Below are 576,716 nucleotides of genomic sequence, written 5' to 3' on the forward strand. Positions count from 1 at the left end.
TTGACCCCTGTCTTGACCTCAGGATTTTGTCATATCATCGGTGAGGATTGACACCACATTCCTGTCATGTAGGAGACACAGGATGTTGATGAATTTCTCTGATAACCTAGCCTTTGACAGGATCCTCCTTAGCACTTCCCAATTGACTGAGTCAGAGGCTATGGTCAGGTTGATGAAAACCACATAGAGTGTGGTGTTGTTCCTGACATTTGTCTTGGACTTGGCAAGCAGTGAAGATCATGTCTATCGTTGCACTCTTTGGTCAGAAACCACACTGTCTTTCAGGAAGGATTTACTCCACAACTAGGAGAAGGAACTGAGTGAGGATTCAGGCAGTATTCTTCCTGTGATGGAGAATAAGGAGGTTCCTTTGTAATTCCCACAGTACACCTTGTCTCCCTTGTTGAAGACAGTGGCAATGGCAGCATTCCTGAGATTGGCAGAGATTTTGTCTTTGTCCCAGATTTTAAGTAGCAGTTGATGAAGATGAAGGGTAAGCTCTGCTCCTTCAATTTTCAAAATCTCCACTGGAATCCCATCTACTCCTACAGCTTTTCCATTCTTCATGTGTTTAATGGAGGCTTCAGCTTCTGCCACACTAGTTGGGAGTCCAAGATCATCTTTGATAGGATATTGGGGATGTCTTCAAATACATGCTCAATGATTGTTTCATGGTGTAGGAGTTCTTTGAAGTGTTCTCTCCATTGGAAACTGATGTTTTCTCTGAATCTGAAAAGGGTGTCATACTTACTCCACACCAGTTGAGGTCAATGGTTTTGAGTCCATATATTGCCTTTATGGCACTGAAGAAACCCCCGGTGTCGTGTTTGTCAATAAGGAGTTGCAGATACTTAGCTTCCTCAGTCTACCATTGCCTTTTATTTCCCTAGTTCCTCTTTGTAACTTGGATTTTGCTGTTTGGTGATAGCTCTTGTTTGCCTCACTCGTGGCGATGTTTGCCAGACATGGAGAGCTTTCCTCTTCTTGTCAATGATGTGGTCATTCTCAATGAACCAGTCTTGGTAATTCTTGATCTTGTGGCCAATGGTTTCTTTACAGCATGAGATGATGGCTATCTTCAGCTCTTTCCAGATTTCCTTTATCCCAATAAAATTAACTCTGGCAATTTTGGTGAAGACATTGTTAAATGTTTGCTAGTCTGCTTGGCTCTTGAAGCAGCTCAATGTTAAGATGTTTTTCTGAACTCTTTATTCAGCTCCTTCTGGTCGTATTAACACTGGGGAGCAGATGAATCGATTGACTGTCTAGCAGTCATCTGCATTGAGCATTGCTTTGGTAATGAGAACATATGTTAGGTCTCGGGATCAAACATTGGCATAATCGATCATGCGCCAGTCCTTTGATTGTAGACGCGTCCAAGGAGTCTTCAACTTTTGGTGGAACAATGTGTTAGTGATAATCAGTTGGTGTTCTGCATATTTGGTGAGGAGGAGAATCCCATTGGTGATGTAATTCCCAACTCCTTCCATTCCAGTGATTCTTTTCCAGAATTGTGTATCTGGCATTGAAGTCTGAAAGGAGGATAATTTTATCTTCCTTAAAGATGTTGGCGCTATATCAGAATCTGATGTCAGTATTTAAAATGGCAAAATCCAATTTACAGTCCTACTACAGCTGGAGTCTCTCTGACACAGCTTGTTAAATAGGACTCCATCCCTTCAGCTAGGCAAAAGTGAGGACTGCAGATGCTGGAAACCAGAGTTTAGATCAGCGTGATGCTGGAAAAGCACAGCAGGTCAGGCAGCATCCGAGGAGCAGGAAAATCGACGTTTCAGGCAAAAGCCCTTCCTGATGAAGGGATGCTCCATCCCTTCAGTTGTTGTCTGCTCCTAAATGATCCTTTCCACTAAGAATTGACAGTGCCTGCCATATTTACCCCACTCTCAGGCATCACTCAAGCTCATATGATGTTCTCAATTTCAAGCTCATCAATCACTCTTACCTCATTTACTACCAGTGACAAGGTGACTCAGTGATTAGCACTGCTGTCTCACAGTGCCAGGGACCTCGAGTCGATTCCAGCCTTGGGTAACAGTCTTTGTCAAAATTGCATGTCTGCATGGGTTTCTTCTAGGTGCTCTGGTTTCCTCCCAGAATCCGAAGATGTGCAGGTTAGGTTACTCATTGTATCCAGGAATGTACGGGCTAGCCCGGTTAGCTGTGGGAAATGCAGGGATAAAGTAAAAGGTTGAGGCTGGGTAGGATGTTCTTTGGAGGGTTGGTGTGGACTCAATTTGCCAAGTGGAGGAGAAAGTGAGGACTGCAGATGCTGGAGATCAGAGCCGAAAATGTGCCGCTGGAAAAGTGCAGCAGGTCAGGCAGCATCCAAGGAATAGGAGAATCGACGTTCCAGGCATCAGCCTGAAGAAGGGCCGATGCCCGGAACGTCGATTCCCCTGTTCCTTGGATGCTGCCTGGCCTGCTGCGCTTTTCCAGCGGCACATTTTCAGCTCAATTTGCCAAATGGCCTGCTTTCACACTGTAAGGATTCTATGATTTCATTTCAGGGCTTCATTGCCTGTTTGTCCATTCTCACCCTCTGGCATCTTCCATGCCTGCTCACCTACTTTTAACTTACCAATCTTGATATCCCAAAAGTTGTTTTTGATCTGATCTGTACTGTACTTGCCCTGCCTTTTGACCTACACTAAAACCAGTTTATTCTTGATTCTTCACCTGTCTCAAACTGTAATCAAATCATTAGTTAACATGCTTACTGCACTGAAAATAAATTGCAATCAATAAGTGGATTGAAGAGCATATGCATTATAGTACCAGCAGGGGAAGCGGAATAAATTGTAGATGAATAAAGATTTGGGAAGCGAGGGTTTGAAATGAAGTGCAAAACTAATGAGAGCAAATGACAATCAAAGTATCAGATAAAGAAGCTCCTGGTGATGAGGCACTTCTGGCCAGCCTCCCATTTCCTGCTCTTAGTAAACCTCAGTTCATTCAAAATTCTTCCATCTGTATCTTAACCTATACCAACTGTTGTTCACACAGCATCATTGTGTTGCTGAATTTTACTGGAGTCTGGTCCAGCGACGCCTTGCTTTTAAAATTTTCAACTTTGCATCCAAATTCTACCCATGCCCCACAGTGTAACCCTCTCCAGCCCTGATTTGCTCTCGGACCTCTGCATTCATCCATTTTTAATATTTTCTGCATCGCAGATTTCCTTTGCCCCATCACTGACAGCTGCACCTTTAGAATTCCTATCCTAAACCACATCATGTCTCGGAATTCCTCTCTTCTAAAGCTCTTCTGAAGATCTAAGGATGCCGTATAGATACAATATAAATGCAAATTATTATTATAAAGCCCTATAGTGACTACATTTGTTTTCTTTCTCAAATGATATTTCCTGAACATGTTGATGTTAACGTCACATACTAAGGCAGAGTTGGGCATGAAGAGCAACTATTTTGCATTTTTGCTGCTCAACTACAAGTGTACCACCTGTGATGAGCAACATAAATGGAACAAATCCATCCACCTTGATTTATAGTGATTTTCAATTGAAACTATTTGACTAAAATGCTTGGAACAATGAAGTAATTCATCCTACAAACAGACAGGAGTAATTTATTTGTCGGTTTCTGATAAATTGGATTATTTAACATGACTTCCATCGATTATGGCGACTGTGGCTTTTTTTTTGCATCTGTTCACAAACATTTTAGAGGTATAGTATACATAATAGTCAAAAGAGACCAAGGGCATTTCTCTGGACCCACTTTCCCACAAAACCACCACAATTGTCAGTACCCGTAGAACCCATCTCTTCCTAGTTTTTCACCCCAAAATCTTATCCAGGCATTACATTCATTTCTATCGCTTCCAGTCACTGTTCTATTTCAAGCAACTGACCACTGCATTTTTCCCATCCTCCACCTAAATTGCATTCCTCTATCTTTAAGACTATACCAACATTTCCACTCACATCTCACTCCTATGTGCTCTTCAATCCCAGTATCCTTCAGTTGTTTGTTTTCCAAGAGCCATACATCTTACAAGTGGAGAAATATGGTAGTGATTGTAGCAAGGTCAGTGAGGTGGACCTCATATAATATGAGTTCATCTGATTGGGGCTGTTAATCTGGTCCAATCAAGGAGCCCTGCCTCACAGGAAAGAACAGGAGTGTTGTATGCACTTTTTGTTATGTGACTGGATTGGCTTTTTATGTACAAATGTCATTGTTGTTGTCTTGTCATATGTGAAACTGGGATTTGAGGTTTGTCCTCATCTCTCTATAAACTGGTTAAACAGTAAGGTTTGGGGCCTGGCTTTACTGCTCCTCTCCCTTGTAAAATTGCTATTATGTACAGCTGTAAATGTTCACTGTTTTTTGTAAACTGTTTTGTAATTGTTTAATAAAATTAAAAAAAAAGAACAGGAGTGTCACTGCAGTTAGACGATAGTGTGGGGGTTTTAAAAAAAAACACAAGTGTCAGATATTCTGCTCACTCTGAGAGAAAAAAAACAGGAGTATCACATGACATGGATGCTGTGGTAAAATAAGCACTATCGCTGTTAGGCAGTAGTGTGGGGAAAATAAAAAAAAAACAAATCCTGTGAGAGCAGGCTGTAGAAAAAAAAAGGAGTGTCAGAGGTTCTGTTCACTCAGAGAGCTGGCTCTGAGGGAGCTGGATCAGTGTTAAGGACTCTCCATAAAAATAGAACAGGACTGTCAGACATCCTGCTCACTCTGAGAGCTTATTCTGAGGGAACTGGATCATGTCAAGGACTCTCCATGTGTAAATCAAGGGTGAATTGGTGATGTATTACCAGCCTCTGTGGGGTTATTTCAAGTAGCATTAGAGGCAGTTAAACAACTCCAAGGAAAACTCCTGACATAATTTCTCAAGTGAATCAAGCTGGTCACCTGCTCCAATGGTTGGATGATTCGTAATTGTTTCAAAGAAATGAAGACTGGAAAAGTTAGGCAATATGCTTACTTATAATACTTTGCTTCATGTTAATATTGAATCTATATATACGGAACAACTTTGATTACCTGAACAAGACGGGCGGGGAGTATTTTGTTTGGATGACGGTTTTACGGGACCTTGAGATCTTGTTCGGATAATCCGAAATTTGGATAATTGACATTACGGATAACCAAATTTATTTTTACGAAACTGCCTGTGTGGAGTTTGCACATTCTCCCCATGTCTGTGTGAGTTTCCACCGGGTGCTCCAGTTTCCTCCCACAATCCAAAGATGTGCAGATTCAATGAATTGGCCATGTTAAATTGCCCATAATGTTCAGGGATGTGTAGGTTAGGTGCATTAGTCAGGGGTAAACGTAGAATAGTAAGGGAATGGATCTGGATGGGTTACTTTTTGGAGGGTCAGTGTGGACATGTTGGGCCAAAGAGCCTGCTTCCATGCTGTAGGGATTCTATAGTTCTATCGTTCTTGAATTTTATGTTTCTTAACCTACAATGCCACCTATGGTATGAATTTGCCATTTCCTGTGCTCAGGGCTGAGTTAAAATAATTCCAAACCTTAGATATCACTGATTAAATGAAAATAGGCATGCAAGAAATCTAAAAGTGAGTTTAATATTTTCAGTTACGAATGGGGTCTTCAGTAATGCTCAAACAAACCTGAAGAGAAACCAAGCAGAACCTGCCAAGGAATGTTTAAATGCTTGTATCCTTGAAGTTAGTTGGTGTGACTTAATTTATTTTAAGCATTTTTAAGATGGCTTTAGGTTGAGTAACTGGTGTCCACATGCCTGCCTGCAGCTCCCATCAGTATTCTAGGGTCCTTGCTGAGGATGGAAACATACATGTCAGCTACGTGAAAGTCAGACTCAATTCAGCATATTTTCCAAGATCGCAACCTTCCCAATGTATGCCGTTTAAATCTTCACCTGACAACTGCTTATACAGAAGCAGAAAATCTTTGTTCTGAATAGTAAATTACTGTGGCTTATTGTTCCAGTATTAAATATCTGATTACTCATGCATAATGACTATCCTGAAATGAGCTGAAAATATTGAGCATCCACCATTGTCATTTTGTTCCTGTCACTGTATGTACATTTGTTTTTAAGAGAGGACTATTGATTCTACTTTTCCTGACACTGAAGAGATAAAGCCCCAAACAGCCAAACATAGCAGGAAAGGAAAGGAGAAGGATAAAGGAGGGAAAGAGAAAAGTGCACCATCCAAGCCAGAGATTCCGGTACATTTTTTAAAAATTATCATCTTGTTCATTTGGGGAATGGAGGGAACATGGGAGTTTTGTCCTCTTAAAATACATTTCACAAGAAAAGGCCATCGGTGCTAAGTAAAGAACAAAGAACTGAAAGCAACAAATTCTGGATGTCACAGCAGGTCAGGCAGCATCCATGGAGAGAGCACAAGCTAACGTTTTGAAGATGCTGCACGAACTACTGTGATTCGCGTGTTTTTTTTATTTTCAGTACAGATTTAATAACTTGTTCCTAAAGAGTGAAGAATTTGTGTTGATATGGTGCCCCTCATGATCTCAGGGCATTCCAAGGTGCTCAACAGACAATATGGATTTTTAATAGAAAATCAATATAATGTATAATTATAATAGTCATATCACAGCCGATGTGTGAACAGCAAGTTCCATTCAGAAAGCAATGTGATACTAACCAGATGATTAGTTGTGGAATAAAAATTGGGCCCTGCTTTGCTTCAAAACAGTACTCATAACGACTTTTGTACAGACGTGGGAGAGCATGCAAGGCCTTATTTGAGAAACAATTCCTCCAAAAGTACATTACATCCTCATAGTGTCAGCACAGATGTTGGTACTCACATCTCAGCAGCGAAATAGTAAAAATGTTCATTGGCTACACAGGGAGGAAATGAAATAGGAGCATAGGAGCAGAAAATAATACAGTTCCTCAAGCCTGTTCTCCTATTTAACATGATCAAGCAGATCTTCAATCAAGTTCCAGATATATTAGTTCTCTTTTCTTTTTATCCCTTTTTATCTTTGGATAACAAGAACTATAAGTAGTAAAAGGAGAAATAGTTAATGCTGGTTTGAGGAGAGAAATTTGAGTAGACTTTTAAAGATGACATAAGAAAGGTTTGGAGTGGTATGGACCAGGAGCAGGCAGTTGGAACCAGTTTAGTTTGGGATTATTTTCAGCATGAACTAGTTGGATTGAAGGCTCTCTTTCTGTGCTAAATGACTCTATGACTCCATGAGGAGAGAGTTATCATATAGGATGGTTTAGGATGAGTGCTAAGGCCTTGCTGAAAAACCTTCCACTGATTATTCTTTTAGGGGGAGAGGGTTGGAGGGTATTCATAGGAAACAACAAGAGAATATCAAAATACTTGAGCTTGGATTTATGGTGAGTTAGAACGAAATAGAGACCCTTATAGTAGGCCTGGCTCTGGAAAAAAAGTTGCTATAGATACTGGAGTAAATGGCCAGTGACTTTTCAGATTGGTTTTCTAGCTATGGTCCTCAAAATGTTAATATAAAAGGCAGTTTGGTTAATCATGAACAGCTGGTGTATGGGTAAAAAGGTAACCGTGGCCTCCTTTAGGATTTTGGAAGTCAAAGGAGACATTTATAACTTTTCTGCAAATGATACAGTATTTTTACCTTTTTTTGCCTTCCCAAAAATTAACATTCTGGTTGTAGATGAGGTGGTGCACATGGTTACATTGATGATGCAGAGCATAAATGGTTTTAGTGGGCTTTCATTGCCATCTCTTTATGGCTTGCGTTGTAATTTTGTACTAACAAAAGCAAAGTGCAATAGATGCTAGATATTGAAAATTAAAATAGAAAGTACTATAAGTATTAAGCAGGTCTGATAGCATCTGTGGAGAGAAACAAAGTTAACATTTGAGGTCATTGATCCATCACTGGCTCTGACCTACTCACCTTGTGGCTGAGCTCAAACTGATTCACATATTTTGTTACATTACCACAGTGATTACATTACAAAAGTCTACATTAGCAATTGAGATGATCTTCTTTTCATTTATTGTTCTTGTTTTAACCATTCTCCTACTTACTGAGGTTTAATAGGTATGTGTTGCAATATTTGATGTGGAAATTAACCGATTTTGTTTCATTTCTAAGGTGCAGCAAATTGATTTAACAAAACCTCACTTTACACTTCATTATGTTACTGAGTATGGTGAAAGTGATTGTTTTGACATCAAGAAAGATACCGAACGACAAGATGAAATTCAGGCTATGAAACGAGCTTGGGAAGCTGCAGAACCTGGAAGGGCTTTCAAAGTAATCCACTGTGAACTAGCTAACATTTTTAATTTCTAAAGTGGTGTTCTTTATATCTCTATATGGTAATGATGCATGTAAAAATATTTAACTCTTCAGGAAATAGCACTCTTCGTGACCTCTGAGTGTCCCAAACTGCATCACAAAAAAGGCATGAAGTACTGTCCTATAGGCAAACATGGCAGCCAATTTACTTACATCAAAGTGCCCCAAACAACATAGAGTAATAACCAGCTAATCTGTTTCTAATTATATTAGTTAAGGGGTAAATATTTACAAACTCCCTTGCTGTATTTTGAAATGGTGCCATGCTATCTCTTACACAATTTCTGAGAGACGAGGCCTCTACTTAATGTATAAAGTGAAAGGTAAAAATGGCACTCTAGTGGTTCAGCACGTCCTGAAGACTGCAGTGCAGTGTAAGCCATAGATTTGGTGTTCACATTTCTGCTTTGAGGTTTGGTACGATCCTCTGATTCAGGTAAATGTGCTATCACTGGGCCATGTTGCATTTCCAACAGGAACCGTATGTTTGGAGATTTGAGGCTTCATCAATGCAGCTGCTGGGTTTAGTCACTAGACTTTGACAGATTGTTTACAATTAGAACTTGATCTCATACTGTTGTTGATGAGTCTTCTTTTCAGCACAAATTCAAAAGATCTAAAGTTGAAGTAAGCTGAGCTTGTACACTGATTCAAAACTCAGGGGTTTTGATTTTGTCCCACAGTTAGTGAGTCCACTGACAGAAGAAGTCAGGAATATAGAACAGTAAAGATAAGGCCACTGAACCTGATCATGTGATGTCAAGCTCATTATTATGCATGACAAGAACCCTTGTCATCTGAACCCCATGCAGGAGAAGGAATTATATTTGAAGGGCAGAAGGCTTTGTTTAAACCTGAAATGCGATATTGCAATCTTCCTGAGTGAGGACTGCAAATAAATTAGACATCTTTGTCAGACATATAAACACCATACTGGAAAACTTTTGAGAGTGCACATAGAAAAAAGAATCTCCATCTTTGTAAAAGTTCATTTCGTGTCATTGACTGATTCAGCTGTGTTTGGAGATGCCACTATCCATTCACAGCAGCAATCCACAGTTCAGTAGGAGCTCATTGAGCCAACTCCTTCAGGTGATTTGGGAACACAGAGCAAGTCTACTTCTAGCTGACAACCACAAGAAGCCTGATTGAACCAAATGGACTGGACAGAGGCCACTGAGAAACAGAGCAGCTAGAGACTCCATCTAAGGGACTGGGTCCAGTGTAAAAAAGGGATAAATGACCTCCTCTGAACTGCAAAGATGAGTTTGAGTCTAATATATGCCAAGAAATGAATGAAAGATAGGTGGGAAAAGTCAGGGCATTGAATGATTAAAGGCGCATGTTGAGGTATAGTGTGTTACCCTGATCAATTTCCAGTGTTGCATAGCTACAAATGTAGCTTGAACGTAACTACATTTCCTGAGAGTGTACAGGTTGGAAGAGCAGCTGTACAACCTGACCCCTCGTGTGACCAGGAGCCATTCTGGCAGTGAGTTATTCTCCTCAGCATCACTGGAAACCAAATTTTTCTGCACTGATGCTTATAAGAACAAAAGAACCACTGTGCCAGGGAGCAATCCAAGACCAGTGATAGACAGCAAGCAATTCATCCCCTGACAGAGGCAGAGTTGGAAGCCCTGGAGTTGGCAGGGAAGCAGGACACATAGCCAATGGCTGATCTGAGTTCAGCTTGAGCAGTGTGGAGAATGATGAGGAATTGCACTCATCCATCTCTGCCATAACCACAGCAACCTGTTGCATCCATAAAGGGCAATGACCCTTAACATCAGCATTCCAATAATTGTTTTTATGCTTCATTTGCATTGTTGACTGCCACAGAGAATACTGACTAGCATCTATGTGATACTTCTGACACCTTCCCACAGAATAATAGTCAAGATGACTCGAAGGACATAACAACATACCTGAACCATGCATCTGGCACCTGCACCGATACATAATTTAGCTCATACCAATTTGTGTGCACTGGCCTGGGGTCGCAATCTGGTGGGTACCACATAGTCACACAGATTATGATGAGAGAGGCAGTGGCAGGTGAGACAAAAGATACTCTGAGGGTTTCTGAAGAACAGCTGTCCCCGTTTATGAAGGACCTCAGATGACAGCAACATTCAACCATTTGGGAGTTGGGGTGGCAAATGAGAGTGAATCTGATGGAATTACCTCTGGCTTTCAGCAGACATAGCTGGGCAGTAGAGGATTCCTTCCACAGAATGGCTTCTCCCACATTTTAGATGGGATAAAATGTATGCATCTTCCACAGAGACAGCATCGACTACCACAGAGTAGCAGAACCAGGAGATGACACCATGGATGCCTAGTGACGGAATGACCTTCCAGACCATTACTAGTGCCACAGGCTCACTGAAGTAGTGAGCTAGTAAGAGGTTTTTGGTGCTCCTGGTCACTCCTACAAGCACACCTTGCCACCAGGGAATGGGACATGCCATGTCACACTAAGAAGTTAGGGAAACTCTAGACCGACACACTCTATGTTGCCAAGAATATTCCAGCTCCAAAGCCAGTGACGGAATCTTTTCCATTGGCAGTGATCATATATGCCTCATTCAGGTTAAGTCCAGTCAAAGATTACTTGTCCAATCAACAAAGGCCTTGGGGCAGAGAGAGCAGCAGCCTGCTCACACCATATCTCCAACTGTCTCAGCACAGCATCCTAAAATTTTTCAAAATGTTCACTTTCACACAGTCAGGTTGCACTCATGTTTATATTATTATGTTAATGAAGAAGCTTTCTTGTCCCATTACGATGTTGTCTGTTTCATTCAGCACTTTTTTTTGTTCAAAAGTCTCGTAAATTTTACCCTTCAGTGATGTATGATGTTTAATAGCATGTGTTACAGAGGCACTGGCTGCTTGCAGTCCTCTGTATGATGTCCAAGGTAGAGCATTGTGAATTCTCAGATGAAATGTGCCATTTGTGGAAAACTGTTAAGGCTGTAATTATTAGGTCAATTAATAGTGAGCAGGTGCCTGGAAGCTGGTCACTATGAGGTCATTCATAGCCTTCTGTGTGCTAACGTCCATGGCACACACTTCCCTAATAGCCCACTGATGTGAATTCCCTTTCATGTCACTCCCTACTTCCCTGTTTTAGACTTCTTCCTACTTTTCTTCCTCTAAGCTGGTGTTGTCATATCGCTGCATAGAGGTGTTAATACAATGAATGGCACACAATATGACACTTTTACTGTGGAAAAGGATATGGAATATATAGACTGTAGGGAAATAGATGGTGACATCTTGCAAAATGTCCAGATTACAGAGGAGGAAGTGCTGGATGTCTTGAAATGGGTAAAGGTGGATAAATCCCCAGGACCTGATCAGGTGTACACGAAAACTCTGTGGGATGCTAGATAAGTGATTGCTGGGCCTCTTCCTGAGATATTTGTATCATCGATAGTCACAGGTGAGGTGCCGGAAGACTGGAGGTTGGCAAACATGGTGCCACTGTTTAAAAAGGGTGGTAAGGACAAGACAGGGATCTATAGATGAGTGAGTCTGACCTCGGTGGTGGGCAAGTTGTTGGTGGGAATCCTGAGGGACAGGATGTAGATGTATTTGGAAAGGCAAGAACTGTTTCGGGACAGTCAACATGGCTTTGTGCGTGGGAAATCATGTCTCACAAACTTGATTGAGTTTTTTGAAGAAGTAACAAAGAGGATTGAGGGCAAAGCAGTAGATGTGATCTATATGGACTTTAGTAAGGTATTCGACAAGGTTCCCCATGGGAGACTGATTAGCAAGGTTAGATCTCATAGAAGACAGGGAGAACTAGCCATTTGGATACAGAACTGGCTCAAAGCTAGAAGACAGAGAGTGGTGGTGGAGGGTTTTTTTTCGGACTGGAGGCCTGTGACCAGTGGAGTGCCACAAGGATCAGTGCTGGGTCGGTGTTGGTGAACAAAGAGACCTTGGAGTGCAGGTTCATAGATCCTTGAAAGTGGAATCACAGGTAGATACGATACAGTATTGAGTACAGGAGTTGGGAGGTCATTTTGTGCCTGTACAGGACATTGGTTAGGCTACTGTTGGAATATTGCGTGCAATCCTGGTCTCCTTCCTATCGGAAAGATGTTGTGAAACTTGAAAGGGTTCAGAAAAGATTGACAAGGATGTTGCCAGAGTTGGAGGATTTGAGCTATAGGGAGAGGCTGAACAGGCTGGGGTTCTTTTCCCTGGAGCATCGCAGGCTGAAGGGTGACCTTATAGAGGTTTACAAAATTATGAGGGGCATGGATAGGGTAAGTAGGCAAAGTCTTTTCCCTGAGGTCGAGGAGTCCAGAACTAGAGGGCATAGGTTTAGGGTGAGAGGGGAAAGATATAAAAGAGTCCTAAGGGGCAACTTTTTCACGCAGAGGGTGGAACGGGTATGGAATGAGCTGCCAGAGGAAGTGGTGGAGGCTGGTACAATTGCAACATTTAAGAGGCATTTGGATGAGTATCTGAATAAGAAGGGTATGGCAGCATATGGGCTGGGTGCTGGCAGGTAGGACTAGATTGGGTTGGGATATCTGGTCAGCATGGACGGGTTGGACCGAAGGGTCTGCTCTATGACTCTATTTTACTGGGTCATACTACAAAAGCAGCTTCATAACAAGGTGTGGCAGCGAGAACATAGCTTTGGAAGACCAATGGTTTACTCTATGATGTTGCTTGTTACAGAGTCATACAGCACACAAATAGTCCCATCCGTCCAGTTCAACCATGCCGATCATGTTTTCCAAACTAAACTAATCCCACTTGCCTGCATTTAGCCCATGTCCCTCTAAGCCTTTCATATTCATGTATCTGTCCAAATGTCTTTTAAATGTTGTAACTGTACCTGCAACTACCACTTCCTCGGGCAGTTCATTCCACATATGAACCACCCTCTGTGTGAAAGACAGTGCCTTTTAAATCTCTATCCTCTCACCTTAAAATTATTCTCTTTAGTTTTGAACTCCCCTACAGTAGAGAAAAGACCTTTGCTATTTATGTTATCTATGCCCCTCATGATTTTATAAACCTTTATCAGGTCAGCCCTACCATGCTGCAGTGGGAAAAAGTCCCAGCCTATCCAGCCTCTCCTCATAATTGAAACCCTGCAGCTCCTTGCACATCTTTTCTGCAGCCTCTCCATTATGACTGGCAGTGAACCTCTCTTCAGCCTTATTAGTGTTTTCAGTCCTCTGCTTGGCTGTTCCTGCCCATCTGGATCCTTCTGAATTCTCCAGCCCTCTTGAATAGCACATTGGTTATCTGCTTTATGCAATAACATATGACTGCTTGGGAAATGTTTCAGATGTTACCTGTAGACTACTAAACTGAACCAGCTTCAGAAGGTTAAGACCTGCAGTAATCTATAATGCCATATCATATACCCACTGTATCCCCATCAATCCTGCACCAGGATGCATAGTTCTGTGATCTGTTCAAGAACTATCTCTCCAACATTTTCAGGTACATTCATGTAAGCACTCACATACCCCTGGAGCCTGCATCTGTATCTGCCTCTCCTTGTTGCCTGGCCTGTGGTTATGCTGTCTCCAATTGCTGCTCCTGCATTGCCTGCACTGGTTCCTGTATGAAAGGGTGTTTCTGTGCAGTGCTGATCACCTCCAGTGCTTGAGGATGAAAGATACAGAGTAAATTACTTCCATTGTGCAATACCCTCTTCTTTAATAGCAGCTTCTGAAATGCCCTTCATTTCGAGATCCAGATCTTTGGTTTAGTAAGTGGCCTTTAACTTTTGGAACAGACATTTCAGGCTGAGTCACTTCCAGCCAGGCTTCTATACTTAGCAAGAGTCACTATTACAAATAATGAGATTTGAGCTACAGGTAAACTATGAACTGTGGACAATTAACTCAAATAGTTGAAATTCAAACCCTCTGATAAAACTTCCTCTACACACACACATATATACAGATAAACGCATTGATGTTATGAGTGAAGGGGAACAGTGAGAACAATGAACTGAGCATGGGGTCACAACGTTCTGTGGTGTTTAAACAATCTTAATGGTTACCTGTGTTAGTTTGGAACCAGATTTTCCACACATGCTGAAATGCCCGTTGGTGTCACATGCATTTTACACTATCTAAAACAGCTGACGGCTTTTGGGTAGATACAGCCAACAGAACCTGCTACAGATTTGTTGACCGTACCAATAACATTGGCTGCACTTAATACGTCGTTTTTATTGGCTTTATACTTATGTCAATCCTCAAGTAATGTGTCAGCAATGTCGCCCTTTACCTTGACCAGATCTTCCCCAAAGGATTTACCTAGTGTGATGTTGATTACCAACTCAATGAATCTCTCTGACAATTCTTTGGAAAAGTCACTCTCATATCCGTTATTGTAGCCTTTCAAAAAAAACACTGGTCAATAGAATCTTAGAATTACTGGCTATATGGAATGAATTGGAGTCTGATAATCTCAAAGTTAATTCTTACCTTGAGATGATCTTTGAGAATTTTCCAGATTTTCTCTAGATCTTTCTGATCATCCACAGAAAAACTAATATTTTACTTCTGTGAAGCCCATTTTTGCCAATGGCTATTTACCAGGATTGTGTACTGTTTGATATGTAAAATAGAATGACAAACATTGTCTGCACAGTTGTAGTTCAGTAAAGATACCAATTGATGTCCTGTCCATTGTATGCATTTGCCTTCCATTTTGCTTTACAGATCTTTATCTTTTTTTAATAGAAGTAGAGTGTAGTGCTTCTGTATTAATATATATTTAAGGACTTTGCTTCACTTCCATTTTTTCCCCTTTATTGTTTCTGTTTACCTTCACTTTATACTACTGTTGCCTTTTTACAGGCCTTGATTCCTTTAACGTTTGTTTTATAAATGGCAGGATTGGATTTGCAGGTTTCTGTTTGCCATTTATGACAAATAAGGATTGTTGATATTATGTGGACATTTTAAAATTATTTTTGTGTTGATTTGGAGAAATGAAATTGCAATACCAAAAGCTGCTTGGCTTTCTGTCTTCCTTGAACAGCAATACTCTGAGCATTTAACGCCATCTGAGTGGGGTGAAATGCAAAACGGCTAGGCAAAGATGAGATTAGATTAGATTACCTACAGTGTGGAAACAGGCCCTTTGGCCCAACAAGTCCACACCGATCATCTGAAGAGTAACCCACCCAGCCTCATTCCCCTACCCTATATTTACCCTTGACTAATGCATCTAACACTATGGGCAATTTAGCATGGCTAATTCACCTGACCTGCACATCTTTGGACGGTGGGAGGAAACCAGAGCTCCTGGAGGAAACCCACGCGGACACAGGGAGAGTGTGCGAACTCCACACAGACAGTGCTAACCACTTAGCCACCATGCCACCCCATATGTTGCAAACTTCCATATAGGTGCAAAGTGAGTGCACGCTAAGAATGAGAAAGCAATCCTGAGATGCTCCCTGTTCCAGTACAAAGTATTCTTGCAGCAACATTACAATGAAAGATCCCAGTGTATTCCAAAGTACAGCACAATCTAACTGGATCCAAAATGTACCATGGTGCAGCAGAGAGGCTGGTATGAGTAAGATGTCAATACATGGATGTGAGATGCAGGTGACTGCTGTCCATGGAGTTTAGTCTGGGATGTTGATGCTGGGTATCATAGATGGAGGCCTGGAGGCTCAATATCAAGCTGGAGGCACCAGTTACCTGTTCTGACTTTCATGTCTAGAACGCTCAAAATCCAGTTCCTATCCAGACAGCAGAAGAATAGAAGACTATATACTAATAGGTTGAGATTAAGTCCTGATGAGATTGATAATAAATGATAATCTATGTTAATAGGTCTCTTGCTGCTCACTGCCAAGAATCTCATCTTAACATCCAAGACTTGGTTGGAAATGCAACTTTTTGGTCCCAAATTTGATAAAGCACCTTCATGCCCTGTTTTCCTAAACCTGTCGCCATGGCCAACTTCACTCAGAGGCTGACAAGATTCCACCAGAAGTGAAATCAAAGGGGAAGTTGCTGTCCTCTCAGAGGGCTGCTCCCTCATTAGGGAGGGATGACTACTGGTGGTTTAACCTGAGGGTCACCACACTTCAGGTGAGGGGAGAAGTTGAGAAGGAGAGTCCTTCATGGAACCTCAGCTAGTGTAGGAATTGAACCCAATTTGTTGGTGTCACTCAGGATCACAAACCAACCATCCAGCCAACTGAGCTAACTGAATGCCCCCACACCAGGAGTCTTATAGGACAGAAGGAGACCATTCTCTTTGAAAGAGATATCTAGTTAATCATGTTCCTCACATTTTCTACAAATCCCACTGTTTTTTCCCTTTTAAGTGTACATTTAATACCCGTGTCTTCATTTGTACATGCTCCTCCAAAATGAACAGATGGAAATGCAGCTTCAGACAGTCTGTACCAAAATGTTTTTGTTCCCATTGTCCCCCAGGCCTTACAACTCCGACTGCATATCATGAATTACAAAACAATAGATAATACATTGCTAAGTACTGCTGGGAAAGAAGGCGAAAATATCAGTGAGGTTCCTTCTGAAAGCGATACCAATGATGCAACAACACAGGAGATGCAATCTGCAGGTACTACTGAGATCACGTGATTAGGAACAAGAGTAACTCATTGAGCCTCTCAAGATTCCTCTTGCATTAATTTAAATTATAGCAAAATGTACCTTACTTCCATTTGCCTCCTTGGTTTTGTGAGTCTTCATACCCTAATCTAATAGAGTTCTATAATTTGTTTTTGATCTTTCAGTTGAATAAATCTGAGTAGCCTTTGGAGGAGATGTTGCTATATTTCCACTACAGTTTCTATGCTAAGTGCTTCCTGATATCACCCCTCAATAGCCTACATTTTTATCTTGCCTGACTTTATTATTGAACAAGTCAGATACCAGACTGAAATCTGGTTTGATAGATCATATTTTGGTTTTAGCAAGGCACTCATTCACTGAAATAGAAGCACACAATGCTGTCAGTAAGTTTTAACAATAAAACAAAAGTTTTTTACATAAAATAATATTGACCAAACTATTTACATATAACTCAAGTTTAAATATTTCAAAACGCATGGTAAAATATAATTCCATTTATCCCAAACGTGTTCCTTAATGGTGCTCACACTCCTGTGAGAATTCCCTTCTTGATCACACACAGGGCTTGACTTAACAAATGCTTCACTTTCTGAGATTCTGGTAGCCTCTTCATTGAACTTAATGCACAACTATTTACCTTTTTTGTCATTAATACTTACCCAACATAAACAAATTCCAATAAGCCTTACAATTACTATCTCTGCCTGACTATTTTTAAAAGAAATTAAATGGCTGCAGAAATGCTTACAAATTAATCATTAAACTCCTTCAGATACACAGACCAAAACACAAATGCAATTAACTCAATTCTCAACTCTAAAATAAACAATATTAAAATATATGTAAGTCACATAATTTACATGACTCTAGTTCAAATTTTATTATGTTCATTCTATACTCCTCTACCAGAAGAAATCTATCAATTCCTTGACTCATTTAACTACCTTTTACCATCAAAATTACTGATACCTAAGAATGCAATCCATGCACCTGTTCTTGTAACTTAACTCTTTATTCCATTTTGGTGAACCTTTGATGTACCCCTACCAAGGCTAATATATCATTCCAAAGCTACACCACCTAAAACTGAATGCAATACAGTCAGTTCTGCTCTAATGCAATAGTTCAATTTTCATGCAATCCTGTGTTAAAAGAAAATCGTGTAATAGCATTATCTAAACTAATTGGGCCAGAATCACGTTATAACCAGTACGTGCTTTAAAACTTCGCACTTTAGAAACAGTATCCACAATTCATCAATCATGTTATAACAAATTCATGTTGACAAAATGCACATCATAACAGAATGACCCGTACTCTAAATGAGGTCCAACCACTGCTTTAGAAAATTGTAAATCCACTCATTTACATTCCATCACCTTAGTATAAATGCCAACATTTCAGTCATCTTTTTATTTTTTGTACCAGCCCAAAGCTAGAAACTACTCAGTCGCATGAAAACAGATTAAAAAAAAGTTCCACATTAATGTGATTTGTGAAGAACAAGAATGTAGGTAAAAGGCCATTGTAAAATACATCTCAGGGTTCAGTGACCTAATGAAATAAAATAAGAAAACACCTCAATGTTATCAAAAAACCCATGTGTGTAGCAGTTTTCTGTGAAACAAGTTTCAGCTTCCATTACTCATTGTGACATGTTAATTGAACTCCTATGGCATTGATGAAACATTGAAGGGAGAGGAGATTTGGGTCGGGCAAGGGCATGGGAACTGTGTGAGTCCAAATCCTGGTTTACAGTAAATAAAGCCATAAAAGAACAATAAAAATAATTTCCACTAAAAATAGAAAGTGAGTATCATAATATCATGGAATCCTTACAGTGTGGAAGCAGGCCATTCAGCCCATCAAGTCCACATCAACCTTCCAAGTAATATCTCACTCAGACCCACCCTCCTACCATATCCTTGTAACCCTGCATTCCCCATGGCTGATCCACCTGACCCGCATATGCCTAGACACTATGGGTATCTTAGCATGGCCAATCCACCTAACCTGCATGGCTTTAAACATGATTAGTTCTTGGGTATGTGTGTTCCTCTACAAGCATCAGTACCTGAACCAAGACTATTCACAATGGCATCACCTTTTAAAAATCCTCTCAGTTCCACTCCAATAGCCCACAGTATAACAAGTTTCTGCATGAATCTGGCATCATAAAGTATCATGACTAAATTTTGGCACAGATCATGTCCCATGCTATTTAAAAGGCTAAGTTCCCTTACAGTAATTGATTGCCACAGAGCTAATGGTTTTTGTAAGAGTAACTGATTTGAAAGACTTGATATTGCAATTACAGAATGTCACATTACAATTTTTGTTCTACATTCTGTTTTTAACATTAATGGAGCAAATATTTCTGTGAGTTCTACTTTTTCACATTTTTATGGCATTTGTTGTTTGTGTCTAGAGGATGAATCCTGCAATATTTTGTTAGATATGTACATAATTTTATTAATTGTGGTAAATTCAGCGGGAATAAAGCAGATGTTTTATGATTCATGAATAAAGTTGCTACAATCAGGATACTGGTGGAGGAATGTTCATTTGCAAATGTTCAGCATATTTGTTTAAAGTGAACATTAACCTCAAAACATTAACCTGTCTGTTCTGATCATAGTTGCTGGATATATATCAACTAAAATAATGGAGAGCATTTCAGATATTGTTTGCATCTTCATGGCTCAAAAGGGGGTTTCAGTTTTCAAAAGTAAATTGTTAAACTTGTCTTGTTCTCTATTCAGATCAGTCTCCGGTTTTAGAAGAAAGTCAATCCACAGATGTTGACAAACCTTTACAAGATCGCTCAGTTGTCGAGGAGAAGTGGACACGTTATGTAAGGTATTTATGTGAGGCTGTGTAGCCAGTCAATTTGAGGTGACTCTAGATGTCAGCAAAAATACCCAATGTCCTGTAATTATACTATACCAAAATATTACTGATGACTTCGCTAGTGGACCAATGCAGTTGATCTTGGACAGTAGCAAAAGAGAAGTTAATGAATTTTCAGTCCATTTTACACAATGTTCAATGCAACTGATTTCCTTTTACCTCCACTAGTACAGGTAGACAATCCTTTGTCCAAAATCCGAAAAGCTCCGAAGTCTGAGTTTTTTTTGTGAAGTTTTTTTTCTCATTAAGAAGGTTGTTTGGTGTGCAAACAGTTAATCCAAGTCAACACCCACTCGATGCGTGTCACTCAGCTGTGATGTGTGCTGGCGTGGCCTAACACTGGCAGGCCTCAATTCTCTATCAAGGCCCATTTTACTGAGTGAGTCTGCTCCTCCGGTAAGATTCGAAAAATTCTGAATTCCAGAAAACTAGCTGGTTCTGAGCATTTCGGATTAAGGATTGTGCACCTGTACTGGTGAATGACATACACTGAAAGATCCAAGTGTTTCTTTCACCAGGGAAAGTGCACTGAGGGGAATCGCCCTCAACCTAGTGCTGAGAACATAGATTCTCATCGCAAATCCAGGGGACATAGTCATGCACATGTCACATTACTCCCATGACAAAGACTTGGGCCACACCCAGCTAATCTGACTGAAGGGTAAAGGTTAAGATTTTGCCGAAGTTGAAGTAAAGCGGAATACACCATTTTTTTTCTGTCATTGTGGAAAAAACCTATCAGACCATAAGGCATAGGAGCAGAAATTAGGCCATTCAGCTAATCAAGTCTGCTCCACCTATCAATCACAATTGATAAGTTTCTCGACTCCATTTTCCTGCTTTCTCCCTGTAACCCTTGATCCCCTTGATAATAAAGAACCTACCCATCTGAATCTTAAATATACTCAATGACCTGGCCTCCCCAGCCTTCTGTGGCAATGAATCTCATAGGTTCACCACTCTCTGGCTGAAGAAGTTTCTCCTTATCTCCATTTTAAAAGGACTTCCTTTTATTCCAAGGCTGTGCCCTCAGGTCCTCGTCTCTCCTGCCAATGGAAACATCTTCCCAACATCCACTTGTGTTCAGGCCATTCAGTATACTGTAGGTTTCAGTTTGATCCCTCCTCATCCTTCTAAACTCCATCCAGTATAGACCCAGAGTCCTCAAACGTTCTTCATATGTTAAACTTTTCAATCCTGGGTCCATTCTCGTGAACCTCCTCTGAACACACTCCAAGGTCAGTACATCCTTCCTGAGATATGGGGCCCAAAACTGTGCACAATACTCCAAATGTGGTCTAACCAAAGCCTTATAGAGCCCCAGAAGTACATCCCTGCTTTTATATTCAAGTCCTCTCAAAATAAATGCTCTCATTGCATTTGTTTTCCCAACTACTGACTTAATCTGCAAGTTTACCTTGAGAGAATCCTGGACTAGAACTCCCAAGTCTCTTCAGACTTCTGAATTCCTTCCCTATTTAGAAATTATGTGCCTGCAGGCATGTAAGGATATCAATTCCCAACCAAGGAGTGAGTGGAAGTGAAATTTCTTTCTTTCACAATCATAGATGCTCAATATTATTGCAGGTCATTCATTGGTTCTCAGTTCAAGCCAGGCTCAGATTGTTTTCAGTGACATTCTTTCTTTCTAATGTTGTGATAAGTTCCCTGGTAATACCAATTTTTGTTTTATTCTTCTCCATCTCCTATACAGAATGGATAGAACTTTTTGTTCTCAGTTCTTGCCTCCTGCTGAGACCAAGTTTCTGACTTTTCCAGATACCACACAGTTTGGTGCTTCTGGGTCCCAATTTTATCCTTAACAGAAATGGAAAGGGATACCACCACCAAAGACCATACCCATTCATATGGCTCATTCCAGTCAATAAATCCCATACAAAATGCAAAGGGCATTTTCTCAAATGCTTGTTTGCAATTTTGCAAAATGCGTTGCTGTTGAACTTTCCTATGTCTGTACCTTTGACTTACAGGACAATGTTGTGTTATGTCTTACAGTCAACATGCTTATATATGCACTGAATCATGACATGTCCCCTGAGGATATAAATGGTTTAGACACCATCTTAACTTGGGTCACTTAAGGCAGTAAGATGTATGAACAAAAGTAGGCCACAGAGCTCAATAAGTGTGCTCTGCCATTCAATGAGATTGTGGCTGATCTGACAATTCCTAACTCCACTTCCCTGCTTTTTCCCCATATGCCCAGGTTCCTTTATTGATTTAACATCTATCTCAGCCTTTAATATACTTAATGGCCCAGACCCAACAGTCTTCTCCAGGAAACAAAAATCACAGATTTACTATCCTGTCAGAGAAAGGAAATTCCTCTTTATCCCTGCCTGAAATGTGCAATCCCTTATTCTGTGATAATGTCCTCTGGTTCCCAACTCTCCCACAAAAAGAAAAGGCCTTTTCACAGGCACCTTTTACAAGTCCCCTGAGGATCTTATATGTTTAAATGAAACCCTCTTCTGTAGATTTCTTCAGACTTTCCCCATTTAAGTAATATTCAGCTTCTCTGTTCTTCTTGCCAAAGTGCATAACTTCACTGTTTCCAGTGTATTCCATCTGCCAAGTTTCTTTTCCCACTGTTTAACCTGCTTATGTCCCACTTTGTATCATCCTCACCACTTATTTCCCCACCTGTTTTGTGTCATCTGCAAACTTGGCTGTAGCATATTCACTTCCCTCATCCAAGTCATTTATAAACATTATAAGTTTGTACAAACTTGATTGAGTTTTTTGAAGAAGTAACAAAGAAGATTGATGAGGGCAGAGCAGTAGATGTGATCTATATGGACTTCAGTAAGGCGTTCGACAAGGTTCCCCATGGGAGACTGATTAGCAAGGTTAGATCTCATGGAATACAGGGAGAACTAGCCATTTGGATACAGAACTGGCTCAAAGGTAGAAGACAGAGGGTGGTGGTGGAGGGTTGTTTTTCAGACTGGAGGCCTGTGACCAGTGGAGTGCCACAAGGATCTCTACTTTTTGTCATTTACATAAATGATTTTGATGCGAGCATAAGAGAAGTTAGTAAAGTTAGTAAACTTGCAGTTAGTTAGTTTGCAGATGACACCAAAATTGGAGATGTAGTGGACAGCGAAAAGGATTACCTCAGATTACAACAGGATCTGGACCAGATGGGCCAATGGGTCGAGAAGTGTCAGATGGAGATTAATTCAGATAAATGTGCAGTGCTGCATTTTGGGGAAGCAAATCTTAGCAGGACTTATATACTTAATGGTAAGGTCCTAGGGAGTGTTACTGAACAAAGAGACCTTGGAGTGCAGGTTCATAGCTCCTTGAAAGTGGAGTCACAGGTAGATAGGATAGTGAAGGCAGCATTTGGTATGCTTTCCTTTATTGGTCAGAGTATTGAGTACAGGAGTTGGGAGGTCATGTTGCGGCTGTACAGAACATTGTTAGGCCACTGTTGGAATACTGCGTGCAGTTCTGGTCTCCTTCCTATCAGAAAGATGTTGTGAAACTTGAAAGGATTCAGAAAAGATTGACAAGGATGTTGCCAGGGTTGGAGGATCTGAGCTACAGGGAGAGGCTGAACAGGCTGGGGCTGTTTTCCCTAGAGCGTCGGAGGCTGAGGGGTGACCTTATAGAGGTTTACAAAATTATGAGGGGCATGGCTAGGATAAATAGACAAAGTCTTTTCCCTGGGGTCAGGGAACTAGAGGGCATAGGTTCAGGGTGAGAGGGGAAAGATATAAAAGAGACCTAAGGGACAACATTTTCACGCAGAGGGTGGTACGTGTATGGAATGAGCTGCCAGAGGAAGTGGTGGAGGCTGGTACAATTGCAACATTTAAGAGGCATTTGGATGGGTATATGAATAGGAAGGGTTTGGAGGGATATGGGCCGGGTGCTGGCAGGTGGGACTAGATTGGGTTGGAATATCTGGTTGGCATAGATGGGTTGGACCGAAGGGTCTGTTTCCATGCTGTACATCTCTATTACTCTATGACTCTGTTATAAATAATTGTGGCTCCAGCACTGATCTTTGTGGCCCTCCATTAGTTATAATTGCCATCCTTAAAGTGACTCCTTATCCAAACTCTCTGTCTTCTATTCATTAGCCAATTCTCTGTCCATGTTAATATACTGGCTCCAACACCTTGGGCTCTTACCTTATTAAAGTAACATAATGTGCAGTGCCTTCCCAAACTCCTTATGAATATCCAAATATATCAGATCCATTGTTTCCCCTTTATCTATTCACTTGAAGCATGATGGACGCTTTTATAACCAATATTTATAACCAATTAAATTAATATTAACCTAGACATGGATGTGCTATGAATGCAATATTTCTATATATTAGTGAACTGTAATCAGTTGGATATTTCAAAACTTTGTTACCTACATCCTGGTTTCTTATGTTACAAGGGATTGGGTAAAGATACCCTGCTGGAGGTAAAATACAAACCTGGTTTATAGTGGTGACTGTCTATAAACTGGGTGACAGATACTTGAAAACTGAATTGAAGGTCAACCAGACAAAGGCCCTAGACACAGAAGAATTTGGACAATCGGCAGCATTTTGCGATAGGAAGGATATTGTAAAACTTAAAAGGTTCAAAAAAGATTTATAACGATGTTGCCAGGGTTGGAGGGTTTGAACTATAGAGATCGGCTGGGGCTGTTTTCCCTGAAGCGTAGGAGGCTGAGGGGGGACCTTAGATAGATTTATAAAATCATGAGAAGGACGGAGTGGGTGAATAGACAAAGTCTTTTTTTCCTGGGGTGGAGGAGTCGAAAACTAGAGGGCATAGGTTTAAGGTAAGAGGGGAAAGATTTAAAAGGGACCCAAGGGGCAATGTTTTACGCAGAGGGTGGTGCGTGTATGGAATTAGCTGCCAGAGGAAGTGGTGGAGGCTGGTACAAGTATAACATATAAAAGACACTGGATGGGTATATGAATAGGAAGAGTTTAGAGGCATATGGGCCATTTGCTGGCAAATGAGACGAGATTTATTTCGGACATCTGGTCAGCATGGATGAGTTGGACCAAACGGTCTGTTTCCATGCTGTACAGCCCTATGACTCTATTTGATCAATATAACCAGCTGCTGTGAGTACAGATCTGTACCTAGGTTATTGCCAAGCCAGAAGACAGAGAAAATCTAAGTTCTTTCAAATTTGGATGCTGTTGGCTAACCAGCAATTATTCCCTGTCCCTAGTTGCCCTTGAGAAAGTAGTGGTGAGCTGCTTTTGTGAACCGCTGCAGGCCATGTGCTTAAGTCAACCACAATGTTGTTAGGGTGGGAATTCCAAGATTTTAAACCAGCAACAGAAAAGGAACAGTGAAATATTTCCAAACCAGGATAGTGAGTGGCTTGGAAGGGAAATTGAAAGGTTGTGTTCCTATCTATCTGTTAAAAATGACACAACACCAGGTTGTAGTCCAGCATGTTTATTTGAAAGTACAAGCTTTCAGAGTGCTGCTCCTTCGCCAGGTAGCTGATGAAGCAGGCAATCCCAGAATTTCTTTCAAGTCACAGCTCCAAGATAAGTTAAGGTTTCTGAACAAAATGAATCTGCAAATACAAATCTGCAAATGCACATTCATGCCGTAGACTTATATTTGTGTTTGTGAGCATGTGTGTGTTTATTCAAAAAGCACACAATCTGTAGGCAGTCAGTCAATATGACATTTTATGAATTCCTACTTTGGAAATAAAACCAGTCTGACTCCAGGTTGGGATACAGACAGACTCTAAACTCACACGTTTAATGCATTGTCTGAACTGAGATGTCACATTTTTTTATGTACTGATAAAACCTTAAGTTATCTCAGCACTGTGACTTGAAAGAAATTCTGGGATTCACATATGAATTAATTGAAACCTGCATCCCCATGCTAAATGATTATAGACTTAACACCCATCTCGGTGTGTTTAATACATCACATCACTTGTATGACACGTTGATCTTTTGCTTATAAATTCTGTGTCCTATGTGCAGTAGTGCTTCGACTTACGAACTTAATCCACTCTGGGACCCGGTTCACTAACCGAAAAGTTCGCAAACTGAATCAATTTTTCCCATTGTTCGGATAGCGTAAGAATGCTTGGACGGCTGTTCACAGCGCATGCTCCAAAGACGAACTGAATGAGATCACGCGGGACCCGAGAGCTTTTGCGTTCAACAAGGGCATAGCAAAGCAGAACAATGAAACCACGTGGCCACACACGGGCTTTTTGCATTTGTCCCTTCATTCGTACCTTGAATTTCGTACGTATGTTGAAGCAAAATTTTACATACAATCCTGTTCGTAAACTGATTTGTTCGTGAATAGGGTTGTTCGTATGTCGAAGCGCTACTGTATTTTGCCCCATTAGCTACCTGTCAAACAAACAACAGTCCAAAAGCTTATACTTCCAAAAAAATCTCTTGGACAATAGCCTGGTGTCATATCATTTTTAATTTTGTCCGTGCCAGTCCAACACCGGCACCTCACGTCATATCTATCTTTGTTCTTCTCAGTCTAAGTGTTTTATTTGTGTTTTTTAATAAGGCAATTTAATAGACTTCCCAGCATCACTGCAAAGCCTTTCCAAATGAAAGTGCAGCTTAAAATAAACACTTAACAGCAGTGTTCTGCAGCAAAAAGGCACAGCTGTGAGCAAAGATCAGATGGTTCTGCCATTTTTCCTTTCCAATTCAGTTCAAAAGTAGAAGGATGCTCGTGTGATGTCATTATTTCTTATTTGGAATGAACATCGTCTCATGGCTGAACCTTGCAACTGCAAGCCTGCAATATTAAATTACACAGCTATGGAGCTTCGTCTAAAATTCCTGAAGGGGCTAAGGCCAGTAAAGGTGTGGCAGCAGTGAAAAGTAAAGAGAAACAGAAACTAAACAGGGAAAAACAAAAGGAGAGAAAAGCAAAACCAATACAAGAAATAATCACACACTGCATGCTACTTCTAAAACAAAGCAAACACCTCCAAAGAGAAGTCTAAGTCAAACACCTGCTTTGATATGTGGGTTGTGTTGCCAATGGTACCTTTATTAAATTACAACATTCAAGCTATTTATGCAGTTTTATTTAACAGACCTAGTGATAGGTGATCCTGAGAAGAGAGCTCTGAAATCTTGTTTGCCATTGGCAAGGAGAGGCTTCACAGGATCACTATCTCTGGCCTTCCCATGGACAATCAGAAGATAAACGAACAGACTGTCTTCATCTCCTCCAAGGCCATAAGTGGAGTGTCGCAAAGAAGCAACTAAGTACAGAAGCCACTACATTATGAATGGCTCTTTCTCAGACCCTGAAGGGAAATTCCAATCCCAAGGAGTTGAATAAAAATGATGGTTAAACCTCTGGGCAAATATGTATTCTTCATTGGTGATAAGAGTTTATATGTTCTAGACAGCACCTTCAATACAAATATTAGTACAGGCAGCTATGAATTATTTCCATACTGAGGTAGAAATTCAGATGAGAGATACCTGAATCAGGTGATCCTTTACATTTATGGTGTCCGATGAGAACCTCAACTTTCAGTCCAGACCGGCCTGATTTCTACTTGCAGAATCTTGTTTGGTTAGCAACCCAGTCTTGCACCCATTGTCCAGAGGCAGACAATATGGCCACAATTGGCAGTGACACTATGCAGATAAATTGATCTCCAGGGAGAAATTGAGGACTGCAGATGCTGGAGATCAGAGTCAAAAAGTGTGGTGATAGAAAAGCACAGCCGGTCAGGCAGCATCCGAGGAGCAGGAGAGTCGACATTTTCATCAGGACCTTCATCAGGATCTCCAGTTGATCTCCAGTTTGTCTAACAAGCACATTTTCAGCCCATAAATAATACCTAAAGTAATCATTACTCAGAAAGATGCTAGTTTGACCTGTTTCTATCTCAACAGGACTACACGACCTGTTCCAGTTCTCCTGGATGAACACATTTTTGAAGAACAGGGGAAGAGTAAGGCAGAAGAAATTCGCAAGTTCCGCCAAAGGCGAGAGATGATCCTCGAACAGCGAGAGAAAGAAAGGCAAGCTCGCCGTCAGCTAAAGACACAGCAACTGCAAATGTGTGAAGCTTTGCAGGTAAGGTCATTGTTGCCAGAAATACTCCTTGCGAAGCTTCCATTACAAACTAGAAAATGCCAATTTCCTGCAGTATATGCTCCAAAGAAATTTCAGACTTTGTTTACACACAAAATTTAGCATCAGCAGTGTAGTACTAAGGAAGGGCTGCACTGTTAAAGGAACCACATTTTTGGTGAAGCCATATCTGCCCTTCCAGGTTGTCCCACAACATCTCACATCACCAGTTCCAGTGTTATCCTAGCTGACGGCATTTCAGATCCCTGACTGAAATATGGCTTGATAGATCACATTTTGTTTTGGTTTGAATGAGGGGTCTCTGAATGAGACAGAAGCACACCATGTTGTAGATTTTGTCTTAACAATTAAACAAGTTTATAAAGCAAAAGAAATGAAGATAGAAAAAAAAATATAATATAAATTTTAAAAGTTTTAAACGCACTGTTAAAGTGTAATCTTATTAATCCCAAAGCACTCCTTACAAGTATCAAAAAAAGATGTTTTTGCACAGGTACTGAAAAGCTACTTCTTTACAGGTAATACACAAGAATTCTTTTCCCTAACACTTCAGTAAGGTAGCTGTGACTTTAACTTCTAGGCTGGAACATCTGATAGCTTATTCCTGGAACTTTTATACACCTGAATTTAAGAAGACGTAGCTTCAAGCCTTTTTCAGGATTTTATCCCAACACTTCCAATCTTGGGACTATTACTAACTCCATACTCTAAGGTAGTCTAGTGTCACTATATTCTCTGAAATAGAATAAAGAACTGCAGATGTTGGAGATCTGAAACAGAAATTGCTGGAGAAACTCAACAGGCCTGGCAACATCTGTGAGAAGAAAGCAGAGTTAATGTTTTGAGTCCAGTGACACTTTGTCAGAGCAGTTAGCAGCTGGAACAATTTGGTATTTGGCTGAAGCCAAGGTTGGGGCAAGGGGAGTGGTGAACAGCTAGGTGAAGATGAAGCCCAGAGAGAAAGAGATGTGAAAGGGGATAGGTAAACAACGAGACTATGGATAGTGAGTCATTTGGGATTTTACCCTAATCTGTTAGTTCTACAATCACAATTACTAGTACTTGGCTCTCTATTCCAGATTTATGTAATTTACATCCTCCAGTTATCACAGTGGGAATTGAACATTGGTCTCCCGAGTATTAGTTTAGGTTTCTGAATTTCTACTAACATAATCTTGATGCTGCAGTTCTAGTTATTAATCCTATTAAGCCACAATTTGCTTTGAGTGACTTCTATATCTGAAACCCCACATCCCTCTGCCATTCTATCGCAGCCAATTAGTTTTCACAGAGCATATGGCTTTTCTTTTTTCCCACCAAAATGTACTCCATCACATTTTAACTGCAGAACAACCTCGATTATCTGAATGAGACAGGCAGGGAGTATTTTGTTCGGACAACCGATTGTTCGCTAACTGACCTGACCATAAACAAAGGAAGCATTTACGGGAGCTTGAGATCTTGTTCGGATAATCCAAAATTCGGATAATTGATGTTCAGATAACCGAGGTTGTTCTGTTTATTAAAATTAATTTGGCAATTGCACATTTATTTCCCATGTTTTATTAATATCTTCCTACATTTTCCACAGCTCTCCTTGATGTTAACATCCAGTTTGATGTTGTTTGTGCAAGCATGAATACTGATACAATCCCTTGTTTTCATTTACTGCAGGAAGCCTTGGATGAAGCTCGAAACAACATCTACCAACTCAGAGAGTCGTACAGAAATAAACTTATCGAGGAAGAATCGAAGCAAAGAGAAATTGCAGCAATGGAAGCAGCTCTCCGAGCAGAGCAAGAGAGAAAGCCCGGGACTTCCATGAGTAAAATACCTAAGAGCTCAGGAAAGCGAAAGTAAAACTGTAACATGACATATCATTTCCAAAGTTTTAGATTGTATTTTTAATCACATTTTATTGCAATGTCCTCCAGTCATTTAGTGTTTTTAACCATATCTCCAAATTTATTTCCAAAGTTTCATGCTTTATTTTTAACTAAAATGTTAACAAATTTCTTTTGATCAAGTTCCGAATAGGTAGATCTTTAAAGTTAAAACTCAAAAATACAATTTATTTCTTTTCCATTTCTGGTTGGCCTACTCTGTTTCCATTTTTTTTTGTTTTGGATCTGCAGCTGTGATTCATGTAGGTCCTTTACTTTGGCATTTCATTGTGTTTCAAATCTGAATCACACTTATTAAATATTTTTCTCATGTAGCAGAGGTATGTTTAAGGGGAAGCTAAATAAATATGAGGTAGTAAAGAATCAGAAGGATTGTGTGATTGGTTAAAAGAGGAAAAGGTTTGTAGAGAGCATAAACATCAGCATAGCCATGTGGGCCGAATGGCCTGCCAACATTGTCACAAGCAAGCTTGGCACCTGATTAACAGTGCTGGCTGTTGTCTGGGGACCAGGTACTTGTTCTAGCATGCAACGCTGCAAGACAGATTCTAGCCATTGCTGAGTTTAACATTGGAACTTAATTGGATTTAATTTAATTAAATTTAATATAATTTAATTGGAATTAACAGCAAATTGGAAATTTGCAGCAGGAGAGCAAAAGACCACCAGTGACCCTCTCTGCTTAAGCAAAAGCAATTTTGAGCACCTCATTTTAAATGAAACTTTACTATCATTAGTCTAATATCGCAGCATTACAGCTCACCACAGTGCTGTTTGTTCTTGTCATTTGCTGCTTTGAAAATTGCCCCGGTTCTCTCCATCCACTGAATAACCTCATCAACAAGCTTAACAATTAATTGGAGGTGACTGAGTTACTGGCTTCATGACCATCCTTTGTGAAAATCACCACGCATTCCAGAGGCATCAAAAGATGAGCACCAAAACCAAGAGTGGCCATACCAGACCTCAGCTGCCTGGGTGTTAGAAAATCCTGCCCCAACTTTAGAGATATCTTCACATGCTGGAGGCAGCCATGGTGTCTACGATGATGACTGAGGAAAAATGAAAGAAATATTGGGTCGATGGATTCAGGAAATACATTTCTAGATCAGTGGTTGCTGGAGTTCTTGAGAAGCCCTTCCAGCTGGCCACTTAGTCTGGAAGCCTAAGCATCTGATTGATGTTATTCATCCCATAATTAGAATTACAGAATGGTTAAAGCACAGAAGGTGTCTGTTTCTGTCTGTCCACTGTAGGAGCTCTCCAGCTAATGCTACTACTGCCTTTTCCTTCTTTTCTCTTCAGTTAACTTTCAAATTCTCTTTAGAGGGCCACAATTGAATCTGCCTCCAGTGTGCTCACGTGTAATGTATTTGAGATCCTAACTGCATAAAAAGGATTTTCTTTATGTTGTTCTGGGTATTTTTTTGCAAATTATCTTATATTTGTGTTCTCTCGTTCACAACCATTCCCCAATGGGAACACTTTCTCCCTATCTACACGATCTACACCTTCATGATTTTGAACAACTCTATCAAAACTGCTCTCAATATTTAACTGCAATTGGGAAATCAGTCCTGTTCCAGCAGTTTATGGCAGTAACTTGATGCTCAACATCATCCAGGAAAAAACAGACCAGATCCACCACCTTAAACATTCATTCCTTCCACCACATATACACAGTAGCAGCAAAGTATATGATCTACAGGGTGAACAACAGGAAATCACCAAGGCTCCTTAGGCAGCACCTTCCAAACCCATGACCTCCATCATCTGGAAGGACAAAGGTAGCAGATACATGGGAGCACCAAGCTGTTCTCCATTGTGCGTTGGGACTGTGTCACTGTTACTTCATGCTAGGTGAAAACTTGTGACCCCCTTCCCAACACCACTGAGTATATAATTGGTCTGTAGCAGTTTAAGTAAAGGTTCATCACTACCTTCAGAAGGATAAGATTAAAAATCACACAACACCAGGTTATAGTCCAACAGGTTTATAAACCTGGTGTTGTGTGATTTTTAACTTTGTATACCCCAGTTCAACACTGGCACCTCCAAATTATTCATAAGGACTATTAGGGATGAGCAATAAGTGCTGCTTCAGCCAGTGACCACCACGTCTCATGATGAATAAAAGTAAACTGAAGTTCCTCATTCCTGGAATCACTTTTATAAACCATGCCTGTATCCTCTCCAATTCGTTTGCATCTTTCCTTAACTGCAATGGCAAAAATTTTGTATAACACTCCAGTTGAAACCAAACCTCTGTTTGTTAAGGACTCACCCAGCAGCCCCCTTCAGCTCTAAAGAAGAGTCCATTGGTCTCAAAATGTTAATGTTTCCGTCTCCATTGGTCCAGAAGGACCTCACAAGTTTCTCCTGTAATCTCTATTTTTACCTCAGATTTCCAGCATCCGCTATACTTTGGTTTTATTTCACCATAACTTCCTTTGTTATTTATAAAATCCAGCATCCTGGATGCTTTACTAGCCATAGTTTCAAATTGCCCTGCTATTTTCAATTGTCTTTCCAAATATATTCCAATATTTCTCTGTTTATACACTCCCTTGAAATTTCCATTTTGTGTTGTTTTCCTCATTCTCCTGACTAAAATATATCACTTCGGCCTGTAATATAAAACTTAGAACAGTACAGCGCAGGAACAGGCCCTTCAGCCCACTATTTTCATAGTGACCATGATGCCATTCTGTCTTCACATGGTCCATATCATTCTATTCCCTGCCTGTTAACGTGTCTGTCTAAATGCCTTTTAAATACTGCTACTGCATTTACTCCTACCAGCTCCCTGGGCAGTGCATTTTGGGCACTTACCACCTTCTGTGTAAAAAGATTGCCTTGTGCATCACCTTTAAACTTCCTCCCCTTACCTTAAACCTATGCCCTCTAATATTTAAAGAACAGTTGACAATAAGAGCATAGTACTCATATCCCAACATTTTTTTGCTTATTTATTTTGTCATTAATTCTTGGGATATGGACAGCACTGGTTTGCCAGGTTTACTACCTATCCTGCCTGGCCTGAGTTGTTTGTAGTGGGTGAACTGCAGCAGTCCTTATGATGATGGTGCTCACTTACAGATATGGGAGTGTTATGATCTCCATAGAGATCATTGACACTTCAACGTAAATATAATGCACAGTTATTAACTGAAAGAACTATGCCATAAAAAGTCATGTTTTAAGTAAAAAAAAACTGTACAATCAAAAATAAATTAAACCAAGCACTGTTAAGACTATACTTTGTAATTAGAGTCACAGAGATGTACAGCATGGAAACAGACCCTTCGGTCCAACCTGTCCATGCCGACCAGATACACCAACCCAATCTAGTCCCACCTGCCAGCACCTGGCCCATATCCCTCCAAACTCTTCCTATTCATATACCCATCCAAATGCCTCTTAAATGTTGCAATTGTACCAGCCTCCACCACTTCCTCTGGCAGCTCATTCCATACCCGTACCACCCTCTGCATAAAAAAGTTGCCCCTTAGATCTCTTTTATAACTTTCCCCTCTCACCCTAAACCTATGCCCTCTAGTTCTGGATTCCCCCACACAGGGAAAAGATTTTGTCTATTTATCCTATCCATGCCCCTCATAATTTTGTAAACCTCCACAAGGTCACTCCTCAGCCTCCGACGCTCCAGGGAAAACAGCCCCAGCCTGTTCAGCCTCTCCCTATTGCTCAAATTCTCCAACCCTGGCAAAGTCCTTGTAAATCTTTTCTGAACCCTTTCAAGTTTCACAACATCTTTCCGATAGGAAGGAGACCAGAATTGCACGCAATATTCCAACAGTGGCCTAACCAATATCCTGTACAACCGCAACATGACCTTCAGTACTCTGACAGATAAAGGAAAGTGTACCAAATGCCTTCTTCACTATCCTATCTACCTGCAACTCCATTTTCAAGGACCTTTGATTTTAAGAGCCACTGTATTTTACTTTGGCCCAAGAGTTCTGCCATAGTTAACTGGATGTTGAGGGTTATTCTCTTTTTAAAACAAAGTAAGCCATGCCTCGGCTCTCTGAAATTCTCTTTAATTTCTCCTCAGTATTCCAGTCATTCCAGGTATTGCAGAGCCTCCCACAAGCAATTTTGCTCCAACACTCCGTCAAATTACATAATTTTGAATTAGATTACTTACTTACAGTGTGGAAACAGACCCTTCGGCCCAACAAGTTCACACTGACCCTCCGAAGAGCAACCCACCCGGACCCATTCCCCTATATTTACCCCTTCACCTAACACTACAGGCAATTTAGCATGGCCACTTCATCTAACCTGCACATTGTTTTTTGGACTGTGGGAGGAAACTGGAGCACCCGGAGGAAACCCACGCAGACACGGGGAGAATGTGCAAGCTCCACACAGCAGTTGCCTGAAGCGGGAATTGAACCTGGGTCTCTGGCGCTGTGAGGCAGCAGTGCTAACCACTGAACCACAGTGCCGCCCATGGATCTTAAGCTTGGGATCTCACTGCATTCTTTTTTGTGACTTTTAAGATTAGAAATGCCTTTTTGGTTTCTGATTGGTCTTGGCTATAGTTGGACATCTGCTTTTCAGCTCCTTTTTTATTTCAAACATATATTTCATTCATAAAAAATATCTTTGTATATACATTGTCACGAACACAGAGCTGTTCTGTACAGTTGCATATGAAGGAAACAAACAAACATTAGAGTTTGACACTATCCACAAATACCAAAGACCTCTCTTACACATACATTTACATACATTTGAGGCACGAGGAAGGTCGGATAACTGAACAGACCCCCATTTACAAGGTTTTCCATCACCATCAAGCATTGAACATTACACAATCTGAGGCAGAGTTAGAGAAACCTGACCCAGGGCTAAAATGCCCCAGGAGGAGCTACAAAAAAAAGAATCTGCCTAAGTCCTTGAACTCAGGTGGAGGGATATTGTGATTGTAATGAGGTCAGCCTGGTGGACCTCATAGAATATGAGTTCCTGATAGGACCAGATTAACAGCCTCAATCAGGGAACCCTGGCTGACAGTTAAAAACAGGAGTGTCAAACATCCAGTTCACTCAGTGTCAAGATCTTTCCATGTCTAAGTGAAGGGTGACTTGGTGACAGGGAACTGGCCTCTGTGGAGCTATTTCAAAGCTCCTTTGGAAATATGTTTAAAACAAACTGTGGGTCCACTTCAAAAATATTGTTGGTGAACAAATGTTGTGCATTGATGCAAACTTCTGGGAGCCTTTAAATGGATAAAATGTTAGATACTTGATAAATATGGTCACACACAGCTCCAGACTGACACTTGGTGGAAGCAATGAGATACTGCAAAGACACAGAGCCTTTAAAAGTCCACAAGGATCAAATCAATTAAATACATGAATATAAAAGGACCTTTAAGAATTTTATCTAAACAGAGGAGCTGTTATTCCATTTCTCTAAATATTCTCATAAAAATATGACCATAGATTTTATTTGCTGCAATATGAACATTGGAATATGAGTAAACCATTCAGCCTGTTGACATTTCCCTGCCATTCAATATAAATGCCTTTTATACATCCAGGCCCCAAAACCCTGTATATCACTTGTAATCAGTAATCTATATTTTAAACATATCCAAAGGATTGAGCTTCCATGGGTCTCTGTGGTTGAGAATTCCAAAGGTTCACAATCCTCTGAGGCAAAACATTTCTCCTTATCTGAGACCTAAGTGGCACCTGCCTTATTTTTAAGTGTTGACCTGGTTCAAAACTCTCTAACTAGGGAAAATATCTTACCTGCATTTATGCTGTCTGTCCCTTGAAGTATTTGTGAGTTTTAATTAGATCACCATGGATAAGTGTGAGGTGTTGCATTTTGGTAAGGCAAATCAGGGCTTGACTTTTCACCTTATGGTAGACCTTGGGAAATGTTGCCAAGCAAAGAGACTTTAGGGTGCAGGTACATAGTTCCTTGAAAGTGAAGTCACAGGTAGACAGGGTAGTGAAGAAGATGTTTGGTATGCTTGCCTTTATTGGTCAGTGCATTGAGTATATGAATTGGGAGGTCATGTTGAAGCTGTACAGGACATTGGTTAGCTATTTTTGAAATATTGCATTCAATTGTGGTCTCACTGCTATAGGAAGGATGTTGTGCAACTTGAAATTCTGCAGAAAAGACTTACAAGGATGTTGTCAGGTTTGGAGCTATAGGGAGAGACTGAAGAGGCTGGGTGTTTTTTCCTTGGAGCATTGGAGGCTGAGGGGTAACCTTGTAGAAGTTTATAAAATCATAAAAGACATGGATATGGTGAATAGCCAAGGTCTTTTTCCCAGGGTAGAGGAGTCAAAAACTAGAGGGCATAGGTTTAAGGTGAGAGGGAAAAGATTTTAAAGGGGCCTAAGAGGCAACGTTTTCACTCAGAGGGTGGTGCATGTTAATAAATGAGTGAGCTGCCAGAGGAAATGGTGGAGGCTGGCACAATTATAACATTTAAAAGGGTATATGAATAGGAAGGGTCTAGAGGGATATGAGATAAGTGCTAACAAATGGGACTAGATTAATTTAGAATATGTGGTCAGCATGGACGACTTGTTTCCGTATTGTACTTCTCAATGACACTATAACCTCTCATTCTTTGAAATTCTCAAAAATACAGGCCCAGTTTGACCAATCTCTCTTCGTAGTACTGTCTAATCATCCTGGGAACAAGTCTGATGAACTTTTGTTGCACTTCCTGTAAGTAATAATATCTTACTTGAGATAAGGAAATGAAACTGCGCACTCTATTTCAGGTACAGTCTCACCAAACTCCTATATCATCGAAGCCAGATTTTACTACTCCTGTATCCAAAACTTATTACATTATACTAAATTTCCTAATAGCTTGCTGCACCTGCATGTTAGCCTTCAGTTGCCTATCAGCAACTAGAATCTTTTTGCACATCCAAAATTCGCAGCCTTTTATCATTTAAGAACTGCTCTGCACATCTGTTCCTCCGACTGAAGTAGATAACCTCAGATATTTCCACAACATAGTGCATCTGCGATGTCCATGTCTACTCACTGAGCCTTTCAAATTCTCCAAAACTGCTTTACATCTTGCTCAGAACATACATTCCTACTTGACCATGTATCATCCTCGAACTTGGAAATATAACATTCAGTTCCCAACCCCAAATCATCAGTATATATTGGTGAGCTCTGGTTACCACCGCTGCCTCACAGCGCCAGGAACCCTGGATTGATTCCAGTCTTAGGTTACTGTATGGAGCTTGCACGGGAGGAAACCTAACCTGCAAATCCATGGACACTACAGGCAATTTAGCATTGCCAATCCACTCACACAGACTCAGGGAGAATGTGCAAACTCCACACAGACAGTTGCCCGAGGGTGGAATTGATCCTGGGTCCCTGGCGCTGTGAAGCTAAGATGATATATAAAACAAAATGATTTGTGTTTATAAATCATTTTTCTCAAGCTCTGGAAATCCTAAATTACTTCCTTTTTAAAAATATTTTTATTGGGAATTTTTTTCTTTACAAAATTATAAAATTACAAAAATATAACAATTTAAAATTATAACAACAATTACAATGAACAAACTACTACCCTACTGTACAAAACAAATTAAAACTACACTCACTATAAATCTATAAATAAATAAATAATGCCACTCAGCCCAACCACATCGAAGTTCCCAACCTTCAGTGGCATTAATTATTACACTCGTATTTATTCAGGATTCTTCCTCCCAGGGCACAAGGCTCACTAAACCTAATCGTCATGACTAAACAACTGCCCTATTTAACAGCAGACAAGTCTGCATCCAGGTAATTCAAAAATGGCTGAAATGCCTTATACAAATGTTTCATTTTATGGTGCACCATTTTTCTGAGGAAATCCAAAGGAATGTGTTCCATAATTAACTTATGCAACCCCAAAAGGCCCGGAGAGTTCTCAGACACCCAGTTCATCCACATGTTCTTTCTCGCATAGAAAGTGAGAATGTTAAATAGCTTTTTCCCATGTGCATCCAAGGAAGAGAAATTCAGCAAGCCCAAGAGACCAGAGACCAAATCTACCTTCACTTCTGTCCCAAAGACCCTATTACTCCTGCCACAGCGCTCCAGTACCTACAATGTTTGTAGCATGACCACAAACAATGAGTGAGGGTACCTTTGCTTCTTTTGCACTTGGGGCACATAGGAGATGCTCTCTTTTTGAATTTCACAAGGGGATCTGGGGCCCAATGAAACCTATGAAAAACATTCAACTGCATGGTGTGTGTTCTGTTACAGATCGAGATCTTTCTCGCATTCTCCCAAAAGTCTTCCCATGTCTCTGAGGGGATCTCCATTCCTAACTCTTGCTCCCAGACCTCACATAGTCGCTCAATGTCGTTCAAGGCACTGTCCCCCAGTAGGTAGTAGAGAGTACTAATCAAGAGAGTGCCTGTGGCATGAAGCACTCTCCTCTCTATGTCAGACCTATAGGGGTTGGTCAAAAACGAAGTCTTTTTTTGGATGAAGTCCCTATCCTGAAAGTAATGAGAAAGATCTCTGCTGGGCAATTCACACTTATGACTCATTTGGTTGACGGACATCATGACCTTCCCCCTCGAACAGGTCTCCCAAACAGGAGACTCCTCTAGTTTCCCACAGTTTGAATCCAGGGTCCATCATCACCAGCCAGAATCCCAGCATACTAACTATAGGGGTAAGAAAGGAGGTTTTAGGTAAACTGCCCTCACTCTGTCGCATTGCTCTCCATGCTTTGACCGTATTAATAATGATTGGAGTCCGACAGTATTCCATAACTGTCCTCATCTGATCTATAAACAATAGACTAGTAAGGGGGCACTTTGCCTGGGAGGCCTCGATATCCAGCCATATTGATCTCGGGTACTCATAAGCCCAGTCGCTCACAAAGGACAGAAGGGAGCTTAGTTGGTATCTCTTAATATCCGGAAAGTCTACTCCCACCAACCCTTTGGGTAACTGCAATTTGGCAAGCTTAATGAGCAGTCACCTGTGACACCAATTAAAAGAACTAAGCCAACCATTGAGTCTCTGTAACGTTTGCCTAGGAAACATCAGAGGGAGCATTTGCATAGGATAACAGATGAGGAAGGACATACATTTGATAAGGGCAACTCGACCTAGCCAGGAGATTGGAAGGGCTTCCCACCTTTGAAGGTCTTGTCTAATCTTGTCAAACAAGTGAGCAAAGTTAGCCTTAAATAATTGATCAAAGGTGGGAATAACAAAAATACCAAAGTAAGTACCTAAAAAATACCTTAGGGTGGCATGGTGGCTCAGTGGTTAGCACTGCTGCTTCACAGCATCAGGGACCCAGGTTCAAGAGTTTGCACATTCTCCCTGTGTCTGCGTGGGTTTTCTCCAGGTACTCCGGTTTCTTCCCACAGTCCAAAGATGTGCAGGTTAGGTGGATTGGCTGTGCTAAATTGCCCATAATGTTCAGGGATGTGTAGGTTAGGTGCATTAGTCAGGGGGAAATGTATAGTAATGGGGGAATGACTCTCGATGGGTTACTCTTTGGAGGATCAGTGTGGACTCGCTGGGCCAAAGGGCCTGTTTCCACATTGTAGGGATTCTAATTCTTAAAAAAGTTCCTTGCGACCATTTAAAGGGGAATCATAATTCACCTTCAATAGCAGGTATTCCCTTAAGACCCCCCATGGGCATAGCACTGACTTTGCAAAATTGATCTTATATCCTGAAAAAGAGCCAAAAAATTAATACATTGTATTAAATGGTGTACAGAAACTGCCGAGTTTGATAAGAAGGGGAGAACATCATCTGCATATAACGTCATCTTATGTGCCCTTGATCCCACTGCCGAGTAGCTATGTTAGGGTCCATACAGATAGCCTCTGCCAGCAGCTCAATCACCAACATAAACAGCGGTGAAAGGGGACAACCTTACCCAGTGCCTGTACCAATACTGACATTACTGGATCTTACACCATTGGTGAGAACCGCAGCTAGAGGGTCACTACACAGAACCTCCACCTATCTGACAAAGACCTCACCTAGACCAAACCGTTCCAGAGTATAAAAAAGGTTCATGCCCAAAACGTTGATTCTCCTGCTCCTTGGATGCTGCCTGACCTGCTGCCCTTTTTCAGCCACACATTTTCAGCTATAAAAAAGGTATGACCACTCCACCTGATCGAATACTTTCTCTGCATCTAAAGAGATCACTAAACCCTGAACCAATCATTGCTGACACACTTGGACCATATTCAGTAATCTTCTAATATTATTAGAAGACCGACTGCCCTTTATAAAACCTGTCTGGTCCTCCTTAACAATATAGGGCAACACTTTCTCCAATCACAACGCAAGTGTCTTGGATAAAATTTTAAAATCCGAATTTAACAGCATTGGCCCTGACAGGATATTTAGAAAGTCTTAACTCGGGAGAGCATCAGGGTCAGGCAACTTTGCACCTTACAGCTGTATTACTGCCTCCTGTATCTCCTGCACTGTCAAGGGGCGTTAAGAAGAGACGCCTGTTCCAAGGTCAAGCCTGGAAGATCCAGGTTCTTGAAAAAAGACTCCATCTCAGCCTACCTACCCTCGCAGCATTTTGACCAATATAGCTCAGAGTAAAAACTCCAAAATGCTGCATTGAACCTTTTAGAGTCACACATAAGAATCCCAGTGCCTTCTCTAATTGATGTAATCGATTGGAGGGTGGTCCTTTTCCTGGCCGGGTGTTCCAGGTACTTGCCTGGCCTATCACCATGCTCAAATAGCCCTTGTTTCACAAAAGAGAGTTCTCTCTTCGCTGCCTGAGTGAGCTTGGAATTCAAAGCAACCCAGAGAGCTGTGACTCGCTGTGATTAGTCACTGATGGCCAATCAAAGTATGCTGTCTCGGCTGCCTTCAACTGTACCTCGAGCCGCTCTCCCTCCTGCCACTTCTGACTAGCTAAATAAGAGATTATTATCCCCCTCCCATAGGCCTTAGCAATCTCTCAGAACATAGACAGGTTACTAGCCATACCCGAATTGAAAGCCAAGAAAGCTTTAAACTCACTCAAGATGTACTCAACAAACTTACTGTCCTTGAGAATGAAAGGATCCATTTGCTAATGCTGAAAATCTGTTCCGTTGCCCTTAATCTCAACCTCCAAACACACTGCCGCATGTTTGGAGTGATCAGAACGGCTCTGTTTCCAATTTTACAGGACACCACCAAATCCAGAAATGACTACGTTTCCAATTTTACAGGACACCACCAAATCCAGAAAAACCAAGGGTGCTAGAAAAAGATCAATCCTGGTGTGACACTTGTGTGGATTAGAGCAAAAGGTCAAGTCCCTCCCTGTAGGGTGGAGACATCTCCAAACGTCCACCAGCCCTAATTTCACGCATAAGTCCACCAATTGCTTAGATTGCGGAGGGGTATTTAGGGGACCTTTGGGAATTCTATCCACTGTGGGTCCATGAGGCAATTAAAATCCCTGCCATGATAGTGTGTTGCGTTCCAAGGGCAATCAACTTGGAAAGTGCGTCACTCAGGAGTCTGAGGGGGTATGCCGGGGGACAATAGACATTTAGGATGCCATACTCTTCACCATGTATTAAAACTTTAAGAATTACAAACCCCATATTCATCTTCACCTTGATCTAATAACTTAACTGGGAGACTCCGTGGACAAGTATGGCGTCTCTCCTGCTGTTAGTATTAAAGGATGAAAAAAACACCCAATCAAAACCACCCTGCTATAACTTTAGATGTTATGTGTACCAAGGCTGAGTGAAAAGCTTTGTCTTGCGAACAATACAGGCAGATCACTGAGTTAAGTAGAATAGACAGTAAATAATAGGTTAACAGTGGCAACAACAACACAGGTAACAGGCGAATGTTAAAGTTTGTGAGCCCATTCAGTATTCTAACAACAGTTGGGTAGAAACTGGTACAAAACCAGCTGGTGCATGTGTTCAGGCTTCTGTACCTTCTCCCCGATGGTAGAGGTTGTAGAAAAACATTGCCAGGGTGGGATGGATCTTTAAGAATGCTGGCGGCCTTTCCTTGACAGTGGGCCTGGTAGATGGATTCTATAGATGGGACGTTGGCCTTTGTGATGGTCCGGGCTGAATTCACCACTCTCTGTAACTATCTCCAATCTTGAATGGTACAGTATCCATACCAGGTAGTGATACATCCAGACAGAATGCTCTCGATGGCGCACCTATAAAAGTTTGCAAGGGTATTCACCGTCATGCCAAATTTCCTCAGCTGCCTGAGGAAGAAGAGACATTGTTGGGCTTTTGTAACCAGTGCATCCATGTGAAGAGTTGAAGAAAGCTTGTTGTGGATGACCCCTCCGAGGAGCTTGACACTCTCCACTCGTTCCACTTCTGTGCTGTTAATGTGTAGGGGGGCATGAGCAACATCCTGCCGAAAGTCAATAATAAGTTCCTTGGTTTTGCTGGCAGTGAGAGCTAGGTTGTTCTCAGTGCACCATTTTTCCAGGATTTCCACCTCCGTACGTAGTCTGTTTCATTGCCATCTGAGACTCAACCGACTATGGTAGTGTCATCAGCGAACTTGTAAATGGCATTAGTCTGGTATTTGGCGACACAGTCATGGATATACAATGAGTACAGGAGGGGGCCGAGTACACACCCCTGGGGGTCTCCAGTGTTGAGTGTTAGTGAGGATGAAATATTGTCCCCAGTCTTCACTGATTGTGGCCTGTGGGTCAGGAAACGGAGGATCCAGTTGCAGAGAGTGGGGCTTAGTCCAAAATCATTAAGTTTAGTAATCAGTCTCACGGGGATAATAGTGTTGAAGACTGAACTGTAGTCAATGGGTAGGATTCTTACGTAGCTATTTTTGGTGTCAAGATGTTCTAGGGAGGAGTGAAGGACAAGTGATATGGCATCTGACGTGGATCTGTTGGTCCAAATAGCAAATTGGAGTGGGTCAAGAGTAGTGGAGAGGCTGGAGTTGATTAATGACCTGGCCAGCCTTTCAAAGCACTTCATGACAACTGGAGTTAGGGCCACTGGGTGGTAGTCATTGAGACATGCTGCATGAGCCTTCTTAGGCACAGGGATGATGTTGGCCCTCTTGAAACAGGCTGAGACAGTGGCCTGCTGTAGGGAGAGGTTGAAGATGTCCGACTAGACCTCTGCCAGTTGATCTGCATGGGTTTCTTGCAACAGGACAATATCAACCCTGTCCTTCCTGAGACTCGAAAGTACTTTTTTTCTCTTGACCAGCGAGTGACTCCCCTTAATATTCCAGGTGCAGCATTTGAGGAGACACTTAGCCATGTCCCTCTATAATAACCCTTGAACCCCCGAGAGGAAGAACCCTACTCACAACATGCTGAGTGTAAATAAATGAAGACTCATGGAATCTAAAAAATACACACACTAACACTACATTAACAAAACTTTTAAAAACCACCACTACTAAAAACCAGCAAACTAAACCAATTACAACATGCAGAAAATACTTGATGGGAGACTCTCCCTCCTGCCCACAGGGAGCACCTACACTACCCGCATACACCTCCATAACTCCAAGCTTGAGCTGCACCCCAAACTCAGGTGAAGGATAAACAACAAAAGTAGGTATCGTGGACAAAGAAATTAAAAGTGGGCACTTCACCTATCCCCAACCCTACATCAACCTCAATTATCACTGTAAACAAAAACCAACAACACTTTCTGTAATAAAATAATTAAGAAAAAGGAGAAGTACATGAGGTAGAGAAAAAAATAAAGGGGAAAGAAAAAAGAACCAAAATCGTCCATGATCTTTGGACCATCCGGATTATTTCAAAATATCCAAAAATTTCTTTGCTTTCTCTGAGGAGTCAAATACATGCACTGACCCTTGTGCCTGATGGAATATTGAATGTCCAGGACCCTCAGTCCCTTCTTCACCTCATCGAAGGACTTCCTCTCGTGGATCATGGCCACAGAAAAGTCCTAAAAAAGCATAATTTTTGATCCATCATAAATCAGAGCCTGTGGGTCCTTTCCCAGTGATCTGGAGGCTTCCATTACCTTTTGTTTGTCCCTATAACACTGGAATCGCACTAGGACTGGATGGGGGCGCTGATCCGAACCGGGTCTGTGCACCGCCACCCAGTGAGCTCTCTCAATCTGCACCCAGCCTGTCTCAGCCTTTCAGCCAAGAAATCGCAGCAGCCGTTCTTCGAGAAAACTGGCTATCTGCTCGCCTTCCTCTCACTCTGGCAGCCCGACCTCAATTCTCAAGGTCATCAACCTGTTCCACTAAAGCCCATACCAGCTTCCCCAGGGCGTGGATACGTCCTGCCGAGGACTCGGCCGCGGTCTCTGATGTCACGGTCTGCTGCTCAACCTCCTCCACTCGCTTCCCGAGACTCTGCAGCATGGCCAAGATCGGATGCAGCCTGGTGCGATTCTCTTCCATTGATGCTTCCATCTTCTCCCAAAGCTTCACAAACTCCACAGCCAGGCCTTGTTGATAAGTGAGTCCATTGGGATTTCAGGGGAGGCCTCAAGTGCTGCCGCTGGAAAGTCTGAGGCTGTAGGGGAGTGTCCTGGCTGTTGCAATTAATTCTGTCCTTTGCCTCTAGTCATCTTCCCTTACTAAAAATAAAGGGATGTAGCAGCTCTACTAATATTAAACTATCGATTTTCTTCAAAATAGCTTAGTTAGGGAGAGTAAAAGCACCACTTTGCCCGAGTTATGGTGCAAGACCTCAGCAAGACAGACCTGTTAGGTCGCCGCCATCTTGGATTCCTCCCAAAATACTTTCTAACCATGAAGTAACTTTGAAGAGTGGTGACTGTTACAGCATCTCATCCAAAGGACAATACCTTAATATTGCACTGAAGAGTTACCTAGATAGATTTCATGCACATGCTATTGGTGTGAACTCAAGGCTTTCTGACTGAGATGTGAGAGTCAAGGCTAATGAAAACGTCCCAAGAGGTCAATTTTCAGGAGACCTTTGAAGTTGGGGAAATTGTGAGCCGGATCAGGGTAAAGCTGGGTGAAAGGTTTTTTGCCAATGATATTACTAAGGAAAATGTGAATGTACAAGTGACACAGGATTGAAACCTCAAGCTACAGTGTGTTGCTGAAGAACATCAGGGAGATTAAATCAAGATAGAAATATACAAAACCTGACTGTCTGAAACTGCAACCATTTCTGGAGTGAGTTTCTGGACGGTTGAACACATCTACCCAAACGTAAATTTAGGGGAAAGTGTTCTCGTGCTATAACACCTTTTAATGACAATTAAATTCAAGAATAGCATTACTTCTGGAGTGCATTGTCACTCAAGAGCTTGGGATAAGGATATGTTCTAGGATAGGAGGCATGCCTTGGATTACTACAGTTGATCTCAGAGAAAGGGTTGCACTGGGCAAGTGGAAGATTCAAAATAAATTTTAATTTGAAACTACGTGCAACTCGCACAAGCTGCAATGCCAAGCTTGGTCTGTTTTATTCTGTTGGTGGTTTTCTTCTGTTGGTACTCATACAAATGTTAGCTCTGGAATTGAATTGGAGATGCTGGTGTTGGACTAGGGTGTTTGGAGATGACAGTGTTGGACTGGGGTGCTCCGAAAGCTAGTGTGCTTCCAATTAAACCTGTTGGACTATAACCTGGTGTTGTGTGATTTTTAACTTAATTAATGACAAAAACTAATCCCAAAATTACAGTGTTTTACTGATCTCCTTGAGAGTTTTGGTATTAGAGTCAACATAGAAATGCAAAAAAAAATGCAAGTCATTTAACCCCTTAAACCCCTTCCTCCACTCAGTTAGGTTATGGCTCATCTACACCCCAAATCCATTAACCTCTTTAGGTCCATAGCCTTTGATACCCTTACCTAATAAAAAATATATAAATCTTAGACTTGGGACCTTCAAATGGCCTATTCACAATAACTTTTTTCATGGAGACAGTTCTAGATTTCAATTATTCTCTCATGAAGAAATGCTTCTTAATTTTACGTGACCTTGCTCTAATTTTAACATAGTGGGTTCTTCAGTATGGTCTCTTTGGGTGGAATCTTATAGGAGTCTGAATGATGTGGGCTGGTGAGATTGTGACAGAATCTGACAAGAAGTCCATCAAGGCCTATCTCGACATCAGGAGCATCTCACTCCAACTTTTATGCTTTTCACAAGATGCGTCCTGAGTTTCGAACTTGGCAGCAGTGAGTTGCCACTTAAGGGGGATTATTACATCTTAAGTGTCTTAGTAATGGTCCAACCATTCAGCTTTTAATTAATATTCAGTTTTCTATCTAGCCAAACAAACTTTCGAGCCAAATAAGAAAACCTGAGGTGGAGACCAGAGTAGGTACCTGGCAGATTTTGCTGACCTCTTATTTCAATTGACTTTCATGTTGTGTTTAAGCAAACTGCAGTTCAGGGCACTGCTCATGGATACCAGCTGCTAGTATCCATTGTCCATAGACATTGGCGTCTGACATCTGCCAACCCATCAAAATCATCAATGCACTTCTCTGATTCACCAGCAGGGTGCTCTGCAAGCATAGACTTGCATTGCAGTGCATACTGGCAACTAGTATTGAAGGTTACAGAGGAGACATTTTGCAGTCATGGACAGGTATCCAGCTCATAGATTGGACCTGGTTGCATCTCAGTGCTGCTCACTTGCTGTCTTAACGCTCACTCACTTAGAGTCTACCTGCAGGCTCACAGTATCTATGCCAAGCTTGCCATGTCAAGTAGTGCAGTGACACCTTGCCTTTCTGCTCAGCATCCTCAGTCAAGGGAGCAGAGGTCTTGCTGTCTGACAGTATGCTCCATCAATCTCATACCTGCGCCATATGCCACCAGTTCACAAGGCAAACACACTGCATGTGCAGTGAGCAGGCAGCTGTGTCTCAAAGTCTTAGAGGATTAGTTCATGGAGGTAGCCATTAGTCAGGGGATCCCAGCAAGGTACGTCTCTGCAAGGGATTGGTCATGGTCAGGTGCCTGGTCAGGATGTTCTCAGTCAGGGGATCTATCCTCCACAGTCAAGGGAATGGTTCACAGTCAAGTCTTGTGGCTCAACAGCATCCATTTCAGGGTTTAGTACATCATATCCAATATTGTCTGGTCAGGTTACATCAGGGGTTGGGCCACAGTCAGTCCTTTGCATCTGGCCACAGAAATAAAAGGGGAAAAGGTGAGGGGTGGGAGAACTGCAACGGAAAGGAGACACGGCAAGTTATTCTTCAAGATGGCCGAAGACTGCGGGAAAGTTGGGGGAATGGGGTTGACAATTGTGTGGGTGGGGGTGAACATTAGTACCTGTAAGGTAAGGGGTCATATAGGAGAGGGTTTAGTACACAGTCAGGAGCACCTCTAGCTTCAAGGGAAGGGCAGTGAATGGCCATGCCAAACACAGGTAGCAGATGGCAAGGGCTAAGCAGAAAAGTGGGCAGGTGGAGGCACACCTAGATAGGTTGGCTAGGTACCTGGGGGATGTAAAGCCTATTGGAAGGGCTTCCAAAAAAGAGATTGAGATGTTCGGGGACTCACAACACATTTCTGGAGGAGGCTGAAAGCCAGTGGCCAAGGAATGCTCATTACTGCCTTCCATCAGGCTGGAAATCAAAAGTGTGCAATGGTGAGGAAAATAGGTGTGACTGCACGCGGAATGAGCAGGTTAAGTGACTCAATCTGTGAGGAAGGAGTCTACAGGAACCACAATGAGAGGGCTTATAAAGGGAAGGAACATTGTACACGGCCCATGTACATGGCAAGATACTATTCCCTATCCCTTGGCCATCCTAATGCATTTCCCCACTCTATGTGCTCCTTCTCCCTACCACTGATGTTGCTGAGCAACTAAACATTTCAACAGAGAGGCTGTGAGAAAAATAAGAACATTATATGAGAAAAGCCAAAGGTGTCAGTGCAAACCAATACCACATTTATGCATTATCCCTCTTGCTTCTTTCACCGAATAACTCTATCCGTAGAATTTTGCCTATGGCTCTGAAGTAAAGTCTGATGCTATTCAGGCCTAAACAGACCAAGACTGATAACCAGTTGTCAGGTTAAAGCACTGAAATTTATGCAAAAGTTCTGATGTATTTGCAAACCATTTTCACTTGTGCACCAAAGTGTTTGTTGGTTGACCCTTGCCTTGGAGATTCAGTCATGCAAATCTTGACAGTGCTTGTGTCTGGACGGTTATTGCTAGAGGCAGTGAGAACACCTCAGGGTGAACTTTCATGGGTGGGAAGTAGGTGACAGGCAATGTGGATGGCCTGGCCATCTCTCAAGAGGCCTGACAGGAGACTTATGTGTATGTGGTTCCTCCTGTGGCTGGCTGCCCCCATCTCTTGTGGGGAAGGGGCACTGCAGTGAGATTATCTGAGAGTTTCTGTGGGAGTTACTGTGGAATAAGGAGTGACTGGACATGGATGTTTCTTCATCCCTACAAGAACATTTACGGTCTTCTCGTGCAAGGAGAAAGTGAGGACTATAGGTGCCAGAGATCAGACTTTAACATCTGACAGAGATTTGCCTGTACTTCCACACACATCATCGACTGTGTCCATTGCTTGCAATGTGGTCTCCTCTACTCTGGGGAGACAGGACGCCAACTTGCGCAACGTTTAAGAGAACATCTCTGGGACACACGCACTAAACAATCCCACCGCCCTGTGGCCGAACACTTTAACTCCCCCTCCCACTTGGCCAAGGACATGCAAGTGCACCGCCAAACCCTAACCATCCGATGCCTGGAGGAAGAACGCCTCATCTTCCGCCTTGGGACCCTCCAACCACAAGGGATCAATGTGGATTTCACCAGTTTCCTCATTTTCCCTGCCCCACCTTATTCCAGATCCAACCTTCCAACTAGGCAATATGTTAAAAACCCAGGAGGTAACTATTGATCCATGGTATGTGAAGCTGTCAACAAACTCCACAGAGAAGCTTTTAATGTTAAGGGAAGGTAGAGTCTCAATGTCCTGGCCCATAACTTTAGGATTTCTCACACTGAGTGTTGGCCCAAACTCTCTTCAGGCCCAGAAGAACTGATTTACAGTCTGCCGCAGGTGACCTTTACAATGGGATGCCAGTACAACATCATCACCAGCAAATAGCACTTCATGAAGGAGGGCGTTATGCTGACGTCTGGCATGCAATCTTGCCAAGTTGAACAGCTTGCTGTCAGCTCAGGCATGCAGGAAGACAACCGCATTTGAGTACCAGAAGTGTACAGTAACAGCATGGAGAAAAATATGCAAAAGGAATTGGCGCAGGCCACCATGCTGCTTTCTCACACTGTTGATCTTGAAAATGTCTGATGTTGCCCCACTGTAACTGATGAAACTGTGCATGTTCTCGAGGAAATGACACCCTGGAGGCCAGGCACTCAGCATATCTTGCAGAGTCCATCCACACTGACAAAAGAAAAGGCCTTGGTGAGGTCTATGAAGGTAACACAGAAACGTTTGCATGCCTTACAGCATTTGTCCAGGAGCTGCCAAGGGAAGAAAATCACACCAAGTGTAGATCTGTATCTCTGAAGCCACACTGAGGGGAGGTGCCAAGGTGCCAAGGTTTACAATCTGGTCAGAGCAACACGAACAAAGAGCTTATCCATAATATTTAGCAAGGAAATGCATGGGTACCACGGCTTGCATGTGGCAACATGTTTATTTGTTGTTTAAGGCACCTTCCTTGTAAACAGGAAATCCTGAATTAAATCTCAGTCATGCCTTAATAGTTATTCCAATCAGGACAGATAGTACTTTAATGCTAATGTCATTAGAGTAATAATCTGGTGGCCTAGGCTGATGAACTACATCCCAGAGTGGTGAAAATGGTGAATGTGGACACAGGAGATACATTCAGAGTCATCTTTCAAAATTCTGCAGACTCTGGAAAGGTTTCTTTTAATTTGGAGATGGAAAATATAACCCCACAATTAAGAAAGGGGAGAAAGGGAAAACTGCAGAGAGCTGCAGGCCTGTTAAGCATAGCATCAATTGGAGGGATTTTGCTCATATCTGTAACGAAGAACTTCAAAAATGATGGTAGGATTGGACAGAGTCAACATGGACTTCTGAAAGGGAAACCATATTTACCAAACTGCGTGGATTTTTTAAAGGATATAGCTAGCAGAATAAATAGGATGTATCCAGTGGATTATAGTGGTTGTAACGAAGTCAACCAGGTGGATCTCAGGGAATATGAGTTCCCTGATTGGGCCTATTAAATTAGTGCAATCAGGGAGTCCTGGCTGACAGATATAAATCAAGGTTTGTTCTTCACTGTGTCCGACACCTGCACATACACGACATGGGTGCTGGGGAAAAATAAGCACTACCGCTGTTAGGTGGTAGTGTGGAGGAAAATTAAAATTAAAAAAATTAACAGAAGGGTCAGGGGTCCTGTTCACTCTAGGAGCAGCCTCTGAGGGGCCTGGATCAGTGGTGAAGGACTCTCCATTTTGTGTCTGGGGGGACTGACCTCTATGCTGCCTGGACCACAGTCAGTGTGTTATTACTGCTGTGGAGGAGGAGAGTTTTCTTTTTTCTCTCCCCCTTGTTTCAGGTAGACTTTTTTTTTAATTTTTTGTTTTCTTTATTGTTTATTGTGATTGTTTCGTTGGGTATCTTTCTGTTTATTTCCTTTAAAAATAAATAAAAGAATATAGATTCTGATTTACACACTTGTCACTGTCCTACACCTGCACACACACAACATGGGTGATGGGGAAAAATAAGCATTACTGCAGTTAGGTGGCAGTGTGGAGGGGAAGGAAAGCAAAAAAAAAGGAGTGTCAGAAGTTCTGTTAAAAAAAAATCAAGGTTCTGGTCACAGTAGGAGCTGGTTCTGAGTTAGCTGATCAGTGTCATGTACTATGCATACATAAATAAAGGTTGACTTGGTGATAGGATACTGGCCTTTGCAGCATTGAGAGAAAATTACACCCCTGAAGAGATTTGCTCAAACCGGTTGTTTTTTGAGTTAGGGTAAGCATTTCTGACATCATGCCGTTTTTTGGGAAACTTGACTCATTCAATCCTGCCATTGGAAACTGGGCCCAGTACATGGAAAGAATTTCATTATGTTGTTCAGGTAAATAACAATGGGTCAGATGAAAAGCAATGAGTATTTCTCCTGAAGCTGTCTGGACCCACAGCCTTTTGGGTTATTAGGAACCTGACTTTCCCTGAAGCAGCAGACTCTAAAATCTTTCAGGAGTTGATGGATTTAGGTAAGGAATAGTACAAACACAAACCTCCTCTAGTTCTGAGATACCATCGGTTTTACTTGACAGTTCGAGAACCAGGGAAATCTGTTCCACATACCGGTAGCAACTTCTGCATTGGGATTTTTGACTAGGTTAAGATAACTAGTAGAGATATGCGATTTTGGTTTAACCCTGAGTGAGATGCTAAGGGGCCAATTGGTATGTAGAATTAATAAGGTGACCACGCAAAAGTGTCCACTAGCTGAAGTCCAACAGGCAGTGCAGCTGACTTTGTTGTTAGAAAATGCGACAAGTGGAGCTAATGAGTTACAAGATATGCCAATGGAAATGGATACCCTTGTCAGATCGACTCAGCTTGAGGAACACCAGTTGAGTGAAGGCAATTGCATAGCCTGACTCAGGGCATATCCTGAACAGAGGGACTCTGGGTCAGCCCACAGCAATACCCCAAAACAAAGCCAAGCCTCAGCCAAATGGTTAAACGTTTCTTGAGGTTCTAGGCCAGTAGGCCACTGAAGTTGCTATTGGAATGCGAACTCGAGACAGCAAAACATTCCCACCAGACGTAAACTGATTGTGCACACGTTGAATAGCTCACCTACATCTGGTTTACTACAGTTAAATTGTGAAGCAACATCAAAAGCAGAACCAATTAAAATGGTCACCCAGTTCTAATGGAGGTTGATACCAGCGTGGCTGTATGAGTGATTGCAGAACCAGTCTTTACCAAAATTCACTCTGGATTCTAGCCGTTAAGTTTGTGTAAGACTTCAGCAAGACTGAGAACCTACATCGGGGAACCCCTACAGACTAAGGGTATAACTTCGACTTTGGTGTCTTAGGAGAAGCAGCTGATTCAGTTACCACTGATTGAAGTAAACCTCTAGGGCCCAAGCTTGATGGGGCAAAATTGGTTGAGAAAGATTCAACTTGATTGGCTCAACATCTTTCGATTAGAAAATGGCTGTCTATATGAAGTCCCTAATTAAATACCCAAATGTTTTAAAGGAAGGTCTAGGGACTGTCAAAGGGGGCAAGGCCACCTTACATATTGACCAAGAAGCGATTCCATGATTCTGCAAGGCCTGCCCACTGTCTAGATTAGAGTGGTGCTGGAAAAGCACAGCAGGTCAGGCAGCATCCAAGGAGCAGGAAAATCGACATTTTGGGCAAAAGCCCTTCATCAGGAATACAGCTTTCCTGATGAAGGCTTTTGCCCAAAACGTCGATTTTCCTGCTCCTCGGATCATGCCTGATCTGCTGTGCTTTTCGAGCACCACTCTAATCTAGACTCTGTTTTCCAGCATCTGCAGTCCTTGTTTTTACCTAAGGCCTACCCAGTGCCACTTGCCTTACAGGCAAAAGTAGAGACAGAAATAAGAAGGTTGGAATGCAACAGAATCATCAAACCAGTACGGTTTGTGGAATGGGCAGCACCAGTCATACTAATTGTGAAGCCCAATGGGTCGGTTTGCCTTTGTGGGAATTTCAAACAAAGAGTAAACTGCTCTTCGCAGCTGGATAAATACCCAATCCCTCGCAGAGGGGACTTATATGCAAAACTGGTAATGGTGGGGCAGTCCTTCACAAAGCTGGATATGAGCCATGAGTACCTGCAATTTCAGTTAGGTGAGGATTTCAGAAATTGGACATAGTGCTTAAACAATTCTCCAAAGCAGGGGTATGCCTAAGGAGGTAAGAATATGTGTTCCAGGCATCCCAAGTGACTTACTTGGGCCACAGGGCCCACAAGACCATTGGAAGGTAAAGTGAGGGTGATCAATGGTGCACCCGCTCCCACATCTGTACCAGAGCTTAGGCCTTTCTTTGGGTTGGTGAAGAGAATTCCTGGCCTCCAACCTAGCACCTTTACATTTGCTATTGATAAAGGGTCAGCCTTGGAAATGGTCTCAGAGCTGTTAGGGAAGAGAAGAAGCAGCTATCGTCCTGTAGGCTATGAGCATACTAGAACCTCAAGCAAAATGTAGCACTGACATGCAATGCCTCCCCATTTGGTCTTGGGATAGTGTTAGCTCACCAGTGTCCCAGCAGAGAGGGACACCTGATAGCATGTGCTTCCTCGGCTTGGGGTGATGCTGAACAAATATTACGTCCAGATAGAGGAAGAAAGTTTGGGAGTCATCTTTGGCATGAGAAAATTCCACCAATACCTTTATGGGCATAAATTTGTAATAGCAACAGATCACATTACCCTGCTAAGGCTGATTCAAGAGGACAGGGCCATTTCATCCAAATCTTCCAGGCAAATTCAGAAGTGGGCTCTTATTCTGAGTGCGTGCAATTACAAATTAGAACATTGTCCAGGACACCAAGTGGCAAAAGTGGATGCCTTGAGCCGTCTCCCACTTGCCGATACACCGTCAGTGATGCTCCCATTAGAAGAGTCCGTTCTGGTTTTAAACTTTTCAGACACCCTTCCAGTCACCGCTGACAATATCAGACTGTGGACGTGAAAAGATCCTGTCCTGGTGAAACTAAAACAGCTCATGTTGATAGGGCAAGCAAAAGGGCCATCACAAACAGAATTGAAATCTTTTTGGACCCATTCAGACCGGATCACTATAGAGGACAGCACATTACTATTGCGAGCAAGAGTGATTGTCCCAATCAAAAGGTTACCACCAGACACTGGCTGAATTTCACCCAAGGTCATCCCAGGGTTTCAAAAATGAAGGGGTTGGCAAGATGTCATGTCTGGGGGCCAGGACTGGGTACCAATGTAACTGCATTGCTGGGGCAGTGCCCAGACTGCCAACAAGGACAGAAATTACCACCAGCAGGTACCCCACTTCCACAAGAATGGCCAGATAAACCCTGGATTTGGTTACACCTCAAATACACCAGTCTTTTCATGGGCTGTGCGTTTTTAGTCATTATGGATGCCCACCAAAGTAGTTGGATGTGCATAGAACTAATTTGTCAAACACGTGACAACAATTGGAAATTTATAAACATCTTTTGCAATACACAGACTCTTGGAGGTGTTAGTCACAGAAAATGGACTATCATTTACCATCAGGGAATTTGAGTGTTTCCTAAAGATAAATTGCATTTGGCATGTAAGGAAAGCTAGGAGAAGGTGAGGACTACAGATTTATGGATCAGAGTCGAAAAGTGTGGTGCTGGAAAAGCATAGTAGGTCAGGCAGGAGCAGGAGAGTCAACATTTTGAGCATAAGCTCTTCATCAGGAATGGGATGTGGGAGCCAAGGGAGCTGAGAGATAACTGGGAAGGGGAAGGTAGCTGGGAATGTAGATGAAGATGTGTGGTGACAGTGATAGGTCAGGGCAGAGGGTGGAGAAGATGGTTGGGAAAGAAGATGGACAGGTAGGACAGTTCAAGAAGGTGGTGCCGAGTTGAAAGGTTGGATTTGGGATAAGGTGGAGGGGGGGGGGGGGGGGGGGGGGGATGAGGAAACTGGTGAAATCAACATTGATCCCATTTGGTTGGAGGGTCCCAAGGCAGAAGATGAGGCATTCTTCCTCCAGGCATTGGGTGGCTAGAGTTTGGCAGTGGAGGAGGCCAAGGACTTGTATGTCCTTGGCAGAGTGGGAGGAGGAGTTGAAGTATTCGACCACAGGGCTGTGGGGTTGATTGGTGCATGTGTCCCAGAGATGTTGTCTGAAATGTTCTGCAAGTTTGCATCTTGTCTCCTAATGTAGAGGAGACCACACCAAGAGCAGCAAACACAGTAGATGACATGCGGGGAAGTGCAGGTAAATCTCTGTCGGATGTGGAAGGATCCTTTGGGGCCTTGGATGGAGGTAAGGGGCAGGTGTGGGCACAGGTTTTGCACTTCTTGCAGTGGCAGGGGAAGATGGAGGGTGGGTTGGTGGGCAGTGTGGACCTAACAAGGGAGTCACGGAGGGAATGGTCTCTGCAGAATGCAGATCGGGGTGGGGAGGGAAATATGTCCCTGGTGGTTGGGTCTGTTTGTAGGTGGTGGAAATGGCGGAGGATGATGCGATGTATCTGGAGGTTGATGGGGTGGAAGGTGAGGACCAGGGTTGGCAGAGGGGGGTTCTGACCTTGTTGCTGTTGGAGGGGTCGGGCTCAAGGGCAGACGTATGGGAAATGGAGGAGTTGTGCTGGAGGGCATCGTTGATAGCTTCTTACTACCCATCGTCCAACGATCTGATGTAAAGAGCAGTCCAAATGTTGAATGCAGGCTTAAAGATGTACAGGTCAGGTGAATTGGCTATGCTAAATTGCATTAGTCAGAGGGAAAATGGGTCTAGGTGGGTTACTCTTTGGAGGGTTGGTGTGGACTTGTTGGGATGAAGGGCCTGTTTCCATACTGTAGGGAATCTAATCTAAAGAAAAAGCCTACAGTTTCACTCAATACCAAACTGTCCCAGCTCCTATTTGATTAAAGGGACACCTCTCATGTTCCAGCAGAGTTGCTAATGGGAGAAGACTCCACATCAGGTTAAATCTGATCATCCCAGACCAGGGACGGGGAGGGTGAAATGGCAAAAGACTCCTCTAAGCAAACGAGACAGTCAACTTCAGGGATAAAATTTGGTGTCAAAATTATGGGAATGGCCCTGCATGGATAAGAGGTCTTAGCAAGGTCAGGTCCCATGATGTACAAAGTTTGGGGAAAAGAGGTGGTCCTGAACAAGCACATGGACCATATGAAAGCTGCAACCTCCCAAGTGAGACAAGAGCAAAGCATACCTGGCCCCTTCAAACATCTGGCGAGGGTTGTCCCACTCTGCAGAGCATTGAAGGAACCTCTGAGGATAGGATGGACATGGCAGATGTTGCCAACTTGACATTGTTACTCCCTGAAGAAGATGAATTTCTTCTGAGGCTCTCCAGGTATTAGAGGCGGGTTACAACCTGGTACGCACTGCCTGTATCTGAGGCAGAGTCAGAAGAACCACACTTGGTGTGAAAACAGCCCTGAAGAAGCTACAGAAAAAAGAATGGGCCTACATCCCTGGACTTCGAGGGGGATGGATATAGTGATTGGAACGAGGTCAGCCAGGGTGATCTCATATTTTATGAGTACTCTGATTGGGCCTATTAACCTGGTCCAATCAAGTCCTGGCTGACAGATATAAACAGGAGTGACAGAGGTTCTGATGACAGTAGGATCTGATTCTGAACTAGCTGGGTTAATGTCATGTACTATGTATGTGTAAATAAAGGGTGATTGGTGTCTGGAAACCAACCTTTGTGGAGTTATTTCAGAATGCGATTTAGATTTTAAGGCAGACTTAAAAAGGTCCCACACCTGTGGTTAGTGAACAAGATGAGTGCATATGGGATTGGAGAATGTATTGGCCTGGAATAAGAACTGATTAATGGACAGAAAACAGAAAGTAAGAATAAGTGGGCTATAATTTGCAAATGTATATAGAAGAAAATGTGGTGGGCAGTGGGAGGAGTGGTTTGATAAGTTTGCAGATGACCCAAAGATTGGTCAGGTGGTTGAAAGTGAGGAAGAAGCTCTTCAGTTCTAGAATGATACAGCTGGATTGGTCAGATAGATAGATCAGCAGCTGGTGGGATTTAATGCTGCTAAGGGTGGGATGATGCACTGTTGAAGAAGTAACAAAGCAAGGGAGTACTGAATAAATTGCAGGGAATTAGGAGGCTCAGAGGAACAGAATGACCTTGGAGTCCTTCCACCTTCAGGGATCTGTGGACAAGTTAATAAGGAAGTTAATGCATACAGGATATCACCTTTATCAGTTGCAGTGTCAGTTATAAGAGCAGGAAGGTTATGTTAGAGCTGTACAGGACCAAGGTTGGGTCACAGTTAAGGTACTGTGTGCAGTTCTGGTCATCACATGAGAGAGAGGATGTGATTGCAGTGGATAGTATGCAGGGGAAATTCTGGGATAGAGCAATTTAGGTATGAGGAGAGGCTAGTGAAGTTCCACTTGTTTTCTTTAAAGCTGAGAAGGGACTTTATTGAGGTGTATAAGATTATAAAGAACATGGATAGAGTATTTAGGAAGCAGGTGTTCCCTTTAGTTGAAGGTTCAATAACAAAGGGGCCATATTTTGAGGTGAAAGGCAGGGTATTTGGAGGAGATTTGAGGAAAGACACTTTTCATCCAGAGGGTGGTGGGAATCTGGAATGCACTATCTGAGATGGAAACCTTACAACGTTAAGACTGTATGTGGACAAGCACTTGAAATACCAAAACGTTCAAGGTTATGAGCTGGAAAGTGAGACCGGTTTAGATTTAAAGTATTTTATTTGAATGTGGAGTCTCAATGGGCTGAAGGACTTATTTGGTATTCCTGATGAAAGGCTCGTGCCCGCAATTCTGCTGCTCCTCTGATCCTGCCTGACTTGCTGTGCTTTTCCAGCACCACACTCTTGGGCTTATTTGGTATTCCATTTTTTTAATGTAAAATGACTTGAGATGCCACAAGCATCTGTGCTTATGCCCCACTTATTCACAAGCTATATCAATGATTTGGGTATGGGGGATTAAATGTATTATTTCCAATATTGCAAATGAGACAAAACTATGTGGGAGTTATGAGGAGGATGCAAAGACATTTCAATGGGATTTGGAGAGACTAAGTGAGTGGGCAAACGTTTCATAGTTGGAATACAATGTGGACAAATGTGAGGTTATCCACTTCTGTTGGAAAAGCAGAAATACAGAACATTCCTTAAATGGTGGGAGATTGAGAAGTGTTGAATTTCAAAGAGACTTTCAATGTCTTTGTTCATGAGTCATTGAATGTTAATGTGTAGGGACAGCAAGCAATTTCAATGGCAGTGAGTACTTTGGCCTTTATTAGAAGTGGGTTTAAGCATTCAAGTAAAGAGGCCTTACTTCAACTATATGCAACCTTGATGAGACCATACCTGAAGTATTGTGCCCAGGTTTGGTCTCCTTATCAACAGAAAGGCATACTTGCCAAAGAGAGAATGCAAAACATGTTCGCCAAATTAATTTCTGGGATGAAGTTATTGTCCTATAAGGAAAACTTAAATCAAACAAGCCTTTATTCTCTGGAGCTGAGAACATCAAGAGGTAATCTCATTAAAACATAACAAATTCTTACAATGCTCGACAGAGTAGGTGTAGAAATGAGTTTTCTCCTGATTTGGGGGTTCCAAACCAGGATTCACAATTTGAGAATAAGGAGTTGACCATTTAAGATTGAGATGAGAGAGAATTTCTTCATTCACTGGGTGGTGAAACTTTTGAATACTCTACCCCAGAGGACAATGGAAGCTCCTTGTTTAAAATACTCAGGGGGACAGGGATAACACAGGAAAATGGTGTTTAAGTAGATCAGCTATGATCTAATTTGAATGGTGGAGTAGACTTGTTGAGCTGAATGGCCTACACTCTATGTTCCTAATTGTAAGTCACTGTGGGTGGAATCTGAATGGGTTGGGATATCTGGTCGGCATGGACGGGTTGGACTGAAGGGTCTGTTTCCATGCTGTACATCTCTATGTCTCTATGACTCAATGACCTGGTGAGTGAGTAGGCAATGCCTTTAGGATTTTGTCTGTTGAGGGGTCAGCAGGGTATAGTGACTGAGGGAAGATAGGCAATAATGACGATGATAGAGTATGAGCCTTGTGGGAGTTAGATAGTAGCAGAGATAGTGTGAGGTACAAGAGAGAAGGTGGTGGAGTGGAGAAGATCGCTTGTCTTTTCCTACAATGCTGGGCATTCCTCTCAACAGCAGAGACCGCATTGATCCAGGTAAGCACTTTCGGATCTGGCTGGCATGGTCCGGTACTGTGGCATACGCTGTTGGTGTGGTAGTGAATGTTCCACATGTGCACCATCCTGTCCTGGAGGAACTCCAGATCCCTGCCTGAAAGCGAGGGGGAGAGGGTGCCAATTTTCCCTTCTCAGCAATGTCTAGGCAAGCCATGCAAGGTAACTCTGAAGGAACAACACTTGCCTGAGTCCACAGCAGCCTCTCAGAGATGGTGCTGGAGGTAGGGATGTCAGGATATCCAACAATGCAAATTGTTCTGGGTACAGCAAGTGTTGGAATGGGGCTAGATTGGGCAAGAGGAGTGTCATAGCGCTGGTCTAAGTAGTTAATGAGCAGCTTTGGTAAGGCATGACAGAACATCTCACTAAGTTTCTTGAAGACAAACCTTCCATGAAACTTACCAAAACTGACACAATCCTGGGTGACTATATCTCTCTCTTACTGATTTGAGGCACAAATCTTTCCTTCCAGCAGAGATACCAAAGTTCAAGGAGATGTTCTAAAAGTACTGGTCTTCATCTTATGTTGCTATCAGGTCAGTGTAATGGTCAACAATGTGATAGCTACAAGTGATGAGGACATTGTTGAGGGTGTTATATCTGGTGATGGTGAGATCTAGCTTTTTTTTCCAAGTAGCTTTTCACTACACAGAGTTCATGGTAATAGCTTAGCTTAGCTCCAGCAATTTTCATTTTCATTTATCTTGCAAATTCCTCGGTCCCATACAGTTCGTATCCATCCTTGCCTTGAGGTCCCTTGAGGGTAAAGTCCTGCAGTGCTGGGTATTTTGCTGACAGTGGTGGCGAGTGCATTATAGAACCACTTCTTGACAACTCCGTGGAGGCGTATCTTTGGGCATAGAAACACGCCAAGCTTAGTGGATGCATGTTTGTTGACAAGCTAAGAGTGAGAAGTCTCTCTGAGCTTTCCCTGGAGAAGTTCAATCAGTTAAATGTGTCAGAAGAGATTGTCTTTCTCTTTAAGGTATCCACTTTGAGTGAGTCCAGTTTCTTGCAGTGCTCCAATATCAGTACTGAGCCTTTCAGCTATTTTTGATCACAGCTAACTTGTGTGAGTCATCAACTTGCAGAAGGTCATCAGAGGGGTCATGATACATGGTCCTTATGTTCCAACCTGAGGCGCAAGAGACTGGTATCTTTGTTGACTGTGTCTTGCCTGGTAAATTGATTATCAGCCCACCTGTTGAGAGACAGCTATCGAAGCTCCAAGCATATATTAAGGCAAGAGAGACAACTCTTATCTGCCTGAAGGCTGCTCAGGTTGAAGCGGACAGTAGTTTTCCAATAAGAGACCATGAACTTGCCTCCTGTCTGAAGTCAAACATTGCACTCATATTCTAGCCAATTGCACGAGATCTTATAATCTGTAATTTCCCATGTTGTGCCAAGGTAAAGAATGAAGCTAGACTGTCTTCTTCAGGGTGTAGACATGGGTATGTGAATGGAGACCCTGGGTTGCCCAGACATCACCACCCTCCTCTCAGCATGCCTGCTATTGCTCATTAAAGAGGCTGCACTGTTTTTTAATGGTTACCATTTATGTTAATTGCATCTTATAAGACCAATAGGAAAAGGTGAAGCCAGTAATATTTGGTACCTGCTGTGGTACAGAAGTTCCAGAAAGCTGTTTGATAGATGACAGACAACAGCTAATGAGACTTCACTCCAGATTTTCTGACAGGGCCTACTCCCTTCTCTGTTGAGACATCTACAAGGTAATGAGCTATTTACCCAGAATTATGGGTCTAGGTTGTTGGTTCTAGGGCATAACATACCAGTAGGCCATTTGTCTGGAGACCAGATTTCCTTGAGTTCCTTCTGGTAAGGCCTGGCCCTGCAAGGTACCAAATTTATGTATATTGCCATGGGAGTCATTACATTGTGTTTGGTGAAGAAGAGGCTATTATATTGGTGGGAGGGATAGTTGTACTGCATAATAGTTGTACTGTTAGCCAGTGATGAGAGCTGAAACCAAGAGGGGGAAAGCAGATGAATGACTACGCACCACCTGCTACATTAATACATGATACATCATATCAGCTGGAGATGTCGTGAGCTGGTTATTGCTGTGTAAGCGTCACTTTTAACACGAGCAAACTATCATTTTGCTGTTGATCAAAAAGAGGCTGGTAGAACTGTGATTGGCTGGGTAGATTTCTTCTGCTTTTGTGCATGGGGCAGTGTTATAGCTATATTGCAACAGCACGACTAGGGATGGGGCTAGTTCTACAGCACAAATCTTCAGTACTGATGCCAGAATGTTGTCAGGGGCATGGCTTTTACAATATTCAGTCACTTCAGATGTTTCATTATATCACATGGAGAGAACCTTTAAATAGTACTTGAAATTGATGTTAATACCATGTTTAGCCCCATTGCTCTTACAAGATGCAATTAACATAAATGGTAACCATTAGAATACTGTGCAGCCTCTTTAATGAGCACGAGCAGGCATGTGAAGTGGCAATCGTTCTCTTAATATGCCTTCAAGTTCCAAGTGCAGCCTTCAGCTGCTCTTTCACGATGACGCCTCTCACCAAACTGCTACTTAACTCAAGGCCCCAACTTGGCCACCTTAGGAAATGGTTAGCACTTAAATACATCAATGAAAATCACCCCTCCAGTGCGACACCATTAGCTAAAAAGGTTAAGTCGCACAAAAGCTAAAACAACAGTTTAAAGTAACCATCAGTTAACATGGCAAACCAGCAGTTAACATGGCAAACCAGCTGAAGCCATCACATGTGAACAATATGTCTGACATGGGGAATCACCTCCCGCTCGAGTTCAGATTTGCTGATCTTCAGGATCAGCAGGTAAAATGCACTTCTGGAGCTGCAGGCTTTGTGAGTACAGAGTTTGTGCACTCTCTTTGTGACAGAGAGTTAAGGGGAGAAGTGAAAGACAACTGGAATGGACAGGCAGCACAGAGATCCCCCTGAGAGGAAAGCACTCAAAAAAACAGTTTTCATTATTGAGTATCAGTGAAAATGGGAGGATTCCAGAAGTAAATCCACAGGAGACTTGGTGCTGAGGGAGCACAAATGTGCATAAAATTGCAATGATTAAAAAATATTGGATAGTCAGGAATCTAAACAGGAACTGCCTAAACCACAAACATAAGTTTGAAATGTTGTCCCTCCATTTTGGTGCTCGGATACAGAACCGTCCTGAACAAGTGGATGATATTCATCCAGGGTAGGAGAAACAGCCGAAAGTCATGGTCCAATTTGGAACAAATCACTTAGCTTGAGAAAGGGTTGAATCTTACAGATAGAGTTTCTGGAGCTGGAAAGGATTAGAAAATGGGAACTCTGAGGTGATAATTTGAGTGCTGAAGTAAGAAAATGGTATGGATGAACTTAAAGATGGAGAAAAGAGGCTGGACAAAAGGTTCCAGATTCCTGGGTCTTTTGAGACCAGTTCTGAAGTCTGAGACACATGTTAAGCTGGACGGGCTGCACTTTAACAAAGGTTAGACAGGATGCACAGGCATTTTAGCTAGTATTGTTGGGAGGGTACAAATTAATGGGCAAGGAGAGAATAACTAGGACATGAAAGCAGAGGTGGACAGATAAATTACATAGATAAGTTTCATGTGTGAGGACTATGTTTTTTTCATTTTGCAATTGGAGAAAGAACTGTTTTAAAAGAATGCAGTATTTCACAGAGATGCTGCAAATTTGAAATCAAGTAACCTGATCCCCAGTGGCAGACATTGTAAACAACTGTTCGAACAAGCAGGATTTGAACTTCAGTTTGGAGATGATCTGGAGCCAAGTGGGTACTGATGCAGTTCTTGTTGACAGCAAGAAGTTAATTAGTCTGTGCAGTAGTGCCCAGCTATCAATGACAGATATCCTTTGCTTGCCAGCAATTGTGTGATTGGTTTTCAGCTGGCTGAGCAGTTTGGAACTGGAAAAGAGTAACAGACAGAGAAAGAGAGAGTGTGGGAGCAAAATAAGTGTGCAGAAGCTGCTTGTTCTCTGCAGTCAAAAACTCAGTTTAACTCTGAAGAAAACTAGTTACTTCTCTTGCAGTAGTTGCCGTAAGCTGTGACATTTGAATCGATAAATCGGAGACATTTTCCAAATAGATCAGTTACTCTGTACTTCACTCAAACCAGTGGAAGCATCCAGAGAAAGACAGATGAACAACTGGAGTCTGGCTTGCTGAAGAAGGATAACATTGGAGCTGTGAAGCTACGACCACTGGGCTGACTTTCCAATTTTTTTACTCCATCAATAATCTTTCTAATATAATATGACATAATATTGACATAAGATATTGGAAAAGAATTAAGCCATTCGACCCATCGGGTTTGCTCCATCATTCGATCAAGGCTGATATATTTCCCAACTCCATTCTCTTGCCTTCTCACCGGAACCCTTGATCCCCTTACTAATCAAGAACCTGTCTATCTCTGTCTTAAACCCACTCAATGACTTGGCCTCCACAGCCTTCTATAGCAATAAGTTTCACAGGTTCAGGCTGGAGAAGCTCTTTCTCATCTCAGTTCTAAAAGGTTGTCGCTTCACTCCAGGGCTGTACCCTCAGGTACTAGTCTCTCCTGATAGTGAAAACATCTTCACAACCACTCTACCTAGGCCTCTCAGTATTCTGTAAGTTCAATCAGAGCCCTCCCTTATACTTCAAAAGTCAAGAGTCCTCAACCACTCCTCATGTGACAAGCCCTTCATCCCTGGGATCATTCTTATAAACCTCCCCTGGATCCCTTCCAATGCTATCTCATCCTTCCTTAGATACATGCAGCCCAAACCTGCTCATTTGGAATTTCACCTATTGCAAATGTGATCTGACCAGAGCCTTGTATACCTCAGCAGAGCTAACATTGCATTTGCCTTCCAAAATGCCAACCTCATCTACATAGTAACCTTCAGAATTCCCAAGTTTCTTTATGCTTTAGATTTCCAAAGCCTTTCCCCATTTAGAAAACAGTATATGCCTCTATTCATCCTAGCAAAGTGCACAACCTCACACTTTCTCACATTGTATTTCATTTTTTTGCCTACTGTCCTACTCCGTCCAAGTCCTTTTGCAGACTCCCCACTACCTCAACACTACCTGTCCCTCCACCTATCTTTTTGTCATCTGCAAACCTAGCAATAATGCCCTCAGTTTCTTTGTCCAGATTGTTAATGTAAAATGTGAATAGTTATCCCAACACTGATCCCTGCGGAACTCCACTAGTCACCGGCTTCCATCCTCATAAAGACCCCTTTATCCCTATTCTCTGCCTTCTCCCAGTTAGCAAATCCTCTATCCATGCCAATGCATTACCCTCAATACCATGGGCTCTTGTCTAATTTAGCAGCCTCCTCTGTAGCACCTTGTCAAAGGCCTCCTGGAAATCCAAACAGACCACACCCACTGGCTTTCCTTTGTCTAACTTGCTCATTGCACCTCCTCAAAGAACTCTCACCAATTTGTCAGGCATGACTTCCTTTTGACGAAACTGTGCTGACTCAGACCTATTTTACAATGCACTTCCAAGTACTCTGCAACGTCATCCTTAAAATGGATGCTAAAGTCTTCGCAATAACTGAGGACAGGCTAACCAGCCTACAGTTTCCTGCCTTCTGCCTCCTTCTCTTCTAAGACAGCGATGTTACATTAGCTATTTTCCAGTCCTGTGGGATCCTCCCTGGCTCCAGTGATGCTTGAAAGATTACCACCAATGCCTCTACAAACTCCTTCAGAACTCTGAAATGTAGTCTATGATTTATCAACCTTCAAACCTTTCAGTTTCTTCAGCAGCTTCTCCTTACTGATGGCCACTACACTCACCTCCGCCCCCCTGTCATTCTTGGAGTTCTGGTATGCTACTGGTGTTTTCCACAGTGAAGACTGATGCAGAGTACTTATTCTGTTCTTCCGTCATTTCCACGTTCCCCATTACTACATCTCCAGCCTCATTTTATAGTCCAACATTCGCTCTAGCCTCTCTCATATCTTTCAGATATCTAAAATAAACTTTTACAACCTTCTTTTATATTACTAATTAGTTTACTCTCATAGTTCATCTTCTCCCTCTTTATGGCTTTTTTTAGTTATCCTCTGCTGGTGTTTAAAGGCTTCCCAATGCTTTGGCTTTCCACTAATATTTGCCACAAAATTCTCACTAATTTTTCCTATTTATGTATGGGGAAGTTTATGAAAGGATTAGAGTTAATGGTGTTACTTTGCAATTGGTTATATCTCATAGAGTCATAGAGATGTACTGCATGGAAACAGACCCTTCGGTCCAACCCGTCCATGCTGACTAGATATCCCAACCCAATCTAGTCCCACCTGCCGGCACACAGCCCATATCCTTCCAAACCCTTCCTATTCATATACCCTCCAAATGCCTCTTAAATGTTGCAATTGTACCAGCCTCCACCACATCCTCTGGCAGCTCATTCCATACATGCACTACCCTCTGCGTGCAAAAGTTGCCCCTTAGGTCTCTTTTATATCTTTCCCCTCTCACCTTAAACCTATGCCCTCTAGTTCTGGATTCCCCGACCCCAGGGAAAAGAATTTGTCTATTTATCCTATCCATGCCCCTCATAATTTTGTAAACCACTTTCAGGTCACCCTTTCAAGTGTCACAACATCTTTCCGATAGGAAGGAGACCAGAATTGCATGCAATGTTCCAACAGTGGCCTAACCAATGTTCTGTACAGCCGCAACATGATCTCTCAACTCCTGTACTCAATATTCTGACCAATAAGGGAAAGCATACCAAACGCCTTCTTCATTATCCTATCTACCTGCGACTCCACTTTCAAGGAGCTATGAACCTGCACTCCAAGGTATCTGTTTAACAGTAGCTATAATCTAATTACTTATCATAAATGATAGTTCTTGGTTAGTGCTGGTTTATGCTTTCTATCAGCCTTGGTCTGAAAGTCAGATAAGTTGGGTGCTGTATGTACTTTTAAAACATTAGCATTTGGTACAGCTCTGAGAATAGTGGGGTTTAATTTACGATGTGGTAACATAGTAGGTGATAATAATTGTAGAAAGAACAGGAATAAAGCAAGGCAACTAGCATGCTATCGGAGTGCATGTGTATTAATGCAAAGAATGTTTCAAGTGAAGTTGGTAAGCTGTGGCCACAAGTTACCACATGGTGTTATGATATAATGACTACAATGGAGATCTGGCTCAATTATGGACAGGATTGTATCTCAAACATTCAGGGGCAATAACAACAGAAAAGAAAGGATTGGGGTAACAACATTGAGCAAGATGATATAATAATTCTACAGAGGGGTGATGTTCAAGGGAAGTGAATCTCAACTAGGGTTTCACAGCCTTCTAGAGTAGGAAAAAAGAATTCCACGAGTTCCTAATTTTTTTCCAATGTCCACTTATAGATAATTTAAAGTCAATTCGAGGCAAATTGTTGAAGTTTACAGTAGCCAGGGAACAGAAACTAACTTTCCAGTCACAGGCCAATGATCAACAGCAGTTCAATGTGTCCATAGTCTCTGTCCCTGGCCCTTCACAAAATGTGAGGCCCCAGAGGATCATGGTCATCAGTCCACTATGTTGCCAAGGTGACAGCATCTAATCTCAGCAAGCACACTCCACCTGGCTTATGGCTCTCAAACAAAGAACTAAATGGAGAGCTGGTGCAGCCGCCAACATCACCAGTCTCATCAGCACTCTTACAGCTCCAGTGGCGATTTATGAAACTCAGTGGCAATCTATTAACTTCAGTCTTATTCTGCCAGCCTTGGCAACAGTGCTTGGCAACCAATTTAAGCATAACCAATAAAGGATGAACATTGGGTGTGACACATGTTTGTGTGCCTGTTTGAAATATATTAATTTCTTGACAAATTATTGCTTGGCATCAGGAACAAGTTTCACATCCAGTAAGCAGAACTAAAATGATTATAAATACTTGTTTAATGGTATAAGTAAGTTTTACAGTGAAAAATACTTGTATTACAAAGTGTGCATGAATTCTTAATAGAGGAAGGTGGCCTCAGAGGTTAAAAAGGTTAAAATTTGCTGCAGTTCAAGAACAAGACCAAATCCAATTAATTAAAATCAAGAAACAGAACTATTAGACCACAGAGTGTTCTCTATAGGTAATAAGAGCAATTGTATCCAACGAACCTGATAGGATTCTTTGATGAAGGTAGTGTAGTAGATGTTGTTTGTGTGCACTTCCAAATTGCATTTCATTAAAACTTGTTTGGAAAACAGAAATGAATGATATTAAAGGGAAGGTGATACCTGAAATATATAAACAGCTGTGGGGACACTGAATGGATACTTTTCTGACTGTAGTCCTCCAGGAGCCAATGTTAGGATCAATACTTCTTTTTGGTTATACATAAGTGGCTTGGATTTAGACCTAGCAAACATAAGTTTGAAGCTTGAGGGCAATGCAAAACTTTGCAATGTGACTAACAGTGAGTGTGATATTTGCAAATTTGTGAAACAGGAAAACACATGACTGAATGCAATTTCATGTGGCTAGATGTGAGCTAAGGCACTTTTGGTGAAACAACAACTAGAGGCTGTATAATCTAAGTGCATTATTTTGAGGTGGGTGCAAGAGCAGAGGATCCTCACTAATTTTTGAAGGTGGGAGGATGTATTTTTAAAGCAATTTGTGCAGCCATTGGGATTATGACATGGACGGGTTAAGCAGGCTTATCCCTCCATCCTGGAAGCTTCCTGCCTTCGTTCCTGATGAAGAGCTTTTGCCCGAAACGTCGATTTTCCTGCTCCTCGGATGCTACCTGACCTGCTGTGCTTTTCCAGCACCATTCTAATCTAGACTCTGAGTTCCATCATCTGCAGTCCTCACTTTTGCCTACATACAATCAACAGTCCTATTAAGAAGTACACATGATCATGTGTCAATTGTAAAGAGACCAAGTAGTGCAAGAAGCAAGCACAATGAAATTAGGGAAAATATTGCTGGGCATCTCTCACCATGGTGAGAAAAAACAACTTTAAAGATACAGGTCAATGACCTTTCTATCAGAACTGAAAACACTAGGAATTTAATAGGTTTTAATTTGGAAAGAGGCAGAGTAAGTGAGAAGGCATGTGATGGGGTAGTAGGTAAGAGAGATTAATTGACAGAAGGGATAATGATGCAAGGAAAGAAGAGATGGCAGTGAGGGGCAGTAAGGAAACAAAAACAAACACTGTTTGGAGTTATACCTAACAAAAGGGCTGCAGATTTTGGAGTCCCAGAGCATCCCTGCAGAAATTCCTCAGGTACGTGTTCTAGGTTGCTTCATCAAAAATGTTCCCTCCACCATAAGATCAGAAGTAAAGATCATTGTACATTGTTCAGTACTATTTGCAATTCCTCAGCTTCTGAAACAGTCTCTGCATGCAGCAAGATCTGGACAACATTCTGGGTTGGGCTGATATGTAACATTCATGCCAAACAAGTGAAAGGCAATGCCCTTTCCCAACAAGAGAGAATCTAACAATATCCCCTTGATCTTCAATGGCACTGCCATTGCTCAACTGCCCTGCCATTAAAATCCTGTGACTTACTATTAACCAGAAACGTAACTGGTCCAACCATAGAAGATCAGACGAAAGGCTGTGAATAGTGTGATGAGTAGCTCAACTCTGGATAGCCGAAGCTTGTCCACCATCTGCAAGGCACAACTGAGAGTGTGTGGAATACTCTACACGAGCCTCAATGTAGGTAGTAATAACAACATTCAAGAAGCTCAACACTATTCAGAACAAAGCAATCCACTTTATTGGCACTCCATCTACCATTTTAAACATATACTGCTTCCATCACAAAGCAAAGTGGAGTGGTGTGTACCATCTATAACATGTACTGTAGCAACTCACAAAATCTCCTTTGACAGCACTTTCAAATCCACCATAAGGGCAGCAAATGCATGGGAACATCATCACTGCAAGTTTCCCTTCAAGCCACACATGACCCTGATTTGGAACTACATGGGTACATAAGGTAATTTTATCTTAATAAGGTGCTATTTCTTTGCTAATTGCAGGCTAGTGTAAGCTGTGTTCTAATACTTGTTAGATTCACTTAGAGTACAATCAGACTGCTCTTTGACAAATTGCTAACTGTTGAGTAAACCTCTGTTTCTGACTAAACTATATGTTGCTCTTGGCTCTAATGAAAATGAAAAATGCTTTATATTTTTGGCCAATTTAAATCATTGCCAAATTTACAAATTCGTGGTTTAAGCGATTAGTTCTATGTAACTATAGTTTAGCTGATATTATCGATGCTTCTAGTACTATTTGTCCAGCAGACCCTTTTTAAAAAAAAAATTACCTATTTTTCTAATTAACCAGTCCAGAGATGTTATTACGACCTCTGGAGCAGGTAGGACTTCAACCCGGGCCTCCTGGTCCAGGGATAGGGATGTTACCACTGCACCACAGGAGGGCCCTAGTACCAGAAGAAAAGGAGTGCACTACATTGCCCAGGCTTCCCACATGGCTGGTGAGAACTCTACCACTGAAATATTAATGCAACCCATTTAATGTTGCTGTTATTTATTGGCCGTGCAGTTCCCATTAATGCAGATATTTTTGGCGACTTTCTCATCCTATTATTTAGAATTATATTCAACTGCCACAGGCACAGATATCTGAATGGTTTCACTTTTCTAACTTTCCATGCTTCATGTCTTTCTTTATAATTTAATTATCTAGAATTAACAAGACTGGATTCAACTGGTCTGTGTTATTGTTTACAACAACTTGCATTTATTTATTGGGCCTTTAAATGTAATAAAACTTTCCAAGGCACTTTAATGGCAGTGGCTCCAATAGAACAATTAAAATCTGATTTGATGTAATTTTCCCCATCTGATAAGTGGCAGGGAAGGCTGAGGGGTGACCTTATGGAGGTTTACAAAATTGTGAGGGGCATAGATAGGGTAAATAGGCAAAGTCTTTTTCCTGGAGTCAGGGAGTCCAGAAGTAGAGGGCATAGGTTTAGGGTGAGAGGAGAAAGATATAAAACAGACCTAAGGGGCAACTTTTTCACGCAGAGGATGGTACATGTATGGAATGAGCTGCCAGAGGAAGTGGTGGAGGCTGGTACAATTGCAACATTTAAAAGGCATTTGGATGGGTATATGAATAGGAAGGGTTTGGAGGGATATGGGCCGGGTGCTGGCGGGTGGGACTAGATTGGGTTGAGATATCTGGTCAGCATGGTTGGGTTGGACCGAAGGGTCTGTTTCCATGCTGTACATCTCTCTGACTCTATCACTGATAGAATAGCAGGTAGAAACCAGGCAGGGCCCTTTCTTCCACCTCAGAAATTATGTTCTGAATGAGAAGGCCTTTGATCTCCCTCACTGATCCACCACTAACTGAAGTCCTTAAGTAGCTAATTAGTGACATGTTCATGCCATTTAATGAAGTTCCACCAGATTTATTTTATTGATGATAATATGCCCTTAGTTTTGGATTTCTCCACAAGTGAAAACATCTCTATTTCTATATTGCATGACCTGCATGATTAGATTAGATTAGATTAGATTAGATTAGATTTGATTCCCTACAGAATGGAAGCAGGCCCTTTGGCCCAACAAGTCCACATCAACCCTCTACTCAGACCCCTTCCCCACATTTACCCCTGATTAATGCACCTAACACTATGGGCAATTTAGTATGGCCAATATACCTGACCCACACATCTTTGGATTGTGGGAGGAAACCCGGAGGAAATCCACGTAGACGCAGGGAGAACGTGCAAACTCCACACAGACAGTCACCCGAGGCTAGGATCGAACCCGGGTCTCTGGTGCTGTGAGGCAGCAGTGCTAACCACTGAGCCACCGCGCCACCCCTAAATCTTAAAGGCCACTATCAGGTCAGTCCAGCTGACATCCAATTCAATTCCATCTTGTTTACGTTTACTTCAGTGTTTCTCTATCCTTCCTGTAAAAGGAAGGTAAAAAACACAGAAAATACTCTTAATGTGGTCTGGCCAATCATCAATAAACCTTTGAAATCAACTCCTCTAATAATAAACCCTAGTACTTTGTTTGCATTTTGTTTGGCTTTGCTACTTCAATTATTCTGAATCTGTATCACTAGATTTATTTGCACCTCTGCCACATTTGGAGTCCTTGGTGACATAATTCACCTTCTTAGTACTCAGTTTTAATGCTGTGTCCAAAATGGTGTCTGCAGTGCATATACCCACTCATGGAACAGCAATACTGGATACAATTTTGGTGAGGGCATCTGAAGTAAATATGTGTTATATTAGCAGTCAGATCACGGTACTTGGTGAGATTATCCTCATGATGAAGGGTTCAAGTACCATCTCCTTAATGTGGAGGTCTACCTGATCGCTTTGGCCTAGTCTGACAAGAAGATGCTCTTGTCTTAAACAAGATCTATTTTATGATATGATAGTTACTGATAGATATGGTATGATAGATATCATTACTGAGATGAAGAGCAGACCTTGCTCCGCGAAAGTCCTAAGCTGTTTTGCCAACTGATTCAATGTGACATCATCATATCATGTGTCTCTTAATGCATTCCTCAGCAGTGTGCCCTTAAACAACTTCTTCCAAGTTTTAATCCATTGCATATTTTTGTATATACCAAATATACCTCGTAAAAGTTGATCTCATGTAAAGGCCAACCCCCTATTTTTGGCCAAAAAGTCTAGAATTTTCCATATGTCACATGCAAAAGTCAACCCTAGTTCTTCACAGATAACAGATCAACATTTGTGAGACAATATGATCCTGTACATAAATGTTACGATTAGGAATTTTTAAAAAAATTATTATGTGTTTTGATGTACAATTCACACCAATTTGGTGTGAAAGTTTAATATGCATTAGGTCAGAGTCAGGTGACAACCTCCCTTTATGTGCAGCTCAGCTAACCATAATTCATTGTGTTTTCTTTCTCTTTATTCATTTAGAGCTCAATTGGGCTCCTGCTCATGATATGGTATTTTGGACTGTAGCATGAATTTCAACCCCTCAAAAGTATATTCATGTTAAAGTCAACCCCGTAAATTTAACTTTAAAAGGTTGTTTAAAATATTTGACATTTACATAAGTATATATGATAATTACATTTGCTACAGTCTCTTCTTCCCTTAGTCTATGACTACACAAATTCAGATGGTCTTGAGTTTTTCTTATTCTTCTAAAATGTGTTTATTTTGGACTTAGAAAGTTGGCATGTCTCTATGTTGAAGATTGTTAACTTTAATTCTATCCTTGAGAAGTGAGTTCTGTAAGTTACTTTAAGGTAGAGGATCTATGATCTCTTGGATTTCATTCATTGGCAGCATAGTTTCTGCTGAAATAGGCAATTGCTCTTTTGTAATATTTGGAAGACCTTAATTGTTACTATATGAAGGCAGACAGTCAAACTATATCAGCCTTTCTACAACTGTAATCACAACACAGTAGAATTAGATTAGATTAGATTAGATTACCTACAGTGTGGAAACAGGCCCTTCGGCCCAACAAGTCCACACCGACCCGCCGAAGCGCAACCGACCCAGACCCATTCCCCTACATTTATCCCTTCACTTAACACTACGGGCAATTTAGCATGGCCAATTCACCTAACCTGCACATTTTTGGTCTGTGGGAGGAAACCGGAGCACCCGGAGGAAACCCACGCAGACACGGGGAGACTGTGCAAACTCCACACAGTCAGTCGCCTGAGGCGGGAATTGAACCCGGGTCTCTGGTGCTGTGAGGCAGCAGTGCTAACCACTGTGCCACACCCAAATAGCCTTTCTAATAGTTCCTAACCAAACTTGCAAATAACCAATCCCAGATTTGCAGACATTGGTTTTGCATCTCAAACAAAAGACGTAACTATTTATCAAATACAAATTAACTTTAGCGGACAAAAAATTGAACAAGATAAGCTGATCCTTGTGTGTTTTAAACACGAAATATTTGCTTTCAGTGCCCATTCACACAAAATATAGACAGACAAGAAAACACAGTCAAAGGATAAATAAAAGGAAATAACAAAACTGGCCAGAATACCTGAATGTTGCTCACAATACATTGTTTCAGAGGCACGAATGTGGACTCTATTGCTGTTTTTTCTGAAACATTGATCAGGGTCACTTTCTCAGTTCAACCAGGAAAAAGCAGCAATACTTCTAACTTGGCTGTCTTTTTTTTATATAGATATTTTTATTGAAAATTTAACATGTTTTTACACGTTTACAAAAGAAAACTAAAAAAACCCAAGTATAAACATTGATATACAATTACATCTTAAATAAATAATAATCAAAATCTATCAAACAGAAAAAAAGAAATACTAAGAGAAAAAAAACAAAACTCAACTAACTACTCATCTAACCTACAACTAATCAGAGTGTATGATTAAATCTCTTACATTATTCAAGATAAAAAAAACGATGGATAACTCAGAAATTGAATAGTGATATACATGTTCGGAATGTGTTAACATCAAATCATAACAAAACCTATATTCGTGCGGGATTCCTCTCCCAAGGGGCCCCGGACCAGCCAGGTTCACCATCTCAATTAAATAAAAGCCCTTGTTAGGATGACTGAAGTATCTGCATTTGTGTAATTCAAGAAGGGCTGCCATATTTTATGGAATAATTCGGTTTTTTAGTGCACCATATTTGTAAGGAAGTCAAGGGGGAATATATTCCATAATTATTCTGTGCCAATTCGAAAGTCCATGAGGGCCCTCAGCCATCCAGTTTACTAAAATATTTTTCCTTGCACAGAAAGAATGGAAAATAATCTCTTCCCTGTCGTAATCTCAAGTGTTCTTTATCCATTAAGTGTGTCTCCTGTAGAAGAGCTATATCAACCCTTTCTTTCTTGAGGTTTGATAATATTTTCTTCCTTTTGATTGGTGAAATACTCCCCGTGACATTCCAGGTGCACCATTTAATCGACTGATTAACTATAATCACCGGGCAAGTCCGAGACCCCTCAGGAGAAGAAACCCTATCCAAAATATCCCGAGCGTAGAACATATAAAATTCACAAAAATAAAGGCTCTTTAATACACTCAGATCAATATAATAAAAAACTATTTCTAAATAAAAAATTATAAAACATATTTAAACACAGATTTTCCCCCTTGTTCCCAGGGGGCATCACTTCCTTTCCAAAAGCCCATCATATCCTCTCCCAACCAGTGCCCCACCCTTGACCCAGGCATCCCACAATAGGATAAAGAAAATTCAAATATACTACTGAGCTAGAGTTAACAATGGTACCCTAACCACGCCCCCCCCCCCACCCACACAAATACCTGGATATATTTAGTAATGTTAATACCATGTATGAACATATATAACTATAAAATTACAGTCTCAGCAAATAATAATTAAATATAGTAATACAAAATAACAGGGGAAAATAACCCCGCTCCTAAAGACAGAGATAAAATAGGATAAGGTAACCACCTCCCCCCCCCCCCCCCCACCTACATTAACTAGACCCCCGTCCTATATATAATATAAAAAAAGGGGAGAAAATCACTAAGTGAAGAACAAATAAATAAACCCCTCTCCCTGCCCCCAGGAGATAATATTAAACAGTAAGGTAATGAAAGGAAAGAAAAGGGAGTAAACTGGGGTGGGGGGAGGGCAAAACAACATTAATTAACTGTTACAATTTATCTAAGAGAGTCCAAAAATTCCTTGGCCTTCTCCGGTGATCCGAAGTTGTACACGGACCCTTCATAGCTGAAGCGTAACGTAGCTGGGTAGCGCAAGGAATACTGAATGTTTAAGTCCCTTAACCGCTTCTTTGCTTCGTCAAACCTCTTTCTCTTTTGGACCAAAGCTGGGGAAATGTCCTGGAATAACATAATCTTAGATCCTTTATAAATCATGGCTTGGGGATTTTTCCCAAGATTTCTGGAAGCTTCCAAGAGCATCTGCCTCTCCTTATGGCTCTGCAGCAGGAACAGAACCAGGCAGGGGTGCTGGTTCGACCGGGTCCGTGCACTGCGACCCGGTAGGCCCATTCCACCCTTACCTGGCCTGATCCAGCCTCCAGATTTAACAGCTGTGAAAGCCACTGCTCGAGGAACACTGTAAGCTGGCCTTCTTCTTCCCGTTCAGGAAGGCCCAGCAAACGAATATTTTTTCGACAACCTCGATTCTCGAGGTCGTCGATGTGATTCTCTAAGGTCCAGACTCGCTGTTCCAGAGTCCGGACCTGATCCACGGCCGATTCTGCTATAGTCTTAGAGGTCGCAGCCTTTAGCTCCGCCCCTCCGGCTCGGCACTCGATTTCTTCGATGTCTCGGTTGTGCTTTTATAGCACGGCCGAGAGTGAATTCCATCTGCTCCAGGACTCTTCGATGAAGGTGTCAATCTTTGCGTCGCGTTTGGAGATTATTTCCGCGAGGCTCACCACCATCGGTAAGTCCCCCGGGGTGGCTGCAGACGCCTCTGCTGCAGCTGGGGAGTGTGGGGGAGGGGCTCCTGCCTGCTGAGAACTGCGGGCTCCTTTCCCCCTAGTCATTTTTACAGGAGACTAAACTGTTTAAATGTAGTACTGAGCAACTAATTACATTAAGTAAAAACTATTTTAAATGATTTGGTAAGTGTGGTAGAGGTGGGTGGCCCACTTTGCCCAAGTCTTGGGAGGAGCACTATAGATTCAGACTTGCTGGGTCGCCGCCATCTTGGATTTCCCTTCTAACTTGGCTTTCTACTGAAGATTTGAAGCTCAGGTGTCGATTGTCATAGTTGTGGGTATGTTCACTGAGCCGGGAAGTTGATTTGCAGATGTTCCGTGCCCTGTCTAGGTGATGCACGCTTGACGACACATTTCATATTCAACAACCAAATATATGAACAGATCAATGGAACGCCTATGGGCTCACCCATCTCCAGGCTCATAGCAGAAGCAGTGATGCAAAGACTGGAACAAACAGCCCTCCCACAAATCCAACCCAAATTCTTGATCAGATATATGGATGACACTTTTGTATTTATTAATAGAACAGAAATCGAGAACAAAGACTGGATTATCAACACCACGTTCACAGAGATCAGATTTACAAGAGAGGAGGAGACCAACAATCAACTCCCACTCCTGGATGTGATGGTAAAAAGAACACAGAACAGGGAGTGCACCATAAAAATGTACAGAAAAGCCACACACACCAACCAGATCCTGAACTACAACAGCAACCACCCAAACACACACAAGAGAAGCTGCACCAGGATCCTGTTCAAATGAGCTGCACACTGCAGCACTCCTGACCTATGAAGAGAAGAAGAACACTTCTACAGAGTATTCACCAAGAACAGATAGCCCTGCAATTTCATCCGCAGATACCTAACAGACAATCAATGCGACGAGGACATGCCAGAACTTAACTCAGCAACCACGCTACCGTATCTAAAAGAATCTCAGAACTGACAGCCAGACTTCTCTGAGCACTCAAAATCATGACAGTCCATAAAACAACAACTCAGACAACAACTCACCCAAACAAAACATCTGATACCCATCATGTGAAAGACAAACATATTTTACAAGATTCCATACAGAGACTGCATGAAACACCAAATAGAACAAACAGACGGACAACTAGTAATCCACATCCATGAACACCAACGAGCCACTAAATGCCATGACCAGCTGTCCCTAGTAGCCATATACACAGATGACAAGGACCACAAACTCGACTGGGACAACACAACAATCATAAGACAAGCTAAACAGAGGACAGGCAGGGAATTTCTAGAACCACTCCATCAACAAGCACATTGACCTGGACCCAATATACTGGCCAATGCAATGAACAACCAGAAGCAGCAGGAATGGAACCAAATAAATTCCAGAAGACACAATACAGCAGTGCTTCACAGAAGGCTTCAAGCACTAAAGATGTCATCCAGACCATAAGACAGGACAAAATGTCCGCAAATTGGATTTCTATCCTTAGGCTTCCAGAAGCTGCTGTATCCGATTAGGCAGGGAGCTTACAAATCTTCATGCTGGGATCAGTAGCAGCCAGGAACCAACTCTCAGAAACATAGTTCAAAAAACAACTTTAATTCTGCTTCCACCTTGACAGACTGATTGACTGACTCCTCCCAAAGGCTCAATTACCATTCCACAACTGCCAACTGCTTGAACATGGGGTACCTTCCAGACTTGCCAGAACCAATTCCCAGGTATCAACCTTATTAAAAACCAATTTCTGTTTTCTTTTAAACACAATGCTTTAATTCTTAGAAAAACCCATCTGTTCGCTAACGTCCTTTAAGGAAGGAAACTCCATCTTTACCTGGTTGAGCTGATACGTGATTCTAGACCCACAGCAATGTAGTTGACTCTTAGCTGCCCTCTGGGAAATTATGGATGGGCAATAAACTCTGGTCTAGCCGGTGATGCCCTCATCCCATGAATGAATAAAACAAATGGACAAATATACTAGTGAAGTAAATACCTTTTTTCTGCATTATCCTGGATCTCCTAGCCAAGTTTTTCTTTTTCCTTTCTTGTCAGTATCTCGAGTTTGCAGACAGTCATATTCCATCACAGTGGTGACTGCCGTTCTGTTGTATGCACTACATTTTCAATTTGTGTGAGTGGATATTTATTCTTAATGGGCACTAAGCTGTGTTGTATTATATTGACTTTTCACTTTGATATGTTAATTCTGTGAGAGACTTTTATTCACTCGCATTATTGGTGCAATAGTGCTTGCATTATTGGTGAAACCAGTATTTCTGTGTTGCTTCCTGACTTCTGCTTCATTGATCATCTGACTGGCTTTCTGGAGAGTGAAATCTTCTTTTGATTATAATAAATCTGACAAAGACCCATAGGTAATAAATTCCAACCTTAAATCTCCATACTCACATTTTTCACTAATCGTTAGTGATCATTAATGAAATTATCAATAGATCCTCCCAGATGTTTTTCTCTATTAAGTTTTGCTTATTCAAAACCTTCATTTGTTCTAAGGATAAGTGATTGTCAAAAGTTTTTAGAACTTCTTCTCAAATATCTATTGCTTATTTTTCCCCTCAATGATCGACTTAATCACAAGTCTGGTCCCAGTCAAATACAAAAATGTTATTTGCTTGTTCAGTTTCTGATTTAGTATTCAATGTGGAAATAATTATGTATCTAATTGAAGGTGGAGGATAGGAAAAAATGTGGCTGTCAGAGCTTCTCCTTTTTTGAGGTATTTTAGGTGTTGGAGATGATTTCCTTGAATTCCAGGAACAACAATTGCTGTTTTATATACTGTTGCATTGTTTTGGAACTTTGGGGAAAGGAGGAAGACAGAGAAAAGACAGCAACCACGTTGTCGGTGAGGGAGAGAGAGAGAAAGAAATCTACACAGCTAACCGACACAGCAGTGAATCTGCACAGTCACTGCCTTGCTGTTTGAATTCATGTATCTCGGGATATCCGAGTGCATCTAGGAATAATGTACAAAAAGCAAAATTCCCAGCTGATCTTGGAGGAATCTGTGTGGGAGAGGTCACAGCACAGGAACAGATAGTGCATAATTTGCAAGTGTAACTTTGCTGTAAGTCTACAATTGTGAGTAGAGTAGGTTCATTCTTGATTATATGTTTCATTGAAATCTGTATCTTGATTAAATTTTAATAATACAAGCCATAAGTACTATGTTAGCCTGGAGAAATGTTTTTTTAGAGCAAAAAGACGGTGCTATTTTCTTGGTATGTAGGTTGTGAAGGAGCAAAGCTGGCCTTTAGTAGAGTGATTTGTTCTACCTTTCGGATGTGGGAGTTTAGGTAGAGTTTCCATGTTACTGATGATTATGTCTGCAGAAAATGTTTTTGGTTGTGAATCCTATCAGATCACATAGATCAGTTGGAGTGGCAGTGAGAGGCAACAAGGAATTTACAAGAGCTGGGAGTGTGATTGCTGGCAGTTATAGAAAGGGAAAAAAGCCACAGATACAGTCAGGTAGGTGGATTAACTCCAGGAAAGGTAAGAGGAGTAGGCAGGTAATGCAGGAGTCTCCTGTGGCTATCTCCATTTCAAACAAGTATGCTGTTTTGGAAAATGTAGAGGGTGATGGACTCTCGGGGGAATGTAACATGAACAGCTACGTTTCTGGTATTGAGACAGGTTCTAGTGTAATGAGGGGTACATTGGGTTCCAAGCAATTGATTGTGATGGGGCATAGTCAGGTGGTTCTAGTCTAGTCTAGTCCCCTATGCCTCTGTCTAGTCAGAGGCATAGACAGGTGGTTCTGTGGCCAGTAGTGAAAAATCAGAATGGTGTGTTGTCTCCCTGGCGCCAGGATCACAAATATCTCAGAGAGGGTGTAGAATGTTCTCAAAAGGGAGATGTACCAGCAGGAGGTCATTGTACACATTGGAACTAATGATATAGGAAGGGAAAACAATGAGATTTTGAAGGGAGAATACAGAGAGTTAGGCAAGAATTTAAAAAGGAGGTCCTCGAGAGTAGCAATGTCTGGATTACTCCCGGTGCTACGAGCTAATGAGGGTAGCAATAGGAGGATAGAGCAGATGAATGCAGGGCTGAAGAGCTGGTGTATGGGAGAAGGATTCACATTTTTGGATTATTGGATCAGTAGAAGTGACCTGCACAAGAAGGGCGGATTGTAACTGATTTGGAAAAGGACTAATAAACTGGCTGGTAGATTTGGTAGAGCTGCCCAGGAGGATTTAAACTAGTATAGTGGGAGGGTGGGACCCAAGGAAATTGTGAGGAAAGAGATCAATCTGAGACTGGTACAGTTGGGAAAAGGAGTGAGTCAAACAGTCAGGGCAGGCAGGGACAAAGTAGAGAACAAGGTAGGACTGATAAATTAAACTGCATTTATTCCAATGCAAGAGGCCTAACAGGGAAGGCAGATGAACTCAGGGCATGGTTAGGAACATGGAATATAGCAATTACAGAAATGTGGCTCAGGGATGGACAGGACTGGCAGCTTAATGTTCTTAGATACAAATGCTATAGGAAGGATAGAAAGGAGGGAGGGGACTAGAGAGGAGAGGGAGTGGTGTTTTTGATAAAGGATAGCATTACTGGTGTACTGATGATCACCCTATTGGGATTGTATTATAAACCCCCGAATAGTCAGTGGGAAATTGAGAAATTTGTAAGGAGATTTCGGTTATCTGAAAGAATAATAAGGTGGTTACGCTAGGGGATTTTAACTTTCCAAACATAGACTGGGACTGCCATAGTGTTAAGGGTTTAGATGGAGAGGAATTTGTTAAGTGTATATAAGACAATTTTCTGATTCAGTGTGTGGATGCACTACTAGAGAAGGTGCAAAATTTGACCTAATCGTGTAGGAGAAAGTGAGGACTGCAGATGCTGGAGATCAGAGCTGAAAAATGTGTTGCTGGAAAAACACAGCAAGTCAGGCAGCATCAAAGGAGCAGGAGAATCGATGTTCCGTGCATAAGCCCTTCTTCAGGAGGGCTTATGCCTGAAAGAAGGGCTTATGCCCGAAACATCTTTGATGCTGCCTGACCTGCTGTGCTTTTCCAGCAACACATTCTTGACCTAATCATGGGAAATAACGCAGACTGAGGTGTCAGTTGGGGAGCACTTTGGGGCCAGGATCCATAATTCTATTAGATTTAAAATGTGATGGAAAAGGATACACCAGATATAAAAGTTGAAATTCTAAATTGGGGGAAGACTAATTTTGATGGTATTAGGCAAGAACTTTCAAAAGCTGATTGGGGGCAGATGTTCGCAGGTAAAGGGATAGCTGGAAAATGGGAAGCCTTCAGAAATGAGATAATGAGAGACCAAAGGCAGTATATTCCTGTCAGGGTGAAAGGAAAGGCTGGTACTATAGGGAATACTTGATGATGAGAGAAGTTGAGGTTTTGGTTAAGAAAAAGAAGGAATCATATGTCAGATATAGACAGGATAGATCAAGTGAATCCTCAGAAGAGTATAAAAGCAGTAGGAGTATATTAAAGAGGGAAATCAGGAGGGCAAAAAGGGGACATGAAATTGCTTTGGCAAATAGGGTTAAGGAGAATCCAAAGGGGTTTTATAAATACATTAAGAATAAAAGTGTAACTAGGGAGAGAATAGGGCCCCTCAAAGATTAGCAAGGAAGCCCATGTGTGAAGCTACAGGAGATGGGGGAGATACTAAATGGGTATTTTGCATCACTGTTTACTGTGGAGAAGGACATGGAAGATATAGAATGTGGGGAAATAGATGATGACATCTTGCAAAATGTCCATATTACTGAGGAGGAAGTGCTGGATGTCTTGAAATGCATAAAAATGGATAGATCCCCAGGACCTGATCAGGTGTACCTTAGAACTCTGTGGGAAGCTAGAGAAGTGATTGCTAGGTCCCTTGCTGAGATATTTGTATCATTGGTAGCCACAGGTGAGGTGCTGGAAGACTGGAGGTTTTTTCTATATTCATATTCATTCACAGGCTGAGGGTGTTGCTGGCAAGACAGCATTTATTGCCCAGAGGACAGTTAAGAGTCAACCACATTGTTGCGGGTCTGCAGTCTGTAGGCCACACCAGGTAAGGATGGCAGTTTCTTTCCCTAAAGGACATTAGTGAACCTAATGAGTTTTTCTGAGAATCATCTGTGGATTCATGGTCATCAATAGACTCTTAATTCCAGATTTTTTTTCTTTTTTTAATTGAATTCAAATTCCACCATCTGCCATGGCGAGAGTCGAACCCAGGTCCCCAGAACATTACCTGGATCTCTGGGTTAACAGTCCAGCAATAAGGCCACTAGGCCATTGCCTCCCCTTAAATATAGGTTAGCTAATGTGATGGCACTATTTAAGAAAGGTGGTAAGGACAAGCCAGGGAACTATAGACTAGTGAGCCTGACGTCGGTGGCAGGCAAGTTGTTGGAAGGAATCCTGAGGGACAGGATGTACATGTATTTGGAAAGGCAAAGGTTGATCAGGGATAGTCAACATGGCTTTGTGCGTGGGAAATCATGCCTCACAAACCTGATTGAGTTTTTTGAAGAAGTAACAAAGAGGATTGATGAGGGCAGAGTGATAGACATGAGCTGTATGGACTTCAGTAAGGTGTTCAGCAAGGTTCCTCGTGATGGATGGGTTAGCAAGGTTAGATCACATGGAATACAGGAAGAACTAGCCATACAGAACTGGCTCAAAGATAGAAGACAGAGGCTGGTGGCAGAGGGTTGCTTTTCAGATGGAGGCCCATGACCAGTCATGTGCCACAAGGATTAGTGCTGGGTCCATTACTTTTCATCATTTCTATAAATGATTTGGATGTGAACATAAGAGGTATAGTTAGTAAGTTTGCAGATGACACCAAAACTGGATGTGTAGTTGTCAACAAAGAATGTTACCTCAAATTACAACAGGACCTTGATCAGATGGGCCAGTGGGCTGAGGAGTGGCAGATGGAGTTTAATTTAGAAAAATGCAAGGTGCTGCATTTTGGAAAAGCAAATCTTAGCAGGACTTATACACTTAAAGGTAAGGTCCTAGGGAGTGTTGTTGAACAAAAAGACCTTGGAGTGCAGGTTCATAGCTCCTTGAATGTAGAGTCACAGATAGTTAGGATAGTGAAGAAGGCATTTGGTATGCTTTCCTTTATTGATCAATATAGGAGTTAGGAGGTCATGTTGCGGCTGTACAGGACATTGGTTTGGCCATTTTTGGAATATGACATGCAATTCTATCTCCTTCCTATCGGAAGGATGTTATGAAACTTGAAAGGGATCAGAAAAGATTTACAAGAATATTACTAGGGTTGGAAGATTTGAGCTATAGGGAGAGGCTAAATAGGCTGGGGGTTGTTTTCCCGGAGCATTGGAGGCTGAGAGGTGGCCTTGTAGAGGTTTATAAAATCATGAGGGGCATGGATAAGATAAATAGACAAAGTCTCTTCCCTGGGATGTGGGAGTCCAGAACTCGAAGAAGTAGGTTTAGGGTGAGAAGGGAAAGATTTAAAAGGGACGTAAGAGGCAACAGAGGGTGGTACGTGTATGGAATGAGCTGCCAGAGGAAGTGGAGGAGTCTGGTACAATTACAGCATTTAAAAGGCTTCTGGATGGGTATATGAATAGGAAGGGTTTAGATGAATATGGGCCAAATGCTGGCAAATGGGACTAGATTAGGTTAGGATATCTGGTCGGCATGGACAAGTTGGACCGAAGGGTCTGTTCCCGTCCTGTGCATCTCTATGACTCTAAATTAAGAACAATTTTTTTTTCTGTGATGTCCACCTTTATGTTCTATTTGTCGAGAGTGTGGTGCTGGCAAAGCACAGCAGGTCAGGCGGCATCTGAGGAGCAGGAGAATCGACATTTCAGGCAGATGCCCTTTATCAGGAACAAGGAAGATGAAGGTGAAGGAGAAGGTGATAGGTCAGAGAGGAGGGTGGAGTAGATAGATGGGAAAAGTGATGGACAGGTCAGGAGCACGGTGCCGAATTGGAGCTTGAGACTGGGATATTGTGGGGGAGGGGAAATGATGAAACTATTGAAATCTACATTGATCCTGTATGGTTGCAGGGTCCTAAGGCAGAATATAAGACATTCTTTCTCCAGGCGTCAGGTGGTTAGGACTTGGTAATGGAGGAGGCCCAGGACCTGTATGTTCTTGACAGAGTGGGGAGATGGGGGGGGGTGATGGGGATGTTGAAGTGTTCAGCCATGGGGCGGTGGGATTGTTTGGTGCCCAGAGATGTTCTCTGATCCACAAGTAGGCGTCCTGTCTCCCCGATGTAGAGGAGACCACATCGGGTGCAACGGATGCAGTAAGTGACATTGTGAAGGTAGAGGTAAGTTTCTGTTAGATGTGGAAGGATCCTTTAGGGCCTTGGATGGAGATGAGGGGAGTGGTGTGGGCGCAGGTTTTGCACTTCCTGTGGTGGGAGGGGAAGGTGCCAGGAATGGGGTGTGGGCTGGTGAGGGGTGTGGACCTGACAAGGGAGTCGCGGAGGGAATGGTCTCTCTGGAACACTGATCAGATGGGAAGGGAAATATATCTCTAGTGGTGGCGTCCCTTTATAGGTGGAGGAAGTGGTGGAGGATGATGCGATGTATGCGAAGGTTGGTGGGGTGGAAAGTAAGGACCGGGGGATTCTGTCCTCTTTGTGTTGGGAGGGGTGGGGTTCAAGGGCAGTGGTGCAGGAAGTGGAGGAGATGCACTGGAGGCCATCATTGACCACGTGGGAAGGGAAATTGTGATCTTGGAAGAAGGAGGCCATCTGGGATTTTCTAAAGTAGAATTAGTCATCCTGGGAACAGATGCGGATGAGGCGGAGAAATTGGGAATAAGGGATGGCATTTTTGCAGGAGGTGGGAGGAGGTTCGCTCATTCCTGATGAAGGGCTTATGCCCAAAAATTTGATTCTCCTGCTCCTCCGATGTCTGATCTGCTGTGCTTTTCCAGCACCTCACTCTTGACTCTGATCTCCAGCATCTGCAGTCCTCACTTTCCCCTTTGTGTTCTACTTGGTCCATCTCTGAAATTAAATATTCCTGTAAAATATTATTTCTGCTGTCAAACCTTGCTAATGTGATTCTTATTTCCCTTGCTTTAAAGGCTTTCAATACTGCAGTATAGAAATGTTGCTGCTATATACTGCTGTATCAAAAGCTTTTCTGAAATTTATGCAGTCAAAATGGAGGATTAGTTTTATGAGTAAAATGGAGGATTCACACTTTCTTTGCAGTTGCAATAAATTATTCCCATTTAATTAACAGCTTTGCTGAGTGACTCCTGTTGCCTGTGGCTTTAATGAAGAATTCTTGTTCTCTTAATGTCTTCATTCTGTGACACCTGCGGTCAAGGATCTTAATAAATGATTCCTGCTTCCTTAACGGTTTTACTGAATGACTCCCACTGCCTTGGCTTTAATGAATGATTCCAACTTTAATCAGAGTTTTACTGAATGATTCCTGTTGGGTGCAATGTAAATAAATGCTTTTTACTTTTATTGCAGTTTAAGTAATGGACCTCTCATATGTGACTTCGATAGTTTCTGAACTTTATACTTCCATTAAACTTTGTTTCTTTCTTCTAATTTCCTCCTTTACTGGCTTAATTCAGGATTTGTAATATTCCCAGCTCTGCAATATTGTTTTATGGTTTTGATGCATTTGAATCTACAGAACACTACATCCACTGGTTCCCCCTTATATGCCTTAGTAATTAAATCCTCAGAGAAGTGAATAGGCACTCAGTAGAAAGTATATCTCTGCCATGCTATGCTAACACAATTGCATTACAATTATGCAGGTCTTCCTTGACGCTTTTCCCTGCATTACTGATGTTTCCATTTCACTGAGGCTTCAAGCTAACCCAAGTCCAAAAATCCAGTGAAAAATCTGTCACGTTTGATGACTGTAACAAATTTTACCACAGTACCTGAGACACTCCAGAACATTCTAAAATAATCAGTAACTTTGTAAATTTAATACCCATAACCCAAGCATAACATTCTTTTAAAAATACTTAATTTTCCCCTATCACTGTTAATATTTTCCATTCCTGTGTTTGTCCAGTTCTCTTCTAAATGTCGCTATTGAATGTCTTCCTAACTTCCTTTCATGCCATGTATTCTCGATCATCATAACTCATTGTGTACAAAGTTAAAAATCACACAACACCAGGTTATAGTCCATCAGGTTTAATTAGAGGCACACTAGCTTTCAGAGCGACGCTCCTTCATCAGGTGGTTGCCTGATGAAGGAGCGACGCTCCAAAAGTTAATATGCTTCTCATTAAACCTGTTGGACTATAACCTGGGGTTGTGCGATTTTTAACTTTGTATACCCCAGTCCAACACCGGCATCTCCAAATCATTGTGTACAAAAATGTGTTAATGGCAACAACCCATTTTCTTAATCTCTTATTCCATGTACTATCCTTCCTGAACATATGGGCCCAAAATTGGATGTAATACTCCAGATGAGGCTTAATGGGTATTTTACAAAGGTTTGGCATGATTTCATTGCTATTGTGCTGTATTAAGAGAAACAAGGAGTCTATTTTCTTTTTTAACAGCCTATTCAATTGCCCAGTCACTGTTAAAGGTTTACCAAACCTAAGAGCAATAGCAGAATTAAAAGTGATGTTGGCTTTAAGAGCAAAAGGTGAATATAGTTATGCCATTATATAGGAGCAACAGACCTGCTACCCTTTCTGACTCTTTATCTTTCTTTTCTCCTTTAAGAAATTTGTGAAAGGCTAACTTTTTGACCACTTTTGATATGGTTTACTGTCAAATCTTGCTGTGTATCACTCTGTTGAAATGCCTTAGGATGATTTATTAATTTAAAGGCATTAGTTAAATGCAAGTTGTTTGTATTTTTGTATCTTCAATTATGTATTTTCTGTGACTCTATGACAAGGCTTCCCAAACTCTATATACTAATATTCTACTCCCAACATCATGAGCTGTTACCCTATTAAGTAGGCCAGCATGTAGTACTTAATTGAATGCCTGTAGCAAATCCAAATATATTACATCTAATGGTTTCCCTTTATCTATCTACTTCCTCAGAAAATTCTAATAAATTTGTCAGCCATGATTCCCTCTTCGTGATACCATGCTGACTCTGCTTCATTATATCTCTTGGTAGAGTATTGGGTCTGGTATTGGAGTTCCTAATGCCATTTCAGGCACTCCCCACCAAGGTCCAGAAAAATCACACTTAACCTGGTGGCAAGTCTTCAACCTATTAGTAACTCTGCAGGAGCCATCCGTATAATTGCATGTGGGGTGTTCCTATAATAAAACAAGAATAGTAACAGCTTTCCTCAAGCCAGGCTTCAGAATTTGGACCACTCTTTTTGCCATGCCATTGGATAATGGGTAAAATGGAGCTGTCCTAATATGTCAACTCCCATTTGACTTTTAGAAATTACCAAATTCCCTGCTGGTAAACAATCACCCATTATCTGTGACCAATACTTCCAGAATCCATAAGTTGCAAAACGTTCACATAGTTTTTCTATCATTGTCACAGTATTTGATGAATGGACATTATGCATTTCCAACTGTTTTGATTGGGCATCTATAATAATTAAGAGCATTGAGCCCACGAAAGGATCTGCATAGTTGGCATGCAACTGAGTTTACCCAACCATTCCCACGGATGTGGGAGGGAGCCACAGTTGGTAACATCTGTCCTTGTTGACACTAAGAGCTCTGCTCCACTAATGTGGCTATGTCTGCATCCAAGCCTGGCACCAGACATAATTTCTCCCCAACATCTTCATTTTGGAGACCCCTGGATTACCCTAGTGGAATTCAGCCAGTATTTGATGGCGACCTTTCCTCAGGACAATCACTCTTGCACTCCATAATAATATGCCATCCCGTGCCATGAGATGGTCTCAATTCTAGTTGTGATGATCTTATAGTTTTCCCCATCAAGACCAGTTGTTTCAATTTGGAAAGGACTATCTCTTTCTGTGTCCAAAGTCTAATATTGTTAGCCATGATGAGGAGCATGTCAGAAAATTTAGCATCATTACGGACTCTCCCATTGTGTGTACCAGCAGTGGAATTTCTGCTAGTGGGAAATGGCTCAATTGAACCACATTTTCTCCTTGACCTAACTGGACAGGTTCTAACTTATAATTATAAGCACTTAGCATTACAGCCTACTGCCTGAATGTGACCTGAAGTTATAGATGGCATTGCCTTGTCCTCTTTAAGCAGATCAAGGAGGATTTTGTGGTCAGTGATTATTATGAATTTTTTCCTTGAAAGTGTTGGTAGAACTGCCTGACTCCAAATTTGACTGCTAATCCTTCTTTTTCTATGGGAGTATTTACACTCTCCTCTGGCCAAAGTCCTAGAATGCTTTGGTCAATGATTTGGAGTTGGGGACCATGTGTAGGGTGTGAAAGTTTGCAGATAACACTAAGATGGGTGGCAGAGCAAAGTGTGCAGAGGACTGTGAAACTTCGCAGAGGAACATAGATACATTGAGTGAGTGGGCAAAGATCTGGCAGATGGAATACAATGTTAATAAATATGCAGTCATACATTTTGGTAGGAATAATAGTAAAAAGGATCATTACTTGAATGGTAAAATGTTGCAGTATGCTGCGACGCAGAGGGACCTGGGTGTCCTTGTGCATGAATCACAAAAGGTTGGCCTGTAGGTACAACAAGTAATTTGGAATGCAAATGGAATTTTGTCTTCATTGCTAAGGGGGTTGAGTTTAAAAGCAGAGGGGTAATGTATAAGGTGTTGGTGAGGCACCTGGAGTACCGTGTGAAGTTTTGGTCTTTTTACTTGAGAAAGGATGTACTGGTACTGGAGGTTCACTAGGTTGATTCTGGAATTGAGGGGATTGGTTTATGAGAAGAGTCTGAATAGATTGGGATTATATTCACTGGAATTCAGAGATTGGGGGGGATCTTATATTAACATAAAATTATGAGGGGAGTAGATAAGATAGAAGTAGAGAGGATGTTTCCACTGGCAGGTGAAGACAGAACAAGAGGGGATAGCCTCAAGATTACAGGGAGTAGATTTAGAACTGAATTGAGAAGGAACTTCTTCACCCAGAGGGTTGTTAATCTATGGAATTCCTTGTCCAGTGAAGTAGTTGACACGACTTCAGTAAACGTTTTTAAACCTAAGGTGGATATTTGTTTCAAACAATAAAGGAATTAAGGGATATGGAGAGAGCACAGGTAAGTGGATCTGAGCCCATGAAAAGATCAGCCATGATCTTATTGAGTGGCAGAGCAGGCTTGAAGGGCTGGACAGTCTACTCCTGCTCCTCGTTCTTATGTTCGTTCTGCACCATTGGGCCACCTATAAGCTAATACCTTATGGAAAGGCATCGCACGTCAATACCAGATCTTTTCTGAAATCATTGTGTGCGAACACGTTAGAGGATGATAGCTGTTCCTTTACTTCATTGAAAGGGCTTTTGTATGCAACCATTTCCAAGGCTGACTCTTTTTTTAGGGGCTGATGGAAAGGTACCAGGATGGATGCCGGATAATGTATGAACTTTCCAGAAAAATAATTTATCAGCCCAAGAAATGGGGGGAGGTGATAGCCTAGTGGTATTGTTGTTGGACAGTTAATCCAGAGACCTGGACAACATTCTGGGAGACCTGGATTCAAACCCCACCACAGCAGATGGTAGAATTCAAATTCAATTTTTTAAAAATTGGAATTTAGAGTCTAATGTTGATCATGAATCCATTGTCGATTATCAGGGAAAAACCCATCTGGGCCAATTATGTCCTTTAGGGAAGGAAACTGCCATCCTGATCTGTTTTGACCTACTTATGGCTCCAGACCTATGGCAATGTGGTTGACTCTTTTTTTTAAACACAGTGAAAGACACAAAGTGCACGAATCTTTATTCAATTTCCACCACCAGGAAAGATAGGAAAAACACCCGAGTGGCTAGTGACAAGCACTGCCCTTCAAACCACAGGGCAATGCTGTGTGAGCAAAACAGTGAAGGGGAGGGTAGGGACTAAATCAAAATAGAGTTGGAGGGAGAAATGATGCACTCCACTCCCTGCGGCGCCCACCTCTCCCTGAACGACTCCAGGGTGTTGGTGGACACCGCGTGCTCCTTCTCCAAGGACACCCGGGCTCTAACGTAACCCCGGAAGAGGGGCAGGCAGTCGGCCCTAACGACCCCCTCCACGGCCCGCTGCCTGGACCTGTTGATGGCCAGTTTGGCCAGGCCCAGGAGCAGACCCACGAGGAGGTCCTCGGACCTGCCCTCCCTCCTCCGTACCGGGTGCCCGAAGATCAGGAGCGTTGGACTGAAGTGCAGCCAAAAGCAGAGGAGAAGGTTTCTGAGAAAATCAAAAAGGGAGTGCAAACGCCCACACCCAATATATACATGGTCCACGGACTCCACAGCGCCACAGAACGAGCAGTTGGGCTGGGAGTCCGTGAACCACCGCAATCTGCGGTTGCAGGGGACTGCTGCATGCAGCACCCTCCACCCCAGATCCCCGAGAGAAAGGGGGAGTACTCCCGCGTAGAGAGCCCTCCACTGGGGATCTCCACCGCCCGGTGGCAAATGGGCACGCCAAGGCGTGTCCGGACGGTGAATGAGGGAGAAGAGGTGGACGGTGTGCAGCAGCAGTCGATACAGGGCCTTCCTTTTAATATCCTTAAAAGAAACAAAATTAAAATTCCGGAGGCGGCTCAGGTTGTGGGGCACAGGCTCCCGCGGGAAGTACGGGACCTTGGGGCCAATGTGAAATTCCGTCCGGGCCGGGGTGAGCGCGGACGGGATCCCACCGCACACCTGAGCGTCCTCCAACTGGTGCACTACGTCGGGTCCGAGCACCGCCGTTTTAAGGCGTCTGATGGCGGCGGCCACGTACCGGACGTCTACCGCTGCCCATCTAGCTATGTCCTGCGGCATGTAGTTGACTCTTAACTGCCTCTGGGCAATTAGGGATGGCTAATAAATGCTGGCCCTGAGAGACACCAACATTCATAAATGAATTTTAAAAATGATCTAAGCTCCTGGACACACTTGGGACCTGGGACACCTTTGATCACTCTCAGTTTATCTTCTAATGGATGTAACCCCAATCAAGATGGTAGCAGTGTAGGGAGCTCCAACCGGAACTCTTCTGCTCCATCTGTTTATTTTGTGTTTCTTTTTTTGTTTTGTTTTATTATCCCCTTTTGGCGTTTGCCCCTCATTGTATTCACTTCCCTGTGGCAGGTCTCAGCCTGGTCTCTCAGTGGGTTCCAGCTTGGTCTCTTGCTGGCTTGTGGCAGGTCTTGACCCGGCCTGTTGGTGGCTTGTGGTGATTCCCAGCCTGGCCTCTCTGTGGCTGTGGTGGCCCCAGTCTGGCCTCTCGGTGGTTGTCAGCCTGGTATGTCGGCCGGTCTCTCGGCAGCTCATGACGTTGTCTCGGCTCAGTGTGCAAGTAGATCCTGCCCATGCATGTTCCTGAAGAACCGGGGGAGAACGGAGAGGCGACAGTTTCAGCAACAGTAACAGTGTCTGCAGCCAGTGGGTCAAGAACAGACAGCTGAGGTCTCCCAGTGAGTGAGATAAGCAGAGGACTCATCAAAGCCTGTTGAACTTTTAGCTTATTCCTTCATTTTTCTAGTTTAAACTGTGAAAGACTTTAATGTTACCTCTTTCTTTATTTTCCTAACATTTTGACTCTAGTTTCTTTTACTACTTTGTTCCTAAGCACCATGAGTGGCAACATTATACATTTGTCATTGTACTCCTGTACTTCTGTACTTGAGTGCATATGATAATAAAAACCTAAATATATAACCTGTTCCTGTAAACTCAGTAGCCCAAGTTGGGGTGCCTGGAACACACTTTTCCTTTCTCATCAATCCTGGGGACTTGTCTATCTTAATAAATTTCAAAACACCCAACACCATTTTTATATCAACGTGACCAAGAATATCAACATATTCCTCTCTAGAGTCAGCATCTATCATGTCCTTCTGCTTTGTGAATACTGATGCAGAATGTTCATTAAGGACTTCATTCACTTCCTCCAGCTCTTCACATAAATTCCCTCATTTGTCCTTGATTGGACCTACCCTTTCCCTAGCTACTCTCTTGGTCCTTGTATACGCACAAAATGCTTTGGGTTTTCCTTAATCCTGTTTGCCAAAGACATTTTATGGCCCTTTTAGCCCTCCCAACTCCTTGTTTAAGTTCTTTCCTGCTTTCTTTATTTTCTTTGAGGGCTCTGTTTGTCTTCAGTTTCCTTTACCTTAACACCTACGCCCAGTCCTGAAGAAGGGTTACACCTGAAACGTCGACTTCTCCACCTCCTGATGCTGCCTAGCTTGCTGTTTTTCCAGCCTCCTGCTCATCTACCTTTGATTCCATCATCTGCAGTTTTTTTTTGCCTCTAATCCATTTTCTTTTTGACTGAGGTCACAATTTCTCTCTGCATCCAAGATTCCCCAATCTTGCCATCCTTATCCTTCATTTTATATCCAGGAACATGTTGGTCCTGGACTAAATTGATCCTTTACTGGCCTTTAAAAGATTCCCACATAACAGGTGTAGATTTACCATCGAAAAGGGTGGCGCTGGAAAAGCACAGCAGGTCAGGCAACATCCAGGGAGCAGGACAGTGGATGTTTCAGGCGTAAGCCCTTCATCAGGAATGTGGAGGGGAAAGGCGGATGAGAGAGGGGTGTGGTGGTGGTAGGCCTGGGGGGAATGTAGGTGAGAAGGCAATAGGTGGATGCAGGTGGGAAGGGAGAGTAATTGGGATAGGTCAGCGGAGAGTGTGGAGCAAATAGGTGGGAAGGAAGATGGACAGGGAGGACAGGTCAAGAGGGTGGTGCTGAGTTGAGGGTTGGATCTGGGATAAGGTCGGGAGGGAGGGGAGATTTGGAAACTCGTGAAGTCAATATTGATGCCGTGTGGCTGAAGGGTCTCAAGGCGGAGGTGGGTGTTCTTCCTTCATTTGGCAGGTGGCTTTGATTTGGCAGTGGAGGAGGCCCAGGACTTGCATATCCTTGGGGGAGTGGGAGGGGGATTTGAAGTGGTCGTCCACAGGGCAGTGAGGTCATTTATTATGTGTGTTCTAGAGATGTTCCCTGAACCACTCTGCGAGTTGGCATCCTGTCTCACCAATGTAAAGGAGACCACATTGAGAGCAACAGACGCAGTAGATGAGTGGATGGATGTGCAGGAAAATCTCTGCCAGATGTGAAAAGATTCTTTGGGGCCTTGAACGGAGATGAGGGGAGGGAGACACAAGGTTTGCACCTCCTGCAGCAGCAAGGGAAGATGCTGGGTGTGGAGGGTGGGTTGATGAGGGGCGTGGACCTAACGAGAGAGTTGCAGAGGCAATGGTCACTGCGAAACGTAGACAGCGGTGGGGAGGGAAATATAACCTTAGTGGTGGGGTCTGTCTGAAGGTGGTGGAAGGTGAAGGATAATGCACTGTATCTGGAGCTTAATGGGGTGCAAGTTGGAGGGATGGGGTTTGAGGATGGAGGTTTGGGAAGTATAGGAGATACACTGGGGGGCATTGTTGATCACATGGGAGGGGAAACTGATTTACCCTCAAACAGCTGCTCTCAATCTACATTCCCTAGTTTCTGCTAATGTGGTAATTAACTTTCCCCCAATCAGCACTTTCACCTGAGGACTAATCTTATCCTTATTCATATGTAAGTTGAAACTGAATTATTGTCACTGTTTCCAAAATGCTTCCCAATGAAACTTCAATACCTGGCCAGACTCAATCCCTAATGTCAGATGCAGTATGCCCCTTCCCTAGTTAAACTATTTATATATTGACAAGTCCTCCCTCCCCAGCATACTCCTGGCAAATGTCCAAGCTGTTAGAGGCACTGGAAAAACTTAAAGCTAAACTCACCTACCAAAAATAACTGAGAGACTGCAGTGCTCTGTTTTACAGAGATATGACTGCATGGCATCTTCAGGCAAGGCAAATACAGAGGAACCTGTCTCTTGATCAACACCTCTGTTGCTCAGATCTGATGGCCCTGGCAAGTTATTGCTCACTGATTTAGAATATCTAACGGTGAATACCATCCCTATTACCTACCATGAGAGTTTACCTATGTCATCCTGACAACACTTTACATCCCACCCTATGTGGAAGTGAAGATTCTCTTGATGAATCATACACCACTACAAATGGCCTTGAGATGGAATACCTCAAGGCCTTTTTCATCGTAACCGGTGACTTCAACTACGCCGATCTCAAGAGTGTGCTACTAAGTACTACCAACACATGTCCTGTCCCACAAGAGGCCCAAACACCCTGGACTATTGCTACACAACTATAAAAGACCTCCACCACTCCATTTCCTGCCCACATTTTGGTAAATCAGACCATAAGGCTGTGTTCTTTTTCTGGATTGTGAGCAGTAACTGAAGCGTGAGAATCTGGAGAGAAAGTCATACAGTGCTGCTCTGAGGTAAAAGACGATCACCTAAGTGGGTGCTTGGAGTAAGTGCACTGGTTCATTTTCAAGGACTCAGCTGCCAACCTAAATGAGTATGCCACTACCATCACAGATTTCAACAGTTAGTGTATAAGAGAACTGCGTGCCAAAGAAGTTAATCTGAGTGTTCCCCAACCGGAAACCATGGATGAAGATCCACTTCCTACTGAAGTCCACATCTGAGGCATTCAAGTCAGTTGGCCCTGACTACACAGGAAATCTAGGTACAATCTTCACAAAGCTATCAGGGACACCAAGGAACAATACCAAACTCAACTACAGTTCCAGACTAACCACATCAACATACGTCAACAGTAGCAAGGCCTACAGGATGTAACGGCCTACAAAGCAAAGTCGAGTCGAATTGCTGAGAACAATGCATCCCTCCCTGATGAATTAAATGCATTCTATTCTTGTTTTGAACCAGTGAAATGATGTCACCTGACCTGAACGCCTTGGCTGCACCTATACCAACAGTCGCCACAGCAGACATCAAATTGGCTTTCTTGAAAGTGAACCCATGGAAAACAACTGGTCTGGATGGAATCCACGACCTTGCACTCAGATCCTATGCAGACAAGCTGGTAGGAGCATTAGCAGACATCTTTAACTTTTCCTTACCATGGTGTAGGTTCCCAACTACTTCAAGAAGACCACTATTATCCCAGTGCCAAAGAAAAATCAGGCAATATGCCTTAATGATTACTACCCAGTGGCTCTGACAGGCATCATTGTGAAGTGCTTCAAGCAGCACACATCAACTGCAGCCTCTCTGATTGCCTTGATCTTCTACCGTTTGCCTATCGTCACAATAGGTCCAAAGCAGACGCCATCTCCGTGGAACATCTGGAATAAGAAAGACACCAATATCAGACTTGTTTTTGTTGACTTTTGCTCCACCTTCAACACCATAATTCCAACCAAACTCATCTCCAAACTCTGAGACCTAGGACTCTGCTCCCCACTGTGCAAATGGATTCTCAAATTCCTAACCCACAGACTGCAATCAGTAAGGATAGGCAACAACACCTCCTCTACAATAATCCTCAACACTGTTGCCCCACAAGACTGCATACCCAGCCCCTTATACTCCTATACTCCTTATACACTCACAACGGTGTGGCCTAGTTCAACTCTAACTCCATTTACACATGTGCTGAGGACTCCACCATAGTGGCTTAGATCTCAAACAAGGACCAGACAGAATAAGAGAGGAAGATAGACAGCTTAGTGGCATGGTGTAAGGATATCAATCTCTCCTTCAGTGTAACCAAAACAAAGGAGCTGGTCATCGACTTCAGGAAGCAGAGAGGAGGACATGCTTCTGTCTGTATCAATGGCGCTGAGGTGGAGGTGGTTGAGAGCTTCAAGTTCCTAAAAGTAAATATCAACAATGATCTATCCTAGTTTACTGACATTGAAGTTACAGTCAAGAAAGTACACCAATGATTTTACTTCCTCGGAAGGCTAAGGAAATTCAGCATGTCGAAAATGACTCTTGACAATTTTTAGACATACACCACAGAAAGCATCCTATCCTGATGTATCATAGCATGGTATGGAAATTGATCTGCCTAAGACTGAAAGAAATTTCAGAGAGTTGTGAACACAGTCCAAACAATCACAAATCACAACCAGCCACCCTTCCATTAACTCCGTCTATAATTCCCGGTGCCTCAGGAAAGCAGCCAACATAACCAAAGACTACTCACACCCTCTCTTCCACCCTCTTCCATCAGACATAAGATAGAAAAGTTTGAAAACACATCCCAACAGATTTAAGAATAGCTTCTTCTCAGCTGTTATCAGACTAATGAAAAGAATTCTCATACATTTGAGTAGATCTTTCTCTGCACCTTCCTTGCAGCTGTCACACTATATACTGCATTCTGTTCTATCATCCTGATGAACTTATGTAAGGTATGATTTATTTGATTAGCATGGAATACAATCCTTTTCACTGTATCTCGGTTGATTGAGTTTTTTGAGAACTTGATTGAGTTTTTTGAAAAAAGTAACAAGGAGGACTGATGAGGGCAGAGTGGTGGATGTGATCTATATGGACTTTAGTAAGACATTTAGCAAGGGTCCCCATGGGAGGCTGGTTAGCAAGGTTAGATCTCATGGAATATAGGCAGAAATATCCATTTGGATACAGATCTGGCTCGAAGGTAGAAGACAGAGGATGGTGGTAGAGGGTTGTTTTTCAGACTGGAGGATCTGTGACCAGCAGAGTGCCACAAGGATCAGTGCTGGGTCCACTACTTTTCATCAGTTATATAAATGATTTGGATATGAACATAGGAGGTATAGTTAGTAAGTTTGCAGATGACACCAAAATTGGAGGTTTAATGGACAGCAAATAACGTTACCTTAGATTGCAATGGGATCTTGATCAGATGAGCCAATGGGCTGAAGAATGAGAGATGGAGTTTAATTTAGATAAATGCAATGTGCTGCATTTTGGGAAAGCAAATCTTAGCAGGACATTTACACTTAATGGTAAGGTTCTAGGGAGTATTAATGAATAAAGGGACCTTGGAATGCAGGTTCATAGTTCCTTGAAAGTAGAGTCATAGAGTCACAGAGTCATAGGGATGTACAGCACAGAAATCTACACTTCGGTCCAACCCATCCATGCCGACCAGACATCCCACCCCAATCTAGTCCCACCTTCCAGCACCTGGCCCATATCCCTTCCCATTCATATACCCATCCAGATGCCTTTTAAATATTGCAATTGTACCAGCCTCCACCACTTCCTCTGGCAGCTCGTTCCATACACGTACCAGTGTATGGAATACACTGCATGAAAAAGTTGCCCCTTAGATCTCTTTTATATCTTTCCCCTCTCACCCTAAACCTATGCCCTCTAGTTCTGGACTCTCCCACTCCAGGGAAAAGACCTCATCTGTTTATCCTATCCATGTCCCTCATGATTTTATAAACCTCTATAAGGTCACCCCTCAACCTCTGATCCTCCAGGGAAAACAGTCCTAGCCTATTCAACCTCTCACTATAGCTCAAATTCTCCAACCCTGGCAACACCCTTGTCAATCTTTTCTGAACCCTTCCAAGTTTCACAACATCTTTCCGATAGGAAGGAGACCAGAGTTGCACACAGTATTCCGACAGTGGCCTAACCAATGTCCTGTACAGCCGCAACATGACCTCTCAACTCCTGTACTCAATACTCTGACCAGTAAAGGAAAGCTTTCTAAACGCCTTCTTCACTATCCTATCTACCTGCGACTCCACTTTCAAGGAGCTATGAATCTGCACTCCAAGGTCTCTTTGTTCAATAACACTCCCTAGGACCTTACCATTAAGTGTATAAGTCCTGCTAAGATTTGCTTTTCCAAACTGCAGCACCTCACATTTATCTAAATTAAACTCCATCAACCATTTTTCAGTCCATTGGCCAATCTGATCAATATCTCATTGTAATCTGAGGTAACCTTCTTCACTGTCCACTACACCTCTAATTTTGGTGTCATCTGCAAACTTACTAACTATACCTCTTATGCTCACCTCCAAATCATTTATATAAATGATGAAAAGTAGTGGACCCAGAACCAATTATTGTGGCACTCCACTGGCCACAGGCCTCCAGTCTGAAAAACAACCCTCCACCAGCACCCTCTGTCTTCTATCTTTGAGCCAGTTCTGTATCCAAATGGCTAGTTCTCCCTGTATTCCTTGAGATCTAATCTTGCTAACTTAGTAGCTGTAGTTAGGATAGTGAAGAAGGCATTTGGTATGCTTTCCTTTATTGGTCAGATCATTGAGTATAGGATTTGGGAAGTCATTTTGCGGCTGTACAGGACATTGGTTAGGCCATGTTTGGAATATTGCATGCAATTCTGGTCTCCTTCCTATCGGAAGGATGTTGTAAAACTTGAAAGGGTTCAGAAAAGATTTACAAGGATGTTTCCAGGGTTGGAGGATTTGAGTTATAGGAGACGTTGAATAGGCTGGGGCTATTTTCCCTGGACCATCGAAGGCTGAGGGGTGACCCCATAGAGGTTTACAAAATCATGAGGGGTATGAATAGAGTAAATAGACACTCCCTGGGGTGGGGGAGTCCAGAACTAGAGTGCATAGGTTTAGGATAAGAGGAGAAAGATATAAAAGGGACCAAAGGGGCAACTTTTTAATGCAGAGGGTGGTGTGTGTATGGAATGAGCTGCCAGAGGAAGTGGTGGAGGCTGGTACAATTGCAACATTTAAAAGGTACCTGGATGGGTATGTGAATAGGAAGGGTTTAGCGGGATATGAGCAAGTGCTGGCAGGTGGGACCAAGTTACGTTAAGACATCTGGTCGGCATGGACGAGTTGGTCCGAAAGATCTGTTTCCATGCTGTACGTCTCTGTGACTGTATGACGTGTGACAATAATACAGTTGGTTCTGATATAATGAGACAGTTCTGTTCGCATGTGATCTTGCATTGTAAGAAAATCGCGCAATAGCTGCACCATTTAAACTAATGAGGCCAGAATCACATTATAACCAATTCAGGTAAGGAAAAATGTCCAAATTCGTCAATTGCATTAAAGCTAATTTGCGTTGAAGAAACACACATTATAGCAGAACCCGCTGTAAATCAAATCAAAACAAGTCAAACATATTGCTTCAAGAAACTCTCCTGCAGTATCTAACAAATCCCCACAACCCAATCCGAGTCCCTGGAACTAAGGGTGTCCCAATTAATATAGGGGAAGTTAAAATCATCCATCACAACAACCCTGTTATGCAGTCATAAAGCAGGGAAATGGACCTTTTGGTCCAACTCATCCAAGTTGAACAAACGTCCCAATCTGACCCAGTTCTGTTTGCCAGTACTTGGCCCATATCCCCCTAAACTCTTCCGATTCAAATACTGATTTAGAGCTACCTCCACTATTTCCTCTGGCTCTCATTCCATCCTCTGTGTGAAAAAATTACCCCTCAGGTCCTTTTTAAATCTTTCCCCTCTCACCTTAAATCTGTGCCCAATGGTTTTGGACTTGAATGCCAGATCATTGTTATTGGCCCAGATTTTGCAAAGATATGGTGAGATTTTGCCAGAGAATCCATGCATGTCAGGTAATTGGTTATCTCTACCCATCAATTAAACCTGTTTACTTCCAGTACCAGCTTTGAACTACCATTTATCAGGGTCTCAATAGATTTTGTCGGACCATTGCCTAAAACCTAGAGAGGGAATTACAGCAGCAAATATAGTGGAAAAGTTGGTTCAATTTTGTTGCAGATATGAATTACTCAAAGAATTACAATTAAAGTTCATATTTATATTGATCACAAATACTCAAAGAAATAATGAATAGTTTGGGAATAAAACAAGTTGTCTCTACAACTTTATCATCTGCAATCTCAAGGAGCATTGGAAAGGCAGTATCAAACTTGGAAGACCATGATTAGAGATTATTGTCAGGAATGTTCTAATGATGATGTTATAACTCACTTGGGAATGTGTGCTGATACTCAAGCCCCACTATCATGAGATCTTCACAAAAATTATCGATTTATCCAAAGTACACAAAGTCCCCAGTTAATCTGTCTGGTTGAATTCGGTCAACAAAATATACTGACCAACTTCCTGTATGTACAAGAACTACTATTTATTACAAATAAGAACATTCTAACCAGAGGTAAATAGTGATGAATTATCAATCAGTGACTGTCCTAGTTAAGACTTCTATACACACATACAGACTGACACATAGGGGAAAAAAAGGGTATTATTTGGTGGAGGAGAAAATACTAGGGAAATCATACTGTTCAATACCACCAGTCTGAAGGCTCAGATGAGATGTGGACGGCATGGTGGCACAATGGTTAGCACTGCTGCCTCACAGCGCCAGAGACCCGGGTTCAATTCCCACCTCAGGCGACTCTCTGTGTGGAGTTTGCACATTCTCCCCGTGTCTGTGTGGGTTTCCTCCGGGTGCTCCGGTTTCCTCCCACACTCCAAAGATGTGCAGGTCAGGTGAATTGGCCATGCTAAATTGCCCGTAGTGTTAGGTAAAGGGGTAGATGTAGGGGTATGGGTGGGTTGCGCTTCGGCGGGGCGGTGTGGACTTGTTGGGCCGAAGGGCCTGTTTCCACACTGTAAGTAATCTAAATAAGATGTTCCTTTTTCTTCACAAGACTTTCTGTTCTCTGAAGTCCTTCCTTCAAATTAGTTCACTTATTTTGTGGTAGGCATAGGGTAATTGGTAAACTAATTGTAAAGTCTTTGAGTTATTGGGTGAAAGGCAACAGCCTATAGCAATTGGCTTTCTTCAGGCTTCAGTTACTTACTGCAAAGATAATCAGACCCTACTTCTTCCAGTCTGGACACCTTATACCATTGTATTGTTTACACGTATCAGCTATTCAGCTGACCAGTATCCAATCAGAAAGCTTTCGTCAGGCTCTTAGCCTTTGGCATCAAAAACTGGTCATAATTGCAGAAAATAATCAGTACAATGTTGCCCAACAAATCTCACTCTGCACACTCCTCCTAGTGCTGTGCCATCTTATCTCATCTCCCCTGCAATGTTTGTAAAACAACAGTGTAAACACAACTCACAATGAGTTCCAGTAATTTGCTTTTAAACATGCAGCATTTTCTTTCCTACTTCTTGGTTTCAAAACAGTCCTTTTCCTAGTTTAGTCTACAAGATACAAAAAAAGTCCTTACAATTGGTAAGGACTTAGTATTGTATGCCTTATTATTGTATGCCATTAAGCATACTCCTGGTGACTCTGCAGGATTTTGATTGATATATGGACGATATGTGAAAGATATATTGATGCATGGAGAAGACCACTTACACTGATTAAATAGGAATTTATAAATCAAAGCTCAGAGACTACACTTCCAACTCATGTTTCCACTTTCAGAAATAAACTAGCTGAAGTGTATGAGTTCACCAAAAAAAACTTGTAAAGTGTTTGACAAACAAATAAAACTACAAATAAACAGGCTAAGAGTCAGAATTTTTTGCTGGAAACAAAATGTTAGTTTTATTACTGGTCTCCAAGAACAATTAAAAAGCAAAGTTCATTGGACTTTTCTCAATTAAAAAGAAATGCAGTGATATGAATGATGTCGTAAGTATTCCACAAAGGAGGAAAATTTTGAGTGTGACACATTAATATGTCAAAGAGATATAATGACAGGGAGGATAGTCAGAAAGTGTAATTAAAGTTTTGGCGTGGAAATGTATCATTGGTTCTTTACTTTTGCTGAGCTAAATTTCTGGAACTCCCTCCCTTATAGCACTGTGGGTGTAACTGCACTTGAAAGACTGTAAAAGTTCAAACAAGTGGCTCACCACCAACTTCTCAAGACCAATTAGATATTGTCTTCAATGGTGACCTTGATTGTCTGTAATATTGCTGTTATCAGTTAGATCAGCATCAACAGGAACAGCTGAATTATGAGATCTAATGCTTGTATTAATGTGGCGTTGCTACTAGTTCAGGACTCCCTAGTAATTGTTGTGGTTCTGTTCGCCGAGCTGGGAATTTGTCTTGCAAACGTTTCTCCACTGTCTAGGTGACATCCTCAGTGCTTGGGAGCCTCCTGTGAAGCACAGGAGAAAACAGCACAGAAGCGCTTCACAGGAGGCTCCCAAGCACTGAGGATGTCACCTAGACAGGGGACGAAACGTTTGCAAGACAAATTCCCAGCTCGGCGAACAGAACCACAACAACGAGCACCCGAGCTACAAATCTTCTACCAAACTTTGAACTCCCTAGTAATATTCACACTATTTTAATAATGCTGTTCCTGTTAATGCTGGTGTTTCTGTTGTTCTAACTGGCCTTATTAAGTTTTGCAGTTCATTTGAAAATAATGCACTATTAGTAGTGCTGTTGTTGCTATTAACACAAGTATTACTGTTGCTGCAGCTCTTATTAACTCTTTTAGCAATTTCTATTAGTTCTGTTATTCTGATTTAAACTGGTTATTTCTATCAGTTCTATTTGCACATTAAATCTATATTAATGTAATAACAACTGGAATATATATTGCATCTTTAACATAGCTGACAGTAGCATTATCAAAGAAAATTTCACACCAAAGCACATGAAGAGATATAAAGATATGAAGTTGATTTTAAGAAGCTCGCTAAGGGAGAAGAAAGCACTAGAGAGATTTAAGGAGGGAATGTCGGAGCTTACAGCCTAGACAACTGAAGGCATGACCATTAATTATTAAAATCAGGAACGTAAAGAGCCAAAAACTGAAAAGTGTTGAGCTTTTGGATGGTTACAGGACTGGAGGAGATATAGGGAGCTTTTGGAATGGTTATAGGACTGGAGGAAATATAGTCACAAATTATGGCGCTGGAAAAGCACAGCAAGTCAGGTAGCATCCGCGGAGCAGGAGTGTTGCCATTTCAGGCATAAGCCCTTCATCAGGGAGGTATAGGGAAGAAGTGAGGTAATGGGACAATTTTCGCACGGGGTATTACCAATCCAGTCAGACAATGCAGATCAGTGAGCATGAATGGGTGGTGGGGTAGCAATAATGTTGATAATGAGTTCATTGTAATTTATACATTTGAAAGTGTTGGAATATACTAAAGCCCTCCAGCTGACAAAGTGAGGGCTCCAGAAGCACATGAACAGAGATGGGGTTGGAGAGAGCCGCTTTAAGGGTGTTGAAGTAGGTGCTGCTCGTCTTCCGGCTGGCATTACTATCAGCCCAACTTATCCCATTCATGCTGGCAGGGCTGCTGCTGCGATGAATGCTGGTGGCTGCACCTAAGGCTGGTGCAGCATTTTCTTCCAAGAAAGAAAAATCTACCCAGAGAGGGAAAAAAAAACACGCAACCGCCCTATAATTCATGTCGGTTGCTGCAGTCACCATGGTTCCTCCTGTGAGTATTAGTGCTGCTGAGGAGCATTAATGCTGACTGGGAGTATCAGTGGTGCTGTGCATGTTAATGGCTTGGTGCTGGTGTTAATCCTGTTGCTGCCTCAGGTGCTCGCTGACATCCGGGTGTGTGCGCAGGCGCGGTGCTGCGGTTGGGAGGAGGAGGAGGAGGAGGAGGAGTACGGTTGTGTGGTAGGGGGAGGGGAGACCGGTGGCTGCGTTTCCGTGTCCCGGTGAAGAGAGGGATATTCAGGGAGAGAGAGAGGGAGGGGAAAGGATAGGAAGGAGGTGTGTGAGAGAGAGAGAGGGAGGGGGAAACGGTGGCACGAGCCAGCTGCGAGGCCTGTGTAGCTCAGCCCCTCACACCCACCGACAGAGGGAGAGGGGGCAAACGGCGCTGAGGGAGGGGGGCCCGACCCCGACCTGACCCCTCCCCCCCCCCCCCAACCCCCTCCGACATGTGAGAGGCGGGGGAGAGCAGGCACACAGCGAGGGCACCATGAAGAAGTTCAACATCCGGAAGGTGCTGGACGGCCTGACGGCAGCGGCCGCCGCCTCGTCCTCCTCGTCGCAGCCCTGCCAGCGGCCGCCCGACAGCGACATCGTCGAGACCCTGTGCTCCGAACACTTCCAGCTCTGCAAAGTGAGTGCGGCCCGCGACCCCCCCCCCCCCCCCCCCCCCCCCCCCGGTGGACCGGCCCTTCACCCACCGACCGACCCACCTACCTCGCTCACCGTCCCGGCCAGGGTAACCGGCGGAGGCCGACCTTCCCGGACCCAATCACAGACCCCCCCCCGGGTCCCCGGCTGATTCAGCATTTGAAGGTTTTTTTTGTGTGGGGGAGAGGCGCGTGCGGTCCGCCCTCAGCCGCCGCAACCGTTACCAGTGAGTGATGATGATGTTCGCGGGCACCATCTCACCCTCAGCCCCTCATGACAGCGCGGTTTGTGTGACCGTGACCCCGCTGGGGGTGCCTGCCCCGCCACCCGCCGGTGCTGGCCCAGACACACACTCGCAGCATCACCCTTTCTCCCCCCCCCCCCCCCCAACACACACACCTAAACATCACCCCCCCCCACAACACACACACACCTAAACATCACCCCCCACACACACACACACACCTAAACATCACCCCCCCCACACACACCTAAACATCACCCCCCCAACACACACACCTAAACATCACCCCCCACACACACACACACCTAAACATCACCCCCCCCACACACACACACACCTAAACATCACCCCCACAACACACACACACCTAAACATCACCCCCCCCACACACACCTAAACATCACCCCCACAACACACACACCTAAACATCACCCCCCCCCCCACAACACACACACCTAAACATCACCCCCACAACACACACACCTAAACATCACCCCCACAACACACACACCTAAACATCACCCCCCCCAACACACACACACACACCTAAACACCACCCCCCCAACACACACACCTAAACATCACCCCCCCAACACACACACACACCTAAACATCACCCCCCCAACACACACACACACACCTAAACATCACCCCCCCAACACACCCACACCTAAACATCACCCCCCCAACACACACACCTAAACATCACCCCCACAACACACACACCTAAACATCACCCCCACAACACACACACCTAAACATCACCCCCACAACACACACACCTAAACATCACCCCCCCCAACACACACACACACACCTAAACACCACCCCCCCAACACACACACCTAAACATCACCCCCCCAACACACACACACACCTAAACATCACCCCCCCAACACACACACACACACCTAAACATCACCCCCCCAACACACCCACACCTAAACATCACCCCCCCAACACACACACACCTAAACATCACCCCCCAACACACACACCTAAACATCACCCCCCAACACACACACACACACCTAAACATCACCCCCCCAACACACACACACACACACCTAAACATCACCCCCCCACACACACACACCTAAACATCACCCCCCCCACACACACACCTAAACATCACCCCCCCAACACACACACACCTAAACATCACCCCCCCACAACACACACACCTAAACATCACCCCCCCCCCCACAACACACACACCTAAACATCACCCCCACAACACACACACCTAAACATCACCCCCACAACACACACACCTAAACATCACCCCCCCCCAACACACACACACACACACCTAAACACCACCCCCCCAACACACACACCTAAACATCACCCCCCCAACACACACACACACACCTAAACATCACCCCCCCAACACACACACACACACCTAAACATCACCCCCCCCAACACACACACACCTAAACATCACCCCCCCCAACACACACACACCTAAACATCACCCCCCAACACACACACCTAAACATCACCCCCCCAACACACACACACACACCTAAACATCACCCCCCCAACACACACACACACACACACACACCTAAACATCACCCCCCCACACACACACACCTAAACATCACCCCCCCCACACACACACCTAAACATCACCCCCCCAACACACACACACCTAAACATCACCCCCCCAACACACACACACCTAAACATCACCCCCCCCACACACACACACCTAAACATCACCCCCCCCACACACACACACCTAAACATCACCCCCCACACACACACACCCCTAAACATCACCCCCCACACACACACACCCCTAAACATCACCCCCCCACACACACACACCTAAACATCACCCCCCCCCAACACACACACCTAAACATCACCCCCCCAACACACACACACCTAAACATCACCTCCCCCACACACACCCCTAAACATCGCCCCCCCCACACACACACACCTAAACATCACCCCCCCCCAACACACACACCCCTAAACATCACCCCCCCCCAACACACACACACCTAAACATCACCCCCCCAACACACACACACCTAAACATCACCCCCCCACACACACACCTAAACATCACCCCCCCAACACACACACACCTAAACATCACCCCCCCAACACACACACACACACCTAAACATCACCCCCCAACACACACACACACACACCTAAACATCACCCCCCCAACACACACACACACACCTAAACATCACCCCCCCAACACACACACACCTAAACATCACCCCCCCAACACACACACACACACCTAAACATCACCCCCCCAACACACACACACACACACACACACACACACACACACACACACACACACACACACCTAAACATCACCCCCCCAACACACACACACACACACACCTAAACATCACCCCCCCAACACACACACACACCTAAACATCACCCCCCCAACACACACACACACACCTAAACATCACCCCCCCAACACACACACACACACACCTAAACATCACCCCCCCAACACACACACACACACACCTAAACATCACCCCCCCCAACACACACACACACCTAAACATCACCCCCCCAACACACACACACACCTAAACATCACCCCCCCAACACACACACACACCTAAACATCACCCCACCAACACACACACACACACACACACACCTAAACATCACCCCCCCAACACACACACACACACCCACCTAAACATCACCCCCCCCCAACACAGACACACACACACACACACACACACACACACACACACACCTAAACATCACCCCCCCCAACACACACACACCTAAACATCACCCCCCCAACGCACACACCCACCTAAACATCACCCCCCGCTCACACACACACACACCCACCTAAACATCACCCCCCCCCCTCACACACACACACACACACCCACCTAAACAACACGCCCCCACACACACACACACCCACACCCACCTAAACATCACCCCCCCACACACACCCACCACGCACACTCCTGATGAAGGGCTTTTGCCCAAAACGTCGATTTCGCTGCTCGTTGGATGCTGCCTGAACTGCTGTGCTCTTCCAGCACCACTAATCCACTCCACTCTTCCCCCCCCCCCCCCCCCCAACCAACACCCACCTAAGCATCACCCTCTTACACCCACCCACCTAAACACCCCCCCCCCCCCCCCCCGAGGGAGTGGTAGAGTCAGAATCATTGGCGACCTTTAAGTGGCATTTGGATAGGTACATGGATGGGTGCTTAATCTAGGATAGAAGTGCGGCACAACATCGTGGGCCGAAGGGCCTGTTCTGTGCTGTATTGTTCTATGTTCTAACACCCACCTAAACATCACCTCCCCCCAACACCCACCTAAACAACACCCACCTAAACGTCACCCCACCACATACATATCCACATAAACCTCACTCCACACCCCCCCCCCAAGTTCTCACCCACACAAACCTCTCTGCCCCCACCCCAACCTAAACATCTCCCCCAAGCACACCCCAACCACACTCCTCGCCCCCCCCCCCCACGTACACATCACCACCCCCCCCACACGCACCCAGGTAAACGTCACCGCCCCCCCACCACCCCCCCCATCCCCACGTAAACGTCACCCCCTGTGCACACACCTACATAAACCACACGCCCCCATGCTTCACCCCCCCCACACACCAACATAAACTTTGTCCGTTTCCACCCCACCGTTCCTCCCCCTTCTCTTCCCCCCCCCCACCGTTCCTCCCCCTTCTCTCTCCCCCCCACCGTTCCTCCCCCATCTCTTCTCTCCCCCCCCCGCTTCCATAACGGCCCTCCACTTCTCTCCCCCCACCTGACACGTCCCTTCTCTCCCCTTCATTCCCCCGTGATGTCGCTTCTTTCACCCCTGTCCCTTCTCAAACCCTCCTCCCCTCCCCCCCCCCCCCATCCTGCAACATCCCTCCCGTCCCCAACAGACGCCACACCTCCCCTGTGGTTCCCCTGCCCGCCCCCAGTCACACCCTCCCTGGCCCCTCTTGCCTGCCTCCAACATACCCCTCTCCCTCCCTCCACCAACAACATATCCCCTGATGTTGCACTCGCTTCACCCCGCCTGAGCCCCGCTCACTCCATCCCCGTGCCCCCAATGCCCTGGGGTCAGACAGGGTGGCGACACCCTGTCTGACCCCAGTATCCCACTTGCTCCACCCCCTGCCCTGCTCTCTCTGCCCCCTCCACCCCCCAGTGCTCCACTGTCTGCACCCTCTTGGCCCCCTTCTCTCCATTCCCAATGTCTCTTCGCTCCTCCCCCCTCCCCCCTCCCAAATTAGTGCCAGCCTTCTTGCTGAATCCAGTCTTTGAGTTTGTGCAAGCTTTGGATTTTTTCACTCTGATCCTATTGAAATTATTTCTATTTGCACCCATGCCCCACCTCTGCTCCCACACCTCTCATCTTTATTCCCTCCCCAAATTGCTGTCCAGTCCCCAACTGAACTCTCTGTATTCATGCCTGGTAAAACCCAAATCCCTCCTGTTTAATTCTCAATTTAGTCCTGTTTATTTCCAGTTCTATCCTGGATTGTGTTTCTCTGTCGTCTGTTAATCTCCATTTTCTCCCGATTGTATTTGGGTTATTTTGCTCCTACTTGTGGTGTCAGACGGTTCGTCATGGATTTCCATATCAGCCTTCAGCCATGGCTTTCGATCCAGTGCAGAAAATCCTGGCAATTGGAACTCAGTCGGGATCTTTGCGACTGTATCCTTTAACAGCTGTCAGAGAAACATTGCTGAGCTTCAGGTGCTTCATGTAGTGCCCTTGGTACTTTGTTTTATCCACTGAAAGAGCTGGCAACGCATTCTGTGTCCCCTTGCCTCTTTGGCACAGTGATGACATTGAATGGTGCATGGACCATTGACATGCTACGTTTCTCCTGTTACAGCAATGAAGACATACAGGAGAAATCCTTTTTTGCTTGTCAGTCAATGGAGGTAATGCCTTGCCAGAAATCCTTTTTTGCTTGTCAGTCAATGGAGGTAATGCCTTGCCATTTGGCTTGTCATTGTATCTGTTTGTCATTTCTGTGTTCATCTGTTGTGTAGCAATTAGTCTACGACTTACCCCTTGTATTTATTATGGATTCCAGTTGTCAGACTTTAAGCTGTGTGGCCTGTCTTTTGTCAGTTACATATTGTGCATATACAAGCTTTGGTAGTTCAGTTTTGGTTGGTCATATCTATCTATGACTGACTCTATACAGCTGCCCCCCTCTGTGTATCATGTGCAATGTACCTTGTTATATTTTGCAACTGTGTGTGCATTGCAGCATGCTTTGTTTGCCGTATCTTTTATATAAAAAAACAGAATGGCAAAAGATTGCACCTGTGACTGCAGTATTTATTCACAATCTTCTATAGTGTAGTTTCACATAATAGAACTCAAATATTACACTATTGATGTATTTGCATTTACAGCATGGGCTGGCTAGTGGAATGTTGTAGTGAACTCAGGAATTGTTTTTCTTTCAAAGTAAATTTTTGGGATTATTGAAATCTTAGGGCAGCTTGAATTCATTTTGTTTGGCTGGCTGATTCTGGTTGCTTGTCATAAAATGTCATTCATCACACAGTTCTATTATTAAAATAGGAAAGCATCAGTTTGTGAATTTCTTGTGTAGTTAAATGGGAACTAGGGATGTGTGTGTCTGTGGTGATGAATAGTCATCAAGAAGCCTCTTTATTGCTACCTATGTTCTAATTTATACCAAGCCTCATTCATTCATCAATTCTATTCTTGATTAACTTGAATTTTGAAAATGATCATCCTGTGCCCCAATCTATTCATGGGCGTGCCCCAATCCATTCATGGGCTTGTCCCTTCTATCCTTGTAACTGCCTTGAGTGCTATAAACTTGAGGTTTGTGCCCTTCCAATTCTGGATCTCTGATTTACATTATGCTATCATTGACTATTGCCCAGTGGCCAAGAGCTGATATTTTGGAACTCTGTCCATAAAACCTTCTGCTTCCATCTGCTTCTCCACTTTTCTCTCCCAATTTGAAATTCTTCTTAAAATCTACATATATGGCCATGCTTTTTGAATGCCTGTCTTTCATTCTTTTGAATGCCTCCGTGACCATTTTGTTCAGTAATCCTGAAATGGTTTAGGATGTTTTACTTCCTGCTGTTCCCATCGTTAACATCAAAACACCAGATGACATGTTAATGATGCTAACTCTCTTATCACCACTTGTTTCAACACTCCACTGTCTTCACAAATCTTCTCCAAGATCTCAAACTCCACTGTTTCTAAATTATCTGACATCCAAAATTGTTTGAAAAGCAGTTTTCTCCTGTTAGATATTGAGATGACCAGAGCTGTTGTATTTGGTCCCTGCACAAACTTGGTTCCCTAGCCATTGATTCCCCCCAACTCCCTATCAGCAGAAGCAGACTATTCACAACCATGATGAAATATTTAATCTTGAGATTAGCTGTGAGCTATTGCCAAGATTACCTAATTCCAGCTCTGAAACAATGTCCAACCAGGCCTCAGTTGATATCCTTATTATTGCCTTTTTGATGTTTCGTTTTCTGTCCTTCATCGTCTTGATATTATCCAAAGCTGCCTGTATCCAAACTCCCATCAAGTCCCATTCACCTGTGAGCAAGTGTATTCTTGATTTTCATTAGTTTCCATTTTAAATATTTTATCCATGTCTTCAGGTTCCTCCATGGTCCTGTCCTGATTTCTCTCTCATCTCCTTCAGCTTCACAACATTTAGTGATATCTAATCCTTATGAATCTGCTTCTTGAGCATCCCGATTTTTAAAAAATTACTTCTCTGGTAGAAGCTGTTCCTTTGGTTGATTGGCCCTGTTCTCTAATTTCTTCCTTAAACTGCACCATTTCTTTGCCTTTTTCTTCCTTTTAAGACACTTCTTAAAACCCACAGGTTTGACCAAGCTTTGAGTCAGCTTTCCCTTTTTGACTTTGACACCAAATTTTTGACAATGCTGTTATAGAGTCATAGAGATGTACAAGTATTCTGAGACATTTCACTACAGTAAAGTCATATGCCAGTTGCTATTAAACGGACTACATAAATGAATTGGCCGTTACTGAACTGTCAGTTCTGGTGTCCTAATGTGTTGACCAAAGTTTAGCGATGACACTGAGCATCATAGTTCTATGTGCGATCAATACCCGGACCGTTAGAATTTTTTTCTGAATATCTTTTGTAATTGAAAAATCCATATCTTAGATCTTATCCTTTTTAATACTTAAAGCTGAAGCCAACCACATCCATATGATTCAACTCCAAACAACAAAAAGAAATCAGTTAATTTTTATCTGATGTTTTTTCTAAGAGCACCCATTATCTGTATATATTTTTTAAAGTAATTTATTCTTCAAAATTACTCCTTAAGCAAATTATTCATTCAAATCTACTTGAAATTACACTCTGTTTCTTTTGTTTTTCTTTTCCTAATGCTTAGCTCCAAAATGGTTCCACACCACTAATTTTGTTTGCTAAATAATGTAACCTTGCTCAATTTAATTTGATTTATTTTTCCATATGCAGTGCAATGCAGAACTTTCTCTCTTCTCCTTCATGACCAATTGACTCTTAATTTCTTTTTGTTTCTCATGCTCTTCATTTTAAATCTGATCCTGCCACTTTGTGAAGTGGCCAAAACAGTTTCACCGTTGTTATTTTATCCTTAAAGGAGATGCTATACATAAAATTAACTGAATTAGTCAGTGGTCTGTTGAGAGCAGCATATGATGTGAAACAAGCTTTTTTTGGCTTGCTTTTCCACCATTTCCTGAAGAGATACGTGCTTTGATTTTTGTTTGATGAAATGGGATTTGATGCCCCTCAATGGACCTTTTCGTGCGTACCAGGGATGGGTGGGGGCTCAGCAGCATTTGGGTTCAGGGCCCATGTGCACTGATTCTGGTTTTTATTAACTCTCACCAAACTGTGAGTTCACTGTTGATTGGACTGGAAGCACTTACACACATTTAGTGTTTAGGATTCTGGAAGCAACGACTTGTGCAGTGGTCTGGAGCGCTGGGGCACTGAATTTTAAAGGCCCTGGGCCTCTGACATGAGTGCACTCAGGTCCCAGATTCACTGGCTTGAGACCCCATAGGTTTGGGATCCAGGGCTCTGGCTTTGCCAGGACATCATTTCAGAGATTGAGAGCGCCTTTGGTATCTTTTGAGGTGGTTTTCCAGAGTGAGCATGGATTTTGAGTGGTGTTCCCCTGCCATCATTTGACCGGTCTGTCTTAAGAGAAAGCAAAACATGCACACTTCACAGCTTATTGGAAGGCAATCATTAACATGCTGGATTCTTTTAAACATGTTATTTAAACTAATTTCATTTCCTTTCTTGGCTAATTCAGCACCATCCTGGTTAGTTATTTGCCACAGATTAGAAAGCTGGCAATCTCTGTGGACATTAAATATTATAAGCCTCTTTTTCTATTTCTGACAATCTACCAAGCTTTCCCAACTTCAAATCTTTCTATTTTAAGAACAGTGTTGGAATCACATTAAGAAAAATAAGTTTAATATTGGGATAAAGTGTTAAAACCATCATCTTTTAGGATTTTGAAACTGAGGGGCGGAGTGAAGCAAAATTATGTAAATTGAAATAATATTCACATACTAAAAGTACAGATATGTTTGAAATGACTTTGATATATTGGGTGATTTGGCTGTGGTGGCTGGATAAATAATAACCTCTATATAAATGAAAGAATTCCACATTGTACCAGTTGGCCAGCATGTGGTTTTGTTTTTATAACATTCCTTTTACTATTATAACTAGTGTTTTCCTCACCACTTTAATACTCCTTTACCTGCCCATCCCTCTTTGTTTCACATCCCAAAAGTAAGAGGCGAGTGCATTCTTATGATTTTATGATTTGGATATGGCTGCTGGGAGATGTACTTGCAGGTCTATCTATCTTCGTTTCTTTCTCTCCCTCTGAAGCTCTCCCTTTGCTTCCATCTCCTCATTTTCCCCCTCACCATCACCAACAACACCGTCGCAGCTCCTATATGTTGTGAGGACAGGGGTTGCACCTACTTCCCATCAGTCTGTTGAGGATGTCAACCTGCAATGGAACAGGTAGTTGGAGTGGATCAAACCACCTTGAATGGGTAGTGTGCCATGTGCTACCTAGGACTTGCAATCAAACCTCTACAATCAAATGGCCTACTTGACATCATTGTGAATGTCAGCAAATAAAAGCTTGTTATTCCTTGCTACTTTGACCTTCTCATCTATAAACCTGGACTGTGGAGACCCTGTTTTGTTCAACCTTGGACTGAGATTCAAATGCCAAATCCTGTTCATCACCGAGACCATACAACACATTTCTGCAGCTCTGCCAACTGAAATTGTTAGAACAGTTATTTGTGGCTTTTTCACCTCCAGTTTCTCTTGCTGAAATTCTGTTAAGCACCATTTGAGTTTTATACTTTAAAAATGCCTCATGATTGAGAGTCATTGTAGGAAGTCCCTCCAGTTGTGACATTTCTGGGCAGCCATGTGCTGTAAAGTTGTAATTGTTGAAAAGACTGGAATGGGTAAGTGTTAAGGCCACTGCTGTATGTTACTTAGCAATTGAAGTCTTGAAGAGTAGCTGAAAGGTAGGTTGGCTGATTTCAGCTGGAAGATAAAACAGTGGAACCTCAACTCCCCTGCTCTGGGTGTCTAGATTATTCTCCATCCTTTTGAAGGAAGTGAGTAGAATTTTAGATGGATAGATGTTTGCACCACTGAAGGAGGCCATTCATTCATTTGTATTTGTGTCATCTTTCTGCTACAATGTGTGCATGCAAGAGAGGGTTTGCATGAGTGAGAGAGTAGTAAGTGTGTGTGTGTGTGTGTGTATAGAGTGCAATGGGGTCACCTGAAGTGTGACATGAATGCAAGATCCTGGTTGATGCCATCCTCATGGGTATCGAACTTAGCTAAGTTCTCTCATTGCCTGCAGGTTCTGCATTTTTTTTTGAGCAAAGTAGAATGTATCTGCAAATACAAATTCACCCCATAAACTTGCGTTTGCGCGTACAGGAGAGAGACAGTGAGTGTACATGTGTGTGCAGGGTTCTTAATGCATTCACATACACCCCTACACTCACCCATGCACGCACCCTCTCACAGGGTCTCTCAAGATTAGATTAGATTACTTACTGTGGAAACTAACAAGTCCACACCGACCTTCTGAAGAGCAACCCACCCAGACCCATTCCCCTATATTTACCCCTACACCTAACACTATGGGCAATTTAGCACCTAACCTGCACATCTTTTGGACTGTGGGAGGAAACCGGAGCACCCAGAGGAAACTCATGTAGACATGGGGAGAATGTGCAAACTCCACACAGACAGTTGCCTGAGGCAGGAATTGAACCAGGGTCTCTGGCGCTGTGAGGCAACAGTGCTAACCACTGTGCCACCATGTCGCCCCTATAACCCATCACACTCACTCCAAGCTGCAGGCAGTCAATCCATGTAATACTTTGTAAATTTCATTTTGGAAATAGAGCCAGTCTGACTCAAGATTGGGGTATAGACAGACTCTGACCTCACACCTTTAATGCATTGTCTGAGCTGCGATGTCACCTTTTGTTATAAAACCTTAAGTTATCTTAAGAATGTGACTTAAAAGTAGTTTGGGGATTTACATGTTAAAGAACCAAAACCAGCAAACCTATTCTGAAAGGTGAAAGACTTAACCTAGGTTTGTTCAATATATCTTTTCAGCTGCAGACACTGTAATCTGTGGCAATGTATTCTGTGGCGTATGGTCCTGCTTCACAGCTACTTGATGAAGAAGTAGCGCTTCAAAAGCTAGTGCTTCCATATAAACCTGTTGGACTATAACCTGGTGTTGTGATTTTTAACTTTGTCCGCCCCAGTCCAACCCCAGCTCCTCCAAATCAGTCCAAATCTAATCTCAGTCTTGGCCTGTCCCAAAACACACTTTTTTTTCCTGCTTTAAATATTCACAGAAAATATGCTCAGGCCTCTCTCTCAGCCACACTCTGGAAACCATTTTGTGCTCTTAATTTATTGCAGAAATAAATTTTTCTTAACCTCTCCTTGCTCTTGTAGTGACTAATTAGTGGCTGTCCAGCTAATCAAATAACTACTGTACTTTTTAGGAGTGAAATCAAGTTATTAAGGAAAATGGATTGAACAGAGCACAGTGAACAGATGTTAATGTGAAGGAAGAAAATGAAACCTTATTTAAGTTGGAAGCGAAGAGTTCTGTAATTAGCTTCTGATCCAGTGGGTATTTCTGGATGGATGAATTACAATGGGTCAATGGCTTTTCTTGTCTGTAATTGTTATGCAGAAAGTGACGCATCTTGAATTAGATAAGTAGGGGTTGAAGAATAATAGGAGGAAGAGAATTTAAAGTGGTAATAAATCCTGGGATGGAGGACTAAAGCATATGAGATAATACTGGATTAGTGGTGCTGGAAGAGCACAGCAGTTCAGGCAGCATCCAACGAGCAGCGAAATCGACGTTTCGGGCAAAAGCCCTTCTGATGAAGGGCTTTTGCCCGAAACGTCAATTTCGCTGCTCGTTGGATGCTGCCTGAACTGCTGTGCTCTTCCAGCACCACTAATCCAGTATTTGGTTTTCAGCATCTGCAGTCATTGTTTTTACCTATGAGACAATACTGTTTTGTGTTGCCTGTGACCACCATGATTGGACACAAGGAAATAACTTACATTTATGTTGAGCGTTTCATGGCCTTGGGATATCCTGAAAGTTTATTGATATAGTTATTGTCGTGATATAGGGAAATGGGGGGGCAACTGTATAGCTGCACAAACAGCATTTGATCATGCACGCCATTTGTTTTTTTTTGGGTATTATTATTGGTGATAATGTTGGTATATAATCTTGGAGGGGCTCAAAGTGAATTGCTCTGAACTTAATCATGCATAGCATATTTTAACTCTGCTAGAGAGAGTATTTGGGGTCTTGGTTCCCGTTTTCGTCAAAAACTGACAACTTTGGCAGTGCCCTTGGTGGTGCACATATTGTGCAACCAGGATTTCAGTGTGCACTCTATTAGCAATTACATTTAATGCCCTTTAAAGCATTGTAAAACAAAAACATGATACTAAATCACTGGGCAAGGAGCTATGAAGGGAGATTATCAAAAGCTTGGTCCGAAGTATCTTTTAAAGACCATCTTGAATGGTGGGAGGACACTGAGATTTGGGGAAGGCAATTTTCAGAGCTTAAATCTTTGAAAGCTGAATGTACAGCTGTCTGAAATGAAGGGAATTGAAGTATGTAAAAAAGACCAGCATTGGGGATGTGTAGGGTTCAGATGGATCTTATGCAATTTTATAAGGCCAGATATGTTAACTTAGGCCATGTAACACACATTTGTATTTGCTAAAATGGATATGTCCTCTTTTAGATTCCAGCAATTGCTATCAGATTAGAACTTTACATATTTCAATACACTCATCAATTTCAAACTGCACATTAAGCACCTAGCATTTGCATCTATAACAAAATGTGATGTCTGCATGTGACACAGTGTGCTGAATGCACAGATTTTCAATGTTTGAATTAAAATAGGCTGACGTCTATCAAGACGTCTATCTTAATTCTTTGCCCGCAGTGATTAAATAGCATGCTTTCATGTTCAACATTTTAATCCATTTACTACATCCTGGCCCACGAGTGAAATTTATCCAAGTGCCACTGAAGATCTTTCTCCATTCCCTTGCCTACATGTTTATATATCGTCAGCAGACTTAGCCATTTCTCTTGCTAATGGGGTGAACAAGGGTCCATGCATAGATCCATTTGCAAATTCACTATTTACTTCCTCTCTGACAGTTCATTACGAGTTTCATATCTGCTTTAGACGCTTATTTTGGATCCATTATTATTGGTTGTCTTTGTTAAATGGATCCTGCGTCCCCTGTAATCGGGTGTACTTGTACTTCCTAATGTGGTTAGTTGATATGACCTGGAGGACATTTAAACCCATCATTTTCTGTCAGGATCTGAGATTTCTCTTATACTCCAATGTACAAGCTGTCTGTCTACTGGAAAGCAGATTATTAACATTTTAGTTAGAGGACACTAAACTAATGTCTTCTAATCAAAATATATGACAGATTTCATTTGAAATTGAAGTTTTCATTAAAATTCTATCACTTTTCTAACTCTTCTTGTAACTTCCAAAAATAATTTTTTTGATAAATTAGCACTTTATGCAGGCCCAGCTTAACTGCAAATTAGCATTTTCTGAACTGGCTGACATTACCTTCTGAAAAGCTAACTGCCTTACTGACTGTTTGCACATGGTTTTGAATTTGAAGCAGTTTTTGCTTCAAGGAAGGAAGTGATAAATCAGAAAACTCAATTTTTGCTCTCCCAATACTCTGGGGCTTGGTTCACTGGTCATCAATCTGAACTACCATCCCTTTGTTTGTGACCGTCTGACTAAATCGAATCGTACAACCCACAAATGGAAGCCATTTCGATACTACATCCAATTCACTTGTCCAGTATGATAATAAACATCATTATCTTAAACTGATCATCATATGGGAAGTACAGATCTATTAGCTACTTTGGTCCGTCCAATTAATGAATCCACTCAATGAACCAGATGTGAGTTAACCCTTGCTAGGTGGAATTAAATCTAAAGACATATTTACATAAATAAATCTGAAATTCTTCCCAGACCAAACAGTCTCAAACTTGACATAGTTTTTCTTCTAGCTGTCATTGCGATGGCACCTCTGCTCCATGTCCAATTTAACCTAATAGCCAATATTCCTATTGGATTGCATCTCAAAGAATACCAGTAAGCTTGAAAGGCTTGGCTAATTACAGCTTATTTAAGCTGAATACTGCTAGAGAACATGTGCTCTTTATCTGTTCATTTATAGCAGCATTTATAGCTTTTGTGGAACCTGATATGAAGAGTCCATTAAATATATCTTGCCATAATCTAAGGAGTTGGAGTGGTTAGGTCCAACTTATTTTTCAATGGCTTCATTTTCTTTTCAAACTTCCTGTTTCCTATTTTGAATATAGTATCAATTGTGATTCTCCCATTTCATCCTGTTCTCAAGTTTCCTTGCATCACTTTATAAACTTTGATTTTTCTATGGGTTACATTCAACCTTAGTAATCCATTTCTCTATGTGTAGCTGTGAGTTTCATTTTATCTTGCTTTTTGTATAATGACATTAATGTCTTACATTTCTTCAGTATTTGTCAATCCATTTTACTACTTCTGGGGTCTGTTTTCCAAATTTAAGTTTCTACAGGTGCCTTATTTTGAAAAAACATTAAATCTTAATGATTTCAAATACACTAGATCGTGGGCAGTCATCTGCCTTCAGACAATTAACCAGTTTGTACTATCCCTACACTGCAGATGGAGGTGAAAAGACCCATCGACTCTGCACCAACCTTCAGAGCATCCCACCCGGACCATGACACCACCTCTCCAACTGCACCCTATCCCCTGCACTTCCCATTCAACCTGCATATCCATAGACACTACAGGATAATTTAGCATGACCAATCCACCTAATCTGCACATCTTTGGACGTACTGTAAAATGGATGTAAATTTGCTCGCTGAGCTGGAAGGTTCATTTTCAGAAGTTTCATCATCATACTAGGTAACATCAGTGAGCCTCCAGTGAAGCACAGGTGTTAGTGACCCGTTCTCTATTTGTATTTAGGTTTCCTTTGGTTATCCAAGGAAATCTAAACACAAATAGAAAGAGGGTCACTAACACCTGTGCTGCACTGGAGGCTCACTGATGATGTTACTGAGTATGATGAAACGTCTGAAAATGAACCTTCCAGCTCAGCAAGCAAACTTACTTTACAGAACCTCAACCTGAGCTACAAATCTTCTCAAAACACTACTGTAAAATGGGGCAGCATGGTGGCACAGTGGTTAACCCTGCTGCCTCATAGTGTCAGGAACCTGGGCTCAATTCCAGTTCTGAGGGTCACCAAGTTCCAAACTCAGTATAGCCTTAATTCCAACTGCTTGCTTTAGAAATTGTACTGGGAAATATGTTTGTGTTTTCTGTCTCATGTTCTGGATAATGTTACTGTCCTAACCATATCTCCTCTTCCTCCTCCCCCGCCACCTCCTGCCCCATAATTTTCTGTAACCGCCCTTAGCATCTGTTTTCTTTGCGCTGACAGATACCAACGAACACCTTGTGCTTATCACTCATTTCTTTGTGGTTTTCAGATCTGCAGCAGACAGTCTTTGTTCTCAGAGTCTGAGTTGAGTTAAACCAGGATCGTTACCTAATCTGTAGTGAATTATAGATCACTTAATCACTGGAATGGAGTGGAGGTGCAGTATGTTAAGCTTGATTTTTGTGTTACAAAGCAGTAGTGAGTCATGATTTTAAGAGAAAAACACTTGAGAAGCAATGCCATAACCTGATTGGTGTTGGAACTAATAAAGCTAAAAAAGCGTTCATGATAAACGGGTTGGACTAGAAATGAGCTAATTTTAGTAGGATAGGAAAGGACTGAGTACAGATCGCTTGATCTATTTACTTTTCCAAACTGTAAGCCAGTCATGGGTAATATTTGTCTAAGATGCTGTGGTGCAGACTACAGTAAATTTTGACTGGAGAAAACAGGATGTCAATGGATCAGTAGATTAGAGTAAAAGTTATAATTGAGACATATGCAGTGGAAGAATACTGAAGAATGGAAATTATAAAAATTTGAGGAAAGAAAGGGGAAACCTGGCTACTATGTTATATGCATGACAAGCAATCAACATAAATTTCTTAATGAATTCTCCGCGCATTAAAATGAAGGGATAATCCAAAGACTTTGGGTAAGGGGGTGGTGGCCATTAAGCCACAGGGGGCCATCTTGTACAAAATGTAGAACTGGGGCATGTGCAATGTGCTGATTCGATCTGCTGGATAACATCATGTCCTGGATTGCCATTGAATATTAAGTTGCAGGGGATTGGAATAGAGGCACAGATGTGCGTTAAGAAGAAATGGTTGTATAAACCAAACTGGAACCTGAGCTTTTTAATTAGGAACCTGAATATAAAAGGAGTTAAAAGATTTCAAGTGATTTTGGTTAAGGCACAGTAGTTTTGATAGTTCATTCATTTCTGGTGTTCAGTTGCAGCATCCATTATAGAAAGTGTAACGTGAAGATTTATTACATTGGTGCTCAGGAAGTTACATTTAAGTTACAAAGTGAGGTTTGAACCATTGACTCTTTTATTTGTAGAAGAGAAGTTTGGGGATGGTGAGAGTAATGAGTTTCAAAATTTACAGAAGTTGTGGCGAGCGTGAGCAGTTGAAAGATTGCTTCCACTGGTTGGTGTAATTATTAAAAGTATAAAGGGCAAATTAGGCATATTTTTACTGACTTGACATGAACTATTTAATCAGAAGATATTACATCTGCGATTATAAAATAATTTAAAGCAGAATTGGATAAGAGTTTAAAGAATACAGAAGGTGAATGGTGTTTGTGTTAATACTGCTCTGTGTTGTAATCAGACTTCTGTCGATAAGGTTTTGCATTCTTTGCTGAAGACCTTTTCTATAGTTGCTGTGTCATTCAGTATCAATAAACAGCTCTTCCACTTGGCTGTAGTTCTTGGCCATTATCTGACATCATCCGTGATTCTGGATCTTAGTGATGTCAATATTCTCATTAGAGACATGCCTCTAATTCTGCTGTTTGTTTTCATATTTATTCAAGACATATTTTGTTTTTAAAAAAAAAAGTTGAATTGTTGTTAAATCCTAGCTGGGTCACGACAGCTTTTAAGGATTGGTGACCTATCGTCCTCTCCCAATTTGAGACAATCTGTAACCCTGTTCCCAGTTTGTCACCTGTCCTAGAATTTGAAACCTTCCATTTTATAGCATCACTCTAATTGTATCTGATCATCTTTCCTTCCTGATTAATCCAATAATTGGAACTAGGGGGTAATAGTGGGAGATGTAGGAAGAGCGGTGTTAAGAGTGTAAGTGGGAGAGATAGAAACTCATGAAGTGATAGGAGAGACCGAAGAGGAGGATGGATATGAATAACATTTGAGGTTGTTGGAAGAGAAAGGAATTTGCATTCAAAATCGGGCAAATGAAAGACATACAAAAATGGAGTGGAAGGTGCTATGGATGGGAGGGAGAGACGTTTGGAGAAGTTGTGTTTGATTTTTATCTTAAGCTCGTTCTGAGTGCAGGTGACTTGGGATGTTGAAAGTATTTTAATCCTGAGCTCAGATTTTCACCTTGAAATTGGTCAAGTCATCTTGGTTCTCCCCATAGAATATAATGACAATATTTCAGTCTTGCTTTCTACTCCTTAGGGAAATTTTGTCTTTATCAGTTATCTGTATCCGTGGTTCTGCTCTTTCCCCCAGCCATCTCTGCCCCCATATGACATCTCCACTGTACTCTTTTATTTCTAGGACTAGCCACCTTGGATGAAATAGAATTCAATGCAGTTTGATACTTCTAGCTCCCATGATCCCATGCAGTACAGCCCCCTCCCTCATTACTTGGATGAATTGGTTTTCTCCATTTTTGCCATGACCCAGATACCACCTCTAATCCCATGTGTGTTGTACAATTAAAGGCTCCTCTATTGAGTAGCAATTTTTTACTTTGACAATTTCCAATAAAAAAGAATCCAAACATCTCTCTCCCTGATATTCAGTGTCATACCATTGCTGAACCAGCAATATCCTGGTAGTTACCATTTACAGAAACTGAACGTAACCAGCCATATTATAAGTATACACGATAGCAACAAGTGCTGGTCAGAACCTAGAAATTGTGCAGTGCATAATCGCTAGCTGACTCTTCAAAGTCTGTCCAGCATCTTTTTAAAAAAAAACACAAGTCAAGATTTTGATGGAATACTTTCCACTTAGTTAGATGGGTGCAGTTCCAACAACATAGGTTTGCCCCAAGACACAGCAGCCAGCTTGATTGGCATCTTAACACCTTCAACATTTTACTCCTTCCACCACTGATGCGCAGTGGCAGCAAGATGCACCGTAACACTCACCAAGCCTCCTTTGGCAGCACCTTCCAAACACACAGCTTCTAAAACCAAGGGGAGCAAGGGTAACAGATACATGGGAACATTACTACCTCCTAGATCCCTTCCAAGTCTCTCTCATCATCCTGACTTGGAAAGATAGCACAGCTCCTTCATTGTCCTGGAATTCCTTCCCAAGAGCACAGTAGATGTTCGTACATCACATGAACTACAGTGGTTCAAGAAAGCAGCTAATCATTCTTTCTTTTTCAAGTCAGTGAATAACACCTGAATAATTCACTGTGCTGCATGTTTTAACACAAAATCCTTTATTTTATACTGGTTGCTTGGTCTAATGTGCTACACAGTATTAACACTCCTTGGAACAGTAGAACCATAGCACTTTACAATGTGGAAGGAAAAAGATGATCTATCATGTCTGTACTAGTTTTTTTTTGAACCGAACCACTCTATTACTCTAAACCCCTGAATTTTTAACAAGTTCTTTATTTTTACCTTAAAATATGCAATGGAGTTCAACCACTCTATGATCAAACATTTATTCATTCCAAGCTTTCCATTTAAATACATTATCTATGTATGCATTTGACATGCATATTACACGTCAATTCAGCCTTGGGTCTCCAAGCATGTTTCTTAAACAAAATTCCACAGTTGGAGGAGACGTTGCTTTATAAATTTGTTACAAGTGTTGGTTTTAAAATGATAGCACATCATTATAGAAAACATTGTATATTCTTGGGTGCAATTTTTTTTATTTTACCTCATACACTGTGTTCTATATGTTATGCAAATTTTTTATCCAATCCATAGTGAAATAATGAATGACATTGGGTTTTTTTTGTAAAATATATAATAAATACAAACTGATCTATGAAGAAGAACTTGTTATTGGAATTTCACCGATATTTGTTCTGGGATCTTTTCTGTCTACTGATGTTGAATTTACTGGTGATGCAAAGCTACTTCCATTTAGGAATGGACCAGTAGGGCATGAATTGTTGTTCAGTGTCTTGGACTAAGAACTTGAGATATGGGAGATGGATTTTCATTGCATAAATGTATCGTTTTTTTTTTGCATTGTGAATGAAAAAGGTGCTTTTTAAGGTGGACTGGTGTGTTTATGATGAACACCAGTCCCCGTCAAAAGTGCTCTCACACCCCCAACTTATTCTCAAGAGGTGAAACTTGTGTGATTTAGCTATTCCTGCTTTTTGATAAACCCCTAAAAATGAAAATGCTAAAATCAAGGAAATCAAATTAAATGTTCCACTAATATGAAATACTTAAGAAGCATTTGTAACTTAGAAAGATTATTTGAAGCAACAAAACCATTAAAATATCAAGGAACAATGACACGACACTACATTTTGTTGGTATAAACTTGTAGAGAAGATTTGGCAGTGATCTCTGACCTAGTAAACATGAAGTAGTTACCAGGCATAATGAATATTACGCTACATTTGAAGGACATTAGATTACGTATCAGAAGAGCTTCAAGTGTAATGCTAATCAGTGAACACATCTGGAATTTGATGTGCAATTTCAAAATTGATTTGGATCCATTGATGGGAATAGCCAGGAATGAGGCTGGGAAACAAAATTAAGATAGTGATTAATCTTCATTGCAGAAAAGAATGCTGACTTAAAAAAAGACGATGCTGTTTAACTTAGAGAGCACACAGGATCAGAGGATGCAAGGACACCATTTACAAGTCTTCAAAAATTAGAAAAGTCATCTTTCTGTCTTGGGTTCGAACAAACTTCTAGTGAAGATGATTTATTCATGGTCAGATAATGGTTGAGAGGCATTAATTTAGCTTCCTATCAAATTTTTGACATTTAACAATGGTAATCATTTTTTCCAATATAAGGAGTTTGCTGTTCTTGAATTCTAAATGGTGGCATTTGTATGGAGTAAAGTGTGTTTGGTGAATTGAGTTTTTTTGGATAAATTCACTAATTGTTAATTGATATTGAATTATGTTAATTGTGTTGTCTTAGTTCATTTATTAAGATTGGCCATCCAGACTGGTGGATTTTAAAAGAAGTTTATGGCTGGTACAATATGGAGAGAAGACTGAAAATTTGGAGCCAGGTCATCAAATTTTTAATGAATAAGTAATTAAATAGTTTGGTGGAATATGACTTCCACCGGTGGTGATATAGTTGCTCGTGCATGGGACAGCAGCTGGTCTGAATCAAATTGACCCAATTCTCCACATTGGGGTATAACTATCTAATTTCCTTGCAAGGAGATTAGCTAAGATTCTTGGGTGGGTGAGGGTAAAAGAGTAGAATCGGCTGTTTGCTAGGCCAAATCAGCTATAGATGCAAAGTGAGGAGGAAGAAATTTAAAAAAAAATGCTAGGTGATAGGAGGATGCTAGCAGATGTCAAAAACATGTAGATAATTTGAGAAGCGGACGTTATGGTATTTTTAGTATAAAAATGGAAAGACTTTTTTCCTTTCGAGAGATATTTTAGTCTGTTTGGGAAACTCATTATACTTTTCTAGAAAAAAGACATTGATTGGTTCAATGGAAGATCTTTGGTATTAGCCTTGGGTGAGTGGCATTACTTTCATTTGAGTGAAAAGAAGCTCATGGATTTAAGCCCCACTCCAGATAATTGAGCAAATGATCTGGGATGACAGTTCATAACATGCAGTTCTGAGAGACCTCTGCACTATGAAGGTGCTGTCCTTTGGCTGAGTTGCTAAAACTCTAGTTCCTCAGGTAGATACAAAATATCCCTTGAAACTATTCAAGAAAGGACAGAACAGTCTTGCTTGTATTCTGGCTGACAACACGAAAACATTAATTAGACTTTTATTTCATTGCTGTACTTGAAAATTTGAGTTAAAGTTGTGTGCTACCATGTGTACCACATCTGACAAATCAAAAGTACTCAATTGGCTTTTAGCACTATTCAATGTCTTCGTCTCAGTAGTGAAATGTTTCTTTTTTGCTTGTAAACAAGAAATGAAAAGAGTAAGGAAAAATCAAGAGCAAAGAGTCATAGAGATGTACAGCATGGAAACAGACCCTTTGGTCCAACCCGTCCATGTTGACCAGATATCCCAATCCAGTCTAGTCCCACCTGCCAGCACCTGGCCCATATCCCTGCAAAACCTTCCTATTCATATACCCATCCAAATGCCTCTTAAATGTTGCAATTGTACCAGCCTCCACCACATCCTCTGGCAGTTCATTCCATACACGTACCATCCTCTGTGTGAAAAAGTTGCCCCTTAGGTCTCTTTTATATCTTTCCCCTCTCACCCTAAACCTATGCCCTCTAGTTCTGGACTCCCCGACCTCAGGGAAAAGACTTTGCCTATTTATCCTAGCCATGCCCCTCATGATTTTGTAAACTCTATAAGGTCACCCCTCAGCCTCCGACGCTCCAGGGAATCATCCCCAGCCTGTTCAGCCTCTCCCTGTAGCTCAGATTCTCCAACCCTGGCAACATCCTTGTAAATCTTTTCTGAACCCTTTCAAGTTTCACAACATCTTTCCGATAGGAAGGAGACCAGAATTGCACGCAATATTCCAACAGTGGCCTAACCAATGTCCTGTACAGCCGCAACATGACCTCCCAATTCCTGTACTCAATACTCTGACCAATAAAGGAAAGCAAAACAAATGCTGCCTTCACTATCCTATCTACCTGCGACTCCACTTTCAAGGAGCTATGAACCTGCACTCCAAGGTCACTTTGTTCAGCAACACTCCCTAGGACCTTACCATTAAGTATATGAGTCCTGCTAAGATTTGCTTTCCCAAAATGCAGCACCTTGCATTTAGCTGAATTAAATTCTATCTGCCACTTCTCAGCCCATTGGCCCATCTGGTCAAGATCCTGTTGTAATCTGAGGTAACCCTCTTCGCTGTCCACTACACCTCTTTTGGTGTCATCTGCAAACTTACTAACTGTACCACTTATGCTCGCATCCAAATCATTTATGTAAATGACAAAAAGTAGAGGGCCCAGCACCGATCCTTGTGGCACTCCACTGGTCACAGACCTCCAGTCTGAAAAACAACCCTCCACCACCACCCTCTGTCTTCTAACTTTGAGCCAGTTCAGTATCCAAATGGCTAGTTTTCCCTGTATTCCATGAGATCTAACCTTGCTAATCAGTCTCCCATGGGGAACCTTGTCGAACGCCTTACTGAAGTCCATATAGATCACATCTACTGCTCTGCCCTCATCAATCTTTGTTACTTCATCAAAAAACTCAGTCAAGTTTGTGAGACATGATTTCCCACGCACAAAGCCATGTTGACTATCCCGAATCAGTCCTTGCCTTTCCAAATGCATGTACGTCCTGTCCCTCAGGATTCCCTCCAACAACTTGCCCACCACCAAGGTCAGGCTCACTGGTCTATAGTTCCCTGGCTTGTCCTTACCACCCTTAAACAGTGGCACCACGTTTGCCAACCTCCAGTTTTCTGGCACTTCACCTATGATTATTGATGATACAAATATCTCAGCAAGAGGCCCAGCAATCACGTCTCTAGCTTCCCACAGAGTTCTGGGATACGCCTGATCAGGTCCTGGGGATTTATCCAACTTTAACCGTTTCAAGACATCCAGCACTTCCTCCTCTGTAATCTGGACATTTTGCAAGATGTCACCATCTATTTCCCTACAGTCTATATCTTCCATATCCTTTTCCACAATAAATACTGATGCAAAATATTCATTTAGTATCTCCCCCATTTTCTGTTGCTCCATACAAAGGCCGCCTTGCTGATCTTTGAGGGGCCCTATTCTCTCCCTAGTTACCCTTTTGTCCTTAATATATTTGTAAAAACCCTTTGGATTCTCCTTAATTCTATTTGCCAAAGCTATCTCGTGTCCCCGTTTTGCCCTCCTGATTTCCCTCTTAAGTATACTCCTACTTTCTTTATACTCTAAGGATTCACTCAATCTATCCTGTCTGTACCTGACATGTGCTTCCTTCTTTTTCTTAACCAAACCTTCAATTTCTTTAGTCATCCAGCATTCCCTATACCTACCAATCTTCCCTTTCACCCTGGCAGAAATATACTTTCTCTGGATTCTTGTTATCTCATTTCTGAAGGCTTCCCATTTTCCAGCCATCCCTTTACCTGCGAACATCTGGCTCCAATCAGTTTTCGAAAGTTCTTGCCTAATACTGTCAAAATTGGCCTTCCTCCAATTTAGAACTTCAACTTTTAGATCTGGTCTATCCTTTTCCATTACTATTTTAAGACCAATAGAATTATGGTTGCTGGCCCCAAAGTGCTCCCCCACTGACACCTTAGTCACCTGCCCTGCCTTATTTCCCAAGAGTAGGTCAAGTTTTGCACCTTCTCTAATAGGTACATCCACATACTGAATCAGAAAATTGTCTTGTACACACTTAAGAAATTCCTCTCCATCTAAACCTTTCACACTATGGCAGTCCCAGTCGATGTTTGGAAAATTAAAATCCCCTACCATAACCACCATATTATTCTTACAGATAGCTGAAATCTCCTTACAAGTTTGTTTCTCAATTTCCCTCTGACTATTGGGTGGTCTATCATACAATCCCATTAAGGTAATCATCCCTTTCTTATTTCTCAGTTCCACTCAAATAACTTCCCTCTATGTATTTCCCGGAATATCCTCCCTTAGTATAGCTGTAATGCTATCCCTTATCAAAAATGCCACTCCCCCTCCTCTTTTGCCTCCCTTTCTATCCTTCCTGTAGCATTTGTATCCTAGAACATTCAGCTGCCAGTCCTGTCCATCCCTGAGTCATGTTTCCATAATTGCTATGATATCCCAGTCCCATGTTCCTATCCATGCCCTGAGTTCATCTGCCTTCCCTGTTAGGCCCCTTGCATTGAAATAAATGCAGTTTAATTTGTTAGTCCTACCTTGTCCCTGCCTGCCCTGACTGTTTGACTCACGTCTGTTCTCAGCTGTACCTGTCTCGGATCGATCTCTTTCCTCACTGTCTCACTGGGTCCCACCGCCTCCCCCCCCCCCCCCCCCCCCCCCCCCCCCCCCCGCCTTACTAGGTTAAATCCTCCCAAGCAGTTCTAGCAAATTTCCCTGCCAGTATATTAGTCCCTGTCCAATTTCTGTGCAATCCGTCCTTCTTGTACTGGCTCTTCTACCCCAAAAGAGATTCCAATGATCCAAAAATGTGAATTCTTCTCCCATACACCAGCTCCTCAGCCATGCATTCATCTGCTCTATCTTCCAATTCCTGCCCTCACTAGCTCGTAGCACTGGTAGTAATCCAGATATTACTACCCTTGAGGGCCTCCTTTTTAAATTTCTGCCTAACTCTCTCATCTCCCTTCAGAGTCTCAACCTTTTCCCTTCCAATGTCGTTGGAACCAATGTGAACAATGACCTCCTGCTGGCCCCTCTCCCATGTGACAACATTCTTCACCCTCTCTGAGACATCCTTGATCCTGGCACCAGGGAAACAACACACCATTCTGCGTTTTCTCTGCTGGCCACAGAAATGTCTGTCTGTACCTCTGACTACAGAATCCCCTAACACAATTGATCTCTTGGAAGCCGATGTACCCCTCGTTGCATTGTAGCCAGTCTCAATACCAGAAACTTGGCTGTTTGTCCTACGTTCCCCTGAGAATCCATCACCCCCTACATTTTCCAAAACAGCATACCTGTTTGAAATGGGTATATCCACAAAAGACTCCTGCTCTAGCTGCCTACTTCTCTCACCCTTCCTGGAGTTAACCCATCTATGTGACTGTATCTGAGACTTTTCCCTCCTTTCTATAACTGCCATCCATCACATACTGTTACTGTTGCAAATTCCTCATTGCTTTTATTTCTCTCTCCAACCGATCCACTTGATGTGATAAGATTCGCATCCAACAGCATTTGTGGCAGATATAATCCGCAGTAACTCTTAAACTCTCTTTACACTCCCACATGTGACAAGAAGTACATACCACTGCAAAGGCCATTTTTGCTCCTTCACAATCTACAGACCCAGAAAATAACACCGTCTTATTCCTCTACAAACATTGCCACAGGTTAAATTAATAGCTATGGCTTATATTTTAAATTTAATCAAGAGACTTATCTCCAAAAACATACAATCAAGAAAGAATCCACTGTACCCACTACTGCAGGCTTTCTCTTGGACAGACTTAAACAACAATTAACTTATCTGATTCTGCGCTATGAACTTCGCCCAACAGTTTCTCCAAGATTAGTTGTGAATTTCATTGTTTGTTAATTTTCCCAGATGCACTCTGCCCAGCGATACATGAATTCAAACAGCAAAGGCAGTAACTTTGCAGGTTTTCTTTCTCTCTCTCTCTCTCTGTCTCTCTGTCTCCTGCACTGTCCTCACCACGTGCTTCCTTTGTCTGCTCTTCTCCCTTTTTAAACTGCTGTTGTTTTGACTTTTTTTTTCCCCAAACAATGCAACAGCATATAAAACAGTAATTGCTGCTCCTGGAATTCGAGGAAATCACCTTCAACACCTAAAATACCTCAAAAAAAAAAGGAGCAGCTCTTACAACCAGAAATTTTTCCCGTCCTCCATCTTGGATTACCCAGAATACATAAGTCCAGTAGTGAGGGACAAGTGTATCAACTGGTGTGGTTGATGTATGAAATATTCAAATTTGAAACTAAACCATTTGACCTTGCAGTTAATTTAAAACAAGTTTGAGGAATGCAAAGCATGTAAAAGCTTTGCAAGATTAGGCAGGCCAAGACAGGGTTGTGATGAATCTGAGCAAAACAAAGTCAGTTAAATAGCCTTCCTAGTAAGACAGTTGAGGTCGTGCTAAACTGGTCTACTATAATGTGTATGTGAAACTTCTATTAGAGTTGTATTAAAATACTTCAGTTTCCTACAATCCTGAATGATAGGATTGTAGCACCATCACCAGGGTTTGGAATGGACAAAAAAATGTTCATGCTTTGAAAACTTTATAAAATTCAAAGGTAAGAAAAAAATCTTGTAGGTGGTTAGAGAGAGAGAGAGAAATGTGACTCCCTTTCTCAAAGAGAGACCAAAGCCAGCAAGGAAATTACAAACCACTTGGTTTAGTGTGAAATTCATGTGATGTACATTAAAGATTAGACCATAAAGCATTTGCGAAACAAGTTGAACAGGATTGGTCAACATTGATTTCTTAAGTGCAGTTGTGCTTAAGCAACCTTGCAAAGTTCTTTGAATTGACCAAGGATAGATTAGGGAAGTACTGTGGAAGTGGTTGCACAATTTTCTTTTGATTATCATTGGATGAGAGTGGAAACACTTGCAATGTAGGCAAACATGACAACCAATTTGCAGCAAGGCCCCACAAGTAGTAGTAATCCAAATTACCAAGTAACCAGTTTCACGCTAGTATAAGGATGGAATCAAAGGTGAATACCACTTCTTGAGTGAGGTGGAATCTTTAATGTTAGCTGGAACAGGCTTTCAGTTTTCACCTTATGCCCAAAAGATGACACCTTGAATAAAAGTGTTTGCTCACTACTCAGTACTGCATTGAAATGTTGATATAAATTTGTGTGGTTGATGACTGTGGTGAGATTTGAACCCATGACCTTGTAAGAGTATGAGTACTACTCACTAAACAAAGTTGACATTTAGCAGATAATTAGAATTAATTTTGGGGGAAGACAAGCAATTGCTTGCAAGTTAAACAATCTCTTTGAAGTGATCATTTAAAAGTATGCTAGATATCTCACTAAAATATCAATTTAGATTTTGTTTTGAACTGTCATTCATGAGATTTTATGTTTACCAAATTTGTGCATGATCACACCAGTCAATATGCTGCAGTAAACCTGTGGTAGATGCCAGGAACTGAACTCCCAGTCCAAGGCTACATGTGAGCAACAAGCTTAAAAAAGAAGCATCTATTTACTTTGTGGTTTCCAGCTGCTGCCTGCTGAATCATTATGTTAGGGGATGGAAACCTTGGCACAAATTTTAAAACTGAAGGAAAAACTGGAGCTACATAGCAGAATATGGGTTTCAGTCACCCTATTTGGGTAGTTTACGTATCATAGACTCAGTCATAGAGATATACAGCATGGAATCTGGAACATTAACTTCTATTTAAGTCAAAATCAGTGTGGATTGTTGGAGGCCTTCATTTGAATTGCCTTCTACACTTCAGAAAAAAATCAAGATTGCATCAAGCAAATTTTCACCCCATCACTTTAAAATCCAGGCAGTTGAAGTTTGTGGGTGAGGAACAATGTAACTTTGACCCTGTGTTGGAGACCTGCTTTATTGACAGCATGGGGTTTATACTAGTGTTGCTGAGTGTGTGGTAGGAGCAGTGGTCTTATGTTTATCTGATGGCGTGGCAAGTTTATCTTGAGCTTTGAACACTGGGAAATGTTCTCTTTCCTTAACCATGTGACTCTCAGGTTTGGGAGACCAGGGGTGGAGTGTTACTGCCAACATGACAGTGCTGCAGGAGTGATTCAACTGCAATTCTTGATTAATGAGGTAAGTTATTTGGAGTTTTGTTTGAGGGATTTGGATGATTTGGAAAAGTTCTGAATGATTTTCATTTATTTGAAAGCATATGAGAGTTTGAGATGTATTGCAGCAGATCCATTTTTAATTGACATTTGTGTCTGTCTTATTGTGTAGTTTTGAGTTAAATAAATCTCAAAACTAACCAAAATGGTTATCTTTAGCATGTTAGGTATTGCTTTTAAAAAGCTGTTGTATGAATGCAAGAAATTGTTATAATTTTCCTGCAGTTTTAACAATGTAGTGTGGATGGTAAGTCGATGGGTCAAAAATTATATTTGCTGTAGCGAGTTGAATTGAAATTTTCTATTTGCTTTTAAATGACCTGAACTGTGGATACAAGCACAGGCTGTGCCTGAAAATTTCCAAATTCATGGCCTACAAACTGTATTTAAAAATTTGGCAAAATTGTTTCCTTTAAAGTGTCATGTATGTACCAGAAATCTTGCTACCTCTGCATTAACCAGTCTGTTACGAATAAATAAACACAGACCTGCTGATCAGGAAATGTGAAACAAAAACAGAGCATTCTGAAGAAACATAGGCCTTGTCGCATCTGTGTAGAGAAAAACAAGGCTAGGGTTTTGAGTCCAGTGACCCTTTGTCAGAACTGACAGTAGCTGTCAAAAGGTGGTATTTATGCAAATGATGGGGTGATATGAATAGAAGGCATGAAGATGGATGCTAAAGAGAGGGAGAAAGAGAAAAGGGGATAGGGAAGCAGAACTGATAGAGAGAAATGCTAGGTAGGATGCTGCTGAGGAGTGTAAATAGCTGAAAATGGATTGGTTGTTCAGTGATCCTGGTCCTTGCTTTCCACCCCATATCAGCCTCCATATCCAAAAGATCATAAGCTGCCATTTCTGCTGACTCCAGTGGCATGTCACCACCAGACATAATTGCCTCCCCTCCCTAGTCAGCATTCCACAGGGACAGATCCTGCACTCCTCCTCCACTAAACACCCTATATCCCAATGGTAATTTTTCAAGCAATTGTAGAAAGTTCAACAGTTGCCTGTTAAGCACCACTTTGCACACCTAAGATGCCAGACATCATCAAAGTGAAGCAAAAATTTACCTGCACTACATTGAATCTTGTCTATTGTATTCACTGCTCACAATGTGCTTTCCTGTACGTTGGGGATATGCCATGCAGACTCGGTAACCTCTTTGACGAACGCATACATTCAGTCTGTAAAAATGACCGTGCTCCTGGTTGCCTGCCATTTCAACGTACCACTATTTCTGTACCAACATTTTTGTCTCGGGCAAAGCTCATTGCAAGCTGGAGGAAAAAAGCAATACATCTTCTGATTGATCTAATCTTCAGGACTTGACATTCACATTCTGAAATTGTAAAAGTTAATGCCATGCTCCATCTGTTACCTACCACCATGTCCCCAGGTGTCCTGACAATGAGATGAGTACTCAGATTTTTACCATTGCTTCAAAAGTGTCAGAAATTTATATTAAAACCTATTGAATGCTTTCAGGCCACCATGTTTACAAAAAATGGCAGTCTTAGCTTGAAAACTAATACTTTTAAAAACCGCTCGCATCATTTCTTTGGCTCATCCTTGCTATCTCATGAGCACATATCCTTATCTATTTTTTTGAGAGACGGTATTTATTTGACTCCTCAAAGCAAAACTTAACAATCTCTAGTTATGCTACCTAAAATCTGTTCCTGAGAACTCCACTCATCTGATAACTAATGAGCTTTTCCAACAAAATCGGGAAGTAAGTGGTTCAAAATTCAGGCACAGTGCCTCACCTTAATCATTATAAAGCTGCATAAAAGTAAAAAGTTTTTAAAGAATCATATTGTTCAGGACTTTAGGAAGAATTCCCTTCTTTATCTTTGAAATAGCATTGTAGGGTTTTTTTTTAAAACTCTGCCTGAAAAGACTCATTTTGTCTTGAATTAAAGTAACATTTGGAAGGTGGCAACTCTGATCTGCAATACTGCTTTGATTATCAATCTAGATTTTTGTTTACTCACATCTCTGGAGTGGAAGTTGAACATTCTACTTTTTGACTAGAGTTGAAGGTGCTGCAACCAAGCCATGGGATGCTGACACTATCAAAGGTATGAGGGCAGTAAACCAGCACTGCAGTTCCACTAACTTACCAATAAAGATGCCCTGTTGGGTTAATTGTAGAATGATATTGGCAGACACAAATGAAGTCGTGGTGATAAGTGCTTGTTGGGGCATTCTTCCTAAACTCAACTGGCTCATCAGTCTTTTGAGATAATACCTTCACTTGAGCGTGTGAGTGTATACATATAACTACCTTTGGCATTAAATCGAACAAACCAAACTGGATGTAGCTGCCAAAAATCTCTGGGTTCTTGTTATGCATGTAGCAGATCTTTTTGACCTATCAGGTGATTTCACCACACAAAAATTTTCTTTGAGAATTAGTCAAGCAGAAATGCATAACCACATTCTGGGCAACTTCTGAGTACTTGCTCCAGACTTTGAGTCAGCTTGAACATGGTATGTCCGACTGAGTTGAAGTTTACTTTATGCGTTACTTTGCGTGCATTGGTTTTATTCTGAAATCTACAAAATACGTAAATAAGGAATTCATTGGAGGAAAAAGCCCTCATCAGCGTTCTATAGAATTTTAAAAAAATCAATTTCAGCACTTCAGGAAGTCACAAAGTGCTTTATGCCCAATGAAATGCTTGCAAAATGTTGCCACAATTGTAATGTAGGAAATCTAACAGCCAATTTGCAGTCACCAAAATAATGAGCACATAATCTTGATGTGTTGGTTGAGGGGTAAATATTGACCTGGATTTTTGAATTGTCCTGTGTTTGTTTGAAGTAATGTGATGACATTTATTTTGTTACATTCACTTGACAGGACTGATGGGGCTTTGATTTAAGAATATGAAAAATAGACACAGACCATACAGCCCCTGACGTCATTCAATTTGGCTGATTTCTGCCTAAACACTGCTTTCCTATCTGCTCTGCATGTCCTCAATTTCCAATTTCTGTACCAACATTTAACAAGTCTTAAATATATACTCAATGTTGGAACTTCCATTACTCTCAGGGATAAAATTCTGATGTTTCTTGATCACTTCAGTGAAGAAATTCCTGCTGTACACTGTATTTAACAGTGAATCCTTTATCTTGATATTGTGCTGAGTTTTCTGCATTCTCTGGCTAAGAAAATAAATTCTTTGCCTACCTTGTCAAGTCCCTTCAGAATCTTTTACTTTTAAGGAGGACCTCTCATTCTTCCAAACTCAAGCAAGTACAGGCCCAACAGAGAGCCTTCTGGTGCAACTTTACCATTCTTCCTTAGATATGAAGACTGAAGACTGCAGTCCAGGTGTGGTCTCACTAAAACCTTTCCAGTTGTAGCAAGACTTCATTATTCTTTATATTTCAATTCTCCCTGTAATAAAGGCAAACCTGTCATTTGATTTTCAAATTACTTTCTGTACTTGAGTGATAATTTTGCTCCTTATAATGCACCCACGTGTGTCTCAACATCAACATTTGCAAGTTTAAAATAATCACCATCTGCCACTTTGCTCACTTATTTAGCCATTGTCTTCTCTCAGCATTTAGTTTCCACCTAGTTTTGTATCGTCAGCAAACCTAGACGTAATAATCTTGGTATTTTCATCAAATAATCAATATAGATTGTAAATATTTGAGGCCCCGGCAGCAAACTTTCAAAGCAGTCCACTAGTTACAGCCTGCTACCTTGAAAATCCCTATATTACCCCTACTAATCTGTTTCATCATAGATTGCCTCCAACACATTGAGCCCTTATTTTGGCAGTGTTCAGCACTTCCACAGTACTGCACCAGAGTGTCGACTTTGATTATGTATTCCTCTCTGAAGTGGTCTTTGAATTCATGACTTGCTGATTCCAGAGACTATTGACTTTGCCACAGCAAAGACTCTAGCTAAGTTCTTTCTGACAGACGAATCAGAAAGGGTGCTCATCAACAATCCATTAACTCCAATAGGAAGTATTGTTTTACTATTGCAGAATGCTAGAAAAAATGTTTAGGTCAATAAAATTAAAACATCACCTTCCTCCAGGTGACATCCTACAGCTACTTTCTCCAAACTCCTGTTTGTTTCCCATGTTAACTTGGAAAAGTTAGAGATGAAATGGGTTTTAAATAAGGATCTGTGGGTCAAGGGTGAAAGGCTTTTCTGTCTCAACATTGTACCTTTTTACATGAATTGCAAGTATGTTTGCTAAATTTGCTGAAGGCACAAGGATACATAGGAAAGTAAGTTATGAAGAGGACATAAATTGTTTACAGATCGATTTAAGTGAGTGAAAAAAGATGGAATATATTGTGGGAAAATAGGATAATTTCACATTTTGCAGAATAAAACAAATCAAAATATTGAGAGATTGCAGAACTCCGATGTGCAGAGGGATCTGGGTGTCCTACTGTGCAAATTGCAACCTATGTAGTTCTTCATAGTTGAAATGCTCCAGCCATTGCAGCATCCTGATGACTCTCCTGCATCCCTTCCTGGCACACTCCCCTGCCACCACAGAAATTGCAAAACCTGTGCACACATCATCTTTCTCAAGGCCCCAAAGGAGCCTTCCACATCCATCAAAGTTTTACCTGCACACCGACCAATATAACTTATTGTATCCGTTGCTCCCGATGCAATCTCCTCTACATTGGGGAGACTGGACGCCTCCTGGCAGAGTGCTTTAGGGAATATTTCCGGGACACTGCACCAATCAACCCCACAGCCTTGTGGCCCAACAATTCAACTGCCCCTCCAACTCTGCTGAGGACATGCAAGTCCTTGGCCGCCTCCACCGCCATTCCCTCACCACCCAATGCCTGAAGGAAGAACGCCTCATCTTCCATCTCAGAACACTTCAACCCCATGGCATCAATGTGGATTTCCCTTCTTCCCCCCCCCCCCTCACCCCAGCTGCAGCCTTCCAGCTTAGTACCGCCCTCGTGACCTGTCCTACCTGCCTGTCTTCCTTTCCACCTATCCACTCCACCCTACTCTCTGACCTATCACTTTCATCCCCATTCACCCATTTACTCCTTGCTACCTTCCCCCACCCTCCTCCCTGACTTATCACCTCCGTCCCCACCCCCATTCACCTATTGTACTCTATGCTACTTTCTCCCCACCCCCACCCCCCCCTCTCATTTATCTCTCCACTCTGCAGGCACCCTGCCTCTATTCCTGATGAAGGGCTTTTGCTCAAAATGTTGATTTTCCTGCTCCTCTGATGCTGCCTGACCTGCTGTGCTTTTCCAGCACCACTCTAATCTACAAACACACCAAAGTCCCTCTCGTCCTCTGTACACCAGGGTCCTCCTGTTTATTGTGTAGCCCCTTGCCTTGATAATCCTCTCAAAATGCAGCACTTATCAATTTTCAGTATTAAGCTCGTATCTGCCACTGTTCTGTCCAACTGACCAGCTTATATCCTTTTGTAGTCTAAAACTTTCCCTTTCACCAATTTGTTATCCGTGAATTTCAGTAAATTCTCACATCTGAATTAATGTACACTACAAAGCACAAGGAACCCGTACTGAACTCTGTTGTACACTGGATGTAGGCTTCCAGTCACATAAACCGCCTTAAACCAGAGCCCTCTTCTTTTTACCACTAAGCCAGTTTTGGATCCAATTTGCTCTGGATTGCAGATTGTCTTCCTAACCAATCTCCTAGGCGACACTTTGTCAAAAGCCTTACTGAAGTCCATATAAACATCATCAACTGTACTCCTTGATATTGTTGTATTGGGTGCAAAGTGATTTTCTCTGCTCAGATGCTGCCTGACCTGCTGAGATTCTCCAACACACTTTTTTTTTTATTTCAGCTTTTACTTTAAGTTAAAAGGAAGGTGTTGCAACTCCTTTGAATGGAGAAACTGCTTTGGCGAGGGGGCTGGGTGATAGTGATTGAGGAGGATAGCAAAGTAACAATCGCTTTGATGGATACCTGATCAAACAAGAAAAAACAAAACAGTGTAGATAACAGTGCATTACGTGCAATCTGGTTAGATAGTTATTTGAAACAAAAACTCTCTAGTACTACTATCGCTCTATCTTAAATCAAAATTTTATACATGTTTGGATTAGATACCAGCTTCCTGTGGGACAAATTACTTGTGAGAAGGTATAACAATGGTACTTTTAAAAGCAAACCGTGACCGGCTCGAATGAAGAGAATGTTCTTTATCCCTAGGGCAAGTTAGAATTATGATTAGTTGTGAACGTTGAAACTGTTCCTTAATAGGAGTTTTCCATGGTTTCTTTTATGCTAGCAAAAGTTTGATTTTTTTTGCTTCTCTCCAGAGGTAATCAGATTAAACATGGGGTGAACACCAGGAGAGGTCTCGATAGTTATGCAGACCAAACCTTGAATACTGTTTCATTGTCTTTTTGCATATTCAGTTGTTGAAAGATATATTGTATTTTCATTTTCTTCAGGGAGCCCTTGTGAGTGCCTTGGCGGATGATACCTTGCATCTCTGGAATCTACGTCAGAAAAGGCCTGCCATACTCCATTCTCTTAAATTCAACAAAGAAAGGTAGAATGACTTTGATATTATTTTACCATCTTGGCATTGTACTCTATTGAAATAAATATTCAAAACAAGCTGTATAAAATGGACACAATTACATAGTTTGAGATTCATACTTTGCAGTTTATTTCACTGGCAGTAGCACCATAAGAAATAGAAACATGAAGAGGGTGGCATAGTGCTTCAGTGGTTAGCACTGCTGTCTTGCAGCACCAGGGGCCTGGGTTTGATTCACAGCCTTCAACGTCTCTATTTCAAAACCTGTCTGCTTCCTATTTTAATACTTTGATCTAGCCTCCACAATTCTCTGGAGTGGAGAATTTCAGATATTCACTACCCTCTGGGCGAAGAAATTCATTTGCATTCCAGTTTTAAATGAGTGTCCCCTTATTCTGGAACTACATTCCCTTGTTCAAGATTCTTCCATCAGTGGAAATATCTTGTCAACATTTACCATGTCAAGCCCCTTCAGAATTTTGTATGTTTCGATCAGATCACTCTTCATTCTCTTAACTAATAAATAAGGGCCTAATCTGTTTAGCTATTATTAAGTCAAACCCTTCAGTCTAAGAATTGGACCAACGAATCTCACTTGAACACCATCCAATGCCAGTATATCCTTTCTTAAATATGTGGACTAAAACTGCGGTCTTGCAAGCATCCAGTACAGTTATAACAAGGTCTTCTTATTTTTAAACTCTAATCATCTAGCAAGAAATGCCAAAATTCTATTTGCCACTTTAATTACTTGCTGTGGCTGCATGTTAACACTTTGTGTTTCTTGCACAAGAACAGTCAGATTCCTCTCTATTGGATATTTTGGAATCTGTCTCCATTTCATTCATAGTATGCCTTTTGTTTTTCCTACCAAAGTTCATGACCTCAAACTTTGCTACACTTAACTCCATCTGCCAAATTTTAGCTCAGTCTCCCAAATTATCTATTTTCTTTTGCACATTTCTTATGTCCTTATCACCACATGATCTCCATGTTGTTCTCCAGTGAACTCTGGAATATTTTGACCAATATCTCCATGATCTCTGCAACTTCTTCCTTAAAGCATGAGGATGCAGGCTGTCAAGTCATGGAACATAAATGGTGACTTGTCTGCCTTCAGTCTCATTAGTTTTATCAAGTACTTTTTCACTTGTGGTAGAGACAGTTAAAAGATCTTTCCTCTGATTAGCAGTTTTCTTACCGGCTATCTTTAAGATATTTGATATTTTCTACCATGAAGACTGATGCAAAATATTGGTTTAAATTATCCTTACTGTTCCGTTATCAATTCCCCAGTCACACCATCCAAGGGTCCCAGACTCATTTTAGCTGTTCATTCTTTCTTTTTATTTAACCATAGAAGCTCTTCCTGTGTGGTTTTATATTTTGTGATCACTTTCATGATCACTTGTGATGACTTTCATGATCACTTTTCTGCCTTTCCATTAACTCTTAGGCCTCTGCAGGTTTCAAACAATTCTAAATCCTCTGGTCTAACAATTTTTTGCCGCTTTGTTTGCCTTGTTTTTAATTGGATACACTCCTTGACTGCCGTTGTTAATCATGGAGCATTAATCCTTTTTAAATAGAAAACGTTTTGATGAGTGTTGGCAAGTATTTACTTAAATATTTACCACTGGTCATCTACTGACGTTTCCAACCTGATTTAGACCTCTTTCTTCATACCTCTGAAATTCCCCTAATATAGAATGAAGATACTGGTTTAAGACCTAAGTTGCTGTCCCTCAAACTGTACTTGAAGTTCTATCATGTTATGATCTCTACCCCTAGAGGATCGTTAACTGAGATCTGTTATCAATTCTGTCATTCCACATTGTTAGATCTAAAATACTTTGTTCCTGGGTAAGTTGTGTAATGTGCATGGAATTCTGCAGGGGCTTATAGACAACAATCACCCAAACTGATTCATTAACCAGAGGATGCTGGACTTGAGATTGTTGGTAGAAGTATCAGAGGGGAGTGAGTTTTTATACAAATTATATTCTGAAATGCACTGCCTGCAAATGCATTTGAAGCCAATTCAGTTATTATTCAGAAGGTTTCGTTGTTGGCCTGTTTGCCAAGCTGGTAGGTTTGTTGGCAGATGTTTCATCGCCTTTCTAGGTGACACCATCAGTGTTGTGTTGCCTCCTGTGAAGCGCTACTGTACTGTTCCACTTTGAATTGACGTGATTCTGTTTGAGTTGTTTCTGGTCGGTACTGGTTCCAGGTTTTTCCATTGCAGTGATTTATATATCAGGTCCAGGTCAATGTGTTTGTTGATGGAGTCTGAGGATGAGTACCATGCTTCCAGGAATTCCCTTGCTGTTCTTTTTTTAGCCTGTCCTAGTATTGTTGTGTTGCCCCAGCCAACCTCCTAGTTCTTGTCCATGTCTATGGATACCAGATCATGTTGCTTAGTTGCTAGTTGATATTCATGGATGCGGGTCGCTAGCTGTTTGCCTGTTTGTCCTACACGGTGCTTAGTGCAGTCGCTGCATGTGATTTTATAAATTATGTTTGTCTTGAGCATAGTGGGTATCGGGTCCTTTTATTCTGGTGAGCTACTGCCTGAGTGTGGCTGTTGATTTGTGTGATGTTAAGATCCCTAGTGGTTGGAGCAGTCTAGTTGTCAGTTACGAAATGTCTTTAATATATGGGAGGATAGCCAGTGTGTTGGGGTGTGCCTTGTCGTCTTGGTGTTGCTTGACTGCCAGGCGTCTGCAGATGTGGGAGTATCTGTTTTTAGCAAAGACTTTGCATAGGTGTTCTTCTTTCTCTCTACAGTTCCAAGAAGGAATTGCATATATGGCTGAAAAGGGGGAGGGTGACATGATAGTGTGGTAATGTCAATGGGCTACTAATCCATAAATCCAGGCTAATATTCTGAGCGTATAGATTCAACTCATCCTCAGGCTGCTGGTGGAGTTTGAATTTTATTTTAAGAAGTATAAAATTTCTGGAATTGACAGCTAGTCTCAACAATGGGAGCCATGAAACTATTATTTATTGATGTGAAAAACCCATTTGATTCAGAAATGTCCTTCAGGGAAGGCAGTCTGCTGTTCTTGCCCTGTCTGGCCTATAGTGACTCTAGAGTGTAGATTAGAGTGGTGCTGGAAAAGCACAGCAGGTCAGGCAGCATCTGAGGAGCAGGAAAAAGACGTTTCGGGCAAAAGCCCTTCATCAGGAATAGAGGCAAGGTGTCTGCAGAGTGGAGAGATAAATGAGAGGGGGGGGGGGTAGCGGTGGGGAGAAAGTAGCAGAGAGTACAATGGGTGATTGGGGGTGGGGATGGAGGTGATCAGTCAGGGAGGAGAGTGAAATGGATAGGTGGAAAGGAAGATAGGCAGGTAGGACAGGTCGTGAGGGCGGTGCTGAGCAGTGAGGTGAGGGAAGGGGAAAATGAGGAAACTGGTGAAGTCCACATTGATGCCATGGGGTTGAAGTGTTCCAAGGCAGGAGATGAGGCATTCTTCCTCCAGGCATCGGGGGTGCGGGGGGGGGGGGGGGGGTGGAGGAGGAGGCCCAGCCCCTTGCACAGTGGGTGTCTCTTAACTGCCACTTGAAATGACTCAACTTGTCAAACATTTAAAGAGCAATTGGGAATGGGCAACAAATGCTGGTTTTACTAGTGATGCTAACATCTATAATGAAATTAAAACAGGGAATTTTGTGTGAAGGGCTTTAGAAAAATTGCTGGAAAAGACAAACTAATTGGATAAGTCTTTCAGAGAGGTGGTGCAGACATTATCGCGACATTGTTCCTTATGTTTTTAAATGTACGATCGCTTTCATTTCAAGTAGCCATTAAATTAGATTGAAGCTGCACTGCTTTTAAATCCTGCCCTTTCACCCACTGCTTATTGTCCAAGGTAAACAAGAGTGACACAAAGGGAGGTGGAATTGGAAGGGAAAGTCATTCCCAGGCCACACTTGCGTGCTGTGAGACACATGCCTAAGTAGCAATGAAAGCAGATATCTCCCTCAGCCACAGGTGGTATCTATTCCCTTGAGACTGGGGTGGGGGGGTTGTGTGGAAAATAACAAAGACTAACTCCCCATCGCTCTTGAGGGAATGTAGGTGATGCATGTGGGAAGACGGGATGTCTGTAGTACAGTAATGTTGAATTATTGAGAATGCAAGTAGTCACAGACCTAAATATTTTTAGTTGGTTTTCCTGTTCCTTGGAATATCATTAGCTGCAAAGCAACCACTAGATTATAGGAGCTATAGACAATTTTGAACCAGACATTCTCAATGGCAAATATTTTTTGACCTTCCAGATAGATCAGTTTTATTTCTGTTCTTTGCTTTTGCACAGAACAAAATGGAAGTTTACTTTTTAAGTTGATCTCATTGATATTAGGAAGTGTTACTTGTACACAAATGTGGTAGCCAGGAATCCTGTGCGTGTCTTTACCCTTTTGAGAGTTGTTATAAAACTGAGGTTTTATGTCTTACCTGTTAGTTTAATTTATCTTCCCTTGTGCAGAGGCTAAGGCTTATTTACTCATTGATCAAATTTATGGAGATATCCGGAAGCTCCAAAGTTGAAAGGTTGATACATTTTCCTCAAACTGGAAGAGCAGAAAATGAGTTGGCAACAAAGTAGAGTAACTGCATATGATATCCAATGAGAATACGCAAGGAGAGTCATAGAGATATGCAGCATGGAAACAGACCCTTCGGTCCAGCTTGTCCATGCCGACCAGATATCCTAAATTAATCTAGTCCCTTTTGCCAGCAATTGGACCATTTTCCTCTAAACCTTTCCTATTCATGTTCCCATTCAGATGCCTATTAAATGTTGTAATTGTACCAGCCTCTGGCACCTCATTCCAAAGACTGATCACCCTCTGCAAGGAAAAGTTGCCCTTGGGTCCCTTTTCTAAATTTTTCCCCTCTCTCCTTAAACCTGTGCCCTCTAGTTTTGGACCCCCCTACTCTGGGGAAAATACCTTGGCTATTTACCCTATACATGTTCCTCATGAACTTATAAACCACTAAGGTCACCCCTTAACCTGAGGTGAAAATAGCCCCAGCCTATTCAGCCTCTCCCTCTAGCTCAAATCCTTCAACCCTGGCAACCTTTTATAAATCTTTTCTGAACCCTTTCAAGTTTCACAAAAGCCTTACTATAGCAGGGAGACCAGAATTGAATGCAGTATTCCAAAAATGATCTGACCAATGTCCTATACAGCTGCAACATGATCTCCCAGCTCCTATACTCAATGCACTGATCATTAAAGACAAATATGCCTTCACTAACCTGTCTACCTGCGACTCTACTTTCAAGAAACTATACACCTGTACTCCAAGATCTCTTTGTTCAGCAACACTCCCAGGACTTTACCATTTAAGTGTATAAGTCCTGCCTTGATTTGCCTTTCCAAAATGCAGCACCTAAAATTTATCTAAATTAAGTTCCACCTGCCGCCACTCAGCTTATGGGATCAAGGTCCTGTTGTACTCTGAGGTAACCTTTTTGGCTGTCCACTACACTAATAATTTAGGTGTCATCTGTAAATTTACTAACCATACTTTTTATGTTCTCATCCAAAGAATTTACAGAAATGACAAAAAGCAGTGGATCCTGGTGGCACACTGCTGGTCACAGGCCTCCAGTCTGAAAAGAACCCTCCACCACTACCCTCTCTCTTAAGCTGGATAAGAGTAACCTCCACAGATTTTGATTTTAAACTTTCTTGTGCTGTGGAGCTGCAGATATAGTCTTACTTGAAGCCAGATTTGAAATGCTGAAGCTACTAAGCCTATGTTTGCTGCAAGTTTTGATCCAAGAGTGCATGCTCGATTAGTTCTTGTAACATCAGTTACAAGTGCATGTAACATCAGTTTTTAAAAAAAAAATACAGACTCTTGATTGTGGAACATTCAAATTTAGAGCAGGAGTAGGTCATTTGATACTTCATACCTGCTTGTCATTTAATGCGATCATGGCTGATCTGATTGTTGTCTCTATTGTTCCTGTCTATTCCCTATACCCTTATTATCTTAACTAAGTTAGACAGGGACCCCTGTCAGTGTTGAAGAGATCAGTTTGACACGAATGGCCAATGGCTTTTCATGGTGTCAGTATTCAAGTTTTACTTAATTAGGCATTCAGACTCTAGATGTTATTTCACACCCCTATTAATTATGCCCTACTGCAAATCAGACAGCTAGCTTTGAGTCTTGAATACTGATCCTGAGTACTAGGCTGTATTCCGAAAACTGATTTGTATTTCCCAAAACACAAATGGGGAATAGTCTTCCAAATACTGATCTTTAGTACCAAACCCAGTACTATTATTGAATATTAGATTTTGCTCTGAGCATGGCATTGCATACTGGACTATGTAGCATTTATTGATCCTGTCTACCGAACAATATTGTGAAAACTGAACATGAGTAGCAATTTGTATCCCAAGTAAAAAATCCTTCCAACCACAAAATATCCCCAGCATGGAGCCCATACCTTTATTGTCACTTCATATGGACCACCAGCCTCCAAGCACACATCAAGCAGTGCTAATTAATATCCATTCTAATCTTGAGAATGAGTAATGAACACATTGGGCTGCACAATGGCTCAGTGCTTCGCACTGCTGCCTCGTAGCACTTGGGACCAGAGTTTGATTCCAGCTTCAGGTGACTGCCTGTGTGGAGTTTGCACATTCTCCCCGTGTCTGTGTGGGTTTTTCTGGATGCTTCAGTTTCTCCCATACCCCAAATATGTGCAGGTTAGGTGAATTAGCGATACTAAATTGCCCAAAGTGTTCAGGGATGTTTAGGTTCGGTGCAATAGTTAGAGGTAAATGTAGAGTAATAGGATAGGGAGCTGGGTCACTCTTTGGAGGGTTGGTGTGGTCTTGTTGGGCCTAATGGCCTGTTTCCACACCGTGGGGATTCTATGATTCACAGATCGCAGCATTTACAAAAATCGTTCTGAATACTGTAATGGAGAAAATATCAGATTTTACATCCAGGGCACTGTACAGATGTTGAGGTAATCTGTGACACTGGTATGGATGAAGGGTTATCTCCCAAGTGCACATAATAAAAAATTAAACTGTATCCCATGAAACAGATCAAATCCTAGTATTGCATTGTAACTGGTGTACTAATACTGACTGTTGGACCCCTCTCCTGAGCATTGTCACTGAATATTGGATCCTTGTCCAAGTGCTGGAATTGTGTAACAGACTGCATTGCAAATACCAAGTCTGAGTAAATAATTTTCCTGAGCATTTATTTTATTTACCAGTCCCTACCCAGTGCTCTGGTACTGAAAGTCTCAACGTGTCTAGAGTATTGGTGCTTGTGTTGGACTGAAAACAAATAGCAGATTGCATACAAAATAAAGATCCTGCATACGGATTCTGAGTAATAGATTCCAAGAGCTAATAGAGAACATGCAACGTTATCCAAATATGCAACTAATTTATTGTATCTTATTTCAACATTTTGATCTTGAATACTTGAAAACGTTCAGAGCACTATTCATGGATTGTATGCCAGGCATTCCTACCAAATATCAGATTTTATCCATATTCGTGATCCCAAGTACTACTATCCTCGATACCAGTTCGTCTACTTGTATATGAAATTACATACTATGTACTGGTCCCCAATAGCAAACAAGTTGGGATTGAGTATGGATCCCAGGTACTGTTCCCCATTTGGTGTCCAAGCGTCAAACCTCATCCAGAGCATTGGTAAATGAAAATCAGATCTGTATCCACAGTATGGACCTGGAGTTTTGAGCTGAGCACCAAAATTAATTTTCAGATGGTTCCCATTATTTTGTATGGATTATAAGACTGTACTCGGTACATGTTCCAAGTAACACATCCTGAGTACATACCCAGAATAAGGATCTATAATCTTGAGGTATATATAGATTTTATAATCTTTTTACTGTCGGCTATCAGACTATATAGTGAGTCTTATTCAAAGTAGTGATCAAGTACAAAAATTCATCCCAAACATTGAGCCAAGTAGCAAACTGTGTCCTTAGTAGCAGTCTTATCCTGGGTGTTATCTTGAATGTTGGACTACATTCAGGCTGCTGTAACTGAATATCAAATAGGACCCTAAGTGGTTAGCACTGCTGCCTCACAGCACCAGAGACCCGGGTTCAATTCCCGCCTCAGGCGACTGACTGTGTGGAGTTTGTATGTTCTCCCCGTGTCTGCATGGGTTTCCTCCAGGTGCTCCGGTTTCCTCCCACAGTGCAAAGATGTGCAGGTCAGGTGAATTGGTCATGCTAAATTGCCCGTAGTGTTAGGTAAGGGGTAGATGTAGATGTAGATGTAGGGGTATGGGTGGATTACGCTTCGGCGGGGCGGTGTGGACTTGTTGGGCTGAAGGGCCTGTTTCCACACTAAGTAATCTAATCTATCTGGAGTACAAGACATAATCATAGATACTAAGCGTTGTTCTAGAGTACTAAATTATGTCTAAGTATTAGTATGCATTATTCCCCCTCATTATTAAATCACCCTTTTAAATGTAAAGTTCATACTATGTCTGTGAAAATTGGTCCTTTAGCTAAAAAAGGTGGTTGTTCCGATATTGGGCCATAATCAGAGTACAGGCCTAGAATATATAACCATAATCTGAGTACTGATCACAAGGAGCAGACGCTGTCCTGACTATTGATGCTAAGTACAAAATCTAACCAAAGTAGTAGACTTTTCCTCATGTACTAATTTAATAGACTTTCTTGTGTGTCAGTCTCAGTTACGGACTTGAGTATGTTCTCCCAGATCAGAGTGTGTCCAGAGTCTTGTTCATGAGTATTGACACAATACTAGATCCAATTTCATATTCCAAGTAGCGTTATCATCCATCCTTCCTTCTGAAGTCCTTGAATGTGTGGTTGCCTCCAAAGTCTGTGCCCATCCTTCTCAGTTTGATGCTGAATCCTCTAGTCTGCTTTCTGCAGTAGCAAGCCACCTCTTCTCAAAGCCAGCCATGATATTGTGTGACAAAGGCAAACTTGATCCCTCTCCTCCCTGACCCATATGCAACTTTTGACATGGTTGACCATATTTGTCTCCTCTGACACTGTCCCACTGTTGTCCGACTGGATGGGACTGCTCTGACTTATTTCTTTTTGCAAGTATGGAAACAGAGAAACAAAGATTAGGCATAACTATTCAACCCTTTGAGGCTGCTCACCCATTCAATGTGATCATGTCTGATACTCTATATCTTAATGCCATACTCCTGCTTTCTTCCCCTGATCCTTAAAGCCTAAAAATACCTTTAAACACCCTTAAAATCTTTCTTTGAAAAAAAGCTATCTTTCTTGAATATATTCAGAGCCTTAGTCTCCATGACTTCCATGGTAGAGTGTTTCACAGATTCACTTACTACCCTCTTCTCAATTGTAAATGGTCGACCCATATCCTGAGTGTATCATCTCTTTGATTCTCGACTCCCTAACAAGGGAACACATCTTCGCTGCTGCTTGTCTATCCAGGTGTTTAGAATCTTACACGCTTCAATCAGATACCCTCTCATTCTTCTAAACTCTGGCTTGACTGGATGTGTCTTCTGCAATCTCTCCTCACAGGGTAGTCCTGCCATCCTTGGTATCTACTTAATGAACCTTTGCTGCACTTCCTCTTTATGGCAAGTGTGTCCTTTCTTGGGTCAGGAGATCAAAACTGCATGCTGTACTGCAGATGTGGTCTTTCCAGGGCCCTGAATAATTGCAATAAGATATCCGTACTTCTGAACTCAGATGCTCTTGCAGTGAAGGCTAACCTACCATTTGCCTTCCTAATTGCTTGCTGCTTCTCTACTTTTACTGACCAGTTAACAAGGACATCCAGATCCCTCTATGAATCCACACTTTCAATATATCACCATTTGTATAGTGTTGCTTTCAATTTTTTCCACACTAAAGTTAAACCATGTTGCACTCTGCCTGCCATACGTTTTCCCACTCACTCAATTCACCTAAATCACCTTGCAGTCTCTTTTCACCTTTAAATGCTCAACTCTCCCAGTGTTTGTATTATCAGCAAACCTGGAAATGTTGCATCTGGTTTTTTCATCAGGTCATTTAATGCATTTTGCTGGGACCCAAGCACTAATTACTGCAGTTCTCCATTCCCTGCCACTTGGCAAAGACCAATTTATTCTCTATCTGCTTCCTATTCATTGACGAAATCATGATCCATGGCAATTTAATGCTCCCATCCCATGTGATTTAAGTTTGCTCACTAACTTCTTATGAAGGACCTTATGAAAAGCCTTCTGAAAAATCTAAGGACTCCACATCATATTCTCCTTTAACTTGTAGTTATATCTTCAAAAGTCTCCAATAGAGTTGTTGAGCATGATTTCAGTCTTGTAAATTCATTCTGACTGTTGCTATATTCCAAGTGGTTTGCAATTAAATCTTTTATAATGGCCTTCAGTATTTCCCCTACAATGATGTCAAGCTGACCTGTGTCCCCCTGTTTCCCGCTCTGCCCTCCGCTCTCGCTCTCCACCCCCGCTCTCGCTCTCTCTGCCCCCCTACACTCTATCGCTCTGCCCCCCTTCTCTGTCTCTGTCTGTGTGTGTGTCTGTGTGTGTGTGTGTCTGTCTGTGTGTGTGTGTCTGTCTGTGTGTGTGTGTCTGTCTCCCTGTGTCCCTCCCTTCCCCCCCCCTCACCCGCGCTCTCTCTTCGCGCTCCCCCTCTTCTCGCCCGCGCGCGCTCTCTTCGCGCTCGCCCTCTCTGACCCCCTCTTCGCGCCTGCGCTCTTTCTGACCACCCTCGTCTGCCCCATTCTCCCACCCTTTTTTTTAAAATACTTGTGTTACATTAGCTAACTTCTATTCCATAGGAACTGCTTCAACAGCTATAGAATTTTGGAAGACCTTAATATTGCCAAACTACTTCCTTAGTACTTTTGGATAAAGATTCCGGCCCTGGTGATTTCAATCTTTAACCCTACTTATCTCCCATTTTCTTATCAGTATTGATTTCCTTCAATTCTGTCCTCTCACTAGACCCTTGGTTCTCGCATTTCTGGGAGGTTTTTTTTGCTGCCCTCTTTTGTGAAGATCGAATCAAAGCTTGTTCATTTTTTTCTGCTATTTCCTAGTTTCCTTTTGTTTTCCCCAGCTTCTATCTGTAAGGAACCTACATTTGTGTCTCATATCTTTTTCGCTTCAACTATTTATAGAAGCGTTTATGGTCAGTATCTATGTTGCTGCAATTTTATACTAATGCTCTTGTTTTCCCTCTTCATAAAACTTTTTTTTGTCTTTTCTTTTATTCTAAAATGCTGCTAATTCTCGGGCTTGCTGCTTTTGCTATCAATTTTTTATGTCTCCTCTTTGTACGCCTTGACCGAGCTACCTTTCCTTTATTTTTACGTCAGCGAGGAATGAATATTTCTTATAATTTGTGAGCAAGTTTTAAAAATATGAGCTATTGTCTATCCACCATTAATCCCTTGAATAAAATTCCTCAATCCATCTGTGCCAATTTATGCCTTTATTTAGATTTAGGATTTCAGTTTCAAATTTGACTTCTTAATTCTCCACATTAATCAAGAATTCATATTACTGGCACTCTTCCACAAAGGATCCCATGTAAAATTGTTAAATAATCCTTGTTGCATAGTGTATTGAATCTTGAATTGCATATTCTCTGGTTAATTCCTTTAACATGTGGGTCTTTTTAAAAAAAAACCCACCATGTACATACATCAGGAAATCCTTGCTAGTGGTTGTCCAATCAGATGTAAAGTCTCCCATGACTACAATTGTATAGTTATTGTATGCATCTTTGATTTCTTGTTTAGTGCTTTTGCTTGCATTTCTACTCCTGCTTGGTGGCCTATGCACAATTCCCAACAGTTCTTTTGTCCCTTGGTGTTTCTTATCTCCACCAGACAGATTCCACATCGTGATTTTCTGAGTCAGTATTCTTCTTTCCTTTTTTTTATGATTTTATCCTTCATAAGCAATGCTGTTCCGCCTCTTTTCCCTTTTTACCTGTCCTTCCTAAATACCGAATACCCCTGGATGTTCAGTTCCCTGGTGGTAATCCTGCAGTCATGTCTCTGTAATTGTAACTATAGTATATCGCCATCATTTATATATAGTTATGATGCAAATTCATCCACCATACTGAGGATCCTCTGTGTATTAAGGCACACTTCACACTTTTAACTTTGTCTGTCACCTTAGCTTTATTTTGCAACATGGCCTTATTCTTTAATTGCCGTTATTTGTCTGTCTTCCACATCTTAACTAAGTCTTTTTTCCATCTTTGTTTCTTCTTTTGTCTCTCTAGTCAGTTTCCCATTCCCCTTCCTCTCTAGTATAATCTCTGCCCAACAGCAACTAGCAAACATCCCCTGTGCCCAATGGCATTCGAGGGCATCCAAAATCCTACTTTCCCTGGTGTCCCACAAGGTCTGCCTTTGCCCTCCAGTTCTGAGCTAAATGTTGCCCCTTGGCAAATCATTTGAATACACAGCATTTTTCCCATGCATGTTGATGGGAACCACTTCTTACCTCTCAAAGCTTTTTTGATTTCTCCACTTTTAAATGATTAGACTGTATATCCAATGTCTACTGTTGGGGTGTTCAACTAGAACTGTGATCCTTGTACACTCAGTCAGTTGCAATCACTGGTCCCAATCTACACCTAATTCTCACTGGCACTAGTGCCACACTCCTGGCACACCCTCTCAGCTGATGGGCAAAATATTGAGGGGGGAACAATTATGAACATGCGACCATTTGGTCGGATGTCATCTTTGAGAAGAAGTAATAGCCAAGGTGGAAGGATTCTAAGTATCCCAAATGATCAAAATATGAATGTCCCAGACAAAAGTGTGATGCACCATATTGTGTGAATTAGTTATTGACACACTAGAAATGTCATATATCCTTGGAAAGATGGTCTCTTCAAGCCTTGGTCACCAACCTGCAGAGGAGATGTAAACTCTGACTCAATGTCTCTGACTTTGACACCTGCCTGCTAATATCGTAGTTTGCTTCAGCTGAGCTCCGCACTTAAAGGGTAAGTTTGATCAATACAAATTGTACTCCATCTTAGAGGTCCTTTGTGCAGGCAGGAAAGAAAAATATTGCATGCCAATTGCATACAAGAAATTCCTGCAATAAGTGGCAAGGGCAAAAAGGGTAGGTGTAAGATGATACTTGTGGCCAAAGGTCCATTGCTGCAATATAGTGGCTCTAGTTATTGATCAATTTGACCTAGAGTTGTCAACGTTATCTAGTGGTACCTTTGGGAACCAACCAGTAGTTTTGATGGGCAACATAGTTTGTTCTTGTATGGAGAGACACTGAGAAGAATTGGTTTATAGGATAGTTCATCTCCCCAGTTGGCTTGCTATGGTCAGCAAGCATCTCTTAATACATCCATGTTTTCTCAGAAGAAAATGCTATTCCTACTTGCTTCAGATAGAGGAAGAGAAAAATTCTGAAACACTCTTGTTAGTACATGAAAAACAGTGCTCAACTCTAATCACAGCATTACCCTCAATGACTCAACCATTGTGGTGCTCAAACAATGGCTGTGAGTGAGGTCTGTTTCTTTGAGTAAGGCAGCCTGACAGGGGCCAGTGTTGACTACATTCTCTACTGGAAGATGGACCATGTGCTGAAAGCACCACTTATCTTCCTGATGAAGAAAACTTGCCACTAAACTTTTGAGTCCTCCAACTGTCCATCACAAACTTATTAGGTCTTGGCATCTTTTCATTGAAGACCAGTAGCATGTGACTCTCATCAATGTTAATGCTCCAATCCTGAAGGCTAATTCAACTGAGAGGTTCTGCATAAATCTTCCTTTAGCTTTGGGTACTAGAAGAGAGATGAGAGGCAACTAATACCTAGTTTGATATATTCTCTGCTACAGCTTGTTTGATAGTCACTGAACTGAACATTACAGACTTCAGTATCTGCTTTCTGTTATCTTCTGGCTGCAGCCAGTGATGCAATCTCAAATTTAACAAGGGTCTGATGACTCAACTTGCACTTTCAGGAAGAACAGTTGAGGTCAGAAATTGTCACAAGATGAAAAATGTTCCTCACAAACATTGCATAGCACTTCAGCGAATGATCAACCCCAACATGTAGTAGGAAGTCATTTCATTGCATGCAAGAACAGAATAGAACAAAGTACAGAGACTTGAAGGAAAGATTAATCTTGCTCCTCAGAGTGAAGACTTGTATATTTTGATTATTTAAACTTTTGAGTAATTGAATGTGTTAAAGAGACCGTTCCCAAACCGTGTTAAAATAAGCACCACACACAGCATTGAAATAATGTCCAGTCAGCCTGGCACTGTTACACAATGCATTTTTACGATATGGATATCACATCACTCATTCCTGTTGCCTTTGAAGATTATGATACATCTGGGTGGCGAAGGTACTGTCCCGGTAATATTTGTAGAGAGTTCTAGGATTCATGGTCAGTGACAATGAGGGAACAGAGATTAATGTCCATATTTGGATGGTCCGTGACTTGGAAATGTTAGTATTATCATGCACCCACTGTCTTTGGGTTGCAATAGTCTTCAAGAAATTCTGATACTTCTGCATAAATCATACAGGAATACAGGTCATTAGAGGAGAACTAGTGTTGTCTTGCCCCGGAAACTATGGATACTGCAAAGGCAGTGGACCCTGGCAAGTTCCTGGCTCTAGTACTGAAGGCTGGAATGTAGTGGTGTCCCTCGCTGTGCTGTTCCAGTACAGCTGCAACTTTGGAATCTATTGAATAATATGGAAAATCGAACATATGTCCTCTCCACAATAAAGATGGGCAAACTCAATTCTCTGAGCAATTACTGCCCAATCAGTCTCCTCTCAATCATCTGCAAAGTGATCAGTCAGTGTTATCAAGGGGCACTTATTCAGTAATAACCTGCTCATTATTTCTGTCAGTCATCAAACCCTTTTACAGCTTGGACTTAAACATGCACAGAAGAGAGTGAGAGTTACTGTGTTTAACTGAATATGGTATTGATACAAAATTGAAGTCTATTGAAATTGAAAGAAAACTGTCCATTCATTCGAGTTATACCTAGCATTAAAGAAAGATGGTTGTGATTTTTGAAGGTCAATCATCTCAATCCTAGGACAATTCCTCAGGATTGTGCCCGAAGGCCTAATTATCTTCACCTGCTTCATCAAAGATCTTTCCTCTCTTGCAAGGCCATAAGTAAGAACATTTGATTGCACAGTTACGACTCCCCAGGTACTGAAATGTATGTGCACACATACAACAAGGCCTGATGTGGATATTGCTGAGAAGGCCAACATTTGGTTCCCATCCCTGATTTTTCCCTTTAAAGTGGTTGTGAACTGCTGCAGTCAATGTGGTTTAGCTTGCATTGTCATGGTTGGCTGCTGCTCAACTCAGATGTTGTCTCTTGGGTTTGCAGGTTTCATCTGTATGTCGTCTTGAGACTGAATAGACTGATTCTTGTTCCACATATCTCTGGGCATATGAATTAGGACATCCTAGGAGGTAGTGGAATTAGAGTACAAGATGCATTCACTTTCCTTCTCTGCTGCAGCTCTGCCTCAACATTGATGTTGTGTCTTAAAGCATGATGCAGCTTGATGGCCAAGTTGTTTCCATTTTGAGTGATTGGTTGTATGCTTCTAATTATTAATGTCAGTGCTGCTGCACAACTTCATCGTACCTTCCAGAAAGCAACTGGTAAGCTGTCACGTCAAAGGTTATTATGGACATGTAGAGGTAACATTGACATGGATAGGGGATTGGCTAGTTAACTGGGATTGGCTAGCTAACTGGAATTGGCTTAAATGGATCAGTTTCTGCCTGATGCACTCTAATGAGTGATGTACCACAGATCAGTAAAGAATAGGAGTTACACCTGAATGCATGTGGAGCTGACTTCAAGAAGAATAACCGTATTGAATGTAGAGGATATGGTGTAGACTTAGGTACATCTAGCGCTGTTAGAAAGGGAGTTCTAGTTTTTATTGATCTGGTGACAGTTAAGGAAAAGTGATGTTGTTCAAAGTTGGAATGTGTCGGGTTGATGGGAAACTTGGAAATGATGGTGCTGTCATGCATCTCGAACATAATTGAATATTTCCCACTTAACTGTGTGAGTGCATCTCCAATAAAACTCAGTGCCATCCAAGACTGAAACAACTCAATTATTATAAACATTAATTACCTCCTCTGTTACTGGCACAGAGTGTAGCTGAAATCTTTTTGCCATTTGCAAGACCCTCTTTGGAGGATTGGTGTGGATTTGATGGCATGAATGACCTGCATCTACACTGTACAGTTTCTTTGACTTTGATATGATTATAAGTCCCTGAGGCCTATTCAGCCACATCTTCTAAACCTACAATTATTGCTAGTTATAAGCATCTGCTTTGCTTATGCATGCAAATTTCACCACCTACAAGTTCCCCTCAAAATCTCAAAACATATGCCTTGGAATTATATTATCACTCTTTCTGAGTTTTCTGTTCAAATTTCTGGAACTGACTCCCAAGCAACACTGCAGGCACGTCTGTGCTGGATGGACTGATGAGGTTGAAGAAATATTCCACCATCACTGTCTCATGGGCAATTCAGGTTTAGCAATAAATGCTGGCCTTGTCAAAGATGCTGACGTCTCATGAATGATTTTAAAAAGTTTTTGAGAGCATAGGAAATAAATAATGAAACGGTGAACTGAAATAAGATGCAAAATTTGGAACTCCACTCCAGTCTTTTGAGTATCCACTATTAAGTGCTAAGTTCATAGTGTAGGCATTGACAGTTTTAAAATTGAGCAGGTAGTAACAGTAAGATAAATTGTCAAGATAGTGAAAAGATGATACTGGAACCTTTTTCAAAACTCGGAGATTACAGATTGGAGGACATATGAAAGCAGGGAAGATTGCTCAGTTTTGAATTCATGGAGCAAAGAATAGTGGACTCTGCAATGAATGTTGATTCCATCACAGGAAATGGGCTGTGAGCAATGTAAAATAAGCAGTTTGAAATGGAACAACAGAATAGTGAGGAATGTTTGAGCGAATAGTAATGTAGTTTCGTCAAATGTTAATTACTTTCTTAACTCAAAATTATAGAACTATGTTGTGCAGAAGTCTGTTCAATTCGTCATCCCTGTATAGCTGTTTGAAAAAACTGTCCACTGAAAGACTTCCCTTATTCCACAGCTCTGTTGTACTTTACTTTTGAATGTTATTATTGCTTCTGCTTCCATCATACTTTTCAGAAAAAAACATTCCAGATTATGATCTTGCCTTGTATAAAACTAATTCTCCCTTCTCTCTTTTTGGTTCTTCTGCCTATTATTTTGAACTTGTGTCCTCTGGTTATAAACATAGAACATAGAAAAATACAGCACAGTACAGGCCCTTTGGCCCTCGATGTTGCGCCGATCCAAGCCCACCTAACCTACACTAGCCCGCTATCCTCCATATGCCTATCCAATGCCTGTTTAAATGCCCATAAAGAGGGAGAGTCCACCAGTGCTACTGGCAGGGCATTCCATGAACTCACGACTCGCTGAGTAAAGAATCTACCCCTAACATCTGTCCTATACCTACCACCCATTAATTTAAAGCTATGCCCCCTCGTGATAGCTGACTCCATACGTGGAAAAAGGTTCTCATGGTCAACCCTATCTAAACCCCTAATCATCTTGTGCACCTCTATCAAGTCACCCCTAAACCTTCTTTTCTCCAATGAAAACAGCCCCAAGTGCCTCAGCCTTTCCTCATACGATCTTCCTACCATACCAGGCAACATCCTGGTAAACCTCTTCTGCACCCATTCTTCACATCCTTCCTATAGAATGGCGACCAAAACTGCGCACAATACTCCAGATGCGGCCGCACCAGAGTCTCATACAACTGCAACCTGACCTCAGCACTCCGGAACTCAATTCTTCTACCAATAAAAGCCAGTACGCCATATGCCTTCTTCACCGCACTATTTACCTGGGTGGCAACTTTCAGTGATCTGTGTACATGGACACCAAGATCTCTCTGCTCATCCACACCACCAAGTATCCGACCATTAGCCCAGTACCCTATCTTTTTGTTACTCATACCAAAGTGAATCATCTCACACTTACCCACATTGAACTCCATTTGCCACCTTTCTGCCCAGCTTTGCAGCTTCGCTATATCCCGCTGTAATCTGCCACATCCTTCCTCACCGTCAACAACTCCACCGACTTTCGTATCATCTGCAAACTTGCTCACCCAACCTTCTAGCCCCTCCTCCAGGTCATTTATAAAAATGACAAACCGCAATGGTCCCAAAACAGATCCTTGCGGAACACCGCTAGTAACTGCACTCCAAGATGAACCTCTACCATCAACTACTATCCTCTGTCATCTTCCAGCCAGCCAGTTCCTAATCCAAACCTCCAACTCGCCCTCAATGCCATACCTCCGTATTTTATGCAGTAGCCTACCATGGGGAACCTTGTCAAACGCCTTACTAAAATCCATATACACCGCATCTACTGCTTTACCCTCGTCCACCTCCTTAGTCACCTTCTCAAAGAATTCAATAAGGTTTGTGAGGCACGATCTGCCCTTCACAAAACCATGCTGACTATCCTTGATCACATTATTCCTATCCAGATGTTCATAAATCCTATCCCTTACAATTCTCTCTAAGACTTTGCCCACAACAGAAGTGAGGCTCACCGGCCTATAGTTACTAGGGTTATCCCTACTCCCCTTCTTGAACAAGGGAACCACATTTGCTATCCTCCAGTCTTCTGGCACTATTCCTGTAGACAACGAGGACATAAAAATCAAGGCCAATGGCTCTGCAATCTCCTCCCTTACTTCCCAGAGAATCCTAGGATAAATGCCATCAGGCCCAGGGGACTTATCTATTTTCACCCATTCCAGAATTTCCAACACCTCTTCCCTACATGCCTTAAAGCCGTCCATTCTAATTAATTGTCACTCAGTATTCACATCGGCAACAATGTCCTGTTCCTGAGTGAATACTGACGAAAAGTAATCATTCAGTGTCTCCCCAATCTCTTCAGCCTCCACACGCAACTTCCCACTGCTATCCTTGACTGGACCTATTCCTACCCTAGTCATTCTTTTATTCCTGACATACCTATAGAAAGCCTTTGGGTTTTCCCTAATCCTACCAACTAAAGACTTTTCATGTCCCCTCCTTGCTGCTCTTTGCTCTCTCTTCAGATCCTTCCTGGCTACCTTTATAACACTCAATCGCCCCAATTGAACCTTCATGCCTCATCTTTACATAGGCCGCCCTCTTCCCTTTAACAAGGGATTCCAATTCCTTATTAAACCGCGGCTCCCTCACACGACCCTTTCCTCCTTGCCTGACAGGTACAAACTTATCAAGGACACTCAATAGTTGCTCCTTGAACAAGCTCCACATATCAATTGCGCCCTTGCCTTGAAGCCTACTTTTCCAAGGCACGCATCCTAAGTCGTGCCTCACCGCATCATAATTTCCCTGCCCCCAGCTATAACTCTTGCCCTGCAGTGCGCACTTATCCCTCTCCATCACTAGGTTACTGCTCCTCTGACGTGTTCTTATTCTAATTCGTGTTGTTACTTTAAACATCAAATACGTGCAGCCAGTTTAACTAATGCAAAATGAAATCTTTATTGAAACATTCAATTTTATAAATCCAGCATGGATACCCAGAGTCTATGGTATCTTCATAATAGTTTTTCTTTTGTCCTTTTTTTATGCAAATTAATGAATTAGTGAGGCAGAGGTATAATTGGGTGGCAGAATAGCTAATTAAGTGTAGTGAAGGTAAGCTAAGCCATAACTTATAGCTGACATTGCATAAATTTAAAACACATCTGTCCTTCTCTCATGTTCAGTCATATTATTATGGTCATGTCTTAATTAGTTCAATACTGCTGCTCATAGATGCCAGCAACCAGACAAGTCTATTTGTAAACCACTAGAAATATAACTACCTACCTACCTTTTAAGCTTCTGTTATCCCCTATCCATGCAGATGCCCTTTACACATGACTCCTTGCACATATCACGGTTTGCAATCGACATTCAACCTCTCAAACATCTATTCCTCTGAAAACTGCTTTAAGTCATTGTGTGCTTGTCCTCTGTGTCCCACAGGCTGTCCAGGGTATTACTGCATTCAGGCAGTGTAGATTTTCATCCCTCACCTTCCTGATGGTGAAAACAGTTTATCCTTCCTTACTTGGTCTATCAAAACTCTGTATTTGTGAACATATCTTTTAAATTGAACCTTACCTGCTAAAAGTATAGACATACGTACATTTCTAGTCTGAAGTTCCTCAGCTCTGGTACTATTTTAATAATAGATTAATTTAGGAAATCTTCAGCCACTTGATGGAAAAATGGCTGGCTCATATTCTTATTACTCCTAACAAAGTACATTAAGACTAAAAATAAGTTGAGTCATCAGTGCGGTTGACTGTTGTGTTTCTGTTAAATGAGCATTGAGCAAATCCAAGTGCTAGAAACAATTAATAGTTGGTGAGCTAATCCTGTTAGCTTGATGTAGATAATTTAGGGAGTTGGTTAGCTCAGTTAGCTGGATGGCTGGTTTGTAATGCAATATAATGGCTCGAGGTGGTGGCATGGTGGTTCAGTGGTTAGCGCATGTGCCTCACGATGCCAAGGACCGAGGTTCAGTTCCAACATCAGGCAACTGCCTGTGTGGAGTTTGCACATTCTCCCTGTGAGTTTCCACCTGGTGCTCTGGTTTTCTCCCACAGCCCAAAGACGTGCAGGTTAGGTTGACTAGCCATGCTAAATTGCCCATAGTGTCCAGGGATGTGCTGGCTAGGTGGATTAGCCATAAGAAACGAAGGATCACAGGGATAGGGTGGGGTGGTGGGTCTGAATGTGATGCTGTTCAGAGAGTTGGTGTGGACTCGATGGACCAAATGGTCTCTTTCCATAATGTAGGGTTTCTATGATGCCAACAGTGTAGTTTTGATTCCCTGAGGTTACAATGAAGGCCGCCTTCTGAACCCGAACCCCAACCCCTCGACTGAGGCATGGTGACCCTCAGATTAAACAACCACTAGGTGTCTCTCTGAGAGCAGCCTTGGTCTAGTAGGACTACTTTGACTTTACCTTTTACTTTTATCTTGCCTCACGTGTGCACGAGAGAGAGATCATGTTTATGATCCTTGTTTGAGTTAAGTATTTTTCATTTAGTGTCACATCTCATTTAAAAGACAACGAAAACAAAGTATCACAGATGCTGGAAATCGAGCCATAAAACGAAGTAGACTAACAATTAGATGTCAGGGAAGTAGTAAAAATGAAAATTCATTGACGTGAAATGCAATTCTTGTCTCTTTACAAATGCTGACCAACTTGCTGAGTTTACAGTAATTTTTTAATTTATCTATGCTCTGACCTTTTTGTGCTATTTTGACCTGACAGTGGAGACTAGATGCAATCTTGTCAATAGGACTACACAAAAACTAGGAGCCGGAGTCGGCAATTCAGCACTTGGAGTCTGCTCTACCATTTCATACGATCATGGTTGATCATTTAGAGTCCTCTCTCATTTGTATGACAATTGAAGCAAAAATTGCAGATGCTGGAAATCAAACAATAAAACTGGTCTCAGCGTCACTTTCTGGCCTGCTACCTAAGTCATTTGATGAAAGAAAATAAATGACCAGGATTGGATAGTCACTTCCTTTAAGTGTCTCTTCATCTTGTTTGAAAGATCTGCAAAGAAAGCTAGATACAGGAACTCCACTGATTTGAATGCAATAGAACAATGCCATTATTCCACTTTTTGAAGGGGCTGTATTGAGTTTAATTGGTTGAGTGCTTATTTTGAGGTCAAATATATCAGTGACAGATTTTCAGAATCAGAGCTTCTATCCACCCTCCAAAGAGGAGGTAGGTGAAAGCATTACAGCTACTGTAACTATAAACTTCCAACGTTTTCTTCAGTTAGGAGTGATGGTTTAGAATGGAATATTGTGCATGGCATTCTTCTGTTTAGGAAAATGTTGGCGGAAACCAGGAAATTATAAACTCTCAAAGTGAAGCAGAAATCTGACCCAAGCAGAAACGTTGGAAAAGTGAAGCAGGTCTGGCGCCATCTGTAGAGTGAGAGTTAATGTTTTTCAAGTTGGTAATGCAAATATATGGCCTTGAGCCTGAAGCATTTGGTTTCTCATTCTATTGCCAGAACAACTGAGTTTTTCCAGCACTTCCGGTTTTAATTCTGGGAACTTCAGACCAATTGACCTGTCATCTATTTGTTGAAATTGCTAGAGTCCGATGAAAGATAACATGACTGACAATCTTTCTGATCTGTGGGAAAGTTATATGCATGTATTTGTAGAGGATGTGTCATACCTACTTAGGTGGATTGCTTTTTCTTTTGTAGAGGTGACTAAAGTAGGAAATAGGGTAATTTCTATGGATGTTGTTTCTCTAGACTTTCAGAAGGCATTTGATCATTTCCCTTGTGAGACTATTAGCAGCTAAGTGGAAGCTTGCAGAATTGTAGGCTCCTTATCCAGTCAAAAAGCTGAGGGATAATTGGCTGATGGGATGAGTGATATTCGACTAGAATCAGTTTTGGGACCTCAATTATTCACCATGTTTACTAATACCTTTTGGGATGGGAAGAAAGCATATTTTGCTGCACAAGCAGTAGCAAGTACAGAAATCACTGTCTGCTCCTGAACCTGTCCCTGGTCTGTGTACAATAGAGCCCAATAACCTGATGTATCCCCCTATTCCTAGCTTTGGTCCTCTGCCAGGCAATGACTATTCCCAGCAAGAGAGAATTTAGCTACCTTCTCTTGTCATTCCATCACTGAATCACTATCAATATCCTGGGGATTACCATTGACCAGAAACTGAATTGGACACCCATAATTGCAATTCTGAAGTGAATAGCTTGTATTCTGACTCCCAATGGCCTGATCACTGTGTACAAAGAATGAGTCAGAGCTGTCATGTGATTCTCTCCACTTGCCTGGATGAGTGCAGCTCTGACAGCAAAATCATTCAGAACAAAGCAGTCCACTTGAGTTGGTACTATATCAACCATCTTCAACATTTGCTCCCTCCACCACTGATGTATGGTAGCATCTGTGTACAGTGAATGCAAGGTGCTTTCCTGCAACTCACTATTCCTTTAACAGCCCCTTACAAATCAGTAATCTCTTTAGCATGGAAGGGCAAAAACACCAGATATATCAAACATCATGACCTGCAAGTTCCCTGCCAAGCCAGGCACTGTCCTGACTTGGAACTATATTCCTGTTCCTGCACTGTTGCTGGTCAAAATCTTGGAACTGTCTTCCTAACAACACATTGGGTGACAGCATTTCACCCCAACCAACTGCCATGGTTCAAATAGGTGGCTCAACACCATCACCAATGATAGTGGGAATTGTCAGGATGGGAAGCACAAAGTGGGGATGGTAAGATCTATGTTTGTGGGTAATTTTAAAATGCATTGCGCAGGTACAGAAAATCAAAGAGGCTGATGAATCCTGCACTGCTATACCTTGAAAGCTAGAATCAGAAAGTAGAAAATATATGCAACTGCAATGCAAGGCTCTAGTTAAGACAATGGTCAAGTCTTGTGAGCAGTCCAACATAGTGCACCTTTTTGGAGGTATAATGACCTTGAAAGAATTTCAGAGTAGATTTACCTGAGTGATACCTGAGATCTAAATATATTCTGAGGGAAGGATGCATGCATTCAGGTTGTATTTTCTGAAATTTAGATGGCTAAAGAATGATCTTGCTCATGATTGAGGGGAGTATAACAGAGCAATTATGTCAGCTGTATGTAGATTTTGGAGGAAAGGGCAAAGTCTAATAATTAGAACCAGGCCTTGAAGGAAGAAATTTGAACACGAATGGTAGCAGCTGGAAATTTCTTATGCAAATTGTAATTTTTTAAAAACGTAGTTAAGATATGGGGCATGGTGAGCATATGGAGCTGAGTCAGAGATCAGCATGATCTCATTTGAATATGAGGGACAAATGGACCTGTTCCTATTAAGTAACATTTACTACAGTGCATATAGATCATAGGAATTTAGGAGAAAGTATAGATGATTTTACCTTTTCAAACCTACTTCATGGCTGGCCAGTACCTCAACACCATTTTACCAGCCTTTTTAGTAAAGGTTTGTTGATCTCCATCTTCAAATTTTATCCTAGTGTCGATATGGAGATTGCATTCCATATTTACGCTGTCCTTTCACTCCTAAATGAACTAGTAATTTCAAAGTTGTGTCCATTCATAAATATCCCTACTAAAGAGACTTCTCTGTCTTTTGTTGAGTTCTTTTATAATTTTTGAGCATTGCAATTTATTCATCCCTCAAACTTCCAAACCCATGTTTATGTTCTGGATGTAGGTTTGCTCGCTGAGCTGATAGGTTCATTTTCAGACATTTCATCACCATACTCGATAACTTCTTCAGTAAGCTTCTGGACAAAGCACTGCTGATGTTTCCTGCTTTCTATTTGCGTGTTTGGGTTTCCTTGGGTTGGTGATGTCATTTCCGGTTCTTTTGCTCAGGGGGTGGTAGATGGGGTCCGAGTCAGTGTGTTTGTTGTAGAGTTCCTTTTGGAATGCCATGCTTCTAGGAATTCTTGTGAATGTCTCTGTTTGGCTTGTCCTAGGATGGATGTGTTGTCCCAGTCGAAGTGGTGTCCTTCCTTATCTGTATGTAAGAATATTAGTGAGAGAGGGTCATGTCATTTAGTGGCTAGTTTTCTAGCAAAACTAATGCCATTTACAAAATATTATGCAAGAACTGTAACAAAGACTACATTGGACAAACAGACAGAAAACTAGCCACCAGGATACATGAACATCAACTAGCCACAAAAAGACATGACCCCCTCTCACTAGTATCTTTACATACAAATAAGGAAAGACACCACTTCGGCTGGGACAACACATCCTTCCTTGGACAAGCCAAACAGAGACATGCACAAGAATCCTAGAAGTATGGCATTCCAACCAGAACTCTATCAACAAACACATTGACTTTGACCCCATTTACAGCCCCTGAGAAAAAGAACTGGAAATGACATCACCACCGAAAATGACATCACCAGCCCAAGGAAACCCAACCACATAAATAGAAAGCAGGAAACATCAGCAGTGCTTTGTCCGGAGGCTCACTGAAGATGTTACATGGTATGGTGACCAAACGTCTGAAAATGAACCTTGCAGCTCAGCGAGCAAACCTACATCCAGAGCCTTAACCTGAGCAACAAACCTTCTCAAAACTTGCTACCATGTTTATGTAATTAAACAGCATTATTTAGTTATTGTGGAAGTTTCCTTAAGAAAGGCTGTAGAGTCATACAGCACTGAAACAGACTCTTCAGTCCAACCAGTCCATACAAAACGTAATCCCAAACTAAACTAGTCCCACCTACCTGCTCCTGGCCCATATCCTGCCAAACGTCTTCTATTATCCAAATGTCTTTTAAATGTTGAGATTGTACTGCATCCACCACTTTTTCAGTAAGTTCATTTCACATTTCAACCACCTTCTGTGTTTTAAAAAAAAAAGTTGCCTATGTCTTTTTAAAATTTCTCTCCTCTCACCTTAAAAATGTGGCCCCCAGTCTTGAAATCCCCCATCCTGGAGAAAAGACACCTACTATAAACTCTGTGCTGGATGGAGTGTGAAGCTGTGCACTAAAGATTTAGTTCTAAACAGAATGGATAACCGGAAATGATTTCCTGCCTTTGTGGGAATAAAACATATTCAGAGCCTAAAGAACTAAGTTGTGACAGCGAAACTGGGAGAATGGAATGTTTCCTTTTAAAGGAGGTAGAGTGAAGAAATTTAGGCCAAGTAGGTGTGGGAGTCAGGTTTATAGTAAATATTAGTGTCCGTTTCTATGGCACCTTTTCCAATAATGCAACCTCCCAGAATACCTGGTTCTGGAGAGTCCTATTTGACGTACTGTTGACTCTTGCTATGTTCACAGATGCTACCAGACCAGCTGAGCATTTTCACTATCTGCAGTGTTTTGCTCTTTCCCATGTTTATGCAAACTAACATGATAATGTAACCCTTTAAGCCCTGAATCTACATTGTGCACCCCCAATATCCTCAAAGCTAAATATTTGTGTTCCAGATGGGGTCTGGCAAAGCTGTATACAACTGAAGCATCACTTGTTCACTTTTATGATCTTGGTTGTTTAATCCTTTTATTATTTTATACTTATTTTTATTTTAATTGTTTATGACTATGAATCATTGCTTGCTTTTAGTGTTGTCATCTCAGTTTGACACATGCCACAGCTTATTATTCACAGACAAGCCTAGTTCCTTCAGGTGAAGGCTTGCATTTTATCTGAATTGTTTTGTGTCAATGTATAAGTTAATTATTTGCACACCTTGAAGGCCAAATTTCTTTGCTGCTCCATTGTTTTGAGTTCCAAAAATATTCCAGTTTTGTCTTTGGATCAATTTTGGAGATTTTTACTTAATTTGATTTTGCCCATTTGTAACTTCCTACTCCAGTTTATATATCCTTTACTCCTAATTTAGTGATAGAGGAAAACTTAAATATGCAACTTATAACAAGTGATAAAACTGTGCAGTGAAAACATAATGGTTTAATACAAATTCCTGAAAAGCACCTTTTGTCCCATCCCACTAATCTGTCTCTTACCCCCCAACCAATTTGTATCATGCATTTTAAAGCTGCAGTACTTCTAATACCATTGTCATGCTTTTCTCTGAATCTCACATGTGGTCCCTTTTCAGACTACTTGTGGAATGTTTTAAAGTATTATTTTATCAGTTCGGGGACAAGGCCTAGTTGCTGGCAAGGCCTAGTTTATTGCCCTTGAGAAGGTTGTGGTCATGTGCTCTCGCCTTGAACTGTTGCAGCCCTTGTGGTGTAAGTGCTCCCAGGGTGCTGTTTGAAAGTGATGTCCAGTAACCATGAAAGAGCGATGACATAATTCAAAGTCAGAAGGATATGTGGCTTGGCAGGGAACTTGCAGGTGATGGTGTTTCGTATGCTGTGCTGTCTTTATATTTATACATGACCAGATCACAGGTTTCAAGGGAGCTGTCAGAGGAGCCTTGGAGAGTCTTTCCAGTGTGTCTTGTACGTGTTGCGCATTGCCACTGTATCAGTGGTGGAGGAATTGAAAATTGAAGGTGTTGAGTAGAGTTCCAGTCAAGTGCACTGCTTTACCCTGGATGTGTTGCTTATGTTGGAGCTATACTCACCCAAGCAACCAGAGACTATGCATCTCTCATACCTGACATGCCTGTAGACAACAAACAGACTTTAAGGAATCAGGGGTGAGTTACTCTCTGCAGAATTCCCAGTTCCTAACCTGCTCGTGTAGCTACAATATTTATATACTGGTCCAATTTCTTGTCAATCAAAACTCCGAGAATGTTTTAAGGAGGTGCTTCTGTGATGGAAATTCCATTGAATGTTAAGAGGCATTGGTTGGAATAAATTATATAAAGGTACAATTAAGAAACACTCCCTATCCACCTTGTTAGAGGACATCCTCAAATTTGAACGAGTTTAGTGGTTCACTCATTGCTGGTAAAGCTAGGTGGTTCAGTTATTCATAATACTGCAGTGATTCATGATGTTGCAGTCTTAGGTACCCAAGCTTTTCACCATGGAACAGTATTCACTGCTGGTGTTGTGTACTCATCACAGCAGGTGGTGATGTTGCACTGATTGCTAATACCCTGCCTTGTACAATCTTCATGATGCTGAAATAAAAGCTACTGGAAGAGAACACTCTTAATTGAACTGCTGACTTTTGCTGCACAAATGTCAACTACCCCATGAGGCTGTGGTGTTTGATCTGCTTTAAGAAAGCCATCAGTTTCATAATTTGAAGCACTGTTATTTTTAATGTCAGTGAAATCGCACAAATCACATTATGTAACCTTTTGCGCCCCATTAAGAAGCTTTGTGTAACAGCATTAAGAATGAAACTGAAAAGGCTGCGCAATCATCTGTTTGTAGCACATTGTGACTTGGTCAAGTTAACTTGAGTATCCAAGGAGAGAAGCCTGACATTTCCTTCTATTTGTATCGCCCCCATAGTTCCTCTGAACTCTTGAATTTTATATCTGGATTGATATTTATTATGAAAAATGTTTTGTCAACTAAAGCTTTGTGGGGAGTTTTACTGGGCTTTTACTGCTTTTGGGTTGCATGGAGGGGTTAGTTGCACCTTCAAGATTTTTTTTAAGATTATGCTCATCCCTGTTTGTTCTTTCTTGCCAGAATTGATGGAACTGCTTAACCTACTTTTCAATCTGGACTTTGTGTGGTGTTAAATGAACCCTCCTTAAATGAAAATGAGAAAAAGGAACCTGGGTAACTGTAGAAGCTAATGGATTAATTTTGAAATGTGATTGGTATTCACCAAGTAAAGCAGGGTGCCTCACATAAAAAGTCAAGTGAATAGTCAGTTAATTTGTTTTGGTCATTTTGGTTAAACAATAAATTACTTTTAGTAATAGGGTGTCTGCTTTTCTCTGGCGTTTTACATAATATCTTGCAATGTGCTAAATTGACATTTGCACTTTCATTCCTTTATTACGCTGTAAGCCATTGGGTTGTCTTTTCTCACGTAATCCTCATTGAAAACCATGTAAACATGGAGGCTTCTCTTCTCATGGTCTCACATAATAGGGTGCCGTCTGTTTTAATCTTCTATGAACTTCCTGCTAAAGCATTTTTTGTTTATTTTGTAGTAAACTTGTTAATTCCAAAACCTGCTTTTAAATGAAGATAAAGTAATCATAAAATTGCCTGTCCCACCATTTAATTATCAATATGGCTGAACATGCAACTAAACTAAATAGCATCCCCCCCCGGAAAAAAACCCAATATGCTTTAAGCCCTAGTGCTAAATACAACTCCTTGTTAAAATCAAACCATGTTTTGGCTGTGACTACTTTCTGTGGTAGTGAATTCAACAGGCTCACCACTCTATGAAGAAATTTCTCCCAATTTTAATCTTAAATAGTCAAATGTTTATCCTTAGGTTATGATCCCTGGTTTTATTTTCATTATTCATTCACGGGACGAGGGCTTTGCTGGCTAGGCAGCATTTATTGTCCATCCCTAACTGCTCATGGGGCATTTAAGAGTCCACCATAGTGAAGAATCACATGTAGACCAGGCCAGGTGATGTGGCAGTTTCCTTCCCTAAAGGGTCATTTGTGAACCAGATGTGTTTTTTCTGACAATTGAAAATGGATTCTCAGTCACCATTAGACATTTAATTCCAGTTTTTTTAAAAATTCAAATTCCGCAATCTGCTGTGTAAGATTTGAACTTTGGTTCCAGAACATTATCTGGGTCTCTGGATTAATACTCTAGCGATAATACCACTAGGCCATCGCATCCCCATCATGGGGGATGGGATCAGGGGATCTGGACTCCCCTGACATAAAGCATATCTTTTCTGGATCTGCGCAGTTAGAATTTTATGTACTTCTGAGGTTCCCACCTTATTCTTCTGAACTCTTGCAAATCTAATCCTAACTGATTTGACCTCTCCACATACATTAGTCCTGCCATACCAGGAATCAGTCTGATAAACCTTTGCTGCACCCCCTCTATAGCAAGACCGTCCTTCCTCAGATAAGGAGACCAAAACTTTGCACACTATTTCATGTTTGGTATCACTGAGGCCCTTTATAGTTGCAGCAAGACATCACTGTTCCTGCGCGCACACATTCTCCAGCTATAAAGGGCTACATACCATTTGTAGCCTTAACCACCTGCTGCATCTGTATCTTTACTTTCAACTGGTGTACAAGAACACCCAGGTCTGACTCACATTAACTTCACTCAATTTTTATTCTGATAATAACTTGCCCTCCTTTTTTGCTCCCAAAGTGGATCTATCCATATTATACCCCATCTGCCATATATTTGCCCATTTAGCTTATCCAAATCTCGCTGAAGATTCTCAGCATTCTCTTCACAGAACAGCGCCCTATCCAGAAAAGTTGGTAACATTACTTTTAGTTCCAGTGTCCAAATATATAAGTAAATAGCTGGGGTCCTAGCTGATCCCTGAAGTGCCCCACTAGTCACTGCTTGCCATTCTGAAAAAGACCTATTTATTCCTTCACTTTGTTTCCTGTCTATCTACTAGTTTTCTATTCATCACAACACATCTCCAATCCCATGCTTTAATTTTGCATCATAATCTCTTATGTGGGTCATTGTGGAAAGCTTCCTGAAAGGAAAACACATCCACTGGCTCCCCCCATCAACTCTATCAATCACGGCCATACTAGTCTGAAGTCGCCTGATCTTGGAAACTAAGCAGACTCAGGCTTGGTTAGTACTTGGATGGGAGCCTGGGACTACCAGGTGCAGTAGGCTTTAAAAAGGGGTGGCACAGCGGCTCAGTGGTTAGCATTGCCTCACAGCGCCAGGGTCCCAGCCTCTGGTGACTGTCTGTGTAGAATTTGCACATTCACCCCGTGTCTGCGTAGGTTTCCTCCCATAATCCAACGATGTGCAGGTTAGGTGAATTGGTCATGCTAAGTTGCCCGTAGAGTTGGGTGCATTAGTTAGGGGGAATGGGTTACTGTTTGGAGGGTTGATGTGGACTTATTGGGCCTAAGGGCCTGTTTCCACACTGTAGGGAATCTAATCTGAAAAAAAATCACATCCTCAAACAATTTGAGTATATTTGTCCAGCATGATTTCCTTTCTGTCCGATCCTGCCAGTGTTTTCCAAATGCTCAGTTTATAAATCTTCTATAATGAACTTAAGCATTTTCCCCCACTACCAACATAAGGTTGACTGATCTGTAATTCCCAGTTTTCTCTCTCTAGCTTTTTAAATAGGGCAGTTACAATTGCTACCCTCCAGACTGAAGGAACTATTCGAGTCGATAAAGTTGTGGAAGATGGCCATCTCTCGGGCTACTTCAGTACATCAGGCCATGGGTTTTTTCAGTGTACAACCCCATCTATTTCCCCAATGCCATTTCCTTACTAAAATTGATTTCCTTCAGTTACTCCCTGTCTTTAAACCCAGTGTTTCCCAATATTTCCGGTATGTTATTTGTGTCCTCCTTTGTGAAGACATATCAAAGTATGTGTTTAATGGTTAGCCATTTCTTCATTCCCCATTATAAAATTCCCCTGTTTCGGACAAGAAATCTACGTTTGTCTCCACCAATCTTTTTTATCTCTAGATATTGACAGAAACTTTTACAGTTTTTGTGTTCCCCACAAACATAATTTCATACTCTATTTTACCTTTTAGTCAATCCCTTGGCCCTCCTTTGCTGAACTTTAAAATGCTCCAACTTCTCGGGTCTGCTTTTTTTGCATAATTTGTATACCTCTTTCTTGGATGTAACACAATGTAATTCCCTTTGTAAGCTATGGTTTAGGCACTTTGCACATTTTATTTTTGTACCAGACAGGTGTAGGCATATGTTGCCGTTCATGCATGTGTTCTTTGAATGTTTGCAGTTGCCTTTCTACCTTCATCCCTTTTACATAACATCCCCAACAGCATCATAGCCAATTTGAACTTAAACCATTGTAATTTCCTGTCATAGGGTCATAGAGCACAGGGACAGGCCGTTTGACCCAAACTGGTCCATGCTGACCAAAATGTCTGTCCATGCTAGCTCTATTTCCCTGCACTTCTAAACCTTTCCTATCCATGTATTTGTCAATTAACTATTGTTAATGTAACTGCTCAGTCCATATGTGTATTACCCTCTGTGTAAAACAGAAGTTTGCCCCTCAGGTTCCCTTTTATTCTTTTATTCTGGTTCAACCTCTCCCTATTTAGATTCAGGACTCTAGTCACAGAATCAACTACATCACTGTTTATCTTCATGAGAAATTCATCACATTATGATAAAACATCCTAGAGTGTGATCATAGAATTGTATAGTACAGGATGGGTAGTGTATTAGAGACCCCTACTATCCTCTAGGTGAAAAATGTTTCACTCAAATTTCTCCTAAACCTCCTGCCTTTCACTTTTAAAGCTTTATAAGCAATATTTGAAACAGCTGCAGAAGGAGGTATGAAATTGATTAGGTAAGGCCAAAGAAATAGGTTTCAGGAATGCTTTCAAAGGTAGAGAGCTTTAGGAAGGGAGTCTCAAAGTTTGGTACTCTGGCAGATGGAGGTATGACCAGCAATGGTGGAGTGACTAAATTCGGGGATGTTTGAGAAATCAGAATTAGGCGAGCAGTGGCATCTTGACGTATTGGAGCATTTGAAGGAGATTAGAAGGATATGGAGGGCACGTGCAAATGTGGAAATGAGCTTCCAAGTTGTGTTTTCACTGGCGATTGCCTAGTCAATACACAATCCAAACAATTACATTGTAATGAAGGACGGTTACCACAGAATGAGATTAGATTAGATTACTTAGTGTGGAAACAGGCCTTTCGGCCCAACAAGTCCACACCGACCCGCCGAAGCACAACCCACTCATTCCCCTACATTTACCCCTTTACCTAATACTACAGGCAATTTAGCATGGCCAATCCGCCTGACCTGCACATCTTTGGACTGTAGGAGAAAACCAGAACACCCGGAGGAAACCCACACAGACACTGGGAGAACGTGCAAATTCCACACAGTCAGTCGCCTGAGTCGGGAATTGAACCCGGGTCTCTGGTGCTGTGAGGCAGCAGTGCTAACCACTGTGCCACCGTGCCGCCCATGAGGGGACATAAATGCCAGTTTGACAATATTGCAAGATTATAGTCCCAGTAAATAAAATTCCTCACAGGAAAAACGGACAGCTCCTGGTTATCACTACCAAAATTAGTTTAATTCTTGATCCAAACCGCCAAAACAAATTAACTGGTCATTCATTTAACTTGCATGTGTGACCCCCTGCTGGACACTTCATGTGCAAATTGAAAGGCATACTGACTGTTTTCCTGTTATATTGAAACACACTTTGTTCAACTTCTAATCCTATAGTTTTGAGTAATCGGTCTTAATTATATTTGTGGTACTTCTCGAATTTAAGAATAATATCTGCAATTATTTTGAGTGAGGCTTCATTTGTAGTTCCTATTTGTGGTTAGTGGAGCAACCATTAATTAACATCTGTTGAACAGAAAATCCAAGCGGGTTTTATTTCGCACACAACTTGACAGGCCTGCTTTTGTTAAACGTACTGTAAAAGTTCATAAAAAATGATCTATATGATTTACATTGACTACTTTTGGTAGTTATTGAGTTTGTACCTCATTCAGTGATGGTTTCTATACCTTCTACACCAAGATTTCTTTTGGAATTGGAATTTGAGCTTTCAACTAAAAAATAGAAGTGTTTACCTTTCTCTAGTCATGAGCTGACCAGAAACTCTTGGCAATAACACTAACATTATAGGATTTTTCCTTGCCTGATCTGATGAACTATTTAAGGTCTAGATTGAAAACCAAGTTGAGTGGTATTTAATTTTCATGCTTTTTGACTTTAAATGGATGTAGTCAAAAGGAGTTTAAATGATTCTGGAGCCTCATTACATCAGTACCTAAAAGCCCCTTGTAATTAGTGGATTGCATTTGCCCGGTTGAGAGTCCCATTGGAAGAGATGGATACTGCGAGAGAGCTCTAGAGAACCTGCAAATGGTCGCACTTTCGAAAGTATGCAACAAGTCCACACTGACCCTCCGAAAAGCAACCCACCCAGACCCATTTCCCTACCTTTACCCCTTCACCTAACACTACGGGCAATTTAGCATGGCCAATTCACCTAACCTGCACATCTTTAGACTGTGGGAGGAAACTGGAGCACCCGGAGGAAACCCACACGACACGGGGAGAATGTGCAAACTCCACACAGACAGTTGCCTGAGGCAGGATTTGAACCCGGGTCTCTGGTGCTGTGAGGCAGCAGTACTTGCCACTGTGCTGTCTGGGTGATTGTTGGCATTACATTTGTATTGTACATAGTGGAATCTTTGGGGCTAGCATGGAGTCCTGTGGATTATTTCGGGGGTGCGGGGTGGGTGGTATTGGTGTATAATAGGGATTATTGCAACTGTGAAAGGTGAAGTTGAGACCATGTCTGGAGTACTGAGAGCAGTTTTAGTTCCCATATTATTTCTTTGGAGGCAGTCAGACGATTTACTAGGACAATTCCTGGTATGAAGGGATTGTATTATAAGTAAAGATTGGGACTGTACTTATTGTAATTTAAGAGAATAAGAGGTGATCTAATTGAAACGTAAAGGATTCTCAAGGGGCTAAACAGGGTAAATGCTGAGAAGATATTTCTCCTCCTGAAAGAGTCTAAGACCAGAGAGCAATAAAGGAGTGCCAATTTAAGAATGCGGTCACTTATGATTGCAAGCCTTTGGAACTCTTTGCCATAGAGAGCTGTCATCCTTGTATATATTTAAGGCTGTGATAGATGCATGATCAGTAGGAGAATAGAGGGTTCTCGGGGGAAAAAAAAGCAGGAAAGTGGATGTGAGGGCTGTCAGGTCAGCTGTGGTCCTATTGAATGGCGGAATTGGCTCAAGGGGGCAAACTGTCAACTCCTGTTCCTATTTCTTGTGACCACGCACTACCAATCTTATCCATGCATTTTTCCCTTGTGAAAGGTAGACTCTAAATCCTGTGTTGCGGACAAGTGTTTTAGTAACTGCCCTGGTTCAGGTTGGAAGCTGAATAGCTTTGGTTCTAGACCAGTGTGGCACATTGTACCGTAGCCAGCTAATTTTAGCACATGCTTGGAGATCATTTTTCACTGCAAGTGGTGAATGTCAGAACTTGATCGTATCATACATCCCTTTTGGGAGCCAACTTGGTCAACATTAAGGATGATCTCTACATCTGGAAATATAGGTTGCGGGCTAAATTCAAAGATCTTGAAACAATTAGGAAGTGGTGAACTCGGTTAATAGCTTGCCATCGATGTAAAGTCTTTTCCATATTTTGCTGTATGTCATATCTTCAGAAGTGACTTTTGAGCCAATTCTTCTGGTGAAGAACTGTGGTGGACAGGCATGAGTATGGGGTCAATTTCATCAGTGGACTGCAAACCTCTATCCATGTTAGTACTTTTCCTATTGTACCAAATGACTGACTTTTTCAATCAGCCTTCTATGAGACATCATGTTGAATGCCTTTTGAGAAGCAATTGAAACATTAAGGAACATTTTCACACGACAAAGCGTTAACATCTGCAGTGTGCTACCTCCGACTCTGGTAGGGCAGGTTCAATAAAGGCATTCAAGATGGAATATGATTGTTACCTGAAAAAGAATTTGTAGTTTACAGAGAAGATAGGGAAATAGCACTAGGTGTATTGCTTGTCAGAGGATTGACACATGCTACAATAATGCTGGTTTCTGAGGTGTAATCACAGTTTAACAAACAAAATGATACATAGCAGGCTTTTGCTGGTAGCAAACAAAATGAATGACCAGTTGATTTTTAGTGACTTTGAGCGATATAGGTTGGACAGGATACTGGTTCCCATTTTTAAGGGAAGTAAAGTGTCTGTATACAGTAACATTCTTCGAGGAGGTTAACATATGTTTGCGCACATCCTGTGGAGGTCTCACATGATTTGTGGGTAGAGACAAGGAATTCTACTCCAGCTTTTGGAGAGAACAAATGTATCTGCATCAGCACCTTAAGGTCCAAGTGATTAGCCTGACCAAATGTGATTGAACTAAATGTTTCCATGCCATAAAGCTTATTTTTATTCAAGAACAGTTTTTTTTGTCCCTGACAAATACTCAACAGTGGTGTATGCTCTGCCTCTAACCACTAGATAGACCCAAGGCAAAGGAGGATTGAGTTCTAACAAACTACCTCTCATAACCTTACACAATAGCATATGCTGGTAGAGGTGTCAAATATTACAAGGTACCAGGAGTAGTTATCTGGGACAACACCACAGTATCTTGTATACCTGTACAAATTGGTTGGATTACCCATTTAACAGAACTGACAGAGATTTGTTGGTGCTATTGAGGTGGGTTTAAACTAGCTCCTCAGGGGAATGGTTATCTGAGGAGTAACCCAATGATGTTAGCCACAGGAAGTTGAAAAGAAGCTAGGGAGACTAGAAAATGGGTGAAATGAAGCCAACAGCATGTCTGCTTTGAAATCAGAAAGATATCAAAAACATAAAGTTAAGAGCCACTCTCACCAAATACACTGCACGTTTGCAAAAATGTAGACTATGTAAAGGCAAAAATAGACATGGATTTGATTTAATTGCCATGACAAACATGGTTGAATGGTGACCAAGACATGAATTATATATTTGAAGGGTATTCAATGTTTAGAAAGAACAGCCAAAAAAAAAGGTTGTGGACTTGTGCTGATCATAAAGGATGGGAGAGGGAAAAATAGGTTGTGGTGTTATGAAGTTGAAGACCTGTACCTTTAGGAATGAGTGAATGTTGTTCTGAACTGAGATTACGAGCAGTTATGTATACGACTGGATGGTAGTCAGAGTGTTCTGCAGAATTGAAAATACATAACATTTGCCTGTGAAATGGTTTTGAGTTTTGGTTGCTCATTTGACAATTGGATTTAACCAATCAGTTTAAATTATGTTCCAGAATATTAAAACCCAATTGAGTTTGAATTTATTGTTTTGCTAACATCAAACCAGTGACACAATCTGATGTTGGGGGTATAAGAATGCAGACGTTTTGAAAATAGGTCAGAGAGCAACTGCCGTAGGAAAAACTGCTGGAGAGCTAACTGCCAATCTAACATCTTGCTTTCAAAGAAATTAGAAAACACACTCTATTAAAGGTACCTTTTCATGTGAAACATAGTCACAGTACAAAGAAAGACAACAACCCAGGGAGATCAGCGGGAAGAGTGAAGACGAGAAGAAGACAGACCGGTTTTGAGATTAACTTAATGTTAAAGTATCTTATTGGAACATCATATTTTTATAGAGATGGAGTCAGATAGTAAGTAGTTGAGAAAGGGGGAATTGGTTTTGTGAAGTTTTTTTGTTTAATGTTCACTGTAAGAGTTAGAAAAATAAATTGATATTTTTTTCTTTAAATAGTGGAAGCTGAGAGTTCTGTCACTTACATTTTAACAGATTACAAAGCAAGTGGAGTTTTTCTGGATGTTTGATTTAATTAAGAGGGGTTCGACCTTCCGTATCGTAATAGTGGAATCTGTTTGGGTGAAGCCAAGTAACAACATACATTGAGTTGGAATTGTTTCCAGGCCTCCAAATAGTAGAGGTAGTATGGAGCATGGTGTTAATCAGGAGCTGAGAGAATCATGCGGCATGGCCAACATGGCTGTCATCCGTGACTTGAATCTGCAAAAAGACTAAATAAACCAGCTGAACACTAAAGCTGCGGAAGGTTGGTTTTGGAGAGCAGTATGTTGAGGAGCAGATTAGATTTGGTATTATGTAATGCAGAAGGACTAATTAACCATCTGTTTGGAAAAGAACCTTTTAGGATAAGTGAACACAATATGATTAGGATTTTACATTGTTTGAAAGTCAGGGTTCATTGTCAAATAGAGCTGTTGAATTTGAATAAGGAAAATCATTAAGACATAAGGCACTTCTTTTTTTACTCCACACGTGATATGTGGATGTTAATGCCTGGGCAGCATTTTTTCTCACCCTCCCCACTTGAACTGCTGCAGTCAATTTGATGAAGGCAGACCCAGAATGCTGTCAGGGAGGAAATTCAAGGATTTAGGAACAGTGATATATTTTTGTCAGGATGGTGAGTAGCTTGGAGATGTTGGTGTTATCACACATCCTGTTGCCCTTGTCCTTCTCGGTAAAAGTGTTTGTGAGTTTGAATCGTTCCCAGAAGCTTTGTTGAATTTCTGCAGTACAGCTTGTAGATCATACATGCTCCCCTAAGCATTGATGATGTGGGTATGAATGTGGTGGTAATCAAGTAGGCTGCTTTATCTTGGATGGTATCAAGCTTCTTGAGTATTACAGCTTCACTATCCAGGCAATCTGGAATATTCTATCACACTGCTGACTTGTGCTGTGTAGATGAACAGGTTTTTGGGGAGTCAGGAGGTGAGTTGCTCACTGCAGTATTCCTAGGTTCTGACCTGCTCAGTCTTGTAGCTAGTCTGGTTAATGGTAACTCCAAGGATCTTGATCATGGGAGAATCAGTGAAGATAATACCATTGAATGTCAAGGGCTGATGGCTGGATTGTCTCTTATTGGAGATGGTCTTTGCCTGCATTTGTGTGGTGTGAATGATACTTGCCACTTTTCAGCTCAAGCCTGAATATTATCCAGTATTTGTTTCATTGAACGTGACCTGCTTCATATCTGAGTTGTCACAAATGGTGATGAACATTACAATCATTGATAAACATCCACACTTCTGACCATATGATGGAGGGAAGATGATTGATGAGGCAACTGAGAATAGTTGGGCCGAGGACACTGCCCGAAGGAACTCCAGCAGAGATATTCTGGAGCTGAGTTGACTGATCTCTAGTTACAACCATCTTCCTGTGTACCAGCGATTACTACAGCCTTCGGAGAGTTTTCCCTCTATATCCCATTTGACTCCAGTTTTGTAAGGACTTCTTAATGCCTCACTTGGTCAATTGCTGAGGGCTGTCACTTTCACCTCCCCTCTGGAATTCAGCTGTTTTGAACCAAAGCTGTGATGAGATCAAGAGTTGAGTGGCTCTGGCAGAACACAAACTGGTTATTGCTGAGCAGGTGAACCTTTCTATCAATTTATTGATTGAGAGTAGATTGTCAGAGTGGTAACTGGCCAGTTTGGGTTTGTCCTGTTTTTATATACAGGGCATACCTGGGCAATTTTATACTTTGTTGGGTGGATGTAGCCAGTGGTGTAGCTGTACTGGAGCAAGTTGGCTAGGGGAGCAGCAAGTTCAGGAACACAAGTCTTTAGTGCTATTGTGGAATGTGTCAGGGCCCATAGTCTTGACCGTATCCATTGCCTCCAATTGTTCCTGACTGTTCCTCCATATCACATGGAGTGAATTGAATTGGCAAAAGACAGGCATCTGTGATACTGTGGATTTCCAGAGGAGGCTGGAATGGAACATCTACTCAGCACTTCAGGCTGAAGATGGTCGTAAATGCCTCAGCCTTATCGTTTGCATCGATTTACTGCGCTCTCCCATCGTTGAGGATGGGAATATTGTTGGAGCTGCTGCCTCCAGTGAGTTAGATTAGATTACATTACAGTGTGGAAACAGGTCCTTCGGCCCAACAAGTCCACACCGACCCGCCGAAACGCAACCCACCCATACCCCTACATTTACCCCTTACCTAACACTAGGGGCAATTTAGCATTGCCAATTCACCTGACGTGCACATCTTTGGACTGTGGGAGGAAACTGGAGCACCCGGAGGAAACCCACGCAGACACTGGGAGAACGTGCAAACTCCACACAGACAGTTGCCCGAGGTGGGAATTGAACCCGGGTCTCTGGTGCTGTGAGGCAGCAGTGCTAACCACTGTGCCACCTGTGTCGCCCATGAAACAGTTGTTTCATTGTTCACCACCATTCATGACTGGACTTGGCAGGACTGCATAGTTTAGATGTGATGCACTGGTTACAGGACCACTTAGTTCTGTCAGTCACTACACCTGCTTATTCTTTTTGCTGTGCCAAGTAGTCCTGTTATGTAGTTTTGCTGGGTTGACGCATTATTGTTGAGTGTGCCTAGTGCTGCTCCTGGCTTGCTTTCCTGTTCTCTTAACCACTGTTGATACCCTCATTTAATGATGGTGATACTGTGGGAGTATGCAAGTTGTGTTATCTAAGGTGGGAGATACATTAAAAGACAGGATTGTACATGGGCAATTTAAAGAACAGTTGCATGACTCTCAGCAACTATATTTATCTTCAAGGTGGAAAAACTCTTTTTAAAGTCAATAACTCGCTAATAGAAGTATGGGATTGTGTAAGATTAAAAAGAAAAGCCCACAAAGTTGCCAAGAACAGTAATTCTGAGGTTTGGAATGTTTATCGAATGCAACAAATGAGAACCAAGATACTGAGGAAAGGAAGAATAGAATATAAATGCAGTCGACCAAATGTATTAAAAACGGACTGTAAAAAATTCTAAAGGTAGGAAAAATGAAATGATTGGCTCGAATTAATGTGGGGCACGAGTATGGTGCTGGAAAAGCACAGCAGGTCAGGCAGCATCTGAGGAACAGAAGAATCGACGTTTTGGGCAAGAGCCCTTCATCAGGAAGGAGGCTTGTGAGCTGCAGGTGTGGAAAGATAAGATTCATCTATCCATCCCCTCGGCTCTCAAGCCTCCTTCCTGATGAAGGGCTCTTGCCCAAAACGTCGATTCTCCTGCTCCTTGGATGCTGCCTGACCCTACTGTGTTTTTCCAGCACCACAATCTCGACTCTGACCTCTGGCATCTGAAGTCCTCACTTTCTCCTACTTGAAATCAATGTGGGGCTATTTACAGACAGTCAGGAGAATTTATAATGGGGAATAGAGAAATCTCAGATAAGCTAAATGGTTACTTTGTTTCTCACTGTTGAGGATACTAGAAATCTCCAAAAACCTAGAGGTCCAAGGGGCTAAAGAGAATGAGGTATAAGCTTCAATACATATTTTGTAATACTAGGTATAGAATGGAATCAACTTTGAATGTCCTCTGTATTGGAGTCTACCAATTTCTATACCTGTAGCAGTTGGGACCCGTTAGCTTGCAATCCCCTTCCCTACTACAAAGTTTGATCTCCTGAGCACTTAGTCATAGAATCGTAGAGATGTACAGCATGGAAACAGACCCTTCGGTCCAACTTGTCCATGCTGACCAGATATCCCAACCCAATCTAGTCCCACCTGCCAGCACCTGGCTCATATCCCTCCAAACCCTTCCTATTCATATACCCATCCAAATGCCTGTCAAATGTTGCAATTGTACCAGCCTCCACCAGATCCTCTGGCAGCTCATTCCATATATGTACCACCCTCTGCATGAAAAAGTTGCCCCTTAGGTCTCTCTTATATCTTTCCCCTCTCACCCTAAATCTATGCCCTCTAGTTCTGGACTCCCCGACCCCAGGGAAAAGACTTTGTCTATTTATCCTATCCATGCCCCTCAATTTTGTAAACCTCTACAAGGTCACCCCTCAGCCTCCGACAATCCAGGAAAAACAGCCCCAGCCTGTTCAGCCCCTCCCTATAGCTCAAATCAACCAACCCTGGCAGCATCCTTGTAAATCTTTTCTGAACCCTTTCAAGTTTCACAACATCTTTCTGATACGAAGGAGACCAGAATTGCACGCAATATTCCAACAGTGGCCTAACCAGTGTTCTGTACAGCTGCAATATTACCTCCCAACTCCTGTACTCAATACTCTGACCAATAAAGGAAAGCATACCAAATGCCGCCTTCACTATCCTATCTATGTGTGATCCTACTTTCAAGGAGCTATGAACCTGCACTTCAAGGTCTTTGTTCAGCAACACTCCCTAAGACCTTAGCATTAAGTGTTTCAGTCCTGCTCAGATTTGTTTTCCCAAAATGCAGCACCTCACATTTATCTGAATTAAACTCCACCTGCCACTTCTCAGCCCATTGGCCCACCTGGTCAAGATCCTGTTGTAATCTGAGGTAACCCTCATCACTGTCCACCACACCTCCAATTTTGGTGTCATCTGCAAACTTACTAACTGTAACTGTTATGGTCGCATCCAAATCATTTATGTAAATGACAAAAAGTAGAGGACCCAGCACCGATCCTTGTGGCGCTCCACTGATCACAGGCCTCCAGTCTGAAAAACAATCCTCCACCACCACCCTCTGGCTTCTACCTTTGAGCCAGTTCTGTATCCAAATGGCTAGTTCTCCCTGTATTCCATGAGATCTAACCTTGCTAATCAGTCTCCCATGGGGGAACCTTGTCAAACGCCTTACTGAAGTCCATATAGATCACATCTACTGCTCTGCCCTCATCAATCTTCTTTGTTACTTCTTCAAAAAACTCAGTCAAGTTTGTGAGACATGATTTCCCACACAAAAAGCCATGCTGACTATCCCGAATCAATCCTTGCCTTTCCAAATACATGTACATCCTGTCTCTCAGGATTCCCTCCAACAACTTGCCCACCACTGAGGTCGTGCTCACTGGGCTATAGTTCCATGGCTTGTCTTTATCGCCCTTCTTAAACAGTGGCACCACGTTTGCCAACCTCCAGTCTTCCGGCACCTCACCTGTGACTATCAATGATACAAATATCTCAGCAAGAGGCCCAGCAATCACTTCTCTAGCTTCCCAGAGTTCTCGGGTGCACCTAATCAAGTCCTGGGGATTTATCCACCTTTAACCGTTTGAAGACATCCAGCACTTCCTCCTCTGTAATCTGGACATTTTGCAAGATGTCGCCATCTATTTCCCTACAGTCTATATCTTTCATATCCTTTTCCACAGTAAATACTGATGCAAAATATTAATTTAGTATCTCCCTCATTTTCTGTGGCTCCACACAAAGGCTGCCGATGATCTTTGAGGGGCCCTGTTCTCTCCCTAGTTACCCTTTTGTCCTTAATATATTTGTAAAAACCCTTTTGGATTCTCCTTAATTCTATTTGCAAAAGCTATCTCATGTCCCGGTTTTGCCCTCCTGATTTCCCTCTTATGTATACTCCTTCTTCCTTTATACTCTTCTAAGGATTCACTTGATCTATCCTGTCTATACCTGACACATGCTTCCTTGTTTTTCTTAACCAAACCTTCAATTTCTTTAGTCATCCAGCATTCCCTATATCTACCAGCCTTCCCTTTCACCCTGGCAGAAATATACTTTCTCTGGATTCTTGTTATCTCATTTCTGAAGGCTTCCCATTTTCCAGCCGTCCCTTTACCTGCAAACATCTGCCTCCAATCAGCTTTCAAAGGTTCTTGCCTTATACTGTCAAAATTTCCTTTCTCCAATTTAGAGCTTTAACTTTTAGATCTGGTCTATCCTTTTCCATCACTATTTTAAAACAAATAGAATTATGGTCGCTGGCCCAAAGTGCTCCCCACTGACACCTCAGTCACCTGCCCTGCCTTATTTCCCAAGAGTCGGTCAAGTTTTGCACTTTCTCTAGAAGGTCCATCCACATACTGAATCAGTAAATTCCTCTCCATCTGAACCTTTAACACTATGGTAGTCCCATTCGATGTTTGGCAAGTTAAAATCCCCTACCATAACTACCCTATTATTCTTACAGCTAGCTGAGATCTCCTTACAAGTTTGTTTCTGAATTTCCCTCTGACTTTTGGGGAGTCTATAATACAATCCCAATAGGGTGATCATCCCTTTCTTATTTCTCAGTTCCACCCAAATAACTTCCCTGGATGTTTTTCCGGGAATATCATCCCTCAGCACAGCTGTAATACTATCCCTTATCAAAAATGCTACTATCCCTCCTCTTTTGCCTCCCTTTCTATCCTTCCTGTAGCATTTGTATCCTGGAACATTCAGCTGCCAGTCCTACCCGTCCCAGAGCCATGTTTCCATAATTGCTATGATATCCCAGTCCCATGTTCCTAACCATGCCCTGAGTTCATCTGCCTTCCCCGTTAGGCCCCTTGCATTGAAATAAATGCAGTTTAATTTATTAGTCCTACCTTGTCCCTGCCTGCCCTGACTGTTTGTTTGACTCACGTCTGTTCTCAAGTGTACCAGTCTCAGATTGATCTCTTTCCTCATTATCTCCCTGGGTCCAACCCCTCCACCGTACTAGTTTAAATCCTCCCAAGCAGTTCTCGCAAATTTCCCTGCCAGTATATTAGTCTCATTCCAATTTAGGTGCAATCCGTCCTCCTTGTACACTTCACTTCTTCTACCCCAAAAGCGATTCCAATGATCCAGAAATGTGAATCCTTCTCCAATCACCAGTTCCTCAGCCATGCATTCATCTGCTCTATCCTCCTATTCCTACCCTCACTAGCTTGTAGCACTGGGAGTAATCTAGATCTTACTACCCATGAGCACCTCCTTTTTAAATTTCTGCCAAACTCTCTGTAATCTCCCTTCAGAATCTCAACCTTTTCCCTTCCTATATCGTTGGGTCCAATGTGGACAATGACCTCTTCCTAACCCTCTCTCCCGTGAGAACATTCTGCACCCTCTGAGACATCCTTGATCCTGGTACCAGGGAAACAGTGCACCAGGGAAACAACACGCCATTCTGCTTTTTTTTCTGCTGGCCACAAACGTCTGTCTGTACCTTGGAGTACAGAATTCCCTAACACAATTGATCTCTTGGAAGCCGACGTACCCCTCGTTGCATTAGAGCCAGTCTCAATACCAGAAACTTGGCTGTACGTTGTACATTCCCCTGAGAATCCATCACCCCCTACGTTTTCCAAAACAGCATACCTGTTTGAAATGGGTATATCCACAAAAGACTCCTGCCCGAGGTGCCTACCCCTCTCTCACCCTTCCTGGAGTTAACCCATCTTTGTGACTGTATCTGAGACTTTTCCCCCCTTCCTATAACTGCCATCCATCACATGCTGTTACAAATTCCTCATCGCTTCTATCTGTCTCTCCGACCGATCCACTCGATCTGATAAGATTCGCATCCAACAGCATTTGTGGCAGATATAATTCGCAGTAACCCTTAAACTCTCTTTAAACTCCCACATCTGACAAGAAGTGCACATCGCTGCAAAGGCCATTTTTGCTCCTTCACAATCTACAGACCCAGAAAATAACACTGTCTTATTCTTTTACAAAACACTGCACCAGGTTAAATAATAGCTATGGTTTATATTTTAAGTTTCATCAAGAGACTTATCTCCAAAAACACATTATCAAGAAAGAACTGTACTCACTAATATGCCTTTCTCTTGGACAGACTTAAAACAACAATTAACTTATCTGATTCTGTGTTGTGAACTTTACCCAAATTGGTTCCTCCAAGATTAGTTGTGAATTTCATTGTTTGTTAATTTTCCCAGATGCACTCCGATGTCCGATGCACATGAGTTCAAAACAGCAAAGGCAGCAACTGTGCAAGTTCCTCTCCCTCACGCTCTCCCTCTCGCCACCATGTGCTTCCTTTGTCTGTTCTTCTCCCTTTTAAAATTGCTGTTGTTTTGACTTCTGAAACACCTTGGACATATTTCTTCATTTTGGATTCTATTAATAAAAAAATGCAAGTTGTTTTATGGTTGGTAAGACCATTTAGGAATGGCTAGTTTAATTGGAAATTTGACAGGAATATGCTGACTGATTATTGGAAACATGGCCACAGGTGCTGACAAGCTACATCACACTAGTATTTAAAGTGTTATGTTTTGTAGTTACTACATCTAATCACAAAAAGAATCAGATGAAGATCTGAACAAGCCATGGGCAAAATTAGTTTCTTATGGCTTGTTTTGTTCTTGGTGGGCAAATGAAAACATTGTCTGTTCCTATTCCCTTGAAATGTAAAATAATTTCTACACTAAACTCTGAATCACAATTTTAAAATTCCTTCTACCTATGCAATATTCCACAGAGATGTCACTAAAATATTAGTGACCTAATGGCAAACTGATTTAGTGTGAAATTGTTGCATTGCTCCCATTAAGTTTTATTTATTTGTTCATTGGGTGTGAAAGTTGGCAGAGCTATCATTCATTGACCATTCCGAATTACTTTTGAGGAGGAGGTAGTGAGTTAGCATTCCTTGCACCAATTGTAACCTAATCACCAGTACATTTGTTGGTGTCATTTTATAACTTTAGGTGAAGTAGAGGTCATCGTGTAAGTGTAGAATCGTCAATGATTATATTAGTAATTATTCTAAAACTATGTCTGAGCAAAAAAAAACTCTGAAAATGTCTTACTACTTTTAATAAGAGCCTGAATTGAAAAGCTATTCTACTTTTGCAATCTTGTCAGACCTTGCTTTTTAAAAATAGGATGACTCAATTACCCAGTCCACTGTGCTTCTGCCCTGTTCTTTTTTCCTCCCCCCAGTTCTTCAATTTACGCAACATTACCCCTCCTAAAATTGCATATTTATCTGCCCTTGGCTTGGACTCCTTGTATGTTACATCGTTGAAGATTGATTCATCGCAATTTTATTGTCAAGAACGTGTGCATAAAAATATTATGGCAACTTGCATTTACTAGCACCTAAACACAGTAGCTACAAGAGCAGGTCAGAAGCTAGGAATACTGCAGTGAGTAACTCATCACCTGACTCCTCAAAGCCTGTCCACCATTGACAAGGCACAAGTCAGGAGTGTGATGGAATACTCCCCACTTGCCTGGATAAGTGCAATCCCAATAGCACTCAAGAAGCTTGGTACCATTCAAGACAAAGCAACCTGCTTGATTGGCATGACATCCTCAAGCATTTACTCCTTCCACCTTTGCTCTGGAACAACAGTGTGTACTATCTCCAAAATGCATTGCAGAAATTCACCAAAGATCCTCAGGCAGCGTCTTCCGAGCCCACAAACATTTCCATCTAGAAAGACAAGAGCAGCAGATATATGGGAGCACCATACCAAGTTCCCCTCCAAGCCACTCACCATCCTGACTTGGAAATATATTGACGTCTCTTCACTGTTGCTGGGTCAAAATCCTGGAATTCCCTCCCTAATGGCATTGTGGGTCAACCCACAGCAGGTGGACTGCAGCGGTTTAAGAAGGCAGCTCACCACCGCCTTCTCAAGTGCAACTAGGGATGGGCAATAAATACTGGCCAGCCAGCAACGCCCACATTCCCCTAATGTATTTTATTTAAAAAGCCTTTAATATTGTAAAGACACTTCCAAGACACTTCTCAGGACTGTGGTTGAACAAATTTTGTTACCAAATCTGATGAGGTATTCAGATCTCCATCTCCCGCATCCCTCTTGACAGCCTGCCCTTTCTTCCAGACTCCTTGCTACTGCATTCCTATTCGTGATCCCTCTCCCACACATGCGCACATACATAGCAATAATTTGTTTTAAAATATGAAAGAAAAGTAACAAATTCAATCAATATGACCTCTTCAGCATAAGACTTAGTGCATATATAATACCATGGTACAATTTGCAGAAGAACAGGGGAGTCTGTGTTCTGACGAACATTTCTTTTTTTTTTTTGCGCGCTCTCCCTCTCCCTCCTTCCCCCCCCCCCCCCGCCCCTTGTCTCTCTGTCCCTCTCTCTGTCTGTCCCTCTCTCTCTGTCTGTCCCTCTCTCTCTGTCTGTCCCTCTCTCTCTCTGTCTGTCCCTCTCTCTCTCTCTGTCTGTCCCTCTCTCTCTCTCTGTCTGTCCCTCTCTCTCTCTCTCTGTCTGTCCCTCTCTCTCTCTCTGTCTGTCCCTCTCTCTCTCTCTGTCTGTCCCTCTCTCTCTCTCTGTCTGTCTGTCCCTCTCTCTCTCTCTGTCTGTCCCTCTCTCTCTCTCTGTCTGTCTGTCCCTCCCTCCCTCTCTCTCTGTCTGTCCCTCCCTCTCTCTCGGTCTGTCCCTCCCTCTCTCTCGGTCTGTCCCTCCCTCTCTCTCGGTCTGTCCCTCCCTCTCTCTCGGTCTGTCCCTCCCTCTCTCTCGGTCTGTCCCTCCCTCTCTCTCGGTCTGTCCCTCCCTCTCTCTCGGTCTGTCCCTCCCTCTCTCTCGGTCTGTCCCTCCCTCTCTCTCGGTCTGTCCCTCCCTCTCTCTCGGTCTGTCCCTCCCTCTCTCTCGGTCTGTCCCTCCCTCTCTCTCGGTCTGTCCCTCCCTCTCTCTCGGTCTGTCCCTCCCTCTCTCTCGGTCTGTCCCTCCCTCTCTCTCGGTCTGTCCCTCCCTCTCTCTCGGTCTGTCCCTCCCTCTCTCTCGGTCTGTCCCTCCCTCTCTCTCGGTCTGTCCCTCCCTCTCTCTCGGTCTGTCCCTCCCTCTCTCTCGGTCTGTCCCTCCCTCTCTCTCGGTCTGTCCCTCCCTCTCTCTCGGTCTGTCCCTCCCTCTCTCTCGGTCTGTCCCTCCCTCTCTCTCGGTCTGTCCCTCCCTCTCTCTCGGTCTGTCCCTCCCTCTCTCTCTGTCGGTCTGTCCCTCCCTCTCTCTCTCTCTGTCTGTCCCTCCCTCTCTCTCTCTCTGTCTGTCCCTCCCTCCCTCTCTGTCTGTCTGTCCCTCCCTCCCTCTCTGTCTGTCTGTCCCTCCCTCCCTCCCTCTCTGTCTGTCTGTCCCTCCCTCCCTCTCTGTCTGTCTGTCCCTCCCTCCCTCTCTGTCTGTCTGTCCCTCCCTCTCTCTCTCTGTCTGTCCCTCCCTCTCTCTCTCTCTGTCTGTCCCTCCCTCTCTCTCTCTCTGTCTGTCCCTCCCTCTCTCTCTCTCTGTCTGTCCCTCCCTCTCTCTCTGTCTGTCTGTCCCTCCCTCTCTCTCTGTCTGTCTGTCCCTCCCTCTCTCTCTGTCTGTCTGTCCCTCCCTCTCTCTCTGTCTGTCTGTCCCTCCCTCTCTCTCTGTCTGTCTGTCCCTCCCTCCCTCTCTGTCTGTCTGTCCCTCCCTCCCTCTCTGTCTGTCTGTCCCTCCCTCCCTCTCTGTCTGTCTGTCCCTCCCTCCCTCTCTGTCTGTCTGTCCCTCCCTCTCTCTCTGTCTGTCTGTCTCTCCCTCTCTCTCTGTCTGTCTGTCTCTCCCTCTCTCTCTGTCTGTCTGTCTCTCCCTCTCTCTCTGTCTGTCTGTCTCTCCCTCTCTCTCTGTCTGTCTGTCTCTCCCTCTCTCTCTGTCTGTCTGTCTCTCCCTCTCTCTCTGTCTGTCTTCTTCCCCCCCCCTTCCTGCCCCGCCCCCCTCTCCCTCTCCTTCTTCGCCCCGCCCCCCCCCCCCGTGTCTCTTGCGTGCGCGTGCACTCCCCCTCCCTCTCTCGCGCGCTCCCTAAGCCAGCATGTTTAGCACCTCCTTAATAGCTGTGGGGAAGGTAAAGATGAGCTGCTTTCCTAAACTACTGCAGTCCTCAGGATGTAGGGTTATCCACAATGCTGTTAGATAGGGACTTCCAGGATATTAACTCTATAATAATGGAGGAATGATTATAAACTTCCAAGCCAGAAAGCTTGTTTTCCCCACATCTGCTACCCTTGTACTCCTAAGTGTGGGGGTCACATGTGGCAAATGCTGCCAGAGGGGTCTTAGTGAACTGCTGCAATGCATCTTGTCACAGATGCACACTGCTGTCACTATGTCACTGGTGAAGATTTGACTGTTGAAGATAGTAAATGGGTGCCGATCAGTTTGGCTGCTTACTCCTGAATAATGTCAAGCTTTTTGTGTTGGAGCTGAATCCATCCAGGCAAGTGGAGACTGTTCCCTTGCGCTTCTGATTCATGCTTTGTTGATAATGGACAGGCATTAGGGAAATGGGAGATGAATTACTTGCTGCAGAATTACGTCTTCTGACTAGCTGTTGTAGCCACAATATTTAAACAGCTGGTCCCGCTTAATTTCTGGCCATTGGCAACCCCAGATGTGATGCTGTTATGTATCAACTGCTGATGCGTTTTATCGCGTTCCAGTTGAGTCCATGGCCCAGAAATTGAAATGGCCAGAGTTGTTTTTGCAAAATAACTTGGAATTGCACATTCGGACCATGCAGAAATCAGTCCATACTCTCTCTAAGAATTAACTGGAAATTTTAAATAGGGGTGTTACACTGATTACCTAGAACCCCTGTGAAAATGTTCTCTGATGCACATGAGGTTAATAGTTATTCAGAAAAATTTGAGCATTGAAAGCCACCTCTAATACACAGATATGCACACATACACATTGAACCTCCCACACTCTGCCTCCTCACCAGCATGGCATCTGACACCCCCTGCCCAAACACCACCCACCACTACCACTTAACTTTGATATGCCTACTCCCAGCTGTTTCATTATGGCTACGGAATATTTCTAGAAACGGGGATGTAGAGACCACACAGATTCTCTCTGCTGTCTACAAGCATTCCTGGTTTGGTCTCCACTGTTTCATAACATGTTTCATCCAGGAAATTAGAGAGCTGAATCACTCAAAACATAAGTGTTTTTATGTGCAATCAGTGTCAGAAACCGTGTTTATGACCCTGATCGCAAAACCTGGGCGCTCACTTCAAAAGCATGTAACTGGAGTTAAAATATTCTGGGACATGTTCATTTTGAGAAAGATATTGCAGAAATTCAAGTTTGTTTTTCTGAACAAAATCTCATAAATGCTAAAAATTGACAGTGTCTTTGGAGAAAATATGCAAAGTTGGTATTTCAGGTGGTTGACTCCTGTTTCTCTGTCCATACTTGCTAGCTCACCTGAGTATTCAGAGTTTCCTCTTTTTGTTTTGGATTTCTACCATCAGTATTCTGCTTTCTGTTCTTTGCTTGTGCAGTCTCATTTAGCACTATCCCTCTTTGTTTATCTGCCGCTCCCAGATACTGATAAACATGTTCATTTAGGCCAGCCACCATAATGCTCCCGACCTCTGAATCTCCTTCTCTCAACCTTTGTGGCTTATAATTTCCTTTTTTTTAATGTTTTCATGAAGATTCTTCAATTTTATACTCTCTTGCTTTCTTTTCTCCTCTGTATGACTGACATGTAAGTAGGCTTATCCAAAATGCTTTGGTGAATCTTGAATTACAGCAAAGGAAACTTATTCTGGGAAACTTTTGTAAAATTTAAGATTAGATACTGTTTTTGAAATATAGATGTGTAGTCTTGAACAAGTGTGTCCATGAAACATGACAGAATTCACAATGTATACTCGCATGATGAGGGATTGTGTAAAGGATGACTGTCTAGAAAGTATCTGAAATTAGTTATAATTCATGAGTTAAACAAAGTGGCTGATGATGTGAGAAGAGTATTTACAACATCACTGATAATCATGCAAACAACTTTTTTTCCAAAAAAAGATCAAATGACTTGTTTAACACTGAGCTTCACCAAACAGCAGTAAGTTTTGGAGATCTGGAAACTGTTGAACCAAGTAGTATTCAGGAATGTCAAAAACCCACCTAAGCGGTGGAGTGAATGGGGATAACCAAACGGAGTATTGGAGAGACAAGAGAACATAAGACAAGGAACAGAAGTAAAGTCAGTTCTTCTATAATGCAATAGTTGCGTTCTTGTGCAACCCTGCCCATTGTGGAAAAATCATGCTTTAGAAACAGCACTTAGTGTTGGCACTGTAATTGCATTACTGTCAACACATGTTTTAAAAGTTCATGCTGTAGAAACAGCGTCCCCAACTTGACAATCGCCTTACAGCGACATCACATTGATGAAACGTACGTTAAAACACAACAACCTGTAGGCCATTCAGCCCAAACTTTGAGTCTGGTATAAATTGCAAAAGAGCATGGCTATATAAGGGCATAAAATTTATGGGGAAGCAAAGTAGCTTGGATACTAGAAGTCTGAAATTAAAAAAAAGTGTTGGAGCATACAGATCTAGCATAGAGAGAGCAGTTGTTTGTTTCAAATGTGTGAAGTTTGACCAGAACGGAGGTCTGTGGGTAAAATTATCTTTAAATATGCATTATATTGGTTAGAAATTTGGCCTCTAGATGTTTTTGCCCTGCAATATGTTTGATCAGAACAGAATGAAATGTCCTGATGGATATTTCCTGAGGATGGCAGTGATTTCAGTGACCTGAGTGATTTGTTGTACTACTTCAGCAAACTAATGCCAATCACTCAGAGGACACAGAGTCACACACAGATCAAACTGGAAAGGGTTAGCAAGATTTTCCAATTGCCTGAAGAGTGTAAGTTAGTTATTTGGTTCCCTTTCACAACAGGTGAATTACCATTTTATTCAATGAAATTTCATATGCAGCTGTGAATGACCAGAGCGCTCAATGGGTGAATTGTTAGTATAGTCAATATATACCATCCCATCAATATTTTTATTGAAAATCTGGCTTTTAAAAATATTCTTTTGTGAAATTTGAGTACAGCATATGGGTAATATTTTCATTCAACATTTTTTCTTCTCTGCAGGATAACATTTTGCCATCTGCCCTTCCAGAGTAAATGGTTGTATGTTGGCACAGAAAGAGGCAATGTACATATTGTCAACGTGGAGTCTTTCACACTCTCAGGCTATGTTATTATGTGGAATAAAGCCATTGAACTGTGAGTGTCTTATTTTTGTGGTGCATGGTTAATAAAGTTTCCTGTTTACTGTTGTGCAATAGATAATTTATATGCTTATTTTCCTACAAAAGATTAATTTTTCTGTCAAAATTTGGTAGCGTTGTTTGCCCCACTACAGACGTTTCAATTCATTGTGGCAAATAGCAATTATTTTTGACAGTTACCTTTTTATTATTCTTGTATCTGTATATAGAATTAAATTTGGCTCAAACACATGAGACAAACTCTGCCATTCAGGAGGTTTTGTATGCAAAACTTTATATTATTGGGGTATGGTGGTTAAGCCAATCAGCTCAAATAAAGACAATTATGTGCTCTTTAAAACTAATATTCTAATTGACAATTCTGAGTTTTAGACAAATGTTCTTATTTTCTTCTGATCAAATCGCAAAGGATTTTGCACATGTATTTCACAAAGGCCAAGGACAGTTTTTAAAGTCCTTTTGGTGCTTTCATTGTGAGAAAGGGCCAGGGAAGTCTGGAAGGCTAACAGTGATTTACAAGTAAAATCAAAGGCAAAAGGATCTTGTTTATATTCCAGTTTTATTAAATTTAGGTACAGAAAGTTCAGAAGCTGTTTTGTATCTATGCTGTGAGGAATAAAGTTTGTTTCATGTAAATCCTTTCGACTTTTCTCCATACTTAAACAGATTTTGTAACAATTAATTTAGTAGTTAATTTATAAGACTAGGGTTTTTAGCCTGTTTAACTGTTTTGACATTCAATTAGATTAGGGATGATTTACACCTCAGTTAATACCTGTCTTGTTTACACAACAATTAAGTCAAATAAAAATAAGTACATGCAGTTCTGCTATAACGTGCATTTTGTCAATCAAATTGACTGCAATGCGATTGGCGAACAAGATGCTGTTTCTAAAGCGCAAACTTTTAAAACGTGTTGGCTATAATGAGATTGCATCACCAACACTTAGTGCTATTTTTATTGCATGATTTTTATATAGCACGGGGTCGCATACGAACACAATTAGCACATAATAGCAGAACTACCTGTACTTCAGTTTTTAAATTTTCAATGGACTGAGCCTCAGCATTTTTTTTGTGGATGAGAGTTCTAAATTTCACGACCTTTTAATGTGAAATAGTGCTTCTAACCTTATTAACTTTAATTTTATGATCATACCCCTCATGTTCTAGAATCATCCATCCAACCAGAGGCAACAACTTGTCTCTATCAATAATTTTGAACATCTCCATTAGATTGCCTCAGATCTTCTACATTGTTGTTTTGTATTGTCCTTTAGTGATTGTATTAAGAGCTATGTAGATATTTCTTGTTTTAGATTGCCAAATGGTGTAGCCCTGGCAACAACATTGGCTGGAAAGGCATAGTGCAAAGGATATGAACGTTTATTCAGATGTTTAGCCATTCACAATAATTTTTTTTAATGAACTCTAGTTTAAATCTTGCCTATGTTTGGGTGTGCAGGACATGCCAAATATCTGATGACATTGAAAAGGAAGCAGGAAGCCTGTTGGGCAGATGAGATTGATTTAAAAGTTACACTAATACATTCAGCCTCTCACGTGGTCACTTTGTGTAGTCAAATTTATTTTTGAAACTAAATGATCCATGGCAACAACATAAATTGGCATCATCATGGATCAGTGAGTGTTCTTATTTTGTCTTTCCTCCTCAAAACACCTTTTACTGAGAACTCTTTAACAACCAACATAAACATCAATGATGTGGGAATAGATAATTCAGCTCCTTTTAACCTGTTTTGACTGAGCTGTACCTTAATTCCATATCCCTTGACATCCTTTCCCTTAAAATGTTGAGGTTCATTCAAAATGCCTGGGTGTGAAAACATCTCTCATATTAAGGCAGGTATCCCTATTATTAAATGGCCAGTTAATTTTTTTTCCAAATTATAACACCTTTTGTGATATGACAAATGCATTTAGCTAAGTACACTGATCCAGAAGCAGGAAAATGCTGGCCAAAAGAAACATCAGAATATTTTGTTGGTTTTGTGTTGTATATTAGGTGTAACACAGTGAGTGCATGAAAAGTCTAAAATTTTTACTTAGTTATGCAGATGAATAAGATTTGTCTCAATCAGAGCAAAAGAAACTTCCTTATACTCATTTTCCTTGAACTGTAATATTTACCTGATTGCATGAGGAATACTGCCCAGATATATTTGAACTGCAACTGGCAAAGCGCTAGATTCAACTTGTGGGAAACTTCTTGTACAAGCCACTCCTTTCCATTATCCTTTGAACTTGTTACTCCTTCTCAGACCTGTGACTAACTCTCCTGCATTTTCCTTTTTTGAAGCCTTTACAGCCTGATTTCCAACCCTCACTAACATTGAAAGGCCCAGATTGAGTTACATTGTCTCTGACTGACAATGGTGCATTGACTGCTGTATCCTTTGAATTAACTATCATTATCCTTCCTCCTCCTCCTGTGTTGCTCAACATAATGAAATTACCCTCACTTAGTTCTGCTAGTACCCTATATGATCGTAACCATAAAATCTTTATTCATGGATCCAAGGCTGCTGCTCATTTACATACTTTGCCATATCATCCACTGACATTGTCTTAGCATCCACTTATATTCCAATAACCTTCAGTTCTTTTTTACCTTTGAACTGAACCGATCTTCCACCTTATTTGATCCACTAAACTAAACTTGACTTTTTGCAACCCCTGCACACCCTCTATTGTAACTAAACTGTACTTCCAATTTCAGACGTTCATCACAAAGATAACTTCCCCTCTTACCTTGGTCCACTTGCTTTTGAAACTCTCATTCCATTCTGCTCTTAACTACAACATACACATTTTTGACAGGCATTTCATGCTGTATCCTCCATGAACTAGTTTTGTCTAAAACCCATTTGCAGATATCCATGCCACTAGGTGATGTCCTACTGGTATTGTTGCTCAACTATTAATCCAGAAACTTGGCTAATATTTTGGGGACCCAGATTTGGATCCCACCATGATAGATGGTTGTAAGAATCAAACCATTGTCAACTGTTGGAAGAACCCTTCTGGTTCACTGACTTCCTTTAGGCAAGAAAATTTGCATTTGAACTTGGTCTGACATATATGACTTCAGAGCCACAGCAATGTGACTCTCAACTGCCCTCTGAATTGGCCTAGCAAGCTATTCTACTCGAGGGCTGCTAGGGATAGCTAATAAATATTGGCCAGCCAGCAACACCCACAGTACACAAGTGAGTAAAATAAAAATCATACCTCACTTGCCTATGACCTCTAACTTTGCCATAGAATCCCTACAGTGTGGGAACAGGCCCGTCAACCCAACAAGGCCACACTGACTCTTTGAAGAGTAACGCAACCCAAACCCATTCCCTTACAATGACCCCTGACTAATGCACCTAACTTACACATCCCTGAACACTATATGGGCAGTTTAGCATGTATTCCCCCAGCTTACCATCTTTTAAATTGTTAGGCTTTTTCAACTATCATTAGTAAGTCAACCCATGTTTCTTAGCCTTTTCCAATGCTGACATAATCTCTCTCCTCTGTTACCTGACCTGAGTCTCTCATGCCTCCTTCCTCCTCCTTTTGCCTAAACCATCTTGGATCAATACATCAGAACTCCCTTTCTAAACACCAATATTCCCTCTGTATTTCACAAAACAATCTACATGACCAAGCTGTTGGCCATCCACACTTCTCACCACTTCCTTACTGTTCCTTTTTCCCTTTTTGTACTGTCAAGTGCCTGGTGACATTTTTTTTAAAGGTGCTACATAAATGCAAGTTTTCTGTAATTGTGTTTTGAGAGATTGATGCCCAGTCAATTGGCCTATCTGAATGCTGCCTGGCTAGCTTTTGTTGATGGTTGGTTGATCAATTGGAATACTATCTGCTGTTATTTCACTGCTTGGGTTTGGTTTATAACACCAAAGTATTGCAACTACTTTTTATTCCTCTTTTGCAGCTAAGATTTGTGCCTGGGTACTTGTACCTAAAATGGTGCCATAAAAGGTTACTTTGTAAAACTTTTCACTGTACTCCTATACTTGAGTACACATGAGAATAAAGGATGTTCTATACTAATCTTGCGATTGGTTATATGCCACATTTTTGAATTAATTCTTTCAGCTGGATTAAATTGCATCAGTCTAAGAAACTAGCTGAATTAAGTTGTTGTTGTAAAAAGTTGCTCTTTGTGCAAGTTGTAATCTTTGCTAGTTTTGTACTGTGTGAAATCTTTACACAGCCATGTTTTTTCCTTTCTTTAACAACTAAATGAATGTTTTAATTTCAGATCATCAAAAACTCACCCAGGATTAATTGTTCACATCAGTGACAACCCTATGGATGAAGGCAAGGTACATGTGTCTTGAATAATGGGTATCTGCTGAAAATTGGCCTCAGTGACAATGAATTGTGAAAAATGGTGGTTGTTGAAGATTTGCTCAGATACTGTGTCAGCTGTACTACAGTTATTAAACATTCAATTCTCCAACGTATCCTGTTCTGAGATTATACTCGAACTAAAATGAATCCTTTTATATTAGGACTATATTTATGTTGTAAATTATTCAATTAAGTTTACATTTCTTGTACTGCTTGGTTCGTTCCACTAGTTAAGAGCTTCTGATGTATTTTTCATTGTACTTAACTGTTTCAAAATATTGATTTCTGTTTGCCTTGATCTGAATGAAAAGGTCTTTAGATCTCAAAGCCATGTTATAACACCAAAGTATTGGTGTTAGCTGTAGATTGTGTCAAAAGATGCACACCAATTTTTTGCAATTGCACAGAAATTTTGCTTTTAAGTAAAACATAGCTTGGAGAAGATGGTTGGTGTGGACTAGTGGGACTGAAGACTTTCCATGCTGTAAGACTCCATGACTCTAAGTCCACGTACTGATTCACTTGTAATTGTAGGCACTATATAGGTAAAAACTTTTGCAGTGCAGTTTTGGTATTGGACTTTGCTTTAATCAAATTCGTAAAAACAATGACTGCAGATGCTGAAAATCAAATACTGGATTAGTGGTGCTGGAAGAGCACAGCAGTTCAGGCAGCATCCAACGAGCAGCGAAATCAACGTTTCGGGATGAAGGGCTTTTGCCCGAAACGTTGATTTCGCTGCTCGTTGGATGCTGCCTGAACTGCTGTGCTCTTCCAGCACCACTAATCCAGTATTTAATCAAATTGGGTAGATCTGCCTTGAGTTATTGACATCCAGGGTAAACCTGAAATGTCAGGAAAAGTGCAAATAAAAGCCTACACAGGCTTCAGTAGAGGGAGGAACTGAAGCAAATCAGTATTAGTGGGGAAATGGTTATAGGGATTAAAAGCTGATAAATCTTAGAATGTTTTACTGGACTGGAGGGTTTGAGTTTTAAGGAGAGGCTGGGACTTTTTTTAGTCCCTTGGAGTGTAAGAGGTTGAAGGGTGTCCTTGTATCGAGATTTATAAAATCATGAGGGGCTTAGAGAAGATGAATAGCAAAGGTATTTTCCCTAGGGTAGGGGAATTCAAAGACAGGGCATAGATTTAAGGTGAGGGGAGAACTTTTTCAGTGTGGTTCATGTATGGAAGGAGCTGCAAGAGGAATTGGCAGTGGCAGATATAGTAACAATATTGAAAAGACATTTGGACAGGTACATGGATAAGAATGATTTGCGCCAAAAATGAGACTAATTCAGTTTAAAAAACCTGGTTGGCATGGACGGTTTGGGCTGAAGGGTTTGCTTCCATACTATATGACACTGTCTCTTTCCCAGTTATAGAGCCATAGAAATGTACAGAACAGAAACCGACCCTTTGGTCCAACTTGTCCATGCCAACCAGATATCCTAACCCAACCTAGTCCCACCTGCCAGCACCCGGCCCATATCCTTCCAAACCTTCCCTATTCCTACACCCATCCCAATGTCTTTTAAATGTCGCAATTGTACTAGTCTCCACACTTCCTCTGGCAGCTCATTCCATACACGCACCACCCTCTGCATGGAAAAGGTTGCCCCTTAGGTCTCTTTTATATCTTTCCCCTCTCGCCCTAAACCTATGCCCTCTAGTTCTGGATTCCCCAACCCCAGGGAAAAGACTCTGCCTAATTATCCTATCCATGCCTCTCATGATTTTATAAACCTCTGTAAGGTCAGCCCTCAGCCTCTGACGATTTAGGGAAAATAACCCTAGCCTACTCAACTTCTCCCTACAGCTCAAATCCTCCAATCCTGGCAACATCCTTGTAAATCTTTTCAGAACCCTTTCAAGTTTCACAACATCTTTCCAATAGGAAGGAGATTAGAGTTGCACGCAATATTCCAACAGTGGCCTAACCAATGTCCTGTACAGCTGCAAGATGACCTCCCAACTCCTATACTCCGACCAATAAAGCATACTAAACACCACCTTCACTATCCTGACTACCTGCGACTCCACTTTCAAGGTGCTATTAGTCCAGTCCTTGCCTTTGCAAATACATGTACATCCTGTCCCTCAGGATTCCCTCCAATTACTTGCCCACCACTGAGGTCAGGCTCACTGGTCTGTAGTTCCCTGGCTTGTCCTTACCACCCTTATTAAACAGTGGCACCATGTTAGCGAACCTCCAGTCTTCTGGCACCTCATCTGTGACTTTCGATGGTACAGATATCTCAGTAATCGGTTCAGCAATCACTTCTCTAGCTTCCCACAGAGTTCTTGGGTACACCTGATCAGGTCCTGGGGATTTATCCACCTTTATGCGTTTTAAGACATCCAGCACTTCCTCCTCTGTAATATGGACATTTTGCAAGGTGTCACCATCTATTTCCCTGCATTTTATATCTTCCATGTCCTTTTCCACAGTAAAATACTGATGCCAAATGCTCGTTTTGAATCTCCCCCATCTCTTGCGGTGCCACACAAAGGCCACTTTGCTGATCTTTGAGGGGCCCTATTCTCTCCCTAGTTACCCTTTTGTCCTTAATATATTTGTAAAAACTCTTTGGATTCTCCTTAATTCTATTTGCCAAAGCTATCTCATGTCCCCTTTTTGCCCTCCTGATTTCCCTCTTAAGTATACTTCTACTGCCTTTATACTCTAAGGATTCACTTGGTCTATCCTGTCTATACCTGACATATGCTTCCTCCTTTTTCTTAACCAAACCCTCAATTTCTCAAGTCATCCAGCATTCCCTATAGCTACCAGCCTTTCCTTTCACCCTAACAGGAATATACTGTCTCTGGACTCTTGTTATAACATTTCTGAAGGCTTCCCATTTTCCAGCCGTCCCCTTACCTGCGAATATCTGCCTCCAGTCAGTTTTTGAAAGTTCTTACCAATAACCGTCAAAATTAGCCTTTCTTCAATTTAGAACTTCAACTTTTAGATCTGGTCTATTCTTTTCCATCACTATTTTAAATCTAATAGAATTATGGTCGCTGGCAGCCCCAAAGTGCTCCCCCACTGACACCTCAGTCACCTGCCCTGCCTTATTTCCCAAGATTAGGTCAAGTTTTGCACCTTCTCTGGTAGGTACATCCACATACTGAATCAGAAAATGTTTTTGTACATATGTAACAAATTCCTCTCCACCCTAAATCCTCTAAACCCTTAACACTATGGCAGTCCCAGTCTATGTTTGGATAGTTAAAAATCCCCTACCATTACCACCCTATTATTCTAACAGATAACTGAGATCTCCTTACAAGTTTTGTTTCTCAATTTCTCTTATTAGGGGGTCTATAATTATTTCTTATTTCTCACTTCCATGCAAATAACTTCCCTGGATGTATCTCTGGGAATATCCTCCCTCAGTACAGCAGTAATGCTATCTCTTATCAAAATTGCCACTCCCCCTTCTCTCACCTCCCTTTCTGTCCTTTCTGTAGCATTTGCATCCTGAAACATTAAGCTGCTAGTCTTGTCCAACCCTGAGCCATGTTTCTGTAAATGCTCTGATATCCCAGTCCCATGTTCCTAACCATGCCCTGGGTTCATCTGCTTTCCCTGTTCGGCCTCTTGCATTGAAATAAATGCAGTTTAATTTATCAGTTCACCTTGTTCTCTGCTTTGTCCCTGTCTGTCCTAATGGTTTGACTCGCTTCTGTTCTCAACTGTACCAGTCTCAGATTGATCTCTTTCCTCACTGTCTCCCTATATTTTCCAAAACAGCATACTTGTTTGAAATGGGGTTAGCCATAGAAGACTCCTGCACTACCTGCCTACCTTTCTCACCTTTTCCTGGAGTTAACCCATCTATGTGACTGTATCTGTGACTTTTCCCCCCTTCCTATAACTGCCAACTGTCACATCCCATTGCTCTTGTAAATTCCTCATTGCCTCTAACTGTCTCGCCACTGATCCATTTGATCTGTTGGATTCGCAACCAACAGCATTTATTACAGATATAATCCTCAGTAACATGTAAACTCCCCCTCAAATCCCACATCTGACAAGAAGAGCACATCAGGTAAAAACAATGACTGCAGATGCTAGAAACCAGATTCTGGATTAGTGGTGCTGGAAGAGCACAGCAGTTCAGGCAGCATCCAAGGAGCTTCGAAATCGATGTTTTGGGCAAAAGCCCTTTGCCCGAAACATCGATTTCGAAGCTCCTTGGATGCTACCTGAACTGCTGTGCTCTTCCAGCACCACTAATCCAGAAAGAAGAGCATATCAATCTACTAAAGGCCATTTTTGCTGCTTTCAATCTGCAGACTCAAAGTAGCACCATCTTACTCCCCTACAAAACACTGCTCCAGGTTAAATTAATACTTATGGCTTATACTTTTAAGTTTAATCAAGAGACCTATCTCAATGTAACATATAATCAAGAAAGAACCCACTCTACTCACTACTGCAGACTTATTGTAAGGCTATGCTTAAAATGTTCATTTATCTGTTTCTGTGCTGTGACCACTCCCAAACAGGTTCCTGCAAAATTAGTTGTGAATTTTGCTGTTTGTTAATTTTCCCAGACGCACACCGATGTCCAGCAATATGAATTCAAACCGCAAAAGCAGTAATTGTGCAGGTTCACTGCTGTATCAGTTAGCAATGTGGGTTTCTTTCTCTCTCTTTCTCTCCTACACCATGTGCTTCCTTTGTCTGTTCCTTTCCCTTTTTAAAAGTGCTGTTGTTTTGACTTTTTTCCGCTAAGTTCCAAAACAATGCAACAGCATATAAAATAGAAATTGCTGCTCTTGGAATTCAAGGAAATCACCTCCAACACCTAAAGTACCTCAAAAAAGAGCAGTCTGTTAAAACCAGAAATTTTTCCCGTCCTCCATCTTTGATTACCCAGAATTACCTGAAATGTCAATTTTTTTTTCTCTGCTCCTCTGATGCTGCCTGACCTGTACTTTTCCAGCACCACTCTAATCTCCAGCATTTGCAGTACCCACTTTTGCCTATGTTTAAACTGATGCCCAGTATTTCTGTTTAGACAATTTTTTTTAAAATGAAGAGTACAGCATTCTCCTAGTATCTTTTGCCAACATTTGTCCCTCCAAAAGCACTACCAGAAACAGATTCACTGAGCAGTTATTTCATTGCTGTTTATGGCACCTGGCTCTGTGCAAGTTCATGCAGTTTGTTAAAAGTAAAATTAATTTACTGTAAAACATTTAGACAGTCCACTCTATACAACCAGTGCTATACAGTGCAAACTGCTTAGTATTTCCCTTCTATGCAACAAAACTTATTAGGATTCTCCAGTTCATATATGTGGGAGAATCCTATCTTTCTCCTTGCAATTTTATGTATCTATATTACCAGTATGGCTTTTCTTCTCCCTCAATATTTTTGAATAACCTGCCAACAGACTTCATTCCAGTCATAAAGGAGTTTAATGAAATAACAGGGTGCGTAGGTGTGTACAATAAAGAAGGTATTTGAAACTTGAATTAGAGTAGCCATTTTGATCCAACTCAAAACTATCCTGGTAAGACATAACATAGCCTCATTTGACCTGACACCCAATACTAATCTAATTCTAGCCAGCCTATTCCTGTTGACAATTCCAAAACATCTGAACTCAATGTGACCTTAAACTTGGTCACAACAGTTGCGGCCCTCCATATCTGGGATCAACCAAGTGAACCATCTCTGAACTGCCTCCAATGCCAATATATCTTACCTTTAGATAAGGACGCCTAGACTGTTCAGTGTTCCTAGGTTGATCTATCAATTACTTGTATTGTTCTATCAAAATTTCCCTAATTCTCCATTGCCAAAGACCGGCAACAATCGGGCTTTATTTACAATACGACTGCATGTAATTGGCTAAACTTGGAAGAGTTTTTCAGTGACTTTGTTTGACAGAAGAGAAGCAAAGATACCGAATATAGTAAAATTAAACATTCTCTAAGCCAAGACATTCTATTTATCATTTTTAAATACCAAATTGTGGATATGTCCATGTATGTTTCCTACTTTGAGTGGAACAAATTTGCACAGTTGAGGGCATTTAAGCTGCGAATTTCCTCTGTGGCTTCCTTTTAAGACACCTTTTTTAAAAAAAATACTTTTCACATGTACTCTTTGTACAGTGTATATGCTCAGACTACCTTTAGCCACAGATTGTCCATTCAAAACCACACAGTTGGGTTCAGTCATGTTATAATGAATTGCATTTTTAAGCATCTTTTATTTTAAAATAGTCTCCATTTGCAAGCAAGTTGGAAGAAAATAATGGACTTTGCTGTGTTTTGAACAATTTGGATATCCAAAGTGTGAAATTACAGTTGGATGGATCAGTCAGGTGGAAGAAAAAGGATTATGCATGCAGAAAATTTAGTTTTGCGTGAGACTGAAAACAAATGTTTCCGATAAATCTGTGTAATCTAATTCTTAAAACTTCTGGTGTTCACTGTGAGTCAGACTAATATAAGCAGTTATTTTGAGGCTATAAGTGTAGTTGTCTATAGTGGAAATGTTTGGAGGATTCTGCAGAAGCTGGGTTGAAACCTGGACAGTTCAGTTAACAGGTTGAAATCCAGGTAGAATCTTTGTTCCTACAGAAATGTACAATGTTTCAAGATTGCTTCACATTTTGGAGAATGAGGCGGTTCAGGAGGCAAGAACTGTAAATAATCAAAAAGTGGTATTAACCTTCATAGATTCGCACCTAATGTGAAGCTATTCAATTCTTCAATATGTTTTAAGTCATTTCCCACTCTTGATAAATTGGAAATCAAGGTTGAGTGTAATATGTGAGAAGAATAATCTAGTCAGGTGTGATAGAATAAATGTAATATGGTTGGAATAAACTTTGTCGAGGAGAAGAGTAACAGAAAATCATTACTCTGTTAGGCACTCAACTTACAGTTCCTCCATCAGTTTTGTGAATATTTGTTCCCTGCACTGGTACGTCTGTCACGAATCAATAGCCTGACAGGCTATGAATTACTGCAGCTATAATAGTGGCTAAATGAATTAATCCATATAACGTTAGCAAGCATGACCCTCAAACTTAGTTCACAGTGGGATGATTCGTTTAGCAGTCAGTCCTAATCTTTCTCCATGTAAAGGTCTTTTTCCCAGGGTAAGGGAGTTCAGAAGTAGAAAGCATAGGTTTAAAACGAGAGGGGAAAGATTTAAAAGAAACATGAGAGGCAACTTTTTCCACACTGGGTGGTGTTTATAATGGAATAAACTGCTCAAGGAAGTGGTAGAGGCAGGTACAGTTAGAATATTTAAAAGGTATTTGAACAGATACATGAATTAGAAAGGTTTAGAGAGATATGGGCCAGACGCAGGCAAGTGGGACTAGTTTAGTTTGGGAAACCTGGTTGACCTGGGTAAGTTGGACTGAAGGATCTGTTTCCATGCTGTGAGACTTTGACAAAGGGTGGTATATGTTCCACAAATGGCAGTGGATATGGGATCCATAATCAATTTTAAATCTGAGATCAATTTTTGGTAAGCAAAGCTATTAAGGAATAAAGGCCAAAAGCAGCTATGTGGAGTTGGTACACTGATTTCATTGGTGGAACAAACTCGAGGGGCTGAATGGCCCATTTTTGTTCCTGTATTCTGGAAGCTGGAGTGCTTATGTCAAATAAAACCTCTATTGCTCTGCTGTGATACGTCCATTAGTTGTGTTGAGAATGTCATATGCAAGAGAAGCACGTCTACATTTTTTGTCTTTAATGCATCTGGGTCAGACTGGGGCTAGTATAAAAGGAGAGTTATATCTGAGGCCATAGGATATGTACAATAGCAACAATTTTATATGTAGGACAGGCATTGAATACAGCCTTGCATTGAGCAAGGGGTATGCAATTCCTTTGCATGTCCATCTTCTATCAGGATGGTCTTGGAGCTCTCTGCTCCTTCTTGGACAAAGGGTCCCCTTCCCCACTACCACCCTCCTTCACCTGGCTGAACTCGTCCTCACTCTGAACATTTTCTCTTTTAACTTCTGTCACTTGCTTTAGATCAAAGATGTGGTCATGGGTGCCTGCATGGGCCCCGGTTATGCCTGTCTTTGTGGAGTACCTGGAACTATTCTACTCCAGCCCCTAACCACAAGTCTTTCTCTGGTAAATCGATGACATCAGTGCTGCATCCCTCTCGTATGAAATTGGAAAAGTTTATTTCATTTCCAATTTCCACTTTACTGTCACTTTCACCTGGTTCATCGTGATTCCTCCCTTCCTTTCCTCAACATCTATTTCCATTTCTGGGGATAGGCTGGCCACCAACATTTACTATAAACCCACTGACTCACAGTTACTTTGATATATTCTTGCACCCTGCTTACCTGTAAAGACACTATTTCATTCTCCAAGTTCCTCTATCTCCATCAAATCTGTTTTAATGCCAACTTGGACAATGGGGTCTCTGAAATGTCCACCTTTTTCCTCAACAGAGGATGCCCGGCACTGTGGTTAATAGGGCCCTCAGGCAGGTCTGACCATCTCCTGCACTTTGACCTTCTTTGTTCCCATAGCAGTGTTAGGGTCCCCCTTGTCCCCATCTGCCGCCCCACCATCATCCACATCCATAGGATCATTAGCTGCCATTTCCTTCACTTCCACTGAGGTGCCTCCACCAAGCACACATTCCCCTCCCCTTCCTAGGCACCATGGTCCACTCCTTCACTCCTAACACGTCCCCACACACCTTCCCCTGTGATTGCAGAAGGTGTAACACATGCCCGTTTATTTCCCTTCTGTTCAGTATCCAACAGCCCAAATGCACCTTTCGAGTAAAGCAGTGTCTTACCTGTACCTCACTCAATCTAGTCTACTGTATTTGCTTCTCACAATGTGGTCTCCTCTAAACTACAGCTTTGCAAAACACCTACTTTCTGTCCACAAAAAAGATTGAGCTTTCATTTGCCTGCCACTTCAATACACCATCATGTTCCATGGCCAACATCTCTGCCTCAGGCTTACTGCAATGTTCCAGTGAAGCTCAGCGCAAGCTGGAAGTACAGACCTCATTTTCCAGTTGGGAACTCTGCAGTCGTCTGGACTCCATATAGAGTTCAACAATTTTAGGGTTTGAACACCTTCTCCCATGTCCTCATCCCAACCTTCACACAGCAATCCTTGTTGTCATTTGGGCTGCTTCCATAAACACCCCATTGCAACCACTAATGGTCTCCATTAGCAGCTACATATTCTCCCAGGCTGACCTTGACACACACCTTTGTCCAGCTGTTTTTCTGTCTCTTTGGGTTCAGTGTCCACCTATCATTTCTCCTCTCCACTTCCCCCCCCCCCCCCCCCCCCATCTTCTTCATAAACACCAACCTTTACAGAGCTACCGAGTGGTTCTGAAGGGTCACTAGACCCAAAACATTAACTCTGCCTTCTCTGTGCAGATGCTGCCGGATCTGTTGGGTATTTCCAGCAATTTCTGTTTTTGTTTCCATTTCAATATGGTTAATCTGAACCTGAACTTATTTTACCACCCTAACTACATAGCCCATGATATCCTTACCAGAAAAAAAAACTCAGTATTTGGGGAAAATGTAGTACAGAGCAACCTTGGTTATCCGAACATCAATTATCCAAATTTCAGATTATCTGAACATGATCTCAAGGTCCTGTAAAAACGTTATCAGTTATCCAAACAATCCGTTATCTGAACAAAGTACTCCCTGTCCCCTCATTCGGTTAAGAGGTGATTGTCTGTACTCAGATTTTCTCAAAATTACCTACCTCACTCATTTTTCTTAATTTATTTTCTTTAATTAGGGGACTTACTGAGCAGCTTCTTGTTGAAGTGAAACTTTTACTGAGCATACTATTTGATAGTTTGGACTTTCTCTTGGGCATGTGTTATAATGGTGCGTAAAGATTACCGTGAGGAGGTAAATAAGCCATCATGAGCGAGTGAAACTTCTGTGACAAAGTGCTGTAAAAACACACCTGCTGGAAAAAGTCAGCAAGCCTGGTAGTGCATATGAAATGGAATAGAGTTGGCATTTTAGGGCATTGACCTTTCACAGTGAGATGGGTAGATCAGGTGGAGTTTATTCACCCTTTTAATGTGTACATACCTGTTCACTATTCTGCTGGAATTGCTTTATTATGGTGTTTTGCTTATTTAGATATTCATATTTATACACCTAACATCTTTCTCTTTCAATTTCCAGAGATCTCTAGTCTCATTAATTTCACTGCTGCATCCTTTTAGGCTCCATGAAGTCAATTAAAAGTAAATGATCTATTTTGACTTCGTTGGAATTTATTTTTCTGCAGTATACTAATCCTGCAAATTGAATGTATCAGTTCACTCTTCTTTACCTGAGAAATTCTTTGGCACTATTCCTGGTTAGCTGTCCTCAAATTAACGTTGCCTCAGTACATATCACACTGAGCAGAGCAGTTTTTGAGTTGACCTTAGTGCTGGTGTCTTTACTTGTTCATCTTGTTTGGTTGAAATTGAAATGAAATTGAAAATAAGGTGCTGGTTGCAAGCCAGGATGCTTTACCCAATTATTTCCTTTTTCAATTAGCCATATATGTTAAAGAAGAAGCAAGAAAGAAACCTTCATGGATTAAAGTTAGAGGAGGAGTGATGGCACAGTGACAGAGCTCCTCTCAAAGAGAGATTCTTCATTTGGTCTCTTCAGAGGATGTCAGTTGGTGACTTATTCTGTAGGTGCTCACAGTCCAGTACTTCATTTATTAGTAAACTTGCCCAGTGAACCTGGGCAGTTCAAGGGATCTATCTGCTCCCCTGTGCTTTAGCAACTTTAATGGCAACATAGTAATTTGGTGGTAAATTCAGGTGTGTAGAATCTCCCCAGCCTGGGGCGGTAGGGACAAACATTGAACCCCTGTGTCTGGAATCGGTGTTAATCTGTGAGGTGATGAATTTGAACAGTAGAAAATAGAATTGACTCATTTTGTCATTTCTGTACCTGCAGCTGTTAATTGGTTTCGAATCCGGAACTCTGGTGTTGTGGGACCTTAAATCAAAGAAAGGAGAGTACAGATACAGCTACGATGAGGTAAATAATGCTTTGACTGAATGCAAATGCATCGACATAAGTAGGATTATTAGAATTCTCGTTGCAGTCTTGTTGAATGCTTGGAAACAATGTGCATTTCCTTGACGTGAGTGGATCTGCATGTTAAACCTGTCTCTGCCTATTTGAAGTCAACTACTATGGATTATTTTCGATTAGTATGGTAATAAGTGTATCCCTTTTAGACCAGCAAGAAAGTACTTTGCTGTGCTTCTAACCTTTGAACCTTGAATTATTCTAACCATTTGGAATCTTGATGTCAAATCTCAAATCTGCTGAACGTTGGAAACCCTTGTCTGTAACAGTTATATATAGAGGTTGTTCGGAGAGTTTTCCATCAGGTAGTAATGTAATTTTATTTAAATATTGCTCAAGATTTTGGGGAAGATAGAAGAAAGACTGACAAATTTGACCACATTTCAAGAGCGAATGGCCTAATAAATATCAGAAACAAAATCCCATTCTGAAGAATAGTTTCTTTCCATGGAGACTGCCAGACCTGCTGAGATTTTCTAGCAATTACTGTTTTTGTTTGATTTTCAGTATTTACAATTCTTTGGGTTTTTTTCATCAATAAATATCCGGGATAAACCATTCCAATTCTCTTCAGATTTACAGATTAACCTCCATAGAAGTTGTACAAAAGCTTTTGCTATTGTAATGCATTTGGTCCAGGGCTGGGTGTTTTGAAAGTCCTGATAGATGTTTAGATGATTGTCACTACATTTTTATACACGCAAAGACATAAGTGAGTTTGGGTTTTCACTGCTTACACCTGTATGCTAAAATTATTATGTCCTTTTGTATGCAAACTCCTCTTTAGTCTTTATGGTGTGAATTACCGTAATGTCAGTTATATTTGACACACACAGTTCTTTAATATGATTTTCCAATTACAACCCCTACCCCTTTGACATCTGCGCAATTCCCCGAATTTAAAAATATATTCATGAGTCTGTCAGTGTTTCCAAGCTCTGGTCACTAGTGCTGACAAATTATTTTCCTTTTCTTTTGGTTTGAGTTTTCATAATGTGGATTATTACAATGTTGAAGTAAGTAACAGGTGAAGTGTTCAGTTTGTTAAATTTCACTTTTATATCTCCTCTAAGTAGTAGATTTCTCCAGAATTTTTCAAACCGGTAATTGGTGACCATTCACATTTCTACTTAACAAGAGGAACTTTGTATTTATACAGCAATATTGACATACAAAACATTAAGATTCTTCATTGGAACATCAGGAAATAACATTTGGCATCAACTACATGGTAAACCTTCAGATAGTTTGTTTCTTGGAGGGCAAAAAAAATCAATGAACTCACTTATAATTGTTGGGAGATGACTTTAAGACTAGCTGCAGTCGGAAAATAACTCTGATAAATCAAAATGAAATGTAAGAAGCTCTCTTGCATTGCCATCATTCCTTTGGAACATCTGCTTCTTGCTGTAGGCAGAGATATGATCAGACTGTTATAGAAGCAAACTTTGAGTATTCCCAATCAGAAAAATGCAAGCTGTGTTGAAATGCTATTGTCCTAAAGTATTAAATCTCAACTAGAAACTGCAGGGTCCAAATGTAGGAATGCTATAACATCCAATTGTGAGGTCAGAAAAACAGCAGTCGTGCTTTAGGTCATATTTTCAATCACTTGCTCAACGCTGCTGGTGTGGAGGAATGTGTTTCGACCCCAGATGTACCCCTCTGATCACTGCTTGTTCAATTTATGGAATTTGTATGGGCTACTATAGAGCATTATATCCACTAGTTTAATTTGGACATATCTGTTCTTGTAATAAGAGATGTATAATCAAAAGGAACTTTCAGATATAACTATTCCTTTATTTTGTGCCTTTAAAAACATTACAATGAACAAGCTGGGCAATTCTCAATGTTTTAATTTTCATATTGCTATGAATATTTTTGAGGCCAGCTCTCTATTCCAATCCACTTTATTCTTCCCACCTCTGATAATTGCAGTGAAGCAGGGTAGGAAGAGTGGCCTGTTCTCCATAAGACATAGGAGCAGAAATTAGGCCATTCGGCCCATCAAGTCTGCTCCACCATTCAATCATGGTTGATAAGTTTCTGAACCCCATTCTCCTGTTTTCTCTCTCTAACCCTTAATCCCTAAGAATCTATCTCAGTCTTAAATATGCTCAATGACCTGGTCTCCACAGCCTTCTGTGGCAATAGATTCCATAGATTCGCTGCTATCTAGCCGAAGCAGTTTCGCCTTATCTTGGTTCTAAAAGGTCTTCCTTTTACTCAAAGGCTGTGCCTTCTGGTGCTAGTCTCTCATCCAATGGAAACATCCACTCTGTCCAGTTTCAATTAGATACACCTCGTCCTTCTAAACGCATTGAATATAGATTGAGTCCTCCAACGTTCCTCATACGTTAAAGTTTTTATTCCTGGGGCCATTCTTGTGAACCTCCCCTGAACACGCTTCAGGGCCAGTACATCCTTCCTGAGATATGGGGCCCAAAACTGCATACACTACTACAAATGTGGTCAGACCAGAGTGTTTTAGAGCTTCAGAAGGACATGCCTGCTTTTATGTTCTAGTCCTCTCAAAACAAATGTCATCATTGCATTTGCCTTCCTAACTACTGACTCAGCCTGCAAGTTTACCATGAAAGAATCCTGGACTAGAACTCCCAAGTGTCTTTGCACTTCAGACTTGTGCATTTTCTCGCCATTTCTAAAATAGTCCATGCTTCTATTCTTCCTACTAAAGTGTCTGAACTCTCACTTTCCCACATTCTACTCCATCCACCACATTGTCTACTCTCCTAACTTGTCCAGATCCTCTGCAGCCTCGCCACCGCTTCAATGCCACCTGACTCTCTACTTACCTTTGTATCATCTGCAAACTTGGCCAGAATACCCTTAGTTTTTTCATCTAGATCATTAATGTATAAAGTGAAAAGCTGTGGTCCCAACACTAAACTTGTGGAGCACCACTTGTCATCTGCTGCCAACCGGAGAGGGACGCTTTTATCCCCACTCTCTGCTTTCTGCCAGACAGCCAAGCTTCTATTCATGCTAGCACCTTGCCGTTAACACCATGGGACCTTATCTTACTCAGTAGCCATCTATACAGCACTTTGTCAAAGGCCTTCTTTCAGTCCAAGTAGATAATATCCATTGGCTCTGTTTGGTCTAACCTGCTTGTTCCTTCCAAGAATTCTACCAGATTTGTCAGGCAGACCACAGTTTATCACAGTGAAGTAGCATGAGCAGGGTGGCCCGCAATAAGTGTCGCGGGAGAAGCAGACTGGGGAGAGTGGCCAGTCCTCAGTCTCTGGGGGAAGCAGAGTGTTCTGCAGTCAAGTGGTATGATGAAGTAGGCTGGGCAGAGTCGGCTACAGCCAATGGTGAGCTTATAGACTGGTTTAAGGAGAATTTGAAGACACACTCATCAGGAGTGAGTAACTTTGATTGAATTCTATATTTATTCTGAAGTTTTAAAATAGTGTACCCATTGGTAGTAAAGTTAATACAATACGTAACAAGCAACCTAAATGAATAATGTCATTAAATTGTTATCAAATCCATTGAGTGACAGTACACAGTGTGTCACAACTTCAATCTGCAGGTGTTCAAGTATACCATTGTGATCCAGGGCAAATATATCTGCAGCAAGTGTTTGATGTCCAACCAACTTCAACTCCAGAATTTGAGTGGAAGCTGAACTGTGGACACTGATGTATCAGGATGGGTGAAAGTTACCTGGATTATTTTACTGGGAATAGTCTCATCTCCCTCAGGGTGTGATGATATGGTCAGTGATAAGAAAATAGACCATTGCTATATTTTTATTTTTCTCACTTTTTGGCGTAGAACATAGGCCCTAAGTTCAGAATTGAACTTTGAACAACAGCTTGGATTCTTTTTTTGTAAAAGAGAAGGGAATAAAGACTGATGATTTCTGCCAGGAGCTGGCCTGGAAAAATGTTGTAACTTAATTATTGATGTAAGAACATTAGATGAATCAGCACTGAGCTGTTGCTATGCTCTGAGCTGGCAGCTGGTTGGATATTAAACTGGTCAATCAAGGGAGAACTGGTTCTATCTGGGTTTGGCAGGAGAGTTCTGAAGATGGTGCTACTTGGTTTTGTGCTCCCTGTAGTTTCTCTCCAGTTATCAGATTGTTGAGGCCTATGAGAGAAACATATCCTTGTCTTTAAGTAAGTAAAGATTTCTTAAAGTCTGCTGAAACTGTTTACATTAACCAGTGACTTTAGAATTCCAGAATGATGTATAGTCCTCCTTGCCTGTGGACAGCGTATTCTCCAAGGATTTCATGAAGGCCTGGGATCACTGAAAATTGTTCATTGAACTGGAAAATTGTTTCATTTTTAAAAAAATTTATCTCTTAACACTCCGTTTGAGTGTAGGGGGTTATGATCAAAAAGTATTAGGCTTTTGGTTGTAGTTGTTAATTAGATTCCTCCCAATATGTTTGTCTCTGTTGCAACTGTTCCAATGATGCCACCTCACTAAAAGAGGACACCTCAACCAAGGCTTGAGCCACAGTAGTTCACCAGGCCCTGAGCCGTGTCCAATCCATCTCTTGCACTTCGGCCTTCCAATTTCTTCCCCCTCACAACAGTGATAGGGCTCCCTGTCCTCCATTGAGGGGCAGTGCCCTTCACACCACAAGCCAAGGTATGTCTTGGTGCTTGTTGGAAAGTTCTGGTGATGAGGCATTCTGCCAAATTACTTTGACAATCTGCTCAGCGATCCATTCCCCTCCTTTTCTCACAGGTTCTCGATGGTGTTATATGCTGACCACTTCCAGATGGTTTTGCTGTCAAAGGTGTTTTCACTTGCAGATCTTTCCATGACGGTCAGGTGATACAGAACGGTCCAAAATTTGGGGTTCTGTGGCAACGAGGCCAGACCCATCCTTTACAATATCAGTTTCAGGTAGAACCTCAGTACATCGTGAGACTTGGTGTTTGCTGCCGAGGATCTACGAACGTCTTGATGCAGCCATACGCAAAAGGCACCATTTGAGTATGGCGCTGTCTCGCGCGCTCTCCTCCCACTCCACAGCTATGCATCTGCCACCCTTGTGGGCATAATCCATCCTTGACCTCTTTTGAAGTGGACAATGGCTCGGGTGACCGTGAAGATGCAGACACAGGCAATAGACCACCAAAAGTACCCCTCACCTGATGGCAGCTTCTTAAGTAATGAAGAGGGGGCAGTGCTCTCATAATCCCAGTTTCTGCCCCACTTTGGCAATATACTCCTCCCAAGATTTTGTGCATGCCCTGACCTTTCCAAGTCCTATTCCTAGCACCTCCAGGTAATGCGGCCCAACAACGAAAGCAACAAAGGATCCCTTGCACTAATTCATAAAGGACACTGCCTTACTTTTGCCTCAATTTACTTTGGTTCCCAAGGTCAGTTTGAACTTGGCTCAGATGTTCAAGGGTTTACGCACTGACAGATGTTCTGAGCAGATAAGTGATGTCATCCATGTACAATGAAGCTTTGTCTTGCAAGCCTGTGCTTTGTGGGGTGGATGAGCTAAATGTCCATGGCATTGTGATACAGGAAGTATGAGCCAAAAGGAATGCAGTGGTAGTAGGGGCAGCATAGTCTTGGAGATTGACACTTGCCCACAAAGAGTGTGTCTCCAGGCAGTTGTGTTGTCTGCACGATGCCGAGGTTGTGAACATCCTGTCTGGTCTGGAGAGGAACTTGCAATGGGAGGGGGCAGATACAGTTGTGGTCTACCAATGAGCTAGCACGAGGAAAGAGATTCTGCATAGCCAATGTGAGCAGCTAGGCACCAAATTAAGAAACAGAATTTCAAAGGTTTCTGGATTAACTTGAGCCACATGAAAATTGGTACAGTGTAAACAAGGTTAGAAAAATACTTGCATGACTGAGGCTGGTGTGAGATAAGTGGGTTCCAGTTCATGGGGCACTGGCACTAATGCTGGAGAAATGGGTTCTTAACTGTTGCAATGATCTACACCTGAACCATACTGGGACTGGTATTGTTGTGAACCACGCAATTGAGGAAGTCGAGAAGGTTTTAAACAAAATGGTGGGGGCACCAGTCCAAATGTGGGAAGTTGTGGTCAATGAGTGGGGAAAATCCAACGGAGGAAGAAGTTAATGTGGGAAATGCTAAACAGACAATGACAGGGATGGACAGGGAATGGAGATCTAAGAGCAAATCACATACGGTAAGAGGTTACAAAGTAATAAAGGACAAAACCTAACTCACTGTACTTGAATGACGTTTTGGTTAAGTTTCACAAAAATCAGATTGTATCAAACTCAGACATATAATTGTGCAAAGGTAGGTGGTAGATCAGAAGATTTGATGGAATAAAATATAGCCAAGACCTATGCGGAAGTGAATAATGAGGGAAAAATTGAAGTGTGAGAGAAAGTTAGTCAAAAGTAGACAAATCGATACAATGTTCAGATATTTAAGAGTTACGTGAATTTGGAAAGCTAAAGACTGTGTGTGGGAAATCGTGTCTTGCTAACCTGATTGAGTTTTTTGACATAATAAAAAGGATTGATGTGGGCATAATCAATATGTAAAGCGTTCAGTAAAGCGTTCGACAAGGTTCCTCATGCTAGACTGGCTAGCAAGATTAGATGACATGGAACACTGGGAGAAGTAGCCATTTGGATAGGTAACTGGCTCAAAGGTGGGGATTGCTTTTCACACTGGTGGCCTGTGACCACAGGGATCGGTGCTGGTCCACTTTTGTTTTTTATCATTTATATAAATAATTTGGATGTGAACATGGGAGGTGTAGTTAGTAAGTTTGCAGGTGACATCAAAATTGGAAGTGTAATGGACAGCGAAGGTGGTTACTTCCAGAGTGTAACAGGATCTTGATCAGGTGGGCCAAGGCCAAGGAGTGGCAGATGGAGTTTAATTTCGATAAATATGTGCTGCATTTGAAAAGGCAAATCAAGGAAGGACTTGTACTCTAAATGGTAAGGTCCTAGGGAGTGTTGCTGAACAAAGACACCTTGGAGTGCAGGTTCATAGTTCCTTGAAAGTGGAGTCACAGACCGGATAGTGAAGGCAGCATTTGGTATGCTTGTCTTTATTAGTTAGTGCATTGAGTATAGGAGTTGGAGGTCATGTTGCGGTTGTATGGGACATTGGTTAGTATTGTGTGCAATTCTGGTCTCCTTCCTATTGGAAGGATGTTGTGAAACTTGAAAGGGTTTAGAAAGATTTACAAGGATGTTGCCAGGGCTGGAGTGCTTGAACTATAGGCAGAGGCTGAATAGGCCGGGGCTATTCTCCCTAAAATATCAGAGGCTGAGGAGTGACTTTATAGAGGATAATGGATAGGGTAAATAGACAAGGTCTTTTCCCTGGAGTGGGGGAGTCCAGAACTAGAGGGCATAGGTTTATGGTGAGAGGGGAAAGATTTAAAAGGGACCTAATGGGGCAACTTTTTCACAAAGGGAGGTGCTTGTTTGGATGCCAGCGGAACGTGGTGGAGGCTGGTTATAATCACAATATTTAACAGGCATCTCGGTAGGTATATGAATGGAGGGTTTAGAGAGATATGGGCCAAATGCTGACAGATGGATATAGATGAATTTAGGATATTTTGGTTGGCATGGATGATTTAAACTGTTTACATGCTGTACATTTCTATGATTCTGTGGTCCTCTGGAAAATGAATCTGGGGAATTAATAATTGAGGATAAAAGATGACAGAAAATTGGAATAGATATTTTGTCAGTCTTCACTGAAGACGATCCAGATTTTATGGAGGACATGAAGAGGCATTAAGTTTAGAACAGGTAGTTTATGCTGGAATTATATAAAACATTGGTTAGGCCAGAGCTAGAATATTGTGTGCAATTTTGGATTCCAAGTTATAGCATGCAGAGGAGATTAACCAGGACATCTGGGTTGGACAGTTTCAGTTATGAAGAGAAATTGATCAGACTGAGGTTTATTTTCCTGAGAGGGAATTGAGATGTATAAAATTGACAGGAAGAAACTTCCCTCTTTGATGGAGGGATCATTGACTGGGGCATATGGTAAGGGGCACAAATTTCAAGGGAGGTATAAGGAAAAACCTTTTTAACATGGGTGGTGGAGATCTGCAATTCATTGCCTATAAGGGTGGTAGAGGCAGAAACCCTCAACACATTTTAAATATTTAGAGTCCAAGCATAGAAACTGACCCCTCAGTCCAACTTGTACGTGCCAACCAGACTTCCTAAACTAATCTAGTCCCATTTGGCTCATATATCCTTCTAAACCCTTCCTATTCATATACCCATCTAGATGCCTGTTGAATGTAGTAATTGTACCAGCCTCCCCCACTTCCTCTGGCAATTCATTCCACACACATCCTCTGCATGAAAACATTGCTCCTTAGGTTTCTTTTATATCTTTCTCCTCTCCCATTAAATCACTGCCCTATAGTTCTGGACTCTCCACCCCAGGGAAAAGAACTTGTCTATTCACCCTATTCATCCCTCTCATAATTTTATAAACCTTTAAGGTCACCTCTCAGTCTCTGAAGCTAAGAGGAAATAGCCCCAGCCTGTTCAGCCTCTCCCTATAACTCAAACACTCCAACCCTGGCAACAGCTTTGTAAATCTTTTCTGAGCCCTTTCAAGTTTCACAACATCCTTTCTGAAGTGCAGAGAGACTTGGGAGCTCTAGTCCAGAATTCTCTCATGGTAAACGTTTCGTTCCTTTACAGTTCATATAAATGATTTTGTTGAAGGGACTGAAGTAATTTGTTGATGCCAAGGTACGAAGGGAAGTGATTTTTGAAGAAGCTATGAGTCTACAAACCTCCTGGCAAATGAAGTACAATGGAAGTAAAATGTGGCAAAGTGTAAAATTCATTTTTGGCTGAAAGAATAAGCATTTATATATCTGAATAGTGAGAGGATCTGAGTGTCAAATGCATGAATCACAGCTGGTTAATATGCAGGTACAGCAAATAATCAGGAAAGATAATTGAATATTAAAGTGTATTATGGGGGAATTGAATGCAAGAGTAGGGAGGTTATGTGTCAATTATACATGCATTGGTGAAACTGCATTTGGAGTTCTGTGTGGGGTACTGGTCATTGTACTTATGGAATAATGTTGATGCATTAGAAGCAGTTCATAAGGTTTACTAGACAAATAACCTGGAATGAGCGGATTGCCTTGGGAAAAGCTAGACAGACTTTCCCTATACGCCTGGAGTTCAGAAGAGTCAGAGCTAACTTAATTGAAACTTATAAGATCCTGAGTTGACTGAGTGGATGTCAAAAAGATGTTCCCTCATGTGGGAGAATCTAGAAATAGGGGTCATATTTTTATAAAAAGTTACCCATTTATGATCTAGATGAGAAAGCATTTCTCCTTAGGAATGTGAGACTATGGAATTCCTCAAAAAAGCTATGCATGTAGAATCTTTAAATATTTTTAAGGCAGACGTGTATAGGTCCTTCAGTACCAAGAGGCTAGAAGATTATTGGGATATGCAGCGATATAGAATTGATAAAATCATATCAACCCTAGTCTTATTGAATTGTGGAGTAAGCTCAAAGGGCTGATTGGTCTGTTCTTCCTTAGAGAAAGTGAGGACTGCATATATTGGAGAGCAGAGTTGAGAGTGTGGTGCTGGAAAAGCACAGCAGTTCAGGCAGCATCTGAGGAGCAGGAGAATCGACGTTTCGGGCAAGAGCCCTTCATCAGGAATGAATGAGGCTTGTGAACTGGGAGGAAAGTAACTGAGAATGCGATAGGTAGACTGAGGTGGGGGTAATGATGATGAGTCAGAGAGGAGTGTGGGAACGAAGATGGACAGGTAGGACAGGTCATGAGGGTGGTGCCAAGTTAGAATTGGGATAAGGTGGAGGGAGGGGAAATGAGGAAACTGGTGAAATTCACTTTGATGCCTTGCAATTGGTGTGGGTTTCACCAATCACATGGCATCGATGTGGATTTCACCAGTCTCCTCTTGTTCCACCTCTAACCACCACCACCCCTGCCACCTCTTCCCCCCCCCCCCCCCCCCCCCCCCCCCCCCCCCCCCCAACCTTATCCCAGTTCCAATTTTCGAACTCGGCACCGCCCTCATGACCTGTCCTACCTGTCCATCTTCGTTCCCACTCTCCTTTCCGACCTATCACCATTACTCCCACCTCCATCTACCTATCACACACTCAGCTGCCTTGTCACCCAGCCCCACCGCACTCCCATTTATCTCAGCATCCCCTCTGCTCACAAACCTCAATCCATGAAGGGCTCTCGCCTGAAATGTCAATTCTCCTACTCCTCGGATGCTGCTTGACCTGCTGTGCTTTTCCAGTGCTCCACTCTACTGTTGTTCCCTATTCATATGTTGGTTCATATGTACCTCTACACAATAACCTGTGTTTGCATAGCCTTATTGACACACACTGCAATTGTGAAACATCAAACTGGGATAATCCAAAACTCTTATTGCAAAGCTTCTGGCCATTCCTGTTGGCAAATTAAGAAATCCAGTAGAAGGATACTCGTGCTAAACTGAAGTTTTGAACTGCTGACTCTAGGTTAACCAAACTTGGGCATACTTGTCGTATGAACATACCAACCAATTGGACCAGAATTAGTCTATGCTAGAGTGTGAAATTACAGGGCAGGCCTGCAGCAATACGTACAAAATGGTCTTGCCCATATATGAATGTTTAAGCACCATGGATGAAATCGAACTGTTTTACTGTCTTTTGCCAAATCTTTCTGCAATGTGTAAAGATGAAATGTTACATGTTTTGGTCTGTGCTAACATGAATGACCAGCAAAAAGCTGCTGTTTTGTGTGTTAAAGTCCAAGAAGCTAAGATTGCTTTGTGAATGTTAAGACACTACCCACACAACATGAGGCATACCAGATTGCTTGGAAGGCCTCCTGAAGTTTTGAGATGTGAATCAAGCAAGTGGACAAGATTAATATCAAAAGAATAAAAGGAAGGTCTTCGCCCTAATGATCCTAAAATGTTTGAATGCCCAGTCTATTTCCTTGGCTGCAGCTGCAAAAAGGGAAAAGTTCCTCCCTGATTTCTCATTTCAACACAAAAATGAGCAAAATGCATTTGACTGTCTTAATAAAATGACAGTCTATTTCATACTATTCTGAATGCAGCACAATGAGCAGAACAAGATTACTGAGCCGACCCAGCACTATCTATATTTTTTTCAGTGCATTTTACTGTAAAAGGACAGGCCATTATGATGTATGAACAAATTAGTTTTTCATTGTACTTCATGTAGACTACATTTGTAAACAAATGATGTCATGTTGGGCTATCACAACACTGCTTAACACAGATTTGAGGGTGAGCCCCCGAGATTAAATTTGATATGATTTTACTGTTGCAGGCATTTCGTAAGGAGAAGAGGGACAAACTGATTTAGATTGCTGATGGCACATCTGTCAATGGCAGGGCTAAGGGAATGTGAAGTTGCTTAAAGTGCTAAAATTATTAGGTCAAATGTCGGAGATTTGAAAATGGGATGAAACAAAGGAGGTGTGCTAAGGAAGATGGTTTTTCTGTTCCCGGCTGCTTACCTGTTGTATCGGCTTATGGTATTGAAGACTCTAACATTTATATTGTTAGCATTTAATTGTTCTTCAGTATTCCATTTTGAGCCAAGCTAATGTGAACTTTGGTGCTGATAATTATGGTCATTATCAGGATCAATTCTTAGTAATAGTATTGCAGCACTTGTCATACAAACTTTCTATTTTGCAGGCTATTCATTCCGTGGCTTGGCATCATGAAGGAAAACAGTTTGTTTGCAGCCATTCAGATGGTAGCCTTACTATCTGGAATGTAAAATCTCCCATCAAACCTGCACAAATTATTACACCACATGGTAGGTATGAACTTGTTTGTGTGGTCTTACAGTCTTTGACATAAAAGCACAAAAATATGGAACACAGAAGGTAGACATTTGGTCTAGTGCACCTGTTCTAACTAAAGAAAAACTATCTGGCCTAATCCTATTTTCCAGTTCAGGCCTATAGCCTTGTAGGTGGAGGCATTTCGGGTGGATAACCAAGTGACTTAAATGTAAGCAAGAATGTCGACCCTGCTCCGCTATTCAATATGATTGTGGTTGATCATTCAACTCAATAGCCTGTTCCTGCTATAAACTTTAAATCCTTTAGCCATAATTGTTATAGCCAACTCCTCCTTGAAAATATATGATCTCTTGACCTCGAATCCTTTTGCTCACTACTTTCTCTGGTGGAGAAACTTCTCATCTCAGTCCTAAATGCTTTTCCCAGTACCCTTATTCTCTGATCCTTGGTTCTGAAATCCCCTCATCATCGGGAACATTCTTCCTGCATATTCCCTGTGTTGTTCTTTCAGAATTTTATAGGTTTCGATGACATTCCTCCCCCTACCTCATTCTTCTGAGCTCCAGTGAATTTAATAGCAGATTCAACCTCTCCCCATATGCCCATCCTGCTATCTGTTTGGTAAACTTTTGCTGCCCTACTTCTTTAGCAAGGACATCCATTCTCAGATAAGGAGACCAAAACTGCACTCACTATTTTAGGTGTGTTCTTGCCAATCCATCCTGTAAAATGGCAGCAAGACATCACTGTTCCTGTTCTTAAATCCTCTCACTATGAAGACCAATGTACTATTTTCTGCCTTCACCATCCGGTGCAACTCCAACCTTGCGTTCAGCACCAGGTGTACTTGGACACCCAGGCTTCATTGCACATTCCCCTCTTTCAATTTGTAGCCATTTAACTAATAATCTGCCTTCCTGCTTTTGCTTCCAAATGTGTTTCATTTATCCACATTATACTGCATCTGCTCTGCATTTGCTCACTCTCACAGCTTGTCCAAACCATACTAAAGTGTCTCTGCATCCTGCTTTCTCTCACACTCAGCTTTGTGTCACCTGGAGATGATAGTTCAATGAACCAAATCATTAATATATATTGTGAAAAGCTGGGATCATTAGACTGTACCACACTAGCCACTGCCTGCTATTTGGAAAAAGACCTATTTATTTCTGTTTTGTTTCCTGTCTGCCAACCAATCTTTTTACCCATCATCGTACAGCACCCCAATCCCTTTAATTTTATATGTTACTCTTGAGATTTTGTCAAAAGCCTTCTGAAAGTCCAAATAGACCACATCCACTGACGCCCCCTCATCAACTCTACTAGTTACATCCTCATGAAATTCCAGTAGATTTGTCAAGCATGATTTCCCTTTCTGTCTGTCACTTTTCCAAACGTTGAGAAATCTTTTCTAGTGGACTTAAGCATTTTTTCCACTCTTTACAGCAGGCTGATTTTGGTCTACAATTTCCAGTTTTCTCACTGGAAGTAGAGAATTACATGAGCTATCTTCCAATTTGAAGGAACTGTCCCAGAATCTGTAAAATCTTGAAAGATGACCACCAACACTTCTGCTATCTCCAGGGTATCTTCCTTAAGTACCCTGGGGTACACTTACCAGGGTATAGCCTGGAGATTTTTCAGCCTTCAGTCTCCTCAATTTCTCCAATGCTGTTTCCCTACAAATACTGATTTCTTTCACTGAACCCTGTGTCCCCCAATATTTCTGATACGTTATTTGTGTCCTCATTTGTGAACATAACCAAAGTATATATTTGGTTAGCCATTTCTTTGTTCCCCATTATAATTCCCTTGTTTCTGACTATCTTCTTTTGTCTTCACACATCTGTAGACACTTTTTAAAAATGTTCCCTGCAGGATGGCTTACTCTATTCTCCCTTTCTTAAGGGCAGCACGGTGGCTCAGTGGTTAGCACTGCTGCCTCAGAGGCAGGAACTGTGATCGAATCCAGCCTCTGCGACTGTCTGTGTGGAGTTTGTACATTCTCCCCGTGTCTGTGTGGGTTTTGTCTGGGTGCTCCGGTTTCCCCCCCACAATCCAAAAGATGTGCAGGTTACTTTAATTGGCCATGCTAAATTGCCCATAGCCCATAGTGTTCATGGGTGTGTAGGTTAGATGCATTAGTCAGGGGTAAAATATACGGTAGGGGTAGGGGTATAGGTCTGGGTGGGTTACTGTTCGGAAGATCAGTGTGGACTTGTTGGGCTGAAGGGCCTGTTTCCACACTGTAGGGATTCTATTCCATGATTAATCCATCCGTTGGTGCTCCTTTGCTGAATTCTAAACTAATCCCGTTTTTCTTGTCTTTTTTTCCCTCATTAATTTGTATGCCTCTCCTTGGATCTAATACGAACATCAATTTCCCTTGTAAGCTGTGGTGTGGCTACCTTTCTCATTTTACTTTTGTGTCAGATAGGAATGAGCAATTGTTTCGGTTCACCCATGTGCTCTTTGAACATTGCAGTTGCCTCTCCACTGTCTTCCCTTTAAGTAATGTTCCCCAATTCATCATAGCTAGTGCATTCCTCATACCATTGTAGTTTCCCTTATTTAGATTCAGATCCAAGTCTCTAAATCAGCTATGTTACTCTTTACTTTGAATTCTATCATACTATGGTCACTCATCGTAAAGGGACCTTGCACAGCTTGATTGCCAACTACTCCTTTCTCATGACATGATACCCAGTATAGAATGGCCTGTTTTCCAGTTATTCCTCAGCACATTAGTCCAGAAAACCATCTTGTATATGCTCCAGGAATAATTATTCTTATTAATTTGATTTGCTAATCTCTATATGCAGATTTGAAGTTAACCATTATTGTGAATGTTTCTTTGTTGCATGCCTCTCTAATTTTATGTTTAACATCTTTCCCAAAATTATCATTGCAGTATGGGAGTTTATATACAGCCCCACTAATATCTTTGCCCTTGGTCTTTCTCAGCTCTACCCATACAAGTACTCATACAGTTCTTCCTGTCCACTGTACTTCGGCACCTCATAATTCTTTGCACCTTAATTAAATCACCCCTCAGCCTACTTTGTTCCAAAGAACAGGACCCCAGCCAATGTAGCCTTTTCTTCATAGCTAAAATTATACACATCTGACAAGACCCTTGTATCTTTTCTTGTGTAATTACATTCTCCTTGTCATGTAGTGCTCAGAAACCTACACAGTTCTCTCCATGTGACTTAGTGTTTTATATAGGTTTTTTTTATTCAGGGGATGAGGACATCACTGGTCAGGCCAACATTTATTGCCCATCCCAAATCGCCCAGCAGTTAAGAATCAACCACATCGCTGCTGGTCTGGAGTCACATGTAGACCAGACCCCAGTCAGGATGGTAGATTCCTTCCCTAAAAGACATTAGTGAACCAGCTGGGTTTTTCTGACAATCAACAGTGAATCCATGGTCTCCGTTAGACACTTAATTCCAGATTTCCTTTTTTTAATTGAATTCAAATTCCATCATCTGCCATGACAGGATTTGAACCTGGTTTCCCAAAACATTAGCTGGATCTCTGAATTAGCAGTCTGGCAATAACACCACTAGATTGTTACTTTCCCATAAAGTTCTTCTCACGACCACTTCATATAACCAACATTTTCTTGTTTCTTTTAACCTTCGTGATTAAAGATTAGTACCTTTAATTATGTTCTTAACCATCCTATACATCTGTCCTCCTACCTTTAAACTTGAATGGGCACTATAAAAGGTCCGTCTGTTCCCCTACACTTAATAACATTGAATTCCAGAGGTGAGTTGAGAATGATAGCCTTTGTCATCAAGACTGCACTCGACTGCACGTGACATTAGGGATCCCTAACAAAACTAGAATCGATGGGTAATGGGACAAACTTTGCTGGTTAGAATTATATTTGGTACGTAGGAACGTGTGCTTGTTAGAGGTCAATCAGCTCTGCTGTAGGACATCTCTGCAGAATGTCCTCAAGGTAATGTCCTAAGCCCAACCATCTTCAGCTGCTTCATCAATGACTGTACCTCCATAAAGTTAGAAGTACGGATGTTCACCAATGATTGCACAATGTACAAAACCATTTGTTACTCCTCAACTACTGAAACAGTCCATGTTCAAATGCAGCAAGTTCTGGATAATGTCCAGGCCTGGGCTGACAAATGGCAAGTAACATTAAAGTCACACATGCTAGGCAATGACCATGTCCCATAAAAGACAATCCAATCACTGTACCATGACATTTGGTGGTGTTACCATCATTGAATCTCCTGTTATTGACATCCTGGGGTTACCATTGACCAGAATCTCACTGGACTCACCACATAATCACAGATGCTGGGAATACAGCATCAAATAACTCACTCCCTGATTTCCCCAGCGCCTGTCTGCCATCTACAAGGCATAAGTCAGGAATGTGATGGAATACCCCCCACCTGGCTGGATGATTGCAGCTCCAACAACACTCAAACATGACACCATTCAGGACACAGCAACCTGCTGAAATGGCATCTCATCCACAAACATCCAGTGACTCCTCCACCAACACTCAGCAACAGCTTGTACTATCTACAAGATGCACTGCAGAAATTCACCAAAGATCCTTAGCACCTTCCAAGACCATGTTCACTTCTGTCTCGAAGGAATGGGCAATGGATACATGGGAACATCATTGGCAAGTTCCTGTCCAAGCCATTCACCATCCTAACTTGGAAATACCTTACCATTCATATCTGTCATTGGATCAACTTCCTGAAATTCTCTCCCTAAAGGTATTGTGGGTCTACATACAACAGATGGACTTGAGTGGTTCAAGCGGCAGCTTATCAACGCCTTCGTGAGGGCAACTTGGAATGGGGAATAAATGCCAGACAGCCAGTGATGCCGTTATCACGTGTGAATCTGTTAATTTATTGTATATTAAGGAATTATGGAATTTTAAGTATTGCTACATAAAGACACAATTTTGTCAAAGCGTTTGTCTCGTGGCAATTTGCAAGAAGTACCAAAAAAACATTTATACCCCTGTTCAAGAGGACGGTAATGCCTTGACCAACCAGAATTAACCTGCCTGGTTTAACAAGAAAACATCACCTGATTGTTAGTCATCAGGAGGGAGGCCATATTGGATTTGGTACTTGGTAACAAACCAGGACAAGTGATGGGCTTGTTAGTGGGTGAGCATTTTGGTGATGGTGACCACAATTCTGTGACTTTCACCTTTGTTATGGAGAGAGATAGGTGTATGCAACAGGGCAGGTTTTACAATTGGGGGAAAGGTAAATACGATATTGCAAGACAGGATCTGAGGAGCATAAATTGGGAGCACAGGCTGTCAGGGAAGGATGTCGTTGAAATGTGAAACTTTTTCAAGAACAGATACGACATGTCCTTGATATGTATGTACCTGCCAGGCAGGAAAGAGATGGTCGTGTGGGGGAACCTTGGTTGACGAGGGAGGTTGAATGTCTTAAGGAGGAAGGAGGCTTACATTAAGTTGAGGAAACAGGTTCAGACAGAGCATTGGAGGGGTACAGGATAGCCAGGAGGGAGCTGAAGAAAGGGGTTAGGAGAGCTAAGATAGGGCATGAAAAATCTTTGGTGGGTAGGATCAAGGATAACCCCAAGGCCTTTTATGCGTGTGTGAGAAACCTGAGAATGACGAGAACGAGGGTAGGTCCGATCAAGGACAGTAGTGGGAGACTGTGTATTGAGTCAGAAGAGATAGGAGAGGTCGTGAATGAGTACTTTTCTTCAGTATTTACAAATGAGAGGGACTGTATTGTTGAAGAGGAGAGTATGAAATGAACTGGTAAGCTAGAGGAGATACTTATTAGGAAGGAAGATGTGTTGGGCATCTTGAAAATCTTCAGGATAGACAAGTCTCCCGGGCCTGACGGGATATATCCTAGGATTATGTGGGAAGCAAGAGAGGAAATTGCAGAGCCATTGGCAATGATCTTTTCGTCTTCACTGTCAATGGGGGTGGTGCCAGGGGATTGGAGAGTGGCGAATGTTGTGCCCCTGTTCAAAAAAGGGAATAGGGATAACCCCGGGAATTACAGGCCAGTAATTCTTACTTCGGTGGTAGGCAAAGTAATGGAAAGGGTACTGAGGGATAGGATTTATGAGCATCTGGAAAGATACTGCTTGATTAGGGACAGCCAGCACGGATTTGTGAGGGGTAGGTCTTGCCTTACAAGTCTTATTGAATTCTTTGAGGAGGTGACCAAGCATGTGGATGAGGGTAGAGCAGTGGATGTAGTGTACATGGATTTTAGGAAGGCATTTGATAAGGTTCCCCATGGTAGGCTTATGCGGAAAGTCAGGAGGCATGGGATAGTGGGAAGTTTGGCCAGTTGGATAGAGAACTGGCTAACCAGTTGAAGTCAGAGAGTGGTGGTAGATGGTAAATATTCACCCTGGAGCCTAGTTACAAGTGGTGTTCCGCAGGGATCAGTTCTGGGTCCTCTGATGTTTGTAATGTTTATTAATGACTTGGAAGAGGGAGTCGAAGGGTGGGTCAGTAAATTTGCAGACGATACGAAGATTGATGGGAGTTGTGGATAGTGAGAGGGCTGTTGTCGGCTGCAAAGGGACTTAGATATGATGCAGAGCTGGGCTGAGGAGTGGCAGATGGAGTTCAACCCGGTCAAGTATGAGGTTGTCCATTTTGGAAGGACAATAAAGAATGCGGAATACAGGGTTAACGGTAGGGTTCTTAGTCAGGTGGAGGAGCAGAGGGATCTTGGGGTCTGTGTTCATAGATCTTTGAAAGTTGCCACTCAGGTGGATAGAGCTTGTAAGAAGGCCTATGGTGTATTAGCGTTCATTAGCAGAGGGATTGAATTCAAGAGTCGTGAGGTGATGTTGCAGCTGTACAGGACCTTGGTAAGGCCACATTTGAAGTACTGTGTGCAGTTCTGGTCGCCTCATTTTAGGAAAGATGTGGAAGCTTTGGAGAGGGTGCAGAAGAGATTTACCAGGATATTGCCTGGAATAGAGAATAGGTCATATGAGGATAGGTTGAGAGTGCTAGGTCTTTTGTCATTGGAACGGCGAAGGATGAGGGGTGACTTGACAGAGGTTTATAAGATGATCGGGGAATAGATAGAGTAGACAGTCAGAAACTTTTTCCCCAGGTACAACAGAGTGTTACAAGGGGACGTAAATTTAAGGTGAAGGGTGGAAGGTATAGGGGAGATGTCAAGGGTAGGTTCTTTACCCAGAGAGTAGTGGGAGCATGGGATGCACTGCCTGTGGGAGTGGCAGAGTCAGAATCATTGGTGACCTTTAAGCGGCAATTGGATAGGTACTTAAGCTAGGACAAATGTTCGGCACAACATCGTGGGCCGAAGGGCCTGTTCTGTGCTGTATTGTTCTATGTTCTATATGTTCTATCATTAATTGGTGCAATTCCCTTTAAAATCAGAGTCCACTTGTCAACAGCACTTTCCTGTTATTTACTGTGAATGTTGTTTTCCCTTCCTTCAGTATTTCTTGAAAATTGTCCAGAAGAATGCAAGACAACAATCTTGCAATACAGAAAAGTGCCTTCAGCCCATCACCTCTAAAGTCACCATAATCCTATCGGACTATTGGGCTCATTTGAGAGAGGCAGCTGATAGTAGTTTCACCTGAGAGTCACCACACCTCAGGCGATGGGGAGTGTTAAGAAAGCTTTTGTGACAACCTAAGTCAGTATGGAAGTTTTGCATTATTTCTGCATCACTGTAAACTAGCCATCCAACCAAATGGCTAACCAATCCCTTTTAGCTCTACTCAAATTCTAAACCGCCAAGACTAATTCCTGAACTATTACAATACAGGAGAGTAAACAGCCTTTTGTGGTTGTACCAGCTCTACAAAAATAACTCACCTAGTCCCAATTACCTGCCTATTTCCTCTAACTTTACAATTTGTCTTCTTGTCGCACAATTATCAAATTCTGTGTTGAAAGCTATGACTGAAGCTCCTTCCTTCACAATTGCTCAGTGCATTCCAGTTTCAGACCACTCCCTGCATATTAATCATTTCCTCATTATCGTTTGTTGTTCGTTCTTGCTAATTATTTTAAACTGGCATTTTGCTGTTCTTTATTCTCCCACGAATGGGATTGGTTACTCTTTTTGACTTTTCTGCCTGAGCATCTCATGATTTTGAATGCCTTATGCAAATTATCTCGCACCCTTTTAAGGAGAAGCAATCCAGCTTCTCTAACAATATACATAAGTGAAGTATGTCATCCCCTTTTCTGTACCCTCTCCTTGCCTTCACATGCTTTCTAAAGCCTAGTGCCCAGAATTTAATGTGATGCTCCATTTGAGGCTCAGCCAGTGTTTATTAAGAAGGTCCACCATAATGTCATTGTTCTGAAACTCTTCCTGTAATTAAAATCCAAGATCCTGTATTCCCTTGTGTTGTTTGTCCTCCTGAAATGCATCAGCTCTCACTTCTGTGGATTGAATTCCATTTGCCACTTTCTGCCTACCTGTATTGTCAATTGATATCTTGCTGTAATATTCAGCTTTCTTCTTTACTATCAACCAGCTGATTTAGATTTTTGTATTTTCAAACTTTCTAATTATAGCCTGTGTTTCAGTGTAAATCATTGGTGCATACCACAGAAATCAAATCAGCATTCCAGTCATAAACACCTGCCCTGTAATTGTTCATAGAATTATAGAATCCGTACAGTGTGGAAGCAGGCCATTTGGCCCATCGAGTCCACATCTATGAAGAGCATCCCACCCAGACCCACCCCACTACCTATTCTTGTAACCCTGCACTTCCCATGGTGAATCCAACTAGCCTGCAATTCCCTGGACACTATGGGCAATTTATCATGGCCATCCACTTTACCTGCATGTGTTTGGACTGTGGGAGGAAGCCGGAGCACCGGAGGAAACCCACATAGACAAGGGGAGAATGTGTGAATTCCACACAGTAAGTAGCCTAAAGATGGAATTGAATTGGGGTCCCTGGTGCTGAGAGGCAGCAGTGCTAACTACTGAACCACCATGCCACCCTTGGGTAAACTTCAATCTATCCCTTGCTGCTTTAAATAAAAATATAATGTCAGCAGTCCTCTGGCATTATACTTGTAACCAAATTGGATTGAGAAATGGTGACCACTGTTTCCTCCTTTACTACTTTTGATCCAAGCCTGATTACTTCTCTATTCAAAGATCTCAAGTCCCTTGAATATTTTACTCCTCCATGATGTGTGTCATCAACATTTCTCACTCCTCCTTAACAGCAATATCTCTATTAATTTCCCTCTTCTTTGTGAAGGCTGACCCACATTTCCTGAAGGGCTCATGCCTGAAACGTTGATTCTCATCTCCTTGGATGCTGCCTGACTTGCGCTTTTCCAGCAACACATTTTCAGCCCACATTATTCAATGACTGCCATTTTTCATCCCATGTTTTCTGCCTTCATGCTCAATTTTAGTTTTGACCTTTGCTATGCCTTGCTCTTCCCATACTTATTCTCTCTCGCTTTGTTATAAAACCTCTTCCAATTCATTCATAGAACTATTGCTGAAGACTTCAACTTAAACCATAAGCCTTAAACCTGAATGTGTTTATTGCCTCTCTACACCTGTTGGTTTGTTTTTGTAATGGTGAGAATGTCTATTAAATGTTCTTTTACACTCTTGTAATATTTTACAGCTTGCTCTGTTTGTTTTTGAACTGCATGTGTATTTCTGATTGTGTGTGTGGACTATAATCTAGCCTACGATGTCTTTCCTGTTCTTTCAAAGTCTAAATAAATCCTATATTGCAGAGCAAACTTTGGACATGACTTGAAAGAAAACAGCAGTTTCTTGGCGACAACAAGTTATCCTGTGCTGTCAAATCCAAGAAACAATGCTCAATGAAAGCATACAAATCACTTTATAGATTATCTCCAAAAGGAGCTACCTCCCAAATGCATTAGCCAGATACTGAATGAATGGATTGAGCTAAAACTTCCCTCAGTGGGTTCTTCCCAGCTGGGAAGTCAGACAAAGAAATTCAATCCAATTCCTAATTTTTTAACTCTGTTTCATAGTTCTTTGAAGTTTTTAGCCTAAAATAAAATGAACAGCTTCCTAGGTGGAGTTAATTCCTCCTTAGCAAGGAAGAATGATCAAATACTTCAGCAGAGGAGCATGAGCTCTGTGTATTCTTTTGCCCAAGAGCATAGCATTGTCATGTGCATACTGAATTTGAAGAGGGGAGGCTGAACTAATGAACTCTACACTTAATCCAACATTGCTTTCAGGAAAGCTGCCAAAAGATGGGAAGAAAGCAGAGCCTTGCAAACCCATCCTCAAAGTGGAATATAGAACCTGTAAATCTGGGTATGTGTTCAGTCCTTTCTTTTAAAGTATTTGTGTTCTGTTCTTTGAAATGTTGATGCTCAAAAAAGGTAGGAATTTTCGATATTATCTCCTTACAATTATTGTATGCTGTTGGAACCTCCTTCAACATTGGCATAAGTTCATTGCGACAGCACCTTTTAGACCCTAGGAAATTTGTCAAAATCTGTAGTTTGTGGGAAAATTTTAGAGTTAAGTATTAAATATTTGATGCAGATATACTTTTAATGAACATTAAATATTTTTGTCTCTTGTTTCTCCTTGTCATCTCTTTTTATATATGCAATACTTTAAATGATGTAGAACATACTGTTTATCCTTGTGTAAAGCCAATCATGTGAAGACATTCAGATTTTAAATTTATCCTACAAGTCTAGATAGGCTAAAAGCTATTTACTATGTTGGAGTACAACATTCAAATCTAGGGGTTCCCATTGAGCAAAAATTTAATTGGAGCAGCCATATGAATACTGAGGGGTTGAGATCATAGAATCCCAACAGCGTGGAAACAGGCTGTTGGCCCACTGAGTTCATACTAACACGCTGAAGAACACCCCATCCAGAACCAACCCCCTATTCTATCGCTGTAACCCTGCATTTTCTATTCCTAATCACCTAGTCTGCACATCTCTCGACACTATGGACAATTTAGCATAGCCAAACCACCTAACTGCGCACCTTTTGAACTGGGGGAGGAGACCTGGAGGAAACCCATGCAGACACTGAGAATGTGCAAACTCCACACTGTCGCCCAAGGCTGGAATTGAACCTGGGTCCCTGGCACTGTGTGGCAGCAATGCTAGCCACTGAGCCACCAAGAGCATCCTTGAGCATATTGAGTGGTGGAGCAGGCTCGAGGGGCTGAATTGCTTACTCCTGTAGCCAGTTCTTATGCCTTTCATAAAGGAAAATCATACAGTAGAAGGAACCTCCTCTGCTGACTACTGTGATGAGCTCACCTACTCCCCCTGGTGGATAATGGGGAATGTCCAGAATGATATGTACTGTAATTAATAGTGATTGAAAACTTTGGAATGACAAACATGGTGAATTTCGGTGAAGGAGAAGGTGAGGCTAAGTTCAGAACAGGGATGAATCATATTTAGCTAGTAAAGACAGGCAGCATTGAGTTTGGCTCAATTCTCTGGTCTAAGTAGTAAACCCAGTTTATGCACTATTGACTTGAACTTAACTGCATTTCCTTTGCGATGACTAGATAAGATCCTTCTGGGTGAGTGTATTTTTAAAACAAAAGTGCCTTTATGTTAAGCTCTAAGTAATTCAGTCATCTACAACTTTGTAAGTGGCCTCTTGGCACACCACGAGTCCCAGTGGAAGCAGTACTCGAGACTATGCTGAGTATTCTTAGCATGCAAGTACATATCCAAAATCCCATTCATAGACAATGGGTGGGTGGTGGAGAGGAGGAAACAAACATCAGTATCTGGAGAAAGCATACAGAAATTGCTGGAAAATCTCAACAGGTCTGGAAGCATCTAAAGAGAGAAATCAGACTTAACATTTTGAGTCCAGTGACCTTCCTTAGAATTAGTATCTGGTGTTTTTAAACCTGCTTACAGAGACCAACCTATAGATTATTAATGTTCCAAAATTGGCCTTTTGAAAATTTTGCATGTTCACTTGATAGCATTTACATAACATGGGTCAAATTTTGTAAACTCATAAACGATGTTTGAGGAGTTTCCATTTAAGTTTGTGGAGAAACCGATAAGTTAATGATAACAAAAGATATTTGGGTGTTTTGGACTTCACAAAATTGCGTCAAGGTTTATTCTGTGACTTTGCGCAATGTTTGTTACGAAATATGGACATCCCAGTAGCTATAAGCTACCAGCAGTGAAGTATTGGTTTGTGTTTCATGGTTTCTTACCATTTCAGGAAATAAAATACTTAATGGTGTTTTATTTTCCTATTTATGTTTTTGCTTCTAGAGATCCTTTCATCATTTTCTCAGGAGGTCTGTCCTATGATACAGTAGGCAGAAGACCATGCTTGACGGTGATGCATGGGAAGACCACTGCAGTACTTGAGATGGACTATCCGATTGTCGACTTTCTCACCCTCTGTGAAACGCCATATCCTAGCGGTAGGCTTATGTAATTAACTTGTTTGTATCTGTTGTAACTTCACAGTCTGTAGTTCTCTTCCGACAACTGTGAAAATAAAAACAAAACACACGTGCACTTGGTTTTCATGGTCAATACTAACCCATAGCAACTGAATCTGAATTTGTGGCACATTCAAAAGACAAACTAGTCTCGTAGGAAACTAAAGGATTTTGGTTCATATTGTGTTTCATGGCCTGAGGATGTTCCAAAGTACTACACTACCAATACATACTTTTAGATTCATTATCATTGCAGTGTAGGGAATTCTGGAGCCACTCCACATACCAATACATAGTTCATTGATCTCATTCCTGTCTGCTAACCTGATTTTAGTGATCTTAATTGAGAGGTAGATATTGATGACACCAGAGAGCTATGCTGTTCTTCAGCCATGTCATTGGGATCTTTTATGTTCACTTGAAGCATGTGGGTTTTGGTTTAACATCCCAATAGATAGATCCGACCTCTATTATGCAGCACTCCCTCAGTAATGCACTGGGTGTCAGTCTGCCATAGATCTTAACATGTATATTGACCATTGAAGCCTCAAACATTTCCTCATTGACTGGGGTGACTTGTACAACAAGTGTAAAAGTAAACTCCTGCTTTGGGTGACTGCCATACATGGTCTGTTGTGTATGGATGTGTCTCAAACTCCCTTGCATCTTTATAATATAAACTGCTTGCTCCGTTGCATCCAAGTAAAAAATGCTGGTAAATAAAACTTGCATTTATGGGCTAAAAGATTGAAGATGATTGCTAACATATGCAGAGGTAAAAACAATAACTGCAGATGCTGGAAACCAGATTCTGGATTAGTGGTGCTGGAAGAGCACAGCAGTTCAGGCAGCATCCAAGGAGTAGTGAAATCGACGTTTTAGGCAAAAGCCCTTCATCACATATGCAGACCATACTGTGATTGAAAAGGTGATGAAGAGGGAAGAGTTTAATTATTCTGAGTATGTCTTAAAGCATGGTTACTTTGGGATTCTCTTAAATGGTGGGTTGACTAGTACACCACAATCTATAGTAGATTGTATGTTAAAGTTTCTGCAATAGATCAGGTATCTGTGACCTCTTACTCAAAAGTTAGTTGCCCATCACTGAACCACAGCTCTGTCTGAGATTATTTTTCACAACAAACCTAGTCTCTTCAGGTGATCTTCTAGTTTCATTGCAGCTTATTCATTGTAATTAATTTTGAAGTAAAGGAGACAAACAAATTCCATAAACTACACACAGTAGCAATAATGGCAATGCTTTAAGTGGAACTCTCATCCAATGAAATAACGCAAGCATGTTCTGTTGTGTTTGCTAACTCTGCAGTTGCCTTTTAATAGGTTGAATAACAACTGTGAAAGTTGTTGTGGACAATATATATCTGTACATATATTTGCAAGCAATATGTTCCCAGTTTCTATGGAGAGTGCCTCTCACCATGGGTTGTAGCCGCTGGAATGTGATGCACTTCTGATGTCATGCCCCAGATGTGAATAAACTGTCCTCTTCTGAAAATGGCAGAAAACATTCTTTGACCATTGGTATTCATGTTGAGAACAGGAACTAGACTTTTCTAAAATAAAAAGGAGTTCAATTTAAACAAAGAAGAAATTGGGATTATGTTCACAGATAATTGACTGTACCCTTGTGTTGTTTTCACTTACCTTGTAGATGAACTTGCACTTCTTTTCTATTATTCCTCTATTCTGAACAGTGCTGCCTTTTGGGTCATGAAATTCTAGTAAGGATGATTCAGGAAATGCCTGTGATCTCCACTATCCTGCATCCAATTACTCATTGAACAGAGACTTGCTCCACTGGTTCATTTTTCTGACATTTCAATTGCAAATGTGCTGCCCCTGGTTGCACTGAGGTCCGCACTTGAAGAGTTCAGTACATGGACAATGCTTTGTGCCTCAATTTTTTTAAAAAAGTGTTAGCTGGAAATTCTACAAGCATTTACAAGAATTGAATCCTTATTTTGTGTAAGTAATCTATGAAGTTGTCATAAGGAAGAAAGAAATTCCAAGTCCGAAACAGTTAGTGTGCGTGTATGTCATTGCAGGGAACATGGTAAATAACGCAAATTACGTGTGGAAGAGACCTGGCTAAAGGAAGGGCATGACTAGGTGTTAAATATTGCTGAACAGTATAGTTCAGGAGGTCACTGGAGAAAGAGGATGTCTGAGCGTTCAAGGACAGTGTCAATTTGGCTACAGTTAAGGAATAAAAAGGGTACAATAACATTGATGTGGAATACAATAACATTGATGTGGCCAACTAATGGAAAGGATGTAGTGGAGCAAATCTGCAGGGGTAATTACAGAGAAATGCCAACATCATACAGTAGTTAAAATGGGGCACTTCAATGACTCAAATATACCCAAATGCAGCACGGTGGCTGAGTGTTTAGCACTACTGCCCCTCAGTGCCATGGTCTGCCAGTTTCAATTCCAGCCTTGGGTGACTGTGCAAATTCCACACAGACATTATCCCCAAGTCTGTGTGGGTTTCCTCTGGGTGCTCCAGTTTCCTCCCACAATCCAAAGATGTGCCAGTTAGATGGATTGGCCGTGCTAAATTGCCTGTAGTGTCTTGGGGTGCATAGGTTAGGTGGATTAGCCATGGTAAATGCAGGGTTACGGGGATAGGGTGGCACTCTGGGTGTGACACTCTTTAGAGGGTCAATGTGGGTTCAATGGACTGGATGGCCTTTTTCCACACTGAAGGGATTCTATGAAATATAAATTGGGCTTCCTGGTAAAGGGCAACAAAGAGCAGATATTTCTAGGACATGTTGGAGAGAGAGAGTGTCTGTGTGTGCGCGCGCCCATGCAACAAGAAAAGATACATTGGACCTGGTCCTTGGTAATCTTGTGGGTCAAATGGATCCAAATATCCGTGGAGGAATATTGAAGAGACAGTGATCATTGTAATACGTGGTTCAGAATGGTGGTGGAGAACGACAATCCAGAGTGACAAAAATTAATTCGCAGAAAGCTGACTTCATTGGGGCAAAAGCATAGCTGGACAGGATTAATTGGAACAAAAGGTTGACAGAACAGACAGTCTCTGAACAGTGGCCCACCTTCAATGAGGAGATGATTCAGATATGATCATGGTATGTTGCCTCAAATAGGAAAGGTAGGATAAAACAATAGATTCCTTGATGATTCATTTTTAAATGAATAAGTATGCTTATGATAAGTGTTCAGCAGAAAACACAATTGAGAACAAAAAGGAATACTGACTGACTGTTTGGAAGGGAGTTGAAAAATCAAATAAGAAGCTGAAAGGAATTATGCGAAAAGGCTAAACAGGAATCCCAAATTTGTCTTTAGGTATGTAAATAGGGGGGTGGTTAAGAGGTTAGGGCTGATTAGAGACCAAAAAGGGATGGTGGAGGTATGGCAGAGGTGTTAAATGAATACTTTGCATCTGTCTTTATGAAAGAGCAGGATGCTGTCCAGACCGTGATGGCGGAGGAAGAAACTCTGTCCAAACGAGATGCATGCAAGAATTTTGAAGTAAGTGAGGCATTGGCCATAATCTTTGTGTCCCTGGTCTCGTAAGTACCCAGAAGACTGGAGAATTGTAAATATTCCCCAGCCTTGTAAAGGTTACAGAAATAAACCCAACAATTACAGACCAGTCAGTCTAACTTTGGGGCAGCTTCTAGAAACAATTATTTGTTTTGAATTGGTAGTCACATGGAAAAAGTCGATTGATAGAAAGAGTCAGCATGGATTTCTAAGAGGAAAATCATGTCTAACTGGAGTTTTTGAAAGAGGTAACAGAGTTGATGAGATAATGCTGTTGATATAACACATGGATTTCTCAAAGGCTTTTGATACAGTCCCACATAACAGACGTGAGGAAATTCTTAGTATAAAAGGGAAAGCAACATGGTTGCAAAATAGGCTGAGTGGTAGGAAACAGATTGATAGTCATTGGATGTGTTCCAAGCTTAGAAAAGTTCTTGGTGGAGTTTCCCTGGGCTAGATTTTGGGGCCCTTACTTTTCCTTATATATGTTAATGATCTGGATATTGTGCGGGGCACAATTTCCAAGTTTGCAAATGACATGAAACTTGAAAGAGGAGGACAGTGTGAAACTCCAAAAGGACATTGGACATGTTGGTGGAGTGGATGGATAAGTTGCTGATGAACTTGAATGTAGAGAAGTATGACATGGTGCACTTTATAGAAAGAACATTTGAAAGACAAAACAAATAGGTGGTATAATTCTAAGACGTATGCAGGAGCCCAGACAGGAGGGTACATACACACAGATCATTGAAGGTGACCAGAAAAATGGAGAGAACAGTTAATGAAGCACACACTGTCATTGGGTTTGTTAATAGGAGCACAGAGAACAAGGAAAAAGAGGTTCTATTGAACTTGCATAAGACATTTGTTTTAAGTGTAGTTTAGACAAGCTGTGGGAGTAGGCAAATACATGGCAGGTGCAGTACGATGTGGCTGAATATGAGGTTATCCACTTTGGGAGCAAAACTAGGAATATGGGTTATCATCTGACTATAAATTGAGGGAGGAATGTTTGGTGAGACCTGGGTGTCCTTATACACCAGTTACTGTAGATAAGCATGCAGATGGTCAAGAAGGCAAGTGGTATGTTGGTCTTCATAGCAAGAAGATTTGAGTATAGGAGCAAGAATGTCTTGCTGCAATTATGTAGGACTACACCTGGAATAACGTGCAGTTTAGATCTCCTTATCTGAGGAGGGATATTCTTGCAATAGTGGAAGAGCTGGAAAGATTTACCAACCCGATTGTTGGGGTAGCAGGACTGATGTAGGAGGAAAGGTTGGATTGGTATGGATGATATTTGCCAGAATTCAGAAAAATGAGAGATGCTGTCCTAGAAATATGTAAGCTTCTAACAGGATAAGGCAGGATAGGCATGGGAAACATGTTTCCAATGATGGTGGAATCTCGAACCTGGGATAACAAGCTAAGGATACGCGGTAAACCATTTAAGACTGGGGAGAAAGTTCTTTGCCTGGAGTGTGTTGAGCCTGTGGAATTTACCAACATGGAAGTCAATTGAGGCCAAACCTTTATATGATTTCAAGAACAAGTTGGATATAGCACCCGGGGCTTAATGGATCAAGGGATATGGAAGAAAAGGATGAACAGGCTATTGAGTTGAATGACCAGCCATGATCACCATAACTGGTGAAGCAGGCTCGAAGGACCAAACAACCTACTACCACTCCTCCTATGTTTTTTATGTTAGACCTCAGCTGGAGTGTTGTGCACGGTTGTGGGCGCCACATTACAGGAAAGATATGAATGCATTGGAGATGTAAAAGAATGGTTCAGGGAATGAGAAACTTGGGTATGAGGATAGATTGACGAAATTGGAACTGTTTTCACTGGAAAGCAGTAGGTTGAGAGGAGATTGGATAGAGGTTTCAAAAACTGAGTGGGCTGTTTGGAGTAGATAGGGAGAAGATGTTTCCACTATGTATGAACAGATAAAATGAAGTCAATTAAAATAATATTAAATTCATGATCCAATGCAGTATATAATTATTACTGCCAATGCTGAAGTCTCAAGTATTCCCACTGTGCCTTAACTCTACACTTCTGACCTAACCTACTTCAGTTTAAATATTGGAACAATGGAGAATGGTGGAGTGAGGAGAAAAATTGATGAGCATTCTTTTCTACCTTTTCATTGGCATTTGTTTTCTTTTGCACAAGGAAAAGTTAAAGTTTTAAGGCACGTAAGCCTTCAATTTAATGGCCAGTTTACAAATTGATTGCTATGCATATATTTACCCCATGTTTGATTTGTTGTCATTAATCCTACAGATTTTCAGGAGCCTTATGCGGTCGTTGTCCTTCTGGAAAAGGACTTGGTAGTTGTGGATCTTGGACAAAATGGGTAAGTCTCATGTTGAATTAATAGTTGATCTAATTACTATAAACTGGGCTATTAAAATAGCATTTCAGTTTGAATAATTCAAAGAGGATATATATCTGATTATTGCAATCCTTTCTAATGGTGAAAGGCTCTAGAACCAAATGATATAGATTCAGAGTCATGGTGAACGAAGCAGTGGTGACATGAGAGTGTGTTTTTTAGATGCAGTGAGTGGTTGGGGTCTGGAACAAATGCCTGAGAGGTAGGTGGAAGCTGATTTACTTGGGGCATTCAAAAGAAAATTGGATTGTAACCTGAGAAGGAAAAAAATGTGTAGCTATATGGAAAATATGGAACATGGTAAAAGGCAAATTGTTTGATTAAACAACATCAGCATGGGCCAACTAGCCTCATTTTGTATTGAAGCTCCTTGGATGCTGCCTGAACTGCTGTGCTCTTCCAGCACCACTAATCCAGAATCATTTTGTATTGTAGCCATTCTTTGATTCTACTATGGACTTGATTTTCTACTTGTTACTTTTTCAACTGGCTTTCTGTTGAATGTTTGTGGACCTGCAGAGTCTTCATAAAACTCAATAGAAAAGGCTTTTAACAGTGAACAATTCCCATATATTTTGTTTAAAGAGTAATTAATATAAAACACCATAATCATCCAAATGCAAATCTTTGCAGTATTCTCTTTTCCATTATAATTAGGCATTAAGAAATCATTATGTACAATCTTTACCCAATTTATGACCTGGTGAATGGATTCTCTTGTAGATTTTAACTTGGAGGAAGTTAACTTTGTGTTTTTAATGGATGTTTTTAATGAAATTCTGGATGTAGGTTTGTTCGCTGAGCTGGAAGGTTTATTTCCAGATGTTTCGTCACTCTAGTAGGTAACATCTTCAGTGGGCCTCCGACGAAGCACTGCTGATAAGTCCTGTTTTCTATTTATATGTTTGGGTTTCTTTGGGTTGGTGATGTCATTTCCTGTGACAAAGTCAATTGCTGTTCTTTTTCTCACGGGGTGGTAGATGGGGTCTAACTCGATGCGTTTGTTGATAGGTTTAGACCCCATCTACCACCCCGTGAGAAAAAGAACAGCAATTGACTTTGCCACAGGAAATGACATCACCAACCCAAAGAACCCCAAACATATAAATAGAAAACAGGACGTTTGGGGTTCTTTGGGTTGGTGATGTCATTTCCTGTGGCAAAGTCAATTGCTGTTCTTTTTCTCACAGGGTGGTAGATGGGGTCTAAACCTATCAACAAACGCATCGAGTTAGACCCCATCTACCACCCCGTGAGAAAAAGAACAGGAAGTAACTTTGCCATGGGAAATGACATCACCAACCCAAAGAAACCAAACATATAAATAGAAAGCAGGATTTAGCAATGCTTCGCCTGAGGTCCACTGAAGATGTTACCTTTGTAGGGTGACGAAATGTCTGAAAATGAACTTTTCCATGAGAGCAAGCAAACCTACATCCAGAACCTCAACCTGCGCCACAAATCTTCTCAAAACTTGCTTTTTGAAATGCGTCAATGCTCTTTTTTTGTCTTCCAGTTATCCTATATTTGAGAACCCATACCCTTTGGATATACATGAATCACCTGTCACCTGTTGCGAGTATTTTGCTGACTGCCCTGTGGATTTAATTCCTGCACTTTATTCTGTTGGGGCAAAGCAGAAACGGCAAGGATACAGTAAAAAGGTTTACAGTTTGTTTTTCAAAATGTTAAAATAACACCGTGGAAATACATAGCAATGCAAGTTGTATTTTCAATCTCAAGCAGGTTTCTGCAGAACTTCCTTGCTATTTAGATGTAGCATTAAAATATTTCCTGACTAATGTCTGCTCAGTTGACCTCATTACATAGATGAATCGACACACATCTGCACATTTCTGGTATTACTGTTGCCATTTTCGCAGTTCCACATATATTCAGGCCACCTTCTCATTGTTAACAGTTTTTGGTTTGTAAAATTAGAATTTTTAAAATTTCTTTTTAAATTGCAGTGCATATAATAGTGCAATGATTACTCCTAGTCCATTTATGGTCACCTTTAAGAACAAAAGTGGTGTTGGAACAAATTGTATCCAAAGCAGGAGCACATATGTTTTAACCTTGAAGGATTGGTACATTGACCATCTTTGTGCCTCAATCTTATTTTATTTTGATTCCCTTCTTTCAACCCTGCATTAATTGTTTTTGTGACAAGTTTCCAATGTTGCAGAGCTGTTTGTTCAGAGTTTGATGTTTGATCAAGTGGACCTGAGCCTTGCCTTGTATTCACGCTCTGGAGGAGCTGGTGTTGGACTGTGGTGGACAGAGTTCAAAATCTCTCAACACCAGGTAATAGTCCAGGTTTATTTGAAAGTACAGGCTTTTACTTTCAAGTAAAGCTGTTGGACTATAACCTGGTATTGTGTGACTTTTAGCTTTGTCTTGTATTAGAATTCTTTCAAGTTCTTGATTTTCCTGCCTTTTCACTCTTGCACTGAAAGCAGAAAGATATTTTTCCTGTTGGCTCTGGATGGTTCTTGTTGTGCTGCTGTCACCAATCAGTGGGTTGTCGTTGGGCAGTTTTTCTTTAACTCAAGTTCCAGTGACATTCTGACTTACTATAGCAATCCATCTGCTCCAATAGCAACATAGCCTTGACTTGATGTTTCCATCTTACCTGATATTTCAACTTAGCAGTGTTCAACTTAGTTTAAAAAGAAAAGATATGTGATTCTTTACGTAAGTGTTTTCAGAGTGGTTTATTTCTTGACTGAAGTTTTGAAACTTGACACTCATGACCATGTTTACAGATGTTAGTTCTGTATGACTTGAAATACAACAGGGAATAGCAGGCTCATATGTTCCTGAAGAAGGCAAATTATAGCTAGGAAATAGTTAATTATGGGAGTATTGACCTCCTTTGCTACTGTCCTTCAAGGAAAGAGCTGGTTTGTGGCAGTCTTGTTAGTGGATACTGTTTTTATTTGATCCATTGCTTACGTTTCAAATTGTTCTTGGAGGCAAAGCTAATACTACTTATGTAGCAGGCTCCCAGGAGTCACAGGTAATTATTAGTACAACACTCCTCTAGAAATTGTGGTCAGCTGGATATCTGGATACAGTTGGTTCTGCTATAATGCAATAATTCTGTTCTCATGTAATCTCGCGATAAGAAAATCACTCCGTAGCCGTGTCATTTCAACTAATGGGGACAGAATCTCTTTATAGCCAATACAATTAATGAAAGTGCTCATTCTACAAATAATGACCTAAGTTCTTCGATTGCATAAAACCCAATTTGTGTTGAAGAAATGTGCATTATAGCAGAACAGACTGGATTATGATTAGCGGCAAGGATATCTTCCTCAATTTTTTTTTTAATGTCTACATTTATGTCTTCAAGGAATGGCCCATCAATGGAGGTAATTGGGGTTTAGGCACGCAGAGCTACCCAGAGATTATTATTACAGGGTAAGTAAAGAATGTTAAGTATCCTAGTAATTTATATGAAGTATGTTTAGTACTTTGGAGTATTAAGCATGTTATTAATGTTTTTAAAATGTGAGTTGAAACAGATGCAGTAAACATATCCTCCCATATCTATGCTCTTGTAATTCTCATGCACCTGGCAAAAATTTCCAAGAAAATTTTTCATACTTATGAAAGTTCTACAAAAATGTCAGTTTGAGCTTGGTGCACCAAATTTCCAGTAATCACCATTGCCCGTCTTACTCCATCATGCATGCACCATTACAGTAGTGGCCAGTTGAATTTGTGGTCACATTTGATCGGAAATCTTTTACTTATCAATTTGCTATGTCATTGAAGAATACTTCTATTGGCAAACAAAAATGTATTGTTTTGAGATTGAGCGAGTAAGCTACATTGCTCTAATTCCATATGCATATATAAATGATGGGAAAAGGATCAGGTAATTGGGTAATTTCTTTGGAGAAACAGACTTTGAGATGATAATGCTTGTTCCAAGTGTATATAGAAAATTGACAGGAATGCCTTTCAGTTGCAATGGCTTAAACATTAAATCATAGGGGATACAATACAAAGGAAGGAAGCATGTCATAAAGGTTTTATCTGAAAATATTAAGGCAGGTTGCATAAATAGATTTTGGCATACTTGACCTTTGCTGAAGGAATGCACTGGATCAAGCAACTGTTATTTCCTAAAAATTATTTTTCATTCAATTCCTTTGCAAAATACCAATAAATAAGTTTCTTACATCTGCCTTAGAAATCTGGCACATGAGGCTCTTTGGTCAGTTAATGACCCTTGTTTGTAGAATTAACAAGCATTTACTGGGCTGAGGTTTGAATTTTGCTATTGGCAAGTGAATGTTTGAATAGCAATCCTGCTCCGCTTCTACATCTCCAGTGGTCACCAGCATCAGTTACCTAGCATGTCTGATCTTGGTGCAGTGATCTCTAGCTGCACCTCCTTTACTGCTAGCAGATTATAAAGCATTATGTGTTGGGGTCAGTACCCTAAAATCCCTTCTGTAACAACATCTGTGGAAGTATCATCACAAGGAGTGGGATCATCATATTCTAGGGCAACGAGTGAGGATGTTGAATATGCCCTTGTCAACATCATCCATATTCTAAGAACAACTAAAACAAGTCCTAACAATTCTGATTGGGTGACCAGCTTGGTCTTAACTGCTTGAAATGAAATTATATTTGTTCACTTTAGAAATTGGATTTGATTATTCTTAAAAGAAAAACCTTTTGTATGATAGTAAGGATTAATGTAAACAGGTGAGTCAAGAACAAATAGATTGAAAGGATTCTGAAACAAACCTTGTGTAAGTGCCATTAATCTTTTTAGACAACTGTCAAAACCTTTGAGGAAAAGAAAATGTCAGTGAACAAAATATTAAGATTTTTTTTCATTTACTTTAAGGCATGCAGATGGATCATTGAAGTTCTGGGATGCGTCAGCCAGTAAGTTGGATAGATTCATTCAGATATCCAAGATGAAATGTTATGCTCAAGGATCAATTTATTGCTGCGTATTTTAAAATGCTGATTTTCTTCCCTTGTGGACGTTACTACAGAAAGCTGATGTGATAACTGCATTTTGAAAGATGAGGCCAAAATAGTCTTGACGTAACCATGTGCTTGCCTTTCATCCTTGATGCAGGCAAAACTGGATATTCTTCTGGTAAATTAAGTTTAACAGGTAGTGAGTCTTATGAGAATTTCAAACAAATGGTTTGTTAAATATGGTATGGCAAAAACAAATATCTCCTTATGGTATATGGAAGACAATTTAGTTTGAACAGTGCAAATTTCTTTTTAACTTTTCTTTTGTTGACATTGAAAGTTATTAAATTTGAATTGATGTCACTTATACTAGTTTTTTATATATAGATTTACTTGAGTGAATACAGTAGAATGTTTTTAATGCCATACAATTTTGCCCATTTGTCCATATCTGGGAGAACACAAGCATGTCTCTTTTGAGGACAGCAGTTTGGTTTTTTTGATGTTCATTAGTTGGTTCCTGACAGCTTTTCTAGAAACAAACAATATTGTGGTCTATCATAGTAAGCAAGAGCTCAAGGCTAAATATACATTAGGTTATCATTTTAATTTGCAGCAGATCTACTAATTTTTCATTGAATGTTCTTATTCTCTGCATTTTGATTTTTCTTGCTTGTTAGTAACATTACAAGTTTTGTATAAAATGAAAACATCCAAGGTATTTGAAAAATCTCGGAATAAGGAGGAGAAACCAAACACAGACATAGTGGATGAAGACCCTTATGCCATTCAAATAATCACATGGTGTCCTGAAAGCAGAATGCTGTGCGTGGCGGGAGTATCAGCACATGTAATCGTTTACAAATTCAGCAGACAGGAAGTGACAACAGAGGCTATTCAGGTATAACCAACAATTAAATGGCAGTTGCTGGTATTGAATTCCTACTGATGTAATAGTAATTGACTGCATTTATCTTAAATCACAGCTAAGAACTAAAGGCCATTTTTCCTATGTTTAGTGTCCATGTTGATCAGCCCTCTTCAGCCATGACATGCTATACTTGGTTAGTGATCAGCCTCAGTTTTTTTTTACCCCATGTAGAGTCATAGAGCTGTACAGCATGGAAACAGACGCTTTGGTCCAAATCGTCTATGCTGTCCATATATCCTAATTTAATCTAGTCCCATTTGCCAGCATTTGGCCGATATCCCCCCAAACCCTTCCTATTCATATACCCATCCAGATGCCTTTTTAATGTTGTAATTGTACGGGCCTCCATCCACTTCCTCTGGCAGCTCATTCAAACACGCAGTATTCTCTGCATGAAAACGTTGCCCCTTATGTCCCTTTTAAATCTTTCCCCACTCACCTTAAACCGACACCCTCTAGTTTTGGACACCGACACCTCCACCTCAGGGAAGAGACTTTGTCTATTTGTCCTATCCAAGCCCCTCATGATTTTATAAACTCCTCAGCCTCCGACACTCCAGGAGACAGCCCCAGCCTGTTTAGCCTCTCCCTGTAGCTCAAATCCTCCAACCCTGGCAACATCCTTATAAATCTTTTCTGAACCCTTTTCAAGTTTCACAAATCCTTCCTATTGGGGGAGACCAAAATTGCACTCTGTATTGCAAAAGTGGCCTAACCAATGTCCTGTACGGTGGCAACATGACCTTTCAACTCCTATACTCAATGCACTGACCAATAAAGCACCCAAATGCCACTTCACTATCCTGTCTACCTACTACTCTACTTTCAAGGAACTATGAGCCTGCATTTCCCCAAAATCTTTGTTCAGCCCCACTCCCCAGATCCTTACCATTTAGTATATAAATCCTGCCCTGATTTGTCTTTCTAAAATGCAGAACCTCACACTTAGAAAAATTAAACTCCATCTGCCACTCCTCGGCCCAGTGGCCCCTCTGATCAAGGTCCTGTTGTACTGAGGTAACCTCTTTGGTTGTCCACTATGCCACTAATTTTGCTGTCATTTGCAAACTTAATAGCCACACCTCCTATGTTCCCATCCAAATCATTGATATGAATGACAAAAAGCAGTGGGTCCAGCACTGATCCTTGTGGCACGCTGCTGGTCACAGATCTTCAGTCTGAAAAGCAACTTTGAACTACCACCCTTTATCTCCTGCCTTCCAGCCAGTTTTGTATCAGAGTGGCTAGTTCACATTGTATTCCATATCATTTAACTTTATTAACCAATTTACCTTGTGGAATCTTGTCAAACGCTGTACTGAAATCCATATAGATCATGTCCGCCACTCTTCAGTCCTCTTTGCTACTTCAAAAAACTCAATAAGATTAGTGTGACACAATTTCCCACGCATAAAGCCACGTTGATTATCCCTAACCAGTCCTTGCCTTTCCAAATACATGTAAATCCAGGATACCCTCCAACAACTTGTCCACCAATGATTCCAGGCTCTCTGGTTTATAGTTCCCTGGCCTTTCCTTGCCATCTTTCTTAAATAGTGGCACCATGTTAGCCAATCTCTGGTCTTCCAGCACCTCAAAATGCAAAGTAGTTAGGGCTGTCACGTGCTGTCTCTCTCAACTCTAGAAAAAGAAACAGACTGCCCCTTTTGATTTTTACGAGGAAGTCTTGCTGTCTAAGACTTCACTGTAGTAGTGGGGAACTCAAGTCTTTTACTCGACAACCAACAGAAACCTTCCAACGAACTGAAAGCAAAACTAAAATCCTTCCTGGGTTTATGTGAGCTCTGACTCAGATTCTTTTGACTTTTTAAAAAAAGAACCCAGAAAGAACTCAAACGCTGCTTACCAACTCCGAGTGAAGGACACATACTGGCACCACTGTGGCAACACTCCTCTATGAAAGAAACAACACAGAACATCTATTTTAAAGGACACAAATCATCACCAAGTGCCGCATGCCTTCAGCAGCGCTTTATTTTTAAAACAGTCCTTTTTCTATTTCAGTTCATAACTAAAGTACAGAAAATTTAAATAAATCGTCTTTATACTGTTACCTTCTGACATGCTGGCCAGAGAAACCCCTTTCATTTTATTAATCTGTCATATTCCCACATAATTTTGACCATATCTATGAAATACCATTGAAAATCATACCAGGATGCATCAGTAGCAGTCTATCTAAATGAATAACAGTGCATTAAAGAAACCTAGCTAACCTGAAATATTTGTGGGTCTGTAAACTAGGATAGTAATTTTCTATCAGAAGTTGACATAACTCAGCAGTTATGTATTTAGACTTATATTTAAGCCTTGAAGCTTGCTGGATCCAAGTCCACAAGTTGAGAGCCCAGAATTAGTCCATTTAGATGTCATTGTGAACTCTACTGTTCTTAACTGAAACTGTGCTGTTACCTTTTGTTGTGTTACCTCAAAAGCTACATTCCAGTATTACAAAATGATGTAATCATCCTTGTTCTTTACAGCTCTGTACATTACTGTTTTATCAGGTTAAACAGTTGAAATGAAAACTCAGTTAGTTGAATTTAGATAAGAACCATCTTGCTTCTGTTAAATAAGTTCCTGGAAATTTAGTGAGTAGATTACTACTGTGAAATAGAGAAATGCTTACTCTCTCTTCTCTCTGCTACAGATGCTCGAAATACGATTGCTTTATGAAATAAATGATCTAGACTCACCAGAAACCGATCAAATACCTTTGGGAGCACCATGCCAAGGGCCAAACTCTCAGACTGCAAATTCTCAGTCTCATCCCTCTACAAGCAGCAGCTCATCTGATGGTCTTCGTGATAACGTGCCCTGTTTAAAGTAGGTATTGATCAGGAAGTCCTGAAATGTTTACAGCCTTACTGCAAACTCATCACTTTTGAGTGTGATTGCTGATGTAATATGGGAAATGCAAAACATTGTGATAAATGGCCATCTTCCTCTTGCTGTCACTGTCCACTGTTCTGTGATATTGTTTGAGAGCACTTGGAATAAATTTCTTTTTGCTTTAGTGTCATAGATTAATTTTAGTCCCATTTGAGACCAGATGGAGCCCCTGTTTTGCATTTCGTTTGAAATTGGATGCTTCTGATGCTGAAGTGTCAGTCTGGAATTTTGTCATGAAGTTTTAGATTGAAACTGAAACTCCATGATCTGACTCCCATTAGAGTGCTTCAAGAATGCTGTGGATAATGCACAGTCAAAATAGTATGGATTGTATAATGTGCCAAAGGTGTCAAAGAACAAATTGATGTGATTGTCTCAGTCACAGCACTAACCTACATAACCTTTCATCTGTTGTCAGGTGAATTTGACTGTACATGCTCATTGTATTCACCATGTTTTAGCTTGGCTCAGTTGATTGTGCTCTTGCCCCTTGAGTTGGTCTGTAGGGAAAAGTCCCACTCCAGCACTGTAACCTAGCCTAAGTTGTCAATAAAATAACAGTACTGCATTGTCAGAGGTACTGTCTTAAGTAGAGGCAGTCATTGCCAAAAAAATAATTAATCTCATTTGTTGTTGAGCTTTGCTATGTGTAAATATTGCTTCTAACAGTGACGACACTTGAGTAATGACAGGTTTATAAAGCCCTTGGGGACATATTCAAAATGTGTAACATACTGCTGAGTACAAGTTCTCAACAATTTAAACTTTCCTTTTATTTCTTATGAAATATACAATCAATTAATTTTCATAATGTCAATTTCAAAAGGTACTAATTTTCTCAGTAGAAAAACCTAATTTCAAGGATTCCACTTTCAACCTCAATAATGTCTATTTATATAATGTTTCTAAAATGGTAATCAGCATGCATTTCTGAAACAATTTTTGACATGTAGCCATTGCTGGAGTAGAAATACGAAAAAGTTGCATGAACTAGTGATAACAAGTATCTTCATGTTCGAAAAACAGGCGGGGCGGTTATGTCAGGAATGAGCGTTTTATTGCTGAAAAGAGACAAGTTGTTAATTTTTTTTTGTCCTGCATGCATCAGGCAAATGTAAGAATGTTGATTGTCAAGCTATCATTAGACCAGAGCTTGATTGGCAAATTGACTCTGATTAGTTAAGATCTAGAGAAAAGACGGGGGATCTCTTACGGTCTGCATACTTCCTGGTAATTGAAAGACCGCAAGACTTGAACATATTCTTTCTATTTGCAGAGATTGAGTTTCTGCATATGAAGGTATGTCACTTCCAGCAAACCTAAATGAGCCATGTTAAGAGCTCAGTTGCTTATCTTAAGTTGTTTGTGTAGCTATTAGCTCACTCAGGATTGTTCAAGAAGTTCAGTTGCTGAGTCACATCTAACAGTAAATGTCTATTGGATTCTGAGAGTAATAAGGTACCTTGTGTGCACACGACAGGAATTATCATGGCTTCCTGCATTCTCTCACAAACTGTCAGAGATGCACAGAAGTAATGCCACTTTATGTCCTATTTTAGCATTAACCATTTCTGCACAGCATGGCCAAATAGTGGAGTGAGTTACTACAGCCTGTTCAGTGAGTCTTCCACTTACACTGTGAAGGGATACTTTGCTAAGGCTAGGTGCAATATATAGATTGATAACAATGTTTTGTTTTGCCTGTTGGTGAGGTGATGACGACATACTGGTAATATCACTGGATTAATCATTCAAAGCCCCAGTCTAATGCCTGAGTGTGGGTTGAAATGCCACCATGACCGTTGATGGAATTTCCATTTGATTAATGTATCTGGATTGAAAATTGGTTTCATACTGACCATGAGCTATCAGTTATCCTAAAAACCCATCTGGTTTCCTGGTGCCCTTTATTGAAAGAAATCTGCTGTCAGCTATGTGTCTCCAGAACTAGAATAATGTGGTTCATTCTTAAGCCTCTGTTAAAGTAGCCTTGCAAGTTGTTCAGTTCAAGGGCAACAAGTACTGGGTAAGAAATGCTGGACCATGTCAGTGATGTCCATATAGAGTCATAGAGATGTATAGCATGGAAACAGACCCATCGGTCCAACACTTCCATGCTGATCAGATATCCTAAATAAATCTAGTCCCATTTGGCGCATATCCCTCCGAAACTCTTACTATTCATATATCCATCCAGTTGCCTTTAAAATCAAAGAATGCCTTCAGTGTGGAAGCAGGCCATTGGGCCCAACAAGTCCACACTGACCCTCTGAAGAATAACCCATTCGGACCCATTTCCTTACTACTCTGTTTATCCCTGACTATGCCCGTAACCTACAAACCCCGGAACACTATAGACAATTTAGCTTCGCCAATTCACCTAACCTGCTCATTTTGACTGTGGGAGGAAACTGGAGCACCTGGAGGAAATCCATGCTGATGCTGGGAGAATGTGCAAGCACCACACACAGTTGCTAGAAGCTGGAATCGTTTGTGGGTCCTTGGCACTGAGACAGCAGGGCCAGACACCGTGCTGCCCCTTGTAATTGTACCAGCCTCCACCACTTCCAGTGGCAGCTTAGTCCTTATATGCACCACGTGTGAAAAAGTTGCTCATTAGGTCCCTTTTAAATCTTAAACCTGTGCCTTGTAATTTTGGACTCCTCCACCCCAGGCAAAAGACCTTTTTTTTCTCTCTCCATGCTCCTCATGATTTTATAAACCCTCAGCCTCTGACTCCAGGGAAAACAAGCCCAGCCTATTCAGAGTCTCCCTATACTTCAAATCCTCCAACCCTGAAAACATTCTTGCAAATCTTTTCTGAACCTTTTCGGGTTTAACATCCTTCCTATAGCAGAGAGACTAGAATTGCACACAATAATGCAAAGTGGCTTAACTAAGGACCTTAGCATTTAGTGTGTAAGTCCTGCCATGATTTGCCATTCCAAAATGTAGCACCTCACATTTATGTAAATTAAACTACATCTGCCATTCCTTGGCTCATTGGCCCATCTGATCAATGAAACAGTTTTTTATAAATTGAGTATTCTGCTGAAGGAAGTCATCAACATTTGTGCCACATCACTATTATTATGATCCCAGTTGATTGTAATCCTGGACAGATCAGAGCCCAGAACGAAACTTGGCTTGACAGGTCATGTGCTATTTGTGCAGTTTGATTACTAGGGTGCTCTGTCACTGAACATATTCACTCGAGGTTGTCTATGTTATTTTTTTTAGCAAAACCGCATAAGATTATTACACAAGAGAAAAAGCTATGTGACAGTTTTGAAAGATCTTATCTTAGACCATATTAAAGAAAAGTTTCAACCCTTTTTTTCTAAGCAATATCTTGTACAGACACTTGACCCCAGTGAAATATCAATCCTATTATAATTCTTTGGTTTCTTCATTATCTGACGAGATGGCAAGCACTTTCTTTTAGACTTTTTGCGCATTCGCCAGATGTGATTCAACTTATTCCTATCTCTCCCCAAGATTTCCAGACACTAGTGAACTCTCTGTACATTAAGAAGAGTGCTGTTGATGTGAGCAGCTAAACAGCTTAAGACAGTTTTTCAGTTCTGGGAACCTTGCAGTAGCTTTCTAAATCCTGGAGCTCACAGCTGAAATTAACCTTCTGCTGGTATGACTCTTAAGTGTTTATAAAGTTGAACTTTTAACATTTAACACTTCACTATTTCAACTTAAGTTGCATGCTTTTTGTTTTGGAATAATTGGTTTGAACTTCTTCACATGCTGCTCAAAGATTGCCTTTCTGTCTTTTGTAAAATCAAAGGGTTATATTCACAGAAATAAGACCAAACATCCATTTACTTTAGAATCCAAATTCCTAAATATTAACTTTCTTCACACTCTTTCATGATGATCTAGACAAGCTATTATTTTCCTAATATATATTCATTTAGTTTACCAACTTGGCAAGTAATTAAGGTTATAGAGTGTTATCCTTTATTATTCAGAAGGATTGGAAATAACAATGATATTAAGCTTCTGTTATACAGGGCATTGAGATTGGATCTCAAATACTTCGTGTAATTTTGACCAAAGGAAGGATGTATATGTGTTAGAGACTTATTTTCATACTTGGGAATGAGCAGATTTCTTAGGAACGGTTGGACAGACTGCGTTTGCTTCCATTGAAATTTAGAAGAGTCGAGTGACTTAATTGAAGTGTGTAAGATTGTGGAAATCTTAAACATGGATATGAAAAAAAATTCCTCTTTTGGGTGAGTCCAGAGTTGTTTAAAAATTAGGAATCACCTTTTTAGTGTATGGAGCAGAAGTATTTTGAAGGTTGAACCTCAGAAGACAGTAGAAGTGGTACAATATATTGATTACTTTGCATAATCAGAATCTTAAGGTTACTGGGGAGATAACAATGTGGAATTCAAAACATAAACCAATTGATCACAATCTTTTTGAATGGCAGAGCAGACTTCAGTGGCCAGATGTCATAGTGTACTCCTAATTCACATGTTCATGTATGTTCATGTATGTTTAAGTTCAGTTTTAATGACATGTCCAACACTCACTCACATTTTTATGTTTTTGATAGAATGATGAGCCCTAACCACCTATCTTTGCATGTTTCTGATAGTGATGTTTGTTCTATCTTTTAATCTTCAATCATGCATATAGATTTCTTTTCACACCTTTTAGCACGTTCCATCTTGTGCTCCATTCATTTTTGAGAAGGAGCTGTCTAAAGTGCCTCTTCTTCATTCGGTTAAGAAATTGACTTATGGGTTCTTCACAACAGACTATGGCAAACATAACCTTCACTTCAGTACACAGGTTGGTTCTGTACAGCTCCACATACTACGAGATTAGTTTTATTAGAAGTAATGTAAATGCAGCCTTACAAGCTCAATGTAGACACAGGGTGCAGCAAAACTCTTCTCTAGGATAGTGCCTAGCCCAGTTACATCATGGTTTCCTATGTATAATGCAAATTTGTAAATTGACCAAACAGCTGTTGCTTTTGGATCTATGAAAAGTGCCTCATGTTTCCCTGAACAATTCTGACTGTACTCGTAGCTATGTTGTCTTAAGTTGGTTGTTTGCTAATCAGGGTTACTAGTCATTTACAGATGCTAGAAGCAACATACGTTCAAGTATAAGGACTTTTACTTTGTGAACGAGAATGTAGAGTCCTAATTTCATATTTGCCCTGCCTAATATTATTTCTATTTAATTTTTATTCTTTGGGGCCTGTTTTTTCACTTTCCATTGCAATTCTTTTAGTGTCATTTGCATGCGTTACCAATGTTTATTACGTTGCACATGAATGCCTTGTACTGCAGTGCTTACATCCCAGACACTGGACGTATATACTGGATTAGTGGTGCTGGAAGAGCACAGCAGTTCAGGCAGCATCCAACGAGCAGCGAAATGCTGTGCTCTTCCAGCACCACTAATCCAGTATTTGATTTTCAGCATCTGCAGTCATTGTTTTTACCAATGGACATATATATTCTGATTATGGGCAAGGGACACCACATTGTCCACCAACTCCACCTGGCCTCTTACTCCCCAGTTTAGAGTCAGAGACGCACAGCACCGAAACAAACCCTTCAGTCCAACTTGTCCATGCCGACCAGATATCCCAATCCAATCTAGTCCCACCTGTCAGCACCCAGCCCATATCCCTACAACCCCTTCCTGTTCATATACCCATTCAGGTGCCTTTTAAACATTGCAGTTGTACTAGCCCTCCACTACTTCCTCTGGCAGCTCATTCCATACACGTACCACTCTGTGTGAAAAGGTTGCTCCTTAGGTTCCACCCCTCATGATTTTATAAGCCTCTGTAAGGTCACCCCTCAGCCTCCGACCCTCCAAGGAAAACAGCCCTAGCATATTCAACCTCTCCCTATAGCTCAAATTCTCCAACCCTGGCAACAGTTTGTTCTTTTAGTATCCAGATCTGGTTTTTCCTTTGGTTCTGACTTTGCTCCTGGGTCTTTGCCTTCCTCCTGAATTTGTACTGAAATCCTGAACTCCAACTAATAACAGATGTTTGTCTGCATAGGTAGCTCTGGGAGTCCAACTGCATTAACCACCGTCTGCCACTAGATGGAGCCTGCCTAATCTATAATACTATTATGTAACATAAATTATTTCTTTTATTTTTTTAAATTTTGTTTTTTGATTTACCAATGTAAGGACTTAACCATTTAATATATAGGTGGTATTGTATTTCAACTTGGAGGATGAAGGTATAATATTTCAATTTTTTTTCTCTTCTAAAGAAGGCTGTACAGAACCAAACTGTCTAGTTTTAACATTGATTTCTATTGTTATCACAGGTTCACTTAAAGTATTTTCACTTAGTCATGATTGTTGGAAATGCATCTCAAGTTGCAAGTGTAATTGAAAAAGCACACTAGTCTTGAATATGCAGGATGTCCTCACTTACAATTGTTTTGAATTGTCTGAAAGCATGGGAGTCTGTAGTTCCTATTTGCTTTCTTCATAGTAACAACTTGGTCAGTCAAGAATAACTTGACCTTTTACGCACTTTTTCTCCTGTGGTATTGTTGTGATCATTAAAACTTTGGGATTCTCACGTCTGTCTTGAGTGTAAGGTGGAAAGATTCAGCAACATGACTTTTTGTTTTAGAAATTGTGATGAAGACTCCTGATATATTAATATTACTTCAATATTTGGGTACTTAGAGGGACACAAGCATGAATAAATTTGTTTGTATTTCTGTATTGTATGATAAGGCAAAGACATGGTTTTGGTTTAGGTTTTACATTGAGTGTGCTTTTGGGTTGTCTGGAAATTTGTTTATATGAATTTAAATAAGACATTAAAAATACCTTAAGATAGGTAGTTCATTGCTTTAAAACTAAGGGTGGGGGGAGGGGGGAAATTGGGCTGTTGTCACAGCACATATTGCTGCTCAGCAATGTTTCCTCTTAATGATTAGGATCTTAGGATTTGATAAAGAACAAAATTGCACAGACACTAGCTCAACCACAAACTTGTTTATTAAAATAAACCACCTGATACCCTCCTAAATACCTCTAAAGTAGTTTAAAATATCATCACCGTGATTACTTTTAATAATTTAAAACCCTGCACAATTCAGCCTTAGCTCTCACCTGAAACTCAAAAACTTACTAGAAAAAGCCTTGACATGAAAAAATACAGGCACAACTCTACATCTGAGCCCCAACAGCAATCAATTCAGACCCAAACCATCTGAATTTATTTATTTCTTTCAAATGTTTTAAACCTTTAACAATATCTCTAATTTGGCTAATAATATACAATCCTCTTTCTGTTGTGAATTGCAAATGAACCAGATTGATAGTCCCTGAACTTTCTTCCAGTTACAATAAAGTTCTTTCATTTTTGCCTCTTGTTATAATCATTCATACCAAACATATCACAATCGCATTAAACACATCTTAATTGTCCACACTGTTCATCATGTCTAATAGCTAATCATCTTTAGTGTATCGTACTATTAGTTCAAATGAGTATGACGAGTGAAACAAGCAATTATTTTCCATTGGAAAACTAATTCAGAGAACATGATCGGATCGCAAAGTTCTCAACATCTCTCCTCCTGTTTAGAAATAGCTCTGCAAACAACATTTGGCTTTGAGAATCTTTCTCCCCAACACAAAGTCTTTCTCCCCACCCCCACCCACCACCACCAAAAGTAACAAGGTATCAAGTGTATTAACAGCCAGATTTCAATACTAATGATCAATCTCTTGATTGCATCAGACAATGCAAGAAATGGCATTTTTCAAGTAAACGGGATCCCATGAAAGCAGTCAGACAATATTGAATTCCGTTTGAGAATTGTCTTTACTTAATGTCTGAACTTCATAAGTTCATAAGATATAGGATCAGAGTTAGGTCATTCGGCCCATCGAGTCTGCTCCACCATTCAATCATGGCTGATATGTTCCTCACTCCCATTTTCCTACCTTCTCTCCATATCCCCTCGACCATTACCAATTTAAAATCTGTCTAGCTCTTCCTTAAATTTACTCACTGTCCCAGTATCTGCCACACTTTGGGATAGCGAGTTTCACAGATTCTCAATCCCTTGGGAGAAAAAGTTTCTCCTCCACTCTGGTTTAAATTTGCTACCCCTTATCCTAAGACTATGACCTCTCACCCTAGAATGCCCCACAAGTGGAAGCAGTTGCTTCACATCTATTTTATCCACACCTTTTATCATCTTGAATACCTCAATTTGATCTCCCCTCATTCTTCTAAATTCCAGCGGGTATACGCCTAAACTGTTCAATGTCTTTTCATATGACCGACCCCATATCTCTGAAATCAATCTAGTAAACCTCCTTTGAACTGCTTCCAATGCCACTACATCTTTCCTCAAATAAGGGGACCAAAACTGTGCAATACTCCAGGTGTGGTCTCGCCAATACTTTGTATAGTTGCAACAATACTTCCTTACCTTTACATTCTATTCCTTTAGCTAAAAAAAAGGCAACATTCCATTCACTTTCTTTATTATCTGTACTTGCATCTTGGTTTTCTGTGACTCATGAACCAGTACACCTAGATCATTCTGTGCTGAGCACCCCAAAAGTTTCCCTATTAAGATCATAGGTTACCTTCCCTTTTATTTTGACCCAAGTGCATGGTCTCTCACTTACCCACGTTAAACTCCATCTGCCACATAATGGCCCACTCTCCTAACCTATTTATATATATATTTGTAAGGGTCTTGTTTCCTCATTACTGTATGGTCCACCTTTCTGTTTGTATTGAGAGGATTGGCATTTATTTCATAATATTACTAAAAAATGGTTTTTGGGGTTTTTTAATGTTGTATAAGTTTTCTAATTGGAGGGTATTCTGATTCCACAAATGCAAGGAAAGAGAAACCGGTTCTTTGCGTCATTAAAAACTGAATTATTCAGAAGGTCAGTGAGAATGCATGTTCTTTCCCTGAGACAAGCAGGTCATTCAGAGAGAAAAGGGCCTATATTATCAGCAGTGCAGTTTAGTAGGCTGTAAAACAGCCATGGCTGAAGAATAGAAGTCCTAAGCAGCTTCGAAGTTAGTGGAAGATAAGTTCCAGAAGCAGCAGGTTTTAAATATAACTTCCCAAAGTGGTGTTGGGGTCAGGTCCCAAGCTGAAATTTTAGTGCCCAGCTCTGATGTAGCAAACAATGTCATTTGGCTCCGACAGGTTGTAACAGCTGTGCTGCAGCTCTAACTGGCCTTTGTGGTTATGGTCCCCTAAACTGTTCCCACTGAAGAGTTGTGACACTTTGAAAGCCTCAATATGGGAACCGTTTGCAAAGCACTTCAAGTTTTCAGAGAGGAAAATTCTTATAAGACTGTTGAATGCATGTATTTAAAGAACATGCAAAAGAACAAGTCCATTGTATTAGAACTTTATTTAAAGGTTTAAGTGACGTCAACAAAAGAAGATTGCATCGAGTGAATACAAAAGTTTGCCAGAAAGAAACCAATTATAGCTGTGACCACTGAGCAAGTAATTTTCAAATGGAAACAGGCTGACCTCTAAGGCTCAAGTATCTGTAAGGTTGTTGAGGGTTAAGAAGTTGAAACTTTATTTCTGACATTTGTAATAAGATCATTTCAGAGTTCTTACACAAAGTAAAATAGTTTGTTTTTATCCTTTTTGTGTGTAATAAATTGTTCTTTTGTTTAAGTATATTGACAGCTGCTTGTGAGTATGTTTAGTGACCGAACTCTACACCAAACAAATTGCTGATATAAAACTTTTAGTCTATCCAGCCGTATTTCTCGGAAATCTGATTCATCCAGCCGTCAGCTGGGAACATCATATTCTCTACAACCAAGCAGCTACAGAATTGTAGTGCTTTGGCAGCTGGAGGTATGATCCCCAGTGGAGCACTTAAATTCAGAAGGGAGGCATCATATTTCATGTGAGCAAATGGTTTAATTTGAGGTTGATTGATGTGTTATGTAAATCATTGGCATGAGTCTGTGACCCAGAATTTCATGAAAATTGTGCCATAATATTGTTACACTATGGGCTTAGTGCAAACATTTCTGAAAAGACCAACCTCTATTTTGTGCTAACTGTAATACCACACCATAGTTGTTTGTGCTGTTTTCACTGAAAACAGGCCATAGCCTTTAGAACTTGCTGTTTATATGATGTAGGTATTCAGACCTCACCACTGATCACTAACATATAACTCAAATTATACCATTTTCTTAAGTGTTGTGATGAATTTCTTTGAAAAAAAGGTTAATCCTTCAAGGCTAAATGAGAGTCCATTAAAACTCTGCAAGCCACTCCTCCATTCAAACTGTCGATGGTCAGGAATGTACTGGAATGGAATTACCTTAATTGTCAAATATAGGAATGCTGGGGGATGTCATATTTTTGCATAGGTTAGTTATGGGCATTGGATTTGAGTTGAAAAGATATTAGAAACAAAGTTTGATTTGTGAGTTATCATATTCCATTTGAGTTTAAATAAGATTATAAATTATAATGGATAATATAACTAAATGCGCAAAAATTGGTCACTGCATTGCAAAGGGAAAACAAATTCCCAATGCCCTCAGCAGTTAAGATGGATTTCAAATCAAATTTCACTGTTAATGTAATAGTTTAATTGTGTTAGGTAACTGATATAAATCCAAGCCAGTCACATGGCTTCCAATGCCAACCTATTGAGTTTTCTGTTACCTTTAATTTCCTTTTCTAGTAATTAACTGTACATAGTGTGCTGATAATATTCGAGCTTTGGGTTAGATGCATCCAATCTATTTCCATGTTTATTGATCAAAATGGAATGAGTTTAGATAAATTAATAAATGTTTTTGCATTTCCTTAGTGCAGCATCTGTTTTCAGGGATATCAATTGAGATGTAATCTATGTATCATTTGACATTTTTTAAAAGGCTTGAAGTGAATTTATCTCCAGTAAACAATGTTTTGCCAACATTTGCATTTCTATATGTTGTAACACTGCTCAACTTGCATGCGCAAAATGTAATCTGATTTATTTTCTGTAAAATATTTTTGTAGTATTGATTTTGAAAAGTTATTAGTGTTGTCTTTGCTGAAAAGGCCAGCATTTATTACGATGCTTTCAGAAGGTTTGATACAGCTGTTTGATCATCACAAAGAGAAATTAGTTAACTATGTTGGCACGTGACTGGAGTAACATATATACAAGTAAAAATGCCAAGTTTATATCCTTATGGGGATATGTGAACTCACTGAACTTTACTTCAATTCAACAGCATTAAAATCTCTTTTGCTGCCAGTTTTTTTTTAAATACAGGTTTTGAGAACTCGGTTTAAATTCTCAAACTGGTTTCTCTGTTCCTTAGATTATTAGTCCAGGCTAGATTGCCTCATGCATGCTTGCAACGCAAAAGTTAATGGTAGAGCATGTCGTCTCAAGACAGTCAAAAAGAAAATAGCAGCAAGGACATCTTGAAGGTTTCACTTAAGAGTCAAAGTAGATATCAAAACTCCTGAGAGACTTGCTGTACTGTCATGTCAATTGACATGCGACCTATGCACCATCTGACAATATTTTTCAGAAGGTTTTAAATTAATTTATCTCCTGTAAACAATATTTTAACAAATAAGAAATGTGCAGCCCCTTTTCAAAACAAGCTCCTATTAGAGGTAGTAAAAATAAGAGGTGGAAATCTCAAGGCAGTATTGCTTCCAAAGCATTCATCTGTGGTATCCTGCTATTTACACAAGAATATCAATATCGACCTTGGCATCATCCATGTACCCAGTGGAACACTGTCAAGCATCCCACATCATAAATATGGCCATCTGCCCCTCAAATGAAGAAGTGTTCAGGCTTTTGGATTAGGCCGGAAACGTAGCCAATATTGCACCCGAGATGCAGATTGATCAAGGGCTAACTTTTCACATTTAACAAAAAAGAATCACCTTTTGAATTACTGAATTGTTTCTTTTAAATTTAAAAAAAAGTTCAAATAATTCATATACTGCTTGCATTGCCCTCTCTGGTACAATACAACAGAGTAGTCTTCATGCAATTTATACTTGGAAACCAAATTTGCCATTAGATTGTTTGAAAATGTAGCTGAACCAGAAAGGGCCTCAAATACAAAAGCAAAGACTGTGAAGGTTGGAAATCTGAAACAAACACACTGCTGAGAAATTCACCAGGTTTGAAAGCATCCATGCAGATAGAAACATTTTGAGTCTGGTATGTCTCTTCAGAGCTAAAGTTCAGACCTGTTGTGGGGTTTCTCCAGCATTCCCTTAAGTTCTAAACCCCAGTTGACACTGAAATGACCTCCATTCAGTAATATGATAGGATTTCTTCATTTGCTATTTTAACCTGACCAGAACGCACTCATCTCAAAGACAATTAACAATGGCACTTGGGTGTGGTCAGGTTCAGATGTGTGAACCATCTCACCCACACATTGACCCATCAGCTTGAGAGGAGAACAAGAATATTGGTGAGCAAATTCAAACTTTCCTGTTTAGTTATTGTGATTTGAAGGTGGTTTCTTTTCATGGAATGGTCATTGGATTTAATTTACAAGCGGTGTAAGACAGTAATTATGCTCAATGCAATTTGCGCAACCTTTAAAGGCATCTTATTAATCAAATATGTTTTATCTTCTCTAGAATTAGAAGTACTCCATTAAAACAAGGGGCAGGCTATCAAGCTGAAGTGGTAATTCAATTGGTTTGGGTTAATGGCGAACCTCCACAGCAGATCAGCAGCCTGGCAGTGAATTCATCGTATGGACTGTGAGTACCTGTCTTTCTGTTACTAAATCTCTTGATCATCTATGTGCAACAAACTGCATGGTACTTTCCTTCTGTAGGGTAAAATTTAATATTACATTATTGCTGAATATGCTTCCTGCTTTGGGTCCATTAGATCTCAAGTTAACTTTTGTTTCAAATCAACTTTTCTGTTTTTGAATGAGGTGAGACTAGGTACTAATCTGTTCATTCCCAATACTCTGAATTCCTGCCAGAGACTGTAGCCACCATATTGGCCAAGTTCATCTGGATGTTCTCACTGTAGTTATCACCCAACTTTTCTTATACTGTGCTCTTTCTGACCCTGTGTCTACATTTTCAAAGCCCTCTTAATTTTCCTCTACTTGCATGATGTTTGTCCTGTAAATCACATGCAATGGCTTCCCTTCCTACCTTTTATGCCATTGATTTTGAAGTCCTGGGGATCTATCAGTGACCCCTTCCTCTTTCTCACTTGCAGCAACTTCATCCAAAAACAATCCATCATATTTTGCATGTTCTTAGATAACATCCAACTTGTTCTCACTAGCACATTTCATCCCTTCTGCTGCCTCTAATTTGTTCTAGCTTACCTGACTTATTAAGCAAGAGGGTGAAATGTTAACGGACTAGCTGAGAATTCAGGTGAGGGTACAGTCAGATCAGCCATAATCTTATTGAATGGCGGAGCAGGCTTGAGCTGAATAGCTTACCCTTTCAAATTTGCATGTTTGTGTGACACCAAGGATTACGTGGGCTCCATTTACAGCACTGAAGCCATTGTTCTTCAATCCCCACCCCTATCTCAGTTCCATAACTTCTAGCTCCATCCTTCTACATGATCACTTTGAAGCTGAGCCTAATAGTTGGTGATCTCTCTGACCCGGAGGTCAGCATTTGACCCCATTGACCATGTCATCAATGATGCCTGTTTTCATCTCATTGACATTGCCTGTTTTTTTATTTGTTCCTGGGATCTGTGCCTTGCTGACAAGGCCAGCATTTGTTGTCTAGCTTAATTACTCTTCAGAAAATGTTAGTGAATGAGCCATAGCAGCCCATTTGGTGTAGGTTCATGCAGTTGACTTGAGAGTGCAGGATAAGGATGAAACTTGTTGGAGGTGGTATTTCTCTGTTCCCCTTCTAGGTGATGGAAATGAGCAAGAGGTGATGTTTAAAGAGCTTTCGTGAGCACACCTTGCGGATGTGCTTACTGCTGTCTCTGCATCAGATGGAGTGAGTTAATATTTAAGATGATGGATGGGTGGCTGAGGAGGTGGTCTGTTTTGTTCTGGATGCTGTCCAGCTTCCTGAGTGGTAAGCCACACTCACTCAGGCCATTGAAGAGTATTTCAACATGTTCCTGATGTGTGCCAAGTAGGTTGTGCTTAGGCTTTGGAATGTGGGAACAAGAGGTGAGTTACATTCCTAAGAATTCAAAGCTCGGGCATGTTTTTCCAGTTATAATATTTATATAACTGGTTCAGCTCAATACCTGAGCATAGGTAACTTCCCAGAATATAGATGCTGAGGTTTCAATGATGGTAATGTGGTTAAACCTCAAGGGGAGATGTCTGAATTTAGAGATGGGTATTGCCTGTCACTTGTGTGGCTTGAATTAACTTCCTGAATCTGAGTGTAACACCAAGGGTAGTTATGTAGTGTCAATCAATGAGATTATGACTGATCTGTGATGTAATTCTAACTGGCAATGTATCTCACTATTTCACATGCCCTCCCTCTCCTCTTCTGGTCCTTGCCCCCTTACTCCTTCACTCCCTGTCTCCCTCACCCACTCCTCCTTTAAGACTCTTCTCAAAATCTACCTTTGGACCAAGTTTGGGCTCAGTTTCCCTTTCTGATGGGCATATTGACCCAGTTGCTGTGCTCCAGAAACCCAGTGCATCTGTGTAAAGTCCAAAGCAAATTTCCTGAATGTATGCTATTGACATTCATAACAGACAATCAACTCATCCAAATTCCTATTTAAACGAGGGATGAATAACTTTTTCATATTTTTCCATTGACTTCAATTTTTCTAGGTATCTTTTGTGTTTTTGGTGAAATACTGTATTGCTATGTAGGACGCTCACTTACCAGCTCTGATGCACCTTTTACTTTCTGTCCAAGGCTGTAATCAGTTGTGATCCTGGTAAAACTCAGTATTGGTTAGCAAATTATTGTTCAGTGCATTCAGTTGGCACAATCGATTACACTTTTCCATCGTCTTTGCTAATGTTGAAGGTAGGAGATGGTCTGGTGATTGGCCACATTGGATTTGTGCTAGTTTTTTTGTGGGTGACTTGAATCTGGACAATTGTCAAATGGTGCTAGGAGCTAGTTCTGGAGCACCAATTTTCAGGATGGCAATCGGTATGTTATTGAGGCTGTAATACTACTTGTTTCCAGTCCTCAGCCAATTTTTGAGATCATGTGAGAGAGAGATTTTGGCTGAAGACTGATTTTTCTGATCGTGGGGACCTGAGGAAAAGGCTGAATTATCAACTTCCCACAGGTGACTGAAGGAACCTTTGGCTGGATATGGCCAGAGTGCAGGACATGGATCCAATCCATTTTTTGTGGCATCACTTGTGCGCTAACTTCAGCTTGGCACCTACATTTTCTTTAAGGATGCCTGATTCTAAAGATGGCATGTTGTTCTGCACTCCTTCTGAAGCACAAATGGTTTGGTGGTGATCAAACAAGGGGTATATGTTAGAATATATACAGTTGTTTTTAGCCAACTGTCTGTAGGTTGCAGATGTGCATTCACTTGAAACGCTGGATTTTCTAGGAAGGAAGCAGGTTTTGAGTGTTTAGGATTTTCTAGTGCACAGAAGATATTGTATTAATAATGCATTTTTCTTTTTAGTTTGGTGTTTGGAAACTGTAATGGCATTGCAATGGTTGATTACATTCAGAAAACTGTACTACTAAATCTGGGCACGATTGAACTATATGGATCAAATGATCCTTATCAGAGGCAACCAAAGTCCCCACGCAAAACACGACAAACTTCAGGAGGTAAGCACTGCTGTTTTACTTGTATATCATCTGCTAGAGCTATGGTAAACATGATGTGCTCAGTAGACTTAGGCACAATCTTCATAAGAAACTTGTGTGTAGAAGCTTTAATTAGGCAGAGTCCCAATACAGGGAACTGATTATCTAGACTCGAGCATTGTAAGACAGCATGAAATGCTGAGCCACAATCGTCACTGCTATGAAAGAAAGGTTTTATTTAAAGGGAGCATTACCTTCAGTCTGAGTTCGTAGAATGTCTGCTTTTCATTCATTGCTGGGATAAGACAGTATTTGGTTTTGCAAGCTGTTGAATAATATCTCTCAACTTCTCATTAAAGACGCTTACTAAAATTGAAACAAATAGTTCTGTGTAAGGAAATGGGCAGTGTGAACTTGTTCATTGGCTGTTAGGAGATAAGTGAGATGTCCCAGGATTGTAGCTGGGTTGCTAAGATTCTGGTCGGCAGACTTTGATCTACAAGCAATTAAAAATTGAGAGAGGTGGATGCATATAAACAAAGTGGAGTTAAGGTCTCAATTACATTACTGTGATTGTATCATACATTAGGTCTCAGAGGGCAGATGGACAATTCCTGCTGTGATTTCTTACATTATTTCTAATCTGCATATGAATTGGAATCAAAGTGTGGCAACCCTTTGTGCTATATTATTCTATGATACCAAGCAAATAGTTAAACTCTAATGTTAATGAAAAGCAGTAAAATAACGAAAAAAATCGTTCTGATGAATGAGAATTTGATTATTGCACAAATCAGTGGCTGATGTAATTCAATGTAAAAATGCGAATATATCTACAAGGAGCCAGAACAGAGATTTTGAGGTCAACGACCTTGCAATCTGTATAATTCGAAAGAAACAGCTAACGATGAAACATAAAGTGATGTGTAACTGCACATAGTTTAACATTTATAATTGCTGTAAAGGAGGAATGAATGCAATGACTAAAACGTTGAACTGTATAATTGGGTTAACTAAATATAAAGATAATGGTGTAAAGACTGGACATCCTGTTTACAGACGTGTTGAGTACTGAGTTTACGTTGCGTCAACAAGAGAAAAACATCTCAATTTTTATTTAAATACGAAGAGAATAAGCATATGTACAACTAAAGACATTACAGCTCATTCTCCTATAATGCGCATTTTATTAATGCGTATTTGCTATAACACGATTGACAAATTGGGGACACCGTTTCTAAAGCGCAAACTTGAAAACATATTATTTATAGAAGTGATTCCAGCTCCATTAGTTTAAATGCTGCTACAACATGATTTTCTTATACACAGGAATGCATAACAACAGAACTGCCATGTTTTAGCAGAACTGACTATTTTATAGATTAAATTTTAATTTACTAAACAATATAAAGGTAACAGGACAACTGCATGAATGTGGGTGCCTAAATGATCTAAGGTAAAGCTGTCAGCAGTTTGATGAATTCCAACTCAGAATTATGATCTAAATGCAGAGTTGCAGACACTGCGATGCATTAGGTCGGTATGACTGAGAGTGAGTCAGTATAGGAATCGAGAAAGTAGATGTGGAGGAGCCTTAACTCTTGCAATTGTCTAACAGGAATGAGGAATTGCAGCCTGTAACTGGATCTGATGATCTACGTCCCAAAGTGCTGAAAGCAGTACTAATAAGAGACGGTGAATACATTGGTATTCATCTTCCAAAATTCTGTAGACTTTGAAGTGGTTTCAGCAGATTGGAAAATAGCATATATGAACATACTTAAGAAAGGAGAAAGAGATAAAATGAGGAATTTACAGGTTGGGTGGCCTTATATCGATATTAGGAAACATGTTAGAATCTATACAAAGATGTGAAAAGTGAACATTTAGAAAATCATAGTAAGATTGGGCAAGGTCAACTTAGATTTCTGAAAGGGAAATCATGTTTGACCAACCTGTTGGAGTTTATTTGGGAGGGTATGTATCTTGCAGAATACAAAAGAGGTAAACCAGTCGTTGTAGTGTTGAATTAGTGTGTGTGGATAAGGTCTCAAGCGGGAAGTTAGTAAGGCAATGGAATTGGGAAGAATAATATATTGGCATGTGTCGACAGTGAAGGGACAGAAAACCGTTGAAATCAACAGAACATTCTCAGGTTGGCTGGCTGTAACTTGTGGGTACTGCACATTTAAGAACTGGGCTTCAATTTAATTTTGTAAAATATCCAGGCAATTCTGAAATCCTCTGAACCACCTCGTACTAATTCCGTTTTATACTCACCATTATAGTTCAGTAAATTTTAATTCAACCATAGGTTTAATGCTCTCATTAAGAAGGAAAGAGTTAACTGACAAGATTAATATACAGCTACAGCTTGTAGGGCCTCAGGTGTTTTTTTCTCCAACACATGCTGCACTGTTCTGAATAACTATTAACATATTTGTCTTCAAGCCTTAAGTTCTACTTTAGAATGTGGTTTTCCGAAGTGTCATACGTTTTGGCTTGAGGTCACCAAAAAGTTACATGGAAATAGATCCCGCTTATGTCTGATTTTAGTTTATTTGCGAATTGCTGTTTCTACTGCTGTGTTCTCAGTTTTAGTCTGAAGCTTTATCACAGCCAAAAGGTTATTTTGGTGTAGTTTTTTTTCCATTGCATCCTAAGGCGTGCTGATGGTGACTTCTTGCGTGGTTTTTCTAGTTTATAATCTGAGTCTGTGAAAATACTGCATTCTTCATATCTCAATAAGTTATCTTGTGCTGATAAAAATTTGTTTTTTGTATTTGGCATTTTAAGTTATTATATGTTTAGTTGTCAAAATCATTATCAACCTGCAAGAACCCTTTTTTAAATCCTTGTACTTATGATAATTTGTGAACATTAGTCTGCCACAGCTACTAGCGTTGGTTGCATAATACTAGTAGATACTCTTGACTAGCTTTGTATCAGTAGCTGCTGTATAAGAGGGTACTTGGTTTAAGCAAGTTGAGTTCTTTTTTGAGATCTGCCACTGTAGCTCCAGTGGAGAATGTACCACTTAGCAGGAGAATTGAATGTTACTATTTGCTTGTTCCCTGTCTGTCAAGGCATCAACCAAGTGGTGACAGATTCCAGGTTTGGCCCATAATTACTTGTAGAAAGCACAATCACCAACCATTTAATTCTTAGTGCAACCCAAGTGTCCACCAGTCGCAAAAGATTGTTATTCAGGTGCAGCAGGAGTTGGCATATGAATAATTAGTTACTGTCTATTTTTATTTGTCTCCGTTGGGATCCATCCCTTACAGAACAAGGATTTTTTTTAAGAAGGCACAACATTAAATACAGTGGATGCCCCACAAGATTTCAGAATTCAAGTGCATAGTGCTTTTAAAATGCCACAAACAAGTGCAGAAAATAATCCAGAAGGTTAATGGAATGCTGGCCTTCATATCTAAAGTGTGCTGGCATACAAGGATACAAACGTTATGTTGTAGGTTCGACCCCACATACAATACTGTGAGCAGATCTGGGCACCATATCTTCGGAAGGATGTTTTGGCCCTGGAAGGGGTTCAATGCAAGTTTACAAGGATAATATCTGGATTTCAGGGGTTAAGGGAAGATTAAACAAATTCTGCTTTTATTCTGTAGAATTTAGAAGATTATATTCAAGTCAAAGGAAAGACAAGGTAGATAAAAATAAATTTCCACTGGTTGAAGATCTACAACCAGAGGCACAGTCTAAGAGTTTGGATCAGACCATTCAGGAAGAATGTTGGAAGGCATTTCTATTCACAGAGTGTAGTGGCAGTTTGGAACACACTTCCTCAAATGGCAGTTGATTGATGCTAATTCTGAGACACAAATTTTTATTGCGCAAGGGTATCGGGATATGGGCTCAAGGCAGGCATATGGAGTCAGGCCACAGGTCAGCCATGACGTTGTTGAGTGGTGGAGCAGGCTGAAGGGGCTAAGGGTCTACTCATTCTATTTCTGTGTTCATATAAATGGAGAATTATCATGCCAAAGAGAGATTTTAGCTGAATTAACGTTCAGGAAGAATTGCCTTGAATGGGGACAAACAATTTACCTCTAAATACATTAAAAATCTCATTGATGTCTCTTCCTGTCATACATTCGTGTGCCAGTGTGTTCTTGCTGTACACAATGCAGGCTTAAGAATAAACAAAACTCCTATTTCAGTTGAGGGCTTTCAAAAATTTTGGTCCAGTGAAATTTTGAGATCTTTTCCAAGAGATGTAATAGGCATGTGAATCCTCTCCAGTTTCTGTGATTAACTTCCATCTCAAAACAAGATGTTATTTAAGTGTTGATGTTGAGGTGCTTGGCTATCCCATTAATTCACATACAACTTCTGATTCTCAATGACCCACAACCTTTACAGAGTAACTTAACTCTTTTGTTAAACTGTGTTTTTTTTTGTCTGATTAGGATTTTGCAGCAACTTGAGATGTTTCTCTGTATTAAAGGAGTTAATAAATGCAAATTCAAACCTTCTCAGTATATTCTTTCTGATAAAATGATTTTCTTTGCTAGGTCTCTGTGATATTAACGAGGGTTCAACAAATCTAGATGACCGCTGCAAGTCTCCCACATCAGGTAAATGTGTCCGTGAGTTCTGGGATTTTGTTTTCAAGATGATGAATTAATTGAAAAAGTGATACTTGTGTTTATACAAATGAATATGCAGAGTAGCAAGGTGTAGTGAACAGACACTGGACGTATTTGTTAGAATCTAGTTGTGCATACAGGTAAGGACGCATTCTTTTAAAGAATTCCTTATCAGGTAACATTTCCACAGTGCAGAGATGAGAAGTAATGTGAAAATAAATGGCAGAATTCTAGCTTCATCTCATTTCATGCTGAGGTGAATGCAGTTTTTTGCCAAGAAATTCTAGACCGGTCTAAGTGACCATTTTCCTGGATTAATCATGAGATCCTGTGGCTCTGATAGTCCTATCCCCTGACCCCATGTAAACAAGACACCAGTGATAGTTTGAACCTCCTTACAATACATGACAAAGCAGTTACTTTCCCAGTAAGGTACAGAAAGGAGGCAGGAAATGTGGAGGAAAAGAGCAAGACAAAGGTAATAAGGGGGCAATATGCCTCAGGTTTTGAAGTGACATCACAATATTAGAATAATATACTGTACCAAGTGGTTCAACTGATGTTTTGACATAGTGCTGTTTTGAAAAAAAGAAACTAAATGTGGCCTTTTAATTAGATATCTTTTTAAATACTAAAGCTATTAAACCAACAATGTTTTGTACAGTAATGAAAACAGAAAAAGCTGAATAAACTCAACAGGACTGACAGCAATTGTTTGGGAGAGAAAGACCGTTAATATTTCCAAGTCCAAAATGACACATCAGAACTGAAGAGTAGAACTATTGGACTCAATGTTAACACTTTTTCTCTTTCCACAGATGCAGAGAAACTGAATTTCTCCAGCATTTTCTTTTCAATTTCAGATTTCCAGCATCCACGATGTTTGGTTTTATTTACATTTTTTGTCAAATATCTTGCCAATGATTAATTCTACAAATGATGATCTGTGGTTCTGTTTTTGTCTATAGTTTGCATCTATTAGTTTTAGTCATAAATTGCAAGAAACTAGTTAAAAATTAGCTGTGATCTCATTTCTGTAGTTCAAAGTTATTGTGTGTGTGTGTGTAAACAGTTTTCTTCCAGAATTCTGAACCAGCAAATCGGTGAACATTTCTGTAATACTTCAGATCCAGTTATTTTTCAGTTTTATCTACTGAGTAATAAAGCTAGCTTGTTTAGAATCAGTAAAAGTAGATTGTGAGTGAAATGTTCTTTCGACCATACGTGGGGCAGGCTGGACATAAAGTCAACCCAGTGTATTTTACTGCAAAGCAAGCAAAGTCAATTTACAGGTGCAACTTCTCTCTATAAAAGTCGGCTGATTTATACAGCAAAATGCAATGAATGGAAGGTTCTAATATGTGTAAAATCAAATCAACGAGCTAATAAAGGAATTAGGTGATTTTCTCAATTCGGACTGAAGATAGTCATATCAATATATGCAGCTGTTAATGTATTGTGCCTGTGAATGTCTGGCCTTCTGTAAACCAATGGTGTCCAGCTGTCATAAAAATGGAAAATGCAGGGAATACTCAGCAAATCTGATTACTTCTCTGTAGAGAGAAATAAATTTGACCTTTTGAATCTGATACATTTCATCACAATTTGGAAACTTAGTTATGATTAGGTTTTTAATAGGAGGTGAGTAGGGAAGAGATTTTAAAAAAAGGGCAGATGTTTGCTGTTGTACACTGCGATGAAAAGGTGTCAAGGAAGAAGGGGAGTGTGTTCTTGGAGATGGAGGGTTTGACCAAGGATTCACAGAGGCAGTGTTCCCTTCAGAAATTAGAAAGGGATTAGCAAGGTTCCAGCATGCGCTGCAATTTCTTTTTACTCCAGAGTGGCTTCTGGCTGCTGTTTTACTAGGATTTATCATGCATTGCTAAGTTCTAAACTTCATGTTATTATTTTTCTTTGGTCATCCTTTTTCTGTTTGAAAATAACTTTGTTGTAAACAATAATGATTGTTTGGACTTGATGCAGCAGAGTGTTCCTGTCTGCATAGCCAGTTCTACAGCTCCAAAATATTTTTGTTTTTTTTTAAAATGTACTTCATCCATATCATGTTGCATGTCGGTGTTCTCATGGGATTTGAATTATGTTAAATCAGCAATGATGATGATGGCTGCCTTTCTCTGGGAGTAGTCTAAGTTTCCTGTGCACAGCAGTCCATCAGCTGAGGGGGACAGGGGTAAATAGCATTTGTGGAATTATGGACTAGTTGGGAACATATGAACAGGAGTAAGCCTTTCAGCCAATCAAGTCTGCCCTGCCATTCAATTTGATCATGTTTGATCAAACACTTCCATGACGTTTTCTCATCCTATTCCCCATAACCCAATGCATCATGGTAAGCAGAAATCTATCAGTCTTTATTGTAAACATACTCAAAAACTGAGTTTTCACAATCGTCTGTGGAAAAGAATTCCAAAACCTCTCTGCCGCTGGGCAACATAATTTCTCCTCATCTTTGCCCCAAATGGCACCCCTTATTTTTAAATTGTGCCCCTGTTTTAGACTCCATAATTAGAAGAAGCCTTTTATCTGCATCTACCCTGTCTATCCCTTTCAAGTGTTTTGTAGGACAGTCCCTTCATCCCAGCAACAAGCATGGTGGACCTTTGTTTCTCTCCCTTGATGGCAATGGTATCTTTCCTAAGACAAGGCCACCAAAACAGTTAGACCTGGGAAGCTCTAGGATTGCATTGTAGCTTAGTCGCAATTGCCAACTGCGAATGCTGCTACCATGCGAGCCTCCACTAAGTTCCAGTGTTTTTTTTAAAGAAATAATAACATTTTGACACCAGCTCATTTTTTTTTTGTAACTATCCTGTAAAATAGCTGGTGTTCTGTAAGTTGGGTGAAGCAAATTTTAAATTTGCTGAGATATGTACTGATAATTGTTAGGAAGAAAAGGACAATTAATTTCATATAGTTTATCCAAATTCCCCCAAAAAATGAAGTACTTTCAGTGAGAATTATTTACAATCAGAATCCAGTAGTAATTGGTCCTTATGTCAAATTTTTAAAATCCATTCATGGGTTATGCGTGTCATTGACCTGATCTGCATTTGTTACCTATTCCTAATTGACCAGAGGGCAGTTGAGATTCAATCATATTTTGCAGGTCTGAAGTCACAGGTAGTCCAGAACAGGTAAGGACACCAGATTTCCTTCCTTAAAGGACATTGGTGAACCAGATGGATTTGTCTGACAATCAGCAGTAGTTTCATGGTCATCATGAGACTCTTAATTCCAGATTTTTATTCCATTCCGATTGCAACGCCTGTCATGTCAGGATTCAAACCGGATCTCCAGCACATTGCTTGGTTGTGGATTAATAGTCTCATTATAATACCATGAGACCATTGCCTTTAGAATAGGTGATCGCTCTGTGCAAAATAAAAAGGGAACAAGGTGTCTTCCAAGAACTGAAGAATTTCAATATCTTTAAAGATTGAGTTTAGTCCTGGATCTTGAGTATCAGGTTGCATTGAATTTTACTGCAATATTTTGAAGAGACCTTCTTGGTTAGTTCTATTTTTTTGTTTCTTTTGTATCAGTGCTGGTTGTTGCCAGCTGCTTCAGTATTCCCTTTTCTAGTTTCCTGGTTGCCCTTTTTCTGACCTGAACTCTGTCCGGCTGCCTTTATCTAGTAAACGTACAGTGCTCTTAGATTCTTGATACTGGATTTGTTGATTTGAGTTGGTGGCTCCTTAGGCATTTTATCATGTGTGTTTTCATTGTTAGCATGTTGTCACAAAGCATTCAGCAATGCAATATCAACATTTTCTCCAATAGAGCACTTTACATTCTAATCCTCAGGAATCTCTCTTTGTCAAATTTGGAATAAAGTGATGAGGTGATTCTATTTTGATAATTGTTCCTGCAGAGAAAGAATGTGCATTTGCAGAATTCTAGTCAGCATGAAGTCAATACCTTTAGAAGGTGAGGGAGTGAATGAGGTAGGATTTATCATGTCCTGATAATTTAAGAAAGGAATATGTACTTTTTTTTAATTTTCAAAGTGCTTTATAACCAGTGAAAGCTTTTGAAGTGCAGTCAATGTCACAATGTAGAAAACGTGGCAAATGTTTTATGAACAGCAACATCTTTCGAATAGCAGTGAAATAATAACCAGGTGACCTGTTTTAGTTTTGTTTGTTGAGTCAGAGATGTACAGCATTGAAACAGACCCTTCGGTCCAATTCATTCATGCCGACCAGATATCCTAACCTAATCTCTTCTTTTTTGCCATCACGTGGCCTATATCCCTCTAAATGCTTCCTATTCATTTACCAATCCAGATGCCATTTAAGTGCTGTAATTGTACCAGCCTCCACCACCTCATCTGGCAGCTCATTCCATACACGCGCCACCCTCTGTGAAAAGGTTGCCCCTTATGTCCTTTTTATATCTTTCCCCTCTCATTCTGAACTCCCCACCCCAGGGAAAAGACCTTGTCTATTTATCCCATCCATGCCCCTCATGATTTTATAAACCTCTATAAGGTCACCCTCAGCCTCCGAATCTCCAGGGAAAACAGCCCCAGCCTTTTCAGCCTCTCCCTATAGCTTACATTCTCCAACCCTGGCAACATCCTTGTAAATCTTTTCTGAACCCTTTCAAATTTCACAATCTCTTTCCGATAAATAGAACTTAAAATTTGTCATATGTATTTTCAAAAGAAAAATGAAATCAGAACTGTTCTAAGTCGCCCTAACATGGTGCCTGTAAATGATGTGGAGGGACTGGGGTGGACAAAGTTAAAAATCACGCAGCACCAGGTTATAGTCCAACAGGTTTATTTGAAAGTACAAGCTTTCAGAGCGCTGCTCCTTTGTCTCACAACTAGGTGAGGCATGATTAGATTAGATTACTTAGTGTGGAAACAGGCCCTTCGGCCCAACAAGTCCACACCGACCCGCCGAAACACAACCCACCTCTTCCCCTACATTTACCCCTTTACCCAACACTACGGGCAATTTAGCATGGCCAATTCACCTGACCTGCACATCTTTGGACTGTGGGAGGAAACCGGAGCACCCAGAGAAAACCCACGCTGACACGGGGAGAATGTGCAAACTCCACACAGTGATATATTAGGACACAAAATGTATAGTAAAAGGTCAAGGTGTCATACAACTGATGTGATGTATTGAACAAACGTAGATTGCCCTTAAGTCTCTAAATGCTTAGAATGGGGATACAGGTTTCGATAAATCCCAGACCTACTTTCAAGTCACAGTCTTGAGACAACATATGCCTACAATGACAGAAGTCATTGTAAAATTATAAATTACAAAAATTAAGTAAATATAAGACAAAGTTCATCAGAGTCCATTTAAAGACTCCTGGTATCGAAGAAAGGCGATCCGTGACAAGAACGACATGATGGGACGAAAACTGAAATACCAGGGCACCATTCCCATTTGGTTGAAGACCACTGAAGAAAAGCCACTGCCAGGAACACTACTTTAAAAAATAAACGCTGGGCTGTTGGATTGCTGGATCGCTACCCATGGATGAAATGACACACCGAGAAGCCGAAACACTGATTCGGAGCCAGACCACCTTTAAAACTCACAAACTGGGATGACCACTCCGACAGAGACCACTCTGCAGGCCAAGACCAACGTGGCAAGAAAAACTGCCAACTCAGACCACCAGAAGCAACCACCACTTAAGAGAAGGTCACTGCTCGAGCTTTTAAAATGAAGGTAAGATGAATGTGATGTTATCTATTCTACCTACACTGATTGAAAAACATTAGAAATAGAAAAAAGGTAAGGGAAAAGAAAAAGAGTAAAGGCGAATGGAGTAGATGAGATGAGATTACTTAGTGTGGAAACAGGCCCTTCGGCCCAACAAGTCCACACCGACCCGCCGAAGCACAACCTCCCCATATCCCTACATTTACCCCTTTACCTAACACTACGGGCAATTTAGCATGGCCAATTCATCTGACCTGCACATCTTTGGACTGTGGGAGGAAGTCAGAGCACCCAGAGGAAACCCACACAGACACTGGGTGAATGTGCAAACTCCACACAGTCAGTCGCCTGAGGCGGGAATTGAACCCGGGTCCCTGGCGCTGTGAGGCAGCAGTGCTAACCACTGTGCCACCGTGCCGCCAACATGGGTAGAAAAGCAATAGGCTCCTGGGCTAAGGAGCCCACACTATACGCTGCTACTCCACTGCCACCATCTCAAACATATGAATACTATATTGAGGAGAACTTGCATATTTTCCTCAAATAGAGCCATGCAGTTTTATCTAGTCATATGATAGAGTAGTTACTTTAATGTCTCATCCGAAAGACTTGTAGTTGCAAGTTATCTGGATGAGGTGCTATATTCATTCTAAAATGCCCTATTTTCTGGTTAACTATAAATAGTGCAATAGAATGCCCCATCAAATAAATTGGTCTTTGTTTATAGTGTTCCATTTGCTAGTTTTAATGTTGATCTTTATCTTCTGATTGTCAGCATTCTTCCTTTCTCTTCTGCCCTGGTTGAGATCCACATTTGTATACTTTATCATTCGATAATACATTATAACATTATGTAAGATATCCATAAATTTACAAGGGACTTACTGTAAATACATAGCACAAACACCAGTTTTGAACTTTCCTTATCTAGACACTACGCCACAACGTGTATACACATGCTCCCAGGTAGGAAACAACAAATGCTGGAGATCACAGTAGGTCAGGCAGCATCCATGGAGAGAGAGCAAGCTAGCATTTTGAGCCTAGATGGCTCTTCAGAGTAGAAGTGGAGGGACAGCATTTATGCTCTTTTTTGGGGTGGGGAGGTGAGATTTGGTGAGGTGGTGGGTGTAGGGTGCTGGTGGAGAAAAGATGTTAGTAATTTACATTGTGATCAGAATGTGAGAATGACAGAACAATGGTGTATCTCCTGCCAGACTTGCAAGGACAGTAAGTGGGATGGAGGAGGGGGCAACATGATCAGCTAAAAGAAAGGAATGAAATGGTTCACAATTTGATGGTGTTGAACTCCATATTAAATCCAGAATGCTGTAAAGTGCCTAGTCTGAAGATGAGATGTTGCTCTTCCAGTTTGTGCTGTTTTGCCTCCTGTTCATCATGGATGTCCGATCCCTGTATACCTCCATTCCCCACCAGGATGGTCTGAGTGTTCTCTGCTTCCTTGACCAGAGGCCTGAACAAGCTCTATCCTCCTCCACTCTCCTCTACTTGACTGAACTTATTATATCACTGAACAATTTCTCCTTCAGTTCATCTCACTTCTGCAAAGTCAAAGGAGTGGCTATGGGCATCCACATGGGTCCCAGTTATGTCACCCTCTTTATGGGATATGTGGAACAATCCTTGTTCGAGTCTTACGCTGGCCTGCTCCCACAACCTTTTTTCAGTACATTGATGACTGCTCCAGTGCCACTTCATGCTCCCACCAAGACCTTGAAAACTTCATTTTGCCACCAGTTTTCACTCCTCTATAACTTACACGTTGTCAATTTCTGATACTTTCCTTCCTTTCCTTGATCCCTCTATCTCCATTTCAGAAAATAAACTGTCCATTGCTATCCACTACAAACCCATGGACTCCCATAGCTACCTTTACTACAGTTCATGACACCTCACACCCTGCAGGGACTCCATCCCATTCTCCCAGTTCCTTCACCTACATCGCATCTGTCTGGATGATGCCATCTTCTAAAACAGTGCTGCTGACATGGCTTGCTTCTTCCATGACAGTGGTTTCCCACCTAATGTGGTTGACAGGGCCCTCAACCGCATCCGATCACCATACTTCTGTCCTTGCCCCTTCCGATCACTCGCAGTAGTGTAATTGGGTTCCCCTTGTCCTCACCATCCCACGAGCCTCCATATTCAAAGGATTATTCTCTGCCATTTCGGACAACACCAACAGAGCCCCACCACCAAACCATCTTCCCCTCATTCTCCGCTGTCTGCCTTTCGCAGGGATTGTTCACTCTGGGACTCCCTAATCCATTCCACAACCGCCAGCACATGTTTTTCCCCCCCACCAGCACCTTTCCATGTAACCACAGAGGGTGCAACACCTGTCCTTTCACTTCCTCCCTACTCATCATCCAAGTGCCTAAACAGTCTTTCCAGGGGAAGCAGCATTTCACCTGTACCACCTCCAATATTGTGTATTGTATTCACTGCACCCAATGTGACCTACTCTACATTGGAGAAACCAAATGCAGACTGCGTGCCCACTTTGCAGAGTATCTTCAGTCTGAGTGCAAGTAAGACCCAGACCTTCCTATGGCCAGTCATTTTAACACAGCATCCTGCTCACTTGCCCAAGTGTCTATCCAGGGCATGCTGCAGCATTCCAGTGAAGCACAGCACAATCTGGAGGAACAATATCTCATTTTCAGACCACGCACTTTTACAGCCTCCTGGACTCAATATTGAGTTCAGCACCTTTAAACTGTGAACCATTTCTGTCTTTTAACTATCATGTCCTCCCCTCCCTCATTTCACTTACTGTCCTTTCAAGTCTGGCAGGAGATGCATCATTGTTCTGCATTTCTCACATTCCAAACACTTAATGTAAATTATTAACATCTTGTCTCCACGAGCACCCTACACCCACTTCCCCCCCCGTCCCCAAACTATAGCATAAATACTGTCCTTCACACTTCAGCTCTGATGAAGAGTCAACTGGACTCAAAACATTAACTTGCTGTCTCTCCATGGATGCTGCCCAATCTGCTGTGATCTCCAATATGTGTTTTTTTTCAATACAGATTCCACCATCTGCAGTAATTTGTTCCTACTCTCAGGTAGGAACCAGCTCTCTGTGTTAAGTCCTTATCAGGTTATGTCTTCAGCCAATTATACTATCTGACTCTTATTTTTTTAAATCGACCTGTTCAGGCATGCTTTGAGCTTGAACTTGGATGTTCTAGCTCAGATGTAGGGAATGATACCACTGTGCCACAAGACTCCTAGGTCTGGATTCTTATTTTAAAAAACAGTATTTAATCACCCTGGTCAGATGTTATGACCCACCTCTCAAGCAAGTGAAACTTGAATCCCGGCTTTCTGGTCCAGTGGTAAGGAGATTACCTCCAGGGAGATAAAAGCTTCCTTCATCTGTATCTAAACAGAAGATCAAATGAATTTTCATCTGTTCTCAATCAACTCTGGAGCTGTTCTGGCTGGCCTTTGAAGGGATATGTGTTTCTAACATCGACTGAATGATAGGGAAATGGACTTCATTAGATGATGGCTCCTGAACTCTCATCAAGAAGGAACCACTGTCTTCAGGATTTTTAATGTTTACAAATCCTAATGTAATGTTAATATTTTAACATTGCCTTGTTACAGTTTCATGTATTTTTCTTGTAATTAAATGTTCTGATGAGAAAGGCCAAGATCACAAACAAGTACATTAAGGGGTCAGTGAAAATTTCGGATGCATCAAAGAAAGCAGCAGAGCAGAGGGTTAAAGTGGTATGGTTTACTTCATGGAGTGAGACAAGGAAGCTGTAAGTTGGACTGTCAAAAAAAGAGGGAAGGGGAGCACTGACAGTTGGAACAATCTAATGGCAAGAGACTTAAAGCAGCAGACTGGAAGAAGACTGAGTGAATGACCAGAAGAAATGGTGATGGCTGATCGGCCAGTGTTTTGGCAATCCCAAGTAAAATTGGCAAAATTGTAAAAAAGGACTGTCCTGAATAGCTTTATACCTCAAGCTTTCTTTTCTCCCCCCAACAAAAATGCATAATTATTTGAGGGAGCATTCACTCTGTCCAGATGTCAAGTGACTGTTTGGAAGTGACCACTGCTAATACTTCAAATAAATTCTAAAGATATACTTGGTACAGTCAGAATTTTGTAATGCATGGAGAGGGGGAATGAGATGATCTTTTCTTCTGAATTCCTCAAGGATATCCCTTTATGGAGAAACATATACATCTGAGTGTCATGCCATCATATTGTATGAAAGAAGCTCACGTTTGCACCTTATATATTTAAGTCTAGATTATATGACAGGAAGATGAAATGTTTGTGCTGTTTTGTATTTAATACATTGTCCATATATTCCTGTATAGGTTCTACCTCTTCATGCAATTCTGAAGATGAACAAAAATTGACTAACTTTATAGAAAGGGGTATAGTATTATTCTGGTGCAATATAATTTCAGTTCTCAGATTTTATTTTGGTTTTGGAATTAAGTTTTTTTTTGATTCACATATCAAATATTATGCTTTTCCAGTGAAAATCAAAAGCAGAAAATTATCCAAGACCGTAGTATCTGATATAGGTATGAAGTAATAATTCCATAATTTACTAATGCCTTTCTTTTTGAAGCACTAACCAAAATGCAAATACATAATCAAAGCATCGTGCTTGGTGGCTTTTCTAATCTGCACTCCGTGCTTTGGGCTGTTTCTGATCTGGGACACAGTGCATGATTGTGTTTGATCACTTTGTTTATTAATTTGGGATTGGTGTCATCTCAAACTGTAATCGGCGGTTTGATCATCATACGAATTATTTTTAATTGCTTCTCCCAGATCCTGCTGTTTTCATTATTTGTATGAGAATAATTCCATAAATTAAGATGGTAGTATTTTCTTTTTTAAAAAAAAGCTGACAGATGAGTTTATAGAATCATTGTGAAATCCTATTAAAAGTAATCAGTCAACAATTGTAAAACCAATAAGGGGAAACCAAGGTATTAAAATATTTTCAGTGCCCTTTTTATAACAAGTGATATTTCATTTTAAATGTGTGTATTTTAGTTCACTTTGAACTGGTAAATTATGCAATTTTTGGAGGTTCAGTTCTTTTTGCACTTGATTCCTCTAGCAAAAATAGAAGCAAGCACAGCTCTGAGTTTGTATGGCTTGTGATACTATTTATTGCAAGAATAAATATTAAAAGTGCAAACAAATTGTTAAATTCTGGTAACAGAAAAGCATTTGCATCTTGGTGGCTATTCATCTATCTAGTGGAAAGCCTGAACAGAACATTTGGACTGCAATATTCATGTATGCCGGTTGCTGTCCCTTGGCATTGCATAGGAGTGTAGTCATGAGTTTGAGAGGTTAGAAGCTGGGAGATAATTAGATGAAGGTGCATGCATGTAAATTCCTCTCCATCTTACAGCCATTTGTTGTTTATTTTGTTTCTCTGTTCCTATTATAAATGATGTCCAAATTTGTGCTGAAAGCTGTTGATGTAAACTTAAGGTTTGACAGTTTCTCACATGTAATGACATTACATTGCTTGGGAGAATGTTGTTAAAACTTACAAGTTTCCATCTATTTCCAATATAAATGTGGATTTGAAATTGAAAATGTTAACAAGGTCTTGCAAGCTTTAATATATTAATCTTTTTGTATGTAGTATGCATTTATACTCTCTCCCCGTACTGTTTTAGTGCAATATTTCAATGCCACTGTACTTTGTCTTTGTACATGCAACTAGATATATAAATGTACCCAAATTACTCTTCCTTGATTTGATGATACATTTTTTTAAAAATCCACCTGATTTGCTAAAGTCTTGCTTAGTCATTCACATCTAAAAAAGGAACCCAGATGGAAGCTATTTAATTAATATCTCAAATGAGGGATGGGTGGAGATGCAAAGAGGCTTAAGAGAGAGATTATCAACATAAGAACCTGGTGGTACAGCTGCCATTGGAGAGACAAAAGAGATCGTCAAGAACCCAGAAGGGAAGAAGTTGCAGCAATCTCAAATGTTCTCTGGCTAGAGAAGATTACACACAAAAAAGAGCAGTATAATAATTGAATGATCCAACCCCAAGGGTACAAAATCTAACATTGTTGATACTGTTACACTGGGAACCAATGTGTGGGAAACAAAAATGGGACTTAAGACATAGGCAGCAGAGCTTTAGAGGAGCTTTAGTTTACTGAGAAGGGAAGATGGGAAGCTAGCTAGCAGAGTATTAGAGCAGCTGACTTACAAGCTAACTAAAGGATAGATTAGTGTGCCAACAGGAGATGGCCTGACGTGGGGTAAAAATGGGTACTGTTAAAGTTGTAAGTCGTCAGTGTTGGAGTTAAAAATGATCAGTCAGAAGCTCAGTTAAGGGTCAGATAAAATACCAAGAGAGTGAACAATCTGTTTAACAGACCTATATCCATATGTTGAATTAGGCAGTAAAAATTCTGAAATATACGAGAGTTTTATTGTAAACTTATATTTGAGCATAAACGCCAGTTTCCACTTTTCCCTTTTGGAACACTTCCCTGTCCAGGAGTTAGCCACCACTGGGGAAGAACCCAGCTCTTAAATGCAAATTCCAGTGAGTGTTACCTGCTCTCAACTCTGGAACTATTCTGTTTTACCCTTCAAGGGACTTGCATTTCTAACAACAGATTCCCTTTCTTTGAGGAAAACAATAGTATTTATGCAAGGATATGTAGATATTAATAACAAACACAATCTCAGGTGCCCACTCTTAGACGGTAAGAAATTGTTCTTAAACTTTCAATGATTTTTCTTTGGAGGCATTCCTGTTGTGAAAAAAATCTGATAATTGATGATACGTACCTACCCTCTAAGTTGAGATGTTTTTCCCCTTTTTGGCATCTGCTTTAAAGTAATGCCTTGCTGATTTCAAATGATAATTATTTCATCAAAATCGTTGGTCTCCCCCACAAAAAGTCATTGACGTGCATCATAAAGATGCCTAGAAGTTTTCCTTTACAATGCCAATAGAACATCGGTGATTCCTGCATCCATGTAAACGCCTCATGTTTACAGAGCTGCCCTTTTTAAAAAATGTCACCTAAAAAGCATAATTTAACTCAAAAATGCATTTATGCAATTTCCAGAGCTTCCTCTCTAATTATTGCTACTTTCTTAGGTAGCTGTGAGAATACTTTCCTCTTGAGTAGGTTACATTGAAAGAACACCGCTTTGATATATGTAGAGTTGCACTTCCAAGAAAAGGTTATTAAAATAGCTAAAAATACTTTCAAAATTACCTTAACACAGTACAGTACTGTTGGCTTTATTGATAGAGGCATCAGGTTAATGACTAAGAAGATTATGCTGAATTTGTTGAAGCCTGGATTATTATGTACAGTTCTAAGTGTTGCGTTTTAGGGAATTTTGCAGAAGATGTTTAATAGAAACTTCGGTTATGAGGATAGATTGGAGAAATTGGGACTTATTTGGATTGGAAAGGCTAAAAATTATAGTTTTAAAAATTGAGGGGAGCTGGACTGCGCCAATAGGGAAAAATGGTTCCCCTCTCATAATAAGGTCGCTCCTGAGATTGCATAGGCACAAGGTAAATTGCAATAAAAGTAATATGAGAAACTTTCTCAGTAGTTAAAGTCTGGAATATACTGCCTGGAAGTATAGGGGAGTTAGTTTAATTGAGGCATTCAGGAGGGCATTTAGATGATTATTTATATTTAAATAATATTCCTGGTTACGTGAAAACGGTAAGAGCATGGTACTAAATTATATTCTTCATTGAGAGAACCGCTGCAGGCATAATGGGCCACGTGGCCTCATTTTGCATCATAACAATTGTGATTTTCTCTATTCCTAAACCCCTTAAAAGAAATTGAATTTTAATGTATTGTATAATTGATTATAGTTTCGTAGAATGGTTACAGAACCAAAGGAAATCATTTTAGCCTGTAATGTCTGTACTGCTTCTTCACCACAACAGCTCACATTGTCCCAGTCTTCCATCTTCCTCAGGCCCCTGCGTGTTTTTTTTTGATAATTGCTAAGTTTTCTTCTAAAAGCCTTGTTGGAATCTGCTTCCACGACACACACAATGCATTCCAGATCTGGATCATTGCATGAAAATGTTTCTCCCAATATGCTATTGCTTCTCTTGACAATCACTTTAAATCCGACTGTTCTGGTTTTCAGCTCTTTGACTAATTGAAATATAAATTTCTCCCTGTCAATCCTTATTATCGTACTTATGATAATTTGAATAGCTCTATCAAAACTCTTGGACAACTCAGACAGCAGTTCCAACTTCACTAATCTATCCACGCAAATGATTTCCCTCATTCTGGGACAATGCTCATAAACCTTTTCTACAACTTCTCTGATTGCATATCTGGTGCTTAGAAATGAATAGGCTACTCCTATTGAATGTTCTAAACCTTTTGTTTTATAACGGTTCACCACAGCGTGTTCACTTTATTTTTACCTTATGTTTCTTTTTATATAGCCCACAAACCCATATGCTTTATTCATCTGCCCTACTACCTCCATTGCTCATTCTTACCTGCTATATGTTTTATGTCTACCTTCCTGTCTAATAGAGCAGCAAAATAGTACGTCTTTGGATCAAAAATATGCCATTCATGATAGAACACTTCTTTATATATTTTGGAAATACTGCTAATTATTTGAACTGTCAATAACCAATAGAACTAGAAATATAAATGCCAATAAAAGAGGACAAAAAATGCAAGTCTAAGCCCTCACTCAAATTATATAAGGATTAAATAATATTGTATCTCCACTCTTACACTTAGGATAAGTGGCAGATCTCATCAACAGGGGTATGTTGAACTACCACCTGTGCAAATTATGAGATGATTTGTCAGATAAGAATAGTGAGAGTTATCTTCTCTGATCAGGTCTCTATATTCTATTGTATTCACCTTTCTTGTCAAAAATAAACTCTCTAGCAATTCTAGTAAATCTTCTGTGGAATTGCTCATACTCAGAGGAAATGTTATGTCCTATGGCTGTGGCTGTCAACAAACTGAGGTTAAGGATTTATGTTAAGGCCATACTAGAACAGTTGGGGTTGTTGAAATGTTCCTTTGAGTTCAACAGATCTTAGCCAGCGAAGAAAAGAAAGAATGGTAGCCATTAGTCATCTGTGTAGCTATACCTCACTGGCACCTCCCTTGACTCCTGCTCAGTTGCTCAACTGTTGAACTGCATATACAACATCCAGTACTTAGTAAACTAAACTTTTCATTTGTTAATAATTAGAAAGTCATTCAAATTCAAATCAAAATTCCACTTCCCACTTGCTGACTCTACTTCTTTCATCAGTAACAATGTGAAACTGAACCACACTGTTCATATAATTTGGTTTTTTTGACCCCAAGATGAACTGCCAATCACATTTGCACCTTAACTATTGTCCACCCCAAGAGATCATCAGACTTTGCACTCGTCTTTTTTCTGTGATTAACCCCATTCATTTATCTGTTGTTACCTCGTGATGTGACCTTTCTAGCATATTGTGACTGGTCTCTACTCTACCTTCCATAAACTTGCTGTCAGCCACACTTCTGCCCAAATCTTAATTAGCCTCAAGTTCTGTGCTTACTGATCGAAATTGTCTCCTATTCAAGCAAAGTCTTGATTAATCCTTGTTTTCAAATCTCTCACCTTGATTATTTATATCTTTGTAATGTCCTCCAGCCCTTCAACCTTCTGGAATATTGTGCTCTTCTGATCTGATGTGCATTTCCAATTATTATTGCTTCTGTGGATTCTTTCACCATTCCCCCCACCTTTTCTCTCACTCACTTGCTCTCTGGATCTTTTCCCCCTGCTTCCTCCCAACCCTGTCTCTCTCGCCCCCTCTCACTCCCTCCCCCTATCTACCCCACTCTGTCTCCCTACCCACCAACCCCCCCTCTCTCTCCGCTCTTTCTTCCCTCCCCTCCCCCCCCCCCCCCCCCCCCCCCCCCGCCAACATCTGTCTCTGTGCCCACCTCTCTCACCCCCACTTCTCCTCCCTTCATTGATTTTGCAGAGGTACCAAATAGTTAAATCTGAGGGACATTCAAGTTAACTATTCTACTTTTTAAAAACAGGGATGGTATTTCGAGGCACTAAATATTTTTCTAAAAGCGTTATACATAAAACATGGTTTTATTTTAGGCCCTTATTTATAAATATTTAAGTTGTATATTGAAAGTCTGCTTAGCATTGCAATTTGTCAAAGTCGTCCCCAAGGTAGCAAGCCAGTGAGCAGCTGAAAGGGAATGTCAATCATAATATATTTAGAGCAGTATTCCTGCACGTAAATCAGCACTTAGTGGGACTTGACCATCTGCTTCTTGCTATTGTCAGAACGAAAATCAGTCTGACCCAGCACTTGAAAGTTTCAAATCAGTTATGTGAATTTTATTCTGATCAGTGTCTTAATTATTCCTGAAAACTGTTGCTTCTTAGCATTGACACATTCTCTGCCAAATTCAAAAGATTACTAACTGGTTGCCATACACAAGAATGCATCACACATCATTTCCTATATTCGAATCAGTTGGCTAGGTTACTTTCCAGAAGCTGAGGCAATAATAAAATATTTGTGTGATTTTAGGCTGGGGCATAGATTTTGCAGTAGCTAGCATTTAAACTCCATATGTATTTGGCCTGAATTTGAACAACCACCAAACCAAAATCAGGCGAAACAGAAGGTGTCTTTTGTTTCATTGCACACTACAATACCAACCCAAATCAATTTGCTGAATCTATAAGTCCACATGTCTGTTCTCTAAACAAAACATGAATGACATCAATATTTTTTCATTATGTATTTCATTTTATCAGTTGTCTTTATTTGAAGCCCATGAAATCTAACAAATTTTCAAGGTAGTTCAATAATTAGTGAGATAGGAAGGGAAGGCTTTAAGTTTGTTGTTGGAATGGGATTTCTCAAGGTTTGCCAGAGGTGGTTTTGTTGATGGAAACGGGAAGAGAGAATGAGGTGCATGCATGAAAGAATGAGTTTCTGGGATTTAGGAAAAGGAAAATTTTAAATGTACAGGTATTTTTAGTCCACCTGTGCATGTATGTTGTGACAATCCTCTGGAGTTGATGGAACTTTAACTGGGTTCTTCTGGCCCAGAGGTAAGACAATATTATTGCGCTACAAGGACCTGAAGTTTGAACGTGTACCATAACTTTTATAATCTCAGAATGTCTGAGTGTGCTTAGCAACTTAAGTACTTTCAAAGTATTGTCTTGACTGTGATAACATAGAAATCAGTAGTCTGTTTGTAGTCTGGAATCTCCTGCAGTAAAATGAGTTCAAATTAAATCATCTTAGTTTTAGTTATGATTGTTAACCAATAAATATTGGCCAGAACATAAGCGAGGGCTCTCCTGTTGTTCTTTGCATAGTGCGAAGAGATGTTAACTCTTATCTGAAATAAAACTAATGAGGTCTTGGTTTGATGATCATATGGAAGATGCATCCCCTTGTAAGTGCCACAGGCTCAGTGCTGCATATAGATGTCTGTGTCTGGAGTGGATGTTTAATATGTGAACTATCTCAATTGAGAGTGATATCAATAATAAACGTTGCCACCTGAGGAGCACTGTCTTGGTCGTTCTAGGGTTACAGAGCCTTATCGGGGGTTTAATGACCCAGGGTTTGATAGTGATACAGTGGATTTCTTGGAGATTTTATGACATTGGAAAAATGTTTGGAGTTTAGTAGCAAAGTGGCATCCTATGGTTGGCAGCAGGAAGAGCAAATCCATTGACAGTGAGGGGAGCTTGAGAATTTTGTAGTTGGGTTGTAGAAATGAAAGCAAAATACACAGTAATGTAAGAATTTTAAAAGAAGTGTCTTCAGTTTTCACTCTCCAGCAAGCACATTCTTGAAATATTGTTTCCCTGAAGTCTCACAGTTGAAAGTATCTTAGATTTCTATCTATAAACAAAAGAGACTACAAGTCTCCAAATTTTGAGTCTCTGAAATTTCTACTTAGGATTCTTGAATTACTCTTTTGCCTTTCAGGTGATTTGGTCAACTATTTTGAAATATAAAGATGTCAGTTGATTTGCCCCTCCAATGATAAATGCATTTCTTGCCACTGTTCTCCATTCCAAAAGTTGTAAAACCGCATGAATGTCCTTAATTATCCATAAGTTCTGTATAGTACAAAGACAATTAAACTTGCTCAAACTAGAAATTATGGGATTCTGTTTATCACAGAAATTTACACCACAAAAAGGCCATTAAGTCTATCTACAGTGGTTGACATTGTGCAATTTGGTATTACTTAAGGCAGAGGATATTGTACCTTTTATGGAAAATGTATAATTTTCAATGACATCATCTTCCACAAGACAATTTAAGAATAGAGATTGATACATTTATTTAAAGTTAGTGCGTTAAGGGATATGGAAACAAGATTGGTAAATAAGGTTAAGGAACAGATTGACAGTGATGTCATTGAATTGTAGGCTAGGTTTAAGGGACTGCATAGCCTATAGTTGTTTCAGTTTATATTATAGGGAAGCGTGATTTAAGTTGAATTTGACACTCTAGTGCAGACATAATGAAATGTGCAAAAGTGGTTGGATATTTATCTGCTAAATATTTCATATTAATTGTTATAGATCTGGGCAGATTGAAGAGGAAAAGTGTTTTCCAATTATTCCATTAATATACTCCATTCAAGCTCTTACTAGTTGACTGTTGATATTTCTCGTGTTAAAAATGGGTTTTCATTCTATTCGCTGTTTGTTTATTCACAGTGTCTATTAGTTGTGATTTGTCTGGTTTATAAAAGATTCAACCAGTTAATTGCAGGTTAACATACATTTGTCTTCTAAAGTAATGGATAAGAAATGCAAACATGTAAGTTCCTCTGCAGATAGATTAAAGAGCTGCAAATAAAGTCCTATTTCCTATAATGCTAATTGCAGTTTCTTTGTCTATATTGAGATATAAGTCCCAAAATTACATTTCCTGTATTTCTCTGAATGATCTTCAGCATATGTTGATGTTAGGGTGCCCAAAGTTATATCATTTCCTGAGATCATATGCTGTATGTATTTTTAAAAAAACTTGAGTAACATTCCACTACATTATTATTAGCCTAGTTTTGAAGTTTCCTATTAATTGGGAATCTTGTGACAAATCATTGGCAGTAGCTAAATTCTGTTACTGTTTTTCTTAATGCACATTGAATGGGTACATTCCATAAATTCTTCATTACGTTGACCACTGTTCAATTTTCCTGCTGTTTAATTCACTGGTCCAAGTTAATGGGACTGTATTATCCTGAGTTGAAAAGAGGTGAAGTGTACAAAGTTCTTTATAGGGCTTAGAACCATAACCACTTATGGCACAATTGTACCTTTTGGCCCATCATTCCCTTGCTATCTTCTTGCAGACCAATCCAATCAGTCCCAATTCCCTGCTCGGTTCTCTTAGCCCATTTGGAAATCTGGAAATTTTTTACTCCTTCTGGCGTCATAGTGTAGATGTTCTTCCCATCTAAAGATTGTATAACTTGGACTGAAATGAGGAAAATCTGTTCACCCAGATGGTTGTAAATCTTTAGAGTTATTTACCTCTGAGGATTACATATGGTTAGCTGTTGAGTATATACAAGACAGAATTATAGAATTTTAGACAAAGAGGAAATCAGGAGAAATATGTTTAGGGTAGGAAATTGGAATAAAGTAGAAGATCATTCATGATCTTATCGAATAACTGAGCAGACTTGAGGCTACATGGCCTAATTTTGTTATTTCTTATGGTCTCATGACTCATTTATTTGTTGATTAGAAATATAGCTTACTGTCATCAAAAGGCCATCTTTAAAGCTTTTTTAAACATTTGTTTTTACACTGTTTGCTAATGTTCATTGTTTTGCTACCAATTCATTAATTTTCCACTGCTTCTATGTACATTCTAAATTTGGTTGTACCGGGATGCAACCATAGTCTCACTAAAGATTCTGAACAAGCTACAAATGGTATTTAGCCCCTGCATAATCTGCTTTAGTTGACAGCGGGGGAGTTGCAAAATGTTGGGTATAGTTCTTGCAAATGCCAATGCATGCACAACTTTGTATTTAAATGGAAGGAGAATGTGTTGGTGAATTCCAAATATAACTGCAAAAATTATATTCTGGGGAATGGATATATTTGAGCTCGACATGCAGTTGTAAAAGTTGCCTTGTATTTCAATGGTAAGAGTAGATTGTTGAGTTTCAAAGAAATGGAAAGAAGCTTTTGGGTTCTACTCATGGGGGGCTTATTGCTACATTCAAAATGAGTACATGAACTGTCATTGTATTTTAATGGGAGAGAATTGGCCTCCTTATTAAAACCAGTAGAGTGCAAATTTGAACATTTATTTTGGGGACACTGTCTTGCCAAATCTAGCTGGACTACATAAAGCACCACAAATAAGTTCCTCCTCATCTATAAAACTGTTTCCAATGCCAGGATCAACCTGCCTAAAATAGTCCCAGACTTCTCATCTCCATTATGAAGTGTTGTCTTAAATCCTTCTCCCCCACCCTCTGAGGTACAGTAAATCCTCTGTATCTGCAAAAAACAAATTACAAGTTTGTCTATTTGTGCCAAAAAATAAGTCTCAACAAAAATCCACATCCGCAGGTAAAATAACTAGCTCTGCACTCATGAATTTCATCATTCATGAGGATTCTCAGGAATGGAATCCTCGCAGATATGGAGGAATTGAGAGCGTGGTGCTGAAAAAAAAACAGCAGGTCAGGCAGCATCCAAGGAGCAGGAGAATAGACATTTTGGAAATAAGCCCTTCATCATCTCTGACCTCCAGCATCTGCAGTCCTCACTTTCTCCCAGATATGGAGGAATGTCTGGACTCATGCACCCGTTGGCTCCAAAATTGAAACTGTCTAGTCAGTTATCCCTGACACTTTGTTTATCCCACCCAACCCAAATTAAACTTTCCCTCAATGTTGCCCTAGCCCTGAACTCTGCTATCTTCCTTCAAGTTCTCTCCAAGCTCATCCTGATTATGCAATTCACCTCCTCCTTCAACTCTATTCTCACCTGATTCTTCACTAACCAACTATTTACCTGATGTTAATGGTTCCCTTGTACGGTATTGTATCCTTATTCTTCACTTTTTCATCAGAAAATGCCCTCCTTCATTTTGTTTGTAAACTGTTTCCTAACTCATAACATCACTGTTCTCAAAGTGCCCTGAATGTGTTACTACCCTCTAATATTGCAACTACATTGCCTGCAACTGTATTTAGGAATCCTTTCATTCTGATTCCCACCAGTGCCACCGTACTAAAATAGCTCTCATATATTTGTTGCAAATGACATTTTTTTGACTTGTTGACCATATCATCCTCCTTCAGTACTCCCTTTGTTGTCCACATATGGTTCCATTTCTATCTATTCAGTTATAGCCATGAAATCACATTCAAAATTGGATTCTTATTCCTACTTCTGCCTTGTGTCTGCTAACTAACTTTGCTCCAGGTCTGGCAAACCCTGAGATTCAAAATTCCACCCAGATTTTTAGATTCCCTTATAACTTCACCCCTTCATTCCTGTAAAATCAATGCCTATCCAATTCTAGACTCTTGAGCTTATTGGACTTTATTTTCACCACCATTAGCGATTATGCCTTCAGCTGCCTAGGCTGTGAACTCTACATTTCCTCGCTAAATCTTTCTGCACTACATCATCTCCTTTAGGGCATTCCTTAAAACCTACATGACTCGTCAAGCTCTTATTCACATGTCATAACATGTGTTTGAAAAAAAATTCCTTCTGATAATCAGTCTTTTGGCGGGCTTTCGTAAGTTAAAACGTCTACAAAATACAAGTAGTTGATGTACTGAAAAAAGCTGAGTGTGCTGTTTCGTAATTCATTAAACTGAGCACATTGTGTATTAGAAAAACACTTCAGAATTGCTATTATACACTAAAGTAAACTTTGAAAAGCAGCAGTGTGCAACAACAAAAACAGAAATTGCTGGAAAAGCTTAGGTTTGGCAGCATCTGTGGAGAGAAAGCCAAGTTAATGTTTTGAGCCAAGTTAATGATTAGAGCCCAGTGGACCTTCAGAAGCAATTTTAGGTAGGAAACATTGGTAGATAGGCTAATGGAGATGGAGCCCAGATGGAGAGGGAAGCATTTGGACAAACAAAAGAAGGGTAGCAGTCAACATGGGATAATGGGTAGCTGTTAATGAGGACAATTAATGGCTGACAACAACTCATTTGTGGAGTCAGTCTATGGTCTGACAAGGCCTAGTGAGTGGGAGTTGGTATGAGGACATGGGAAAAGGTGCTAAAGCCCTCAAATTAATAGTCCGGAAGACTGCAGGATTCCCAAGCAAAATATGAGGTGCTGTTTTTCCATCTTGCATTGAGCTTCACTGGAGCACTACAGTAAGCCAAAGACACGGATATTGGTTAGGAAACAGTATATTAAAGTGGCAAGCAACTAGAGGCTCAGGGTCATCTTTGCAGACAGAACATTGGTGTTGTATGAAACGGTCACCCAGCTACCCTTCATCTCCCCAGTGTAACCAAGAGCACTATGTGAGCAGCAAATACAGTAGATTGGATTGACTAAAGTGGGTGGCACAGTGGTTAGTACTGCTGCCTCACAGTACCAGAGACCCGGGTTCAATTCCGGGTGGAGTTTGCACATTCTCCCCAAGTCTGTGTGGGTTTCCTCTGGGTGCTGGCTGTGGCATCCTGCCGGAGGTCGCAGAAATAATGCCAATGATTCATCAGATGTGGATTCTGGAGGGATGGTTGATGAGGATGTTGGGAACCCTATTGCTGTAATGGAAGGGAAGGTGGGTGAGGGCAGAAATGAGAGAGATGGGTCAGATATAGTTGAGGGCCCTATTGACCAGGCTTGTGGAAAATTCCCAATTGAAGAAGGAGATCGACATTTTGGAGTCAAATTTGGCATCACCAGAACAGATGCGGCAGAGACTGAGCATTTAGGAGAATGGTATAGAATCTTTACCGGAATCAGGATGTGAGGATGTATAGTCAAGGTAACTGTGGGAAATTGGTGGCTTGAATTTGTGGCCAGCTTACCCCAGAAATGAAAACCGATGTCAAGGAAGAGAAAGGAGGACTCAGAAATGGACATGGTGAAGGTGAGAGCAGGGTGGAAATTGGAAGCGAAATCAATAAACGTTTGCAATTCTGGAGAAGAGAGGGAACCAGCGCTGATGTCATCAATATACTGGCGAAAGTGTTGTGGATTGGGGCCAGAGTAGGACTGGAACAAGGAATGTTCCACATACCCCACATAGACTGGCAAAACTGGGGCCCAACTGGGTCTCCAAAGCCACTCCTTTGACCTGAAGAAAGTTGGGGGAATTAAATGAGCAGTTATTCAGTGAGGACAAAATTGGCCAGGCAGAGGAGGGTAATGGAGGCTGGGGATGATTCAAGCCCCAGGAAGAACTGGACAACCCTGAGACCATCCTGATGGGGGATAGATGTGCAAAGAGATTGCATGTCCATGGTGGATTGTGCAAACTAGAAATTCTGAAACTGACATAAAGCGCCTGGAGTATTACGGATATAAGCAGGAATGGACTGGACAAGTGGAAGAAAATTGTTTCTGCCTGCCCCTCTCTCTCAGAACCCATGAGTCTGCACTGGCAGGTGTTTTGTTTGGATCTTGGGAAGGAGGTAGAAGCGGGCTATATTGGGTTGGCAGACTGAGAGCTTGGAGGCAGTTGAGCGTAGATTTCTAGATGAAATGAGTTTAGTGACAGTTGTGGACACAATAGCATAGTATTCCATTATGGCATCATGGTCTTTGGGGAGTGGCTGTGGAAGAGGGGGTGTCTGAGAGTTGGCACTCAGCCTCCACGATGCAAAGATTAGTGTGCCAACAAATAACAGCACTACCCTTGTCAGAAGGCTTGATTACAAAGTCAGGGTTGGATCTGAGAGTATGGAGTGCACTCAGTTCGGTGGAGGGGGCGGGTTAGTTGGAATGGATAAGGGAGCAGAGAAATTGAAGCAACAATTGTCATATGGACAGTTCTCAAACAGATCAAGTGGAGGTAACAGGCCAGGTGTAGAGAAAAATGTTGGAGGCAGGTGAAGGGATCTGTGGAACAAAGTGGACTCTTGTCCAAAGAAATGAGCATGAAAGGTGACAGAACAAGAGTTCAACATCATGGTGGGAGCTCAGAGGGATAAAACTAAGACCTTTGCAAAGTACAGAATGTTCAGCTTCAGAGAGCAGAAGATCAGAAGGGACACAAATGGAGGTGGAGCTTGGAGAGAGAATGGAGTCAAATGGAAGAGGAGTGGAGGAAGGTTCAAGAGGGGAATGGGTGTCTCTAAGTTGTTGCATCTTGCGTTTCTTAATGCCTGAAAGGAAAAGCTAACCAGAAAAGCTGTACGGCAACTCATTTTTCGGAATCCTGGCTTGTGTTAACCCTGTGGTATGAATTAAGAGGTCTTGAATTGTCAAGGAAATATGTTGGTTTATGACTTCACACTTCAATGTTAGTGTGTATCGGGTTGCCTCAACCTAACTTTCTGTGGGTTTTTTTCAGCGAAGATGTCAAGAAAACTAAGCTTGCCGACTGAACTGAAGCCTGACTTGGGTAAGTGTGAACACTGACGTGCCACCTGGTGTTAAAGTGATCTTTGTGCTACTATTTGTATGTAACTGAAAATCAAAACTTAGTGGTACATGTTGATCCACCAGTCTATGCTGATAGCACTTGAAGTTTGAATGAACCTTGTTTTTGTGGTATTGCTGTTACTATAGTAATATTAAGTTCTGTTCACTGGTCTGTCTATATGCACCAACCTTTGTAATTATTCAAGAATGAGATTGAGGAAGAGAGTAGGCGCCCATCATGCTATAGTGAGTTCAACAAATGAGAAGTTGACTTTTTTTTTTGTTTAGCCATAACATTATTTGTCTGAAAAAGCATGCAATCAAAACTATGGCACTTCCTCACAAACCTTGGACTTCCACCACTCAAAGATGAGAGCAGCAGTTACATGGAAACTCAATCACATCTGAATTCTGCTCCAAGGTGCCTGTGTCATCCCAATATGGACAAATATTTTCGATCCTCAACTATTGCTGAATCAAGATTTTGGAACCAACTACTTAATAGTTTTATGGGAATGTTTTCCCGACATGGTGTTTAGCAGGTCATTAAAGAGAAGATAGGTTACAAAGGGATTTAGATATGTGAAATGAATGGTCAGTGATCTGGCAAATAGCATGTAATGTGAAATGTCAATTTTGACAAACAATAAGGAAGCTTGTCAAAACATTGAAAGATTGCAGAACTTCTGATCAGTCTGGGGTCCTAGTTTGAGTCTCTAAGGGTCCATCTGCAGATAAAGGAGGTAATTAGGAAAGCTAATAAAAGTTATTGTTTGTAAGGGGAACCAGGTGGGAAAAGAAAGGTTACACTTCATTTATGCAGGGGATTGATGGACCACATCTAGAGAACAGTGTACAGTATTAGTCTCTCTATTAAAGGAAGTATGTAAATGTGTTGGATGCAGTTCAGAGAGGTTTACTAGACTAATAATTGGATTGTTTGATATTAGGGAAAATTGGGAAGGTTAGGCTCTGCTTGTATCCATTGGAAAATAGTACACTATGTGGTGACTTGTTTGAAACACACAAATCCTGAGACGTGTTGACAGTGGATGTGGAAAGGATGTTTCCCCTCGGGGTTATCATTTAAAAACAAGGGGTAGCTCATTTAAAATGGGTGAGAATGCTTTTACAAAGTCATGTGTCTTCAGAATCTCAAAAGGAAGTGGAGACAGAGCCTTTGCATACTTTTAAGGTGGATCGTTACATTCTTGATGAGTGAAGGGATGAAAGTTCATTGGAACTGAACAGACATGGAGTAATCAGATTGGCCATGAAATTATGAATGTTTGCGCAGGCTTCAGGGCCACTGTGGATTTTTTTTTTCTTCTTCATAATTCATATGTCATTACATATGTATTAGGCCTGCTACACTCTGCTTTAAGGGAAGGTGGTGATGTCACCTCATCAGCAATGCAGAATGCCTGACAATTGTTCTGACTCCTTAACCATTTGTAAGATAAGACACAAGCAGAATTAGGCCATTTGACTTGTCATGTCTGATCCACCATTCAATCACGGTTGATATGTTTCTGAATCCCATTCTTCTGCCTACTCTCCATAACTATTGGTTCCCTACCAATCAAGAACCTATCTATCTCTGTCTTAAATACACTTAATGACTTGGCCTCCACAGTCTTCTGCAGCAATGAGTTCCACTGATTTGCCACCCTCTGGCTGAAGAAATTCCTCCTCATCTCCATTCTAAAGAGTTGTTTCTTCACTGAGGCTGTGGTCTTGTGTCCTAGTCTGTGCTCATGAAAACATCTCCACATCCATTCTGCCCTGTCCTCTTAGTATTCTATAAGTTTCAATCAGGTTCTCTCTTCCCCCCCCCCCCCCCCCCGCCCCGCACAATCAAGCACAGACCTAGAGACCTCAACCACGCCACATATGACAGGCCCTTTATCCTTGGGATCATTCTTGTAAACCTTCTCTGGATTCCCTCCAACACACCCCATTCTTCCTCAGCTGCGGGATTGCTTTCAGTATTCCAAATGCAGTCTGACCAGAATCTTACACAGCCTCAGCAGACATTTCTGCTCTTATAATCTAGCCCACTTGAAATGAATGCTAACATTGCATTTGCCTTCCTAACTGCCAACTGAACTTGCATGTTTAGCTTAATAGAACCCTGACTAGGACTCCCAAGCCCCTTTGTGCTTCAGATTTCCAAAGTCTTTCCCTGTTTAGAAAATAGTCCATGCCTCTACTCTGCCTACCAAAGTGCAAAACCTCACACTTACCACATTATACATCATCTGCCACTTGTTTGCCCACTCACCTAGCTGGGGCCTTCTGCAGCCTTCCTATTTCCTATTTCTTCAACATTACCTGTCACTCATCTGTCTTTGTAATCTGCAAACTTAGCATCGATGCCCTCGGTTCATTTGAGCCAGCACGGACCCATGCAGAACTCCACTGGTCATCGGCTGCCATCCTGAAAAAGACCCCATTATCCCTGTTCTCTGCCTTCTCCCAGCTAGCCAGTGCCTTGCCCCTAACACCACGGGTTCTTATTTTATCTCAGCCTGCTATGCAGGACCTTGTGAAAGGCCTTCTGGAATTCCGGACAGATCGCATCCACTGCTTTCCTTTATCTAATTTGCTTGTTTGCCTCTTTGAAGAATTCCATGGGTTTCTCATACATGACCTCCCCTGAACAAACTCAGCTATAATTTACTTCTTGCACTTCCAAGATAAACTTTCTGTAATCAATATAAGCAACAGTTTTAATTAATAGCGCATAAATTTGGCTATTTTACTATTCCAGGATGTGAAGCCAAGTTCACAGCCCTGGATGTTGAATGCTTCCTCCTCCATCAGAAGCCTGTGTTATTACTGCTGTTTAGTAATTTCTTCCCATATGTTGCCAGGTCTATTTCTATTCACAGCCTGTAATGCTTTATAAAATACTTTTTTATGGAGTGCTATAGCAGCTGCTGTATTTCTCAGTCCTGCTCTTAATCAAGCCTATTTAACAGCAACTGCAGATTGTTGAATTTTTGATTAAGCATGAAGCTTTTGTGGAGTTCCACATCATCATCTAATGTCAACTGAACTTTTGGTTATCTAGCTCTGACCTGTGTCCAAGATTTGCACTTCTCAATAGCTAAATTATGAAACCATGTTGATATCAGATCTGTACATTCAAAACCTATGGCCACGAAGATTACAAAGTCGGGGCACAGCTGAGTACACGGAATGTGGATCATGATTTGACTTGACTTGATGTACTTACTGTTCACCTTTATTCCAGTGAAGACAGTTGAATGTTGTGAGCTTGAAAACTCCTCCTTCATTTAAAAGCAAAATATTCTACTCTGCCTTCACAAGGAGACTGTCCCATGCATGTTCCTGGCCAATTGGGGACATAGCACCAAAGCATTTCATGGGTGATGGTGAATCAGCATCTTCTGTTTTCAACCACCACCAGGAGTTAATATCACCCCTCTATTGACCTGTTACGTTGACCTACCAACTTTGTGATCCTACCCATAGAGGATTTTGGCTACTTCACACTTTTCACTCCTGTATATTTGATAGGTCCCAATTTTCCGATGACCAGATAATTCTTTCTACAGTGTAGATGGGCATTATGCGTCAGGAGACTGTGGGGAAATCGCTTGGTAAATTTAGGTTTTAACTGGCAATTCACCTGTGCCTAGAATGCTCTGAAAATATCCATTTAAATCAGAGAATTTGAGGGTTCAACTGCAATTAAGTTATCCAGGAAACATTACACAATTAAGTCCTGGCCTAACACCTGACTGCTCAACTTACACCTCCTCCAGATCCCTTGCATCCCCCCTCTCCTTGGATCATGATGCCATCTTCTCCCTTACCTGCAAGAGCCAACATACACCCCTCTTCCTTGGAACTTAATATACCCCACCTCCCTTTATCACCAGATCTGATGCCCACTCCTACCAGGATCCAGAACCTCCCCCTCTACCTGCCAGAATCAACCAGCCCTCAACACTGAGTTGCTTGCTTGGCATGCGTGTACACTAGCAACCTGCTACCCTACCCATCTGGCACCCCAATTTCACTTCACTTGAACACTTAGTCACTTTGACAGCTGCTTTGAAATAGTATGTTCTGTATTGGACATTGAAATGACGCAATTTGACAACTACTGTGAAAAAAGCAGCATAATGTGCCTTTCAACGAATGTGCTCATCTATGAGGACATAGTTGTATTAAAGGTACACTTCGTATTTCTGCAGGACCCATGATGGGGTTCTCCTGGCAGAAATCTAGAGCTCTTTCTTACTGTATGAAATGAAGGAACAGAGCTGCAAGCTAACAATGTTTATCACTCCTTGAAATGTCAGTCCCATGGTCACCAGATATTATGAAGTGCTTTACCTCTAGATATTTTGGAAATTGTTATTTTGTCAGGAGATGAGGCAACCCTTCTGTGCACAAGGTCCCATAGATACCAATGAGATATCAACAGATTCATCTGTTTTAAACATACTGCCTCAAAACTTCTGATCACTATTCAAACAGATCTGCCCAGGTCTCTGACAGCTCTATTACAGCCTGTTGTGTCAGCTTAGACACAGTGTAAGGGAGGTGAGACTATGCCCACTGTGATATCAGAGGACCAGGAGCTTCCCTTCAGGGTAGCAGCAACCCAGCATAAGGATTTTAATTTGAGGGTAATTGTCATGAAACTATTGTGGATATTTTTAGACATTAGTTTCTTTTGAGAATTTTAACAATGTTTTTATTGATTGCAGTGAAAGGATGGAGTAGTACTTTGGTACGGTGGCTAAGGAGGCAAATGTGAGCATTTGGGGTAGGTCATGAAGATGGGGTTGTGGGGTAGGTAAGAGGAGCTGAGACAGTGGGGAGTTGGGAAGGGTTAATTTTTTTATTGAAAACCCTTTTTAAATCTTCTACAAAACATCTATTCACAAAAAACAAAGAATAACACCATCAAAATAGAAAAATAGAGGCAGTACAACAAAGCCATGACACAATACTATTATTAATGAATGACCTACTATTCTATCAGAACAAATATATCCACTTAAACTAAACTACAAACATATTAAATAAATACTAGCTTAAACTAAATTCAAATAACTGAAGTAATATCTCACTAGTTTATTCTATCTCACTCTTCACACTTCCACTGAAACCTCCCGGCCTCCTCCTGGGGCCTCGTACTGATTCCCACAGCTATACCAAGGCCCTAATTAATATTGTTGGTAAGTCTGCATCAATGTAATTTAAAAAGGGCCACCATGTCTGGTAAAACTGCTCCGTTTTGTGGTGCACCATATTTGTGAGGTAGTCTTGGGGCAGATGCTCCATCACCAGCCTACACCACCCCATAAGACCTGGTGGTTTTTCTGACGTCCAATTCAGCTGACTGTTCTTCCTTGCACAATGGGTAAGAATGTTGCGCAGTGTCTTCCCGTGTTCCCCCAGGATGTCCTTTAGCTCCCTTACAAAGCACTCCAGTATCTCTGGATCTTACAACATGACCAGTAGCAGTGTGTGTGTGTGTGTGTGCCTATACTAATTTTACATTTGGAGCATCCTGGTGACGCTCCTCTTTTGAACGTAGCTAGCCTCTCTGGCGCCATATGAGCCCTGTGTAAGATCGTCAATTGCATGGCCTGCGCTCTGTTACATACTGATGTTTTCCTTGTATTTTCCTTGCATTTCCCCATACTGAAATTTTCCTTGCATTTCCCCATGTATCTTCCCATACCTCCAATGGAATATCCTCTCCTAACTCTCGATTCCACGTTCTACAGAGTTGTTTCATGTCCCTTAGGGCACAACCTTTCTATAAATGATATAAAGTACTGAGTGAAAGAGCACCTCTACACCGGATACTCTTCTCTCCACATCTAATTTGTAACACTGGACTAGGAGCTCTGTATATAGTCCCTTATCTGAAAGTATCGGAAAAGGTCCCTATTAGACAATCCATATTTCTGACTTAACTGGCTAAATGACATCAGGACCTTCCCCTCGAATAAATCTCTGAAAGGAGATTCCCTTATTCTCCCATGCCTTAAAACCAGAGACCATTGCCCTAGGTTTAAATCCTTGGGCTCCCACCAAAGGGTTAAATGACGAAGTCTTAGACTAGTTGCCCTCGTCTTGTCCCATTATCCTCCAGGCTGTCACCGTATTTTAAATAATTGGGCTCTTACACTGCTGGGTCACAGATTTCATCTAATCCATATTTAATAAATTAAAGGACATCTCGAGTGCAAGGCTTCAATATCAAACCAGATTGACTCCAAATTCCCCCGTACCCAGTCACCAACGTATGTTAACAGGGCACTTATTTGATATTTCTTCAAATCTGGAAGATCCACCCCTCCCTTACCTTGCGAAAGCTGCAATTTAGTGAATTTAATTAGAGGGCGCTTGTGGCACCAAATAAAGGACCTTACCCAACCATTGAGCCTCCGTAATACTCGTCTGGGTAACAACAACAGGACCATTCTCATGGGGTACAACAGGCGGGTAAAAACATTTATTTTAATCAGGGCTATTCGACCCAACCATGATAACGGTAACCCCTCACACCACTGCAAATCCTGTTTTATCCCCTCTCGTACTTGTACGTGGTTAGCTTTACACAGCTGGCGAAAGGAAGAGATAGTAAAAATTGCCAAATACAAAAAAACCTTTTGATGACCATCGAAACGGGAACTGCATTTCACCTTTGAGATTAGGCACCTCCACTAATCCCCCTACTGGCATGGCTTCCGATTTTGTAAAATTGATCCGTAACTGGAGAAACTGCCGTATGAATTAATTGTTTGAATCAGTCTAGGAACAGACTTCTCCAGATTGGCCAAAATCAAAAGGACATCGTCAGTATATAGGGTGATCTTATGCTTCCCACCCTTGGCGCTACTATTTCAGGATCCCTACTGATGGCGATTGAGCAGTTAGTCAAAGCTAAGGTAAATAACAGCAGTGATAGAGGACACCTCTGTCGACTACCTCTCCCAATGTTAAAGTTATCTGATGTAGTACCGTTCGTAATGACTGCCACCGTAGGATCATTATATGATACTGCCACCCATCTGGCAAAGGAGCCCCCCAAACCAAAGCGCTCAAGGACCCCCAAATAGATATGGCCATTCTATCTGATCAAATGCCTTTTCTGCATCTGGGGTCACCACCAAACCCGGAATCACTCTTTGCTGGCGTACCTGCACTACGTTCAGTTCCGTCCTGACGTTGTTGGAGCAGCTACGGCCCTTAACAAAACCTGTCTGGTTTTCTTTTATAATATGGGGCAGGAACTTGTCCAACTTCAGAGCCAGCGTCTTGGATAGAATTTTAAAATCTACATTCAACAGCGAAATTGGTCTGTGTGAAGCACATTCTTCAGGGTCTTTCCCCTTCTTTAAAATGGAAGATATTAGCCTTCCAAAGAGAAAAAAGCAGACAATCCTGTGCATATGAATAGTTATACATCCCCAGAAGTGGCTCCACTGACATGTTTATGAATTCCTTACAGAATTCAGTTGGGAATCCATCTGGCCCCGTTGCTTTGCCACCCTGGAGATGCCTTATTGCTTCCTGCAGTTCCTGTACAGTTATAGGTGCATTCAAAAGGAAAGCCTGTTCTGTGTTTATATTGGGGAGGTCCAGATTTTCAAAAAAGGACTGCATTCCCATTGTACCGTGTTCACCCCCTTCGGACTGATATAGCTCTGCAAAGTATTCTCTGCAAAGTATTAACATTGATCATCTTCAACTCACAGGTAGTCGTACCAGCCTTCTCCCTAGCAGATGTAATAGATTGGGAAAACTTTTTCCTCCTAGTCAAATAAGCCGGATATCTACCTGGCTTGTCTCCAGATTCAAACTGTCTTTGTTTGGCAAAGGAGATCTCTTTTTTTTTTTTAGCCACTTGCGTGTGCAATGAGGTGAGAGCAGCCCAGAGAGCTGTGACCCACTGCAGCTTAACTAGTGACTGCCTATTATTTTTTTGAGTTACCTTCAGCCAACCCTCCAACATCCATTGCTGCTCCTCCCTCTAGGAATAATTAATTTAATAATTACCCAGATGTTAGAGCAGGTTCTAATCCCCATAGCCTATTGAAGGATAATTATTAAACATGTCAGAGCCCTCTGAAGTCTCCATTTCTATCTGAGTTGTAGACTACTTTGGCAGTAACTACCTGTCAGAAGTTTGAATTCTATGGATTCAGCTGCTTTAGGACTCTCACGTGATCCCAACACAGATCTCCAATCTCTGCTTAAGCAAGAGTGATCTTCCACAGTGAGAAGATTTGGCACATTGAGAGATGGAATTAGTCCGGGCTCAGAAGAAAATACCGCTTTTCTTCAAAGTAATCCACAAGTGAAAGGGCAAATGGGATCGTGGTTTAACTTCCCATCTAAAAGCCACCTCATTACTACACTAATTCTGCTGTTCATGATCTTCAGAATTGAACCCACAACTTTTTTTGACTTGCATGCAGTAAAGCCTCTCTATCTGCAAAAATCATGAATTCTGAATTCGCCTATCCATGCTTTTAAAAGAAAAGGTAGTGACAAAATTCAGCATCCGCAGGTAAAACTCGCACATCTGCGATTTTTAACCTACTTTTAACTGAGTTCAGCACTCTCAGATTTCATCATTCCTGGGGGTTCTCACAAATGGAACCCTTCTGCATATGGAGGATTGACTGTACTACCCACAAAGCTGGCAGTGTTCTTCCTTTATAGTCACCCCATTTGACCTCTTTCACTGCCTGTAAATTGTCAGGCTGCTTATTCAGTCTAATGCTGATGAATAGAAATTTCCTCTAACATGATTATTGAAAGGTCATTGTTTTCAGTCCCTACCACAAACTTTGTCTAGCCAGCAACTCCATTCCTCTCTCTGGCATTTCCTAAGGATGAATCTAAGAACTACTGACTGCATTTGCACTATTTTAAGTTTGCTTATTTCTATTACAGTAATCCAATTCCACCCTGTCTTGAGTTATGTGCCACTGAAACCCTCATCTGTGTATTTGGTACTTCTACACTGAATTATCCCAACACCCCTTTGGCTGACTAGCTATGTTCTACTTCTCATAATCTTGAACTCATCCAAAACTCTGCCCATGTTCTAACTCGCACCAAGCCTTTCATACAAATTGTCCTGTTTTTGCAAGTTGACATTGGACTCTGACTAAGCAGTCTTGAATTTAAAATTTTTCAACCTTTGTATGCAAACCCATCCCTGACTTTATCCTTCCTCTCTTTATTCTCTCGCACACCTCCGATACCCCTATGGGGTTCTGATTCACGTCTCCTTACCAGTTCCATTGCTGTACTTTATGTTGGTTTATTTCTCTTTATGATATAGTGTCATTTCCTTGATCAATCTTAAGCAAATCACCAAGTTTCATCGAGCTCATTTCTCATTGCATGTAATGAACAAGGAGAGTCTAATTTTATATTACTGCTGTGTTTACTTAACTGCAGTGGCCTTCTGGTGTGGCTTATGCACAGGCCTTCAGTTTTCCTTTTTGTTTCATTTTTTTTGTATTCTAAATACTCTGGTTAAATGTTACCAGTTGTTTCATCTAGGATTAGCTATCTCTTCTGTGACATATTTAGTAATTGTCCAGCTTAGTCTGTTCTCCTGTAGAAAAGTAGTAATCTTAACCTTACAGGAATCCAATTTTATTTATCAGACAAGAGATCTCTATGCTGGAATAACTTTACCAGTTGGGCATTAGACACCTATAGGCATTACTTTGGAGTTGTGACAAGTAGGTAGAAACGAATGATGTAGGAAATTAGGTTGGGAAAAGTAGGTCAATTCAGATCAAAATATTGAAGTTGAAATGCTGAATAATGTTGTTAAATGCCAAATTCAGAAGCACCTGAACTCAAGTATACATGTATTCATTTCCCATGTTATCATGTTGGAGGGTATGGGTGGGCTTGTGCTATGGACTTGACCGTAATTTATTATGTATTTGTAGTATCTGGCAAGATAGTTAATTTGAACATATTTTTGACAATGTATGAACAAGACAACATTTTTATCTGAAACAAGACATTTATTTCAAGAGGACAAACAACACATGACTATAGATGCAAGAACAGAAAGTATTGATTATATTTACATGAAACAACATCTGTATAGGGAGGAAACGAGTCATGAGTGTGGCACTGGAAAAGCACAGCAGGTCAGGCAGCATTTGAGGAGCAGGAGAATTGGCGTTTGTGGACTGGGAGGGGGAGTTGAAGTGTTCAGCCGCAGGGCAGTGGAATTGGTTGGTGCAGGTGTCCTGGAGATGTTCTCTGAAGCTGTCTGCGAATAGGCGTCCTGCCTCTCTAATGTAGAGGAGACCGCATCAGCAGCAACGTACACTGTAAATGATGTATGGAAGTGCGGTTAAAACTTTGGGTGTGGAAGGTTCCTTTGGGGCCTTGGACGGAGGTGAGGGGGGAGGTGAGACCGCCAAGGACGTGCAAGTTCTGGGCCACCTCCTGTCCTCCCTGTCCATCTTTCTTCCCACTTATCCACTCCACCCTCCTCTCCGACCTATCACCATTACCCCTACGTCCATCTACCTATTGCACTCTCAGCTACCTTCCCCCTCAACCCCACCCCCATCCCATTTATCTCACCGCTGCCTTGGCTAACAGCCTCATCCCTGATGAAGGGCTTTTACCCAAAATGTCTATACTCAGATGCTGCTTGACCTGCTGTGCTTTTCCTGTGCCCCACACTCGACTCTAATCTCCAGCATCTGCAGTCCTCGCTTTCGTCTAGGGAGGAAACAACCCTATTCTTCCTTTTCTATTCAGATGCTGTCCACCTTTGAATGTTTCTACATCTTCTCTTTAGGTTGTGAATTGTCAGCCAATCAGTGTTAATCTACTGAAGTACAAAAGCATTGGGTTTTAAAGTAGCTTCAAGATAAAAGTATAAATTCAATGGGAAAACCAATGCTTTAGACTACATGATTGTATAGATATCAGTTTTCTCTTTAATTTGTGTTCCTGCAGATGCCCTGTTGGCAAAATGAAAAGCTTTGATTGATGTATCTTTTTTCAAGTTCTGTATTAGCAAATATCTATAAAAATATAATCAAATGAATAAGATTTCCATACTTTGATATATTTCTTTGGTATAACTGCAAGACAGTTGTGTCGCGTGACACTGGTGAACTCATAATTTTGACACCGTTAAGCTTCATGCCTAGTTTAAGATTTTTGAGTCACTATTCATTCTCTCTATGATATCTCTATGTGCATTATGAAGAGAAGAGGCTACAACATTTACAGCTTTTATATCACAGGAAAGAATTACCAAACCTGTAGGATTGTAATTTTTATAAATTGAGAGGCCATTCTTGTGTCATCGAAATCCAAAACATTGGCTATCTGTCCAACATACTGATAAGATAGAAATCTGTCCAGTTATACAGTAACTATACAAACTAAGTGAGACATGACTGGGCAAATTTTTAGGTAAATTTCCATCAGAATTATAAGGGTAGAATGTAGGAAGAAGAATTACAAAATGTTTTGGTTTTAAGTTCAGATGGTTGGAGCAAGAGCAAACAACAGTGCCTTTGACGTGGGTATGCATGAACATAACTCGTTCAAAATACTATATTGTCTCTATTTGGGGAAATGTAGCAAATCCATTACTTCATATACTATCATGAAGACGTATTTTCCGCTTTGAATGAAATATTATCGGTGTGATTTCTAAAACGTTGGAGAACTTCACTTGATATACATTGGAAATGCACAAATATCCAGCTCAGATCACAAGGAAATCTTTTGTTTACCACCAAATTCACTTATTGTGCAACTAGATATTGAGCAGTGCAGCCGTGGCATGGCATTAGAGATCAGCACTGTTGTATCCTAATCAATACTGAAATTTAGCCTTCCCACATCCTCATGAAATTTAGTGTTGTGTCTTATGACTACTGTAGAATGATAACTGATTAATGGACTGACATTAATTACTTGTATTGACTAGCAACTTCAAAGCTTTAATGCTCTGACAGCAAAGAAAATACAAGGTTCTTAAGGAAGGGTTGTTTCTAACTCTGAAGTGGAAAATGATGTTCAAGTAGCACTGAATGACAAATACGTTGTTTTTCTTATAGAACTGTTTTGACTGTTCTGTCCTCAGTGTTTTTAAAAAAAAGCAGATCAGAATGCTAACCTTCAGAGAATGAAAGTTGGTGACATTAAAGTTCATACTTAAGTTCACAAATAAGCTTTTGGAGCTTACATTAGTTTTGCACCAATCTGCAATCTGAGGTAAGATCGCCAAAAGGGCAAAGTCACATTTTGTTCCAAGAGTTATTGTCAACATAATTCCCTAGATTTGTAATGGTTGATAATTGAAAATATCACTATCTGAAGAAAACGTTATGGTATCTTTGCAAAGGGACTCTGGTAACTATGCAGTGGATATACTGGTAATTCCTTTTTCACCACTGCATAGGGTTTCATGAAAGAAAAATCTGCAATATTTACAACTGAAGTGTAAACTTATTTCACATGTTCAGGCAGTGGCTCATCATTTAAAGTTATAGCACTGACCTCCATTCTTCACTCTCTGCCAATGACAGAGCTTGCATTTAGGTCAAAGACCAGAGACCAACGCCTTAATCTCCTGCTTGAAGGAACAGAGCAGCTTAAAAAAAATATTTGGAGTATGACTTCTCTATGCGCACATTTTTTTAGTAAGGCTCTGCTGAAAAACTTGATAATGGGATTAAGGTTTTAAATCTATCTTTGATCATGCATGTTTTCTTTATTTTAATTTTCTGTCACCAATGGATTCTTCTGCAAAATCTCCGGTAATTTTCCGATTTAATATCCGGTTGAGTCTCACCTAAATTATTGCTCGGCTGCATTGTAACACCATGTACTAAAACATCTATGAAATGAAATATGTTGATTTTTCCCTTCTACAGTGTGTAACTGGAAGCATACCACACATTTGCAGCTTTTCAAATATACAGTCAGATCTCCCTAATCCATGTTTAACTAGGGAGACCACAAACAATTTAATAATACAAGTCCACACCGTTATTTCTTTCATTGTTAACTTGCACAGTTATACTTCTTGATCTGAATTGATGGGGATCAATAGCCATAAACTTCAGGATGCTGAAAATCATCCAGCTAGGAAGGTGGTAATACTGAGACAGGAGAAATGGTGGCAATGTGATATACCAGAACCACCACAGTTCAGATGCCTTTGATGTGGGTATGAATGCTCACAACTCTTTCTAAGTATTGTGTCTATTTGAGAAAAGATTTATATTGTTTGCTTCCAGTATGAAAGCTACTGTTGTCATTGTCATAGTCAATGAACAGTCCCAGCATGCATGAATGAAGCACCTGCGAGCATAAAGCAGTTAGAACAAGTGATGTTGGGCATCTGCTTGCAATTGGAAAAATACTACAGCTTTGAGAGGCTATTTTGGCACAGTTCCTACACTCTATATACTCTCGGTCATCTTTCAGAGTAGAAATAGAGACCGCCAATATTTAATAATTAACATCTTAATGATGCAATTCCACACATAAAAGGGAATTGATATACCTTTATATTTCATGGAACTGAGTTTAATGTAGTCCTTTTACTTGACTTGGGCAAAGTTTGAAAAAGAAACTTGTACAGTGACTAAAGTTATGAAAATATATGCAATGCCTTCAAATTTAAGTGAAATAGATCCAAGCAAATCAAGTGAAGAAATGAGGATGAGAAGCAAAATTTCTGTAGTCCAACTTCAGCAGCCTTTCATGACTAAATTTATATCCCACTGGTCCTTGCTTTGTGCCATCAGGTTTTCCCAGTACATGTGGATTAGCTGATCTGACTATTAACTTTCTATATCAACAAATCAACTAAATGAGAACAAATTCTATATCAATGTCCACAGATAGTCTGTGCGCTATCTGATTTGTGCTTTGGTCTGTTTTTAATGAAATCTTTTACTTCTCGTGTTTTAATAATAGATGTGAAAGACAACTCTTTCAGCCGTTCCCGGAGTTCAAGTGTTACCAGCATCGACAAGGAGTCCCGAGAGGCAATCACAGCTCTTCACTTCTGCGAGACGTATACCCGAAAGGCAGACACATGTACATCCCCATGTTTATGGGTTGGGACTACACTTGGCACTGTACTGGTCATAGTGCTGAATCTGCCACCTGGAGGAGATCAGAGACTTACTCAGCCGGTCATAGTGTCTCCCAGTGGTAAGAGCATTTGTGCAGTCGCCGTCTTCCTTCATGTGTTAGACCCTGTCACACAAAAGAATTGAAGAGCCTAATGCTCTGAAGTCTTGTCTCGGGACATTTTAATGTGTTAACTACTTTGGGCTGCATCTTTATTTGGCTAAGCATAAGCTGCACAAATTTTTCCTGAAGGGATTTTCAGCATGAGGCCCAACAGGATTTCTTGCCATACCTTACCAAGTATGTCTTATTAATTGCCAACACCACTCCGAGGTCCCTCAGGTCCAATTCTATTCCCATCTTAGCCTGCACCATTCCCAGATGAACTTGCCATTGAACAGATATCTGCCAAAAGAGCAGCGTCCTTGGCCCATGTCATCTTTGAAAACAGTTGTGCAGCCAGAGAAGCACTTTCAGACTGGAGCTGCCATGCGTTTCCTGACTTTTGCCCTGGACATGGCTTTACGTTCAGGGTCCTGAAGATCCTTTTGGATGGGGTGCTACAGACAGATTCTTTGCTCCATAATTAACAATGGAGGACATATCCCAAGACCATGCCAGCCTGATACAAGGTTAGCAACCCAAATGAGAGTGGTCTCAGCTATTTGAAGGAATGCCCAACAGTGTAGGAAGGACAATTTCCAGTACAATTGCCACCATTTTCTCTCCAATACCCCTTTCGCATTATCTCTGTTACTTCACTCACCTTCCACTAAGGTGCTCTCATTTATGGCTGCAACATCTTTCTCACATGCTCTGACTGATCTCAACCCTGACTCCACAAACCCTGCTTTGTCACTGACTCACTCACTCAGGACATCTCCCCACCTGTAACAAAAGTAACAGCTGTACCACCTGTTTTCATCTCCCAGAGTACTTGCCTCTGTTTCTCATTCCAAGAGGATAATAACCTCCAGTAAGACAGAAAGAGTCAAAACGAATGATGGGTTACCTGTCATTCCATTCTGCACACCTTAAGTGCAGAGCATCCTGACACTGACTGCCCAGCTAGATGACTAACTGTGTCCAAGTCGCTAGGCTGTTATCAGATGCTAGCTTTGACTTCCTGTTTCCGGAACCCCCGATCAAAGGCCATCTCCCTCGACTGCTGACAAGCTTCCTAGCTTTGTGTTTGTGCTAATTAGCATAGCAAGACAAAAGTAATATTGTAATTTTGGTCATTTTAAAAGTAAACATAGTTTTGGCTGGGGGCATAGCACAAAAAAGAAAAGTAATGCATGGCAGGGATGCTGTCAGCATCCAGGTAGGATCAAAGTAAATAAGTGGAGGTTGACTGACGAGGTGCCACTGTTTAAGAAGGGTGATAAAGACAAGCCAGGGAACTATAGACCAGTAAGTCAGACATCGGTGGTGAGCATGTTGTTGGAGGGAATCCTGAGGGACTGGATGTACATGTATTTGGAAAGGCATGGACTTATTAGGGATAGTCAACATGGCTTTGTGCGTGGGAAAGGTGCCTCACAGACTTGATTGAGTTTTTTTGAAGTAGTAACAAAGAGGATTGATGAGGGCAGAGCAGTAGATGCGATCTATATGGACTTCAGTAAGGCATTCGACAAGGTTCCCCATGGGAGACTGATTAGCAAGGTTAGATCTTACGGATTTAGGGTGAGAGGGGAAAGATATAAAAGGGACCTAAGGGGCAACTTTTTCACGCAGAGGGTGGTACATGTATGGAATGAACTGCCAGAGGAAGTGATGGAGGCTGGTACAATTGCAACATTTAAGAGGCATTTGGATGGGTATATGAATAGGAAGGGTTTGGAGGGATATGAGCTGGGTGCTGGCAGGTGGGACTGGATTGGGTTGGAATATCTGGTTGGCATGGACGGGTTGGACCGAAGGGTCTGATTCCATGCTGCACATCTCTATGACTCTATAACTGCTATAACAGTGCATGAAGAGCCTGGAGATACAGCATAGTCTACCCCAGGACCTAAGCGCATGTCCCAAGTGCAGTGTCATTGCTGCAACATTGAAATGATAATTGCCACTGCACCCAGAGGTGCAGCAATGAAGTGCATAAGGGTCCTGTATGTGGTTTGGATGTGTTCTTTGAGGGTTCTTGGAAGCTGGCACATATTGAATGCCAAAATCTCTAAATGTGAGGTGCATGGCCTATGCCCATGTAGCTTCCCCTGAGATGTTGGTGTTCAACATGGAGGCCCTTCAGTGCCAACAGTGAGCTGAAGTCACCCAAGTACCTGTTCTGACTTCCATGTCAGGAATCCTCAACATCTAGTTTATTCATGCATTTGTTTTGATAGGAAGCTGAAAATTATTGAGACAAGTTGTGCTATTGCAAAGGCATTTAATAAGCTAAAATCCCCTTTACAGAGGAACCTCAATTATCCGAATACCAATTATCTGAAAATCGGATTGTCAGAAGGAGATCTTGAGGTCCCGACAGAAACATTACCCCAAAGACATCTCCAACACTGACCGCGTCTTTTGTTTACAGTGGTAAAAAGTGCTGCCGAGAACAGTACTGGACTGATGGGAGTGCAGGCACTGTCTCTAAATGACTGACCTCTCACTCCCTCTCCCTCTCCCTCTCTCTCCCCACACCTTTCCCTGGAGTTCTACACAGGTGTGTACCCTAAACCCTCCCTCCTCCTCCCCAGATAATCTCTCTAATGTTGTCCTGTACTGGGCAAAAATGGAACCTGTCAAAAAGTTGCAATAAAAAGGTGTGTGAGAGAGATATGCACGCACTATTTAGAGACTCGCCCCAAAAAGGCAGTAGCAGCAGCAGGCGGCTTATTGGTGTCCTGTCCGGCTGCCCCTGAGAGGGGGCGAGGGTGGGAGCGAACGGGGGTCAAGTGGGAGGAGACGGGGGAGGGTGCAGGCAGGGGTAGGTGTTGGATGGGTTGGAGGGGGGTGGGGGGGGAGGGAGGTGGGGTGCTGTGTTGGGGAAGGGTGAGGGCTCACATGCATTGTGTTGCTGCTAATCTCCTGAACGGGAAGCAGACTTAATAGAAAACTCCAAGCCTTGGAGTAAAGACATTGAATCGATTAACTGAATAATCAATTATCCGAACGAAATAGTGGCCCACCCCCTTCTCGTTTGGATAATCGAGGTTCCTCTGTAATTGGCAACTCGTCACTGCCTAATGAAAAAATTGCCTTGCCATTCAGCAAATGCATAAAAGCTGTTGAGAGATGCTCCTGAGGTCAAGATCAGACTATCTGAGCTTCTCGTTTGATTCTGCCACAAATATCAGCAAAATCTAGCTCAGGTCCCTCTAAGATTCTGCTCTTTTTGACAATACATGTTACGAAAATGAGGTAAAGTAAAATGGGAAGGGTGGGTGGGGTGGCAACTTGTGTGGTGCATAAAAACTGGCATATAGCTATGATGTTGAATGACCTATTTCAAGGAAATATTGATTTTTTTTTAATGGCTGTGTACAACACTAAGTTTAAAGGGAAATTTGATAACCAGAACAGTTCATGGTATGTCAGTGTGGTCTGTTTGATGTTTTGTATAACTGTAGCATATCTCTATTTTTTTAGTTCTCTGGGTCTAAAGGCCAGCAAGGCATTAGCTGTATTTTTTGTACTGGTTCACAACATTGTAGTGATCTATCTTTGAGACTCCAAGACTATTTGGATCTTCACTGTTTCTAGCTTTTCATCATTTAGCGAGTTCCATGTTCTATGTTTTGTCGGTCCAAAGTGTATAACCTCCATTGACATTCAATTGCGAAAGTTCTATCCCATCACTCCAGTGTATCAATGCAATTGCTATCTGCACTGCTAAAGATGCCAGCTATCTTTATGCCACCAACAAATTTGAGTATAAATCACTAATGAATACAATGAATTGTTTCAGCCCCATCACAAAAGCTTCCAATTGAGTTAAATGTTTTATCTCCTGCCACTTAATTGTCCTTTATTGTTATACATTCTACAGGAACTATATTGAGACTAAAAGGTGCAATTTTGAGAATAGCATTTCTGGACACCACCGGAAGCCTCATCAATCCAGCACATGAACCCTGGAGAGAACCAAATGTGCAAGAAGAGAAGGATGACAAGGATAAATGTAGAAAACTGAGGCCAGTATCTGTGTCTCCCTCATCCTCTCAGGAGATAAATGAAACCCAGTACGCAGTGATATGTTCAGAAAAACAGGCAAAAGTTATCTCATTGCCATCCCAAAACTGTATTTATAAACACAACATAACTGAAACATCATTTGTTCTTCGTGCTGATATTGTGGGACTGAATGGGAGCATCTGTCTTGCATGCTTCTGTGCCAATGGACATATCATGACATTCAGGTAATTCACATTGTACTTAATCGTGAATGAACTGGTTGTATTAGGATACATAGAGTCAACAATGCACAAACTAAAATTTGTTAAGGACTTAAGAATATTGGAAATTTGTATTCAAATGAAATTTTGTTGGAAATAATTGGCTGCTGTTTCTGACTTAGGTAAAGTATAAGTTTTCAGCATCTTCCAGCTTGGCCAAGTTCTTGTGCTTTCTAGTCAGCAGCTTGTGGCTTGAAGCGCACAATCAGTGATTTGTTGCTGGAGATGTGATCTTTTGGATGAAGAGTTGAACTGTGGCCTTGTGCGCTTGTTGATCAACAAATACTGCCAACACACATTATTTGTTTGTTTATATCATTGGTGACTTGTTTGCCACTTTGCTTGATGAGTGCAATTCCAAGAACCTAAACGTTTAAACACGAGACACAACTAAGCAGCCCATTTGATCAGCATTTGATTTGTCATTTCCTCCACCACTGGTGCACAGTGACCGAAGTGTGTATCACTTATGAGATGCACTGCAGCTCTCCAAACCTGCAATCTCTACTGCATAAAAAGACAAGGATATGGGAACACAACCACCTTTAGAATTACTCTCCAAATCCAACACCACCCTGACTTGGAACTATACTGATGTTCTTTCACTATTGCTAAGACTTCCTACTTAACACTGTATAAATGTACCTACAACAGGTGGACTCAGTTCAAAAATGTAACTAACCACCACTGTGTCAATGGCGATTGGGAATGGGCATCAAATGCTGGCATTGTCAGTAATGTGTAGGTTCTACTAACTTTTTTAAATTGCTGTTTGTGTGACTTTGCACAAATGGCTGTCTGAGTTCCTTTAAAGCAAATGTGTTCCTAAAGTGCCATATTCCTGAAACACTTTAAGACATCGTGAGGACTAAACAGTGTTCTCGAAATATGGAGCATTTTTCCCTCTATGCACATGCAGTCAGGTCCAGTGTCACAGGAGTTTAATCAGAACACATTCATATTCCACACTCAATATTTATGGAAGAGAGCCTTTATGGAGATTATAGCATGGAATAAGTACTATTGTTCTATGAAGCCTGTGTTCGTGCTAAATCTTTAGCTGCAGATCTGCTGTACGTCCATAAATTACTGAAAACTAGTTAATGTAGGTTATTTGTACATTATAGATTAAATGCCATCACACCCTAAGGCTTTCTGCCCAATTCACTTAGCAACTTCACCAGAAATCTATTGACATCTTATGAAGTACAATCATCTAGACGTACTTTATAGTAAGATTCCTCAAGGAAGTTCCTTTATATGTGAATTTAATTTGTATCTTTCTTCAGAAACACAGCTGAGGTTAGGATTTACCAGATATTGATTGGAAGCTCTTTAGATCAAGTAGATTGGATGGGGTGGTGTTTGTGCAGTGTGTCCAGGAAGCTTTTCTAACGCAGTATGTAGATTGTCCAACCAGAGGGGAGGCCATATTGGATTTGGTACTCGGTAACGAACCGGGACAAGTGGTGGGCTTGTTAGTGGGTGAACATTTTGGTGATGGCGACCACAATTCTGTGACTTTCACCTTGGTTATGGAGAGAGATAGGTGCGCACAACAAGGGAGTTTTTACAATTGGGGGAAGGGAAATTACGATGCTGTAAGACAGGATTTGAGGAGCATACGTTGGGAGCATAGGCTGTCAGGGAAGGATGTGGTGGAAATGTGGGACTTTTTCAAGGAGCAGATACGACGTGTCCTTGATATGTATGTACCGATCAGGCAGGAAAGAAATGGTCGTGTGAGGGAGCCTTGGTTGACGAGGGAGGTTGAATGTCTAGTAAAGAGGAAGAAGGAGGCTTACATAAGGTTGAGGAAACAAGGTTCAGACAGAGCAGTGGAGGGATACAGGATAGCCAGAAGGGACCTGAAGAAAGGGATTAGGAGAGCTAAGAGAGGGCATGAAAAATCCTTGGCGGATAGGATCAAGGATAACCCCAAGGCATTCTATGCGTATGTGAGAAACCTGAGAATGACGAGAACGAGGGTAGGTCCGATCAAGGACAGTGGTGGGAGACTGTGTATTGAGTCGGAAGAGATAGGAGAGGTCTTGAACAAGTACTTCTCTTCAGTATTTACGAACGAGAGGGACCGTATTGTTGAAGAGGAGAGTGTGAAACGGACTGATAAGCTAGAAGAGATACCTGTTAGGAAGGAAGATGTGTTGGACATTTTGAACAACTTGAGGATAGACAAGTCCCCCGGGCCTGACGGGATATATCCTAGGATTATGTGGGAAGCAAGAGAGGAAATTGCAGTACCGTTGGCAATGATCTTCTCGTCTTCACTGGCAACTGGGGTGGTACCAGGGGACTGGAGAGTAGCGAATGTTGTGCCCCTGTTCAAAAAAGGGAATAGGGATAACCCCGGGAATTACAGGCCAGTTAGTCTTACTTCTGTGGTAGGCAAAGTAATGGAAAGGGTACTGAGGGATAGGATTTACGAGTATCTGGAAAGACACTGCTTGATTAGGGACAGCCAGCACGGATTTGTGAAGGGTAGGTCTTGCCTTACAAGTCTTATTGAATTCTTCGAGGAGGTGACCAAGCATGTGGATGAGGGTAGAGCAGTGGATGTAGTGTACATGGATTTTAGTAAGGCATTTGAGAAGGTTCCCCATGGTAGGCTTATGCGGAAAGTCAGGAGGCATGGGATAGAGGGAAATTTGGCCAATTGGATAGAAAACTGGCTAACCGGTCGAAGTCAGAGAGTGGTGGTAGATGGTAAATATTCAGCATGGAGTCCAGTTACAAGTGGAGTTCCGCAGGGATCAGTTCTGGGTCCTCTGCTGTTTGTAATTTTTATTAATGACTTCGACTCCCTCCTCTAAGGGTGGGTCAGTAAATTTGCAGATGATACAAAGATAGGTGGAGTTGTGGACAGTGAGGAGGGCTGTTGTCGGCTGCAGAGGGACTTAGATATGATGCAGAGCTGGGCTGAGGAGTGGCAGATGGAGTTCAACCCTGCCAAGTGTGAGGTTGTCCATTTTGGAAGAACAAATAAGAATGCGGAATACAGGGTTAATGGTAGGGTTCTTGGTCAGGTGGAGGAACAGAGGGATCTTGGGGTCTATGTACATAGATCTTTGAAGGTTGCCACTCAGGTGGATAGAGTTTGTAAGAAGGCCTATGGAGTATTATCGTTCATTAGCAGAGGGATTGAATTCAAGAGTCGTGAGGTGATGTTGCAGCTGTACAGGACTTTGGTTAGGCCACATTTGGAGTACTGTGTGCAGTTCTGGTCGCCTCACTTTAGGAAAGATGTGGAAGCTTTGGAGAGGGTGCAGAGAAGATTTACCAGGATGTTGCCTGGAATGGAGAGTAGGTCGTACGAGGATAGGTTGAGAGTTCTCGGCCTTTTCTCGTTGGAACGGCGAAGGATGAGGGGTGACTTGATAGAGGTTTATAAGATGATCAGAGGAATAGATAGAGTAGACAGTCAGAAACTTTTTCCCCGGGTACAACAGAGTGTTACAAGGGGACATAAATTTAAGGTGAAGGGTGGAAGGTATAGGGGAGATGTCAGGGGTGGGTTCTTTACCCAGAGAGTGGTGGGGGCATGGAATGCGCTGCCCGAGGGAGTGGTAGAGTCAGATTCATTGGCGACCTTTAAGTGGCATTTGGATAGGTACATGGATGGGTGCTTAATCTAGGATAGAAGTGCGGCACAACATCGTGGGCCGAAGGGCCTGTTCTGTGCTGTATTGTTCTATTAAAAGGAGCCAAGGATGTGGTGTTGGATTGGTTATGAGGGAATGAATTGAAATACCGCTGCAGAAAGTAAATGTGGGAGTTGGAAATACTGATGGTCAATATAACTTAGTTTGCTGTGTAGTTTGGTTGTATTGGGATGGTCTAGGAACAGTAGATAGATTCTGGAATTTGTCTGTACTCAGCCTGATTGTTGGTAATGAGATGATTTTAGAATGCTGGAAAAACTTAGCAGATCTGGCAGCAACTATGGAGAGAGAAACAGTTTACGTTATGACTTCAGACTGCAAGGTATTAGAAAATAGGTTCATTCTTATGCCTTTGACAGAGAAGCAAGAGGCAGATGGTGTCAACACAATATAAAAGACAAAGAGGTTGTTAATTGTGGAGAAAGAAAATTAGATGTAAAATGGGTGTAAATTAAGAAGTGGAAGGGAGACAATTGGCCTACTCTACTAAGTACAAAGTGAACAGTCTTGCTGATCCTCTGCCTCTGTCAAAAGAATATTTACAAAAAAAACTATTTTCCGATATGTTTCAGTTCTGAAGAAGTCATACTGATTTTAAACATTAACTCTGCTTCTCTCTACAAATGTTTCCAGACCTGCTGAATTTCTTCAGCATTCACTGTTTGTTTCAAACTTTCAGCATCTACAGTATTTTACTTTTGTCTGGATGATTCTGAAAGTCTGGAGGACTAAGGGAGTCCTGGGATGTATCAGAACTAGTGACCTTTGGCATATCCTGAGGGTGCAACAGGTGTTTTGCTGTTTAGCACAACATAATGGTTCTGATAGTATTATTGGAAAGTTGTTTTTTCCATGGAATACATTTTATATAAAAAGCAAAAATGCTGGATGTATTGAGAGGCCAGGCTACGCCTAAGAACAGAGGGCATAATTAATATTTCATATTGATGAACTTCCACCAGTTCAGTGCTAAATTGAAAATCTCTTTCAAATAAGCAGCAAAAGCATGAAAGATGTTTTATGCTCAAATGATTCTAATGTTTGTCCTGATTAGATTTGCATGATGGTCATGATCTTCATTGCAGTTTAAAAGTTAAGTCTTTCTGTAGACCGTTGAAATAATGTCAAAAAGTGTGGTGCTGGAAAAGCATAGCTGGTCGGGCAGCATCTGAGGAGTAGGAGAGTCAACATGTCAAGCATAAGCTCTTTATCATTGAAATAATGTGGTAGCTTGAATAACCAGCTTTGTTGTAATGAGGGGTGTTGCACTGAGCACAATTCTTTTATGATAAGTACTCCATTACCGCTATTTTTATTCAATGCCTTGAGGATCATGCTTGAAATTGTGTAATTTAAATGATTGTCACTGTAGCATCAATTGAAGGCTGATGATTGACAAAGGCCATACTCTGAAATAAAGTCCTTTATTTTAAGAATGGTTAATCATATATGGCTGTTGTTTATTTTATCATTGGTGCATCCTGGGTATCTTAAGTCCGGAATGTGTCACCAGGTACAGATATTATTGAATGTAAGTTTAATGCCAGTAGTAAAATGTTCAATAGAACAACGTTATGTGGGCTTACTGATACAGGGAACATGTACAGTATATGATACAGTGAATTTGTGACAGGTGAAACAAGTCTGAAAGGTCATGGAATTGAAATATTAGCTCTATCTCTCCAATGATATTGCCTGAATGACACTTTTCCATTATTTTTTCCATATTTTCAGCATCCACAATACTTTGCTTCTGTCCTTATATTTTTTAACCTTCCTGTTTTGATTTTGTTTTGAAGCTTGCCAAGCCTTAGACCACTGCTAGATGTCAATTATTTGCCACTGACGGATATGCGAATAGCTCGTACTTTCTGTTTCACCAACAATGGACAGGCTTTATATCTGGTTTCCCCTACCGAGATCCAGCGCATCACCTACAGTCAGAGCACATGTGAGAATTTACAGGTAAGGATCATTGAGATTGTTATCTTCTTCCAGTGAAAACTGTGCTACAGAAGCTAATTCTTAAATTAGTGCTTCTTCTTAAAGTATTCCTTCACTTGCACACCTTTTGTGCAGAAGTACATTCAAGGAATGCAGGTCGCTGTATCGTTTGAGGTATTATTCTGATATTTGTAATGCAGGTGGAATTACTTATCAATCTGTGACCTCATTCCATGTTCACAAAATTAATTTTTGCTTGTGTACTGCGTAGCTGTGCAGCAACAGCACTTTTCTCTTGTATTTTGGCAGCTTAACAACAGGATGTGATAAGGCATTAATGTGAGCAGAGACAATTCATCAAACAGAGGCTGTCATGGTCAGCCTGTAAATCTTCTGTAACCTAATTCATGGCAAATTGCCCTCCATGCAAGCAGTGCTTAACTCTTGACATTTTGCCCGACAAATCTCCAACTCTGGCCCCTTGTGAATCTCTAATTTACTTCACCTCGCTATTGGTGGTCTTAACTTCAAATGCCTTGGCCCTAACTTTGGAATTTGTTCCCTCAACTTGAACTGTTCCTGTAAGATAAGCCGTATAATCTGGCTTTTTGTCACTGAAAATAAGAATGTAAGAAATAGAGGATGGAAAAGACTACATGGTCCATTGAGAACACTTCAGCATTCAATATGATCATGGTTGACTTTGGGCTTCAGCTGTACTTTGATGCCTGTTCTTGTCCCATGGTTCCCCAAGGGATGTAAACTCTTGACAAACAAAACGTTAAACATATTCAAAGATGGTACGTCTGTAACCCTCAAGGATGTAGACTTCTAAAGGTTTGCATCACTGAGTTTTTAAAAAAAATTATCCCTCTTAATCCTAAATTATCCTCCTTAATCCTAAATGATCTTTGCTAAAACTATTTCTTGTTTTAGATTCGTCAACCAAGGAGACTATGTCACTACTTAAACTTTCAAACTCCTTCAATGTATTGAATGTTTCATTGAGCCCATCTGTCATTTTTTTAAATTCCAGAGAATGTAAGCCCAATTTATTCTGTTTCTCACTATTGGCCAACTCCCTCAGCCCAGAGACCAATTTGGTGTACCATTGTTGTAATTCCTTCAATGCACGTATATCCTTAAACGTGGAGACCAAAATTGGACACTATTCCTGGTGTAATTTTGCCAAAGCTTCATTCAGTTGTAGCAAGATTTCTTTCTTGTACTCCAGTTACAGTAAAGCACATACCATTTGCCTTCCCAGTTAGTTACTGTTCCTGCATGCTGAGACTTCCAGGTTTCACATCATATAAAAATATTTCACTTTTCTATTCTTGTGATCAGTGAAGTTCTGATACTTTGACCCACTCTACAGATTCGCATCTAGCTTGCATTTTTACTAAGTTTTACCAGCAAACTTAGATACACTATTCTGTCTCTCCTACATTGTTAATAAAACTTGTAAATAACTGAGGCCCAACATTTATTCTTGCAGCACTCCCATTAGTCACAGTCTGCTAACTCAAAAATGCCCCAAGCATATTCTCTATTTCCTTTCCATGCACAAATCCTCTGTCCATGCTAATATATTTCCAAAATCATGAAATCTTCTCTTGTGTATTGACTCATATATGTGTTTGCTTATTGAATGCCTTTTGGAAATCAAAGTGTACCACATCTATTAGTTCCCCTTTGTTTACCTTACTACTTAAAATCCTCCAAAATCTGAACTATATTTGTCAAAGGGTTTTTTTTTTTTGTAGACCCATATTGGGTTTTTCTAATCATATTAGGTTTTTCCAAATATATTGTTGAAACTTCCTAAATAGATTTCAGTGACTATCAGACTAACTAGTCTTTTCCCTGTTTCCTCTTTTTTTTTGAAGAGCAGTGTTAATTTTGATATCTTCATATTTCCTGGGATTATTTTGGAATCTAGCAAATTTTAGAAAATGGAAGTCAATTCATCCATCATATCTGTAGTTTCTTGATCTATATCCTATTTGAAGACTGAAGTTCCCCACAAATGTTACATTGTCTTTGTAACAAGCTCCAATAATTTCTGGTTTAATTGTCCATCCAAAGAGAAAACAACTATTAGGCCTATAAATTATTGCAAACATTTTCTGGCCTTTTGCTATTCCAAACCTCTACTCCTACTCCTTGATTTCTCAGCCAAGATCTTTTCTCTTCCCTTACTATCAGGTTTATCCCCCCTCCCCCTTTATATTTTGCCTGCCCTTTCGAAATGTAAGATTATCCTGGAATATTTATTTCCCAACTTTGGTTATTTCATCACCATTCTATTTATGTATGTTTGTGCCACTAGTTTATCTCCCTTATTGTCAATGCTTCATGTAGCCTGATAAGGTGAGGTCACTTTTTTTTTAAAATATATCTCCTGATAATATCACCTTGAGTATCCTAGTGTTAATTTGACTGATGATGCTCCAGTATACTGCCTTGAAATGCTTACTATATTAAGGATGCCATATAATTGCAAGTTGCTGTCTTTGCATGTGCATGCTCATGTTTTCCACTAATGCTGGCTTACAGGAGGAGAGGTGGACCTTGGCTTAGGCCCTGGACAGTTGTGCACCAATTCCAAATTCCAGTTTAAGCTGTGACAATTCAGATTGGTTGCTATCACTTTCTCATTTCGTAGCTTTACGTTTTGGCAAATATTGTATTGGTTTCTTTTGCAATTGCATACAGTTGTCTCCTCATTCTACGAAATTGCTTCACTGATTTGTGCTTTTAAGTCTTTCTAATGCTCAAACTGTCTTATTCAGTTTGAACAACTGCATGGACATGTTTGCAGGATTATGATTTATTCAAGGTTCCTTTTGAATTTGGTCAACTTGAGCTTCAGCATTTAGCATCTGTTGAATTCCACAAATCCTTCTGTGTGGTAAACATGTCTTAACTATCGGCTACAAAGTACTACTCGCACCCTCTGCCATCAGATTTATCTGTGGCTCTTGGCTGGATCAGCTTGAGGCAGGTGGAAAGAGTTGATGGCACTGTAGTGAGTTTCTGTGGGCAATTTTTAATTCACTTTTATCTTCAATGGAAAACCTAGACAAGGTGGCAGCATTGGAACTGAGTGAATGGTGTTCAGGGACATCCAGACCCCCTTGCACCTCCCCATTTCCCAATCCATTGCCATCCACATAATTATCTGCCTTCCTGTGTTTGCTACCAAGACAGAGAACCTAACATTTATCCATGTTACACTTCATGTGCCACACATTTGTCTCCTCACTGAACGCTTCCAAATCACAATGAAACATTTCTGCATCCTCTTCACAGCTCACCTTCCCACCCAGCTTTGTACCATCTGCAATCCTGGAAATATTACATTTAGTTTCCTCCCCTAAATAAGTATATATTGTGAGTAGCTAGGATACTCCATTCATCCTCTGGGTGGGGGGGGCAACATACTCACTTATTCCTACTCTTTGCTTCTTGTATGTCAAATAGCTTTCTATCTGTGCCAGTGCACTATCCCCCTACAGGTCGAAATCCTTTATCCGAAATGCTTGGGAGCAGCTCTTTTTCGGAATTCAGAGTTTTTCAGTTTTCAGTGTGTGACAGTTTAATTGTGAGATTTTTAAAAGTCTTACCAGAGGAGCAGACTACTAAGAAAGAAGGTGCTTGGCCACCCTGCCCACGTCTCATCTGAATGACACGCTTTGAGAGGGTGTCGACTTGGGGACGTTCACAGTGAAACCTCAGGCCTGTCGGTGCTTGGTCACGCCTCTTTTCCCCCCCCCCCCCAAAAAAGTCACATCTGAGTGAGACGAATCAAGTTGGTGTCGACTTGGATTAACTGTTTGCTCGCCAAACAAACAACCTTGTTAATGAGCAAAAAACTTCACAAAAACATTCGGATTTCAGAGCTTTTCAGTTTTGGATGTTCAGAGAAAGGATCTTTTATCTGTAGTCCTATTTAATTTTGAATGTTAATTTCTTAAGTGGTACTTACTTGAAAGCCTTCTGCAAGTGCAAGTAAATTACATTCACCAGCTTCCCCTTATCATCTTCATTATTTACGTTTTCAAAACCATTCCAGTAGATTTGTGTAAATGAATAATATTTTATTTTCTCTAGGAAATGCTTGGCGAACTATTCACTCCTGTGGAAACACCAGAAGCTCCAAACAGAGGATTCTTTAAAGGCTTGTTTGGTGGTGGTGCACAGTCACTGGACAGAGAAGAACTTTGTAAGTACTGTAAGATATAGCAAAAGTAAGCCAATTGGCCCATTTGAGTATCCTACCTTATCTCCATAACCCATGATACCCTTGCTGATTTTAAAAACTTGTTGTGACTATGCAGTTCCTTTAACAAGGTTATATTGTCCTTGGCTTTTTTCCAAAAAGATTGAATGAGGCAAGAGGTGCCAAGACGTCTGGCTTAGATTGGCTCTAAAACCTATGTGATTATAGCTAACATATACTGCCTCAATCAAAAGGCTTTCAAGTTAAAGAGCACTTGTTCTTTATGGATGGAGGGTGGCCAGTTCTCCCAGCTCAGCTTTTCTCTGGTTTGGCTTTAGTAATCTGGCTGTGGAGTTTAAGCTGGTCACAAAGAAACAGCTACATGTAAGAATGTGTTCCATGCTGAATCTCTATGCCATCTCTCTCTCCTGTAAGACCCTGTATTTGATTTTACATTTTATGCCAAGAGGTGTTTATGGGGATTGTTGAAAGTAGTTGGAACAGCATCATTAAGTTGGGTTTTTGGATAAGTTAATTTATTCTATATTCTGTTCCTTTTTTGTGTGTTTCATTCAGTAATCTTGCAAATAAATTTGGTTTTGTTTAAAACTAAGTGGGTGCGAGAGTGCAGGGTGTGTGCAAGACTTCAGGGCATAGGATAATTGTACATTAAAAAGAGAGAAGAGACCACGTGCAGTGATGGAGAAATAATGAAAATTGGAGAGCTTACTGAAGCAGAAGTTAATCCCTCTTTCATAACTGTTTATTTGCATTTCATAATTCAGCACCAACTCCAGTCAGCTGTCTTCATAACCAACCTTCCTTCCAGCCTTCTTATTTTAAATTCACCTGTTCTAACGTGTTATTATCCACCTCTGGAAAATATGGGACTTGAGCCCCAGCCTTCTGGCTCAGAAGTTGGGATGCTATTACTACACCACAGGAGACCCCTTGACCCACTATATTCAGAAAAAAGGCCTTTTTTAGAACCTTTGCTATGTCTTCCAGCACCACATGCAGATTGCCACTTAGGTCCCTAATAGGACCTACCCTTTCCCTGGTTATTCTCTTACCCACAATGTGGTACTTATGGTTATTTTCTAATCAACCCACTCAGATGTTATTACACACTTCTGGATTAGGTAGGCCTTGGACCCCGGGTCTTCTGACTCAGCAATACCACTGAACCTCAACCACCAACCCCTTTGATAAATACGCTAGTGAGCTTCCACTTTCTCTAATATGTTTGGAGCTTAACATGATTCATTTACTCTTGGGCTCTAATGGCACAGGGTAGTCTCCCTACCGCTGGACCAGGAAACCTGCATTCAAGTGCCACCTGTTCCAGAGGTGTGTCATAATATCTTTGAACAAGTTGATTAGAACTACCAAGAAACATGAAAACCTGGTTCATTTACTCTCGGGCTCTAATGGCGCACAGTGTCAAAAATATCGAACCTGATTCATGGTTAACTTGGGTGATTTGCTGGCGGTTTTAAAAAAAAAAGGGTGCCAAAAAGCACATGCGGATGCAAGACAAACCTGGTTCATTCTTCACATTGTAAATGATGGCCCCTTTATCAAGGTCAATGATGATAGGGGAATTAGTGAGAGTTAAATAGGTGTGGCTATTTTTGATTTGGGGCAAAATGTTCTTCGACACACTTAATTTGATAAAGGAGAAAAGAGCAATTAGAATCAGAGTCATAGAGGTGTACAGCACAGAAACAAACCCTTTGGTCCAACTCGTCTCTGCCGTCCAGATATCCTAGACTAATCTAGTCCTATGTGACAGCACTTGGCCCTTGTCCCCCTCAATTCTTTCTATTCATATAACCATCCAGATGCCTTTTAAATGTAATTGTACCAGCCTCCACAATTCCTCTGGCTGCTCAATCCATCCACGCGCCACTGCCTGCATTAAAGAGTTGCTCCTTAGGTTGCTTCTAAACCTTACCCCCTCATCGTAAACCTATGCCCTCTAGTTCTGGACTCTCCCACCCCAGGGAAAAGACTTTGTCTACTTATCTATCCATGCCCATCATGATATTATGAACCTCGATAAGGTCACCCCTCAGTCTTCACTCCAGGGAAGAGAGCCCCAGCCTATTCAGCCTCCAACCCCGGCAACATGCTTACAAATCTTTTCTGAACCCTTTCAAGTTTCACAACATCCTTCCTACAGCAGGGAGACCAGAATTGCGCACAATATTCTAAAAGTAGCCTAACCGATGTCCTGTACAGCCGCAACATGACCTCCCAACTCCTGTACTCAATGCTCTGACCAATAAAGGAAAGCATACCAAATGCCGCCTTCACTATCCTATCTACCTGCGACTCCATTTTCAAGTAACTAGGAACTTTCACTCCAAGGTTTCTTTGTACAGCCACACCTTACTATTAAGTCCTGCCCTGATTTACCTTTACAAAATGCAGCACCTCCCATTTATCGAAAAGAAATTCCAGATCTTAGGCCACAGCAACTGAAGACACAGCTACCAGAAGTGGAATAATTAAAGACTTGGTCATGTATGAAGCTAAATGCAAATGTCTGAGCTTGGGGCAGTAAAGAAGTTATGAAAGTGGAATGGCACAACACCATGGAGGATTTTAAGTTCAAGTGATACATGAAGAGGACTTGGTGCAGTTGAGGGGGATTTTTAGAACCGCCTCAAGTTTATGGAGGCTGGAAGATGTGTTGCTGGCCAGGAGTGAAGTTATTAATAAATCCTAGAAGTAATACAGCCATGGATGTGAGTTTCAGTGAGAGTTCAAGTTCGGTGATGTTTAAGTGCGTGAAATTGGAGATATCATGGATGTTTGCTTATAGGCTCATCTTGGGGTCTGATGTGATATTAAGGTTGCAAATGAAGTACTTCAGAGGTGTAGCTGTGTATAGAACAATGGATCAATAAGTTAGTATTGGAAAGGGCAATTGAAGTGATATGCTTTGAACAGGCTTTCAAAGAAGAAAAGCAGAAAATTGTAGATTGTGTTTTCCCATGAGGTTGAGGATAAACAGCTAAAGAATGACTGAGGATGAAGAAAAACTAAGGAAACCTGAATATATTCAGAAGCAGAGTAAACGTTGCATTTATGCGATAGCTTTCATAGCTTGTGGCTGTCCTAAAGCCTTTCACAGTTACCAAATACCTTTTAGAATTATGTTTGTTTCAGATGAGTGGAGTTCTTAGGGAATGCAGAAATGATGGAAATGGTGAGGTTCAAGTCATGGGAGAGCAAGTATTTGATTGAGAGAGAAACATAATGGAAGTTGAAGAGCACAATAGCACTAAAAATGCTTCACCTGACAAAGGAGCAGTTCTCTGAAAGATTGTGATTTCAAGTAAATCTGTTGAACCATGTGTGTTGTGTGACTTCTGATTTTGTCTACCCCATTCCAACACTGCCATCTCTACATGATGGCATTAAAAATGAATCTGTATTTTTGGCTGCGTTGGATGTAAGGGACAAATTGGAAAAACCAAGCAATAAATGACTGAAATCTGGAACACTGGGAATCCCCAGACTCGTGTCAGCATCATATTTTATACTTGCCCAGTCCATGAACAGTTCAGATTACAGGAGGCCCAGTCACTCCTTTAACCACTGAAGCTTACTTCCTATTTAAATAACCTTGTGAATGCTTGAACTTTGTTTGCAGTTGGGTTGAAATGTTAATTATTGCTGTTCTTTTTTTACTTGTGTGGGTGGCCAGCATTTACTGTTTTTCCCTTGAGAAGGTTGTGGTGAGCTGCTGTCTTGAACCACTTCAGTCCATGTGGTGTATGTTGACCAACAATGCATCCGTTGCCTTGGTCCTTTCAGATGAAAGTGTTCGTAGATTTGGAAGATGCATTCTAAGATCTTTGAATTTCTGCAGTGCATCAGGACCTGGTCGGTGTATTTGGCTTTCCTGTACACTTGATAGAACTCTAGCTAGAAAGAGAATAGCCAATCTCTTGGACAAGGAGAACAGACAGGTTCCCTGTTGTACTATCATCAAGGACTGTATGTTCAAACTATGAGATCTGTGCTTGATGACAGATTTCACATTCAACAACCAAATATATGAAGAGATCAATGGAACACTAATGGGCTCACCTATCTCTGTGCTCTCAGCAGAAGCAGTGATGCAAAGATTGGAACAAACAACCTTACCCAAACTCTGGATCAGATACTTCAACGACACTTTTGTTATCATTAAGAGAACAGAAATTGAGAACACACACCCGATTGACAACGCCACATTCACAGGGATCAGATTTATGAGAGAGGAGGAAACCAACAATTAACTCCCATTCCTGGATGTGATGGTATCTCAAAAATTTGCAAGAAGGCCACAAATACCAACCAGCTCCTGAATTACAACAGCAACCACCCAAACGCACGGAAGAAGCTGCATTAGGACATGTTCAAAAGGGCTAAAACACACTGCAGCACTCCTGACCTGCAAAGCGAGGAAGGAGGTCACCCTATAGAGTATTCACCAAGAAAAGATATCCCCGCGACGTAATCCGTAGTTGCCGAATAGACAGACAATGCATCGAGGGCATGTCATGACCTAACTCACTAGCCATGCTACCTTTCATAAAAACTGTCTAGGAATTGCCAGGTAGACTTCTCTGACCACTAGGGTTCATTACAGCCCATAAACCAACAGCCGTGCTCAGACAACAACTCACCAGGAGAAAAGATCCTACACCCAAAGATTTACAAGATTCCATGCAAAGACTGCACGAAACACTATAGAGGAACCTCAATTGTCTGAACAAGATGGGCAGGCACTATTTCGTTCGGATAATTGAGTATTCGGTTAATTGATATACTCTGGGGCTTGGAGTTTTCTGACCCTCTGCTCCCAGTTCAGGAGACTAGGCAGCAGCATACTGCACACGAGACCCTGCCCGCCTGCAACCCTGTCAGCTCCCACTCCTGTCTCCTCGCCCGCCTCTTCTCCCCCACCCCCCCCCCCCCCCCACTCCACCCCATCCTCTTGCCAACCCCAATCCCCCATCCATAGCCACCTGCCATCCAACCACCGTCCGTGCCCCTGTTATCCCCCCACCCACCCCCTCTGGGGCAGCCGGACTGTACACCAGCAGTAAGACTGCCTCTGCCTTTGTGGGGTAAGTCTCCAAATCGTGCGGGCCCACAGAGAGAGACACAACTTTTCGACAAGCACCCATTGTGCCCTGTACAGGGCAATGTCGGAGAGATTATCTAAGGAACGGGTGTTCAGGGTACGCCCCTGTGTAGAATTCCAGGGAAAGTGTGGGAGGAGAGAGAGCGGACAGGAGGTCAGTCATTTAGAGACAGTGCCTGGGCTCCCAACAGTCCAGACTGTCTCGACTCCATTTCAGTGAGCCGAGTTAGTTTTTAATCATTGTATCTGTAAACAAAAGACACAATCGGGGTTGAAACAGCTCTTTGAGGTAATGTTCCTATCGGAACCTTGAGATCTCCTTTGGATAATTGATACTTGGACAATAGAGGTTCCTTTGTATAGGGCAAACAGGCAGACAATTAGCAATCCACATCCACAAATATCAACTAGCCATTAAATGCCACGACCAGCTGTCCATAGTAGCCATATACACTGATGACAAGGACCACAAATTGACTGGGACAACGCAATGATCATAGGACAAGCTAAACATCGGACACCCAGAAGAATTGTTTCTAGAAGCATGACGCTCAGTCACGGACTCCATCAACAAGCGCATTGACCTACACTCAATATACCAACCACTACAATGAACACTGGAACCGGCAATTGGAAACAGCAGAAACAGAACCAGTTAAATTCCAGAAGAGTGAGTACAGCAGCGCTTCACAGGAAGCTCCTAAACTCTGAAGGTGTCACCTAGACAGGACGCAATGTCTGCAAGTCAACTTCACAGCTCAGTGAACGTACCCACAACCACGACAACTGGCATCCGAGCTACAAATCTTTAGATAAACCTTGAGACTTAACGTTTATGTAGTGACCCTTCCTCAGAAGTGATACCATTAATTCTGAGGAAGGGTCACTGGACCCAAGACATTAATTCTGATTTCTCTTCACCTGTTAACTATATAGTTTTGCTCTGGTTCCTTGATGCCATAATTAGTTGAGTGCAACCTTGACGTCAAGGACTGTTAGCTCTTTTGTCTATGTTTGAACCAAGATTGTAATGAGGTTAGGAGCTGAGTGGCCCTGGGCATCAGTGAGCGGTTTATTGAAAGCAGATGCTGTTTGATAACACCTTCTTCACTTTATCGATGATTCATGAGTAGACCAATGGGACAGTAATTTGCCAGAATGGATTTGTCCTGCTTTTTACGTACAGGACACACCTGGGTGATTTTCCACATTGTCGGCAGGTGCCAGTGTTGTAACTATACTAGAACATCTTGGCTAGGGGAGTGGCAAGTTCTGGAGCACAAGTCTTCAGTGTTATTGGAATGTTGTCAGAGCCCACAGTCTTTCTAGTATCCATTTTTCCAATAGTTTTCTGATACCATGTGAAATGAATTGACTTGGCTGACTGGTATCTGCGATACTAGGAACCACTAGAGTAGGCTGAGATGGATCATCCACTTGCACTTCCATTGAAGCGAATGTTTTAGCCTTATCTTTTATATTGATGTACTGGGCTCTGCTGTCATGAACGATGAGGATATTTATGGAGTTGTCTAATGTGCTTTAGTGCATAGCTAAGTAATTCACTATCATTCATGATTGGATGTGATAGAAATGCAGAGTTTGGATCTGATCAATTGGTTGTAGGATCACTTAGTTCTATTTCTCTCTCGCTGCTTATGCTGTTTGGCATCCAAGTAAAGACTATTTGGTAGCTTCACTAGATTGACTAGGTATGCCTAGCGCTGTTCCTGGCATACCCGCCTGCACTGTCCATTGAACCGGAGTTTATCCTGGTTGCGTGTGGGATATGTCAGGCCATGAGGTTTAGATTAGATTCCCTAAAGTGTGGAAACAGGCCCTTCGTCCCAGCAAGTCCACACGGACCCTCCGAAGAGTAACCCACCCAAACCCATTTCCCTCTGACCATTGCACCTAACACTCTGGGCAATTTAGCATGGGCAATTCATCTGGTCTGCACATCTTTGGACTGTGGGAGGAAACCGGAGCACCCGGAGGAAACACTGGGAGAATGTGCAAACTCCACACTGACAGTTGCCTGAGGCTGGAATTGAACCTGGGTCCCTGGTGCTGTGAGGCAGCAGTACTAACCACTGAGCCACTGTTTGGAGATTGTGCTGGAGTACAATTCTGTTGTTGCTCCTCTTGTTGGCCCACACAGATGACATATTGGTAGTATTTATATTGGAATGTTGTCATATCATATTTGGGCTATAGACTCCATTGTGATTGAGACTATTGGGAGTTGTCGTATTTTTCCTCTGATTTCACTGTTGTAAGGGTATAAAATTGGTATGTTTAGCAGGATCAACCCAATATCCTGGATGTGGACTTCAAAAGCACAAAACTGCCTTTAATTTGATAGATTGGAATACAGCTGATAATGTTGGGCTAGTGTAGTGATCCAGAAGTTTTTTTTTAAAAGTCATTGTTAAGGAACTTTACTGGAACAGAGCTGAAAGCATCAGCCCTCCCCAGATCTGACTGATTTGGATTTTGTTGGTAGTGGAAGTTGGAAGTAGACTGACCAACCCCAATGACTTTGTAATTGCAGAGACTATTTCTCGTATCCACGTTTAAAATTAGGTGGATGCTTCACACAATATGACAATTTATTTAAAGTCTCTGGGCTTTCTATTCTTCAAGCCACTATTCTCCATTTTACCTCTATCATATTTCACTTAGCTGCTAAATATTTATTTTTCTTTTTATACCAGTTGGTGAATCTGCAGCAGGGAAAGCTTCGAGGAGCCTAGCTCAGCATATCCCAGGGACTGGTGGAATTGAAGGTGTTAAAGGAGCAGCATCTGGTGTTGCAGGTGAGCTGGCACGGGCCAGGATAGCACTTGATGAAAGAGGACAAAAACTGAGTGAGTTGGAAGAACGAACAGCAGCCATGTTATACAGTGCTGACACTTTCTCGAAACATGCTCATGAGGTAAGCACTGGAAATTTATCTATTTCATTTTTAGTAAATAGAGTTTCATGTTGTCTTAACTTCTGGTTTCCTTAGCTTGCAAACACATCACATAATGAGGGATGCACCTCAAAAGTACTGTATAAATACATGCTCTATCTTTCTGCCTTTCAGAAAGAAAAATTGCCAATAAAATGTAGGAGCAGAGGAGGGCCATTTTATCCATCAAGTCTGCTCTGCCAGTCATTGAGATCTTAACTGATCTGAATAATTCTAAACACCACGTTCCTGTCATATCCCCACAACCCCTGACTCCCTTGCTCATTTAAATAATTAACTATCTATCTCAGTCTTGATATTCTTAATGAATTAACCTTGACCACACTGCAACAAATAATTCTACAGATTCCCTATCCTTTGAGAGAAGAGATTATCTGCCTTATTTCAAATTATACCATCTCGTTTTAGACTTCCAGCGAGGTCATTTTCCTACTGAATTGACCCCGTTAAATCACTCAACAATCTTGCATTTCAATAATGTCTCCCCTTAATTCTTCTAAACTCCAATGAATACAAGCCCAACAAATTCAACCTCTGTTCATGAATAAATCCCTCCATACTGGGAATCAACCTAGTGATTCCCTAAACTGCCTCCAATGTCACTTTATCTCCCCTTAGAAAAAAGGACTCAAACTGTTCACAGTATTCCAGATATGGTCTGAATGTGCCTTGTATAGTTTTAGTAAGGCTGTCCTATTTTTATACTCCCATTTCCTTTGAAAAAAAAGCCAGTAGTCCATTGGCCTGTCCTATTACCTGCTGAATGTGGATACTAGCATTTTGTGATTCATGCATACGATCCCCAATCCCCTCTGCAGCTTTCTGTAGTTTATTTAATTTAAATAGTATTCAGATCTTCTATGCTTCTTCCTCCTCCTCACATTTTCCCACATTATTTTCCATCAGGCAAGTTTTTGCCCACTCACTTAACCTCTCTATATTCCTCCAGACTGTGTCAGCTGCACAAGTTGTCTTCTCACCTTTTGTGGTGTCATCTGCAAACTTGGCGAAGATACATTCATTCCCTCATCCACATATACCACAAATAATTGAAGAACTTGTATTTGTCCCCTGCATTCCACTAGTTACAGCTTGCTTTCCTGAGAATGACCCTTTTACTTCCCCCTCTGTCTTCTATTAGACAATCCTCTATTCATATTAATATCCTACCCCCAACACTATGCACTGTTGTGTTGCATTATGTGCAGTACCTTTATCAAACATCTTTTAGAAGTCCATATCATCTGGTTCTCTTTTTATCTATCCTGCTTGTTACTTCCTGAAAGAGCACTAATAAATTTGTCAGGCATGGTTTCCACTTGAAGCCATACTAAATCTGTTTAGTTATGTATTTCTAAATATGTTACTATTACATCCTTTATAACATAATCCAAATTTTCCCAATGATAGTCTTTCCCTTTTTGAATAACTGCCACAAAGAGCTGTGGGGCAGAGGACTTCTGTATATTTAAGGCTTATGTGGCTAGAATCATCATCTGTAGAGGAATCCAAACTTGTGGGAAATGGCAGGATGTGAGGAGTGTCATATCAGCCATGATTCTGTTGAGTGGTGGAGCCAGCTCAAGCATTTGAAGGCCTTCTCCTGTTCTTACCTCTTATGGTCTTTCAGAATCTACAAATTCATGGAAGATTACCACCAGTGTGATCACTTTAAGTCATTACTTTTAATAACCTAAGGTACAGCCCCTCCGGTCCAGAGACCTAATCGGCCTTTGTACCCTTTAATTTCCCTAGTACTTTTCTCTAGTGATGGCTTTTGTATTTATTTCTTCCCTCCTTTGGCAAATCATTATTATTTTGTAAATGGTATTGGTGTCCTCTACCATGAAGACAGATGCCCAGGTTTTCTCTGGCATTTCCTGGTTCCCATTATTATTGCTCCAGCCTCATTCTTGAAGTGGCCGATATTCACTTTCCCTTTGCTGTATATTGAAAGAAGCTTTGCCACATTGTTTATGTTGCTTTCAATTTGATAATATGCTTAACTTTCTTGGATAGCTAAATTGGTTGCCCCCTCCTTATATCCCAGTGATGGAAGATTTTATGTTTTAAACATCTGCCATTATTCCTAAACCACCTTTTCTGCTAAATGCCTTACCCAGACAACTCCAGCCAACTGTGCCCTCATCACTACCTAATTACCCTAGTTAAGTTTAGCATAGTTCTTTTTGATCTAAATTTCTCTTTCAAACTGAATGCTAAACTTTACTGCGTTATGATCACTGTGCCCTTGACGATCTTTTACTCTGAAATCATTTATAAAACCTCCCTCATTGCACATTACTAGATACCAAATAGTCTGATCCTTGGTAGAATCCACAATATATTGTTCTCGGAAACTGTCCTGAATATATTTTTCCATCATTGATCACATTTCCACTGCTTAAACCATGAATGGTTTAACTGTCTGTCCCACACCCTCAACATAATGGTTGGTTGAATATTTGATAATATAAGAGCCATAATATGCTTTTTCTTGAAAACGGATGCAGCAATCGTTATTTTCTTCCTCAATAGGTAACGTAAAGACAGAATATTGTGTTGCAAATAATTATTTCGCTTCCCAAACTGAATTTTGCCATGTACTTTAAAACCCCTTTAGATAATAACATAAAGGCGCAAAGATAGGCCATTTGGCCCATAAAGTCTGCTTTGCCGTTCAGGAGGATCACAAGTGATGCAATTGTGGCCATCACTCCAATTTCTTGTGTCTCCTTCATACCCTTTAACATTCGGTGTCTCAGTTGATCACACTGTTGAAGTTCATTACTTCTTTGGATCTCTGTTTGTTTATAATAACCAAAGCTGTATAATAAGCTTCATGACCTCAGGACTTGTCAAAGCACTGTACAGCTAATGAAGTACTTTATTGAATGTAATTGTTTCTGTTTAACGTATTAAAGAAACACAGCCATTTTAGTGGAATTGTTTGAAAGATAAGTGATGTGTTCAAAATAGTATCTTAGAATCTTTTTGTCTCTAGTTGAAAATGTAGGCAAAGAATTAAGTTAATCTTTAATTCAAAAGACACTACTTCTGACAGTTTAGCACTCCAGTGTTAAAAGAAGTATCAGTCCACATACTGTTACCTACACTCTCATGTATCTTCTGGTGTCTAATCACCCTTTGGTTCTGGTCATGTCTTCTGTAGCAAACGTTTAGAAATTATCTTCAATCTTTTCCTGCTAACATAAGTCACTGTCATTCATCGCATGTACTGACCTCTATTCAAACAGATCCTCAGTATGCTTGTCAAATTTAGTATATATTTAAAAGCTGTCATTAAGGTTAACAGTAGTGTGGATTACTTGGACATTATTGAACAGGACAAATGGAAAAAGTTTAAGGGCCTGTATGAACTACAATAATGTGGTTCACATAATGAGAAAACCTGCAGGCTGTTCCAAGTCTTTACTAATATGTTAGTGTTTTCTGTAATACCATAAGCAGCAGCATAATTCCTTTTCTATATTGTTAGTCAGGCACACTCTGTTGCGAGGTAAAGCCACAAACTAGCATTAATGAAATTGTTTTTTGCAATTGGGTCTCATTACTGTGTGGGAGCACTCACTTCAGAGCAAATTTCAGTCCCATTTGTTTGGTTAAAGTAACTTATAAGCTTGATTTCCTGTCCAAAGTCCTTGATTCCAATAAACCCAACATTTCCTGAACCAAAGTAAAACCTAAAACTGCAGATGCTGAAGGTCGGAAACAAGAACAGAAATTGCTGGAGAAACTCAGCAGATCTAGCAAAATCTGTTGAGAGAAAGCAGAGTTGATGTTTTGAGTCCAACGATCTACCTTCTGAACTCACTTCCTGAACTCATGTCACTTCCTTTTTAGTCTTTTGACTTAAATGGCAGTTCAACTTTAGATGAAACTGCTTTCTTTCTACCTCCTCAGTTTAGGGAAATCATTAATATTATTGAACTGAGAATAGAGGTCACTATCCAATGTTTTTCACTTCTTACCATGTATCTTATGCACAAGAGAAGGAATTTTTAAGGATCTCAATCTGGCTTCACCCTACCATAGGGCCAGGACAAGAACTTTTTTTGGAATCTTTCTTGATTACTTGCATCATAAGGTCTTGGAATTTTAAAACTTCAGTGATCTGCAGATTATTATAACATTATGCCATCAGCTATGAGTTGACAACATTTCCCTGAGGAAGTTCTGAGGTACTCCACTTAAGACTTTGAGCTTAGTCTCAGAAACACCAAGTTTGTGCAGCCAGTCTTGGAAACACTCTTGGTCTGGCACTTCCACCTGGTCGATCAATAGCTTTGTCCAGAATACAGATTTTCAGCCAAATAAATTAGAATTGTGAAGCTCCTGTTCTTAATTTTGGCATGTTTCTACTGGTACTTTTCACACTCAAATGTTCTTTTTAATATGCATAGTCAAAAATTGTATTTGAGCTATTTAAGTAAAAGATGCAAGTATTTGTTTTTTCCTTCAGATACAGCATCTACCATACTGCAGTCAACAACTTCAAGCTTTTTTGAGTTTTTTTCTGTGAATGCATATAAATTGGAAATATTAGGCCATTTGGCCTCTGACCTGCTCTATCATTCTAGTTAACTATCATTATAGTTACCTATCATTATAACTATCATTATAGTTACCAGTATGGGTTTTGGTTTCCATGTTAAACACCACCCCTCCAAACTTTTGATCGCTTGCCTGTCAAAAATCTATCTAAATGTGCCTTAAAAATATTCTGTAAATCAACCTCCCTTGTCCTCTGATTCAAGATTCCTAATTTCTCCTCGTCTCCGCCCTAAAAGGGCAACCTGTATTTTTTGAACAGTGCCCCCTAGGTCTGGACTCTTCCATATTCATCTTTTCAACAATGTTCAGGATCTCATAAACTTCGATCTAAGCTACCAGGGAAAATTAGCCCAAGTGTATTAACCTTTCCTCTTATGACATCCTACTCATTCCAAAGGTTCAAAGAAAAGTTATGCTTGAACGGTTTCATTTCTGCTCAATCCAGATGCGTTCTTCAATTCTTGCCTCTCTTTCTTTTGTATAAATTCAGAAGATGTGATCATTCTGACCAACGTTAGTTTCGGTTTGATTCAATGACTTGCACTGTCCCTGTGAAAATTGTGGGCTTAAGCTTCACCCTTGGGCTGGCATGTAAGTACTGAAGAATTGCTATATTATTGTCATCTTCGTGAGGAGCCCCATCTGCATGATCTGAAGAAAACAGCGAGTTTTCTGGTTCCTGGCCAATGTTCACCGTTCAATCAACAACGCCAAGAAGAAATTGATCAGTTGTTCGTGTTAGTGAGGCTTTTCTGTGTATAATTTGACTGTCGGATATACCTCATGATGGTGTTTGATGAGCTCTGTGCAAGGTCCTTCTTTATAATTATCATTGAAACAAATAAACCTCAAAATAAAAAAAATTGTTCTGAACAGCATTCAGTTGCAGTGAGGTGAAGGGATAGATCAGTAAAGTCAGCATTTACCAGAGTCAAATTAGCTGTGGCTTAGTGGTGGGTATAAACAGCTCTGAAGCAGAGGTTGTGGGTTCAAGTCCCCCTTCAAAGATCTGAGAATATAATCCAACTCGACACTACAGTGCCATTCTGAGGGTGTGCCTCACTGTTAGTGATGCAAACTTTCAGTTCAGATGTTAAACCAAGGCCCTGCCTTTCACCTCTGGTGAACATGAAAATAATGCCATAGCAGAGGGATTCTCCCAGTATCCTGACCAATAGGTGCTCCTCACTAACATCCCTAAAACAAGTAATCCATTCATGATGCTGTGACCTTTTCCTGTGCAGAAATTGGTTGCAACATTTTTCTTCATTGCAGCAGAAAATCTAGTACTTTGGGATGGGCTGAAGTTGTGAAAGGTAGTATAGAAATCTACTATCTTTCCCACAAATCACAAGCTCTCCTTGCTCCACCCAGCCAATATTCTGGGTAAATGTCCAATTCCAAGAGTCCACTTCAACTAGGCCAAACCTTTGAATTTCCCTTTCATTCTGCAAGGAGGATGATTTAAAACTTTGCAATTTCACTGTTCAACTCTTCCCCCTCCTCCATTAAGTGCTCTGAACTCAAAACTGTTCCTGTTCTATTTTCACTAAAGTGGTTTGTCTTAGTTTTAAAGTATTAATTACTTATCTGCTTAAAAGGGAGAAGATAAATAGGCTACCAACAATCAGTTTCACCTACAGTTGTATTCAGTAAATGTGCTGTGTTGTTTGAGCTTTTGTATTCGATTGGATCATTTCCTAAATAGCTGTTTTTTTTTAAAAAACTCATTGGGAGTCCATTGAACAAATTAATCATAAAGATGTACAGAATGGAAACAGACCCTTCGGTCCAACTCGTCCATGCCGACCACATATCCCAACCTAATCTAGTCCCACCTGCCAGCACCCAGCCCATATCCCTCCAAACCCTTCCTATTCACATATCCATCCAAATGCCTTTTAAATGTTGCAATTGTACTAGCCTCCGCCACTTCCTCTGGCAACTCATTCCATACACTTACCACCCTCTTGCGTGAAAAGGTTGCCCCTTAGATCTCTTTTATATCTTTCCCCTCTGACCCTAAACCTTTGACCTCTAGTTCTGGACTCCCCAACCCCAGGGAAAAGACTTTGTCTATTTATCCTATCCATGCCTCTGTTTCCTTCTGTTCTCCCCTCCTTTCCATAAATTTCTCTTAAGACTGTAGGAGGGATTGATCGCCTTGCCAAGCTGTACAATACCTAAGGAAAAGTGACAAGGAAGGTCGAGGGGAAACTTTGCTGTTACCTCACTTTCAAGTTCATGGTTATTCTGCTGTTTCAAACTGGCACACCCAGGCCAGATCAATCTGATTGAAACCCTTCTTTATTTGACACATCAACCTGTTCAAATCTTTGACCATCTTGATCCTGAAATAAGACCATAAGACATAGGAGTGGAAGTAAGGCTATTCGGCCCATCGAGTCCACTCCGCCATTCAATCATGGCTGATGCGCATTTCAGCTCCACTTGCCAGCGTTCTCCCCGTAGCCCTTAATTCCTCTAGACAACAAGAACCTATCAATCTCGGCCTTGAAGACATTTAGCGTCCCGGCTTCCACTGCACTCCGTGGCAATGAATTCCACAGGCCCACCACTCTCTGGCTGAAGAAATGTCTCCGCATTTCCGTTCTGAAATGACCCCCTCTAATTCTAAGGCTGTGTCCACGGGTCCTAGTCTCCTCGCCTAACAGAAACAATTTTCTAGCATCTACCTTTTCAAAGCCATGTATTATTTTGTACGTCTCTATTAGATCTCCCCTTAATTTTCTAAACTCCAACGAATACAACCCCAGTATCCTCAGCCGTTCCTCATATGCTAGACCTGTCATTCCAGGGATCATCCGTGTGAATCTCCGCTGGACACGTTCCAGTGCCAGTATGTCCTTCCTGAGGTGTGGGGACCAAAACTGGACACAGTACTCCAAATGGGGCCTAACCAGAGCTTTATAAAGTCTTAGTAGTACATCTCTGCTTTTATATTCCAACCCTCTTGAGATAAGAGACAACATTGCATTCGCTTTCTTAATCACAGACTCAACCTGCATGTTTACCTTTAGAGAATCCTCGACTAGCACTCCCAGATCCCTTTGTGCTTTGGCTTTATTAAGTTTCTCACCATTTAGAAAGTAGTCCATTCCTATATTCTTTTTGCCAAAGTGCAAGACCTCGCACTTGCTCACGTTAAATTCCATCAGCCATTTCCTGGACCACTCTCCCAACCTGTCTAGATCCTTCTGTAGCCTCCCCACTTCCTCAGTACTACCTGCCTGTCTACCTAACTTTGTATCATCGGCAAACTTCGCTAGAATGCCCCCGGTTCCCTCATCCAAATCATTAATATATAATGCGAACAGCTGTGGCCCCAGCACCGAACCCTGCGGGACACCGCTCGTCACCGGCTGCCATTCTGAAAAAGAACCTTTTATCCCAACTCTCTGCCTTCTGTTAGATAGCCAATCCTCAATCCATCCCAGCAGCTCACCTCGAACACCATGGGCCCTCACCTTGCTCAGCAGTCTCCCGTGTGGCACCTTATCAAAGGCCTTTTGAAAGTCCAGATAGACCACATCCACTGGGTTCCCCTGGTCTAACCTACTTGTTACCTCTTCAAAAAATTCCAACAGGTTTGTCAGGCATGACCTCCCTTTACTAAATCCATGTTGACTTGTTCTAATCAGACTCTGCTCTTCCAAGAATTTAGAAACCTCATCCTTAATGATGGATTCTAGAATTTTACCAACAACCGAGGTTAAGCTGATTGGCCTATAATTTTCCATCTTTTGCCTTGATCCTTTCTTGAACAAGGGGGTTACTACAGCCATCTTCCAATCGTCCGGGACCTTTCCTGACTCCAGTGACTCTTGAAAGATCTCAACCAATGCCTCTGCTATTTCCTCAGCAACCTCTCTCAGAACTCTAGGGTGTATCCCATCGGGGCCAGGAGATTTATCAATTTTAAGACTTTTTAACTTTTCTAGCACTATCTCTTTCGTAATGGCAACCATACTCAACTCAGCCCGGTGACACCCTTTAATTTTTGGGATATTACTCCTGTCTTCCACTGTGAAAACTGACGCAAAGTACTTGTTAAGTTCTCCTGCTATTTCCTTATCTCCCATCACTAGGCTCCCTGCATCAGTTTGAAGTGGCCCAATGTCTACTTTTGCCTGTCGTTTGTTTCTTATGTACTGAAAGAAACTTTTACTATTATTTCTAATATTACTGGCTAGCCTACCTTCATATTTGATCCTCTCATTTCTTATTACACTCTTTGTTATCCTCTGTTTGCTTTTGTATCCTTCCAAATCTTCTGATTTCCCACTGTTCTTAGCCACTTTATAGGATCTCTCTTTTTCTTTAATACATTTCCTGACTTCCTTTGTCAGCCAAGGTTGTCTAATCCCTCCCCGGTTAATCTTTCTTTTCTTGGGAATGAACCTCTGTACAGTGTCCTCAATTATACCTACAAACTCCTGCCATTTTTGCTCTAGTGTCTTCCCGGTTAGCCTCTGCTTCCAGTCTATTTTAGTCAGTTCCTCTCTCATGCCCTCATAATTACCTTTATTCAACTGTAACACCATTACATCAGATTTCGCCTTCTCCCTTTCAAACTCCAGACTGAACTCTACCATATTATGGTCGCTACTTCCTAAGGGTTCCCTTACTTTAAGATCTTTTATAGAGTCTGGTTCATTGCAAAGCACTAGGTCCAGAATAGCCTGCTCTCTTGTGGGCTCCATGACTAGCTGTTCCAAAAAGCCATCCTGTAAGCATTCCATGAATTCCCTTTCTTTAGATCCACTAGCAACATTATTTACCCAGTCCACCTGCATATTGAAGTCATCCATGATCAATGTAACCTTGCCTTTCTGACATGCCTTCTCTATTTCCCAGTACATGTTGCGTCCCTGGTCCTGACCACTGTTAGGAGGTCTGTACACAACTCCAATGATAATAACTCCTTTCAGACTTTTGGGAGTAATATTTTTGTCTTTTCTTTCCAGATGATGTTGAAGTGCAAAGATAAGAAGTGGTACCAGTTCTGATGACCTTGGTCTATGCCACCAAACTATTTAAGCTGGAAGGAGGTTATCTACAGATGATTCTCCCTCTTCATTTATTTCTGCAGGACAGGAGGTTCATCTTTGAGTACTGCTGATTCCTAGCACAACTCATAAACTTACCCTCAGTCACATTGCTTTAAACTGAGGAGGAAACTGAAAACTTGCAACATGAAGGTGTTTTCTACTGTAACTGTGGGTTGGTGCACAGTGTGGGACCTGAGCAGGGAACAAGGGACACATGGGGCAGTGCTGGGTTTTCTGTGTTATTTCACACGCCAAATGTTTTGTGCTATTGTCTCTGCCAGTGTTTCACCCATGGAGCTATAAATGTAATACTGCATTCACTCCAGATGCCAACAAATGCAAAACAAGAGGATAAATACGTGTAGCAGAGTATTGTCATGAAAATTCAAACAATGATCCATTTCTGGCCCAAGACATTAATTTGCACCTTATTGGTTTGTGTTCATTGCTGGTCGGGTGATGCTGGTTTGCATCTGACGCTGATTAGAAGATGCAGGTTTGGATCCAACTCTCTTTGGATGATACTTGTCTGTCTGATGGTAGTTAGATATTGTGTATGTCCGCTGATTGGATTCTGTCAGTTTACACCCGGTGCTAATTGAATGATATCAGATTGTGGCTGTGCTGATTGAGTGAATGCTGGTTTACGTCTGGCAGTATTTGGATGATGATTTGCATCCAGTGCTTGTTGTTTGATATTGTTTTCTGTCCAGTGATGATTGACTGATATCAGTTTGTGTTCAACATTGGTCAGTGTTGATTTCTGACCCGTGATGGATGATTGATGTCGGTTTATCTCCAACACTGGTTGGTGGATGTTGATTTCTTTCCACCGGTGATTGGATTATGTCAGTTTGTGTATAATGCTGGTTGAATGAATAATATTTTTGATCTGCTTTTATCCTTAACTAAATTATTAGTCAATGTGGGTTCATTTCATGCCAGATGCTGCCTGTAATTTTACTCATGCAGAAAGTATTGTAATTAGATTTGTTACTTCTGTTAATATAAGTTTGTATTTCCCCATTTATTATAAATATTGCAAATCCCATCTAAACTTCAGTAATGTCCTTTTTATATTAAAAAAAATCACTGCTTGAATTGGGGTTTGAATCCACATAACCATGATGCAAATAAAATCTTAATTTTCATAGTATTACGTTGCCAGATTTTACTCCAGTTTGAATACTAATATTTATTGTACCCACTCCTACATTTATTACTACTTGGGTTTTATTGTATGAAATTACACCATTTAGCTGATGTGAGTCTACAGAATACTTTGGGTGACCATGCAAGTATCTTCACTTGTTCAAGGAACAAATTCTGGTCAATAGTAAGAACCATTTTCATAGCAAAAGTATGGTTAGAATCAAGAGGGAGAAAATTGTAGATGAATGTAATTAGGTGGGAGAAAGGTGGTTAGGTTTAACTGAGTGGATGGCAAATTAATGGGACATTGAAGTTCCTTTAGAAAAACACCTCTAAGAAAGGAATATATGGAAGGTCTTACATTAGGTCAGCTACCAACATAAGTTGGTTCTGATTATTGTTTATACCTTGCTGTACATTATTGGTGTATTGTAGCATTGTGCTGCAGTACTTGGAGATCATATTTAGTGCAATACTTTGAGAATCCTGTGTTGGAAATTAAATAGAATGAATTTACCTGTGAAGTTGGTCACAGCTGTGTTTTACCTTTTGTTCTTGTACATACTGTAGATTTATATATTCACCTCCCCCACTTATGGTCACTTTGCTTTAGCTTTGGTGTGTGACATCTGCAGTCTTTCCCATTCATGATCATTGCACATGTTTTTTCTTGGGTCTTGTGTGGGAAATTGAAGGCTGAGATTGTGGAAGAATGCAGCTGACTCCAGGAGAAACAACATTTGGTTAACAATGAAGCCTAGACTTCGAATGTAATCGTGTCCTACTGGTGCATGTTGCCCATGCGGTAAAACTGTTGCTCACAAATCTCAGCAACCACAGTGTCTGGATCAACATGGCAAATCACTGCTTTCAAAATGTATTCTATTAGAAATTCATGAGCATTTGTTTCAAGACGAAATTCTAGCCTTCACTCAGTATAAAATATTGATCACTATCATTATCTTCAGTGCAGAAATGTTTACATGTTGGGTTAACATTTGTTGCCAAGCTTTTCATTTTTTTTGCATTTATTTTGGTGATAATTTTGTTCTTTTTTTTGTTTACAGTTTTTTTTCAGTTCGTGTTTCATTGAAATCTGGAGCATCTCTTTTAAAGTGGCTGCTGCTTGGATTTCTCCCCTAATTATGAAGGCACAAAGCTCCTACATGGGGAGTTGTACGTACACAAGGGTCTTTATCCTCTTGATTAGCATTTCAGGATTTCTTTAATGAAACTGATTTCTTTTCAGCATATTTGAAAATATATAAATATGAAGTATATGTGTTAAGAAATATATTTCCTTAAACATGTTTTCAGTGTAGGGTCTGTACTTCATTTCCCTGATCTTTTGATGGAAGTGCACGAAATTAACTGCTGTTTGTGTGTTACCCGTGATGTGCATCAAGTCTCTGAGTGTTCTGTTAAATTAAAAGCTAATGAAGTTGAATTTGCCGAGTACTTCTGCCAAATTGTAATGTTTTTTTCCTGAAAATTGTTTTTCTAAAAAAAATTAAAATATCCAATCCAGCTGACAAATCTGAAAGTGTTTGTTTTCAAAGCACTTGTTCTGCATGGTGCAGTCTCATGTCTTTCTAACTCCATTATTTCTAAGATTTGTATGTATTTTTTTCCTTTAAATGATAATGCCTTGAGCTTAGGTTTCTTTGTTCTTAGGATGCGCACAACACTGGCACAGACCAAGCCTTGGTTCTCTGACAGGGTGTAGTGAGCCCCAATATTGCAGTCCTTGTAAAGATATCACTTTTTTTTAAAAAAAGAAAGATTGTTTAGTGAATAAGAGACAACAAGATGACTTCAGAAAGTATTGAGTCAACTATGTGGAGCTGGCCTTGTGACGTTTAGACTAAACCTACTGGGGTGGCAGGTTTCTTTGTATGAAAGAGATTAGCACACAATTGGATTTTATAGCAATTCAACAAATTTCATTCTTTGTTTCTGATATCAACTCGTTGTTACATTTTAATAACTAAATCTGTGTTATTGAATGAGAAATGAAACCATAAGGCTTCCTATGTTCACCTGCAATGCGACTTAAAACAATATCTATATTTAGAATATTGAATTATGTTTCTAAAGCAAAATGTTTGCTACAGACTTCACTAACTAATCTATGAAATCTTTTTACAGAAATCCTGCAAATGGCCACACCTGTATGGTTTAGTAGCAGTAGTAAGTCAAAGGAGACTTTGTGAAAGGGCCTGAAGTTCATCAATATAGATGCACATTTTGGGAATAGAGAAAACAAATACTGTATAACTATTTGCCATTAGCTCTGCAAATCTTGTTAGCAAATTTACTGTTACCTTACACAACAAAAGAACTCTCCAAAAGGAATTGTAGTTTGTAATTGGGTCTCAATATAGAACATAGAACGTACAGCATAGTTCAGGCCCTTTGGCCCACAAAGTTGTGCCGAGCGTTTATCTTAATACAAGATCAACCTAACCTACGCACCCCTCAATTTACTGCTGTCCATGCGCTTGTCCAGCAATCGCTTAAATGCCCTGAATGTTTCTGACTCTCCAACCACCACTGGCAGTGCATTCCACACACCCACCACTCTCTGCATAAAGAACCTACCAATGACATCTCCCCTACACCTTACTCTAATCACGTTAAAATTATGACCCCATTTCTGCCATGGGGAAAAGTCTCTGGCTATCTTCTCTATCTATGCCTCTCATTACCGTTGTACACCTCTTATCAAGTCACTTTTCTTCCTCCTTCGCTTCAGTGTGAGAAGTCCTAGCTCACTCAACCTCTCTTCGTAAGACATGCCCTCCAATCCAGGCAGCATCCTGGTAAATCTCCTCTGCTCACCCTCCAGCATCTACATTCTTCCTATAATGCGGTAACCAGAACTGGACGCAATATTCCAAGTGTGGTCTAACTAGGGTTTTATGGAGCTGCAGCAAAACTTTGCGGCTCTTAAATTCAATCCCCTTGTTCATGAAAGCCAACGTATCATAACCTTCTTAACAACCGTATTGACTTGGGTGGCAACTTTGAGGGATCTATGTATATGGACCCCAAGATCCTGCTGTTCCTCCAAACTGCCAAGAATCCTGTCTTTAACCCTGGATTCAGCATTCAAATTTGACCTTCCAAAATGGATCACTTCATACATATCCAGTTTGAATTCCATCTGCCACTTCTCAGCCCAGCTCTGCATAATGTCAATGTCCTGTTGTAGCCTGCCACAGCCCTCGACACTATCTACGACACCACCGATCTTTGTGTCATTAGCAAACTTACTCACCCACCCTTACACTCCTTCATCCAAGTCATTTGTAAAATCTACAAAGAGCAGTGGCCCAAGAACAGATGCCTGCAGAACACCACTGGTCACCAGCCTCCAGGCAAAATACTTTCCATCCACTACCGCTCAGTGTCTTCTCTTGGCCAGCCAATTCAGTGTCCAGACAGCCAAATATCCATGTATCCCATACCTCCTAATTTTCTGAATGTGCTACCGTGAGGAACTTTATCAAATGCCTTACTGAAATCCATATGCTCCAGATCCACTGCTCGACCTTTGTCAACTGGTTTCATCACATTTCAAAGAACGCAATAAGGCTTGTGAGGCATGACCTGCCTCTCTCTCAGCCATGCTGAATATCTTTTGGAATTGTAACAGGTTGGTCAAAATCAATTCATAACAATTCTTCAAATTTAACTTTGTGTTATTTGCTAGTGATATTTTAAATATGTTTGTTTACTAAAATAGGAAACATTTTCACTTAGAAGTAAAACTTTGTATAAGTAGCGACCTTCAAACATCACAACTTTAAAACCTCTTACCTCCTTCTACCTGCACATCTTTCTGAAAGTCAGTCCCTTTGGCAAACCTTCACTCACCTTGCGCTCTCAGTTCAGCAGCTGTTCCTTTCTTTGTTTAAGCCCTTCTGGTATGTTTGTGTGGTTAAGTGTTACACAAATGCAATTTATAATTTCTTGATCTAAAAAAGGGCCTAGAGTTAAGTCGAAGTATTCAAATTACTAAAACATATTTCACAATATTGAGATTGGATTTGTGAATTTGAAAAAAATATAAACCATCTAAACAAAAGGTATTTATTTATAACTTAAAATATTTATTCAGCTTTCAATATTTAGTTGTTACATAATCCAATGTGAAATGCTAAACAAATAGAGGGCATGAAGAGCACAAAACTCCTCCAGCTGAGTTAACTCAACTGCAGTTATCGAGCCCTTCCTTAAGGCTTTTCTCTGTCTGTTTAATGCTCTGTAACTACAAAGCTGAGAGAATAATTTTTGTTTGGGGCTTCTGACTCAATGAAGGGGGCTTCAGGATGATTTGAATCCAAAAGCTTGCTCTGAAACCTCTCGCAGTTTTAAGAGCTGTGACAAATCGCAAGACAGAAATTGAGACAATCCCCAGCATTCAAAAATAAAATAGCTAATTCTTACTGTCTCTGTATTCATGGGTTATTGTTAAAATTTTTGATCTACATATTTGCCATAAACTAACTAGTAATTTAGTGGTTCATAGTCTATGTGTACTAAGTTTAGTTGAAATCCATCCATTTAGTTTTTGTTTGTTCATGGGATGTGGTTGTTCCTGGCTAGGTCAGCATTTATTGTCCATTCTAATTGCCCTAGAGAAGGTGATGGTGAGTTGCAGTCTTAATCTGTTTGGGATATAGGAACTGTTAGTGCTGTTAGGAAGGGAATTCCACAATTTAACCATAGTGCCAATGAAGGAACAACAATTGACTTCCAAACCAGGATGCTGTGTGGCTTGGAGGGGAAGTTACAGATGTGGAGTTCCTTGCAAGTGTTGCCCTTGACCTTTTAAGTGATAGAGCTCACCGTTTTGGGAGGTGCCTTTGGAGGAGCCTTAATTAGTTATTGCAGTACATCTTGTAATTGGACACACTGCTGCCACTGTGCCTTTAGTGCTTGCATTCCTAATAGCATTTATAGATTCATAGAGTCATAAATCACAGAAGACATTCTTCAGCCCATTTAGTTTACGCTGACCTATCTGCACAAGGCCGACTTTCCAGTACTGGGCCCTTAACCATTAAAGCTATGACAATTTAAGTGATCATCCAAGTACTACTTAAAAGGTTGAGGGTTTCTCACCTCTACTACCATCTGAGATGATGCATTCCAGATTCCTTCCAACATTTGGGTGAAAAGATGTTACCTGAAATCCCCTCTGTGCCTCCTGCCCTTCCCCATAAAACTATGCCACCTTGTTATTGATCCTTCAACTAAGAGGAGCAGCTGGGGGAAATGAGGAAACTAGTGAAATCCACATTGATCCTCTGTAGTTGCAGGGTCCCAAGGCAGAATGAGGCACTCTTCCTCCAGGCGTTGAATGGTGAGGGTTTGGTGATGGAAGAGGCACAGGACCTGCATGTCCTTGAGAGTGGGAGGGGGAGTTGAAGTGTTAAGCCACAGGGCTGTGGGGATAGTTGGCACAGTTGTCCCAGAGATGTTCCCTGAAATGATCCACAAGTTGGCGTCCTGGCTCCCTGACGCAGAGGAGACTACATCGGGTGCAACGGATACAGTAGATGACATTGGTGGAGGTACAGGTAAATGTTTGTCAGATGTGGAAGAATCCTTTGGAACCTTGAAAAGAGGTGAGGGGGGCGTTGTGGGGGCAGGTTTTGCACTTTCTGTAGTGGCAGAGGAAGGTGCTGGGAGTGGGGTATGGGCTGTTGAGGGGGGGGGGGCGCAGCATGAATCTGATGAGGGAGTTGCGGAGGGAATGGTCTCTCTGGAACAGGGAGGGAAATAGATCTTTGGTGGTGGAATCTGTTTGTAGATGGCGGATGTGGCCGAGAATGATGTGATGTATACGAAGGTTGGAAGGTGAGGACAGTGGGATTCTGTCCTTGTTGTGTTGGGAGGGGTGGAGTTCAAGAGCGAGGTGCGGGAAGTGGATGAGATGTACTGTACTGTAAAGCTGCAACATGATCTCCCAAACTCAATGCGCTGACCAATAAGGCAAGCTAACCAACACCACCTTCACTATCCTATCTGCCTGCAACTCCACTTTCAAGGAACTGTGAACATGCACTTCAAGGTCTCTTTGTTCAGCAACACCCCCAGAACCTTACCATTAAGTGATTTGCCTTTCTAAAATGCAGTACATCAGGTTTAGTTGAGATTAGATTAGATTCCCTACAGCATGTGAACAGCCCAACCAGTCCACACTGACCCTCTGAAGAGTAACCCACCCAGACCCATTTCCCTCTGACAAATGCACCTAACACTTTGGGCAATTTAGAATGGCCAATTCACCTGACCTGCACATCTTTGTACTGTGGGAGGAAACCTGAGCACCCTGAGGAAACCTACATATTCACAGGGAGAATGTGCAAACTCCACAGACTGTTGCCTGAGGCTGGAATCGAACCTGGGTCCCTGACTCGGTGAGGCAGCACTGCTAACCACTGAGCCCTGTGCTGCCCCAAGCTAAATTTTTATTGAATTAAATTCCAACAGCCCACTCCTCTGTCCATTTGGCCCATCTGATCAAGAGGTAAAAACAATGACTGCAGATGCTGGAAACCAGATTCTGGATTAGTGGTGCTGGAAGAGCACAGCAGTTCAGGCAGCATCCAAGGAGCAGCGAAATCGACATTTCAGGCAAAAGTCCTTCACCAGGAATACTCTGAAGTAACCCTCGCTGTCAACTACACCTGCAATTTTGGTGTCATCTGCAAATGTAGTAACCATTACATCCCTTGTTCACACACACATCAATGTACCCAGCATCATTTATAGTGGCAAATTGCGGATCATAGGTCTCTAGGCTGAAAAACAGCCACAGCTACCACTCTGTCTTCCACCTTCATGCCAGTTCTGTATCCAAATGGCTAGTTCTCACTGTATTCCATGTGATCCAACCTTGCTAATCAGTCTACCATTAGGAACATCGTCAATAGCCTTATTGAAGTCCACATAGATCACATCCATTGCTCTGTCCTCAATCCTCTTCATTGCTATTTCAAAAAACTCAAGTTAGACACAATTTCCCATGCACAAAGTCATGTTGACTATCCCTAATCTGACCTTGCCCTTCCGAATACATGTAAATCTTGTTTCTCTGGATTCCCTCCAACAATTTGCCCACCACTGATGTCATGTTCACCAGTCTATAGTTTCCATGGCTTTTCCTTACCACCTTGCTTATTAGGGGCATCACGTTAGCCAACCGCCAGTCTTATGGCACCTCACCTGTGGCTATTGATGATACAAATATCTCAGCCAGGGGCCCTGCAATCACTTCCCTAGCATTCTCACAGAATTTTAGGGTCTACCTGATCAGGTCCCACCACCTCTGTAATATGGATTTTTTTTCACAATGTCACTATTTATTTACCCACATTCTCTATCTTCCATATCCTATCCACAGTAAACACTGATACAAGATACTTGTTTAATATCTTTCCCCATCTCCTGTGGTTCCTCACATAGGCAGCTTTGCTGATCTTTGAGGGGCCCTATTCTCTCCCTAGTTACCCTTTTGTCCTCAATGTATTTGTAGAATCCTTTTGGAATCTCTTTAACCCTATTTGCCAAAGCTATCTCATGTCCCCTTTTTGCCCTATTGATTTCCCTCTTAAATATACAAAGTGAGGAGGTGCTTCATCCCTGGGTGGTTTTGTATGTTTAATTCATTTCAGCACACTAGTGAAAGATACATTCTGTTTTGTAGATTCCATTCAGCTAGCTAATGAATTGAGAGCTTTAAAGGTATGAAAATATCTGGCCATGCTACAATTAAATTACACTTTAGTTGATTGCCTTCCTTTGCATAAAAGCAAATTACTGCGGAAGCTGGAATCTGAAACCGAAAGAGAGTGCTGGAAAATCTCAGCAGGTCAGGCAACATCTGTAAGGAGAGAAAAGAGCTTTGACAAAGGGTTAGTTAGACTCGAAACGTCAGCTCTTTTCTCTCCTTACAGATGCTGCCAGACCTGCTGAGATTTTCCAGCATTTTCTCTTTTGCCTTCCTTTGCATGGTTGGCAGCACAGATTTTTTTTTTAACCTCGTAACAGCACAGTCGTTACAAATTATAAAATAATTGTTTAGAGCAATGTGCAAACTATTCACATTGGAATATTTCTGATTGGTGTTTACCAGAAATATCGATCAAAATGTTGGAAGCATAATTAAGATGCATTTGATTTTGACTTTTAAGCTCACTTAGTAAAGAAAATTGTTCCAACCTCGTCTTTAACCACCAGCAGCCCAGCCCTATTGAATTCATTGTTTTGACTCCTTCAGTAATTTGAACAGTCAGTAAAATCAGCTAGATCTTGCTGAAAATATTGTCAATTTGCAAAATATTTCCTTCACTATCCCAGAGATTAACATATTAGATACCTTCTGCCAAAAAGAATGTAATATTTGCATAATAATGTACTTCTGCATTTGCGTAGAAGTTATCTGTCCTCATCCTCAAGTAAGGTCCAGCTGTTAGCTTCTGTATCTGATTACGTACAGGTTTTGTGTACAGTTACTGCATTCACAAAGGATTTTTTTAATACAGCATCAAATCGTCAATGAAATATGTGAAAGGGAATGTCAAAGTAGAATGTAACTTCGTATCACGTGAGAAATTTCTTAAAAGTTAACAACTGTGTCAATTATTCTTTTTGAAAATATTTGCACATTATAAAATATAGGCGTATTTAATTAAATTGGCTTAATGAAGACTAACTGAGCCAGTTGATTCCACAAAGGGGAATACAAGATATTTTTGTCTCCTTGTTGTAAACTATTGGATTAATAAGCCTTTTAATGTTGAATACTGATCTGTTACACTGTCCATAAAACCTGTGCTAACAGACTTCAATGCCACCTTATTTTGAGTGACTTAAAGATAGGCATCAAATGATAATGTCAACTAAATTACAACTGAAGTACCATACAAAAGTAAAAAGCTGGAAGCCTGAAGTAAGAACAAAATAAAACGTGGAAAAATTCAGCAGTTCCAGCAGCATCTGTGGAGAATGAAACTATTAACGGTTCAAGTCAGTAACTTTCGTCTTCTGATGAAAGGCTATCGATCTGAAACGTTACGTCTTAATATACACAGATGACACCTGATCTGCTTAGCCTTTCCATTATCTTTTTGTTCTAATTTGCTACACAAACTACTATAAACACTCTAATTTATTTCTAGTTGTTATCATTTTTAAACTTCTGAAAAAGTTAACTTTCTGTAACTGATGTAAAGACTTATAATTGCTTTTAATAATCTGATATTAGAACATGAACAATATAATGTTATTGAGGGATATTTTAGAGGAAGAATTAAGGCAGAAACCAAATACTATCTTAACGTTTTAGCGTGTAACTTTGGTCCTAATGGCTAACTCCTGTAGTCTTGAATTTACCTGGACCTGCTCAAACAGATGCCTGCACATTCGAGACACTAGCACAGAGATGCAATTTTCAAGCTGCATTATAAGTGGATTCCAATTTTCTTTTCACTAAAGGTGTGCTGACATGCAGTGCCATATTTTAGGATACCTGAGTGAAAAGGGTAAGCTAATCTTTGGATGAGATACCAGGGGTTCAGAGGAAGAGAACTGTCCCAAACACAAGAAATCTACCTTGCTTTTGTATCTTTTCGCCCTGTAGCAACTGTTGCTGCTCCCCTAGGCGACCTCTTACCATTCTTCCTACTGACCAAGAAGAACCTTTAGCCAGACACTTAGACAAAATGTGACTGAGTGATCAGTGACTAGTAGATAAAACAGCACCATTCTTGCTATTTTTAGGTAAAGTCCTCAGAAAATCGTCAAAATAAATATTTCGCTGCTGCACAGGTGAGGTGCCGGAAGACTGGAGGTTGGCTAATGTGGCGCCACTGTTTAAGAAGGGTGGTAAGGACAAGCCAGGGAACTATAGACCAGTGAGCCTGACATGGGCAAGTTGTCAAAGGGAATCCTGAGAGACAGGATGTACATGTATTTGGAAAGGCAAGGACTGATTAGGGATAGTCAGCATGGCTTTGTGTGTGGGAAATCATGCCTCACAAACTTGATTGAGTTTTTTGAAGAAGTAACAAAGAGAATTGATGAGGGCAGAGCAGTAGATGTGATCTATATGGATTTGAGTAAGGCGTTCAACAAGGTTCCCCATGGGAGATTGATTAGCAAGGTTAGATCTCACAGAATACAAGGAGAACTAGCCATTTGGATACAGAACTGGCTCAAAGGTAGAAGACAGAGGGTGGTGGTGGATGGTAGATTTTCAGACTGGATTCCTGTGACCAGTGGAGTGCCACAAGAATCAGTGCTGGGTTCTCTACTTTTTGTCATTTAATAAATGAGGTAGAGAGAGTAAGTTTGTAGATGATACCAAAATTGGAGGTATAGTGGAAAGCGAAAAGAGTTACCTCCGATTACAACAGTATCTTGACCACATGGGCTAATGGGCTGAGAAGTGGCCGATGGAGGTTAATTCGGATAAATGTGAGGTGCTGCATTTTGGGAAAGCAAATCTTAGCAGGAAGTATACACTTAATGGTAAGGTCCTAAGGAGTGTTGCTGGTCAAAGAGACCTTGGAGTGCAGGTTCATAGCTCCTTGAAAGTGGAGTCGCAGCTAGATAGGATAGTGAAGAAGTCGATTGGTATGTTTTCATTTATTGGTCAGAGTATTGAGTACAGGAGTTGGGAGGTCATGTTGCGGCTGCACAGGACATTGGTTAGGCCACTGTTGGAATATTGCGTGCAATCTGGTCTCCTTCGTATCGGAAAGATGTTGTGAAACTTGAAAGGGTTCAGAAAAGATTAACAAGGATGTTGCCAGAGTTGGAGGAGGATTTGAGCTGCAGGGAGAGGCTGAACAAACTGGGGCTGTTTTCCCTGGAGCATCGGAGGCTGAGGGGTGACCTTAGAGAGGTTTACAAAATTGAGGGGCCTGGATAGATAGGTTAAATAGATGAAGTCTTTTCCCTGGGCTTGAGGAGTCCAGAACTAGAGACCATAGGTTTAGGGTGAGGGCAACTTTTTCACGCAGAGAGTGGTACGTGTATGGAATGAGCTGCCAGAGGAAGTGATGGAGGCTGGTACAATTGCAACATTTAAAAGGCATTTGGATGGGTGTATAAATAGGAGGGGTTTAGAGGGATATGGGCCAGGTGCTGGCAGGTGGGACTAGATTGGGTTGTGATATCTGGTCGGCATGGACGGGTTGGACCGAAGGGTCTGTTTCCATGCTGTACATCTCCATGACTCTGAGGTGTCAAACTTTGCCTTTGATCCTCCAGCAGCATATGAACAGTAAGAATGAGATCCCTTTAAAGAATACTCCAAATGCTTTGCAACAATTATTTGCTCTTAATCTATTACTTACTTTGAGAAGATGCTAGCACCAGTGCTTAATGCCAATTTATCATGAAGCCTGCTTATTGAAAACAACGCAAATTTAGTGGGAGAGAGAAGTTTGACAGTCCTGCAGATGGCTGTCCCTATCACGAGGTTCACTCCCTTTAACAAAACATCACCTTGTGCTAAACATGGGCTGAACTGCTGTTTCAACTTGAGGCCCCATCTTGGTCACCTAGAAGGTCTTTGGTGCCTGAAGCATCTGGGGAAATTGGCTGTGGTTGTGTTTACTCAACAGATTTGATGACTTCTGTGAGTTTTAGTGTTAATGATGGCATGATTTCTGCACCAGTGTGTATCATTTATTAAATGTTATGGGGAAATTGTTTTTGGGAAACACTAAAGAAACTCATTACACGCATGGGAATGTACTTTAAAAAACGAAATTGCCTGAGGCCCAACATACTTCTGGAAAAATAAATAGCACCATAAGTTGACACTTACCTTAAATTTCTAAGTCTACCACTTCAAAACTAATACAACTGATGGAATATTTAAGTACAACTGCAATTTAATTCACAGTACGAATCCTATTGAAATCTGTAAGTTTTGGCAATCTGTCATTTGATGCTGAAATTAACATCTGTATTCCAAAATTGCAGCTATGTTATGTCTAAAGTATGTAAGTGTGGAACAATTGCAAACTGGCTGGCAACATAAGTTTGAGAGTCTACCAAGCCTGCATTCTCAGTGCATCTCTCTACCATAGGGAGAACTAGATGACTGCCGCTAAACTGGAGAAAAAGCTCTGCTGATGCTGTCTCAAATGCATCCTTGGCGTCTCTTGGCTGGACTAGGTTGCCGATGGAGTATGCTAATTCCACCTGTACACATTCATGAAAGTTAAACAAACAATGTGGCCACTTGCCCAGATGAGAACAAATCAAACAGCACTCAAAGCATTACTCCATCCAGGGAAAATAAAAGGCTTTCTCAGTTTGATTTCCCATCCATCCCCTTAAACATTCACTACTTCCACTATTCGCGCACAGTAGCAGCAGTGCACTCAGCAATTCACCAAGGCTTCTTCCGCATTAAACAACAGGAAACAGACAGAAAAATTGAGTTCAGGCTTATCATTTCAGCCATAATTTCATTGAAAGCCAGAGCAATCTTGAGTTGAATGGCCTATTTCTGCTCTTATATATTATGGTCCAAGCCCTTGATCTCCAACACCTAGATGACCAAGAGTAGCAGACTCTTGAATATAACCATCTCCATGTTCCCATTCACATCCACCATCCTGACTTGTAGCTGTGTTGACATGCCTTCACTGTTGCTGGGATGAATTCTGGAACTCCTGTACAATGTAGTTGTACCCAGATATATCTATGGATGGGAATGAATGCCCTTCATTAGCAGGTTTCTTCAGATGTCTAGAATGTTTAATCCATGTGCAACCTCTAGTAGTGCCTTAGGTGCATTCAACTACAGCTGTGCAAACCCCTCTCTTTCTCTCCCCCCCCCCCCCCCCCCCCCACACACACACACACACACACAAACGCACAAACACACAATGCTCAAGAGGGAGGTTAGCTACTTAAATCAGTCTATTTCAACAAGATTTTAACCAGTGTTTCCTTTAACAGTCCCTACCTGGATGTTTCAAGATATTTTGAAAGCTGCCATTGAAATTAAGATGACAAAACTAAGCAGCAATTAATGAGCCTCATTAAAAGATAACCAAATACCAACCAGTTTTTACTGTATTTGCCTATGTTATTACCTCCCACTGGGAAAGAATCTTCTAAGAACCCCTGTGGCAAGAGGCTGGTGTGTGCACTGCGGCAATGATTTAGACTTGACCAGAACTCTCATGCCTGGAAGGGGCCTCAGTACATCCAGCCAGGAAATCCAAAATGATCCTGGTATGTTATGCAGCAACGCAGTTGGTATGCACTGTTTCTTCTGCAGATCTTCACAGCACCAGGGTCTCAGGTTCGATTCCAGCCTTGGGTGACTGTCTGTGTGGAGTTTGCACATTCTCTCAGTGTCTGCATGGGTTTCCTCCGGGTACTCTGGTTTCCTCCCACAGTCCAAAGATGTGCAGGTCAGGTAAATTGCCCATAGTGTTAGGTGTATTAGTCAGAGGGAAATGGTTCTGGGTGGGTTACTTTTCAGAGGGTCAGTGTGGACTGGTTGGGCCGAAGGGCCTGTTTCCACACTGTAAGGAATCTAAGCTAATCAAATAATGCCAACAAAATGAGAATATGGAGAAGGCAGAGGACCCAACTCAGCACCATCAAATTTTTCATGATTCCAGTTAGTCACTATCCCAAATATAGCCATCTCCATTCTTCTATATCACAGCAATTGCTCTAACCAACTATTCACCCAGTGCATAATGTCCCTCAATCTGGCCAGCATTTATTGTCCATTGCTAGTAGCCCTGGAGAAGGTGGTAAGTTGCCAGCTTGAATCTCTGAAGTTCTTAATGTGTATCTTTAACTGTGATGATTTTAGGAAGGGACTCCAGGATTCTGACTCAACAACAATGAAGGAATGGCAATATAGTTCCAAGTTTAGGATGAATTGCACTTGGGGGGAAAAAAAACTTCCAACTAATGGTGTTCCCATGTATCTACAGACCTGTCTGTCCAGGTGGTAGAGGTTGAGAGTTTAGAAGGAGACTTCATGAACGGTTAGAGTGCAGTTTTATAGATGATAAATGCTGGTGCCACTTTCCGTTAAAAGAGTTGCTTTGACCTGGATGGCGTCAAGTTTCTTGAGTGATATTGGAACTGCATCCGTCCAGGCCAGAAGAATATATTTCATCTCACCAGACTCCTGTCTTGAAGAGAGTGAACAGGCATTGGGGAAGTAGGAGTTGAGTTACTGACCATAGTATTCCTGGCCTCTAGCCTGCTGTTGTAGCCAGAATATTTAGATGGTTTATCAGTTCAGTTTCCAGTCAATGGTAATACCAGTTATGTCGACAGTGGGGAATTCAAATACGGTGTTTCCACTGATCATAAACCAATGACTGTTAGATTGCTTCAGAGCTACATCTCAAAGGCAAGTAAGACAAATACGGAGTCTATTGCATTTGATAAATTTAAGCCCAAGTTGACTTAAGAGGTTAATGGCTGAAAAGACAAGATGATACATCTCTTAGCTAAAGATGAGTGATTTGATATCTATAATTTTTGAAGGACAAGTCCGGTGAGACATTTTTGGTTTGAGAGTATGTGGTCAATATTGAAGGGTGTTAAATGCATTTGTTTCATCAGGTTAAAGAAATTTTATGAAGATTATGTAATCTAAAGGTCGGCCATTGCTATGGAGCTGCATGATGCTTGGAGAAGTTCTCTAGTTCCAAGTCATTCAGCTGTTGAAGGAATTATTTGCAGCTTAGGCCTAGCATTCACTGCAGTCTAGAAGGTGGTATTGGTAAATGACGGGCCTCTTGCAATGAAGGTCAATTTACCATTTGCTTGCTGTACCTATTTTGTTGCATTATAAGGACACCCAGGTCCCTTTCTCCTTCAACACTGCCAATATATCACTGTTCAAATAATGGATAATCCTTTTGTTTTTCACACTGAATGTATAACTACATGTTTAGCTGTATTGGGCATGTGTTTGCCCACTTGCTCAATTGTCTAGATCACTTCACAGTCTCCTTATGTCCATCTCAACACTCAATCCTGCCCAGTTTTGTCATCAGCAAACTTGGAAATATTGCATTTCGTTCCCTCGTCTCTGTACAGAGGCACCCCCGTTATCTGAATATCAATTATCCAAATTTCAGATTATCTAAAGAACATCTCAAGGTCCCAATAGAAACATTACATCAAAAAGGTGTTACCAACACTGATCACTTCTTTTGTTTACAATGATTAAAAGTGAATTCGGCTTACTGAAATGCTGTTAAGAACAGTCCTGGACATCGATGGGAGCGCAGGCACCATCTCCAAATAACTGACCTCCCGCACCCCCCTCTCTCCCCACACTTATCCTGAAGTTCTAGATATGGGTGTACCCTAAACACCCTTTCCCCAGATAATCTCTCCAACATTGTCCTGTACAGGGTAGAGTGGGAACTTGTCAAAACGCTGCGTGTGTGTGCTCGCTATTTTGAGACCCCCCTCCCCCTGCTGCCATTTCGGGTCAGGGACAGGAAGGGGGTTGGTGTGGCATGGTGTGCTGCTGCCTAGTCTCCTGAACAGGGAGCAGACATAGCAAGTGCTCAACCAGGAATTCACATAAGTAACTTGTAAGTATACCATTGTCTCTTACATTCAATTTCTTACATGCCATCACTGGCACTAATCCTCATTCTTTCACAACTTAATGCTTGTTAACTGTTTATAGTGGGTGTCTTCCTGGAACCACTATTTGGATGGTTTCTTCTGGATTCAGTAGGGTAGTTTCCAAGAAAGTCCTCTTTAGGAGCCCTGTACCAAATGCTAAAGATGTCTTTCAGTAGGTTTTCAGCTCTGACATTTTGCTGAGAGGAATTGCAAAGGAAGAGAGGGAGCAATGAGTTATCCCTTCCCATGCCACCCTCATATTTGCTGTGACTGGGTTCAAAAATGCAACAATATTGATCCACTCTCAAACAGGCTGTGACCTCTCTTTGAAAGTCTTCAAACATATGACTCTATCTGAACTCCTTACAAGAGCACCATTATTGTTACTGTATCCAAACCTTTTTTGTTAATAAAGCTTATTTTGAATAAAAGTTCAAGATGTACTTATAAAGGCTCCATGTAATCTTTTTATATTAAAAAATTATATCTTTTCACAACACCTTCACCCTTGGGAGAAATAACAGGAGCCACCAGCAAAGATACAACAGAGTGCATCAGGAGAGAGCATTTTTAAAAAGAAAACTGAAGTCACCAGCTCAGTTTGAAAAACATTAGTAATGTTACAGGAAAACCTTATTAGAATTAGGATCCCTGTAGTGTGGAAGCAGGCCTGTTGGCCTAACAAGTCCATACCAACACTCCAAAGAGTATTCTACCCAGACCCATTACCCTACCCTATTACTCCCCATTTCCCCTGACGAATGCACCTAACCTACACATCCCTAAACACTATATGCAATTTAGCATAGCCAGTTCACCTAACCTGTACGGCTTTGGACTGTGGGAGGAAACCGGAGCACCTGGAGGAAAGTCACGCAGACATGGGGAGAATTTGAAAACTCCACACAGTAGAAATTCATCCCAAGAAAGAAATGTATTAGGGAGAGGACAAGGCAACCATAGCTGACCAGGGAAGACAGAGATAGCATAACAGCAAAAGAAAAAGCATATGATGTGGCGATTAGTGGGAAGCCAGAGAATTGGGAAACATTTAAAATCCAACAGAGGACAACTTAAAAAAAAAAAATTAAGGGGGCAGAAGATGAAACATGAGGGTAAGCTAACTAATAATAAAGAAGGTTGCAGGATTTTTTTCTGATACCTAAAAGATGAGAGGGGCAAGAGTGGACATTGGGCTGCTGGAAATTGCAGCGAGATAAATAGTATTCGGAAACAAAGAAATGGTGGAGGAACTGATTATGTACTTTGCATCTGTCTTCATAGTGGAAGACACAAGCGTACTATACCTTTGAGAGTTGTGGCCATGAATAAGGAGAATGTGCAGGGGAAGCTGAAACGTCTGAAGGTGGATAAATCACCTGGATCAGATGGACTACACCCCAGAGTTCTGAAGGAGATGGCTGAGAAGATTGTGGAGGCATTGATGGTGAGCTTTCAGGAATCACTGGAATCAGGGAGGATCCCAGAGGACTAGAAAGTGGTTAATGTAATATGCCTATTTAAGAAGAGAGGCAGAAGATGGAAAATTATTGGAAGGTTAGCCTGGTAAGATTTCAGGTTTCATTTTGAGATTGCTGAGTACAAGGAAGTGCATGATAGAATAGGGCAGAGTTAGCACAGCTTCATTAAGGGGAGGTCATGCCCACAAATCTGTTAGAATTGAGGATGTAATGAGTAGGTTAGACCAAGGAGAGCCAGTGGATGCGATCTATTTGGATTTCCAGAAGGCTTTTGATAAGCTGCTGCTCAGGAAGCTGCTGATTAAGACAAGAGCCCATGACGCTAGGGCCAAGGTACTGTTATAGATAGAGAATAAGCTGATTGGCAGCAGGCAGAGAATAGGGTAAAGAGGTTTTTTGTGCGGCAGTTGTAACTTGTGTAGTTCTGCAAGAGTCTGCATTGGGACCATAACTATTCACATTATACGTTAATGATCAGGATGAAGGAACTGACGGCATTGTTGCTAAGTTTGCAGATGACACCAAAATGGGTAGACGGACAGATAGTGTTGAGGAAGCGGGGGTGGTTGCAGAAGGACTTGGGATGGGCTTTGTGAGTAGGCAAATAAGTGTTAGATGAAATACAATGTGGCAAGTATGAGGTTAGGCACTTTATTGGGAAGAGTATACTCAGAGCCTTATTTTGAAAACACTCTTCAGAAATCGGAAGTACAAAGGAACTTAAGAGTCCTAGTTCAGGATTCTCTTAAAGTTAACATGCAGGCTGAATTGGCAGTTAGGAAGGCAAACGCAGTTTTAGCATTCATTTTAAGTGGGCTAGAATACAAGAACAGTGATGTAATTCTAAGACTGTATAAGGCTCTGGTCAAGCCACATTTGGAATATTGTGAGCAGTTTTGGGCTGTGTCTAAGGAATGATGCGCTGGCCTTGGAGAGAGTTCAGAGGAAGTTTATAAGAATGATTCTGGGGATGAAGTGCTTGTCATATGAGGAACAGTCAAGGACTCTGGGTCTCTGTACTTAATGGAGTTTAGAAGGATGAGGGGTAATCTTATTGAAACTTACAGAAAACTGAGAGGCCTGAGTCGAGTAGATGTTTCGACTAGTAGGATAGACTCGGACCTGAGGGCACAGCCTCAGACGACCCTTTAGAACTGAGATAAGGTGGAATCTCTTCAGCCAGAGGGTGGTTCATCTCATTGTTGCAGAAGACTGTGGTGGCCAAGTCATTGAGTATATTTAAAACAGGCAAAGATAAGTTCCTGATTAACAGGATCAAAAGTTATGGGGAAAAGGCAGGAGAATGGGATTACAAAGCATATCAGCCATAATCGAATAGTGAAGCAGATTTTGATGGGTTGAATAGTCTAACTGTGCTTCTATTATCTAATGGTCTTATGGCTTGTATGTTAACTTGCTGTGATCCATGCACTAAGATGCATATTGTTCTGAATCCAATTGATATGTTCACCTATTTGAATCCCAAATGTTTCTATTGTTCATTTTAATGAATAATGTTTCCTGTGTAATATTGTACCTCTTTTACAGTACACTAACATATCTGGTTTATATTCTTGAGGTGATTGGTTGTCCCCTCGCGCGCGCACACTTCCCATTTCGCTTAGTATCATCAGCAAACTTGATATTACACTTGGTCCCCTCATATAAGGTATTGATATGGATTGTTAATAACTAAAATCCATGTATTGATCCTCAAACCCCAGTTGCACCCTGTCATCTGGAGAGTGACCAGTTTATTTCAAAATCTCGTTTTCTGTGTGTCAACCAATCCTCGTGCAATTACTCCAAACTAATGAGCCTTAATTTTGCGTGACAGCTTGTTTTTTTAAGTTTTCTGTGGGATGTGAATGTTGCTGGCTAGGTCATCTTTAGATGCCCTTGTGACAGAGGGTGTCAGCTGCCACCTTGTCATGTCCACAATGCTGTTCTACAGGGACTTCCACAATTTTGACCATTGCAATAATGATAACAAATACAACACTGCTTCAGTATCTGAGAAATGGGGCTTAAAATAGTGCAATCATCTGCAAGCATCCACATTTCTGACCTTATGATGGAGGGAAGCTCACTGATGAAGCAGCTGAACATGTTTGAGAAATTCCCGCAGCACCTCAAGACTCGGATGCCCCAGCAGCGAGAATCATTTTCCCTTCCTAACTCCAATCATTGGAGAATTTTCCTCAATTCCCACTGAGTCCAGTTTTGACAGGGCTCCTATCTGCCACCTTCAATCAAAATTTGCCTCTTTGTTGTGGTTGTCAATCTCACCTCACCTTGGTCTTCCACCTCATTGAATGCTTACTGAAAATCTAAATATTCTACATCTAGTGGATTTCACTCATCTACCCTGGTTGTAACATCCTCAAATATCTCATATTTGTCAAACATTTGATTCTGCCTGATAATTCCATGACTTTCCATCATCAGTAATAGTTTAAGGGAATTGCCTTGAAGGAAGATATTCAGAGGTGGGATTCCAGAATTAGGACCAGGTGCCATGGTGGAGAAAAGTAAATTGGAGGTGCACTAGATGCTAGACTTAGATGAGCTCAAACATCTTGGAGGATTGGTTCCATCATACAGTATTTGCTGTTGTACAAGATCTCTTCATTTGTTGAAATTAATGTTCTTCATTATTGTTGTATTGTTAGAACCCTTGCAGACACTCATTATTTTTTTTCATTATTTTTGGTTTAGGTTTGTGACCTCTGAGCTGACAGCTGAAGACTACCTTTGTACTGTAAGCTTAGGATTGTGTTTTTTAAAGAAAGGGAACAAACAAGCTAATGTTTGCTTATGAGGCCAGGCCTTAAATCTAATTGCAGGTTGATTCTTATTAAAAAGCGTTCAATAGATGCTTTGATGCCAGAGAGGCCTTATGCTCAAGCAGATGGCAGATGCTGAATATTAACGGAGATATCATGAGGAGAAGGTTGACCTTGCAGGACGAGGTTAGAGTTTGAACTGGTTTTTGGACTTTGTATAGGTCAGAAGGGTTGTGTCTGTGAAACATACAGGACAGAGGTTTTGATTGTTGCCTGGTTGTCCCCTCATTATCAACTCTCTGAAAATTTGGAGAATAGAATCTCAGTTACAATAACTAAATGAATATTTCTGAAGCCGGTTGGAAAATATTTGCATACATCGGTGTTGTCAAAAACCAAGCAAGGTCATCCTCTGCTGCTGTTGTGGATCTTGGAGTCGTCTTAAGTGAACTAGCCAGTTACATGGCCTTTTTCCTGTCCAGGAGTAGCAGGAGACAGAGTGGAGGTGACATTGGAGATTCCCGGGAAGGTAAAGACTTAGTATATATTTGGGCAGCAGCTATACCCGAGATACTACATGTGTAGTATTTCCATCTTGCCCCTCCTCCTCTAACCAGAAGAAAAGAACTCTTAAGGTTTTTTTTCTCTTTTCTTTTATATATTTAAGTACTTTGTTTGGTATTAGTTAGTTGACATAAAGCTAAGGCTTACAATGGCAGGGGACCTCAGACCCTTGGCATGTGCCTCTTGCTTGATGTGGGAGCTCACAGACATGGCTGACGTCCCTGACCCTTACACTTGCAAGAAGTGTGTCCAGCTGCAGCTCTTGTTTGACTGCATGATGGCTCTGGAGCTGCGGATGGACTCTGTGGAGCATCCGCGATGCTGAGGAGGTCATGGATAGCACGTTTAGTGAATTGATCACACCGCAGGTTAGAATTGGGCAGCATGGTGGCACAGTGGTTCGCATTGCTGCCTCACAGCGCCAGAGACCTGAGTTCAATTCCCACCTCGGGCAGCTATCTGTGTGGAGTTTGCACATTCTCCCCGTGTCTGCGTGAGTTTCCTCCCACAATCCCACAAAAAAGGGGTGGGGAATGGGTCTGGGTGGGTTGCTCTTCAGAGGGTCAGTGTGGACTTGTTGGGCCGAAGGGCCTGTTTCCACACTGTAAGTAATCTAATCTAACTGCTGAGGGAGACAATGAATGGGTGACCAGAAGGCAGTGCAGGTGTCCCCTGTGGTCATCTCCCTCCAAAACAGGTATATCGTTTTGGATACTGTTGGGGGAGATGGCTCACGAGGGGACGGCAGCTATTGCCAAGATCATGGCACCATGGCAGGCACTGCTGTTCAGAAGGGCAGGAAAAAGACTCATAGGCCCATTGTCATAGGGGATTGTATTGTAAGGGGAGTAGGTAAGCGGTTCTGTGGCCAAAAACAGGAGTCCCAGATGGCATGTTGCCTCCCAGGTGCTCAGGTCAGGGATGTCACTGATGAGCTGCAGAGCATTCTGAAAGGGCAGAGTGAACTGCCAGTTGTCTTGGTTTTATAGGCACCAATGATACAAGTAAAAAAAAAACAGTTGATGTCCTGAAAGTAGAATTCAAGGAGCTAGGAGAGAAGTTAAAAAGGAGGACCTCAAAGGTAGTGATCTCAGGATTACTACCAGTGCCACATGCTAGCCAGGGTAGAAATGTTAGAATAGACAGGATGAACACATGGCTTAAGGGATGGTGTAGGAGGGAGGGGTTCAGATTTGTGGGACATTGGGACCAGTTCTGGGGAAGGTGGGACTATTACAAATTGGATGGCCTATACCTGAACCAGAATGGAACTAATGTCCTTAGGGGAGTTTTTAAACTAATGTGGCAGGGAGTTGGGAACCAGAGGAGAAGACTTTTGGACAGTCAGGTGGAAACTAGAGACTGTAAGGTTCATGAAGTTAGCATTACCAAGGGGAAGAGTAGGCAGAGAACAAATGAACGTAAAGGAACTGGTGGTCTGAAGTGCATATACTTTAATGCAAGGAGAATAGTGAGTATGGCAGATGAGCTTAGGGCTTGGATTGGTGTCTGGGAATATGACATTATTGCAATCACAGAGACTTGGTTGAAGGAAAGAAAATGATTGGCAGCTAAATGTTCCAGAACATAGATGCTTCAGACAGTTCAGGGAAGTAAGTAAAAGGGGGGAGGAGTTGCATTGCTGGTCAGGGGTGCTAAGGGAGGACACTATGGAGGGCTTGAGCAGTGAGGCGTTATGGGTAGAGCTGAGAAATAAGAGTGCAGTTCCATTGTTGGGGTGGTATTACAGGCCTCCCAACAGTGAGCGTGAGGTAGAAGAACAAATAGGTAAACAGATAATGGAAAGATGTAGAAGAAACAGGGTGGTAGTGATGGGAGATTTTAATTTTCCCAACATTGACCTGGATACACTTAGTGTCAGAATTTATATGGAGCATCCAGGAAAGTTTTCTAGAGCAGTATGTCGATTGTCCAACGAGGGAAGGGGCCATTTTGAACTTGATGTTGGGTAATGAGCCAGGCCAGGTGGTAGAAGTTGCAGTGGGGGATTTTTTTGGGAATAGTGCGCACAATTCTGTAAGTTTTAGAATACTCATAGACAAAGATGAGGGTGGTCCGAAGGGAAGAGTACTAGACTGGGCCAAGGCCAACTTTATTAATATTTGATAGGAGTTGGGAAATGTGGATTGGGAGCAGCTACTCGAAGGGAAGTCCATACTTGAAATGTGGGAGGCTTTCAAAGGTAGGTTGAAGATAGTGCAGGATAGGCATGTCCCTTTGAAAACAAGGGATAGGAAAGGCAAGATTCATGAACCACGGATGACTGGAGAAATCGTGCAACGAGCCCAAGAGGAAAAGCGAAGTGTACATAAGGTCCAGGCAGCTAAGAACAGAACAGGCCTTGGAAGAATATCGGGACAGTAAGATCAATCTTAAGCAAGAAATCAATTGGGCTAAAAGGGGTCATGAAATAACTTTAGTGAGCAGAATTAAGGAGAATCCCAAAGCCTTTTATTCATATGTAAGAAGCAAGACGGTAACTAGAGAAAGGGTTGGTCCACTAAAGGGTAAGGAAGGAAGGTTGTGTGTCAAACCTGAGAAAATGGGTGAGATTTTCAATGATTACTTTGCATCAGTGTTCACTGAGGAGAGGGATATGATGAATGTTGAGATTGGAGATAGAGGTTTGTTTACTCTGGATCACATTGACATAAGGAGGGAGGAGGTGTTGGGTAGGCGAAAGGACATTATGGTGGACAAATCACCAGGACCAGATTGGATGTATCCAAGGTAGCAGAGGGAAGCAAGAGAGGAAATAGCTGGGGCCCTGACAGGTTACTTGTAGCATCCTTAAACACAGGTGAGTCGCCTGAGGACTGGAGGATTGCTAATGTTGTCCCCCTATACAAGAAGGGCAGTAGGGATATTCCAAGTAACTACAGATCAGTGAACCTGACATCAATGTTGGGAAAGCTGCTGGAGAAGGTATGAGGAATAAAATCTATTTATATTATGAAATGAATGGGCTTATCAGTGATAGGCAACATGGTTTTTTGCAGGGCAGATCGTGCCTTACCAACTTAATAGAGTTCTTTGAGGAATAGACCAATTTGATAGATGAAGGAAGAATTGTAGATGTCATATACATAGACTTTAGTAGGGCATTTGATAAGGTTCCCCATGGTAAACTAATGGAGAAAGTGAAGTCATATGGTGTGCAGGGTGTTCGATTCTCGCCTCGGTCGACAGTCTGTGTGGAGTTTGCACGTTCTCCCAGTGTCTGCATGGGTTTCCTCTGGGTGCTCTGGTTTCCTCTCACAATCCAAAAGCTGTGCAGGCCAGGTGAATTGGCCATGATAAATTGCCAAGTCAGGGGTAAATATAGGGTAGGGTCTGGATGGGTTACTGGGTTCTGGACTCCCTGACCCCAGGGAAAAGACTTTGCCTATTTACCCTATCTGGTTACTCCTCAGATGGTCTGTGTGGACTTGTTGGGCCAAAGGGCCTGTTTCCGTACTGTAGGTAATCAAATCGATAAAACAGGAGACAGTAGTAATTGAAGGGAGTTTCTTGAAATGGAGACAGGTGACCAGTGGTGTTCCACAGGGATCAGTGCTGTGGCCACTGTTGTTTGTGATATACATACATGATCTGGAAGAGGACACTGTTGGTCTGATCAGTAAGTTTACAGATGACACAAAGATTGGTGGGGTAGTAGAAAGCATAGGAGACTGTCAAAGAATACAGGAGAATATAGATAAACTGATGTGTTGGACGGAAAAGTGACAGATGGAGTTCAATCCAGGCGTGCATTTTGGGAAATCTAATTTTAGAGTGAGCTATACCGTAAACAGGAGAGCCTTGGCTAAAGTTGATGAGCAGAGAGATCTGGGAGTTCAGGTCCATTGTACCCTGAAGGTGGCTGCACAAGTGGATAGAGTGGTCAAGAAGGCATATGGTATGCTTGCCTTCATCGGATGGGGTATTGAGTTTAAGAGCTGGCAGGTCATGTTAAAATCGTACAAGACTTTGGTTCAGCCGCATTTAGAATACTGTGTACAGTCTGGTCGTTACATTACCAAAAGGATGTGGACGCTTTGGAGAGGGTGCAGAGAAGGTTTACAAGGATATTGCCTGGTATGGAAGGTGCAATCTATGAAGAGAGGTTGAGTAGGTCAGGATTGTTGTCATTAGTGGACAGCAAAGAGGGTTACCTCCGATTACAACAGGTTCTTGACCGCATGGAATAACGGGCTGAGAAGTGGCAGATGGAGGTTAATTCAGATAAATGTGAGGTGCTGCATTTTGGGAAAGCAAATCTTAGCAGGACTTATACACTTAATGGTAAGGTCCTCGGGAGTGTTGCTGAACAAAGAGACCTTGGAGTGCAGGTTCATAGCTCCTTGAAAGTGGAGTCGCAGGTAGATAGGATAGTGAAGGCGGCGTTTGGTATGCTTTCCTTTATTGGTCAGAGCATTGAGTACAGGAGTTGGGAGGTCATGTTACGGCTGTACAGAACATTGGTTAGGCCACTGTTAGAATATTGAGTGCAATTCTGGTCTCCTTCCTATTGGAAAGATGTTGTGAAACTTGGAAGGGTTCAGAAAAGATTCACAAGGATGTTGCCGGGGTTGGAGGATTTGAGCTATAGGGAGAGGCTGAACAGACTGGGGCTGTTTTCCCTGGAGCGTTGAAGGCTGAGGGGTGACCTTATAGAGATTTACAAAATTATGAGGGGCATGGATAGGGTAAATAGACAAAGTCTTTTCCCTGGGATGGAGGAATCCAGAACTAGAGAGCATAGGTTTAGGGTGAGAGGGGAAAGATATAAAAGGGGCAACTTTTTCATGCAGAGGGTGGTACGTTTATGGAATGAGCTGCCAGAGGAAGTGGTGGAGGCTGGTACAATTGCAACATTTTAAGAGGCATTTGGATGGGTATATGAATAGGAAGTATTTGGAGGGATATGGGCTGGGTGCTGGCAGGTGGGACTAGATTGGGTTGGGATACCTGGTCAGCATGAATGGGTTAGACCGAGGGGTCTATTTCCATGCTGTACATCTCTGTAACTATGACTCTATTAGAAAAAGGGAGATTGAGGGTGTTCTGATTGAGGTCTACAAAATCATGAATGGTATGGACAGGGTGGATAGAGATAAGCTTTTTTTCCCAGGGTGAGGGATTCAATAACAAGAAGTCATGTGTTCAAGGTGAGAGGTGAAACATTTAAGGGGGATACACATGAAAAATACTTTACACAGAGGGTGGTGGGTGTCTGGAACGTGTTGCCAGCAGAGCTAATAGAGGTAGGCATAATAGATTCATTAGAGGTGCGTCTGGATGGATACATGAGTAGGTGGGGAGCAGAGGGATACAGATGCTTAGGATCTGGGAAATAGATTTAGACAGTGGATTTAGATCGGCTCAGGCTGGGAGGGCCGAAAGGCCTGTTCCTGGGCTGTAAATTTTCTTTATTCTATGTGTACAAGTAATTTAATTTTCCTCTTGATTTATCCCTTAACTGTCTGTTTATCTGTCTATCATTGTGAGAGAGTGGCAAATACAATTAAAAAGAATTGGATTTAAATTCCTGGCATTAATTCAATTACCTTGTCCTTTCACTTGCTGTGTGGCTGTGGCAATAAGAGCTGCTCAAATACTGAGAATTCTGCAACAAGTAACTCATCTCCTCACTCCATGAAGCCTTAGCACATGGCACAAATTGGGAATGTGGTGGAATATGTCCACTTCCCAGTATGAGTGCAGCTTTAAGAACACTCTAGAAGCTCTCCATCCAGAACAAGGCAGCCCACTATTTTGGCACCCCATCTACCACCCTCAAAATTCACTTGCTGCTCCACCATCGTAGTGGCAGCAGTATATACTGGTTACAAGATGCACTGCAACAACTCACTGAGGCTCCTTTGACGGCATCTTCCAATCCTATGACATCTAGAACTTAGAAGTTCAAAGTTAGCAGGTGAATCAGAATATCACCATTTGCACGTGCCCCTGCAAGTCACCCACCATCCTGACTTGAAACCAAATCGCTGTTCCCTCACTGCCACTCGGTTAAATTCCTGGAACATTATTCCTAACAATACTATATGTGTATCTACACCACATGAGCTAGCAGGAGATCAAGATAGCAGTTCACCACCTCAGTGTTTGTGTTGGGTATGGGTGCTTGGTGTGGAACTTGGTGCCTGGTGAAGAGTTGGGCCATGGTCATTTGATGAGTTGGCTGTTGAGTGTTTGTTGAATTGGTATTCAGTGTGGAGCTGAGTCCTGAATGTTAAATGCTGGGTTCCAAATTAATTAGATGTTCATGTGGAGCTGGCTGCTTGGTGAATTGGGAGCTGAGTACTTGAGAAGGAGCTGGTTGCTCAATGAATTGTGTTTAGTGCAGATCAGAGTGCTTGGTGCAGAACTGAATTGAGTGCTCAGTGCAGAGCTGGGTTGGTGCTGATGCTCTGTTGGATTTTGTGTGCTTGTTTTGGTTAAAATGGGGACCACATTAAGTTGGGTGTTGAATGCATGGTGTGGATCAGGATCCTAAATGTTTTGTGCTGGTGTTGGGTAATACTGGGAAAATTGGAGGCTCGGTATGAAGTTGCATCTTGAGTGCTTAATGTTGGATCCTGGATGAATTAGGTGTTGGTTACAGAACTTGACCTGGATGAATTGGGTGCTTGGTGAATTGGGTGATGAGTGCTGAATTGAGTCCTGGTGAATTGGGTGTAAAACTGATTGCTGAGTGGGTGCTGGATGCTGAGCTGGGTCCTGGTTGAATTGGGTCAAAACTCAGTGCTCACTGAATTTGGGTGCTGTGTGAATTGGGTGTTGGGGCTGGGTGAATTGGATGTGAGGTGCTGACTGGGTTCTGGGTGAATTGGGTGCTGGTTGGCAGAGCTGTGTTTTGAGTGATTTGGGTGCTGGGTAATTTGAGTGTTGTGAACATGTCTCCTGGGTGAATTGGGTGTTGAGCCATGTTCAAGTGAATTAAGTGCTGGATACAGAGGAAGGTGCTGGGTGAGTTGAGTGCGGGGTGAATTGGGTACTAGGTACAATGTTAGGATGGGGCTATTTAGGTGCTGGGTTGAATGGGGTGCAGGGTGAGTTGGGTGCAGGGGTGAATTAGGTGCCAGGTGCTAGGTGCTGGGGTGAATTAGGTGTTGGGTGCTGGGGTGAGTGGGACGAGTTGGGGTGCTCGGGTGAGTTTGTGGTACTGGGGTGAGTTAGGGGGTTGGGATGAGTGGGCTGAGTTGGGATAGCTGGGATGAGTTGGGGTGCTGGGATGAGTGGGGTGAGTTGGGGTGCTGGGATGAGTTGGGGTGCTGGGATCAGTGGGGTGAGTTGGGGTGCTGGGATGAGTTGGGGTGCTGGTATCAGTGGGGTGAGTTGGGGTGCTGGGATGAGTGGGCTGAGTTGGGATAGCTGGGATGAGTGGGGTGAGTTGGGGTGCTGGGATGAGTTGGGGTGCCGGGTTGAGGTGGGGGGGCTGGGTGCCGGTTACACTCGGGGTCGCTGGGTGTCGCTGTTGTCTCCCAGTCCGCGCTCGTGTTCCGCATTGCCCCCTGGTGGTGATCCAGGGACCTGCTCCCGGCCGCAGCTTTTTAAAAAAAAAAGCCGGGAGCCGGAGCCGGAGCCGAGGGGGTTCGCTCGCCCCTGGACACTGACACTCCGCGACACTGCGCTAACGGAGCCTCAACACCAGAGAGGGAGAGCCAGCGGCACTGCCGCCCGATCCACCTGAAGGAAAAGAGACTGCGGGCCGCTGAGCATTGACGGCGAGAGGAGGGTCAGGACGAGGAGGGTGTGTGTATGTGCAAACCAACTGGAGAGAATCTCAATCTACAACTGATCCGAGTCAGAGACTGAGCTCACCAAGACAACCTCAATCAGAAGTCTGAATTTTACCTTTAATTCTACTTTTGATTCTAGTTCCAATTCTCATCTCTTCTCCACCACCCTTTTGTCATGTCATTATAGCCCCAAACCTGTCTCCAGTTCCAATTCTATTCCAACCCCAAACCTAATCTCAATCCTAATCCCAACTCCTCCAGCAATCCTAGTACAAATATTCATTTTAATCCCAATTCTTGAAGTATCCACACTTAACCCTAACTCATCTCTGTCTAATCCTAATCTCCAGCCCTGACTCACCCCCTTCGGATCTCCTGGTGCCCCATGGCAACTAATATTGTGCTGGAGTGGCTGAAGAGCTTAAAATTGTCCCAGTATGGTGAGTCCTTCATGGACAATGGTTATGATGACCTGGAGGTTTGTAAGCAGATTGGGGAGCCTGACCTGGATGCCATTGGGGTTGAGGTTCCCGGGCACCGGAAACTCATCAAGGCAGCTGTGGCACGACTCCGTGAGGAAGAGGAAACTGGCACTGTTGTTTACTTCACTTTGGAACCACGAGCTGCACCCCTTTGTCAGCCTTACATCTACCCCAGCCTGAAGGAATACCGACCCAGAATGAGGACTGTGTTGTGGAGGCGACCACAGAAAACCAGTAGGAAAGTGCTGAACGACGTGACATCCAGCAGGCGAGCAGGCCTCAAGAAAAGGGTGACTTACTCCAAGTTCATACTGAAGATCAAGAATAAACAACAACAAGGCAGCAAACACCCTTATGTTAATAATAAGGTGAGTGATGGGCAGTGGGGGGAACATTCTCTTTATTCCAATTGACTCTTTTGGGATATAATTTACAGGAACATGAAAGGGACTAAAGTACTTGCTATGATGTGAGTTAGAAAGTGGCGTGAATGGCAGTTGGCATCAGATGTGCAGGAGATTTATCTTGTAACATGGACAAATCACTTTTACAGGATCAAGAGACGGCTCCCTGTCACACTCTCATGGGCAATTAGGGATAGCTCCCTGCCTCTGGCAGTGAAGCCCAACTCCCATGACAAAGAAAATGCAATGGGTGGAAGGTCATTTCTAATCTTGTAGTAAAATGTAAAGTAGTCACAGATATTGGAATCTGTCAATTTGTTACGAACATGTGGGAATTTCAGTTCCATATCGGTATTGACAAATCTGGTCCAAACTTGAGTTTGGTGTGAAGATTTGAGTCCTGCACAGGATTATAGAAAGGAATATAGACAGTTACCTGTAGTTCTATTTGTGCAGATATTTGACTATTGTATAAACATACAGCAATCTGCCTGATTTTTATATTTGGTATGTTATTGTAGGAAATCTGTGGGTAATTTGAATTCTAGGCAGAAATCTTCCCAGCATTTGAGTTTCTCACTGATTGACAGAATACTCTTACTTCATGTTTTAGTTTTAAAGTGAGGTATAATAATCAGGTGCATGTTTGAGTGCCATATGGGGACACAATAGTTGTCAGGTATGAGATTTATTCTCTTCTGTAATTCATACAGAAATTTAGAGAGGATTCATCAGAATTATGCAGGTTTGAGAAATTGTTAATGAGCAGTGACTTGAGATACTGGATCTGTTTTTGCTGGCTTAGAGAAAGCTAAGGGAAGACTTAATGGGTTTTTTTTAATTATGGAGAGTTTTGGGAGAGTAGTTAGTCAGTAATGAAGTGTTCTTGATTTTAAAATTTGTCACTAAGAAGTGAGAGGACATAGAATGCTTCACCACAGGGACTGGTTGATCCTGTGAAGGGAAAATTGGATAAATTTTTAAAATTAGACCAAAATACAGAACGATTGGGAAAGGACAAGGTAGTGGGGGATTTGTTTTTGCAATAGTTTGACTGGCATGGACACAATGAGATGATCTTTATGATTCTGTGGGGATATATATAATAGATTTAGTCATGTTTTACATTCTATACAGAATACAATGGATTGAATTATTTGAGCCTACAAGGCCTACATTTTAGAATGTGCTTAGCACTTGAGGTCCATACAGTAGTCAAATTTGGGATGTGTATCTTTCAATAGTACTCAATTAGTGCAGTTTCTAGCATTTCTTACCAATTTAAGTCTAGTCCAAATATCTCTTTGGGTTTAGAGGTGTTGACCATTCCCCAAAGCAGTCTAGCTTTATGCCTGAAGGGAAAGACATAATCACACCGTCTGTTAATCCGCACTTCATAAAAACCAGTCAGTCTCTCTGGAGACGAAGACATAATAAAAACCTATTGCGAAATCTTTGCCATCTGAAAGGGACTATCAAGATGCTTCAGTCATCCTCAGTGAAAAAGAAAACTGAGAAACAACTGGTATTAAATGTTCTTTAAAAGGAGATTAATTAGATAAATTAATTGGTTCCTTCAGCTATTTAGTTGCAGAGAACCTGAGTTTTTTTAAATTCTGATTCTTAGAGCGTTGTCAAAGCAACATTTTTCCCTTCATTTGGATTTCTGCACGAGTATTGGTGTAGTTGTTCTGTTGTGAAGATATTTTACACTTGTCAGTTTGGTGAATGTACAAAATGTCAAGCTTATTGCACTGAATCTTGCTTGAAAGATGGCCGAATGTTACAATGCTTGGCAATTTAAAAAGAATTGAACTGCTGCACTAATAGATACTCACACTCATGACTGGCATTATTTCTTGCAATTTGCTGTTCTCCCAAACATGCTCAATATTCCTGTGATCACAATTCTATGTCAATCACACGAATCAGCAATTTTGCTCAGCCATCCTGTTGCCTGGGAAACCTTTTCCCAGCAGCAAACGATGTATGCCTGACAACCAGTTTGACACTGAATTGAAAATTGAAAGTGACCTCTCGTTATATTGAAGCTGAGTAGCTTGGCAGAGCACTAAAATGATTAGGATTTGAAGGAGCACTGTGTATTGTGTTGAAGAAATCTCTTTTAATGATTTCTTTTTATGGGGGCCAGCATAATTGTTTTCAAACCATTAAAACAAATAAATCAAAAACCACTTGAGTAAACATGCCTGGCATTTTAAAGGCACTCACCATTGAATTTTGGGAAGATTTAAAGTTGCAAAGGACTGAAAATAGATTTCTAAAATGTAATTTGAGTAGTGATTAAATGTTACACTATCATCTGAGACAGTTAATGAGGCAATGTTACCAGCCCTTCTGAAAGGGTCAATGTGGAAATCCAACAGCATCACCTGAAAGAGTGCATATGGAATTTTGTCCATATTAATGAAATGATGATACAGTCAGTGGTTAGCACTGCAGCCTCACAGCAGCAGGATCCCAGGTTCGATTCCAGCCTCAGGTGACTCTGTGTGGAATTTGCACGTTCTCTCTGTGTCTGCGTGGGTTTCCTCCGGGTGCTCCGGTTTCCTCGCACAGTCCAAAGATGTACAGGTTAGGTGAATTGGCCACGCTAAATTGCCCGTAGTGTTAGGTACATTAGTCAGAGGGAAATGGGTCTGGGTGGGTTACTCTTTGGAGGGTCGGTGTGGACTGGTTGGGCTGAAGGGCCTGTTTCCACACTGTAGGAAGTCAAATCAAAATCAAATAAGAAAATATTTTCAGTAATAATGTGGAAAAAAAAGAGTTTATTCCTCGACAGGTAACATGGAAATACTGAAATGCCTCCACCAGAAGGAGAATGGGAAATAACACATTTCCTCCAAGTGCATGATAACTTGTTACAGGATGTCCTGAAACCAATAAGTTAGAAATATGAAATTATCTCTAATTAATATTTGTGGAAATGTGACATTATGTCATGCAAGTGAAAAAGTGGAAAGTGTATTGCGATATAATATCTCCTGGGAGCTGATATGGGATTATTATGTTTTCTTCTGAAAGAGATAATGTGGAAGTGAGCCCGATAAATAACTTCCTTTTTAAGGGCTGAAATTGAGATGGCAGTCATGAATATTAATGTGGAAACCTTACTGCATCCACTGAGGCAGATAATGTGGAAATGTGACAGTATGTATTGGGGTTTAAGTAGAAGTGTGATTAAAAACCCCAGCAAGAGATAATGTGGAAAAGATGCAGCATCTCATGGGAGAGATGATGTGGAAGTAACAGCATTTCTTTTGAGTTAACAGAAATCTTAAGACCATAACACATTCAGCCCATCAAGTCTACTCTGCCATTCAATCATGACTGATAAGTTTCTCATCCCCCTTCTCCTGCTTTCTCTCCGTAATCTTTTATCTATCCCCTTGATACTCAAGAACCTATCTATCAGTCTTAAATATACCCAATGATCTGGCCTCCACAGTCTTCTGTAGCAATGAGTTCCATAGATTCCCCACTCTCTGGCTGAAGATGTTTCTCTCTATCTCCACTCTAAAAGGTCTTCCCTTTACTCTCAGGCTGTGCCCTCTGGTCCTAGTCTCTCCTACCATTGGAAACACCTACCCACCATCTACTCTCTCCAGGCCATTCAGTGTTCTGTATGTTTCAATTCGATCCCTCCTCATCCTTCTAAACTCCATCAAGCATAGACCCAGAGTCCTCCAACGTTCCTCATATGTTAAGCTTTTCATTCCTGGGACCTTTCTTGTGAAACTACTGTGCACAATACTTCAAACATAGTCAGATCAGAGCCTTTTAGAGCTTCAGTTTTTATATTCAAGTCCTCTTAAAAATAAATGCCATCAAGTTTACCTTGACTAGAACTCCCAAGCCTCTTTGCATTTCAGACTTCTGAATTTTCTCCCCATTTAGAAAATAGTCCATGTCTGTACTCTTCCTACCAAATTGCATGACCTCACACTTTCCCATGTTGTACCCCATCTGCCATTTCTTTGCCCACACCTGTAAACTGTTCAAATCCTTCTGCGATCTCCCTGCCTCCTCAATGCCACCTGTCTCTCTACCTATCTTTGTATTGTATTAGCCACACACCCCCAGTTTATTCATCTAGATTATTTATGTATAAAGTGCAAAGTTGTAGTCCCAACACTGAGCCTTGCGGAACACCACTTGTCACCGGCTGCTATCCTGAGAAGGACCCTTTTTCCCCACTCTCTGCTTTCTGCCAGACAGCCAACGTTCTGTCCATGCTAGTAACTTGCCTGTAACACCATGGGCCCTAATCAGTTGCCTCCGCTGTGGCACCTTGTCAAAGGCCTTCTTGAAGTCCAAGTAGATAACATTCATTGGCTCTCCTTGGTCTAACTTGCTCATTACTTTCTCAAAGAATTCTAGCAGATTTGTCAGGCATGACCTCCCCTTGATGAGACCATGCTGACTTTGCTCTATTTTACCATACACTTCCAAGTATTCAGAAATCTCATCCTTCACATTGGATTCCAGGATCTTACCCATGACCGAGGTTAGACTAACCGGTCTGTAATTTTGCTACTTTTGCCTAGCCTTTTTTTAAACAGTGGTGACATATTTGCAATTTTTCTAGTCCTCTGGGACCCTCCCTGATTCTAGCAATTCCTGAAAGATCACCACCAAAGCCTCTGCTATCTCTTCAGCTATCTCCCTTAGAACTCTGGGGTGTGGTCCATACCTCCTCAGAGAGATAATGTAGATTTGACCTGGGAGGGATAATTATGTTTGTGGTGCGCGCTATTGTGGAAATGTGATGACATGTCTGGGAAGGATGATTTAATTTTGCAATCTCTATTTGGAATAATATAGAAATGATACAATGTCCTCTTTGTGAAATAATGTGGAAAATATTAAGATGATGTGGCAGCAATATTGTATTACCTCTGAGATATTAAAATTGTTAGGGTATACCTCAGACATATAATGTGGAAATGTGACAAGATGTGTTAGGGATAATGTGCAAATGTTACAATATGCAAGAAGCATTGTGGGAAAGATAAAGCTGATGTGGTAATAATACAATAGTTTCTCTGAGATGATGGAATTGTTAGAGTATATCCTCGTACAGATAATTTGAAAGTAGCAAACCATTTGAGAAAAGTAATGTGGAAATGTGAAATATTTTCTGATAAAGGGAAAATGTAAATCTCTCCTGACAAATTATTTGGAAATGATAAAATATGTTGAGAGAGAGGGAAATGTGACAATCTCACGGGCAATAATATGGAAATATTTCAAAATCTGACATACAGATTATGTGGAAATCATAGTGCCTCCTGAGAGAGGTTTTGTTGAATAGAGGCACATGAGAAAAATAACGTGCAAATATTCCACTATTATGTGACACAGATAACATCAAAAGGTTACAGTCCAATGTGCAAATGTTGCACTTGAGATAGAAAATGTGGAATTGTTGTAGAATGCTCTGAGACTGATAAGATATGATATTATCTCCTGTAAAAGTTCAAGAGTGAATATAATGGTGCTTCCTTGCAACAAATCAAGTGGAAATGATCGTCTGTCTTGATGTATAATCTACAACATTATAATATAACCTGAGGTTTAATGTGAAAAGGTTATATTATCTCCTGATAGAGGGAATGTGACAAAACTCCTAAGTGAGAATTTGGAAGTAATGCAGCATTTTTCGAGTGAGACAGTTAGAATCTTAAGATTCTAAGACATAGGAGTGGAAGTGAGGCCATTCAGCCCATCGAGTCCAGTCTGCCATTTCATCATGGCTGATGGGCAGTTCAACTCCACTTACCCGCACTCTCCCCATAGCCCTTTAATTCCTTGCGAGATTAAGAATTTTCAATCTCTGCCTTGAAGACACTTAATGTCCTGGCCTCCACTGCTCTCTGTGGCAATGAATTCCACAGGCCCACCACTCTCTGGCTGTAGAACTGTCTGCTCATTTCCGTTCTAAATTGACCCCCACTAATTCTAATGCTGTGCCCACTGGTCCTAATATTCCCGCCTAACGGAAACAACTTCCCAGTGTCCACCCTTTCTAAGCCATGCATTATCTTTTAAGTTTCTATTAGATCTCCCCTCAACCTTCTCAACTCTAATGAATACAATCTCAGGATCCTCCGTCATTCATCATATGTTAAGCCTACCATTCCAGGGATCATCCGTGTGAATCTCCGCTGGACACGCTCTAGAGCCACTATGTCCTTCCTGAGGTGTGGGGCCCAAAATTGGACATAATATTCTAAATGGGGCCTAACTAGAGCTTTATAAAATCTCAGAAGCACATCGCGGCTTTTATATTCCAACCCTCTTGAGATAAATGACAACATTACATTCGCTTTCTTCATCATGGACTCAATCTGCATGTTTACCTTTAAAGAGTCCTAGACTAACACTCCCAGATCCCTTTGTACTTTGGCTTTATGATTTTTCTCACCGTTTAGAATGCCTGCATTCTTTTTTTCCAAAGTGCAAGATCTCGCATTTACTCACGTTGAACTTCATCAGCCATTTCCTGGACCACTCTCCTAAACTGTCTAAATCTATCTGCAGCCTCCCCACCTCCTCAGTACTACCTGCCTGTCCGCCTAACTTTGTATCATCGACGAACTTCACCAGAATGTCCCCATTCCCTTCATCCAGATCATTACTATATAAAGTGAACAGCTGTGGCCCCAACACTGAACCCTGCAGGGCACCACTTGACACAGGCTGCTATTCCGAAAAAGAACCTTTTATCCTAACTCTCTTCCTTCTGTCAGATAGCCAAGCCTCAATCCCTGCCAGTTTTTATAGAATCCATACAGTGTGGAAACAGGCCGTTCTGCCCACTAAGTCCACACCAACCCTCCAGGGAGCCACCTACCAAGACCCATTCCCCTGACTGACTATCCTATATTTACGTCTGACCATTGAGCAATTTAGCATGGCCAATTCACCTAACCAGCACATGTTTGGAGTGTGGGAGGAAACCGAAGCACCTGGAGAAAACATGGGGAGAATGTCCACAAACTCCACACTGGCAGTCACCAGAGACTAGAATCGAACCTGGGTCCCTGGCACTGTGAGGCAGCACTGCTAGCCACTGAGCTACCGTGCTTTTTTTTTTTGACAGTCTCTTGAGGGAGGTAATGTGAAGTTGATCCAGTACCTACTGAGACAGATCTGTACATGATATAATACCTCCACAGAGACGGAGAGAGAGAATGTGAAGATGTGACTGTATCTCACGAGAGATAATTGAGTTGTTCGAATACCTCTTAAAAACATGATATGTAATTGTTACGGACTCTTTTGGTAGAAATTTATATGGAAGTATGATAGACCCTCCCAAGGGAGAAAGAGAGCAGTATTACAGAGCAGGTACTCTTGATGATATGGAATTAAATGCTGTTTAATTAGAGCTGATGGGAATGTTGCTGTATCCCCTAATAGACAGATGCAGAATGTACACAAAGGCAAAAAATGTGGCAGTGTCTCCTGAGAGAAAGAATGTGCAAATGTTGCAGAAGCTCCTATGGCAAATAACATGGAATTGTCATTCCATCTTCTGAGAGACGTAATGTAGAATTGTCACAGTCTGCCTTGAGACAGAGAAATGGTTATATATTTATCTCCTGTACAGGCACAAGTGTAAACATGGAAATACTTCATACAGGAAATCAGGTCGAAATCATACAGTCTTCCTCGAAATAATCTGCAAATATAACTGTGTAACCTGGACATTAATGTAAAAATGCAGCATTGCCATTTTCTCTTTCTGACAGGAGAGAATGCTAAGATATCTCTGAGAAATAATGTGAAAATGGGTCATTGCCTCTTAATAGCTATAATGCTGTAAAGGTACAGTATAAATAATGTGGAAATGATACAATATTTCTTTCGTGATGATGTGAATCATACAGTATCGCCTGAGACAGGTAAACGTAGAAATATCTCCCTAGAAGGAGAATTTGGAGCTGTCTCAGTAGCACTTATGTCATTTAATTTGTCTTATTTGGATACATTTTTAAGTGTGGGTTTACAATTTTGAGTTAGTAAAATAATGGGATTTTGGTGTATCTGAAATTAATAATTGTAGCCATGGTGATTTCATTTAAGACTTTTTCTGAGGGCTATTTCAGCAACCTAGTGAGTTTGTGTTCACTTTTAGATTTTACAACCTAGCAGGGTGAACCATTGTGTTTCAAGGTTTCTGTTAGAAATTTGTGGACTGAGAGATTCTTTTCAGCTGAAGCGAAACACCCATATCTCAAAGGGAGATGGTTTTTGTTTCAGTGCAGTGCTCCTGAGGAGGGAAGAATATAGTAACACTGATTGCCATGGAGTTAAGGAGTTAGTGAGATTTCCTGACTGCAAGTATTGGTATAAACCCTGAGGAGGTTACTTGAATCAGAGTACGTTTAGGATCAGGTGTATGAAAGCTCCAGGAAGCAAGTCTGCTGTCTTGGAGTTAAAGTCATGGGTGCGTAGTCATCTGTTGAGACATCACAAAAAGTAATTCAGTCATGAGTACCGCACAAGGGTTACTGTTGGATACTGTACAAGAGACTTTGGTAAAGCAAAATATAGAACATAGAATATTACAGCACAGTACAGGCCCTGCAGCCTTCAATGTGGAACCAGTCTGAAGTCCATCTAACCTACACTATTCCATTTTCATCCATATGTCTATACAATTACCACTTAAATGCCCTTAAAGTTGGCGAGTCTACTACTGTTGCAGGCAATGCATTCCATGTCCCTACTACTCTGAGTAAATAAATGACCTCTGACATCTGTCCTACATCTATCACCTCTCAATTTAAAGCTATGTCCCCTTGTGCTAGCCATCACCATCCGAGGAAAAAGGCTCTCGCTGCCCACCCTATCTAACTCTGATTATTTTGTATGTCTCTCCTTCTCTCTAACGAAAACAGCCTCAAGTCCCTCAGCCTTGCCTCATAAGACCTTCCCACCATACCAGGCAACATCCTAGTAAATCTCCTCTGAATCCTCTCCAAAGCTTCCATAGCCTTCCTATAATGCAGTGACCAGAACTGTACACAATACTCCAAGTGCGGTCGCACCAGAGTTTTGTACAGCTGCAGCATGACCCCATGCCTCCGAAACTCCATCCCTCTACCAATAAAAGCTAACACACCATATGCCTGCTTAACAACCCTATCGACCTGGGTGGTAATTTTCAGAGATCTATATGCATGGACACCACCATCTCTCTGCTCATCTACACTACCAAGAATCTTACCATTAGCCCAGTACTCCTTATTCCTGTTGCTCCTTCCAAAGTGAATCACCTCACACTTTTCCCCATTAAACTCCATTTGCCACCTCTCAGCCCAGCTCTGCAACATATTTATGTCCCTCTGTAACCTGCAACATCCTCTGCACTATCCACAACTCCACCAACCTAAGTGTCATCTGCAAATTTACTAACCCATCCTTCTACATCCTCATCTAGGTCATTTATAAAAATGACAAACAGCAGTAGCCCCAAAACAGACCCTTGCGGTACACCACTAGTAACTGAACTCCAGGATGAACATTTCCCAGCAACTACCACCCTCTGTCTTCTTTCAGCTAGCCAATTTCTGATCCAAACCGCTAAATCACCCTCAATCTCGTGCGTACCAATGGGAACCTTATCAACTCAGGGTAAGATTTTTGCAATTAATAGGGCCATGGGTAGTGTTGTAGAACAGAGAGGCCTAGGGGTTCAGGTATATAATTCTTTGAAATTTACACCACATGTAGACAGGTTAAGAAGGCATTTAGCATGCTTGCTTTCATTGCTCATACCTTTTAAATATAGATGTTGGGAAGTCATGTTGAAGTTGTACAGGACATTGGTAAGGCTTCTTTTGGAATACTATACACTTCTGGTTGCTCTGTTATAGGAAGGAAATCATTAAATTGGAATTGAGGAAATTGTGGACGCTATAAATCAGAAACAGAAATTGCTAGAAAAGCTCAGTAGGTCTGGCAGCATCTGTGGAGCGAAATCAGAGCTAATGGTTCAGGTCGAGTGACCCTTCCTCAGAACCATTCTTAGGAAAGGTCACTTGACCTGAAACGTTAACTCTGATTTCTCTCCACAGATGCTGCCAGACCTGCTGAGCTTTTCCAGTGATTTCTACTATTAAATTAGAGAGAGTTCAGAAAAGATTTACCAGGATGTTGTCTGGAATGGAAGGTTTGAGATATGAGGATTGGCTGGGACATTTTTCACTAGAGAGTAGAAGGTTTAAGGGTGGCGTTTTATAGAGGTATATAAAATCACGAGGGACATAGATGAGATGAATAGCAAGGGGCCTTTTCCTTAGAGTGGGGCAGTTTAACACTAAGGAGCATATTTTTAAGGTGAGTGGAGAAAGATTTAATAAGGACACGAGGGACAATTTTTGTTCATGTTTGGAATGAAATGCCAGAGGAAGTGGTGATACAAGTACAATAATGCCATAAAAGAAACGTTTGGATAAGTACATGAACAGGGAAGGTTTGAAGGGATATGAGCCAAATACAGGCAAGTGGGATGAGATTGGTTTGGGACCATGGTTGGCATGGACTATTTAGACTGAAGAGTCTTTTCCATGTTGTACAGGTTGTACTCTGATATCACTGTAGTTGCATTCCCATGTGTCATCATGTTATAGGAAATCATGCAATAGAAATAATGAGACCTTTGGGAAAAACAGTTTTGGTGGTTTGCCCCAACCCTATCAGTGAAAATTTAAACAAAAATAGTAGTTAACCTAATACAAATGTTTATGGGATATTAGGGAAATTGGAACAGTTCCTTAGTTAAGTTGTTGTGGCGGGTCAGTTAAGTTTTCCAGTAGTTACATTATTCTAAATTCTGTTTTCTTTTGTTCGTGTTTCAATTGTAGTGTTTTAATAAATGCTGTTTTGCTTGCAGCCGAGTGGTTTGACCAACTGCATCACACTGGAATATCCACTTCACAACTACCTTTAAAATAAGAAAAAGTTAGGGACTGGGCTACCTTCTTAAAATATTTTGAGGGGGTCTGGCCTGGTCCATATTGTGCAATTCATCAGAATCTTCAACTGATTACTCTCAATTGGCATCTATATCTGCTGGCTGCACTACATTCCAGCCAGTTTTCTGATCCCATCCCGTCGTAACACTATACAAGTCCGATTCCAGAATGAAACCCACCTTGATAGATCAAGGGCGGACTCTTAATTTCTTTCGCTATGTGTCAGTTTTGTCAAGTTTTTCTGAGTGATTCACATTATGATGCTTGGGAAACATCCATCACCTTACTTCACAAAACCTGCCTGACTCCACCCTTTAGTGCCCCTCTCTCACACTCTCGCACTATCATATCATGTGCTATTTCCAAAACAACTCACTACTTCCTGGATATCCTAGAATTGACTCACATTCATGGTGCAGCACCACCTTTACAAAGATATTGTGCACCCATACAAGAACTGTCAGTCCACTGCTGCTCTGCGTGGTTCCTTACACTGACCCTGGATATTGCAGACAATGGAAAATTGGTGCCTCTCTTTGTGGACAGGGAGTGAAGGTACTGCTGATGGGGATGAGGTGATGCAGAGTCAGGACATCTTTTTCTCCCAGGCCAGCAGAGGACACCATTCTACTGGAACCATGCCAACCTGGACCAGGGTTACCATCCAGGTGAGTGCAGTCTTAATGCACAGAAGGCAATGAAGGAATGCACAGAATGTAGGAAGAAGATCAATTACCTTCTCCGCTCCGTCTGTGAAAGTGTCACCATCTTCTCATTGATACCTCACACTCAGTCTAACTCTGCTACTGTACTCACCATTTCCTGCGACATCTTCCTCGCTAACATCTGACCCTGACTTAAGGCTGAATCTCTTCTGGGCGAAAGTGAGCACTGCAGGTGCTGGAGATCAGAGTCAAGAGTGTGGTGCTGGGAAAGCACAGCTGGTCAGGAATGAGTCTCATTCATCAGGAATGAGTCTCTTTAGCCCAAAACATCGATTCTCCTGCTCCTCGGATGCTGCCTGACCTGCTGTGCTTTTCCAGCACACACTCTGAACATCTTCTGCACAGCCTCCTTACCCCCTTAGGACATCTCCATGCATTTACCAAAAGTAACAGTGTGCCACCCACCTTCCTCTCCCTCACACACTATGTGCAGAGTTTCCTAACTCTGACCACCCTGAGCAGCTGACTGACCATATCCAAGCCCCTGTAGTAGTTCTTTTTTTTACAGTTGGCTACCATAGTGATTAATCACTGAAGCAGATTCACTTGATTCTGCAGATATTCTTTAACATCTCAGCATATTTTTTTAACTGAGAGAGGAAAAAAAGCTCTTAATTCAAACAAAGCCGAGTTTCAAACTGTTCCTCAACACTTGTTCTTTTACTGTTGGTCAATTTCAGTGAAATTTCACTTTTGTCTCAACTCTTCAAGTTTTTGAATTAACAGATTGCTCCTACTTTCTCGTTCCAAGTTTGTAGAGACATTTTCACTTGCACAAACATTTCCCAATACCTTCCATAAAGCTCTTCACAAGAAAGCAGATGATGCTGACGTGGAGTCCAGTCCTCTGCACACTGTGACACCTAGTGCCAGGGTTGAGAATTGCATAACAGCAAACAGAATTCACTTATTAAAAAAAAGTTGGCAATTCATGCATCGTGTTACAGACAAATCGAGTTTAATAAACAAGCATTATAGGAGAACTAACTGTACTACTCTATGACTTTGAATTTGTAAATAAAAGATTGGTTTATTCTATATTATCTTTTGCTGAATAAATGTCTGTTTTGTTGTTATAACAAAATCTGCAGCGTTGCATTTTACACTTCAGTGAGTTGACCACCTCATTAAAACCAAAACAAAAAACATGATCTACCAAAAAAAAACAAAGAACTGTGGATGCTGGAAATTAGAAATGAAAATTGTTGGAAAATCTCAGCAGATCTGGCAGCATCTGTGGAGAGAAAGCAGAGTTAATGTTTTGTGTCAAGTGACACTTCCTCAGAACTTCAGAATATGATCCATCAGGTCAGAAAGAAGTCTGGGATCTGACTTGTTCAGTAATAACATCAGCTGAGATTATCACAGCTGAGAAATTTACTGTGCAAATATTATAGTATCTTATAACAAAAATAATGAGGTTTAAAAATCTCATGATACAGTATCTCAAGGCAGATAATTTGGAATTATTACAGTATCTCCTCAAAGAGGAGTGTTTCTTATGTGAAATTCGTGTAAGATAGCATGAGACAGATAAAGTGGAAATATGACATTATCTGCGAGTAAGGTTCATGTGTAAATGTGACAGTACATCCTTTGAGTGATTAAATGGAATTGAAGCAATCTATTTTGGAATGTAATTTGGGAATATTACAATATGACCTGAAGGTAAAATGGAAATGTTATATCTACTCCTGAGAAAGATAATGTAGGAATGTTACAATCACTTATGAGAGTGAATGTGGTTATGTGCTGACTGATAACTGAAAATATTCTAATACTTTCTGATGATATGCAACAGTATCAATAAACCATGATGAATAATGTGGAAATGTGACAATATTTCCTGAGAGGGGTGATGGGCAGATACTGCTTTATCGCCTCTTGGGGATAATGTGAACTTTTTGAAGGTAGCCCTGAAATAAGTAAAGTGGAAATGGGAAATTATTTCTTGGAAATATCCATGTATAAATATGCCAGTATCTGCTTCGTGAGATCAAGTGGAAATGAAGCAGCCTACCTTGGAACCTAATGTGGAAAGTTACAATATTTTTTATGAGCTCATGTCCAAATGTCACAGTACCTTATAAATATTATGTGAAAGAGAGTCCAGAGAGAGTGGTCACGTTGGTATGTTACAGAATCTTCTGAGAGGCATGACACATTATCATCTGAGAGGGACATGTGAAAATGATAATATTGCCAACCTTCAGGAGTGATTTAAATGTGGAAATCAAAAACCATTCGAGTGATAATTTTGCTGCACGTGCAGGATTCTGTACTGAAAACAACAAATGCTGGAGATCACCGGTCAAACAGCATCCATGGAGAGAGAGCGAGCTAACCTTTCAAGTCCAGATGACACTTTTTCAGAGCTGCAGTGAAGTGTGAAGGGGCAGAATTTATGCTGCAGTTTGGTGGGGCAGTCTAGGGTGCTGACAGAGAAAAGATGTTGATAGTTCAGATTAAGTGAACGGAATGTGAGAATGGCAGAACAATGGTATGTCTCCTGCTTTTCTGCATCAGCAACCTGCACCCACCACTCCCACAACAATAGTATAAGTGCTACTCTCTCCACACTTCACCAGCACTGATAAAGAGACATCGAGACTTGGACCGTTTGAGTCCGATGTTGTGAAAATATCATATCTTTTCCAACAGAAAAAGTAAAGACATGACGACACCTTCTGTGCATTAATGTGGAAATATTGGAATAATTGACAGGACAGATAACATGGAAAGGTTACAGAATCCTTTGGGAAAGATATTGTAAAACACTTAGTATATCTCCTAAGAAACACAGCATGGAATTCTTCCAGTCATGCCAGTGAGAGACAATGTGGACGGGTGACAATATTTCATGAGAGAGATGATATGGATTTGTTACAGTATCTCCTGAGAGAGTTTCTGAAAGGATATCCAAAATGTTAGGTATGCTTTTCTGTCTGGTACTGCCTGACCTGTTTAGTATTTTCAGACTTCCAAATTTCCAACATCTGCAGTATTTTTGGTATATGCTACCTAATTAGCATTATAAACAGTGTAGACCATCAACCACTGAGAAAGACATAGAAAAGCAATCTGTAGGGAAATTACAGAATGGTACAAGAGTATGATAATGGTGCTCTTCAATTCACCTAACGTAGACTAATGGTGTGTAGGAGAGACAGGAAGAAGACTTCATTAAGTGTGTTCAGGAGATTTTTCTTGATCTGTACATTTCTGGACAATGATGAAGGAAATTTTTCTGGATTTATTTATGTGGAGGAAGGTGGGTCAGTTAGACCGTATAAGGGAACAATTAAAATATAGTAATGCAAAGTTTTGATTAATTATTCCTTGTCTATTTCTATAATCTGAAGTTAAAAAAATTTATTTGTAAATCACCAGTTTATAGTGTGCTACAAATGCACTTGTCCAGGATAAATTGCGATGATGAATTGACAGGCATATCTGTAATAGAACAACCAGCTGTCTTTAAAGAAGAGTTAGTTTGAGTCCAATTGAGGTACATTCCCATAAGGGAGAAAGATGAAGCAACCATAGCCAGAACAGAAGAGGTGAAGGATAAGATGAACTTACAGCTGTAAATGGTAGATCTTCACTTTTCTTGTTTTATTATTCTGCCCCCTTTTACTTAAAATCTGTTGCATTTCAAACAGCCCTGATCAAAGGCCATTGGCCTGAAATATTAGCCCTTTCTCTCTGATAGATACTGTATAACAGTTTCCAGTAATAAATGCTTTTTAGCTATTACTATTGTGTAGAGGTCAGATTGTTCATATAAATGAGAACGAGGGCTGAATATAGAAAGACCATAAGTCTATAAGACATATGAGCAGAAACTAGGCCATTTACCCCACTGAGTCGGCTCTGCCTTTCAATCATGGCTGATATGTTTCTCAACTGTATTCTCCTGCTTTCTCTCCTTGATACTCAAGAACCTACCAATCTCAGTCTTAAATATATGCAATGACCTGGCCTCCACAGCCTTCTGTAGCAATGAACTCTGTAGATTCCCCACTCTCTGGCTGAAGAAGTTTCTCTTTATCTCCATTCTAAAAGGTCTTCCCTTTACTCTAAGGCTGTGCCCTTGGGTCCGAGTCTCTCCTACCAACGGAAATATCTTCCCAAATTCTACTCTCTCCAGGCCATTCAGTATTCTGTATGTTTCAATTAGAACCCCCTCTTCATCCTTCTAAACTACATTGAGTACAGACCGAGTTCTCAAACATTCCTTAGCTGTTAAGCTTTTAATTCCTGGGACAATTCTCGTGAGCCTCCTCTGAACACGTTCCAAGGCCAGTACATCCTTCTTGAGATTTGGGGCCCAAAACTGTGCACAGTACTCCAAATTTGGTCTGACCAGAGCCTCAGAAATACACCGTGTTTTTATATTCATGTCCTCACAAAATGAATGCCACCATTGCATTTGCATTCCTAACTACTGACTCAACCTACAAGTTTCTCTTGTGCAAATTCTGGACTAGAACACCCAAGTCTCTTTGCACTTCAGACTTCTGAATTTTCTTCACAAGGTTCAAAGGGAAGGTGAAAAGTAAATGTGTTGCAAAAAAGGGAATGAGAAAAGAGGGAATCTGAAAGGAGAATCTAAAGAACTTCTGTCGGCATCTAAGTTATAAAAGTGGAATAAAAGGAAAGGTGGGGCCAATTAAGAACCAAAAGTAGAATCTGGAGGCAGAGGTCATGGCTGTGTTTCAAAATGCCTACTTTGTATCTGTCTTCACCAAAGAAAAAGTTTCTGTCAGTAATGGAAAAGGTACTTAAGGCACTATATGTGCTTGAAGTTGGTTTTAAAAAAATCCACAAAAGGTGGTGGTATTGAGTCACCAAACCTAATGGGATGCATCTAAGACAAGCAAGGGTAGAAATTGCAGAGAGATTAGCCATAATCTTCCAATCCTAGTTTAGATTAAAGGGAAGTGCGAGAAGACTGGAGGTTGGGAAAACAAATCCATGAGATATGCAAATTAACAAATTACAAGGGTAAATCCAGCAACTACAGGCTAGTCATTTAAACCTTCATAACTGAAAAGCTTTTGGAAAGATAATCTGGGGTAAAATTGTGAGGTAGACAAAGATTGAATTCATTTACAAATGGGATAGAAAAGATAGATAGCTCTGCAGATATATCACTGGGTGAAATTCATAGGCAAAACAGAATAAATGATCATTAAGTATTAACTGCCATCTTTGCAAATTTGAATTGCATCCCTTTTAAACTTAAACATGTGTATATTCACAAATAGGACAGATGAGACAGTCCAGCAGAAATATCACTGATGGAAATCACAGTCAAAAGCGCCCAAATTTGTGGATTCTCACTTGAAGCCATGAGAGGAATGAGATGAATTTCTCACAATTCTTTTGGTTTCTATACTAGTTTCACATTGTTGTTGACAACGGAGTGATAGGAGATCCTAGTTTCTAAAGTCAGTCAGTTTGACCTAGGTCTTTGTTGCTTGAGTGAGAAATGCTTCTTTTAAGGCTTGCTATTCAGGAACTGAAAATGAATCAGATTAAAGCTGTGCACCAACTTGTGTAACCAGTAAGTTAATACCATACAGTTCCATCTTTGACCTTGAATTGTGAAATAAAACTCCTAGCACGTGATGTGCAGCACAAGTGTCCAAACTTCAAGTATTTTCCCTATTCGTGTTTTGATAAAATAAAATATATAGTCATTACAGTTGATCTCTTGCTAATATATCCCATTTGGCATTTTGGTATTGGTGATGGCAATTGTTGTCAGTGTCAAGGCAGATCTTTGGCTTTACTAAGATTTTATGAGGTCACTCTTACTAATACAATGGTATGTATGCAAAAAGAAAGTTGGTGAAGGCAGACCCAAGAAGATGTTTTTCCTTTTGGTTCCTTCATTGATTGTTGCAGGCCCAATTTGGTTGACACTTATTTTCGAACTCCTGTGGCCTGGTCAATAGAAGTGTTACTGAGCCACACACAGTGACGGAGAGTGTATTTTCTAGTGTATATTTTCTGGCCTTGTTACTCTTAACGAGCATAGAACAATACAGCGCAGAACAGGCCCTTTGGCCCTCGATGTTGCGCCAACCTGTAAACTATTTTCAGCTCGTCCCCCTACACTATCCCAAAATCATCCATGTGTTTATCTAAGGATTGTTTAAATCTTCCTTTATACTCAACACAAAAAGGACTTCTGAATCAACTGAGGGAGAAGAGTAGGTGATAATCAGCAAGAGGTTTCCTTGCCCATCTTTGCTTTGCTGACATGAGACTTCATGGTACAGAGAGAAATCTGGAGATCAGAGTCAAAAAGTGTGGTGTTGGAAAAGCACAGCAAGTCAGGCAGTATCCAAGAAGCAAGACAGTCAATGTTTTGGGCATAAGCCCTTCATCAGAAACTACAATATCCATCACCATGTGTGGCTCACAAACACTTGTGTTGACCAGGTCAACTGAATTCTAAAATAAATGTCTATCAGACTGGGCCTCTTCAAGCAATGAAGGAACCGAGAGGAAAAACATCTTCTTGACTTTGCTTTCACCAACTTACTTTTGTGCACATACCATTCCTAATGTACGGCTTATGCTGGAAACATTGGCTCTCCTGCTTCTTGGATACTGCCTGACCTGCTGTGCTTTTTCAGTGCCACACTTTTCAACTTCATGGGATAGGGTTCAATGTTTAGGATTCCTAGGGAAACCTTACAACTGTATACCACTGTGCTACAAACTCTAGAGCAGCTGGTAAAACTGGAACCAATGTGAATCAGGAGGAAAATTTTGTTCTTTGGTGCCATATCTAGCACAGAGTATTGTTGTTGAAGATCAATCATCTTAGTCAAAGGACATCACCACAGGACTTCCTTAGACCAGCCACCTTCAGCTGCTTCATCAATGGCCCTCCCTCCTCATCATAATGTCAGAAATGTGGATGTTCAGTCATGATTGTACAATGTTCAGCACCGTTCGTGACTCTTCAGATAATGAGGCTGTTTTTGTCCATAAGCAGCAAGATGTCTAGGTTTAGACTGGTAAATGGCAAGTAACATTCGCACCACAAATGTGCCAGATAATGATTATCTCCACACAGAGAAAATCTAACCATTACCCCTTCAATTCATTGTCATTACTGAATCATCCACTATCAATATTCGTAGGGTTACCTTTGACAAGGTGCTGAAGTGGGCTAGCCATGTAAAAACTGTAATGGCAAGAGCAGTTCAGAGGCCAGGATGAGTAACTTGCCTCCCTGTCTCTCCAATACCTGTCCACCCACCTACAAAGTACAAGCAAAAGTGTGTAATTTCCTGGATGAGTGTAGCTCTAACAACATTCAGAAAACTTGACTTCATCAAAGCAAAGGAGTCCTTTTGATAGGCATAACCATTACCATTCACTCCCTTCTCTACCAATGTACAATGGCGGTTGTGTGCACCATCTGTAAGCTGCACTGCAGTAACTCAACAAGGCACCTTCCACAGCATCTTCCAAATTCACAACCTGTACTACTTAGAAGGGCAAGGGCAGTACATACATAGGAAACTCACCTCCCACAAGTTCACCTTCAAGTTGCAACCATTCCGACTTGGAATGATCACTGCTCCTTCACAGTCACTGGAGCAAAATCCTGGAACTCTTTCTCTAACAGCACTTTCCATGCCCCTACATCCCAAGGAGCGCAACAGTTCATTTAGGCGGCTCACTAGCATCTTCTCCAGTGCAATTGGGCACAGTCAACAAATCTTGACCTAGTCAGTGATGTTAACATCCTCTGAATGAATTAAGAACAAAGTATCTCCAAAACTTGATGAAAGGTCATGTTTGAGGCATTAGCTTTGCTTTTCTCTCCACAAATGATCCTGGCCTGAGTGTTTCCACTGTTTTCTGTTTTTATTCCAGTTTTCCATCACCTGTAGTACTTTTTGTTTTTGTGCATAAGGTGCATATACAAACCAGAGGCTTGGTGCACTGGAAAGCCTGAATGAAAAGCATGCTGGAGTCTTGAACTAACTTAGTACAGGGCTTTGTCCAAACATTTGAAGGCTATCTTTTCCACCATGAAACACTGACTAACCAGTGCACCTGAATAATCCACTATGATGCAGCAAGTGATAACCAATATCACTGCTTTCATGGCAGCACCAAACAGCTTCCACAAAAGGTTTCAGGGATCTGATGAAAACACAGCTCTGATGCTTTGCAAGACCAACTGTGCTATTGTCAAAGGGCTTTCCAGAGTATTATTGATCCCCTCTGTTGTGTTTTCACATGAGTGGCATTGGCTACGAGGAGCATGAATCTCGTTTCCTTCTCAGCCCAGCTGCTACCTGCCAGTCAGACAACCTGGTCTGTTGCTGTTTAGATCAAGATAGTGCAGTCTGATGCCAGGTCTCTCTCTAAGGCCATCTGCAGACCCTTTGCCATGCTCATCTGCAGGAAATTTGAAAGAGGAAAATGCAGATGAAAATTGGGCACCTAAGAATGCATAAATTTGTAGGTTATTTTTGTGTGCATTATGACCTTTCTGAATTCATAAATTGGATTAGAATGTGCATGTTGTGGTGTTTTTAAGTTTGATATAAAAATTATAATTTTTAGAGGAAGAGTAGGGAATGAGGATGAATTGATAAAATTACTTACTTCAATCATTGACTATTTGAATGTGTAGAGCTCAGGGGAAAAGCAGCTGTTTCTGTTTTGTGGTTTGGGACTTTTGAGTACATTTACATGCTAATCATGGATGACTTTTCTCTAAGAAATGAGCTTCCACATGATCTATCCCACACTTCAACATTATAACATTATCTATTAGTGATTTTTGTGTAGATTTGTAGCTCAAGTTGATGAAAAGTCTGTAAATTTGCTTGCTGAGCTTGAAGGTTTGTTGTCAGATGTTTCATCACCATACCAGGTAACATCATTAGGGAGAGTCTCCAGTGAAGCCCTGGTGGTATGTCCCAGCACTGGTGGCAAGTGTCCTGCTAGTTTGTCTGATGTGTGTTTTTTTTTAAATAGTTCTTGCATGGTATCTTGTAAATGACGATAGTTTTGCTGGTGGTATCTATTTGGATCCTTGAGGTTCGTTAGTCGCTATTTGTGTGTTGGTAGGTTTATGGGATACCATGATGCCAAGGGGTCTGAGTAGTCTGGAAGTCGTTTCTGCTATGTCTTTGATGTAAGGTAATATGGCTATAGTTTTTGGTTGCGTTGTGTCTGCTTGTTTGGGTTTGTTTCTGAGGAATCAGCGAATCATCTTTATTGGATACCTGTTTTTCTTGAAAATATTGTATAGATATTTTTCTTCTGCTTTTTGTAGTTCTTGGATGCTGTATCAGAGAGACCAATATTTCCAAGTGTTTGTTGAAAGTGTTGGAATTGAAAATGGCAATGTTATGTGCAATGCTGATTTAACAATGATCATAACCTGCCTCATCTGCCTGCAGTGATCGTCATTAGATTTGCATGGGTAAATACTTTTGCCAAGATAATGCCCAATGTACTTCCTGTCAGATGTGTGGCCTCCTTTTCAAGCACTAAAAGGGCATTTAGCAAATAATAATATCAGATAATGCTCAATCACATTTCTCCATCAAAATTTGGAAATGTGGTATCTTTTTAAAAATCCAGCAGAGGTAATATGGAAGTGTTAACAATAAGTCTTGAGTGAGATACTGTAAATATTTTACAATATCTCTGGGGTGATGATTTGAAAGTGTTACTGTATTATCTCCCGAATGAAATCATGTTCAAATGTTACAATATCCGGTGAGTGAGATAATGTGATTTGTTACACAATCTCCTGAGACAGATTATGTGGGAATGTTATAGTATCTCTAACACTGATAATGCTACATTGTTACGGTATCTCCTGGGATAGATAAATGTGGAAATTTTATTGCATTACCTGAGACAGCTAATATGGACATATTAAAGCATCCCCTGAGCGAATATGGCAACATTAGAGTATCCCATGAGAGAATATGGAAATGTTCATTATCATCTAGGATGGATAACACAAACAAAATCATGAAAATGTTACTGCATGGTATTGTGGACATTAAACTTCGCAAGATAGTATGTTAAAATATCCTCTATAAAACTGGTGGGTCTGAAATGAAAGTGGTGAATTCCTGGTAAACATCTTAGTTTGCAGCAGTTCTCACCTGACTTCAGGTTGCTGTGAGGATGGGTGCTAAGAAAAAAAGAAACTCAAAAAGAAACCCATTGAGATGTTGAGTTGAAATTGAACGATCTTTTCATAGAAGTTCAAACAACCAGAGGAAGTGCTATTGCTAATAACTGGAGCCCTTCCTGGAACAGAACCCATGCTCTGTAGGGGATGATGGGGATCAAAAATAAACAATCTTTATGGGGAATACAGCTTTAAAGAGCTATCAAAAGGGGTAACAGGAATCTTTGGGATTCTGGTTTATCAGAATTTTGTGATGAGAGGGAAAGGTAAATTCATGGAGGTATGACTTGCTGATGATCAAAACTCAGGAGTGCGGTGATTGTCAAAGAACAAATGAGTTTCTTTCTGGCGTAGGGAGTGGGAAGATTCTACCAAAGAACAAAGAGTGACTTTCAGATTGTCTCTTTAATGCTACATATCCACCAGAGGCATGGAGCTGAATGAAAGCGTTTCAGAAGGCACATTTTAGCTGTGTTACTTAGTTAATATGCAACTTTTGTTTTTAGTTTGTATCTGTTAATGAATGTTTCATTGACATTAAGTTACAGTAAGAAGTTGTGTTACTTAGTTAATAACTTTTTGATTTTAGTTTGTATCTGTTTATTAGTGTTTGTTTGACATAAAGTTTACTTTGCTACACTAAAAGGTGAAATGTCCTTTAGTTACTTCCATTGACACTGTGAGAATTCCAATCTTTGAGAAGGTTTTGGCTTTATCAGGACATCAAAAATTAGGGGGTTTTGCAGAATAGAATACACAGGCTCTGGAATGGGTGTGCTGGTGTATTCCAGAGCTGCAACACTAGGGGGAGCATTTCTTGCATATGTGCAAATATGTCAGTGACAGACCTGCGAATGTTTAAAATGAAAGATGCCTTTAAATGCTATTTTCGTTTACATATCTTCAGTGGTCAATTTTTGTTGATTAAAATGGACTTTAGTTTGGAGCCTTTTTCATGATGGAGAGTTTTGTTTGAGGTAAAGCCTGGCAGATTTGTGAATTAGAAGTCAATTTTTCAATGTTAGTCCAGTACAGAACACGAGGTACCTGGAAATGGCAGACGTTTTCTCCCTTGCATCTAATTAAAAGTTGATGAATTCTTTTTTTTTGTAATAAACTCATAAAATGTCAAAACACAAAACCTACACCCAGTCTGGAGCTTGAAACCGTGCCCTTGAGATTAAGTGTCTGGTTATCTGTCAAATGAGCAAATAGGATATTTCAGTGCTTATCCAACTTGTTCAAATAAAACTGGAAGCGTGACACTGAATCTAAAGGCACCATCTCAAGTGACCCTTCATAAGTATGTCAAAATCACGCACTCCTGTCGCCTGCCAACTGGAAATTCAGCAGAAATGGTGGCATTTGTACTGGCAGCTGCTGCATGGGCCAAGTGCACATGTGCAACTGTTTCTGATGCCTTCAGAGTAGGGGTAGGATTACAGTGCTTAAATAAACAATATTTCACATTTAACTTTGCTATATTAAGTGGAAAATTAACATGGCTACTTATAATGCTCAGATATTTTAGGGAAGAGCGGACTTACATTTTAGTGCAATAGAAATGATAACAGGATAATTTTTGAAGGCTGTGGCAGAAGCAGTAAGGGATAGCTGGCAAATAGTAGCCAGTATGACTGAGATTGCTGAAGGATTGACCCAGCAGCTAAACCTTGAGGTGAAATAAGATGACCACCAATTGCACTCGGATTAAGTTGGCCAGACCTCAATGACCAATTAAACAGCTTGAATTGGAAAACCAAGCAAGTAAAGGAAATGCATAAATTTCAAAGAGGAAAGTCAGCAAGAAAATTCAAAACATGAAGAGACTTAAATTATGCAAACATTGGCTGATGGTAAAACTTGGAGAACATTCAGTTAACTGCTTGTTTTGATTTGGTAAGGAATATTCACTTCTCAAGAAAGGAGTTGACATGCACTGATTTGGAGAAATTGTCACAAAGTTGTTGTGACCTAAAGAAAATTGGACATTCTCATGCAAAATGGATTCACAGAGAAAGATTTGGAGACAGATTTTTTTTTTAGACAAACAGCCTGATGACTATGATATGATGAAAACTGATGTTTTTAATACCGGAGTTAGAGCTAGAGGCTAACAGATGGAAATATTAAAAGAAAACAATGCCACACTTCTGCAGAATTTGCTACAGGAATTGAGATCGTATTTGATGGGTATATAGGTTGATGAAGTTTGAACAAGAGTGTTTCTGATGGGGGAAAAAAAAAGTAAAACTCATGTCTTTGGGAAAAGATCCCATGTGGAAGACCATGAGGTTCCTAAGAGACGGTGCTGCAGTAACGGCAGATGACTAACAGGTTTCAGGTACTTACACAAATAAAAACAAAAATTGCTAGAGAAGCTCAGCAGGTCTGGCTGCATCTGTCGAAAGAAAGCTAAGTTTAGGGTCCAGTGACCCTTCAGAACCATTCTGACATAGCTGACACTGAATAGGTTGAATGAATTTAAGTTCTGAAGAAGGATCACCAGACCCGAAAAGTTAGCTCTACTTTCTTTCCACAGCCACTGCCAGATCTGCTGAATTTTTTCAGCAATTTTTGTTTGATTTCCAGCATCTGCAGTTTTTTATATTTTGTTTTGTTGTTCAGGTACTTCAGATATTTGGATAAGCATGAGAATGAATGAGCTAGCTGACCATGGCACTGTGGTACAGGAATCTATTCAAGAAGCAGGAGCACAAAACAATATAGTGATAGTTGTAGGTAGCATAATGAGGGGGACCAGTGCAGTTTTCTGCAGCAAAGGCTAAGAGTGCCAGGAAAACTGTGTTGTCTGCTTGGTATGAGGGTTTGGAACATTTTCTCAGGGCTCCAGATAAACTTGCAATGAAAGGGGAAGGATCCAATTATTGTGATCCATGTGGGTACAATGACAGAGGCAGGACAAGGAAAGACTTACATCTGGGCAGTAATACGAGCTATGCACCAAATTGAAAAGCAGAACCTCAAAAGCAATAACCTCTTGATTATTACCTAAGCCACAAGTGAATTGGCATCAGGCATGTAATACTAGAGAAATGAATGTATGGTTCCAAGATTGTTGTGGGAGAAATGAGTTCTGATTTGGAGAAGACTGGGGAAATTGAATCTGTACCATTGGAAATGTTTATACCTGAGCTGTACTGGGTGGTACTCCAGTGAGGTGCATAACTAGGGAACTAAAGACAGTGTTCCACTCAATACTAGGTGCGAGGAATCAAACTTGGCAAGGTAAGGTGTGGTAAATCAAGTGCATAGACAAGGCAGCAGGTAAAGATATTAATATGGGGAATGATAAACAGACTGTGACAGGAAGCAATACAGAGTGAAGTTCTCAAAGTAAATCAACAGATAACACAAGAGGTTACAAAAATAATGAAAGGACAACAATAAAGGCTTTGTATCTGAATGCATAGCATTAAAGACAAAATAGAGAATCTGATAGCATAGATAGAAATACATAAGTCGAACCCCATAGATATTACAGAGTCATCGTTGCAGGTCGAAGTTCATTGGGACCTGCATATTGAAGGATATAAAACATCTTGAAAAGGCAGGTAGCTAGAAAAAGTTGGAGGTGATTCTATTAATTAATCATGGTGTAAGCACAATAGACCTAAGTTTAGGAGGGGCAGCTAGGGTGAAGATGAGAAATGATAAAGGCATAAATTTTTGTTGGAGTGGTTTCCAGGTCCCTTAACAATAACCACACAGTTGGATGAAATATGAAACAACAAATAATTGGAAGCTTTTCAGAAAAGTATGGCAATAATCATGGAGATTTAAATATACAAAGAGCTGGTAAAAGCAAATCAGTAAAGGTATCTTCACCTGAGGAATTCATGGAACGTTTTTTGGATAGTCTCTTAGAATAGCAACTGACTCGAGAGTGGACTATTCTAGTCATGGTATTGTGCAATGAGTTAGGATTGCTTAGTAACCTCACTGAAGGTGTCCCTTGGTTGCAGTGACCAAGATATGATTGAACTTTACATCTTGTTTGAGGAAGAGAGAATTGGATCCAAGACTAGTACTTAAACTTAATTATGAGAATTAAGGTTAATTATGAGAACATGAAAGTGGAGCTGACTGAATTGAACTTGAAAATAAGCTTAAGGAATAAGTCGTTAGAGATGCAATGGCAGACATTTTAAGGGGATTTTTCAGAAAACACAGAATAGATACATTAATTAATAAAGAAAAGTTTCAAATGTTGAACCCACTATCCATGCCGCTTCCACTTAAGACAGAAGTTTTTTTTTACTCATGGATGGTGATGAATTTTGAAACTCTTCTTCAAAAGGCAGTAGAAACAGAGTCTGAATATTATTAAGCCAGATATAGATACATCCTTGAAAGTATGATAGACAGGACTGTGGAGTGTCCAATTAGCCATGATCTTCTTAAGCAGTGGAGCTGGGTCGCAAGATCGGGTAACTGATGTCAGCTCTTAATTCGTATGTTGTCTATGAAGTATCTCCCAAGCATGTTAGTAACAGGCCTTTGTTTGAAAACTCACAGAAAAACTGAAGAGATAAGAGGGATGGTAAGACGAAATCTGGTCACAGTGAAGAGGATGGCCAGGGTGAAGAAGCAGGGACTCCTAGGAGTAGTAAGAGAGAAAGTCCAGAAGGTAAGCATGATTCAAGGGGCTGACTTGATGACTTCGCCTTTGAATAGGACATGTGAAGGCTGAATGTTGGAATTTGGAAAGGAAAACTGTGCAGAAAACTCTTCCAGAAAATATTGTCCCAGTGAATAAAACGTGAACACGTGGGTAAGTTCCCTTGTGTCTATGATGGGACCAGGATGCAAGAAATTCTGGAAGTTTTCTGTATGAAGGTAAAGCATTCTCTTGTTTGATGAAATGGGCAAGTCTCTTGTTAGATATAGGATTAACAGAGTCGCTGATGTTGGGAAGCAATCTGAATTTCTCTCCAGAAAGTTATGTAAGTGAAAAGATAATTATTTCAGTGTATTGATGGAAAATGTTTTCTCAATCATTTGTAAAATTGATTTAGATTAGATTCCCCACAGTATGGAAACAGGCCCTTTGGCCCAACAAGTCCACACTGACCCTCCGAAGAGTAACCCACCCAGACCCATTCCCCTACCCTATATTTACCCCTGACTACGGGCAATTTAGCAGGGCCAATTCACCTAACCTGCACATCTTTTGATTGTGGGAGGAAATCGGAGCAAACCCACGCAGACACTGAGAGAATGTGCAAACTCTACACAGTCACCTGAGGCAGGAATCGAACCCAGGTCCCTGGCGCTGTGAGGCAGCAATGCTAATCACTGAGCCACCATGCCGCCCCAATTTAGGATTCCCTTAATCACTGGTCCTGTAGGTGAGAACAGAATATGCCATTTTGTCCATCAAAGTTTGCTCTGCCACTCAATTATATCACAGATGATCATCCATGCCATGTCACTTCCCACATTATCTCCTTATTTCTTCATGCATTAGTCTGCAGAAATCTATTGATTTCTATTTCAAACACACTATGAAATGAGCCACAATAGCCCTCTGGGATAGAGAATTCCAAATATTTTCTACCCTGTGTATGATGAGCTTCCTTTTTACTTCAGTTTTTAATGGCCAACACTAATCTTGAGATTATGTCCCCTGGGTTGAGATTCAACAGCCAATTTGATTACCTGACCTAAACCCACCCTTTCATGTTCTGTAAATACTTTATGTTTTAATGGGATCACCTCCCTCTCCTCCTCCCCCCCCCCCCCCGGCAACCCCACTGTTCAGACCTCTAAGGTATGCATACCCTAATTTCCCCTCATGAATCTGGTGAATCTTGTTTGCACTTTCTGAATGACAAGGTTAACTCCCCTTAGATAAGGTGACCAAAACACTCTACTGAATTCCAAGTAAGATCTCTCCACAGCTCTATGCAGCCATAACACAATATCTTTATCACTGTTCATAATTCACCTTGCAAAGAAGGCCAACCTATTTGGAATTTTTCTTCCTAATTACTTTCTGTATCTGTATGTTTTTATTGACTCTTGAAAAAGACCATCCAGGTCCCTTTGGATATCTGTACTTCCCAAATACACTCCATATGTTGCGGCTGTACAGGACATTGGTTAGACCACTGTTGGAATATTGCCTGCAATTCTGGTCTCCTTCCTATTGGAAAGATGTTGTAAAACTTGAAAGGGTTCAAAAAGATTTACAAGGATGTTGCCAGGGTTGGAGGATTTGAGCTATAGGGAGAGGCTGAACAGGCTGGGGCTGTTTTCCCTGGAACGTCGGAGACTGAGTGGTGACCTTATAGAGGTTTATAAAATTATGAGGGCATGGATAGGGTAAATAGACAACGCCTTTTCCCTGGAGTGGGAGAGTCCAGATCACGAGGGCATAGATTTAGGGTGAGAGGGGAAAGATATAAAAGAGACCTAAGAGGCAACTTTTTCATGCAGAGAGTGGTGTGTGTATGGAATGAGCTGCCAGAGGAAGTGATGGAGGCTGGTACAATTGCAACATTTAAGAGGCGTCTGGATGGTTATATGAAAAGGAACGGTTTGGAGGGATATGGTCCAATGCTGACAGGTGGGACTAAATTGAATTGGGATATCTGGTCGACATAGATGGGTTGGACTGAAAGGTCTGTTTCCGTGCTGTACATCTCTATGACTCTATACAAGGAAAAATGCTTTCTGTTTATTCTACCCAGGAACAAGTTCACACTTATTCACATTAAACGCCATCTGCCATGTTCTAGTCCACTCACTGATCTTGTCCAAGTTCTCTTGAAGCTGCCTTGCCTATTGCTCAAAGGTTACATTCATACCCAGTTTGGTAATATCAGCAAACTTGATCCTCAAATCCAAGCACGGTAGCCGATCCTAACATGCTTCTTAAAGGTTGAGAGTAAGAAATAGCCATCTTGAGAAAGCTCACTGAGGCTGCTAAGACTGAAGTTTCATGGAAAAGATGAGTGGCTTAAAAGAATTAATTGCTTTCCAAAAATCAATTTTGTGACTAAGGATGTGCCCGAACAGTGAGAAACTTAGTCTGGTAGTTTAAAAAAAAAATGGAGCATCAGACTAAAGAGGGAACATTAACGCAGTTGGAAAATCTTCGTAATTGCTTGAATTAAAAATATTGTATATGTTGTTGATAAAGGTGAATCACTGGATGTACTATAGTTAGGTGTCACATAAAAAGATTTTATGGAAAATAAATGCTCATAATGTAGCAGGTAGCAGACTGGCATGGAGTGGCTGGTTAACAGGAAGTAGAGTAGGCATAAGACTGTCACTTTCTGGTTGACAGGATGTAACAAGTAATGTATCACTGATCAGTGCTGGACATAAGCAAGATGAAGCAAAACAATAGCAGTAGTACTCAATGCGGATAATAAAAGGGTGACGGAAAAGACCTTCTGCAAAGCCTCATTAAAAATAATTGCCTTGGAGTATAAATGGAGACTAGCTCCAAGCATCAAGACAGTCACCTGGATACTCAACTGGGAGATAAACCATTAGATGTATTCAATGGGACTCTGGCTGTGAAAGGAAATTGCTTAGATGTAATCTAATCACGTAAGCCATGCAATAGGAATCCACTAGCCCTAACCACACTTGGACCACTTAGCAGTTGGAGAAAGAAGGTCATGTTACAAACCAATTACCACTTGTGTGTTTAACCACCTGTTTTCTCCGCAGACCATCATAAGTAAATGAGATGCTGAAGAAGCAAGATGCTGAGTGTATGCAGTCTCTCTCTCCACTCAACTTGCACATTTCAAACCCTGTTTGTTAATTTTGACTTGGATTTATTTTCTTTTGAAGAGTTGTTGGTCTCTGTGGGAATAATAACAATTGGTCTACCATTCATGTATAGTCTGTCAAAGCTAACTACTATTTAGGTCACAGCTCTCCTCTTCCCAATAGTCCTTCACCTTTTCCCCTTTATGGTATTATCTAATTTCCTTTAGAAAGTTATTATTGAATCTCTTGCAAACTCCACTTTCAGAAAGTGGTTTCCAGATCATAATTTTGTTTGATGAAAATACATTCCATATCTCCACTTGGTTTTTCTTGCCAATGATCTTAATTCACACACACACTCCCACACTCGCACACATGCACCCTCTCACAGACTTATACACCTCTACATTCATACATTCTCAAATACACACTCTCACAGACACTCAAAGCCACCATGCCAGCCCCCCCCAAATTATCTGGGCTGACATGACACTAATTGTTAAAGTTCACTTGAGAATGTAACTTTAAAAAAGTTCTGCGATTTACATATGAAAGAACTGAAACCAACATGTTCATTCTAAAAGATGAGAGACTTCACAAACAATCCAGGTCATTTTCAATATATAATTTCAGCTACTTCACACTAAACCTCTGCTATAAATTCTATGTCTTACAATCTTTTACTCCACAACAACCTGATGAAGGAGCAACATTCTGAAAGCTAGTGCTTCCAATTAAACCTGTTGGACTATCATCTGGTGTTGTGTGATTTTTAACTTTGTACACCCCAGTCCAACACTGATATCTTGAAATCTATCTTAAATGGGATTACTGACCCTTCTGTGAAGGAGAAAGTTTTGAAAGCCTTGATTTTTTTGTTTCTTTCTGGAGAAAAGTTTCAGATGCTTCAGTCACTTAGAATCGTAAGTATACCTCCAGTGCAGAAGGAGGCCATTTGACCCTTCAAGTCTGCACTGCCTCTCTGAAGTAGGGACTTTGCCTAATCAAGAGGGTGACACAGTGGCTCAGTGGTTAACACTGCTGCCTGACAGCACCAGGATCCTGGTTCAATTCCAGCCTCGGGTGACTGTGTGTGTTGAGTTTGCATGTTCACCCAGTGTCTGCATAGATTTCCACTGGGTGCTCCAGTTTCCTCATACAGTCCAAAAATGCGCAGGTTAGATGGATTGGCCATGCTACATTACCCTATAGTGTCCAGCTTAGTCGATGTGTGGTGACGTGGAGGTCTGGTGCATGGGATTGAGATTATTGAGAGTATCACAGATGTCCTCATAACAAGGGATAAACCCCCAGAAAAGCCAACAAAGGGCCTTATGAAATCAAGTCCAGAAAACCCAAGAACAACAAGACCAGGAAGAACACAGGATCAAGAAAGAGATGGGCCACCAAAAAAACACTCTTTTAAGCAACATGTTGTCTGACATGTTTGTAAAGAAACTAACTGGCTAGCCAACTTATGGGAGCACCAGCCACCATCTCATGTCCTCTTTCCAAAAAGAAACTATCAGAACTTGCGGGCTAAATTATCAGTTCCAAACAGCAAAGTAAATGTCAATATATTTGCTAAATAAACCGGTCCTCTGGGCGATGGACAACTGATGAAACTAATTGAGGAGGAGCAATTCAATAAAGCCGGTAAAGGGATTGACCCTAAAAGCACAATTTGGCCTGCTTGGGATGAGCCTGGAAGACATCCAAGGCATCTATGACACACAGCTTATGTGACTTCTTGCTATGGTTAAAGTACTATTCTGGAATTACTTAAGAAAAGCCACACAGTTCTCAAAATGGAAACAGAAGATCTAGAACACCTTAAAAACATAGGCAACTGGTGGCCCATCATGATAGGTCCCATGTTGCTGTGGCTTTATACTAGAGCTCATCCACTCCATCCATTTCTTTTTCTCTAGTATTCTCTTTTATATTTATTTTCCGCTTTTCTCTTCTTTCTTCTCGGCCTTAGACTCTCAGCCTCAGCATGGACTGCGTGAGGCATCCTCTTGGCTTGGTGCCGTGGTTTCCTGATACAGCATGGAGGTCTCTCAGCGGCCTGGTGTGATGTCCTCTCAGCCCAGCGTGGTGGTCTTTCAGCCTGGTATAGTCTCAGCATGCACCTCCAGTCTTGAGGTGAATCCAGAGTGGTCTCCCGGCCTCGAGGTGAAGAGCAGTGCAGACTGGAGGCCAGGTGCCAGGGTGGACTGAGTTGGAAGGACTGTTGTTCTGAACATTTTATTTCTTTATTTTTCCTATTTATTCCTACAATCTGCAATGTTGGACTTTTTATTTCTTTCCTAAGAACATGTACTGAAGATGTGAGAAACCCAAGAGAGAAGGCTTTACTGGCAGCAACTCTCAGCTGCAATGAGAACATTAAAGTGTTTGAAAAATCATACCAGGAACCAATCACAACCTAGCAATGACCTAGCAATTGTTCTTGCCAATTTGCAAGGATGTTCGACTCAGTTGGACTTAAACTTCTCATCAAAGCTTTGTACTAAGTAAACTTACTCTGGTGACTTCATTAAACTAATAGAAGACCTGTATTCAAACAACACAACAGTCATTGAGGCAAAAACAGAAATTGCTGGTGAAACTCAGCAGATCTGGGCAGAAAACAGAGTTAATGTTTTGAGTCCAGTGACCAAAATGTTAACTCTGCTTTCAGAGTGGTCACCAGACGAGAAGCATTAACTCTGCTTACTTCTTGCAGATGCTGCCAGACCTGCTGAATTTTGCCAGCAATTTCTGATTTTTGTTTCGGGTCTCCAGCAATCGCAGTTCTTTGTTTTAGTTATTGAAGGTATTCGGACTAAAACCTAACCTATCAACGTAGAGAGGCGAATCACACAGGGTGATACTCTCTCACCCATCCATTCAATATTGAACTGGATCAGCTGGTGTTCTCCATGGAACAGGCCAAATCACAAGTTTCATGCTGTTAGAAGATCAAAGAGTTAACTGTTCTGCTTTGGCCTTTGCAGATGACATTGCTCTGTTAAGCAACTCACATTTGGGATGAAACCTGAAAATAGTCCAATGTTTTTGTAAACATCCAGACCTGCATATTCACATCACAAGGACACTTTGTACATCAAGGTCTTTCCTTTGTAAGCAATCGTGAAGAGAACTGGACAATGAAAGGTGACAATGTCTCCAACATTCCCCTGGGCAAGACAGAACAATGCCCGGGCGTCCACAGACCCGTGGCCCGGCGTGTCTGAGGGTGCTCAGGAGGAGCAGTTTAAAGCATGAGTTTCCGACCTGAAAACAACAGCTCTTGAACCAATGCAGAAGTTGGAAAACTTAAAGACACAGGTCATTCCCACACTGTACAACCACTCGATCTTAATGAGGCTTCACTGAACACTCTTATCAAACTGGACCATGTGCGGTGCCACGAAATCGATTCTACATGTTCCACCACACAAAACAGACAGCCTCCTTTAGTCTAAAAATAGAGATGGTTGGCTCAGTGTGTTAAAACTTGAAGTGCAGATTCCATTTGTGATAATTTGGAAGCACAAGGTATTTGAGACATCGAGGGACATCATGATCCAGTTTCATTCGATTTCTGCAGAAGGAACATCGACACCAGAAAAGCACTCTGGAAACTCAAGACTCTGGAGGAGATTACAATCTTCCTGCAGGACAAGAAGTGTAATACCCCAGAGATGGAAGCATCTACACAATTGACTAACCCTGACCAGGCACCAACCAGCAAAATACCAGGTTGTGACTCATGGAGGAAATAGGAACTCTTCCAAGTAGCTCAACCTCAAAAATCAGACTGGGTATCAAGTACTACCAAAGTGATAAAGTATCAAATTCATGGATCAACCCGCCTTCAATATTCCATCATCATGACTTAACCAACACCTTACTCCAATGCTGTGACCTTTACGCAACCTTTACTCAAGGTTGACCCAAATGATCAAAACTTGTCGCAGATGCAAGGCTTCAAAAGAAACCCTTGCGCCCGATGGTGTCCATTCTCCAAAATGCTCGAATAAAGTGCCACAACAAGATCCTGGCACAACTGCAAAATTATGTGTCTAAATAGAGGTAGATGTCATACCTAGAACCCAGACTAAAGGATAAAGGAACTTTGGAAACTCAATGTTACGTTCAAGAAAGATCAATCAGTCACAGTGGTTGATGTAACAGTGCAGTATGAGGACAATGACACAGTGTGTGAGAAAGCTTGAGAAGAAAAAAGATGGAGGTATCAACACTTGGGTCTGGAAATAAAGGAATTGACAAGGGACCCTCAGTGCCAGAACATTTCTGATTCATGACAGGTTCGGAGGAAAATGGCTTGAGAAGATCAACAGCCTCATGAAATTCCTGGGTATTCAACACTATAAATCCTTTGCCCAACAAATATCAAGATTCTCCTGATGCTTGAACTTCTACAAATAGTCAGCATCAAGTGAGAAGACTGAAGAACCTGCCCAGCTGAAGACTGGAGATGAACAACACTGACCCCATGATACAAAGTATTGTGTTCAGTCTGAGGACATTTGGTGTCAGCATGCTTCACGAGGTAAGAAAGTGGTGGTGGGAGGAAAATTCATAAAACATTTAAAAAATAAAGTTAAAAATGAAAGTTAAAACCATGTAAACTTTTAACTAAAGATAAAGTTGTTGTAATTGTGGTAGATAGCGAGCTAACCTTTTTATAGTTCTAATAACCTGCAAATTTTGAACCAAATTTCCTCAGATGGTGATGACTAGCATGAGGGGACATAGCTTTAAATTGAGGGGTGATAAATATAGGAGAGATGTCAGAGGTAGTTTCTTTACTCAGTGGTAGGGGCATGGAATGGCCTGCCTGCAACAGTAGTAGACTCGCCAACTTTAAGGATATTTACATGGTCATTGGATAGACATATGGATGAAAATGGAATAGTGTAGGTTAGATGGGCTTCAGATCGATTTCACGGGTCAGTGCAACTTCGAGGGCCAAAGGGCCTGTACTGCGCTGTAATGTTCTATGTTCAAAATATTTCTGGTTTGAAGACTTTACAAGCTAAACCCTTTTGCTGAAGTGTATTTTTGCCTCCTTCAAGGAGAGAAACTAAACTTCCTTCTTAATTCAGCTTCTTATTCATAAACCCATCCAGATGCCTTTTAATTGTTGTAATTGTACCAGCCTCCACCACTTCATCTGGCAGCTCAATCCATATGTGTACCACCCTCTGTGTGAAAAAGTTGCCCCTTAGGTCTCTTTTATATCTTTCCCCTCTCACCCTAAACCTATGCCCTCTAGTTCTGGACTCCCCCATCCTAGGGAAAAGACTTTGGCTATTTACCCTATCCATGCCCCTCATGATTTTATAAACATCTATAAGGTCACCCCTCAGCCCCCGACACTCCAGGGAAACCAGCCCCGGCCTGTTCAGCCTCTCTCTGTCATAAAACCACACTGAAAATGATTACATACATTATGCATCTTTCATTACACCAATCCTAAGTTTCCTTCAATGAAAGAGGAACATAATATACACACATTCACTTCATGTGTTTACAAAGAAAGTGAAAGGGGGGTCTCTGTTACAGGCATAATTGTTCACAATCTTTTTGTTATAAAGGAGTCTTTGAGTTGCGAAAATAAATAGACCTGAGACCAGATATTTGGCTGTTGTTTTGTTTCCTCCAAAGTAGCAAAACTTCAGTGTATTCATAGTTTTCAGTAAATCGTTATTCCAAGATGCCTCTCATCAGCCAGTTTCTGTATTTTGGGGAAATTGAGAGAGAAAATAACTTCCTCTATCCTTGCTGTCATGAATGCATGTTGTTTTCTCTGTTTTTTGCTTAAAGGTTGCTGTTGATCTACAGTTTCTTTGTGGTTCTGGTCTCTGCCATTTTCTGTTTTAAGGTGGATAATTGTAGGCAAGCTTCATCCCTCAATATGTGCAATTGTGAGCAAAACAATAGGTTTAAATTTCTTGATGCCTCACTGAGTTTCTGTACCTCTTGATTCAAATGTTAACACTGAGGCAACACAACGGTGACTGCAAAATAGTTCTTCATTGCAACCTTCACAGCACACTAATGTTCCAACCTAGGAGAAAGTTGGGACTGCAGATGCTGGAGATCAGAGTCGAGAGTGTGGTGCTGGGAAAGCACAGCAGGTCAGGCAGCATCCGAGGAGCAGGGAAATCGACGTTTCGGGCGTAAGCCCTTCATCAGGAATGAAGCTTATGGGCTGGGGGCTGAGAGATAAAGGGGAGAGGGATAGGGTTGGGGGAAAGGTAACTGAGAAAACGATAGATGGATGAAGGTGTGGGAGAAGGTGATAAGTCCTGGGGGGAAGTGATAGACAGGTCAGGAGGGCGGTGCTGAGTTGGAGGCTTGAGACTGAGATAATGTGGGGGGGGAAGGGGAAATTAGGAAGCTGTTAAAATCTACATTTATTTCATGTGGTTGCAGGGTCCCAAGGTGGAATATGAGGCATTCTTCCTCCAGGCGTAGTGTGGTAACGGTTTGGCAGTGGAGGAGGCCCAGAACCTGCATGTTCTCAACGGAGTGGGAGGGGGAGTTGAAGTGTTCAGCCACAACGGTGGGATTGGTGGGTGCGGGTGTCCCAGAGATGTTCTCTGAAATGATTCACAAGAAGGCACCCTGTCTCCATGATATAGAGGAGACCACGTTGGGTGCAACGGATGAGGTAGATGACATTGGTAGAGGTACAGGTAAGTTTCTGATGGATGTGGAAGGACCCTTGGGGCCTTGGACGGAAGTGAGGGGAGTGCTGTGGGGTACAGGTTTTGCAATTCCTGCGGTGGCTGGGAAAGGTGCAAGGAGTTGGGTGTGGGCTGGTAGGGGGCGTGGACCTGTCGAGGAAGTCACGGAGGGAATGGTCTCTCTGGAACGCTGATAGGTGTGGGGAGGGTGGTGGTGTCCTTTTGGAGGTGGCAGGCGTTGGTGGGTAGAGGGTGAGGACCAGGGGAGTTCTGTCCATCTTGCATTGGGAGGGCTGGGATTGAAGGGCAGTGGTGCGTGAAGTGGCGCAGATACGATGGAGAACATCATCAACGCCATGGGAAGGGAAGTTGCGATCTTAGAAGGAGGAGGCCATCTGAGACTTTGAGGTGGAATTGGTCATCTTGGGAACAGATGCAGTGGAGGCAGAGGAATTGGGAATAAGGGCGACTTTTTTACAGGAGATAGGGTGGGAGAAAGTGTAGTCTAGGTCGCTGTGGGAGTCGGTGGGCTTGTAGTAGATGTCTGTTGTTAGTCGGTCACCAGAGACGGTGATGGAGAGGTCCAGGAAGGGGAGGGAGCTGTCTGAGATGGTCCAGGTGAATTTGAGGTCGGGATGGAAGGTATTGGTGAAGTTGATGAACTATTCAGCCTCCTTGTGGGAGTATGAGTGGTGCCGACTCAGTCATCGATGTAGTGCAGGAACAGGTGGGAATGGTGCCGGTGTAACTACGGAAGATGGACTGCTCCACGTACCCAACAAAGAAGATGATAGGTCAGAGAGGGGAGTGATGGATAGGTCAGGAGGACGGTGCCAATTTGGAGACTTGGGACTGGGATAATATGGGGGGAGGGGAAATGAGGAAGCTGTTGAAATCCTTATTTATCCCAAGTGGCGCAAGGTCCCAAGGCAGAGTTTAGATTAGATTAGATTAGATTACTTAGTGTGGAAACAGGCCCTTCGGCCCAACAAGTCCACACCGACCTGCCGAAGAGTATACCACCCAGACACAAACTCTTACATTTACCCCTTCACCTAACACTACGGGCAATTTAGCATGGCCAATTCACCTAACCTGCACATTTTTGGATTGTGGGAGGAAACCCATGCAGACACGGGGAGAATGTGCAAACTCCACACAGAGAGCCGCCTGAAGTGGGAATTGAACCCAGGTCTCTGGCGCTGTGAGGCTGCAGTGCTAACCACTGTGCCACCGTGCCGCCCATATGAGGCGTTCTTCCTCCAGCATCGGGTGTAACGGTTTGGCAGTAGAGGAGGCCCAGAACCTGCGTGTCCTTGACTGACATAGCTGGGTCCCATGCGGGTGCCCACAACTACCCCTTTGGTTTGGAGGAAGTGGGAGGATTGGAAGGAGAAGTTGTTGAGGGTGAGGACCGGTTCAGCAAGGCGGATGAGGGTGTCGGTGAAGAATACTGGTTAGGACGGTGTGAGAGGAAGAAATGGAGGGCTTGGAGACCTTCTTCCCTCCTGTGTGGCTGACGATGTCCTCCAGCGTATCTCCTCCACTTCACTTCATACAACACTGCCCTGAACCCCACCCCTCCCAAAGCTACAAGGACAGAACCTCCCTGTGCCCAAAATGTCGATTCTCCTGCTCCTCAGATGCTGCCTGACCTGCTGTACTCTCCCAGTAACACACGCTCGACTAATGTTCAAACCTGGACTGGGACACAAAGGTTTGCAATCCGACTGGCATTCTCCAGTTGAGTTGAAGCAGGCTTTTTAACTCCTGTTCTTGTGTATTCTTCAAAGGGAAGAACAAAAAATGTGCTTGCAGTTTGGGACTTCGGCTATATGGGCAACTTGCTATTGAGCAGGAGTTCATCAGTCTCTCATTATCGTTGTAATCATAAGATCAAAGTCCAGTCTGTTTTGACTTGTATACCTCCCACTACTCTTGTTGTTTGATGTTCTCTTCACATCCGCGGGTGTGATATTTATCGGTCCCACATAGAATTTTTGCCGGTCAACCACTGAATTTATATCTGCAGTCATTTTGCCTCTGTATCAGTCCTCTTTTCCAAAAATAGCCCAATTCCCAATTTGGAATTAAGGGCTAAAAAGCCATCCATATATTTTGGGGTTCTGACAGTATTGATACTGCACTTGTTGCTCCTGTTCTTTATGAAGAGAAATCTCCACACAATGTTGCTTTTGAAAGCCATGTTCTGAATGAACATGGTACAGTATCTCTTGGATGATAGATAATCTAGAAATATTGAACTATTTCCTGGGATGTAAAGAAAACTTAGCGGTTATATTCCAGATGGCACGGTGACTTAGTGGTTAACATTGCTGCCTCACGGCACCAGGAAGTTGGTTTTGATTCCAACCTTGGGTGATTGTCTGTATGGAGTTTGCACATTCTTCCCATGTCTGTGTGGATTTCCACCAGGTTCTCAGGTTTCCTTGTGCAATCCCAAGCTGTGCGGTTTAGGTGAATTGGCCATGCTAAATTGCCCTGTAGTGTTCAGGGATGTGCAAGGTAGGTGGGTTAGCCATCGTAACTGCGGGATTATGGGCATAGTGTCGGGGGCTGTGTCTGGGTGGGTTGCTCTTTAGATGGTCAGTGACTCAACAGGCCAAATGATCTCTTTACGCACAATAGCAATTCCATAAATATGTAGAAATATTTTTAGATATTTGGGAAAAGGTATATAATTTCCTGAGAACCTTTGAAGTTTTGACCTTACAATGAGATTGATTGTTGAACTAGGAATGAAACAAGTCAACACCAGAATCTGGATCAGTAATATGATTCTTCGAAAAAGGTGAATGCATCATCCTACAGATCATCAGATTGGCATGTCACTACCACACCCACTTCTCCAGCTTGACAGTAATCAGCAGATACTGTTGAGATAGGACAGCAGCCCAAAGAACTCAATTGGCACTTTGGCAAATGAGATGCCATCAAACTCAAAGCTAGCTCCTTATTCATAATGGTTTATGATATTTAAAATACACTTTTGAAACAACTAAGTGTTTTGTCATGATCCCTCTAAGGACTGAACTGGATGTGGTCTTGACTCTCCTACAACCATATCATTGCAGCTAATGTGCTTTATCCGGGTTTATATTTGGAGATTACCATATACTTTCTCAGTCATCTTATAAGATCCTCTCTTGTTGTCCTTTCTCCAGGTATGAGAACACAGTGTCTAGTTGTCCTAATATTTGTGTTAGCTAGTCAAACTGTAGGAGGTTCATTTTGAGAACTGTCTACTTCACTGTTATTGTCTCTGTCATCTCCAGTACACTAAGTTCCTCCTTATCTACTTCCCTACCACAATAGCTTTTCACAATGTTTATGTGACATAACCTATTCTTCTTCCTGTGATCAGAGGTATTTGTCAGATAAGTCACTTTACAAATCCACTTAATTACTTGCTATGAACCACTGAATTTTGCTTTCAGAGAATCGCCTTGCAAAGGTAACAAGACTAAAACTTTATCTCCCACTTGAAACATACTAGTTGATAAATGTTTATCTGCCCATTCTATCTTTTTCACTTAGGAAACATTCAAATGCTGTTGTGCTCCCTTACTCGCTTCTGTGAGTCTTTCTAACAACATGAACACATCATCAGCATTGAGGATTCATCTTTTTGGTTCAGTGACATCTCCTATCAATTTTAATAGACTTCTAATCTCATGACTATAAACCAATTCAACTTCAACACGGTACATTCATTTAGGAATCTGTACTAGAAAATGTTAAGGAATCTAATTTTTGTCCCAGTCTTGAGTTGTAAAGATCTTGTGTTTTTGTGTTGTGACTTTTTTTAAAAGATAGAGTGGATTGAAATGAAAAAGCTGTTTTTGAGTGTTTGAAAGGGTGGCTATGTGTCTTAAAGGCATACAGTGACACTTGTTACAAGAATTATTTAAACAACTGTTTTAACATGCAGTAATTGAACTTTTGACTGAAATTTGAAGCTGAGGGGACGTACGGTTGGTTGACAGCAAGAAATTAATTTGTCTTTGGACTAGTTCACCAGTTTTTGCCTGTCAACAGCTGTGATTAGTTTAGACCTGAGTACAGGTTTCAGAAAGACTAAAAATATAGTTCTTCCTTAGCTTGTGAGCAAGCTCCTGTTCTCCGCAGTCAAAACTCACTGTTAACCTGAAGAAAACTAGTTTATCTTACCTGCAATAGTTGTTGCAAGCTGTGACTTTTTAACTGCTGTGTCAGAGAATTTCTAAGAGTGAGCTTCCCATCTTGTGTTTCTCTTATTAACTAGTGGATACCTCCAGAGAAAGATAACCAGACAGATAAGAGACTAAAAAACTAAAGAAAGGGATTACAAAAATGCAAAAAACAGCACAAATCTTGCTGAATGGAAAAGACACAAAGACCAACAAGGGGCCTCAAAGCAGTTTGTAAGAGCTGGTGAGATGAGGATTTTGAAAGGAAACCTTCCAGGGACATTAAAATCAATGAGAAGAAATTTTGTAGTTGTGTAAAGGGAAAGCAGGCGGTCAGGAACACTGTTGGCCCACTAAGGACTGAAAGTGGAGATGTTGTCAATGACTATGGGGAAATGGCAGATGTGTTGAATAGTTAATTTGCCTCAGTATTTACAGTAGAAAAGGAGCATAACTTGCTGTAAGTCCCAAGGAAATTAATAGTGGACTGGGAACAGGGACTGAATAAACTTAATGGAAATAAAACATTAGAAATCAAGAAATTGATGGAATTAAAGAATGACAAATCCCTGGAGCCTGATAGTTTCTATCTGAGGATGTTAAAGGAAGTTCCAACTATTGTGAGTTCTCTAGATATGAGTTGTCCCTCTGGATTGGAAAAATTCACAATTCACTCCACTTTTTAAGAAAGGCAAAAGAATAAATCCAGGAAATGACAGACTAGTTTTCCTCACATTGGTAATGGGGAAGTTGTTGAAATTTATGATAAAGGATGGATCAAGAATAAAGGTTTTCAGTTAATCAAAAAGAGCCAACATGGGTTCATGACAGATAGGTCATGCCTGACAAGCCCATCTGAATTTCATAAAAAGGTGACTAAGGTAGTGGTGGAGAAATGTCTCTGACGATGTTTATGTGGACTTCCAGAAGGCATTTGATAAAAGTTCCACATAAGAGGCTGTTAACTAAGGTAGAAGCTCATGGAACTGAGGGCAAATTACTGACATGGCTGGAAAGTTAGTTGAATGACAGACAACATAAAGTAGGGATCATAAATATGTATTCAGATTAGCAGGATTTAACCAGATCTCTGTTAGGGCCTCAATTATTTACATTATTCATTACTTGGGTAATGGTGTAGAAAGTCAAATATCCAAATTTGCTAATGACACAAAGTTAAATGTCATTGTAGACAGTATAGATGACAGCATAAAATTACAAAACAATATTAATGGACTAAATGGGTAAAACTGTGGAAGGTGAAGCTCAATGTAAACCGGTGTGAGGTTATCCATTTTGTATCAAGAAAAGATAGAGCAAGGTTCCTTTTAGATGGTATGAACGTATATATAATGGATGTCCAAAGAGACGTTGGGAATAGGTTCAGATGCGTAATCTTTAAAATACCACTAACAGGTGCAGAAAATAATCAAGAAAACTAATGGAATTCTGGCCTTTATAGGTGAAGAATATAGATGTTATGGTGCAGTAATACAAATCTCTGTTTCGACCCCACTTGGAGTACTGTGAGCAGGTCTGGGTTCCACACCTTAGGAAGGGAGGGCCTGGGAGGGAGTACAGTGTAGGTTTATGAGAATGAGACCTGGGCTTAAGTTTTGAGGAGAGATTTTACAAATTAAGCCTCTTTTCTCTCTCATTTAGAAGGTTAAGGCTTGATCTAATAGAATAGATCTTCAAGATATTATTACAAAAAGGCAAGATAAAGATAAATATTTCCATTGGTGGGGACTCCAGAATGAGAGGGGCATTGGTCTGGTCCTAATTCTCAGACATTCATGAGAGATGTTAGGAAATGCTTCTGCACACAAAGGGTGGGAGACATTTGGAACTCTCTTCCTCAAACAGCAGTAGATGCAGAATGATTTTAAATCTGAAGTAGACAAATTTTTGTTCAGCAAACTTATTAAAGGTTATTGGACAAAGGCAGATATATGGAGTAAGGCCACAGATCAGCCATGATCTCAATGAATGATGAAGGTACAACTTTCACTCCTGCTAGATCATTCTCCCAGAGTAAATCAACTCTGTCTACAGGTAATTTCTTATCTGCTCTGACCACCACTGGTCCAGACGACAGATCACACTTCAGTTGGTGCAATGGAACCAGGATATAGTATTCAGCTATTTTATTTACTTCGGCTTTCATTGAACTCTCTGGAAAGAAAACAAAATCCTCCTCCAGCAAGAAACTTTGAGTAGTGTTTGTATTCCCTACTATAATTAAGAACTTTGTTATGTCCTTTGAAAAAAGCAGAGTTTTCTTTCCTTTAGGCAAAAAAACCTTCATGTCTCTCATCCAGCTTACATACTTTTGCACTCACAACATTGTTTGCATCTGCTCTTAGTTGAACTTGAAGCTACAGTCTGATCCATGGCCTTTTCCTTTTCAGTTTCCTATTTGAAATCATTCTTACAAGCTCCAATAAGTATCATAGGTTTCCCTCATAACTTTCAGCATTCGAAATGAACATATTGCAGTGTAAAAACCATAGCTTTCAAGTTTCACATTTCCACCCTTGGAGCTTTCCCTCCTGATCTGAGGAGGCGGCTTAGGGGCATTCCCGCTGTCCACTCTTTACTCTGGCTACTCGTCTTTCACTCTCACTCCAATTTTCCATCCCTTTCAAATCTATGAGGCGAATGAAAAAAATATTTTGTTTTATGTATTAGCTCATAATCAGCAGCCATCATTGCAGCTTGTCTAGCTATTGCAATTTTCGGTCTTCAGCATAGCTTCTTATTACAGAAGATATTCTTCAAAGAAAATGATCTCTCAGAAAACTTCATACTTCTACTGCTCATATCCACTTGTCAGAATTACTTTGCTTAACCCTATGAAATTCAGGACAGATTTGCCCTGATTTATTTACTTAAATTTGGGAACTTGTACCTGTATGCCTCAGGCACTAACTCAAATGTACCCAACCTTTTTTATAACATAATCCCAAAAGATCACCTGTGACAGTGAAGTATAAATTTCCTGTGCTTTACCTATCAACTTGCTGCACTTAAGCAATGTCCAATGTTCTTTTGCCCAATTCACTTTTCTCAATATTTTCTCAAATGACATGAAGAATAACTCCAGAGTCTTTTCCTTAAATTTTGGTAAGGCTTGTGCAAACTTAAACATTTCTATACTGGACTTCAAATTGCAACTTAGATTCTCCCAATCAAGGCCTGAAATATCTCCTGTATTACCCACTTAATTTTAAACTTGTGTTCATGTTCTGTTGCTTTCTCTTTTTTGTAATATTTGAGTTTTTTTCTTTTATATTTTGTCTTTTCATTTCCATTTTTTATGTTCTTAATTCCATTTCCTTTTCCTTTTTTTTATCCGCCATTTCTCGTTCCTTCTTTTTCTTCTCACGTTCAAGCTACTTTAACTATCATTGAATATCTACTGATTCTAATGTTTCACAACCCGAAATACCTGGTCTCTCTTGAACTTCCTTTAAACCCAAGGGCTAGTACCTCAATTATCTCTGCCTTCATAATTCTGTCAGGCAATGCTACCTCCAGTTTACCTGACAGGTCAATCAACTTGGTCTTTGAACATTCACTTAAGACTTGTCAAGGACAGCTTTAACACCTACAGGAAATGATTTGCATTTCCAGTGCCATGTCTTAAGTGTAATACAAAACCCTTTTTTCCTTCACCCAGGCCATTTACTAATACCACACACAAATCCTCATTGGCTATGTTACAAAATCAACCTTAGAAGAGCCCCCAAACTTGGTTGCACCTCACTGGGCTAGGATGCTGGATATCAAATCCCACTTTTCAGAGAATTGTCTTAAAAATTAAATATGTTATAAAAATATGCAAAAATTCTCCAATTTATCTGTCTTTTATGCCCATGTTGACTGGAAGCATCAAAATAGATTCTAGGTACAGATAAACACTTGTGAACCATCATCATATAACTCTACTAGTTAAGACTTGAACTCCCTTAACAGCTTCCCCTACATGCACATACAATTATGGGTGGAGGGTAAGACTGGGAAAGCAATTCAATGATTCCTGCCCACAGGGCTCACTGAGATGATCCTTTTGGCTTGTCAGGACCTACTGTTCCTTGATTCTCCTTCTCTAGATCTTTTTCCTTGTTTGTGGAAGGTATAGGGTGGCTGGTTCACACTTGTAAAGACTTTGGCTTGCTGTCTAAGAGCCGGCAACTGCTGAGGGGAAAAAATGAACTGACTTCCTCTAGGCTTAGTGTGTTTTTTTTTAACTGCAGAGAAAAGAGACAGCTCCTGCTCTTGCAGAGATCTGATGGCTTCTAAGCAAACATTCACACCCATGTGAGCAGCATGATGGCTCACTGGTTGCCACTGCTAGCTCACATCAATCCCAGCCTTGAGTAACTGTTTGGAGTTTACACTTTCTCCCTGAGTCTTCATGAATTTTTGCCTGGTGCTTTGGTTTCTTTCTACAGTCCAGAAATGTGCAGGTTAGGGAGGATTAGCCATGCTAAATTGCCTCATAGTGTCCAGGTATCTACAACTTAGGTGGGCTAGCCATGATAATTACGGGGATAGGGTAGGGGGTTGAATGTGGGTGGGATGCTCTCCAGAGCATTTGTGCGGACTTAACAGGCCAAATGACCTCTTTCCACAGGTATTCTGTGATTCTACATGCTGTTAAGTTTCTGGGAACCAATCACATAGGTGTTGACCAGTGGGAGTCCTTTATCATTTACAGCCGGTCACCAGTTCAGAGACCAATCAGCTTCTTGTTGCCAGCCGAACCTCCATTCGTACACACCTGCTAGCTCCAGCTTGGCTACAAATTAGACAGTTCACCCAACCTCAACCAGCCCCACTGGCTGAACAAAGCAGTCTAAACAGCACTTAACAATGGATCTCTGACAACTTGTTTTTTTTTAAATACAGTCATCCTTTCCACAGTCTTGACTTTTAAAACAGCCTTTTTCCCACATCAGTCCACAGTCAAAGTACAGAAAAATAAAAGGTATAGTCCTCACATGGTTAGTCAAAAAAAAATTGCCACTTTTTTAAGCAATTCAATTTATAGCTTTACGATCCCTTCCAAGAGCAACATCTTCATTTTCTGAAGTTTCTGTTGCTTTCCAATACTTTAATATATGCTTGCAGTTCCAAAATAGCAGCATTTGCCAGACCCAAATTATTTTGGTTTACTACATTGCCTTTCTTTATTTGTTCATTCGCCTGGAATTCTGCTGCTGTATTCTATTCTTACTCCCATGACATAAAATCTGCAGGCAAACTCAAAGCTGACAGTAGGTTTGTTTGAATTTGACATCTATCTGATTCCATCTCTCTAGAATATTACTGCATCTTTCATGTTAAAATTTTGGACCTTTGACTCTCTGGACACATCTTTTGTTAAGAAAATAAATCTTTCTACAACAGGATTATATTTGGTTCCCGTTTCTTTGAGTACATTATCTATTCCAGTAGATTTGCCCCCATCTCAGAAGATGGCAACCGCTTATTCCCCATAAGGTCACTACCTCATAGGAAATCAACATTGTTAATTGATTGTGCCAACACTACACCTCTCAGAACATATCCATTGACTCAAGAAGCACAGCTTAAGTTTGCTCTACCCAATGGAACAGCTAAACAATTCTTATCAGTTCCCTGCATCAATGGTATTTTATTTATCAAATTCTCTGGAGAGAAGTGAATGTTTTTTGCTGACATCAAACATCAAACCCAGCCATTCTCCCTAAAACAGATAATCTTTTACAGTCCTTTATCAAACAAATGGAGTTACTTCACCCTCAAAGATAAAACCCTCATAATGTTTTACACTCTGATTTGCACCAATTGAAAATCCATTACACGGTGTAGGTTTGTCACCCATTTCGCCTACTGGTACAGTAATTCCTGGAAAAACACTAAACACACTTACTAAAGCTTACACTTACCTCTGTCTCTGGTTTTAACTTGCAGCCAGCATTCTGCTATTACGTGTCCTGCTTTATGGTAATAAAACAACTCGACTTCCTCAAATCATTTCTATGTTCTCTACTAGCTGGAGGAGCACCAGTTGTTTTTTTTTTCATTTCTATCATCCTGCCTCTATAGTTAATTATTTGTTATCATTTCACTTGTCTCCCTGGCGCCTTTGTGGATTTGTGAGCAATGATTCACTACCACTTGAATGTTCTAGGTTAAGTTGTAACTATCAGCTGAACCAACTACTTCCTCAATATTAGAATCTTTATGGTGGTGGATTTTGGTTCCTAAAGGAATACTTGTTTCAGATACCCTCGTTGACAATACCTCTTGAAGGTTTTCAGAATTCCAGTTCACCTTTGTGGACCATCAATCAGAGACCAAAACTTCAAGGTAGAGGTGGTCATTGCAACAGCACAGATTGGAGTTGTGCATCACAAGCATCCAGAAATCTCATGCAACTGACTCCCTGGGAATTGCTGGGAAGTTAGAATTTCCTCAGAGCAAGTAACTGTCAGCTGGAACCAGCATCCCACCACCCACCTTGATTTGGTCAATCAGGAAGCGTTGTCATATACAATCAAGGGGCTCATCCAATTCCGTCCAGAGGAAAGGTGCTTGGTCCTTTCAGAGTTCAGGGATCGGTGTCTCTGCAGTCTGCAATTGGAACAGATCATTGCACTCTGGAGCTGGACAGCTCTCTCAATGCTTCATGAGACTGGGTTTTTGGTGGACAGGGTGGAGAAGTGGAGGGCAGTTCTTTTTCCATTGCCACAGGAGGCCAATCTGGATCCAAATTGTGGGCCAGGTTGGTGCTGCATCCCAGATGGTCAGTCCTGTGGTCACATGCAGTGCAAACATCAGTCTGGGGATTGTGGGTCATTTTTTCATCCAGTGAGACAAAAGGAGGGATTGAGCATGATGGATGTGGATGCAAGAGCAGTTAGTGGTGATGCACAAACAGGAGAAGCAGTGAGGTGGCCCAATGAGTGAGTGGGAAGCATGTTTGAGAGGATGAACTATGTGAGAACCATTGACACACCATACTGAAAGCAATAATGAGAGTGGTATTCCATGAACCTTAGTAAGGTGCATGTGCAGTGACAGGGCTACAGTGACTGAGGTAAGTGAGTGTGAAGAAGCAGAGCAAAGATCCTTTCAGAGCACAAAAGATCATTGACCTTCCTGCACTGTTTGTCATCCCTCTTCATCTGGGATGCAGCAACAACCAGGCCCACAATTTGGGTTCAGATTAGCCTCCTGAGGCAGTCTAGTGGAAAAAGGACTGCCCTCCTCTTCTCCACCCTGTTCACCAAAACTCCTGTCTCATGAAGCAGTGAAGAGAGCTGTCCAGCTGCAGAGTGCAATGGCCTGTTACTGGCTTGCAGCATCTGAAATGGTGTGCAGCTTAGCTTTAAATGTGACACCCAGTGGCCCGAATACGACAGGTCCCGGCACTGGTGAGTACCTCCATTTCTCTGACCATGTGGTTCCCTGAGAAAGATGCCCTAGAGCTTGGCAACAGAATTAACAAGGTAAAGAATGGAAGGTTGCGTGAGAAAGGTCACTCCAAGCCATGCAGTCTCGGTATTGTGAATTTCACTAGGCAAAATATTTTAACTGAAAATTGGAAAATTCCATCCAATGCAGTCAAGTCTTTTGGTGCATTACTTGAACAACTTTCTGACCGAGAGATAAGAGTGTCACCAGTGAATAACAGCCTAATTGATTTACAGCAGCAGTTGAAATTATAGAACACACTGAATACACAAAATATTTTGAAGGAGCATTGGGCCTAGATGGAAGGTTGAGAACTGATTTTTTTTTTAATCCTCTATTTTGCTGCTGTGATGTCTTGTGTCCCATTGTCCCAAAACCTAAGTATTAATGTTGTTGATCTGTGTTACACAGACAGCAAAGTGTAGCAGACAGATTGGGTGCACAAACGTTTTTGTACAATACTTCAAAAAAATAATGTTTTAGTAGTAGATATTTCTTACAAGAAAAGCTTCTTCACAGACTACTTAGAATATGGATTTTGCTACCATAAGGAATGATTAAGGCCCTTTTAATTCAGGGGAACCCAAGGACAAAGGAGGAAAGAATAGAAGGGAGGGCTATTAATTTGGGTCTCTGCAGCATCCTCAATTTTAATCACCTTAATCGCAGCTGTGCCTTTAGCTTCCAAGTCCCTAGTCTCTGGAATTCTTTCCCTTCTCTCTATCTCACTTTCCTCCTGTAAGAATCTTCTGAAAACACAGTATTGACCAAGGTTTCTAATTAGCTTCCCACTATCACCTTATGTGGTGCAGAATCCAATTTTATCTGATCATTTGAAGCAACTTGGGATGACACTATTTGAATGTAGCTGGTTATTATTGTTGGTGGGAGGAAGATCACTTGGACTGAATTCCCTATTTCTTTGCTGTAAATTCTATGTAAGTGTATAAAGGAGAAACAGAGAACTATAAGAACAGTTTTGGAATGAAGATTGTACGACACCTTAGTTGTATTTAGCATTATTCTGTTGTCTTGCACCTTTAAAGTCAAGTTGTGCAATTGTTACAACTCCCTAACTTTAATTGTTCAGAGAGTGAGTGCTTGCTGGATTTGCAGCTTTGTACCTGTTTGCACAGAATGTTTATTGTGCAGTAGGTGTGGAGTCTTACTACGCCTCAGGGTTGGGAGGTGAGCTTGTTGTTGTCAGGGTGCCAATTTTCAACCATAAGTTGCTGATGGCAACAGCTAATTCTGGTGGTGAGAGGAGCTAGGGTGGAAATGACATCGTCGCCAGGAAAGGAAGGGTGTTCTGGAAAGGGAAGGGCAAGCTATCCAAACGTGTGCAGAGAGAGGCACTGGTTTCCGGTAGGAAAGACTACAGATTGAGAAAATGAGGAGAGCTGCTATTATCCTGAATTGTTAATCACCTGGACTTGTTTCGACTGTTGGGAATTAAAACCTCTTCAATACTAAGTATTGTTTCAATGGGATGGATTTCTAACTAAGGTTTGAGGGACTGCAGGTGCACAGACTACATGTTGACAATCGAGGAAGAGTAACTCTTTAAGAGCCGGAGTTCTGACATTCTTGATATCACATGGTAAGTTTAATCCAAGTGATAAGCCAACAAATGTGACTGACTGCATTTCTCCCACTACTTAGGTTCTAAAACTCCAGGGGTATACTTTTTATATTGTTCATGTTTTGGCCATATATTATGTTTTTAACAACCTGATTTACAGTTTTTAATGAGTTACTAATTTCAGGTGTATTTTCAGCAATTACAACGATTTACATTCAAGTTGTGGCCGTCAGTGTGGTAATATATTCCAGGACACTTCACAGGAATATCACAATATAAAATGTGATACTGAGCCACATAAAGAGATGTTAGGTCAGATGACCAAAACTGGCAATTCAGAAATGAAGTGGTTCTGCCTGTTTATTCAGGTGGAGATTGAAACAATGAGGCTGAGGTTTGATGCATAGCCAGGTATGCCATTCTGTGGGTGGATATTTTTCAAAGATTGGTTTTTGATGCTTCAAATATATTAAGAAAAACAAAAAAAATAAATTATTTCATATTATAGAAATGTGCCAATTCCTGGCTGATGTTTGATATTTGTTCCTTTAAATTCAGTCACAGTACAAAAAGGACTTGACTACAGTTTTACATTTTTACACTGAATGTATTGCAATATAATTAATTTATTAATACGTTAATGTTCAGTCAAAACAACAGTGTCATTGTTTCAATTGTTTCACAAATATCCAAAGTCCAAAATGAAGGATATTTTCTGAATCTCAAGTTTCAGTTTGCAAATCTTAAGGCAGAATCTTTATTATCCCCGATCTAGCTTCTCTGCTTCTGTATTCCACCTGTTGGACTCTAACCTGGTGTTGTGTGATTTTTAACTTTGTACACCGCAGTCCAACACCGGCATCTCCGGATCATCCGTATTTTACTATCAACAATCCTTTTGTCTGCCCATCTCTATTTTATGTCTGTCTGGGCTCGCTCTCTCTCCACTTTTCCTCCCAGTTATCGGTATTAATTTCACCTTTTCATAGCTGCAGTCAATTCTGAAATAGGGATCCGTGGACTTGACACGTTAACGCTGCTTTCTCATTAAAGATGCTGCCAGACCGGCTGAGTTTCTCCGGAAACGTCTATTTATTGTTTGTTTCAGATCCTCGATGCTTGCGGTTCTTTGTTTTATAATAACGAAGCATCTGGTCATGGCGGGGGGAGGGGGAATATCAGTTTCCCTGAATGAAGTTGAGACGACGGTGAGAAACTGGGAGGAAAGCAAAAACACTTTATAAGAAGCTGCCTACAAAAGCTCCAATTGCACTTCTGTTAAATCCGCTTTCACTGTGTGCGCTCAGGAAACACATTCCAGATCACCACAACTTCGGTTTTAGAGGAACTCACTTTATCAGCACTACCATTCCAAAACTAATCTGCTGATTGACTTCGATCCGGACTCTCTGCTGTGCTGATAGTGGAAACTGAGGAGAATCAATGAAAACTGCTCGTCACATAATCCATTCCTCCAGTTTCTCTCTCTCTCCGTTCTATAATGCAGGAACTTTTTTTTTGGGGGGGGGGGGGGTTGATGTGGTAGAGAGTGGTAAAGTTTTAAGCGAAGGGAGTGAGCTTTCCAGCGGCCAAAGTTCACAGCCTCGGCTGTGCAGTCTGCCTCAGAGTTGCAACTTTCCCTTTGTTAGGCTGTTGATTTAAATGTGTCCGTGTGAATACTTGAGTCAAGCAGATGCAGCACTTTGCACACACTGCGATTGTTCTCCGGGAGCATCTGGCATCAGAGCAGCTTTTGTAGCGAAGTGTTGATACCGAGGGGAGGGTGGGAAATGTGGGAGCGAGTCATGTGAAGGAGGAAGAGCTCACTTTGGCAGGAGGGGAGGGGAGAGGCGGCTATCTCAAGATCTGCACCGCTCTCGGGAGTCGGGAAGCCTTTCATTCCCCGTCTCTCGAAGAGGACCCGCTTTGCTCCAGCGAATTCGTTCATCTCGCAGGACCGCCGGCCGTTCCAAACCACACGCCCCTTCCTCGCCTTGGCCAAGAGCAGAAAAGTTTTGTTGTCGCTTGGAGTTGGAATCTCCCAGGATCTGGCTGAGGGAACTTTGTGGAGTTGTTGTTGGTGTGGGGGGGTGGAATCCTGCAGGAGAAGTGACAGGCGGCGAGCTGTCCCTCATTCTGTGTGTGTGTGTGTGTGTGTCTGTCTCTCCCCCCAACCCCACCCTGGCTCGGCAGGGAGGCAGAGAGTTGGAAGAGGAGGTGAGTTGGGGGGAGGGAAAGACTGAGGCCGGGCTATGAGGAGTGGATTGCCCACTGAGCTCCTGAGGGGGTTGGGAAGATTCCTTGCTGAGCGGGGCCAGTCGACTCTCTCCCCTCCTTCCCATTTCCCTTGTTGAGGGCCATTTGTCGTCTGCAGCCCTGATTGATAGCCTCGGAGCTTCACCAGTGACTCGTGTGATCCGGCTCAAAGGGGCAAAAAGCTCGGTGGTTGAGCTGCCGTCGATCGGAGGACCTTGGGGAACAGTGCGATGGATGAAGACCCCGATTCTCCCCATGAGTGTCCGCCCCTCTCGGCCGACCTGCCCGAAACGTTCTGCACCCTCTGGCAGGATATGATGGGGATGTTGGTGAGTTAGGGGAGGGGGAGTATGGGTGGTGTCATTCAGGAAGGCTCAGTTGTTCGGCGGTTTCCTTCTGGGGAATAAGCAAACCAAAGGAAAATCGCTCAGGAAGAGCAGATGTTGTTGAGGGCCGCCTCCGACCAGTTATTTCAAAGCATTTTCCAATTCGGTTCTCCCTCGGATTTAATTGCTTCACTGTTTGATCTGGTCCATCTTCTGTGTTAGCGAAAGCACACTCAAGTTGCATGTTCAGGTATTAGACACGGTTACTCACGAAGGGTTTGCGGCAGAGGTTTTACCATCTTTCTGACAATCGTGGCTGACAGTCGGTTTATCTCAATGTTCTGGTGCACTTTATATTTTGGTCAGTGAAATGATATTCCGGTATTTTCTCACCTGTCAGCTCGGGAGCCTGATACACCTGGGTCAGTTCGAGTGTTTACAGGCAGCTGACCAACAGTCCAGCGGTGAATTCGTGCATGTTCAAATATCTGGCACGTTGTTAGCAATAATTCAATCAAGTGTATTCAAATATTGACGCTAGTTGTCATTTTGGACATGTTCATCTGCTTGGTGTACCCTTGGTAGTGGGCAATTTAAGACTGTGTTCAGGTATCTGATGTACCTGTTACCATTAAGTAAAAGAATCTCAGATATGTGACTTTACTCAAACTATCCATTAGTAAAAGCATTGTATGCAGGTATCTGACATGTTGATAGTGTTGATTAGAATGTGTGTTCAGGTATCTGATTTACCATTAGTATTGGCCAGTTTGAGCATGTCATATATCTGATGTTAGTTGGTACTGGGTCAATTTGAGACTGTACAGGTATCTGTACTATAATTAATGGTCAATTTAAGAGTGCAGCTAACTGACACACTTAATAGTTGTTAGTTGAGAGCCTTCTGATGTACCAGTACTAGTATGGTCAGTTGGAGGATGTTCTGATTTTTGACACACTGTTAATAATGGTCATTCAGTACACCTGTTATCTGTAATGCAGTGGTAACAATGGTCAATTACTTCATATCATTCGATTGTGGTAATCGAGAATCATTTTGAGAAAGTTCAAATATTTGACACGTTTTAACAATGGTTAATTTGACATTTTTTCAGTCATTTGCTGTATTCTTACCAAAGGTTGGTATCTCATTTATTGTTACTTATGGTCATCTTGGAGGGTGTGAGCTCTCCGATGAGATATTACACAAAGTCAGTTTCAGTGTGTCCACTTAGGTGATGCAATTTTACTTGTGGCTGATCCAAGCATGTTCATCTCTAATGGAATTTTATTACATTTTAATCATGTTTGGGTATCTCCTAAGCTTTCAGCTGCCTTGATGTGGAGGTGTCGATGTTGGACTAAGATGGACAAAGTCAGAAATCACATTACACCAGATTATAGTCCAGCAGGTTTATTTGAAATCACGAGCTTTTGGAGCATAGCTCCTTTGTCAAGTGAAGTCAGAGAAAAGCACACAGAACTTATGCACAGAGAAATCAAAAGATCATACAAATGGTGAGAGTGGGTTGTTGAATAATAAGTCTCTTCAGATGATCAAGGGTATTAGACGGTGTGAATAAAACTGAATAATAACTATAGGGATGATCTGTAATCCAGTTAAATGAGGCCAAGAGATAATTACAAAAAAAATTTAAAATATGGTGCTGAAGACAAACCAAATGGCTGGAATGACATGGAACAAAAACAGAAGCTGCTGGAAAAGCCAAGCAACTCTAGCAGCATTTGCGAAGAAAAGCCAGAGGAAAGGTTGCTGGACCCGAAATGTTAACTCTGATTTTTTTCTTCACAGACCTACTGAGCCCCCTCTCAGCAACCCCTCCCTTGCTTCTGATTTACAGCATCTGCTGTTCTTTTGCTTTTTATTTGACTGTAATAACATGACATTGTTAAATAACATTAAATGGTTTCTCTCAAGCACCATCTTATTTTTAATTTTTTTTTGTAATTCTAACTCGGCCTCATTTAATTGTATTATAGGTCATCCCTTCAGTTATTATTTAGCTATTGACACTTTGCTCACATTGTCTAAAACCTTTGGTCACCTGCAGTCTTATTGTTCGACACTCCACTCACACCATTTGTATGATCTTTTGATCTCTGTGCCCATAAATTGTGTTCTGTGTGCTTCTCTCTCACTTCATTTCACATAACGAAGGGTCTATGCTCCAAAAGCTTGTGATTTAAAATAAACCTGTTGGACTACAATCTGCTGTCGTGTGTTTTCTGACTTCAGATGCATTGTTAATTACAGTTGTATTATCTAGCTAGTGATGGTCAGCTCATGTGTCAGGTATCTGACTCACTTCATTATTGAGCAGTTGAGCATGTTTAGCTATCTGATGCTCTTTTGTTCTGCTTCGGACTGTCCAGATATCTAACATGCTTTTACTAATGTATAGTTTGAGCAAGTTCACATATCTGAGACAGTCTTACTTAATGGTAAACTTAAAATGTTCAGGTATTTGACACACTTACCACCATCGTTTTGAGCTCAGGTCTTCTCTTACACTGTTAGCAACTATCAGTTTGTGTGTTCAGTTTTCACAGTGTTGTTCATGGCCATTTTGAATGTTGAAGAAATTTGATCTATTGTAACTAATAGTCAGTTTGAGAATATCTAGGGTCAGTTGAAGGTTTAAAGTTCTGTTGCAAATGCAATTCAAGAGCATTTAGGTATGTGATGAATTTTTTTCAATAGTCAGCTCATAAAAGTTCAGGTACTTTGTGCACGCACACAGTTATTTTGAACATATTCAGGTATCTGATGCACTTGCACACCAGTCTATCTGATTCTTTCAAATACCTGAACACATTGTTAGTAATGATCAGTCCCCGTGTGGTTAGTTTTTTTGGCACATTGTTGCAAATAATCAGTTTTAGTATGTTCAGGTAAATGATACTCATTATTGCTAAGTTAGTAATACTTCAAGCATGTCCTAGTATCCATCTGTTACTCATGCTAGGTTCAGAATGTGTCAAGTTATTTAATATACTGGTACCAATGGTCATTGAGTACTGTAGTATCTGATGCGCTGACAGTCCATGCATGTTTACCTACCTGATGTTCAATTATGGATAGTCTGAGTGTATTCACCTGTCTGATGAACTGTTAACAATGGTCAATTGCATATTCACATATCTGGCACATTAATACTAATGGTCAATTAGAGCGGGCAGTTTTCTGGCATGTTGTTACCAATGAGTTATCTGGGTATGTTCAGGTATTTGATGTGTTGTCACGAACAGCCAATTCATATCTGTTCAGTATTCTGTTGCAGTGTCACTCCTGTTCAGTTAGGCTATACATATTAATGTATTTTAAGTCTTGTCCAAGTAATTGGCACACTGTTGCCAGAAGATAAATCAAGCATGTTCAGTTATCTAACACACCATTTTTAGGTTATTCAGGTGTCTCGGGTATTCTTATTAATGGTAAATACCAGTGTATTCCACTTTCTGAAGCAGGGTTTCTAACACCCAGTTTGAGTGTTATGATATCGAATACACTATTTATAATCACTTCTGCTATATTCAGATTGTTGATAGTCTGCAACTTATTGTGAATGTATTTTGGTGAAACTCCATTTTATACACAAACTTGAATTGGGTATCACTTTGTGAAGTGAAATTCTTTTGCATTGACAGCCATTGTCTCTTCTGCATTTATGTGGAGAGATCAAATTCTGTTTAGTCAGATCTCTGAGGTCTTTGACTTCAGGAAAATAAATCCAGTTACAGTTGGCCACCAGTTACTTGTTTGATAATTCGCTGGTTTTTATCTTAGAAATTAAGTTTCCATTGTGTTCAAGTGTTCTGAGCCCCACAAGACGTGGTTCACAATGTATGAACATAAGCTTCCAGCAGAGCTTTGTAAAATCTGATTATATTACATGTAATTTCTGTTTCTCACACATTCCTAAGAAGTTCTATGATGCAGTATCAATATCACAGCAAATTAGTATCACAAGTCCAGGCTATAGGCTTCCCTTCTGTGTGGAAAGACCCAGTCTTTCGGATGTCCCCCAATATTAAAGGTCTAGGACATAGGCTTCCTGACAATGTAGAAGAACTCAGTATATAGATTGTCTTGGTAAATTGTTACATTTTTAATTCTTTGCTGTTTAGGATATGAGGCATAAAAAAAAGCCAAGAGTGGAATGCCTCCTTGAATAATTAGTCTTATTGGCTCAATAGTTTTACAAGCAAATGTGCTTCCAGTCTTATCTGGAGTTGCAAAGTTGAGATTTCTTCTGGATAACTGAGAGGTTAATTTTTAGATGACGTCTTCTTTGAATTGCTTCTTGTTCTGTTCATTGGAGATCTCTGTAAAAGTGTTGTTTTTATATCCTTTTTTGTTGCTGCAAAGCACTTGCTCATGTCTTTGACAGTTTCTCTTAGATTTCCAAGGTCCAGCCAGACAGCTGCCTTATCTTTTAACTTGCACTAATCTGTTTAAAAGTACAGTAAGTCTCTTGAATAACTTTGTCTCCAACAGTCCAAAATGACAATAGTATGCATGAATTTTATCAAGCTTTCCCAGCATGCCAGTTGATTTTCATCAAATTTAAAAATTCTATGTTCTTTGTTAAATATTTCTAACCAAGTTTTGCTTTTACAACAAACCAATGTAGGGTTTCTGGCCCATTTCGTTTTAGTTTTCCTTCAAATCTGGCATTAAAAATTTATGTTGAAAAGTCCTACATTCTTTAGTTATCCCACAAATGAGTGGGAGAAGAGGAACTTACTTTAAATTTGACGATTCTTTGAATCTGAGTTGTACTTAGCATAGATATCATTCAGCTTTGTTGTTACAAAAAATACTGAAGTCATTGTGGCATTGACACAAAAGCCCTTTTCCTCATACAAATGAAGAGCTAATGTGGCTCTCAAAACACCATGTAATAGCAAAAGGAGTAGACATAACTTTCACACAACGATGTGATTCGGAGATTTCTCATGTGCAGAGTTTTCTTGTGCAGATTTCTCATGTACGTAGTTCTGTGATAAGATTCTGATCTGAGTGGTTTCAAGCAACAAACTTTAATATAACTGATGAATAACTGTATACAGGTTTTATACAACTATCCTATATTGGGTAGCAATCAATCAATACAGTGTACTGTAGTCCCTTAATGATGTGCCATTCAAGCTGATCAGCTTGCAGTCTTCTGTGGATGGACTTCCAACTATCTAAGGGACTCTGAATGAAGTTGAGAGTAAAATGCTCCCATTCTCCCATGGCTTAGCTACCTTTCTCTGCACCATTACATGGCTATGAGCCAGTTGCCTTGCACATAATAGATTTTTGCACAAGATCATGCCACAAGTGCTATCAGAAGCAATCCATGTCTTCACTTTCAGACTTTTTTATGGCAAGATCATAGAGAGGTGGGAGAAGACAGGAGATCTGAGGTGACTGCTTATTTCTTACCTGCATGTTAATGGACAGGCTTAATGTTTAATAATTTTTTTTAAAATTAAGTTTTAAATTTTTATTCCTAAATACTTTGTTACAATGGATATCAAAGCAGGACCGTGAGATTCAGCCCTACCGAGCCTGCTCTTTCATTTACTTGGATCATAGCTTATCATTTACTTCAGAAACAGAAAATGTTAGAAGTACTCAGTAGATCAGGCAACATTTGTGGAGAGAGATACAAAGTCAACATTTTAGATTATTGGGCTTTCGTCATCTGTTCCATTTCTGATGAAAGATCATTGACCTGAAATGTTAACATAGTATCTGTCCGCAGAAGCTCCCAGGTCCACTGAGTGTTTCCTGCAAATTTTCAAAATTTCATTTTCAGTATTCTGGATGCTGCAGTATTTCCTTTTATTTTTAGTTTATTGAGTGCACTGTTTTACTTCAGTTTTACTTAGTGCAGTCTTCTTTGGAATACCATATCTGTTTTAACCCCCACTCCCACATCCTCAGCAATTTGTCAGAAATTGCCACCAAGGCCTATTAAGTTAAATTTTTGAAAATGTAATCATTTCTCCTCATCACTGTCCTATTATTTGATATTCTCCTGAAGGCTTACATTTTTAAAACTTCTTGCACTATTACTTTTCCTGCTCTATAATTCTGCAGTGACTTGCAATGCAGAAGAAATACACTTGATAAACCTCACTGTCACCATTGACCGTGGTTCTTGAAAACCAGAATCACTAGTACCAAAGAACAGAAGACCCATTGTGGAGTTTCTGGAACGTCCTGTAAAGGGTTAATGGGCATAGCATGCATTTGTCAAATTTTTTCCCATACCATACGATTTACAGTGAAGAAACAGACTATTCAGATCAACATATACATACTGGTGTTTATACTGTACATGGTCTCCTTCCTCCTTACCCATTCAGCTAATCAATATAACCTCTATTCCTTTATCATAAACATATGGAGAAGATGGATCAGTATCTATATGATTCATTTCAATCAATCCATGTGGTAGCAAGTTCCACGTTCTCACCGTTTGTTGAATCACAATGTTGCTTTGAATTCCTAATTGCATTTCTTCAGTTTCTATCTTACATTTACGGTCCTTAGTTCTCTTCCTGACAAGATGAAACATTTCCTCTGTGTCAAGCCTGTTGAACCCTTCATTGTTTTAGTCAGTTATTGGCTTACCTCCCAGTATTTGTAATCACGCATGAGATGTAGTTTCCAGTGGCAAGGTTAGCATTTATTGCCTATTCCTAATTGATTGGGGAATCGGGTGGAAAGCAGCCATCTTAAACCACTGCAGTTCTTCTGGTGTGGGTGCACCCACAAATGGGTGGGGAATTTGAGGATTTTACCCAGGGAAAATGAAAGAATGACAATACATTTCCATGTCGGTTAGTGTGTGTCTAGGAGTGGAACTTAAATATAGTGGTCTTCACATGCCTTCCACCTTCTAGGTGGCAAAAAGAACACACACACACACACACACACACACACACACACACACACACACACATTGGGGAGGTACTATTGAAGAAAGCTTAGTAAGTTACAGCAGTGTATCTTGTAGATGTGTGCCAGTGGTTGAGGGAGTGAATCTGTAAAGCAGTGATGGGTGCAATACCAGTCAAATGAGTTTCTTTGCTCTTGACATTTTTGAACTCCTCAAGTATTATTGGAAATGGACTCAAGTAGGGAAGTACAAACTATTCCATCACATTGGAAGATGCTGGAGATCAGAGTCAAAAGGTGTGGCACTGAAAAAGCACAGCTGGTCAGGCAGCATCTGAGGAGCAGGAAAGTCGATGTTTTGAGCATAAGCTCTTCACTCCATCACATAGCAGACTTGTGCCTTGTAGATGGTGGACAGGCTCTGGGTAGTTGGAAGTTGAGTCACTTATAGAGTCCCAGTCCAACTCATCCATGCCGACCAGATATCCCAACCCAATATAGTCCCACCTGCCAGCACCCAGCCCATATCCCTCCAAACCCTTCCTGTTCATATACCCTGTTCAGATGCCTTTTAAATGTTGCAATTGTACCAGCCTCTACCACTTCCTCTGGCAGCCCATTCCAAACATGCACCGCCCTCTGTGCAGAAAAGTTGCCCCTTAGGTCTCTTTTATATCTTTCCCCTCTCACCCCAAATCTATGCATTCTAGTTCTGGACTCCCCCATCCCAAGGAAAATACCTTGTCTGTTTACCCTGTCCATGCCCTTCATGATTTTGTAAACCTCTATAAGGTCACCCATCAGCCTCCGATGCTCCAGGCAAAACAGCCCCAGCCTATTCAAGCTCTCCCTTTAACTGAAATCCTCCAACCCTGGCAACATCCTTGTAAATCTTTTCTGAACCCTTTCAAGTTTCACAACATCCTTCCGATAGGAGGGAGACAAGAATTGCAAGCAATATTCCAAAAGTGGCCTAACCAATGTCCTGTGCAGCCTCAATATGACCTTCCAACTCTTGTACTCAATACTCTGACCTTGCTGCAAGATTCCCAGGCTTTGAGCTGTTCTTATAGTCACAGTATTCCTATAGCTAGTCCCATTTGTTTTCTGATCAGTGGTGAAGCCCTCAGAATGTTGTTTTGGAGGATTGCACTGCTGGTAGTGCCATTGGCTTTTAAAGGGAGAAAGGTAGACTGTTGGCACAGAAAATTCTGGAAAGACTTAAGCAATATTAGTGACAAGGGAAATAGTTAACATTTCAGATTAACTATTTTTCTCTACAGATGCTGCTTAGCCTCCTTAGTATAATCAGAATTTTCTATTTTTCTTCCGATTTGCGGCATCCATGCTATTTGTTTTTGTTTTCCTTGTTGGAGGTAGTCATATCCAACACTCTTGCCACTTTATCAGTCAAGTCCTGCAGGTTGTCCAAGTCTTACTGCGTGTAGGCACAGACTGCTCCATTATTTGACTATTTGCAAATGACACTGAACACTCTGCAATCATCAGCAAACTTGGCTCTTCTGACCTCACGGTGGAGGGAAAGGTCATTGATGAAGCACCTAAAAAGGGTTGGATTTGGTACACTGCCTTCAGGATCTCCTGTCTTGAGATGATGTGCTGGAATCATGAGTCTGCCACACCAGAGTCATCTTGCTTATTGTTCATTTTAAATCCAGCCAGTTGAACATTTGCATTCCTGATTCCAGGTTGTTCTAGGGCTCCATAATCAAATGCTGCCCGCCTTATTTCTGGAATTCGGTTCTTCTCTCCATGTTTTGGATCCAGGCTTGAATGAGTCTGGAGAAATTGATCCTGACAGAGATATTGGTGAGTGCAACTTTAATGAACTGTTAGTAGCACTTTCCATTGCTTTGCTGACGATTGGAAATAGACTCGGTTGTGGGTAGATGTGTGATTGGATTTGATCTGACCTTTGTGGATGGGACACGTATATGGGCAATTTTTGGCTTTGCAGGGTAGATGTCACTGCTGTTGTTATTCTGGATGGCTTAAGACAAGAGGCATGCATTTTTCTGAAGCATAACCTTTCAGCACTGTAGCCGAGATGTTTTCAGCTCAGCAGTTGGGATTGTTTCATTGTTCTGGTTTCTTTCCTGTGATTTGATTATTTTGGTTTATTTCCTGCTATTCACTAGTAAAATTGTTTAGAGATGACTTGTTGAGCTGATTGCGCAGCTGTGTCTGGAAGACTGTTAATGTGTTCATCGAGGGGCAAAGGGCACACATTGGAGGGGCTGTCGCTGGGTGATAATGCTTAATTGAATACTTTTAGAATGCAATACTTTCACCATTCTGAAGAATTATTGTGAACACATTTGCTTGGTTTACAAACTTACAAAAAATATAACTTTAGAATTGTAAAACACATTATGTTTACACACTGCTTTAAATAATGAGTATTAGTTTCTATATGTTGTCTTGTGGGGGAGCAAGTGGTTCTTCTTGAATTTGCATTGGTGGAAACAACTTGAAAGAAGTGGACTCATTGAAAATGATGTTTTCAGGATGTGGGCATCTCTGGATATGATGGCAGCTATTGTGATTCAGAGAAGGAATAAGCCATTTTGGGGGTACCAGTTTATAACCTGCCAGGATACTGTTTGGATCTCGGATAGTTATATACTGGTATCTGTATCAGTTGCTCAGATGAGTGAACCGAGAGCAATGTGTTGAAGTTTAGGGACAAAAACTAGACAAGGAAAGCAAGCCATAAGGAGAACATTTAGACTGTCAAAGAGAGTAATACATACAGAGTAAATAATTGAACAAGAAGGTAACAGTTGGAATATAATAAGGGAATGTATGAAATCTTCCACTTTTGGGATGATGAGGAAACAATAATTTGTTTTTAAAGATGAGTGCACAGTAAATGTCGAGATTTAATGGAATTTGTGTGACCTTGTGCATAAATCATAAAAGTTAACATGCAGGTAATCTTTGGCAGTCTTCTGTGTTGTGAGATGCTGATTTGCACCTTGGTGATAAACTGTGTTAAATGTCGCCAGGTGTCCTTCAGAAACTGTATTCTGTCAGGGCAGAGCCTGCTGCGCTCACTGCTGATGTAGACAATGGATTGAAGAGGTGAGAGACTTGCTGGCTTCTGTTTTCTCTGGGCCCTGTTCTTAGCCAGCTAAGATTTCCAATCCATTTTATTTTGCCCAGTGCGCCACCCCCCCCCCCCCCCCCCCAGCCCACTACCAACATACATACACGCAACAAATACTGGTCAGCCTCCCAACAGTCACACCCTTTTGGCAGCTGTTTTCCAGTTGTCCGGGTCCCCGTCTGCCACTGTCATAAGCTCCCTTGCAGCTGTTCTTCTAACAGAGGTGTGGATATCCAACAGGTCATGACCTAGTGGCTGGCTAACCAAACACAGGGCCTTTGGGTATACAGTTATTGTGTTTGTGAAACTTAGATCCATTGTCACAAATGTCAGTACTGATTTTGTTTTTACTCATTCACTGGATAAGGGCGTCAGTGGCTAGGCCAGTATTTATTGCCCATCCCTAATTGTCCAGAGGGCATTAAGAGTCAGCTTCATTGCTGTGGGTTTGGAGTCACATGGTGAAGATGGCAGTTTCCTTCAGCACACTAGTGAACCAGGTGGGTTTTTCTGACAATTGGCAATGGATTTATAGTACTCATTAAATTCTTTAATTCCAGATATTTTTTAATTCAAATTCCTCCATCTGCCATGGTGGGATTCGAACCTGGGTGCCCAGGGCATTACCTGGGTCTCCGGATTGGCAGTCCGGCAATAGTGCCACTAGGTCCTTGACTCCCCTAACCAATGGCATTATGACTCTGATCTGAACTATAATGTTTGTGTTTCTGATTCTAATGGTCAAATCAAACTCTCAACAGATGGGAGAGTCTGTGTCACTACAGGTATTTCTCAGTATGGAATATTAGTGAGACGTCATTGGCATAGAGCAAACGCATTGAGGACTTGGCGCACTTTATTCTTGATCTCAAGTGGATGTAGCTAAAAAGCTGTCCATCGATTCTGATGTGTAAGTGGACACCCTCTGTATATAGGAGAAAGTGAGGACTGCAGATGCTGGAGATCAGAGCTGAAAATGTGTTGCTGGAAAAGCACAGCAGGTCAGGCAGCATCCAAGGAGAAGGAAAATCGACGTTTCGGGCATGAGCCCTTCTTCAGGAATGAGGAAAGTGTGCCAAGCAGGCTAAGATAAAAGGTAGGGAGGAGGGACTTGGGGGAGGGGCGTTGGAAATGTGATAGGTGGAAGGAGGTTAAGGTGAGGGTGATAGGCCGGAGTCGGGTGGGGGCGGAGAGGTCAGGAAGAAGATTGCAGGTTAGGAAGGTGGTGCTGAGTTCGAGGGTTGGGACTGAGACAAGCTTGGGGGGAGGGGAAATGAGGAAACTGGAGAAATCTGAGTTCATCCCTTGTGGTTGGAGAGTTCCCAGGCGGAAGATGAGGCGCTCTTCCTCCAGCTATTGTGTTGCTATGGTCTGGCGATGGAGGAGTCCAAGGACCTGCATGTCCTTGGTCGAGTGGGAGGGGGAGTTGAAGTGTTGAGCCATGGGGTGGTTGGCTTGGTTGGTCCGGGTGTCCCAGAGGTGTTCTCTGAAACGTTCCGCAAGTAGGCGACTGTCTCCCCAATATAGAGGAAGCCACATCGGGTGCAGCAGATGCAGTAAATGATGTGTGTGGAGGTGCAGGTGAATTTGTGGCGGATGTGGAAGGATCCTTTGGGGCCTTGGAGGGAAGTAAGGGGGGAGGTGTGGGCGCAAGTTTTTCATTTCTTGTGGTTGCAGGGGAAGGTGCCGGGAGTGGAGGTTGGGTTGGTGGTGGGTGTGGACCTGACGAGGGAGTCACGGAGGGAGTGGTCTTTTCAGAACGCTGATAGGGGAGGGGAGGGAAATATATCCCTGGTGGTGGGGTCCATTTGGAGGTGGTGGAAATGACGACGGATGATACGATGTATATGGAGGTTGGTGGGGTGGTAGGTGAGGACCAGTGGGGTTCTGTCCTGGTGGCAATTGGAGGGGCGGGGCTCAAGGGCAGAGGAGCGGGAAGTGGAGGAGATGCGGTGGAGAGCATCATCGACCACGTCTGGGGGGGAAATTGCGGTCTTTGAAGAAAGAGGCCATCTGGGTTGTTTGGTATTGGAACTGGTGCTCCGGGGAGCAGATGCGGCGGAGACGAAGGAATTGGGAATATGGGATGGCATTTTTACAGGGGGAAGGGTGGGAGGAGGTGTGGTCTAGGTAGCAGTGGGAGTCGGTCGGTTTATAGTAAATGTCCGTGTTGATTCGGTCGTCCGAGATAGAAATGGAGAGGTCTAGGAAGGGGAGGGAGGAGTTTGAGACAGTCCAGGGAAATTTGACGTCGATGTGGAAGGTGTTAGTGAAGTGGATGAACTGTTCAACCTCCTCGTGGGAGCACGAGGCAGCGACGATACAGTCATCGATGTAGCGAGGAAAAGGTGGGGGGTGGGGCCAGGGTAGCTGCAGAGGATGGACTGTTCCACATATCCTACGAAGAGGCAGGCATAGCTGGGGCCCATGCAGGCACCCATGGCTACTCCTTTGGCTTGGAGGAAGTGGGAGGATTGGAAAGAGAAGTTGTTCAGAGTGAGGACCAGTTCAGTCAGTCGAAGGAGGGTGTCAGTGGAAGGGTACTGGTTGGTTCGGCGGGAAAGGAAGAAGCAGAGAGCTTTGAGTCCTTCGTGATGGGGGATGGAGGTGTACAGGGACTGGATGTCCATAGTGAAGATAAGACGTTGGGGACCGGGGACGCGAAAATCATGGAGGAGGTGGAGGGCATGGGTGGTGTCCCGAACGTAGGTGGGGAGTTCTTGGACTAAGGGGTACAGGACCGTGACAAGGTATGCAGAGATGAGTTCGGTGGGGCAGGAGCAGGCTGAGACAATGGGTCGGCTGGGGCAGTCAGGTTTGTGGATTTTGGGCAGGAGGTAGAAACGGGCGGTGCGGGGTTGTGGGACTATGAGGTTGGAGGCGGTGGATGGGAGATCCCCTGAGGAGATGCTGGCATCTTACCTGCCTCCACCTGGACACCCCATGCTGGCCTCTTACCTGCCCTCGATCTCTTCATAGCCAACTGCTGCCGCAACATTAACCGCCTCAACCTGTCCACCCCTCTCACCCACTCCAACCTCTCCCCTTCGGAACATGCAGCCCTCCACTCCCTCCGTTCCAACCCCAACTTCACTATCAAACCGGCAGACAAGGGAGGTGTGGTGGTAGTTTGGCGCACCGACCTTTACACCGCTGAGGCTAAATGCCAGCTCGCGGACACCTCCTCCTACTGCCCCCTTGACCATGACCCCACCTCCCACCACCAAACCATCATCTCCCAGACCATCCATAACCTCATCCCTCAGGGGATCTCCCATCCACCGCCTCCAACCTCATAGTCCCACAACTCTGCACCGCCCGTTTCTACCTCCTGCCCAAAATCCAACAAAGAGAAGAACATGAGCTTTTGTGACCCCACAGGGGCTTTCAAAGGGTCCTGACATTCCCCATCATAGCCATCTTTAACCATTTTAATTTAGCCACCCTACCTTGTTCTCTGATTTGTCCCTGCCTGCCCTGACTGTTTGCCTCACCTTTGTTCTCAAGTGTACCAGTCTCAAATAGATCCCTTTTATCATTATCGTCCTGGGTCCCACCTCCCACTCTGTCCCCCCAGTTTAAATCCTCCCAAGCAGCTCTAGAAAATCTGCCAGTATATTAGTCCCTTCCAATTTAGTTGCAATCCATTCTTCTTGTACAGGACACTTCTACCCCAAAAGAGCTTCCAATGATCCAAAAATGTGAATCCTTCTCCCATATATCAGTTCTTCAGCTATGCATTCATCTGCTCTATCCTCCTATTTCTGCCCTCACTAGTTCATTGCACTGGGAGTAATCTAGATATTACTAGTTTTGAGGACTTCTCTTTTAAATTCTAACCTTCTGTAATGTCCCTTCAGAATCTCAACCTTTTCCCTTCCTATGTTGTTGGTTCCAATGTGGACAATGATCTCCTGCTGGCCCCCCACACCCTTGAGAACATTCTGCACCCACTCTGACATCCTTGATCCTGGCACTAGGGAAGCATCACACCATTCTGATTTTTTGTTGCTAGTCACAGAAACGTCTGTCTGTACCTCGGACTAGAGAGTTCCCCCAACACAATCTGTCTCTTGGAACCTGATGCACCTCTCATTGCATTAGAGCCAGTCTCCATACCAGAAACTTGTGCTATGATCCCCTGAGAATCCATCTTCCCCTACATCTTCCATACCTGTTTGAAATGGGGATAGCCACAGAAAACTCCTGCACTACCTGCCTACCTCTCTTACCTTAGAGTTAACCCATCTATGTGACTACATCTGCGACTTTTCCCCCTTTCTATAACTGCCGTCCATCACATCCCCTTGTTCTTGTAAGTTCCTCATTGCTTTAAACTGTCTCTCCAACCGATCCATTCGATCTGATAGGATTTGCAACCAAAGACATTTATTGCAGATATAATCCTCAGTAACCCATAAACTCTCCCTGAACTCCTACATCCGACAAGAAATGCATATCACTCTGCTAAAGGCCATTTTGCTGCTTTCAATCTACAGATCCAGAAAATAGCACTCTACAAAACACTGCTACAGGTTAAATGAACACTTATGGCTTATATTTTAAGTCTAATCAAGAGACTTATCTCAATAAAACATATCATCAAGAAAGAACCCATTCTATGCATTCAGCTGACAAATGGTAAAATAAATACAGCTACAACAATGGCATTTACCTGACAAAATGGAAAATGCCAAGGTATGTCCTGTTCACAAAAAAGCAAAACTTATCCAGCTGGGCTGTACTGCCCCAAGTTTAATTCCCGTCCTCAGCAAAGCAAGGTTATAAGCAAGCAGCACTTCTCTAATAATCTGCTCACTGATGGTCAGTTGATTTGGTTTATTTATTGTCACATGTATCTTGCTATAAACATACAATGGAAAGTGTTATATAGTGTCACCACTCTCTGGCTCTAGCTTAAAACACAGAAAAATAAATCAAAACGTAGAGTATAAAGGCAGAAAAGTACAGAAATAAAGACAAAGTCCTTCTTAAGTGCTCTGTCATGGGGCTCATGCCAGGCATGAGTCCCTTCACCACACCACTGCCGTGAAAGTTGTCACTCTTCAGTGCCATCTGACCTTGCTGCTATAAGTCCTTACTCAACCTCGCCAGACACCATTGATGCTGCCAAGTAACGCATCAGCCCAAACTGAACTCCTCCACTACCACGAGTCTGCTTTGGAACCCTCTCACCAACACAGCCGCTGCTGATGCTGCCGGGTCTCCTGGGCCCAAACCCATCTCTGCCTCTGCCACCGCCTCCTTGAATCTGTCCAGGACACAGATGCCATCGAGAACCCAAACTCACCTCCATCGCAGCAGCCGTGAGTTGACACTCAGACTGTCTTGACAATGCAGAAATCGCCAGGAACCCAAATGTGCCGCTACGGTCACTGCCGCAAGTCCGTGCCGCTGGCCCATTTACCGATGGTATCACCGTGACCAAGCTCCTCACCAAGAGGTGCGTAAAATGAGGTAAAAGAAAAAGAAAGAGTGGAGAGGAGAAAAAAAGAAAAGCGCACAGAGTAAATGAGTTCCAGGCTCCGAAGCCTGACCCCTCCACCAGCTTGCTGGATGAGTTTTAGGTTTTAAGTCTCACTAGGAAGACCAGATTTTAGACCTCATTACAGCTTTGGTACAAATATGGCCATAGCATCTGAATGCCAAGGACTGAGGTGAGATGACCGCCCTTGACATCAAAGCATCATTAACTAAATGTGACACCAAAGAGCTGAGAGTTTTTGAAAAGATTTGTAGCTCAGGTTGTGGATGAGGTCGTAGGTTTGTTTGCTGAGTTGGTGTGGTTTTCTGCAGAAGTTTCTTCGCCTCGCTAGGTGACATCGTCAGTGCGTCTTCGAAAAAGTGTTGTTGGTCTACTCTGCCTAACATTTATGTGTCTCTGTTTTTTTGGTACTTCCAGTTCTGTATCTGAGTGGTTTGAATAGGGGGTTCAGTTCAAAGTGTCTATTGATTGAGTTCCGGTTGGCATGTCAAGCTTCAAGGAATTCTCTCACGTGTCTCTGTTTTGCCTGTGCTATGATGATTACATCATCCCAGTTGAATTTGTGTTCTTCGTTGTATGTGACATTGGAAGTGAGAGAGTGCTGCTTGTATCTGGCAGTGTTGAGTTGATGTTTGTGCACTCGTATGGTCAGTTTTCTTCCTTTTTGTCCTATGTAGAGTTTTCCACAGTCCTTGCCGGGTATCTTGTGCTTCATCAATTGCTTCTGACCACTTTAAAGTCAGAAATGAAGGTGTTCTTTGACTCCATAATATTTACTTTAATTTGCAAATTCTCAGATGATGCAACCGCCAATGCAACGAGATCCAGATGATAGTTTAGCTTTTGGTCTCTCATGGCACAGTGGTCGTCTCTGTACCTCTGAGCCAGGAAGCCCTGGTTCAAGCTCCACCAGCTCAAGAGGTGTGTCATAACATCTTTGATCAGGTTGGTCAGAAAATATCAAGCAACCTGGCTTGGACGGATGAGTGGCGAGCAGCATTTGTGGCACACAAGTGCCAGGCATTGATCATCTCCAACAAAATTGAATCTAACCATCTCTTACTGGCACTCAATTATATTACCATTTTCAAATCCCCCAAATTCAATGTTTTTAATTTTATTTGAAGAGTGTGGACATCATTGACAATGGCCCCCATTAATTGCTCTTGGAAACATTAAAGGAATCCAATGCTTTGAATATAACTGCGGCTAGTTATGCCATGTCAGAGGGCAATTAAATTTCAAGTAACGTTGCTTTGGGTCTATACAAACATAATGGAGGCAGATTTCTTCACCCACGTGGTCATGTGGATTTTTACAACAATCTAGTGGTTTCATGGTCCGCTCATCAATCCTGTCCTTTTATTCAGGTTTTATTTATTTAGATTTAAGTTCCCAGCTACCATATGGGATATGCATTCATGTCTCTGAATGAATAGTTCATGACTGTGGTATTTCTAGAGCAGTAATGTCAGCATTATTCTAATAATCCTTAATATGCTTACTAATACCATTGGCGAGAAACTTAATTGGGTCAACCAAATAAATAGTATGGCTGCAAGATCTCGTCAGGCTGGGTATTCTGCAGCAGTCTACCAACACCTAGCTTTCTTGAGCCTGTTCACCATCAACCATGCGCAAGTCAAGATTGTGATATACAGTTCCAGTAATGCTCGGGAAGTTTCACTTCGCCCACGATGAAGCAGCTTCTATAAAGCTCATTTAATTAGCGCTCTATACACCTCTTTAAAATATTCACTCACTCCACCACTGCCATGGCATGGCTGCATTCTGCATCACCTACAAGTGTATTAAAGCAACTCACCAAGACTACTTGGACACCAAACCACAACTGTACCATCTAGACATGGGCATTATGAGCGCAGGACATTATCACTCTCCTCCTTGTCAAATATTGTCCTGAATTGGAATTACATTATCTTACCTTCCTTATTGCTGGGTCAAAGCTTTCAAACTCCCCACCTTAACAGCACTGTGGGTGTACCTACAGTGCAAACTATAATGGTTCATGCAGGAGGCTCACCGCCATCATCTCCAGGCCAATTTGGGATACGCTGGTGTTGCCCGAGATGGGCTAAATCCTATGAATGATCAAGAAAGAATCTTGGAATTCCAAAACCTTTTGGTGCCTGCTACAAGAATCAAAGCAAGTTAAGATTTAATTACAGCAAGAGATTTGGAAAGTGAATGACTTATTGCGAGCGGATTACAGTACAAGTTTTGCTGTAACTATGATGGCCTTTGGTGAGATTGCACCAGGAGTACTGTATCCAATCTTAGTCTCCTTACCCCTCTTTCAAGTGGCTGCAGTTCAGATTCACTGGACTGATTTCTCAGATGAGAAGAGTGAGTTATGAGAAACAATCAATATATTCTATGTACTCTGGCATTTAGAAAAATGAAAGCTGATTTCATTAAAATATATGAAAAACATTGGACTTGTCAGTGTTAATGTTTGAAGGCTATTTCCCCTGGCTGAAGAATTTGGAACTGGGTCCAAGATCTAAAATAAGTAGTTGGCTATTTATGACGCATTTTTGGAATTTACTAGTCCAGAGTGTCATGGATGTTCAATTGATGAGTCTACTCAACTGAAGTTGATGAATTTTGGACACCTGAGGAAATCAAGGGATACAGAGACAGGGTAGAAAATTGGAGTTGAGGAAGATGACATGCCACATTTTTATCGACTGGTGGAGAAGACTTCAGGCATCTCTTATGTTTCTCTTTCTATGATCTCGATTATGTGAAAAAAAAACAATTTAAGTGACTTGCTGAGATAGTCAAGAACACTAATAATGCAGCAGTCCCTCAGTACAGTGCTGGAGTGTTGGTGTGGATTATGGGCTCAAACCTCTGGAGCTGGTTGAACCCGCATTCCTCAGATTCAGTGATTAAGCGTACTCTCTGTTTTCAGGCAGAGACTGGACACTCACAACTGGAATGTATTGGGAGGTATTCAGTTCCTTCTCTCCTGTTGTTAGACTGAAATTTCACATGGTGCTGTTTCCTTTCTTTCCTCCCAAAGGATGGATCACTGGGAAACATTGATGACCTGGCTCAGCAGTGCACTGAATACTACAACACCTGCCTCAGTGAGGTGCCAGAGCAGATGGAAGAGCTGTGCACACAGAGAATCTTGGAAAATCTTGATCTGGTAAAATAAAATTTCTGTCCTCTGGGAGTCCTATGTGTTTCTAGTCAGTCAAATAAGAAAAGATTCTCATGTATAGAGTGTACTTAATGACTTCAAATTATGTTTGACTGTTTCAGTCATGAAGCACTTTAAGTGTTGTAATGTAGAAAATGTTGCAGCTAATTTATGAACAGCAAGATCCCACATCCAGCAAGAAGTGAGATTTTGTTTTGAGATAGTTTAGGGTCTAAACCAGGAGAACATTGCAATACGGCAAATTCAGTTATGTTTCAGAGTCTTGGAATTAACTATTGGTTAGATTTTATCCATTTGATTTGTACTCATCCTTCCTGCAACAATTCCCCACAACAGCCAGTTTAATTCTGAATAGGTCTTATCTCTGGTGGATCCAGAGATGAATAACAGAAATGATATTCTAAAACAATTGATAGAGCCCTTTTTGAATCTTACTGGGGGTGTCTTAAAATAGTCCACAACCAATTAACTGTATTTCAGGTGTTGTGTAGGACAGTGCAGGAGTTAAGTACCAGAACCAATAGTGTGATGAATGACTAGGTAATCACTCTTTAATACTACATAAGGAATCTATTAGGCATCAGGGAGACCACTCCTGCATTTCAAATCACGTCCACCCGAGCAGAAGCAGGGCTTTTGTTTGACAAAATATATTAGGGAGGAGAAAATGAAAATCACCTTTGAGCTGAGCAATTGCATCCAAGATGTGGCAGTGAGCCAGACAGTGGCGTGGTTGGCACGTACATATCTAAAGACTGTTGCCATTGCACAACATTGGCTGGTCAATGAGCAAAGTTGATTTCTGTGCCATGCTCCACTCTCCACACTCTTAACCTTCTAGAGATGAACGTGCATGATGATAGCCCACAGCACTACCTAAAAGAATAATGAAATATTTCGAGGTTAGTTGCTGGATTATGTCTTCTAGCTGCTGATGCAATTCTACACATTTTTGGAGCTTTCCTATAATTTTCTAAAGTTTAATTAGTCTATAACAAGTAGTCTGGCTGGAATTGAAGTAAACATTTAGTGGGTAAAGCTTGAGTTTAAATGAGTTACTTCCAGATGTGGGTGACCTGGAAAGCCATCTTCTTGCAAGTGAGTCAGACTGGGAGAATGAGCAGAAGTTATGCAGAGCAGGACAAGTTGCTGGAAAATGGGGGTAAAGGGGAAGGAGAAGGGCTCTCAGCAGGAGGTCACTAAGTGTCGTAAAGTTGAATTCTTTAAAGTTCAACTTCAGCAATGCCCAATCCTTGAGATGTATTCACTTCAGTAAAAAAGAATTTGACTGAAATCTGCCAATTACTGCAGCTACAACTGATTCTTCCAAGCAGAGCAAGAATCTCATGAATTTGGCTGTCAAGGAGAAGTCAAGTTCTGACTGACTTGTCCATTTCCTTCCAGGTTGCTGTTGGGTATAAGTAATGTTTTTCAGGCTTGGCAGACTGTTGTTAAGAGGTTGCTGAGTGAGGGAGCTTTTATCTTTTTATTTGTCAGCGATAAGGGGACAGGGCAGACAAGAGGGTTTTTTCAGATTGCAAGCTTTCCTGTAGTGCAAGGAGGCATTGATGTCCCTAATGCAGTTTTCCCTTCAAACTGCTGGTGTGTGACCACAGTCTACAATTCATACACATGAATGCCTGTTATTCTGGTATAGTTGTCATTCATTCATTCTGCAGTAGTACACTGTGTGACAGCTACATTTATCACACCATAGCAAACCAAAGGATGTCCACTGGGTGAACAAGTTATCCACTCTTGACTGGCTCGTGACTCTTGTCTGGAACCTATGTAGATGTGCAATATATGCTGGCAGCGAGAGAGAGAACCAACCATGTTGCAAGAGCAGTTTGATACAGCACACCACTAATGTTCTTAACAACAGTTCAGCTGCCTAGGTCACTTTGAAAGAGCCCTACATTACTCACTGGAGCTGTTCTCAAGATTTGTGATCTCTTGTTACACAATCTAGCCATGAAGAAGGGATAGGGTGAGATACTGAGGAGCAAGAGAGAGAATGGATTGGAGAAATATCAAATAATTTGTGATTGCCAATAACCTAAGGCATCTCTCCCCATTCACAAGCAGTACAACGTTCTACATTTTTCCTTATCCATAACAATCAAATCACCCTGTTTGCAACAAGAGAAAAAGCACATTCCGCATTCAAATTTATCAATTCGATCTTGGCATAGTGCACAGGAATGTTTTTAATATTTTTGGAAGCATGGGGAATTACAGTCAAGGCAAATCAGAGTCGACTTCCTGACCAATTAGTTCCCCTTTTCTCCTGTAGTCAAAAGGTCACAACAGTTTGTACATTTGACATTGTTACATTTGTCCTGATGAGCATAAGTCAAAAGCTTCCAAGATGGGTCACTCTTTTCAGCAAGATACAAACAAGCACATTCCCCTTGTGGTCTTTGCTAGTGCTTGCGACAAGCTGTTTCCTTAATGACTGCATTGGGAATGGTGGGGGTCACTAAGTTCAAATTCAGAAAACTGTGGATGGATTTGGAGAGTTACCTCCAACAGCTATAAATCTCAAAGGCCCAGATGCAAACTGTAGTATCCTGACCTGTGCTGTAGCAGGCTGGTTGACAGGCAACATCAAGGGGTAGACTGTCGGAATTGAGGGTGAGAATACTGAGAGAGTACTGTAGGTTCAAACTCAGTGGAGCCACTGCCAGTCTTCTGAGAGAAGGCTGATGTATTGTTGTGATGCCCTGGTGAATCCTTTGAAAACTCACATCTAGAGCCATGATCAACGGTGACAGCTTCCACTTTTTTTTAAAAAAGTGCACGGAATGTAGGTGTCCCTGACAAAAGAAGCATTTAGAGTCATAGAAATGTACAGCATGGAGACAGACCATTTGGTCCAACTCATCCATGCTGGCCAGATATCCTAAATTAATCTATTCCCATTTGCCAGCACTTGGCTCAGATCCCTCTAAACCCTTCTTATTCATATACCCATCCAGATACCTTTTAAATGTTGTAATTGTACCAGCATCCACCACTTCCTCTGGCAGTTCATTCCATACACGCACCACCCTCTGTGTGAAAAGGTTGCCCCTTAGGTCCCTTTTATATCTCTCCCTTCTCACCCTAACCCTATCCCTCTTGTTCTGGAACCTAGGAAAAAGACCTTATAATTTTTCCCTATCTGTGCTCCACATGATTTTATAAACCTCTAAAAGGTTACCCTTCAAACTCCAACACTCCAGGGAAAACAGCTCCAATTTATCCAACCTCTCCCTATAGCTCAAACCCTGTGTATGCCCCAGAATTGCATGCAATATTCCAAAAGTTTACATATAAACAAAAGGCTTTTCAAAATCCTTTTCATCTCTGGACCAAACAAGTCTGATCGGAGCTCAGCCTGGTTTATTACCCCTCTGGTGAAAAAAGTCAAGGCCAGAATATCTTTGAGCCAAGGAACAGCTTTTAGAAAAAGAAGGACTAGCTTTCTGACACCTCACCCCCGCTCCCCCCTAAAAAAAAGAACCATCAGTATCAAAAGATGGCTTCATTTTTAACCCTTCAAAAACCCAGTTAGTAGTCTAAATGCATATAACACTATATTAACAACAAACGTGCAGGCATGCACAACCACATGCAAATTGAGGCCACAGTACACCCACCACTGAATGTCTCCGTATCTCATTCGAGTCTTGATAACGCAGCAGCAATCACGTTTTTGCAACCTGCCACTTGCACAATTGTCAAATGGAATAGCTGCAACAACAAGCTCCATCCTAAACAGTCTGGCATTTGTGTCCCTAAATTTTTCCACAAATTTGGTTATGATCAGTGCATACGATTGTCCCAGATGCATTGCTTGTAATGTAAACACTGAAATGTTGCAATGCCAACACCAAGCTTAAAGTCTCTTTCTCCACCGTTGAATACTTCTATTGATGAAGATTCAACTTCCGGAAAAATTCCTGAAGGGTCTTTCTACCCCTTCGTCATCCTCCTGCAGGAGCACCGCACCAAGACCCACATCACTGGCACCTTGAAAGGCTTTATGTAAATTGGTGTAGCTAATACTGGGGCAGTGGTCAACAGTTTTTAGGCTGTCAAATGATTTTTGACAGTCTGCTGCCCACTGAAACTTCTCGCCCCTTTTTAACAGTTCAGTGAATGGAGCAGCCACACTGCTAAAGTTCAGCACAACTTTCAGTAACATCCACTCAATCCCAGGAACTGTAGTCTTCCTTTATTCATCTGCGGTGTGGGAAATTCCCCAATTACTTTCGTTTTCACATTTCGTGGAGCCATTTGTCCATGTCCAATAACATGGTCCAGGAAGGTGACTTGGGTTTTGGCAAATTCACTTTTAGCTAGGTTTACCACCAAGTCTGTAAATGTTCCTTCCATGAATGACTAAAAATCACCAGGTCACCATTCAGTTGGTTAATCCAGCGATGACCTTATTAGTCAATCTCTGAAGTGCACTTTTCATGCCAAATAACATGACTTTGAACTGATATAGTCCATTCAGCATTACGAAAGCTGAAATTGCCTTTGCTTTCTCTGACAGAAGTACTTGCCAGTAGTCTCTGAGCAAGGCCACCTTAGAAATGTAAGTTGCTTGTCCCACGTTTTCGATACAGTCTCCAGTCGTGCAATTGGATATGCATCAGTCTTTGTAACGGCATTGACTTTGCAATAGTCCACATGTAACCATTGGGTACCATCTGGCTTTGGCCCCATGACTTATGGATGAGTTCCAGTCACTGTAACTCACTTCGATTATACCACTGAGAGCATATACTCTATCTCCTGAATCTGTGCCAACTTTAGAAGTTATGCCTACAAGGATGTTGCTTAATCAGAACAGCATCTCCTATCTCTATATCATGCGCAATTAGGTTAGTACTTCCCATTTTTTTTCACTGTATGTCTTCTCATGTGATAGTAAGAACTCTTTCAGGTCATTTCAATTTTCTTGTGCAAGGTAACTCAATAATTTATTCCAACTTTTGACAACTTCCTCATTGTCTAATTTGATTTGAGGAATGTCCAATTCAGAATCCTCTGAACTTGGTTCATCCTTCTGTGCTGTCATCATTAACACCTTCTCTTGCTTTCCTTCCCTATCAAAATACCTTTTGAGCATATTCACATGACACTCACTGTGAGATTTTCTCCTTTCTCGAGTCCTTATCAAGTAGTTCACCTCACTCAGTTTCCTTTCGATTTGATACGGTCCACTAAACCTTGCCCTTAACGGCTCACCTGTCACAGGAAGTAATACCAATACCTTATCCCCAATTGCAAAATTGCAAATTTGCGATATCTTAACCGCTTCCCGTTTCATTGTTTGCTGTGATACTTTTAAATGCTGTCTAGCCAGCACTCCAGCTCTGTTTAATTGTTCTCCAAAATTTAACATAGTCCAGATGGCTGGTCTCTGAATTCTGACTTATTAATTTCTCTTTAATCAATTTTAACGGGTCCTCTTACTTCACGGCCAAAAATTAATTCAAATGAACTGAATTTGGTGCATCTCTGATCGCAAAAAGTACAAATGGAACCCCCTTATTCCAATCATTTGGATAATCCTAAGGCTAAGCCAGTAACATGACCTAGTTGCCCCAATTCCTATCCCCCATGGACTGAAATTGATTCTGGAAGCCAAACAGTGTTTTATGGACGAGCTCATAATCATCAGCCACTTCAGCTGCTAACCTTGCTGTTTTAACTCTCTGGTCTTCCACGTGAGTTTGCACTACTTCAGGAATTTTTGAAATCCTCCAAACTAATTACCTCTCTAAGGGCATGATAGGTTTGCTTGATTTTTAAAGCTCTTGTCCATCAATCAAAGTTACTTTGTTTAATCCTTTCAAACTCAATATAGGTCTGATCTGGGTCCCTCCTTAGATTCCTGAAACGTTGTCTGTCTGCTTCTGGTACAAGCTCATGTGAACTTAAAAAGGCTTTTTTCACCTCCTCATACTCCCCAGATACCTCTTCTGATAGTGATGCGAAGACCTCACCAGCCCTACCTACAATTTTCGTTTAGATCAACAAAACCCACATTTGCCACTGGCCACTGCATTTGTTTAGCCACCTTTTCAAATGAGATGAAAAAGGCTTCTACGTCCTTCTCATCAAATTTAGGCAATGTTTGAACATACCTTAAACAGTTTCTCACTGTTTCTGAGTACCAGGGGTTTGCTCATCCTCACTCTCTTCCTCACTAAGCCAACCCTCAGCCTTTAACTCCAGCCTTCTTAAGCTCATTTTCCTTTTTAAGTGTCAGTTTCCTTCTCTTCTGCTGCTCTCTCTTTTTCCCTCCTTTCTACTGCCCTGTCCTTATCTTTCCTCTAACTCAAGCTGCATCATTTGCAATTTAATTTTTGCCATCTCTATAGATTCTGAAGATTAACTGCTGAGCTACTGCTGCAATTATTTCTCCTTTCCTCACAGAAGCAGGCAGGTCCAATTCCAGCTTCTCTGCTAATTCCTGCAGCTTGGTCTCATTCACTTTCTGCAAAACTTCCAAAGTCACCACATGCACATCTAGAAAACTTTTGGCGACTGAGTCATTTCTATCCCAAGCTTTGTCTACTCAACCAAACCAACACCCAAAATAAAGACACTAGCATCTACCACTTGCTGTTTAAAATCCTGCAAAGAGCCCTCAATCTGTTATGGACTAAGCCCAGACCACTGAAATCATTCTTAAGCAGGCAGCCCAGACTATAACTTTGCACTTTGTTTTAGTAAGTAAACAGTGAAAATTACTCAGATTAAGTTAGGTGGGTTGACTATCAGGTTTAAAACAGACAAAAAAAATTCACAAAATTACGCAATGAAACACGAAGAACAGAATAAAGAACCCCAACAGAACTCAGTCTATCCAAACTAGACTTAGTGACGCTGTTCCAAATATTCACAACAGTCCCAATAAGCAAACCCCCTTTAAAACGCAGTACAAAAAAGGGTCAGATGCTTACAGGTTGACGTTAGAAGGGCAGAAGAAAGAGTTTCCACAACAGCTCACTGTTGAACTCCCAACCAGTTCTGGATTGAAATAAACCGCTCAGCTGGAGAGCTGACCCACTCCCCTTTCATTCTACAGGTCACTTCTAAAACATGACCACTTTGGCCTGCAGTTTCATCAACAAAAGCCCTATCAAAATCCTTTTCATCTCTGTACCAAATCTGTCTGATCGGAGTCCGGCCTGGTTTATTACCCCTCTGAAAAAAATCAAGCACAAGATATTCTTGAGCCATGGAACTTCTTTTAGAAAAAAAAGGACTAGCTTTGTGACACACTCTTTGGCCATTGGCCCATCAAGATTCCTTTGTCATCTGAGGTAACCTTCACTGTCCACTACACCTCCAATTTTGGTGTCATCTGCAAACTTACTAACTATACCTCCAAGATACCCACAAACCATTTAGATAAATGACCAAAAGTAGTAGACCCAGCACTGACCCTTGTGGCACACCACTGGTCACAGACCAGTTAGAACAAGTAGCTTACAAGCCATTTCAGAAGGCATTTAGATTCATCCACGTTATCTGGACTTGCATGTAGATTGATTCAGATAAGGACATTAAGATTTTACAACAATCGATGACTTTCACCATTACAAAGACATACTTTTAATTCTTGATTTGTTTATTGAATATAAATTCTCAGTTTTGTGTTGGATAAGATGGGCTCGGCATTCTGCAAAAGCCCTGTTCAAGTTGGCACTGCACTCCACCTGAGTGGAGCCCTTTTCAGTTGAGCTCTAGCTTTTTGATAGGCCTTCTAGTGGAACAGGTGTTTTACTGTGTGTATCCAGCAGATGCTCCGATAACTTGACTCATCAATATCCTCATCTGATTCCTTAGTGACAAAATTAGTGTTAAGTATATAACCTCCTCCTGCAGAACATTGGCACCTATATTATCTTGTCTCCCCAGCACTTTCCTATGGGCTGTGCCCAGTCTCACCAAAGGGAATTCTACTTTGTCCTAGTATGCAAAATGTGCATAGTTTCAGTAGCTAAGCTAGTGGCTGAGAGTGTAAGATTAAGGGAAGTCATCTCTATCTTTCTCCACTAGCTGGAAAGGCTCCAGTTCTTGCATTTTGCAATTGAATAAAATTTGGATTTTGGTGAAGGGAGAGGTGTAGATGTGTGCTCACATTATCTGCAACTTCAGTGACAGTGAGGTCATGTTTGTAAAGCTAATTAGGAAATGGACACCTTACTTTTAAAGAAGTAATATTTGTGGTATAAATCTTGACTCTGCACCTTCACAAAATGGATTCCAAAGATGTTCAGGTTAGGTGGATTGGCCATGGGAAATGCAGGGTTACAGGGATAGGATGAGGGTCTGGGTCTGGATGGCATGCTGTATGGAGGGTCAGTACAGATCTGGGATTCTGTAATCCCTGAGTTCATGTTGCATCTTTATTTCTTATGTGTTTTGTGTGTGTGTTTGCAAGGGAGGGAAAGAGTGATGGGGGAGTGGGTGTTTGTTGTGTATATATTTCAGGTGTTCTGAAAATAAATGCTTATCCTTTATTTTGATTGAAACTTGTGGGAAATACCTCTTTTTTCCCTAATGTCACAGTACTCAAAAAGACTTAAAATAGCACTCCTTAAACATACATCTTGTTTTGGTCAAATGAGAGGTGAGAAGAGGGCGAAAGTTAGTTCACCTCATTTCTCCCCATCCATAGCACTTCTGACTCAGAAGAGTTGAGAGAGTTGTAGGATAAGAGAAGGTTATATATGCACGTACTCTGATTATCAATTGCCTCAGTTACACAATAGGCCAGGACCTCTGCCACATCCCTTGATGTCTTCACTATGGAGATTAAATGAGATTGTGGTTATTTTAAATTAAAAGACTTCGTTGAACCTTTTTTAAAAAAATAAAATCTACACAAATAAAATTCAAACCTTCTTAGGAAACTGATCAAATTTGAAATATGAATTTTCAGGCATTTTTTCTACCTCTAATTCTTTAATGCTGTCTGCTATATGCATTATATTCTCCTGCAAGAAAGAGGGATAGTGTGCAGTCAGTACCATATAATCTGTTTGGTACATTGTGGCTGTCCTGATTGAATACCTACCTGTGTGGGTGAGCTGTTTATGGGTATGAAACATCGAATAGTGTTGGGTGTGAGAGTGAAGTCAAACATGTGAATGACCATTGCGTTCTGATTTGCGTTATCATTCCTATTATCCTTCCTTCACTTTCTGATGCAAGTACATAGTTGTTCCATTTGTACCAAATGAACTTACTTAAAGCTGTAAATCCACGTGTGTGTGTGTGTGTGTGTGTGTGTGTGTGTGTGTGTGTGTGTGTGTGTGTGTGTGTGAGAATGTATTTGCTACCATGCTTATCATGTATATTTGACATCATTGCCAGCGCTTCTTGATCACTTGTATGCAGTTGCATAATCCTAATCTCAGTATCAAAAGCACCTTATGTTTGTTGATTGTCTTAATTGGACACCTCTGATTTAAAGATAATGTGTTTCTGCAAGCATCACCAGAAGGATTTTGTTTGCAAAGGATTGTTTCTGAGGTGTAGTTGTCCTCTGGCCTACTCAAGGTAATGCATAGTTGCCATTCTCTTATTGCTCTATCCTGACTGACGCCAGATGTAATTTTAGCTTAAAGATCAGGGTAACAAAGTGGTGCATCATGTAGGTGTGCAACTGCATTATTGAACACTGCTTGGAGATGTATTCAAAATCAAGCCAAATGTAAACAAATGAAAGCAAGAAAGAATTTTGATTTTTATAACCACCTTTCAGTGTGGCAAAGCAGTGAAAAGTTCATAGGGTAGCTTTGAAGTGAAAACATCATTATGTATGAAACATAGCATCCAGTATATATACAGTGAGGCCCTACAAATAATAAAAGAAGAAACAGATTATCTACTTTAGTGATGTTGGTTGAAGGACAAGTATTTGCCTGGCCACCGAATAGTGCCACCTGAGGGGACAGACAGGGTTCAGTTTAATATCTTATCTGAAAAACCACAGCACAGGGTGTGTCATCCTAAAATAAAAACAGAAAATGCTAGACAAACTCAGCAGCAACTCTCATCCAAAGAAGGGTCACAATGGGACCTCCATTGTTAACTCTACCTCTCTCTTTCCACAGCTTGTGCCAGACCTACTGAGTTTCTCCAGTACTTTGTTTTTATTTCCAATCTTCAGCATCCTCAGTAATTTGCTTTCATTTGAGTGTCAACTTAATTTTGTTCGAGTTTGAACACACAACCTTCTGTCTCGGGAGTAAGTGTGCTGTCTACTTAGATTACAGTTAGTATCCATGGTGGAGCAGTAATATAAATGAATAAATTACTTGTTAATTCTGTCCACTGGTTTTAGTGTTTTCAAAAGCTGGCAAGTATTCCAAAAACATGACAGAACAAGATCACTTTTCCTGAGTATGTCACACCAGACTTTCTAGCATATTGAAATGCTGATCACGTGGGCATTTGCAAACTCTCATGCAAGCTATCTCAAAGAGTGAGTTTAAAGCAAGATAAAGGATATGCTGCAAAAACACGGCTGGAAATACTTGGATTGGGCAGCTTCGGTGGGGAGAGCAACTCTGTTAACCTATCTTCAGAATTCTAATTTAATTGCTTCTCTCCTCACAGCTCCTTTCTGATCTGCTCAGCATGTCCAGTATTTTCTATCTTAAGTTACTAACATCTCCAGCATTCTGCTTTTTTTACTCAAAGTGAGATGCCACGTCCCAAATTATTATAAGGATTTGTGTCCAACCAATCGTGCTTGAGGGGGTACTTCCTGTTCAGCATTGAATCATTAGGTTGTTGTCACAAGCAGATCTTGAAATTTAAAACCACAGAACCCACTTCAGCAGTCGGACTGCTATGCAAGTTGGGAAGCAGTGAATGCTTGGATATCAGTGCCAGCACTGTTCAGCTTCTCAGTTGCTGCCATGAACAGTTAGCCAAGGTTTTGTGTTCAGGTCTCCAAAGTGAGGCTCAAACCTACAACCTTCTGATCCAGAGGTGAGAATGGCATTGATGGAGGCAAATTTGACAACTGGGCAATTTTGGACAAAATGGATGCTGAATCTGAATACTGACCTTCAGCAAATACTGCCAATGATACCGGTAATTACATTCCCATCCTTTTCCTGTTCCATCTTTCCCTGTGGATGTTCAACAGTTGCACAGATTTCCTTTTTCCTGTCACAGCCCCATTAGACTGTTTAATTAAATTCCAGCTGTTCCTTGCTTCACTCTATGTCCTTCTGTCTAATATTGATTTTCCCTTATGTTTTTAAGCGCTAATGCAATGTGGGTGTCCCTAATTGCCGCTTGAGCTGACTGGTTTGTTAGACCATTTCAGAAGACAATTAAGTGTTGTTGTAGGTCTGGAGTCACATGTAGGCCAGGTTGGCAGATTTCCCTCTGGAAGAAAATGTCCTTCCCTAAAAGACATTGCTGAATTAGATGGGTTTTTACAACAAACACAGTTAGTATTATACCAGCTTTACAATTAGATTTTTTTTAAATTTGAATGTCACCATCTGTCATGGCAGGATTTGAACCCAATCTCTAGAACATTAGTTTGGGAATCTGAATTACCAGTTCAGTGACATTACCACTGCCTCCCCCCTGCTTATCCAGCAATGTAGGTTGCTGGTGTCTCACCATTTCCAGCAGACTTGAAGTAAATCAATTGATTCATATTCACACACAGTTACCCAGATGAAATTTCATACTGGTTTCTCCACTGTGAATAAACGAACATCACTGTGAGGGCGATACTGTCTTTCAGCTGCGATGTTAAACCAAGGCCTTGTTCACCTCTCAGGCAAGCCCAGGATACAAAAAAATAAATGCTGGCTGTATTTTGAAGAAGTGCAGCTGAGTTCCCATCTTTGTACTAGTCAATGTTTATCCCTTAAACAACATGACTAAAATAGATTATCTGATCCTTGCTGCTTTGGGATCTTGCTGTGCATGAATCAGTCACATTTCTGAAGTTGAACTCTGTACAATCCGGCAGTAGCACAACTAGTTTTGAGCGAGTGTTTTAAAATGCAGATTATGTCTTTGCCTTTTTAAAGTGAAGATTTTGATTTAAGGTTAAATCCTATGTAAGTGATTCAGATCCACTCAGACCAGTAATGAGAAATCTTTACTGTCTCTTATTATGAAAAGTCCCATCCCTGTAATTAAGTTTTCAGACTTGTCTCTGTTGATAAACAGGATGCAGTAGCTCTACTGATTCTAGCCTGTTTTGCTCTTGACTTGGCTGTGATAATTTTGGATTGGAAAAACTGCCACGTTTTACTGATTTACAAAGACTCCATGTGTTCTGATTTTAGGAAAGCTCTGTTGCCAATTCACCATCACCACAGCTGCTGCCCGAATCTTCAGTGAGTACCGCTTCCCTTCAAATCCTCCTGGAAATTGTCCAGGAACACAACACTTTATTAAATTCATCCTGTAATTTCAATACAGCTATTTTTTTTTCTTTTTAGCAGTGACTGACTTTGAATTTGTTTCCCAGGAATCACGTGCCTTGGGGAGTGCGGTGTCAACACCAGAGAGCGAGAGAGAGTAAGTGATGTTTACAGCACTGGACAGAATCACTGAAACACTTCCTCACTTATATTTTCAGATAACTACTCTGCATCGCTAAGTGTTTGCAAGTGGTGTTTCATTCCCTTAACACAAGGAGCATGTTTGTGTCACTGTCTCCACCCTTCTTTCTGTATGTCTGACAGCCACATAGCCAGAATGATGAGTCAGCTTCATTACATAATTCAAACTTATCCAGGGCAAAGGCACTGGGTTATAATTACTTGCGTTTATGAAATATTTAACTCTATCACACAGTGCATTCCAGATCATCGAGACTCTCAGCATTTTTTAAAACAAAAAGCTCCTCTTCCCACTAGTGCTTTGGCCAAAGTCCTTCAAAGTTCAATCTGTGCCCTCTGTTCACTTAACTACCTGCTAGTGGAAACTTTTTCTCCCTCTTCAAAACCCTGCATAATTTTAAATGTGCTTATTATTCATCCTGTCTGATGAAAAGAGGACAGTTCTAGTTTTGTAAGTGAACAGAAGTCCCAGTTCCCTGGTATCATTTGGATGATCTAGTCCACATCCTTCACCTTTCTAAAGTAAGGTTCCCCAGAAGGATGTTTTAATTTATTCTGTCATTACTTACCACTGTAGTATATTAAATACAGAACTTGGGTATTGGCAAAATAAAAGACCTGCAGTCAAAGCTTTACATTTTACACTCATCAGGATAGACACAAGAACACGAAATTGCAAAGGGGAGTTTATACAGCAAGAGAAAAGGATGCTATCTGGTTACCAAGTGGACTCTGGTTGAAGTGTTGACATGGTAAATGCACCAGAGATCCTTTATTATTCCAAGCTTTTGTTTAAATTTTAAAAAAGTCAAGTTGGCTCTGGCTGAGGCATTGCCATGGGAATAGGTGTTTTAATTTTTTGCGCTCTGCTTTTCAGGGATGTCCTTTCTCTGCCTCATTATTTACCATCTTATTTGCCCACCCTCTTATAATTTAGGTTCAACCTGACCCATCTGTACAAGTTCCCCCAACAACTTATCTCACTTTGTGTTCTTGGAAACTTATCCCCTTACTGTATCATTCTGGTCACATTGCCTGATTTGCTTCTCCTTAATTTGTCCACCATTTATAACTAGTATTTTCTTTGAGTGTCCCACTCCACTTGCAACTCAGTCTAAATCTGACTGATCCTACTATTGTGCACAATTTCCAGTCAATACATTCCAAGGCCACTGCTTTTCCCTTCCCACCTGACTTGATCATATCTCTCATCCTTGTGCATTATTTCAATAGACTGAGAGTATGTCTTTCCTACAACTGAATGTTTAGATGTATAGTGTCTATCTTTTCCTTGTGAGTAAACCAGCCATTCTTCAGTGCTATATCGTTACCCTTGAATCCTCTCCCAAATCTTTCAATACTTGATTCTGTTAAGAACAAAAGCTGCCAGGTTGCAATCTGTGCTCCTGTCCTTCCCAATCCCCTGTGTTCTCTCATCTTTGTTTCCCTATTCTTCTCAACCTGCCAGGTGACCATTCTCTGCAATATGTCTCCCAGAAATCTGAGAAGTTCGTCCTGACTCCAAGCAATTCACATTACTGTGATTTTTTTCACAAATTGGTCGACACTTGTGGTTTCAGTTGTACTCTGTCTTGGTACAAAACGCATTTTTCTGACCACGTTAACTTTCTTACCTTCTCTGGACAAAAGGAGCATCTGATTCAGTGGGGCATTCTTTTCACACAGAGGGTGGTACGTGTATGGAATGAGCTGCCAGAGGAAGTGGTGCAATATTTAAAAGGCATTTGGATGGGTATATGATTAGGAAGGGTTTGGAGGGATATGGGCCGGGTGCTGGCAGTGAGGTTAGATTGAGTTGGGATATCTGGCATGGATAGGTTGGACCAAAGAGAAATGGCTGGCAAAACCCAGCAGGTCTGGCAGCATCCATGGGAAGAAAGCAGAGTTAACATTTCAAGTCTAGTGACTTCGTCAGAACACACTTTATTAGTATTCTGATTCATTTATCCATGATGAGCAGATTTGTTCATCAAAAAGTCCTTGAACTGCAGGCTTCCATTACTCATTTATCTACTTATGTAGCTCTTCTACTAAAATTAAATGGTTTGCATACTAACACATTTCTATTTCTTTAAACAGACACTTGATTTGCAAGTCAAGCTCGGAGGATGGGTCAGTTGGTGAGTATTATTTCATTTTGGGAATTACTGATAAAATGTTTGACAAAAAGACTCTGCATTTTCCTTTTTCATCTGTCAATCAATCCACTTCTTTATTCATGTCTGTCTATTTACATGTCTGTTCATCTGTTTGCTAGCTATCTATTTGTTTAATTAATTTTATTCCTCTATTTGCCTGAGTACCTACATATTTATTGTCTATCACTCCATTTGTCTACAGCTGCATTTCTGTATCCATCTCTGTCCTGTTCTTTATCTGTCATTCTCTTCTCTAGATGTTTACTTGTCTATCATATATCTGTCTATGGGTTTGCATATTTTTTCAGAGTTTTTATCTTATCTACTGATTGGCATTCAAACTATTTGTTAATCTTTTATCCCTATTTATGCACCTCTCTCATTTTAATTTTCTTTATCCACCTTATGTCAAAATCTATCTTATTTCACTTTCTGTAGTCATCTTTTTAATCGTTTCTCCCTCTATTTGTGGATGTCTCTCTACATCTATAATGAGTGAGTGTCTTTTTGGCTATATCTCTTTTTCTCTCTCTCTGTAAATATTTTATTTGACCCACATTAAATCCGACTCACTGTCACTAAATCATTCCATCCACAGGACCTGCACTGGGTTCAAATTCCACACCATGTTCTCGATTCTCTTCTACCTTACTCACAACGTACTTCAGCGTTTATGCCACTCAATATTCACAAACCCCAGTCATTTCCCTCCTTTGGTCTGTCTGGTCTCTACCTCTTGCTCTTTGTTGGTACAACCTGGGTTGGAGTTCTCCTTTTGAACTTTAGCTGCCTTGATACATCCTGAGATTATCTTGTAGGGTCTGACAGGCATGTCCAGGGCCCAAAAGTAACTATCAAAGAGGTGTTGTTTATATGTTTGAGAGATAATTGGATGAGAACTTGACTGGGTGTACATGGGGAACAAGTAATCACTAAGGAGGAGTCAATGGTGTGAGAGTTGGAATCAAGCCCTGACTAGAAGAATATATACCTGAACTCTGCCTAACCAACATTTAACTTCTGATGTTTAACAGTTTTCACCCTTTCTAAAAAGTCTATTCACCAAAATCTTATTGATGTCTCAACCTTTGCCCCCAACCCTATGAAACACCTTGGGGTTCTTAATGTGTAATATGAATATAACTTTTACTCCCTAATCTGACCAAGTCAGAATACCCAGTAGATTATAAAAACAAGGAGGTTTTGCAACAGCAAAGTCCTGGTGAGTAGACAATTGTGCTGTAAACAGTTATGGCTCTGACACTTTAGAAAGGATATATTCAGTACTTGATGGAATGCAGAAAACTTTTTCCCTTGATCCAAGAATTAGATTATGAATCAAGATGAATAAATTAAGCTTGTAAATGTGGAATATTGATGAGGAATTTGAAAGGAATTGACAACCTTTTTGGTTTTTTGGGGATGTAAGGACAAGGGAGCATAATCTTAAATTGAGAGCCAGATTATTATAGTGAAATGTTTGCGTAAAGTACTGTAAAAGTATGGAATGTACTGCCACAAGAGGCGGGAAGTGCTGGCAGCACGAATAATTTTAAATGTTTGTTAATTGAGGCTGTAAGGCATCAGGAGCCAAGTTGGGCGGAGTTAGGATACAGATCAGCCATAATCTCATGAAGTAGTGAAACGGGTTTAAGGGCTGAAGAGGCCTCTCCAGTTCCTATGAACACCTCAGGACTCGGGTGCCTGAGCCCTTGAGTCCCAAATCTTTCTTGACATGACCCAAAATAACCTGGTGTTGCAGTTGAATTGGTGGAGAGGATAAATTGGGGGCTGACGAGTCAATATCCTTTGGAAATGAAGGAATGGTTCAAACACCTAATTATATACTGTCAATCATGGAGTGAGACGTTCACCTTTACTGCAGTTAATAGTAGGTTTGTGTATTGTTCATGTTATTAGTCTAGTAATTCAGAACCTTGCACTAATAATTCACAGAATGCGTTCAACTTTCAGAGTAATTGGGTTCTGTTTTAAAATTCAGGACAGAAAAGTCTGGTAACAGTAAATGTCATCATGAAGCTTTTGGATCATGGTAAAAACTCAACTGGCTTCCTAATGTCCTCTAGGGAATGGAACCTGCTGTTTTTAACATTGTTTGGCCTACCTATGTTCTCAGTTGCACAACAATGCCTTCTGAATTGCTGTAACCAACGACTGAAGATTGTCCTGCCTAATCAGGGTAAATATAGGACATGGTACTTCCAAACTTGGGGCAGGGTGAACATTGGTACTGAGCTTGGTCCTCAGGTCAGGGCGAACCAACAATGCCACAGGAAGTGACTATATTTTGTTCAGACACATGAGACTTTCTGTGGGCACGAATTTGAATGTTAAGATTAGTAAGTAAGAAAAATAGGGAAAGAGTTCAGTACAGTTTGACTATTTTGTGTTCTTCTTACAGGAAGTGGCGACTGCAAAAAGAAAAATAAATCCTTTTGGCAGGGATTTCGAAAAACACAAAAAGGGAATGCAGTGCGGGAACTGTGCAAAGGTAAAACTGTTATGGAGGGAGCTCTCATTCCTGCTTGTATTTGTGCCAACTGTGCAAAGGGGCAGGAACTTGAGTTTAAAGCCTCATTGTTAGAGTGCCAATCCTTTGGGATTGTCCTGGGATTTCCATGAATTAAAGATTAATCCCCTGGATACTGCTTCAAGCTTCTCCCAGGAGGCATTGAATAAAAAATGCAGCATTTAAGTTGCTTTGAATTTTTTATTAATTATAGGTTAAAGTTGGAGGGAAAAAAATACTGCTCAGCTGAGAGGAGCAGATGGAGGTATGATATCATTTGATGAACCCTCCAAGTTCAGTAAGAATTGGCAATTCTACCTATTGGAAGCTAGAGTGGAGATCTTTCCTGTAATAAACACAGTTGCACCAAAGGCAATTTCTAGTGCTTGGATACATCCCAGAGTTTGGTGTCATTCTCCAATCACCACTGGATCTGTACAAAGCATATCTTTAAATTATTTCATTATTCATTCATGGGATGTGGAGATTGCTGGCTAGACCAGCATTTACTTCCCTTGAGAAGTTGTGGTGATCTACTGTCTTGAACCACTGCACTCCTTGGGATGTAGATCCACTTACGCTATTGTGAAGAAGGGAACTGCCCAATATCCAGATAAACACGGTGAAAAATGGGAAGTTAAACTGAGATCACATTCCCCTAGCATCATTATTTGACTAACTGGAATATAACAGATGAGATATATGATCAACAGTAAACAAATAGAGATAGAACATGGAGCAGTACAACACAGTACAGGATCTTCGCCCCTCAATGTTGTGCTGACCTTTTACTTACACTAAAATCAGACTAACCTACATACCCTTCATTGTACTAACTTCCATGTGCCTATCCAAGAGTCAATTAAATGTCCCTAATGTATCTGACTCTACTACCACTGCTGGCAGTGCATTCCATGCACCCACTACTTTCTGTGTAAAGAACCTACCTCTGGCATCTCCCCTAAACCTGCCTTCATTTCCCTTAAAATTATGTCCCTTATGATAGACATTTCCACCATAGGGAAAGGTCTCTGACTATCCACTCTGTCTATGCCTCTTAACATCTTGTACACCTCAAACAAGTCACCTCTCATCCTCCTTCACTGCAGTGAGAAAAGCCGTAGATCCCTCAACCTTTCTTCATAAGACATGCCCTCCAGCCCAGGCAGCATCCTGGTAAATCTCCTCTGCACCCTCTCTAAAACATCCATATCTTTCCTATAATGAGGTGACCAGAGCTGAACACAATATTCCAAGTGTGGTCTAACCAGGACTCTATAGAGCTGCAGCATAACCTCTTGGCTCTTAAACTCAATTCCACTGCTAATGAAAGCCAACACACCATAGGCCTTCTTAACAACTTGGGTGGCAACTTTGAAGGATCTATGGACATGGACCTCAAAATCCCTCTGCTCCTCCACACTGCCAGGAGTCCTGCCCTTAACCCTGTATTCTGCATTCAAATTGACCTTCCAAAGTGACTAACTTCACTTTTCCAGGTTAAACTCCATCTGCCACTTACCAGCCCACTTCTGCACAGTGTCAGTGTCCCGTTGCAACCTACAACAGCTTTCCACCAACTTTTGTGTCATTGGCAAACTTACTAGCCCACCCTTTCACTTCTTCATCCAAGTCATTTATAAAGATCACATAGAGCAGAGATCCCAGAACGGGTCCCTGTGGAACATCACTGATCATTGAGTTCCAGGCTGAATACTTTACATCTACCATCATCCTCTGTCTCCTATGGGCCTGACAATTCTGTATCCAGGCAACCAGATTTCCCTGTATTCCATGTCTCCTTACTTTCTGAATGAGCCTTATTAAATGTGTTGCTAAAATCCATGTACACCATATCCACTGCTCTACCTTCATCAGTATGTTTTCCTACATCCTCAAAGAATTCAATAAGGTTCATGAGACATATCCTGTCTCTCAGAATCCTCTCCAATACTTTGCCCACCACAGGCGTAAGACTGGTCTGTAATTGCCAGGATTATCCCTAATGGTGACCTTTACCAGGCTAAGGATAGATAAAAAGTACAGGACGCATTTATTTAACATCATACTAAAACATTTTGATTTACTTGTTTAAAGTGTTTGGTTAAACAGTGACAGACTTAATGATAAGCATTGTGTCCTGCTCTAACCTACCCCAATGTATGTGACGAGCCTACGTGATATGTAGAGCTAGATCTGGACCTCTGTTAGCTTCTGACCAAAGAATGGTGTATTCTGGTCAGCACTGCAGCATGAAAATTAGTACCATGAGCGTCACAAAACTGCAGCATTTTAATGAGTTTACCACCATTTTAAAAACATAATAGCCTTATTTTAAAGGAACAATTAGCTAAATGACACTTACTGTGCTGCAAGATTCTATGATGATTTACCTAAGTTTTTTTGGTTACGGGAGTTTAAAAACCCTTGTTTAGTTTTAGCTCCTCTTCCGCTGAGCCTGTTGGGCAGATCATCTACTAAAACCATATTATCAAAGCTCTTGAATAACAATAATTCTTTGTTTTCTCTCTCTCCATTGCCCCAAATCCAATTCTTTTCTTATTGGCTTTTTAAAGGCGATGATGTTGGATTTGTGGCCAGTGAGATTACCATGAGTGATGAGGATCGCATCGAACTGATGATGATGGTCAAAGAAAAGATGATAACGATAGAGGAGGCACTTGCTAAGGTAATACAGACACCTCTTGCCCAGGTTAAACTAACTGATCGCCATATTAGCCAACTTACTTTACGCACTGTTTTCTTAACAGCTACTGAGTCAGAAGGTTGTGTGTTCAAAGCCCAGTCCAGAGATTTGCCTCAGACCTGATTTGTTTGTTGTATTTTGGGTAATTACGCTTGTTTTTATATTTTACTGTGTGTTATTGAAATGATAAAAGAAATGAGTTTAGATAGCAGCGGAATGAGGGTAACTTTGGATAACTTTTAGTGGAAATTCTGATGTTACTTCCACAGGTAATTCCAGATCTAAATGTTAGATTTTGCCACCATTTTACTACCATTTCCATCAGTGAGAATAGACTCAGAGACCTGTGAGACAATTCTTCCAGGCGTGGTGCTTTCTAACCTTGAATACTTAATTCTGTTGTTCTCTGCTGTTATAGATATGTACTAATCAGCAACATTGCATTTATAGGACACCTTTCAAACTCTCAGAATACAGCCAATGGACTGCTTGGTAAGTGTCATTGCTCTTGTGTTGTAGGAAAGCAGCAGCAAATTTTCAGAATGCAAGTTCCTGCAAACAATCCCTAAGTGATTCAGCTTGGAATATATGTGCCTAAGTCTCTCAAGTGGGAAGTGAAGCCACAACCTTCTGACTCAGAAGCAGTGAAATACTATTGAGCCAAAACTAATTCTAATCGTTATTGATGAAACTCAGAGTTTGTTCTTTTATTCCTGGGTTTTATTACTCACAAGGAAAGTTGACTATGACTTATTTTCCAGCTCAAAGAATATGAATGCCACAGCAGGCTGTCCCTGAGCATGGATTCAACTCAATCAGCAGGTGGCGCACATGAGCCATGGGACGAGTCATCTGATGGTGGCGTGAGTAAAGTTTGTTTTAATACTGGGAAATACTTTGGAACAAAAGACATGCCTTCATATTGCATTTTCATAGCATCAGACATCTCCATAAATAGAACCAGAATAGGTTTAGCGAAATTGTCTATCAAGAAATACTTTTTTTTTGCAGCCTTATTAATCTGCACTGCTACCTCTGATGATCTGTGTCCCCCTAAATGCCTCTCCTCCATTAAAACTCATCTCACAAGTATGCAATTTATTTTCTTTGTGTCGAAATGCATTGCCTGACAGTTATCTATATTGAAATTCATTTCCTGATTACGCATTCTGCAAATTTATTAATTCCTTCTTCTATTTTGTCTGATTTATCATCTGTATTAATTATGTCATTGAAATTAGTACCATCCACAAGCATTAAAATTGGATTTTCAAATCCCACAGCCAAACTATCGATGGAAATAATGAACGATGGTGATCACAGCCTGTAAAACACCACTTCCCACCTTTTTATCAGTTTGAATACCAACCCTTTACTCCTACTCCATCCTGGAAATAACTCCACATGCAATCTGCTCCTCATCCCAAACTCCACACGATCTGGCCATCATCCTTTTGGGGTGGCACGGTGGCACAATGGTTAGCACTGCTGCCTCACAGCGCCAGAGACCCGGGTTCAGTTTCTGCCTCGGGCAACTGTCTGTGTGGAGTTTGCACGTTCTCCCTGTGTCTGCGTGGGTTTCCTCCGGGTGCTCCGGTTTCCTCCCACAGTCCAAAGATGTGCAGGTTAGGTGAATTGGCCGTGCTAAATTGCCTGTAGTGTTAGGTGAAGGGGTAAATGGAGGGGAATGGGTCTGGGTGGGTTGATCTTTGGAGGGTTGGTGTGGACTTGTTGGGCCGAAGGGCCTGTTTCCACACTGTAAGTACTCTTAAAAAAAAGTTATCTAAATCCTTAATCTATTATGCGGTACTCCTGGAAGATTTTTTTTGAAAATCTAACTGTGTCAAATCTATTGCATTATTCTTGCCTTCTCTTTCTGTCACTTATTTGAGGAATTTTTAAAAAATTGGTAAGCATATTGTTCCTTTTTGAAAGCAGTGACTAATTCTGGTTATATTTTCAGGTCCAGATGTTTTCCCTAAAACAAAAATTGAGGCTTCCATTTATTTCTAGCTGCTGCTTGTTCTATGGTTCTATGGACTTGTTGTATCAACCTTGTTAAATATTGGAATAATATTAACAACCTATTCCCATTGTTAATCAATTTACAGTCAGTTCCGCTAGAATGCAGTTGTTCCGTTCTCGTGCAATCTTGTGTTATAAGAAAATCATGTAGTAGCAGCACCTTTTTAAACTAATAGGGCCGGAATCGCGTTATAACCAATACACACTTCAAAACTTTACACTTATAAACAGTGTCCCCTATTTGTCAATCGTGTTATAGCAAATTTGTGTGACCGAAATGCGCATTATATCAGAACGACCTGTTTATATCTGCTTGTATGAGAGTGCCTGCTACCTCTTCCCTGATTTTTTTTTTGTTATTGCAGTCTATTCAAATCTATGGGTTTATCTTCTCTAGGTCTGATTAGTTTTTCAATTATCTCCCTTTTTGTAAATCAAATGCCATTGTCTTTTATTTAATCTAATTTTCTAATGTCATGTTTCCCTCATTAGTCTACCTTTCATTAATGTGAAGAATATATTCTGTTATTGTTACCTGAGAGTTTGTCTTACACGTTCTATAGTTTGTTTTCATTGATTTTGAGAGATACCAGCATTTATAGCCCATCCCTCATTGTCTTGGAGAAGGTGGCTGTGCGCCACTGTGTTGAATCTTTATAGTTGTGTCCTGTTCAGGAGGATTTATATAGACTTTGACCAGTTTGTTTTTAGTTTTCTATACTTTATTTCTTTCCCTGCAATCCCCATTCTCACCCTTCATTATTTACTTTGTACTTTGTACTTTGTACTTAGATTATCTCTTTTCCTTAAGGTGCAATATTAGTGTTATTTGTCCATAAGGTTGCATTGGTAGCTGTCACAGCCCCCCACCCCCAACCATGCCTCTGCCTTCTCACTCTGCTGCCCCCCCACCTAGTATCTCTGCCCTCCATCCTTTTCCATCACCCCTCTACCCTGTCACCTTTTTCCCTGTCCATTCAGCCTCCAAGCTTTCTTCTAACCTACTTATCCCTTTGTCCGGTAAGCCTACACATTCCTTCCCGGTCACATTTGAAAGCTATATGTGTCTACCATGAGCTTCTTTCTAATCTGTAACATTGATTTCTTATCAATCCAAGACCATTGGAGCCACTAATTACAGTATAAACAGCTGCTACCATCTGTTAGGGCATGGATATATATTCAACACCGCACATTTGATTCCATGAATCAGAAAGAGCTCTCAAATTAACTTCATCTTAAACTAAATCTTCATTCCATTCTCACCTGTTCAGATATGGGAGCAGCTAGATGATGATGTCCAGGAGGTGAAGTTCAAGAGGTTCCACAAGTTAGTTTCTTCAAAGCGCAGATCAAAAAAGAAACTGATGAAAGTGGATGAACTGAAGACTTCATCTACTGGAGGTGAGCTGGGGGATATTCCATTGTAGGTTTGATATAATCTGACATAATGTATGACCAAGAATCAAATTATTATTCTGATTAAGAACCTAATTCGTACCTTAAGTGGAACCAGCTGTCACCCTAAGGGTAACTATTCTTCAAGGAACAGGAGAATCCCGAAGAAGGGCTTATGCCCAAAACGTCGATTCTCCTGCTCCTTGGATGCTGCCTGACCTGCTGCGCTTTTCCAGCAACACATTTTCAGCTCTGATCTCCAGCATCTGCAGTCCTCACTTTCTCCCCTAACTATTCTTCAATCCAAGCAACACCTTTTACCAATGAGAAAAGCAAAATACTGTAGATGCTAGAAACTCGAAATAAAAATAGAAATGCTACGAATGGCAGGTCAAGTAACTGATGTGAGAGAGTCAGACACAGTTAGCATTTCAGTTCAGTGACTTTTCAGTCCAAACCTTTTTACTTCACCTTTGTTTCCTGACCATCAGCCAACTTTCTATCAATGTGGCTTTATTTCCTCTTAGCCTATTACAGACCTTTTCCGCAACACTTCTTCAAACGCTTTTGAAAAGTCTGAATACATTACCTCTTACTACATTTCTTCAGAAATTCATCTTACCAATTTCTAAAAAGAAAAGCTCAAATTAAGCCTGTTTAACATGACTTGGCTTTAACAATCCATGCTGGTTGTCTTTCAGTCGATCAGCGTACTTCTTCATTCTCACTATTTTTATCTCTGATTATAGATTCAATGGGTTGCCCTCAACTATTGCTGGACTGCTGGTCTACTATTGGCTTAATCTATCCTTTAAGTGCAGATGTTATGTTGGCCAATGTAGAATTGAAAAGCTGTGACCAAAGTACCTTCTACTTGCTCTGTGTCTTTATCTGGACCAACTGACTGATGCACTATTATGTTAAATGTTCAGACTATTCCTTTTTTATGATGGATGCTTTTCTAATATAATTCAATTCAAACTTGCGCCATTGTAGCTAGAAAGCAAAAATCCTATGTTGTATGATCTATTCAGAATCTGGCTGGGAGAAGATAAAAGATAAAAACTAACCCTGAGTTTGAGTTGACTCACTTCCATCAATGATCTGGAGCTCTAAGTTTTTAATATTACCCTTAAAAAGGCTTGAAGTTGCTGAATGTTCTTCCATCTGGGTTAGTTCTCATCTGTCAGTTGTTACTGCAGTTGGAGATAAGGGTAATTGATCAATTGCGTTTGTTTAAACATACAAGTTTAAACAAAGCATAATTTCATCATAAGTCTGTAGTGTTATGATGCTGACTCACCAACCTGCTCCCTTTGGATGTACCTCCACACATGAAATCATTTCCATTATCCTTTAGTATCTATGAAATTTCTTGTCCACCTTTGGAACTAGGAATTATGTACAAGGTGGACAAATTGTAAATCTGAGCTAACACTTTATTGATACTGCTCACACCATCATAGCTGGTTCTAAACTGGACCCAGCATGACTGGCTTTTGTAAAGGGACAGCACCCCAACACCATACATAACAGAACTTTCCTTTACTGATGTTGCTTTATAAAATTGCTGAAGTTCTAATTTTTAAAAAGTACTGACTTGATTTATCTGATGCTTTTCTTTACCTGAATGTGTTTCTTTTCCTGAAAGTACTTCACAGTCAATTACATATTTCAAACGTGTTTTCAAATGTTTAACACAAAAATAGCAGGAGCACTTTGCTATTTATGATAACTTGTTGAGTGCAAGGAGATAAGTGACCAGATAGTCTGATTTAGTGATGATGTTAAAAGGCTAAATCTGTCCAGAACACGAGAGAGAGCTCCCTTGCTATATATCAGTATTGTGCTGTGCCTGTCCCGCTGAAAGGACAGGCAGGTCCTCTGTTTAACATCTTAGCCAAAAGATGGCACCTCTAACAGCACAGTCTGCCCTGAGTGCTGTGCTGAGGTGTCAACCTCGATAATGTGGTTCGGTTTCAGGACTGGAATTTGAACCCACAATCTTCTGTCTCAGGTGTGAGCACGTGCGTTGAGCCATGAATAAATTTTAAAGGTAAAATGAGCAGATTGTTGCAATGTAGTCCTTTTTGTAAGGCTGGAAAACGACATAGTATTGTTGGCATTTTGAATGTGGCCAGTTAATGGGACATTTGGAAGGAACATTTGTTTTGCAGACTTAAATGCCTAATCAGTGCAGGAACCTCCCTTAAATAGCCCAAAGTTGAAACGTTTTTAATGTAGTTAAAGTTCCAAATCTGTTGTTGTCTATGCTACCGCCCTTTTTGGCATCACATCATTACTACAATTATTTAATATATGTAAATGTGGCATGTAATTCTTGCTATTTTAAAGTATTGTCATAATTAGAAAACTGCTGGTGTTGAGACTATGTACTCTTAAAATGTTGGTACCACAATATGAGTTTAAACAAGCAGATGATCTTGGGAAAGCAAGATTCTCGCTGTCTTCACCGGAGAATCTCCTTCCATCTGCATGCTTTTGTCAGGTAGGGTCCTATTCAATGCTAAACAAGTCAAGCCTCACGTCTTGAATAAGTAGCTGACTCCTGTGCCAGAAATTTACAGTCAGCTGCTTGTTACTTCAGAAAACTACCTGACCCTGAAACTACCACTCTGGAAGGTGGCCATAAATGTTTCACTGGAGGTAAGATCTTGGAGGAGCCAGAGATTTAAGTGAATCACCGTTTAGAATACTGTGAACACTCAGTCAACCTGTCAGCAGAATCAGAGACAGTGTTTCAGAATACTGGTCTTTCATTAGAGCTTAATTTAAGACCTGTTCATTATGTTACATGCACAAAAAATCTGCAAGTAGAAAACCTACTGCACAACATTCCATTTCATGAAAAGCAGGTAACACAGGTTCCCACCCCAGCAAGTTCAGACAACTGAGAGTGCGACGCAGAAAGAAAAATTGTTTAATAAAATAACTGAGAACTGACTTAACTATTCTCTCCAAATTGTTTTGCAAGTTTATTTGTTAAAAGATCAAATCTATGCAGGTATGCTTATTATCTGTCAGTGAAGTGAAATGAAATGAAGCTGTTGCATAAAATCTCTGACTCAACTTGTGTGTCCTTAAGTAATACTTTAGAATACTGGAAGAATTAGTTCAGAGTGAGTGATCGGTTTCTTGTCTGCCTTACCTTCTACCTCAGAAAACACTTGCGAGGGGACATGTGACAAACAGTTGGACCCAATATACGATGAAAGATCGGTGAATCACATGGGGTCGAAGGCCATCAGAAAGCAGCTGTACTCGAACAAGACACTACAGAAACAGTCTGTGGAAGACTCTGCACCTTTGGCTGTTTGCCGATCTCCATCTTCCAGCAGCCTGGAAGGGCGGCTGGGGAAGAGGTTTGTCAAACCTTTTCACACGACCGCTGAACCCAGCACTACAAGGCCCCCGAAGAAATCAGGAAAAACGTCCTCTGATTCAGAATGTGGAGAAGACAAGTTACACAAGGTATCCCGCTCACTGACTGACAGTGAGGTGGGTAAGGGAGTAACTGTTCAGGATCAAGGGGTAAGTGTATTTTGTGACAAAACTAATTAGTCTTAAAGGGTTGCATTCACGAAGTAGGCCATTTAAACTATTGTGTTTGTGACAGCTCTTTGAATAAGCAGCCAATGCAAAATAATTTAAATTAAAGTGAATTGCCAAAGCTTTGCAAATCTGACGTAAAAGCAAGAAATGCTGGAAATACGATCTGATAGCACTTGTGAACAGAGAAATAGAATTAACGTTTCAGGACTGTGACATTTCACCAGAATTGAAAGCTGCTTTACTGAGAGTGTGGTATGGTTGTGGAATTTGTCACCAGTTGAGGTGAACCGCACTGATGCAATAAAGGGTAGGCTAACCAAACACAAGGGCAAAACCCAGATATTGATAGGAGGCATGTGAAGAACATATTATTGGCATTGACTAATTTATTTGAATGTTTGTTGAAAAATTGTTGATTGAGTAACTCTGTGCAATCGTAAGTGAAACCCATGAAGCGATACCAGATATTCAACAATATGTATAAGTGGACAGAACAAATGAAATTAAATGCAGACAAGTGAATCCTGCTTTTCCTCTGTATTCATATCCTGATACTTCACTGAATCTTTAACCAGTTATTCTGTGTGCTGTGTTTGGGTGGGGTTGCTGGAAGAACCAGAACTTGGAAATCTCAGGGTGATGAACCTATGTGATTACAGTGGTGTTTCTCATAAGAAATTTTAACCCCTGGTGGCCCAATAGAGAGGTGTCTCCTTGCTGCTTTTCAATCTTGAGTGGCTAAGAGCTAAAGTTCCTTTTGTTTTGATGCCCATAACTTCAATGATTGTGAATTTCACATTATAGGCCCATTGCACCTGACTGCAGCGATCGAGGTGCATTTGTTTACACGCTGAGGATTTCTGATCTCCTTCCTCTTGAAGTGACTCCTGTCGCTGAAAATTGCCAAAAAACACAACAAGGTCCCACAGACAACATTAAAATTACCGAGAGATGGTTCCTGTGCACGCTGCCAGCTGTTCCATCGCTGTTACATGTGGGATCTTGCTGTGTCCCACTCGGCTGCTAAATTTCTCTACATCACACCACTGATGATATTTCACCCTTGGTTGTTTGAGGTGATTATGCTGGGCCAGTATCATAAATGCAGGTAGAAGTTTGATAGAACTGAAGAGCTTGCTGGGCTGTTAAGATTCTACCATATTGGTGCAGGACTGGAGTCACCTACTTTCTCTCAGAGTATGAGTGAACCTGTTAAATTTTTACCACAGTTAGACAGTTCCTTTTGCTGATGCTTCCTTTTTATTACCAGACTATTAAAACTGAACTCAAATTCTCAAACTGTCGCAGTAGGATTTGGGTGCTCATTCTCTGGATTATTAACTCAACCCTCAGGATTCCTACTGCAGTAAAATGACTACTGTGTTTCTGTACTACATATCAACATGTTTAAGATTCATTATAACAATAGGACGTTGTCACAATAAATGTGCAAATTGGTCAATAGGAACGTGGCCTAATTTGCTAACCATAATTCACTGTTCAGATTTTTTTCAAAAAAAAATGTACTCTAATCTGTAGGATTACCACAGTTTGCTGGAGAAATATGAGATATCCATTGAGTTCCATCCATGAAGTGACCATGTTTTATTCTACCCACCAGAACATTGGTAAAGAAGAGGTCAGCAATGAGAAAATGAACACAGCAAAATCCCCCACAAATTCACGGAAATCACTGAGCAGGAAAGTTAAGTCGGTGAAAGAGACGGTGAGGAGAAAGATAACAAAGACGTACAGTGGTACTGCTCCCCCCCACGTAAGTAAACCCACCTTTGCTTCATCTCCTTTTAAGACCCTTCTCCACAACCTCTGCCTGACCAAACGTTTCAGTCGCTTCTCCTAGTTAGCTTTCCTTCACCAGCTCAGCATTTGTTTTTCCTCATGTCAGCAGATGGAGTGTCTTGTGACATTTCTTCCCACATTGGGAATGCAGAAACAGAGGAATATTTAGACTCTTGTCCATAATTTGCCACCTTAGTTGGTCATGGTTGATCTATAATTTCACCATCCCATATTGCTGAGTTAAAAAACGAGCCATCTCAGAATTAAAATTGAGACTTGATTTAGCGTGCAGTACCCTTTGTGGAAGTCTCTTCCAGATTTCCGTCATTTTTTGTGCATTGAATTTTTAATAACTTTGTTCTCTTGAAAGGAATAGCCGCAGTTTACACAAAATTATTTCTTTTTCTTCATTCGTGGGATATAGACTGGTCCAGCCCACAAAGCCTACATTGTTTGTCCCTGGTTGATGAGCTACTCTTGAACCACTGCAGTCAATTTGCTGTAGGTAGATCCACAATGCCATTAGGGAGGGAGTTGCAGGATTTGGGCGCAGTGACAATGAAGGATTGATAATACATTTCCAAATCAGGAAAGTGAGTGGCTTGGAGGGGAGCTTGCAGATGGTAGTGTTCCCATGTATTCACTGTCCTTGACTTTCTGGATGGTAGCATTATGGGTTTGGAAGGTGTTGTCTAAGGATCTTTGGTGAATATCTGCAGTGTATATCGTAGATAGTAGTAGCATTGGGTACTAAGTGTAAGGAGTGGATGTTTGCGGTTGTAGTGACGATCAAGTGCGCTGCTTTGTCCTGAATGGTGTCAAGCTTATGAGTGTTGTTGGAGCTGTACCCATCCAGGCAAGTGGGGAGTATGTCATCACGCTCCTCACATGTGCCTTATAGATGGTGTACAGGCTTTGTCTGACCTGCTCTTTTAGCCACTATATTTATTTGACAAATTCAGGTCAATGCTAAGTTGCAGAATGATGTTAGCTGCATTCACTGCAAAGCTCATTATATCTTTTCTAAAGTGTAGTACTCGGAACTAAACCGATCACCTGAGGTGTAGTCTAATCAGGGCTGTACGTGATGCTGCATGACTTCTATCCCTTTGCATTCTAGTTTCTTTGATGTGTAAGTATTCCATTAGATTTTTAAATTATTGTCGATACCTGCCTGTGGCTTTTTAATGATCTATGCACCTGGACCCCTCAAACTCTTTGAATCTCTGTTATTTTAGCTTTTTAGAAGGTACCTGATTTCAAGTGAAATTATCTAGAATTGGGGGAGCAGTGTGAATAGTAGAACAAAAGGGTGGAAACGATTTCATAATGTTCAACCAATATGATCCCTTTCTCCCCAGCTGCCTTCTGAAGGAGTGATGTCCACTGCTCAGATTGAAGATTCAACAGATAAGTCTATCCAACCAGACAGGCCCAAGCTGACTGGCGGTGGCTCAGTAGAGAGTCTGCGGAGCTCCTTGAGTGGGCAGAGTTCAATGAGTAAGTATTAAGCTTCTTGAGTGTTGTTGGAACTGTTTGGTTGGCTAAATCTCCAAGGTTGTCCTAGAGAATTCAGAAATTGAAAATTGATCTTCATGACACTGTTAGAAGCAACCAGGGAGAAAAGTCATAGTAATATTTAATATTCTTTTGTCATTTTCTTTGGAAATTTATTATAATCTGTTGAGATAATAACACAATAGGATAGAAAGAGTCTTTGATTTTCACTTGAATTTTCAGTTAAAGGCGCAATGTCATGGGGATGGGTTATTGACTGGAATGGAGGAGAGGGGTGTCACAAAGTGAGTTACTCACTGCAGGATTCCTTGTCTCTGGTCTCTCTTAGCCACTTATATTTGAGGTACGAGGTCACACAATTAAATCTCCAGCAATCCCAACCAAAATTGACAATCCAATTTTCAGCAGGTGTCTAGATCTTGATGTTTTTCAGTTCCTAAATAGGAAGAGAAACAAACTGTTAAGTTACAACACACTGACTCAAAATGGGAATCATTAAAATATATAAGTAGACCCTGGTTTTCCTGCTTAGACCCTTGAGCTTGATGACTTTCTGGCCCTAGGCATCTGCATGCCCTGCTTTCTCTGCCTGAAGCTTAGGCCTGAAGATTCAGGTAAGAAACATGATCACAGTTAAAGTCCTCAGAAAACTGAATTGGTAGCACATGCTACTGAGATGTTCTCTCCAGAAACGTTAAGGGATGTAGGTGAAATGCGCCTCCACTTCAGAATTCAACCTACAGGAGCGAGAGTTTAGGATTCTTCATTTCAGAGAAAAGGAGATAGAAAGTCAAATTTAATGCTGTTACACAAGGCCTCCTCCCACTACTATTGTAATGGTTTTCTGCCTTTTTTTCTTTCTTTCATCACTTGGACAAATACGACTCCCATGTGTGCTGAGGAGAAATACCTATCCTTAGACTTTTCTTTTAATCTCTTTAATAAGGCCAATTCTTTTGCAAAGGATAAAAGGAGTCATGTTACTACCTAAAGCTTTGAAGGATGCATTGGACATTACTCTGTGCCTTGAAACCCATATCTCTGGCAAACCGAAGTCAGATGTTACATTTCCTAATAATAATACTTGACATGAAACCAGGAGCAGAGAACATTTAGGCACAGGAAAGGGGGAGGATTAGACCTTACTTTGTACAATGTGAATTACAACAATTAAAAACACTCAATTTCCTCTGTTTCAGGTGGTCAGACAGTGAGCACCACAGATTCGTCAGCCAGTAACAGAGAGAGTGTGAAATCAGAAGATGGTGAGGATGAAGAATCTGCTTACCAGGGACCGTTCTGTGGTCGAGCTCGGGTCCACACTGATTTTATTCCAAGTCCGTACGATACGGATTCACTTAAACTTAAGGTACTTCTAAATTTATTTTCACTGTCATTTTTGCATTTGTAGAAGGGATGGAGAGATTTATCTGCCATCCTTAGTCAAGTGTATCTGCTATCCAGCTGGTTATAACTAGATTAGAATAATTTTGCACACTTTACACTTTGAAGTTTTGTCACCACATTGGCACCTCAGAAGCTGTCAGTCAACCCATCACAACTGTTGGTGTTGGCTCCCTGAGCTATCCTAATTAATTCCATTCCCTTGCATTTCAGCATACCCCTGTATATTTTTCTTACCAAAGTTATATTTATCTATCAACAAACACATCGACCTGGACTCAACATACTGGCCACTGCAGTGGACAGCTGGAACTGACAACTGGAAGCGGCAGAGACAAACCACTATAAATGCCGGAGGAAACAGCACAGAAGCACTTCACAGGAGGCTCCCAAGCACTGAGGATGTCACCTAGACAGGGGACGAAACGTCTGCAACACAAATTCCCAGCTCGGCGAACAGAACCACGACAGCGAGCACCCGAGCTACAAATCTTCTCACAACCTTTTATTTTTAAAGCTATTATGAATTCTCTTTCTGCGTAGTGGATTCCTTACTCAATTACTTGGGAAATTGTTTCTCTCTATTTACACTTTCAAAAGTACATCACAAATTTGAACTCTATCAGTGTTCTAATAAAAGAGGCCTGATTTCTCTTTGCAACTAAAACCCCAAATGCTTGACACAATTTAATGAATCTTTTCTATAGTCTTCCCATATTTTGAACGTCCCTTCCAAAGTAAGGCATTTGAAAATACTTTCCAGCTGATCCACTGCTAAATACAGATTTTGTATTAACTCTCTACTTTAGAGTCCTATTTACAAAACCCAAGATGCCTTATGCTTTTTCCAACTTGATAATGTCCCCACTCAACTTTGAAATGTTTGTTTCTATATAGCCCTAAATCTATCTGCTCTTCCACTCCTTTTGAAGAGTTACCATTGAGTGTGGTCGTCTCTTCGATCCTTCCTTCTAAAATGGATCACTTGACATTGTTCAGTGTTAAATTTCACATGATATCCTCTGTCCAATTTACTAACTAATATTCTCCTTAAGTAATTTGCAGTTGTCCTTCCCTGTTAATCATGCTTGCTATTTTAGTGCTGTAATTAATATTGAGAAATATTCTCTCCTGTAGCTCAGCCCATCTTTGCCCCTGGTATAGCGGTAATCAGTGGTCCCAAAAGTTGTAGGTCTATATCTGGTAACTTGAGGCACAATTGTCCAGAAATAAAAGAAGGGCTCTATTTTTGGGACTTGTTATGTTTGCGACAATCTCTCTAATTCTCCTACGGACAGGGACTTGGCCCGGTGCAAAAAATAGGCACAATTTCTTTTGGACTCCCTTGAAGATGTCCCAATCTAGTAATGGAGGAGGGAAGTGAGACACAACAGGGTGGAATGTTTCTTTTACATATCATTAATATTTGACTAAATTTAGAGTGAATCAATCACAGGGAGATCTAGGCTTATATTTAAACATCAGTCTTGTTGACATTTAAACGGCCAAATCAAGTAGCACTGCAATTCCCATACAGGCCAGTATCCTAAATGGAACACTGACCCTAGACAACTCTGGCAAGACTGAAGCACTAGCAGTAAAATAGTTGAATTCAGAATCTTTACTCTAAGCCTGTCTAGAGTATTTTGTTTAAGCTATATTGCATCTACATGGCTCCTTGTAAATGTGCCTCCTGTAGTTGCCCCTCTGCTGCAGGACTAAACCCAAATCAAAGCTTCTGTATCTGTGTATGTTATCACAAGCTGCAATTTAATGCCCCAGTCATCTACTATTCATCGTTTGTGGTTGGCAAACTTCCACCTCAATAGCAATGTGAAATCATAGCAAAGTTCATGGTTTTTCTTGTGCAACCCTTGCAACTCCAAATTTGGCTGATTTCCATGACTTTTAATGAGTTCATAGTCAGGAATTCCAACTACATTTTTTCCAGAATTCTCTCTGGTTGTGAAGGGTGGTACCTAAATCTAAGCCATTCGTTCTATTGCTTTTTTTTGGCTTCTGGAATAGTATTAGTTAGACTATTCAAGGATTCCAACCAGGGACAATAAAAGATGGCGTGGTATTTTGAGGTGATGCTTTTTCAATGATATTGCTGTTGTCCAGTGGAGAGGTAGTGGTATTGTTACTGGGCAGGCTAATGCTCCAGTGACATGGCTTTCAAATCCCTCTATTGCAGATGGTGAAATTTGAATTCAGAAAAAATCTGGAATTTAAAAGGATGGCTTTATGGTGATCATGTAACCATTGGCAACTGACGCAAAAAATCCACCTGGTTCACCAATGTCCTACCCATGACCCCAGACCTACAGCAATGTGTTAGATTCTGAGTATTTTGGCGGTGGGGGGGGGGGGGGGGGGGGGCAATAAATACTGGCCTAGCCAATGGTGTCAACATCCCATGAATGAATAAAAAGGTAATGGAATTGGATGGTACTGTCAAAGTAGCCGTGCTGAGTTGTAAGTCATACGGATTGGAAGTAGGATATTTGTTCAGTTAATTTCCATACTGATTTTTTTGAAAGAGCTTTTTCCCCCCTCAACCTTGCAAATTACAACTACACACTCATTTGCCACTTAAGAGTTCCTTTTAAAGTTTACCCTTTCAGATTGTTAACATTTGAAACCCTTAAACTTCCTTAATGGTAATTCCACTCTCTCAACCACTTGCCAGAGTGATCAGCTTCTCCACTCTTGTCAAAAGCCTTCCTAACTTTGCAGACCTCCTAATGAGAGTCATACAGCACGGAAACAGGTCCTTTAGCCCCACTTGTCCATGCCAAAAGGTTTGCGAAACTGGGCTAGTCCCATTTGCCTGCATTTGGCCCATATCCTTAAACTAGTTTAAACCCTCCTGAGTAGGTCTAGTAAATCTCCCCTCCAGGATATTGGTCCCCCTCCACTTCAGGTGCAACCTGTCCCTCTTGTACAAGTCACTTCTGCCCCAGAACAGATTCCAGTGATGCAAAAATCTGAATCCCTGCCCCTTGCACCAACTCCTCGGCAACACATTCATCTTTCTTAATGTGGAATGAACCATCCCAGTTTTTCCATTCTCTCCACATAATTGAACTCTTACGTTTCAGTTGAGCTCTGCACCCTCTCCAGGGCCTTGATGCGCTCACAAAATGTATTACCCAGAACTGTGTATACACTTTCACCTGATGCCAAATCAGAAATTTGTAAATATTTCAATGTGCCATCCTTGTTTTTGTACCCGTTGCCCTGGTTCACAAAAAGCCAAATAACCCCATATGTAATGCATGCTGTAACTGCAGATGCTAATGGTAGATATTAACAGTACAGCATTGACAGGGGGCAGTGATCAAGTGAATTTCTCTGCCCTCAACAGTTTTCAAGTATATTAAATATTGATTAGCCAAGCAAATGTTCCATCATGCCTTGTACTTGAGTCTTGTGGATGGTGAAGAGACTTACAAGGTGTTAGTTGATCATCACAGAATGCCCAGATTATGGGTCATAATCTCTGGTCGAGTTATCTCAGTGTGTTTTTTTGTGGTTCCTTTCTCTTTCCATTTTCTACCTTACAACACTGATGATACTTCATAAAATACATCAATTACTTTGAAATGTCCTGACTTCATGAAAGGCACAATATAAATGCACTGTGTAAGTACACAGATTTTATTACTAGCTTTGTGTTTTGACTTGCTACTTCTGATCTGCTTCACAGAAAGGAGATATTATCGATATAATTAGCAAACCACCAGGAGGAACCTGGATGGGTCTATTGAATAATAAGGTTGGGACATTCAAATTTATCTACGTGGATATTGTGAATAATGAAGTGGAGAAACCGAAAAGGCCAAAGAGACGGCGACGGGGAACCAAACACCCAAAACCTCAAAATGTTCAGGATCTCCTTCAACGCATTGGCCTGCAGGTTGGTTTTGTGATTTACTTTATATTCAATGAATCTGCAATAGTACGGTTCTCCCAAAAAAGAACATATTTTGAATTCAAACACACATTTCATGATTACTTTAACGGAGCACAGAAATTCTCCTGCAAAAAGTTTGAGCCAATTTATTTTGATTCCATAGTAACATGTCAAAAAAAAATGCAATTATAAAAGACTTCACACAAAAAAAAATGTGGAAAAGGCTTTATTAGGGTGGCCACCAAAACCAAGCAGTTGCCTTCTAAATATATTGAAATCTCAGCCATGTGATGTATTTAGGATCCCAATGCTATTTCAGTCTCTACAACAAGATCCAAAAGGTTCTGTGGATCTCCTCTAGGTCCCAGAAGCAGGCCAATGAGAAGGACCTCTGACTTGCCCATTAACATTAAGAGATTCTCCAATTTGAGAAGTTGGCTTTTCTGACTTCCATCCAGGAGAAAACCTACAAAAAATTGGAAACCTAAAATGACTCTGTGCGGAATGGAATTGGTGCTGTGCAGAATGGAATCATTCTTCCTGTTATGCTTGTGCCTGTTCTTTTGAAAAAGCTGTACAATTTGATGCACCTCTCAGTTCTTTCCCCATAATAATTTTTTAGTTGTCTAATTTCCTCTTGAAGGCTATGTATTCTAGACTATAATGACCCACATGGTTTTTAAAAAAGTTCAAAAGCTATCTCTGGCACTTTTGACAATTAACCTTGTGCCCTCCAGATAGCAACTGTTGCACCAGTTTTTTTTCTCCCTTTTTATCTATCCCAGATTATTGAATTCCTCATTCAAATCCCGGTTTAACCTCTCTTCAACTTTCCTTATCTTCTATCTAACCTAGGTTTTTAATCCTGTTATTATTGTAGTAAATCACTTTGCATCCTCCAGCATGGCTTCCTGGGATAGGACAATGGAAATCAAACTCCATTTTTCCCAGTCACAAAATCACAAAAGTTAGATTTTCTAAAACTATGCAACATTTCCCCAATTTGTGTATCTATTTAAACTCTGGTTGGCGGTACGCATGGATCAGGTTTCTGCACTGATAACAATTACCGTTCATTCTAAAAAAAAATTCCAGTAGCAGCTAAGCAATTATGAACTGTTGACCTCTTCCTCTACTGCTTAAAACTCCTTCTGCAAACACATGTTGACAGACACAAGAAATATTGATGTTATGGGCAGAGGAAAACACTGGGCAGGCGGTTAAATTGTCCCTGCCACACAGTTTGCTAAAATCCTTTGGCTGATCAGCAATTGCTGCTCCTCGATCTCTGTTCCCCAGGTATTTTCACTTGCTTGCAGGAAGCAAAGAGTGTCTGATTCAAAGCTTACAATGTCTCTGGCTTATTGATTATAGCAACAACTTACAGCATCTAATGAGGGAAAATAACCTGGCTTGCTTCAGGTGTTTCTTACTGCAGAGTATGTCTCCACATCCAAAGGTCCAAGACCTCTGGCGATGTTGCTGTTACCCATAAGCCGTTCAGTCATCTGGGGTCATGTGATTGTTGGCACACAGAAGACAATTACCATCGACAAATGGTCACCACTCCACAGACCAAGCCCCGTCTTGTTGCCAACTTAAGTTCACTTTGTGGACACCCTTGGCGTCAATCCAATCGCAGTAGTCTGCCCTTACTGCTTGAGCAAGCAATAGTATAAACAACACCTTAGAATAATTGTTGGCAGTTTGCCTTCAAGAAGTACAGCAATCTCTTCCACAATTCTTGGATTTTAAAAGTATCCTTTTCCCAATTCCATACACAAAAGTAAACAAGAATAAAAAGATGCTGACTACACTTTACCTAAGCATCTTTCCCAAAGTGTTATCTTCAGAATAGGCTGTAATATTCTAACTGGTGTTTTTGTTTGTATTCTCTATTCATAAAACCAAGGACCTGTATGACTTATTAACAACTGTTTTAAATTGTTCTGTTACCATCAAGACTTTCCTTCCTACACTCCCAAGTCTCTCTGATCCTGGACTACCTTTAAACTCCCTTCAGCTAGAAGCTTCTCTTTACCGATCAGAATTAAGCATTCTGGACTTCCCTGCCTTCGGCTTTACCTGCTATGTCTGCTCCTTTCGCTAGTCTATAGGTGTCTCCATGATGTGCTTTTCTATTCTCATTGTAAACTATGTTTCTGAGTTTTGTGTTATCTATCAGTATGATATTAGGCTCCTTGAACTAAATCCAATTTCTTAATATGCATGATACAATAATAGTACAGTGATTAGCACTGGTGCCTCACAGTGCCAGGGACCCAGGTTTGGTTCCAGCTTTTGAGCCATACAGCTTAGAAACAAATCCCTTGTGCCAACTCATCCATGCAGACCAGATTTCTGAAACTGAACTTGTCCCCATTGGCTTGCAATTTGGCCCTTATCCCTGTAAACATCCCCTATCCATGTACCTGTCCAATTGACTTTTAAATGTTGTAATTGCACTCACCTCTACCACTTTCTTTGGCAATTTGTTCCATATGTGCCCCACTTTGTGTTTATAATGTTGCCCCATGGGTGTCTTTTAAATCTTTCCCCTCTCACCTTAAACCTATGCCCTCTAGTTTTGGACTCACCGACCCTCTGGAAAAGACCTTGGCAATTCATCTTATCTACCCCTCATGATTTTCTAATCCTCTAAGATCATCCAAGAGCCTCCCGAGTTTTAGGAGAAAAAAGTCCCAGTCTATTCAGCCTCTCCTTATAACTGAAACCCTCCAGTCTCAGTAACATCCTTGAAAACCTTTTTTTCAGCCTTTCCAGTTTAATAACAACCTTCTTGTCGCAGGGTGACCAGAATTGTATGCTGTACTTGCAATGTGGCATTGTCAATGGCTTGTAACATAATGTTCCAACTCCTGCACTCAGTGCTCTAACCAATAAAGGCAAGCGTGCACATGCACCCCTCGGTGTCGCTATTCAACAACACTCTCCAGGGCCCTACCATTAACTCTGTAAATCCTGCCCTGGTTTGTCTTAGCAAGATGCAACTCCTCGCATTTTTCTGAATCAACTGACCAAGTTGGTCAAGATCGCTTTGTTGTGTGAGATAACTTTTTTCACTGTCCATTATACCACCAATTTTGGTGTCACCCATAAACGTACTAAGTATCCTTCCTATATTCTTACCCAAATCATTTATGTAAATGACAGGCAACAGTGGGCTTGGCACCGATCCTTGAGGCACACCACTGGTCACAGGTCTTCAGTCTGAGCAACAACACTTTACCACCACCCTCTGTTTCCTGCCATCAAGACAGTTGGCTAGCTCTCCCTGGATCCCATGTGATCTAACCTTACTAACCAGTCTACCATGCAGGACCTTGTCTAAGGCCTTACTAAAGTCCACATTGACAACATCTACCTTCATCCATCTTCTTTATCACCTCTTCAAAAAACTGAGTCAAATTTGACAGACGCGATATCCCCCCACACAAAGCCATGCTGATCATCCCTAATCAGTCCTTGCCTTTCCAAATGCATGTAGATCCTGTCTGTCAGAATCCTCTCCGACAACCCATTCATCACTGACCTCCAGCTCATCAATCTGCTGTTCCTGACTTTTCCTTGCAGCCTTTCTTAATTAACAGCACAACATTAGGCATCCTTCAGCCTTCCAGCATCACCTGTGGCCATCGATGATACAAATACCTCTGCCAAGTGCCCCGCAATTTCTTCGAACTGTCAGTGCGGAGTTTGTGCATTCTCCCAGTGTCTGTGTAGGTTTCTGCTGAGTGCTCTAGTTTCTTCCCATAGTCCAAATATGTGCAGGTTAGAGGGGTCTTCGGAGGGTCGTGCACACTCAAATGGCAGAATGGTCTGTTTCTGCACTATAGGGATTCTATGATAAGACAAGAGTAATGATCTTTAATACCTTTCAAACCTAGTAGGACAAGGGCAATCAATACATGGGAGCATTACCTTCTACACATTCCTCTCCAAGCCACAAACCATCCTGAGGTGAAACTGTATCACTGCTATATTACTGTTGCTGCCTCGAATCCTGGAGCTCTCCACCAAACAGTGTGGTCGGTGTGTCCGCAATACATGGACATCAACGATTCATAAAGGCAACACACCAGCACCCTGAGTGCAATAAATGCTGGCCTAGCCAGTGACATCTGTAACCTGTGAACTAATAAAATAAATCACCAGGGGATGACAATGTACATCTCTTCCACTTGGAAAAAGTCATTCACACTGTTCTCTAGTTTTTCTCCCTTAGTCACTGTTTGTTTAATCTCATTCTGTGCGTGACAAAACTTGAACTTCATTTCTGTCACCATTCCCGTCTCTATCAAAGAACCCATTCATTCATTACAATATGTTTGCCGACCACTCATTTAAGTTAGTAAAACACAGCTTGCCTTTGACAGAGGTGATGGCCTAATGGTGTTATCATTGGACTGTTAATCCAGAGACCCAGGTAATGTTCTAGGCACCCAGGTTTGAATCCCACCGTGGCAAATGGTGGAATTTGAAGTTAATAAAAAGCTGGAATTACGAATCTAGTGGTGACCATGAATCCATTGTCAATTGTCAGATAAACCCATCTGATTCACTGATGCCCTTCAGGAAGGAAAACTGCCAAACCTACCTGGTCTGGCCTACATGTGACTCCAGACCCACAGCAACGTGGTTGACACTTATCTGCCCAATGAGCAATAAATGTTGGCCTAGTCAAAAACACACTCATCCTGCGAGTGAACTAAAAACAAAAGATCCATCCATTTATTGATACTTAATTCTTGCAAGTTTTTCCACTTTTCTACCAGGCATTAGGAGGAATCACATATACTGCAGGAGCAGACCATTTAGGGGGTGTTTTGATCTTCCCCCACTGGCCCCATTTAACAGTTTCTGTAAATCTGGCTTGTTCCATTTACAGCAACATATGCCAACTCTACTACTGAATGGATACGAGGACTTGGACACATTGAAGCTGTTGCAAGAAGAGGACCTGGATGAACTGAACATTCTGGAACCACAGCACAGATCTCAGCTGCTGACAGCTGTTGATTTCCTGCACGAAATTGACAGTAAGAGCAAAGCTTTTATTAGAAATAAACATGGTGGTCACGTGATTGAGGCAAGCCAAGGAATAAAAGGTCATCGTGATCGTTGCATTGCCTTGGTTAATGTTAATAAAATACAGAAATCCTTGGGTTTTTGTTTGGAGGCATTGAAACATCTTAAATACATTTAAAGAGAACAGTTACTTTTGGGGAGATACTCTGGCTTGCATATAAAATGTTATCAGTATAATCATACAAGTTTACAGCACAGGAGGAGGGTCCAAATTTCTATGCACTTAATCCAGCATTTCAGGTATTCCAACCCTTCCCCTCCCCTTAGTTTCTGCTCTGCACCCGTACACATTTTATTTTTGTTTAAATAGTAAATCTTTATTATCAATCCCCTCATGTTTCTGGAAAGCAGTTTTATGTGTGGAAACTAAAATTCCATTATCTTTACTTTTTTTTTTATTTTTATTTGCTTTTGGAACATGAGTGAAGCTGGTCACGTCATATTTATTGCATGGAATGCCACAAGAGTGAGGACTAAGAAGCATTTGGTCCGATTAGTCCTTGCAGACAAGCACATTTTCCTAACCCCACATCCCTGTATCCCCCTTTCCTTCACCCAGCTAGGCAAAGGAATTAGAGTGGCAGGTACGTGAACAAGTGCCTGGGGTAGGTTGAAGGCTTGGGTTGGGTAGGGTGTACAGGGAATGAGGGTTGTCAAAAACAAAAACAGACGTTGCTGGAAAAGCTCAGGAGGTCTGGCAGCGACTTTGAAGAGAAATCACAGTTAACGTTTCGAGTCCAGTGACCCTTCCTCAGAAGTAACCAATTCCAATCTATCCGGCTGCAGCAACTATTCTCACCAATCCCCCCACTCTTTCCCCCCCCCCCCCCCCCCCCCACCACCACCACCACCAAAATAAAGGACTTTCTAGGCCATTGTCTTTATTTCCTCTTCCAGTTCCAGTAGAGAGACACCCCTTTTTACCTTCCTCACTGACTGGTCTGATTACTTCCTGTGAGGTAGGTGTATTATTCAGTTTCCTGTGCGCACCAATTTTGGAAACATTGAACCCCAATCCAAGCACTCGGATGACTGCTGCAAGTGGGGCTACACTGGGCATGTGCACTTTTCACGATGCACAGAGGCAGTAAATGACCATTTGCGTCCATTCCTCTCTATGAAATTAAACTGTTTTTTCCTAGACATCTAATAAAGTTAGTTCTGAGATTTAACCTCTCTCGTATAACTACAGGCTGATAGTATCATAATGCTGAACTTTCCTCCAGGTGAACCATTCTGTCCTGTTCTTCAAATACTCCACAGGTCTGTTGTGATTCAGGATTAATCAATCTGTCATCAACGTAGATTTATAGAATCCCTACACTGTGGAAACAGACCCTTCGGCCCAACAAGTCCACACCAACCCTCCGAACAGTAATGCACGCAGACCCATTCCATCTACCCTATATTTACCCCTGACTAATGCACCTAGCCTACACACCCCTGAACACTATGGGCAATTTAGCTTGGCCAATTCACTTAACCTGCACATCTTTGGACTATGGGAGGAAACTGAAGCGCCCAGAAGAAACCCATGCAGACACGGGAAGAATGTGCAAACTCCACACAGACAATCACCCAAGGCTGGAATCGAACCCAGGTCCTTGGTGCTGTGAGGCAGCAGTACTAACCACTGAGACACTGTGCGCACACACGGTCATTTATGCAACAACTACAAACAAAAAAGCTGCTGCTCATCTGATCCTGTCATCAATTTTTTTTTCTTTATACTTTCATGGGATGTGGGTGGTCATTGACGAGGCCAGTACTAAATGCCCATTCTTCATTACTTTTGAACTCGTGTGGCAAGTAGACCAGACCATGTAAGGATGGCGCATTTCCTTCCCTAACGGTCATTAATGAAGCAGATGAGTTTTAACCATCTACGATAGTTTTTCACGGTTGCCATTATTGATGTTTCAGGTTTGTGTTGTTTGAATTTAAATTCCATAGTGGGATGTAAACTCCTATCCCTATAGCATCATCCTGAACCTCTGGTTTAGGATCCAGTGACAGTACTATGTTTCCATCTCCCTGAAAATACAGATAATAAATCTGATATTACGTCGACATAGTCTTAGCTAGTACATAGATCAGTTTGAACTAGTTCCTGATATTAAGCAGCTAAAGTTAGGCACGTTAAACGTGCAATCAGTATCATAAATAAAACTCTCAGTACTTAACGAGTGCTTTTAATTCAGCTTAAATGGGACTAGATCAGTGTAGGATATCTAGTTGGCATGGATTAGTTGGACCAAAGGATCTGTTTCCATGCTGTTTAACTCTGTGACTCATAATTATGTTTTTTGTTGTGACTTTTGCATCTCTGGTTTGTTTTAATTTGCATTTCTGTTCTCTTGACGTTACCTGGCTTTTAATGTTTTCTTGCTATAGGCAACAGTGACAAAGATCCAGCTGGTGAATGTGCCAATCAGGAAATTTTACCCCACTTTTCTCTTAAGCACACTGGTCCAGAACTGCAAAGACAGCTTCCTTGGGATTCAGGTTGCTTTGAGGAGAGTGGATACCCAGAGAATGGTAAGGGCAGCAAAAACTAACTCAGAATAACTGTGTTCAAGAGATAATACTGATATTCTCAGGAACTTGAGTGCCTAACCCAGTCCAACACTTCTAGTATAGTGCTTAGGAAGTGCTATACCATTACAGGTCATCATGATCTTAGATGAGAGATTGAACTAAGGCTCTCTGCTCTTCTTTGTAAGGGAGAGTATTCTGCTGAAAGCTTCTAGGTTTCTGTCATGAGCATCATCTGATAGGTGTCAAGGAAATATATTGAAATAACTCCACAGAGGCCAGCATCCTATCACCAAGTCACCCTTTATTTACATGTGGAGGGTCCTTGACACTGATCCAGCTCCCTCTCAGCCAGCTCACAGAATGAACGGGATGCCTGACACTCCTGTTTTTTTTTTGTGTGGTGGAGTGCTTCCTGAAATAAATCCATGAAGGCTGGCATCCTGTCAGCAAGTCACCCTTTATTGATATGTGTATAGTACATGACACTGACCTCGCTAGCTCAGAACTGGCTCTGGGTGAACAGAACCTCTGACATTCCTGTTAATTTTTTTAAGACTTAGTGAAAGACGCAAGGTGCATGAATCTTTATTCGGTTTCCACCACCAGGAAGAAAGGAAACACCCGAGTGGCCAGTGACAAGCAGTGCCCTTCCCATCAAAGGGCAATGCTGTGTGATCAAAGGGGAGGGCAGGGATTAAATCAAAATAGAGTTTGAGGGAGAAGTGAAGTAATGCACTCCACTCCCTGCAACACTCCTGTCCTTTCTGTCAGCCAGGGCTTCCTGATTGGACCAGACTAACAGCCCTTGAAATTGAAATTACTCTATGATGTTCACCTGATTACCTTGTTACAATCATGACAATATGTCAAGTAATAGGACAGAGTATATAGAAAAAAATGGTCAGGAATTGAACATCATTGCAGATAAAGGGGCAACTATGAGAAGAGTGGCAATTGATGCAAGACCGAGGGTGCTGCATTTAAATGTGTACAGTATACCAAAGAAGGTAAACAAATTTATAGAGCACTTTAAAATGGGCAGAAACAATGTTGTGGGCATCACAGACATGGCTGCAAGAGGTCAGGGCTAGGAAGTAAATATCCAAGGATACACACCCTTTCGAGGGGGCAGGCAAATTGGCAGAGTTGCCTTGTTAGTAAGAAATAATTAAATCCATTTGAAAAAAGCAGTAAAGGGTCAGGTGATGCAGAATCTGTGAGGGTAGAGTTAAGGAATCACAAAGGAAAAAAGATATCTGATTGGAGTTATGCACAGGCCCCTAGCAATAGTTAGGCTGTGGGATAGAAAAATAAATCAGGAGATAGAAAAGGCATATAAGAAAGGCACTTTTCAAAAATCACAGGGGACTTGAATCTGCAGGTGGACTGGGAAAGTCAGGTTGGTAGCTTGACTAAGAAATGGCTATTTTGGAGCAGTTTGTGATTGAGCCCTTTGGAAACAGATATTTCTGGATTTGATGTGTAATAAGGTAAATTTGATTAGAGAGCTTAAGGTGCAACATTCTTGTAAACCTTTTCTGAACCCTTTCAAGTTTCACAACATCTTTCCAATAGGAAGGAGACCAGAATTGCACGCAATATTCCAACAGTGGCCTAACCAATGTCATGAACCGCCAGGTGGGACTAAATTGGGTTGGGATAACTGGTCGGCATGGACGAGTTGGATCAAAGGGTCTGTTTCTGTGCTGTACATCTCTATGAAGGAACTTCCTAGGGGTCAGTGACCACAGTATGATAGAATTCACCCTGTAGTTTGAGAGGAAGAAGCTGGAATCAGATGAAACGGTATTACAATTGTGTAAAGGTAACGACAGAGATATGAGGGAGCTGCTGGACAGAGTTGGTTGGAAGGGGAGCCGAGCAGGAAAGATGGTGGAGCAGCAAAGGGTTTCTGGGGTAATTCAGGAGGCTACAGTAGAAATTCATCCCAAGGAGGAAAAAGAAACATATTAAAAGGAGAATGAGGGAAGTCATGGACAGCGTAAAAGAAAAAGCATGCAATATGGTGAAGATTAGAGGGATGCTGGAGGATTAAGAAGCTTTTGAAAACTGTGTGTTGGTTTCTAAATGGAACTTGAACCCATTGCCATGCATTTTGGAGGGGAGCATACTACCATTGATCCAAGATTAGCAATGGTGCTGTTATTTGTTGGATAAAAGTGCTTCTAACTGAAATTTCATTGTTTGCATTATCAACAAATTCTAACTGGTTTTACTTGCCTTTAGGAAAAAGCAGAAAGTCCTGGCCATTAGTGTCCACAGGGTCATCAGGAAACCTTGGATTACGGTTTAAGTGTCCAACAAGCTACACAACACTTCATCTTGCAAAATCTATTGAGAATTTACACTTGAAAGAGGTAAAGGGAGGCGCATTACTAAGCCTCAGGTCTCAAGTAGTTCTCTAAAATCAAACTATGGACATTTTGGTTCCCATGGCCATTCAATGCCCCGCAAAAGGACAAGTTGCCAAAAGTTGTGGGTCAGTGTAAGTTATGAGGACTTGGCACACTCCCGTGTCATTCAAAAGCAGTGGCAAAAATCCCACTCTTCAGATGAGTTGCACAGTAAGACTGGTGCTCTGTCAAACACAGTCCCAGAAACGGGAACAGATTTTGCTCTGCCTCGGCAAGGGAAGTTTGCCACAGAAGCAGAAATCAAGAAAATTTCCTGTATGAAGCATCTCAGCTTTGGTGTAAGGGATCTCAGCAAACCAAATCCAGTTCCTTTTGTAAATGCAAAGAACTGCAACACAGAGATCAATACTAGTGGTCCTCAAAATATGCAAAAGGAGGACCTGATCTCAACCCCACTTTTGTGTTCAGAAGAGAAGACCATCCCAACTCCAGTTGTACTGTGTGACCTACCGAATCAACCTACAATACTCCCACCTCCAAGCATTCAGCAAAACCATCATTTTACAGAAGGGTATCAAGATAGTTCTGTGATCTGTAATTCAACAGAAAGCAAGGAACCTTTGACTGAAACCAGCAGACATTCCAGAGATCCTTCCCAGCCACCACCTGTACCTGCCAAGAAATGCAGAGAGAAAATGCGGAATGGCATCCATCCTGTGCCTCATATTTTGAACAAGTCAAACGCAGCCATTGCCAATAGGTATGGACTGCCCACTAACTTGCAAGTTCCATGTCCCACTGCAGAAATGGTCAACTCAACTGCAGCTACTCATGCCCCTTGTTTGCCAGAGACTGCCTGTTCACCACAGCTGGGACTTAAAACATTTACTGTACCTGGAAGAAAGGCATCTTGGATGAGAGAAGTGGAATTGGAAATGTTAATTCGAAAATAAACTGGAATCCGAAGCAATTGATCTTACAGAGCAACCCTACTCTGACAAGGTATAAATAACACTGATTATTCCTTTTGAAAGTAAGTGCCCTGTTGCTAGTATGTAATCAACCAGCCTAATTTAAGAGTGTGTGTATCTCCTCTGGAATTAGCCAAAGAATCGAAGCATAGATACAGCAAGTAGACCTTGAAATTCCTGTGGCAGCCATAAGAAGGTAGAAGATGGAGCAGACTTTCTGACATTCACTGCTGGCCTTCCTGACAGGGTTTCATGGTCCATTTGGGAACACTCTAGATGAGCAAAACTACTTGTAGTCAACTATTCCCACTCCCCATATTCACTGATGTCCCAGCCCATCCAGCTAAACTCAGTATCTATGGTAGGAAGTGGCTGCTTCAGCGTCCCCTTCCTCAATGTCTCTCTGCTTTAATATTATCCCTGTTTACCAGTTCTTGCTATGTTCTTCCTCCTGGTATTCCTCCTTTGCTGGAATTGCTGCAGGAGATCTTTGAGAGAGGAAGACAGAAGCTTAGAAGACATAAGCATTACACCCGTGGGTTTAGGCGATGGAAGCTTCTAGCTGTGAGATATTTCTTAGGGATGTCCCGATGAATCTGCAGGTTAGCATTCATTAATCAGTCCAGTGTGTGCATTTCCTTTATTGCATATCTTTTGTCTAGGCATCTTTCAATACAGTATATTGCCTTAAAATTACTCTAATGTCATGGATATTGTCAATGCAAACATCTAGTACAAAGCACACCAGTCTCAATTTTGTGAAAAGAAAAGTGTTTGTCTGTGGTAGTGCTGAGTATGCTAGCACTTATTGCCTATCCCTAATTTCCCTGGAGAAGGTGACAATAAACTAGCACCTTGAATCACTGGCTGGTTTGATTCTAACTGCAAATCTGCATTTTGGCCTACTCCCAATAAGCTTTTATCCCCTTGCGTAACCAAGTATCTGTCCACTTGTTGGTTAAATTCTCTCGTTGGAGCTGTTCATTGTTTGGGGGTTGTGTGACATAGATGTCGCTTTCAATTTGTAAGCCGAAGCCTGGGTGTTGTCCAGGTCATGCTGAGTATGGACATTAACTGCTTCAGTTTCTGAAGAGTCATGAATTGTGTTGAACATTGTATAATCATCAGTGAATATTATCACCTCCTGAGTAATGATAGACAGTAGATAATTGATGAAGTATCTGAAGATGGTTGGACCTAGGACACTACCCTGAGGAAAAAGGACTCCAGTGATGCAGTGTCCTACCTCTGGACCAGGGAGTTTGACTCACATCTCACCTGCTCAGAAGGTGCACAATAACATCTCTGAACCGGTTGATTGGAAAATGTCTACCCTAAGGAAATCCTGCAGTAATGTTCTGCAGCTGAGATGATTCACCTCCCATAATGCCAATTACCTTACTTTGTGCTAGGTATGACTTCAACTACTGTTAAGCTTATCCCTAATTCACATTGACTCTAGTTTAGTCAGGCTCCTTGATACCGTGCTCAGTCATTTTGACTTTATCTCTGGTGTTCAGCTTTATTGTCCATGTTTCATCCGAGACTGTAGTGAGGTCAGGAGCCACATGATCCTAGCGCAATGTCAGTAAGCAGGTTTGCAAGTGCTGCTGGACCAATTTACTGATGATCGAGAGTAGACTAACAAGGCAACAATTGGCTGGGTTGAATTTGACATATTCATGTACAGGACATACTTGGGCAAATTTCTGCATTCCCAGGTAGATGTAGGTGTTGTAGCTGTAGTGGAACAGCTTGGTTGGGGATACAATTAGTTCTGGAGCATAAGTCTTCAGCATTATTGCCAGAAAGTTGTCCAGACCCATAATCTCTGTAGCCAGTGCCTTTAGCATCTTCTTGATTTCACATGGAGTGAATCAAATTGGGCTGAACATTGACATCTGTGATGCTGTGAACCTCAGGAGGAGGCCAAAGTTGGTCATCCATTTAGCACATTCGGCTGAAGATTGTCGCAAATGCTTCCGCCTTATCTTTTGCACTGACCTGCTGCATCAATGATGATGAGGTATTTGTGAAGCAAGCTCCTTTCCCTGTTGTTTAGTTGACCACCCCCCTTCACAACTGGATGTGACAGGACTACAGAGCTATGAGTTAATCCATTGGTTGTGCTTAGTTCTGACGAACACTTGCTGCTCATATTGTTTGTTACCCAAATATCCTATGTTGTAGCTGCGCCATGTTAATGTCGGGTATTTTCAGGTATGCCTGGTATGGCTGTTGGCATGTTGTGTATAATTTATTGATTTAATTAGTTACAGAGGTCTACAGCACAGAGAAAAGGTCCCTTGGCCCATAGAGTGTGCACCAATAGAAAAGAGCCACCTATTATTTGAATCACATTTTCCATGGGTTAGTATGGCTTGGCATCTCAAGTGCATGTCAGATCCTTCTTAAATACTACAAAGGTTTCTGCCTGTACCACCCTTACAGGCAGTGAGTTCCAGATTCCCACCATCCTCTGGGTGAAAACATTTTTCCTCACATTACCTCTAAATCTCCTGCCCTTTAATTTAAATCTATGCCCCCGGTCATTGATCACTCCACTAAGGCGAAAAGTTTTTTTCTTGTCTATGAGCCTCATAATTTTATACATCTCAATTGTGTCCTCCTTCAGTCTCCTTTGCTCCAGTGAAAACAACACCAATCTATCCAATCTCTCTCTTCGTAAGTAAAAATCTCCAGCCCAGACAACATCCAAGTAAATCCCCTCTGCACCCTGTCTAGTGTAATCACATCCTTCCTATAATGTCAATTCCAGAACTTAACCCAATACTCCAGCTGTGGCCTTACCAACATTTTATACTATTCTTGCAGAACCTCCCTGCTCTTAAGCTGTATGCATTAACTAATGAAAGCAAATATCCTATATGCCACCTTAATCATTTTATCCACCTGTCCTCCTCAAAGGACCACCGGTAGGCATGCATTTAAAGGTCCCTCTGTGTACTTCCCGATCATTATGTATTTCTTTGCCTTGTTTGTCCTGTCCATGTGCATCACCTCACATTTATCTGGAATGAATTCCATTTCCCACTAATCAGCCATCTGGCCAACCCATCTACATCCTCCTCTAATCTAAGACTGTCCTCTTCACTATTTAATATTCCACCAATTTTTGTTATCATCTGTGAACTTTGATACCCCTGCTACATTAAAGACTAATCCATTTTTATATACCACAAACAGGGCCCCAACACTGATCCCTGCAGAACCTCACTGAGCCAAGCTTCCAGTCACAAAATACCCCTTTAACATCACCTTCTGCCTTCTGCTACTCAGCTAATTCTGATCTAATTGGCCAAATTTCCTTGGATCCTATGACCTTCTACCTTTGCTATCAGTCTCCCATGCAGGACTTCATCAAAAGCCTTGCTGAAGTCCAGATAGACCATGTTAAACTCATTGTCTTCATCTACACACCTGGTCATCTTTTCGAAAGATTCGATCAAGTTGGTCCAACCTGATCTCCCCTTAATAAAATCATGCCTACTGCTCTTGATTAATCCTACCTCTCTAAGTGCAGATTAATTCTGTCCCTGAGGATGGCTTCCAATTGTTTCCCTACCACTGAGGTTAGACCAACTGATCTGTAGTTTCTCGGTTTATCCCATCTTGAATAATGGTACCACATTCACTGCCCTCAAGATCTCTAGTACCCTTTTTTTGTGACCAGGCAGGAATTGAAAATTATTGCTCACACCCCTACTATTTGCCTCTCTCAGCTGTCTGGGATACATTTCATCCAGCCCTGGAGGTTTATCTACTACTAAGCCTGTCAAACCACTCAGAACCTCCTCTCTGACTATGCTAATATCTTTAACTGTACCACAGACCTTCTTCCTGATTTCTACACAAACATCGTTCCTTAACACAGACATAAAGTATTCAGTTAGGACGCTACCTACATCCTCTGACATACGTTACCACTGATCCTTAATGAGCCCTACTGTTATTCTAGTTTCTTTTCTTAATGTCCTTGTAAAATAATTTAGAATTTTGCTTTATTTTACCTGCTATTATTCTTTCACCCCCCTTTTTTCTCTCTCCTGATTTCCTTTGCAAGTTTCTTCTTGCACATTCTATACTCCTGTGGGGCTTCTGCTATTTGAGTCCTTGGTATCTGCTATCAACCTCCCTTTGTCTCTTTATCCAATCCTGTATATCCCTTGATATCAGGAGTCACAGGATTTGTTGATCCCACCCTTTGTCTTTTTGGAACAAGGCCAAGGATTCCCTGGTTTGATACTAATGTCAAAGTGTGGAATGTGCTTGAAGATGGGTATAGCTGAGAGTTGTGGTCAAATAGTTTTGCTGCTGATGACCAATGTCATGGTTGCCCAGTTTTGAGTTTCTGATTCTGTTCAAAGTCTGTCCTATGTAGCACTACAGTAGTCCTAACCACTACAAAGTGAATCCTCAGTGTGAAGGTGGGACCTCATCTCCAAGGTGACGGTGTGGTGATCACTCCTACCAATTATTGTTGTGGACAAATAGATCTGAGGCAGGCAGATTGGTGGTATTGAGGTCAAGTATCTTTTTTCCTCTTGTTGGTTCCATCAACACTTGTTGCAGACCCAATCTAGCAACTATGTCCTCCTGGATTCTGCCAATTTGCTCAACAGACTGAACTACAGCAATATCAAAGTCCACCACCAAGGGTGCATTCTGTGTTCTTGCCACCTTCTTGAAGTGCTGTTCAACTTGGAGGCGTACTGATTCATCAGCTGATGGGGCGTGGTCAGTTGTAATCAACAGGAGATTTCCTTAACCTGATGCCCTAAAGTTTTGTGGGGCATGGAGTCAATACTGAGCACTCCCAGGGCAACTCCTTCCTGACTCTGTATGACTTTGCCATCACCTCTGATAGGTCTATCCTGTCACAGGGGCAGGATGAATCCAGGGATGGTGATAGTGACGGTGACATCTAGGACATTATGATATGATCCTAAACATGACAAATATGATTGTAAACATATGGGTGTGTCAGGCTGTTCCTAAGTAGCCTGTGAGTCAGCTTTCCTAATGTTGGCACTGGCCCCTGGATTATTAGTAAAGTGGATTTTACAGGGTTGGCATGATTGTGTTTGCTGTTGTCGTTTCTGGCGCTTAGATTATTGCTGAGTAGTCTGTCCATCTTCACTCCTGTGGACTTTTCACCAGTATTGCATATACAACTGAGTGGCTTGCTAGACCATTTCAGCATGAACAACATTTCTGTCAGTCTGGAGTCACATGTAGACCAGACTAGGTAAGGAGAAAGTGAGGACTGCAGATGCTGGAGAACAGAGCTGAAAAATGTGTTGCTGGAAAAGCACAGCAGGTCAGGCAGCATCCAAGGAGCAGGGGAATTGGCGTTTCAGGCATAAGCCCTTCTTCAGGAATGAGGAAGGTGTGCCAAGCAGGCTAAGATAAAAGGTAGGGAGGAGGGACTTGGGGGAGGGGCGTTGGGAATGCGATAGGTGGAAGGAGGTTAAGGTGAGGGTGAGGGGCCGGAGTGGGGGTGGGGGCAGAGACGTCGGGAAGATGATTGCAAGTCAAGAAGGTGGTGCTGAGTCCGAGGGTTGGGACTGAGATAAGGTGGGAGAAGGGGGAATGAGGAAGCTGGAGAAATCTGCATTCATCCCTTGTGGTTGGAGGGTTCCTAGGCGGAAAATGAGGTGCTCTTCCTCCAGGCGTCGTGTTGCCATGGTCTGGCGATGGAGGAGGCCAAGGACCTGCATGTCCTTGGCGGAGTGGGAGGGGGAGTTAAAGTGTTCAGCCACGGGGCGGTTGGGTTGGTTGGTGCGGGTGTCCCAGAGGTGTTCTCTGAACCGTTCCGCAAGTAGGCGGCCCTGTCTCCCCAATATAGAGGAGGCCACATCGGGTGCAGCGGATGTAGTAAATGGTGTGTATGGAGGCATAGGTGAATTTGTGACGGATATGGAAGGATACCTTGGGGCCTTGGAGGGAAGTGAGAGGGAAGGTGTGGGCGCAAGTTTTGCATTTCTTGTGGTTGCAGGGGAAGGTGCCGGAAGTGGAGGTTGGGTTGGTGGGGGGTGTGGACCTGACGAGGGAGTCGTGGAGGGAGTGGTCTTTCCGTAACGCTGATAGGGGAGGGGAGGGGAGGGAAATAATATCCTTGGTGGTGGGGTCTGTTTGGAGGTGGCGGAAATGACAAAGGAGACTAGGTAAGAGAGAGTTTTCACTGAACACCGCTTTCCCTTCTTTAACAGAGTCAGCATATGAAGACACAGGTGGTGGAGACAGAGTTTGGAATTTAGCCTGCCCATCTTTTCCTGTGATCTTACTGATAGCAAATATGGCAGTTCACTAAACATCCAATATAGGTCTACTCTCTCAAAAATTCATTGTTGTCTCAACAATGATTGGTCGTTGATTGAAAGGATAATTTGCCTTCGAAAGTAGTCAAGTACAACTTGATTTGATCCATAAATGCTGGTCAGGAAGGAACTAACTCTCCTGGAACTAGCAGCCAATTCAAGTTTTGAATCATTTTTATTCAAAATAATAGTGTTCTGATGGGACCATCTCCTTCTTTCATGTTGTCTAGCATGGCCGATGTGGGATTCCGACCGTGCTGGTACAGAGGTATGCAGAAGAGCTAGGACATGCTGCAGAGCATGTGGCTGCCACTATGGAGCTCGTGAGAGTTAGACAGCTCCGCAAGCAACACCGAATGGCGGTGAGTATTACAACCGATAATTTTATATCAGTGAGCATTGTAGTCCCTTCATCCCACTTCCCCCACCCTCCTGGTACTGGTCATTGCCCTCTTTTCCCCAGCTCCCATGGCCCTCCTTCCCCCAGTCCCATCACCCTTAATCCCCTCTTCCCACCATTTGCAGCCCTTACCCTGACTTCCTGGGTACAATTTGGCTGCTGCCTTTGTGTTACAACAGCGAGAGCACTTCAGAAATGCTTTATGGATGTCAAGTGCATGCTTATGAAAGGCACTAGACAAATGCAGGATTTTTCTTCCTTGTTACGATACAGACAATTTTGCGAATTGTTTATTTTGTTTAAAACTTCAATTTGGACATAGTAAATTCCAATACTGAGAACTAATTGTTACTGCAACCACATCACGGGAGATTTGATTTATCAAAAAACAGTAAGTCTGCAGCCATTTACATAAGAAATACAAGAAAATGTGATCATAAATTGATGGGAAAGTCTTAATTACAGTATGGCAAGTTTACATTGGTCTTAACCATATTGTATGTTGGCTGAGGAATTTGTAATAAAACGACAAAGTACAAAGAATACAATGAAATACTTTGAAGTAGGGACGGAATAACGTTTATTCATCTTGATCCATTTGACCTCCAATGACCATTCATATAGTACTCTTCCTGAAATGTTGCTTATAATTGAGAGCACTACAAAAGATGTCAATGGCCAAGGACATAATTCAGTGTCACTGTCCTATTTCTTTTGCCTGATGTCTAGATTCCAAGCTCCTTTGATAAGATGAGCAGAAATACTACAGCCCTAGAAATATCTAATGAGTCTTCAAGGAGCTGATCTTCATAGGACTGCCGTGTGGATCACTACATCCCCAGCGCCTCAGGCAGCACTCTGCATTGGTTAAAGGAGTCATTTACGGACAGCTTTCCATCATTGGAATCGAAGGCCCAGCATGCCATGAGAGTAGCTGTTACATGCATTGTGTGTCCTTCATTATTTCATCTGTTTCTACGACAAACTTTACACTGCAGAAGCTGTTGATAAAGCAATGCTACAATATTCAAAAGGTAGCTGAAGGAAACAGAGTGGAGTTAAAAGGCTGACCATAAACTTGTTCACGGTATGTAGGTAGTTCTCTTAGCTGGCCATTATGGCTCCTGGGAAAACCAGGTTTCTGCCAACTTTATGGCACTGAGGAAACTGTCAGCATTTAGCTCAGACTGAATCGCATTAAAATCAAGATTCAAGAAATTAGACACTGCAGTTTAAATAATAAATTACAGTTTTTAGCCCTGTGCCCAGATTGTACAAAACACTGTCATTGAACTGCAGATGAGGTCCATTCTAGACTCATACTCAGTGTATGAAGGTCTCTTTCTTTGTCTATTCTAGACCTATATCCTGTGTGAAAAATCCCTCTCACTCCCTAGATATTATCTGACAATACTTGCTTTGCTGCACACAATAAACATTACAAATTCAAAGTATCTTAGAAGTGAAAATGTGTCATAACTCTGATGCTTAAAATATACCCATTTAATGTTTTGTGATGATTCCCAGGTTGTTGGGTGCTGTTGTCAGTTTTGGGCCTGTCTGTGTCATGTCACCACTCTATTGTATGTTGCCTTATGATTGCAGTGAAACGTGGATCTCTGGGGTTATCCAGAAGCAATTCTTTACAATCTGATATGTTCATGTGTATTTGAGATCGAGGAAATGTTCACCTTGTAGAATTATAGAAACAGCAGCTGCCCATCTACCCTCATAACAACTGGAACAGATGTTAAACTGGAGCTCCGTGCTGCAGTTCTGTTCTCCAACACATTGCCCATCATCCTTGATCACAATTGACAAGAATCCTGCTCTGGCTAAAGAAGAATTCTTTTCTTCTGTGTCCTTGGCTCCAGCATCAATTTCCTTCAATTATAACCGGTTGGAATGTGTTCTGTTAGGCCTTTCAAAGGCACAAGAGAATGTAATTCCCATGTGGTCAGCAGAAACTCCTCAGGCATGTGTTGACTGTAGCCCTACCTCCCACCATGAAGGGGGCTTGGTGCCTTCACTGACCAGAGTCTCCTCTGCATATTGCACGTTCCAGCAGGAGTGGGCTTTGTCCCAACTCCCAGTATCTTCCCTCTACCCAGAGATCTACATACCCACCACACCACTTGTACCAGTTACCATAATATCGGATCCCAAATATTTAACTAATGTAATAACACAGTCCTATTGCTTGATGTTCTATATAACTAACTCAAATTCTTTGATTATTACATTATATTTCCCCACCTAGCATTTTAATGATACTGGAAGCTTTATCGTGTCAATTGCAGTGTATTTTAATATAAGCTTCTGATTCTCCTTTTGGCTTTGATGTTAATTAAAAACTGGATCATGTGTCTTGAACATCTGGTCAAAATGTAAGACTCATCATAAATGTTGATAGCAAATTGAAAATATTGAAAAGCAGCACAAAATTAAACTGATGCACTTTGTGTATTTGAGAATATTTAAGTAACTTATTATATGTTTCCTTAACAATGTAAGTAACTATAACATACTGGTAGCAAAACATGCTTATAAAGTGTAGTCAATCAAAGGTATGCCTTATTAATGTGAGGTATGTATGTGTAAATATTCCTATCTGTTCCATTTAGCAGAATAATATTGAAATGTTTTTCAATAAAGTAACATTTGGATGAATTTCTGAATTTTCCTGAAAAACGAGAAGTTACTCCTTTCTATTCACATCCAGTTAGTTATAACAACAGCGTATTTTGTTACGCTGCAGCTGATGGGAATGCTGGACAAGTCAGATTCCAGAGTAAAACTGGATTGATAAACCATAAATTTTACTTTTATGATTTGGTTACTGTACAGGCCAGTTACTGAACATATTCAGAGGACTGCCAGTGTACTTCTAACAAAAGAACATACTTTTTTTCCCCCCCTTTTTGTATAATAAAGGTATAAAAGACATTTTGAAAATGTCTTATTATGACTTGCAAGCCTTTCCCAAGCAGTATGCTTTTCAGACACTGAACCTGAGTGAAGAATTGATCCTATTTTCACTCTTTTAAATTTATTACTAAACAGATGGGTGTGCAAGCTTTTTCTCGGAATTTGCTGTAGTTTCATCAGGTGTGATTCTCTGAATTTAATTCCAAGACACAGGCTAACTCATTAACTTTTCTCTGACTTTGATAATTTGGCTGCTAAACAGCTCATTTGGTGGTATGTATCTTTTTTGAACTAATACTGGCCGTTCTTTCTCCAGATTGTAAAGCGTAACTTAAAGTAGTTGTTTCAGCAATGATCTCACCAGGTAGCTTGTGTAGTCATTTAGTTTAAGTCACGTGACCTGTTAGAAATGTTGTTTTGACCCAACATTAGATAATATGAACTCTGACCCTTAAAACAATTCATTTTCACAGAATTGAACAGTCATTTGCCTCCACTTTCACATTAAAGCTCCCAAGCATCCACACATCGTAAGCATTGTACTTTCATATGTTTAAACTTATCAACGCACTCCAACATTCATGACTCTGATCCTCATATGGAGATAGTGAGGGAAGTTGACCAAAAGCTTGGACTAAGAGGTAAGTTTTAAGGGGTTTATCAAAGGAGTGTAGAAAATGAAATTCGGAGCTGCACGTTGACCGCTGAAGGTATGGTGACTGATGGTGGGGCAACCAAAACCATTTTCCAAGAGACCAGAGATTTGGAGGATTTGAGAGCTGGGGGATGCTACAATGAGAGGGAGGGTGAGGTTATAGAGAAATTTGAAAGCCAGAATGAGAGTTTTTAAACTAATGCTTTCCTGGTGATGGAACCCAGGGATGGAGATAGAGAAGCTGGCTGAACACAAAATGGTGTTGAATAATTTCAGGTTTCACAGAGAAGCATATTTGTGATTTCTTAATACTTTTACTGATTAAAATATTGGCCACTCCTGGCTCTAATAATGGGAATTCAGTGCTACCAAAGTGGATCACCTTAATTAGGCTAAATATCAAAAGGCTGAACATTTATGAAGTTATGCAAACACTCCGTTTGGAGTCCATGTAGGGCATCAGACAGGATTGATACTGGCTAAAATGTTATGAAAAGAAATGCGCGCAAGTGTCCATGCCTGAAAGAATTACATCAGAGAATCATCTATATCGACTTCCAGAAGGCCTTTGATAAGGTGCCGCAAAGGAAGCTGCTGAGTAAGATGAGAGCTCATGGTGTGAGAGGCAAGGTACTAGCATGGATAGAAGATCCGTTATTTGGCAGAAACCTGAGAGTAGGGATTAAAGATTCTTTCTCAGGATGGAAGCTGGGTGACTGGTGGTGTTCCACAAGGGGCAGTGTTGGGACCACAACTTTTCACTTTATACATTAACGATCTGGATGAAGGAACTGAGGCATTCTGGCTTAGTTTGCAAATGATACAAAGATAGGTGAAGGAACAAGTAGTATTGAAGAGATGGGGAGGCTGCAGAAAGATTTGGACAGGTTAAGAAAGTGGACAAAGTGGCAGATGAAATACAGTGTGAGAAAACGTGAGGTCATACACTGGGAGAAAGAATAGAGGCATGGACTATTTTCTAAATTCAGAAATCTGAAGTGCAAAGGGAGTTGGGAATCCTAGACTAGGTTTCTCTTAAGGTCAGCGAAATCAACGTTTCGGGCAAAAGCCCTTCATCAGGAATAAAGGCAGTGAGCCTGAAGCGTGGAGAGATAAGCTAGAGGAGGGTGGGGGTGGGGAGAGAGTAGCATAGAGTACAATGGGTGAGTGGGGGAGGAGATGAAGGTGATAGGTCAAGGAGGAGAGGGTGGAGTGGATAGGTGGAAAAGAAGATAGGCAGGTCGGACAAGTCAAGGAGACAGTTACTGAGCTGGAAATTTGAAACTAGGATGAGGTGGGGGAAGGGGAAATGAGGAAGCTGTTGAAGTCCACATTGATGCCCTGGGGTTGAAGTGTTCCGAGGCGGAAGATGAGGCATTCTTCCTCCAGGCATCTGGTGGTGAGGGAGCGGCGGTGAAGGAGGCCCAGGACCTCCATGTCCTCGGCAGAGTGGGAGGGGGAGTTGAAATGTTGGGCCACGGGGCGGTTTGGTTGATTGGTGCGGGTGTCTCGGAGATGTTCCCTAAAGCGCTCTGCTAGAAGGCGCCCAGTCTCCCCAATGTAGAGGAGACCACATCAGGAGCAACGGATACAATAAATGATATTGGTGGATGTGCAGGTGAAACTTTGATGGATGTGGAAGGCTCTTTTAGGGCCTTGGATGCATCACCTCCTCCCTCACCTCTATCCAAGGCCCTAAAGGAGCCTTCCACATCCATCAAAGTTTCACCTTCACATCCAATAATATCATTTATTGTATCCGTTGCTCCCGATGTGGTCTCCTCTACATTGGGGAGACTGGGCGCCTTCTAGCAGAGCGCTTTAGGGAACATCTCCGAGACACCCGCACCAATCAACCAAACCGCCCCGTGGCCCAACATTTCAACTCCCCCTCCCACTCTGCCGAGGACATGAAGGTCCTGGGCCTCCTTCACCGGCGCTCCCTCACCACCAGACGCCTGGATGAAGAATGCCTCATCTTCCGCTTCGGAACACTTCAACCCCAGGGCATCAATGTGGACTTCAACAGCTTCCTCATTTCCCCTTCCCCCATCTCATCCTAGTTTCAAACTTCCAGCTCAGTTACTGTCTCCTTGACTTGTCCGACCTGCCTATCTTCTTTTCCACCTATCCACTCCACCCTCTCCTCCTTGACCTATCACCTTCATCTCCTCCCCCACTCACCCATTGTACTCTATGCTACTCTCTCCCCACCCCCACCCTCCTCTAGCTTATCTCTCCATGCTTCAGGCTCACTGCCTTTATTCCTGATGAAGGGCTTTTGCCCGAAACGTTGATTTCGCTGCTCGTTGGATGCTGCCTGAACTGCTGTGCTCTTCCAGCACCACTAATCCAGTATTTGATTTTCATCATCTGCAGTCATTGTTTTTACCTTCTCTTAAGGTCAGCTTGCAGGTTGAGTCGATAGTTAGGAAGGCAAATACAATGTTGGCATTCATTTCAAGAGGACTAGAATATAAAAGCAGGGATGTACTTCTGAGGCTTTAAAAGGCTCTGGTCAGACCATATTTAGAGTATTGTGAGCAATTTTGCATTAATTCACGAAGGATGTATTGTCTCTGGAGTCAGTCCAGAGAAGGTTCATGAGAATGAACCCAAGAATGAAAGGCTTAACATATGAGGAACATTTGAGGACTCTGGGGACTATACTCAATGGAGTTTAAAAGGATGAAGGGGGATCGGATTGAAACTTACAGAATACTGAATAGCCTGACAGAGTGGACATTGGGAAGATGTTCTCACTGGCAGGAGAGATGAGGACCTGAGGGCACAGCCTTAGAGTAAAGGGAAGACCTTTTGGAATGGAGATAAGGAGAAACTTCTTTAGTCAGAGATTGGTGAATCTCTGGAATTAATTAATTGCCACAGAAGGCTGTGAAGGCTAGCTTATTGTGTATATTTAAAACAGAGATAGATAAGCTCTTGATTACCAAGGAGATCAAAGGTTACAGGGAGAAAGTAGGAAAATGGGGTTGAAAAACCTATCAGCTATGATCAAATAGTGGATCAGATTCAATGGGCTGAATGGCCTAGTTTCTGCTCCTATGTCTTATGGTCTTATACATCACAGAGAGAGAGAGATTTGAAAGGGGTAGGTAAATGAGGGGATTGTGGATGGCAGGCCGGGGCAGAATAGAAGCTGAATAAATGACAATGAGATCTGAGGGTTGCAGAAAATGGGTAGTCTCTGCTGAAAGCAGACATGTCATAACAGGACGAGATGTGGGATGGATAAAAAAAAAATGAGAAGTCAGAATCAGTTTCTAAAGTTATTGAATTTAATGTTGAGTCCTAGAGGCTGCAGGGTTCCCAAGCAGAACATGAGGCATTGTTCTTTGAGATTGCGCTGAGCTTTGCTGGAACATTGCAACAGGTCTGTGGCAGATATTGGCATGGAACGCAGTAGTGTGTTGAAGTGGCAAGCAACTACAAGCTAAGAGTCGTTATTGTGGACAGGACATAGGTGTTTTGTAAAGCAGCACCTAGACTGCATTTTATTTCCCCAATGTAGAGGAGACCACATTGTGAACAGTGAATATTTTGGACTAGGTTGAGTGAAGGGCAGGTAAATTGCTGCTTCACCCTGGAAGGTGTGTTTGGGGCCTTAGATAGTGAGGAGGAAGAAGTAAATGGGCAGCTGTTACCTTTTCTGCAATTGCGTGCAAACCTGTTGTGGGGCTCCGGGGAGGTGTTGAGAATTGAGGTGGAGTGGAGTAGAGTTTCACAGAGGAAATGATCCCTGCAGAATATTGACAAATGAAGGTAAGGAGATGTGTGTTTGTTCGTGGCATCATGTTGGAGGTGACGGCAATGGCTGATTCCAATCCTTTGGATGTGGAGGCTGGTGGAATGGTCAGTGAGGACCAGGGAGGGATCGAAAAGTAGGAGATGGGATGGACATGGTAGGAGGGAATCCTTGGCTGAGGAAAAAGGTTGGACTTTTTTGTGCGCAACCTCACCACCACCACTGCGGAAAATGGTATCATTGGAACAGTTACTACGAAGATGGAGAAGCTGGGAGAAAGAAATAGTGTCTTTTCAGGAAACGGTGTGAGCGTGGATAGTCAAGGTAATTGTGGGAGTCAGTAGGTTTGTAATGGATATTGGTGTTGAGATGCCAGTGTTGGACTGGGATGGACAAAATCAGAAGTCACATGACAGCAGGTTGTAGTCCTACAGGTTAATTTAAAATCACAAACTTTCACAGCACTGTTTCTTTATCAGGTGAAGTTGAGGAAGGCACAGAATATATGCACAGAGAAAATGGCAAGACAATTCCAGGTAATGGATCCAGTGTGAATAGTTTGTCAACAGGCTGAATAACAAGGGAAGGGAAGTTAAATAAACTTATTGGACAATAACCTGGTGTCGTGTGACTTATAGATATTGGGGACCGGCCTAATCTCCGAAATGGAAACAGATGTCAAGGAAGGGAAGGGAGGAGTTGAAAGTGGACCAAGTAAAGGTGAGGGTAAGGTGGAAATTGGAATTGAAATTGATAAACTTTACCAGTTCAGAACAAGAGGGGGAGGCGGCACTGACGATATCATCAGTATACCAAAGGAAGTGTTATGGGTGGGGACTGGAGTAGGACTGGAATAAGGAATGTTCCATACATCCCACAAAGAGACAGGCATTAAAAGGGGCCCATGTGGGTACCCATGGCCACCCCTTTGACCTGAAGAAAGTGAGGGGAGTTAAAGGAGTAGACTGGGTGACTGCTTTGCAGAACACCTCTGGTCTGTGCACAAGCAGGACTCATAGCCAGTCATTTTAACACAGCATTCTTCTCGTTTGCCCCACGTCTGTTCTTGGCATCATGCAGTGAGTCACAGCGCAAACTGGAGGAACAATATCTTATCTTCAAACGAGGCACTTTACAGTCTTCTAGACTTAATATTGAGTTCAATACCTTTAAATTTCTCCCCCTTCTTTTACCTTATCATGTCGTCCCTCCCCCTCATCCCGCTTACTGTCTTTTCAAGTCTGGCAGGAGGCACACCATTGTTCTGCCGTTCTCACTTTCTGATCACTTAATCTGCACTATCAACAGCTTTTCTTCACTGGCACCCTACACTCACTAACACCAGCAACAGCCCCCCACAACCCTACAATCGCATAATTGCTGTCTCCTCCATACACTCTCTCCATGGGTGCTGCCTGACCCACTGTGATCTCCATCAGTTGTTTTTAGTGCAGATTCTAGCATCTACAGTAATATGTTCCCATCTGTTATGACATAACTCCCCCTCCCAGTCCCCAAGGACATGCAAGTCCTGGGCCACCTCCATCGCCAAATCAAAGCCACTGCCAACCGGAAGAAGAGCACTTCATCTTCCACCTCAGGTCCCTACAACCACACAGCATCAACATCAACTTCACCAATTTCCAAATCTCCCCTCCCTCCACCTCATCCCAGGTCCAACACTCCAACTCAGCACTCCTGTCTTACCTGTCCATCTTCCTTCCCACCTATCTGCTCTACTCTCCCCACCGATTTATTGCAATTACCTCCCTCCTGCATCCACCTATCACCATCCTACCTATCTTCCCCCACCCCCACCTCCCCCCTCCATTTATCTTTTAGACCCCTTCCCACTCCACATTCCTGATGAAGGGCTTATGTCTGAAGCATTGACTCTCCTGCTCATCAGATGTTGCCTCTATTCCTGATGAAGTGCTTTTACCCAAAACATAGATTTTCCTGCTCCTCAGATGCTGCCTGACCTGTGCTTTTTCAGCCCCATTCTAATCTAGACTCTGGTTTTCAGCATCTACAGTCTTTGTTTTTACCTCAGATACTGCCTGACTTGCACCACACTTTTTGACTATGAGTTTGGCAACTCATTTTGATCCACTTTCAGGTCTATTATCAGATTACATAGAATAAAAAAGTTTAAGAATTGCAGATGCTAAAAGTGAGGAACAAAACACTAAAATTGCTTAGGAAATGGCCCTTGCAGAGGAAGGGTTAAAGAGAGAACTTTTGAATTTCAGAAGTTGGAACTGAAAAGTAAAGGTTTTCTTAAAATGAAGGAGTTTAAACATTCACATCCAGAAGTTGTGAGAACTTGTGTGCAAGATTCGCACCTGAATTGGCGGATATTCATGAGTTAGTTCATAAATCAAAGTTTGGCTTAGATTAGATTACTTACAGTGTGGAAACAGGCCCTTCGGCCCAACAAGTCCACACCGCCCCGCCGAAGCGCAACCCACCCATACCCCTACATCTACCCCTTACCTAACACTACGGGCAATTTAGCATGGCCAATTCACCTGACCTGCACATCTTTGGACTGTGGGAGGAAACCGGAGCACCCGGAGGAAACCCACGCAGACATGAGGAGAATGTGCAAATTCCACACAGTCAGTCACCTGAGGCGGGAATTGAACCCGGACCTCTGGCGCTGTGAGGCAGCAGTGCTAACCACTGTGCCACCGTGCCGCCCACTTCTGACATTCATTTCAATCTATGAAGGATAGAAATTGGGGAAAAGAGAAATTCTCAGATGATACAAGAAAAGGATATCTCATTGTAGGTAGTAATAATAGTTTACCACAGATCATAAAAGAAGTCCATGAGGGGGAGAAGAGAAGTGTAAAAGACCCCTGGTGTTCTCACTGTAATAAAATAAAACACATGAAGTTGCAGTGCTGGTGGTTTAAAAAATGCACTGGGAAGATGGGAGTGGGAAAACAGGAGAAGCCAGTGGCTTTTGTTGGAGTTGTAAAGGAATGCACAGAGAAAGCTAAAAAGCTCTGCCATAATGTCAGGAGTTGGTTGAGAAGAGAGAACTCATTAAAGAATTTCCTTGTATGGGTAAGGTTTATTCATGTGCGCCAGGAGGAGCAGGTAAAGAAATTAAGATTATAAGAAATACAGGAGCAAGTCAATCTTTGATGATGAAAGATGAGGAGATATGTAATTCAGAAGGAATATTACCAGAAAAGATGTTACTGGAATTCATGGTGAGAAGAGCAATGTTCCATTATATAATGTAAAGCTGGAGAGTCCTTTGAAAAGAGTGCAGGTGAATAGTTCTTTGGAAGTAGAGTTCAGGGTAGATAGGATAGTGAAGAAAGCGTTTGGTATGCTTTCCTTTATTGGTCAGAATATCGAGAATAGGAGTTGGGAGGTCAAGCTGCAGCTGCACAGGACATTGGTTAGGCCACTTTCGGAACATTGCATGCAATTCTGGTCTCCTTCCTATCGGAAGGATGTTATGAAACTTGAAAGTGTTCATAAAAGATTTACAAGGATGTTGTCAGAATTGGAGGATTTGAACGACAGGGAGAGGCTGAATAGGCTGGGGCTGTTTTCCCTGGAGGCTGAGGGATGACCTTATAGAGGCTTATAAAATCTTGAGAGCCATGGATAGGGTAAATAGACAAAGTCTTTTATCCTGTGGTAGGGGAGTCCAAAACTAGAGGGCATAGGCTTAGGTTGACAGGAGAAAGATGTAATAGAGACCTAAGAGGCAACTTTTTCACACACAGGCTGGTGTATGTTGGGAATGAGCTGCCAGAGGAAGTGGTGGATGCTGGTACAATTGCAGCATTTAAAAGGCATCTGGATGGGTATATGAATAGGAACGGTTTAGAGGGATATGGACCAGGTGCTGGCAAACGGGACTGGATTAGGTTTGGATATCTGGTCGGCATAGACGAATTGGACCAAAGGGTCTGTTTCTGTGCTGTACATCTCTATGACTCTGTGAAGAGTGGGGAAGTGGTGGTAGTAGTAATAGAGAAATTTTCTGTTCCAGAGATACAGCATATCCTCAGTCATGATGTAGCTGGATCACAGTGGAAGTGATGCCTACTGTGGTTGAAAAACCTTTGGAAAAATCAAACAATTGAGGTGTTACCGGAAGTAAATACTGGGATTTTTCTGACTTTCTGTTAACAAGGTCTCAAAGCAATTGGTTGAAGCAGCAGGAGAAATCAAGGAGTAAAGATAAGAAAGATTGAAGACTAATTATCGGAAACTATGTTTGATTAAACGTTTGAGAATAACAAGAACAGGTGAAGGACAAAGTGGATATATTTAATTCAGAGAAGTTGGCTGAATTGCAACAGAAAGATGATAAAATGAAGCAGTTGTATCAAAAAGCATATACTAAGTGTATCCCAGAATTTTTCTATCATAAAAATGAAGTCTTCATGAGGAAATGGAGATCATTGTGTATTCAGGCAGATTAGAAACGGGCAGATGTTCATCAAATTGTATTACTGGTAGCTTATAGAAAGGAAGTGTTGCAGGTAGCACATGAATAACCAATAGGATAATTGGGAATAAGGAAAGCTCAAGCCAAATTACAAAAACATTTTTATTGGCCTAGACCACATAAAGAGCAGTTGAATTTTGCCAGGTATCATTCATGTCAGGCAATAAGAAAACTTCAGGCATTGATAAAACTAGCATCCTTAATATCCACTCCAGCATTTGAGGATTTTTTTTAACAAGAGTCTTAATTGATTGCACAGGACCTTTCATTGAAAAAAAAAGTGAGAATCAGTATTTGTTGACCATAATGGATATGTTTATTAGATTTTCAGAGGCCATTACATTTTACAATATCATGGCTAAAAGGATTGTAGAAGAGTTACTCAAGCTTTTTAGTAGAAACGGAAAGAAGTTGGGACGTTATGTTGCAGCTGTATAGGATATTGGTGAGGCCACTTTTAGAATACTGCATTCAATTCTGGTCTCACTGCTATAGTAAAAATGTTGTGAAACTTGAAAGGCTTCAGAAAAGATTTACAAGGACGTTGCTGGGATTGGAAGATTTGAAGCACAGGGAGAGGCTAAACAGGCTGGATGTTTTCCCCTGGAGCATCGGAGACTGAAGGGTGACCTTATGGAAGTCTATATTATAAAATCGTGAGGGTCATGGATAGTCTAGGTCTTTTCTGCAGGGTTGGTGAGTCCAAAACTAGAGGGCATACGTTTAAGGTGAGAGGGGAAAGATTTAAAAGGGGCCTAAGGGGCAAATTTTTCACGCAAACAATGGTGCGTGTAAGGCACAAACTGCCAAAGGAGGTGGTGGAGACTGGTACAGTTACAACATTTTAAAAGGCATTTGGACTGGTTCATGATTAGGAAGGGTTTAGACGAAAATGGATTAAATGCTGGCAAATGGGACTAGATCAGTTTCGGATATCTGGTTGGCACAGACGAGTTGGAACAAAGGGTCTACTTCCATACTGTAAACTCTATGAGGAGAAAGTGAGGACTGCAGATGCTGGGGATCAGAGCTTAAAAATGTACTGCTGGAAAAGCGCAGCAGGTCAGGCAGCATCAAAGGAGAAGGAGAATCGACGTTTCAGGCATGAGCCCTTCTTCAGGAATGAGGAGGGTGTGCCAAGCAGGCTAAGATAAAAGGTAGGGAGGAGGGACTTGGGGGGAGGGGCGTTGGGAATGCGATAGGTGGAAGGAGATTAAGGTGAGGGTGATAGGCCGGAGAGGGGGTGGGGGCGGAGAGGTCGGGAAGAAGAATGCAGGTCAAGAAGGCAGTGCTGGGATGGAAACCCTGTCAGAGAGAGGAGCAGAACCTTTACAATGTGGGCCTATCTGGAAGAGATTTGGAAGTGAGTAAACACGAAACAAAATTTCCACATTGTAGGGAATCTAATCTAATCGAAAGACTGTGGTGGCACAGTGGCTAGCACTGCTGCCTCACAGTACCAGGGACCTGGGTTCGATTCCAGCCTCAGGTGAGTCTGTTTGGAGTGTGCACATTTTCCCCGTGTTTGCGTAGGTTTCCTCCAGGTGCTCCAGTTTCCTCCCACAATCCAAAGATGTGCCGATCAGGTGAATTGGGTATGCTAAATTGCCCATAGTGTTAGGTGCATCAGTCAGAGGGGAATGTGTCTCAGTGGGTTTCTCTTCAGAGGGTCGGTGTGGACTCGTTGTGCCAGAGGGCCTGTTTCCACACTGTAGGGAACCTAATCTAAACTAAAAAAAGTGACCTTTCCTCAGGAGTCAAAAATAGAGATTGCTACAAAGGCTCAACAGGTCTAGCAGCATCTGTGGAGAGAAATCAGAGTTTACATTAACTGGAACTCAGCTGTGAGGGTCACTTGACCCAAAACGTTAACTCTGATTTCTCCCCTTAGATGCTGCCAGACCTGGTGAGTTCTTTATTTTCGTTTCTGATTTACAGCATCCACAGCTCTTTAAATCTTTAAAAATCACGCAACACCAGGCTATAGTCCAACAGGTTTATTTGGAAGCACTAGCTTTCAGAGCACTGCTCCTTCATCAGGTAGCTAGTAATTTTTAACTTTGTCCACCCCAGACCAACACCAGCACCTCCACATCATGGCTTTCAATCTTCATTTATTATTTCGGGAAGACTGGCCGTGGTTGCTGTGGCACAGCCTAACCTGCAGAGGGCACTGTTTCCGGAAGACTGGCTGTTGTTGCAGCGATGGGACCAGTGCTGCAGAGGGCGCTGTTTCTGGAGAGCTGTCCGTTGTTGCAGTGATGGGACCAGTGCTGCAGAGGGCGCTGTTTCTGGAGAGCTGTCCGTTGTTGCAGTGATGGGACCAGTGCTGCAGAGGGCGCTGTTTCTGGAGAGCTGTCCGTTGTTGCAGTGATGGGACCAGTGCTGCAGAGGGCGCTGTTTCTGGAGAGCTGTCCGTTGTTGCAGTGATGGGACCAGTGCTGCAGAGGGCGCTGTTTCTGGAGAGCTGTCCGTTGTTGCAGTGATGGGACCAGTGCTGCAGAGGGCGCTGTTTCTGGAGAGCTGTCCGTTGTTGCAGTGATGGGACCAGTGCTGCAGAGGGCGCTGTTTCTGGAGAGCTGTCCGTTGTTGCAGTGATGGGACCAGTGCTGCAGAGGGCGCTGTTTCTGGAGAGCTGTCCGTTGTTGCTGTGATGGGACCAGTGCTGCAGAGGGCGCTGTTTCTGGAGAGCTGTCCGTTGTTGCAGTGATGGGACCAGTGCTGCAGAGGGCGCTGTTTCTGGAGAGCTGTCCGTTGTTGCAGTGATGGGACCAGTGCTGCAGAGGGCGCTGTTTCTGGAGAGCTGTCCGTTGTTGCAGTGATGGGACCAGTGCTGCAGAGGGCGCTGTTTCTGGAGAGCTGTCCGTTGTTGCTGTGATGGGACCAGTGCTGCAGAGGGCGCTGTTTCTGGAGAGCTGTCCGTTGTTGCAGTGATGGGACCAGTGCTGCAGAGGGCGCTGTTTCTGGAGAGCTGTCCGTTGTTGCAGTGATGGGACCAGTGCTGCAGAGGGCGCTGTTTCTGGAGAGCTGTCCGTTGTTGCAGTGATGGGACCAGTGCTGCAGAGGGCGCTGTTTCTGGAGAGCTGTCCGTTGTTGCTGTGATGGGACCAGTGCTGCAGAGGGCGCTGTTTCTGGAGAGCTGTCCGTTGTTGCTGTGATGGGACCAGTGCTGCAGAGGGCGCTGTTTCTGGAGAGCTGTCCGTTGTTGCTGTGATGGGACCAGTGCTGCAGAGGGCGCTGTTTCTGGAGAGCTGTCCGTTGTTGCAGTGGCGGAGCGGGAGCTGCAGAAAGTTAAAAATCACACAACACCAGATTATAGTCCATCAGGTTTAATTGGAAGCACTAGCTTTCGGAGCGACGCTTCTTCATCAAGTAATAGTGGAGGGCTCAATCCTAATACACAGAATTTATAGCAAAAATTTACAGTGTGATGTAACTGAAATTATACATTGAAAAATTGATTGTTAAGCTGTTAGAATATCATGATAGTTTCACTTCTTTCATGTGTAAATCACAAAACCTTTTTTTAAAAAGTTGCATTCTCGGGTTAGCTGTTAACAATGGGTGATAGCTAGACAATATGTTGAAGGAGTTAGCCCCCTGTGTTCTCTGTCCATGACCTGATGTTTAGATTGATTCTAATCTAAAAAGTGAGATAACGGAGTTTTACACGAATTCATGCAGTTTTTGAGCAAAGTACAATGTAACCCTGCAACTCCAAATTCACCCCACAAAATATACTTGTGCATGTGGGTCTTTGTCTGTCTGTGTGTCTGGGTTGGGGATTGTGAGTGTGAGAAAGTGTATGTGTGTGTGTGTAGAGTGTCTTAAGTCTGAGTGGGTGCATGTGTGAGTGTGGGAGTGTGTGGGTCTTTAAGGGTGTGTGTGGGTGTCTGTGTGCACGTCTGTGTATGTGTGTATAGGAGTGCCTGTGTGCGTGTGTGTGTAGGACTATCTCTGTGTTACACCTGTAATGTGACATGAACCCAAGGTCCTGGTTGAGGCCCTCCCTATGGGTACCGAACTTAGCTATCAGCCTCTGCTCGGCCACCTTTCACTGCTGCCTGTCCCGAAGTCCGCCTTGGAGGATGATCACCTGAAGGTCCGAGGTCGAATGTCCTGGACCACTGAAGTGTTCCCCCACAGGGAGGGAACACCCCTGTCTGTTGATTGTTGTGCCGTGCCCATTCATCCATTGTTGTAGCCTTTGCTCGGTTTCCCCAATGTACCATGCTTCCGGGCATCCTTGCCTGCAACGTATAAGATAGACAACGTTAGCTGAGTCACATGAGTACCTGCCATGTACAAGGTGGGAGGTGTCCCCACGCGTAATGGTGGTATCTATGTCCACACTCTGACACGTCTTGCAGCACCTATCGTGACAGGGTTGTATGGAGTTGTCCCGAGAGCTGGGCAGCTTGCTACGAACAACGATCTGTATGAGGTTTGGCGGTAGTTTAAAGGCAAGTAGTGGAGGTGTGGGGAAGGTCTTGGTGAGGTGCTCATCCTCATTGATAAAGTGTTGCAGGTCACGAAGAATATGGCGTAATTTTTCAGCTCCTGGGAAATACTGAACAATGAAGGGTACCCTGTCGGTCGCAGCATGTGTCTGTCTCCTGAGGAGGTCATTACGATTCCTTGCTGTGGCACGTTGGAAATGGCGGTCGATGAATTGTGCATTGTACCCTGTTCTTGTGAGGGCATCCCTGAGTACTTCTAGGTGTCCGTCACGTTCCTCCTCATCTGAGCAGATCCGGTGTACATGTAGGGCTTGTCTGTGGGTTTGCAGTAGAGTGTGGTGCTGAGGTGACCATCCTTGATGGAGATGCATGTGTCCAAGAATGAGACAGATAGTCGAGAGTAGTCCATGGTGAGTTTGATGGTGGGATGAAACTTATTGATGTCACTGTGTAGTTTTACCAGTGACTCCTCGCCATGGGTCCAGAGGAAGAAAATGTCATCAATGTACCTGCTGTATAATGTTGGTTGGGGATCCTGCATAGAGAAGAAGTCTTAGTCGAATCTGTGCATAAAGATGTTGGCATATTGGGGTGCAAATTTGGTCCCCATGGCTGTTCCATGTTTCTGGATGAAGAACTGGTTGTCAAAGGTGAAGACGTTGTGATCAAGGATAAAGCGGATGAGTTGTAGGATGGTGTTTGGAGATTGGCAGTTGTTGGTGTTGAGTACTGACCAGGCACATTGATGACATTTTCTTCCTCTAGACCCATGGCGAGGAGTCACTGATAAAACTACATCGTGACGTCAACAAGTTTCATCCCATCATCAAACTCACCATGGACTACTCTCGTCTGTCTAGAGCATAGGACAGTGCAGCACAGAACAGGCCCTTCAGCCCATGATGTTGTGCCAACCATTGATCCTCATGTGAGGTAAACCTAATGTACGAACTCTCAAATTTCTGTGACCATATGCATGTCCAGCAGTCTCTTAAATATCCCCAATGACCTCGCTTTCACAACTGCTGCTGGCAACGCATTCCATGCTCTCACAACTCTCTGCATAAAGAACCCGCCTCTGACATCCCCTATACTTTCCGCCAAACAGCTTAAAACTATGACCCCTCGTATTAACAATTTCTGCCCTGGGAAAATGTTTCTGGCTATCAACTCTATCTATGCTTCTCATTATCTTGTTCACCTCAATTAGGTCCCCTCTCTTCCTTCTTTTTTCCAATGAAAAAAAGTCCAAGCTCAGTCAACCTCTCTTCGTAAGATAAGCCCTCCATTCCAGACAGCATCCTGGTAAACCTCCTCTGAACTCTCTCCAAAGCATCCACATCTTTCCTATAAAAGGGTGACTAGAACTGGACACAGTATTCCAAATGTAGTCTAACCAAAGTTTTATAGAGCTGCAACAAGATCTCACGGCTCGTAAACTCAATCCCCCTGTTAATGAAAGCCAAAACACCATATGCTTTCTTAACAACCCTGTCCACCTGGATGGCAATTTTAAGGGATCGATGTACCTGCACACCAAGATCCCGCTGTTCCTCCACACTGCCAAGAATCCTGTCTTTAATCCTGTACTCAACTTTCAAGTTCGACCTTCCAAAATGCATCACCTTGCATTTATCCAGGTTGAACTCCATCTGCCACCTCTCAGCCCATCTCTGCATCCTGTCAATGTCACGCTGCGGCCTACAATAGTCCTCTATACTGTCAACGATATCTCCAACCTTTGTGTCAGCTGCAAACTTGTTAACCCATCCTTCAATCTCCTCATCCAGGTCATTAATAAAAATTACAAAGAGTAGAGGCCCAAGAACAGAGCCCTGTGGAATACCACTCACCACTGACTTCCAGGCAGAATATTTTCCTTCCATTCCCACTCGCTTTCTTCTGTCAACCAGCCAATTCTGTATCCAGACAGCTAGATTTCCCTGTATCCCATTCCTCCTGACCTTCTGAACGAGCCTACCATGAGGAACCTTATCAAATGCCTTACTGAAGTCCATATACACAACATCCACTGCTCGACCCTCATCAACTTGTCTAGTAACATCCTCAAAGAATTCAATAAGATTTGTGAGGCATGACCTGCCCCTCACAAAGCCATGCTGACTGCCTTTAATCAAGCCATGCTCTTCCAGATGGTCATAAATCCTATCCCTCAGAATCCTTTCTAATACCTTGCAGATGACAGACTTGAGACTGACTGGTCTGTAATTGCCAGGGATTTCCCTATTTCCTTTCTTGAAGAGAGGGATTACATTTGCCTCCCTCCAGTCCTCAGGTACGACTCCGGTGGAGAGCGAGGATGCAAAGATCTTCGCAGGCGGCGAAGCAATCACATTTCTCGTTTCCCAAAGCAGCCGAGGACAAATCTGCTCTGGCCCTGGCGACTTGTTTATTAATGTTTGCCAAAATTTTCAACACATCAACTTCCTCAACCTCTATCTGTTCCAGCAGCCTTACCTGCTCCTCAGTGGTTTCATTCACTGCAAGGTCGTTTTCTTTAATAAAGACAGAAGCACAAAACTCATTTAGGGCTTCCCCTACCTCCTCAGACTCTATACACAAGTTCCCTATGCTATTCCTGATCGGCCCTACTCTTTCTTTGATAATTCTCTTATTCCTCACATGTAAAATGCCTTTGGATTCTCCCTATTCTTCCTGCCAAGCCTTTATCTGTCTCATTCTTGGACACATGCATCTCCATCAAGGATGGACACCTCAGCAGCATACTGTACCGCAAACCCACGGACAACCTCACAATGCTACACTTCTCCAGCTTCCACCCAAAACATATTAAAACAGCCATCCCTTATGGACAAGCTCTATGCATACACCGGATCTGCTCAGATGAGGAGGAACGTGACGGACACCTGGAAGTACTCAGGGATGCCCTCACAAGAACGGGGTACAATGCCCAACTCATCGACCGCCAGTTCCGATGTGCCACAGCAAGGGATCGTAATGATCTCCTCAGGAGACAGACACATGGTGCGACCGACAGGGTACCCTTCATTGTTCAGTATTTCCCAGGAGCTGAAAAATTACTCCATGTTCTTTGTGACCTGCAACACATTATCAATGAGGATGAGCACCTCACCAAGACCTTCCCCACACCTCCACTACTTGCCTTTAAACTACCGCCAAACCTCAAACAGATCGTAGCAAGCTGCCCAGCTCTCAGGACAACTCCATACAACCCTGTCACGGTAGGTGCTGCAAGACGTGTCAGAGTGTGGACATAGATACCACCATTGCACGTGGGGACACCTCCCACCTTGTACATGGCAGGTACTCATGTGAGTCAGCCAACGTTGTCTATCTTATACGTTGCAGGCAAGGATGCCCGGAGGCATGGTACATTGGGGAAACCGAGCAAAGGCTATGACAACGGATGAATGGGCACGGCACAACAATCAACAGACAGGAGTGTTCCCTCCCTGTGGGACATTCGACCTCGGACCTTTGGGTGACCATCCTCCAAGGCGGACTTCAGGAAGCAGCGAAAAGTGGCCGAACAGAGGCTGATAGCTGAGTTCGGTACCCATAGGGAGGGCCTCAAACCGGGACCTTGGGTTATTGTCACATTACTGGTGACCACCATTGCATACACACACAGCACACACACACTCTCACATACACACAGGCACTCCTATACACATGTACACATGGAGACACATACACTGATGCGCACACAGACACCCACACACTCTTACAGACACACACATTCCCACACGCACCCCCTCACAGACTTAAGACACTCTGTGAGAAAATGAATGTTTGTGTGTGTAGTGAGTGCACTCACAACCCCCAATCCAGACAGACACACACACAAAGACCCACATGCACACATATATTTTGTGGGGTGAATTTGTACATTGTACTTTGCTCAAAAACTGCATGCATTCATGTAGAACTCTGAGCTCAAAAACTGCATGAATTTATGTAAAATTCTATTATCTCACTTGTTAGATTAGAATCAATCTAAACATCATGGCATAGACAGAGAACACAGGGGGCTAACACCTTCAACATATTGGCGAGTTATCACCATTGTGAACAGCTAACCTGAGAATGCAACTTTTTAAAAAAAGGTTTTGTGATTTACACATGAAAGAAGTGAAACTATCATGATATTCTAACAGATGAAAGGCTTAACAATCAATTTTTCAATGTATAATTTCAGTTACATCACACTGTAAATTTTTGCTATAAATTATGTGTTAGGATTGAGCCCTCCACTGCCACCTGATGAAGGAGCGATGCTCCGAAAGCTTGTGTGCTTCCAATTAAACCTGTTGGACTATAACCTGGTGCCGTGTGATTTTTAATTTTGTACACCCCAGTCCAACACCGGCAGCTCCAAGTCGAAGTTGCAGAAGGCACTGTTTCTGGAGAACTGGCCGTTGTTGCTGTGGCGGAGCCGGCGCTGCAGAGGGCACTGTTTCTGGAGGACTGTTTGCTGTGGCGGAGTCGGCGCTGCAGAGGGCACTGTTTCTAGAGGACTGTTTGCTGTGGCGGAGTCGGCGCTGCAGAGGGCACTGTTTCTGGAGGACTGTTTGCTGTGGCGGAGTCGGCGCTGCAGAGGGCACTGTTTCTGGGTTGCTGTGGCGGAGCCGGCGCTGCAGAAGGCACTGTTTCTGGAGGACTGGTTGCTGTGGCGGAGCCGGCGCTGCAGAGGGCACTGTTTCTGGAGGAGTGGCTGCTGTTGCTGTGGCGGAGCCGGCGCTGCAGAGGGCACTGTTTCTGGAGGACTGTTTGCTGTGGCGGAGCCGGCGCTGCAGAGGGCACTGTTTCTGGAGGACTGTTTGCTGTGGCGGAGCCGGCGCTGCAGGGGGCACTGTTTCTGGGTTGCTGTGGCGGAGCCGGCGCTGCAGAGGGCACTGTTTCTGGAGGACTGGTTGCTGTGGCGGAGCCGGCGCTGCAGAGGGCACTGTTTCTGGGTTGCTGTGGCGGAGCCGGCGCTGCAGAGGGCACTGTTTCTGGAGGACTGGCCGCTGTTGCTGTGGCGGAGCTGAAGCGTGTTGCCTGTCAGATCAAGCTGAGGCTCTAACGGGCGTGTGGTGACTGTGGTGGCAGAGCGGTTGATGCGGGTGCCCGATGGGCGGTGGATCGGTGTGGGTGAGGCAGCTAAGGATGGTTCTGAGGAGGCTCATCAAGTGCTCTCTCCGGGATTACGGTTTCTGCCTGGCTTCGTTGCTGTTATTGAGTTTGGCCTCGCTGTGTTACCAGCTGAACGGTGGGGCTCCGGCCCTGCTGCTGGAACTCCGCAAGTTTCTGGGTAGGTGCCACGCCGGAGGACGGGCGACTCTCTGCCTCAGTGTATCCCGCCTGAGGACCGCGGCTTTGTCTGGCCTGCTTTCCTCAGAGGGACCTTGGAGAAGAGTGAGGGGCGGGAGGTGGGTGAGGGACAGACAGATAGGGGTGGGGAGATCAGGGCTGTGGGGGGGGGGGTGAGAGACAGAGGGGTGGGGAGATGAGGGCTGTGGGGGGGGGGGGTGAGAGACAGAGGGGTGGGGAGATGAGGGCTGGGGGGGGGTGGGAGACAGAGGGGTGGGGAGATCAGGGCTGGGGGGGGGGTGGGAGACAGAGGGGTGGGGAGATCAGGGCTGGGGGGGGTGAGAGACAGAGGGGTGGGGAGATCAGGGCTGGGGGGGGTGAGAGACAGAGGGGTGGGGACTGGGGCTATAGGGGTGAGGGATAGAGGGATGGGGGTGAGAGACAGAGGGGTGGGGATGGGGGTGAGGGACAGAGCAGGGGTGGGGATGGGGGTGAGGGACCGAGCAGGGGTGGGGATGAGGGTGAGGGACAGAGCAGGGGTGGGGGGTGAGGATCAGAGGAGTTGGTGGTAGGGATGAGGGCTGGGGGACAGAGGGGTGGGTGGGGGGGGTGTGAGGGATTGGGTCGAGGGAGAGGGGTGGGTGAGCGGCAAGGTGTTAAGAGATGGAGGGTCAGGAAGGCATGAAGGACAAACAGTCAAGGGGCAGGGAGTGTATGTGTGAGGGTTTGAAGGATGAGGACGTGTGAGGGATTGGAGTCTGACAAATTAGACAGTCTAAGGGATGGGGCTGCATGATGGACACAGGTCTGAAGGACAGGGACAACAGGCAGCTGGGAGGAGGGGGATCTGAGGGAGGGGTATGGATATGAGGGGCGGGAGGTACATCATTTGTAAGAGATGGGAGTCGGTTTTGTGAGAGATGGCAGTTCTGTACAACTAGGAGAATGTGAAGGGAGTGTGTTGGGAGGGCATGAGGTGTGTGTATGGGGGCGGTTGTGAGAATAGTGCAGGGGATTGAGACTACTGTGGTTGGGAATGGGTCATAGAATGTATGGCAGAGAGAGTTAGATGTATCAGTGTGAAGGAGAGGGGTGATTTACTGGATACTATGTTTCATTTACTTGTATTTAGTGTGAAGCTCAGTGTTCTTTTAGGAAATGTCGCATTCTTCCTTTTAGCTTACTTTTAACTGTACTATGTCTAAAGTTTGGAAAGTGATGTTTAAACAACCTCAGACTTAGCTTCTAACTTTAGAGGTGATGTGGAGGGTGGGAAATCATCTCAGAAGCTGAGGAATGGGCTAAAAAAAGTCTGAAAAGATATTCATGGAATCATTGAGAGAAATGCTGGAAGTGAAAGTAGAAATTAACAGTGTGCATCAGTTAGAAACATAAACATGCATATACAGGGGAGAACAGGTAAATTAAAATCACTAACTTTTCATCCCAATGGGCTGTGAAATGTCCTTGCTGATATTTTTAGGACCGGTTGGATTTTGGTCATGTTCCAAATGATTGGCAAATAACATGGATCAAATTATAGTCCTACAGCATTGAAGCAGACCCGTCCATCCAATCAGTCTGTGCTGACCGTTATCACAAATTAAACTGGTACCATCTGCTGGCACTTGGCCTATATCCCTCCAAATGTTTCATGGAGTTATCCAAATGTCTTTTTAAACATTCTAAGTGTACCTGTATCCAGCATTTCTGGAAGTTCATTCCACATGTGAACCACTGTTTTTTAAAAAAAAATCCTTCTTCTTATGTTAAAAATCGGCCCCCTGGTCTTGAAACTTCATACCCTCAGGAAAAGAGACTACCCATTCATCTTCTCTGTATCCCTCATCATTTTATAAACCTCTATAAAGTCATCTCTCAACCTCCTAACCAGTGGACCAAGTCCCAGCCTATCCAGCCTCTCCTTGTAACTCAGACCTTCCATTTCCAACAACATCCAGGTTAATCTTTTTTGAACACGGTCCAGTTTAATAATATCCTTCCTATTACAGGGTGACAAGAACTAGACACACTACTCCAGAAGAGGCCTCACCAATGTCTTCTAAAACTAAACACCTCCTTAACAACCCTGTCTACATGTGATGCAAACTTCAAAGAACTATGTATCTGAACCTCTAAGTCTCTGTGTTCTACAACACTACTGAAGGAGAAAGTGAGGACTGCAGACACTGGACATTAGACTCAAAATGTGTGGTGCTGAAAAAGCAAAGCCAATCAGGCAGCATCCGAGGAGCAGGAGAGTTAGCATTTCCAGCTTAAGCTCTTCATCGCTGTTGACTCTCCTGCTCCTTGGATGCTGCCTGACCAGTTGTGCTTTTCTACCGTCACACTTTTTACACTACTGAAAGCCCTATTTTTTATTTTATAAGTCCTGCCCTTGTTTGTTTTACTAAGATGCAATACCGTGCATTTATCCAAATTAAACTCCATCTGCCATTCCTCAGCCCATTCACTCAATTGATCAAGATCTCTTTGTAATCTTAGATAACCTCTTTAACTGTCCACTATACCACCAGTTTTGGTGTCATCTGCAAACTTATTAAGCATACCTTTTATATTCTCACCTAAATCATTTATGTAAATAATAAACAGGAGTATACCCAGCACCGATCCCTATGGAGCACCGCTGGTAACAGGCCTCCAGTCTGAAAAAACAACTCTCCACTATCATTCTGTCTCCTGCTGTTAAGCCAATTTATATTCAATTGGAAAGCTCACCCTGAATCCCACGTGATCCAACTTTACCAATTAGTCTATTTGGAACTTTGTCAAAGTCCAAGTGAACACATCTGCTGCTCTGCTCTTATCAGTCTTCTAGGTTACTTCCTCAAAAAGCTCAAATCAAGTTTGTGAGACATGATTTCCTTTGCACAAAACCATGTTGACTATCACTAATCCTTCCTTGACACTCTAAATGCACACAAATCCTATCTTTTAGAGTCGCCTTCGACAACTTACCCACCACTAAAATCAGAGTTCATAGTTCTGAGGCTTTTGCAATCCCTTCCTAAACAACAGCACAATATGAGCTAGTCTCCAGTCTTCTGGCACCTCACCCACGGCTATAAATGATACAAATATTTATTTAGATTTGTAGCTCCACAATTATCTCCATAACTCCCCACAACATCCTGGGATACACTAGATCAGGTTCTCAAGATTTATCCACCTTTATATTTTCTAAGACCTCTAAACATCGATTTCAGTAAAGGATTTTGTTGAAGTTCAACAAGAAGCCAAAACCTAGAAATCTCAAACTGCTTGGAAGATGAAAAACTAAATGTTCATGTTTCAGGTCATGAGCACTGAATGAAGGGCTGGCAAATAACCAATGAATACTCTAGTCATAATAAGTGAATTAATTTGATGAATGACCTGCACATCATTAGAAGAAGAAGGCTGAAATTGAACCAGACCCAGTGTGGAATGTGTTGGAGACAAAGTGTTGGGATAACACAAAATTGACTCAAAAAATGGGGCTGGGACAGATTCAAGGTTGTACTTTGATTAGATTAAATTAGATTGGAAATCGTGGTCAGCACTCTATTCAGGCCATCATATCTGTGTTAACTCTCCAAGATCAACTTAGTGGATCCAATCTCTTACTCTTCTGTTTTTCAATCATTTCTCCATTTCCTTTTTTAAAATATTTATGTTTTTCCTTTCACTTGTATTTTTGGTAGGGCTTGGCTATCTACTAAGGACACTCTGCACTAACAAATCTCTTGACCTCTACAATGTTCTTTTGACTTTAAATGAATGCTCGCCATTTAGAAACTCATCAGTGAGGGGACTGATTTTGCATTATCAAACTCAGGATTTGGAATATCTCTGTTTAATCCCTCATTCATTATCCTTACTGAGACCAAACTCGTCCTCCTGACTAACCCTTCATACCCTCCTACTTGGAGTGAAAATTGTCTGAACCCTGACTGATGTGACATTTTCTAAAATAAGGATGGAAAATGAATCTCAGTATTCAAAATGTGTTGAAATCAATTAGCATTGAACATTACTGTCACTTTTGTTTTTGTAGGCAGTTGAGAAACCCATTTCTTTAAGTATAAGACTTTGTTTTTTCAACACTTTGTGCATGAACTCTGAAATCTTGAGTCATTTTCAAATTTTATGTTTCATGTACAATTCCTTTTTCTTTGCAGAATGTATCAGCTCACATCTGTTTGTTCAATATTTCATCTCATACCTGTCTACACCATGCAAGTAGTCTGTTAACTTTCTCTGTCATCATCATGATTAATTGCTCTGCTTGTTTTTACTTTATCTGACTGTTGGTTTTATGCTTCCTATAACTGCATCCTGCTCATTTGTAAATATATAAAAGTACATTAGGTACTTATCAATTGCGATGGTGTGCTCATGATTTGGACATTATGTTCATTGATCACTAGAACATGGCAGCACTAATATATATTTGTAGATGCCTGAATCACGACCTGAACTCCAAACTGATTGATCCTATACCTGACTAAGGACTGATTGACGTGAAAAAGGGAAGCTCAGCCAGATAATGAACAGTGAGACTTCACAATCTGAATTGCAGCATGCAGGTTCTTCACTAGGGCAGAGGAACTGAATTACTTAATTAATATAACAAAACAAAGGACTGTTGATTCTGGAAATGTGAAACAAAAAACAAAATTGCTGGAGAAAATCAGCAGATCTGGCAACATCTGTGGAAAGAAACCAGAGTTAATGTTTCAAGTCCAGTGATTCTTCTACAGAACTGATCTGACATAGCTGACACTACTTGACACAGCTTCTGTTCCTCATTATGTTTGCTAGATTATATTCAGAGTCTACTCATTCAGTAACCTGTCAGGGCTCCATGTCTTTTTAAAATGTTGAGTTCATCATTATTTCCAGTACCACTTCCTGATATACATTTTAAAATAAGAATTATGGGATATGGGTCTTGCTGGGAAAGCCATCATTTATTGTTTTGAGAAGGTGGTAGTGAGCTGCCTGTATGAACTACAGGCAATGATGGTTACAGTTTGGAGGAGAGTGCCTACATTGGCAAAGGTTGCAACTTTGGAAGGTGTTGCCAGGGAGACCGAGTTGGTTGCTACAGTGCATCTTGTGGGTGGAACACACATACCACTTTTCATTGACGGTGAACTTAGTGAATGTTGGAAGTGTCAGATAGTGGTTTTTTTTGACATTTTTGGAGTTGGACTCAAACCACGCATTTGGAGCGTATTCCATCACAATGTTAACCTGTACCTTGTAGGTGGTGGACAGCCTTGGATAACCAGGAGATGACTGACTTCATAGCCACAGTGTTTGTTTGGCTGGTTTACTTCAGTATTTGGACAATGGTAACCCCCAGAATATTGATAGTGTGGGATTCAGCATTGGAGATGATCATTTTATGGCATGTGTGGCATTAATGTCACTTGCCACTTCATCAGCTCAAGTCAGAATGTTGTCAATGAGCTTGCTGCACTTGGACATTGATTGCTTATGTACCTGAGGAGTCATTAATGAAGTGAACATTATGCAATCATCAGTGAGCACCCTCATTTCTAACTTTATGATGGATGTTAGGTCATTGATGAAGCAACTGAAGATTGTTGGATCTTGGGCACTACCCCAAGGAACTCCTGCTGAGATGGTTGACCTCTGACAACCAATACCATCTTCCTTTATGTTAGACATGACTTTAACCAGCAGACCATTGCCCACCATGTCTCTTTGATAGCCAATCATAAATTACCAGACCTGTTTGAAATCTGTTCCATTTAACTCAGTACAGTATCCTTGCTGTGAAAGTGGAACTTTGTCTCTCTGAGGACTGTGCGTTCATCATACCTACAGATATTGTCATGAACAGATGTGGCTACTACAAATGCAGATAAGGTCAAGTAGATTTTTCCCGCTTGTTAGTTCCTTCACATCTGTTGCAAGCTCCATCTAGTAGTTATGTCTTTCAGGATGCAGCTAGCCTGGTCAATCACGGTGCTACCATGATACTGTTGATGAATGTTGAAGTCCCCCATGAAGAGTATATTGTGTGCCCTTGCCACCTGAATGAGCCCTCCAAGTGGTGTTCATCATGGTCAAGTATTTATTCATCAGCTCAGCAGCACAGTAGAATGTTTCCTTGCCCAAGTTTGACTTGATGCCATGAGACTTCACAGGATCCAAAGTCAGTGTTGAGGACTCTGAAGGCAACTTCCTCCCAACAGTACACCACTGTGTCACCACCTCTGCTCGGTGTTAAGGTGGTAGGACAGATGTACCGAGGAATTCTGATGTTGTCTGGAACATTGTAAGAATGACTGTGTCGGAGTGTTGCTTGACTAGCCCATGGGACAACTCTCCTAATTTTGGCATAAGTCTTCAGGAGGAAAGGTCATCAGAGGTGTGTGTTATCATTTCTGTTGTCTTGATTATGAGGCTAAGCAATATCACAAAGAACTAAGCACATTTTAGAAGCTATTTAAGGGTCAACTGTATTGCTATGGATTTAGAGATCGACATTTGGCCCACACTAGTTGAGGGTATTTCTAAGGGACGTGAATGAACCAAATGGTTTGTATGAACATTGACAGTGTTTTGAGTTCATCAGTAGAGTAGCTTTTAATTCCTGGTTGATAAATTAATTTCAGATTTCGCTGTCTATTTTGTGGTGTGTTTAGAGCCCACGTTCCCAGAGGTGTAACTGGATGTTGATAACTAGTCTATTGATAATGCTATTACTCCATCACCTCCCCCTAGTTCTGGGCCTTAAATCTGCAGTATAACCACCAGGAATTTGTCAAGACCTGTGACCCTGGCTGTATACAGTGCCTTCTATAGTTTTATGGAATGAACCGTGTTGGCCAAAGACCAGCATTTTGCTGTGGGCCTTAGAAGGTGGTACGAGTGGATTATCTGCCCAGTACCTCTGCCTCACATGGTTGCAAATGCATCAGCTTTGTGAAGGAATGAGCTGGGCTTTCACATTATTGACTGCGAAGATGTTTGTGGAGCTACCCATACTGATTGCTTGTTTAATTGTTCACCATTCACCAGTGGAAGTTGCAGAATTTAGATGTGATTTGTTGGTTGTGACATTGCTTAGCTTTGTGTATGGCATACTGCTTCTGAAGAATTCAGCTATCCTGACTGGATTGCTGTCTTCAAAAGTGCACAAATTGGTGCAATCGACAGATTACGTTTAATGCAGAGAAATGTGAAATAGTTCATTTTAGTAGGAAGAGGATAGAGACTTAGGATAAGTAGACAAAGTCTTTTTCCTGGGGTCGGGGAGTCCAGAACGAGAGGGCATAGGTTTAGGGTGAGAGGGGAAAGATATAAAAGAGACCTAAGGGGCAACGTTTTCATGCAGAGGGTGGTACGTGTATGGAATGAGCTGCCAGAGGAAGTGGTGGAGGCTGGTACAATTGCAACATTTAAGATGCATTTGGATGGGTATATGAATAGGAAGGGTTTGGAAGGATGTGGGCTGGGTGCTGGCAGGTGGGACTAGATTGGGTTTGGGATATCTGGTTGGCATGGATGGGTTGGACCAAAGGGTCTATTTCCATGCTGTACATCTCAGTGACTCTCTGATTAGGATATAGAATACACTAAGTGTGAGTTTGGGCAGATTCAATTATGGCTTTCAAAAGAGAATTCGATCATTAACTGAGGAAAAAAAAATGCAGGACAACAGGAATTAGTCATAGAGTCATAGAGAAGTGTAGCACAAAAACAGACCCTTCAGTCCAACTCATCCATGCTGACCAGATATCCTAACTTACTTTAGTTTTAAATTCCATCTGCCACTCCTCAGCCCATTCACTCAATTGATCAAGATCTCTTTGTAATCTTAGATAACCTCCTTAACTGTCCACTATACCCACCTTTTTGGTGTCATCTGCAAACTTCCTAACCATATCTTCTATATTCTCCTCTAAATCATTTATATAAATGGTAAACAGGAGTAGAATTAGAGGGAGTCAATTTAAAATGGAAAGGAGGAGACATTTCTTCAGCCAGAGAATGGTGAGCCTGTGGAATTCATTGCCGCAGAGCGCAGTGGAGACCGGGACGTTAAATGTCTTCAAGGCAGAGATTGATAAATTCTTAATCCTGCAAGGAATTAAGAGCTACGGGGAGAGGGTAAGTGGCATTGAAATGCCATTCGCCATAATTGAATGGCAGAGTGGACTCGATGGGCCGAATGGCTTTACCTCTACTCCTATGTCTTATGGTCTTATTTACCAGCACTTGGCCCATATACCTCTAGACCTTTTCTATTCATACACCCATTCAGATGTCTTTTAAATGTTGCAATTGTACTAGCCACCACCACTTCCTCTGGCAGTTCATTCCATACGTGTACCACCACCCTCTGCAAGAAACAGTTGCCCCTCAGATCCCTTTTATATCTTTCCCCTCTCACCCTAAACCTATGCCCTCCAGTTCTGGACTCCTTCCACCCCAGGGAAAAGACCTTGTCTATTTACCCTATCCATGCCCCTCATGATTTTATAAACCTCTATAAGGTCACCCCTCACCCTCTGAAACTCCAGGGAGAACAGCCCAGCCTCTTCCTATAGCTCAAATCCTGCAATCATGGCAACATCCTTGTAAATCTTTTCTGAGCCCTTTCAAATTTCACAACATCTTTCCGAGAGGAAGGGATCAGAATTGCATGCAATATTCCAAAAGTGGCCAAAGCAATGTTCTGTACAGCCGCAATATAACCTCCCAATTCCTATACTCCATGCTCTGACCAATAAAGGAAAACATACCAAACGCCGCCTTCACTATCCTATCTACCTGCGACTCCACTTTCAAGGAAGTATGAACCAAAAGTATGAACCTGAACTCCAAGGCCTCTTTGTTCAGCAACACTCCCTAGGACCTTACTGCTAAGGGTATAAGTCCTGCTAAGATTTGCTTTTCTAAAATGCAATACCTCGCATTTATCTGAATTAAACTCCATCCGTCACTCCTCAGCCCATTGGCCCTTCTGATCAAGATCCTGTTGTACTGTGAGGTAACCTTCTTTGCTGTCCACTACACCTCTGATTTTGGTGTCATCTGCAAACTTAATAACAATCCCTCCAATGTTCACATCCAAATCTTTTATATAAATGATGAAAAGTGTTGAACCCAGCACCGATCCTTATGCCATTTTATTGGTCATGGGCTTCCAGTCTGAAACGCAACCCTCCACCACCACCCCCTGTCTTCTACCTTTGAGCCAGTTCTGTATCCAAATGGCTAATTTTCCCTGTACAGTTCTGTATCCAAATGGCTAGTTCTCCCTGTATTTCATGAAATCTAACCTTGCTAATCAGTCTCCCTTGTCGACACCTTACTGAAGTCCATATAGATCATGTCTACGGCTCTGCCCTCAGAAGTAATCTTTGTTACTTCTTCAAAAAACTCAATCAAATTTGTGAGACATGTTTCTCACACACAAAGCCATGCTGACCATCCCTAATCAGTCTTTGCCTTTCCAAATACATATAAATCCTGTCCCTCTGGATTCCCTCCAACAACTTGTCCACTACTGACGTCAGGCTCACTGGTCTATAGCTCTCCAGCTTTTCCTTACCACCCTTCTTAAATAGTGGCACCACGCTAGCCAACTTTCAGTTTTCCAGCACCTCACCTGTGACTATCAGTGATCTCAGCAAGAGGCCCAGCAATCAGTTCCCTAGCTTCCCACAGAGTTCTAGGGTACACCTGATCAGGTCCTGGGATTTATTCACTTTTATGCGTCTCAAGACATCCACCTCTGTAATATGGACATTTTTCATGCTGTCACCATCTGTTCCCCACATTCTATATCTTTCATGTCCTTCTCAACAGTAGGGTGATCATCCCTTCATTATTTCTCAGTTCCACCCAAATAACCTCCCTGAATGTATTCCCAGGAATATCCTCCCTAAGAACAGCAGTAATGCTATCCCTTATCAAACCCCCCCCCCAATCCTTCCTGTAGCATTTGTATTCTGGAACATTAAGCTGCTAGTCCTGTCCATCTCTGAGCCATGTTTCTTTAATCACTATGATATCCTAGTCCCATGTTCCTAACCATGCCGAATTCATTTGCCTTCCCTGTTAGGCCTCCAGCATTGAAGTTAATGCAGTTTGATTTATCAGTCCTACCTTGTTCCTTCCCTCCCTGACTGTTTGACTTGCTCTCTTTTCCAGCTGTTCCAGTCTCAGATTGATCTCTTTCCTCACTATTTCTCTGGGTCGACGCCCTCCCACCGTACTAGTTTAAATCCTCCCGGCAGTCCTAGCAAATCTCCCCTTTCAATTCAGGCGTAATCCTTCCTCCTTGTACAGGTCACTTCTACCCCAGAAGAGATTCCAGTGATCTAAAAATATGAACCCTTCTCCTAGGCACCGGCTCCTCAGCCACGCATTCATCTGCTGTATCCTCCTATTTCTACCCTCACTAGTTCATAGCACTAGGAGTAATCCAGATATATTACTACCCTTCAGGACCTCCTTTTTAAATTCTGGTCTAGCTTTTCATATTCTCCCTTCAGAAACTCATCCTCTTCCCTCCCTACCTCATTGGTACCCATGTGTACAATGACCTCCCACTGGTCCCTCTCCCCTTTGAGAATATTCTGCACCCTCTTTGAGATATCCTTGATCTTGGCACCAGAGAGGCAACATTCCATTCTGTTCTCTCACTGCTGGCTGCAGAAAAGGCTGTCTGTGCCTCTGACTAGAGAGTCCCTTATCACAGTCGATCGATTGGAACCTGACGTACCCTTCATTACATTATGGCCCATCTGGATATCAGAAGCTTGGCTGTTCATCTAACATTCCCTTGAGAGTCCATCACCCCCTTCATTTTCCAAAGCAACATACTTGTTTGAAATGGAGATAGCCACAGAAGACTCCTGTACTACCTGTCTACCTCTTACCTTTCCTGGAGTTAACCCATCTATGTGACTGTATCCGTGGCTTTTCTCCCTTCCTCTAACTGCCTCACTCATGTAAATTCCTCATTGCCTCTAATTTTCACTCCAGTCAATCCATTCAATTTGATAGGATTCGCCACCAAAGACACTTCCTGCAGACATAATCGTCACTAACATGTAATATGACCCTAAATTCTTACATCTGACAAGAGAGTATTATCACTCTACTAAAGGCCATCTTTGCTCCTTGACAATCTACAGACATAGAAAATAGCACCATCTTTTTGCTCTTCAACAGTGCTCCAGGTTAATTTACCACTTGTGGTTTATATTTTTAAAATTTAATCCAGAGACAGATTTCAATAAAACATATAATCAAGAAAGAATCCACTTTACTCACTACGGTAGACTTACAGCGAAGTTAGCGGAAGAGTCGTATTCAGTAAACTATTCTTTCAGAGAGTCACCACAGACACAACTTTTTGAATGCCTTCCTATCCTGCAGCCGTCTCTTTATTCCATGAATCCCCATTCATGCCCTTCTGGGCTGAACCAGACACAATTCTGATTTGGTATCTGGCTACCTTATATTACCTTATCATGCTTGAGATGTTTTACACCAGAAAGAATTGAAAAAGAGGTCATTAATTATTGTATTTTAAAGCATTTTGTATTTTTTTAAAAAGGGACAGTGAACGAATGGGTAGTTTCTGAATTAATAAAAGCTGTTTTCTCTAAAAACTGTACAGGGAGCCTACAGCAATAGATCTTTATCAGTGTTTGTGCTCCACTCAAGCCTCTACCTATCATATTATTTCATCTATTAGTTTCAGTACGTCTGTTTATTCCTTTCTAACTTAGATGCTTGAGGTCACATTGATGTATAGCTTAAGTGTTCAGGTCAGGGTAGGATTTAGTATCAATGTTACTGTAAGCATCCGGGTGATTATGGTTAGAGTTCCTGCATTAACTGTGAAAGTAAACAACTTGAAACAGGTCAATAGAAATGTGCCTTAACAATCTTCGAGCAGTCATTGTGGGAAATCTCTTGTTGCTTCTCACTGCCTGGAATAGCTTTAGGAAATAGGATGTATCAAAAATAAATAGTTAATGGGCTATATTTAGGTTATATGTATCTGATCTTGGTAAGGCAGTAATTTTTACCCCAAGTAGTAACACTAATCATTTTTATGCCCCACATGGAGCACCGAGTGCCAAGCACTCAAAAGTATCATTACCATTTACCATGAAAGGCTGGCAGTTTATAACCCAGCAAGTTAAATTCAACTATTGAATTTTTCATCTGCCAGGCATGTGGGGACTTTCCATGTAAATATGTTTTTGAAATAAATTTGAATGGTTGCCAATAGCAGCCGTGAAAACAGGCTTAACATTTCCAACATCAATAAGTACTTTTTATAGTTGTACAGTGCCCAGAAGACAATTTGCAACAGTACACGTCCAACATTATTGCAGTGTTCCTCATGCTGTAGGCACAGGGAGAAGGAGGTAACATACTACTATGGATATAAATATCTAAAATAGGAGCAAAAGTAGAACATTTGTCCACCCAAACCTGCCTCTGTCATTCAATAAGATCATGGCTGATCTGTTTCAGGTTTGAATTCCACACTCCCATTTACCCCTTTGATTTCCCAGTCTAACAAGAATCTATTCAGCTCAGATTTTAAAAAAATTTGATGACCCAATCTCCACCACCACCTCAGACAGAGAATTCCAAAGTCTCTCAAATCTCTGGAATGTAGTGCAGCAAGGTATGAAATTGTTCACTTTGGCAGGAAGAATGAAAAGGCATGGAGAACAACGGATTAGGGATAGTCAGCATGGCTTTGTGTGTGTGAAATCATGTCTCACGAACTTGATTGAGTTTTTTGAAGAAGTAACAAAGAGGATTGATGAGGGTAGAGTGATGGGTTGATCTAAATGGACTTCAGTAAGGCGTTTGACAAGCTTCCTCATCGGAGACTGATTAGTAAGGTTAGATCACATGGAATACAGGGAGAACGAGTCATTTAGGTACAGAACTGGCTCAAAGGTAGAAGACAGAGGCTGATGGTAGAGGGTTGTGTTTCATACTGGAGGCCTGTGTGTTATGAAGTTGAAGGCATGAACTATACCTTTGAGAGTGAAAACAGAAAAGCTGGCAGGCAACTGTCATGTGACTGACTACAAGCCCAAAGTTTACCAGACAGTTTGAAGAAGTAACATTTTGCTGTGATCTAGATATCAATTGTTTTCACAGTAGTTTGAATTTAACCAGTTTAAATTATGCACCAACATACTAAAACCCAATCAAATTTGAATTATACTGTTTTGACAACATTGAACCAATGAGATGATCCAATGTTTTGGGGTATAAAAAGCTAGCATTTTGGACAGTTAGCCAGAGAAAGAGCACCTTCTGCCATCAAACAACTGCTATTCAAAACACTCTCTAAAAGGTATCATTTTATATGAAACATTTTTGCAGGAGAAGATTGAAGACAACCCAGGAGGATCGACATTCCTGTCTGGTTTTGAAAATCGATTTGCTGTAAATTTATTAGGGGCTTTATCCGATCAGTATATTGTTACAGAGTGGGAGGTAGATAACAAATTTTGAAGAGAAAGGGGATGTGGAGTTTTAAATGGTTGTTGTTTAGTATTCTCTTTTAGAGTTAAAGAATAAATTGTTACTTTTCTCTTTAAATAGTGGAATTGGGTAGTTTTCTGTCACTCATACTTTAACAGATTATGAGGCGGGGTGAGCTTTTCTGTGTTTGGTTTAATTAGCAGAAGGGTTCACTGTCGTGTTGTAACATGTGGCAGTCCACTGGTCACAAGGATCGGTGCTGGGTCCACTACTTTTCATCATTTATATAAATGATTTGCATGTGAACATAGGAGGTATAATCCGTAAGTTTGCAGGTGACACCAAAATCAGAGGTGTAGTGGACAGCAAAGAAGGTTACCTCAGCTTACAAAGGGATCTTGATCAGATAGGCCAGTGGGCTGAGGAGTAGCAGATGGAGTTTAATTTAGATAAATATGAGGTGCTGCATTTTGGAAAAGCAAATCAGAGCAGGACTGATACACTTAATGGTAAGGTCCTAGGGAGTGTGGCTGAACAAAGAGACCTCAGAGTGCAGGTTTATAGTTCTTTGCAAGTAAAGTTGCAGATAGATAGGATAGTGAAGAAGGCTTTTGGTATGCTTTCCTTTATTGGTTAGAGAATTAAGTATAGGGGTTGGGAGGTCATGTTGCGTCTGTACAGGACATTGGTTTGGCCACTTTTGGAATATTGCGTGCGATCCTGGTCTCCTTGCTATTGGCAGGATGTTGTGAAACTTGAAAGGATTCAGAAAAGATTTACAAGGATGTTGCCAGGGTTGGAGGATTTGAGCTATAGGGAGAGGCTGAATAGGCTGGGGCTATTTTCTAACCTGGAGCGTCAGAGGCGGTAGGGTGACCTCATAGAGGTTTATAAAATCACGAGGGGCATGGATAGGATAAATAGACAAGGTCTTTTCCCTGGGGTGAGGGAGTCCAGAACTAGAGGGCGTGGGTTTAGAGTGAGAGTGGAAAGATATAAAAGAGACCTAAGGAGCAACTGTTTCATACAGAGGGTGGTGTGTGAATGGAATGAGTTTCCAGAGGAAGTGGTGGAGGCTAGTACAATTTGCAACATTTAAAAGGCATCTGAATGGGTATATGAATAGGAAGAGTTTAGAACGATATGGGCCATGTGCTGGCAAATGGGACTAGATTGGGTTGGGATATCTGGTTGGCATGGACAGATTGGACCGAAGGGTCTGTTTCTGTGCTGGACTTCTTTGACTCAAACTGCACGGTTCCCAAGTGCAAAAGTCAGTGTATGGATCGCAACTTTCAATCTCAATGACTTCGACAAAATAACTGAGTTTGTTCCCAATATAAAACTAATTGGAAATATAAGCTGTGAGGAGAACACTGGCAAGACAAGTGAAGTGAGTGGGCAACATGATAGGGAAGTATAAAGGTATTCACTGAGTAATAAGAATAGAAACATTTTTTAAAATGTCTTGTAATTTATAAATATTGATGCTGAGAGAAACTTACATATATTCATACAAGAAAAATTTTAACGTGGACACAAGCAAGGGAAATGACATTTTGATCTTATTGCAAAGAAATTAATGTACAAGAAGAGGAATGCCTCGGTACAGTTAATATAGGGATTTGGTGAAGCCTTATGTGTACTGTGCAGTCTGATCTCTAAACATGGAAAGAAATATTTGCATTGGAGATATTACAGTGGTGGTGAATCTGAGAAAATTGGGCTGTATCCTTCTGAGTTTAGAAGAATGAGACATTCCCAGCTATCGCAAGTTTGTAGTTTAGGGCAGCACGGTGGCACAATGGTTAGCACTGCCTCCTCACAGCGCCAGTGATACTGGTTCAGTTCCTGCCTCAGGCAACTGTCTGTGTTGAGTTTGCACATTCTCCCCATGTCTCCGTGGGTTTCCTCCGGGTGCTTCGGTTTCCTCCCACAGTCCAAGGATGTGCAGGTTAGGTGAATTGGCCATGCTAAATTGCCCGTAGTGTTAGGTAAGGGGTAAATATGGGGGAATGGGTCTGGGTAGGTTGCTCTTCAGAGGGTCGGTGTGGACTTGTTGGGCCGAAGTGCCTGTTTCCAGAGTGTAAATAACCTAATCTAATCTAATCGTGATCACATTGAAACATAAAAATTTGCTGCAGTTAACAGGGGCACCCATTAAGGAATTGTTTCCCCTTGTTGGGTAATGTAGAAATTTAAGGCACTGTTTCATAGAGTACAGGTTTATCATTTATAACGGAGATAGGAGAGAAATTTCTTCCCTTGGAGAGTTGTGAATCTTTGGAATTTTCTACTCTAGAGGGCTGTGGATGCATGCTGATTGAATATATTGAAGGCTGGGATTAATTTCTGGCCTGACAGAAAAGAAATCAGTGGCACAGTGGTTAGCACTGCTGCCTCGCAGCATCAGAGACCCGGGTTCAATTCCCACTTCAGGCGACTGACTGTGTGGAGTTTGCATGTTCTCCCTGTGTCTGCGTGGGTTTCCTCCGGGTACTCCGGTTTCCTCCCACAGTCCAAAGATGTGCAGGTCAGGTGGATTGGCCATGTGGTAAAAGATTAACAATGATTGCATGAATGGTAGACCCTGCTTAGGGAACTATAAGATTCAATCCTATTTCTTATGCAGTTAGGCCAATGTATTCTGCTCCACAGTGTTAGTTTCTGGATGAAAATAGTTACATTCAATTAACAAGCAGTGCACAGCAAGGTTGCTTCTGCAATTTGCTGTTTATATTTACTTATTGCCCTCCTAGCTCAGGTAATTTCCAAAATTATGGCAATGTAAGTCATATCCTCCTTCCCAGTATCTCAGCTGGAAAACTGAAAAAAGAGTTATTAAAAGAATTAAATAACAAACCTAGACACAGGCATCTGACTTAAATTACTATTGCTGCACATGCGCAATATGTCCAATCAAGCCTGCTCAACCCTGTCTGATTTTCCACCTTAGGTCGACTTTCATACCCTAGTCACAACTTGGAGGAAAAAAAATATCCTGTGCTCAATCCCAAGTGGCTGACTCCTGACTGAAAAGTAGTTCTGTTCTTTAAGAACCTATGCTTCTAGATAGCAGCCTCTCAGCATTTCCCCTGTCAAACCTCAAGAATTTTATACCTTAACCTCAAGTATTAATGAAATCTCCTTTTGTGCCTCTCAATACCAGAAAATTTTATTTGATCTCTCCTCACTTGATGACTCTCTCATCCTGGGAATTAATCTAGCAAAACCTTTGTTCCTCCTATTGTCGTCCCGTTCCCGTTCTTAATCTTGTTAACTGGATTCATACAATGAAAACTTTTCCCCTTGTTAGCTGACCTTGAACACTGAATGCTTCCAATACTGTTAAGTGGCTTTACATAATGACTACTTTTCCACCTTGTTAACCCATTACCCTTGCCTCCAACACCCCATTGTTAACTGAAATTCTTACTTGATCTGAGTCAGCTGAACCTTTTGTTTCATAAAACTCGACTGAACTTTCCCTGCCTGCTTTTACCCTATACACATTCTCATTCTAAGGCAAGTATAAAGATGACTTGAGTCTTTAATATGGTAAAATACCCCAAGGTGCTTCACCAGGAGTATTATCCCTCAAAATTTTGACATTTTTTCTTTGCTTGGCTAAGGAGATCAAAATTGCACATGGTATTCCAAAGTCCAACAGTTATAGCAAAACCTCCTTACTCCAACCTTCTTTCAGTAAAGGCCAGCATAACATTTGCTTTCCTAATTGCTTATTGTATTGCATGATAACTTGTAGGTTTTGTGCAGGGGTTCACAAGTTATTTGAATATCAACCATTATTAGTGTCATATTATTTTACTATTTTCCAGTTCATTCCTATCAAAGTAGATAATTAAATATTTTCTCACATTGGTCTGTTTCCATGCTGTACATCTCTGTGACACTGACTCGTCTCCATTTGTCCTCTCTTCATCCCAAACTGCTGCAGTTCTTTGCAGGCTTTGTACCTTCCTCACAGCTTACTTCCCCACTTAGCATTCTATTATCAGCAAATCTGGATACATTACACTCCTTCCTCCTCATCTAAGCTATCAATATAAGTTGTAAATTACTGAAATCCAATCTCTGATCCTTGCAGCATTCCACCAATTATAATCTGCCAACATAGAAAATTGTTTATTCCTGTATTCTGTTTTCTATCTGTTGGTCAGTGTTCAGTGCATACCAATATATCTCTAATTCCATGAACCATTGTCTTGTGTAGCAATCTCTTGTGCTACAGTGTATCAGTGATTCCTGAAGAAGGGCTTATGCCTGAAATGTCGATTCTCCTGCTCCTTGGATGCTGCCTGACCTGTTGCGCTTTTCCAGCAACACATTTTTCACTGTATCAAATACCTGTGTAAAAATCCTACCTATGTTGACCTTCCTTATCTACCCTCCTAATTACACCCCTCAAAATTGATAGGTTTATTAAGTACTATTCCCTTTCATAAAACAATTTGATTCTGCCTATCAATATGATTCTTGAAGTGATCTGTTAACATGTTCCTCATGGCAGATTGTAGTGATTCCCTACTATTGATGTCAAACCAACTAACTATAATTCCCTTTTTACTTGCTTCCTCCTTTCCTGAACAGCGAAGATATGTTTGCTACCTTCTAATACGTGAAGAGGACTGTTCTTGAAAATGAATAGATCGCTGTAGGTGCCTTCCAGGGATTTGTCAGTTTTAGATCCATTAACATTTTAGAACAGATATTAATTTTATGTCCGTCACGCACAGTAGACCCTTGATTTCCTCACTAATTCTAGGACGTTGTTTATATAGAACATTACAGCACAGTACAGGCCCTTTGGCCCTCGATGTTGCGCCGCCCTGTCTTACTAATCTGAAGCCCATCCCACCTACACTATTCCATTTATATCCATATGCCTATCCAATGAAGACTTAAATGAACTTAAACTTGGCGAATCTACTACCATTGCAGGCAATGCATTCCATATCCTTACTACTCTGAGTAAAGAAACTACCTCTGACATCTGTCTTATACCTATCTCCCCTCACTTTAAAGCTGTGTCCCCTCGTGTTTGCCTTCCCCATGCTTGGAAAAAGGCTCTCCCTGTCCACTCTATCAATCCTCTGATTATCTTGTACGTCTCATTTAAGTCACCTCTCAACCTTCTTTTCTCTAGCGAGAACAGCGTCAAGACCCTCAGCCTTTTCTCGTAAGACATTCCCTCCCTACCAGGCAACATCCTGGTAAATTTCCTCTGCACCCTCTCCAAAGCTTCAACATCCTTCTTATAATGCGGTGACCAGAACTGTACACAATACTCCAAGTGTGGCCACACCAGAGCTTTGTACAGCTGCAGCATAACCTCCTGGTTCCAAAACTCAATCCCTCTATTAATAAAGGCCAAAACACTGTATGCCTTCTTAATAACCCTTCAATCTGGATGGCAACTTTCAGGGATCTGTGTACATGGACACCGAGATCCCTCTGCTCATCCGCCCTCCCTAGAATCTTACCATTAGCCCAGTACTCTGCATTCCGATTACTCCGTCCAACCTCTCACTTCTCCACATTAAATTCCATTTGCCACCTCTCAGCCCAGCTCTGCATTCTATCTATGTCTCTCTGCAACCTACTACATCCTTCATCACTATCCACAACTCCACCTCCTTAGTGTCATCTGCAAATTTGCTAACCCACCCTTCTATGCCTTCATCCAGGTCATTTATAAAAATGACGAACAGCAGTGGACCTAACACTGACTCTTGTGATACATCGCTAGTAACTGGACACCAAGATGAACGTGTTCCATCAACTACAACCTTCTGTTTTCTTTCAGTAAGCCAATTACTTATCCAAACTGCTATGTCTCCCACAATCCCATTCCTCCGCATTTTGTATAACCTTGGGGAACCTTATCGAACGCCTTGCTGAAATCCATATACACCACATCAGCCGGTTTACTCTCATCTACCTGTTTGGTCACTTTGTCAAAAAACTCAATGAGATTCATTAGGCACGACTGATCCTTCACAAAACCGTGCTGACTGTCCCAGATCAGATTATTCTTTTCTAGATGGTTATAAATCCTATCTCTTATAACATTTTCCAACAATTTACCAACAGCTGAAGTGAGACTCACTGGTCTGTAATTACCAGCGTTGTCTCTACTACCCTTTTTGAATAGGGGAACCACATTTGCTATCCTCCAGTCCTCAGGCACTATTCCTGCAGACAATGATGATTTGAAGATCAATGCCAAAGGCTTGGCAATGTCTTTCCTTGCTTCCCAGAGGATCCTAGGATAGATCCCATCTGGCCCAGGGGATTTGTCTATCTTCACATTCTGTAATAGTTCCAATACCTCTTCCTTATGAACCTTAATCTCTTCTAGTCTGGATGAAAGTATCTCTGTATCTTCCTCGCCAACATTGTCATTTTCTATGTTCAACACTGTTGAAAAATATTTATTTAGTGTTTCCCCTATCTTCTCTGCCTCCACACACAAATTCCCACTACTATCCTTGATTGTAATTTAATTCTCGTCATTCTTTTATTCCTGACATACCTATGGAAAGCCTTAGGATTAACCCTGATCCTACTCGCCAACAACTTCTCATGTCTCCTCCTGGCTCTTCTGAGCTCTCTTTTTAGGTCTTTCCTGGCTTCCTTGTAACCCTCAAGTGCCCTATCTGAGTTTTCACATTTTGCCCTATCATAAGCCGCCGCCGCCTTCTTGACCATAGATTCCACTTTCTTAGTAAACCACGGCTCACGTGTTCTATAACGTCCGCCCTATCTAACAGGTACATACTTATCTAGGACACACTGGAGCTTTTCCTTGAATAAGCTCCACATTTTTAATGTGCTCATCCCTGCAGTTTTCTCCCCCAATCTACGCTTCCTAAATCTTTCCTAATTGCATCATAGTTTCCGTTCCCCCAGCTGTTACTCCTGCTTGGTGGAGTATGCCTATCCCTTTCCGTCACTAAAGTAAACCTGACAGAATTGTGATCGCTGTCTCCAAAGTGCTCACCTACTTCCAAATCTAACCCCTGGCCAGGCTCGTTACCCAGTACTAAATCTAAAGTGGCTTCGTCCCTTGTAGGCCTGTCTACATACTATGTCAGGAAGCCCTCCTGCACACACTGGACAAAAACTGACCCATCTATTGTACTCGTTCTGTAGTGTTCCCAGTCAATATTTGGATCGTTGAAGTCCCTCATGACAACTACCCTGCCTCTCTCACTCCTATCGAGAATCATCTTTGCAATCCTTTCCTCTACATCTCTGGGACTATTCAGAGGCCTATAGAAATCTCCCAGCATGATGACTTTTCCTTTCCTGTTTCTAACCTCAGCCCATAGTACCTCAGTTGATGAGTCCCCAAACGTCCTTTCTACAACTGTAATATTGTCCCTGATCAATAATGCCACACCTCCCCCTCTTTTACCATCTTCTCTGTTCTTACTGAAACATCTGAATCCCGGAACCTGCAACACCCATTCCTGCCCCTGCTCTATCCATGTCTCTGTAATGGCCACAACATCGAAGTCGCAGGTACCAACCCATGCTGCCAGTTCACCCACTTTATTTCGGATGCTCCTCGTGTTGAAGTACACACACTTCAAACCAGGTTCATACTTGCCCGTGTCAGGTAAATGATTTTGTAACTCCCTACTCTCATCCTCTTCTGCACCTGTCCTACAATTTTGGTTCCCATCCCCCTGCTGTATTAGTTTAAATCCACATGAATAGCTTTAGCGAATTTCCCACCCAGGATATTGGTACCCCTCTCGTTTAGATGAAGACCATCTTGCTTGTAGAGGTCCCACCTACCCCAGAAAGAGCTCCAGTTATCCAAAAACCCAAAACCCTCCCTCCTGCACCATCCCTGTAGCCACGTGTTCACCTCCTTTCTCTCCCTGTTCCTCACCTCACTCACGTGGCACGGGCAGCAAACCAGAGGAACAACTCTGTTTGTCCTAGCTCTAAGCTTCCATCCTAGCTCCCTGAATTTCTGTCTCAAGTCCCCATCTCTCTTCTGACCTATGTGATTGGTGCCAATGTGGACCATGACTTGGGGCTGCTCCCCCTCCCCCCGAAGGATCCCAAGAACACAATCAGAGACATCACGGACCCTGGTACCCGGGAGGCAATACACCAACCGTGAGTGACTCTCATCCCTACAGAACCTCCTATCTGTTCTCCTAATTATCGAGTCCCCAATGACTACTGCTCTGCTCCTTTTTTCCCTTCCCTTCTGAGCAGCAGATGCCCCACTGCTTTCCCCTAGTAAGTCATCCCCCCCCCCACAACAGTATCCAAAACGGTATACTTATTGTTGAGGGGAATGGCCACAGAGGATCCCTGCACTGCCTGCCAGTTCCCTTTCTGTCCCCGAACTGTCACCCATCTATCTTTTTCTTTTATCTGGGGAGTGACTACCTCTCTAAGTCTTGTCAATAACTCCCTCTGCCTCCCAAATGATCTTTGTGTCTTCCATTGTGAATGTGTCTGATCAGAAAGCATATCAAATGTATGGTTCAGGAGAAGATGCAAGTCAGCGCAAATGAGATGGGGTCTTATGTAGCATTTTGCGTGAGAACATTTATTTGTAGGATATTCTAGTTACCTAATGTCCTTTCTTTTTCCACTTTGCTGATGAGTGTGGTAAATCTGACTTCTGAGTCATAGGGTTGTGGGTCAAATGCCATTGTAGTAACACACAGCCTAGGCTGACGCACATCTGCGCGGTCAGAGGTTCCCTTTTTTGGATGAGTTTTAAAGCCAAAACGGTGCCATCCCCGTCAAGTGATTTTTGAACGATCAATGTAACTGTTTTGAAGAAAAGTGTATTCTCCCTACGTCTTGACTGATTTATCCCTTGATCAGCAATCAAAACAGATTATCTGATTATTGTTAAATGTTTTCTGGTCCTTGCTGTGTACAGTTTGGTTGTCACATTTCCCATTTCGCAACAGTCATTGCACTTCAAAAGAAATATTGATAATAATACGCATTGAGGTTCCTGAGATTATGAAACCACAAGATAAAATCAAGTTTTTTAAAAAAAAATTGAATTGTACTCTGTAAGTACTAATTAATAGATATTAATAGAGTTATGATTTCCACTGATTTTATTTTCTTAAAATCCTTAAATAAGCATACAGGTGAAAAGCCTCCTTCCTTCCATGGGCTACACTAATCCAGTTCTGGGCTTAGTCATGGTACACAGTAACATGAAAAAACATGCAATTTAATCAGCAAATGGGACTAGAATAGTTTAGGATGCCTGGGCAGCATGGATGATTTGGACTAATCAGCACACCCATTACTAGATTACTAGGTCTAAAAACTAAGGCTAAGAAGAGGAAGTGTAAAATATGAATTTAAGGATAAGAAATGGTTTTATCTCTGGTCTTGGACATGAATTTCTACTTTTATTTCTGAGTTGTATTCTGGGAAATTTTCAGATCTTTTATTTTGTTCTGATAAAGTGACAAAAATAGATGAATGTAAGACGGAAGTGTGGATTGTGCTGTAGTTCATTTGAAGCAAAAATGATTAATTCTGGAGTGACTGATTCTGGAAAAGTATATACAATACTTAGAAAATTTGTTTTCACTGTCAAATACTGAATCATCTTACACTGTAAAATGCTAGAAAATGGCAAAGAAACTGACGCAATGTTGAGTATATATCCCGCTTAAGTAATAGCAAGTTCTTGCCTGATTGAATTTCCATGTATTATTTTCATCTGTCCTAGGCAAGAGGATGGGGTGTTTCAGTTTGCAATTTGATCCCAAAGAGAAGAACTCCTGAAATGCAATGCAATAAATGAAAGAGTTTAGCTTATCCATTTTACTGAAATTAGTGGCTTTGGGAATAAGGAATTGGCAGCAAAGACATTTGAAATAGAGTTTGGTGTAAGATTGCAAGAGTTAATGAGTTCTTACATCTTTGTTATCACTAGAAGCATGAGGATCATGTATAGGCCATTCAATTCTTTGAAGCCTATTCCTAAGTTTTTGGGGTTCTTGTGGCGCAATGGTAGTGTCCCAACCTCAGACAAGATGTCTGGGTTCAATTCCCACCAGCTCCAGAGGTGTGTCATAATAAATCCGAACAGGTTGATTTAAGAAACTTCCCAAGTTCTACATAATTTGAGTTGCATGCCTGATATCGTGCTCGCTTTTGTTTATCACAAATTCTGATTCTTACTGAATGTTGACTCCTTTAAGAATTCCCTTACTTTATTTGATACCAGTTTTCATGCTGACAGTTTTATTATATTTATGTTTTGGTCAACATTTGCAACAGATTTATGATAATTTTGTTTTGTCTTTCAGGAAATTCATCTTTTCTGGATGGGTATCATCATGAACCCACTAAGGTAAATAGGATTATTGGGATAGAAGGTTCAGCTGCTGCTTGTGGGGCAAATAGAAAATATTCCTCCTGAGTGTCCTGTGTGTCTTTAAATATGCCCGTCTGTCTTTTCAGCTTAGAATATTATATGCGATCAATTCAGGTCACTAGTGAAACTGAAGGGCAACCATTAATTATCTTCAGTTGACTTCTCTGTTTGCATTCATGATTAAATTGTTATAGAGTGTTAGACTATCAGTGAGTAGTGTTAATTTTTGTCAATGACAGTAGAGTAGAAGTTAATCACTCTTACTGGTATTCGTTAAGAATTTGAGGACTTGTATTAATATAGCACCTTTCACATCCTCAGAGCATCCCAAGGCACTTGACAGTCAAAGTACATTGGAATTTTCTTATCATATTGCTGCATGATTAATAAATACTGCAGCTAATTTACACGCAAGTTTCCACCGGTATTCATGAGATGAAATAAAACACAAATAAAAACAAGGGAGTGGAAGCTAATGCTGCAGTTACATAATTTAAGGTTATATCCAAAGTGGGACAGTGTTCAGTTCTCTACTGTACATCGAGAAAGATATATTGAATATGCAAGGCCTTAATGCAGATTTAGCAGAATATTACCAGAGTTGTTAAAATGTAAAGTATAAATTTGCTCTGGCTGTATTTTGCTTTTAGAATTTTGAGGAATAAGCTCATTAAAATGATCAAATGTTAAAAGAACTTGAAACAGATAAGTCAAGAGAAACAATTTCCTCTGAGGATTTACAATCAAGGGAGCAAAACCTTAAAATTAGAGCTACATTATGCAGGAGTAATGTGACAAAGCGCATTTGTATGAAAATGACAATGGAAATCTGGAATTCTAACTACCTCCACATTTCTCCTTGCCCCTCAGATTTTTGATAAACTAGGTTAGTAAGGACTACAGAAATGAAGTTAAAATGCTGGTACCATTAAATGGAAAAACTGACTCAATCAGTTGATTGGGCTACTCTCCATGTTCCTGAGGAATTCACTTGCATGGCAAAATTTCTCTTAATCTTAATTTTGCAGTGATTACTCATCACTGACTTCCAAATTAAAGGACATAGTCTTTACGTACTCACTCTGTCAAGACACTTGCTAATTTTTAAAGTCAAGTCTCCTCATGGCAAATTTAGGATGTGTTGACAAAATATCCATGTTATCCAGAGGAAAGTTATGACATACAGTCATGCACTAAAAGATATCAGTATTCTGGGCGGAGAGAAAAACTGGAAAGGCAGTTCAGTGGTCCCTGTCATCAGAGTTTGCTGAGATGACCGTTTTGTTGATCGGAAAACTAATCAGCAAATCTCAGTTCCTTCTCCTGGTTCTTAGAATTGTTTGCAAGAGACCAGGATGATTAGTTCACCCTTATGTTTAATTAATAAGTCTCTGACTTATTAATTAAACATATTAGCTTATAGTAACCGATGAGCGGAAATAAACTGGCTGTCATCAAGCTTTTACTGCAGATAACAACAGCTCCTTTCCTTTGAGGTCAAATAGCTTCTGACCCAAGCATTCACAGCTACAAGTTTTTAAGCTAGCTAGGAGCCAATCCCATAGTTGTTGGTAGGCTAGAGGTTTTTTTCCTGGGCTTTTAAAATTATCCTCCCTTTTCAATCCACAATCAAAAATGTTAAAAAAAGATACAGTAGCTGTCTTGGTCTATCATTCTGGCTGATGCAGTAACTCCACCCATGACAGTTATTTTCATACATTCACCACCATCAGCCTAAAGAATCTGAATCAAAATTGCCTTTGTTGTCCCTTTAGGTTTAAAGTTGTCTGCTGTTGTTAATGAGATTATTTTAACATATTGGGGTGTATCTCCTGTTGGGATGTTATAATGGTAGTGGAAATTCTGGTTATACATGTACTTTGTTTTCGGCGCAAAGTTAGTGCAACAGATAAAGCTCGAAAGGACGTTATCTTATTTATGCTAATCTTGTATCAGAGATCAAAATACTTCCTTTTGTGGCTGCCCTTGTTGAGGCTGTTGTCTTTTTGGGGGGTTGGGGTGGGGAGGGGAGACTATATTTGGGTTTCAGGAGCTCATTTTTAATTTTCAATATCTCACTTCTTATGTGATGCAGTCAGACAATAGCAATACCTTCTATATTTATGTTGACATATTGAGTATTTGGACTCTCACAGAAGCAGAATTAGAAGAATTAATTAATATCCTCAAAAATGACCAACTCTTCAATAAAATAAAAGCCAACGCACGCAAGTAAAGTATTGATTTCCCAACTGCAGCAATACTTGACACTAGAAAACGTGCATAATTCAACAATGAGTTTTATTTTTCAAAATAACTGAAGTCTTCTACACACAGTCATCACCTCAAGCACACTTTCTGCAAACTGATGAGGTCACAGCTAATACAGGTACTGTATACAGAGGAACCTTGATTATCCAAACGTCAGTTATCCGAATTTCAGATTATCCGAACAAGATCGCAAGGTCCTGATGCTTGGCTAAACTATGTTGTCTGGCATTCAGATAATCAGGGTTCCTCTGTGTATTTAGAACATCTCAAATCTCAATCTTAGTTTTAAGTTGAAAATTTGAGTTCATCACAACAGCGACCACTATAATTTTCCCCGTGTATGGAGAAATTGTGATTATGAAGTTGTCAGCCATTGACAGAATAGGAAATCCAGTTGAAGAACTAAGTAACTGTGATAAACAAAAATTCGGGTCTGGTAACTCCAGTATAATCAAGCATATGCATGTGTGTCATATAATTGTGCCAACCAATTGGGACAGAGTTGGGTGCAAAAAGACAGGCAAGCCATCATTTGATATTGAGATCTCTCTGTGAAGGGATGTTCATACCCTGCAACTACTGCTCAATTTTGAGTAAATGAAAAGTGCTGTCAACAAGTGATAAAGATAAATTTATGCAGCAAGTGGAAAGCAGTGGTGCAAACAAAAAAGCAGGCATCCCTTACGGGTGTTAAATTCCAGATTTGAGTTTTTCCATTATTTTGAAACATAAGGCGAACGTTTTGAATAGTTTAACCAGCAGGTGTTCTCTCCAACAAGGGAGAGGGTGAAAATGGCTGCCAATCTAACGTTAAAGAAGCACTGCTAATGCGGTTTAAGGCAAGTTAAGCAGAGAACGTTCCTATCTCCAGTCCAGTCCTGCTTGTAAATGGTGATCAATCTGGAAAAGACACTGGATCACAATACATGGATCTGCAGCTGCACTGATTCAGGATGAGACATGGCATCATCTTCCATGTGATGAAAGTGCAACACTTAAAGCAGAAATTACATCATTGACTGCATGATGGTCTCTCTCTGTCTGTTTCTCACCCCCCTCTCTGTTTCTCCCCCCCACCCATTTCTCCTTGTCTCTAAGACTTCCCGTCTCTCTCCCCATCCCGTCTCTCCCTGCTCCTCCGTCTCTCCCTGCTCCCCCATCTCTCTCTGTCCCCCCCCGTCTCTCTGCCCCGCCCCCGTCTCTCTGTCTCCCCCCCCCCCGTCTCTCTGTCTTCCCCCCCCCGTCCCTCTCTGTCACCCCCCCCGTCCCTCTCTGTCACCCCCCCGTCCCTCTCTGTCACCCCCCCCCCATCCCTCTCTGTCCCCCCCGTCCCTCTCTGTCCCCCCCGTCCCTCTCTGTCCCCCCCCCCGTCCCTCTCTGTCCCCCCCGTCCCTCTCTGTCCCCCCCCGTCTCTCTGTCTCCCCCCCATCTCTCTCTGCCCCCCCCCGTATCTCTGCCTGTCTCTCTCTGCTCCCCTCACCCCGTGTCTCTGAACCCCCACCGTCTGTCTGCTCGTCTCTCTCTGCTCTCCCCACCCCGTCTCTCTCTCTGCTCCCCCGTCTCTCTGCCCCCCGCCCTCCTGTTCACCCTGTCTCTCTCTATGATTAAGAACTTTTAAAAAAGTGCTGACAACTATTAATCTCTCCAATTATTGACTACATTGATAACCTGCCTGATCACTTTAAGTCTAGTGAATGAACATCTGCCTGTTTCCTTAGCTGAAGTTGTAAAGGCCACAGAGATGTTCCAAGATTTCTCACTGCTTCTTGACAACATGTTTGACTGCATTTACAACATGGCAGCCTGCTGCATTCATCTGAAGGCATCATGCCAAGCAGAAAAAACATTAAAAATGTGAATGCATTTAAAAAATAGACATGTTTCACAGTTACTGCTTCATTCCCTTAATTTTTTATTGACATAAAACATGTTTGTAAACAAATTGGATTACATAGCGGTTTACTTGCCTGTCTCAAAGCTCCACATAACAGGGTGGATAATGCCTCTCATTTGATCTTCCTTGATTCTATTGTAGTAACTTATGTATGTATATAGCCCTAAGATATATATTCTCCATTCAAGAAATCAGATTACCTGAGCAGTCTCAAGTTTCTCTGTTTCCCAGCTGCTTGAGAATTCAGCTGACAGGTTTAAAACTACTCACCGCACAAGCACAACAGAAGTGTAAAGTGTCTTAATCACCAAAAATAGCTGATTTGTTTCCATACATTAATTAGAACAGAAAAATACTTTGAAGCTTTTTTTAGAAAGTCAAAAATAATGTATCTTACAGGCTTACTTATTCTGGCAAACTGGTTACCAACTGAGCTACTATGTCAATTAACTATATCCCCTTAATCCCAAACACTTATTCATACACAGACAAGATGTGATTTACACAGCTCTACAGCACGATTTTGAGTGGGAAAAGTAGGAGAAACTTTTTGTCAGTTCCATTTGTTGATGAGTTCATATTGTGCAATGATTGGAAATCTTCAGACCAGATTTCGGATTCAGTTGAGAAGCAGTTCAGAGCCTAATAATTGAACCTTTATCAAGTGGATTTGTTTTAATCTATTTAGCTAAGGTATAAAAAGTTCTGCTTTCATCACAAAGATCTTACTCTTGCAGGCAAGAAAGACAGTACTGCATCCTTACAAATTTTTACAGACAGCTGCCCAAAAGCTTCCATTGTATGCTGAAAAAACATCTATTACTTCAGCCCAGAGGCTCTTGCTAGGTGACCGCAGCATAAATACATTAGGGTTTGTTTACTCAACAATTAAAGCAATAAAATTCCAGCCTTCTCTCTCTCTCTCTCTCTCTCTCTCAAAAGTTGTTGATCACTACTTTCCAAAGCCACATTTTGTTTATAAATAGCAACTAGTTAGTCTCCTTTAACCTTCTGACTTTCCAGTTCCAGACAGTCACATAAATCATTTGCAACCCAATAACGCCTAAATGTCCATTTTCCAGTTCTCATATCCATGAATATATGTTCATATCGTGGTTTCCATCCTTTGAAGGTGAAACCCCATTTTCAAATACCTTTGATTATGATATAACATGACTCATACAACAATAACAAAATTCTCATTCACTCTTTGGACAAAATTTATACAATTTCCTGCCATCACTTAATCCCCAAGCTATTTTGACAATATTACATTTTTGATAACATGTCAGCAATTAATTAATACAGTGACATTGTTCGGCTGTTGCAGTAGGTTAATGTATCATAATTAGGTACACTCCTGAAAGCCTTGTTTATTCATCTTGAAATGAAACTGAAGTGTTTTTAAATTGAATAACATGACTTAACGTTGATGCAACCCAGTTGATGTGAACAAAAAGCTGATATCTCTTCAGTTTTTAATGTCTTTGGTCCTTGCCAAAACCCTTTCAATACATGAATCTTAGTAAGAAACAATACACTGCCAACAATGCAATCTTTTAATCAAGGAATTGGTTACAAATTCATTTGTATTACTACATTTGCTTTTCTATAATCAGTGCATAATTTAGTTAATGCATTGAGTTTAGGAACTAATACAACTGGTAGATTTCATCTGCTATGGCTCTGTTTATTCATGTCATTTTCTAACTTGTACCAAATTTCTGTTTTCACCTGAGTTTATGTTCCCCAGCTAAAATTATGAATGTTGTTGTACTGGCGCTGTTTCCCTTTTAACCACATCTGTGTGTATCTCTACAGATTTCTTAGAACTCAGTGAGTCACTATGCTTGATCTTTATTTTGCTCTTCGTCCAACTAGGAAAATATGGTGTCTAATTGTCCCAGTATTTCAGCGTTGGCTAATCTGAAGTGGGAGGTTCATGTTGTGATTGCCTGCATCTCCTTATACCTCACCATTATTATGTCTGTCGTCCTTTACTATTCCCACCACCTAACTCATTTGATCCTTAGCTCCTCCATATAATATTATTTTAATATGTTTGTGACCATTTATTCTGAGAGCCACATACATGGCACATTTGTTTCATTCTTTCAAATTCTTTGCAGGTCAGCACAGGCTGTTTCCATAAGTTTTAAAAAATTTGGCTGTATGTTTCAGGAGCCAACTCATATGCACCATGAATAGCCTTTTCTTTAACTGCCTCATGATCTGCTTCATTGATGCCTCTTCTGACAGTGAGGCATAAATTTCTTTTGTTCCATCCATCAACCTTTTCTGTGTGGGCTGTGTCCCATTTTCCTTCAGCCGCTTCATGTGTTTTGCTGTGTCTTTTTCATACGATATAATGCCTGCATATCCTTTACATCAAATTTTAGAACAGCCTGTGGACATTTAAACCTTCCTTCCTGGATTTTAGCTTATGGCTAGATTTTTTTTCTTATCAAAACCTTCCTATACATGAAATATATTCTTTTTTTTTGAAAGACTCCAATTTCTACTTGAACTTCCTCTACTTCTCTCTGTTCTGAAACTTCAATTTTAGCCATTTGCATTTCTTAAGTTTTCTGCTTTTAGCTGAAGTTCAAGTATTTTAAGTTCCATTTCCCATTTGTGCTTTAATTTCCTTTTCTGGTTCAAGCTACTTCATCATTAACTTCAGTGATTTACCACTTTGTGTACATGGTCACTTGTATTTTCACCAATTCCAAATGCTGTGCCAGTGTGTTAATAATCTCTGCCTTCCTACCTTTTGCAGAAAATTCCATCGTTATCTCCTCCTTTCTTGCCTTCATTAAATCTTCCAAATTCATTAGAGAAACTGCCGCCATATTTTTAAAAAACTGCTTCGCAAGCCAGTTTTTTTAAATATGAAAGACTTGATATCTGTACTTTTAACTAATTGCCATTTGTCCATATCCAATTTCACAATGTCCACGTCCAAACAATCCTACACTAATACCCCGAGCTTATTCTTGACTCTGGCAGGAGGAGTACACTGGAAATCAAGCCCCATCATGCCACATCAAAAGTGAAAACGTCTTATTCAATCACCAGATGACAATGGGGACTGCAGTTGCTGGAGAAATCAGAGTTGATAAAGCATGGTGCTGGAAAAGGCACAGCAGGTCAGGTATCATCTGAGGACCAAGCGAGTCAACATTTCGGGCAGTCCTGAAGAAGGGTCCTGCCTGAAAGGGACGCTGCCTGACCTGCTGTACCTTTTCCAGCGCCACACTTAATTAACTCCTCTTCAATCACCTTCAATAAAAACCCCCCAAAAAACTGTGACTGCTGGAAATCAGAAACAAAAAACAGGAATTGTTAGAAAAGCTCTGCAGGTCTGACAGCATCTGTGGAGAGAAGTCAGAGTTAATGTTTCGGGTCCTGTGACCCTTCCTCAGACTGAAGTAAAGGCTGCTTCAAATGTGGTCAGTTTGTTTCCCTACATTACTGTTGATTAGAACAGAAGAGGCTTTCAATGGTCTTTTAAATAAACTCAAAAGTAGCACTTTTACAGGCAGAAGTATTCTTCAAATAAGTGGCAAACTGTTTATAAACTGTGCAGATTAAAAAAAAACAGGAAGTGCCTAGTTTGCAAATGGGTCCCGTTCTTGAGTCTGTTCCAAGTTGATGTATATGGAAGTTGGAGCATAATACAGAACAAGATTAAATAGCCGCTTGCCAGCATGAGTTTCACATGTTGGATCTTTAAAATTAATGCACCCCAGTATGGGATTACATTCATAACTACATGCTCTAATTACTCTGCAGAACTTTGTGGGTATATTTCATTCTATCGGTGCATGACTGTACGTGTGTTTGGAATTAAAAGGAAATACATGGGCAGTTCCCAGTTTATCCCACCTCATTTTCTAGGACCAGATCCTGCAATGCCTCCATCCGCAGTCTACTGAGAACATGTTAGTGTAGAAAATTATCCAAAACCTACTTTAGAAACACTTTTCCCTCTCTGTCTGTTGCACCGTACTTTTCCCAGGCTCTGCTCTGAGAATTGAAATCCCATATTGTGAATACTTTTTGGTTTTTGTCCCTCTGTAATTTCCTTACAAGTTTATCTCTCTATATAATTCCCACTAGCTGGGGGTCTTTCAAATGCTCCAAGTAATGTCATGATGTCTTTATTGTTCCTTAGCTCAAACCAAATCTGTTTTGTCTTTGACCTCTGTATGTTTACCTCTCTCTCGGGCACTGTCATTATCTTTGAGTATTTCTGTACATTGTTTCCTTTCCTTGATTCCGTTGCATCCATGAATACTTAGTACCCAATCCTGCTTTATTTTTGAGCCAGGTTTCCTTTTGCCAAATCATATTCCCCTGTGGCTGCCTGCATGTGCAGGTGGCCAACTTTATTTGCCATCCTCTATTTATTCAGTCATCTTATTTCATTGTCTCCTATTCCAATCTCACTCAATGACTTGCTATTTCTCACCAGTTTTATATATTGTTTTTCCCCTCTAATGTTACCTCCTAGCTTTTGGCCCCCTAACAAGTAGGTTTAAACATTCTCCTCTGGCAATTACAAATACCCTGAAAGCATATTGGTGTAATCCCTCTAGCCCTTTTACAGAGTCCCTCTTCTCCCCCCAAACTGGTCTCAAAATCCCAGCACTCCCTCTGCAATATCTCTGCAGCATACACTCTCCTTTATTCTCATTAATGTGTGGCACTAAATAATCTAATTTCTGTGATGTGCATTGGGATTATGCAATTTGGGACACTGGGGTGAATTCCTCAGTTCTTCGAATAGCGAGAGTCATAGACATGTACAACATGGAAACAGACCCTTCAGTCCAATTCGTCCATGCCGACCAGATATCCAGAATTAATCTAGTCTCACTTGCCAGCATTTGGTCGACATTCCTCTAAACCCTTCCTATTCATATACCAATCTGGATACCTTTTAAATGTTGTAATTATATCAACCTCCTCCATTTCCTCTTGCAGCTCATTCCATACACACACACAGCAAATGTGAGAAAAGGTTGCTGTTTAGGTCCCTTGTAAATCTTTTTCCTCTCACCCTGAAGCTATGCCCTCTAGTTCTGGACTCCCCCACCTCAAAGAAAAGACCTTGTCTATTTACCCTATCCATGGCCCTCATGATTTTATAAACCTCTATAAGGTCACCTGTCAGCATCTGACGCACCAGGGAAAACAATCCCAGCCTATTCAGCATCTCCCTGTAACTCAAACCTTCCAACCATGGCAACCTCCTTGTAAATATTTTCTGAACCCTTTCAAGTTCCACAATATCTTTGTATAGCAGGGAGATCAGAATTGAATGCAGTACAGTCATTTCTGATATAATGTAATAGTTCTGTTCTCGCGCAATCTCACGTTATAAGAAATTGTACAATAGTCGCAATATTAAAACTTAAAGGGGATAGCATCGTGTTATAGCCAGTACAGGTAAGGAAAGTTCACTACCTACAAATAATGATCTAAATTCATCATTCGTGTTGAAGAAACACGTTATAGCAGAATGGACTGTATTCCAAAATTGGCCTAACCAATGCCCTGTACAACTTCCCATGACCTCCCAACTCCTGTAATGCACTGACTACTAAAGGCCAGCATACTAAACACTGCCTTCACTATCCTGTCTACTTGCGACTTCACTTTCAAGGAACTATGAACCTGCACTCCAAGGTCTCGTTGTTCAACAACACTCCCCAGGACCTTACCATTAAATGTATAAGTCCTGCCCTGATTTGCCTTCCCAAAATGCAGCACGTCACATTCATTTAAATTAAACTCCATCTGCCATTCCTCAACCTATTGACTCGTCTGATCAAGGTCTCGTTAAACTCTGAGGTAACTTTCTTTCTTGTCCTCTACACTACCAATGTTTGTGTAATCTGCAAACTTACTAACCATACCTTCTACATTCGCATCCAAATCATTTATATAAATGATGAAAGGCATTGGGTGCAGCACCAATTCTTGTGGCATACCACTGGTCACAGGCCTCCAGTCTGAAAAGCAACACTCCCATCACCCCCCTCTGTCAGCTACCTTTGAGCCAGTTCTGTATCCAAATGGCTACTCTCCCTGTGTTCCATGTGATCTAACCTTGGTAACCAGTTTACGATGTGGAACTTTGTTGAATGCCTTCCTGAAGTCTGTATAGAGTTCAGTGGATTTTTTTTTTGTTCACTGAGATGTCAGATGGAGACCTTGATTTAATGATTCACCTGACAGATAGCAATTCTACTAGTGCAGCACTCCCTCTGTACTGTACTTATTTAGCCAAAATACAGAAAAGCTATAGAGATTGATGAATATTTACACTGGAAAAATACTGCAGAGAAGTAGGAGAGTTTGCTGAAGTTTTCCAAGTTTTCATAACGAGTCTGTAAGGAACAGACTGGCCATGGGCACCAGTTCAAGAGAGGACTATGTAAATATTGGTAAAGAAAGCAAATGAGCACAGAAGATAGAGCAGTATGGAATGCTTCTACTTCTGGATCAGCCTGAGGGACTCCTATGGCATTTTCTGTTGGTGTACCCTCCAGGATTCCTTGTAAAAATTATGAATTAAAGACTGATTGATATAAGCTAAGGGGTAAAAGCAAAATGCATTGAAAGGAAAAGACCAGATGTCCAGAAAATGAATGAAACAGCAAGGCTAAAAAAGATTCCTAAAGAAGGAAGGGCAGACTATTTACATTAACATCCTGTTAACATTTTCTCTAGAACAAAGAATTGTTTGTTAAAGCATTTTTTCTGCTATTATTCTGCACTAGAAGTTGGTGAAAATTATGCCTTTGTGTCACAGTCAGTAGGATTTTCTTTATTATTGTAGTAAATAAAGAATTCATTTCTAGGGCAAAAAGAGTACTAAGTTTATAGTACTGACCAAAGAGAAAATTCGCAGTCTTGCTCCCTTCAGCCTCAGGTGAGTTAGATACTGTGCAGAATATGACTCTGTCCATAAATACTGTCTTTTGTGACCTCAATAAGCTCTTGCCTTTTCAGCAGACACTGGTTTAGTTTTTTTAAATTAGCATAGTTGAAACTTTGTTTGTCTGCTGGTTCTCAGTTCAAATAAAGACCTTCATTTAGCCTTTGCCATGAATGCAGCATAGTGGTTCTGGAAACATCAGGTATGCAAACTCCAGCCCCAGATTAGAACAGAGACGCAGTGTTTAGTAAGCAGACTGGTTTGACGTACACGTTAGGTTAGTTATGGAACTGTGGCTCTCTGTGTCTACATCAAATAGTCGAGCCACAGAAGTGACACAGTAATCTTCTGTAGTATTAATAGTATTGGTTTTGAATCAACTCACTGTAGGCTGCTTGTATAAACTTCAAAAACTGAATGGCTTCTAAAATAAATCTCATGTGCATATTGTGAGGAAGGGGATTTGGTTGTGTGGAAATTACATTTCCTGAGGGGGAAGAGAGCATTATGAAACAGCTTCTCTAGTGGGTTGTTTTCTTCCTCGACTTTAGAAGTGCATTTAATTGTTATTGCATTTTACAATTGTCAGTTGATCTCTGGTGAATCCAGGAAGTGAGAGCTAGCTGACATTGGGTTGAGGGTTTGTCTGAGAGGCTGGGTGGAAGACAAACATTACGAGGCTAGTTTTGTACCCAGTGTTCAACAGGAGCCAGCTCAAGTGGTAATTAGACTAACTTTGTTTTTCACTTGCTCAGCAATATTAATCCACTATTTCACCTCTCTCTTGCAAACATGGTTCAGCTGTGTTTGAGTTGATGAGGTAGTCTAACTAGATGCAGAATAAATATCTGTAAACTTTTAGTTATCGTGGTCTTAGAAAATCTTTGTATAACTTCATGTCCTAGTTTCTCAGGTCTAGGCTCACAGCAGTTTTGTCATTTAACTGTATTCAAAGTATTCTTAAATACACAGCGTCAAGTGGTATTTTGATTCTCTCTTTTGACCCAGCTGTAGTGCTAAATTGAACAACTCTTGAGTAATTTGGAATAAAACTGTTCAGCCTGGTCCAAGTTGTGGATAATGGAATTTTGAAGCCATAACTATCTCTCTTTCATTGTGTTGTCAAACTAGAGTGGGTAATGTGATTAGTAACACATGCAAGGTAAGAAAATAATCTGGAATTTGAGAGTATAAGGTTCTGAAATTGAGTGCCAGACATGAATTTAGTTCAAATAATATAAAGAAAATAGTACATTGCAAGTCTGTTTATTGTATCAGAAGTAACTCTCAAGGTGATTCGAATTTTGCAGAATTACACTTTATTGGTTCATACATTCTGAAGAACCATATGCCGTCCATGCATGAAGAAGCTATAGGGAGAGGCTGAACAGGCTGGGGCTGTATTCCCTGGAGCGTCGGAGGCTGAGGGTGACCTTATAAATGTCCACAAAATTATGAGGGGCATGGATAGAATAAATAGACAAAGTCTTTTCCCTGGGGTCGGGGAGTCCAGAACTGGAGGGTATAGGTTTAGGGTGAGAGGGGAAAGATATAAAAGAGACCTAAGATGCAACTTTTTCACGCAGAGGGTGATAAGTGTATGGAATGAGCTGCCAGAGGAAGTGGTGGAGACTGGTACAATTGCAACATTCAAGAGGCATTTGGATGGGTATATGAATAGGGAGGGTTTAGAGGGATATGGGCCGAGTGCTGGCAGGTGGGATTAGATTGGATTGGGATATCTGGTCGGCATGGACATGTTGAACTGAAGGGTCTGTTTCCATGCTGTACATCTCTATGACTATAAGATACCATGATACTTTTTTATTCGCTTATGGGCGATGAACATCAATGACAAGCCAGCATTTATGACTTGTCCCTATTGTCCTTGAGAAACTGTTGAAAGCACTATATGTATCTCCAAAATATTGTTATTTCTGTAGCATTTTGGTATAACTCAGTAGCTTGCTCAGCTTTTTTCAGAGGAAAATTAGAAATATGGTAAACTCTTGATGTATAGTCAATTATATAACCTTGAAAGATAATGACTGGAACAGTTGAGATTTCCATATGGTCACTTAAATATGAAGACTGACGGGGAGTAGAAATTCACCCGTAGTGCAGAGTGCCTAAATATTTCTCTCAGTATCACCACAATTGCGATACCTTTACAGCTATTTAACGTGCTGTTTTTTTTTTCCGTTCTGAACAGGTTCTGCCATTCCCCAGCCAGCTGGTTTACAACAGAGTTGGAAAATGTGGAAGCCGAACTGTCGTACAGCTATTGAGAGTATTGACGGAGAGAAATCATTTCAACCTTATTAATTCAGACATTCACAATAAAACCAGATTAAATAGGATTGAGCAGGTTAGCATCCCAAGACTCCTGTTTTTAGAATAAAAGCTTAATCTCCTTCATTGTTCCAAATAACTTTGAATTTGGATACCCAGGATAAACTTCACTACACTACACACCTCTGCAGTATTTTAATGACGGTGAATGTAGAGGTGATTAGAACTGCACACAGCACTCTAGACGGAATCAAGCTAGCTGCATTTCAGCCTCTCCACAATTGTTAGCCTGTGCCTTTTTCTCAGTGCCAAGCAAATATTGTGATGATTTCAAGATTTAATCAACCATAATCATTTCCTTTCTTACCTAGTTGGCATATTCCATTTAAAAGATATTCCTTCCTTGCTTCAGCTATGATTTTATGTTTGTCAGTATTGATCTGATTCTGTCATCTATTGCTAGTAATGTTGGAGGATGCTAGGCCTGCTTACACACGCATCCAGAGACTGAGTTACTAAATAGCAGCAGTTAACTATCACCTTCTGAAAGGCGCTTAGGGATAACCAATACATAATGGCCGAGCCAACACAGCCTAATATACCTTGAGTTAATGTTCTTTAAAAAATGATGAGCATTTGGATTTATGATGTGCTGCAGAACAAATTTTCCACTTGTTCTCATTTATTGTTTGATGACCAACTCGTGGCTGTGCCTTAAGAAGAGAGGTCCTTTTCGGGATCAAGCTGGCTCTGTGGTGCTAAACTCTATTGCCAGACTGAGTAAACCGATCCTTGGCTGGACAGGATGGCAGTAGTGCTGAGCAGTTTCCATGATTGGTCAGCCTGTCTGGTCCAATAAATGAAGTTGCTATGGGATTTTTATTTCCACTCTGCTTCTGATAACCCCCATTTCCCTCATTGGATAGTGCTGTGATTGAGCAAGCTGTGGGGGAAAAAAATGCAAGGAATTGAATGACATCTGTTTTTAATACACATCGCCTCTCTGTCCTTTCTCCTCTTACAGATGGAATTAATAAATAATATCAGTCTAGGTGACCAACCTTATTTGTACACGCGACATGTCCATTTCCTTAACTTCACAAGGTAATATGCATTTTTGCATTTGCATAATTGTGAAATCCTCCTATAATGTAGTACTGAATTTGTTTTGAATTAAATGTTTGGCATTGTTAGACTGTTGCCTCACAGCACTTGGGATCTGGGTTTGATTCCACCTTCGGGTGACAGTGTGGAGTTAGCATATTCTCCCCTTGTCTGCATGGGTTTCCTCTGGGTGCTCCAGTTTTGCTCCACAATCCAAAGATGTACCGGTAAGGTGGTTTGACCATGCTAAATTGCCCATGACATCCAGGGATGTGCAGGCTAGGAGGATTATCCATGGGAAATGCATGGTGGGGTGGGGTTTGGGTGAGATGCTCTTCAGAGGGGTTGGTGTGAACCTGATGGGCTAAAGAACTTCACCTGACAAAGGAATAGTGCTCTGAAAGCTCATGATTTCAAATAAACCCTTTGGGCTATAACCTTATGTCATATGGGTTCTGACCATTTTTGCACAAGTGGTAGAAAAGATAAAGATTTAGCATTGGACGTGGGCAGTAGTGGGTGGAAGGCAGTTGAATGATAGCCAAAGCTGGACCACCAATTTTTTTTTTCTTCAGTTGGAGCAATTCAAATTCCAATTCCAACTCCAGAGGAGGAACAAAGAACATTTGGCTTCTGTTGGGTCAGGTGGGACTATGCCGATGGAAAGTAGTTCTGCAACCTAGGGTTTAGGGGTGTTGCTGATAGGGGTGAGAGGTTGGAAAAGCTTTACATTTGTGGGGAGAGGAAGTTTTGTTCTGATTGAATAGGAAATGATTTATAGAAGGTTGTGAAGCAGCATTTATAGAGAACATTATAGAACCAGAAACAGGCCATTCAACCTAGCAGTTTAAAGATTGGTGTTCCACAAATCATCATCTTCATCTCACTCTGTCCACAAATCCATGCTATTCACCTTAATTTTTTGTGCTAGTGAATCTCACATTCTGCTTTATCCATATGATTAACTTTAATCAAATAAACACTAATGTATGCTTCTCTTTCAAGTTTATTTAGTTTTCTTTTGATGCATGCCCTTTTATAAAAGGTGGAGTGTAGGTTAATTATTAACTGGTGCTAGCATATTGAAAGAGTCCCAGTTTCAGTAGACTGTTTTGTCCTGAATGGTTTTGAGCTTCTAGAGCATTGGAGCAGCACACATACAGGTAAAGGCTATGAAACATTTATGAATGTTTGCTTTGAATTTTTACCCTACTGCTTCCTGAAATATTGTCCCAAATAATTTTGACTTTTACATTTTATTTATTGCAGGCCACATACATATTGACACTCAGTGCTTAAATGGTTCCTTTGTGTTGTTTTCAACATACTGTGTCTCAAAGACTGTGCAGAGATATGAACAGCAGTCATTTCAAAGTCATCCTCCTCCCATTTACTGCTTTGTTGAATCTGAAGTTTATCATGAACAACCTCTGACAAAAACATTTTCTAAGGCAATTGCCAGAAATCAGTGAGAGATGAAAATTTTCTTTTCAATGTTGCAGTGCTCTGGAATGTGCTGCCTGACAGGGTGATCACAACAAAATTCAGGGTACAATCAAAAAGGAATTGGTTAAATAATTTCACATAATTTACAACATTCTGGAGGGAATTGGGATGAATTGGATAGCTTAAAAACATCAAGATATGATTGGCTGAATGGTATCCTGTGGTACATGATTCTTGAAATCTTAGCATTTTGTGATGTTTGAATTGGTGAGCTGCTGTTTATGTAAATATTTCTTCAGAGAGTGGTATGGTATAAACACTCTTTTATTCAAACATAGGTTCGAGGTTACCACTGAGGAAAATTCTAAGCTTGATCTTAATTCCTCCTGATAAGATAGTTGCTGTTCATTGAAATCAGTTCCCCCAATTAGTTGGTTATGAACTGACGTGACAAGATTTTGTAGAAACCAGAGCTATTAAGGTCTCCGTTGTGGTGAAACAAAAGCAGTGGCTCCTCCAAGTGGTCATCAGAGCAACTGTATAAATTGGATTAATGCATGACACAACAATGAACAAGAACTTAGAGTTATAGAGATGTACAGGACAAAAACAGACCCTTCAGTTCAACCCGTCCATGCCGACCAGATATCCTAAATTAATCTAATCCCATTTGGGACTTGGCCATATCCGTCTAAACCCTTCCTATTCATATACCCACCCAGATGCATTTTAAATATTGCAATTGTACCAGCCTCCACCACTTCCTCTGGAAGCTCATTCCATGCATGCACCACCTTCTGCGTGAAAAAGTTGCCCCTTTACGTCCCTTTTAAATCTTTGCCTCTCTCAACCTAAAGCCGATGCCCTCTAGTTCTGGACTCCCCCACCCTAAGGAAAAGACCTTGTCTATTTACCTTATCCATGCCCCTCATGATTTTATAAACCTCTATAAAGTCACCCTTCAGCCTCCGACACTCCAGAGAAAACAGCCCCAGCCTATTCAGCCTCTCCCTATAGCTCAGACCCTCTAACCGTGGCAATATCCTTGTAAATCTTTTCTAACTCTTTCAAGTTTACAACATCCTTCCTATAAGGATCTGTAATTGAGTGGTTTGGCTGAAATTTTGTGTATCTGAGAATTGTGATGTACCATTGGTAGCGTTTGATGGGTTGTAGTTAATTTTTTTTAAAAATATTTCTCCACTTAGGTTTGGATTGGAGCAGCCAGTTTACATCAATATAATCAGGGATCCAATTAATCGATTTGTATCAAACTACTTTTTCCGACGTTTTGGGGACTGGCGGTCTGAACAGAATCATCAAATCCGAACACCAGGGATGAAAGATGAGGAGCGTTACCTTGTAAGTTTGATTTGTGCAAATTAAAAAAAAACAATGGGGCCTCTCTCCCTTCAGTTCAAATGCTGGTGAAGGTGGGCATTTCTTGCACTTGTTGCCCAATTCTGTTCACTTTTGAGAAGGTGGTAGTGAGTCCCTTTTTGTATTGCTGCATATCATGTGGTGTAGGCATACCCACAGCACTGATAGACAATAGGTGCAGGAGTAGGCATTCAGCCCTTCGAGCCAGCACCACCATTCGTTATGATCATGGCGGATCATCCATCATCAGTATCCTGTTTCTGCCTTATCCCCATAACCCTTGATTCCACTATCTTAAAGAGCTCTATCCACCGCTTTCTTGAAAGTATCCAGAGACCTAGCCTCCATTTCCGTCTGGGGCAGAGCATTCCATATATCCACCACTCTCTGGGTGAAGAAGTTTCTCCTCTGTTCTAAATGGCCTACCCCTTGCTTTTAAACTGTGTCCTATGGTTCTGGACTCACCCATCAGCGGAAACCAGAATGCCTCCAGACTGTCCAATCCTTTAATAATCTTATGCTTCTCAATCAGATCCCCTCTCATCCTCCTAAACTCAAGTGTATACAAGCCCAGCCACTCCAATCTTTCAACATAAATCAGATAAGTTAATTATAGTTTTAAGTCTGTCCAAGAGAAAGGCTGCAGTAGTGAGTATAGTGGATTCTTTCTTGATTATATGTTTTTGGAGATAAGTCTCTTAATTAAACTTAAAATATAAGCCATAGCTATTAATTTAACCTGGGTCAGTGTTTGTAGAGGAATAAGACGGTGTTATTTTCTGGGTCTGTAGATTGTGAAGGAGCAAAAATGGCCTTTGCAGTGATATGTACTTCTTCTCAGATGTGGGAGTTTAAAGAGAGTTTAAGGGTTACTGCGGATTATATCTGCCGTAAATGCTGTTGGGTGTGAATCTTATCAGATCGAGTGGATCAGTTGGAGAGACAGATAGACGCAATGAGGAATTTGCAACAGCAACAGTATGTGATGGAAGGCAGATATAGGAAGGGGGGAAAGTCTCAGATACAGTCACATAGATGGGTTAACTCCATGAAGGGTAAGAGAGGTAGGCAGCTAGTGCAGGAATCTTTTGTGGATGTACGCATTTCAAACAGGTATGCTGTTTTGGAAAATGTAGGGGGTGATGGATTTTCAGGGGAACGTAGCACGAACAGCCAAGTTTCTGGTGTTGAGCCTGGCTATAATGCAACGAGGGGTACGTTGGCTTCCAAGAGATCAATTGTGTTAGGGAATTCTGTAGTCAGAGGTACAGACAGACATTTCTGTGGCCAGCAGAGAAAAAGCATAATGGTGTGTTGTTTCCCTGGTGCCAGGATCAAGGATGTCTCAGAGGGTGCAGAATGTTCTCACAGGGGACCAGCAGGTGCTCATTGTCCACATTGGAACCAACGACATTGGAAGGGAAATGGTTGAGACTCTGAAAAGAGATTACAGAGAGTTAGGCAGAAATTTAAAAAGGAGGTCCTCAGGGGTAGTAATATCTGGATTACTCCCAGTGCTCCGAGCTAGTGAGGGCAGGAATAGGAGGATAGAGCAGATGAATGCATGGCTGAGGAGCTGATGTATGGGGGAAGGATTGACATTTTTGGGTCATTGGAATCTCATTTGGGGTAGAAGTGACCTGTAAAAGAAGGATGGATTGCACCTAAATTGGAAGGGGACTAATATACTGGCAGGGAAATTTGCGAGAACTGCTTGGAAGGATTTAAACCCAGGGAGACAGTGAGGAAAGAGATCAATCTGAGACGGGTACAGTTGAGAACAGGCGTGAGTCAAACAGTCAGGGCAGGCAGGGACAAGGTAGGACTAATAAATTAAACTGCATTTATTTCAATGCAAGGGGTCTAACAGGGAAGGCAGATGAACTCCGGGCATGGATAGGAACATGGGACTGGGATATCATAGAAATTACGGAAACATGGCTCAGAGATGGGCAGGACTAGCAGCTTAATGTTCCAGGATACAAATGCTACAGGAAGGATAGAAAGGGAGGCAAGAGAGGAAGGGGAGTGGCATTTTTGAAAAGGGATAGCATTACAGCTGTGCTGAGGGAGGATATTCCTGGAAATACATCCAGGGAAGTTATTTGGGTGGAACTGAGAAATAAGAAAGGGATGATCACCTTCGTGGGATTGTATTATAGACCCCCTAATACTCAGAGGGAAATTGACAAACAAACTTGTAAGGAGGTGTCAGCTATCTGCAAGAAAAATAGGGTAGTTATGGTAGGGGATTTTAACTTTCCAAACATCGAATGGGACTACCATAGTGTTAAAGGCTTAGATGGAGAGGAATTTCTTAAGTGTGTACAAGACAATTTTCTGATTCAGTATGTGGATGTACTATGAGAGAAGGTGCAAAACTTGACCTACTCTTGGGAAATAAGGCAGGGCAGGTGACTAAGGTGTCAGTGAGGTAGCACTTTGGGGCCAGCGACCGTAATTCTATTCGTTTTAAAATAGTGATGGAAAAGGATAGACCAGATCTAAAAGTTGAAGTCCTAAATTGGAGAAAGGCCAATTTTGACAGTATTAGGCAAGAACATTTGAAAGCTGATTGGAGGCAGATGTTTGCAGGAAAAGGGACGGCTGGAAAATGGGAAGCCTTCAGAAATGAGATAACAAGAATCCAGAGAAAGTATATTTCTGCCAGGGTGAAAAGAAGGCTGGTAGGTATAGGGAATGCCGGATGACTAAAGAAATTGAGGGTTTGGTTAAGAAAAAGAAGGAAGCATATGTCAGGTATGGACAGGATAGATCGAGTGAATCCTCAGAAGAATAGAAAGAAAGTAGGAGTATACTTAAGAGGGAAATCAGGAGGTCAAAGCAGGGACATGAGATAGCATTGGCAAATACAATTAAGGAGAATCCAAAGGGTTTTCACAAATATATTAAGGACAAAAGGGTAACTAGAGAGAGAATAGGGCCCCTCAAAGATCAGCAAGGTGGCTTTTGAGTGGAGCCACAGAAAATGGGGGAGATACTAAATGAATATTTTGCATCAGTATTTACTGTGGAAAAGGATATGGAAGATATAGACTGTAGGGAAATAGATGGTGACATCTTGCAAAATGTCCAGATTACAGAGGAGGAAGTGCTGGATGCCTTGAAACAGTTAAAGGTGGATAAATCCCCAGGACATGATCAGAGAACTCTGTGGGAAGCTAGAGAAGTGATTGCTGGGCCTCTTGCTGAGATATTTGTATCATCAATAGTCACAGGTGAGGTGCCGGAAGACTGGAGGTTGGCAAACATGGTGCCACTGTTTAAGAAGGGTGGTAAAGACAAGCAGGGGAACTATAGACCAGTGAGCCTGACCTCAGTGGTGGGCAAGTTGTTGGAGGGAATCCTGAAGGACAGGATGTACATGTATTTGGAAAAGCAAGGACTGATTCGGGATAGTTAACATGGCTTTGTGCGTGGGAAATCATGTCTTACAAACTTGATTGAGTTTTTTGAAGAAGTCACAAAGAAGATTGATGAGGGCAGAGCAGTAGATGTGACTTCAGTAAGGCGTTCGACAAGGTTCCGCATTGGAGACTGATTAGCAAGGTTAGATCTCATGGAATACAGGGAGAACTAGCCATTTGGATAGAGAACTGCTCAAAGGTAGACGACAGAGGGTGGTGGTGGAGGGTTGTTTTTCAGACTGGAGGCCTGTGACCAGTGGAGTGCCACAAGGATCAGTGCTGGGCCCTCTACTTTTTGTCATTTACATAAATGATTTGGATGCGAACATAAGAGGTACAGTTAGTAAGTTTGCAGATGACACCAAAATTGGAGGTGTAGTGGACAGCGAAGAGGGTTACCTCAGATTACAACAGGATCTGGACCAGATGGACCAATGGGTTGAGAAGTGGCGGATGGAGTTTAATTCAAATAAATGTAGGGTGCTGCATTTTTGGAAAGCAAATCTTAGCAGGACTTATACACTTAATGGTAAGGTCCTTGGGAGTTTTGCTGAACAAAGAGACCTTGAATGCAGGTTCATAGCTCCTTGAAAGTGGAGTCGCAAATAGGATAGTGAAGAAGGCGTTTGGTATGCTTTCCTTTATTGGTCAGAGTATTGAGTACAGGAGTTGGGACGTCATGTTGCGGCTGTACAGGACATTGGTTAGGCCACTGTTGGAATATTGCATGCGCTTCTGGTCTCCTTCGTATCGGAAAGATGTTGTGAAACTTGAAAGGTTTCAGAAAAGATTTACAAGGATGTTGCCAGGGTTGGAGGATCTGAGCTACAGGGAGAGGCTGAACAGGCTGTGGCTGTTTTTCCTGGAGTGTCGGAGGCTGAGGGGTGACCTTATAGACATTTACAAAATTATGAGGGGCATGGATAGGATAAATCAACAAAGTCTTTTCCCTGGGGTTGGGGAGTCCAGAACTAGAGGACATAGGTTTAGGGTGAGAGAGGAAAGATATAAAAGAGACCTAAGAGGCAACTTTTTCACGCAGAGGGTGGTACGTTTATGGAATGAACTGCCAGAGGATGTGGTGGAGGCTGGTACAATTGCAACATTTAAGAGGCATTTGGATGGATATACGAATAGGAAGGGTTTGGAGGGATATGGACTAGGTGCTGGCAGGTGGGACTAGATTGGCTTGGGATATCTGGTCGGCATGGACGGGTTGGACTGAAGGGTCTGTTTCCATGCTGTACACCTCTGTGACTCTATAGATAGTCCTGCCATGCTGGGAATTGACCTCGTGAACCTACGCTGCACTCCCTCAATAGCCAGAATATCCTTCCTCAAATTTGGAGACCAAAACTGCACACAGTACTCTAGGTGCAGTCTCACCAGGGCCCTGTACAGCTGCAGAAGGACTTCTTTGCTCCTATACCCAATTCCTCTTGTTATGAAGGCCAGCATGCTTTCTTCACTGCCTGCTGTACCTGCATACTTGCTTTCATTGACTGGTGTACAAGAACACCTAGATCTCGTTGTACTTCCCCTTTACCTAACTTGACTCCATTTAGATAGTAATCTGCCTTCCTGCTCTTGTCACCAAAGTAGATAACCACACATTTTTCCACATTAAACTGCATCTGTCAACTCACCTAGCCTATCCAAGTCACCCTGTATTCTCATAACATCCTCCTCACGTTTCACCTTGTCATCCAGCTTTGTGTCATCAGCAAATTTGCCAAAATTGCTTTCAATATCTTCATGTATATACTTAATGTATGTTGTAAACAACTGCGGTGCCAGCACCAAACCTTGTGGTACCCCATTGGTCACTGCCTGCCATTCCAAAAGGGACCCGTTTATCACTACTCTTTGCTTCCTGTCAGCCTGCCAATTTTCAATCCAAGTCAGTATTTTGCAGCCCCCCCCCCCCATACCATATGCTCTAACTTTGCTCACTAATCTCTTAAGTGGGACTTTATCAAAGGCTTTCTGAAAGTCCACGTACACTACATCCATGGGCTCTCCCTTGTCCATCTTCATAGTTACATTCTCAAAAAATTCCAGAAGACTAGTCAAGCAAAATTTCCCCTTTGTAAATCCATGCTGAATCTGACCTATCCTGTCACTGTTATCCAAATGAGTCGTCGTTTCATCTTTTATAATTGACTCCAGCATCTTTCCCACCACTGACGTCAGGCTAACTGGTCTATAATTCCCTGTTTTCTGTCTCCCCTCTTTCTTGAAATATGGGACAATATTAGCCACCCTCCAATCCACAGGAACTGATCCTGAATCGATAGAACAATGGAAAATGATTACCAATGTGTCCTCGATTTCTAGAGCCACCTCCTTAAGTATCCTGGGATGCAGATCATCAGGTCCCAGGGACTTATCAGCCTTTAGTTCTGAAAATCTATCCAACACCATTTCCTGCCTAATATAAATTCCTTTCAGTTCATCCATTACCCTAGGTCCCTCAGCCACTATTACATCTGGGAAATTGCTTGTGTCTTCCCCAGTGAAGACAGATCCAAAGTACCTATTCAACTCTCCTGCCATTTCCTTTTTCCCCATAATAAATTCACCCGTTTCTGTCTTCAAGGGCTCAATTTTAGTCTTAACCTTTTTTTTTTCCTTTTCACATACCTAAAAAAGCTTTTACTATCCTCCTTTATATTTTTGGCCGGTTTGCCTTCGTACCTCATTTTTCTCTCCGCATATTGCATTTTTTATTACCCTCTGTTGCTCTTTAAAAGTTTCCCAGTCCTCCCACTTCCTGTTCATCTTTGCTATGTTATATGTCTTCTCTTTTATCTTTATACAGTCCTGAACGTCCCTCATCAGCCAGGGCTGCCCCTGCCTCCCCTTAGGATCTTTCTTGCTCTTTGGAATGAACTGATCCTACACCTTCTGCATTATATCCAGAACTACCTGCCATTGTTGTTCCACTGCCATCCATGCTAGGGTATTGAACCATTGAACTTTGGCCAGCTCCTCCCTCATAGCTCCATAGTTCCCTTTGTTCAACTGCAATACTGACACTTCCGATTCTCCCTTCTCCCCCTCAAATTGCAGATTAAAACTTATCATATTATGGTCACTACCTCCTAATGGCTCCTTTACTTCGAGGTCCCTGATCAAATCCAGTTCATTGCACAACACTAGATCCAGAATTGCCTTCTCCTTGGTAGGCTCCAGTACAAGCTGTTCTAAGAATCCATCTTGGAAGCTTGTGACCAGTGGAGTGCCATTTGGGATCCATCTCCCAGTCTACCTGCAAGTTGAAATCCCCCGTAACAACTGTAGTAATACCTTTGTGACAGGCCAATTTCAACTCCTGATTCAACTTACACCCTACATCCAGACTACTGTTTGGAACCTGTAGATAACTCCCATTAGGGTCTTTCTACCCTTAGAATTTCTCAGCTCTATCCATACTGACTCTACATCTCCTGATTCTGTGTTCCCCCTCACAAGGGACTGAATATCATTCCTCACCAACAGGGCCACCCCACCCCCTCTGCCCATCGGTCTGTCCTTTCAATGGCACGTATTGCCTTGAATATTCATTTCCCAGGCCCTGTCCACTTGAAGCCATGTCTCAGTTGGCCCCACAACATCGTACCTGTCAATTTCCAACTGAGCCTCAAGCTCATCCACCTTATTTCTTATGCTTTGTTCATGCATATATAATATTTTTAATTTGTTACTCCCCTCACCCTTCCTATCAATCCCCATTTCACTTGAACGTACTGTATGATCCCTTCTTGAGTTTACTGCTCCGTTGATTCTGTTGTCTTTCTTAACTTCTCTTATTCTCACTTTCCCTTTAACTTCCTTCTTAAATTTCCAGTTTGACCCCTCCTCCCCACCCCCCACCCGTCTCCACTACTTAGTTCAAACACACCTGTATTGCAGTGGCAAGCCTGCCTGCCAGAATGCTGGTTCCCCGACCTATTAAGGTGCAACCCAGCCCTCTTGTATAATTTATTCATACCGCAAAACATATCCCAGTGATCCAAGAATTGAGATCCTTGCTTTCCGCAGCCACGCATTCAAGTCCACTATCTCCCTGTTCCTGCCCTCTGCAGCCCGAGGAACTGGAAGCAAACCGGAGATAACCACCCTGCAAGTCCTGCTTTTCAGCTTTCTTCCAAGTTCTCTGAAGCTCCGCTGTAGAATGCCCTTCCTTTCCAATGTCATTTGTGCCAACATGCACCACCACCTCTGGCTCTTCACCTTCACCCTTGAGGATTCCCTGCACTTTGTTGGTGACGTCCTGAATCCTGGCATCAGGAAGGAAACACAGTATCCTCAAATCCTGCCTGTTGCCGCAGGAACCCCTTTCAGTCCCTCTCACTATGGAGTCCCCTATTACCAGGGCTCTGCATGATGTCTGATTCCTCGACTCTGCCTCCATGCCAATTTTCAATTGTTCCAGGATTTTTGACTCAAAATTGGTGACAGTATGATGATACACTTGGAAATCAGGATGGTGTAGGATTTGAAAGGGAACCTGCAGATTGTGGTGTTGCCATGCATCTGCTTTGTTCTCCTGGGTAATGTAAATCACAGGATTTGAAAGAGGCTTGACAAACTACAATAGTTTGTGGTGCACATTATTGCCACTGCACTGCTGGTGGAAGGCTGCACTCAGGAGACTGCTTTTCCCTTAATGGTGTTGAGCTTCTTGAGCATTGGAGCAGAACAGATCTAGGTAAGTGGAGAGTGTTCCATAACAAGTATTCCATTCCCCAAAGCCTGCCCTGGAGATGGCAGGCAGGCTTTGGGACAGACATAAGTGAGTTATTTGCTGCAGAATTCCTTCAGAATTGTATTGAAGGTGGGAGGTCTCAAGATGATAAATGAACTAGAGAGAGTAGGAAAGATGATAATGGAAAAGAGAAAGGTTGAAAGTGAAGATACAATTTACATGAGCATTTTGAAACCTTTAGAAGCATGAGCATGCGTATACCAAGATCCAGGAACATTCAGAACTCTGGAACTTTTCATTCCAGGATACTGTGAAGACCCCTTACTGATTTCTTTTTCCCCCAGGAACTGGCTAGGTTTTAGTCATAAGCTATAGAATTGCCAAGTAAGAGATGGATGAATTGGAAACATTGATTGTTTCATTAGCAACGTAGTGAGGGATTGTGATGAATTACAATATTTAATTTATAAAACAGAAAATCTTGAATTATAAAAGTTTTCTTGTAAAGAGAAAAAGAATGACAGGTTTCTGATTAGGACCAAGAGCACTGGAAAGTAAATGTCTTCAGATTAGGCTAAAAGAATAAGGGCAAGCATATAAATATTCCAAGCAAGTTGGTAGGTTGAATAACCTCCAAATAACCAAATCATTAGAAAAACACCAGACTGAAATTGAGTAGGAACCAGGACGAAAGGTGTTGGAGGCAATTGGCAGGAAGGAGAACACAAAATTGACTCAAAAAAATTTGGATATCCAATTATCTGTCTAGATTTAATATAACTGCTACGTTAGTATTCTCTACCTTAATTTCTACCCTTTAATATAGGCCCTCCTACTTGTTAAGTTCTTTGCATTTGCACCCCTGAATCTTAAGTTCTTTTCAAGTTTTACAGTTAGTATGTGTCTACTGTCTTTGCAGAATAAAAATATATATGTTCACAAATCTCTGCAATGCTTTCCATATAATACCTAACTCTATTCTTCTCCAGCCATCATCTGTACAGCTAACTGCACTGCCTGTTTTTGGTTTCATCTGCCTGTTGACTTTACATTTCCTACAACTGCACCATATTCGTTTGTTCATTTATTTAAAAGGACATTACATTACAGTTCCTATTGATTACAGTTGGTACATTGGTATGAGCAGGATTTAACAATTCTACATGCTGATCACCATAAACTGGCAGTGATAAGCACAGCTGCGTGAACCACAATCTGAACTAACCTCTAAATTGACAGACTGTATGCCTGACCAAGGTCTGACTGACTTTCAGTCCCTCTCACATTGTTGGCTCCCATGGGAAGCATTGTTCAATAAGGAATACTTCATAATTTGAATCACACATGGCAGGGCAGGGGCAGAGGAGCGAAATTACATTATTAGCAGCCATCAGATTAGACACTGCAGCATCAGTGGAGGTTTCTTATGATTTTTTTGGGCTAATTCAATTTCTAAGATACTTCAAGTCTGAAATGCTTGCCTCTGTTTTATAGATAAATCTGTTTTAAAATTGGAAAAAAATGACATTTCAATGTATAATTCACATATTCAATATCTCAAACAGTCGTTTTCACTCCAAATATAAACAGAAACTAAGACATAACAGGCAACTTAGAAACTTAAACTATTTGCACGAATGCCAATTTAATTGCTGATTTGTTTTTTAATTAAGATACACAACTGTCTGTTTTAAATGTGTACATTGGAAGTAATAGAGCTTGAAACATAGAGAAGTGCCATGATCCCAAAAGTGACGCCACTGTTTATAAGCACCCTTCTCTGGTTGTAGCTACATTTCTCTGCTTCAGTTCTTCAGCTGACTTCTAATCTGTGACATTAAATTCTCATTAATGCAACCAACATTATGTATTTCATTTATATAACAACCTTTAACATGGTAAAAATTTCTCAAGGCACCTTCACAGGAGAGTTATCACAAAATTGTCAAATTATCAATCAAGCAACATAAGACAGGGAAATTGTTAGTTATGAGGATGTTTCAAAGGAACAGAGAGGCAGAGGCTTGGGGAAAGGATTCCTAGGTGTTATTATTTGCAGAGGTAGTGTGCCAGAATTCGAGTCTCAGTATTTCCAGATTTGTCACAAAAGTCGAAGCTTTGTAAAGTATGCAAAGTTCCTGTGGTTACCTGACTTTCAGACCTATTTTGATAGAAGGCACGGACCAAGTTTCTGTACTGAACAAGAATGACTATTACAAGTCTCTCTCTTTCTCTCTTCCATCCCTCTCTTTCTCTATCTCTCCCAAACCTCCCTCTCTATCCCTCCGACACCTCCCTCTCTCTCTGTCACTCCCATCCCCTCCCTCCCTCTCTCTCCCCTCCCCTCCTGCAACTCAAACTTTGATTACTGCTTGGTCACGCAGTTTTACTTTTTATTTTTTTACACAGTGCCTAGTGTAGATGCCAAATTACTTGCTTTCAAATGTAAGCTGTCCTTATAAGCTCCGGTTTTAAAACAGCTCTTTCTAATTTTACTCAATAAATAAAAAAGTGTTGTTCTCACGAAAACCTGGGGATTTGATCGCTGAAGGGTCCACCGCCTTCTGACACAGTTACAAAGTCTCTCAATCCTCAGAGAAAACAAATCTCAATTCTGTCCTGAAAGATTACCTCGCTTTTAAAACTAAGCTACTTAGTTCTGAATAGACCTACAAGTGGAAACATAATTTCTATGTCCTCCTGTGAAGACCATTCAGGATCTGATTCACATAACTCAAATCGCCCATAATTCTTCTAAACTCCAATGGTATCATCCATGAATTTAACGATTGTGACTTTGCTTCCCTGATTTAATTTATTTATTTAACTTGTAAAAAGTTGAGACCCCTACAGGACTCTGCTTGCCACATCCTACCAATCCAGTAATGACCCATTTTGTGCATACCGTCTGCTTTCTGCCAGTTAATCAATCTTCTGACCATCCTCATGTTATCCCTTACACCTTGTCCTTTTATTTTCCGCAATAGCCTTTGACATGGCACCTTATCAAATGTCTTCTAGAAACCATGTATAGTATATCTATAGGTTCTCCTTTATCCATAGCAAAGAACTCCAATAAATTCAGCAAACATGATTTGACAAAACCACACTGACACTTTGATTACCTTGGGTTTTTCCCAATCGCACATTTCTCTTTAATCTCTTTAATGATTGATTCTAACACATCCCTGAGATGTTTAGCTAAATTAATAGTTTCCTGTGTTTGGCCTCCCATCCTTGAATGGAGGTGTGATATTTGTTAGCTTCCAGTCTGCTACAACCTTTCCTAAATCTAGAAACTGTAATCCTAGATTTATGTGCTCACATCTCTGTTGAGGCACACAAACCCTCAACTTTGTGACTGAGAGTTGCACCAATTGATCTACAGCTGGCATTGTAGTGCTAGCTCAGAGAGCCTTAACAAATACCATGACATTTCAACTCTGAATAGCATCGTGACCCCATTGCACAGCTCGACAATTCTTTTGGTAGGGTAGTATCGTATTGTCGATTAGTATTTATAGAACAAAAATCAGATCAGTTTGCCAAGTGGTGCTCAGCACAGGTTTATTCTTCTGAGGAAGGGTCATTGAGGCATTAATTCTGCTTTCTTTGCACAGGTGCTACCAAACCTGCTGAGCTTTTCCAACAATTTCTGTTTTTTTTTTGTTTCTGGTTTCCAGCATTTGCAGTTCTTTTAGTTTTTACAAGGTTGTCCATCTCATTCCCATCGAATATCCTTTATTTCTGTCTTGTGTGTTTATCTGGCATCCCTTAAATGATAGTCACCCTGCCTCTTTGTGACTTTAATCAGTCTTTGGGCAAAGAAGGTTTTCGTGAATTTCCCATTGAATGACCATCTTACACTGTCCGCATAAGTGTGTGTGTCTCTTAATGTAAATAGGAAACAGCAATTCTCTTGGCATTGATGCTTGGGAAACAGGATTTCCAATCTTATCAGTATGAGTAAATATCATTAAACAGTACTGTTTGTTTTTGTACCCTGTTTGCTATCCTTCTATTTGGTTGCCTGTTTCAACTCAGTCTTGCCTTACCCAAAGTCTTTTAAAAATTCAATATATTATGCTTACTACATTGCCCTAAAATGCCTATTTTGTTCATCCTTCAAATAATTCAGGAAGGTTATCTTCACAGTGGCTCATGAACAGTAAATTGATATAGCTCATTTAATCCCCTTTTACTCTTTTGTATTTTTTAATCTATTTTCTAATCAACCTGTTCAAAGATGCTATTCCACAACTGTGGAACAGATAGGGCTTGAACCTGGGCATCCTGGCTCAAGATTAAGGGAACAATCAATGCACATCAAGAATGTCTCTTTTTACTCTTTTGAATGTTTTAATTTAAAAGAACCAGCTGCATAGCATTATGCTTTAAACACAGCATAAATTAGTTATGCGACTGTCGCTGAAAGTCACTAGTTTAAAAAAAAATACTGTTATTTGTTAAAAATAAAGATAAAAAGATTAAAATTTGATAGGAACAAAAAACAGTTTATAAAGATGAAATTAGGATCAGTCCTTTGTTATTGTTGCAGGCTTCGATTGCTTGAAAGTTTTTTTTTGTCCAAAGATGAAGGGTTTGAAAATTTGAAGTCAGAAATCAGCAGCTGCAATGGCTTCTGTTGTTGAATAGTTGGCGATCCTCCTAAGGGTGGACTGAGTAGGACAGGTTCTGGAGGGAATAAAGGCTCCTCTATTTTACTTTTGTGTCACTGCAGATTATGGCCCTTGGTAGCCTGTTAAGCACTGCAGTCCTTTCGCTGTTTTACTTTCCTCTATCTTCTTTTGAGAACACTTCTCTTCAGTGGTGTCACTGCAAATTCGTCTTGGAATTCTGTCCTCACTGGTAGCTCTCAGTCTCTCTCATCACAACCAGAGCAAAAATGGCTGCCACGTTAATATTGAGTCTCATTTTTTCACCAGGCAAAAAAGGGTAGTTACTCTGGGATGTCCTGGAATGCTCTTCCAATCTTGTGTTCTTCCATAAACTTTGAATTCTTATTCCTTTAGAAGAACTCATTGTATTGTCCAAGTGTTGATCCAGTTCTCAATGTCTCCTCGGCAGTTGATATGGAGATTACATATCAGTCTGTCTGCTTTTGGCAGTCATGAATCAACAGAAGCAGCCAAATGACTTCTGGGAGCCATCTTGTAAGGTTCTCAAACAGCAATTGCTGGCAAAACTCAGCATGTCTCGCAGCATCTATGGGGCGAAAGCAGAGTTAATGTTTCTGGTCCGTGACTTTTCTTCGCAAGAATTCTGGTGAATAGTCACCTGATTCAAAACTCTGCTCTCTCCCCACAAATGCTGCCAGATCTTCTGAGTTGTACCAGCAATTCTCCAGCATCCGTACTTCTTTGTTTTATATTATTATAAGATTCTGAGTGCATTTTCAGTGGCATTGCTACTTTATTTAACTATGCTGTTAATGTACGTCATACCTTTTAAAAAAAATGCTTCTGGTTGCAGGTGAACTGGCATATTGGAGCCAGGGGTATTGTCTCAGCATTGTTGGGATGGTGTTAGGGTTAAGGAAGGACAAGAGAGTACTGAAAACAACAAATGCTGGAGATCGCAGCAGGTCAGATAGCATTGTTTTCATTACAGATACCACCATCTGCAGGAATTTGCTCCTACAAGGATAAGAGAGTAATAAGAGTGCTCTGGATGTCATGTATTGGGGCACTGGGAGGTGGTTGTTCAACCATGTGAGAATGGTCACAACATAGATATGATGGAGGTCAGAGTTTAAGAGCTTGAGGTGTTTGGGACAGGAAGGATGGTGAAAGGTAATGGGATTTCTAGATCTGGATGTTCAGATAAAGAAAGCCCAAAGATGGTAGCAGTGGAAAAAGGAATATAATTTGAATTTAAAGAACACATTTTAAAATCCTTGAATACTTCAAAAGCAATCAAGTGCAGTCACTTTTATAAAAAAGGAAATAAGGCAGCCAACCCTGTACAGCCAGATTTCAAAAAGAACAATTTACTCACCAGATAACTTGTTGTAATCATGCTGTTTTGAGGGCTAAATATGGTCTAAGATGCCAGGATTGCTCCTCTTCTTTGCTAGTGCCATGGGATCTTGTCCATTCATGTAATTGGGCAGGTATAACTCCTGTTGGTGATACAATTTGCAGTTATTTTGTATTTCCTGAAATTCCTTTTCAATAATCTTCATTGATCAAAATGCTGAGTCTTTTAATTATTTGTCCTCATTGAATTAGCCTTTTTCTTTTCCTTTCTCATGAAATGACTTGACTGCTGACAGAGTGGTGCTTTATGGGGAGTCATATTTCATTGTTTCAACATGACATGGGATATCCTCAATGGTCTTTCTCTGTCTTTTAAATATAATTTTGTTTCTTTACCTATTTCCTGAGCTTGTGCAGATCTTAAACATTTCCATTATTAATCATTTCTATTTGCCTCAAATAAAGAACAAAGAACATTTACAGCCCAGGAACAGGCCCTTCGGCCCTCCAAGCCTAGAGCGAACTATACTGTAAATGGAAGAGTCTTGGGAAAAATTGATGAGCAGAGAAATCTGGGAGTTCAGGTCCATTGTACCCTGAAGGTGACTGCACAGGTGGATAGAGTGGTCAAGAAGGCCTATGGTATGCTTGCCTTCATCGGATTGGGTATTGAGTATAAGAGCTGGCAGGTCATGTTAAAATCGTACAAGACTTTGGTTCAGCCGCATTTAGAACGTTCTGCAGCTGATCGGTGGCATCCCTGACCCTAGCACCTGGGAGGCAACATGCCATCCGGGAGTCTTGTTTTCGGCCACAGAACCCGATTACCTACTCCCCTTACAATAGAATCTCCTATGACTATGGCCGTATGAGTCTTTGTCCCGCCCTTCTGAACAGCAAAGCTCGCCATGGTGCCATGATCCTGGCAACTGCTGTCATCCACTGGTGAGCCATCTCCCCCAACAGTATCCAAAATGGTGTACCTGTTTTGGAGGGAGATGCCCGCAGGGGACGCCTGCACTGCCTTCGTACTTTTTCTCTGCCTTTTGGTCACCCATTCACTGTCTCCCTCAGCAGTTCTAATCTGCGGTGTGACTAATTCACTAAACGTGCTATCCACGACCTCCTCAGCATCGCAGATGCTCCACAGTGAGTCCATCGTAGTTCCAGAGCCGTCATGCGGTCAAACAAGAGCTGCAATTGGACACACTTCTTGCAAGTGTAAGAGTCAGGGACATCAGCCTCTTCTCTGAGCTCCCACATCAAGCAAGAGGCACATCCCCCAGATCTGAGGTCCCCTGCCATTGTAAGCCTTAGCTTTAACTCAACTAACTAAAACCAAACAATGCACTTAAATATATAAAAGAAAAGAAAAAACTTTACTGTACAGATCCTTCTGGTTAGAGGAGGTGGTGCGAGGGCGATAGTATCTCGGGTTTAGCCGCGCAAAATTCAGGACTATAGTAAGTTCAGTATTGATGAGAAGATGGAACTTGCAATGACATTAAATAGATACTGGAATAAATAAATGTAAGGAAAGTTCAATAAATATGAGAAAGAAAGAATTGGGAAGATATTATTATGTTAGGTTAAATAAGACTGAATGAAGCTTGTGGGGAATTTGATCATGAACACAAACCTGTTGAACAAATGACCTGTTTCTCTGTACAACCCTATGTAACATAGCTCCATCAAATCATTCCTATTCATTGTTTTGGAAAGTGGTTCCTTCAGATTGAAGCTTGCTTTCATTCAGTGCTGGATTTCAATCTATGCTTTGGTGGCAGCATTTTCCTCAGCTCCATAATAATTGGATTTTGCGCATATCTTTCTTGAACATATCTTCACTTCTCTGTTAAAAAGTATGCTGGATTTCATTTCCACCGCTATTACTGGTGAGGTATTCCTTTCCTAACAATGTCTGCATGACAGATTTGTCATGGCACGGAAGGAGGCCATTCAGCCTGATCACCTGCACTAGTTCTATTACCTAGTGCCAAATGTATGCTTTTCTCCATACTCTACTCATTATTTATACTCAAATAATCATTCAATGCCTCTTGAATGCCTCAATCGAACCTGCCTCCAGCATATTTCTAGGCAGTGCATTCCATACACTAACTACTTGTGCGAAAAAGTTATTTTCTCATATCACTTTTCATTCGTTCGCACATCTCATTAAATCTATGTCTTTTCTTCCTTTTTTCTTGTGTGAGCAGGAACAGTTCTCCCTTATCTGCTCTATCTAGCCCACTCATGGTTTCGAAAACCTCTATCAAATCTCTTCTCAGCCTTCTTCTCTTCAAGGAGAGCAGTCCCAACTTCACTCTATTTTCATAACTGAAGTTTCCCTTTCCTGGAACCATTCTTATAAATCACTTCTGCAGTCTCGCTAATGCATTCACTTCTTTTTTGTAATGTGGCATTTGCGACTTGTCCACATTACTTCAGCTGAGATCTTAACAAGTGTCTTGTCCAAGTTCAATATTATCTCCTTGCTCTTGTACTCTGTTTTATCAATAAGCAAGAAGATTGTATGTTTTATGAAATGCTCTCTCCACCTGTCCTGCTCTCTCTGCACATATACACACAGGTCTCTCTGTTTCTGATATTTCTGTAGAAAAGTACCCCCTATTTTATATTGTCTTTCAATGTTCTTCTGACAAACGTGCGTCACCTCCCACTTCTCTACATTGAACCTCATCTGCCAGCCATTCTCACACTCCACCAACTTGTCATTGTCCTTTTGGAGTTCTATACGATCCATTAAAAAAAATCTGATTTCTTCCTCATTTTCACGTGGAGGTGCCTGTGTTGGACTGGAGTGGATAATGTCAGAAGTCTGATGACGCCAAATTATGGTCCAACAGGTTTATTTGAAATCACAAGCTTTCAAAGTGCTGCTTTGTCGTCAGGTGAAGACTTCACCTGAGAAGGACTATAACCTGGTGTCATGCCCCTATTTGATCGTCTTAAAGATGCCCCCATATTAATTATTTATCATTCAGTAGAAATAATTTGATCAATTAATTTATCAAAATCCTTATAAGTATGAACTCTTATCAGATCTGCTCCTGATGAAAGGAACCTTAGTTTCTCTTCTTTTCCGTATACCTTATGAAGTCTCTCATTTGTGGGTTTTTGTTATATATTCATGGGAAGTACATTTGCTGATGATTAAGATCCATCACCCATCTTGTATTTTTCCTTGAGGAGGTTGTTGGGAGCTGCCTCCTTGATCTGCAGCAGCCCATGCATTGGAAATGCATATTGTGTAATTCAGGAGGAAATTCCAGTATTGTAGCTGAACAAAAGTGAAACCGGATTAATCTGCGAGTTAGAGGAATTTGCAAGTGGCGGTGCTCCCACACATCTGCCAGTGCCTTTCCAGGTGGTAAAACTGGTTGGAAGATGCTGTCAAAGGATGTGTTGTTGGAATGCATTGTATATTGCATTGACTGCCACTGTGTGCCAATGTGTTGGAGGAATTGAATGTTTAGTAGTAGTTGGAGTGTTAGTCAAGTTAGATGCTTTGTCCTTGAAATTGTTGAGATTCTTGACTGTTGTTGGAACACACATGATGGAATCTGTGGTTTCAAAGCATATGTGTTTATAGACAGACTCTGATGAGGGGAACTGAAAAATTGAACTTACCCATCCAATTACTTTTGAATCCAATTTGAAACCAAAAATCCTGATGAGACTGAATATGGTTGAAACCATATAAAAGGGTATAAAGCCATCAGAGCTCAGATGATGAACCCAGTGGTGCAAAGCAGGTAAATGAAGAAAATGGCAACAAGATCCAGAAGCTGAGAATAGGCATAATATAAATCAGATTAGAATTTCTGCAGCTCTTTCTTTTTCTTAAAGGTAACAATGGTGGATCTAAGCCATTCAGACTCTAGTAAGCAGAGTTGACATTGTGCAAACCTGCCTTGTTTACTGAAAGACATGTCTATAGATCTCTAGTTGGTTATGCACTATTGCATTACCGTTGCCTGGGAATTAGCCTAAATGCTGGAAGGGGAGCTGAAATCGTTTGTGAAAAAAGTTTTGGAGATTTTGTGATTGAGATTGACACACAATTCATAAAAGATCTGTCTTAGTTTATCTGCCATTTAATATGCAATTTATTATTTATAATGATCAAAGTTTTCCTGTTAATTCATGTTTAAGACTAAATTCCCTACAGTGTGGAAACAGGCCCTTCGGCCCAACAGGTCCACACCGACCCTCCGAAGAGTAACCCACCTAGACCCATTCCCCTATATTTAACCCTGACTAATGCACTTAACACGACAAGCAATTTAGCTTGGCCAATTCACCTAACCTGCACAAGTTTGAACTGTGGGAGGAAACCGGAGCACCTGGAGGAAACGCATGCAGACATGGGGAGAATGTGCAAACTCCACACAGACAGTTGCCCGAGGTCGGAATTGAACTCTGGTCCCTGGCACTGTGAGGCAGCAGTGCTAACCACTGCGCCACCCCTTATGTGCATGGTGTGTTTGAGTAAGGGTAGTTAGCTAAGATAGTACCTAGTGTTTGCTTTATTTGGTAGGCATGCTTTTGGTGAGTTACTTGCCGCAGAATTCCCAACCTTTTGTAGTCACACTATTTTTGCAGCTGATTCAGTTAACTACTTGGCCAATATTGATTACTGTTGTACAGTGCTGATGGTAGGACTGTCTATTTCACCACCTTGTTTACTGAGAGGACGTTAATGGGACAATAATTAGATAGAAGAGATCTGTCATCCGTTTTGTACACAAGACATAATTGGGTAATTTTGCACATTGCTGGCCACATACCAGTTTTGGAGTTAGACTAAAACAGCTTGGCAATAGACCATGGTTAGTTCTGAAGCACAACTCTTCAGCACTGCAACCAGGATGTTGTTGAGGCCTTATAGCCTTTGCTGCAGCCAATATGCTGAAATATTTTTTGGTGTCACATGGAGTGAATTGAATTGGCTGAAGCTTGGCATCTGGTGCTCGAGATTTTGGGAGGAAACCAGGTTGGATCATATGTTGAGCACTTGAGGTCAAGATGATTGCATGTTTTTCAGTCTGGTCTTTGGCTCTGATTTGTTGGTCTTTCTTATTATTGCAGACAGTACTGTCTCTCTTTCTGTTCTTTTTAAAATATTAGTTTAATCTAAATTATATCTCCTTTTCATTCCTTCTGAAATAAGACCATAAGACACTGGAGTAGAAGTAAGCCATTTGGCTTATTGAATCTCCTCTGCCACTCAATGAGATCATGGCTGATTTGATAATCTTCAACTTCACTTTCTTACCTTACCTCCATAACTTTTGAATCCCTTACTGATTAACAATCTATCTCAGTTTTGAATATACTTAATGACTCCGCCTCGACAGTCTTCAGCAATAAATAATTCCACAGATTGACTACCCTCTGAGCAAAAAAAATCCTCCTCATCTGTCTTAAATAGGTGACTCTTTGATATTATGCCCTTTGTTCCTAGACCCGTTCCCAAGAGCTTGCCACCTCTCTGCATCTAGCTTGTAAGGTCCCCGAATAATATAGTGTTTCAATAAGGTCGTTTTGGAGTTGCAAGCTCATTCTGCTTGGGGCCTTACAGATATAGAATTACATCATTTACCTGCAACCGTAACTGCAGTACAAAGATGATTCATCATGTAAAGTATTGCTGGGCAATCCTTTTGTGTTAGAATAACAAAACTAAAAGAGGAGTTTCTGGAAATCCCAAGGACAGAGAGACAGCTGGACAACTCAACACATCTCCATTGACACAATGCCTCCTCCAAAAACATCTGCCTTTACAACTTCTCACTCTGCAGCCAATCATTCCACGGCCTAACCCTCCCAATCTCATAAAACCCACTGAGTTCTCTGCATTCCCCCAGTGCCAGCCTCTTGCCCACCCCAGATATTTATCCTCCACGATCTGCAGCTAACTAAACTCTGGGATTCTATCCCTAAACTTCTCAGATTCTCTGCTTGCCTTTCAGTATCCACAAAGACTTTGGTCCCTGGGCCTAATATATTAAATGAATATGAAAACTGTAGCAAACGTATACGTTGCAAGATCTTACAATTGGTCTGAGATAATAACTTGATTATAAATTTTAGCAATGTTGCTGCTGTGTCTGATCTGTTTCTGAAGTTTTTAATTGCTTTGTAAAATCCGAGCTTTGATCATTCCATACACTGCTGAATGTGAAAAGGAAGCTTGTAGTATTTAGGGATCATTTTACTTAGAAAATATTTTTGGCTTTGTAAAGTAGTTTTTTTTGGCCAGCTACAGCAAATTGTATTCTTACTGGCCTCAGCTGGAGCATTGTGTTCAACTATGGGCATCTTACTTTAAGGAGGGATGTCAAAGTCTTGCTGAGTCCAGAAAGGAGATTTACAGGAATAATACTAAAGCTTGAGAGTCTTGAACTGTGTGAAAAGACAAGAACCTAGGGTTAATTTTCGCGAAGAAACATTTAACAGGATATTTGACAGAGGCATTCAAAATCATTAATAATCTTAATGGAGTAAAGAAGGGAAAACTGTTTCCAATTGAAGAAGGGTCAGTAACCAGATAACTTAGTTTTAAGGTCGTTGACGTAAGAACTAAAGGTGAAATGAAGGAACATACTTTATTAAATATGGAGCATTGTTGTGATGTGGGATCCAATATCTGGTGGCTGGTGACCAAAAAAAAGTCCATTAGAAATAAAATTAGATAAATAATTGAAAAGAAAACCATTACAAGACTGTGTTGAAAGAGCAAAAGCACAGAATTAATTAGATAGCTCTAGAAATGTGGAAGGTAGAGTGTGTGGTGCTGGAAAAGCACAGCAGGTCAGGCGACATTGGAGGAGCAGGCGAATTGATAGTACGGGCATAAGCCCTTCATCAGGAATCTGATGCTGCCTGACCTGTTATGCTTTTCCAGCACCCCACACTTGACGTTGATCTCCAGCATCTCCTCGAAAAGTGGAGACATTATAATCCAAATGTTCTACTCTTGTGCTATATCATTCTACATTCTTTTATCTTAATGGTTTCCCTTGTTCTACAGGATATCAGTGATTGCATTTTAGAAAATTACCCAGAATGCAACAATCCCCGGGTGTTCTACATTATTCCATACTTCTGTGGGCAGCATCCCAAATGCAGGTGAGAGAAATTTGCCAGTTATTTCTCTTTCTAATTTAATATGATGTATTCTTAAACAAACAGCCTTCATCTTGTAAGTGACATCAGAATACTAAAATGATTGGTATCGTGGATTAAAATTTAGATAAGAATTAACTGAAACAAAATAAGTAATCAACATAGTGAGGCAGTTATTTTATATTAGGGATGGACTGAATAGAATATTCTAGGAATCAGCGTTAGGAGATATACTGAGTCAAAAGATCCAAGGACAGGTTATTGTGTAAAATGTAAAAGATTAAGGCTAATGGAACACTGGAGTAGAAGGTATGTTACATCTAAACAAAACCATGCATAAATCACAATTGGAATGTGATCAGTTCTGGGCATTGCACCTGAGGAAAGATGCAGTGACCTTGGAGAGAGTGAGTGTGTATCAGTTAGCCAGAATAACATTTGTACTCCAAACTTTAAATGATCCAACTTGGGTTGTATTTGCTGAAATTTAAAAGATTAAAGAATACTTGATTGAAATTTTCAAGATATTAAAGGTAACAGAGAAGATGAACATATTTCTGCTGGTTAGGAAATGTGGGACTGGGAACAGTTTGAAACAGTTTGAAACTCAAATGTTAATAGACAATAGACAATAGATGCAGGAGTAGGCCATTCAGCCCTTCGAGCCTGCACCGCCATTCAATATGATCATGGCTGATCATTCCCAATCAGTATCCTGTTCCAGCCTTATCTCCATAACCCTTGACTCCACTATCTTTAAGAGCTCTACCCAATTCTTTCTTAAATGAATCCAGAGACTGGGTCTCCACTGCCCTCTGGGGCAGAGCATTCCACACAGCCACCACTCTCTGGGTGAAGTAGTTTCTCCTCATCTCTGTCCTAAATGGTCTACCCCGTATTTTTCAGTTGTGTCCTCTGGTTCGGCACTCCCCCATCAGCGGAAATATGTTTCCTCCTGCTAGAGTGTCCAATCCTTTCATAATCCTATACGTTTCAATCAGATCCCCTCTCAGTCTTCTAAACTCAAGGGTATACAAGCCCAGTCGCTTCAGTCTTTCCGTGTAAGGCAATCCTGCCAATCCAGGAATTGACCTCATGAACCTACGCTGCACTCCCTCAATAGCCAGAATGTCTTTCCTCAAATGTTGCTAGAAATTGAAAGCACACTTTCACAAAGGGCAGATGATGTGGATCATTTGTTAATTTTAACTCTGGTAATGACAGATTTCTGACCAAAGGCATTAAAGAATCTGGAGCAAACGTTCGCATATGAAATTAAGTCACATGTCAACCATGATCTCACTTAGTGATAGAACAGGCTTGAGAGAGTGCATGACCAACTGTTGATCTGCTCAAAGTCAGCAGAATCTGAGGAGTTATAGAAATATCCAGGCAAATGAGCTGAATTAAATAATAAATCAAATTCAATGCAGATAGTGTGTGGTCTGAAACAACATTTAAAACAAAAATGGGGAAATGAACTCTGGTAAAACAAAAATGGGGAAATGGGTCATATTAGCTAGAGGAGCAGGTGGGGACCTAATGAAAGTGATCGTAGAAATAACACATGTCAGGACATGACAGCAAAGCAAACAGAATGCTGAACAATTCCACTGGTACAGTACAAGTCTGCAGTCAGCTGAGGCTGTTCAATACTCTGGTCAGGCAACACTGAATACTATTTGCTGCTGGTCACAGAGACACAAAGACAATCTCCCAGCTCTGGTAAAGGTGCTGATGCTTTGTGTTGGGGGATTGAATTAAAGAGGAAAAGTTCAAAGACAGGTGACTCTTTGCTCTTGCTCGGAGATGAATGGGAGTAGAAAAGTAAAAGTTATTCCTGAGCTTGATTTCAAAATGAGTTTGGATTAAGGATATGACAAGAAACTGAGTAAAGGCAAGCTCAGGTCTGATGCCAGGAAACACTGAGTGATCAATAGCAACAATGAATTCTGGGTTAGTAAGTGGCACCAAAACTTGAATTATTCAAGAGGCTGGTAAATGTTGAATTGGAAGATGAGGAAATTTTAGATTACTTTAGAAGGTGGACTAAGAAAAACAGAATGTCCTCCATCTTCTGTTCTGATCTAAAATTTCTGTTTTGTTGTGAATTTCCTAGAAAACGGGGTGAAGATTATTATCTTTTTGTTCATGCATGGAGTGTGGGTATCACTGGCTAGGTGAGTGTTTATTTCCAATTCCTAATTGACCTTGAGTAGGTGGTGGTTCCACCTTGAACTCCTGTAACCTTTGGGGTATAGGGACTGTTAGGCAGAGACTTCCAGGATTTTGATCTAGTGAAAGAATGATGATTTAATTCTAAGTCAAGATGGTTTATGGTTTAGAGAGAAGCTTGCAAGCGGTGATTTTCTTGTTGCCCTTGGCCTTCAAGGTGCTGGAGATCACTGGTTTAGAAGGTGCTGTTGGAGGATCCTCAGTCAGTTACTGCAGTATGTCCTGTAGTGCATTTTTTCAACACTTTCATCATGTTGGTGACATTGGGCTACATAGCCTGACTAACTTTATTATCTAT

General features: G+C 41.4%; 4 protein-coding genes across 9 annotated transcripts in view; all 4 read left to right on the plus strand.

The window, feature by feature from the left end:
* The window catches only part of adgb (androglobin), a 332,059-nt gene extending 302,029 nt beyond the window's left edge, over positions 1-30,030 (plus strand). The window contains exons 34-39 of the mRNA XM_072581648.1: positions 6,088-6,218; positions 8,115-8,276; positions 16,781-16,928; positions 19,705-19,801; positions 27,765-27,948; positions 29,641-30,030. Of these exons, the coding sequence (XP_072437749.1) occupies positions 6,088-6,218; positions 8,115-8,276; positions 16,781-16,928; positions 19,705-19,801; positions 27,765-27,948; positions 29,641-29,826 (908 nt within the window). The 3' untranslated portion in view covers positions 29,827-30,030. The remainder of the gene's footprint in view (positions 1-6,087; positions 6,219-8,114; positions 8,277-16,780; positions 16,929-19,704; positions 19,802-27,764; positions 27,949-29,640) is intronic.
* A 72,843-nt stretch (positions 30,031-102,873) lies between these two features.
* stxbp5a (syntaxin binding protein 5a (tomosyn)) lies at positions 102,874-338,069 on the plus strand. Of its 6 annotated transcripts, XM_072581320.1 has the most exons (29): positions 102,874-103,327; positions 108,213-108,310; positions 131,063-131,144; positions 137,645-137,745; positions 189,695-189,829; positions 194,132-194,195; positions 205,200-205,283; positions 217,062-217,185; positions 227,442-227,520; positions 229,491-229,645; positions 235,508-235,580; positions 237,136-237,283; positions 238,981-239,048; positions 240,496-240,536; positions 241,259-241,479; positions 244,181-244,356; positions 257,082-257,207; positions 260,077-260,228; positions 264,746-264,808; positions 274,906-274,965; positions 275,071-275,118; positions 289,138-289,188; positions 301,811-301,924; positions 303,210-303,449; positions 307,366-307,735; positions 313,251-313,416; positions 317,512-317,623; positions 325,484-325,704; positions 335,307-338,069. In XM_072581320.1, exons 1-29 carry the CDS (start codon positions 103,184-103,186, stop codon positions 335,346-335,348), a joined length of 3,558 nt encoding a protein of 1,185 aa, XP_072437421.1. In that variant the 5' UTR covers positions 102,874-103,183; the 3' UTR covers positions 335,349-338,069. The 6 variants fall into 6 exon arrangements, with proteins under 6 accessions (XP_072437421.1, XP_072437424.1, XP_072437422.1 ...); XM_072581322.1 differs by lacking the exon at positions 301,811-301,924 and having other exon boundaries at positions 102,876-103,327; XM_072581323.1 differs by lacking the exons at positions 108,213-108,310; positions 131,063-131,144.
* Positions 338,070-364,637: 26,568 nt separating this feature from the next.
* sash1a (SAM and SH3 domain containing 1a) lies at positions 364,638-492,708 on the plus strand. The gene is given in 22 exon segments (XM_072581326.1): positions 364,638-365,649; positions 436,505-436,633; positions 448,993-449,043; positions 449,178-449,227; positions 451,372-451,412; positions 453,853-453,942; positions 456,537-456,649; positions 457,118-457,159; positions 457,429-457,530; positions 459,967-460,096; positions 463,272-463,642; positions 465,285-465,437; positions 466,825-466,963; positions 468,181-468,350; positions 472,098-472,307; positions 477,214-477,364; positions 479,808-479,951; positions 482,199-482,318; positions 482,321-483,270; positions 483,272-483,328; positions 489,869-490,000; positions 490,768-492,708. Coding segments are annotated over 22 exon segments (3,885 nt in total). The 5' UTR covers positions 364,638-365,184; the 3' UTR covers positions 490,843-492,708.
* An 18,638-nt stretch (positions 492,709-511,346) lies between these two features.
* Positions 511,347-576,716, plus strand: part of usta (uronyl 2-sulfotransferase a) — an 86,435-nt gene continuing 21,065 nt past the window's right edge. The window contains exons 1-6 of the mRNA XM_072581336.1: positions 511,347-511,626; positions 535,487-535,530; positions 548,881-549,036; positions 549,985-550,064; positions 552,719-552,872; positions 574,089-574,186. Of these exons, the coding sequence (XP_072437437.1) occupies positions 511,446-511,626; positions 535,487-535,530; positions 548,881-549,036; positions 549,985-550,064; positions 552,719-552,872; positions 574,089-574,186 (713 nt within the window). The 5' untranslated portion in view covers positions 511,347-511,445. The remainder of the gene's footprint in view (positions 511,627-535,486; positions 535,531-548,880; positions 549,037-549,984; positions 550,065-552,718; positions 552,873-574,088; positions 574,187-576,716) is intronic.

Source organism: Chiloscyllium punctatum, chromosome 11, assembly GCF_047496795.1.
Source record: "Chiloscyllium punctatum isolate Juve2018m chromosome 11, sChiPun1.3, whole genome shotgun sequence".
Classification (NCBI taxonomy): domain Eukaryota; kingdom Metazoa; phylum Chordata; class Chondrichthyes; order Orectolobiformes; family Hemiscylliidae; genus Chiloscyllium; species Chiloscyllium punctatum.

What these genes read in the sequence shown, in the direction of transcription:
- stxbp5a (XM_072581320.1), top strand. Translation starts at nt 103,184, where the DNA reads ATGAAGAAGTTCAACATCCGGAAGGTGCTGGACGGCCTGACGGCAGCG. An exon ending in AACACTTCCAGCTCTGCAAA is followed by an intron (nt 103,328 to 108,212) that starts GTGAGTGCGGCC and finishes TTGTGGTGTCAG; the next exon opens with ACGGTTCGTCATGGATTTCC. An exon ending in ACCCTATGGATGAAGGCAAG is followed by an intron (nt 194,196 to 205,199) that starts GTACATGTGTCT and finishes CTGTACCTGCAG; the next exon opens with CTGTTAATTGGTTTCGAATC.